A 576,716-nucleotide genomic window follows, 5' to 3' on the forward strand; every position below is an offset into this window, starting at 1 on the left:
AGTGTGGGTCTTAACATGTACATCAAGCGTGGCCACACAGACAGAAGCAGCAGCAGCAGCAGGGAACTGGAATAAAAGAAACAAAACACATACATTCAGTCTGCCTCCACAGATCATGAATCTGCAGGGGAGGCAGACCACCGCCATAAAAAGTAAATCAAACACTATATTTTAAGCACAGCATAGCCACGGGAACAGAGAATATAATCTAATATATGCAAATGCAAAGGCAAACCACTAGAATCCCAATTTTACCTGCTCTGTTTTTTAAATTTGTCAGAGCAACTGGCACACAATCTGTCTCCCAATGCCAGGATCATACACTGGACTCAAAGCTAAAAAATATATATATGTATTTAAAATAGAAAAAAAAAACATTTAAAAAAAACGATATGTGGCATACAGTGGTGTGAGAAAGTGTTTGCCCCCTTCCCGATGTCCTAGTTTTTTGCATGTTTATTGCACGTAGATGTTTCAGATCATCAAAAACATTTTAAGGCTGTGCCACGGCATCTTAATCGGATTCAGGTCAGGACTTTGACTAGACCAATCCAAAGTCTTCATTTTGTTTTTCTTAACCCATTCAGAGGTGGACTTGGTGATGTGTTTTGGATCATTGCCCTGCTTCAAAACCCAAATGCGCTTCTGCTTAAGGTCAGAAACAGATGGCTGAACATTCTCCTTCAGGTTGTTTTGGTAGAAAGCAGAAATCATGGTTCCATTTACTACAGCAAGTCTTCCAGGTCCTGAGGTAGCAAAACAGCCCCAGATCATCACACTTTTTTGGAAAATGTGAGACAAGCCTTTGTCTTTTTTTGGTCACCAGTGGTTTTCTCCTTGAACTCTCCTATAGATGTCATTTTTGCCCAGTCTCTTTCTTGTTGTTGTTGAATCATGAACTCTGACCTTAACTGAGACGTGAACCCTGCCGTTCTTTAATGCTGTTCTGGGTTCTTTTCCAACCTCCTGGATGAGTCATCCATGCACTCTTGGAGTAATTTGGTAGGCTGGTCACTCCTAGGTCTAGTTTTACCCCCGTTCCAAATTTTCTCCATTTGTGTATAATGGTTCTCACTGTGGTTCACTGCAGCCCCAAAATCTTAAGAATGGTGGTGCATGATTTCTTGATTCAGCATATCTGCCAATAATCAGGCCTGAGTGTGTTTAGTGACACTAAACACTAAAATCATCAATTAAATCACATTTAATTCACAATTTAACTATACATGTAATTACTTTTTCACACAGGACCAAGTAGGTTTGGATAACCTTTCTCCCCTAATCAATAAAATCATTTTAAAGCTACATTTTGCATTTCCTCAGGTTATCTTTATCTAATATTAAAATTTGTTTGATGATGTGAAACATGTAAGTGTGACAAATATCCAAAAAAAAATAGAAAATCAAGAAGAGGTCAAACATTTTTTCACACCACTGTATGTAGGAAATCATTTCCTTTGCAGGAATTAATAATAACTCTTTTTTACTTAGTTAAAACTGTGTGTACATATATCAGAGACTGACTGAAGTTGACAGTGTAATTGTAGCTCTCAGGAACTCTCCAAATGCATTTCGACTTGGACTTCATAGAATTGTAAATCACTATTCTAGATTTTGATAGAAAATGGAGCTCTGATCTTAATGAGTTCAGGCCATAATTGCCGGGTTCATTTATATTACAAAAAAGCATTAAAAATAAAGGTGACAACTTAAAATGAAATGTGAAACTTTATGAAGAAAGAAAAGGAATAACTCCCATGGATCAGACTTCCTCACTGTGCATGTCTCTGATTTTGCATACTGATCATCTACTTAATTAAAGACTCTTCATAAACCATTAAGCACCATTAATTAATACTTAGGCCACTATTACCGCATATCAGCTGTTCTCCCAAGAGATGGGCAGTGCTTTACTTCAAATAAATGAAGACAAAGACAAGATGCCTTTAAGCACCATTTATCACAAGATTGCCTCAAGAAGTGATTGAGTTGGCGTCTGTATTCACGTTTCTGGTTTTGCAACTTGTTTTTTTTTTTTAAGGATTAGTCAAGAACTATCATTGCTATGCATTATTAACACTTCACACTTTTCAAAATATAAAAATACTGAAATCTTTACTATAGTGCGTATCAGACACCTCAGCCGTGGCTCTGCTCAGCTTGAGCCATGCACTTTGTGCTTTAACTTTACAGAGAGATTTGCTGGGATGAGCAGATCCCTCCTAACATTAATATCAGCAAATCACACAGACATAACAACCCCATTCACATTAACTGACAAAAGGCACAAAGACAATAAAGAGTCACAGATGATGCAATAAAATATATTTGAGTTTGTGTGCATCTGTCTGCTTTGATGCTTGTCCAGTTCAGAACATGCACATATGAATGCGCACATGCAGGTGTTCGCACTTACTCGGAACAAATCAGTAAAAGCTCCATCTGTCCCAGTAAAAATGTCAGTGCAGTATAGAGCTTCCTTCAATGAATGGTTAATTAAAGAGGAGACAGTGGTGTTTAGTGGTAATAGGGGGTGGTGGTAACATCCCTCCGCTCTCACAGAGCTTTGAGAGGAAAGCACACAAATATGCAAAAGGAATAATTCTGCTGTTTACAAAGGCGTAAGACGACAAAGCAGCAATTACAATAGTCTGGCAGAGGAGAGTTTGCAAAACAGAAGATTTTACCAAGAACTGATAACAATGAGGAAACCTAATTAATGTGGAAGCATTACATATGCTTAGGCACCCATGATTAAATTCTGTGTTACTGTGAAGAGCAAACCAAGGAAAGGAAGTCCAAAAGGTATAAAAGTATAAAGGATAAAAAAATGTAAATAATTGATTCATTTAAGCAAGATAAACATGTTTTATTCCCATCTTTGTAGTTTTAAAATCCAGAGGTCAAAAAGCTTGGTATCATATGTGGTCAATATCCTCTTTGACAACTTGCAAATGCTTCATGGAGCCAAGCAAAGAGTTCCAAGAGTTAAAGTCTTGGTTAGAGTGGATTTCGAGGTGTGTTTAGGATCATTATCCTGTTGCTGAATAAATCCTCTTCTTTGCAGCTTCAGCTTTGTTTTTTTTTTCCTTAACAGACACTATGCTAGAATTTGCTGCTAATTAACAGAATCCACTCTGGTGACACTGGCTCCAGCCCACAAAGCAGTGATGTGTTCAATCCTGCACAGCTCTCATAGAAAGTTTTGTCTTTTACATCTCAGCTTGCCTTCATTATTTCTGTTAATTGCCATTTCTTGACATTACAGTTTTAAAAACAACAACAACAACAAAAAGCAAACAGGTATTTTTGCATCTTCCCTTCTTCAGCATTTTAGGTGTGTTTAAAAGAGCTAGTGGGACTAAGAGGAAGATTGAGGAGTGTTTTGGAAACTGCACCACCTTCTTTCCAATGCATGTGAACAACATCTTGTCTGACAGTTCAATCCTTTTGGGTGGAATAAAATTTTTGTGTTGCCCAACTCTCCTTTTTTCTATAATTGTGTAAACCAATACCACAATATCTTCATCTTAGCAGACACAGGCTTTTGTGATTAGTTCATCCTTCACTCACTTTAATAATTTATATTTATAGAAACCTTAAACAGGGGTTCCCACATTTATGCATATTTATGCTATTTTCATACATCTTTCACCCAAAACTACTTATGTAGTTAACTAAAAAGAAACCAACATATGCTTGAAAATAAAATACAAAGAAACCCAATTTAGAATTCAGAAAATTCCAGTGTGCTTCCGACCAGTCATTTGTATTTCTCTGTAACACAGCTGTGCCTCGGAAAGGCATAAAAAAAAACAACATATCTTTTAATTGTGTTTTCCTTTTAACGCAAATGATCGGTTAGTGAGTTTAGAATATGGACAGAATTAGCTCCCTCTAAAAGGCATTTTAATGCATACATTCAAAGCAAAATCACATCCACTCACAAACCCACAAACATATATATTTGATATAATGTGAAGTTGATTACAGTACCAGTGAGTCATTTTATAGTCATCAAGCTCGCTGCTAAATAAAACCCCTGTGGAGTTTTAGCTGTAAAACAATACACTTCCTATTGGGGACGTTGTCTGTTGTATATATATATTTAGGATTTGGGGAACATTCCTATACATGTTTACAGCATATACTTACCGACTTATACAATACCAACCATACATTGACACCATAATGACAAACAGGCATTCATGCTGTTATGGAAAAAACATTTTCTTGCTACTCAAACTTTCACCCCATAACTGCATTTGAAAGTTTTCTTCTTCTATTTAAATTCATTATTGATCATTGGCCTAAACTTCTTAATGCAGGTTTTCAGGTTATTTGGTACAATTAAAACAACTCATATGTACTTTATTGACAACTTTCAGGATGTAGGATGTTTTGATATGTCCTGTTAGAGAAGCACGAGTTTCAAGTACAGGGAAACCTTTCAAGTAGCTGCTTATATATGAATATGACTATATGGTGGGCATGTCATTTTCTTATTTTAATAAATACTGAGAGCTTACACTACAGAGACAGCTGCAGCAACCTTTATACACTAGTGACTCAAAAGTGGATAACCTCTACCCATGAGTCTGTACCTCACTGATTATTTACAACTAAAGAGCACCACCTTGTGGCAGGAAAAAAATAAAAATAAATACATAAAAGCATTGCAGAGGTTCAGGCAGAAGCACTTAAATTGTGATGATTAATAGAATAATAATCATTAGAAAGCATGCTCACAATTGTGTCTGTATGCTCAGTGACTCAAGTTTGGCCTTTTCAAAAAAAAGGAAAAAAAAGAAAAAAGAGCCAACTTTAGAGTGCAGCTTGATGTCTTTTAATTACATTGAGTTGCATAGCTTCACAGTAGCACCAGATTCACCAGTTTACATGGTCACATTATAGTTAAATTGTAACAGCAGTGAAAAGTGAGTTTCACTCATGGAGTAAGGCAACAAAGTGGGGTTAAAAGTGGTTGTAGCCAAAACTCTCCCAGAAAAACACCTGGATTACCAGTTACAGCAGAAGGCAAGTAAACGATCCATCTTCATCTGCATTCAACCACTCAAACTAAAACTGAATAACGATAAATATAATATGAACAATAAAAACTAATTTTAAAAAAAATATCTTGCAGTATCGTCAAAGGTAAAAAACAAACAAAAAAATTATATAAAGCTATAAAACCAGATACAGTGCTGCATAAGAATTCAAACCGGATGTAAGATCTAAGACCGACCACAGAAAACCAAGGTACAGTTTAAAGAAGCAGTAGCTTAAGGGATCATAGTGTCAAGAAAGGATTTGTGCTAAAGTGAAACAAACAAATATTGACATAAAGTACACAAGCTCCATTGACCTTTCACTAAGCATCCTTCTTATTTTATCGACACACAAAATAAGCTACTGGGGAAGGATAATCTTCGCAAAACTTTCAGATATGTTCATTTTAAGGCACACTTTGGATTTAAATAACTTTGGTTTTCAGTGACAAAATCTAACTAATTATCCTACAACTTACAAGCAATTTTAACATTTAAATAGAAACTCTGTATATCACATTTTCCATCCAATGCCCTATACTAATGAGATCCTGATGGAAATCATCCAGAAGTCCAGTGAAAAATAAATACATTAATGCTTTTCAAATTAAAATCAGACAGGTTTCACTCAATCACAAAGCTAAGAATGCAAATTTCACCAGTGCAATTACACTGCATAATAAGGAGCATCATCACTGAACAAGAAAGTAAGACGAAACTCTTGAAGAGGTGAAGTGAGAAAAAAAAGAAGAACATATCAGCGCTCTCACTCCAATTATTTCTGCTGAACTGAGAAAAAAAGAGAGAGCTCGATAAAAAAAGGTCGAGATTCTTTAAATCAAAGTCTAAAACTTTGTGACAAAAAATGGAGACAAAAAAAGATGATCTAAACATGGTATGTAAAGAAAACCTTATAATACACCTTCTGTTTACAGAGAACTCGAGATGATCATTTAATTACTTTTACATAAAATTCAGAATGATGGTTCCCAAGTTGAGAGGCGCACATCCTTTCACACACGATTAATCCTGGTGGAGGAAAGAGGAAAAAAGAGAGAAAGAGAGAGACGATTAGGTAATGTTCAGTCCTTTCAGCTGAGCACAGGCATCATTAACAATCTAAGCACCGCCTGTGGTGAACCGCAGACTGATGGCTGAAATGCCAGAAAAGTTCAACACAGTAATGAGGAAAACTGCTCTCTAGCTGTAGCCGATGACAGTTTTAAAAGCAAACTGTGCACAATAATTTCAGTGTGACATTTTAGTTGGTCATGGTTAAAATAAAAGAATTACTTCTTAAGTGTTTCCCTCTACATTGTAATCACTACTATGAGGGGTTTATTAGGGGCAGTTTTTTAAAGATTATCACCTGCACCAAGTTTATTTCCTGTCTGATCACTAGTATCCAAAGCAGCAGTCACTCAGTTGGAGGCAGAAGAAAAAAAGTGCTAAAGACTTTTTTCACTCTGCAGGACCAGTTAGCTAATATTTTACAGCAGCAAAACTTATGTTAAATAAGGTGCAGGTTCTCCTTCTCAGACTTATTTTAAAATATACTTGTGTTTGTGCACAGCTGGTTCCTTCTTTTACCTGTCCATCAGCAGAGCAGCTGGGTAGTTGAGTCTGTGGTCTGCCATTTTCTTTCTCAGCTAACATTTGGCTTCCAAACACTTTCTTCTGTTAGAAAAATGAAAAATAAGAAAAAACTATTACACAACATCAACAGATTTTTGTTTTTGTTCAATTTGTGTTGGAATAATCAAAACACTGATTAATAGGATCACAGGCAAATGTATATGAAAAGCTTTGTGTCTATAAGAGGTTGGCAAGAAATCACGTGACGGGTAATGCAGACACACAAATACTGTCAACAAACCTTTATTATTCCACCCCAAGAGCGTGAACGCCAGTGCCTCCTGCTGAATGGTGCCCGAGACTCTGCTGAGGGTGTCTGTTTCTCGATCTACACAGAAAAATACACCACCTTACGTGTTGGTTCTCCAAGCACCTTGTATGCATGTCTTTCTTATCACAGCAGCATTACATTGAGTACCTGTCTGATGAGTTTTTTCTTTTTGGCAGACTCTGGCATGCTGCTGACTTGCTGGTAAAGCTCTCTGAGGGCTGATTCAGTGTAACTCTGAGTATCAGATGTGACTGTTGTTATGGAGGGAGAAGGGGAGGCCACTGTCACTGCAGTCATAGGGTCCTCTTTGGCCCCAGAACAGAGAGTCAAGTCATCCTAAAAATGTCAAAACAAACCAAATAACATTCAAAATTCTGTTTTCATAGAACAGAATGAAAACAGAACCAATCAAACAGTTTTTGAGAGGTAACTGCAAAGATTGTTGCTCTAAGTGAGAGTTTACAAACAGTTTACAAACAAAGTTTAAAGTTTACAAACAGCTTTAAAATCTGACTACCAAACCAGTATTTCAAAGTTTTATTTCAGACTCATTTGAAAATTATTCTATTAAACGCCTTGAAGACACCAGCCTTTGGAGTTAGACATCCAAGTGTCTAAAATGAACCAAACACTGAAGTGACTGGATTTGGTAATTTGCTAAATGCAATGCAGTACTAACGCTCCCTTTTTTCCCTACTAAGACAAACTCTGTTAGAAATAGAAAACAAAAATACTTACATTTGACTGAAGGGCTTTTGATCCTGTGAAGTACAAGCGGGCATATTCTTTGATATACGCAGGCGCCTTCAATGAAAACAGACGAACATTAAAGTCTCTGGAAACAACTAAATATACTAATGTGGAAGCTATTCAGACATAAAGCACAGTGCGTTAAGGCTAACTATGTTCTACTTTGAAACTGAAATAAATAATTCATACTACATAAAGGGGTCTGATTAAAGTGGCCTGTGGTTTCATTTCAGTAGATGTAAAGTAATTAACAGCATAAAAAATCAAAACTTGGGCAAATCCAAAGGGGAAATAAATCTGCACACAAAACTAGAAAGCAACAAATGCATCAGTAACATGGAAAAACCCAGGAAAACCATTTGTTTGATGGGGAAAAAAACTTAATGTTAGTCAAGTATGTAGGATATAGGTGACCATATTAGTTAAAGACCAAAAAAGTCCCAGCTGTAATAAAAAATACCCATAAATGAAATATTCTCAATAGACTAATTAAAAAACCTGATCTTAATTCCAATCTGAGACACATCGCAGCAGGTGAGATTTAAGATGGCCTGGAAATTTCAGAAATATTAAGTTTGATGATGATTCTCTGTCCAAATACCTTTAAAATCCTACACTTCAGACACAGAGTTAAAAGGGCGCCATCAGCCGCCTACTTCTTTCTTCCTCTAAACCTGCTTGAACTCAAAACTTTATATTGACAGGAATTTGTCAAATACAATGTGTGCAGGTAAAGAGCCTGATGGCAGCTGATTGCAGGACATTTAAATGATTGTAATTTTCCTTTTATATATATATAATTTCTGTGTTCTTGCTCTCTATAACGTTTGTTTGTACTTGTAACCCTGGTGACAATGACCCTTATTATGAAACTTTCATTAAGTAAAGAGAAGACATATTGTTATAATACATGGCATATAGTTGTGAGATACCGTCTAGGTGCCTGTTTATATGACACCTAATAACCTTTAATTGATAAGACCTGCCTCGGTTTTGTTTTAAAAGGAAATAATGTTACATTTTGATTTTTCTATTGGCAAAAAAAAAAAAAAAAGCATTTTGTTTATTTTTTCATAAGTTAAGCAACACTGATGCAATAAGTGATCAATGCCTGGGGAGCTTACCTTGAACAGTTTTTGTGAGTGTCTAATAAGGAATGCTATGCCATTATTGAGTTTTTCTATGTCTCCCTGAAGATCACTTGCCATTACCTGCAAAATTAAAAGAAGAAGAACACAAAGAAACACAAAAAGATAATAATAATAATAATAATAATAATAATAATAATAATAATAATACTATTATTTATCATGGTTCATTTGACTGCAAACAGTGTTTCGGAAGGCAGAACAAAATGAACCTAAGGTCCTTACATTTTTGGGCCAGATGATGTGTGGAGCAAACATCTTAGCTAAATTGATGGCAGACATCTTGTTGGAGTGCTGATTGCGAGCTGTGCTGTGCAGTAAATCCAACAGCAGCTTCAACAAGCTCCGGTTGGCAGATGGGAGAAGCATAAACAGGAGCTGAAACGCCTCGATCTGGCGTTCCTTATCTGGCACGTTTGTCTTATCCCCTTTATCATCAAAGCGAGTCAACTCTAAAAACAAGTGACAAAAAATATTACAAAGCACAGGTAAGCAATATTTTTCCTGACCATGCATTAATCTGAATGACAAAGATATGTGCATGAGCCAACCAGCACCTCCAATCTTCAGATGAGCATGATAGTGTCTGTGTGTCAACAGAGGCTCTGGAAGCTCTCCCAAGTAGGCTTTGAGCAATGTTGCGGCATCATTGGGGTGGAAATCGCCTGTCTCTAGATCTATCTCTGCCCCAGTGTTCAGCATCTCCCTCAGGGCTGCCTGCCTTAAGCTGTGGCCTGGCACACGAAACAGCCCCTCCACATGAAGGTCTGAGGGGTGGGAGAGAAAGATGGAGCGAGACAGCCAGAAAGGGGGAGGGTGGAGGGTGTTTAGGTAGGCAGACACAGAGTGAAGGAGACACAGAGAGCCAAAGACACAGCAGTAAGGTGAGTGATGGAGAGAAGTAAATGGAAGGAGGGAGTCAGCAAGAGCAAAGTGCTTTCAGATAAATTATTGACTCAAACATTTTCATCCAGTGTCCACTTTCAGTGAATGACATCATTGCTTTCTAGAAATAAACCATGACCTCATGGCAATTCAATGCTTAAACTAAGTTACAGAGCAAGTAAAAAGTGTGATGCTTGACATATACGATTTAGTATAATCCAGTTATTTTAATCGTGTTTCAAAAAATAATATTGTTAAGAATTTCTTTGCCTCTGGAGGTGACACATGCAAAGGCGCAATATCACAAAACACTCTGGATGATACGGTTCATTTAATGTCACATTATATGAGCATGTGAATCAATACTCACTTTTATTCAGGTACTCGATGAGCTGATAGATCTGTGCGATTCCTTCTTCAGTTAATGGTGCACCAAAAACGACTCCTTTGTCTGCAAAAAATCAAATGACACATCAAGGCTGATTGTAGGCTTTTTGTGTACAAATGGACCTATTCTAGTCAAAATAGAAAGATGTGAGAGGCAAATTATAACTACAAGATCACTTGATGAAAATCAAAAGCGCTTTAGTCTTCAGTCTTTATTGTTCATCACCTGATGAATAATTAGAGGAGAGATGATTTGCTTAACCAAAATAAACACTGGATTGTTCTTGCTTGTCATTTGTGAGGGTTAGATGTTGCCTTCTTTTTCATGCCCCCCTAAACTCCCCATAAGCAGGAACAAGCAATCTTATCATATTTTCTTATGGTAAATTATGTACTGATTGCTTAACTACTTAATTATTTCAGCCTTAGAAATAAAATTACATGACTGAGAAACTCCACACAACTCTGCTTTCTCCCTCAGGAAATCTATAACAAAAGAATATAAGCATTACATAAATCATATTTATTCAAAATACCGTTTCAAAGGCGGTTAACATGTGTGCATAACGAGGACTCTTATGGCCTAACCTTTCCGTTTCAGGAAGTTAAAGGAGCGTAGAAAGCCGCTGGATGAGGGGACTCTAGGCTCCGAGTCTCCAGTAAGCTGGGCAAACTCGTCCCCTGGCAGATCTATCATTCGAGTGATGTTGCTAAGTACCAGCTCCGTGAAAGCCTGCGGATGTTCATGTCTCAGCCGCTCCACGAAGAAGTCCGGGTTAAAGATGACAGGCTGGTTCGGCTTTTCCTGACTGATAAACACATTGCATTTTGTCTCCCTGTTAAAGGAAACACATACGCCATAGATTAATGCCCATCTTGAAATCATGAAACTTCGAGCTGGCCCGAGAATAAAGCCTTAAAAGTAAGACTGCGTGAATTATCGAATTAACGTTAGCTTATGTTAGTATAAACTGTTGCTAGGTTAACTTAGCTCCACTGGCTATTGCTAACAGGGAAAAAACACAAGTCCCAATGCAAAGTAGTGAAAACAGAGTTTTGTTTTGTTTTATTAGTACTAATCCTCTGATAGACGCATAGCTTACTCAGCAGCACTGTAACTTGTTCATCTTTGACAAATTAATCAAAAAGTCCTTACTTTCTTTCGAGTTTGTGATTGTTTGGGGAAACATTTTCAGCCGCCATCTTCATTTTGAATCCTCCGCTGGTTCATATTTAGTCCCGCCCATTGACTTGTGATTGGCCGAGATATACACACGTCACGTCGGTTGCGTGTAGTTTTTTTTTCTCCAAAAAAAAACAAAACAGCAAGCTATGACACAATAGACTGCAACATCATGATTAGGAAACAGTTATCATTTGCTGTTCCTGAAAATATACATTTTTGAACTGTTGGCTAATAAATCCAGAACCTGTTTGCACCTAGTGTTGAGAGTTTTTGCACTGCAGTCTGTAGGTTGTGTCAAAGGCAGTGAAATCCAGTAAAAGCACATATAAATAAAACTCCTTATTTTCCAGGTGTTTCAGGGCTGTATGAACCACTGATGAGATGGCATCATACTGGTACAGGTCCACAGTGACATCAGTGGAGTTCTTTACGTGGGACATAACTATTTTTTCAAGACACTTCATGACAGTCAGTGCGAGGTCAGTAGTTAATCAGGGCTGTCACTGTGGACTTTTTGAATAATAGTGGCAGTCTTAAGACAGGTCTGTACTGTTGCCTGTGAGAGAGAGAAGTGTTCAGGATGTCAGTCAACACCTCTGACAGTTTATGTTCACAATCTGTCAGTGCCTATCCAGGATTATTGTCAGGGCCTGCAGTGTTATAGAGTGCTATGGAATCAAGATCCTCAGACAGAGATGGGTTGCTGGGGAATTGTTCACATTTAGTGTGTTAGTCTATGATGCACCTAATACCTTTTGCAAGTGTGCCTTGAGCTGTAAATAAGTGACCCATAATCATCTGGGTATATGTGGCTTTCCCCCTTCTGATGTTCATTTGGTAAATGGTAAATGGCCTGTATTTGTATAGCACTTTTTTACTAGTCCTTAAGGACCCCAAAGCGCTTTGCACATCCAGTCATCCACCCATTCACACACACATTCACACACTGGTGATGGCAAGCTACACTGTAGCCCCAGCCACCCTGGGGCGCACTGACAGAGGCGATTTGATGTTATGTTTCTGTGCATCTGTTGTTAGAGTTACCAGATGTTTGTAAGGTTAACGTGGATCAAAGACTATACAGTTACTAAATCTGAAAAATAGTATAAGATTTTGATACATCTAAAATACATACACCAACTCAAAGTATGTAGGTTACAGGTTTGGCATTGAAGGACAAGTACACTGTATTTATTTGGACACCGTTTTGTAAAAGCATAAATAGAAACTTTAAAAAAAAATCCTATTAGAGCATAGTTTTGGACACTTCTTAACTATTTGATCAGTAAATTTATTATTATTGAAACCCTTAGGTGTACAGGCTCCTGCGTATATAGTAGAGCCAATGAGACCTTATAACTTCAGCCGGTCTCTCCAATCATCTGATCAGGGTATCCAGTTATTTTAACACCAGACGTTGAGGTTTTGGCACCTAAACTCTTGAACAGCCTCCTTCATCCTATTAAATTAGCTTAATTAAAAAGACTACTGAAAACTAATTTCTATAGCTTACCCTTTCTCTGATTTTTTGCCCATTATCTGTGGCATTTTGTTCTTCTAATACATGTGTATAGGAGTGTGTATGCAAAAATGAATAAAAGACTGAAAAGTAATTGTGTGTTTTTATGCTAAGTGGTTTAACAAACAAAAAAAACATTTCTCTAAAAATGGTCAGGTATAAGGGCTAAACTGAAAAAGAGTGAAAAAGCAGCCAATTTCCAATGAAAAAGTGTATCATGACTAAACGGAAACTTTGTGCTCTAAAATGTCATATAAATCAACATCATGCTGTGTCCAGGAACACAATACATCCACAGGTTATACTTCAGTGAGTCTACATTTATAGAATGCTGATCGGTGAGGTTTCAGTCAAGTCAGGTCTCCTGGTGTTTGGTTGTCTTGGCAACACAAACTTGACTCGTGTGCTCCAAAGAATAAAACATAAACATATTTGACAAAAACATATATTTATAAAGCATTAAACATACAACAAGGGTCTCAAAGGTCTGAAATATAGTTTGAAAATATCCTGTGTGTTGTGAAATTTACAGACAAATTGACTTATTTAAAAAATGTAGGAATAGTCAAGCCAGTTTTAAACAGTTTTCTGAGAAGAAAACACATAATCATGTGTAATCAGCGCTGCCAGAAAGCAACACATGTATGACTCATTTAGGGAGTTACCTTTTCTTAAAAATAAAAACAAAAAAACAGTTAAAGTCAAGTGCAGCATCAGCTATGCATACAAGCGCATAAATCTTCTCTATGTTGAAAAATGAATATGTCACACGTGTAACAAACTTCAATATTAATCTTATTCAACATATATTTGAAACTTCTTTATAACAGCAAACTCATAAATATCTTTTTTGGTAATCATTTGCAAATGCTGTGTTCTAAATTTATATACAAATGTAAGACTGCACACCACAACGTGAGCTTTACACCAGTTGCTGTAAAATCATTTTCTCCTGTAGCTACACAAAAAAGGACTCTGAAAATGTGAATTCCACATGTACTGTAGGAAGAGTCAATCATTTTACCATATTTACAAAAAGACTCAGAAAACATTGAACAAGAGAAAGAAATGAAAGGAAGCAGTGATACAATAGCATGAAAGAGTATAGCACAGAATTCAGAGCGCTAATCAGTGCAGCTCATACTGAAAAGAGGCTTTCATGTTTATCCCCATCACATCCACTCCTCTTATCTGATTTTTAGCCACTATATTGAAATTTCTTTTCACATTTGTCATGGTCCCCGCACCTCGCCAGCTGACAGCAGTCAGGCGCTATGTTTTGTGTTCTTTATTCTCCTCTCTTGCCTCTGCTCTCTTTCTCTCTCGTCCTCTCCCTCTCTCTTTCTCCTGCCGGGGCGTAGCTCGGTATGGGCTCCCGCCCCTGGCCCACGCACCTGGGGATGATCAGCACACCTGCCGCTGATTACAAATTAGAGTACTACTTAAGATGGCGAGTCTGCTCTACTCGTCGCTGGATCGTTGAGCCATCAGCGTCAGTCACCCTGCAAACCTGTTATTTGAACTTGTGAGTACTTGTGAACCTGGAAGCTGACTGTCTCTCTATATGTGTGTAGATCTCCCCTGGACCCTGAGCAACTGTGACTGAGCGTGTGCAAGACGAGTGGTGGTGAAGAGAGGAGCTGTTGTCTGTGTATGGAAAGCCCCCACCCTGGACTCCTTCCCCTGTCACTCCTGGACCCCGAACCCCGACCCTTTTCCCGAACACCTTTGTATATATATATTGCACCTGTGGGAATCACTGTAAATAAATCCACTTTTGTTTGAAGGAACTAGTGGTCTGCGCCTGAGTCCGCTTCACTAGCCTTGACAACATTTTTCTTCACAGAATTTACCATCAATCCTCTCTCTGGCTGTCATGTTTGATTCTTCTGTAGACCTCTGTCTCAACTGAGACATGAGCCCATAGGTCCAGTAGCAGTGAGGTCTGAGCTTACCCAGGGTTCACCAGCACGCCCTGCGAAATGTGTGAGAGGAAATACAGAACAACAGGGGGTCCAAAGCACCGTTGATATACCACAGTGGGAGGGACAAATACGATTTTAAGATTGTTTAAATGGAAAGGACCGTATCGGACCACACAACCACGTAAACCTGCATAAGTGATGAGGCAATATCAGGAAAGTTGCAAACAAAAAAGCCACCACAGCTGCACCTGAAAAGCAGAACAGAGAGTGTTGATAATTCAACATTCTGAAATGATTTTTAATAGTACACTAATGTAATTCATTTGCATATAAACTGGAGTAAATGCAGGACAGCAAGGCTGTTTATGATTGTCTCATTGATTAGTTAAAGAAGAGCAGTGTCCTGTACTCTTCTGCCATTATTGAAGCCACTGCTTTATAGATTGACCTGGTATGTGTCCTTCAAAGCAGTAATAGGATTTTAAACTTCTTCCTTTTTTTTTTTATCGCTCATCCATTAGTTTTAGAGCTCTCTTTTCATTTACAAGCAGTTTCCCATTCTGGTGACACTTGATTGTTCGCCTTCCTTCTGGATCCTGTGGCAGAAGACCCATGTTTGTCCTTTGATGGCTATTCTTCCTCAGGTAGTGCAGGATAAGCATATAAAGAGTAAAGATGGACACTAGTGGGACCTGTTGTTGGAGAGGCCTGTTAGGTCCCTTTGTTTTACGCTGACACAAAAAAATAACCTGTTAAATGGTACTCGTCTCACCAGAAAGAAGAACCCGGCTCTCAGAAGTAAGGCGCCTTTGTAGATATGCGCAGGATCTGGCTCTGTCATCTCACACATGGTAGAAACTTGGAAGGCATCTTCTTGAGTGGTAGCTGTGTAGTCCAGGATGCAAGCGCGTGCCTGGTCATAGACCAGTGCAAAGGGGACAGCAGAGACCAGAGAAATCATCCATACTGACACAAGGCACGGCACTCGAGACTTCTTTTAAAAAGACAAGAAAAGGGAAGGAAAATTAGTTTATTAACTCTTCCTTACATGATACAAAAATAGAGATGGCAACAGTAAATGTATATGTAAAACGTATGTTTTACATATTATGTAATTATTACATTATAACAAAAAACTTTTCACGTTCTTACAATATAAATATTGTACGAATGTGATAATTATGTATATTGTAATAATGTGATATTATTGTACAAACATGAAAAGTATATTGTTAGAACAATAAACTTTTCACGTTATAACGTGATATAGCTCTATTTTTCTTTTGCCTGGGTGGCAGCTCTACACTTCCGCTGGCACTGATTGTTTGTTTCTAGTGAATTTTTTTTTATTAACTTTGAATTTGGACAGGAAATGCAGATACATAGGAAAAAAAATAATTTCCCTTAATGATTTTAGTTTAATGCTGTCAACAGAGTTTCTTAAGAGTGTTAACAGTGCCTACCTGATATAACGAGGCTGAGAAGGTAGGAACAAATGGCACTGACTCTCATCTGGGCATCCATGAGAAGGGTCAGCATGCTTACACCGTTAAATAAGACCTGCAGAGCATTTGGGGAGAACATTATGTGCTGTACAGTGTGAAACACTGCATAATATTTGCTCTTCATGACTAGTATAGTGGGTTAGTGATGCTGCTTTAGTTTTATTATAATTATCCCATTCAACATTGTGCATTGCAATTTAATAGCCTTGGGCTGCATGATGATGTATCCAGTAAATGTAACACTCATACTCCAAACAAGAAGATGACGCTGTAGAAGATGGTCATGGGGACAGCAATTCTCAGCGGCTCACTTTTGGTGACATTAATGTTGAGTTGTGGTGTCGCACTTGGGCTGACGTTACAGCTGAAGAGAAATGAAATCTCCCCTGAGAAGTTCATAGTGAAGCAGCAGGAACGTACTAGAGAGATTTTATAGAGAAATGATTCATAAATTCCACGACCAAGCTGGGGTAAGTGTACCAAAAAGAAAATGTCTTTCCATAATGTCTGATTTTTTCATTTTTATTTTTTTATTGCCAGAAATTTAAATAAATAAAGATGCATGCATACATAAATGCGCAATCATTCAATCATTTGAACAGTCATTAGAAAGGGTTATTTGTATTCAGGTTATGTCATTTTTTCAATAAGCCTTTTTTTTTAAATTCAAATCCTGGAATATTTATTATTTCCATAATGTCAAATAAACAAATAAAAAGCATTTTTGTACTTGTCTTTCTAAACATGTCCTTACCAATTTTGCTTAAAGAAAGGAAGGAATAAATCTGCAGCTGGGACACACAATTTTTTACATTTAATTATGTTTTAGAATTATTTTCAGTCAAATTGCTGATGATTGAGTTATTGCAGCAAACCATGTAATTATAGTTTTGTATAGTTTCTCCCTCATCACTCCCTGCAAAATGTTAGACATAAAATTGGGAAGTGATGCAAAAATAAATCCCCTGAAGCCACAGATAGATGATGGGGGTGGTGGAGTGGCTAAAACAGCAGGAGAAATCAGATTTTTCTTTTTTCTTCAGCTTAAATAACCAATTTGTGTGTTTGCTAAATAATAAGAAGAGAGGGAGAGATTGTGTGGATATAATTGGAGAAGCCAGCTTAATAGCTTCCTTTCAATTGTAAAATAATATTTTTTCCTTTTAAAAAATTCATATTGAAATCTACTGTCACCTACAAAATCTTTGTAAAACACACTGGAGATAAAAAAAAAAAGAAGCTTAACATTAGGAGATTGTAAGGCATTCAGAAATGGATAAATTGAATCAGTAATGCTGATAAAACACTTTAACTAAGTACTTGCAGAGAAAATATGCTGTAAAGGTCAATATTCTAAAAATATACCAATTAGAAAGATTTAAAGTATACTGTAATTATGTCAAACAAGCTGACATACATGCTCTTTACAACCCATAATATGACCAGTAAGCTAATATATAATTTAAAACCAAACTAATGACTATTTTAGGGCTATAATATGCAACTGAAAGTCTCTATTTAAAGGTAAAGGCTATTTGATGAGTAGTATATAGACTCACCTGCTAAGGAAAAGATGCAGGATGAAGACTGGCAGCAGGCTTCACTGGCAAAAAAAACAAGTCTTTGGTATTCCTTCCCTCAGTGAGTCTTATTCTTTCTCTCTGCCTCTTGCTCACTTACCCTCTTTCTCGCTTCCTTCATCTCCCTCTCTTATGACACACACACACACACACCCAAACTCCCAGATGGTCACAAGACTGACTAGTAGAAATTTAGCAGTGGCTAAAAACAGCTGCTTCATGTAAAAATAGTGTGTGTAGAATATAGCCACAAAACAATCAGTGTACAAAAAGTATGTTTTTAATTCAATATGGAAAATGGTGCTCCAGTGGCGCAATCGGTTAGCGTGTGGTACTTATATGACAGTACATTGTAGAGCAATGCCGAGGTTGTGAGTTCAAGCCTCACCTTGAGCAGTCTTTCCACAATTTTTTCAAGTGCTATCCTATTCTACATGCTGAAAAAAACCCATTAATTAGAATAAAGTGCAACAAAACAAAAAAATAACTAAAGGCAGATAAATGGATCAATAAATATACATCAAGAATAGTTCTTCATACTTTAGAGACACATGTATTCCAATTCCCCTGCTTTGTTGTCTCTTTTCATTCTCTTTGCTCTTCTCCTCAATATATTGTCTCATATCACTTAATTACAACAGTAGGTAATATCTGCTTTTGGATGCAATCTTACACTGTAATAAAAAAAATGGAAAATATTATCTGGTTGTCACCAACATCACTCTTCATGCACTCAGCATGTGGAAATAGCACTATTATTATGTTAATAAGCAAAACATAACGGAATGACAGCTGATGTTAGCATGAAATTAAAGGAATTTCAAAGTAAAAATCTAAAAAATTGTAGAAGGGAGTTTGCAACCAACACAGGATAGAGCAATGGTGGCCAATTAATTCCCCAAGCGGGCATATGAGAAACTGGGTCTGCCTCCTTTCACAACAGCCCTCCTCATCAGAGCCTGTTTCTTATTTGGTCCCTTGGGAAAATCAGTTTCCCACCCCTGTATAGAGAGTTACCCAACATATGCTACAACAACTGCAAAAGAAGCCCAGACGAGTTTTTATATGACCCTCAACCTCCTGTAATCACACCTTACACTAGACATTACACTTTTGTGTTGTATCTTTCATTTTTTGTGTGTGTTTTTTTCCCAACAGCTATCCTAATTTAAAAAAAAAAAAACAATCTCACAACACAATTAGTACATTTTATGGAACCTGAAACCTGAAATTGTTGCAGCTAAATCATATATAAAACAAGTGCAAAGTTATAAATGCACGCTGCTTTCTAGTGTTATCCCAGCATCATGGCGTAGAAATGACCTTCTTTTTCAAGCATGTTGTTTGGCGAATCAAATTCCACTATTTTTCCAGCATCAAGCACCATTACCCTGTTGGGAAAAAGCATAGACTTTAATAGTAATCCAATGAGCAATGTCCATACTGTCTAGCATGAGAGAATGCTTTGGTGTTCCCCAGCCACCTCCTCCAACTTATCTGGGGAACACCAAAGCATGCCCAGGCCAGCTGAGAGACATGATCTCTCCAGCATGTGCTGGATCTACTTTGGGGCCTCTTTCACATTCACACACTGGTGGAGGTAAGCTGCAGTTGTAGCCACAGCTGCCCTGGGGCAGACTGTAGGGTAGGTTAAAGTGTCTTGCCCAAGGACACAACGACCAGGACAGAGAGAGAGCAGGAGGATCGAACTGGCAACCTTCCGGTTACAGGTGAGCTTCCCAATCCCTTGAGCCACGATCGTCCCCCAGTACCCTGGCATAGACCTTCCTGGTGAGGCTGAGGACTGTGACCTTCCTTTAGCTGGAGTACACATACTGGTCACCCTTCCTAAAGTTGGGAAACACCACCCGATTCTCCCAGTCTAGAGGCACTGCCCCAGAGCTCCACATAACCTTGGAGAGGTGTGTAAACCAAGTCAGCGCTACAACATCTGGGGCCTTAAAGAACTCATTCCGTCTATCGATCCTGCCACCAAGGAATTGTTTAACTACCTCAGTGACCTCATCCCTAGTGATGAACAAGTCATCCCCCTCATCTTCAGACTGAATGTAAGGGGGATTACAGAGGTTGACAAAGTATTCTTTCTACTATCCGAATTTATCCTCAGTTGAAGTCAGCAGCATCACACTCACACTATACACCGTATGAGTAGGGCATTACCCTCCTGAATTCTCTGAGGGTTTTTGAATTTTTGCTTCAGCTAGCTATGTTTCGCTTGACCTGCCAGCATCTATCAGTTAGCTCAGAAGTCCCACAAGCTAACCAGGCCCAATAGGATTCCTTCTTAAGCTTGACAACTCCCTTCACCTCTGGTCTCTACCATCTGCTTTGGAGATTACCACCACAACATGCACCAACCCCCCTGAAACCACAGCTCCATGCAAGAGCCTCAAAAATGCAGGTGCAGAACATGGTTCATTCAGGCTCATTGTCTTCAGCCTCCCTCGCAGTGCTGTCAAAGCTCTGCCAGGAGTAGAAAGCTTGCAGACCGGGGCCTCCAACGTCAGGATTGTCCAGCATCATGCTCCTTTACTTGATCCAGGTAGTGATAAGCTGACAGCTCAGCTCTTCTCTTCACCCAGGTGTTCAGAATATAGCTGCAGATCTGATGATATGCTTAAGAAATTGATCACCAACTTGGGACCTAGGGTTTCCTGGTTCCATGTGCACTTATGGACATACTTTGTTCAAATCTGGTGTTCGTTATGGACAACGTGTGATTTGCACAGAAGTCTAATAACAGAACATCACTTGGCGCCCGATCAGCCTACATGAGCATTAAAGCGTCTTAGTAGCATGATGTAGTGACCAGATGGGAAAGGTGCTGGGTACTCTGAACTATCATTTGTTGCACAAGCACAAACAACAGCCAGAACGTTTCCTGTTAGCTCTCATAGAGGATCTCTGAATCACTCTTCATCTGGCCCCTCTTAGGCAAAATATACAAGTTCTGGGTAAGGTAATGTCCAAGTCAAGAAAAAGGAGTCAGTGAACCTTAAGTTTAGATTATTTTGTCAAATACCACTCTGGCATATTATGTATGTTTGATCAGATCATTTATACAGTCATTGGTACTACATAACGGGTTTATTTAGTGCACAATATTTCTCATTTTCTGTTGATGGAAATAGATTCAGTCAAAGGAATTACAATGTGTAAAAAGCCAAATTACTTGTGGTTGATTCCTTGTCATGCACATAAATTATGTGCACGAGAAGGAAGGGTTGGAAAAGAAAGAAATTTGACCCTGACAGAGATAAAATAAGGTAGGGCACATCATCCAAAAATGTTAAGGGAAAAGGTATAACTCACCTAGAGCTGTCCATGATACTCTGCAGGCGGTGGGCGATGGTAAGGACTGTGCAGTCTGAGAACTCTTTGCGGATGGTGTTCTGAATCAGGTTGTCTGTCTCCAGGTCAACAGCTGCTGTGGCTTCATCCAGAATTAGGATACGTGACTTTCTCAGGAGAGCTCGAGCCAGACACAGCAGCTGCCTCTGCCCAACACTGTATTGTATTAAAGAATTGATATCTTAAGAGGTTTTTTTGCAAAAGAAAAAAGTAAAGCACAAATGACACTCATGTGTTCAAATAAAATTAGGGTTTATGTAAGTTTTGCAGAACATTACATAAGGTTTAGAATAACAAACTGTACAAAACTTATACTTATATATAACTTATACCCAGAGGCCGTATTGTTAATTTTATTACCCACCTGAGGTTTTCTCCTCCCTCTGCCACTTCATGCTGTAACCCTTCCTGCAGCCCTGATACATAGCTCTTTAGATGAGAGAGCTCCAGCACTCTCCAAATCTCCTCATCACTGAACTTGTCAAATGGATCCAGATTCATCCTCAGTGACCCCGAGAACAAAACGGGATCCTGTGCACATGGGATTACAAATATCAGTGTACTTTTATAAATATCAAATTCTTTGACAAGATTATTGTTTATATTTATGTTTATACCTGTGGTATAATTGTGAGTCTGTTTCTCAGGTCATGCAGGCCTATTGTAGCGATATCTACATCATCAATGAGGATGCGACCTTCAGCAGCTTCAATAATTCTAAACAGGCAGTTGGTAAGACTTGATTTCCCAGCTCCTGTGCGACCGACAATACCAATCTGAATGCAGTGAGAGAAAACACATAAGATCAAAATAACAGCTGGTGCATATTTGAAAAAAAACAAACAATCTACACATTTTTCTTTCTGGATATAAATTGTATTTAACAGTATAGCAATAAATAATGCAATAATAAGCAAATATACTCAGTCTGTACTTAGTTTGTAAAAGATCTTAGACATTTCAGTAATGTTATGTGTTACAGAAAGAAGCAACATTTTTCAGAGGCAGCAGATATTTTATACGGGCCATTCAATCCTTATACAACCGTTGCAAGAGTTTGGTCCACATAGCCGGCAATTTCAGGCTCGTTCTTGTTTGGTGATGGGCTCTGCCAGGGCTGCTCTTCTGTTCATAATTTTTATGGATAGAATTTCTAGGCGAATCCAAGTCACGGAAGGCTTTCACTTAGGTGGTCGCAGAATCTCATCTCTGCTTTTTGCAGATGATGCAGTTCTGTTGGCTTCATTGGGTAATGGCCTACAGCTCGCACTGGAACGGTTTGCAGCCGAGTGTGAAGCGGTGGGAATGAAAATCAGCACCTCCAAAAATCAGCACCTCCAAATCTGAGGCCATGGTCCTCAGCAGGAAAGCAAAGACCCAGGAAACCATGGAGGTGCTATATCTCTTGGCTGGCCTGGAAACGCCTTGGTGTTCCCCTGGATAAGCTAGAGGAGGTGACTAGGTAGAGGGAGGTCTGGGCTTCTCTGCTTAGGCTGCTGCCCCCGCGAATCGGTCCTGGATAAGCGCAAGAAGATGGATGGATGGATGTATTGATAGCAATGCTGAATATTCCGGCCTAGACAAAAAAGAGTTTGGGAACAACTGCCCATAGACTAGTTACATGTTTACATATCACAGCTGATTATAATATACAGTAATACACATAATGTATAAATTAAAAGAAAAACTGATAGTTCACATAATTTTTTACAATTTAATTATATGTAATTACTGTCAACACAGATTGATCTGTGGCATCTTTCTTAAGTAACTGATTAATAGATTTGTCTATAAGACATTAAAAAAAACCCCAAACAATAGAATGTCAATGTCTTACAGCACAAAGTCCAAATTACAAATTTCAACATAAATAGCTTTTCTAAACTCAAATACAAAATAATGTGCAGGTCTGTATCTGGAAGCTACATTTTAGATACAGTTGGCCAATCTCCGCCAGCAGAAAGCTTGCACACGTTGTTAATAGTTAACCTTTTAAAAAAATTAGTGGTACAATTTTATATATTATGGATTTTTCAGTGAGGGAGAAAAAACTTCCCAATGATTTAATGTCCATCCACAAGCAACATCATTTTTTTCTTTTTCTTTTTTAGCAGTACATGCTTTTGTATCATTGGTGAACATGATATCAGATACAGTAAAACCTATAACTTTTACAGGAACTTTATACATATATGGAGACTCTCCCTCTCACGCTCACACACACAAACATGTACCTTCTCAGTGCTGTCGATGTCACAAGTGATTCCATGCAGCACTAAATCCAATTCAGGTCTGTAACGGACTTTGTAGTTCTCAAATTGCACTCTTCCTGCCTCTGGCCACATCTGTGGAGGTCGAGTGTCAGTTACCCAATCACCCTGTACCAACAGAAAAAGAAGCAGAACGCATGTGTAATATAATACAAAAGCTATCAAATTGAGCAAAGATAGCTCTTTTATATGTTGTGCATTAATATTCAAACCAAGATAAATAAGAAACAAAATTATACAGACACCATACATACAGACATACATGCATACACCACTAAAATAAAGAAGAAAAAAAAACTTTAAAAAGACCTCACACTTGGTAAAAAATGAAATAGCTCAAATGAAATTATGCAACCAAGATTAACAATCAAGGCCAAGTGTACATGTGCAATGTTATATTCTAACTCAGATTAAATTCAGTATGAACAGCTCATGATGGGACGTGCTAATCAGTGCAGCTCTGGTGCCATTATGAATAAACAACCCAACTCAAATATAACAGATGGAGTTCAAACATGTGAACTCAAATATTAGTGAAACATAAAATTAAACTGTTGCATCAAAATCTCGTTTGTTTAACAATTATCTAAATCGTTATCAGTAATATGTTAAGAAACAGTGGAGAAACAGCAGCTGGGAATAAAAGTATTATCACTGTACAGTGAGCAAATATTGCAGTTGATGTCGCACCCAAGCTTATTAGATTCCTGTTGAACTGTCAGAGTTACTGTCATGGTCCCCGCACCTCGCCAGCTGACAGCAGTCAGGCGCTATGTTTTGTTTATTCTCCTCTCTTGCCTCTGCTCTCTTTCTCTCTCGTCCTCTCCCTCTCTCTTTCTCCTGCCGGGGCGGAGCTCAGTATGGGCTCCCGCCCCTGGCCCACGCACCTGGGGATGATCAGCACACCTGCAGCTGATTACGAGAATTAGTCCTACTTAAGATGGAGAGTCTGCTCTACTCATCGTTGGATCGTTGAGCCATCAGCGTCAGTCGTCCTGCACTCTGCAAAGTTTTGTTTGTGAGTATGTCTGAACCTGGAGACTAACTGTTTCTCTGTCTGTGTATAGATTCCCCCCGGACCCGTTTCCCTGTGCACTGTGACTGAGCGTGAGCAAGAGTGGTAGAGGAAAGAAGAGGAGCTGTGTGTGTTTGCGAGAGCTGTATGGGAATCTCCCCTCCCTGGACTCCTGCCCCTTTCACTCCCGGACCCTGGAACCCCGGCCCCTTTTCCCCAGACACCGTTGTGTGTGTGTATATATATTTCACTGTGGAGAACACTGTAAATAAATTCACTTTTGATTTGAAGGAACTTGTGGTCTGCGCCTGAGTCCGCTCCGCTAACCGCGACAGTTACAATAAACTCACAGCCTGTAGAAATCCTAAAATTCATGTCCTATTTAAGAAAACAGTAGATTTTAATTTAACCAAAGTATAAATAATGTCGTATGGCAGCATGGTAGTTAACACTGTTGCCTCACTGCAAGAAAGTCCTGAGTAAGACTCAAGCATCTGGCTGGGACCTTTCTTTGTGGAGTTTGCATGCTCTCCCCATATCTGTGTGGGTTCTCTCGAGGTACTCTAGCTTTCTCCTACAATCCAAAGATATGCAGTTAGTGGGGTATGGTCAATTGGAGATTCTAAATTTCCCACAGGTATGAATATCAGTATGAATGGATGTCTGTCTTTTGTGTTATCCCTGTTTCAGATTGGCGACACATCCAGGGTGTATCACCCTCACGCTAGGGTAGCTGGGATAGGCTCCAGCATCCCCGTGACCCAGATAAGGATAGACTGAAGAGAATGGATGGATGGATAAATGTTTTGCTCACAAAGTATTTCTACATGCCTCGTTCTTAAGCTGAGTGTATTCGTTCACTCTCTCCACAGCTACAATATTGGTCTCCAGCGCTGAGGTCGTCATCACCAGCCAGTTGAGGGTCTGGGTTACCTGCAGAACCCCAACAGGAGAACCCCAACTGTGTTTACATTATTTCTGCATTTTAGTAATATCACACATATAAACACTGATGAAATAAGGATAAATTCTGAGTGTTTTTGTGACATACATTAAGGGCATATGATACAGATAGGCCAACCACATTACTGTCAATAGAATCTCTGGAAATGACAGCAAACAGAGCAGCAAAAAACACCACCAGGTTTCCAACAAACTCCAGACGTATGGCCAGCCATCTGTCAAGAAAACAAACCCCACAAAAATGCACACAGACAAATTTTAGGGTCAATTAGCATCACATGCTTATCTGTGTTTGGTACACTGTTCAATGTCTGACCTGTTAGACACGATCCGCAGGTAGATACTTTTGAGGTTCTCATCTATAGTTACTTCATTGTGTTTAAGAAACCTTTCTTGATGCTTGTAGGCTCTTATCACTGACAGGCCAGACACCGTCTCACCAAAGTGAGAGTATATCGGTGAGCGAGACACCGAGTCCAGCCGGCGCAGCTGTCTTGAAGTGGCAATATAAAAGCGCTGGGTGTAGAGAGAAAGACAAAACAAAATCAGTTTGCATTTCATACTATAGGAAAGTTAGGGTAGCTTTTTTACATATCTTCTTTACCTTGTTTAGCTTACCTGTACAAAGAAATAGATTAGAGCCAGAGGAATGATAACTATGGCAAAGAAAGGAGTTGCCATGCAGATGACAAATATTGTCCCCAGTACAGACATCAGACACAGAAGGCAGGAGCGCAATTTATTAGGAATGGTCTCATCTATGGTAAAAATGTCCTTTAGGATAATATTTGGAGAGTTAGTACTTAAGTAAAACGTCAATTTTATTTATAGTGCACATGTAAAAACAGAAAAAGTACATAATTAGCAAAATTATAAGTGTAAATAATACTAGAAGAATGAAGTCAATTATTATAAAAGCTAAAGTCAAGATATTGGAGAAAATGTCAATGATAAGTCATGGATGTTTATCAGTGACTAAACACTTTTAAAGTTTTGAGTTGTTCCTGAGATTAGAGCTGTTCCAAAGAATACAGTCTTACTGCCATGGTCCTGGGTCATGTGACCCAGCGTTTTGTGTTTATTATTATGATTATTATTATTATCATTATTATGTATTCTGCTTGTGGTTCTGTTTGTGGTTTCGGGTTCTGTTCTTCCTCTGTTTAGTGTTTAGTCATCCCTGCCCGAGTGTTCCCTCTGTTCCTCGTCTGTACCTTGTCTCTGAGACCAGTCTGTGTATTTCCTGTTTTACTTTGAAATGCCGTGTCTGATGTCAGTGTGTTCAGTTTTGCACCCTCCCTGTTTTTTCATGTTAACAAGGTTCAGTTGTGTCTCCCTCCTGTGTAGTTTCTCTGTTTCTCTCTGTGTATTTATAGTGTGTGTCCTCTCGTGCTCGCCGCTGGTCTGTCTGTGTTGTCTCCCTGAGTCACTCTGTGTTACTTCCGTGCGTTTCCCCCTGCATGTCCTTCTGTGGATTAAGGTTTCAGGTTGGTTTTACTACCTTCCCCAGTTTAGGTTTCCTTTAGGTTCTGCACATCTCTGTGTAAAAGCTCGAAGAGTTGAGCGCGCACGGGCAGAAATGTTGAGAGCGCAAGCAACGCATTGCGAGCGAGCGCAAATGCAAAAACTGAGCGAGAGGGGCTGCTATTGCGTGTGTGTGTGTGTGTACGGATAATACTGAAATACATTTTTTTTGTGCGCAGCAATGAATTTTGTTCACTCAAATTTAGCTTTTCTTCGCTCAAAATAAATTTCTCCTCAAAATGCAACACTTGCACCTGCATTTATTTATTTTTTTACGTGCGCTCAGAAAAGTGGCACAAAATAACGCCATACCGCTAGCTGTGACACTTACAGCCATTCTAACGACTTAATAATTTAATGATTAATTATTTGTCCATTAAGACCCTTTTGTTGGTTGAGAAATTAGCTCCTTCTTCCCTTTTTCAACAAGTGGCTGAATTTAGTAGCCGCAGCTAACAGAGACAAGAGATCTACACACATATTACAACATTAACGCAAATAGGTTGATTTGGGACTGTGCAAATAAAACTGAAATGAACTGAACAGCATATTGATTTATTGAATATATTCATATTAAATTCATATTGACTCATAGGGAGTCATCTAATTGTTTGAGGGATTTTTCTTGATTGTTGTAAGAGCTTTACCTTCACAATACAATGTACCTTAAGGAGAGAACAATTTTAAGAATATTTAGGATTGTATTAAAAATGTGAGATAAAGTGGGAAAAATTAAATAATACAAGTGGATATACAACTTGCAGCAAACACAAATGAAGCCTTTTTAAAAAATTAAATGTTTACTTTTTTCAATTTTTAGCACCGTTATTTTAGAAATGACATTAAAAACTAGTTCTAGTTTGTATTTAAACATACAAGCCACAAGAAGGTAACATAAATATTGAAAACTATGAAAAGAATCCTTAAAAAGTGAACCACAAGATCCTACTTTTGCAAAGCGGTTGATCACTCTTCCAATAGGTGAAGTGTCAAAGAAAACCATAGGAACTCGCAGGATGTTGTTAAGAAGTCGTGAATGCAGGATACGAGATGCATCAATGGAAGCATTGGCTAGGAGCAGTGTGCCAAGGAACACAAAGAGACCTGCAATAAAAACAAGAAAGTTTTTAAATAATAGAACTACATTTTTAACAAAGTCAAATCCACTTTGGACAGAACCTTGAACTTACAGTAACACTCAGGTGTGCTTCTTCCTGCCTACTGATATAAAATGGCTGTTATTATTACAAAATATTTATTTTCGAAAATGCTAATTGTCATTAGGAATCTTGTTAATTGGAGACCAGACCAGGTTTGGATGTTCAGAAATTCTTAATGACAAAGTTTAGCTTGCATGAAATTCAGGGTTGCTATCTCTGCTGCCACAGGGCAAGAGGGAAGGCACAAGCTGGACAAATCGACAGTCTGTTGCAGGGCTATAATGACAACACAAATAGTATTTCACTTTTATCAAATTCAATTCTTATAAAAAAAAATAGTTCAATCAGTAATATATATACTGCATGTAAAGCTGAGCTCAAGATGAACCAAGGTCCAAATTGCCAGTCTTTTTACAATATAAAGCAGCTGGAATAAAACATATCACTTTGACAATGTAATTGGTCACCCATTCACAATATGAAAGAGCAACCAGCACTATTTCATTGTTATCTGTACCAGCATTGGCAATTCAATAATCATTTCAATAATTTCCTGGTGTATGTTGATATCAACTATTCTTCCATTAGATTTTTATTTATATTAAAATAAAATGTGCTGCATGTCAAACTTTTGGTGATTTTAATATCATATGAAAAGAAAAAACATACTTGAAAGGTGCAAATAAAATACTGTTAAAGAACTAATAAATAACAAATGTCTTCCCTCCCTTTGTACTCCTCTCTACTTTTATACTCATCTCCCTCTATATCAGCCCCATCATTCCCCCAGACCGAACAGCTCTGAAGCATCCACCTTATTTTTTGTTTTGTTTTGTTTTTCATTGATTTGTTTAGTTTTATTACACTTTTTTTTATTACACTGAGCAGTTTAGCTTGAGAAGATTCAGTTCAGCTTAACAGAATTCTGTATATAAATAAATTCCTCATTATTGACATAAGTGCATAGGCACCTATAATTTCTTTGCAGCATGGGTCCCTGTGACAAAGGACCTAATGCACACAGTGCACAAGTCCTCTAGTACAATAAAAAGACTGGATGTTTAGGTTGTCTGAATAGCGCTCTAAAAATGAGTGGATCCTAAATAACAGAGTAGGGAATTTTCCTGTCTGTAAGACATAAAGTTCCTTGATGTTAATTTGCACAAACCTGAAAATATTTGCAAATACAAAAGGAATGACTGTTCAATTACCCTGAGCCACTCCAAGAGCTCCAAACACTCCCACCCTTGTGTCCCTCTTCCAGGAAGGGTATGTCATGTTGTAGTACTCCACAGAATCACTGGTCCAGTCACTCAACCACAGATTTTGACCAATCAAAGTAGCGTTCTGGATGAAGTAAATCAGGAAAACCATGGCAGAATATCCCCAGCCCATGGCTCGCAGGTACTGCAAGAACACTGCAAACTTCACCTGGAAATCAGCGCGAGACGGCACTCAGGAAACAGGCTATCATTTGTTGTAATCTTGCGCTAGTTATACAAAAACATTTTGTTACCTGTCCTGTTTCCATAGTTTCCGTCTCTATAAGCTTCTGGCCTTTCTTTGGTTCATCAGCAGATTTTTTTATGGAACTATTTCTTCTTAATCTGACACAAAAAAAAAATAGAGAAAAAAAATGAAATGGACATTCTGCTAAAGATGGTGTTTGAGACAAGCTGTTTCCCTGGTTTCATCTGCAACTTTAACAAGCTCGAACCTGCCATTGCGCTGACTGCGGCGGATGCTGTTTTCTTGCTCCAGTGTAAGAGAAACAGTGTCCTCCAAAGCACCGTCAGGTTGGGCATAGTCTCCATCTGGGATGAGCTCAAAGTCTTCTGCGTCCTGGCCCTCACCTAAAATAACAATATACATGGTGTTTTACATATGTGGCAGTAATTTATGGTATTTGGGTCAATATGTGAACAACATCAACACAAAGTATTCATAAAAGATGACAAAAAGAAATTTAATTCATTCATATTTGTGATGTATAATTTTAGCATAGGTTTTGGTTTTACAGCTAACAAAAACATATGATGTGTGCAGATTATATTTCTAATATACTAAGAAAAGGTTGTAATCACCTGTTTCTGAATTTCTCTGATTGTTCTGCTCAGTGGCATATGTGTCAAGAAACTTAGAAAAAGTTCCTCCACTGGCACGAAGGTTTTCATAGGATCCAACTTCAGAAATGACTCCATTCTCCAAAACCACTATTTCATCCACGTATGGCAGGAAGCTTATGCCATGAGTCACCAGGATACGAGTCTGTATGGTCAGAGATATACGAGACTGAAGTTTGAATTCACCAATCAAATAGGGTTAGATAGGATTTAGAAAAACATTGTTAAGTATTAAAGGAAAAGAAAGGAAAAAAACAAATTATGTTTAAATATGTTTATAAATTGTATTTATCAAAAAGAGAATATGTTTCCGTTCACAGACTGAATTAACAATAATTGGTTTAATCATTTAAAAATCAGTTATAAAGCCAAACCTTTTCTAACTTGTAATTCCATTTCCGAGTGGCTTTTATTCCTAACCTTTCATAATTAGCTATTCCGTTATCTTGGTCATTTAGTGTGATATTTAGCCTATTGTAACCTCTACGTAATGCTCGGGTCCTGGGTAAAATGAGGTAAAATACAATAAATTAGACACCATGTTTTCCAAGCAAGTAACAGCTGGACTATCCTGTGCAGAAAGTATTTGTCAAGATTCATCAGAAGAAATTAAATGGGAAATAGTCGAGTTTTTTTTCACTTTAAAGACTGATTTCTATTTAAAAAATTAATTTTAAAGTAAAATGTTTAGCATATGTTTTTAAGCACAAACCTTGTCTTTAAGTATTCCATTGGGTCCAATTACATTTTCAAATAGATGCTTTCCTACATGGGAGTCCACAGCAGACAAAGGGTCATCTAATAGATAAATATCAGCCTGACTGTAGACTGCTCTGGCTAAGCTCACACGCTGCTTTTGACCCCCTGAGAGATTGCTGCCCTGAAAAGAGAAGAAAGGAGGGGAAAAGAGACACACTCTTTTAGCCTTTCCTTTATAATCAGAAGAGCTCTTCTGTTTTGTTACTTTTTTTATGTATTTAAGAAACAAATATTTTACATGTGTTTACAATAAACGCCATACACTGCATTTGCATACAGGAAAAATACTTGTGTAACCAAAAACCTGAACCGTTCAAAGTGTAACTCACTTTCTCTCCAATCTCAGTGAGGTCTCCTCCAGGCAGCAGCTCAAGGTCAAGGGCAAGAGCACAGGCCTGTATGACTTTTTTGAAGATCTCTTCCTCATGTGGAGATCCAAACAAGATATTATCCTTCAAAGTAGCATTTTGGATCCAGGCTTGCTGCGGTACAAAAGCAAGAGAGCCCTGGAAAGAAACAAATTATGACTCAATTACAGATGTCTCACTACATCTATCTTATCATAAAAAAATGGCATCCACACGTTTTTATCCAGACCAAACACTACAGTTGCCAGGTGAAAAACAAATAATTTTACTGGAAATCTAAGAGAACAGTTTATTCTGTGGGTAAAATGGTTTGAGTTATAAGCAAATCATCTGCCTCCATTTCACAAAATTTGTGCAGAAATATACTTCTTTATTCAGCTGTTTTCTCCTTCAATACTGATGAGTTTAGACCAGATTATCAAAACTGGCTTGAATGAATTAGGCTGGTGATGTTTTTTTTAAATTTCTGCATCTTTACTTTGTTTCTTAAAGTCTTTAATGTTTAATTGGTGAATTATTTAAAAAAAAAAAATTAAAATATTGTATTGTGATTGTTAAATTCTACGCTTTTTGTCCTCCTTGAATGTAACTACTACTATGTAGATCACAAAACGTTTATGCTTTTCATGTAGACATATTGTTTTCAGTGGGACACTATGAGTCTGAATACACTATGAACTTTTTGGGATTTCCTTATCTGGATGATTGAGAATGCATAAAGGTACTGCTATATAGAGGAATTTTATACTTTTAGTCATTAAAGAAACTGAGTAAATGATTCAATCAACATTGAATTTCTCTGTATTTAAAAACCAAAAAAATAAGGAACATAATTTCCTCATGGAATAATAAAGTATTCTGATTCTGATAATCTCCTGAAAAAGTCTGCCTTCGTGAGAGATGAGCGAAGGCGCTGAAGTAAAAACTGAAGCAAACTTAATTTGATTATGCCACAGTCATGCTACATGTTGAGTTAAAAAAACAAAAAAACATTTGTGTGAACATTTATGTTATTTTAGTTAAGACGTAGTTCGATGTTATGGATTTTCCATGTTTTTTTTTAATGCACACTGATAAATACAAAGGGGAAAAAAGTCATTACCATAATGTTGATAAAACCTTTGGTACTGTGCATCTCTCCAAGGAGGGCTGACATAAGAGACGACTTTCCTGACCCAACAGCTCCCACTACAGCAACCAACCGACCAGGCTCAATGTCCAAATTCACACTGGACACACATAATAACTATACTCAATGCTGTGAACACATCAGGGGCAAATAAACAGACTCGAAAAACTGAAGCAATGCTAAAAAATCCCGGTGAACATCTCACAGTTAATTAAGTTAACTAGTAACTTTTTGATGACCAACACAGACATACTCTTTCAGCAGAGGCTTTGCATCTTTTTCCCAAGCAAAGGAACCATCACATATGCTCACAGCAGTATCTAAAAAATGAACACAGACCAAGACAGAGCTTAACAGATGAACCGCACACATAAAAACTGTGACTAAGCTTCAATCTTCAGCTGTAGAAAAGTGCAAATTCTAATGGTGAACATACTGAAACTGGGGTCTTGGCGCACAATGTCACTGTCGATGTCTTCCCCTGCCAGAAACTTCTCCAGGCGCTTCTTAGACACTGCTGTCTGAAAATTCAAAGAACAGGTTAAGTTTGATTTCATCACAGGCTTGATACATGTGCGTGATGTAGCTCTGTTCACTTACTTGTACAATGGAAGCAATGAGCGTGGGCAGCATGGTAAGAGGAGCTCGGAGGATGTTGAAGAGAGAGATGGAAGTAAAAGCTTTCTCAGCAGTTAACACATTATCATTGCTCACACTAACAAATACTGCAAACGTGGCCAGAGAAACCTGCAAGTACAGACAGTTTAAGAAAAAAGTTTGTTTACCATTTGATTCTAATCTCTGCGAAGCTCTCTGACAGAACTCACCAGAGCTGGACTGCAGCATGAGGTAAGAATGGAGAAGGAGTGTAGGTAGGCAAACTTCTTCATGACTTTTAGTTCTTCCCCTCTAATGTCTTCCACCTGCTTCTGGAAGGATGGCTCCCAAGCATACAGCTTCAGAATCTGGTGGGAGACAAAAGAAAAAGACAGGGAGGAGGCAGTGAGGCAGAAGGAAGCACTTATGGTCAAAGTTACTGCAGTTTCTTGAAGCATCAATGTCTTACATCTAAGGAAGGCATCTACATACACCATGAATACACTGAATAAGGGAGCTCACCTTTATCCCATTTAGAATTTCATTCATGATTTTCATTCTCTTATCTTTAAAGTTCATGTTCTCTATCTGAAAAGAGACACAATGTAGCTCATGTTAAACAGGCAATAAGACAATACTTAAATAAAGTGTTTTGAACAGCAATTTATTCTGTGTAATTCATTTGAAAAAACAAACAAACAACTTTTTCACCAGCAAGAATCGCATGTTGAAAGTTACAGTTAGATCACTTTCTTCACATTAATGTTAATATTAATTAAACTCCAAAGAAATGTTTGGTCTGTTTATAGAAGGGAGACTGGTCTATGAGAGCAAATCTGTATGTTGACTGTGAGACACGTAGCTGAGCCTGCATGCTATGTCACTCAGTTGTCCAACTACTTTTGAGGGGGACTGTATCAAAATCTATTAGACAGTCAATGCAATACTAAACATCTTGAATAAAACTTTAAAATTTGCAGTTTAATCTCATCTTGAATTATCTTGATTTAGAATCTCGCACAGAGGTTTACAGAAGCAAAGAAGATTTGGCAAGTATTTCCCCTGACCTGTAGTTTTCTGGCCTTGGTTGCTAGCAGTGCATTGGTTGGAATTATTAACACCATGACTCCCAGTCCTGCCAACACAGAAGGTCCTAACTCCAGCCACAGGAAAACAATGGATATGATGATCTGCAGAGGGCAGGACCACAGCAGGTGGATAAAGTTGGTCACATCATTGAAGCGCTGGGCATCTGCTGACATCAGGTTCACCATTTCCCCTACTGTAGACTCCTTACGAGTGTCATTGGACACCACTAATGCCTTAGAAAAGGGATAAAAAGGGCAAATTAATTAGAAAGTGGGGTGAAAATTAAGTAAGAGAAGCATATAAGTGATATTTTTTCTTACTCTGTATGTTTTAGTACATCAACAAAGCAGGAGATGGGTCTTTGTGTCACTTTTCTTTTAAACCATAACCATACTCTAACCCTATATATTGAAAAAAGCAAAGCTGACCCTCTTTAAGAAATAATGTAAATAGTTTTTCTGTGACAAGTATGTGCTGATAAAAGTTATTTAAAACTGAAACATCTGATAACTTGTCATGGTCCTGGGTCGGTGACCCAGTGTTTTTGGTTATGTACTTTTATTTTTGATAGTTTTGTATTTTCTAGGGTTTAGTGGTGTTCCTCTGTTTGGTGTCATCCCTGCTTGTGCATTCCCTTAGTGTAGTAGGTCTCTGTGTTTTGTCCGCGTCTCTGAGTCTGTGTCATTATGTGTATGTGTTTCCTGTTTTACTTTGAAGGGCTCTGTCAGTGTGTTCTGTTTACATTTCCCCTGCCTCGTCAGTTGTCATGTCTTCCAGGTGTGTTCCCCTCCTGTTTCCCATCCCCTGATTCCTGGCGTGTGTATTTATATGCTGTGTCCCAATTCGGGGTATGCACGCTTGAAGTACGCATTTTAAGTGCGGTTACGTCACCGCCACGCGACGACGGCTGTCCCAATTCGAAGTGTACTTCAAATGCATACTCCAAATGCGCCGTCGATTTCCCCAAATATCAAGCGTGGTCCGGTGCACGCTTCGTGGTCCCATATATCCCACAATTCATAGCGCGTCGGTGGGTGTGGATAATTTTGCCGCAAAATATGGCAGAAGGGAGCGGCCGAAAACGAAAGAACATTAAAACATTGCTGTTGGCCACATGTCGGCAAAGTTATGTGACACTAGTGATGTTTGTACTTTCAGCATTAACTTGGTTTTAAAGCCTCTACTTCTAAATATACATATAGTCGACCTTAATCTTACAGAGAATCTGATGATTTTATGGATAATTAAAGTCAGTCATATATCCACAAACACAACAAGCTGACAGTCAGTGATATAGATTATATATATATATATATATATATATATATATATATATATATATATATATATATATATATATCATAATAATCTGACAATACTATAATATTGGCCATATTATATTTACATTACCATAGTGAGATGACTTTAGTCTCATGAACAACATTAACTAATTATTATTTACTAGCTAATCTTAAATGACTGTTCAGTACAGAAATGAAGCCCTTGAATCATGTTTTACAGTCCTGTGGTTTCAGCCTCAGATACTCAACTAATCACAGTGATGTCATGACAAAAATGATTGACCAACAAAACAATTTTCTCCTTCATTTCTGTCAAGCAAAGCTGTATGTAGCGTGTCTCGCGGTTAGTATCATGGTTGCTAGGCAACCTGAACAGCGCGACGAAGCATATACCGTCCCATTTCACAAGCCTCTCACTTCCGCACTTCTCGTACTTATAGTACGCACCGTACGTAGTACGCGTAGTGTGCGTACTTCAAGCGTGCATACCCCGAATTGGGACACAGCAACAGTGTGTGTTACCTCGTCCTCATTGCTGGTTCGTCTGTGTTGTTTCCCTTCGGTCTCCCTGCGTCTCTCCGTATGTATTTCCCCGGACCTCCCTGCATCTTCGTTTCTGGTTTGTTTTGTTAGTTTTACCCAGTTTAGGTTCTAATTTTATGTTCCCAGTGCCATTGTTGTTTGTATTTCCTTTTGGTTTAATAAATACTCACCTGCACCTGAGCTGCCGCATTTTGGGTCCTAATATATTCCACACGTCTGCCACACCGGACGTGACACAACTGACTTAAGCAGAAAATTATGACTAGTAATTTTTTTCTTCTAATGTGTAACAGTAATTTATATTATACAGCATTTGATTTTTTTTTCACACCAATGTCAATAAATGGTGTTCTGTCACGCCTGTTTTTACCTTTTTATACACAGCAGCCATAAGTGCAGTGCGAACCTTCATCCCCAGCACATTGCAGCGCTGGATATACTGCTGTAGGGTCAGAGACTGTAGCAGAGCCACCACCATCAGCAACACTGCATACAAATAGCCCTCCCAGGCATATCTGGATTTGTCCTGAGTGAACGAGATCATCAATCTAGGAAAAACAGAAAAAAGAAGAAGAAAACATGCTAATCTCCTGCTTCATCTTTAGCACTTATCTAACAATGTCCTCATTTCATCCTGCCACTCCTGTTATCGGTTATGAATGACCCCCTGCCTTCTTCTCATCACATCAGAGAGAGGGTGAAAAGGCTTAACATCCCTTTTTTTTTAAGTGATTTATAGTTTTAATCTTTATTTTTAGCCTCATTTTTTTTTTATTGTTTTTTTTAATTTTTGTTTAAAGATAAATCAAAATATAAGCTTGATCAATATGTTAAATGAGAAATGTAGTTTGAGTAGTGAAACAGTCTAGATTTTGTGTCTGTAGACATGATCCAACTTAGTTCTTTACCTATTGGTGTCAGCAATGTGAAGGATGTCTCTTAAATGTTCAAATGTCATGAGATCTTATAAGTTAAGAATTACGAAGAAAATGTAAAGAAGTGGTGTTGAAGTAAACTTTGATAAATCGGATAGATAGTGTGTGGTTGGACATCAGATGATCTTAGGTCAGCAATGTGTTTGAATGACTAGATAGGAGGAGAGAGAAGGGGGGGGGGGGGCAAACAGGCACTTGGCTGAGGATAAAAGAGAGCGCCCAGATGCATTCTTTGCTCTTCCCTTCATCTGCTGTGAGATGAACAGTTCAGAAGATTGGATCTCAAAGTGAACTTTGTGTCTGACGGAGGATAGGACTACAGAACACTGAGATAAGCACATCTTCAGACCTGGGCGTGCCTGTGTCCTCTCCAATGTTAAGAACAAACTCAGCATTAAATTCACCTTTTAACCCATTGTGAAACAGTACAGGTAAAAATCTGAGTATTGACCCATTTTAATGTAAATAGCTCTTACGGGTTACTTCAGCCCTTTACGCATAACATACCCTTGAGGCCTACTGTCAAGCCCTCTAAAGCTAACCCACTTAAATACCAAGCACACCAATAAAGAGGGGAGCCGCTGTAACTATGTGCCTGACAGAGGCCAGGACTGCAAGGCTACTCGGGTCCCTGGATTTTATCAGATAAGCAGGGAAGACATACGGATGATTTTGAGACCATTAAAGCTGGGCGAGCTCCCTGAGCCACATCAGCCCCATCTGAACTCTGCATTACCTGCTGGGTAATACTCATATAGCGATTAGAACTTCTTAAACAGAGAGCTGACCCAGACTTCCTGTATTGGGGTGCTGGTCCCGCAGACTGACAATAGGGAATAGTTAACCCAAAGGATTATACAAGGTAACTGCAAGTGAATAAAAAAAACCAAACATCTGTGACAGATAATTGTATAAATTCCTTTCCTTTTGTTAAGGAATATATATATTTTTTAGTACTTATTTTCTGATTATTTTTGTCTTATGCAGGCCAGAATATTAAGAGGCCACTTTTCACTCATTAAGTGTTTTAAAGGTCATAAATTGCTAAGCAAGACTGGAACACTGTGCAGAACAGAGAGTCTTGCGCAGAGCTGCAGAGTGTAGGCAGAAGTTGTTTTGATCAAAGCTGTGTGTGACGTGTAAGTACCAAAATAACAGGAGGAGGGAACTGACTATAATCAGTGTTGGGAAGGTTACTTTTAAAATGTATTCCATTACAGGTTACAGAATACATGGCCCAAAATGTATTCTGTAACGTATTCCGTTACGTTACTCAATGAGAGTAACGTATTCTGAATACTTTGGATTACTTAATATACAGTGTTGGGGAGTAACGGAATACATGTACCGCTGTTACGTATTTAAAATACAAAATATGAGTAACTGTATTCCGTTACAGTTACCATTTAAAAAGGTGGTATTTAGAATACAGTTACTTTGTTGAAATAAATGGATTACACGGCGGTACTTCCCTGTTTCATATTGTCGCGGGTCAGGACTGTTTGGGTTTTGTTTGACAGCTACGTTCTGTTGTTCCAGGCGGCAGCGTTACGGTTGCCATGGTTACAGGGTGACGCTCTCTCTCTCTGTGTTTCCTGGGTGAGAGAGGCCTTTTTGTTGTTGTTGTGCTAAGCTAATAGGCAGAATGCTACAGGTATAGCTCTAAAGAATGTAGCATCATAGGCAGTGTAGTCCGTGCTGCAGGGAGAATGGACTGCCATACACGTTATGTGTCTGTGAGCGAGGGAGGGAGAAAAAGGAAAAGTAGGAGCTGTCATCCAGCAAAAACAGGAGCTGGAAGCATGTAAATATAATAATAACCACTGCAGCCAAGAAGAGTGCCTGACGAGCCCAGTTGTAAGTAAGCTATTAAGACTCGGCTGTACACCGTGTTCGTGTTTTCCTCCAAAAACAATAAGTTCCGTTGGAGCAGCCGTTCAACGCCTCTCTCTGTCTCTCGCAAGCAAAGTTGACCCAGACAACAAAGTAAAGCTAGTTTTCGGCTACGAGCCCGACACGGAACCCACCGTATTAGCCAGAGGTCCCTTTACTACGGTTCGGAGCCGCGGACCTTCAGTAACAGTAATAAATCACAGCAATAGTACATTCACGTAGTTGTAAACAGCATGATAATATATTAAGTAATCCAAAGTATTCAGAATACGTTACTCTCATTGAGTAACGTAACGGAATACGTTACAGAATACATTTTGGGGCATGTATTCTGTATTCTGTAATGGAATACATTTTAAAAGAAACCTTCCCAACACTGTTAATATATTATCATGCTGTTTACAACTACGTGAATGTACTATTGCTGTGATTTATTACTGTTACTGAAGGTCCGTAGTAAAGGGACCTCTGGCTAATATGGTGGGTTCTGTGTCTGGCTCAAAGCCGAAAAATAGCTTTACTTTGTTGTCTGGGTCAACTTTGCTTGCCTGAGACAGAGAGAGGCGTTGAAAAGCTGTTCCAACGGAACTTATTGTTTTTGGAGGAAAACACGAACACGGTGTACTGTCGAGTCTTAATAGCTTACTTACAACTGGGCTCGTCAGGCACTCTTCTTGGCTGCAGTGGTTATTATTATATTTACATGCTTCCAGCTCCCGTTTTTGCTGGATGACAGCTCCTACTTTTCCTTTTTCTCCCTCCCTCGCTCACAGACACATAACGGGTATGGCAGTCCATTCTCACTGCAGCACCCGACTACACTGCCTATGATGCTACATTCTTTAGAGCTATACCTGTAGCATTCTGCCTATTAGCTTAGCACAACAACAACAAAAAGGCGCTCTCTCACCCAGGAAACACTCAGAGAGAGAGCGTCACCCTGTAACCATGGCAACCGTAACGCTACCACCTGGAACAACACAACATAGCTGTCAAACAAAACCCAAACAGTCCTGACCCGCCACAATATGAAACAGGAAAGTACCGCTGTGTAATCCATTTATTTCAACAAAGTAACTGTATTCTAAATACCACCTTTTTAAACGGTAACTGTAACGGAATACAGTTACTCATATTTTGTATTTTAAATACGTAACGGCAGTACATGTAATCCGTTACTCCCCAACACTGACAATAATATAGGCTATATAGGCTTCTAATGCTTCAGATCTGCAGATGCTTACCATCGTGCGAATCGCTCTTCCGGAAAATAATATATTGAATAAAATGATTATAAATACTTTGACCACTCTGAGTCTGCATCTTCTCTGTCCAGTAGAAGAATAAAAAGAACTGGGTTCAATACTTTCCTTTTCTTTTTGAAAAGTATGCATCAGAAAGTCAGAACAGTGAACTATTAAGAGACCACTGTAGTCCACTATAGGGTACAACACAGCTGAGTTGCTGGTTTAAGTCCAGCGACATTGTACAAGCACAACATTGTTCTTCTCTTAAATCTGTTGTTTTATTTCTGTAACGTTCTGTAATATCTTACTCACTTAAGGAGCTGAGGACTGACAAAGGCTAACACATCCTGCAGAAGTTTGAAGCAGAAAGATTCAATCAGAATCCTTTTAAAGGTCTTGTAAATGGTGGTAATCAGCCATGAATTGGGATAGTTCTCTTCCTCCTTATTGTCCTTTTTCTTCTTTTCATCTTCTTTCTTCCCCCTTTCCTCCTAAAGGAACAGATCGTTTAAACACAGTTGATGAGATTTATTCAGAAAAAAACATAGTGATGTTGATTAGTGGTGTTATTAAAATCCGTTTAGACTGTAGCTCAATATAGTGTACATGTGTGTGGAAGTGTTTGAATGCTCTCACCATCGTTAGTACATCCTGACTGACTCCTTTCCCCAGACCACTGGAAAGCCCATTTTGCTGTGGGTCTTCCTGGGCACTGTCTCTGGTTTTAGCTGATTTCTTTTTCATCTTGTTCTGGAAGCGGACCCTAGCTGCATCCAACTCAGGCTTCATGAAATGCTGGAAATGCTCATTGATGAAAGCAGTGCTATCACTCTCATTCAGATCCCACATGTCCTCCTGAACCAGAGGTTGTTTGTAGCCTTTTAAGACCATACTGTATAAACAATGAGAACTTTGAAGACATGGAGCACATATGTAGGTGCTTGTTAAGATTCCTACTATACTGACTTTAATGTTACCTGTTTAACCAGTTTAAAGTAATTCTGCTCAAAAATGCTGCACCTGCTTCAGGATTCTGTGGATAAAAACAAGATTAACGTCCGACTCCTTATGAACTTTGCCCTCTGAAAACAAACAAGCAAAATCAATAACAAATAAAGGGTACCTTTTTTATAAAGTCTTTAGCTTCTGGGGGGATATCAGCCATAATAGAAAGAACTAGTGCAATCAGTTCAAGCCCAAAAGAAATGTAGAAAAGGCTGAAACGTGGGACATCACGGACCTCGCCCTAATTGCCAAAAATGAGAGAAAGAAATACTTTAAAGGGTCCCGAAGAAAAATGAAAATGGTGTGTTACTCAAGATATGGAGAGCTAAAAGACAATCATATCAAGTTATTGCACCATGTCTGAGTAAATCTACTATTTGTCTTCTACTTTAAATCCAATTTGATCACATGTCTTCACTCATACCAGTCTGAGAGCCTCTCGTAGGAGGGTCTGGAAAGGAAAGATGTCACACACTACAAGGAGCAACCAGAAGAGGAAAATAGAGGCAGAGTCTATTGCTCCTTCCCGTCTTAATCCTTCATGGCAAAGCAGGACAAGGATCTAACAAAGAAGACACATCAGAACATAAAAAACAAATCCTTTCAAATTTAAATAAATAAATATAAAGGTTGCTCTATTTACCCATGTGACTGCAAACAAAACTGGATTTGTGTAGTTTACACCAGCATTTTTTGAAGATTGGTCACTGTTTGGACCAAAATCTTCTCCTAGTGTGACTCCCAGGTGTGCTATGGCCATCAGAAACAACAGGGACGCCACAAGCTGAAGGAAGAAAACACAGAAGAGACAGGAGAATAAATCATGTTATTTTATGCAAAAAAAATTTTTTAATAATCTTTTGCATAAACTTTTAACCAATACTATGTTTTTGTTTTTTCATGAGATAACAAATACTTAAAACTAAGTTCTTTCCCTTCATTCCTTCAAGGTTTTAGAGAAGTGATAACAGATGCTTAAAATACGCAGCGCTGGAATGAGACATCCCTTTGCCCTTTTGCTGTAAATGACTTGTCCTTTCCATGTTAGAACATTTCATACACAGTATATGCATTTATAATAATATATAAACTCACAGAGAATGGCCTCTTGGTGTTTTTGACCTTAACAGAGAATTTACACTACATGTGTTTTAGCTTCAATGTTTACACTCTTTTTTTACACTGACCTTTGGAAAAACATTGTTCTTTTTATATTACCCCAGTCCTCGAGGGCCAGTGTTCCCAAATTTTTCCATGTGTCCCTGCTGCAACACATCTGAATAAAATTCAGTAGGTCATAGGTTCTCAAACTGTGGTACGCGTACCACTGGTGGTACATGGGCTCCCTCTAGTGGTGCGCAGGAAGTCTCTAAAATTTATTGAAGACTGAATAATATACCATGTTCTGATTCAGGGATTTCTGAAAAATTAAAACGTAAAGCTCTGCTATCACTTTCGACATAAATGATGACAGGAAACTAAACAGCAGTGACATTTATATGGTTACTGTAGTTGGACTAGCTGGTATATAATGATGTGCTACGTGGTGGCTAGCTACACAGCTATAGTTAGCATAATATAAACACAGTGAAGCTGGAGGATGAACGCTAACTTTTTTCAACTCGACAAAAGTTAACGTGAGGTTTCCCAATGTTTAGGGACAAATGCAATCACATGTCGGGATGATGTAAATGACCAAAAGTCAGTCAGGGGAACTACTGAGATAATCCATTCACAGTACGAGGTTGGTCATTAATATACTGCTGCATGGGCTGGGCTGTTGTTACATTGTAAGGTTTTAAAAACTGAGTTTTAAAATGAATAGTGGTAATAAAAACAAAAGAGCCATTTTTTAGGGGCTTGTTCAGATTAAGTAGGACAAGATACAAAGCATTAAATATGTTAAAAACACAACAGCCCTAATAAATGCAGAGTAGTTTTGACCCGAAGGCAGGGTTCATCACTTAAAGACTGGATATGCCACCTGCTGTGAATGTTTTATTGCAGTACAGTTGTTATTATTATCACTTGTCACATCCTGTTTATGACAGTTAAAATAAATAACATTCACATAAGAAATAAAATTGTCTCGTGTAAACTGTATATGGTGTTAAATAGACCTATACTACTGTACTTTAAAGTCGGTCATAATGGTGGTACTTTAAAGGCCATATATTTTATAAGGTGGTACTCACTGTGAAAAAGTTTGAGAACCCATGTAGTAGGTCATTAGCGAGACTCTATAGTTTTTTTAAAACGTACATTTTTATTTAAATTTACTCGAGTAGGGTTTGGGGTTGCCACCTCAGCATGCAGTCAAGGCATCAGAATAATATACGAAAATAATGAAAAAGCCTAACAATAGGTGCAGTTGTAAAGAGGATGGCACAGTCTGTAAAATGAGTAATATATGTATTGATTGTGTTTTTCATTGTGTAGCTAATTTTCTGCATTTGAAAATGCATTTGTGAACTAGCATGAAGTGTGGAAAGAGGGGAATGTTAATGCAATACTGAGAAACCCTCAGATTAAAGTGAAAACTAATCTTTATTTAGGATGATTACAGTCCATAGGGGGAAATGAACAGCAAAAATCAAGCTTTTTCAGAAAACTTGGAGCACTTGAAGGCAGGTTAACAAATGACCTGACAAAGAACAGAGGAAATAGGTTATAAAATCCACACATAAGAATTAAGGGAAATGGACATAGCTGGGGAACAAAGCACAACTTAAAAAGAAAGCAAAACTAAATGCAAGAGACAGGAGAAAAATGACTAGCAAAATCAAAACAAAACAAAACAGGGAATGAGAAACAATAGTTTGAAAGAGGGAGACAAGAACTTTACAGAATGAAGAACACTGAATGAGCACATTGAGCAAACACTGAGAGAAAATCTTCAAAGTTCTACAATCAGGACTATGCTAACTTTGTACTTCTACGTAGTTCTACAAAGGTCCCTGCAAAGTCACAGAAAATGTTAGTGGTAACGGTAAACAAAACCTTTAAAGCACTGTAATTCTTCATACTTGCAAACTGCTACACAGCATACAGATTGGCAATGTGCCTCATTTTTGTGTAAGTCCTGATGGTGTCTGTGAAGGTTCTCAGTCATCCAGGTCATCGTAGTCTAAGGAGCTTGGAAAGAAAAGCGTCTGAACTTCTGTAAGTTGCTTGGAGAGGTTTCACCTCTCTTCTCTTCCAAAAGGTAAAAATTCCAAACTGTCAGTTTGTAAGCATCCCATAATCCACAGTGACCTCTCCATATAAAGTCTATTTCCTTTCTGTATCGTTGCTGACTTGAAAGTGAACTGCTATTAAGCTTGGATGGAAAGTGCCCGTCCTTCACGCCTAGTTTCTTTTTAAAACTAAAATGTGAAATCTTCTGGAGTTAAACCCTTCACTTCTTAGTGACATTTTTGTATTAAAAAAACTAACAAAATTTATTTAATGCTATTAAATCATATAGTATTTTTAATTATACAATCCCGTGATTTCATAGGCATTTAACATGTATTGTCCAAACTCATTAATATATCTTGAGAATAATATAAAATATGTATTTCTGTTTTTATAGGTTTATGGTATATTTACCAGTTTTGGTCAATAATTCTAAAAAAGTACATAACCAATAAAAAATGCACCATTTTTTAAATTATACCCTGTGTGGGTTTACAAATACTAAATGGAAGTTATTTACTCATAAAAGGAACATTTATAGATGTTGTCACCATTTTCTTGGGATGAATGTGTGAGGTCAAATATTTCATGAATCATACTTTATATGCATTTTTATGATTTTGGCTGCAGTATAGTGAGCAATACCAAAGCCTGGAATAAGTATGCATTTCACATACCACCGTGACCACTGTCACATGAAACCAGGCTGTTATACAGAAATAGGAGAGGCAGGTTACCACCCCAGATGTGTCCTCGCCTGACCGGAGGAAAGTGTAGTGCCAGAAGGCTGCGACCAGCCTTTGGGCCAACGAGGGAAAGCCAAGTCTAAACCACGGCGTCTTCCCAACAGTTTTGACCAATTAAAAGCATCATACATAATTCTCTGTAATGTTAAGTAAAGGTCGCTCTCTTTCAGGACGTTGGTTAGAGCTAACTGCTTGCAGACTGTGGTTTTCTGAATCAAAGAGATCCATGTACATGCTTATGGGTTGAACTGCTTGAGGCAATAAATGATTAGAAACTTGGGTTCAGACTACATCCTTCTTTTACCCAAGATAAAAAGAATGCGCAACAAATGCTTCCATCAAAACACAACATATGTGTTAATTGTCAACAAATCCAAGTAAAGGTACATAAACTACTTTTTAATGTCATTTTTTCATCTTTTACTGTCATTTTACTGTAATTTGATTCATATTTTATGTATTAAAAAAACAAATTCAGTTTTTCCTCTAAATCCTCCAAAACTTTACAGTAAAAAATATTTCTTTAATGGATTGGATTTATATAGCGCTTTTCAAGGCACCCAAAGCGCTTTACAATGCCACTATTCATTCACTCTCGCATTCACACACCGTGGAGGCAAGCTACGGTTGTAGCCACAGCTGCCCTGGAAGCGAGGCTGCCATATCGCGCCATCAGCCCCTCTGGCCATCACCAGTAGGGTAAAGTGTCTTGCCCAAGGACATAATGACCAGGACAGAGAGCCCGGGGAACGAACCGGCGACCTTCCGGTTACAGATACGCTTCCCAATCCCCTGAGCCACGGTCGCCCGTGTATACAGTTAAACGTTTGAAATTAGAACACAGCTACCTAAGCTATAAACTGAAACAACAATTTTTTTTATAAAGATGCCTTAATTAGATGGTATTTCTTACCTGTTTGCAGATGTAGAGCTTGGACAGCTGTTTTGTGTTTACATTTGCACTCTGACAGAGAGCCAGCAGGTGCCATGGGGCACAGAGCCACAGGAAACAAAGGGGGATCCATACAAGAACTGTCTGTTCCACACATAGTGGAAGGTCTGGGTCTGGTCGCTTCAGATATGTAGCATTCTGAAGGATACAAACAAAGATGCATAACAAAGTCCTGCTGCCCTTCTAAGACAACCAGAAAGTTGTTTTAAAAATGCAACTGATTAACTTTCTGAACCCAGAAACTGTCTGAAACCAGAAAGTTAATTATTTTCTTTTCTGCCTTTTTGGAAGATGTCTTTCATAGTTGCTGTGACAAATACAAACCATGACCTTCCTGTTTGTCCAATCTGTGTTGAACAGACTGACACAATAACATGAACAGCTTTTTACACGTGCATCTTTCATTTTTACTGCCTTTTAATCAGCTTCACTTTTCTTACAGCTTTAATTTCTCCAAAGCATAAAAAAGTAAAAAAAAAAAAAAAAAAGATCTTTAAAAAAAAAAAATAAATAAACGCCCAAAACTATGACATCAACATGTCCCTGACATGGTATTATAAGGTGTTATATGTCTGTTTGCTGTCATTCTCATCTTACATTCCAGACAAATTACTTTGTATGTTACTAGTCTGATATGTTTGTTTGAATTAATTCTTCAGTCTTTCTGCTTGTTTAACTCACCCAAAAAATGGACCCACAGTACTCCTCCAGAGCTGCAGCACACATGCTTTACAGTGATAGCTTCAGTCAACCTCAGCTGATCAGACAAGCCGACGCCTCTTACCGTCTGCCCCACTACTGCCGTGTTTTACTCAAATACTGCTGCTTTCTCCTCTGTCCACCCACAGTTCACTGACAATTGTAGGATGTGGCTGTAAGGGACTTTGATCCGTGAGGTTTTTTAAGCAGAAAAAAAAAGTTACTTATTCACTCTACAGAGAAACAACATTAATTCAACAGAGAGGTGCTGGATTAGTGAAGAGAATATAAGATTTGAATCTGTGCCTGGTTTCTACAAAAAGTACACTACAGGCTACAGTGGGGTCATTAGATCCCTTTTGCTGTTATTTTCTACATAAATATTTAAAACCAGTAAGGTTTTGATAAATGACTGTTGTCTTACTTTAAAATAAGAAAAGTACTCTAGTTCCACTTTGTCATAAATACACATACAGTTGTGGTCAAACATTTACATAAACTCATCATTGATATGAATGTCATTCTGTTTTTTGGCTTTTAATGATTTCTTTGACGTCATCGTTTTCCAGGATGAAATGATTGTACAGCATACATCCCGAGTCACTTTAAAAAACAAGAATTGGGTGCACAAGATGAATTTATTTTGGATTTTCTCTAATCAAAACAGGGTCAAACATATAAATACGTGTCCACTAATATTTGGTCAAACGTCCCTTTGTAAGTTACACCTCAGGGTGACATTTTTGGTTGCTGTCAACAAGATTCTGGAGTAATTATGGCTGGATATTTGACCAATCTTCTGGACAGAATTGGTAGAGTTTAAATTAGTGAGTTTTCTAGCATAGAACCGGTTTTTAAGTGTAATCCACAAATTTTCAGTAAGGTTGAGGTTAGGGTTGGGAAGACCATTCCCGAAGCCTAATATTAGCCTGTTTTATCCATTCCAAAGCCAATTTTAATAGATGGATGTAAATGGATGCAGAGGCCTGATGAACAGACTGATAACATTGTATCAAAAAAGAGTTTTTTGAAATTAAAACCAGTTAAGCATGATTTCAGAAAGAAATTTTATTTTTCACACATAAAATGTGTTACATATACAATATGTTTTCCCTATGTTGTTCCCTATAGATACGACACATATGTCAGTGTTTCATTACATAAAAGTAAAATCAGGTCTTCACAATGAAACCTACAAATAAAACACATACACAAAAAATTGTGCCCTAAATCTTCCCTAAAAGAACAGTAGAAGTATAGATTATAAATGTGTGTTGCTTTCTAGTGTTATCCCAGCATCCTTTGCCATGGCGTATAAATGACCTTCATTTTCAAGCAGGTTGCTCAGCGAATCAAATTCCACTATTTTTCCAGCATCAAGCACCATCACCCTGTTGGAAAGACACACAGGATTTAATAGTAGCCCACTGAGAAATGTCCATACTGTGTGGCTTTGGCAGGCCCAGCTCAAAAGTGAAAACTGATGTGTAAATATTTGTGCTGTCTCTGTGAACAGTTAACTCAGGGGAGATACAAACAGACACTGGAGGGAAAGGGTACGCTCATTATTCTAAGGAATCAAAGTTTAAAGGGTTACACAAATAGTGCTGCCTTTTATTACAAGGTTGAGGTCAGGACCAATCTGTTGTACTGCTAGTTGTTCACTTTTGTAATGTCCTGCTAAACTAGCAGAACTATCTAGCAGATACCCATTTAAAGATTCATTGAATCCAAGTGAAGTTACTAGTGATGTAACTTCTTGACAAATTTGAGGCTAACTTTGACCTCACACATGTGGAACTTTTGTTACGTTAACTGCTGAAACACCAAAGTATAAACCAAAACAGAACAGAAATGGAAAGCAAAATAATCTAAGTAATGAAAAGAACACACAGAAGACCTACAAATGCACAGTATCAGATAGTCGGCTCAACATTTTAGCCAAAATAAAGTAACTTACAGTAAAGTAAGTTTAGGTTAAGGTAAAGTCCAAATGTTAAAACTACTAATGGAAAACAGAGAGTCAGTACCCCTTGGTCTAGATCATTTGGTCAAATATTACTCTCATGTATGATTAGGAGTGGGTTTAAAAAAATCAATTTACTGATTCAAATCGATTTTATTTTGAATAATGCAATATCGATTCAGTAAATCCTGAAATCCTTTTTTTAATATAAATGTATTTTCCAGAAACACCAGCTTAAAGCTTACAAAACTATTTCAGCAATCGCCTTACAGCTAAACTAAGGTAAATGGATTCCACGAAAAAGATGTAAACACAAAGCAAGATCCGACGGCACGTACATGTACATGCTGTTGGGTGCTGAAAGCTGATATCTCATAGATTCTCAAATTACATGTTTTGTCAATCTCCGACCAAAATTCACTGAACCAGCAGCAAAACAAGACCAAATTTAAGCTTCATGTCAGAAAAACATTGTCATGAATTCCAAAAATTTCATCCAAAAATGTTAAGGGAAAAGGTATAACTCACCTAGAGCTGTCCATGATACTGTGCAGGCGGTGGGCGATGGTAAGGACTGTGCAGTCTGAGAACTCTTTGCGGATGGTGTTCTGAATCAGGTTGTCTGTCTCCAGGTCAACAGCTGCCGTGGCTTCATCCAGAATTAGGATACGTGACTTTCTCAGGAGAGCTCGAGCCAGACACAGCAGCTGCCTCTGCCCAACACTGGAAAGATTGTATTACAGCATTGATATCTTAAGAGGGTTTATGCACAAAGCACACAAGGAACTCATGTGTATATGAAAGTTTATGCATGCATGGTTTTTGAAAATTGCATTAGGTTTAGACTAATGAAGTGTGGAAAAGATATACATCTAAAGAAGTTTGCAGCTTATGTGCCAACATTCCCTAGGTTTGAGTTTGAAGTCATCATTTTCAAATGACCACAGAGGCCGTATTGTTAATTTTATTACCCACCTGAGGTTTTCTCCCCCCTCTGCCACTTCATGCTGTAACCCTTCCTGCAGCCCTGATACATAGCTCTTTAGATGAGAGAGCTCCAGCGCTCTCCAAATCTCCTCATCGCTGAACTTGTCAAATGGATCCAGATTCATCCTCAGTGACCCCGAGAACAAAACGGGATCCTGTGCACATGGGATTAAAAATGTCAGTGTATTTTTTTCATAATATGCTTAATTCTTTGACAAGGTTATTGTCTATATTGATGTGTATACCTGTGGTATAATCGTGAGTCTGTTTCTCAGGTCATGCAGGCCTATTGTAGCGATATCTACATCATCAATGCGGATGCAACCTTCAGCAGCTTCAATAATTCTAAACAGGCAGTTGGTAAGACTTGATTTCCCAGCTCCTGTGCGACCGACAATACCAATCTGAATGCAGCGAGGGAAAACACATAAGATCAAAATAACAGCTGGCACATATTTGAAAAAAGTTTTCATAAACTGTTGTCACAACAGGTAAAGAAAAGGCATTAAACAATGCAGTCACAAACATTTATACTCAGTCTGTACTCAGTGTGTAAAAGATTTGTTTTTAGCAATTTAAGTAATGTAATGTGAAAACAGAAAAAAAGGCAGCTGGTATTTTATGGATTGTATAATCAATTCTTCTGACTGTAGATAATTCCACAACATAAGAAGCTATATCTAGTTCTTTTATATGTTGTTGCAATACAGACTGTCTTTTCTAATGTGTACTTTGGCTTCACTGTATTCAGGGTGTTCACATTGTGTTCACTTCACATTATCAGTATGTCATTTGACATTTTATCCTAAAGATAGGCTAGTTACTTATTTGGACATCACAGTTGTTTATAGTATAGAGTGATGTACAACTAAAGACACAAGCTGACAGTTTACATTATTTTTTACTGTTTGTTTAAAATCAATTATTGTCATTACTATTTGTTCTGTGGCTTTTTTTTTTGAGTAAATAATTAATAGACTGGACTGTAAAACATAAAAAAAAACTAAAGTACAGAATGTCAGTGCTTTATAGGACAAAGTTACATCAAAATACAAATTATTTTTTTCTAAACTCAACTAAAAATAAACTTAAAGTCTACCATCTGTAAGCTACACTTGAGAAACCGCTATTATTTTAGAAGCTAGTGATAGAGAAAAAAAAACAAAGCTATAATTTAAGCAACCTCCATCCAAAAAACAAATTTTTTTTTTATAGTATTTGAATCTGTATCTCGTGTGAAAAACATATTAGATATTGTTTTCTATATCTTGATCTATTTGATCTACAAGGGTACTCTGTAAATCATTAACATATTAATAAATCCTGCATGAACTTTATACATGCATGCTCTCTCTCTTTCACTTTGTCTCTCTTTCAGATACACACACACAAACACACACACACACACACACACACACACACAAACATGTACCTTCTCAGTGCTGTCGATGTCACAAGTGATTCCATGCAGCACTAAATCCAATTCGGGTCTGTAACGCACTTTGTAGTTCTCAAATTTCACTCTTCCTGCCTCTGGCCACTGCTGTGGGGGCCGAGTGTCAGTTACCCAGTCAGCCTGTAACAACAAACACAAACAGAATAAATAAGTAATAACGCAGACGTTATCAAGAGTAGCTAAGATAACCACTAGAATATATCTTTTCTTAAATTGAAGCACTCACATATACATACAAAGATATTATAGTAATATCAAAACCTACATAAACATGCATTAAGCAACAAAATTTCAACATTATAGTTGTATTTGAATTGCTACGTATTTAAACACTTATAACCTGTTATTGTAATGTACATAACAATGTCATAATAAAACAAATGTTGCCAATACAAACAAAGTCAAATTTCTAACATAGTTTATTTAAATATATTTGGCATGTTATACAAGTCTGACCTATTAAAAGATTGTCATTATTTGACCTTGAAGAAGAGATCCAGAGTAACTTGATATTTAGTTTGTCAGTACAATCAATGGCAGTAGCAGTGGTGTTTATATGGTAGTATTATATGTTGACCATATACACCAAAGATTCTAAGGCTTTTTGTCCATTTTCAACCAATAAATCATTAAGTTGTCCTTGAAGACCCTGGTGGCCGTAAGCCATATTTGAGTGGATTGTTAACATGATCCCACTGTAAACTCAAACAACAAAGTTTAATCAAAATTCAGTCAAAACTTTCCAGCTGTCATGTTTACAGACAGAATGGCAAGCATGTAAATGCTACAAAAACACATAATCTCTTTGGCGGAGGTAACAATGTGTCACTACTCAAGATCAGCAGCTAAAACCCAGTGTACGTGTACGATATTGTACTAAATTGTATTATTATTATTATTATTATTATTATTATTACTATTATTATGTTTTTATCCCAGTTGCATTTGTGGTGCTTACAATCAACTAACAGCCTGATAAGATAACAGTAGAGTTTCATCTAATAAAGAGAATTGTCATTAAAAATCTTCTACATACCTCATTCTCAAGCTCAGTATATTCACTCACTCTCTCCACAGCTACAATATTGGTCTCCAGCTCTGAGGTCATCCTAACCAACCAGTTGAGGGTCTGGGTTACCTGCAGAACAGTGTAGAATAGACGTCAGTGTTTACATTATTGCTGGATTTTAGTATTAGCAAATACATAAACAGTGATGAAATAATGATAAAGGTATGAGTGTTTTAATGGCTCACATTAAGGGCATATGATATAGACAAGCCAACCAGGCCACTGCCAATAGAATCTCTGGAAATGACAGCAAACAGAGCAGCAAAAAACACCACCAGGTTTCCGACAAATTCCAGACGTATGGCCAGCCATCTGTTGAGTAAACAAGTGAGTGAAATGTCTAACAGTGAAATGTTAGGGTCAGTTTTATGAGCAATTTACATCACATGCTTCTCTGTGTTTGCAGGTACACCGTTGAATATCTGACCTGTTAGACACAATCCACGGGTAGACGCTTTTGAGGTTTTCATCTATAGTTACTTCATTGTGTTTAAGAAACCTTTCTTGATGCCTGTAGGCTCTTATCACTGACAGGCCGGACACCGTCTCACCAAAGTGAGAGTATATCGGTGAGCGAGACACAGAGTCCAGTCGCCGCAGCTGTCTTGAAGTGGCGACATAAATGCGCTGGGTGTAGAGAGAAAGACAAAACAACATTAGTTTCCTATTTTTAGTTAGTTAGGCAAATCCTCTTCTTCTTTCGGCTTACCTGTACAAAGAAGTAGATCACTGCCAAAGGAATGATGACTATGGCAAAGAAAGGGGTTGCCAGGCAGATGACAAATAGCGTCCCCAGTACACCCAGAAAACAGTGGAGCCAGGAGCGGAAGGAATTAGGAATGGCCTCATCTATAGAAAAAATGTCCTTTAGGATAATAGTTGGAAAGTTAGAATTTATTAAAACACAAGACAAGTACATTTTTTATCAATAAAGTGCATGTAAAAAGATCAAAAGTAATATTAAAAATGGTGAAATTATAAGTGTAAATAAAAGCAATGGTTTATCCACCAACTTTTTTGTGTACTTTGAAATTTGAGGCAAAGTTGGTATATAAATATATATCAAAAGCTAATTCATTTTTTTGTGAATTTAGCTCTTAGTATGCAGTGGGTGAGCTACCTCTGTTGATAAATAGAATATAGTAAGATCAAACTGGTCAAAGACTACTCAGCACACTGGAAGAGAGAAGGTTCTAGAGCTAGATGAGAGGATGACATCCTAAAAGTAAAGGTTTTGTAAAAGAGTTTAAAATAAGTTTTCACAGCATGAAAGTGTTTTTACAACTGGAGCTGCATCATGGCGATCATAGCGGGTGGGTAAAACAAGATAAGAATACAAGACCTTTGGTTTTTGTTAGACGGGTTAGATATAAACCCTGTTATATAAACTGAACTATGACTTATGACACTGCTTTCAAGCTACTCAGAATACATTAAATTAATCTAATCCTGATTTTTTTTTTACTCTAGTTTCTACTAACACCTGTACCAATTCCAGACAGACCAGGGTACATTTGTGTATACTTGAGGAGGCATTTGGGAAGGACTGTATGCAAAGGTTTAAGCAGAACTGGGGAACATTCCACTTCCACTATTAATTTTGAAAAATGAAATTAAAAGGCTACCTTTGCAAAGCGGTTGACCACTCTTCCAATAGGTGTGGTGTCAAAGAAAACCATGGGAACTCGCAGGATGTTGTTAAGCAGTTTTGAATGCAGGATACGAGATGCACTGACAGAAGCATTTGCTAGGAGCAGTGTGCCGAGGAACACAAAGAGACCTGCAGTAAAGGTGGGAGGGTTTCTAAATTATTCTATACTCTTCACAAAGAAAAATCCACTTTGAATGGAACATTAAACATAAGACTCAAGTGTGCTTTTTATGCCTTTTGCAACAATTACTTGTTAACTGGATTGGACCAAGTTTGAAAAATCAGATATTCCTAATGACAAAGTTTAGCTTGGAAAAAAAGGGACAAATAAAAAATCACAAAATTTCAATGTACACCTGAGTCTGTCTGTCTTATGCAGAGACAGTTACCTTTGTACATCTTAAAACTATTAACACGATCCACTAATTACTGCTGAGGAAAGTGCTGAAAATATACCCCTGCCTTTAATATTTCAGGGAATAATTACTGTAGTTGTGTTCTCTTTTATTCTGAAGAAAAAAAACACACACTCACAGACACCCACTCTAAACCCTCTTTACACTAATTACTTGTTAGCTAAATACTTAAAGTTTCTAAAATTAGGCACCATGTTAGCACAAGCATTATTCTGAAATGTTGAATAGGGCTACATCAATTTAGCTTTTTCTTTTATGGTTTTAACATCACTGAATTCGAAATGAGATATTTTATGATTTAAGTACTTGAAGAACTGCAAGCCTTCAAGTTCTACCACAATTTGCAATTTGCAAATTTTATACAGATCATTGAATAATATTTTAAGTCCAGAATATCCCAATAACTGTCTACTGGAAAAACCCAAGTATATCTACAAGCACAAGGTAAGCATAAGATTGTACAAGATAAGCATAAGCATAAGATGTTATTGAGAAACAGATTAACTATTTAAATGGTTATAAAATGAGTTGCATATCGACTGGACACGATGTTTCTATATTATTTTAATATCCAGTCAAACAGAAAGAAAATCTTTAAGCAGTATAAAAAATACTGTTAAAGGACAAATAAAGAAAGAACAAGAACATGCTATAGAAATTATGTGTTACGTGCTGCCCCCTTGTGTTTGCTTCCTCTTTCTTCTCTCTCTCTGTGCTCTTCTCTCACCTTTTTCACTTATGTACTTACTCCTACTTTCTCAGATGCGTCCGCCCCTGAGCTTCTATTTAGAGGAAAAGGCTCTTGCTATCCTTTGCCCAGCCCAAGCAGCTTTTTAGCATCTTTCCTATTTTCCTCTAGTTTCTTATACTATGAGTAGTTTAGAGACGGAAATTCCAGGTCTCTCGCCCCATTGTGTTGCTTCCACATCTTTGTTTCTTTTGGCCAGGCCTCCAGACATTTAGTTTATTTTATTTTCTGTTCAAATAACACAGCTGTTCGTGAGAAACTGAATCTCAGGTGTGGTATTCTCTTTGTGTATCGCAGTTACTGAGATAAGTTGAAGCCTTTATATGAGTTAGATTATTAAATGAGAAAATGAACAGACATACGGTCTGTATAGCCCACTTAATAACATATCATATATCTTGAGAAGAAGCCATTGGAGATCAAGAAATGAAGCTGGGGACAGTTGTCATGGCAACTTGATCTGATCATAGCATGGCTGTAGAAAGAAAATGGTCTTTGATAGGGGCAACAAGACCACAGGATTTAAAATTGAATACCCAAATGGCTCACAGCTTTAATTCTCTGACTATGATTTGATTGCCTTATTACTTACATTACTGAAAGCTTTGCATTGTCCATAGACTGATGATAAGCTAACTGACATGGGTTTTTAAGAATTAAGAATCAGTATGTGGGAAAATCAAATATAACAAAATTTGAGTGGTTGAGCTTCATTCATCTCAGGGGACTTCTTCCTGTGAGAAGTCACATGTTATATGTTTGATTGATGGGAAGACCTACGTGCAAGAAAGAAAGAGTAGTAATTAATATGGCTGTCTACGAATGTGTTAGGATCCTAGATTTTTGGGCCATGTGCTTTAAGTTTGATGGTTTTGGCTTTGATTTGTATTTCTGTTTTGTGAAATTTTTATGTTCTTGTCCTATGGTATTCTCTCTTTTGAGTTTAATCTTATTTCCCTTGAGCTCCCAAGTTTTGTTATTTATATTCTAAGTCCTTAGTTCTGTAACTATCTCAATCTCATCTTCTGTCCTTGTCTTGTCTTGTGTTTTGGTTTGGTCTGTGTATAGTTCACAGGTTTTTGTCAAGGTCATAGTGTATACCCGTTTATGTTCTTAGTTTATAATATTTCGCTGTCAGGCAATATTTCCTGTCTTATTTTAATGGTCCCTTGTCTCTTTTGCGCTATGTTAAGTTTTGCTTACCGTCTTTGGTCACTTAGATTCCTCTCAGCCTTGATTCCCTGCTGTGTACTTATTGCTTGAGTCTCCCTCTGGTCTTTGTCACATCAACTAGCTTTTCCTATGTGCATGCTCTGGTTGTTTGTAACCAGTAAGTGTCTGATTCACATTTAGCTTGTGCTTTGGTAGTTTTGTGTTTTGCTCCCTGAGTTCCCGGTAATAAAACTGTTCAGAGATTAGTCCTGTCTCTGTATCTGCAATTCGGGTCCGCTCTCTGCCAGCCACACACTGACACATGACAGCATGGGCCCCAAAAACTCAGAGCTTTGCAGACTTACAAGAGTAAGTCTGCAAAGCTCTGCTATATCTAAATGACAAAATTGCATCAGGAAAAACATTATGTCAATGCAATCCAAGTCTTTTTATCATTTTACCTCTAAAATGTATGTCTTGAGTTGTCTGTTAAAGAAATCTCTCAAAACATTTACTCAAATTTACTCATTTATACCCATCTAGTTCTTAAACATGACCTCCTGATAAAAACTATAGCACATATAAAAATATACAAAACTGGATGTTTAGGTTGTATCTAAACCATGATAATAATGATTTAATAATGATCCCAAATTTTACGGTGGGGAATTTTTCTTTCTCCAAGACATACAGTTCCTTGAGCTTAATTTACATGAAAATATTTGCAAATAGAAAAGGATTCAGTGTTCAGTTACCCTGAGCCACTCCAAGAGCTCCGAACACTCCCACCCTTGTGTCCCTCTTCCAGGAAGGGTATGTCATGTTGTAGTACTCCACAGAATCACCGGTCCAGTCACTCAGCCACAAATTCTGACCAATGGAAGCAGCGTTCTGGAGGAAGTAAATCACGAAAACTATGGCAGAATATCCCCAGCCCATGGCTCGCAGGTACTGCAGGAACACTGCAAGCTTCACCTGGAAATCAGCGTGAGACGGCACTCAGGAAACAGGCTATCGTTGTAATCTTTGTTGTAATCTTGCGCTATTTGTAGAAAAACATTGTGTTACCTGTCCTGTTTCCATAGTTTCCTTCTCTATAAGCTTCTGGCCTTTCTTTGGTTCATCAGAATTTTCAGATTTCTTTACGGAAGTATTTCTTCTTAATCTGACACTAAAAAAGGTGAGAAAAATGATCTGGTAAAACATGATTAAATTATTATATATTGTCCATATGTGTTGCACATTCTGCTAAAGATGCTATTTGAGACAAGCTGTTTCCCTGGTTTCATCTGCAACTTTAACAAGCTCGAACCTGCCATTGCGCTGGCTGCGGCGGATGCTGTTTTCTCGCCTCAGTGTAAGAGAAACAGTGTCCTCCAAAGCACCGTCAGGTTGGGCATCGTCTCCACCTGGGATTAGCTCAAAGTCTTCTGCATCCTGGCCCTCACCTAAATTAACAATATACATGGTGTTTTACATATGTGGCAGTAATTTATGGTATTTGGGTCAATATGTGAACAACATCAACACAAAGTATCCTTAAAAGATGAGAAAAGAAATGTAATTAATTAATTCATATTTGTGATGTATAATTTTAGCATAGATTTTGGTTGTAAAACTAACAAAACAAGCAATGTGTGCAGATTATATTCCTAATATACTAAGAAAAGGTTGTAATCACCTGTTTCTGAATTTCTCTGATTGTTCTGCTCAGTGGCATATGTGTCGAGAAACTTAGAAAAAGCTCCTCCACTGGCATAAAGATTTTCATAGGATCCAACTTCAGAAATGACTCCATCCTCCAAAACCACAATTTCATCCACGTAAGGCAGGAAGCTTATGCCATGAGTCACCAGGATACGAGTCTGTATGGTCAGAGATATATGAGACTGAAGTTTGAAACCGCAAATTATTTAAGCCAAATAAATAAAAATATTCATATGTACTGTATCGTATCGGCTATCAGATAAAGAAGGTGTCACAGAAGTAGTAATAATGTTAGGAGTTGGTGGGGTTTCTCTGGTGTGGTGTCACAGAAGCTGTGTCCCAATTCAGGGTCTGCACGCTTGAAGTACGCATTTTAAGTGTGATTACGTCACAGCCACGCGACGACTGCTGTCCCAATTCGAAGTGTACTTCAAATGCATACTCCAAATGCGCCGTCGATTTCCCCAAATATCAAGCGTGGTCCGGTGCACGCTTCGTGGTCCCATATATCCCACAATTCATAGCGCGGCAGTGGGTGTGGATAATTTTGCCGCAAAATACGGCAGAAGGGAGCGGCGGAAGAGTGAACTGTCAAAAGTAAGTACTGAATATGACGTCACTTATTTATGTGCGAATGTTTAATAACAAAGAACATTAAAACATTGTCGGCAAAGTTGTGTGACATTAGTGATGTTTGTACTTTCAGCGTTAACTTAGTTGTAAAGCCTTTATATATATATATATATATATATATATATATATATATATATATATATATATATATATATATATATATATATATATATATATATGTCAGATTATTATGATATATATATCATAATAATCTGACAATAACTATAATATTGGCCATATTATAATTACATTACCACAGTGAGATGATTTTAGTCTCATGAACAACATTAGCTAATTGTTATTTACTAACTACTCTTGAAATGACTGTTCAGTACAGAAATGAAGCCCAACAATCATGTTTTACAGTCCCGTGGTTTCAGCCTCAGATACTCAACTAATCAAAGTGATGTCATGACAAAAATGAATGACCAACAAAACATTTTTTCTCCTTCATTTCTGTCAAACAAAGCTGTATGTAACGTTTCTCGCGGTTCGTATCGTGGTTGCTGGGCAACCTGAACAGCGCGACGCAGGCTAGACCGTCGCATTTCACAAGCCTCTCACTTCCGCACTTCTCGTATTTATAGTACGCACAGTACGTAGTACGCGTAGTGCGCGTACTTCAAGCGTGCAGACCCTGAATTGGGACACAGCTAGGGTCTGCTTCTGTTTTCAGCTCAGGTAGGCGGGGTGGTGTGTCACGGGATGCTGACACACCGGCGGTGCATCAGACGTCATTTGATGGAGCGTTACTTAGGAGCAGCGCGACTAACGTCTGGTGTCGGAGTATTGCCACCTCCTCGAGTGGTAACGTGTTTAATTCTCCGTGGTGTGCATTACGGCCAACCTATGTCTTGGATTTTGTTTGCTTACCTGTTGTCCTGTATCCTCAGCCGGATCCATCACCCGCTTACCTGTCAGCTGTTTGTGAAGCCGCATTTCCGGGATCACTACGGAGATCAATTACAGCGTTTCTCCCACATCCCGAGAATCCTCGCCCGAGCCCGTACAGCCACTGTGACAAGTGAGCTCTCCAACTCTCCCCATGTTTATTGCTGTTTCTTACCGGTGGTTTGGCATCTCCCCCTAAAGTTTCGTTTTTCTTTTTCTTATAGATCCACCCTGCGTGCGCGGGTAACCCCTTTTCCTCCGAATGCGTGTCAGCCTCCTCCCCTGGTTTCCCTCTGTTTATTCCTCAGTATAATCTCATCCCGTGTAAATACCTTTGATACAGCAAATAAAGAGCACTCCCTGCATTTTCTGCGCTTCTGTGTATTCTGCCATAGAGTCCGTTCACTCAGCATAACAAATAAAGCACATTAATTAAATTTAAAGTAGGCATTAATGAATATGTTGAATAAGAGTTATTAATATACGAATAAATATACCTAAATTCAGTTGAATCAGTTTAAGTTTAGTTTCACTCGACAATTAGAAGAATTAAATATACACCCAACAATATTTAAAAAAAAATGTAACAAAACATGCAAACTTTATCAAATGGTATTTTAGAAAAAATATAAAATAGTGCATGTGTAAAAAAAAAATATTCACAAATACACTATTTTAAACTGAAAGAAAACAAATTGCAGTTCATAGATTGAATTCACAACAGTTGGTTTAAAAGTTATCAAACTTTTGTGATATTTTCTATCATAGTCTAAGGAGCTTGGAAAGAAAAATGTCTGGACTTCTTTAAGTTGCTTGAAGACGTTTCACCTCTCATCCGAGAAGCTTCTTCAGTTCTAGGGTCAAATGGTGGAGAGTCCCAGATTTAAGCCCTGTGGGAGTTTCCCTCCAAAGAGGGACAAAGGACTCCCTGGTGATCCTCTGCCTAAACACATGAAAAACGGGTTTAGGTCACAATCAGCCAAGGTTTCGGATAAACAGGCTGTAAAACCTCGCCTCCTTTATGAAGTGGCTGTTTGGTTTCTCCAATGTAGAGGTCTGGGCACTCCTTGCTACACTGTACAGCATGTACTACATTGTTAAGTTTGTGTTTTGGAGTTTTGTCTTTGGGATGAACCTGAAGAAGCTTCTTGGATGAGAGGCGAAACGCCTTCAAGCAACTTAAAGAACTCCAGACGCTTTTCTTTCAAAGCTCCTTAGACTGCGATGACCTGGTTGACTGAGAACCTTCACAGACAGAGTTGACTGATGAGCCTACAAAACAAAATTTTATATAGGAACAAACCAAAGGAACGAACACAGCAACTTTTGGTTAAAATGTTTTTTCCATTACAAATGACATGCCCGGTTTCCAAATAATAGCTATTTTAAAGTGAAATATTGAATGTTGATCAGAATACAAGCAGTCAAGCACAAACCTTGTTTTTAAGTATTCCATTGGGTCCAATAACCTTTTCAAAGAGATGCTTTCCTACATGAGAGTCCACGGCAGACAAAGGGTCATCTAATAGATAGATATCAGCCTGACTGTAGGTCGCTCTGGCTAAGCTCACACGTTGCTTCTGACCACCTGAGAGGTTGATACCCTGAGAAGAGAAAAAAGGAGGGGAAAAGAAAAGAAAAGCAGAGATTAAAAAAAAAAACACACATGGCTTCTTTTTAATGCAAAGAAGCTTTTCCTTCAGCACAAGAACAACATTTCAATATTGCATTAACACTGTAATGCCAAGTGTATCATATTTGATACATGAGTTTTTCAGACAGCTACATTGTAAATGTGGTTTTTTTTATTTCTGAAAATATCACCAATAAATATTTTACAAACAATAAAAACCATATACATAATCTTTATAAAGATAAAAATATTTGTGTAACCTAAAACTTGAATAATTCAAAGTGCAACTCACCTTCTCTCCAATCTCAGTGAGGTCTCCTCCAGGCAGCAGCTCAAGGTCTGGGGCAAGAGCACAGGCCTGTATGACTTTTTTGAACCTCTCTTCCTCATGAGGAGATCCAAACAAGATATTATCCTTCAAAGTGGCATTTTGAATCCAGGCTTGCTGTGGCACAAAAGCAAGAGAACCCTGGAAAGAAATACAGTGAAACTCAATTGCTGATGTCTAACCAACCTTTTATTTTGCCATAGAAATGTTGGCATTCGTACAGTTTTTCATCCAGAACAAATGTTACACTGGCTAGGAGGAAAAAATATCTGAACTAAAGATACTTGTGTAAGAAGGAGACATGCAAGGAACTGGGATTATATTTCTCAACCTTTTAAAGATTTAAAAACATCCTAAGAACTGATGGTTTAGAACACATTTTCTAAATTTCCTTAAAATCTTAGGGTCTGTACATTTTAATAATGTATGTTTTGCCTTTTTTTAAAAAAAATATCTTTGCTCTCTTCAATAAAGTCTTTTGCTCTTTATTGTATTCTGTTTCCAGTTGACTTTACTGACTTCTGTTTATGGCAATTCCATACTTTTACTCATCAAATAAACCCAGAAAATCATTGAATCAAGAATAATGTTCTTTACATTTAAAAAACAAATAAAAACTTTAAATAAACAATAATAATCTCCCGATGAAATCAGTTTTGATGAGAAATAAGAAAAGGCTCTTCATTTGATACACTAAAGAAAATAATTGAAGTAAAAGATTTTTTTTTGAACGCACACTGTCAGATACAAATGGAAAAAAAGCCATTACCCTAATGTTGATAAAACCTTTGCTACTGTGCATCTCTCCAAGGAGGGCTGACATAAGAGACGACTTTCCTGACCCAACAGCTCCCACTACGGCAACCAACCGACCAGGCTCAATGTCCAAATTCACACTGGACACACATAATAAATATGGTCATTACTGTAAAAACAGTAGGAAAAATAAAACTCTGTTTCATAAATGTGTGGAACACAGTGTACCATTTGGATTTTAAAAAAAAGCATGCGGTGATTTGCAAATCATTTAAACCCTACATTTAATTTAAACTAGGACACAGATGATGTTTCATATGTTGAAAACGAAAATTTGTGTGAACTTTTAAACAGATCCTGAGTTTGAATTTAGCCAGACGGGAAAAACTTCTAAAAAGTGCCTGAAGCAACATCTCACAGTTAATTAAGTTAACTAGTAACTTTTTGATGACCAACACAGGCATACTCTTTCAGCAGAGGCTTTGTATCTTTTTCCCAAGCAAAGGAACCATCACATACGCTCACAGCAGTATCTAAAAAAATGAAAGCAGACCAAGACAGAGGTTAACAGATGATCCGCACATGTAAGAAACTGTGACTAAGCTTCAATCTTCAGCTGTAGAAAAGTGCAAATTCTAATGGTGAACATACTGAAACTGGGGTCTTGGCGCACAATGTCACTGTCGATGTCTTCCCCTGCCAGAAACTTCTCCAGGCGATTCTTAGACACTGCTGTCTGAAAATTCAAAGAACAGGTTAAATTTGATTTTATCACAGGCTTGATACATGTGCATGATGTAGCTCTGTTCACTTACTTGTACAATGGAAGCAATGAGCATGGGCAGCATGGCAAGAGGAAATCGGAGGATGTTGAAGAGAGAGATGGAAGTAAAAGCTTTCTCAGCAGTTAACACATTATCATTGCTCACACTAACAAATACTGCAAATGTGGCCAGAGAAACCTGCAAGTACAGACAGTTTAAAAAAAAAGGTTGTTTACCATTGGAATCTAGTCTCTACAATGACATCCCTTCACAGAACTCACCAGAGCTGGAGCAGAGCTGAAGATAAAGGTAGACACGGATGTCAGGTAGGCAAACTTCTTCATGACTTTTAGTTCTTCCCCTCTAATGTCTTCCACCTGCTTCTGGAAGGATGGCTCCCAAGCATACAGCTTCAGAATCTGGTGGGAGACAAAAGAAAAAGACAGGGAGGAGGCAGTGAGGCAGAAGGAAGCACTTATGGTCAAAGTTACTGAATGCAGTTTCATGAAGCATCAAAGCCTTACATGTAAGGAAGGCATCTACATACACCATAGATACACTGAATAAGGGAGCTCACCTTGACCCCATTTAGAAGTTCATTCATGATTTTCATTCTCTTATCTTTAAACTTCATGTTCTCTATCTGAAAAGAGACACAGTGTAGCTCTTTAAACAGGCAATACAGAAAATTAATAATGCAGACTTTCAACCTTAATTAAAACATTAAACAAATTAATCATTAAGTGTTTGGAAATTAAAGCCATTGATATTTATTGTAACTCAAAGTAAACACAATTTCAAATATAAGGACTGTTTTAAATAAATGGACAATCATTTCTTTAGTCCACGGACGCTAAAGTCTATAACCCATGGACATCACCAAATGCTTTATTTCCTCCCTTGAGATTGTCTGCCACGCCTGAGCCATCTTCAGTTTCTCACTGTTTGTGAGTCTTTCTGCCTTCAGCTTTGTCTTCAGTAGGTGAATAACATGTTCTATAGGGCTGACAGCAGTTGACTAACTCAGCCATTGAAGAATATCCCATTACTTTGTCTTTAGAAATTCTTGATATGCTTTGGATCATTACCCATTTGAACTGAACCAGTGTCAGTCATTCGGTTTCTGAGCATTTAGCACTTAGAATAGCCCTGTGTACCTAACAGTTCATCATGCTACTTTCATGACCAGTCACATCATCAATAAGCAGTAGCAATCTAGTCCCACTGGCAGCTATGCATGCCTATGCCATTGTCTCCATCATGTTGGTTGATTTCTGTTTCTCTACTTCTTCATTTGATTTGCCGTTTTTTGGAAACCCTCTTAACGGTAGACTCTAGGTGATGTTTTTTTTCCTACCCAAGGAAAAACAAATGAAGCTTATAGGGAAGTTTATTAAGAACATTTTTAGTCACACGTCTATCTGCTTCCCAGGTGTTTGGTGGCTAATTAAAGCTTTACATCATTTCTACTTTCTCACACTGTCCAGCTCATTGCTGACATCACTGGTCTAGTCCAATCATCTTTCAACACCTCTATTACTTGGGTTGCATCCAAGCCTCCATCTTCATCTCTACCAACAGCTTCTAGACCCCGGTGGGTCCGGCCCTAATTCCTATTACCACTGGGTTTCCGTTCTTCTGTGATGGACTCTCAGATTCAATTCAATTCAATTTTATTTATATAGCGCCAAATCACAACAAAAGTCGCCTCAAGGCGCTTCATAGATACAGAGAAAAACCCAACAATCATATGTTTGATTCTAATTGCTGAATAGCTTAATGAAATCCTATATATCAATGAATCATGTTGAGTTCCTTCCAATGAGTTCTGCTTATTGAAGTATAGGTTTGATACTACTATACTTACTTTGGGCCTCTAAAAAAATGGGGACTGAAAAAGGATTCTTGTAATGCATGCAATAATTTTGTTAAGCCTCTTGACTTAAACCTGAAAGTCAAACCTACGAAAAGGTGTGTCATTGTTCACAACAAACCTATTGATTGTACACAGAAATGATTTGGCAGCTCTGCTAACCTGGAGTTTTCTGGCCTTGGTTGCCAGAAATCCATTGATTGGAACCATTAACACCATGACTCCCAGTCCTGCCAACACAGAAGGCCCTAACTCCAGCCACAGGAAAACAATGGATATGACGATCTGCAGAGGGCAGGACCACAGCAGGTGGATAAAGTTGGTCACATCATTGAAGCGCTGGGCATCTGCTGACATCAAGTTCACCTTTTCCCCTACTGTTGACTCCTTACGAGCGTCATTGGACACCGCTAATGCCTTAGAAAAAGGATAAAAAAAAGCATAACAGCGAAAAAGTGGCAGGTACATGAAGTTTTTGGCAATGTTAGAATGAGTATTTTCTTCATTTCCTGGTATATAAGAATTGCAAGAAAAATGTAATAAAATATAAATATATAAATTAAATATATATTCTAATTGCGTCATAATTCGTCACAATTAAGGTGAGGGTTGTTGCCAAAAATGATTTTTGAACTCGTAGAGTTAATCAATCAGATCATTAGTGAAAGTATTACTGGCAGAGCAGACAGATTTATCCTGTAAGTGATACGTATGTACTCATGTGCTGATATAAGCGATTTTTAACTAAAGCATCTGACAGTTAACTTAAGCAGAAAGCAATGACTGGTAATTTATGAGTTCTGATATGTTAAAGTAATTTATATTACGTAGTCTTTGATTTTTTTTACACCAAAGTCAAACAAAAGTCATTCTATCAATCCCGTTTGTTTTACCTTTTTGTACACAGCAGCCATAAGTGCAGTGCGAACCCTCATGCCCAACACAAGGCAGCGCTGGAAATACTGTTGCAGGGTCAGAGACCGCAGCAGAGCCACCACCATCAGCAACACTGCATACAAATAGCCCTCCCAGGCATATCTGGATTTGTCCTGAGTGAAGGAGACCATCAATCTAGGGAAAAAAATGAAAACGTATGGATATAGCATCTCAACACGTTCTACTATTTGTCCTTCACTTTTTTCCTGCTTCCTTTTTAACACTTATTTAGCAATTTTCTCTTTCCATTCAGGCACTCCTGTTATCAGTTGTTTAAACTGATCAATAAATAGTGAATAGTTAACCCAAAGGCTTTGACAATGTTGATTTTAAAAACCTTCAAGGACAGCTAAATGGATTTTTAAAAATGTTTACATGGGCAACAGAAGCAACACTGTTCTTATGTGTTTCTGTACTTTTGATTCTTTAATATTTTGCAATACTTTACTCACTTAAGGAGCTGAGGACTGACAAAGGTTAACACATCTTGCACAAGTTTGAAGAAGGCAGATTCAATCAGAATCCATTTAAAGGTCTTGTAAAGGGTGGGAATGAGCCATGAATTGGGATAGTTCTCTTCCTCCTTCTTTTTGTCCTTTTTCTTTTTCGTCTTTTCATCTTCCTTCTTCCCCCTTTCCTCCTAAAGGAACAGATTGTTTAAGCACAGTTGATGAGATTTATTCAGAAAAAAACATAGTGATGTTTATTAGTGGTTAGGGATGCACCGATACGATACTGGTATCGGTTATCGGGGCCGATACTGTAAAATGTGTGTGTACTCATACTCGTAAAAGTTAACTGATACCATGAACCGATACCAACTTATTTCATTAATCAGAGGGTGGCTTGTCATTTCTGTTGTAGTTTTTTAGATTGGCCACTAGGGGGACATCCCGCACTAAACAGGCACAGGGTTAGACGAGTGAGACTGGCAGCTCCAGATAAAAAAGAGAAACTGGAGGCTGCTGTAGCTAGGCTAAACAAAATGTCAGCAGTGTGGAACAGCCAACTTTAACTCAGGTTTTGGAAAAGCGATGAAAAATGTCAAGAGAAAATCCACGGGCAGTTAAAATAACAGAGGCTCTGACTCATTTTATCGCTCTGGATGACCAGCCAATGCCAGTCGTGGAAAACATAGGATTGCACCGTCTTCTCAGCATACTCGAGCTGCGATATAAAATATAATAAATAAACAGAAGTGTTTATTTATTATTCTGAAAGCTCGAGACAGTGCCAATAGTTCAGTGATATTTTGTTAAATTACAATGTGGAGACTCCGCAATAATTTAACAGAAGTGCTTATTTTTCACTTGAAATTTTTTTGTGGTCATTTTTATTAAGATTTTATTTTTTATCGGCAGAGAATAAAATAAAACCTGTCTTCCAATTCATTGCATTTGTGTGTGTGTGTGTGTGTGGTAGAAGTATCGGTTTTTGTACTCTGTATCGGCAAGTACTCAGATCCAAGTATCAATATCGTATCGGTTTGAAAAAATTGGTATCGTTGCATCCCTATTAGTGGTGTTAATGAAATGTGTTTGGACTGTAGCTCAATATAGTGTGCATGTGTGTGGAAGTGTTTTTGTTTGCTCTCACCATCATTAATACATCCTGACTGACTCCTTTCCCCAGACCACTGGAAAGCCCATTTTGCTGTGGGTCTTCCTGGGCACTGGTTTTAGCTAATTTCTTTTTCATCTTGTTCTGGAAGCGGACCCTAGCTGCATCCAACTCAGGCTTCATGAAATGCTGGAAACGCTCATTGATGAAAGCAGTGCTATCACTCTCATTCAGATCCCACATGTCCTCCTGAACCAGAGGTTGTTTGTAGCCTTTTAAAACCATACTGTGAAAACAATGAGAACTTTGAAGACATGGAGCACATATGTAGGTGCTTGTTAAGATTCCTACTATACTGACTTAAATGTTACCTGTTTAACCAGTTGAATGTTATTCTACTCAAAAATGGTGCACCTGCTTCAGGATTCTGTGGATAAAAAAAAGTGCAATATCATATCATATCATATTTAACCTCCCAGGACCTGGCTTCCACATATGTGGACATCACATTTAGCCCAAAATACAAAATTTTGCTCTCAGAAACAAAAATCAAGTAAAAAAAATCTGGTAATTTTTTTTTACATTCATCAGGTCCCAATCAGCCCAAATAGCAAAGAACAACTGATGTATGCCATGAAAGAGTTCGGGTCTTAGGACGTTAATATATGCTTATGAACTTAATCCTCTTAAAACAAACAAATAAAAATGAACAACAACTAAAGGGTACCTCTTTTATAAAGTCTTTAGCTTCTGGGGGGATATCAGCCACAGTAGAAAGAACTAATGAAATCAGTTCAAGCCCAAAAGAAATGTAGAAAAGGCTGAAACGTGGGACATCACGGACCTCGCCCTAATTGCCAAAAATGAGAGAAAGAAAAACTTTAAAGGGTCCTGAAGAAAAATGAAAATGGTGTTACTCAAGATATGGAGAGCTAAAAGTCAATCATATCAAGTTATTGCATCATGTCTGAGTAAATCGACTATTTTTCTTCTACTTTAATCCAACTTGATCAAATGTCTTCACTCATACCAGTCTGAGAGCCTCTCGTAGGAGGGTCTGGAAAGGAAAGATGTCACACACTACAAGGAGCAACCAGAAGAGGAAAATAGAGGCAGAGTCTATTGCTCCTTCCTGTCTTAATCCTTCATGGCAAAGCAGGACAAGGATCTAACAAAGAAGACGCACCAGAACATAAAAAAACGAATCCTTTCAAATTTAAATAAATAAATATAAATGTTGCTCAATTTACCCATGTGACTGCAAATAAAACAGGATTTGCATAGTATACGCCAGCATTTTTTGAAGATTGGTCACTGTTTGGACCAAAATCTTCTCCTAGTGTGACTCCCAGGTGTGCTATGGCCGTCAAGAACAACAGGGACGCCACAAGCTGAAGGAAGAAAACACAGAAGAGACAGGAGAATAAATCATGTTATTTTATGCAAAAAAAATTTTTAATAATCTTTTGCATAAACTTTTAACCAATACTATGTTTTTGTTTTTTTCATGAGATAACAAATACTTAAAACTAAGTTCTTTCCCTTCATTCCTTCAAGGTTTTAGAGAAGTGATAACAGATGCTTAAAATACGCAGCGCTGGAATGAGACATCCCTTTGCCCTTTTGCTGTAAATGACTTGTCCTTTCCATGTTAGAACATTTCATACACAGTATATGCATTTATAATAATATATAAACTCACAGAGAATGGCCTCTTGGTGTTTTTGACCTTAACAGAGAATTTACACTACATGTGTTTTAGCTTCAATGTTTACACTCTTTTTTTACACTGACCTTTGGAAAAACATTGTTCTTTTTATATTACTCCAGTCCTCGAGGGCCAGTGTTCCCAAATTTTTCCATGTGTCCCTGCTGCAACACATCTGAATAAAATTCAGTAGGTCATAGGTTCTCAAACTGTGGTACGCGTACCACTGGTGGTACATGGGCTCCCTCTAGTGGTGCGCAGGAAGTCTCTAAAATTTATTGAAGACTGAATAATATACCATGTTCTGATTCAGTATTTCTGAAAAATTAAAACGTAAAGCTCTGCTATCACTTTTGACATAAATGACGACAGGAAACTAAACAGCAGTGACATTTATATGGTTGCTATAGTTGGACTAGCTGGCATATAATGATGTGCTACGTGGTGGCTAGCTACACAGCTATGGTTAGCATAATATAAACACAGTGAAGCTGGAGGATGAACGCTAACTTTTTTCAACTCGACAAAAGTTAACGTGAGGTTTCCCAATGTTTAGGGACAAATGCAATCACATGTCGGGATGATGTAAATGACCAAAAGTCAGTCAGGGGAACTACTGAGATAATCCATTCACAGTACGAGGTTGGTCATTAATATACTGCTGCATGGGCTGGGCTGTTGTTACATTGTAAGGTTTTAAAAACGGAGTTTTAAAATGAATAGTGGTAATAAAAACAAAAGAGAGCAGGTCGACAGTGATCGCAGCAATTTTTTAGGGGCTTGTTCAGATTAAGTAGGACAAGATACAAAGCATTAAACATGTTAAAAACACAACAGCCCTAATAAATGTAGAGTAGTTTTGACCTGAAGGCAGGGTTCATCACTTAAAGACTGGATATGCCACCTGCTGTGAATGTTTAATGCAGTACAGTTGTTATTATTATCACTTGTCACATCCTTTTTATGGCAATTAAAATAAATAACATTCACATAAGAAATAAAATTGTCTTGTGTAAACTGTATATGGTGTTAAATAGACCTATACTACTGTACTTTAAAGTCGGTCATAATGGTGGTGCTTTAAGGGCCATATATTTTATAAGGTGGTACTCACTGTGAAAAGTTTGAGAACCCATGTAGTAGGTCATTAGCGAGACTCTATATTTTTTTTTAAAACATACATTTTTATTTAAATTTACTTGAGTAGGGTTTGGGGTTGCCACCTCAGCATGCAGTCAAGGCATCAGAATAATATAGGAAAATAATAAAAAAGCCTAACAATAGGTTCAGTTGTAAAGAGGTTTGCACAGTCTGTAAAATGAGTAATATATGTATTGATTGTGTCTTTCATTGGTTGCTTGAAGAGGTTTCACCTCTCATCCGAGAAGCTTCTTCAGTTCTAAGGTCAAATGGTGGAGAATCCCAGATTTAAACCCAGTGGGAGTTACCCCCCAAAGAGGGACAAAGGACCCCCTGATGATCCTCTACCTAATCACATGAGCCAAGGTGTGAAAATGAGAGTGGGTCACAATCAGCCAAGGTTTCCCTAGCTGGTGTTAGGAAGGATAAGAAAGACAGACAGCGAGGAATGCCCAGACCTCTACATTGGAGAGACCAAACAGCCACTGTTAGATTTGTATTGTTTATTGTCATTTATGCTTAGAAATATTTAACCATATATGCTTAGAGGTGTATAGTTGATTGTGTAGTGATAGGATGTGTGATCCTTAATAGTCTGCAAAGGCTTTGTGTGGATTCCAGAGTGTTCTGGCATTCACACCCACATTCTGGGAGCATGGGAGAGGGCATACCTTCTCTTATTGTTATATGGTAGGATAAACGTAGCTATATCTGTTTTAGTCTAAGTGCCTTTTGTTTAGATGAACTGCTGGACTTCCAGACCAGCAGGTTTAGGGAAGTCACAGACACACATACACACACACACACACACAGGCAAGGTACTTTTTGTTTGTATGTAGACGTCATATGTTAATGAACCTATGTATATTCATGTAACCTCAATAAAAGAGCAGTGTTATGGGGGAGCGGACGAGAGTCTGACGGAGGCCAAGTGGGTGGAACGACACTTGGCTCCAGGCAGGTCTCCCTCATGCATGAGTAACATGAAGAACTTTGCCTACTTGGTGTTCAATGCTTTTGCTGTGTAGTTAAATTGTCTCGTTCCAGCGGTGGGCCTGTGCTAGACAGACCCAACATTAATTGGTCCTTCGATGCCGGAGCCCTAGAATTGACATTCACCAAGGGGAAAAAGAGACACGCCGAAAGACGTCAGCCAGGACGTATAGAAGTTCCTGTAGTAAAGTCCCGAGACGTGAGAATTCGTCATCGGGCCGGTGGATTAGCTGTCTGTTTTTTCTCCTCGCTGGATGGTGATTGACGGGATTCGAGATTAATGCAAGAGCAACACTAAGTAAGTACTGTACAAAGAAGAGCGCTGTAGCTGCGTGGGTTCACGCCAGCACGGTCACGCGGGTTTCACGCGGACCTGAGCCGTGCGGTTAATCTCAGGCTTATAAAGGAAAGAGAGCAACGGCTCCTTAGCTGCGCGGGTACACGCGAGCACGGTCGAGCGGGTTTCACGCGGACCTCAGCCGTGCTGTTAATTGCAGGCTTATAAACAAAAGAGAGCAACGCCTATGCCGTGTGGTTTCACGCAGGCAGGTGCAGCTCAGTGACTGCGCGGGTACACGCGAGTCCAGGAGCTCAACGGCCGTGCGGGTTCACGCAGGCTGGGGAAAGTTATAGGCCTATTTTGTGTTGTTTGTGTACGTCTGTGTCAATTGTTAAAAGCAATCTGCATTAAGCTTAGGGTTGCTCAAATTCAGTACAATGACATATGAGATGAAGTAAAATAGGCAAATATTTAAACTAATGATGTGCATAGAGGCATTTGACCTGTTTGAAAGACTGTCGTCTTATTATGAGCCATTGTTGAGATATAGAGCACACCTATGAAAACAACTAATATGCTGAACCCTGTATGAAGCGGCTGAAAATTACATGATGGAGAAGCTGAATTGAATATGAAAGTGCAAGTCTTTGCCACTGTGTGGGGCAAAGCACGCAACCACTGTGTGAGGTTGCGTTGTGGTCTCTTCTGAGCTGATGAGCAAGCTACACATTATCAGATCGAGAGCTGGCTGAGAACTCATCAAAGAGAGGGAAACAGAACTATGATAACTGTGATAACTGGAGTGTGCAGTGTTTCCGTGAGTTCAGCTTCTTCTTTCAGATGCGCAGCGGTTTTTCTGCATCTTGACTCATGTGTGTAGAGTGTTCATAGCATCAGCATCATGTTTTTGTTTATTTGTTTTGTTGGGTTGAAAAATTATTAAATAAACTTGTGGTCATACTTATGGATCACCATGGCACGTGCCATTGGCCATATGATTTATTTACGCAGATGAAAAAAATGTGAATGTGTCTGATGTCACAGTGTTTTTGTGCGCTGTGTAAAAGTAATTGCCTCAGATTGTGAGAGCGGTGATTCTGCGGGTCACCAGCTATTGTAAAGGGAAAAAAAGGAGTAAAAAAGAGACCAAATTTACATTGTAGATGAAAAATAATCATAGGAAAAAGGTTTTGTGTTTATCAGCCAAGAACAACTACAATCTCATTTTCTGCTTTTAAGAAAGGAGAGTTCAAAAAACAGAGAGAGATGTGTGTTGGTTAAGCAGTGATAATAATAATGAAAATGTCTTAGTTTGTCACTTTCAGGGGAAAAGCAGACCTGAATCAATTTTCCACATGCAGCGGTCGGAAGAAAGTTATAGTTTAACATCATTGGAAACGTTCAGGCCAAGTTTCTGGCTAACTTATTTACAGCACCATGTGTCCCTCAACCTCACAAGCGAGCTCTCACTCCTCCCTGAAGACAAGGAATGCAGTTCCAAAGAGCAATAACATGGCAGATAAAGAGACAGCAGCAAAGTCCTGAGCAAAGAGTCCCAGCAAGCAGCAGCAGTGTGGACAAACAGCATCGGAGAAGAAGAGCAAACCCATCATACTGACTGATTGGATGAATGGCACTGTGTTTCCAACAAGCTGCAACTTCACTGTGCATGTGACAAAAATATTTGAGGAGAACTGAGGAGACTGTTGGAGTTTGACATTTGCTACCTTTGGAGTAAAATGGCAAGAAGAGACAGTGAAACACAGGACAAAGCTGAAAGAGAACTGCCTGCTATTGGACTGTTGAAGTGGGAGAGGACAACAGAGTGAGACTAGGTAGAACACAGAGGAATGCTGGTGTTTAATGTGGGAAATCAAAATTTGGGTTAGCAAACCTGGGAAAAAGAAAATTGACTGCTTAAGTTGGAAAATTGTGAAGGAGTCTGAAACACTGCAAAAAGAAACATATACAAAAGCACACACACAAGCAGAACATGCATTAACCCTACTAACCCTTCCAAACACAAGAGAGCTCATGAAGATTAGACAACATCTTGAGCATGTGAGTCTGTTTATCATCTTGTCCAAGTCACTTAGTGTGATGTAAAGACCAGTGGACTCATAGCACATTAGTTAAGAAATGATCAAATAATAGCAGAGAAGTGTGTAGAAAAGGCAGCTTTAAGAACATGCCCTGCTGGAGATGCAGCTCCACAGACATGCATTAAACCTGCCTAATAACACAAACACACATGCAATGAAGATCAGCTTGTTATCTCTCATCAGTGTTAAAATAGTGTAAATTTAACAGACACTTGTTATCAAATGCTGAATTTATCTAATGCTGACAATTAACTCCCTAGGTTGCAGGACAACAGTTTAACTTTTGTGGGAAAAAAGATTCTGGTTTGACCAAGCAGTGATCAGACAAGAAATTTAGTTGTTAATATAGTTAATTGGGAGATGCTTCCTGCTTGATTGATGCAGCACAAGTTATTTACTGTATAAAGGAAATTGTCCTTTGTGATACTATTTTGAACATGCATTTCTGTTGTCCTGTCAACTTAGTGGGTTAATAGCTGATATGCAAATTGGTTGATCATTCTTAGATTAATGAAAGGTGATTGAATTCTAGCACAAGTGAATGGGATGTGTTGGAGTTTGTTGGAGTGGAGACTCTAAAACACTGAGTTTCCTGTTTTGATGTGCGAGTGAATCCTCCACCCAGATACACAACTCTGAATACATAAGAACAAACTTCTTTTGTGAAGTACATGACAACATGTCACATGTTTTGTGATGACGGGGAAAAGGAAAACTGAATAAAATCTGTGGCCTAAATGAGTGAAAAGTATAGACCTGGGGATTAAACTCATATCTAATAAGATATTAGGCTTATGTTGTGTGTTGTGTGGCTGATGGTTGGTTTGGAGTTAATCTAGCTGATGATTTTTCTTTTGTTGTGAAGTTGAGCCTGCCACTTAGTATGATGGTATGATTTACCCTCCTAAGAGGAGGAGCATGTGTCATGACTTAACAAGGCCTTTTTATTTTGATACTTTCACAGTGCACTGAAAGTTTTGTTTGATGATCTCTGTTGAGCAGATCTGCACGATTAGAACAGAAGCACTATACGACATGTCATTGAGAATATTGTTGCAAGTGAGCTTCTCCACATTAAAATGGGCTCGGGAGAAAGTCACTTATCTGGGACAATTAGAGAGTAAGTTCCTGCCTAAAAAGGATTCAGCGAGGTAATCTGATCTAAACTTCTTCATTTTCTTTTGAAATGGCGTCATTTTGCTGAGGGTGGAAACTAAATGCGACGATAGGTTCCACTATCAGCAAAGAAGGAATGTATGAATGAATGAGTGAAAGAGAAAAAAGAAACTGACTGGTAAAAGCTGACAAAAGCTGACAAGACTTGACCACTACTCAAGGTTAACCTCCACCTAGACAGGACGAAAGGATGGATGAATTTATGTGTGTTTCTTTTTACAGGAGCAGAAAGATGTCAGCAACATTCGAGGTTGTGTGAACTTTGGCCATGCTGATTTAGCTTTTAAATGCCACTTTCTGTGTCTGTGCATCTACCAGGGGTGTTATTTATAGGCTTGTGTTGCTCATAGAGGAAACTGTGACAAAGTGTGTATACATCTGCGCAGCGCTAACATTTGCATTTTCTTCTCTACAGCATTATAGTTCTTCATGTGATTTGATCATGTGATTTATAACAGGGCAATTGGTTAATGTTTTTCTGCCACAGGATTTCTGGGCTTATGTGTGAAGAAACTGTGTTTATAGGTTATGAGTTGGTGATGCTGTTACACTGTGTTTTTGGGAAAATGTGAAGGTTACTTTGACAATGTGAATAACATGTGAGAAATTTCCTGTGTTTAAACTAGTGTCACTTCTTTTCACAGCTATGGATGGTTAACTTTATGGTCTTTTTATAGCACCTCTGGAACCTGTTGACCTGCGCCTGGTCACCAGGATGATCTATGTGTGTTGCTAATGTTTGTTGCATGTAGAGGATTCAGCAGAGACGGACAAGTAACATGAGAAAGCAAATAAGAGATGCAGTGTTTGTGGAATAGTTTAATATGGGGCTCATTAGCTGGCCACTATTGAGCTCCTAGTAATATATGAGTGGAGTGACTTTGCTTAAGGGAAGTCACCGTTTACCTTAATGTTAACTGAGTACATGGGATGATCCATGTCTGAGGCAAATTATGGTAATAATTGTAGTTTACTGATTTGAGAAAGCCTGCACATGATACTTGTCTTGCTGGTGCTGAATACTTTATTACTCTTATGATACAATGGTTTATAAGTATGAAGTTTGATTTCACTTCCAAATCTTGTTTTCCAGGCCATGATGGTGTGTATGCAGGCTCCTGGTGGAGCCAGTTTTTAAGCAAACTTAATATGCAAAACCCACTGACATCTTTTATTGCAGGATTGTAGGTCCGGGGTGGTGCTGCTCCAGAGGTGGAGACGCCCTGATGTTGCTGAGACGTGATCTAGCTAACCTTTTTCTTTCAGACAGGAATCTGGTTTTGATGAGTTGACTTATGGGAGTGTCCATGCGTCAAGAGGAGGGGTCCAGAATTACATGAATTACATGAAACTATGTTTTCTATGTTTTCTAAACTATGTTTTCATGATTGTTGCAGTGATTTGTGGGATTAACATTAACATTTACGGGTATTAAACCTATGCAAATGTTGCATCCAGGTTCAGATGAGGCTTTGATGGCCTATAAGTGAAGTTCACTGAACTAAAGAATGTGGTCAAAGGTCGAGCTGGTTGGGGCCCGTCATGAGATAAGATTTCGGAGCCACAGCAAGGATCAAGAAGCTGCGTTGGAATGAGAGCTGTGCCAGGGGGCTTTCCAGAGGCCAACAGAGGAAATTGTGGACGATAGACGGGCACCTGAAGGATGAGGTGAGCATGCCACGCTCCATCGACAGCGCAGAGGGAGTCCAAGGATGACATCATGATTCTGTGAAAAGCACAGGAACCAGAAGCTATGGTGGTGATGACAGCAGTTTCCTATGAACATCACCTAATGCTGTGTCACTGTACTGTGCATACGATGACACACTGAAGACTGCTGGGATCATAACAGCAGTAAGATAACTGGACCCAGCACCCTTTCCACAGAGGGGTTTTTCTGCAGAGGATGGACAGTAGAAGAGTCATAAGTATCCCCCTCGCAGGACGAAGGCCTGAAGTGAGGTGATGGGGGTTGGTAGAGGCCATAAAACTAGAGTGCTGAAGAGGTCTGCAGCTTTCACGATAGCTGAGACCCATGTTGACAAACAACAAACCCAACTGGTATGTTTGAATGTCTATTCTGCATACATTTGGACTCTGATCCTATGGACAGTGATGGAAACAACTGGAAGATACATTTATGACGTCCCGCAGACCTTAAACCACTCTGCAGAGAGACGTGTGATTTACATGTCTTGCGGAGGAAGCACCACCAAGCTGGGATGTTTTTGAAAATGTTACTTTCTTATTTTAACTATTAAATTAACAATTCATTTGTTTGCTCGTAGGATGCAGTTTGCCATTGGATGAGATCAATGAGGAATGGGATAACTGCTAATACATTTGTTAAACTGTGTACTTTTACAGTAATTTAGGGTGATTGACATATGCTGTGTATAAAAATGTTTGCATTTACACTGTCAGACATAACTGTGATCATAACTGGGGACTTTTCTAGCATAAAGGTCAAAAAGGGGGAAATGTTAGATTTGTATTGTTTATTGTCATTTATGCTTAGAAATATTTAACCATATATGCTTAGAGGTGTATAATTGATTGTGTAGTGATAGGATGTGTGATCCTTAATAGTCTGCAAAGGCTTTGTGTGGATTCCAGAGTGTTCTGGCATTCACGCCCACATTCTGGGAGCATGGGAGAGGGCATACCTTCTCTTATTGTTATATGGTAGGATAAACGTAGCTATATCTGTTTTAGTCTAAGTGCCTTTTGTTTAGATGAACTGCTGGACTTCCAGACCAGCAGGTTTAGGGAAGTCATTTATGGGGTCACACTCTGACCCCCCCCCCCCCCCTTCCCCCCACATACACACACACACACACACACACACACACACACACACACACACACACACACACACACAGGCAAGGTACTTTTTGTTTGTATGTAGACGTCAAATGTTAATGAGCCTATGTATATTCATGTATATTCATGTAACCTCAATGCTATTAAAATGCTGTTAAATCATATAGTATTTTTAATTATACAATCCTGTGATTTCATAGGTATTTAACATGTATTGTCCAAACTCATTAATATATCTTGAGAATAATATAAAATATGTATTTCTGTTTTTATAGGTTTATGGTATATTTACCAGTTTTGGTCAATAATTCTAAAAAAGTACATAACCAACAAAAAATGCACCATTTTTTTTTTATTATACCCTGTGAGGGTTTACAAATACTAAATGGAAATTATTTACTCATAAAAGGAACATTTATAGATGTTGTCACCATTTTCTTGGGATGAATGTGTGAGGTCAAATATTTCATGAATCATACTTTATATGCATTTTTTACGATTTTGGCTGCAGTATGGTGAACAATACCAAAGCCTGGAATAAGTATGCATTTCACATACCACCGTGACCACTGTCACATGAAACCAGGCTGTTATACAGAAATAGGAGAGGCAGGTTACCACCCCAGATGTGTCCTCGTCTGACCGGAGGAAAGCGGAGTGCCAGAAGGCTGCGACCAGCCTTTGGGCCGACGAGGGAAAGCCAAGTCTAAACCACGGCATCTCCCCAACAGTTTTGACCAATTAAAAGCATCATACATAATTCTCTGTAATGTTAAGTAAAGGTCGCTCTCTTTCAGGACATTGGTTAGAGCTAACTGCTTGCAGACTGTGTTTTTCTGAATCAAAGAGATCCATGTACATGCTTATGGGTTGAACTGCTTGAGGCAATAAATGATTAGAAACTTGGATTCAGACTACATCCTTCTTTTACCCAAGATAAAAAGAATGCGCAACAAATGCTTCCATCAAAACACAACATATGTGTTAATTGTCAACAAATCCAAGTAAAGGTACATAAACTACTTTTAATGTCATTTTGTCATCTTTTACTGTCATTTTACTGTAATTTGATTCATATTTTATGTATTAAAAAACAAATTCAGTTTTTCCTCTAAATCCTCCAAAACTTTACAGTAAAAAAATTTCTTTACAGTATAATAATAATGGATTGGATTTATATAGCACCTTTCAAGGCACCCAAAGCACTTTACAATGCCACTATTCATTCACTCTCGCATTCACACACACACCGGTGGAGGCAAGCTACGGTTGTAGCCACAGCTGCCCTGGGTCAGACTGACAGAAGCGAGGCTGCCATATCGCGCCATCAGCCCCTCTGGCCATCACCAGTAGCGTAAAGTGTCTTGCCCAAGGACACAATGACCAGGACAGAGAGCGCGGGGAACGAACAGGCGACCTTCCGGTTACAGATACGCTTCCCAATCCCCTGAGCCACGGTCGCCCGTGTATACAGTTAAACATTTGAAACTAGAACACAGCTACCTAAGCTATGAACTGAAACAACAATTTTTTTTTATGAAGATGCCTTAATTAGATGGTATTTCTTACCTGTTTGCAGATGTAGAGCTTGGACAGCTGTTTTGTGTTTACATTTGCACTCTGACAGAGAGCCAGCAGGTGCCATGGGGCACAGAGCCACAGGAAACAAAGGGGGATCCAGACAAGAACTGTCTGCTCCACACATAGTGGAAGGTCTGGGTCTGGTCGCTTCAGATATGAAGCATTCTGAAGGACACAAACACACATGCATAACAAAGTCCTGCTGCCCTTCTAAGGCAACCAGAAAGAAAAAAATGCAACTGATTAACTTTCTGAAACCAGAAACTGTCTGAAACCAGAAAGTTAATTATTTTCTTTTCTGCCTTTTTGGAAGATGTCTTTCATAGTTGCTGTGACAAATACAAACCATGACCTTCCTGTTTGTCCAATCTGTGTTGAACAGACTGACACAATAACATGAACAGCTTTTTACACGTGCATCTTTCATTTTTACTGCCTTTTAATCAGCATCACTTTTCTTACAGCTTTTATTTCTCCAAAGCATAAAAAAGTTTAAAAAAAAAAAAAATCTTTAAAATAAATAAATAAATAAACGCCAAAAACTATGACATCAACATGTCCCTGACATGGTATTATAAGGTGTTATATGTCTGTTTGCTGTCATTCTCATCTTACATTCCAGACAATTTACTTTGTATGTTACTAGTCTTATATGTTTGTTTGAATTAATTCTTCAGTCTTTCTGCTTGTTTAACTCACCCAAAAAATGGACCCACAGTACTCCTCCAGAGCTGCCGCACACATGCTTTACAGTGATAGCTTCAGTCAACCTCAGCTGACCAGACAAGCCGACGCCTCTCACCCTCTGCCCCACTACTGCCGTGTTTTACACAAATACTGCTGCTTTCTCCTCTGTCCACCCACAGTTCACTGACAATTGTAGGATGTGGCTGTAAGGGACTTTGATCCGTGAAGTTTTTTAAGCAGACAAAAAAAGTTACTTATTGCCTCTACACAGAAACAACATTAATTCAACAGAGAGGTGCTGGATTAGCGTAGAGAATACAAGAATCGAATCTGTGCCTGGTTTCTACAAAAAGTACACTACTGGCTTTCTAGTGAGTCAATCAGAAAATTGAAACGATATAGCAAAATCATTTATAGAATCAAGGTTTGTAATTTGCGCAAATAAGCTCCTGAGAGAGGGAAAAAAGGTGAAGGACTTGCATAAGTCTTACCATGCTCTTTTAACCTACTGAAAAGGGGGAGGGGATTTAGGGATTTGGAGGGAGTGGGGTCATTAGATCCCTTTTGCTGTTATTTTCTACATAAATATTTAAAACCAGTAAGGTTTTGATAAATGACTGTTGTCTGACTTTAAAATAAGAAAAGTACTCTAGTTCCACTTTGTCATAAGTACACATACAGTTGTGGTCAAACATTTACATAAACTCATCATTGATATGAATGTCAGTCTATTTTTTGGCTTTTAATGATTTTTAGTTTTCCAGGATGAAATGATTGTACAGCATACATCCTGAGTCACTTTAAAAAACAAGAATTGGGTGCACAGGATGAATTTATTTTGGATTTTCTCTAATCAAAACAGGGTCAAACATATAAATACGTGTCCACTAATATTTGGTCAAACGTCCCTTTGTAAGTTACACCTCAGGGTGACATTTTTGGTTGCTGTCAACAAGATTCTGGAGTAATTATGGCTGGATATTTGACCAATCTTCTGGACAGAATTGGTAGAGTTTAAATGGGTGCGTTTTCTAGCATAGAACCGGTTTTTAAGTGTAATCCACAAATTTTCAGTAAGGTTGAGGTTAGGGTTAGGAAGACCATTCCCGAAGCCTAATATTAGCCTGTTTTATCCATTCCAAAGCCAGTTTTAATAGATGGATGTAAATGGATGCAGAGACCTGATGAACAGACTGATAACATTGTATCAAAAAATAGTTTTTTGAAATTAAAACCATTTAAGCATGATTTCAGAAAGAAATTTTATTTTTCACACATAAAATGTGTTACATATACAATATGTTTTCCCTATGTTGTTCCCTATAGATACGACACATATGTCAGTGTTTCTTTACATAAAAGTAAAATCAGGTCTTCACAATGAAACCTACAAATAAAACACATACACAAAAAATTGTGCCTTAAATCTTCCCTAAAAGAACAGTAGAAGTATAGATTATAAATGTGTGTTGCTTTCTAGTGTTATCCCAGCATCCTTTGCCATGGCGTAGAAATGACCTTCCTTTTCAAGCAGGTTGCTCGGCGAATCAAATTCCACTATTTTTCCAGCATCAAGCACCATTACCCTGTTGGAAAGACACACAGGATTTAATAGTAGCCCACTGAGAAATGTCCATACTGTGTGGCTTTGGCAGGCCCAGCTCAAAAGTGAAAACTGATGTGTAAATATTTGTGCTGTCTCTGTGAACAGTTAACTCAGGGGAGATACAAACAGACACTGGAGGGAAAGGGTACGCTCATTATTCTAAGGAATCAAAGTTTAAAGGGTTACACAAATAGTGCTGCCTTTTATTACAAGGTTGAGGTCAGGACCAATCTGTTGTACTGCTAGTTGTTCACTTTTATAATGTCCTGCTAAACTAGCAGAACTATCTAGCAGATACCCATTTAAAGATTCATTGAATCCAAGTGAAGTTACTAGTGATGTAACTTCTTGACAAATTTGAGGCTAACTTTGACCTCACACATGTGGAACTTTTGTTACGTTAACTGCTGAAACACCAAAGTATAAACCAAAACAGAACAGAAATGGAAAGCAAAATAATCTAAGTAATGAAAAGAACACACAGAAGACCTACAAATGCACAGTATCAGATAGTCGGCTCAACATCTTAGCCAAAATAAAGTAACTTACAGTAAAGTAAGTTTAGGTTAAGGTAAAGTCCAAATGTTAAAACTACTAATGGAAAACAGAGAGTCAGTACCCCTTGGTCTAGATCATTTGGTGAAATATTACTCTCATGTATTAGATTAGGAGTGGGTTTAAAAAAATCAATTTACTGATTCAAATCATTTTTATTTTGAATAATGCAATATCGATTCAGTAAATCCTGAAATCCTTTTTTAATATAAATGTATTTTCCAGAAACACCAGCTTAAAGCTTACCAAACTATTTCAGCAATCACCATATAGCTAAACTAAGGTAAATGGATTCCACGAAAAAGATGTAAACACAAAGCAAGATCCGACGGCACGTACATGTACATGCTGTTGGGTGCTGAAAGCTGATATCTCATAGATTCTCAAACTACATGTTTTGTCAACCTCAGATTACAGAGGTAATCAGGTAAAATTACAGATTTTGTCACTTTCTGACCAAAATTCACTAAACCAGAAGTAAAAGAAGACCAAACTTATGCTTCATGTCAGAAAAACATTGTCATGAATTCCAAAAATTTCATCCAAAAATGTTAAGGGAAAAGGTATAACTCACCTAGAGCTGTCCATGATACTCTGCAGGCGGTGGGCGATGGTAAGGACTGTGCAGTCTGAGAACTCTTTGCGGATGGTGTTCTGAATCAGGTTGTCTGTCTCCAGGTCAACAGCTGCCGTGGCTTCATCCAGAATTAGGATACGTGACTTTCTCAGGAGAGCTCGAGCCAGACACAGCAGTTGCCTCTGCCCAACACTGTATTGTATTAAAGAATTGATATCTTAAGAGGTTTTTTTGCAAAAGAAAAAAGTAAAGCACAAATGACACTCATGTGTTCAAATAAAATTAAAGTTTATGTATGTTTTGCAGAACATTACATAAGGTTTAGAATAACGAACTGTACAAAACGTATACTTATATATAACTTATACCCAGAGGCCGTATTGTTAATTTTATTACCCACCTGAGGTTTTCTCCTCCCTCTGCCACTTTGTGCTGTAACCCTTCCTGCAACCCTGATACATAGCTCTTTAGATGAGAGAGCTCCAGCACTCTCCAAATCTCCTCATCACCGAACTTGTCAAATGGATCCAGATTCATCCTCAATGACCCCGAGAACAAAACGGGATCCTGTGCACACGGGATTACAAATATCAGTGTAATTTTATAAATATCAAATTCTTTGACAAGGTTATTGTTCATATTGATGTGTATACCTGTGGTATAATTGTGAGTCTGTGTCTCAGGTCATGCAGGCCTATTGTAGCGATATCTACATCATCAATGAGGATGCAACCTTCAGCAGCTTCAATAATTCTAAACAGGCAGTTGGTAAGACTTGATTTCCCAGCTCCTGTGCGACCGACAATACCAATCTGAATGCAGTGAGAGAAAACACATAAGATCAAAATAACAGCTGGCGCATATTTGAAAAAAAAAGTCTACTAATTTTTCTTTCTGGATATAAATTGTATTTAACAGTATAGCAATAAATAATGCAATAATAAGCAAATATACTCAGTCTTTACTTAGTTTGTAAAGGATCTTAGACATTTCAGTAATGTTATGTGTTACAGAAAGAAGCAACATTTTTCAGAGGTAGCAGATATTTTATAGTGCTTATAGTCATCACTGCTATTTGTAGTAATTCCGTGATATATGTTGTTGCAATGCAGACAGTCTTTACTCAGTTTTACTTTGACACCAATATTTCAAAGTTGTCAGTGTTTGATCTTACCCTAATCCATTGGGGACTCTGTTGTCCTATTGGGAGACTTCAGTGCATACATGGGGAACAACAGGGAGACCTGGAGGGGCATGACTGGGAGGAACGGCCTCCCGGATCTGAACCCGAGCGGTGTTTTGTTGTTGGACTTCTGTGCAAACCACAGTTTGGACATAACAAACACTATGTTCTAACATAAGAGTGTCCATAAGTGCATGTAGCACCAGGATGCTCTAGGCCACAGGTTGATGATGGATTTTGTAATTGTATCACCAGACCTGTGGCCATATGCTCTGGACACTCAGATAAAGAAAGGGGCTGAGCTGTCAGCTGATCACCACCTGATGGTGAGTTGGATCAGGTGGCGGAAGAGGACGCTGGACAGACGCTGGTGCACCTAAATGTATAGTGAGGGTGTGCTGGGAATTGCTTAGCAGAGGCCCCAGTCTGCGAGATCTTCAACGCACACCAAAAAACTTCTTGGTGGCAGAGCCCCTGGGGTGGATGAGGTATGCCCTGAGTTCCTGAAGGCTCTAGATATTGTAGGGCTGTACTGGTTGACACACCTCTACAATGTTGCGTGGACATCAGGGGCGGTACCTATTGATTGATAGATGGTTCCCATTTTTAAGAAGGTGGACCGGAGGGTGTGTTTCTACTATGGGGGATCACACTCCTCAGCCTCCCCGGGAAAGTCTATGCCAGGGTGCTGGAAAGAAGGGTCTGTCCGTTAGTCGAATCTCAGATACAGGAGGAACCATGCGGTTTTTGTCCTGGTTGTCGAACACTGGACCAGCTCTTTATCCTCTCAAGGATACTTGAGTGTGCATGGGAGTTTGCCCAACCAGTCTACATGTGTTTTGTGGACATGGAGAAGGCATTCGACCATGTCCCTTGGAGTGTCCAGTGCTCCAGGAGTATGAGATCCTTGGCCCATTGCTACGGGCCATTCAATCCTTATACAACCGTTGCAAGAGCTTGGTCCGCATAGCTGGCAATGTCAGGCTTGTTCTTGTCTGGTGATGGGCTCTGCCAGGGCTGCTCTTCTGTTCATAATTTTTATGGATAGAATTTTTAGGCGTAGCCAAGTGACGGAAGGCTTTCACTTGGGTGGTCTCAGAATCTCATCTCTGCTTTTTGCAGATGATGTGGTTCTGTTGGCTTCATCGGGTAATGGCCTCCAGCTCGCACTGGAACGGTTTGCAGCCGAGTGTGAAGCGGTGGGAATGAAAATCAGCACCTCCAAATCTGAGGCCATGGTCCTCAGCAGGAAAGCAAAGACCCAGGAAACCATGGAGAGATTATATCTCTTGGCTGGCCTGGAAACGCATGGTGTTCCCCTGGATAAGCTACCTAGTCAGAGGAGGTGACTAGGTAGAGGGAGGTCTGGGCTTCTCTGCTTAGGCTGCTGGCCCCGCGAATCGGTCCTGGATAAGCGCAAGAAGATGGATGGATGGATGTATTGATAGCAATGTTGAATATTCCAGCCTAGCAAAAAAAAGTTTGGGAACAACTGCCCATAGACTAGTTACATGTTTACATATCACAGCTGATTATAATTTAAAGTAATACACATAATGTATGAATTAAAAAAAAAACTGATAGTTCACATTATTTTTACAGTTTAATTATATGTAATTACTGTCAACACAGATTTATCTGTGGCATCTTTCTTGAGTAACTGATTAATAGATTTGTCTATAAGACATTAAAAAACCCCAAACAATAGAATGTCAATGTCTTACAGCACAAAGTCCAAATTATAAATTTCAACGTAAATAGCTTTTCTAAACTCAAATACAAAATAATGTGCAGGTCTGTATCTGGAAGCTACATTTTAGATACAGTTGGCCAATCTCAGCCAGCAGAAAGCTTGCACACGTTGTTAATAGTTAACCTTTTAAATTAAAAAAAATAGTGGGACAATTTTATATATTATGGATTTTTCAATGAGAGAGAAAAAACTTCCCAATGATTTAATGTCCATCCAATTTTTTTCTTTTTCTTTTTTAGCAGTACATGCTTTTGTATCTTTGGTTAACATATCAGATACAGTAAAACCTATAACTTTTACAGGAACTTTATACATATATGGAGACTCTCCCTCTCACGCTCACACACACACCTTCTCAGTGCTGTTGATGTCACAAGTGATTCCATGCAGCACTAAATCCAATTCAGGTCTGTAACGGACTTTGTAGTTCTCAAATTGCACTCTTCCTGCCTCTGGCCATGTCTGTGGAGGTCGAGTGTCAGTTACCCAATCAGCCTGTACCAACAGAAAAAGAAGCAGAACGCATGTGTAATATAATACAAAAGCTATCAAATTGAGCTAAGGTAGCTCTTTTATATGTTGTGCATTAATATTAAAAACCAAGATAGATAGGAAATAAAATTATACAGACGCCATACATACAGACATGCACGCATACACCACTAAAACAAAGGAAAAAAAGAAAACTTAAAAAGATGTCACGCTTGGTAAAAAATTAAATAGCTCAAATGAAATTATGCAACCAAGATTAACAATCAAGGCCAAGTGTACATGTGCAATGTTATATTCTAACTCAGATTAAATTCAGTATGAACAGCTCATGATGGGACGTGCTAATCAGTGCAGCTCTGGTGCCATTATGAATAAACAACCCAACTCAAATATAACAGATGGAGTTCAAACATGTGAAATCAAAAGTCAGTGAAACATAAAATGAAATTGTTGCATCAAAATCTTGTTTGTTTGACAGTTATCTGAACTATTATCGGTAGTATGTTAAGAAACAGTGGAGAAACAGCAGCTGGGAATAAAAGTATTATCACTGTACAGAGAGCAAACATTGCAGTTGATGTCGCACCCAAGCTTATTAGATTCCTGTTGAACTGTCAGAGTTACAATAAACTCACAGCCTGCGGAAATCTTAAAATTCATGTCCTGTTTAAGAAAAGATTAGATTTTAATTTAACCAAAGTATAAATAATGTCGTATGGCAGCATGGTAGTTAGCACCCACACACCCTATGGTAGCCGGGATAGGCTCCAGCATCCCCGTGACCCAGACAAGGATAGACATAAAGAGAATGGATGGATGGATAAATGTCTTGCTCACAAAGTATTTCTACATGCCTCGCTCTTAAGCTGAGTGTATTCGTTCACTCTCTCCACAGCTATAATATTGGTCTCCAGCGCTGAGGTCGTCATCACCAGCCAGTTGAGGGTCTGGGTTACCTGCAGAACCCCAACAGGAGAGAGGTCTGTGTTTACATCATTTCTGCATTTTAGTAATATCACACATATAAACACTGATGAAATAAGGATAAATTCTGAGTGTTTTTGTGACATACATTTAGGGCATATGATACAGATAGGCCAACCACATTACTGTCAATAGAATCTCTGGAAATGACAGCAAACAGAGCAGCAAAAAACACCACCAGGTTTCCAACAAACTCCAGACGTATGGCCAGCCATCTGTCAAGAAAACAAATCCCACAAATATGCACACAAACAAATTTTAGGGTCTCATCAATTAGCATCACATGCTTATCTGTGTTTGCAGCTACACTGTTCAATGTCTGACCTTTCAGACACGATCCGCAGGTAGATACTTTTGAGGTTCTCATCTATAGTTACTTCATTGTGTTTAAGAAACCTTTCTTGATGCTTGTAGGCTCTTATCACTGACAGGCCAGACACCGTCTCAGCAAAGTGAGAGTATATCGGTGAGCGAGACACCGAGTCCAGCCGGCGCAGCTGTCTTGAAGCGGCAATATAAAAGCGCTGGGTGTAGAGAGAAAGACAAAACAAAATCAGTTTGCATTTCATACTATAGGAAAGTTAGGGTAGCTTTTTTACCTTGTTTAGCTTACCTGTACAAAGAAGTAGATCAGGGCCAGAGGAATGATAACTATGGCAAAGAACGGAGTTGCCAGGCAGATGACAAATACTGTCCCCAGTACAGACATCAGACACAGAAGGCAGGAGCGCAAGGAAGCAGGAATGGCCTCATCTATGGTAAAAATGTCCTTTGGGATAATATTCCAAGAGTTAGTATTTATTAAAGTCACAGGTCAATTTGAATTATAATGCACATTTAAAGACATAATAAGTCCATATCTAGCAAAATTATAAGTGTAAATAATACTAGAAGAATGAATTCAAGTATTATAAAAGCTAAAGTCAGGATATTGGAGAAAATGTCAATGATAAGTCATGGATGTTCATCAGTGACTAAACACTTTTAAAGTTTTGAGTTATTCCAAAGATTATAGCTGAGTCAAAGAATATAGTCTTACAGCCACTCTAAAGACTTAATAATTTAATAATTAATTATTAGTCCATTAAGACCCTTTGGCTGTTATAAGTAGGATTTGAGGATACAAGAGAAATTAGCTCCTTCTTCCCTTTTTCTACAAGTGGCTGAATTTAGTAGCAGCAGCTAACAGAGACAACAGCACTACAACCATATTACTGGATTACAGCAAATTGTTTTGATTTGGTACTGTGTAAATAAAATAAAATAAAATAGATCAGTATATTGATTTATTTCATATGTTGTGTTTATACACCACTCTGCATTTAATTATTAATTATTATTAATCTCTGGCTCTCTTCCACGGCATGTCTTTGACTCGTCTCCCTTCTTTCACCCTCAAACAGACGGCGTCTCTAAGTCTAGTTTTGCCAGAAGTTTCTTCCTGTTAAAAGGACGTTTTTCATTCCAACTGTCACCAAGTACTGACTCATAGGGAGTCATCTGATTGTTTGAGGGTTTTTTCTCGATTGTTGTAAGATACCATTACAATATAATGTACCTTCAGTGACTGTTACTGTGCGTCAGCACTAGATAAATAAAATTTAACTGAACTATATACTTGAGGAGGCAATTGGGAAGAAAGCCTCTTTAAAGAAAGACTTAAAGAACGAACAGTTTCTTTACATTTCCAAGCTACAGATTTTGCATAGGTGCATGGACTCAATTAGAGGTTGGATGGCTGATAACTTTCTTCAACTTAATGAGGTGAAAACTGAAGTCCTTGGTTGTGCTCCTAAAACAATTGTACCTATGGTTATGGAAATCTCAGGGTCATGTTCTATATTTGCCAAACCTTCTATCAGGAACCTTGGTGTAACTTTTGACTCAGCTCTGACTTTGGACATTCATGCTAAATCTCTGGTCCACTCCTGATTTTATCACTTGAGAAATATTGCTAAGCTGAGTTCCATTGTATCACACTCAGAACTGGAAATTGTCATACATGCATTTGTTTCATCTTGTTTGGAGTATTGTAATTCTTTGTTCACTTGTCTATGGAAAGCCTCTTTGGAGCATCTGTAAGTTGTTCAGAACACAGCTGCAAAGCTTCTGACCAAGACTTCTAAGTACTCCCGTGCCACATGCCTGCTGATCCAGCTGCACTGGCTCACTATTAAATTCACTTTAAGATTAAGATTATGACTCTGACGTTCAGGGCCCTGCATGGAAAGCACCAACATATATCAGTGATCTTTTACATCTATACATGCTCAGCAGGTCCCTGAGGTCATGTGATCAGGGCTTGCTGGTTGTCCATTATATGAGGCTGAAAACAAAGAGCGACAGAGCTTTAGTAACTGTGGCCCCCAGACTGTGGAACTCTCTTCCTTTGAACTTGAGATCTGTGGACTCAGTGGTCTCTTTAAAAAAAACAGCTAAAAACTCATCTTTTTAAACTTGCTTGATTTTTGTTTATATGTTTTAACTTCTCTGTGAAGCACTTCGTGATATTTATCTTGAAAGGTGCTATACAAATAAAATTATACTTACTTTTACTTTAACAATTTTAAGAATATTTAGGGTTGTATTCAAACATTTAAGCTAAAGTGGGAAAAATTAAATAATACAAGTAGATATACAACTTGCAGCAAACACAAAAAGCTTTTTTAATGTTAAATTTAATGTTTAGTTTTTTAATTTTTAGCACTGTTATTTTAGAAATGACATTAAAAACTAGTTATACTTTGTATTTGTAATCATACAAGCCACAAGTTTTTAATTTTTTTAATTAACAAATTTATGAAAAGAATCCTTAAAAAGTGAACTACAAGACCCTACTTTGGCAAAGCGGTTGATCACTCTTCCAATAGGTGAAGTGTCAAAGAAAACCATAGGAACTCGCAGGATGTTGTTAAGAAGTCGTGAATGCAGGATACGAGATGCATCAATGGAAGCATTGGCTAGGAGCAGTGTGCCAAGGAACACAAAGAGACCTGCAATAAAAACAAGAAAGTTTCTAAATAATAGAACTACATAACAAAGGCAAATCCACCGTGAACATAACATTGAACTTACAGTAACACTCAGGTGTGCTTTTTCCTGCCTACTGATATAGAATGGTTGTTATTATTATTAGAAAATAATAATAGGGCAATAACGACAGAAGAAATTGTGTTTAACTTTTTTCATATTCAATTCTTATTTTTATGGGAAAAAAATAGTTCAATCAGCAATATATGCTCTGCATGTAGTTCAAGCTGAACCAAGGTCCAAATTGACAGTCTTGATCATTTGTCCTTAATTTACAATATAAAACATCTGGAATAAAACATATAACTCTGACATATAATTTGTCCCCAGTTTACATGATAGAATAACCGGCACTATTTCCTTGTTATCCATGGCAGCATTGACAATTCAATGATAATTTCAATAATTTCCTGGGGTATATTGATATCAACTATTCTTCCATTAGATTTCAATTTATATTAAAATAATGGAAAAAATTTTTTTTTGAAAGGTGTAAATAAAATACTGTTAAAGGACAAATAAATAACATGTCATGGTCCTGAGTCTGAGGACTCGGTGTTTTGTTTCTTTCTATTATTCTTTGTTCTCGGTTATTCTGTTTTGTCTTTTGTTTAGGGTTGCTATGTGTTAGTGTTTTTGTTTCATGCCTGCCTGTGTTCTCTCTGTCTGTCCATGGTATTATTGTGTCTGCTCATGAGTCTGCCTGTCAAGTTCGGTGTCCGGTCTGGTTCTCTGTGTCTGTTGGTTTCCTGTTTTATTTTGAAAGTTCATGTCTCATGTCAGTGTGTTCAGTTTTACCTCTCCCCTGTCTCGTTAGCCTAATTGCTCCCAGCTGTGTCTCCCTCCTGTGGCCCATTCCCTGATTACTCCCCATGTATTTAAGCCCTGTGTTTTCCTGTGCTCTCTGTCGCGTCGTCTGATTGGTTCCATGTCTGTCTGCATTATTCTATGTTACCCAGTACTCATTCTGCGTCTCTCTGCCATCTCCCTTTGTGCATTTTGTTCCTCCTCCCGTGAGTGTCTGGTTTAAGTTTTGTTTGTTAGTTTTCCCAGTTTAGGTTTGTTTACTCCCTGCTCTGCTCTTCTTGTTTTGTCACCTTCTCACCGCTGTAAATAAACACTCACTCGCACCCCAGCCACTGTCTGCTTTTGGATCCTCCTTCCTCACCTCCACACGACTGCCGCCCCAGCCGTGACATAACAAATGTTTTCCCTCCCTTTGTACTCCTCTGTATTTTTTCACTCATCTCGTCCTTCTCCCTTTATTTATTTTCCATTTAAATAAAAATAACTGTTGGTGATAAACTCAGTCTCAGGCTGCTCTTAATGTTGCAGTGAGTAAGATAACTTGAGCCTTTATATTTAGTAATAGTGAGTTTAAAAATTACTGTAATTAACCATCTCTTTACTTCCTGGATGTTTGGCTCCTTGTTGTACAACACTTCCACTTTCCACATGACATCATCATCATACTGATTGCATTGCTCTAGTTTAATTATCTTTCTACCCACCTTCTTCAAGCATATCTTTCTACTATCTCCCCTAAGTATCCACAAGTATCACATGTGGAGTTCCCCAAGGTTCCATCTTGGGACCCCTTCTGTTTAACATTTACATGCTCCCACTGGCACAGATGATAAAGAACAACAAAATAAATTATCATAGCTATGCAGAAGACACACAAATATATATCACAATGTCAAAACTGAAGTAATAGTCTTTGGAGGCAAAGAAAAACGATTACAGGTCACCAGAGAACTTTAATCTATACACCTAAAAACCACAAACCAGGTGAGAAATTTGGGTGTAGTGATGGATGCAGACCTAAACTTAGAAAAACACATTAAGACAATAACAAAATCAGCTTACTATCACCTCAAGAATATATCAAGGATAAAAGATCTGATGTCTCAACAGGACCTGGAAAAACTAGTCTATGCATTCATCTTTAGCAGGCTTGATTACTGTAACAGCATCTTTACAGGTCTACCTAAAAAATCAGTCAGACATCTACAGCTCATTCAGAACTCTGCTGCTCGAGTCCTCACTAAGACCAAAAAAGTGGACCACATCAGTCCAGCTCTGAGGTCTTTACACTGGCTGCCTGTCCGTCAGAGGATAGACTTTAAAGTTCTGATGCTGGTCTATAAAGCTCTGAATGGTTTAGGACCAAAATACATCAGTGACCTCCTGACCCAGTATGAACCTTCCAGATCCCTCAGGTCATCTGGATCCGGTCTTTTATCAGTTCCCAGAGTCAGAACCAGACACGGAGAAGCTGCCTTCAGCTTTTATGCTCCATATATCTGGAACAAACTCCCAGAAAGCCTCAGATCAGCTGAAACACTCAGTTTATTTAAATCCAGGTTGAAGGTCGTATTCTCAGCTGCATTTGAATAAAACACTAAATCCACACTTTTAAGCTTAAATTTCAAAACTTATATTTTAACTACTGATTTTATCTACTGTTCTGATTTTATCTACTGTTTTTTTTTAATAAATTTTAAATCATGCTTTTTTTTCTTTCTTTTTTATTTATTACCTTGTTGTTGAATTGTGCTATATAAATAAACCTGCCTTGCCTTGCCTAATTCCTATTATTGCTGGAAATCCATTTTGCTAAGATGGGCCATCAGAGTTTAATCATTAAATAGCTTAACTGAATTCTGTATATCAATACATTCCTCATAATTGTCTCTACTTATTAACCTAAAAAGTTATAGGTGCCTATGCACTTTGCAGCATGGGTCCCTGTGACAAAGGACCGAACGCACACAGTGCACAAGTCCTCTAGTACAATAAAAAAACTGGATGTTTAGGTTGTCTATATAGCGCTCTAAAAACGAGTGTATCCTAAATAGCAGGGTATGGAATTTTCCTTACTTTAAGACATAAAGTTGCTTAATGTTAACTTACATGAACCTGAAAATATTTGCAAATACAAAAGGAACGACGAACGACTGTTCAGTTACCCTGAGCCACTCCAAGAGCTCCGAACACTCCCACCCTTGTGTCCCTCTTCCAGGAAGGGTATGTCATGTTGTAGTACTCCACAGAATCACCGGTCCAGTCACTCAGCCACAGATTCTGACCGGTGAAAGCAGCGGTCTGGATGAAGTAAATCAGGAAAACCATGGCAGAATATCCCCAGCCCATGGCTCGTTGGTACTGCAGGAACACTGCAAGCTTCACCTGGAAATCAGCGCGAGACGGCACTCAGGAAACAGGCTATCATTTGTTGTAATCTTGCGCTAGTTGTACAAAAACATTTTGTTACCTGTCCTGTTTCCATAGTTTCCTTCTCTATAAGCTTCTGGCCTTTCTGTGGTTCATCAACATTTGCAGATTTTGTAAGGGAATTATTTCTTCTTAATCTGACACTAAAAATGAAAAAAAAAATGAAATGAACATTCTGCTAAAGATGCTATTTGAAACAAGCTGTTTCCCTGGTTTCATCTATAACTGGCCTGCCATTGCGCTGGCTGCGGGAGATGCTGTTTTCTTGCTCCAGTGTAAGAGAAACAGTGTCCTCCGAAGCACCGTCAGGTTGGGCATTGTCTCCGCCTGGGAAGAGCTCAATGTCTTCTGCATCCTGGCCCTCACCTAAATTAACAATATACATGGTGTTTTACATATATGGCAGTAATTTATGGTACTTGGGTCAATATGTGAACAACATCAACACAAAGTTTTTATAAAAGATGACAAAAATAAATTTAATCCATTCATATTAGTGGTATCCTGAGACTATTACCAATGTTATTCTGTTCCCTTTCAGACCGTGCAATATTACCCAACAGTACCTTATTGAATATTTGTTTCATCCCCCCCATCATACGCTGCTACTCCCTTTATTCTATTGCACAATACTATGTCACTTTCTAGAATCGCCTGCACTGATAGTTAAGTTATTTATTCTCCATGATATAGTTATATATATTACTTCGTTAGAGTTATTTGATACTATGCCTTTCACTATCCTACTGTATATTACTGTATACTGCTATTCTTATTGTATATATTGTATATATTATTCATCTGTTCCTCTGTCTCTCCTGCTGCTTTGAGCATGTACATGACAAAAGAATTTCCCTCGGGATAAATACAGTTATTCTTATTCTTATATAATTTTAGCATAGGTTTTGGTTTCACAACTAACAGAACATGTAATGTGTGCAGATTATGTTGCTAATATACTAAGAAAAGGTTGTAATCACCTGTTTCTGAATTTCTCTGCTCTTTGGCATATGTGTCGAGAAACTTAGAAAAAGTTCCTCCACTGGCACGAAGGTTTTCATAGGATCCAACTTCAGAAATGACTCCATTCTCCAAAACCACTATTTCATCCACGTATGGCAGGAAGCTTATGCCATGAGTCACCAGGATACGAGTCTGTATGGTCAGCGATATATGAGACTCAAGTGCATTCACCAATCAAATAAATGAAAATATTAATATTTATAAAGCATATAAACACATCTACTGTATATCTCTCAGCCTGACTTTAAAACCAGTATAAATTCACTATCAGATGAGAAGTGTTGCAAAAGCAGTAATAAAGCATATTAATTGAATTTAAAGCAGGCGCTAATAAAGTTCAAATGAGATAGTAATTAATAATAGAGTAAAGATATCCAAAGTTTAATGATTTTTAATAGACAATTATTAGAAGAATTAAATATAAATTCAACAATAACAAAAATACTGAACTGACAGGATTTACAAAAACATTGTAATTATTAAAGACAAAGAAAGAAAAATGAAAATTTATTAAATTGTATTTATCAAAAAGAGAATATAATTCAGTTCACAGACTGACTTGACAATAATTGGTTTAATCATTTAAAAATCATTTATAAAGCCATGTTTCCCAGTGTTTTGGGTTTAATTTCTATTTCCAGTTTATTAGTTATTCGTGGTTTTGTTCTCTTGATGTTATTTGTTATTCTGGTTTCTAGTTTAAGTCACTGTCTTCCTTGTGTTAAATGTGCCATGTTCCTTCAGTCTGTCTCTCCATGTCAAGTCCGCATCTTTGTGAATTGTCTCTTAGTTCTTGTTTTATTTTGATAGTCCCAGTCCTATGTGTCTAGTTTTGCTTCTCCTTGTCTCGTTATGTATAATGAACCCAGCTGTGTCTCCCTCCTGTTTCTCATTCCCTGACTGCTCCTGTGTGTATACAAGCCCTGAGTTTTCTCCTTCTTTTTATTGGTCCGTCTGTGTTCCTCCGTGCTGTTCTCTCTGCTTGTTGGTCTTTGTGTTACCTCCCAAAGGTTTCCCTTTAGGTTCTGCACATGCCATCACCACTTCTGTTTGTATTGTCATTGTGTAAATAAAGCTCACTCTCATTTAAGTCAGTGCCTGCATTTTGGGTCCTATCTCACCTCCACATGGCTTGCCTTGCTAGCCGTGACATTTTCTAACTTGTAATTCTATTTCCAAGTGGCTTTCATTCCTAACCTTTCATTATTAGCTATTCCGTTATCTTGGTCATTTAGTGTGATATTTAGCCTATTGTAACCTCTACATAATGCTCGGGTCCTGGGTAAAATGAGGTAAAATACTACAAATTAGACACCATGTTTTCTATGCAAGTAACAGCTGGAATATCCTGTGCAGATAGTATTTCATGTCAAGATTCATCAGAAGAAATTAAATGGGAAATGGGCAAGTTTTTTTTTCCTTTTTCCTCCCTTTTTTCCTGTAAAATAATTATCAAATGTTTAGCATATGTTTTTAAGCACAAACCTTGTTTTTAAGTATTCCATTGGGTCCAATTACATTTTCAAAAAGATGCTTTCCTACATGGGAGTCCACAGCAGACAAAGGGTCATCTAATAGATAAATATCAGCCTGACTGTAGACTGCTCTGGCTAAGCTCACACGCTGCTTTTGACCCCCTGAGAGATTGATACCCTGAAAAGAGAAGAAAGGAGGGGAAAAGAGACACACTCTTTTAGCCTTTCCTTTATAATCAGAAGAGCTCTTCTGTTTTGTTACTTTATGTATTTAAGAAACAAATATTTTACATGTGTTTAAAATAAACGCCATACACCGCATTTGCATACAGAAAAAATATTTGTGTAACCAAAAACCTGAACCGTTCAAAGTGTAACTCACTTTCTCTCCAATCTCAGTGAGGTCTCCTCCAGGCAGCAGCTCAAGGTCAGGGGCAAGAGCACAGGCCTGTATGACTTTTTTGAAGTTTTCTTCCTCATGTGGAGATCCAAACAAGATATTATCCTTCAAAGTAGCATTTTGGATCCAGGCTTGCTGTGGTACAAAAGCAAGAGAACCCTGGAAAGAAATAGACTATTACTCAAGACAGATCTGTCTTATCATAAAAAACTGGCATTCACAAAATTTCATCCAGACCAAACACTACCATGGCTAGACGGGAAAAAACCCAATTCTTTTACTAGAAATGTTAGAAAACTCCACTGAACTTAGTTTATTCTGTGAGTAAAATGATTTGAGTTATTCCCTTTTCAATATGGATAAAACTGGTCTTTGAACAGGTGGCTTGCCCAGTGGATTTAGCATTGTTTTACATTGTCTTTCTAAAAAAATGATCACACCAAGCTGGAGTAAAGACACTTATGTAATAAAAAGACAAAAAAAGAAACTGGAATTTAATTTTATAAACTAGAAAACTTGCTGAGCAAAAATTCTTATTCTTCTTTTGGCTAATTTCTTTAGGGGTTTAGGGGTAGTCTCAATTTCACAAAAACTGTGCTAAAATGCCTCAATTTGTAGAAAAATATACTTCTTTATTCTGCTGTGGCTGAATTAATCTCCACCAATACTGATGAGTTTAGACCAGATTATGAAAACTGCCTTGAACGAATTAGGCTTTTGCTGTTCTTTGCTTCTATATCTTTGCTTTGTTAGCTAAAGCCTTTAATGTTTAATTATTGCTTATCTTAAAAAAAATAAAAAAAAATTGTAATGTCATTGTTAAAGTCTTTTATGCTTTATTGTTTATTTTATGTGTTTGTTTTTGTTTTATTTTGCATGTTTTTTTGTTTTTTTAACACACACTGATAAATACAAACGGGAAAAAAGCCATTACCCCAATGTTGATAAAACCTTTGGTACTGTGCATCTCTCCAAGGAGGGCTGACATAAGAGACGACTTTCCTGACCCAACAGCTCCCACTACAGCAACCAACCGACCAGGCTCAATGTCCAAATTCACACTGGACACACATAATAACTATACTCAATGCTGTGAACACATCAGGGGCAAATAAACAGACTTGAAAAACTGAAGCAATGCTAAAAAATCCCGGTGAACATCTCACAGTTAATTAAGTTAACTAGTAACTTTTTGATGACCAACACAGACATACTCTTTCAGCAGAGGCTTTGTATCTTTTTCCCAAGCAAAGGAACCATCACATACACTCACAGCAGTATCTAAAAAATGAAAGCAGACCAAGACAGAGCTTAACAGATGATCCGCACATGTAAGAAACTGTGACTAAGCTTCAATCTTCAGCTGTAGAAAAGTGCAAATTCTAATGGTGAACATACTGAAACTGGGGTCTTGGCGCACAATGTCACTGTCGATGTCTTCCCCTGCCAGAAACTTCTCCAGGCGCGTCTTAGACACTGCCGTCTGAAAATTCAAAGAACAGGTTAAGTTTGATTTCATCACAGGCTTGATACATGTGTGTGATGTAGCTCTGTTCACTTACTTGTACAATGGAAGCAATGAGCGTGGGCAGCATGGCAAGAGGAGCTCGGAGGATGTTGAAGAGAGAGATGGAAGTAAAAGCTTTCTCAGCGGTTAACACATTATCATTGCTCACACTAACAAATACTGCAAATGTGGCCAGAGAAACCTGCAAGTACAGACAGTTTAAGAAAAAAGGTTGTTTACCATTTGATTCTAATCTCTGCGAAGCTCTCTGACAGAACTCACCAGAGCTGGACTGCAGCATGAGGTAAGAATGGAGAAGGAGTGTAGGTAGGCAGACTTCTTCATGACTTTTAGTTCTTCCCCTCTAATGTCTTCCACCTGCTTCTGGAAGGATGGCTCCCAAGCATACAGCTTCAGAATCTGGTGGGAGACAAAAGAAAAAGACAGGGAGGAGGCAGTGAGGCAGAAGGAAGGGTGCCGCAGCAGAGCACTTATTGTTCATGACGTCGCTGCAGTTTCACGAAGCATCAAAGCTTTAGATGTAAGGAAGGCATCTACATACACCATGAATACACTGAATAAGGGAGCTCACCTTGATCCCATTTAGAATTTCATTCATGATTTTCATTCTCTTATCTTTAAAGTTCATGTTCTCTATCTGAAAAGAGACACAATGTAGCTCATGTTAAACAGGCAATAAATAAAGTGTTTTGAACAGCAATTTATTCTGTGTAATTCATTTGAAAAAAACCCAAAAAACAACTTTTTCACCAGCAAGAATCGCATGTTGAAAGTTACAGAGATCACTTTCTTCACATTAATGTTAATATTAATTAAACTCCAAAGAAACTTTTGGTCTTTTTATAGAAGGGAGACTGGTCTATGAGAGCAAATCTGTATGTTGACTGTGAGACACGTAGCTGAGCCTGCATGCTATGTCACTCAATTGTCCAACTACTTTTGAGCCTCTGAAAGAGGGGGACTGTATCAAAATCTATTAAACAGTCAATGCAATACTTTAGTTAAACATCTTGAATAAAACTTATTAAATTTATTGTGTGAACTATTTACAGCACTGTAAATAAATGCACTGTTCATCATAAAGAGTCCAGCGTTTGGGTCCTCATTCCTCACATCCTGACGGCCTGCCACTCAGGCCATGACATAAATAATCAATCCAATACTGTAGTTAAACATTTCGAATAAAAAATTACAATTTGCAGTTTAATCTCATTTTGATTATTTGATTTAGAATCTCGCACAGAGGTTTACAGAAGCAAAGAAGATTTGGCAAGTATTTCCCCTGACCTGGAGTTTTCTGGCCTTGGTTGCTAGCACTGCATTGGTTGGAATTATTAACACCATGACTCCCAGTCCTGTCAACACAGAAGGTCCTAACTCCAGCCACAGGAAAACAATGGATATGATGATCTGCAGAGGGCAGGACCACAGCAGGTGGATAAAGTTGGTCACATCATTGAAGCGCTGGGCATCTGCTGACATCAGGTTCACCATTTCCCCTACTGTAGACTCCTTACGAGTGTCATTGGACACCACTAATGCCTTAGAAAAGGGATAAAAAGGGCAAATTAATTAGAATGTGGGGTGAAAATTAAGTAAGAGAAGCATATAAGTGATATTTTTTCTTACTCTGTATGTCACTTAAAAAAAAACCTCCATAACCCTATATATTGAAGAAAAAAAAGCAAAGCTGACTTTCTTTTAGAAATAATGTAAATAGTTTTTGATGTCTAAGGAGTATTTTCTTCATTTCCTCATTTCCAAGATTTGGTAAAACTTCATAAAACAAAAATTATGTATCCTGATTGGCTATACAATCAGGGTCTTCACCAGTAGTGACTGAGAACTCACAAAATGAATCATTAAGATCAATAGTAAAAGTATTGATGGAAACTAGAGCTACAGACTAACACAGGTTTTTTCTGTGACAAGTATGTGCTGATAAAAGTTCGTTAAAACTGAAACATCTGACAACTGACTTAAGCAGAAAATTATGACTAGTAATTTTTTTCTTCTAATGTGTAACAGTGATTTATATTATACAGCATTTGATTATTTTTTTTTCACACCAATGTCAATAAATGGTGTTCTGTCAATCCTGTTTTTACCTTTTTATACACAGCAGCCATAAGTGCAGTGCGAACCTTCATCCCCAGCACATGGCAGCGCTGGAAATACTGCTGTAGGGTCAGAGACTGTAGCAGAGCCACCACCATCAGTAACACTGCATACAAATAGCCCTCCCAGGCATATCTGGATTTGTCCTGAGTGAACGAGATCATCAATCTAGGAAAAACAGAAAAAAAGAAGAAAACAATTTCCTGCTTCATCTTTAGCACTTATCTAACAATGTCCTCATTTCATCCTGCCACTCCTGTTATTGGTTATGAATCACCAGTGTCGAGACATGAGGGACAGAGAAAATTTTAATACCCCCTGCCTTTCTTCTCAACATATCTGAGAGAGGGTGAAAAGGTTTAACATCCAATTTTTGTAATGGGATATATAGTTTTAATCTTTATTTTTATCTTTCTTTATTTTTGATAAAAGATAAATCAAAATATAAGTTTGATCAATATGTTAAATGAGAAATGTAGTTTGAGTAGTGTAAGAGTCTAGATTTTGTGTGTGTAGACATGATCTGGCTTGGATCTTGTAGCAATATAACAGTTAAACCCAGAATCAGAATCAAAAAATCTGAGTATTAACCCATTTTAATGTAAATAGCTCCTACAGGTTACTTCAGCCATTTACGCATAACATACCCTTGAGGCCTACTGTCAAACCCCCTAAAGCTAATCCACTTAAATACCTGCAAGGCTACTCAGGTCCCTGGATTTTATCAGATAAGCAGGAAAAACACACAGACGATTTTGAGACCATTAAAGCTGGGCGAGCCCCCTGAGCCACATCAGCCCCATCTGAACTTTGCATTGCCTGCTGGGTAATACTCATCCAGCGATTAGAACTTCTTAAACAGAGAGCTGACCCAGACTTCCTGTATTGGGGTGCTGGTCCCGAAGATTGGCAATAGTAAATAGTTAACACAAAGGATTTTAAACGGTAATAGCAAGTAAAAAACAAAACATAAAACTTAAGAGAGAACAAAATGGGTTTTTTTTTTTATGTTTACCTAAATATGGTAGAACTGTTACATCTGTAACAGATAATTGCATAAATTCCTTTAACTCTCTGGGTTTGTTCAAAATCACTACCCTTTCAGCTTGTTCGTGGCCATAAGTGGCCACCAGCAGATTAGGTCTGTAATTTTTATTTTTTTTTGTTTTTTTGCCACTTTTTCTGCATAAAGCTTTTAAATAACTTCAGTTCTTTTCATAAATATAAAATAGTTATTACTTTTTAAATTTTTAAGCCTTTAAACACCAGTTTGTTTTTCCACTGCACTAGCTGGAAGTCAACCTCAAATCTCACAATTTTATATAATTGCAGTGCTACTGGAATTTCTTGTATTATTAATAGTGGAGTCTGGGACATGTAATTGTTATTTTTGCGCAGGGAGAGCAAAAACATAAAAACTCCCTCTCAGCTTGTTCGTGGCCAAAAATGGCCACCCCTTGTTTATGTTTACAAAATGCTATAAAATTAATATATATTGACAAAAAAAATTCACTTTCATTGACTTAATTTTTTAAATTGGCATCAGTGATGTTCTAGAAAATCTAAATTTCATTCAAATTCAGAATTTTAACCCTTTAAATACCAGTTAAATCACATACTTTTAATGATTTACATAAGGATAAAAGAATAAAATCCCCATTTTCTTCCTAAATAATACATGCAAACTGATTTATTTCCTAACCATGATTGAGGTTCGATGCATAGCAATAATTAAAAATATCAATGATTATATATGCATCATTATTTTTTGTGCAGGGACAGAAAAATAAAAGAACTCCCTCTCAGCTTGTTCGTGGCCAAAAATGGCCACCCCCTGTTTACGTTTACAAAATGCTATAAAAGTCATATATATTAAAACATTTTTCTTCTTTCATTGACTTGATTTTCTAAATTAGCATCAGTGCTGTTCATCAAGACCAAAATCTCATTCAAATTCAGAATTTTAACCCTTTAAATACCAGTTAAATCACATAATTTCGATGATTTACATAGGGACAAAAGCATCAAGTCCCTATTTTTTTCTAAATAATACATGCAAATTGATTTATTTTCTAGCCATGATGGAGGTTAGATGCATAGCAATAACTAAAAGTACCAATGAGTTTTATGGACCTTTATTTTTTTGTGCAGTGACAGAAAAACCAAAAAACTCCCTCTAAGCTTGTTTGTGGCCAAAAATGGCCACCCCCTGTTTATGTTTACAAAATGCTATAAAATTAATATATATTAAAACATTTTCTACTTTCATTGACTTCATTTTTTTAATTAGCACTGGTCCTAGTCATGAAAACCAAAATATAATTAAAATTCAGAAATTATACCCTTTGAATACCAGTTAGATTATGTATTATTACTACGCTTTTGGGAAAATAGCAATAAAGTTCACATTTTTTAGCATATGAATGATGAAACCTAATATTTTTTAATCATTGTTGGAGGTCAGTACGAGTAACAGTAACAATGATTTATTTTTACTTTATTTTATTTATTTATTTTCTTGGGGGGGGGGGGTGAATGGCCAAAAAGAAAATCGCACATGGTGTGTTAGTGGCCAGAAAGGCCATTTAATGACCAAATAACCAGTGAAATGACCACTAAAATGATCAAAATGTATATTCCAGTGTGTGCTTCTGTGAGCATCCTCATTAGCAGCAAGATGTACTAACCACAGTAGAGTGGTTTTTGTAAGCACACTTTCTACACTTGGTGCAAGGGGCTGCTGTTCCAATCCTAGAGGTGCACCTTTTGCACCTTCTTCTCATTTTGTTGGTGAGGTGTGGGTCACACTCTGGTTCAGACTACTGTATCTTGAGATCAATGGCAGAAGTGGCTGAGAAACAGGGACAAGCATTTGTTGAGGTCACCAGCATGTACCCCAGCTCTTCCATTTGTACGTTGTAGAGGACTCCCCCACTTCAGTGAAGTTGTTTCCGGCGGGACAAAGACATTGTATCCCAAGACATCCAGGAGATTGGAGATCAGCCATTAGTTAGCAGGGCGCGCAAAATTTCAAAATCCCTGGTAGCCCTTCGGGCTGGGACTCTTCAGTTTTTGGTAGCCCAAAATAAATTTAAGTAGCCCAAATAAAAAAGAGAGCAATTTTTTGATTGATGTTTTGTTTCCTGTTTTGTTTCCTTTACAATATTATACATTAAAGTATAATATTGTAACGGAAACAAAACATTAATCAAAAAATTGTTGAAACACAAATTACATTGGAGAAAAGAGCCATCAGCCATCAGTTAGTTTTTCTTCTACAACTCGAGTTGCCAACATCGTCTCTAAGTTATCCAAGTTGTATTTGTGCCTATTGTAGAGCAGAATTGCTTCTTGCTTCCAGGCGTCCTCTATTTCCCATCACTGACTGCTGGTTCCTTGTGTGTTGCTGTCAAAAGAAGCACATTCCTCCATTGCTTTGGGATGTGGGATATCGCCGTGGTAGTTTTGGTGAAGCCAAAGACAGACAACAAAATCTTCCTCTGTTGCAACCAGAGGAGCTGGGGAGGAAGCTCTGGGTTGTTTCCCCTGTGCCAGTTTTCATCTGATGAGTTCCCCTGCCAAGGTGACCAAAGTTAAGACGTTGTCCTCGGAGCTCCTCTGTCAGTTGGAGTCTGAACCCCATGCCTTTTTTAACTTCCTGAGAACTTCCAGTGTTGTCATCCAACATAATTTTGTATTGCTTTATCCTGGTGTAGGCTCACATCTCCACTTCATCTATAATCCTCCAATCCTCACACCTTCGCCTCCCATGCAGGTTTGTAAGGGTGCACAGCAGCTAAAAGATCTCCTTTGTTATAAAAATGTCAAAAGTAGATCTCAGGCTGCTAATGCAGGGAACTGCATACAGGGTGAGCCCTAGTTTGATACCAGTGGGAACTGGAATGTAGAGCAGTCTCTCTTCAGTAGTGGGACCCAAATGGTTTTCCTTTCACGAGGGATCCACTCAGTCACCAGCTCCTCGGTATCAGAAAATGCTCCTATGTTCTTTTCCATCAGTTGCTTGGCCTCCACCTCCATGCCCCCCAACCCCAATCCTCCCCCAAAGAAGAGGATTCAGGCACTGGCTAGTACTCTTCATCAGTGGTGATGCAGTCAGCTTCTTTGGAGATTGTCCCTTCATCTTCTGGAGAGGAAGTTTCTTCATCTTGGGCAGATGTCTTTGCTTCAAGAGCAGATGACTGCATGCTGTCCTTGCTCTCTGACCAGATCATATAGACAGTGCTTGAAGCAGTGATGACTTTATTGCCATATTGCCTATGATCTGGAAGCTGTTAGGCTTATTTACAGCAGCAGCACTGTCTGCACCTGCATAAATCGAGGACACGTTTATAAACAGTGTTGTTGCAGTTTGAGCTGCAGCTGCAGGTTTGAACTCTGCAAAATGGCTTGTGATTGTTTTTTTGGGGTTTTTTTTAGAGTTAATATTTTGGGTATGGTCTCTTTTTATGAAAAATACAAGAGTAAAAGTGCTTTTAACATGTGCTTCAAAGCTAAGTTCGACTGGGAACCTCGAAGCTCAATAGCCTGCATTGACAGAAATTCACTGCAGCCTATGTAATATTTGATGCGTCATTATTTATACCAGTCTATCTTGCAAATACATGTTTGTGCTGCAATATCATGCACAAACAAAAACTATTAGATCCTTAAGATCAAACCTATGTCCAAATTGTTTCATTATTTTGGTCCATTGGAGTGTGGTAAGCCATCAAAGGCCGCTACTAGAAACTAGGAATATTACATGAAATTGCTTGTTTGGCCAAAAATGGGTCAATGATGTAATTTGGTAATAAACATGAAAAACTACAATTTTCATGTGTTGAATTTAGAATTAAAGCAATTTTACCTAAATTGCATGATACAGTACTGTCAATAACAAGGAGTCAAAAAAGGTGGTTATAATGGGTTTCAATTGGCCAAAAATGGCCACGATAGAGCCAAGAGGAACAATTTGGTGTATAGTGTACACAGTGACTTGCAAAAGTATTCGCCCCCCCTTGAACTTTCCCACAAACATGAATAAATTTTAGGTATTAATTTAGGTATTACTTTTCAGGTATTTATTTGTAAGAAATGTTTGGAATGTATGATTTTCGTTCCACTTCTCACGTGTACACCACTTTGTATTGGTCTTTCACGCGGAATTCCAATAAAATTGATTCATGTTTGTGGCTGTAATGTGACAAAATGTGGAAAAGTTCAAGGGGGCCGAATACTTTTGCAAGCCACTGTATTATTGACATTATTAAGGAGCTGATGTTGAAAATTAAAAAATCTGAAAAGAATACACACTTTTGGGAAGTTTCATTCCATTTGCATTAACAGAACAAAAAAAGAAAAGTGAAGTGGCCAGGATAGAGCCCAAAGAGTTAAGTAATATAATTGTCTTATTGAAAAATATGCATCAGAAGGTCAGAAAAGTGAACTATTAAGAGACCATTGTAGTCCACTGCAGATTACAACACAGCTAAGTTCCTAGTTTAAGTCCAGCGACATTGTACAAGCACAACATTGTTCTTCTCTTAAATCTGTTGTTTTATTTCTGTAACGTTCTGTAATATCTTACTCACTTAAGAAGCTGAGGACTGACAAAGGTTAACACATCCTGCAGAAGTTTGAAGCAGAAAGATTCAATCAGAATCCTTTTAAAGGTCTTGTAAATGGTGGTAATCAGCCATGAATTGGGATAGTTCTCTTCCTCATTGTCATTTTTCTTCTTTTCATCTTCTGTCTCCCCCCTTTCCTCCTAAAAGAACAGATCGTTCAAGCACAGTTGATGAGATTTATTCAGAAAAAAACATAGTGATGTTGATTAGTGGTGTTGGTAAAATCCGTTTGGACTGTAGCTCAAGATTGTGTACATGTGAGTGGAAGTGATTTTGATTAAATGCTCTCACCATCATTAGTACATCCTAACTCACCCCTTTCTCCAGACCACTGGAAAGACCATTTTGCTGTGGGTCTTCCTGGGCACTGTCTATGTTCTGAAACAGTTTCTTTTTCATCTTGTTCTGGAAGCGGACCCTAGCTGCATCCAACTCAGGCTTCATGAAATGCTGGAAACGCTCATTGATGAAAACAGTGCTATCACTCTCATTCAGATCCCACATGTCCTCCTGAACCAGAGGTTGTTTGTAGCCTTTTAAAACCATACTGTAAAAACAATGAGAACTTTGAAGACATGGAGCACATATGTAGGTGCTTGTTAAGATTCCGACTATAGCGACCTTAATGTTACCTGTTTAACCAGTTGAATGTTATTCTGCTCAAAAATGCTGCACCTGCTTCAGGATTCTGTGGATAAAAACAAGGTTCAATCTATCTTATTTAATCTATGCTTATAAAACTTCACCCTCTGAAAACAAACAAACAAAACCAATAACAAATAAAGGGTACCTTTTTTATAAGGTCTTTGGCTTCTGGGGGGATATCAGCCACAGTAGAAAGAACTAATGAAATCAGTTCAAGCCCAAAAGAAATGTAGAAAAGGCTGAAACGTGGGACATCATGGACCTCGCCCTAAATACCAAAAATGAGAGAAAGAAATACTTTAAAGGGTCCCGAAGACACAAAAAACGGCACGTTATGGAAAAAATGGAGTCAATCATATCAAGTAATTGCACCATGTCTGAGTAAATCTACTATTTTTCTTCTACTTTAATCCAACTTGATCGAATGTCTTCACTCATACCAGTCTGAGAGCCTCTCGTAGGAGGGTCTGGAAAGGAAAGATGTCACACACTACAAGGAGCAACCAGAAGAGGAAAATAGAGGCAGAGTCTATTGCTCCTTCCCGTCTTAATCCTTCATGGCAAAGCAGGACAAGGATCTAACAAAGAAGACACATCAGAACATAAAAACAAATCCTTTCAAATTTAAATAAATAAATATAAACGTTGCTCAATTTACCCATGTGACTGCAAATAAAACTGGATTTGCGTAGTATACACCAGCATTTTTTGAAGATTGGTCACTGTTTGGACCAAAATCTTCTCCTAGTGTGACTCCCAGGTGTGCTATGGCCGTCAGGAACAACAGAGACACCACAAGCTGAGGAAAGAAAACACAGACCAGACATGAGAATAAATCATGTTATTCTATTAAAAAATTGCATTAACCTCCTAGGACCCGGTGTCCACATATGTGGACATCACATTTTGTTTTGTCTAGACCAAAATACTAAATTTTGCTCTGCAAGGGCCTGATATCCACCTACGAGGACATTATACTGCCACTGTTCTATCGAAATTTAAAACAAACATCCTCATATGTGGATCTCGTTTATCTTAGAAACAAAAATCAGGTAAAAAAATAAATAAATAAACAAAAATCTGGTAATTCTTTGTGTTTACATTCATCAGGTCCCAATCAGCCCAAATAGCAAAGAGAAATTAAAAATGCATGACATGAAAGAGTTCGGGTCTTAGGAAGTTCATGTACTGTTATTCCATATTTAATGCAAAAGATTCTATAATACCCTTAAAAACATACTTAAACTAGTTGAACTAAGTAAAACAGTGATTGAAATTCTCATTAGATTATTGACAATTTACTGTTTATTTTTGATTATATCAACTGTAAAATGGATTTTTATATGTATCTGAATATAAAGTTAATTGATTCACCTTTTTGTTGTATTGTAATTGCAATACTCTCAATCACAGTATAACAAGCTGCAACTGCACTATGTGAATGTACCTTGGGAAGACTGTCCGAATTTGACATTTGCCACATTTGTAGTAAAATGCCAATGGAAGAGACACTGGCAATAAACAGGACAAAGCTGAAGAGAACTGAGTGTCACTGGACTGCTGCAAGGTTGGGGAGAGGAGACCACAGGAGGGGGAGGACATATGGAGGAACACTGTTGTTTTAGTGTGGGAAATGAAATTGGGTTAAGGAGCCTGGAGAGAAAAACCAACTGCCTTGGAGTGTAGAATTGAGAAAGTGTCTGGAGCGCCGCAAAGAGGAGAGGTACACAAAAATGACAAAAATAAGTATAACTGCATTAATCCTACTAACACAGACACACATGCAATAAAGCTCATGAAGATCAGATAGTATTTTAAGCATGCCTTTCTGTTATTATCATCTTGTTTCCTGGGTGAGAGAGGCCTTTTTGTTGTGCTAAGCTAATAGGCAGAATGCTACCGGTATAGAGATTGAAAATGTGACGTCATTCAAGGGTAAAACCGCAAAGAATTCTGGGAACTCGTGGCAAGAGGTACTAGCGCACGCAGGCTTTCAATTGAAATCAGTTACACAGCGATAAAAAGAAACACAAAAAACTGTCAAGAAGCTGTTGTATTATTAACTGCAATAGCCGGACGCATGACAGCCACGGGAAGCTGACGGGTAAAGAGATCGTTTTTTTTATTGGATTACATCGTTGAAGAGAAATTATTCGAGCCATGTTTCTGAAGTAAAAAGAGGCGACAGATGGCCTGGATTGCAGCCATTCAAAGACCAAATATAACGTCCCAGAACACTCCAGCTCACAGGTTAGTCTGCTCCAAGCATTTCCACAAAGGTCAGTGTTTTGTAGTAGTTAATACATCATTTTTCATAACATAATTGGTGATATAGGTTACAAGCAAGTCTGGCGCTGAACAGAAATTGTGGCGCTATGCTATCACTAATTGCCCAGTACGATTACAGCATACAATATTATTGTCACTGCTACATTTCTGTAATGCGAACCAGAAATTATTTCCACTACTAATTAATTACCATTGAACTCAAAGGTCCTATTAATAAACGGTTAACGAATGTGTATTTATCAAGACGATTTGTGAGACTGATAAACTTATGATATGTACGATGGTCTTTCGTTCTACACGGTGCATTTCATGGTCCTGTACCCATCCGTCAAACTGTTTCTGGGCTTGTTGCAGTGACCTGAAGTTACTAAACTTCATGAGTGTATGCACTCACTCCAATAACCGTATAATTATAAATATGAGCGTGGTGAAAGTTGGGCAGCACGCTAACGTATTTTGTCCACTCTGTGTGCTCATAAGGGTATAACCCTTTCACTCCTTTGATTTTTTCCTCGTATCTTTTCTTTGCCTTTTCATCAAGTCTGTCTTTGTACGGACCGGCATTGTTCTCCTTCGTTTTGTACATAACTTTTTTGGAGGGCAAAGAAAAAGCAAGAAGGTATTGGAACCGGAGAATGAACGTTTTGCGGTGCTGCAAATGCTTGCATTTGATGCGGTACTTGGATTGTTTTGCCACGAGTTACCGGCATGCAATGCGCGAAAGTCACGTGGTCTGTCAATCTCTATAGCTCTAAAGAATGTAGCATCATAGGCAGTGTAGTCCGTGCCGCTCACAGACACACGTTATGTGTCTGTGAGCGAGGGAGGGAGAAAAAGGAAAAGTACGAGCTGTCATCGAGCAAAAACGGGAGCTGGAAGCATGTAAATATAATAATAACCACTGCAGCCAAGAAGAGTGCCTGACGAGCCCAGTTGTAAGTAAGCTATTAAGACTCGACTGTACACCGTGTTCGTGTTTTCCTCCAAAAACAATAAGTTCAGTTGGAGCAGCCTTTCAACGCCTCCCTCTGTCTCTCGCTAGCAAAGTTGACCCAGACAAAAAAGTAAAACTAGTTTTTGGCTATACGAGCCCGACACAGAACCCACCATATTAGCCAGAGGTCCCTTTACTACGGTTTGGAGCCACAGACCTTCAGTAACAGTAATAAATCATAGCAATAGTACATTCACGTAGTTGTAAACAGCATGATACTATATTAAGTAATCCAAAGTATTCAGAATACGTTACTCTCATTGAGTAACGTAACGGAATATGTTACAGAATACATTTTGGGACATGTATTCTGTAATCTGTAATGGAATACCTTTTAAAAGTAACCTTCCCAACACTGTATATAAACTAGCAGACTATTATTATATTGGGGAAAGATGATTGAACTGAGTTGAACAGAATGCTGTAGAGAGCTTAAATAAGTAAGTGCCGACCCTAATAGATTATTGAGTTTCTTGTTCCTGATGTGTGGGGGATGTTTTACCATGGCACACACCTGGTTACATGGGAAGAGACTCACTATCTAATAGACAATTAATGTTGTGTGAAGTGTGTGGCTGGTGGATGAAAGTGTTTTGAAATTCTAAATTTAGAATTCTACATTCTAAATTCTTATTTTTCCTTTTGAAATGATGTCATATTGCTGAAACTTAAGTATGCGGCACAAGAAGTTCTGCTATCAGCAATAAACATGAGGGGATTGACTGGACTGACAGTGGGGACAAATGTCCTCAAGATTGCACTTACTCCACCCAGACAGTGGGGAAAAGGGTGGATGTATGTATGTATGTTTTTTTTTACAGGAGCAGGAAGATGACAGCGCCATACTAGGGTCGCATGAGCTTGTGGGCCATGCGGACTTAACTTTTCAGTTGCCAAATTCTGTGTGTACTTACCAGCAGTGTGTTATTCATGACATCATATTTACAATGCAAAGGTCACTGTGAGAAAGTGTGCAAACAGATGATGAAATGCACTGTGCTGACATCCATGTCACTTTTTCCACAGCAGTCGGTTAATCATATGATTTAATCACATGATTTACAGCAGGCCACACCACTGGATAATGTTTTTTTTTAACATAGGGATACAGGCATGGAGCAGATCTATTCCAGGGGAGAAGCCCTGGAATTTTTTTAAGAGATAATGCACATATCTTCTTGTGCTTCTCTAATTGTGTTAAATTGACACATGGCAAGGAACATATGGCAAAAGAAGGTTTCTGGGGTAGTTTTCATTTTAAAATTACAGGTGCAGTGTTACGGAAGGAAATCATCCAAAAGGTGCATCCAAAGGCTTCAAGAGGACCAGTGAGAAGTAGGGACCATTTCCAACACAGATGACAACAAGAGTATTTAAACTAGTGGTGTGTGATAGTGCATATTTTGGTATTGATCCAATACCAAGTAAATAGGGGCCAATATCGCCAATACCGATATGGATACCGATACTGATATCGGTACTTTTAAATAAAGAAGGTCGATGCACCATTGAATTGCTAAATCTCAATTAATTTTCATGACCTTAAGTGTTCCCAGGACATAATTAGGACAAATTTTATAATTAAATAGAAAATGCTTATAGAAAATGAATATGATAATTTTTTTTCTAGAAAAATCTTAAGTAAAAAGTGCAAACCAGTAAACAAATTAAAACAAACAAGTGCTGTTGAGAAACTATACAACAAAAATTACAATTAAAATTCTCAACAACAACAACAAGAACTGGTAAAAATATAAATGATATGTAAACAACTTAACAAGACCCAATGCCTCTAAGTCACGTCATGTGACGGCGCAACATTTAAACACAAGAGGGGGAGCAATGTGTGTCTGCTCTGCGCTGATACAGGTGTGGCGAGTCTGGTGACCTGGCTGTTTCGTCTTTGCCGAAACCACAGCATTGCAAACGAGAGTGGAACGTAAAGTAAAGAATCAATCTCACCACGCTAGTAACGATCCGATACTGATGCCGAATTGATTTCGATGCTTGGATCGATCCGCCCACCACTCAGGGCTGTGCTGGGTTCGGGAGAGGCTCTGTCGGTCGTTTGCCCTGCGATGACTGCTCTCATCAACCTTGGTTTTGTTGGTTTTTATTGAAGAATATTAGCTACTGCTCACCGTTTGTCTGCAGGTTTTATTATAAATTTTGGTAGAGTCCCTTTCAAAACTGGTATCACTGGATGGTACAGCCATTCCATTCAGGTTGGATAGATAGTCCAGCGCAAAGGCGCAGTCTGTAAAATGAGTCATATATGTACTGATTGTGTATTTCATTGTGTAGCTGTTTTTCTGCATTTGTGCATTTGTGAACTAGCATGAAGTGTGGAAAGAGGGGAATGTTAATGCAATACTGAGAAACCTTTAGTGAAAACTAATCTTCAGTTAGGATGATTACAGTCCTTAGGGGAAAAATGAACAGCAAAAAGCTTTTTCAGAGAACTTGGAGCTCATGAAAGCAGGTTAACAAATGACCTGACAAAGAACAAAGGAATTAGGTTATAAAATTGAGGCACATTGAGGAAACACTGAAGGAAAATGTAAAAGTTCTACAATCAGGACTATGCTAACTTTGTACTTTCCATATAGTTCGATGACTTTTTAGGATTTTCACAGAATTTCCTTAAAAAGCTCAGAAAGCTTATTCAAACTCACATTTTTACAATACCCTTTGACACCAACAAGTCTGTGACAGGAGAGCGATGGAACCGCCCACATATTAATGCTTTTAAACACACGCTTGGTTGCTGTACACATCTACACACACCAACAACAATATCCTTCAGGACCTTGTTCGCCCTTATAGGCAGGGGAGGCGTGACAAGCTAATGCAGCTCAGGTGTGTCAGCCTCCTCACAGCCATGCAACGAACCACGCCGGCTGCTTGTCCAGTGGCAACACTGAAGCTGGTCTTCTCGACCGCATGGCAAGCGATGGTGGCGCACCACAGGCTTGGTCATGAGCCTGGGCTCACAGGCAGCTGGGCAGGCAGCTGACGCGCACAGGACCACATCAGGAGAGCAGGAACACTGCCCCTGCCAGGTAACAGCCGCTCTCACCCGAGGAGTGGGGCCAGATCCCAACAGTTTTGACCAATTGAAAGCACAAATTGATATATCATTCTCTGTAATGTTAAGGGAAGGTCAGTCTCTTTCAGGAAGTTGGTTACAGCTAACTGCTTGCAGACAGTGTTTTTCTGAATGAAAGAGATCCATGTACATGCTTATGGTTTGAACTGCTTGAGGCAATAAATGATTAGAAACTCAGACTACATCCTTCTTTTACTCAAGTTAAAAAGAATGCACAACAAATGCTTCCATTAAAACACAACAAATGTGTTAACTGACAACAAATCCATGTGAAAGTACAGAAACTAGTTTTAATGTCATTTTGTCATCTTATACTGTGATTTTATTGTAATTTGATTCATATTTTATGTATTTAAAAATAACAGAAATTCTGTTTTTCCTGTAAATTCTGTAAAACTTTACAGTCAACCATATTTTTTTTACAGTAGACGGTTAAACTTTTGAAACTAGAAGACAGCTACCTAAGCTACGAACTGAAACAACAATTTTTTATGAAGATAAGAAAGATTAGACAGTATTTCTTACCTGTTTGCAGATGTAGAGCTTGGACAATTGTTTTGTGTTTACATTTGCACTCTGACAGAGAGCCAGCAGGTGCCATGGGGCACAGAGCCACAGGAAACAAAGGGGGATCCAGACAAGAACTGTCTGCTCCACACATAGTGGAAGGTCTGGGTCTGGTCGCTTCAGATATGAAGCATTCTGAAGGACACAAACACACATGCATAACAAAGTCCTGCTGCCCTTCTAAGGCAACCAGAAAGTGCAACTGATTAACTCTCTGAAACCAGAAACTCTGAAACCAGAACATTAATCATCTCCTTTTCTGCATATTTGGAAGATGTCTTTCATAGTTGCTGTGACAAATAGAAATCATTACCTTCTTGTTTGTCTAATCTGTGTTGAACGGGCTGACACAATAACATGAACAGCTTTTTACCCTTAAACTCACTTACACTTGCCTTAAAGCTTTTATGTCTCCAAAGTATAGAAAAAAAGATCTTCAAAAAAAACCACCACAAACTTCAATACCAACTTCAACATCAACATGTCCCTGACATGGTATTATGAGGTGCTATTATGTCTGTTTGCTGTCATTCTCAACATACCTTCCAGACAAATTACTTTGTATGTTACTAGTCTGATATGTTTGTTTGAATTAATTCTTCAGTCTTTCTGCTTGTTTAACTCACCCAAAAAATGGACCCACAGTACTCCTCCAGAGCTGCCGCACACATGCTTTACAGTGATAGCTTCAGTCAACCTCAGCTGACCAGACAAGCCGACGCCTCTCACCCTCTGCCCCACTACTGCCGTGTTTTACTCAAATACTGCTGCTTTCTCCTCTGTCCACCCACAGTTCACTGACAATTGTAGGATGTGGCTGTAAGGGACTTTGATCCGTGAGTTTTTTTTAAGCAGAAAAAAAAGTTGCTTATTCCCTCTACAAAGAAACAACATTAATTCAACAGAGAGGTGCTGGATTAGTGAAGAGAATATAAGATTTGAATCTGTGCCTGGTTTCTACAAAAAGTACACTACAGGCTATAGTGGGGTCATTAGATCCCTTTTCCTGTTATTTTCTACATAAATATTTTAAAACAGTAAGGTTTTGAAAAGAACTCTAGTTCCACTTTGTCATAAGTACACATACAGTTGTGGTGAAAAACATACATAAACTCATCATTGATATGAATGTCATTGTAATTTTTCAAAAAAAAAAAACCACCACAAACTTCAATACCAACTTCAACATCAACATGTCCCTGACATGGTATTATGAGGTGCTATTATGTCTGTTTGCTGTCATTCTCAACATACCTTCCAGACAAATTACTTTGTATGTTACTAGTCTGATATGTTTGTTTGAATTTTTCTTAATTCTTCAGTCTCAGTTATGTAAGACTTTTCCCCTAACACACTTTTTACTTTTTGGCTTTTAATGATTTCTTTGAAGTCATCGTTTTCCAGGATGGAATGATTGTACAGCACACATACTGAGTACATGTCTACTAATATTTGGTCAAACGTCCCTTTGTAAGTTACACCTCAGGGTGACATTTTTGGTTGCTGTCAACAAGATTCTGGAGTAATTATGGCTGGATATTTGACCAATCTTCTGGACAGAATTGGTAGAGTTCAAATTGGTGAGTTTCCTAGCATAGACCCAGTTTTTAAGTGTAATCCACAAATTTTCAGTAAGGTTGAGGTTAGGGTTGGGAAGACCATTCCCGAATTTTAATAGATGGATGTAAATGGATGCAGAGGCCTAATCAGTATTAATTGATTTCATTATTTGATTTTTTAGTTCCTGGATATTTCATACAGATGTTTGTGGGAACCTGATCTTACACAGGCAAGATGTTTGCATGTTGCTGTCATATAAAAATACAAATAAGTGCACAATCATAAACTGATAACATTGTGTAAAAAAAAAAAGAGTGTTTTTTATTTAAAACCAGTTAAGCATGATTTCAGAAATTTTATTTTTCACACATAAAATGTGTTACATATACAATATGTTTTCCCTATGTTGTTCCCTATAAATACAATACATATGTCAGTGTTTCTTTACATAAAAGAAAAATCCAGTCGTCACAATGTAACCTACAAATAAAACACATACATAAAAAATTGTGGCCGTAAATCTTCCCTAAAAAAAACAGTAGAAGTACATATTATAAATGTGTGTTGCTTTCTAGTGTTATCCCAGCATCCTTTGCCATGGCGTAGAAATGACCTTCCTTTTCAAGCAGGTTGCTCGGTGAATCAAATTCCACTATTTTTCCAGCATCAAGCACCATTACCCTGTTGGAAAGAAGCACAGGATTTAATAGTAGCCAACTGAGAAAAAAAATAGATCGATTTCCCGATTCAAATCTATTTTAACTTGAATAATGCAAAATTAATTTATTATATCCTGAAATCTGTTTTTTTAATATAAATGTATTTTCCAGAAACTCCAGCTTAAAGCTCACCAAACTATTTCAACAATTGCCATACAACTAAACAGCAAACAATTAAAGAGCAAAGGGTAAACTGATTCCACAAAAAGGTGTACATGTTGTCGGGTGCTGAAAGACGATATTTTATAGATTTTATAGAAATTACAGATTTTGTCACTTTCTGACCAAAGTTCACTGAACCAGCAGTAAAAGAAGACCAAACTTATGCTTCATGTTAGAAAAACATTGTCATGAATTCCAAAAATTTCATCCAAAAATGTTAAGGGAAAAGGTATAACTCACCTAGAGCTGTCCATGATACTGTGCAGGCGGTGGGCGATGGTAAGGACTGTGCAGTCTGAGAACTCTTTGCGGATGGTGTTCTGAATCAGGTTGTCTGTCTCCAGGTCAACAGCTGCTGTGGCTTCATCCAGAATTAGGATACGTGACTTTCTCAGGAGAGCTCGAGCCAGACACAGCAGCTGCCTCTGTCCAACACTGGAAAGATTGTATTACAGCATTGATATCTTAAGAGGGTTTATGCACAAAGCACACAAGGAACTCATGTGTATATGAAAGTTTATGCATGTGTGGCACCCTGAGTATTTTGAGCATTAAGAACAAGTCTCAGATGTGTTCCTTATGTGTGCGTGCCCACCCCCCCATCATCTTTTTTTGCTATTTGTTGTGACAATAGTTTGCATCATAACACAGAGCAAAAAGCTCATTTGCTCCCACCTGATGTGATGTTAGGGCGATATTTAGTTTCGCCAGTAGGTGGCAGTGGCGGCTCAGCCAAACGGGTAACTGGCAAAATAATCCTTCACAAAAGTAACGCAGGCCAGTTATTACAATGGAAGCCGCCAGTAACACTGAATTGTTTTGCTGTGTTTCAGGTGAGAGCAATATACGAGGACTACATACATTTATGTAAAGTTGATGCTTATTTAACATGTTTGGAGTGTAATTCTTGTTTATATGGTGTTTAATGTGAGCGAATAAGGGAGTTGTTTCACGTTATTTGTGGGTAATGCTAGTAACGTTTGTGCGCTAGCTAAGTCATGTTAGCCCCCTGCATTAATCTCTGTAACAGTGTTGTTCCATCAGTAATGTGAAAGGAAATGTTAGCTGGTTTCAGTTAAAGTTATAGGAGATAGATCAGCCAGTACATGTTATGTTGTCTATTGTTTACTGGTCATTTTCTCTGTGTGTTAAGGGCTTATTAATACAGGGCCATTACACGTAATGCTACAAAAGTAACGCAGGCCAGTTATTACAATGGAAGCTGCCAGTAACACTGAATTGTTTTGCTGTGTTTCAGCGCAATAAATCTTCATGTGCACCTGAATGAACCCTGTCGTCCTTCAGTGTGTAACATAATTTGGCGAGCCAGCCAGGAGCATATTTCCTGCTCCAGACAAGAACCTAGAACACATTAAATCAACACCTGGTAAAGATGGAACAACTACAGGATGAGATCAGCACAGCATTGTGGACACTTGGGAAACCTGAACTCACCAAGGTGTGCCAGCATCTTAAGTGCAGCGAACCAGCAGGGGTGGGTTTTAAAGGACAGTCCCGACGTGCTCTGATTCGGCTGGCAGAAAGTACTCTGGACGAGATTGAAAAAACAGAGGAATCTGAAGTGTTTCAGCAATTCATCCGTGATCTCCAGTCATTCATACAGTCATTACAAGGACATCCTGTGACTGAAGTGGAGATACAACGAGCAGAGCTCAGTGAGATAGAAAGACTGAAACAAGAGTACAGTCAGCTCCAACAAGCTCAAGCAGAAGCACGACGTGTTCTGGAAGAAAAAATTGAAGCGTTGGGGACCGAGTTTAGAGGTGCAGCTGGGATAAGTGAAAAACAAGTAAGTCAGCCTGCACCCTTTACTACACCAGAAGTGACTCTGAGAAAAGACTTTCGGATCTGGGGTCAGATCGGGGAAGCAGGACAAAAAGACAAGTTATCTTTCACTAGCTTGACCAACCAAATTGATTCCGGGCTTAAGAAAGGCTACTCAGAGACTGAAATCATTGAAGCTGTGATTAAGGCAGTAAGCCCTGGCCTTCACCTTCGAGACTTGCTGGAAGTGAAACGTGACCTCACACTTCCCACACTAAGAACTATATTACGGGGACAAAGTAGACTCGTCAGCTGACCTGCTTCATCAACTCATGAGCATATCCCAAGACCCCAAAGAATCTGCTCAGTGCTTTCTGTTCAGGGCAATAGAACTCAGAGAGAAATTGCTCTGGAAGTCTGGTGATGACGAGGAAGGGGAGCAGTTCAGCCCAGACTTAATTCAGCGCAAGTTCCTGCGCTCATTAGAGACTGGCCTCCTCAGTGAAGCCGTGAAGTTTCAGTTAAAGCCTTATCTTAGCAACTACCAAGTAACAGATGAGGTTCTGATTGAGAAGATAAATGAAGCAGCCAGCCTTGAATTAGAGCGACAAAATAAACTGAGGAGAAATACTACAGTAAAAACACCAAGGATAAATGAGGTACACACAGAGTCACAGCACAACCACACTCAGCCACCTTTGAACAGTGAACCAGACAGAAAGGATGAAACTCAGACAAAGGGGGGTGAAGGAGGTGCCACAAAGAAAAAGCAAGGACAGAATAAGGGCCTGGATTCAGAGACAGCTAAGCTGATTGAAGGCCTGAAAGCCGATGTGCTTGAAGTAAAGAAAATGTTTAATGAGACTTTAGAAGCAACAAAAGTAAGGTCAAGTATGGACAGTCGGTTCTTTCCTACAACAAGACGTGCTAGAGGTTGCCAAATGTGCAGAGAGGCTCAGGTTGGTGACCTGTGTAGACACTGCTACCGCTGTGGTCAGGAGGGTCACCTTTCCCGAGGGTGCAGGCAGGCTAGGATCACCCAGGGAAACGGGAGGGGGCTACTGAGCCGGGACCCACAGTAGCCCACTCATCACCTAGGTCCCAGGTAAATCCTGTCTATGTGCAAAACACCTCGCATCAACAAGCACCACAAAATGACTCCACACGCACTGAAACTGGCCCCAAAGAGCCAAACAGCAACAAATTGACAAGTGACACATCTAATGGCTATATACCCTCACAACGGCAAACCAAGCTCATCAGTCTCATTGGGAAAAGATGCACAGTTCAGTGCCACCTAGATAAGGTACCAGTAGAGGCCACACCGGAGCTCAGGCAAGTCTGATTAACAATGAATGGCGAGAACAACACCTACCACACAGCACTGTCAGGCCACTTGCGGAGCTGTTGGAAACAGAACCTCTAGTAGCTTTAGCAGCTAATGGTAGTGAAATCCCATATGATGGGTGGGTAGAGACAGAATTCTATTTGGACTGTAACCCTGAAAATTGTCTTCTAGTCCCAATGCTTGTATCCAGTGACCCCAATGTTGCACAACAGCCCATTATTGGATTTAATGTAATAGAGGAAGTTGTGAGTATATGGGGCAAGCGACAACCAAGATCACGCAACGTTCGAAAAATCAGCCAAATCCTCTCAGTATCAGTACACACTGCTAAATCAGTGCTAAAACTATTGCAGTCACCAGACCAAAACCAAAGTGTGGGCACAGTATTGGCAGGAAAGAGGGGACTATGTCTGGCTGCTGAACAGATTACCACCACATATGTCCGTGCACACATTGGAGCCCAGTTTTCAGGACAGAGTCTGTTATTTGTCCCGAATGAACCATCACAGTTGCCTGAGGGTCTTGTCATTCAAGAGGGACTGGTCACAATAATGGAGGGCAGGTCAGTCTACATCCCAGTCGCGATAGCTAATACCAACAAGCGGGATGTCAACTTAATTCCTCACACTGTTCTGGGACATCTGGAAGAAATAAAAGCAGTGTACCCCATCACCCCTGAAAAGACACAAGACTCAGTGGAGCAGATTTCGTCACAACCTCCTATACAGGTGAATGAGGTTATGAACACACCCTCCTCCAACCATAAGCCACCTCAGTGGGACCCTCCAGTTAAGTTGGACCATCTCAGTGAAAATGAACAACAAACGGTGAGACAGCTGTTAAGAGAGGAATGTCATGCTTTTGCTTATGATGATAAAGATGTTGGGTGCATCCCCAGTTTAAACATGCACATCACATTGCATGACACAACACCTGTTCGAAAGACCTACATATCTGTGCCAAGGGGACTGCGGGATGTAATCTGTCAGCCATATTTGGACGACAACCTAGTCCACTCTACTTCATTTGATACTCATCTGGAACACATCAGAGCAGTCCTTCAGAGATACCAAAAACATGGTGTCAAACTCAGCCCACAGAAATGTGACATCTTCAAGAGAAAGGTACGTTTCCTTGGTCGGATGGTGTCCGAAGAGGGATATACTATGGACCCAGCGGAAATAGTCCCTGTACAAGCTCTCAGAGACAAACCACCATCCACAGTGGGGGAACTGAGCCGGATCCTAGGATTCCTGTCCTACTATAGATCCTATATCCCAAACTTTTCAAAAGTGGCAAAACCCCTTTACCAGTTGCTGACACTCCCTCCAGATAAAGCACCGCCACCAGTGCCCAGGACAAAGGGGAAAGTGGTTAAGACAAAACCGAAAGGTCGACCACCGCCTAACACACCCATTAAATGGACTGAGAGCCATCAAAATGCCCTAAATGAGTTGACTGATTGTCTAACACAGCCACCTATTTTGGGTTACCCTGATTTCTCAGAGCCCTTTGTACTCCATTGTGATGCCTCACAACAGGGCCTGGGAGCTGTGTTATATCAAAAGCAAGCAGGCAAGATGAAGGTCATTGCATATGGCTCAAGGACATTAACACCCCCTGAGAAAAACTATCATATGCATTCGGGAAAGCTGGAATTCTTGGCTTTAAAATGGGCAGTCTGTGAACGCTTTTGGGACTACCTATATTACGCCCCACATTTTGTTGTCTACACAGACAATAACCGGGTAACTGGCAAAATAATCCTTCACAAAAGTAGCAGTACCAGTTATTACAATGGAAGCCGCCAGTAACACTAAATTGTTTTGCTGTGTTTCAGCGCAATAAATCTTCATGTGCACCTGAATGAACCCTGTCGTCCTTCAGTGTGTAACACATGCATGGTTTTTGAAAATTGCATTAGGTTTAGACTAATGAAGTGTGGAAAAGGTATACATCTAAAGAAGTTTGCAGCTTATGTGCCAAAATTCCCGTATTGTTAATTTTATTACCCACCTGAGGTTTTCTCCCCCCTCTGCCACTTCATGCTGTAACCCTTCCTGCAGCCCTGATACATAGCTCTTTAGATGAGAGAGCTCCAGCGCTCTCCAAATCTCCTCATCGCTGAACTTGTCAAATGGATCCAGATTCATCCTCAGTGACCCCGAGAACAAAACGGGATCCTGTGCACATGGGATTAAAAATGTCAGTGTATTTTTTTAATAATATACTTAATTCTTTGACAAGGTTATTGTCTATATTGATGTGTATACCTGTGGTATAATCGTGAGTCTGTTTCTCAGGTCATGCAGGCCTATTTTAGAGATATCTACATCATCAATGCGGATGCAACCTTCAGCAGCTTCAATAATTCTAAATAGGCAGTTGGTAAGACTTGATTTCCCAGCTCCTGTGCGACCGACAATACCAATCTGAATGCAGTGAGAGAAAACACATAAGATCAAAATAACAGCTGGCACATATTTGAAAAAAGTTTTCATAAACTGTTGTCACAACAGGTAAAGAAAAGGCATTAAACAATGCAGTCACAAACATTTATACTCAGTCTGTACTCAGTGTGTAAAAGATTTGTTTTTAGCAATTTAAGTAATGTAATGTGAAAACAGAAAAAAAGGCAGCTGGTATTTTATGGATGGTATAATCAATTCTGCTCATAATTCCACAACATAAGAAGCTATATCTAGTTCTTTTATATGTTGTTGCAATACAGACTGTCTTTTCTAATGTGTACTTTGACTTCACTGTATTCAGGGTGTTCACATTGTGTTCACTTCACATTATCAGTATGTCATTTGACATTTTATCCTAAAGATAGGCTAGTTACATATTTGGATATCACAGTTGTTTATAGTATAGAGTGATGTACAACTAAAGACACAAGCTGACAGTTTACATTATTTTTTACTGTTTGTTTAAAATCAATTATTGTCATTACTATTTGTTCTGTGACTTTTTTTTGAGTAAATAATTAATAGACTGGACTGTAAAACATCAAAAAAAAAACTAAAGTACAGAATGTCAGTGCTTTATAGGACAAAGTTACATCAAAATACAAATTATTTTTGTTCTAAACTCAACTAAAAATAAACTTAAAGTCTACCATCTGTAAGCTACACTTGAGAAACCGCTATTATTTTAGAAGCTAGTGATAGAGAAAAAAAAAACAAAGCTATAATTTAAGCAACCTTCATCCAAAAAACAAAAATTTCTATAGTATTTGAATCTGTATCTCGTGTGAAAAACATATTAGATATTGTTTTCTATATCTTGATCTATTTGATCTACGAGGTTACTCTGTAAATCATTAACATATTAATAAATCCTGCATGAACTTTATGCATGCATGCTCTCTCTCTTTCACTTTGTCTCTCTTTTAGATACACACACACAAACACACACACACCTTCTCAGTGCTGTCGATGTCACAAGTGATTCCATGCAGCACTAAATCCAATTCGGGTCTGTAACGCACTTTGTAGTTCTCAAATTTCACTCTTCCTGCCTCTGGCCACTGCTGTGGGGGCCGAGTGTCAGTTACCCAGTCAGCCTGTAACAACAAACACAAACAGAATAAATAAGTAATAACGCAGACGTTATCAAGACTAGCTAAGATAACCACTAGAATATATCTTTTCTTAAATTGAAGCACTCACATATACATACAAAGATATTATAGTAATATCAAAACCTACATAAACATGCATTAAGCAACAAAATTTCAACATTATAGTTGTATTTGAATTGCTACGTATTTAAACACTTATAACCTGTTATTGTAATGTACATAACAATGTCATAATAAAACAAATGTTGCCAATACAAACAAAGTCAAATTTCTAACATAGTTTATTTAAATATATTTGGCATGTTATATAAGTCTGACCTATTAAAAGATTGTCATTATTTGACCTTGAAGAAGAGATCCAGAGTAACTTGATATTTAGTTTGTCAGTACAATCAATGGCAGTAGCAGTGGTGTTTATATGGTAGTATTATATGTTGACCATATACACCAAAGATTCTAAGGTTTTTTGTCCATTTTCAACCAATAAATCATTAAGTTGTCCTTGAAGACCCTGGTGGCCGTAAGCCATATTTGAGTGGATTGTTAACATGATCCCACTGTAAACTCAAACAACAAAGTTTAATCAAAATTCAGTCAAAACTTCCCAGCTGTCATGTTTACAGACAGAACGGCAAGCATGTAAATGCTACAAAAACACATAACCTCTTTGGCGGAGGTAACAATGTGTCACTACTCAAGATCAGCAGCTAAAACCCAGTGTACGTGTACGATATTGTACTAAATTGTATTACTATTATTATTATTATTATTATTATGTTTTTATCCCAGTTGCATTGTGGTGCTTACAATCAACTAACAGCCTGAAGGAATCTTGAAATTCATGCCTTATTAAGATAACAGTAGAGTTTCATCTAATAAAGAGAATTGTCATTAAAAATCTTCTACATACCTCATTCTCAAGCTCAGTATATTCACTCACTCTCTCCACAGCTACAATATTGGTCTCCAGCTCTGAGGTCATCCTAACCAACCAGTTGAGGGTCTGGGTTACCTGCAGAACAGTGTAGAATAGACGTCAGTGTTTACATTATTGCTGGATTTTAGTATTAGCAAATACATAAACAGTGATGAAATAATGATAAAGGTATGAGTGTTTTAATGGCTCACATTAAGGGCATATGATATAGACAAGCCAACCAGGCCACTGTCAATAGAATCTCTGGAAATGACAGCAAACAGAGCAGCAAAAAACACCACCAGGTTTCCGACAAATTCCAGACGTATGGCCAGCCATCTGTTGAGTAAACAAGTGAGTGAAATGTCTAACAGTGAAATGTTAGGGTCAGTTTTATGAGCAATTTACATCACATGCTTCTCTGTGTTTGCAGGTACACCGTTGAATATCTGACCTGTTAGACACAATCCACGGGTAGACGCTTTTGAGGTTTTCATCTATAGTTACTTCATTGTGTTTAAGAAACCTTTCTTGATGCCTGTAGGCTCTTATCACTGACAGGCCGGACACCGTCTCACCAAAGTGAGAGTATATCGGTGAGCGAGACACAGAGTCCAGTCGCCGCAGCTGTCTTGAAGTGGCAACATAAATGCGCTGGGTGTAGAGAGAAAGACAAAACATTAGTTTCCTATTCTTAGTTAGTTAGGCAAATCCTCTTCTTCTTTCAGCTTACCTGTACAAAGAAGTAGATCACTGCCAAAGGAATGATGACTATGGCAAAGAAAGGGGTTGCCAGGCAGATGACAAATAGCGTCCCCAGTACACCCAAAAAACAGAGGAGCCAGGAGCGGAAGGAATTAGGAATGGCCTCATCTATAGTAAAAATGTCCTTTAGGATAATAGTTGGAAAGTTAGTATTTATTAAAACACAAGTCAAGTACATTTTTATCAATAAAGTGTAAAAAGATCAAAAGTAATATTAAAAATGGTGAAAAGTGTAAATAAAAGAAAAAAAGTGTTAAATAACACAACAAAACACAATACCTGCTAAAATGAGGAACTTGGTGCAAATGTCAATAAAAGGAGGTGTTTTTTGTGGGGGGGTTTTAATCCACCAACTTTTTTGTGTACTTTGAAATTTGAGGCAAAGTTGGTATATAAATATATATCAAAAGCTAATTAAGTTTTTTGTGAATTTAGCTCTTAGTATGCAGTGGGTGAGCTACCTCTGTTGATAAATAGAATATAGTAAGATCAAACTGGTCAAAGACTACTCAGCACACTGGAAGAGAGAAGGTTCTAGAGCTAGATGAGAGGATGACATCCTAAAAGCAAAAGTTTTGTAAAAGAGTTTAAAATAAGTTTTCACAGCATGAAAGTGTTTTTACAACTGGAGCTGCATCATGGCGAAGATAAGAACACAAGACCTTTGGTTTTTGTTAGACGGGTTAGATATAAACCCTGTTATATAAACTGAACTATGACTTATGACACTGCTTTCAAGCTACTAGGAATACATTAAAATAATCTAATCCTGATTTTTTTTTACTCTAGTTTCTACTAACACCTGTACCAATTCCAGACAGACCAGGGTACATTTGTGTATACTTGAGGAGGCATTTGGGAAGGACTGTATGCAAAGGTTTAAGCAGAACTGGGGAACATTCCACTTCCACTATTAATTTTGAAAAATGAAATTAAAAAATAATTGCATCTTGTACTTGTAAACATAAAAGCCATAGGATAAGAAAATAATGAAATCTAGAAAAGGAATGATTAAAAAGTGAAAAAAGTGAAATACAAATGCTACCTTTGCAAAGCGGTTGACCACTCTTCCAATAGGTGTGGTGTCAAAGAAAACCATGGGAACTCGCAGGATGTTGTTAAGCAGCTTTGAATGCAGGATACGAGATGCATCGACAGAAGCATTTGCTAGGAGCAGTGTGCCGAGGAACACAAAGAGACCTGCAGTAAAGGTGGGAGGGTTTCTAAATTATTCTATACTCTTCACAAAGAAAAATCCACTTTGAATGGAACAGTAAACATAAGACTCAAGTGTGCTTTTTATGCCATTTGCAACAATTACTTGTTAACTGGATTGGACCAAGTTTGAAAAATCAGATATTCCTAATGACAAAGTTTAGCTTGGAAAAAAAGGGACAAATAAAAAGGTACAAAATTTCAATGTACACCTGAGTCTGTCTGTCTTATGCAGAGACAGTTACCTTTGTACATCTTAAAACTATTAACACGATCCACTAATTACTGCTGAGGAAAGTGCTGAAAATATACCCCTGCCTTTAATATTTCAGGGAATAATTACTGTAGTTGTGTTCTCTTTTATTCTGAAGAAAAAAAACACACACTCACAGACACCCACTCTAAACCCTCTTTACACTAATTACTTGTTAGCTAAATACTTAAAGTTCCTAAAATTAGGCACCATGTTAGCACAAGCATTATTCTGAAATGTTGAATAGGGCTACATCAATTTAGCTTTTTCTTTTATGGTTTTAACATCACTGAATTCGAAATGAGATATTTTATGATTTAAGTACTTGAAGAACTGCAAGCCTTTAAGTTCTACCACAATTTGCAATTTGCAAATTTTATACAGATCATTGAATAATATTTTAAGTCCAGAATATCCCAATAACTGTTTACTGGAAAAACCCAAGTATATCTACAAGCACAAGGTAAGCATAAGATTGTACAAGATAAGCATAAGCATAAGATGTTATTGAGAAACAGATTAACTATTTAAATGGTTATAAAATGAGTTGCATATCGACTGGACACGATGTTTCTATATTATTTTAATATCCAGTCAAACAGAAAGAAAATCTTTAAGCAGTATAAAAAATACTGTTAAAGGACAAATAAAGAAAGAACAAGAACATGCTATAGAAATTATGTGTTACGTGCTGTCCCCTTGCGTTTGCTTCCTCTTTCTTCTCTCTCTCTGTGCTCTTCTCTCACCTTTTTCACTTATGTACTTACTCCTACTTTCTCAGATGCGTCCGCCCCTGAGCTTCTATTTAGAGGAAAAGGCTCTTGCTATCCTTCGCCCAGCCCAAGCAGCTTTTTAGCATCTTTCCTATTTTCCTCTAGTTTCTTATACTATGAGTAGTTTGGAGACGGAAATTCCAGGTCTCTCGCCCCATTGTGTTGCTTCCACATCTTTGTTTCTTTCGGCCAGGCCTCCAGACATTTAGTTTATTTTATTTTCTGTTCAAATAACACAGCTGTTCGTGAGAAACTGAATCTTAGGTGTGGTATTCTCTTTGTGTATCGCAGTTACTGAGATAAGTTGAAGCCTTTATATGAGTTAGATTATTAAATGAGAAAATGAACAGACATACGGTCTGTATAGCCCACTTAATAACATATCATATATCTTGAGAAGAAGCCATTGGAGATCAAGAAATGAAGCTAGGGACAGTTGTCATGGCAACTTGATCTGATCATAGCATGGCTGTAGGAAGAAAACGGTCTTTGATAGGGGCAACAAGACCACAGGATTTAAAATTGAATACCCAAATGACTCACAGCTTTAATACTCTGACTATGATTTGATTACCTTATTACTTACATTACTCAAAGCTTTGCATTGTCCATAGACTGATAATAAGCTAACTGACATGGGTTTTTAAGAATCAAGAATCAGTATGTGGGAAAATCAAATATAACAAAATTTGAGTGGTTGAGCTTCATTCATCTCAGGGGACTTCTTCCTGTGAGAAGTCACATGTTATATGTTTGATTGATGAGAAGACCTACGTGCAAGAAAGAAAGAGTAGTAATTAATATGGCTGTCTACGAATGTGTTAGGATCCTAGATTTTTGGGCCATGTGCTTTAAGTTTGATGGTTTTGGCTTTGATTTGTATTTCTGTTTTGTGAAATTTTTATGTTCTTGTCCTATGGTATTCTCTCTTTTGAGTTTAATCTTATTTCCCTTGAGCTTCCAAGTTTTGTTATTTATATTCTTAGTCCTTAGTTCTGTAACTATCTCAATCTCATCTTCTGTCCTTGTCTTGTCTCTGTGTTTTGATTTGGTCTGTGTATAGTTCACAGGTTTTTGTCAAGGTCATAGTGTATACCTGTTTATGTTCTTCTTTTATAATATTTCGCTGTCAGGCAATATTTCCTGTCTTATTTTAATGGTCCCTTGTCTCTTTTGCGTTATGTTAAGTTTTGCTTACTGTCTTTGGTCACTTAGATTCTTCTCAGCCTTGATTCCCTGCTGTGTACTTATTGTCTGAGTCTCCCTCTGGTCTTTGTCACATCAACTAGCTTTTCCTATGTGCATGCTCTGGTTGTTTGTAACCAGTAAGTGTCTGATTCACATTTAGCTTGTGCTTTGGTAGCTTTGTATTTTGCTCCCTGAGTTCCCGGTAATAAAACTGTTCAGAGATTAGTCCTGTCTCTGTATCTGCAATTCGGGTCCGCTCTCTGCCAGCCACACACTGACACATGACAGCATAGGCCCCAAAAACTCTTGATTACTGTAAGTCTGCAAAGCTCTGCTATATCTAAATGACAAAATTGCATCAGGACAAACATTATGTCAATGCAATCCAAGTCTTTTTATCATTTTACCTCTAAAATGTATGTCTTGAGTTGTCTGTTAAAGAAATCTCTCAAAACATTTACTCAAATTTACTCATTTATACCGATCTAGTTCTTAAACATGACCTCCTGATAAAAACTATAGCACATATAAAAATATACAAAACTGGATGTTTACGTTGTATCTAAACCATGATAATAATGATTTAATAACGATCCCAAATTTTACGGTGGGAAATTTTTCTTTCTCCAAGACATACAGTTCCTTGAGCTTAATTTACATGAAAATATTTGCAAATAGAAAAGGATTCAGTGTTCAGTTACCCTGAGCCACTCCAAGAGCTCCGAACACTCCCACCCTTGTGTCCCTCTTCCAGGAAGGGTATGTCATGTTGTAGTACTCCACAGAATCACCGGTCCAGTCACTCAGCCACAAATTCTGACCAATGAAAGCAGCGTTCTGGATGAAGTAAATCATGAAAACTATGGCAGAATATCCCCAGCCCATGGCTCGCAGGTACTGCAGGAACACTGCAAGCTTCACCTGGAAATCAGCGGGAGATGGCACTCAGGAAACAGGCTATCATTTGTTGTAATCTTGCACTATTTGTAGAAAAACATTGTGTTACCTGTCCTGTTTCCATAGTTTCCTTCTCTATAAGCTTCTGGCCTTTCTTTGGTTCATCAGCATTTTCAGATTTTTTTATGGAAGTATTTCTTCTTAATCTGACACTAAAAAAGGTGAGAAAAATGATCTGGTAAAACATGATTAAATTATTATATATTGTCCATATGTGTTGCACATTCTGCTAAAGATGCTATTTGAGACAAGCTGTTTCCCTGGTTTCATCTGCAACTTTAACAAGCTCGAACCTGCCATTGCGCTGACTGCGGCGGATGCTGTTTTCTCGCTTAAGTGTAAGTGATACAGTGTCCTCCAAAGCACCATCAGGTTGGGCATCATCTCCACCTGGGATGAGCTCAAAGTCTTCTGCGTCCTGGCCCTCACCTAAATTAACAATATACATGGTGTTTTACATATGTGGCAGTAATTTATGGTATTTGGGTCAATATGTGAACAAAATCAACACAAAGTATCCTTAAAAGATGAGAAAAGAAATGTAATTAATTAATTCATATTTGTGATGTATAATTTTAGCATAGATTTTGGTTGTAAAACTAACAAAACAAGCAATGTGTGCAGATTATGTTGCTAATATACTAAGAAAAGGTTGTAATCACCTGTTTCTGAATTTCTGTGATTGTTCTGCTCAGTGGCATATGTGTCGAGAAACTTAGAAAAAGCTCCTCCACTGGCACGAAGGTTTTCATAGGATCCAACTTCAGAAATGACTCCATTCTCCAAAACCACAATTTCATCCACGTAAGGCAGGAAGCTTATGCCATGAGTCACCAGGATACGAGTCTGTATGGTCAGAGATATATGAGACTGAAGTTTGAAATCGCAAATTACTTAAGCCAAATAAATAAAAATATTCATATGTACTGTATTGTATCGGCTATCAGATAAAGAAGGTGTCACAGAAGTAGTAATAAAGCATATTAATTAAATTTAAAGTAGGCATTAATTAATATGTTGAATGAGATAGTTATTAATATAAGAATAAATATACCTAAATTCAGTTAAATCAGTTTAAGTTTAGTTTCACTCGACAATTATTAGAATTAAATATAATAAATAATTAAACACCCAACAATATTTAAAAAAAATGTAACAAAACATCCAAACTTTTTTATCAAATGGTATTTTAGAAAAATTATAAAATAGTGCATATGTAAAAAAAAAATCACAAATACACTATTTTAAACTGAATGAAAACAAATTGCAGTTCATAGATTGAATTCACAACAGTTGGTTTAATCATTTAAAATCATTTAAAAAGTTATCAAACTTTTGTGATATTTTCTATCATAGTCTAAGGAGCTTGGAAAGAAAAATGTCTGGACTTCTTTAAGTTGCTTGAAGACATTTCACCTCTCATCCGAGAAGCTTCATCAGTTCTAGGGTCAAATGGTGGAGAGTCCCAGATTTAAGCCCTGTGGGAGTTTCCCTCCAAAGAGGGACAAAGGACCCCCTGGTGATCCTCTGCCTAAACACATAAGCCAAGGCATAAAAACGGGTTTAGGTCACAATCAGCCAAGGTTTCGGATAAACAGGCTGTAAAACCTCACCCCACTCTATCATGTGATTTCCCGAGTTCAAATGGCCCAGGATATGAGTGGGCATTAAGGCATCTGGGAAGGGTCTCAGAGCTGGATTATAGAAGGTAGACAGTTGGTGTCGTAAGCCACCGCCTTGGTTCAAAGATGGCCGTTCACAGTGGACATAGATGGCTTCTTTCACTCCTCTTTCAAACCATCTGTCCTCTCTGTCCAAAATGTGAACATTGGCATCCTAAAAAGAGTGACCTTTGTCCTTTAGATGCAGATGGACAGCCGAGTCTTGTCCCGTGGAGGTGGCTCTTCTATGCTGTGCCATGCATTTATAAAGTGGCTGTTTGGTTTCTCCAATGTAGAGGTCTGGGCACTCCTTGCTACACTGTACAGCATGTACTACATTGTTAAGTGTGTGTTTTGGAGTTTTGTCTTTGGGATGAACCTGAAGAAGCTTCTTGGATGAGAGGTGAAATGCCTTCAAGCAACTTAAAGAAGTCCAGACGCTTTTCTTTCAAAGCTCATTAGACTGCGATGACCTGGTTGACTGAGAACCTTCAAAATTGGTGAGCCTACAAAACTAAATTTTATACAGGAACAAACCAAAGGAACGAACACAGCAACTTTTGGTTAAAAAGTTTTTTCCATTACAAATGACATGCCCAGTTTCCAAATAATAGCTATTTTAAAGTGAAATATTTAATGTTGATCAGAATACAAGCAGTCAAGCACAAACCTTGTTTTTAAGTATTCCATTGGGTCCAATAACCTTTTCAAAGAGATGCTTTCCTACATGAGAGTCCACGGCAGACAAAGGGTCATCTAATAGATAGATATCAGCCTGACTGTAGGTCGCTCTGGCTAAGCTCACACGTTGCTTCTGACCACCTGAGAGGTTGATACCCTGAGAAGAGAAAAAAGGAGGAGAAAAGAAAAGCAGAGGCAAAAATAGGTTAAAAAAACCCACACAGAGCTTCTTTTTAATGCAAAGAAGCTTTTCCTTCAGCACAAGAACAACATTTCAATATAGCATTAACACTGTAATGCCAAGTGTATCATATTTGATACATGAGTTTTTCAGACATCTACATTGTAAATGTGATTTTTTTTATTTCTGAAAATATCACCAATAAATATTTTACAAACAATAAAAACCATATACATAATCTTTATAAAGATAAAAATATTTGGTGTAACCTAAAACTTGAATAATTCAAAGTGCAACTCACCTTCTCTCCAATCTCAGTGAGGTCTCCTCCAGGCAGCAGCTCAAGGTCTGGGGCAAGAGCACAGGCCTGTATGACTTTTTTGAACCTCTCTTCCTCATGAGGAGATCCAAACAAGATATTATCCTTCAAAGTGGCATTTTGAATCCAGGCTTGCTGTGGCACAAAAGCAAGAGAACCCTGGAAAGAAATACAGTGAAACTCAATTGCTGATGTCTAACCAACCTTTTATTTTGCCATAGAAATGTTGGCATTCGTACAGTTTTTCATCCAGAACAAATGTTACACTGGTTAGGAGGAAAACATATCTGAACTAAAGATACTTGTGTAAGAAGGAGACATACAAGGAACTGGGATTACATTTCTCAACCTTTTAAAGATTTAAAAACATCCTAAGAACTGATGGTTTAGAACACATTTTCTAAGTTTCCTTGAAATCTTAGGGTCTGTACATTTTAATAATGTATGTTTTGCCTTTTTTTTTAAATATCTTTGCTCTCTTCAATAAAGTCTTTTTCTCTTTATTGTATTCTGTTTCCAGTTGACTTTACTGACTTCTGTTTATGGCAATTTCATACTTTTACTCATCAAATAAACCCAGAAAATCATTGAATCAAGAATAATGTTCTTTACATTTAAAAAACAAATAAAAACTTTAAATAAACAATAATAATCTCCCGATGAAATCAGTTTTGATGAGAAATAAGAAAAGGCTCTTCATTTGATACACTAAAGAAATTAATTGAAATAAATTTTTTTTTTTGAATGCACACTGTCAGATACAAATGGAAAAAAAGCCATTACCCTAATGTTGATAAAACCTTTGGTACTGTGCATCTCTCCAAGGAGGGCTGACATAAGAGACGACTTTCCTGACCCAACAGCTCCCACTACGGCAACCAACCGACCAGGCTTAATGTCCAAATTCACACTGGACACACACAATAAATATGGTCATTACTGTAAAAACAGTAGGAAAAATACAACTCTGTTTCATAAATGTGTGGAACACAGTGTACCATTTGGATAAAAAAAGCACGCGGTGATTTGCAAATCATTTAAACCCTACATTTAATTTAAACTAGGACACAGATGATGTTTCATATGTTGAAAATGAAAATTTGTGTGAACTTTTAAACATATCCTTAGTTTGAATTTAGCCAGACGGGAAAAACTTCTAAAAAGTGCCTGAAGCAACATCTCACAGTTAATTAAGTTAACTAGTAACTTTTTGATGACCAACACAGACATACTCTTTCAGCAGAGGCTTTGTATCTTTTTCCCAAGCAAAGGAACCATCACATACGCTCACAGCAGTATCTAAAAAATGAAAGCAGACCAAGACAGAGCTTAACAGATGATCCGCACATGTAAGAAACTGTGACTAAGCTTCAATCTTCAGCTGTAGAAAAGTGCAAATTCTAATGGTGAACATACTGAAACTGGGGTCTTGGCGCACAATGTCACTGTCGATGTCTTCCCCTGCCAGAAACTTCTCCAGGCGCTTCTTAGACACTGCTGTCTGAAAATTCAAAGAACAGGTTAAGTTTGATTTTATCACAGGCTTGATACATGTGCGTGATGTAGCTCTGTTCACTTACTTGTACAATGGAAGCAATGAGCATGGGCAGCATGGCAAGAGGAAATCGGAGGATGTTGAAGAGAGAGATGGAAGTAAAAGCTCTCTCAGCAGTTAACACATTATCCTTGCTCACACTAACAAATACTGCAAACGTGGCCAGAGAAACCTGCAAGTACAGACAGTTTAAGAAAAAAGGTTGTTTACCATTGGAATCTAGTCTCTACAATGACATCTCTTCACAGAACTCACCAGAGCTGGAGCAGAGCTGAAGATAAAGGTAGACACGGATGTCAGGTAGGCAAACTTCTTCATGACTTTTAGTTCTTCCCCTCTAATGTCTTCCACCTGCTTCTGGAAGGATGGCTCCCAAGCATACAGCTTCAGAATCTGGTGGGAGACAAAAGAGAAGACAGGGAGGAGGCAGTGAGGCAGAAGGAAGCACTTATGGTCAAAGTTACTGAATGCAGTTTCATGAAGCATCAAAGCCTTACATGTAAGGAAGGCATCTACATACACCATAGATACACTGAATAAGGGAGCTCACCTTGACCCCATTTAGAAGTTCATTCATGATTTTCATTCTCTTATCTTTAAACTTCATGTTCTCTATCTGAAAAGAGACACAATGTAGCGCTTTAAACGGGCAATACAGAAAATTAACATTAATAATGCAGACTTTCAACCTTAATTAAAACATTAAACAAATTAATCATTAAGTGTTTGGAAATTAAAGCCATTGATATTTATTGTAACTCAAAGTAAACACATTTTCAAATATAAGGACTGTTTTAAATAAATGGACAATCATTTCTTTAGTCCACGGACGCTAAAGTCTATAACCCATGGACATCACCAAATGCTTTATTTCCTCCCTTGAGATTGTCTGCCACGCCTGAGCCATGTTCAGTTTCTCACTGTTTGTGAGTCTTTCTGCCTTCAGCTTTGTCTTCAGTAGGTGAATAACATGTTCTATAGGGCTGACAGCAGTTGACTAACTCAGCCATTGAAGAATATCCCATTACTTTGTCTTTAGAAATTCTTGATATGCTTTGGATCATTACCCATTTGAACTGAACCAGTGTCAGTCATTCGGTTTCTGAGCATTTAGCACTTAGAATAGCCCTGTGTACCTAACAGTTCATCATGCTACTTTCATGACCAGTCACATCATCAATAAGCAGTAGCAATCTAGTCCCACTGGCAGCTATGCATGCCTATGCCATTGTCTCCATCATGTTGGTTGATTTCTGTTTCTCTACTTCTTCATTTGATTTGCCGTTTTTTGGAAACCCTCTTAACGTCACTTAGACTCTAAGTGATGTTTTTTTTCCTACCCAAGGAAAAACAAATGAAGCTTATAGGGAAGTTTATTAAGAACATTTTTAGTCACACGTCTGTCTGCTTCCCAGGTGTTTGGTAGCTAATCAAAGCTTTACATCACTTCTACTTTCTCACACTGTCCAGCTCATTGCTGACATCACTGGTCTAGTCCAATCATCTTTCAACACCTCTATTACTTGGGTTGCATCCAAGCCTCCATCTTCATCTCTACCAACAGCTTCTAGACCCCGGTGGGTCCGGCCCTAATTCTTATTACCACTGGGTTTCCGTTCTTCTGTGATGGACTCTCAGATTCAATTCAATTCAATTCAATTCAATTTTATTTATATAGCGCCAAATCACAACAAAAGTCGCCTCAAGGCGCTTCATAGATACAGAGAAAAACCCAACAATCATATGTTTGATTCTAATTGCTGAATAGCTTAATGAAATCCTAAATATCACTGAATCATGTTGAGTTCCTTCCAATGAGTTCTGCTTATTGAAGTATAGGTTTGATACTACTATACTTACTTTGGGCCTCTAAAAAAATGGGGACTGAAAAAAGATTCTTGTAATGCATGCAATAATTTTGTTAAGCCTCTTGACTTAAACCTGAAAGTCAAACCTACGAAAAGGTGTGTCATTGTTCACAACAAACCTATTGATTGTACACAGAAATGATTTGGCAGCTCTGCTAACCTGGAGTTTTCTGGCCTTGGTTGCCAGAAATCCATTGATTGGAACCATTAACACCATGACTCCCAGTCCTGCCAACACAGAAGGCCCTAACTCCAGCCACAGGAAAACAATGGATATGACGATCTGCAGAGGGCAGGACCACAGCAGGTGGATAAAGTTGGTCACATCATTGAAGCGCTGGGCATCTGCTGACATCAGGTTCACCGTTTCCCCTACTGTTGACTCCTTACGAGCGTCATTGGACACCGCTAATGCCTTAGAAAAAGGATAAAAAAAAGCATAACAGCGAAAAAGTGGCAGGTACATGAAGTTTGAATGTTAGAATGAGTATTTTCTTCATTTCCTGGTATATAAGAATTGCAAGAAAAATGTAATAAAATATAAATATATATATTAAATATATATTCTAATTGCATCATAATTTGTCACAATTAAGGTGAGGGTTGTTGCCAAAAATGATTTTTGAACTCGTAGAGTTAATCAATCAGATCATTAGTGAAAGTATTACTGGCAGAGCAGACAGATTTACCCTGTAAGTGATACGTATGTACTCATGTGCTGATATAAGCGATTTTTAACTAAAGCATCTGACAGTTAACTTAAGCAGAAAGCAATGACTGGTAATTTATGAGTTCTGATATGTTAAAGTAATTTATATTACGTAGTCTTTGATTTTTTTTACACCAAAGTCAAACAAAAGTCATTCTATCAATCCCGTTTGTTTTACCTTTTTGTACACAGCAGCCATAAGTGCAGTGCGAACCCTCATGCCCAACACAAAGCAGCGCTGGAAATACTGTTGCAGGGTCAGAGACTGCAGCAGAGCCACCACCATCAGCAACACTGCATACAAATAGCCCTCCCAGGCATATCTGGATTTGTCCTGAGTGAAGGAGACCATCAATCTAGGGAAAAAAATGAAAATGTATGGATATAGCATGTCAACACTTTCTACTATGTGTCCTTCACTTTTTTCCTGCTTCCTTTTTAACACTTATTTAGCAATTTTCTCTTTCCATTCAGGCACTCCTGTTATCAGTTGTTTAAACTGATCAATAAATAGTGAATAGTTAACCCAAAGGCTTTGACAATGTTGATTTTAAAAACCTTCAAGGATGGCTAAATGGATTTTTAAAAATGTTTACATGGGCAACAGAAGCAACACTGTTCTTATGTGTTTCTGTACTTTTGATTCTGTAATATTTTGCAATACTTTACTCACTTAAGGAGCTGAGGACTGACAAAGGTTAACACATCTTGCACAAGTTTGAAGAAGGCAGATTCAATCAGAATCCATTTAAAGGTCTTGTAAAGGGTGGGAATGAGCCATGAATTGGGATAGTTCTCTTCCTCCTTCTTTTTGTCCTTTTTCTTTTTCGTCTTTTCATCTTCCTTCTTCCCCCTTTCCTCCTAAAGGAACAGATTGTTTAAGCACAGTTGATGAGATTTATTCAGAAAAAAACATAGTGATGTTTATTAGTGGTTAGGGATGCACCGATACGATACTGGTATCGGTTATCGGGGCCGATACTGTAAAATGTGTGTGTACTCATACTCGTAAAAGTTAACTGATACCATGAACCGATACCAACTTATTTCATTAATCAGAGGGTGGCTTGTCATTTCTGTTGTAGTTTTTTAGATTGGCCACTAGGGGGACATCCCGCACTAAACAGGCACAGGGTTAGACGAGTGAGACTGGCAGCTCCAGATAAAAAAGAGAAACTGGAGGCTGCTGTAGCTAGGCTAAACAAAATGTCAGCAGTGTGGAACAGCCAACTTTAACTCAGGTTTTGGAAAAGCGATGAAAAATGTCAAGAGAAAATCCACGGGCAGTTAAAATAACAGAGGCTCTGACTCATTTTATCGCTCTGGATGACCAGCCAATGCCAGTCGTGGAAAACATAGGATTGCACCGTCTTCTCAGCATACTCGAGCTGCGATATAAAATATAATAAATAAACAGAAGTGTTTATTTATTATTCTGAAAGCTCGAGACAGTGCCAATAGTTCAGTGATATTTTGTTAAATTACAATGTGGAGACTCCGCAATAATTTAACAGAAGTGCTTATTTTTCACTTGAAATTTTTTTGTGGTCATTTTTATTAAGATTTTATTTTTTATCGGCAGAGAATAAAATAAAACCTGTCTTCCAATTCATTGCATTTGTGTGTGTGTGGTAGAAGTATCGGTTTTTGTACTCTGTATCGGCAAGTACTCAGATCCAAGTATCGGTATCGTATCGGTTTGAAAAAATTGGTATCGTTGCATCCCTATTAGTGGTGTTAATGAAATGTGTTTGGACTGTAGCTCAATATAGTGTGCATGTGTGTGGAAGTGTTTTTGTTTGCTCTCACCATCATTAATACATCCTGACTGACTCCTTTCCCCAGACCACTGGAAAGCCCATTTTGCTGTGGGTCTTCCTGGGCACTGGTTTTAGCTAATTTCTTTTTCATCTTGTTCTGGAAGCGGACCCTAGCTGCATCCAACTCAGGCTTCATGAAATGCTGGAAACGCTCATTGATGAAAGCAGTGCTATCACTCTCATTCAGATCCCACATGTCCTCCTGAACCAGAGGTTGTTTGTAGCCTTTTAAAACCATACTGTAAAAACAATGAGAACTTTGAAGACATGGAGCACATATGTAGGTGCTTGTTAAGATTCCGACTATAGCGACCTTAATGTTACCTGTTTAACCAGTTGAATGTTATTCTACTCAAAAATGCTGCACCTGCTTCAGGATTCTGTGGATAAAAAAAAAGTGCAATATCATATCATATCATATTTAACCTCCCAGGACCTGGCTTCCACATATGTGGACATCACATTTAGACCAAAATACAAAATTTTGCTCTCAGAAACAAAAATCAAGTAAAAAAAATCTGGTAACTTTTTTTTTACATTCATCAGGTCCCAATCAGCCCAAATAGCAAAGAACAACTGAAAATGTATGCCATGAAAGAGTTCGGGTCTTAGGACGTTAATATATGCTTATGAACTTAATCCTCTGAAAACAAACAAATAAAAATGAACAACAACTAAAGGGTACCTTTTTTATAAAGTCTTTAGCTTCTGGGGGGATATCAGCCACAGTAGAAAGAACTAATGAAATCAGTTCAAGCCCAAAAGAAATGTAGAAAAGGCTGAAACGTGGGACATCACGGACCTCGCCCTAATTGCCAAAAATGAGAGAAAGAAATACTTTAAAGGGTCCCAAAGAAAAATGAAAATGGTGTGTTACTCAAGATATGGAGAGCTAAAAGACAATCATATCAAGTTATTGCACCATGTCTGAGTAAATCGATTATTTTTCTTCTACTTTAAACCAACTTGATCAAATGTCTTCACTCTTACCAGTCTGAGAGCCTCTCGTAGGAGGGTCTGAAAAGGAAAGATGTCACACACTACAAGGAGCAACCAGAAGAGGGAAATAGAGGCAGAGTCTATTGCTCCTTCCCGTCTTAATCCTTCATGGCAAAGCAGGACAAGGATCTAACAAAGAAGACACATCAGAACATAAAAAACAAATCCTTTCAAATTCAAATAAATAAATAAATATAAACGTTGCTCAATTTACCCATGTGACTGCAAATAAAACTGGATTTGCGTAGTTTACACCAGCATTTTTTGAAGATTGGTCACTGTTTGGACCAAAATCTTCTCCTAGTGTGACTCCCAGGTGTGCTATGGCCGTCAGGAACAACAGAGACACCACAAGCTGAGGAAAGAAAACACAGACCAGACATGAGAATAAATCATGTTATTCTATTAATAAATGTCTTTTCATAGATTTTAACCAGTACTGTGTTTTTATGTTTTCACGGGAAAACAAACTGAGTTATTCCCTTCAAAGTTTTGGAGAACTGATAACAGATGCCTGCCTTTCTGCTGAAATTACAGAGTGCAGGAATGACACATCTCTTTGTTCTTCTTAATAAACTCACAAACCTTATAGGAGAATTTTCCTTGCATGTGTTTGTACAAAATGATGTACAAACTTTAACTGCTGAACCTTATCTTACTTTCACATTCTGAAATGTCGACAGAAAGGACAATTTTTCCATGTTAAGGTCCAGATTGCAGATGCGTGGTGTAAACATTTGAAACCAAAAAACAGGCAGCTGAGTTATAAAATTAAGCATTTGTGTTTTTGATGGGATGTCTTAATCAGAGAGTATTTCTTACCTGTTTGCAGATGTAAAGCTTGGACAGGTGCTTTGTGTTTACTTTTGGCCTTCTAAAGAGAGCCACCAGGTGCCACGGGCCAAAGAGCCACAGGAAGCCCAGAGGTATCCAGACAAGAACTGTCTGTTCCACACATACTGGGAGGTCTGGGTCTGGTCGCTCCAGATATGAAGTATTCTGAAGGGCACATACAAACTGTGATGACATGCCACACATGGTAAGCTCCACACCTCACCACCAGTTGATTCACCTTAGTTTAATTTACAGTCACTACTTTAAAATATTCTACTTATTGTTCAATATTGTTTCTTTATTAAATGTGTTTATTTTTCCTTCCTACCTTCCAATGTTTATATGGTGTGCACACATATTAACCTTGCAAGGTCAAAGTTCTGTTTTATGTTATATTAATACATCTTTCTTTGTTTGAGTTACCTGGGGTTTGGCTTCTCCTCCTGTCTGGCAAAAGGTGTGGTAAAGGCCTGGGAGACCTGAAGTACCACTGACAGCCTAATTGGATAGCACCACATGCTTCATTGGCTGGGGGGTGTTTCATGTTTGTTTAATTGTTTTGCATTAGTTGGTTATATGGCAGCCATCTTGTTTTCCCCCGTGTGTGTCATTTGGTTTAGCTAAACCAGTATTTAAGTTCCCTTGTGTCATTTCAGCAGGTCAGTTTATCTTATATTTGTTTGAGGTTTTGTTAATTATTAACTTGAGTTTGAGTTGACCTCTTTTATTGGTCTGCCTGTTTAAGTTTTGGCTTTGTTAAATATATTTTCATATTTTTGGGTCAATAAAACCCCTTTTTTGAATTAAAACCACCTGTGTCCTTTATGCTTTACTGCTTGGTCCCTGACACAAACAAACACACATGCATAACAAAATCTTGCTGCCCTTCTAAGGCAAATCTCATCAATCTCCCACCGATATTATACCACAGGGACAGACTCAGAAATGTAATCAACAGCGATTAAATCCTAAGTCCCTGCTAACTGCTTGGTGTAGATGTGTAATGTGCACTTCTGGACTAGAGAGTGATGGAGGGAGCTGAATAATGAGGACTGTAATGTGTCATGAGAACAAAAGACTCTGCGGCTGTAGGCGTTTCAAAGTTTTCTAAAAGCATGACTTAGCTTTTCAAGTCGTCCTCCATCAACCAGTTATTAGGAGAAGCCAAGTTCCCTTTCACAGTCTTAATACCAGCTAAAAGATGAAATATGGGGGGTCTAGTGGCTGTGTGTGTTTTTATTTTCTGGACTAAATGGTTTGATATTTATTAGTGTGAAGGCCTTTTAATGTGTGCAATCTTGTGTATTTTTTATAAGCAACATGGATTCTTTAATAAAATTCACTCTGAGGAAAATAAAATGTACACTGCGGCAGTAAAAGTTTTGTTTTAAATATAGCCTGCCTTTCCGTTTATCACAGATTAAAAAGTTTAATGTGTAAAATTATTTTTGAAAAAGGCTAGAAATGGTTAGAGGTTTAACTATCGTCAGACCAAACAGTTCAAACTAGAAGTAGTAACATTGGAGCTTATGTGAAAAAAGCAGCAATCCTTACCATCTGAGAAGCTCGGACAAGAAAAAATGGAACATTTTGTGTTTTCTTTTTGAAGGTGGCTAATAGCGATACATAATAACTCTTTTAATGGCTAATGTACTGTATTAACTAACTTGTCTTTTGAAGCAAACATCATGTGACTGAAGCGACACATATCTGAATGTACTTTAACAAGTGTTTTTATTTAAAAATCTATAATAACACAGAATTAAAGCTGTGGCCGAGTCACAGGTTACGTCATGTCCTAGTGATTACTGGCCTGTCACATATTTACTATGTGTAAAGGGGAGGAAATGCTGATGCTGCTTATGATAAAATTCTGTATAAAACTTAATCATCTATTTTTCTGTATTCTTGGAAAATCCACTTCATGCTTCCTATGAAAAATAGGAAGCATGACCTTCTATAATGATAACAATGGACAGCTGTTCATTATTGTGTAATCTTTCTGACAAAGTCTTCAATGTATGCTGCCTTTTAATCTGTCTCAAATAGGTTAGATTTTCTCTCTTGTCATACAGTAGCATAGAAAGAAGCACAGAAAGGACTTCAAACATCTGGCTACACTATGACATCAGCAGGTTTAAGATATTATTGTGTCTATCTTTTGCAATTCTCAACTTATTTTCCAGACAATTTACTTTGTAGGTTACTAAACATATGTGTTTGCATCAGCTTATTGAGTGTTTTTTAATCTCAAGAGGCTAAAAACACTGGAGGCCACAGTGAATCAATTTACCTAAATTCTTCAAGTTTTCCTCAATTCTTCAAAGTTACTTTTTTACTTCTTAGTTATTTCTGTTTGTTAAACTCACCCAAAAAATGGACCCACAGTACTCCTCCAGAGCTGCCGCACACATGCTTTACAGTGATGGCTTCAGTCGACCTCAGCTGACCAGACAACCTGACTCCTCTCACCCTCTGCTCCGCTACTGCTGCGTTTGACTCAAATACTGCTGCTTTCTCCTCTGTCCGCCCACACTTCACTGACAATTACAGGATGTGGCTGTGAAGGACTTTGATCCATGAGGCTTTTAAGCTGAAAGAAAAAGTTGCTTATTCCCTCTGCAGAGAAAAGACACTTGGTGTAAAGAATAGAAGAACTGATGCTGATTTCTTTCTTTTTCAGCAGACGTTCTTTAGTTGGATAACAGTGTCTTCAAAAAGTCTACTACAGCTCTCCTAATGAGCCACTGAGAACATCCAACAGATTTAGCAAAGTCATTGAGCATCGAGCTTTGCACCAGCACAAAGACACTCCTCCACATTCACGTGTCTGAAGTTCAACATGTCGTGCAGATGGGTTTCTCACAAAAGAGAAGGTCTTGCATAAGTCTTACCATGCAGTTTTTGCAGTGTTGGGGGACAGCCCACCAAAGGGCATGTGTTTCAGGAAAGGGAGGGAGTGGTCTTATTAGACCCCTTTTCCTGTTATGTTTCCACTTCTCCTCAGCACGTCTTCACTGTCTTCTGAACCGAGGCTCATTTGTGGAACAAAAGTCAGATTCAATCGGATCAAAAGCAATTTGATTAGATTTGGGTAGTCATGCATTTGAATGAGGCTGCTGAAGGTTGAAGCTGCTGAACTGTAAACAAGCTGCAGGCTGTCAAACTGCTAACTAGTGAAGCTGTTTCTTTCTCATTTGCTGTTTTTTGTGTCCCATTCTGATCAGGGTGCATGCTCCAAAAACCAAAGAGCAACGTAAGATTGAGTATAGATCAACTTTCATTGTCTGCGCTCTGCAGAAATTTAACTAAAGGTTGAGAGCATCTCTGGAGGAGCAATCAAGCTTTTACAGCTTAACAAAAAAAGATTTTGTGTTGCTGTCAGTTGTGTTGATGGACTATTTTGTCCAAGAATTTCTTCTAGGCACGAGAGACTCAATCACCCATAAAATGAAAAAATCATCGCTGCTAATAAGAGTGAGTCTGTCTACACAGGAGGACAAAAATGCAACTACTTAAGATTAAGAAGAATCAATAGGTTTTGACAAATCAATAGAAGTTATGTGTTATGCAAACCTCAGACACTTCCCAAGAAAGCAAGAGAAAACACAAAATCACCTTTGAACTTCACCTCTGTACATACTCCTAACCATGCTCGCAACTAATGGCAGACCAATAAACAACTTGGTAAACAAGATTATCAGTGAATTTTTCAATAGAGACTTCTTAAATTGCAGTTGCAGTTAAATGAAGAATCAGAATGACACAGGGAAAGCACGTTAAGCAGGGAGGTTATTAAAGCGCGTGACAACACACAAGTGTGTGTGAGTCTTTTACTGATTGCCATGGTCCTAAAACTGGTTAATTATTAAAATGTCTGGTAACATCACATGACTCATTGGGTGTAAAGCATCAAGGACAGCTATGTTACACGTGAAAACAACTCATGTACGTTGTTATCCAATTACATTGACAAGGACTTGATAATAAGATATCTGTACAAAGGGTAGGGCAGTCACAGCATGAAAAAAAGATGCAGCTTTTTCAGAGAAATGGTAAAGCTGACTGTAGCAGACTTTTATGATAAAAGTAAAACCCAGACATGTAGATGAATATTTGAATAAAATATTGAATAAAAAAAACCTCTTCTCTGACTTTAAAAACTTTTCTGGTTCTAATTATATATGTACATATATACACACATATAATTGTTTTATCTGTCATCAAAACTCAGAATAGCTTTCCTTTATACTGACACTGAGCATTTTGTTCACTTGTAAAAAACTTTATCTTCTTATTTTTTGTATCTGACCAGACGCCACCAGCTGATAAGCAAAGATAAGCCAAACAAAAACTGAAATGTCTGTGCAGTGTCTCAAAAGTCAAATAAAAACAATTAGAGAAACTAGCTTTTAATATTTCAATCAAGTCAAATTATTTTAGGGAAAGCTTATTGTTTTGTGCATAATGCATAATATTTTTTTAAAAGACAGAAGATGTAATTTAATATGAAAACTGTTTTTATTGAAAAAAGAAGAAGAAAATGAAAATGAACAGAGAAAAAACAAAAACAGGAAGTCACAACTGTGCATTATGTATCACTTTAAATAGGGAGTTATGTAAAATTTATATTTTGTTTTGCCATTTTAAAAAGCAGTTATCTTTCATTAGGAAAAAAATACATATTTTCAGTGTAGAAATCAACTGTAGTTGAACATACATGGGGGGCATTACTGTAGCAATGTCATTTGTTAGTGTGCAGAGAGTTGTGAATCTGTTTGACCTGGATTAGTCTGTTTTATGAATGCCTATAAAAAAATAAAATTTAAAAAAATCTATTAAGATGTGAGACCAGAGGTTCATGACTGTGTAAAATAACAGTTTGTGCATACATCAAAACAAATTAAAACTACAATGAAAAGTTTTTACCTGTGTAAAAGACTCACTATGTGAATTATACACTAATAATAAAAAAGAAGAGTACAAATGGCCTTATTATTTTTTTTTTTTTTTACTTTACAAACTACACATTTTTTCAGCTTTTTACCGCTTCTTATACTCCTCACAGCTGAGTGGCTTTTTAAACATCTCATATTTACAGAATCTTTACACATACACCCAAAAAGTGAACTTCTACAGATTTGTGTACACATCTCCTGTATGTTTAAATTATTAACATATTTTAGCAAACCTGTTTTCCAAATCCTATAAATCAGACTGCACATCCAGACACACGAGTAGCTCTCTATGCACATTATTGGATGATATCACTAGAGAAGTGCTCCCATATATAGACATTCGCTTTACATCATATTATTCACAGATACTCTGTGAGATGCACTAATGTCTTTGCTCTTTAACTGATTCATTGGTGATTTTATATCTTAAAAGAAAAAAAAAACAAAAAGCAGAGCTTTCTGGCGATTATGACATTTATTTATGGAATTTAATCAGTACACATCAGTATTATTACTCATGATTACTTTTGAGGTAATTTTTTTTTCCCAGTCTATCATGACTGTTATACAGTCACAAGGTATTTTTGGCTATTGCGTTTAGAGTTCGGACTTTGCTCACATCTGCCACCTTCAGGCCGTACTCAGGTGCTGAGAAAGAAGCTCCCATTGAGACGCAGGTGTTCCTGCACAACGTCAAGAGAAGAGAAGAAGAAGAGAATTATATAGAAAAAATAATAATTAGATCGACATGAAGTGGCAAGAAGTCTCCTAATGCATGCAACCAAGGGGACAAATCCCACCTCTCGCCTGAGACTGGAAAATAAACACACCTGAACTTCATTGCAGATTCCCGGCTTGAGCGGGCTGAGCAGTGAAACTCTTGAGCCCCTGACCCCTCTAATATTCTCTGTAGGTTCCTTTCTGTGATACCTCCTCCTGTTATCAAACCAAAAACAGTGACAGTGAATAAATAAATAAGGTTGTAAAAATACACACATAAATAATAACAAAGGAGCAATGGCGGAGGCACTAACCTGGCATTATGATAATTCTGCCCTTTGCCTGTTGAGTAGAAATGATGTGAAAATTAAAGGTTTTATGAAAGATCAAGAACAATAACCTAACAGCTATTAGAGTTTCATATGTCTGGATGTATAGAAAGACATTCATATGGGTACACATACTTGATCAACAAGCCGTTTAATGAGAGGCAGTCCCTCCAAAGCGGAGCTGTCACAGCCACTAGTCAACACACGCTCGAACCCTAACGATATCAGCGCCTCCAGAGCTACTGCTGGGTCATGAACCATGTCAAAAGCTGCAGTAGGATCATGATTAGTTTCATAATAAAAGCCCAGGCTTAATAATATATCATTAAGACGTTCTATAGCTTTTCGGAGCTATACCTGATAATAGCATTATGCAAGGCTTTTATTCCATTAAGAATTTGTGATGCTTTTTAAGTGTAACTGTAGCTGAAAAGAATTTTAAAAGCTTAAAGCTGAAAAGCACTTTGAAGAAGAAACTTTTACCTCGGTGGAAGGTGACAGGCAAGGGACGGGCAGCAGCTAGTGTGCAAAAAAGTAAGAAAACAAAAGAAAGAAATGGAAAAGTACAAAATGTCAAACAAAAGTGCAAAACTGAGAAATACGACTTGTATAATATAAGCAATATAAGCATTTTTTTTCCTACCTTTATGAAAGCCATCACTCATAGCCAGCTGTACTGCTATACTCTATATCAAAGATTGTTGGCTTCACTTTTTTATACTGCATATTGCAAGTAACAATGCAAGGATAGTGACAAAAACTTGAGAGAATATATAGTGTCTGATTTTTGGAGGTTGGCCCTACCATGTTCTGAGGTCTCAGTAGGACCTTTGGAAATATGATGACCTCATGGTGCTGGTTGATTTCGCTTAACATGGGTCACAACTATCTTGTGGAGATGTAGTGCATTTCCTTCTCTGGACAGCTGACATATGACGGGCTACATGAAACCTTGTGTGAGATTAAAACTGGATTACCAAGCCTGCTGTAACACGTCTTTACCTGTGCATCTTCATATGCTATATTTGCATAGTAAAAATACAAATATTGGATACTCAAGCCTACTAGTTCAAACTCTCTGCACTCCTGACAACCTGTAAAAAATTCCTCTTTCACAAAAACACAATTACTGAAACAAACTGGTGTCTGTTTCAATGTTATCCCTTAACTAACGGCAAAAATACAGAGCAAAGTGTCCATCAGCTGATTGGATGATTTGAACTTTTCTGGTATGCTTTTACATACATGTGAATGGGTTATTCAGACCAAAACAATGTAATTTAATAAATGTTTTGGAGGTAAGCGAAACAGTGTGCAGGAGTTACATTCAATTGTTTTGCACACTATCATGTCTGCACCTCCTAATACAGTTTCGGGAAGATCTTTTGTTGATCCCTTAATAAATAATTAACTCAAGTTAAGGTCAAACGCTCATGTTTAGACTGCAAGTGCTTTAGGCCTTGTAAAATTATTGGTTTTCTTTTTAAGTGAAAACATGTGAAGAATGAAGGGTACAGAAATATTGGCTCTTGTGTGTTTTGCCAGCTTTTTCAGAACTTTACAATTTACAGCAAGTTCATGTTTATTTTTATTTTTCGTGGCTAAATAAAAAGGTGCCACACTGAAGGAAATGGAAGGAAATCTGATGTGACATGATTAATATAGAAATACAGTCCCAATCGAAAGTTTAAGACCACTTGAAAAATGGCAACAATGGCCTGTTTCAGTTTAACCGCTGTTTTCAATAAATTGCATTCTCAAATAAATGTTTTGTCTCACACCCATTTCTTCTTGTTGCATGTTGAAGCTCTACTTGGAAGCTTGTTAAGACCCAACCATGCAAAATTACTTTTTGCCATTTTTTAGCATTTGATTGGGACTGTATTATGGATCTGTCTTATCATTGAAAAGTGACTAAAAATCTTGGACATAGCAATGAAATTTCTGTGGCTTGTACACTACTGTGATAATATTTTGCCTTCCTGACTTGCATTTCATTTTTTAGGAAAGTATATTTACAATATTGCAGTATTAGAAACAATCTGGGGATACTATTTAGAATAAATCACAAGTCTCTACAATATAAACCAGAAATATTTAATTTTAAAAGAAGGCATGTTTTTGTGTACTTTTTCTAAAGGTTGATGGTGTTTCCTCAATCTATCGAACTCATAGATATAATTCTCATAACTACTGGTTTATTTTTAGTGTTATTGTATATATTCTGTCTGGCCTTTTCATTGTTATTTAGAGTGATGTAACAAATCTGGTCAAATATATAAAGAGACCATACCCAATAACTCCATGCAGAGCTCTGCATCCACCCGTCCATCTTCTGTCAAGGCACCCAGAACAAGTCCATCGGCTCCTTGGATCTTCATAAGCTCTATGTCCTTTCTCATCACGTCCACTTCAAGGTCGGAGTACAGGAAGTCGCCCCCACGAGGGCGTATCATTACATAGATGGGAATTTTGACATACTGCTTCACTACATGTAGCACACCTGGAGTAAAGTACAGGTGGAATTATGTGTCATGCAACAAATGCCCAGGCTTCCTATATAAAATAGGATAAACAGACTATGGACTACTGAAGACATAGTTAATTAGGTTCAAGTTATAAAGTACATTATATGTATTTATATGAAACTCTGCGAATCCGAGGGTGGAATAAACTTGTTCAACAGTGGTTGCAGTATTGGACTAAACACAGAGAGTAGGTATGTATATTACACAGTCATAATAAACTGGTATGGCATAATGTAGGGGAAGCAGTGGAAAAGAGAACATCAAAAGTAATAAAAACCAATAATAGACATGAATAGACATAACATATGACCTTCAGAGACATGATGACAGCAAACCTGCAGAGAGGGCGGTAAGAACGACAAGGATCTACACGCTTTAATGCTTTTCTTTCATGAACTGGGCTGCAGTCACATAGAAAGAAATTGCTTAGGAAGGTTTCTAACTGACTGAAGTGTGTCTAGGTGGCATAACAAGAGCCAATCGAGTTGTCTAAATACTAAGAAAAGGTTTTTATTCTTTTATTTTACCTCTCTTAGCAGAGGCTGCATCGGAGCATGCTTTAGGAAAGAAAAGGACATAATGACATCCCAAAATTCAAAGAGATACACTACCTGACTATTATTAAAAACAAACATAGCCATAATTGACAGCTAACACATTAACTGTGTTTTTTTTATTCTATTTTATGTCATAGTCTGCTGATGTTTAGATTTGTTAAAGGGTATATAAACCCACAGGTGACCTCTAAACATCATACTCCTACTTTTGAAGTAGAGCTGTGTGTAAGAACAGTCAAATTCTATGTGCATCCTGTTTTTTTTTTCCTTAGTCCTTATTAAATCTCTTTTTCCATGGAGGTCATAGTAATGTGATTGGGAAAGGGTAGAAAGTCTTTTTGACCCAAGCCTTGTCTGTTAAATAGTATTTAAGGATTTTCCAGAAGATGGCAGTAATGCAACTTGGCAGGTTCCAGTTGACTAAAACCTGAAAGATCTGCTGGTGCCTGATGCGACAGCTTTTTTTTGTTGTTGTTGCTAGGGGTATCTGCAGATGCTAGAAGAAATCCTGCTCACCTAGACTCGGAGTGAGTCCACCCTCCAGAAGACTAGAGCACAGCTCAAGTCGACCCGCACCTGCCAGGACAGACAAGTTCTGATTACACCTATATAGACTTTTACAGCCTGTAATCTTTGAGGAATTAAATAACAGCATGCCAATTTAATACTCATGGTATTGATATGTCTGAGCTAACACCTCAATATTATGCAACCTTTAACTCTGTTTTTAAGTAGAACTGCCTGTGCATGACCAATTTAGCAAGCACGCCACAGTGAGTTTAATAATAGTACGGCATGACAGTGTTCACTACTGTTCACTTTACTGACCTCCTCGTTCAGCATTGACAGCAGACTCCACTGAGTCCACGCACAACTCCATTAAAAAGCACTCTGCCATACTGACAGTCTAATAAGAGACAGGAATACAGTTAGTGAGCAAACAAGATTACGTGAAAACTCCTCAGTTAACACGTTCATTCATCTTTAGGTTTTAACTACTACTACAGCTACCTGTTAAATCCACGTCTTATCGACTCATGGAACCGTATCAGTCGTTTAAAAAACGATATGAAGTCAGGTCATGTTTTGTGAGACTTACTTCAGCTCATACAGCTAGTCCGTAGATCACCGTTTTCCGGGTCGTTGAATTCAAAACACGCGATTAGACGGGTGAGAATATATAAACGTTTTATGATGCATTACTGGGCGAAATGAGACTTATGCCCGCCCATGCAGGGTACGCCTGAAGCCAAAACAAGCCCCCCTCCCCCCAAACGTTCTAGTCTGTGTAATATAATTTCGAAAGCCTGGTATATTATTTATATGTATATATATTTTGTTGTATATATATTTTTATTTATGTTGAGTATGTTTCGTTCCTGACAAAGAAAAAAACATAGATTTTATTTAGTGAGTAAATTTCTTATGACGTCAGAAGGTCAAAGTTGAAGCTGCACGTTAGGAAACCAGCCGGGTGACAGCACAGTAACAAACGTGCTGAAGCTTTTGCAGCACTGTTGGATAACTTCAGCACTAGCGACAAGTCTTAGAGCACAGAGATGTTAATTTCGTCGTTGCGGACAACGATTTTTTGCGGGTGCAGAAGTGCTGGAAAGGGCTTTCAGTACAGCACCGTGAGTATGACTTGTGTTAGCCGCTAATTTTAGCCAATAGCTTAAGTAAGCATCATTGGGAAGGTCACACGCTGCCAGTAATATACACAATATGTCACATTACACATCTGTCAGCTGCTCTTTTTTCAGCTTTGTTTTTAATATGTGTTTGAATTAGTTAGGACAGGTAACATTAGCTGTCTAGGTGTACTCAAGAGTAGTCACGTCCACCAGCTAACTTACATCACCCATGTCTAGGCAATGCAAACTCTTAGATTAGCATTTGAGCTGAAAAAATGACTTCAGAATGGAAGAACTAATATCATAGACCCTTTAAGAATGTTTTTGATTTATCAGTAACTAAATTTCCAGAAAACATAGTGATATCAAATTCAGCAATACCGACTTACTGCCTTTTTTTAAAAGCTTGAAGTACAGTAGGTTAATTAGGTCTTACATGTCTAAAACTATAGAATCACCTTACATGTGTTGTGCTTTCGTAATTTGTTAACATGCTGCTTATATGTGAGTATATGTTTTTGGTGCACTATATAGGAGGACAGCTAGACACTGGTGAGGTGTGGGGTAGCAGTGACCGATGGGTTCAAGGTGAGGGTGTCACTGCATCCAAAGCCACAGTGAAGAAGAAAGTGCAGGCAGCCGTGGGTGTGGGTGGAGACCAATGCCAGGGGTGATTTGTGACAGATAAGATAAACCTTTATTAGTCCCACATGTGGGAAATTTGTTGGGTCATGGCAGAAAGTGGACAGTGCAAAGTTACAAGCAGCAAAAATTAAGAAAATCAGTGGAATAGGATAAAAGGAATAACATGCAATATAAAATAGAATAAAATACTCTGTTTCGTCAGATAAATTACACTTAGTGGTACTGCACGTGTGTGTGTCTGTCTGCATATGTGTGGTCATCCACAGAGTCTTTGTTGTGGAGTCTGACAGCAGATAAGAGGAACAGCTCAGGTTGAGCGGACAAAATTAAAGAAGAAAGGTTGCGATGGGTTGGACATGTGCAGAGAAGGGATAGTCGATGTACTGGATGAAGGATGCTGAGTGTAAATGACATTTAAAATGACATATTTTTTTTTAATAATAAGGTAAAGTTGACGCTTTAATGCTTGCGTTGTCCATCATCATTTCAAGCCACTTCTCCCTTTTATTTACATTAGCGTTCACCGCTTCGAAAATGGCTCTTGAAGAGAGGTCACAGCACCGTCACAGTGGAGGGAGGAGCGTCCACTTCAGCAGCAGCAGCTTCTGTCCCCAATGCAGCCTCAAATCGCATAGTGGGTCGATGGTTACTTGGCTGCAGTGGACTGGTGGTTGGGGCTATTGTCTTGGGTGGTGTCACAAGGTACGCATGTTTTAAAATTAGTATGTCTGTATGTACTACTTACTCACTTAAGTACTGTTAACAGGCATTTACTACATTGCTGTATTTTTATGTATTTATTTTTTTATTAGACTGACAGAATCTGGGCTTTCCATGGTTGATTGGCATCTGGTGAGAGAGATGAAACCACCACAGTCAGAAGCAGAGTGGGAAGCTGAGTTTTCAAAGTACCAGCAGTTTCCAGAATTCAAAATGTAAGGTCCCATTTTTCAGAATCACAGTACATAAAGGCCTGATAAATTTAATTAAATGTGTCTCTGTGTTATGTGTTGGTCTGGTCTCTAATGCGGCAATTAGTTAATTTGGTATTATTATGTGTTTTGTTTGTTTAGATTGAACCATAACATGACTTTGCCAGAGTTTAAGTTTATCTTCTACATGGAGTGGGGACATCGTATGTGGGGCAGGCTGGTTGGCTTGGCATACATCCTCCCCACTATTTACTTCTGGAAAAAAGGATACTTCACTCGCTCCATGAAGGGAAAAGTGCTGGGTCTTTGTGGATTTGTCTTCTTCCAGGTAAGACACAGCTGTGGAAATGAGAAGATCACTGGAAATAATCATTACCTCCTGCCTGATTTAGACTTCTGCAGTGAATCTTTGTAGAGTCTACATCATAACCTGCAGAAGTAGCCATTAGTAAACTTATTTGTCCCTCAGTGCTTTCTACCTCTTTGTGCATTCTCTCATTTATATTCTGGTAGTTGCAGCTTCTTTTCACACTGACATTGCTGACATTTCTGAGTCCTTATATGTTATGCTATAATTATCATTCTGTATATTGAGACGTTAATCTGTCACTGACAAGTTTAAAAACTCTGGCGTAAAAGTAGCCAGAATTGTACAGAAGGAATCAGCTGTACTGAACAGGCTGCGTTGTTAGTTTCAGATGTGTTTTGGATTTACGTCATAGCTAATTCTCAGTCACTTGTAGCATTGTTTTTTTTCTTTTTTCTTTAAATAGGTTGATTGTACTAATATTTAATTATTGTCACCATCGGGTTTATTATAAATGTAAAGTAAGGAATGTGTATACATGTGTTTGTTTTGTCAGGGCCTTCTGGGGTGGTACATGGTGAAAAGCGGGTTGGAGGAGAAGCCCGAGTCTCATGACATTCCTCGTGTCAGCCAGTATCGTCTGAGCGCCCATCTTGGTTCTGCCTTATTGCTCTACTGTGCCAGTATGTGGACAGGGCTTACTCTGCTGCTGCCAGCTCACAGGGTACAGAGGGACTCTTGCCTACAGAAAAAACATGATGATAAATTTTGGAGAAATGTAAAGTGAAACAGTCTTTTTTTTTTTTTCTTTTCTTTTTTTTTTAACTTGAATAATGGCACCTTTTTCACAGATAGCAGAAACCAAAAAACTCATGCAGCTCAGGAGGTTTGCCAAGGGTACTGGTGGACTCGTCTTCCTCACTGCTCTTTCAGGTACTGCTGGATCTTAAGTGAATTCAGTGTCACAAATGGGGTCGCAGAATCTGTCTACCGAAGTGCTGCTTTCAGTCTCGAGCCACTTTGGGGAAACAAAGTGAACTACCTGTAACTACAGCAAAATTGCACAGAAATTTCCTCAAAAAGCAGGATGTTAATAGTAAAGACGACCATTATAGAAGCATAGGTGTTCTTTAAAGTGGCACTTGTTCTGACAGAACATAGGAAGCTCTTGGTAAATGGCAATGATGCTAGAGGAGCAGTTAGAATTTGACATGTGCAAATGGTTTTCAGTCCCGGAAGAGTAGGAGTCCACAATACATCTTCAAAGTGTTCTGCTTATTTGCGTCTGCACAAAGCACAATGTGTTACATAAAATTCTTCAACTGTAAATTCACAACAAGACTGACTAATGAATACTGGAGTGACAGTCACTCAGAGTCATTCATGGCAACTCACAGCTGACTCCATTAGAGTAACCATAAGTGTACATAGTGTCACATTTCCTCTCTTAACAGGCGCATACTACGCCAGTCACCTCACAGTCTGTACGAAGCTTCACACTTTGACTCTGAAACTTATGGTTAGAGGAAAGACATTTGGGCTGCTACCCCATGTAATGTTTTTGGGATAAAATTTGAGTACTCTATCTTGTCTTTTGGTAAATGTTGAAACAAAAAGCTTATTCATCTGATTTGATTTTAATCGAAAGGTCTTTTGTAAAGTTGGCTCTTAGATGGGTTGAGTGGTTGTGTAGAAAAGTAAAGTTAATGTAATTAAAGGCAATACAAATGTGGTTTAATCTCTATTCATGGAGATGTATTTGAATCATTTATGCATGTACCTTTACACAGGTGCCTTTGTCGCTGGTTTGGATGCTGGGCTTGTTTATAACTCCTTCCCTAAGATGGCAGATAGATGGATTCCTGATGATCTGCTGGCCTTCTCTCCGACCCTCAAGAATTTCTTCGAAAATCCCACCACTGTGCAATTTGATCATAGAATTTTGGTATGCTATTATAGCTAAAAAATGTTGGCATTTCATTGTTTTTATTCTAATTAAACATAATATTTCCACGTTTTATAACTTTTTTAGATTGATGTGTAATGAAATGTTAATATGTACCCCTCAAGATGTCTTTTTCTTTTTCCAGGGGATTACTTCTCTGACTGCAATTACAGGCTTGTATCTGTTCTCAAGGAGAATGATGCTTCCCAAGAGGGCTAAGATTGCCATCAGCCTCCTGGCAGCAATGGCCTATACACAGGTAGGCTAGAAGACACTGTAATTGCTATACAAATAGGTCCATTACCCTTCAGTATAAACAAATTGTGCTTTTGTGCTTTTCAGGTTGCACTGGGTATCGCCACGCTGTTACTTTATGTCCCCACTCCGCTGGCTGCAACTCACCAGTCTGGCTCAGTGGCTCTTCTCTCGCTGGCTATTTGGGTTCTGGCAGAGCTTCGCAGAATGCCCAAATAAATTTCTGCTGTTTTACAGAGAAAACCTATCCCTGGTTACTGCAGGTCAAAGTTTTAAGAGGCAGTAGTGAACTCGAAAAACATAAAAATGTGTTCCTTATTTAATGATGGACTTTTCTGTATATGCTGAAGTATCTGTTCAGTGGGGTATGTCAGCCCCCACTTAAAAAGCTCAAACAATTTCACCCCTGCACATTGCAATCTTTTTTTTTTTCCCCAGTCATGAGTAATAGAAATCACAATACAAGTTAAACTTTATTTAAATAAAGATAATATTCCTAAAGAGGGAAAAAAAGAAATCACATTCATTAAATTCAGTTTTACTTGAGATTTTTTCCACCGGTCATCCATGTCCCACTTGCTGTGCTCATGATACATTACACAGGAGAGGCCTTAAAAAAAATATGCATCAAGGCCGTCATCAGGAATACACTCAAATGATTGCAAAAGCTTTTGCTGTCAGAGAAACCCAACTTGTGAAGTGTTTTGCTGTGCCAGGAATTTCACTAGAACATACAAAACAAAACAAAATTTTCAGCTTTAATAACCTGGCAGTTGAAGGCTGTGTACATGGTTTGGAGTCAGCTGGTTCTTCAGAAATGTAGACTGAATTACTGTATTTGTTGATGTTCACACTTTTAAAAAGATGTGCTGGATGACATTTTGAAATTGTCACATGGTCGGGTGAATCTGCATAGATACTACTGCCTGTTAGTGGAAGGAGACCTGGCTCCTGGGATGGTTTATGTAATTATGTATATTTAAGCTGTAAATGTTTCCTGTTGACATTATGATGAATGAATCATAATTTGAATATTATTATGGACATTGCCTATTTCCCTTTTTTTGGACTTACAGATGTGTAAAAAGGGGGAATTTATGATGACTCTCCCAAAGCACTGAAAGTGTACCAGAATGAATAAAAGCAGGTCCTCACTTAAGCTGATATACACTATTTTTTTCCTGCTGTGACAGGTCAAAATGTCAAATGTTATTGCTACAGGTACTTTGTACTTTATCTCACTGAAAGGACTTATTTTAATAAATACAATTTATGTATAGTCTGATAAATTCACACGCCAGTCCATTTTGCATAGTAACTGTGTTTTTTGTTTTTTTTATTATCTCTGTACAAAATATACACATTTTGAATATGTTATGCAACCAGTTTAGGCTAGCTAGACAGTCAGTACCACGGGTTAGTAGGTTTTCATTGTTCTAGACACAGTACATGCGGGTATAGACAGGTTTTCCTTGTGTTTGGGGAAAAGAACATAACTGTGGGCAGGAACAATCAGAGCCAAACCATTCTTCCAGAATGTATAAATGTAAAAACCGCAGAACATAAAAAAATAAGAAATTGCAGGGCTGGAAGTGCATATTTTTACCAGGGCCGTTAGTGCACCCTTATAGTGTGCTCTGAGAAGAAGGAGATGTTGGGTGAGTGGAGAACATTATTGCTATTTCATGTTTGTTTCAGCTTTTAAGACACTTGGCCGATTTAATTACGGCCCGGGTGCCTTACATCATCTCACATTTGTGTTGCTTAGTTCTAGTGTGAAAAGAAGCAAATAAGTGGTTGCAAATTGCTCTAAAATAATTAATCTGAGCCTAATGGATGGGTTCACAACCTAAAATTGCACTTAACAGCGTGCAGGTAAACTACATGTAGTCTACCTCTTATCTCTGATTGCCCCTTGTCCAGCTTGATACCAGGTAACTCCCTCTGTCTTCACCCACAGGTGAGCTAAATGTCTTACCTTAAGTGGCTTTATGTACCTTTTTAATTGATATCTTTTCTTTGGTGTTACAGAGAGAGGGCGAATAAGAAATGGAGTGAACAACGGAGGCACAGAAAAAAGAAAACTGCTATCAAACTTTGTCTTGCACTTGCTACACACAATCACTTTATGCCTCCTTGAAATGGAAATAGTCAGATTTAATGCAAAAAGGGTGTGGAGACTTTTGTGTTTTTTCAAGTGGTAGAACCTGTGACAACCACATGACATTTCAGATTACAAGAAGTTCACAAATACAATCTGCAATCTAATAAACTTCTCTTTGAATGTATATTCATAGACTAGTACGATTGTGGTATGTCATTCCCATGTCGAGAGAAGCTGCTAGAGTCAAAACGGCTCATTAAATTATAGTGCAATCCCCACATTGTACAGCCTAATATCACACCACTGGGAATGCTAGAAAATGTACAACAGTCAATAGACAACTACTGTTAGGATTGTAATAGTTTGGAAGGCCGGGAATTACTCTACCAAAATCCTGTGAATGAAGGTGGGTGTTGTGTCACAAGAGTCTTACATTTGTAAGACAGATGACATCTCCTTCTGTTACACATGCACGCACACATACACAAAGGGTGAGGCACCTGTGAATGACTAGGACAGCAGACAGACGAGCAGACTTTGGAGTATCTCTGTAAATACATAAGTAGATATTAGTGACATCATCATGCGATATTGAAATCAGTCCCTTGTGGAAAAGAACGAGTTTGAAGCTCCCTCCGTAAGACGGAATCGCTCGGATCACCAGTTTGTTGGTTGCTCCCTCAGGAAGTGTCTTTTTCTCTCTTGTCCACCAGGTGGCTGTAGATTCATTTCTATTTGTATGGCCAGCAGATGAGCCATGAGTCTTACGGCTCCAGGAAGGTGTTACCCACATGCACAGAGGCAAGATCAGGTTCACAATGCCATCTCTCAGCCATTACGGAGGAAAGGGGAAAAGTGATCTGAGATCAGGGTTTAAGGAGAGCATCCTTCTTCTGAGTTCAACCATTAAAAGGCTGTGATAGTCCCTCCGTCAGCAAGAGCAATAAAAGTTCAAATAAAACAGGCAGGGGCTGGTTGGGTGTTAGATGTGCAGGTGGCTGTGAGCCCACTGCTTGCTTGCTTTCTCTGTGTCTCTGGGATAAAACATAAGGTTCTGCATGATGAGGATGGGCGCTGGGGACTCTCCTTTGTTGCTTGGAGGAAGCCACTGAGGGGTCCAGTTAGAGGGAGGGGGCCCTCTCTGTGTCCTCAGGACTCAGCTCTCAACAGAGACACGAGCACAAGCTTGCAAGTCGGGAGACAGCCACACACACGCAACACACATGCAATCAGACTATTTCTCTCTCTCTCTTCAATCCCGTATTCCTCTTACACACCCACACACACGTACCCCTCTCTGGTGCCAGTGTCCTCACTGGTCCAGATGTTTAGATGACATTGTCAAACAGCTGCATGGACTGCATGATGTTCTCATCCTACAAAAAGGCAAGAAATGTGCATGAGTTTATATGCAATTTGTGGTTTTATGGAGAGTTATGTGCAGAAAATAGTTCTTGGTCAGGTACAGTGATTTCCTAGAAAGAGCAAGACTAGATGTCTCCCCTGACTTTCTTTATGCTACAATTAGCTCACTCTCCAGTTGTAGTTACATGATTAGCGTGGTGGGATTCTAAAAAAGTGCATTTCTAAAAATGTTTTCAATACTTCTTCAGGAGTTGGAATGCTCTACCTTTTTGCAAGACTCAATGAATTCATCTATGGTGACCACCCCATCTTTATTCCGGTCCATTTTCTGAAATGAAAATACAACAACCAGACATTTATTTGGCTAACAGCATCATTGTTTTCCCCAAAACAATATTGCTGCCATCAATATTTTTCTGCTTTTAAACAATCATTAAACGAGGGGGAAAGAAAACATTGTTTTGTTTGACCTGGAAGAAGCTCTCCACATGTTCTCTTGGGGCATCGTCCTGCATGGTGGGGTATGTGTATTTCCCCATCATGTCATAGATGGACTTCATGATGTCCAGCATCTCCTGTAAAGTGTATCGAGAAACAGAGAAAACAGTATTGAGAATTCCCAATAAAATGTTTTTTTTTATTGTGTGATGGAAAATGTCATTGATAAATATTCTGCCAGAAATCTCCACATACTTGCAAAATATTGTTAATGAGTAATCATCAGCAAGTAATTCAAAGGGACCAAGAAATCAACAAATCCAACACAATCACATGTGTGTTACCTCTTTGGTGATGCAGCCATCCTTGTTCAAGTCATAGAGGTTGAATGCCCAGTTTAACCGGTCATTAATGGTCCCTCTCAGGATGATAGACAGGCCAAATACAAAGTCCTGCGACAAAAGCGGGAACGATTTCCTGCATTGTGTTATCTTTACTTGATTGATTGATTGGTAATTTATTTCAACATGTGAACAATATACAAGTACATTTAGAAAAGAAAATAAGAAAGAAAAAAATACTGTACAAATTACATACAAAAAAAATTATTAATTTACATGTTGAAAGGGAGTGGGAAGAAGTAAACACTTATTTAATCCCACCCCTTTGCCATAAATTATCAGTTAATATTTAGTCAGCTTCCTTACTGATATAATTTGTAATAAAAACAGCGAACAGATTTCTGATATACTATATACTATAATATCACATCATGAGTTGTTTTGTTGTTTTTTTTTTTGTTTTTTTAAATAGAAACATTCACTTAATTTCAATATTTTCCTTTTCTTTATAGTTCGAGAAGAGCATATTTTTATAACTCTTTTTGAACAGTTTTATGTTTGGACATTGCTTTAATTCCATATTCAGACTGTTCCATAGTTTCACTCCATGAACAGAAACACAAAAGCCTTTTCTTGTGGTACGTACCTTCATTGTTTTGAAGTTACAAAAACCCCTTAAATTATAACTTCCTTCTTTCAAAAAAAACATACTCTGAATATTACGTGGCAGTTCTTTATTTTTTGCTTTGAATAGAATTTGTGCTGTTTGGAATTTCACTAGATCATCAATTTTCAATATTTCAGACTGCAAAAATAGTGAGTTTGTATGTTCCCTATAACCTGCATTGTGGATGATTCGAATTGCTTTTTTTTGAAGAGTAAAAAGTGAATGTAATGTGGTTTTATAGTTATTGCCCCAGACTTCTGCACAATAGCTTAAGTATGGTGAAACCACTGAACAGTATAGAATATGAAGTGATGTTCTGTCGAATACCTGTTTTGCCTTGTTTAGTATTGCAATGCTACGTGATACTTTGGAATGAATATATCTTAAGTGAGCTCTCCAGTTAAGTTTTTCATCTATTATTACCCCCAGAAATTTATTTTCACTGACTCTTTCAATATCAACACCATTTATTTGAATCTTTGCATTTGTATTTAAACTACTATTTCCAAATAACATAAGTTTAGATTTATTCAAATTTAATGATAATTTATTTTTATCAAGCCAGAACTTCACTTTACTTATTTCATTAGTCATATCCTCCAATAAATTCTGCAGATCATCACCAGAGCAAAAAATGTTTGTATCGTCAGCAAAGAGAACCATTTTTAATACTTTGGACACTTTACAGATGTCGTTAATGTACAAGTTGAAGAATTTTGGACCCAAAACTGACCCTTGGGGTACACCACAAGCAATGTCCATACATAAGGAACAACCACCATTTATTTTCACAAACTGCTTTCTGTCACTTAAATAACTCCGGACCCAATCTAAAACTACCCCTCTGACACCATAACGTTCCAGTTTTATTATTAATATATCATGATCTATAGTGTCAAATGCCTTTGTCAAGTCTATGAATAACCCAGCCACATATTGCTTTTTGTCTATGGAATTTGTGATGTATTCTATTGAATCTAATAGTGCCAATGATGTTGATCTGCTTGATCTGAATCTGTACTGACTCTCAGTGAGTAGTTTATGTTTATCTGTAAATTTTTCCAGTCGGTTTTTAAACAGTTTTTCACGAACTTTTGAGAATTGAGGTAGTAAAGAGACGGGCCTGTAGTTTGTGAAATGGTGTTTGTTTCCAGATTTGTATAGAGGTATAACTTTTGCTATTTTCATTCTGTCTGGAAATCGACCAGTTTGAAATGATAAATTACAGATGTATGTAAATGGTTTTATAATAGCCTCAATGACTCTTTTAACCACTATCATATCAATATCATTACAATCCAAAGATTTCTGATTTTTACATTTTTTGACAATTTCAAAAACTTCACTTTCATCAACGGCTGTGAGAAACATAGAATATGGATTTCTGTCTATCAGTGTATCCGGTTTTTCCTGTGCTTTCCCAGGATGAGTGATTGTTCTTGCTAAATTTGGTCCAGTAGTTACAAAGAATTCATTGAGACTATTTGCCACAACATCCATATTGTATTCTTTATGGTCATTACAAATGAAATACTTGGGATAGTTCTTTTGTCCAGCCCCACGTTTTATAACACTGTTCAGGATTTCCCATAATCTTTTATTATTATTTCTATTTATATCTAATTGCTTCATATAGTATTCCTTTTTACTAAATCTAAGTATATTAGTTAACCTATTTTTATATCTTTTGTATCTGATTTCAGCATCTTTAGTTCTCATTCTTAAGAACTCTCTATATAGAGCATTTTTCTTTATACATGCATTTTGCAGACCTTTTGTTATCCATGGACAGTCCATATATTTATTTTTCCTACTATATTGCTTTATTGGACAGTTGGTATTGTACAGTAATGTAAATATTCTAAGGAATTCATTATAAGCACTATTAACGTCCTGTTCCTGATATACTTCACCCCAGTTCTCTTTAAATAAATCTTTTTTAAATGCATTCATTCTTTCTTCTGTTCTTACTCGTCTGTACTCTTTTTTACTGTCCATTTTATTGATCTTGTAATTCCTATCATAGATTGTAAAAATTGGAAGATGGTCACTTATATCGTTAATCAGGAGTCCACTTACAGTCTTATTTTCAATGTCATTTGTAAAAATGTTGTCTATGAGAGTTGCACAATGTGACACTTAAATACTTAAATGTTGACACAGTAAATAAAGCCAAACCTTTATCACAGCCTAATCTGGGTGTACAAATTCATATTTGTGTGCAAACACGAGTGATGACAAATTTCAGAAAAGCACACATTTTCCATTATTCCTCAAAAGAAGCTGATATGTAAGAATAGAATAGAGCTTACCTCGAAACTAACCGAGCCGTTTTTGTTCGTGTCGAAGGCTTCAAACAGGAAATGTGCATACATACTTGAATCTGCAAAGGTAGAGGCTTACTGTAACCCACGTGCCCTCAAAACATGTCTTTGAACAGCTGCGATTAGCAGCAGTCTAAATATAGAGTAGATATAAAAATAATTTCAAATACAACTGGAGGCGAGTGGTTAACATTTCATCAACCTAAATATTGTGAAATGAAAAATCACTTTGCCTCTCTGCAGTGCACACACCTCAGTCAAGCCGAGTAGACTTAGAGTAAGATAATTATATTCGCTTCACTGTCATGACAAAAAGCTAAATTAACATTAACAACTGTTGTTTGAACTTTTAGTTTTCATTTAATTTAGAAATAAATGAAATTACTGGTACTGTTGGACCTCTTCGTGCTTATTGCTGGGAGAACTCACCTCCCTGAGGGAAGAACTGGGAGTAAATGTTCTTAAAGTTCTCCTCATTTACCACACCACTTGGGCACTCCTGGGAAAAAAAAATAAAGAAAACACATTTTAAAAAATGTAAACTCATTAATTCCCATCTTGCACAGGATATGCACACATTCAGCTAGAACCCCTGTTTTCTCACTGTCTTCTGTAACCAGACCTACATTTTTGAAGCCCCTGTAGAGGACTTGGAGCTCCTTTTTGGTAAACTTAGTTTGCTCCTGCAGCTTGTCCATGCTTTCAGGGCGATGGCACACAGTGGATAACTCAAAGTCATCTTCCACGCTGTCTGTGAGGGACAGATAAGTTTTAGTTAGCATCTACACCACATTAACCCCCAGTGTAGCCATGACCTGGCCAAGATATCTAGCTGAAGTTATCAAACAGATCTTGAGCTTATCATAAAGTTTAAATCTTATACAGCAGACATGAAGAACATTACTAATTATTGTGATATTTTAATAAATACAAACACTATTTTCCATACATAGCTGTGAGATTACTAGCGCTAGAAATGTCCACACATCTTTGTAACATCTTAAGTATCATTTGAAAAGCTGAAGCACACTACAGACAACGAGTGGCCTGTGAGGAAGTGGAAGAAGAGGTTTATCACTCATAAAAATGGAAGAGACATTTAAAAAGTTCAAGGTAAAGACACTGCCAGATATTTCTTATTTCATTTGCATTCTAGCTGGAACCTATTAGCTTTCACCTGACTTTGACCTCTGCACTGTAAACATGGTATTTTTGGTATATAAAAATACCAACACACACACATTCCAGTACCCAAATATATGGCACACGCCTCAAATCACAAAAAGAAAAACAGCTCTGACCCACAATCCACAACACCAGATAGTTGTAGAGTTTTTGGAGTCTGTAAGGGTATATGTAGATTTATGAGTAGCCTGAATGTTTTGATGTGACTTTATCCACACAAGCATCTGCGCCAGTCTTCTCAACTGACTAAAGAGGCAAGTAGGAGAAAGCAGAGATGTATAGAGTGAAAGAGCACTTGCTTTGACTGATTGAGGGGGTAGTCGAAGGCTTGCAGCACGGCAGCAGTTTGAGGAATCGCTGCTTTATGGTTTTTTTGCTTTGGCTGGTGGAAGGGTTACCTGAAATCACCAACCATAGCACAAGAGTTAGATACACATACACGCAGTCTGTGATATACACACACACACATGCCTATAAAGTCATGCAACGGACAGATTCAACAACAGACGGATTCATGCTGCTGACTTGGCTTAGCAAAGGGAGACCACCAACTTCAAGCTGTAGATAGTACCACCTGCTCTCAGCTCACCCCAATAAACACACAGTTTACCTCATAAGACTGACTTGTATCACGATGCCATATCCAGTACACTGACTTTAGAAATATTAGTGCCGAGTATACCAATTCAAAACATAAACCAGCATTGTACTCACATTCAGGTTAAACAACCACTTAATGGTAAATGGCCTGTATTTGTATAGCGCTTTACTTGGTCCTAAGGACCCCAAAGCGCTTTACACTATACACAGTCATCCACCCATTCACACACACATTCACACACTGGTGGTAATGGAAAGCAATTTGCAAGAAGGGTGTACAGAAAAACAACCCCAGCCAGAGCCCATAACATCTACCAGAGATTGTTTTGTGTGTCACAAAATGGATATTAGTAGACGTAAAACACATTGGCACAGATAAACCTGGGTACTTACTGCAAAGAAGTCCACATATCCCTTTAAGGAGGACCCCAGCAGTCTGAGGGATGAAGTAGGACATGATGGACTGAAAACCAACACAACCACAGCACCCCCACTGATTTATCTCGCCTTTGTTATGTCTCACCCTGTTATCTCTCTGCTCTGTGGAGCGTCAGGGGCTCTGGCCCTCCTGACAACATGTGGCTCTGGCATCATTTGCAACCAGAACAGGCAGAGCACACTCTCCAAGCATACCAGATTCTTCTATCGAGCAGTCTCACAGAGGCTCAGCCATAGGCACAAGGGTCTGCTTGTGGGCAAGTGTGTTTTTTTTTTTTGCAAACAGGTTCATCAGCTGACAACAATGCAGACATAACTATCAAATCCTTAACAACCAGTGAAATGTGCAAAAATAAGTCAGAAAATGTCCAGTGTAACCCACAAAAGATTAATCGTGGAGTAAGTGGAGCCATAAAATGAATGAATAAATTAATGACCTTTATGATATTTTAATATCTTAACTTCCAGAAACCTTCAGAACAGCTATTAAATGGACCTTGAGATGAGTGTTTCATTACCTACTTGTAATTTCTTCATAGAGTATTGTTAGTCTAATTAACAGCGTGTATCGCTCAGTATAGTTCATCATATTCAACATAAATAGCAACTATAGGTGTCAAAGAAGTGACAACAGTGTGCAATACATCAATTTGAAAGAGAGTAAAGAAGCATACCAACAATGTATGAACACTAGTTACACCTAAATTGTTTGTAGTGCTCCAAAACCAGACATTTTTTGTAGTTATAACATTGCAATCAACATATTAGTACAGCAAAATGCTAAATCATAACATTTCTATGATTGGAAACTCTCTTGGGTAGCATTACAGATTACAGTTTGAACTTATCAGCATGTGTTATACTGATATGAAGGCCAAAACAGAGACACAAACAAACGGAAATGAACAAAAAAAAAATGCTGTGATATCTACTGCCTGTGCTCCACATGGAACACTGAGTTTTAAATACTTGTGAGACCCATAAAAAGCCAAATCTGCTGGAGACTGTCAGTGATTAGATGTGCTTGTTTAGAGACACATTTTTCTGGCTCCCTTTTAAAGCCCTCTCTCCATCTTTGTTATTTTGTCTGTATTTTTGTCCTTTTCTGGCGTTAACATTTCTTGTTCTGATGTCTCAGTAAATGTGCTTTAGATGTCATGGATACGATTCTCCTGAAATAGAGATATTTGATCTCAGACCCTTAATATGCACACCTATCTATCTATCTATCTATCTATCTATCTATCTATCTATCTATCTATCTATCTATCTATCTATCTATCTATCTATCTATCTATCTATCTATCTATCTATCTATCTATCTATCTATCTATCTATCTATCTATCTATCTATCTATCTATCTATCTATCTATCTATCTATCTATCTATCTATCTATCTATCTATCTATCTATCTATCTATCTATTTAATATCCTCCATACTAACAGAGTCCTATGTCAAAAACAAGTAGGTTACTTTACTCCTTGAGCTACTGAAGTGACATGTGATATTTGTTCTCTAGCCTTTGAAGTTAAAATTGTTTTTTGAGTGGCACTGACAATGAGACCAGAACTTATTTCATTCTGGCCTGAGTAAGCAGAAAAGTAAAAAAAAAAACACTGTTCATTATTGAGCAGCATCACAATGCTCTTACCCAGCATGCCCTGTAGTGATTGTGCAATTAGAGTGCGATAGTTTCCCTCGGGGCACGCTGACAGACCATCACAACACTTCAGGAAATAAGAGAACAGCTCTATTTTTAGTAAAATGGTGGCAGCACATTTTTGGCAATATTTAGTAACTTTTAAAAGAACTTCATAAACTTGAGAAATCTGAGGATTTTCTCAAGGAATGCAGAAAATCACATGTAAGCCCTGAACCACAGGGAAGACAGCAAACATTACGGAAACACTGTACTGCTTAGTGTATCTGCAAGTCCAACACTGGGACTTTTAGTTATGATCTCTAGGAGTGAAGCAGTGCAGAGCTACATTTTAAAAGTGGTTCGGTTAGTTCCCCAAGCACCTTTAGTTTCAAATGAGTCCGGGGACCTTTACCTTTACTTTCCACTTCTCCTTCCTCTTTTTCTTCTAAACTGCAATCAAGCTGGTTAGTAAGGTTGGAGGCAAAAAAACCCCCCCAAAAACAAAAGAGGGAGAGAGAAGGATGCTCAAAATCAGTGCAGCAGAGGAATTTCCCAAAATGCCTCCACTGTTACAGCCTTGCTGTCTGGTAAAAGCTTGACTGTTCCAAACAGCACGGTCCCAGTCTGCCATGCAGCCTTAAAAATGTGTGGCCTCAGGGTGCGCTGGTGGCACTGTGGTTAAGACACATTTCACATAGCTGCAACCTGCTGGTTTAATTCCTTTATTGCATATAATACCCCTCTGTCTCCCTCCCCATTCTGTATCTGCTTTACTACTGTACACCATCTAAAAATGTTAAAATGCCCTAACCTGCTCGCCCACAAGAGAAAAAAAGAAGGAAAAGGAAATTAGCACTCTTTAAGCCGAGGCGTAGACAAGCCTGAAGACACCACAACGGTGGCTTTTCTCAGACTTCCTAAAACTCTCCCAGGAGCTTTGTAGTGTACTCTCCAGAGAACACTGTAAAGCTCTTCATGACGAACAAACTGAGTTTTGCTTTAAATCAAAACAATGAGAATATTTTAAAATGCAGGTCCTCATCGCATTAATAAATGTCACGTACAGCCTGTGGCTGATTATAATGAACGAGGTACTGAATGGGCTGCAGTTTTAATACTTTGAACTTATGTGTGAGATAGAGAGACACAGATACACCAAGCATACACCAAGCCTCATAACAAAGATCTCTCTCACTCACACACACAGACACACACACACTACACAGGACTATAAATGGGTGTGACAGACTGAACAGCTAGGCAGTGAAAGAATTAGGCTAAAACTACTTCATGTTAACCTCAAACACAGAAACCCACCATGAATACATATGCAGACGCCTGCCTCTCCAGGTAAGTGTTCTCTTCCAGCTGTCCCCTGACTATATTTATCAATTTAACCCTTTCCGTGCCTCTTTTTTTCTTTTGAATAATTTCTCTTACCTGTCATAGAAATGTCGATGAGCCCCAGAAAGTGCATCAGTTTGAGGGAACTGCAGACCACCAGGAGGATACCCACAGTCTGCAGCCCCTCCACCTCCCACTTGTCTTGGAAGAACAGATGCATCCTTCCCCCTTCCTCTCCCTCTTTTCCTATCACCAAAAATCTTTCTCTTGCCTAGGGGCAACTGTGCCCCCCTCCCTCAGTTTCCAGCCCAGAATGCAATGTCTTTGTCTTCAGTCCCTCCTCTCAGTCTCCAGCTATATCCCGGCGTTCGGCCATCCTAACTCCGCACAGCTCCCCACCCGCTGTCTTCACTGAAGGTAGATTGTTATTCTCCTCGTTTCTTCTTCGAGAGTGGTAAGTGCGTGGCAGCAGGAATTTCGACTTGCTACTCCACCCCCGCCTCCTCTGAGGCTGTCAAAGGTGGTTTAAGTTCCAGGTGAACTTCGGACAATGCACTGTGTATGTCCTGGCAGGTTGGTGGCAATTGTTTTCTGACTCTCTCTGGTTTTCTTGCTGCTGACTCAAACTCTCTGTTCTTTCTGCCTATCCTCCCTCTCTTTCTTGCCTTACCTCCGTCACTCTCCTACTGCTGTGTCCCTCCCCATGCTTAATTGGGTCAGTGATGGAAGTGAAGGGAGGAAAGAGGGGGATGAGAAATTGAGGCGGGGGAAGGATAGAGTAGTACTACTTGTAGGTAAAGAGGGGAAACAGAGAGGGGGAGACATGCAAGAGGCAGATGAGAAGAATGAATGGAGAGATGAGAGGGGAAGAGAAGAAGGGAAAGGAGGGGCGAGAAGGAATGGTCAAAGACAAATAACGATAAGAATAGCAAATGCAAAAAAAAAAAACCTAAAACAAATAATCACTCCAAAAGAGGCAGCTATGGGAGATGGAAGGATAAATTTAGGCGGAGAAGAAGCAGGAAAAGACTTAACATAAGGGAGGGGAAAAACTGTGATGACAGAGTGGCAAAGCATCTGACCCAGCAACGACTGTGGACAAACTCACAGATGTGACAATCTCCCCTGAGTATAAAGTCAACACACAAACACACACCCTGGAGGTGAAATCTGGCTATCAAATATTGCATTTGAACTCCAGCGCAGCGTGGAACATTTCAGCTGGGATGAGATCTATTGCTGTCACATCTGGCACACTGACATCCAAGCACAGACAGACACACTGAACGGGAACTAGAAAAAAACAAAAAAACAACACCCTCCCCCTAGAAAATAATGGATTTAATGTACCAGAGTGGATAGGAAACTGATTTAGACACTTAACCTTTCAACAAGGTGCACAAGGCATGAGTGAGTACAACAGGTAATAATGTTATGAGCCTTCTAAAGCACAGTGTATAATGGATACATGATCAAGGAAATTATATTTCTAAGTGGAATTGAGATATCCCAGCTGAACCGATATTGGATCCAGTCATGACCTTATTACTATAAGTGGATCTGTTATTGGCAAGATGCGGCCAATCCACACTAAAGTCATTTTCTTCGTTTGTCAGTGCAAAAATTGACTGTCTGTAGTGCTAAACCTGAAATTAAGTAACACCTACAACTGATTACTGTGAGTGGTGGTAACAAGAACGACTGAGGCATAAGAATTGCAAAAAGTCCTCCAAATGAAATGACAAAATGTGTAATTCATAATCTTGTTCCACAACAATGCATTTCTACATTTTCTAATAAACAGCTCCTGTCAGCAGGGCAACATTATTATTTGTTTTCTTATTTCAGTAACAAATAACTGCCGCAAAAAAAAAAAAGTTTTCTAAACTGCTACATGGTTCAGATGTTAAGAGGAAAAGTGCAATATATATTTAAATACAATAACTACTTACAGCTATAGAAGTCATGGTCATGGCTAGGAAGGAAGCAATATTACGTTTTTATAGGAAACGGGATGAGAACAATGGTCTTGTGATACCATGAACCCAATCTCAATGTCCACACTCAAAGACTTGCAGACTTTGAAGTTTGTTACAGCTAAATCTGTGAGGCCTTAGGGCTATCCCACTCCCACTGTCAAACAGTCAGGTGCACAAGGGCTCTTTGGCAAACATTTTGAGTCCTGTTTGCATACTGCATTTGTGCAGACTGTGCCTTTGCCAAGTTCATTGTGATTTCGCTTTAAACACACTGTTGCGGAAAGAAAGAAGAAAAGCAACGTTTATGCATAAATCCTTTTTTTATTTTTCTTCTTTTTTTTTTACATTTTTGTTTGATGATGAAGTTTGAAAAAACTGATAAATTATTTAAAATAACTTCTTCTTTCCACTCTGCAGGGTAGGAGACAGGAAAATTTCAAATGACAGTTAAAGTACAGAGTTGGTAACTTGCGTTTCTTTGCCAAGGCAGGCAAGTGATTTGGGAAAGTAATGTCGTCTACTCACTAATCCATTCAGTAGTGCTATACGAAAAGGCAACCGAGTTCATGTTCAGTGTCACAAACTGGGCAATCACTGTCAACTAATGTTTCCATTATTCTAAAGCAGACATTTAATTTGTGATGTCAAGCAAGGAACAAGTGTTCATTAAAATAAATGTCTTCACAGGTGCTGTTCTATAAATAATCTATATAATGCATTGTACGCTCACTAGATACGTCATTAGGTGCATCTGTTCAACTACTTTAAAATGGAAATATCTGATCAGCCAGTGACATGATAGCAATTCAGCGCATTTAGGCACATAGATATGGTCAAGACGACCTGCTGAAGTTCAAACTGGCCATCGGAGTGAGGAAGATTTAACTGACTTTGAACGTGGCATTGTTATTTGTTCCAGATGGGCTGATCTGAGCTGTGTACTGGGATTTTACCAAACAAACACCTCTAGGGTTTACAGCAGGGATATCAAACTCATTTTACAGTGAAGGGCACATATAGCCCACTTTGATCTTAAGTGGGGTGGTGATGAGAGAAACTCACCTTTCAGTCTTCACCTACACATTTAATCCCTGAGATATCTTAATATAAGATAAAGAAGGGTAATCTTGACACCACATCTCAGTTTTTCTACATCATAAATGTGTAAATTGAGAGAAAATCAGCAGGAAAAGCTGCAAAACTTCTAAAAAAATAAAGTTTAAAAAAATGTATGCCCGCTTTCATATTTTCCAAAGCCGTCCAGTGGGAGTCGTTGCCAGGCCAATTCTTGACCACAGGCCTTATGTTTGAAACGCTGGTTTAGACAGAATTGTCTAAAAAAAGAGTAGATATCTACAAAGCTGATAGGAAGGTAAAGTAACTCAAATAACCATTTGTTACAACCAAGGAGAGCAGAAGAGTGAGAGAGAATGCAGAAGAGCATCTCTGAAGACTTAACACACTGAACCTTGAAGTAGATGGGCTACAGCAGCAGAAGACTACACCACGTCCTACTATTGTTAGCTAAGAACAAAAAACTCATCAAAATTGGACAACAGATGGCTGGAAAAACATCGTCATGTGGTGACTCTTGGTTTCTGCTGTAACATTCAGATGGTTGGATCAAAACCTGCCTTGAATTAATGGTACAGGTTGCTGCTGCTGGTGTAATGATGTGAGGGATATCTTCTTGCCACACTTTGGATGCCTTAGTTGCAACATAATTCCCTACCTGAGTGTTGTCGCCACAGTGTAACCATCTCCTAATACAGTGGTTCCCAAACTTTTTTTGCTGGGCCCCCCTTGTTTTACAAGAAAAATGTTTGCTTAAACAATTAAGCAAATAAAGTAATCTGCAATAAATTACAGGTAGTAAGAAAATAAACTACTAACTCTTTTACGCTATGTCTGCACCTACACGGGTATTTTTGAAAACGCAGCTGTTTCGTCCACAACGGCGTTTCGAATCACCGAGAACGGAGATTTTTTAAAACTCCTTTTTTGCGTTTATGTGTGGACAAGGAATATAGAGTTCATCACTCAACGTCAAAGTTATGTGCCTTTTTCACGTCACGCTGTGCGCCACGTTATTGTTTACATGAGATGAATTGCAGAATGGCAGATAGAGACGAAATACTGTTAATCTGACTATCTGCAGGTTTTACACGCTTACATATACACGCAGTTACTGTCGCTCCATTTAGAAAGGCAGAGGCGTCACGGTGTAATTATTTTACATGTAGTTGTTTTTTTTCCTGTGTAATAATATTCAACATTGCTATCAATGAATAGGCATGATTGGAAAAGTGAAACCAAAGGGAAGATATGCTTCACCATATTTTCTAGTCTTTGGCTTAGAATGAAGTTGGTTTGGAAACATATTCAGCGATGCTTCATCTCCTGCTTTGCGTTTCTGTGGGCGCCCCGTGCTAGCAGTGTCCAAGCTTTGTTTTTGTTTTGTTTTTTCACTTTTCATGCCGCGCCCCCCCTGCAATGGCTCTGCGCCCCCTGCAGGGGGCGGGCCACACACTTTGGGAACGTCTGTCCTAATAGGTGCTGCAGCAGTCAGGAAGTTCAAATCATCTCAAACTGGTTTCTTGAACGACAGTGAGTTCACTGGACTCACATGACCTCCACAGTCACCAGATCTCCATCCAACAGATCATCTTTGAGATGTGATGAATGGGAGATTCACAACGTGGACGTGCAGTTGATAAATCTGCAGCAACTGTGTGATGCTGTCATGTCAATAAGGAACAGAATCTCTGAGGCATGTTTCCAGCACCTTACTGAATCTATGCCATGAAGAATTAGAGCAGTTATGATGACAAATGGGGATCCAGCTCAGTGCTAGTAATGTTTAGCTAATGAAGGGGCTAGTGAGTGTATTAACTTAAATAGAATACGTAACATAACTTTCTAAATACTGATATATTCAGGCCAAACTCTCAAATACAGTCAGAGTCAAATCAAGGATAAAAGTGCTACAGATCAAGGCTGGTCATACCTATCTGTCATTATCTCTTACCTAAAGCATTATTATCCCTGTCATATACCAAGACGTTGCTTCTCTCCTCAATATTTGTTCAAACATGACGGCTCTGTGAGTCCAGGAATATTCTAAGGCACTGACTTTTGATCTTACTGTTGCAGTTGCTTCTAATAATGGTAACAACATTTAGCTTGCTTCACTGTTGCACTGTTTGTATCCCCGTACGCACTGATTTGGTGACTTGCCAAAATATGTCTAGACATCCAGGTAACTGTAAAATCAGAGTGGGCTAAATTTGGTTGAGAAGTGAGGTTTTTTGTAGACATCTGAAATGAATGCAGCACATCCTTTGTTTCAACAGCTTTTCACATTATATGTTTTCATGTAGTGCAGAAAAAAAATGATTATGCTTTTATAATAAAAGTTATGCAGAACTCAAACAGGAGTTTGCATTTACTAAGCCAGGCAAAAGATAGAGGGCTCAAATGCAGGAAACCAGCAGATAATTTTAAAACTGAGAGCTTTTGATATGAAGAAATGCTGATTTGATTATTGCTGCTGAAAAACTGGGAAAAAAATCTAATTAAAGAGCAGAAGTAAAACCAACTGGGTTAAGTGATTGATGCGTGATTTCAAAAGAAAATAAAACATAAGCAAACAGAACCAACTAACAGCAACGGCAACAAACAAATAAGACTTCTCTGTGAATCATTTTTAGTTTTAAACTTTTAAAGTTCATTTAAATGACAAATTCACACTTTACATGACAATGCCAGGAGACACTGCAATTGTTTCTTGTCAATGACGGCCCTTAGCGACCAATTACCAACTGACGCTGCCATCTCTTGAGCCAGGCCATTACTGCGACTTAAAACAGAATGGCTTTCACAACTTAACTAACAAGCTGCAACTACAATGGCTGGAAATGAAGCAAACTGTTAATTTTAATGAATTTTCACTTTCAGTTTGACACTGCCTCCACTCTAGCTGTAAATTTGGGAAGAGATTTCATCTTCCAAAACCATTTTCTTGGGTCCAACATAGACACCTGAATCACAGCTCCTCTGTAATTATAAAAATCGGGTTTTAAGAAAGGCTCAGAGCAAGAAAAAAAATTAAAAATTAGACTACTTCTTCCATCTTCTTCGTATTACTCCTCCTTGGGTCCTTGTATTGCCTATTCATTAATCCTCCCACAACACTCGGTGGCTCGATCATTTTTCAACTGAGAAGCTGTTTCATGTCACCGTAGAAGATAAATCAGTTACTTTGGGGGTTAAATGGGCTGAACCCGGGGAAATGCTTGTACTGATTTTGAAAATCATTTTGCTAAGCTTTCAGGAGGCTTTAAGGTTTGAATGTGTCTCAGATGGCCAATGACTGAAAGCAATGATTGACAGTTCACTTGCCTGTTGCTATTCCCTGGCCCCTAAACGCATCATGTCAGTGATACTCCCACCACCACCGCCAATACTCATGTATCGATGCTCCAGGAGTTATACTTTGAGAACGTCTGGATGCAAATTTGACTAGAATTTGATACCTGTCCATGTAACTGAGTAGCTAGAGGAGCCAAAATTATCTTTGATGGGGTTATTTTATTTATATTAAATATATTCAGGATGAGGTGGAAAGTTGGATTTATATGTACTTACAACAAACAAATCTCCAAATCAGTCACACTGTGAAGCTTCTCTGTATTTAAAAGTTTGGTAAACAACAAAATCCTGATTAAACTCCTCATACAATAATTGTCACTTCATTTTTAATCAGCTGAGGTCTTTGCAGTGGGTGTCCAACAGAGTGTTTCTGTTTGCTTGGAATCTGACAGTCTGTGTGATATAATTAGCAGGGTAGTGGTTATCTGAGATACTGCTCCTTTTTTTTATCCCCATCTTAACCATCCATCACGTCTGAAGGTGTTTAAAGGGCAGTTTGACAAATCACAGATGAAAGGGTTTTGGGGTTTGTTTTTTTTGCCTAAATCGTTTATGTGTCATACAAATGAGAAGGTGGCAGCTCTAATGTATCCCGACGGATATAATGACAAACATTTACTTGGGAGAATTGTAATCCACAATAAATGGTGACACCCTCACACATGCGTGCACACGTAGACTATAATAAAATGTTGGGTTAATCAGTCTTACTTGATTAGCCTCTGTGAGGCATAGTTTGCCCGAGGCCAGACACACCAAGTAATTGAAATACCTCCATATTTAGACGTCTACCTGGGCAATTATTCCTCTCAAAACTGATTAAAATGTCTAAGAGAGTGCGGGGGGGGGGAAGAGAGAGGGTGTGTGTAATATGTGTGTGCGAAAGCGTGCAGCGAAGGAGACACAGAGGAGGTCATTGACAAATGGTGCTCAAAATTGGCTAGTGTGTTTCCAATTAGATAAGTGAAATAAGAGATCCATTTGCATAGATCATTAGCTTTTGAGGATATTTTTAATACGGCGATGGGGGACAAAAACAGATTCTACTGAAGCCGAGTCCTTTCAGTATAAACTACAGAGACCAGCTAAAGAACAGTTTTCTTTAAAAAGTGCACACAACCCGGTGACACAGACGGATCAAAAATGTTGTCTGTTTGGAGGAAATGAGACATACTAATTTATGTTTTTGGGAGACATCAGCAGCATCCGAATGCTACGTTTAGGAGTCTCTCTCTTTTACTCGTGTGACATTTAATGATCGGGACTAGTTAAGTAAGGATCAACCAGATAAGCTAGATCTGTTACAGTTTATATTTAACAAATACATGATGAAAGTGCCAAAAACTACTGGAAGGATATCATTAATCTTAGTTGTTAAATTATCGTGTGTAGGTTAAAAAATGTAGCTGATCTGTTTACAGCTCATTAAATCAAATGTGTTTAAGGCACAAAATTGACCATTTTAAATTTTGACAAACAAGCGATTAAGCAGCACACCTGTAGAGGGCAGTGCAAGGTAAGACATGCAACTAGCAAAACAGCAGTCAACAATGCTGTTCAACTCTTGGTATGCTCTTTCCTTGTTACTGTCCTTGATTTAATCCAGCTGCAGGGAGCAGTTTGAAAGAAATGAAAGATCACAAGCTATTAATGATTTCCAATGCCATCTCTCTCTCTCACAAGCACGCATTCCCTGCAAGATCCGCGGTTGATATTATGGCATTGTCTAAGATCAAAGCAGCAGCAGACCAAACAGCATATAAGTTGTACTTTGAACCTTCTGACACTCAGCTTTCATGCCTTTTTCTAATGCATCCTGTGTTTGTGAGTGGTGTAAAGCAGTCAATCTAAATTGGGTTTGCATCGCCGACAACAATCCTCTAAACCTATTTCTATCAAGACATAAAACCTCTGCTCTGCCTTTTCCTGCCAGGAGCCAAATCAGGAAAACATCCTGTGGGTCGATACAACAGAAAAAAAGGGGAAAAAAACTTTATCAGCTAAGAGGGTTGGAATCTCAGCACTCCGAAGGTTTGGTTTCAGCTGTGGAAAGATTTGTTTCTAAAACGACCACTAAAACAACTCTTAAGTTTAAATTAGTGCCACAGCAACTATATTACGGAGCAAACCAACTACTTTCTCAGCCGAACAACACATTACTATGCTGGAACACAAGACAGTGAAACATGTACTTTGAGGACAGCTCAGCCAGCGTGCAGCAACTTACAGGAAAGTTATCCCAAATTCTTACTGGTATCCTGCCATGAATAAAGATCAAATTGGCAGTTAAATCAATGGCAGAACGACAGCAGCCTGTAGCCTTATTCTGTTGTTGTACGACAGGGTAAACAATAGTCACTGTCTGTCCAACACAAATGTTTTATACTCGTGAATCCTGCTGCCAGGTTTCTGTGGCCTTGTTAATACTGTAATGTAAGAATCATGGTCAGAGAAATTTTTAAAAAGAGAAGAATAAATAGAGAGCTGCACCATCAGGCAGCGCTTTCAGTCTTTACTCCAATTTACATTCAGCCCATTGGGGTCAAAACCAAGCAAGACACAGTAATAAAACTTTACAGATGTGTGGCTAAGACCTGAATTATTCACGACCATTTGCCTTGATGGTTCTCTCTTATATTCTAATACATGAAAGGAAAGTGCAGCTTTACCACAAGTAATGTCTGCAGCCTAATTAAGTAGTTTTAGGAGTAATTGTTCTTACCATAACCACAGCTTACTGTCTTCTATCCCAGCATAACCATTGCCATCTCAGAAACCTATGTCTTATATTTTAACAGCGCCTGTGTTCACCTGCTATATGGGTTCTTATACCAAAGAGCAGGGATGTCAAATTCCTTTTAAGGTGGGCCACATACAGCCTATCTTGATCTTGAGTGGGCCAGACTGTAGAAAATTCCATTTCCCATTCAGTTCCAGGTGCATTTGCAGTTTTTGTGAGTTCTTATTTTATTGATTTATTTTAGTGTGGACACATTGGAAAGAAAACTGAAATTTCTAGAGTAAATGGTTAAAAAAGGGAACTTTTCTATAATTTAATTGTTTAGCTCTCACTTCATTAGTTTGGTGTAGTATGAATGGCCATGGGGGAGGTCTTTATAGTGCAAGATTTAAAATGTATGAAAATACAGTTAAAAGTAAAAATTTTATAGCCACCATAAGATTTTTCAAAGATGTCCACTGGGCTGGATTGGAGTCTTTGCTGGGCCATTTCTGCCCCCCAGGCCTTATGTTTGACATCCTTGCCATAAAGCAAGATACAGTCTATTCAGCTGCTGCTTATCAGCTGGCTCAAGCTACTTCAACAGAGGATCATCATTTTGTACTTTGATTCAAAACAATACTACCAGCTTTAGTCTGTCTGACAGATCTGCTACAGCTGGGTGGGTGAATATTTCATCAAATATTGCTGGTTTCTTTTGTGCCTAATAAACTGCTGAAGCAACTCAGAAAAATCAAATTCATCTTGAAAACAGCACAACCGAACATTAACGGGTTAAGCTGCTTAGCGGAAAATGGTCTTCAGATATGAAGCTAAGCCGCGCTAATGCAAATCTTTCAAATTACAGAAAAATTTTTTTTCAAGGTTAGGTTTGTGTGTGTGTGTGTATGCATTAGTTTGTTCTCAATGTTATCATCTTTCTCCAGACGAGTGTCAGAGGAAGAGCAACGGAACGTCTACAACTTCTGTTCTTTTATTCACAGAGCACCTGCCATACAAATACAGTCTCTCATTTACACACACACACACACACACACACACACACACACACACACACACACACCTGCCATAATGAAATCAGGGGATGGGGAGCCAGAGAACGAAGACAGACAGTGACAAAAGCAGAGAGGAGGAAGAAAAAATGAAGAAAAAAAGAGAGATGGAGTGAGGGAAGGATGCAGAGGAACAGAGAGAGTTGCGTATTAAATATCCCCTGTCTGATCCTCCCGTGTCCCAGGCTCTCATCGTCTTCCTGGCTAGCCATCAGAGGGGCAGAGACAGAAAGAGGCTCAGACAAGGTCAACAAGGACAGTCTCCTTGATCCTCATTGCACTTTTATTGCAGTTTATAAAGTTTGCCACAATCGGAATGATCCTTGTCCAAACCATTGATAAATTGTCTTAACTGCTATCGTTTTAAATTTCTCCAAAAGAGCCCAATGAAAAGTCTTTCAACAATTCGCTGCTGCAAAATGTATGACTTTCGGATAACATTTTTAAATGTGCTTTTGTTCTGATATAATATAGGGATGGTTTTAGCGTCCACAGACCCTTATACTGGGTGTGAAGCAACACAACTTACTCTTAATGGACTGAATGGACTGCAAACACACACACAAACACACACACCCATCTGCCCTCATTGTAATTGCCCTTGTGTTGATAGGTAAGCTCAAAACAATGCGCCTGTGTGTGTGTGTGAGTGAGTGTGTGTGTGCGCGTGTGCATGCATACGTGCTTGTGCTTAGACACAAATAGGTCTTCTGCTGACCGCTAAGCTTTTTACCTGCTCTTATCCATCTCCTTCATGTTGTCATCATACTTCCTTTCTATCAAATAGACACACACCAACCAAGGATCCTAGCCAAATGGCCAAATATCCTCTTAAGCATGAAAAAAAAAATGATTTGCTGAGCCTCACTGTAGACAGGAAGAGGATATTGTTCTATAATGGACCTAAGATATAGTGTTTACCAGAGAAAAATATGCACATACAAATATCTGGCCATTCAGAGTTAGAAACCTATAGATTGTTATATAGATTATCCATTATTATATATTTTATAATTATACATTTAGTGAATGGATATGTTTTATTGTTGTCACATCCATCTTCTTTTGAGAAAAGTGTACAAGAAAATACAGTATTTACACAATTTTTTAAAAATCTTTTATGTCTTATTTATATGATTAGACCTGTTAGTGATGGTAATATTGCACTGAAATGTATGTAATTGAGCAATAAGAAGCAGGAAACTGGGTGACATAATGTGGAAATCAATGCCTATTAAACAAAACCAATTAGTAAGTGCATAGTAACATACTGGTAACAATATAATATCCTGCTTAAAGATTTTTTATTAGTACATTAGTACAAAGGCATATAAACTTTCATATGGTCAGGATATTGAAGTATAAAATTCCAGTTGTAGGTCTTATGATGAGAGCAGAGCAGTTTACTCTTCTATCTATCTGGTAGTGACAGTGAAGTACCATTCACATTTAACAAATACAGATATGTTTGTCTGGTCCGAGGTTTTCAGCTGTAGAAATATTACTATAAAATTTGGGAAGAACGTATAGTTTTGCATTTTGCAGCCCTGGTTGCTTGTTATTACAAATACATTATCACGTATTTCTATATAACTATAACATTACTCAAAGTTTGCTTTATTATATTATTACATGGAATTTACATGGTATTTCTTATAAACTACCAAACATATTTTCAGGTAATAAGCCACTGTATTTACATGGTTAAATAAATAAAAGTGCAACCATACTGCTACCACTATTACTTCTATTACTATTACTGCTATCACTAAAGATACTTTATTATTCTTATTCTTATTAATAATAATAATAATATGTCTACAATCCTGAATAGAAGAAGAAGAAGAAGAAGAAGAAGAAGAAGAAGAAGAAGAAGAAGAAGAAGAAGAAGAAGAAGAAGAAGAAGAAGAAGAAGAAGAAGAAGAAGAAGAAGAATATAAGCTGTTGGATACTGCCCTCTATAAAGATGCAGCCATGGTTGTGAGGAAATTAATATTCCCTTACAAATTATTTCTTTACATGTAAAACACTGATTTTTTTTATTCAGGCTATGCTTTGTAACAGTTATGGTCAGTTGCACAGAGCAGGTGAATGCCTGGATGATGACGAGTTTTAAAAGATTTTAAGCGATGCAGCTAACAGAGCAACTGCAAAAAAAGTTTATTCTAAGTCTTCTGTCCAAATTAAAGCTCTGCTGTGATATTTCCCCTTGGATCGACCACAGGACTCTGAACAAAGCAGTCCTCATATTCTTACTCAATTGTGTGCCCCTCACCTCAAAAATCATCACATATTCACTGAACCATAGCGAAACTAAAAAGTAGAAATGACAATCTCCAGGTTGGTTTGACATATGGTTCACATCCTAATGTTAAATCTGGTATAAATTGATATGAGATATTAAAGTATCAAAGACCTTGCAGAAGTGATGAAGCAGCACTTCAATATGTCCCTGACACAAGCTAACTCATCCAACCTGGTGCCAAGCAAATTTATTTGAAAATCAAAGGCTAAACGAGGCTGTGGAGCATATGGCAAGATGCCACACTTTTCATTCATGAAGTGAGTGAATACATTACAGCACAAACAGTAGGCCTTAGCTTGATTGTAGGATATTAGTCACTGATATTCTCAGAGAAGTAAATCAGCAAAAGAAATAAGCACACGTATGTTTATCACAGGTATATACTTACACAGAGATTTCTTTTGTTTCTTGAATAAGTTAAAGTCAACACATTCTACTCAAAGAAAAAGGTGAAGATGGAGGAAAGTGCAGTGTTGATAAAAACTCTTCTCAGGCACAGACCAGCACATCCCTTCTATTTCCACCTCATAAACTTCCAAAGAACACACTCCAGCCATTAGCCATTAGCTTTAAATCTATCAGAACCTTGTAAACTTCCCGACCAGAGTGCACTTCAGGCATGCTGCATGCATCCTCGATAACAAAAGAGTTTCCTCTTCTTTTCTCCACAAAAGTATGTGCATTTAGTTTGTATATATGCGTTTAATCACCAATGGGTCAGTAGCACAGCTCATTAAAGTAATGAGAGTCACACAGTCTCCTTATTTTACTGGTCTCGCTCTGTCTCACCAGAAGATGACTCAGTATGGGTACAGCAAAATGAGTCTGGCAAGAGGGAGCAGAGAATGAATTTCAACCACAATGAATATTTTATTTCTTTTCTTCTTTCTTATAAAATATCAGTTTTGGAAAATGGAGAAATAAATTTTACCTATCATTTCATAATCTCGTTTTTCTCAATCCCCACTGGTAGCTTAGTAAGGGGGTAATCCTAAGGGAGACAGGTACTAATGAGTTTAAAAGGAATGGATACTTGATCAGTGGACACAGTGCATGCTGTGTAATGTAACTGTACTGGAAGTTACATTTGGCATGAACATACATAGCACGCATACTCTGGTATATTACACGCTCATATATGGTTTGGACCCAAACTCTTCAGTGATTCTGCAGATAGTCTGAGTGATGCATTCATTCTGCCATCTGGACTAAGTTCCTCCATTAAAAAAATTCATTAGCTAAAGTACTCTCAAGGGAGTTGGCACACACGCACACACATATTTATTAAGGCGGCTACTTTCCATAAACCATGGTCAAAATATGCAGAAGACTGATGTCCTAAGTATAATGGAAGAATAAATGGGATCTCCACTGTGTCTGTCTGTGTGTGTCTGCCTGTGTGCATGCTTGGTATGTAGAGTGCTGTGTGTAGATGAGAGGTTTCCAAGAGGAACTTTATTGAGATGACAGAGCTGCTGGCACACCTTGACTACTGGGTGCAGTCCAGCTGGTGCATCAGGGATGAAGAGTGTCTCCTCCAGTGTAGCATCCAGAATAATACACCAGAACTTTTAATCTGTGAAGGTTTTAATATTTAAAGCACTCAAAAGTGGAGTAGAGGTTCTTTGGTACTAATGCTGAGAAGAAAATCTTGCTAGAGTGCAAAAGTTACTTGAACTGAACAAAGCACTGTGGGCAATGTGCAAAGAAAAAAACAAGCAAGCAAACAAGTAAACAAAACAGATAATAGGGATATGAATCCCATCTGTCCTCTTGTCATCAACAGATGAAAGATAAGGAAGCGTGAACAACGTAAAGTAGGAACTGGAAGGGGGGGGGGGGAGACAAAACACAGGTCACCCTGATAAGACAGGCCAAACAGGGCCTTGGTGTGTGGTGACAGATCCTGGAGGTGAGCCAGAGCAGAAATGGACCTTTTTTTCTTCACTAATAGGCAGGTGCTTTTGTATTTTGTGTTGTAAATGTATCTTTCAGTAAATATTACATTTAGTTAAACTGTTAAACACCTTTAGTACAGCTTTGGTACAAATGATTCAGCAATCAGAAAAGCACCAAAATTTGTTTACTAAAAGACGGATCTGATTCAGGTTTGTCTTTCTCAAATAAACCCAACAAGAAAGCGCACTGACTTGAAAATGTTCAAAGAAAATGTTCCATATCTCCCTTCTTTACCCAACTATACATTTAGGTTTCAAGCTAATGAGAGTACAAACAGTACGGCTGACATTCCCTCAGTGAGACAAGTGCCTCTACACTGCACTCAGACCCACTCTTTCCATAGTGATATCGATTAAAAGGTAAAAGCACACACCCCTGGGGCAGAGAGAGGCCACACACACACGCAGCTAAAGTTACTCTGTATGTGTGTGTGTGTTTGGGAAATGAGAGAGTGTGTTGCATGGCCCACTGTTGCACTGGTAACCCAAACCCTTGCAAAGGATTGCAGCTCATTCAGAACCAGAAGGAATGCGTGGTGCAGATAAAACTGTTCATGCGCTCACTTGTACAAACAAGTATCATTTAATATCAGAGAACTCAATTTGTTTATGTTTATATAATTATTTTTAATAGACAAAACTCTTAAAGAAACAAACAAGCTTTACCTTCCCCACCGACAGGTTCGAACATCCCAAACTGCTCTAAGACTTTGATGAAGAGACCCATGACCAGCAGCACCGCAATCACCTCTAACCCGTCCAGATTCAACATCGTGAGAGGCCGCCCATATGTCCAAGTCAGGACATGTAAACCTGTCCAGCTGTCCTCAGCCTGAGCACTTCTGTCACTGTCACACTGTCTTCCTCACTTTTAGTCACTTTGATGAAGTCCAAAGTGTTCTAACTTCAGAGGGATTTTACAAAGTGAGGTAAACTATAACGATAAGCGGCTGATAGCTTGGCTTGATGGGCGTTTCTCTTCTCTCCCCAGAATCTTTCTTCAGTCAACCCCTCTTATTCCCCAGTGAAGGCCATAACCACTTAAGCTACAGGCTGTCACACAGAGGTCCAGAGCGTCCCAACTGTTGAACTTTTTTAGGGGGCATTTCCCCCTCCCTTCTCCTCTTATTCTTCCAGGCCCCCCTGGCTGCCGAGTGATGGAATCTAGGGATGCGCTGCGCCTGCTAGTCCTTTGGCAGTGGTTGTCAGGAAGCAAGTGTTGTGAGGGGGAAAGAGGGAGTGAGTGAGAGAGAGGCGGCAGATAAAGAGAGGGGAGAGGATGAGAGGGAGATGGCATAGAAAATGAGAGGGAGAGAGACAAACAGAGACAGATACACACACACACACACACACACACACAGCGAGGCAAATTGTTTGGGGGAGATGAGAGAGTTGAGGTATACCCTCCCTCTCCAGCGACATTACCTTCATTGATTTGCCTAATGTGGTTTCCTTGGTAACTGGGAGAGAGTGTTTAAAAGCAGATTTAAGTAATGGAAAAAAACATATTTATGTTCACCTTAATTCATCTCAAATGTGTGTTTTCACTGTAGAGATTGCAGCATCTGTTCTGCAGACGTTGTTCCTGTCGGTCGATAGAATGTCTCATTAACTTTTTTAATGTGTAGCTACAAGGGCTCAGATTTCTGGCTCTGGTATAGAAATGCTTAATGCTTCTATGAGAAGAATGTCAATGTAATAATTCAAGGTACATGCTGAGGGGCATGTTATGTACTTTACAAAAATGTTACGTGTGGCACAAAATTCGCCTACATGGCAGAAGAGGTTGAGAAAGTTCTACAAGAACGTCCCATTAGATTACTGCTATTTCTCTGACTTTAACTGTACTCAGGTAAATAGTAGACATGCTATAAATACGCTAGCTATTGCTATTGTTGAAAGAAAACCTTTGGGCTTTCTCTACATTTTTTTTTATTGGTTATCATGTTAGCTTCTTTGCAACCTGGGACCTCTTTTGGTAGTTTGCCAATTTTGATTTCTAGGCTTTGACATCCTGTTCTATCCACGGCTCAGTGTTTGCAAATTGCAGACAAGTTTAAAAAAAGATAATAAAAAGTCAAATCATGCTGCAGTTTCCCCACTTTTGGCTAATTCTACCCTGCCTTTAATCTCCACACAGGGTCCCTGTTCGAACATGACTTTTCAGTAGAACTTAGATGACAAGTGGTTTAGAAATTAAAATCAGAACAGTTGACATAGTTGCTCATCCAGCTCTCAACCCCCCACACTTCAGAGTTTATTGTAAAGTCCAGAAAGAGATAAGGTTGGCTTTATTTGACAAACTAATGAGGATTAAAATCAATTGAAAATGACAAATGTGAGCTTTTCCTTGAGCACATTTTGGGTGAAGACCCACTCGGTTACCATTGCATGTAAATGTGTTTAAATTATGGCCAACACTGTAGCAGGAATAGTGATTCTTGTAAATTGTGGATGGACAACAGATGAATCAGCATGGCATGAACTCATTGGTCCTTTGGCCAGATGAGCTAACCACAAAGCTTCCAGTAATGAAAATCTTGTCCTTTGTTTCAAAATATCCATATTGACATATCTGTTGATAGAGATAAGTATTTCTATAGAATTGTTTTGACTTGTGGTCACCAACCATGAGTTGTCCATAAGTTAATCTTATATTACTGATGGCGTAGTTCAAATGCTTCACACACAGTGGAGGATTTATGACAGAAAAATGTGTAAAGTGAATGAAAAACAAACATCATAAATATGAGGTAATAAAGGAAAATTGGTAAACTAATTAACTCTTACTGCCAAATATTTGAGATCAGTTCTTGATCTTTTTTTTTTTTTAAGAAAGAAAAACATATCCTCTTTCATAAGGACTCGTGCTGTGATTTGGTAATTGCATCACCCCTAAATATTCATAATGTTTGTCAGTCATCAGCTCAGGTTTGGATACCTAAAGAATCAACTTGAATCTGTGCAGGCTGTTACTGTTACCCACTATCTAAGTAAATTCGGCCCCACCCTGAATAACTCCCAGGGAGGGTATCGCTTCACATTATGCTGCAAAAATAACAGAGCTGGGGGGAAATGGTATGTTGCCTCTCTGTCTTATTGTCCCGCTGTTTTTCCGATTGTCTCTTTCTTTGGAAAGTGGAAGGGTTGAGAGAGGAAAGACAGCAGCAGCTTGATAAATGTGCAGTGTCTGTTTTTACTTCTGCTCTTGTTTCTCTTTCTTGACATTCCTGTTGCTACATTTTCAACTGGGCAGTGCAGTGGCATACCTCATTACTGTCACATAAACAGCACCATCATGGACATGGTGGGTCACACAAGCATGCACATTTCAGACAAGGTCACAGGAAACCTATTCTTGGCTGACGTCGCTTTTACATAAACAGTGTCAAAGCCGAGAGACGCTTTACCACCATAGCTGTTTTTTCCCCTTAATTCTACAGCAGCAGTGTCTACAATTTGTATTGAAGCAGAGCTCTAATTGCAGACATGGTAAATGTAAACAGAGAAATATTAAACCAGTCACTGACAACAGAGACAGAGAGAGGGAGATAAAGAAACCTGAGCCCGACTTGTTGGTTAAAAATGATTTCTCTACCCACTTTTATGTTGAAGAGTTGCCATTCAAGGGGATAGATGGGAAGAAATGAGGCAGGCTGCTGCAAGGCACGTGGCGGCAGGAAGAAGTAATGAGAAGTAAGAAAAGACAGAAACAGAACAAGAGGGTACAAGGGAAGGACAAACTGAGGAGCAGGAGTGACTGAGGTCAGATTCCTCTGTGTAGCGAAGTGCAGAGGGAAGAGGTATCTATTCTTTATTACCCTCCAGCATCTCTCGCCTCCTGGAGGATTTTTCACCTCATTCAGGCTGTCACCATAGAAAATTGGACCCGCAGATGTGTCCTCTACTCCACCGCTATCCTCTTACCCTACTTTCTCTGCTATTTCTCATCAAATCTACAACTCCGAAGGCTTTTAATTTCAAAAGAAAGGACGATTCTCTCAATCAAAAAGCTCATTAAGTTCAAAAACTCGGTGCAACAGGTCTCCGAGCTCCAAAATTAGACACAGACTTAGAGCTCCATCACACTACAGTGCCATCGACAGCTTACAAATACAGCATATACAAATAGTGTATACTGCATAAACTGTTTTGCCACTATTTTATGAATGGTCATTAGAATAGAAAATACCCTTGAATGTGTCTGAATTATAAATTATAAATAGCTGTTTTTATGTTTTTCATGTAATGTGTGACTTCTTTCTTTATGTTACAGTATGTGAATTGCATTTATTGAGACCATTTTGCATTTAAACCTCTGTATTAAACCAAAAAGTATCTAGATATGTTCACGCTTCAGTTTAAGAGCTGTCCAAATGTTGTGCATGGTGTTCACAGCCCAGTAAAACCATGAAATAAAGAACGGATCCATGCAGAAGTAAAATAGTCTTCTTCTCTCTCTGCAGAGTTGAAAGGCTAGTATTAAGACAATGTAGATACATTTTCAACTTTCAATTTATGAACTAAATAAACGTCACATTAAAATTTCAAGAAAGTCTTTGAGAACTTTTATGTATGTACACATATGGCCCATTAACTTAAAATGGGTAAGAAAATGAGAGATCCCACAAATATTCTGTCACGTTGTAGTTTACATATGTTTATGCATCTTCAAATTATAATAAAAGTGGACTAAACTGGTTTGATATGAACAAGAATAAACTCCATGCACGACTCACTAATCCATATAGTTAAAAAAAAATCTCTATCAATAACTGTTTTTTCACTAACCCTTTGAAAGGCAATTAGTTCAATCTGCAACAATGTTAGAGAGATTCATCTATAAGATGATACAGGTTCTAGTTCGCTACTATAGATATGTATCTGGTATGATTTCATAAATGAATATCATTTATGAAATAGTAGAAACTACAAATAGTAAGGAGGGAGTTATGTGGAGGACTTTGCTAGAAGAAAGACTAATTTCCATACAGTCTGGTAAGTATATGGTGCCTGAGGTTACTTTGTGTGTTCCTTGCTGAGACATCGCAGACTAATGAGACCTTAAAAGCCAAACCTTATTTGCTCTCTTTTCTAGTATGAACCATATTATGAGAAGACTGGAATCACTTGGGTTTAAAAATAAATCACAAACTTCCCAGCCTACTATTGATTTTTCCAAATTTCTTCTGCTGCTAAATATACCGTGAGAGATGCTGTGAGACATAAGCACTGAGGGGAAGCTAGACAACTGATAGGCGCTAAACTGTGGAGAGTGTTGTTCTCATTTGTACTGATAGGTTTATGGCTTTTCTAATAGACTCGAGTGAATTTACTGACATGTGTCATCGGTATTTATGGAGTGCGGTCGTGGCTCAAGAGTTGGGAGTTCGCCTTGTAATTGGAAGGTTGCCGGTTCGAGCCTCGGCTTGGACAGTCTCGGTTGTTGTGTCCTTGGGTAGGACACTTCACCCGTTGCCTACTGGTGGTGGTCAGAGGGCCCGGTGGCGCCAGTGTCCGGCGCACTGCCAGTGTCTGGCGCACTGCCAGTGTCTGTCAGTGCGCCCCAGGCTGTGGCTACAATGTAGCTTGCCATCACCAGTGTGTGAATGGGTGGATGACTGGATATGTAAAGCGCTTTGGGGTCCTTAGGGACTAGTAAAGCGCTATATAAATACAGGCCATTAACCATTTACCATTCTTTCTATATGTCAAACTTAAGACTCAGGGGAGTGTTATGGATGCGACAGCTGACATTTGAGATCAGATCACCTCGGGGTACATTGATTGAAGGAATGAAGATTTATGACAGGCTACATGCTTATATTGCTCTTAAGGGCTCTATGGAGGTGTTTTGCTGTACTGACCCTGTCATGTATACATTACTATTGATCCCTGCATTAATAATGCTAATGCCTAAGAAAAAATACACACACAAACCTTTTTTGTTTCCACTTTTTTAACATATAAATACAAGGATAAACATAAAGTATGGTCATTTAATCGCTAAATGTGCCTGTATGGCCAAACATGTCATCTTTTGTGTAACTGCCTTATTATGTGACAGTATAATCAGTAAAAATACTACACAACCTCATCGAACAGGTCTGACTTGGGGGTTGGGGGGAAGAATATGGATGTTCTTAAATTCCACATCAGCTAGACTGGGACATCTAGTGGGCACAAAGGGCAAAGATCAGGTATTTTAATGCTAAACCAGACACTCATGCGGACTTGTAGGCATCAAGGGAAGAAGCATCACATTCCGTTCGTTTTCCATTCAGTTACATTATCTTACTGTATAACATCCATGTACCTAAATAATCGCAGCTTCTCTTCTTTTTCATCCATTGCAATAAATATCCCAACTGACACGCCCTTCACTCCCCTAATAGTGTTAATATGTTATGCAAGTTAGTAAAATTATAATACATCAACAATAAATTACCTACAAATAGTACTATTCTCCAGTGCAACAATACCTCGCTGATTTCCTAAATCTCATTTTTGTTTTGTTTCATCTGTAACATTTTGCTTCTCATTAGCATGGAGACTAAATATGAAGTGAAATATCCATTCACTTGCCATTCCTACTAAATCTGCCATGTTAAAAGGGAATTCCAGTGAGCCAGAAATGCAGTTCCATAAGTAGCAGAGTTGTAAATGGCCTGCATTTATATAGCACCTTATAACGGCAGCTATGATCTTCAAAGCACTTTAAAGTGTTTTTCATGTAACAGATCCTGGATCTTGGTGGATCCTTTGAGTCTTTCAATAACCCTTCAATAAGTTTATGATACAGATTTCCACTTAAAATAGCACCTTCAACAAACCTTAAACAAATTCAGAGAATGGGATCTACAGATATCTTTAAATCTTTCTAAGAGTGACACTCACCTTTCTTCATGAACAGCCAGTAAGACAGAGGGAATATGGAAATGAGGATGAATGCATAAAAACCTCCAATGCTCTCCTTGGAGTTGCTCATTATGACCAGTGACTGCAGAGCCCACATAAACAACACAGGTGGGCAATGTTTGGCTTGTATTATGAAACAGCTGTATTTTGTGGTAGCACAATCGTGTATCTCTTTCTTTCCTGTGGGCGTGACATAATGTTTTTTCCCATGTACTGTGTGCACCTATACATGAACAAACATGCACCACCTGTTTTGATAAGGCATGTTTTTTTTTCACCCTCAGGTTTCATATACTAATGAAAAAGGTTAAAAAAACCCCACCTACTCTCAATTACCTATTCAGCAAGACTGAATGAGTCTCTCTATGTCTTTCATTTATGTCTAATCTGTGCACTGACAGTGTGTTTTGTAAATTACCGCTGATGTATTATTCTCGTTATGCCCCGTGGCAGCGCACAATGCATGTGGAACGGTGACAAAAGTCTGCAAGCACAGTGCACAGGCAACAAGTGCAGCAACAGAAAATGGCAACACAGCTGATTGAAAACACAGAGATAAGAATGTAGGAAATTTCCAATTTTCAACTCTCCATGCAAAAACAAAAGTACAAAACCAGTCTGGTGCGTGCTGGTTAGAAATAAACAATGTATTATTTATACCATATCGTATTGAATGCAGAATGAGTGAATTTTCAATTTCATAGTGCCAGCGAGCAGGTGCTGGATGGTGAGAAAACCTACTGGGAGAGAAGAAAGAGAATGGGAAAGAAGGTTGTGGGGGGAAGAAAGGTAGACTGTGAGAGAGGAAAGAGAATTACAAAATATTGCAAAAGTGTGCCTTACTACTGGAAAGTGTGGGTGTATTGTGAGCTCATGGGCTGCAAGAGGGAATCACAGCACAGAAACGTAAAAATAATCAGCCACATACCTCCTCACTGGACGTTTTCAACAAAACAAGCGCAACTTCAAACATCGTCCACTAGAGGTCAGTGCAGATTAAAGTATTTATAGATATTTCAAAGCAAAGAATGCACACATGCCCTCTTGCACATAAAATAAAACCTACAACACACTTGAATGTGTAACGAATGTTCTGGTAAGTGGATTTTATGTGCCCTTCAAATGTCATTTACACACCCACTAACCAGATAAAAGCATGAACAAGTTTTGAGTTGCTGCCAAATCATTAACATCGCCTCATTAGCTTAACCTTAAAGTCAGCCATGTGTACCACATTACAAATAGGAAGACCAACTGTTTTTCCTGTAAATAACTTAGACTCACAGTTTTAATCTACCATTTTAAACATAAAAGCCCTGACCAGCAACAAAACGCAAAATAAATTCCTAATTACAGCAGGTTTACTACCTTCTCTGATATCTTCCCTGTTAAAAAGGTCGACTGCCAGTTGAATTCCTTGTTCATTACTTTGACCGACTCATACAGCCTAGGCAAGGACAAATATAATATAACCCATCTGGTGATATCTAAATGAATGTCTCATGGACAACAGGACAATAGGACAATGACAGCAAGCACGTGGAGCTGATGCCACGCTGAATCAGCAGCTAATCAAAAGGCACAAAACGATCCAACCTGTACCAAAGGACAAACCTGCCTGTACTGCACACGCAAAGCCCTGCAAAGTCACAGAGGGGGGATAGCGCACTATTGATAACCACGGATAAAAATGCATTAAGCACAATCACATGCAAACACGGTGGATATTGAGAATCTTTACGCGCACATAGAGCATCTTTGTCTACAAGTCAATATGTGCAACCGGTTGTTTACAACGGGAAATCACATATAATGTAGATAACAGAGGAGAAGGGACGAAAGGGAAGCAGAGGAAGCCATGATTGTCTCAGACAGCCAGGCCCAGTCAAATGCTCTATTGTGTTAAATCTGTCAACTGTCACCGAAGAGAACAAGCAAGAGAGAAATGGACTGACAGAGGGTGAGAGACACAGAGAGGGACAGAGAAAGAAGCTGTCGTCATGGACACAACGCACAGCATCAATTCCCCAGGTCTGGGTTGAACATAAAGCCACACACAAACCGGCATACACACACGTACAACCATCTATTTTCACCCTGCCCCACGTATCCCTTAAAAAGGACACAGACAGGCGTTCCAATTTTATCTCTTACATTGTGCCAGTGAATATAACACATATGGTAACACAATCAGAAACATGTACACAATACTGCTTGTGGTTCATCACACACAGCTTAGTTTGTGAACCGCTGTCTCTCTGATATTACATTGTGGACCTGACAAACCATATTAACATGGCTGGGAAAGCTATGACAAGCCATTAGCATTCTGCAGAGAAAACACACATACAAACTCACGCATGCAGACTGAGTGGTTATTTCAGAAAAGAGTTGAGCATGCCTTCCAGAGAGTAATTATTTCTAATCCTTTTTCCTGTTACTCTCCCATCCTTTGAGTAAATATACTTTACTACAGTTGTCTGGAGAGATGTCCAAATCCAGGCTAAATAAAACCTTGCAGTGTGATTGGTTATACTCCTAATCAGCCATTGTTTTCTAGATTTCTATGTTAATCTCAATCTCATTTATTTTCATGTGACCCGCTGTCTTCATAGTTAATTTGATGACAGTGCCCTGAAGTTTAAAAAGGCAGCTAAATTACCCCGATTTTCAATATGTAGACATGCAGTTGTCATTTGTTCCACTACTGTATCTCCTTCAATCACTGTGAAAGTCAGCTGATCATGGACTGTTGTGTAAACTAACAAGTACACAATGTAAGGCTGTTGAACTTGTGAGCTCAACCAGTGCAATTACATTTAAAATCATTTTCAAGTAACGGGATTTTTGTCAGTAACAGATTGTCCCAACCATTGGGCAAGTAAAAGAAATTCGATTTTTTTATGAGAAGGAAAAATCTGAATTCTTGAGACCCGCCACACATTATTGGAGTGAAAAGTAAAGTGCCTTAAAGTGCTTACTCCAAAAAAAACTTGTGTTTCCTATTAAGCGTCTGGTCATTGTGATATGATCATTTATACTCACATCTTCTGATCACTTTGCTAATGCTGGGGTTTAAAAATAGTCGTGTCATTAGAACAGAATAGAATAGAATGCCATTTATTGTCACTATACACATGTACAATGGGATACAGAGCATCTCCTACTCAGTGCAGACATGAGGGAAAGAAAGGAGGGGGTGAGGTGCATCGTTCTGTGGCACTATATACATATGAACGGTATTCAAAAATATCAAATGTACAAATAGGAAGAAAATAGTGTTATATATTTACAGTGTGGATTTCAGTAGACATCCAAAGACAGCACTGTCTCTCTAATCAGGCTTTAAGTGCAGAGGCACGTGTCAGAGTAAAATATGAGAGCTGATATTTGAAATGATAGAAGAAAGTAAGAAATGTGACATGGGCACAACAGTTAGCTGAACAGTCAGTCATTTTGTAAGTTTATTTAATAGAAAAAAATAATATTGTACTTATAAATATGCATAGATTAGTATGTAATTACATCTTCCAATAAATATATGCATTCTCATAAACATTTGTTTATGAGGGCACCAGTGTGTGAAAGCCACCTTGTTGCCACACAAGCTTGAACACAGCATTTTATATATGTGGTTAGAAACCCGCCACACGTGTCTCATGCCAATAGATAGGAGGCGAGAACATTAGTAGGTGTTCTAGTGTCATGGAGAAAAATTTTAATTCATGTCTGCATCTTCTGTTTATGTTTTTTAAATAACCTTTTTTTTTTCTACAGCTACTTTCATTAAAAACTTACTGGGAGGCCATTATCTGTCTTCAACCTTTAGTGGAAAATATATTCAACTCATTGGACTGCTGTAATGCTGCACTTAAAGTAAGAACAAACTTGCATGTAGGTGGAAAAAAATTGTAGAAAATGTAGTCTTTTTGGCTATCACATTAATCAGTTAAGCATTTTAGAAATGCACACCTGGAAATTCTTCCGTGTACCACACAGCATAAAATGCAGCACTTCAGATGACTTGTGCTGGCACTGAATGAGACAAATGAAATAACTCCAACTGAAAACCTTGAAATACACAGTGAGTAATCAAGTATTTCTCTTGACTACAGAGAGGACACAGACACAGTCACCTGATAAAGCCATGCTGCCCCAGGTAGGAGCACAGGTCATGATGCGATGCACACGGTGGAGTGGGCCGCAACAGCTATAAATAACTCCGAGAAGAATCAGATTTGAAGAACCGGAGGTGGGAACTGATGAGATCACACATACCCATATGTGTCGGTGAGTGTGTGCGCGTGTAAACATGCAGCCGCACAAAAGGCCTGGATCAGAGGAAATGGAGATGGAGTCAGACTGACATCATGCAGACTCGCAGACAGATGAGCAGACAAAACAACGGAAAAGCAGCAGAACACAGATCAGGATCAGACTGAAAGCATCACTGTGACTGAGAGCAGGGAAGTGACACTGAGGTTACTACAGCTAATAAAAAACTGTAAAGGAGCTTACTGTAGTAATAAAACAAAGTATTACATGCATAAATTAAATCAGTGTTTATTGAACAATAATGTCCCTGTATTAACTGCAAATCAAAGTGAAATTGTACAAAGACAAGCTTACAGTTTTTTAAAAGTATACACTTTTTCAAAAAGTTTGGACAGGGACATGTTTGCTACTGCATTGCATCACTTCTTTTATCGATGTCTGGAAACTGAGGAAACCGAGTGCTGTAGTCTTCAAAGTGAGACATCTTCCCATTTTTGTTGATACAGGATTTCATCCGCTGAACAGTTCTCCTTTGCCATATTTTTCATTATATAATTCTCCGCGTGTGACAGGTCTGACCTGAACTTAAGTTAAGCTGGTGCAGCTGGTGCAGATTGTGCTTTCGCTGTGTCTTGCTAAAAATCAGAAAGGAATTCCTGAATAAGACATCACCTCAAAGACAGCATATCACTCCAAACTCTTTATATATTGTTCCACATTAATGGTAGAATTTCAATTTTTGATCATACTAAACACAACGCAGTTTTGCAGGCTGGACACAGATGAGCGGTGGCTGTTTTAGATCTTGTCTTCATTTTTTTTCTCTGCACTGCAGTTTTAACCCGTGTTGAACATATATATTTTATATAACTTTTTCCTTTCGCTACCTTTGCAGCATGTTTGCTTGTTCAACAACATTTTTTTTTTATTTTTGCCTCTGTCCAAACTTTTTGAAATGTGCAGGCACCAAAATGTTATTATTTCAAATGGAGCTTCTAATATCACCATAACTTATTTATTCACTAACCCTTTAAGGACATTGTGTGTTTACAGAGTAGTTTCCACAGTGACTAAACAAGTAAAAGGTATGTGGTTTGATCCTGGGAAGAGACACAAATATCTTTTGGGTTGTTCACTCAGAAAAGGAGTAGAGGAAGTGTTGCTAAGACATCCAACAGGTGCCCATCAGGCTCACTATGAAAGAGGCCTCAGAGGCCGAGGCGCTCTGTTTAGGATAAAATCGTGTAACAAGTTTATTGTTGGACCATTTCAGCAAACAAAACAGGCCAACACGCATCAACCTCTTTGGGGTTGTGTCAGAAAGGGGATCCACCATATAAAAAGTCTTAAGACCCTTTAAGAATAAGCATTCGGAAGTGTCTTCTTTATATGTCTCTATATAATAACACATGATGGGTTTTGTCTGCTTCCATATAACAATTATTTGAAGGAGTTTGGTTTTCACAGTGCTACTAAGCCTTAACAATGGAAGACAATCAAAGCCCAAGAATACATTTAGGAGGGAGAACTCGCAGTATTTTGTTTTATGATGAGATTAAAAAAAATGTGTAGTTTATGGTACTGCCGACCACTAAGGGTGTAAGAGTCCCAGACATGATTGGACTTAATAAATGAACCACTTTTCACTGTCTTCCTTTATTTATACTGACAGAGCAAATACTGAATGTTGATTCACTGCAGTGAGATGCTAAAAATTACGCTGGCGATTATTTCCAGGAGGAAAGTAAAAATAACTTAAAAAAAGAACTTTCTGCAGTTTTTTTCCTTCATTCTTGAGCATCTGCGAGTGCAGCATGTGATCAGACAAAAGTTATGCAAAGTTGTATCGGAGTATGTCCATGCCGAACCATGAAAATATCCAGCTATAAGACGACCACCTAGAAAGATGCAAATGCACAACGACGCACCCATGCAGGGACACGCCTACACACACAGGCTCAAGCACACAGACACGCACACACAGAGAACTGACTGACAGACATCAAACTGATGCAGAGCTAAAAGATGACAGACAAGTGCCACTTGAGAAAATGACAGGCAAGTGAGACATTTACACTGATAGAGAGAAGAAGAGGGACACTGAGCACTGTCAGTCAAGAAGACTGGTGAGGAAGTCTCTTAGTGGGGTGTGATATATTTATTTGTCTGTTAGTTATTTATAAAATGCTTTTTTAGTTTTACTTTCTACCTTTATTTGTCTAAAAGAGTCACAAATGCTTAAGGCTTTTTAAATTAACAAAAAAGTAACTCTTTAATCAAGGTGGAAATCAAGACAGTGATATAACTCAATAAATCAACCATCAGTTTGTGATTGTTTTACACTAGTCAGACGAGGCTGGGGAGTAAACATGCATTACACTAAATGTTAATGTGCTCTGACATGCTGTGAAATTGATTATTATGGGCTGATGCTAGAACAAATTAATTTAAAAAGTCTAAGCGCAGAGACGGAGAGAGCGAGAGAAACATGATGTTTGAAAGATTTGTGCACAAAAATATTTATAACTTTTAAGCTTGCGTATCACTTCACTCAAACACACTCTTATTGTCAAAATGAATCCTTTCCTATCTGCCCCATTTCAGTCAACCTCCAGTTCTTTCTTCCCATCCATCCGCTCTCTCCTTCTCGGCCTCTTGCTCGCTCTCTCCCTGTCATATCGACTGGAGGTCAGCAGCACACTCTCTCAAGGTCGTATCTGTCTGAGACCGACCCTCCTCATGCCCGGATGGCTGAGTGGAAGCGACAGCTCTGTCCCAGCTGGGGTCCATCAGACTTTTAGTCCCTCTGACCACCAGTCTCCCTGGTGGATAGCCCTGAAGTGCACCCTTTGTCCTCAGCGGCTGCTGTCTATTACAGAAAGTGTCACACAGAGACAAAGGAGGGAAATAGAAGGTTGGCTACAGGAGGGATAGAAGAAATCCAACTAAATATTCCTTTAAATGACTCAAAAACAAAATTTAACATAACATGAAAGAAAGATGCATTTCAACTTTGAAATTCATCCTTACAGACTGAGCACCACTGAATACTTATTATCAGAGATGGACAGTAACGCGTTACTTGTAATCCGATTACTTTTTTCAAGTAACGAGTAAAGTAAGGATTACTATTGCAAAAATAGTAATTAGATTACCGTTACTTTCCCGTAGGAACGCTGCGTTACTGCGTTACTAAAACCGTGATTTTTTTGCGAGAATGTCTCATGACAATGACGTAAGCGAGTGTGACGTTCGTGACAACAGCTGTGTGCAGATCAACAATGGATAATATATCGAGTGTGGGAGAGAGTATGAGCATGCAGCGTTTAAAGCTTGGAAGTACTGACCTTACTTTGAGTTTGATTCCATACAAAGTGACAAAAACATTAGTGCCCGTTGTGCGTGGGAAGAAAACTTCTTTTTACAGTGAAAAAAAAAACCCTAAACTTCCAAGCAAGCACCGGGAGTGCGCTACGACGTAATGGGAACTTCACAGAGAAACTCGCGGATTCTTCAACTGACCGCTGCGGCACACCTGTGTGAACCTTAAGGTGTGAAACAGCTGTGTACTGCCTTTTGTTCCCGAAGAAGGTATTTAACTGAGAGCCATGTTAGACTTAGGGAGACTCTGCTGACCGTCTGCCCCGCGGTCATGTAGGCTCCCCACAAGCTTGGTTGTCTGTTCTTTGTGTTTGGATTAAAGAATGTTAGCTACCGCTCACCGCTCGTCTGCGCGCTTTATTTAAATAAACATCCACAACATGGATTATGCAGAAAAAGTAGAATTGGGCTGAAAGATCTATCGCTTTATCACCTATTCAGGTTGTAAATCGTGTTTTATAAAAGTAACTAAGTAACTAAGTAATTAATTACTTTTGAAAAGAAGTAATCGGTAAAGTAATGGGATTACTTTTTGGGTGAAGTAATCAGTAATTAGTTACTGATTACTTTTTTCTAGTAACTTGACCAACACTGCTTATTATTACTGGCATCACTTTCCAAGCTCACTGATGTGTGCACAAAGCTGTTATGGTGCCACCTCTTTGGTGGATGAGGTAAAGTTGTCATGTTTACTTATCTTTAAATTACGTGTTTGGAGAGAATTTACATGATTTACAAAATCCAACTGATAATTAAAAAAAAAAAGAAAAGCAAAAAGGCCAATTAATGTACCTGTGCTCAGATTCCCTTTGATTTATCTTGCTATATGTTACAATGAACATATTTTTGGGTTGCTTCAAGGTGAATATTGGTTCTCTTAGATTTTGTATCACAACAGTTTTGTGATATGTATTCATACTTTTTTTCCAGGCATTTTATAATATTATTACTATTCAACAGGTTAATAGCAAACTTAAAAAACGTTCCTGGTTTTACTTAAATTTTACTTCAACAACAGGTTTCGCTTTTAATAAAAATAACACAAAATTCTGCCCTTATTGATACTTTAATTATACTTTGCTCATGTGCATATTGAAGAAAGAATAACACAAATGTTCAGGTGGATACTTCTGTACATACTACTATAATAATCTATTGGTTACTTGAGGTGCTCTTCTTTGTATGTTTAGCAAGCCTGCAGTGAAAGCATTCAATTTAACCTCAAGAAATAACGCTGTCCTAAAGGTAAAGAATCCAGCGTACATGTGCATGCAGCAGTGGGAGTGAAGCTGAGAGATCCCCGAGGCATTTAATAGCTATAGTTAGCTTAGATTTATCCACTGCTCTGATAGCTATAGTTAGCAGTAAATTTATCCACCTGCCAAGGGAAGTTGTCAACGAGGGGTGGGAAATACACTTTCATTGAGTTAGTTAGCCTTTAATGACTGAGGGACTGGCTGCAAAGAGCTGATTAGAAAATTAATTATTTATCAAAATACTCCTAAAAATTTCTCCTGAAAACTGAAAAAGTGAGAACAAGTCATTAAGGTGTAAATTAAATGATCTGAATTCCAAATCAGGCCTTCATGTATCAAGTCGTTATGTGTGAAGCCACGTCTGTAGCTTTTTGCTTCATTTATTTACACTGTGTCTATTCATCAATCCCATGGGAGGAAGCAGAGTAACATGAAAAGTGTCCCTGCTTAATATTGGAACAGATAACTACTACTAAGCATCATTTAGACTTCATTCTTTTCTTTTTTCCTTGGAGAATAACGAACATTACTAAATAATGTAATGAATTATTAATTTCCAATGTGAATATTTCCATTCACTTTAACACTGCGAGTTTTGAACTACTCCACCCTCTGCTGACCTCCCTTCTGTCCTGGCCAGCATGGCTGTTGACAAAAACAGCTGTTTTCTATTAAAAATAGGACAAATGGCCATACTGTGACCATACGTTCAGTCTAATTCTCTGTTACCTGCTGAAACCTTTGTTACACTAAGCTCTGTGTGCATTTCAGTGTATCATAGTGTCACAGTTAAATTTAAGCGCTTTTTTTTAAAAATTATTAATGTTCTCCTAAAGATGGTATTTTCTGTTATTGCTGAGATTTAAGTGCAGTAAAGGGTGTCATGGGATTTCCCTGGGGGGTTACACTGAGGCTCAACAACACAATCTGTCACTCTATCACAAATACAAGCCAGTGTACCTTTAAATGCTCATAAATCCAACGATCTAATCTCGATAAACAGCACTGACTTTCTATATGAGTGTCAAAATCATTTGACATCATGAGTTTCACTAAACTTCCAAAATGCTCATAGTTTTTTGGTATAGATGTAAAACAACGCTCCTCATATTAATGTCTGAAAATAAGACACAACTTCCCAGAAACTACTCTGCTCTGCATTAAAGTTCACTACAAACTACACAGTCATGTATAATTGTTGTCATCATTGGACAGCCTACACCACGGGAAGACAGAAACCAGAGGAAACACAAGAGTTAGAGATAAGGGACACACTGAAGGACAAAAACACAATTTATACAAGATGTTTGGGTTGCCCAGAGATAATACAGACACAATTTTGTGCTGAGCAGGATTGAAAAAATACATTGAGGGAAGTAAATAAATACAAATGATTGATTCCTGTTTTACCTTGATTATAAGAGAGCATCTCTCCGTCCCATCCAAATATGCCATATGTGACAAAATGTACTTTTGGTTCACAGAAGCATCTTAGCCATATTTGTGTAATGCAGAAACACATTTTGTTATGCATCACTGAGCACAGTAGGGCCCCTGTGAGCTTGATATACATTCATAATGGATAATTTATTACAGTAATGTATGCCTCAGCCTATTAGCAACAAAATCTGTACATTCAAGTATCAAATACCACAGAACATAACTAAATGCAGCAACAATGTAAGTGTTTATTACATTAAATAGCCATTAACGAGCCTAAAATAGCCTCAATGTCCATTAGCCATAAAGGCAAAAACTACTTTCTAATCTTGCTGCTCATACATGCCACCTCTGCCTCTCTCCACAGGAACTGGAACTGCTGCTGACTCCCACTTATCACTGGCTGTCTCTTTCTTTAACTACTTCTGCCAGTTTTTGAGCACTTTGTCATGTCACCACCTGAAGTGATTAGTTGCAGGCCTACATCCAGGCTGTGATAGAAATTGGCACTGGTGATCTGGACTGTTCGCAGACTTGCCATACTACCATCCTGTGCCATACTACTGATGAAGGTTTGGGGGTCATGGGCAGTGTATCAAAGGCTGCCCTGCTAGGAAAGCTGATCAATGCGTTGCTCGACACATAACTCCCTCCTTTGATGTCCACTGACCTCCTAAGCCATCTATTTCCTTCTTGCAGCCACATACATCCATCTTTTGTTGTTCTTTTTCTTTAACAAGCAGTGCAAAACCGAACGCATAAACTCTAGATGAAGAATGAATTGTGAACATCTGAGAAGATGATTTAAAATACATTGTTGGTTCTGTTATTAAATAAACTCTAGTCCAAGTTTTTTTTTATAAAAGAGGATTAAAAATAAAAAAGCCTTTTCCTACAGTTCCTCCTCTTTTTGCCTCCACACTGTATTGAATTTTCCTTTTCTCCTTTCTCCAACAGTTACTTCTAGTTAACCCCCCCCCTCACTCTCATCACCCCTCACTCAGACTGCTACTAATAGCGGTTTATTTTTAGCACATGTGAGGTGTGTGTGTGTGTATACACATGATGGATGAAGGTGATGTTTCACACCTTCCTCATGAGGGGGAAAAAGTGGTGGATGGGATAAGTGGAGGAGAGGTTGAGGGCGAGGCAAAAAGCGAGCTCGTGAGAGGACACATGCAGAGACAGCTCTTACTACACAAAAAGTGAAGGATTGAGAGAGACACGGCTAACACCTAAAATCCCCACTGGTGCGGCACACTGATCTACAAGAAGCTGAAGATCAACAGGCCACGCTGCACCAGATAATAGTCTTCCTCACAGAGATGAGGGATGACAGGGGCAGCCTTATAGACCGTACCGTCCAATTAAGAAACAGTGCATTAGCTTAGGGCAAAAACTGAAATTTAATCACATGTCAGTTCCTGCTTCTCGTCTTTACAGTCAAATCACAAGAGAAAGTTGGAGAGCTGATCAGAGGTGAGAAAACTCATAACCTACTCTGAATTATGCTGGGAGTGGATATCGAGGAGAGAAATGCAGATGGTACATCACCTGACAGGCAGAGCAAGTGAGAGCACTGACTTAATCAACGTTTGACGGAGCGAAATGTGAACAGCATGGAGCAGATTAGGGCTAAAACAGAGGGACGGGTGCCAGTAAAAACAAAGGATAAGGAAGCAAGCAACAGATACACAGAGGGATTATTCGGCATGCACAGAGAGCACAAATAACTACAAACCAACTGTCGCTTTTCCTTTAATAACTTGATCTGGAATGCCACTGCATGTGCATATAATTGGCAGCACGTGTAAAACAGAAATGTAATTTTTAAATATAGCTACTCAAAAGGGAACTTTTTTTTCTGCACATGTTTTGACCTTGAACTTCCACAAGGAGTTTATTTTTAGGCCACCGTTTAATCTCCTTCCTGAATCTGCAAGTCAGGAGGTGTCAACAGCAGACAGAAACAGAAGCGAATAATCAGCACAAGCAAGTGAGAATTTTCACGTCTGGCGACAAAACGAGCCTGATCTTAAAACGGGTGCGATTGCTGAGATGTGATAGAATATGTTCTTTCTTTTTTTTAAATTTTCTATTTACCCCTTATGATTTTTGTCACTGTCTATCTTTTTTTCATCTCACTTTCTTACAAACCTTTTTTTTCCAGTCAAATGACAAAAACACTTCTCACACCATGCACAGCAGTGAGTAAAATAGTAATACCCTAAATGAAGTGGGACAAAATCTTGTCAGGGTCTGGATACATCTCTTTGTTTCTGCCCCACAAGTTATGTCTTCTGAGATCTGATGCTTAAGCACTACTTCCTGCCGCGTTTTCGTATTTCCTATTATATGAGGCACGACCATGCTCTGCCTGGCAGAGGGTCTTCTTCACCCCACAGTTAAGCACACAAACAGGGGACTTTAGCTTGGAGTAAGATATACTTGTAGTAATGAGCAATTCCCTTCCCACTGTGAGTGCCATTACCACACACTGTAATATGACTTAATGCTCTACATACACATAAATATAGCAACGCTAAACTCCCTATAAGCACGTGTCATAATTTGCCATCATAGGGACCCCATGGTGTTATTTATTATGTCTAAAAGTGACACACTGTGTCAATTTTTTATCAAAAGTTGGGGAAAGTGATGGACACGAGTGTAGCGACATTTTTCAAAGACAAGAGGGATGGTGTTAAACGTATAAGGTACAAATTCAAACCAAAAACTCACATACTTCTCATCTAATCAACATGCTGAGCAGTTATGACTCTTAAGCATTTAAGTGTTGACTACTGGCTATAGTGGCTGCAAACAAGTCAGCCCGTGCAACTGCAAGCACATGGCCTGCTACCAGAATAACAGTATTAAAGTTTTTATAATAAAATAAAGAGTGCATTGAAATTCAGCACCATTGCATGCACACAAATACACATGAAGCAATGCCAAAGCTCACACCGAGCATATTTTATTCATAAGTGAAAGGTTGATAACAAAATCTCTTTGGTCATGGCCACAAGTGGGTTGCAAAGAGAATCAGCTTCAAGGTATGAGAGCTGAAAAACAGAGTGTAAAGAAACGTGTGTGTGTGTGTTTCTCTAGGCATGCATATTTATGCACGTTCTCTTGGCGTAGAACTATGCATGCCCCTGCAAGACAAAAAAGGCGGAAGTGGCACGTAGAGGAAGAAAATCAGACGTTATTAATTAGACAGTACAAAGTTGTAATGGCTTTTCAAGGAAGATTAACACCAAGTTTCATTTGGAAAAATGTCAGAGCCCCTAACAAATGACTCATACTCTGGAAAAGGAAATGAATGTGACTAGTTCTTGGTCACATTCATTGCACAGGATGCACAGGAAGTCCTTGTGAAAGTCTCCTGTAGTAAGAAAGGTGCAGTGGTGGAGAATGCAGTGTATGACATTAATAAGTTACAGGAAACTGGTGTTTGCACGCGTATGATCTTGATCACCTTAAGAGAATTAATTTGCAGCAAGGTGAGGTATGTGTTGCTCCTCAGCGCACCAAACACATTAATCTTCAGACATGAAATATTGATTTAAGGCTGTTTATTACAACCTCAGGCAATTTACAAGTCAAAACATTGTGTTTGTGTACAGTTACTGTGGAGTAAAGCTGTTAGTGGGCAAGAAGTCATTTTTTAATTTGATGGGAACAAATTTGTTGTTTAGCTGAAACAGAAAAACAATGCCTTCAGCTACAATTGAATGTATTCCTGTAAACAAGCTGAAAATACACTGATAACTAAGACAAAGTAGGTTGTTTAACAGTGTGATCAGTGAGCTATTGATCAGGCAATAGATCTGGACACAAGGCAATAGATCTAAAGAGTTTTTTTCTTATTTTAGAGAGCAGACAGCTATTGGTACAAATGACAAAATAATTGAAGGCTTAAGGATTTTCTTCTTCACTCTAAATGGCCATCACACAGGGATTCTGTCACACAGTACACCACTGTACACAGTATTTTCTTGTCATCTCTAGCTACTCACTACTTCTTCACAAACCAACACATTTGCCTTATCTTTGTATTCTACATCGTATATTAATTTTACTAAACTGTACACCAAGCTGTAGTGAATGCAGCTCTCTAGTCTTTGCAGGTATTATGTGAAACAGTTGCACAGATCTAGAGAGTATTCGGTGGCCTGCTGGTAACCTCTGCACCCAAGCCTCCTTGTGATTGTTTTAGTTGTAAGCAGATTGCCGTGATCTCCTATAGGTTGCATGGAAGACACGGACTTATCTGGAAACACTAGCGATTTCCTCTTCAAGTTGTAGTGAAACATAAAAAAGTGTAATGCCAAACTTTTGTAGGCCAATGGTCTCCCTTTCTGAGTTGCATCATACCATCCAGAGAGTAAATTTAATTAAATGATCTTACATAAAAGTTAGATTTGCAGACAAGTCTTCCATGTAAATTAATGACAACTGCAGCAACCTGCTAATGACCAAATCAATTTGCCTGTAGGTGTTTTGGTACCTACATGCATACCTCAACTTCTTGCTAGCAACTGCCAAAAATCTCCAGCAACCTGCCAGCTGGTTGCAGAATATGCAATTTTCCCTAGCAACTGGTGGTTAAGAGGGGGTTAGTGACTGGTCTCTAATCTTGAGCGAACTGCCAGGAACCTCCAGAACTGTGCATTCCTGTCATGTAATAAACACAATGACATTGTGTGGGTACTCCTTAACTTGAGACCTCCGGGGCTATCCTATGGGACAATAAAAGGTTGGAAAGCTGTACTTTGGATAATGTGGGTTGTATGGTGACACCTCTGTGGATTTGGCTTGTTGGAAAACATAATGTAAAATCTCAGTCACATAGTGATCCAGTTGAATTTGAAGGCCATCTCAGGCCATCTTCTTGTCTATAAGAATCTTTAGGTTGATGATAAACAGGATTCTGATTCCATGATCGATGTCACTTATTGATTTGTTTCCTTTTTGACTCTCTTATGAATTCTCATTGGGTTCTCATTGGCTCTGCTTTTGGAGTCACCCCCATGTCTAAGCAGCATATCAAAGACATTACAATTATGCAAATTAACTGCATGCTGTGCGGTCAAATGTTTGTGCATGTTGGAGGTATTTCCCCACTTTACAAGAAAAAAATCATGTGAATGGGATTCCTTAATGTATGCATTTTTATTAGGTGGTGCAAACAGGTTGGATAGTATTTAAAACATGTTAATTGCACTAAACAGACCTTGTCCCACTATTAGATAAAGGAACACAAACAAAGCTCTAGGGAAGAAGAGGAGAAAAGGACACACAGAAACACACGGACGCATACACACACACTAGAATGGCCTTGTTTACCTTGGAGAAGCTAATGAAACAAGATAATTAGTGGGCAACGTGGACTTAAAATGGAGGGTGATTAAAAATGACTGTCATCACTAATGCATACACCAGCAAGGGCTAACAACACACAATCAGCATCCTGACCCTTGTGTAGGCCTGTGGTTGAAGAGGCGCAGGACTGTGATTAATTGACAGAACTAATTATAGACACATGAGTCTTTTCAGAAACATGCTGTGTGCTGCCAGTGAGGGTATGAGCACATAAAAAAATTAGAGTTTTTCCAAACATGGTCCAGCAAACTTATTCACTGAGGTGGAATAAAAACACCTATTAACCAGTGTCTTTCTTAATGTCATCAGTCCTTTTCTGCATAAGTTAAATCGCTGCTAGGTTCATACACAGTTTGATGGCAGTGCAAAATCTGTCTCTCCATGCCTGACTTAAATGGCGTGTCCCTCAGCACCTTGGCACAGCCAAAAATGCTACAATGCCCAAATACCAAACTATGAATGGCCTTGATGAAATCCCAATGTAGCACAGCCATTATACAGTTCAGCCCTTTCTGGCTCCCACTGCAATGAAGCAGACATCTCTCTTTTTCTCTCTCTCTCTCTCCCATTGGAACAGACACGCAGGAGCCGGTAGTCATGGTAACTCCATTCTGAGTAAACTTAAGGATGTGTATGCACACACACGCACACACACACACACACACACACACACACACACACACACCGATTTTAATAAATACTTCATAGATGGGAGCGAATGTGCTTTGACACTGCAGTAGCTAGTTAGCTGGTTAAATAGTTAGTAGCTTCTTTTGCCAGCAGACTGTCAAACTGCATCATTTCCTAAAGTTGCTCTGTTTCTGCTTGTGCCTGTTTCGGGGTGCATGCACCAAACACATGTCTATGTCCGGACAAGGTATGAATATCAATGAGTACAATTATTCCAACCTTTTCATAACAAGGATGTATATGGAAAAAGGTAAGCACTTAAACGAGATTTGTTTCATTCCTTCAAACATTGTCACACCACTCTGCAAAGCCCTAGTGTGTCTATGAGGGTAGTGTATGAGCCTAATTATCTTTTTACACATGGGAAGGGAATGTGGGTATGGGCTTGGAATGGTTACCACTTTTGCTGCTTGAGCCCATGATGGCTTTGTTTTTCTGACCATTGCCCCTAAATTGTATTTTGGTCCATGTAGTAATTTCCTTTTTTATAAACTCTGGTGGTAGTCTCCTTTAACGTTGTGTCTTATGAGTTTAATTTTAGCAACAAAAAGTGAATGTTTGTGCATGACTGCTGGAACAATACAAAGTTTTATGTAGTGCCTGTGCTGTAGTGCTTTGTTGCTAATTACTTTAATTACTTTAGCAGTGACTTTTTTTTTCTTGTCGTCAACACATCCCAAGAAAACATCAAAATCACCAGCGTGTTAGTCCATCTGTCAATGCTTTTCTATTTCCCAGCAATATCTGTGCCATTCATCCCCAAGCTTGTTTGTGCAAACTCAAAGGCGCAAACAGTATAATTAATGGCCACTACAGAAACTTTTACTATAATATTTCAGCCTCCATCAGAGGACGTCAAGCAGACAACCATTTAACAACCAGGTAACATTGCAGATACTGGCACAAGCTTTATTTTCAAGCTTTTTTTTTCTGATGATGTAATCTTTTGCATAGACATTTATACAGCAATTATTAAACCTCAGAGTGTTTATTGGGAAGCATCCCTCAAAATCTTTATCAGCACAAATATTTGGTATAGTGTCATTTCCAGCAGAGTGTTTTTGTTGTGATGAACACACACTCACACATGGGTTACAACATGTGCATTTATATGTCTGCGCTTTCTCCACGCATGATAAGCGGCTGCATTCAGATCACGAACATGAAGCTCTGCAGTTGTCAAAGTCTGAAGAGATAACGAGGAGAAAAACCAGAGGTGGAGATGAGCAACCCTGATGTCAAATTAGCATTCACACACTGCTCTATTGACAAGGTCATCTAAACACAGCTTTACCTCCACCTTCAGGATCATCTGCTGGGATTCAATAGAACCACCCTACTCTGTTGTGTTTTCCCCAAGGCAATGTGAGCTGCTGCTCAATATCACTCGCGAGAAAAAAAGGAAAATGTGTGTAAAGCTTAGCGGCAGGCTGTCAATAGGCAACATTATAAAGGATGATTTCTGGAAAGGACACTCTTTAGCCAGCACTAAGCCCAGGAGGACAAAGAGTATGTGGATGCTAAAGAAATAGGACCTTCTCAGTATGACGAAAAGAACTTGACTGCGCTTACATAATTTTATTCTAATCTCGCTCCTCAAATTAGCATTGTAAAGTTCTGTGTAACTGTGCAGAGGAAGCTAGAGAGGGAAGGAGGATGGGGATGGCTTAGCTCAGAGGTGGATGAAGGGCTGGGTAAAAGGCAGTGTGTGTCTTTCTTCCACTGAGAGTTTCTCAATAGAGGTGGAATGCCACATGCTTCCAGAGAGCAATCTGTTTGACTGCTAGAGAGTGAACAGGAGGAGACAGAAGGACAGAACTGTGAAGGCAGGACGGAGGGAAGCAGGGATTGAAAAAGCAGATCGAAAGAAGGGAAGAGTGAGTTCATTCAAAGCCAGCAGCTTTCTAATTCTCGCTGTGAATTCATTATTGATTCTATTATTATGTGTTTGAATTGAACAAGCTTAAACAATGTATGCTCACAGGACCATATATACAGTACACATCATTGCAGAGGAACCATCGTAAGGGTCTAAGCTCTGCATGATCTTGCTGTCTAGAGAGGAAAAAAACACTTAGATGTATTATATACACATTCAAACCCTGCAGGTTCACTGACATGCTTTTAAATAGTCATGTTTAGGATTTATGCCACTGAGGAGTGCATTTACTCTTTTGTAAAAAAAAAAGATCTGAGCCACACACAGAGACTAGTGACCTATTTGCAAAGATCTCAAAACACACATCAGCACCTCTGCTATAAACACAGCAAACTTTAACTTTAGACCATCTCCACCTGGCTGCTGCGCTCAGCAGACCCAGCAGCAAACCTCCGGGTGTGGAAGTGGAAGTTTTTGGATGCCTACCTTGGGTGAGCGTTCCCATGAGGAAGCGATAGAAATAGCGAGCCACCTTGGTGAGCTGCCTCTTGCACCTTTTCCTGCACTGGCTCATCTTGGTGCAGCTGAGGAGGTGGAGGTGATGATAGTGATGGTAGTATTAGTCGACTTGTCTGCCAGGGGAAACGAGCTCTCAAGGTAGGACGGGAGGCACAGAGCACTGTGAGTGAGTGTGTGTTTAGGTGTGTGTGTTCGTGGAAGTCTGACTGCCGCTGCTTCTCTTCTCCTCCTCCTCCTAACTCACCGCTTCTCTTTCCTCTCTCTATGTTGTCTTCTCCCCTTTCTCTTCCTCTCCGTTCTTCTCTCCACCTGTAGGGCGCTGTCAATCAGCCGGCAGCACTCTGTCTCCTCCCCCTCACGTTCTGAGAAGCCCTTTTCTGGCCTCTCATTGGTTGGGAACAGAGTGTGGCGGAAAATTACGGACCAGCGCACATGTGAGAGTGTGTGTGTGTTTTTCTCTGTGTGTGTGAGAGAGGAGTATACTATAAGGAGGCCGGCTTGATTGGAAGGTGGTGGTGCTTTTTTTCTAGCTGCTTTCGCCACACATCTTATTGATGCTATTTATTCCCATGCATCTCCAGTCATGAAACGTGAGAAGACAGCCTGGGAGAGCGTGTGTACATCTGTGTATGTTTGAGCCGCTATGAGGTTGAGTAAAGCGACACAGAAAACTAAGCAAACTCATTAATTAGCATCGCACGTCACACTCCCCTATCTGCTTGCCTGCTCATTAATGATATTCGTAACAGTGAGAGGTAAGTGAAGAGGGTAGGAGCAAAAGGGAAAAAGTGAAGTTACATGAAGATACAGGTAGGGAGGTGGAGAGGGGGCAAATAGGGGAATGCATTAATAATATCTTCACTCCCTTCTCAGCATGGTGCAATTTTTAAAAGAGTGGAAAAGCTTGACGAAGTAGAAAGAGGCTTTTTGGGCAAACACCAGCCCTCACCAACAGTCGATGAAAGGATTATTATCTGCCGGCAGAGAAGGAGGAGAAGTGGGGAAGAGAGAGGAGGAGCTTTTAAATCCTGCGGGATTGAGAAAAGAAATGTATTTATGTAAAGCCTTTCTGTCTTCATCCTTATCATTCTGGCTTCCCTCTTGCAGAGTCGCTCAACAGGGAAACACACTCAACTCGTTTTCCCCGGTGTCACATATTTATTGTTTTGCCCTCTACAACTCCCACATTAGCCTGCTAAACTGCTGCCAATCCACCTTTATCCCCTCATTTTCCCTGATGCTGAATTAAGAGTGATTACAGTTACCTCAGCAACCCCAGACTCCTTGGATGTCTGTCTGTTCTTCAGGTCAGAAGAAGAAAAATAGAGAAGAAAATCAATCAAATGTCAGGCAGATGCTTCCTCTAAATGCCTGTGTCTTTTTCTGTCGGCTCTGTGATCTTGTCCTCATTTAAAAGTCAACGAGAGAGGTCAAAGTATAGAGTACAGGTGAGCATTTGACAGTGAGAGTCTAGAGCAGCTCTGGCAAATAGTGACATAACCACGTAGCGCAGAAGGACCTGTTTCCCAGATTCTGAGCAAATGGATTTAAAAACATGTGGGAGAGCAGATGGAAAAGACTTTAAAAAGGTTTTTTGGACTCAGTATTAAATGGTCATATAAGGATTCTTACTACTTATTGGTTTTGACTCCTGGCTTCTCAGTTCAGTGATCTCTAATGGTTCAAGTAAGGATTATCTCTCCTATTTCTGAGTGTGTGCGAGCCTTCATAAATAACTGCAGACAGTGTGTGCCGACTGAGATACACCATAAGAAGTTTGTGTGTGTCCTTAAACTTTCCAGTCTTGGTTCAACAGTGCTGTTTTCAGTCACAGGTGGCACAAACAGCTACTGAAAAATTTAATAATCTCCAAGCTCTGGATTAAGTCTCAGTAACTGCCACCTCAGGTTTGCTTGCACTGACTGTTTATTTTGGTTTCTTTCTAAAAAAAAAGAAAAGAAGTTTGAATAAATCCCTCATCACCAGAGCAAAACGGTCCACAATGAAAACTAACAACAATCGAGAAACTACAAGTAATTCTGTGTTGTATGAACAGTGCTGGGTATAACATGTGCTGAAGTAACACATTACTATGCACAATTCAATCAGTTTGCAGTTATAGTTATGTTTTTACTTGAAACTTCTAAGTTTCTTCAGTTATCTGCATGATGAGCAGGCTGAAAGAAAAAAAAAGTGCATTGCTTCCTTCACACTTATATTACAATCAGCAATAAGTTTCAATGCAGGGAGGAGAAAAATAGAGCAGTCTGTAGTAGGGATGAGTTCCGGTGCCATTCTGACATAAACGGTAGTAACCAGACCAAAACGTAGCGCATATTTCGGTGCTTTATTTCGGTGCTTTCTTTTTTTTCTTGAGATGTCATACACTTTGGCCAATCATTTTACCTTTCCAAGGATAGTAGGCGGGCCCAGGTACGTACGTTCTTTTAGAGCAGAGCTACAGATTAAAAACGCCCAAGGCGAAGCGGTCAAAAGTCTGGCTGTACTTCACAGCAAAAGATGCAAACTCAGCAGCCTGCAACAAGTGCTTTAAGGTGATAATGTGCAAAGCAGGTAACACCTCGAATCTGATGAAACACCTGGCGACGCATAGCATTTTTTTAAAAGCCAAGAAATGCACCGTATTTGATAGCTTGCTGCAAGACCGAGCACATCTACTGCGGGTGTGGTGCCTGTTATCGGATCCCAAGAACCCAAAGAGTAGAGTCCTGGCCCCTAGCCCTGCCAGTGTAGCAGAAATGATGATGGATGATGGCAGCAGCAGCCGTTCTTCTCTGGGTGAGTGGCTTAATGTTGTTTGTGTGTAATTTACGTTGAGTAGGCTAACCACGTTATGACATTAATGCATGTAAAGTGAACTAGCAAACACCGTTGTAGTTACATGCGGCTGTCTTGTTGTTTGATAGAGGGATACCATATATGCCCTATAGCTGCAGAAAAGGCTAACATTGTTATCTTTTTACAAAAAAAAAAAACAGCTAAACATGAGAGGTTTTAGGACAAAGTTTGTGTTTTCCATTGTTTAAGCACCTTTTCCAACCAAAGGAGGAATGTTGTATCAACAGAAAAGGCTAACTTGGTTATCATTTTGCAGACAAAAGAGACTGCTAAAAATAAAAACATAAGAGCTTTTTGGACAAAGTTTGTGTTCTCCATTCTTTAAGCACTGGTTCAAGCACCGTTTAAGCACCGGCACCGTTTCAAAAGTACCGGTTGGGCACCGTTATCAGATAAAACCTAAACGATACCCATCCCTAGTCTGTAGTGTTTGAGGAGTGTAGATGTGGACATTACTTTCATTTTTGTTATTAGAAAGAACAAGCAGTGCGATGGTAAAGTGCAAACTGTGTCCAAGAAAAAAACAACTAAATTAAGGTCTTTACTCATAAACACGTAAAATCCATCCATGTAAATATTTCATCTGTTAAAAACATTTTTCAGACTCGTAATGCAGCCATTCACAGTAACCATGTAATTTTGCAGGGCAAATTTGCAGCTTTTTTATTTTTCGAACCAAGCTCGCTTTTTTTCCCTTTAGACTTTTTCAGATCTGAAAAAACAGATCTGACCGATTAGGTAACAAGTGTGCTGTAACTCAAAATGTGTGCTGAATATAGTAAAATACTACAGTTTTACCTCAAACACACAGCTAGGTCAACTGGCTTCCTCTAAAATTGTTTTTCTGCCTCCTCAGATTTGGTCCCAACTTTACCAAAAACAGCTAAAACTGCCCAACTGACATCCTAAAATATACCCCTGGATCAAACAATGAAGTTCTCCCAGCTGCTTCTTTATGTAAAGATTGGATGAACTCAAAATATCAGTTAATTCATTTTCTTGTTTAGAAACATTAGGACCAGCTCATCATTGCTTGATATCGACTTCATTTTTTCCATAATTTTAAAGACAGATTTTCTGTGAAAAGGCAATGCATTCTGTGAGTATATAGATTTACACAAGTTTGGATCTAAACAAATTCAGAATTTCACATGTTTTCTTAAAACATCTTCAGTTTGTAATGACCTTACAAACTGAAGATAGGTTGGATAGGTTTTCATGTGTGTACTGAAATACTCAAAAGGAAGATCGCATTTGTGCCCTTCACTAGCAAATTCACTAATGTGGATTTGTCTTGCCATGTTGGACTGTAGCTTCAGGTTTATATTGTTAACTGGTAATTATGTGACAATGCACTTCAGCTCATGTACGGAGTAATGCAAAAGCAATGCAGCAAGTAATGTTACCTTCACTGGAGCATAATTAAGTAATGGCACTTACTGTGTTACTCTTAACCCTTTAAGACCTACCATAGAACCAAGTCCGCCAGAGCTTATATTATATTTTTACATGCTGTAGAGCTATTTTTGGGAGCATTTCAAGTTGCTATACATCAATACAACCATTACAGCCTAGATTTTAATAATATGTATGAATTAAGTGCACAGTGATTACATAAATTGCAAAAAAGTGCAATAAACTACAAAAAAATTGAAAATCGTTTTTGTTTTTTTAACATATATTTCTAGTTAGAGAAATTTAAGAGGCTTATCCCTCAAAACTGTAAATACAAAAAAGTTGCACAAAATAGTTTCCCACCACAGGAAATTTATTTTGAGTGCCTTCATAGTTTTATTTTTGAAATACACCAATTTTTATACACTTCAGGAAAAACGAAAATAAATATTATAATGCAAATTTGCAAAAAAGCAGCATATGCATCAAAATAAACTATTTCCAGCAGTGCAATATGAGTCCTCAGCATCCCAGAAACGACACAGAAAGTCATAAAGTCAAACATAACTTTTAAAAACACCAGTATAAGCTCATTGAGGCCCGGACGGTAAAAAACTACATTTCCGCGAAAATGACGTCACTTCCGGTTTCAGGCAGGTCATGGCGGACATGCGATAGTTCGCGCTGATGTCTATTCCAACGTAGGAAGTGTTACGAACAGCTGATCGGATCGGCAAAGCGTGTTTCTGGAATATTATGTTTTTGTTGCTGCAAGTGCTTTTTATGCAGTTTTTGCAAAGCTATATGTGGAAGGAAACTGTGACCGAGGACAAGGTGATGGCATAAGATGTAAGTACAACTCCTCAGGTTTCATATGCAAAAAAAATTATTGCGCTAGCTCACGTGGTTGCAGAGCTACCAGGACTTAAAAATAGTTACGCAAAACAGAGCGTGCCCGCTCCGACCGGTTTTAAAGGGTTAATAAAAGTAACAAATAATGTGTAAAACATTACTTTTTGAATATCAAACCCATCACTGGATATGAAACATTAAGACTGTGTGACGTTATGAGTGATTTTGACTATGAGCAAAATTTTGTTTTGTTATGTATGTTGAAGCCCTGGAACTCAGGCAGTTTTCATTATATGAAGGTCAAATTTTGCATAGCTTCACTGAATAGGCTAAAGTTGTTGTCTGAGTAGATCAGCTGATTCTGAGGGGGTCAGGTGAGCAACACTCACTGATTTCCCATGAAATAAGATAATTTTCAGATAGTTATTGTATCTGAGCTAAATGATGGTCAGCAGGATTATACCCAATAAGATGATGATGATCCTTTTTTGGCTTTAATAGAAACAGGCAGGCATGTGATGATCAAGAATCACAATGTGAACAAAAACCCGGGCTTTCACGCACACTGCTCCTCTCTCTAATCCTATAAATAATAGAGCCGGCTAGATTCTAGGAAGAGAGAAAGCAGCCTCTCATACACGTAGTTTAGCCTAAAAGTTAAAGAAGAACTGAAGCGACAGATTGAGTGATCAGTGTAGCATGAAGAATTAAACATTAATTGCTCGATGTAACACACCATCTCCTGCCGCACATACACATACATAGACACATACACATTCAGGGTTGCATGATCTGATAATGACAGGTTAAAGTTTAATAAAGCCAGCTTTTCTGTCAATGGGATGAAGAAAGGAAGAAAAAGAGACTAATTATGATTTATATGTCTGGAATTTTAAAGTAAGGCAAAGAGTACAATAACTTCAGGCAGTTCTAAAGAAGAGCATAAATAATGTGAAAGATACTAAAAGTAAAAGAAAACTAATTAAAAATGTAAAAGGGCTCTAAAAGCAGAATAAAACATGCGTGCCTTAAAGTACCCTGTGTATTTTCTTGTAAACAAACACACAAAAATAAATGTACTTCATTCACTGTTAGTTTCTGCAATAGATAATGCATATCCTTATAATCCTGTAGGTTAACATTCATGTTTACTTGTAAGCAGTGTTGGGAAGGTTACTTTTAAAATGTATTCCATTACAGATTACAGAATACATGCCCTAAATGTATTCTGTAACGTATTCCGTTACGTTACTCAATGAGAGTAACGTATTCTGAATACTTTGGATTACTTAATATATTATCATGCTGTTTACAACTACATGAATGTACTATTGCTGTGATTTATTACTGTTACTGAAGGTCCGCGGCTCTGAACCGTAGTAAAGGACCTCTGGCTAATATGTCGGGTTCGTGTCGGGCTCGTAGCTGAAAACTAGCTTTACTTTGTTGTCTGGGTCAACTTTGCTAGCAAGAGACAGAGAGAGGCGTTGAAAGGCTGCTCCAAAGGAACTTATTGTTTTCGGAGGAAAACACGAACACGGTGTACAGTCGAGTCTTAATAGCTTACTTACAACTGGGCTCGTCAGGCACTCTTCTTGGCTGCAGTGGTTATTATTATATTTACATGCTTCCAGCTCCCGTTTTTGCTCGATGACAGCTCATACTTTTCGACTCTCCTTTTTCTCCCATCTCACGCTCACAGACACATAACGAGTATGGCAGTCCATTCTCCCTGCAGCACGGACTACACTGCCTATGATGCTACATTCTTTAGAGCTGTAGCATTCTGCCTATTAAGTTAGCACAACAACAACAACATCAAAAAGGCCTCTCTTACCCAGGAAACACGCAGAGCGAGAGCGTCACCCTGTAACCATGGCAACCGCAACGCTGCCGCCTGGAACAACAGAACAGCTGTCAAACAAAACCCAAACAGTCCTGACCCGCCACAATATGAAACAGGAAAGTACCGCCGTGTAATCCATTTATTTCAAAGTAACTGTATTCTAAATACCACCTTTTTAAATGGTAACTGTAACGGAATACAGTTACTCATATTTTGTATTTTAAATAGGTAACGGCGGTACATGTAATCCGTTACTCCCCAACACTGCTTGTAAGCAAGCAAGCCTTTTTTCTGCCTCTGCTGAGTTTCTTGGCTTGTTATCACCACCTGTTGACACTGGGCAGGCAATCATAGAAAAACTTCTCCATCACTGTAGTAGAGGTCAAATACTCCAGATGGTTACCTTTTATAGGTACCATCAGTCAGACACAAGGACAGCATTTATGTTTGTAATCTGATTTAATCGCTGACCCAGTCAAAGTGAGAATTTGTCAACCTTCCGAGCCTTATGTCCTTCATTTTGCTGCAAAAAGTCTTAAATGCTTTTAAATTGTGTTGTGCTGCAAAATAAACCTATTGTCCTTATATGAGGACATACTTTTACAAGGAAAAATAGCTTTGTTTTCCAAGGTGATTACATCCAACTAATCTCAAGTACGCATCCAAATCAAGAGCTCAGGTCTCAGGCGGATAATGAATTGATCTTTTGTTGAGTCAGTCACAAATCCTATTTCCTTTTCCTAGTCTTTTAGTTACTGGAATGTAGAAAATTGTGGTTACCATTCACACTCAATCCCGAACATGAATTTGTCTGAAATTGTGAAGCAGAGCTGCATGACAAATCAGGAGTTGATAGCAGCAGTGACATTTTGGAGAGCATTAATGGGCTGTTTACCAATATACAGGAGTCATCGATATTGTTGCCTTTAAATCAATCAAACAAAGTTTACCATAGAAAGTTTTGTACTTATTAGTTTCACTGTGGAGGAGAAGTAACATGTTAGATTTCTTTTTTTTTTACACTAAATTTACAGCTCAACTTCTGAAAACATTGTGTGAAAGGATCGTGTACATTATCTAACTTTGTCTCAGATTTTCACCTTGGGTGTGACAAAAGCTTCACTTGGTCCTACACCAAAAGCTTTTATCTCCAGCATTGACAGCAGGGGTGAGGTACAGCCCGTCAGACTCTCTGCTTGCACCTGACAGCTTTATTGAAAATGTATAGAGGCTTCTCTGCAACACTGAGGCCCAATCAGCTGAGCAGCAGTAAAATTTCACAATATCTACTGTATATAAGCCTGTTATCCAACAAGAAGATAAAAAAAATTCTATTGGGGATATGAAGAAGGCGATAAAAAGAAGTAGGAGGAAGGGTGAGGCTGCCTAAGTATAAGAGTTCTACATCCATTGTTCATTCAAATCCCGTGACATGTGTCCAGCGTTTGTGCCAAGACTCAGCCGCCTGTTCTCAGCGCATGTACATGTGCCTTTTTGCATCTATTTTTTTTCAAGTGTTTACTTCCAGGACTCTGACTCACCACCAGCACCAAGATGTCCAGGGTGTGAAAGCAGTACAGCCAAACACCGGCAACAGTCCATTAGCAACTATTACCATAGAAAATCAACACAAACAAAGAACAACACTTCACACTGCTGGCCCAATTATCAGCTTCAGACAAATTCCAGTAACTCTTAATTATATTCTTGCAAGGACAAAAAAGCAGTTACTGTCTCAACGTTTACGTCAGTAAAATAACCATAAAATATAAAAATCGGCGAAAGAACATTGTGGCAGACAGATAGAGGGGTCAGAGGCATAAGAAGAAAGATGAGTTCAGAAGCATGCAGAGTTACTGCACTTAACCTATTGATGGAGCTACAGATCTAGGCTAGATGTTCATTTGAATGAACTGTCAGTAGGAGAATTAACATAGCTGTGTAACTGATCTCATCCTTTCTGTTTATACACTCAAAACTTAAAAACTATTGTATTTAGCTTCATAGTGAATAATATAAAAAACACTAAGAAAAATACTATGCAGACTTTATGTGTGTGTGTGTATGTATCACAAGTGACAACATAATGATTTTCCACAGATTTGGAATTGGTGCCGCAGTCTGTGCAGGCTTCCACATGAGCGCAAAGGCACACAGGAATGTTGGAGGGCAGATGTGACACTGACACTCAAGTATCTGGCAAAGACACACACACGCACGCACGTACACATTCTCACATGCATTTGTTTTTAACACTATTTATGTGGCAGGCAAAGGCACCAGCTGGTGAAATCCACTCAACACTCTATTCACTGAGGACATGTGACGGTGAAGGGAAGGAGAGGAGAAAGAGAGAGGGAGTGGGAAGAGAGGGAGAAGTAAGAAAGAGGCACAGGTGGAAACACTTATCTTCAGGGGTGTGTGGTTAAGGCTTAAATACAAACAAAAAAGCAGGGAAGTTTTCACACACACACACACACACACACACACACACACACACACCCAGTCCTTCAGGTTTGTAGAACCCCATCTTCCCAGAATCCTGTGTGTCCAGCCTCCAGGCTCGAGTCTTACACTGTATTAAAGATGTAAATGGATTTATTAACAAGCATATCAAAATGCATCCTTCATATCAAATCCTCCTCAGATTACTGAATACACAGCAGCTTATTCTGCTTGGTAATCAAAGCAGATTATGATGGATACTGTTGCATGCAAATAGCTAGAAACTAATATTAAGGTTAAACAGTACATAATGCAGAATAACAGAACAGTTAAAGTGAGCTACAAAATCATCATCCATGGAGATGAATGTTATTTCCTTATAGAGTAGTGACTGCATCCTACAGCCTGTTTATTTATACCCTCCCCTTTAATATGCTGTGAGGACTCTCAAGGGTTGCAAGGATGACTTAATGCAGAATGACAATCCGCAGTGAAGTAAAAGTTGGTGAGAGTCATTTGGGAAAGGGTCAATATGCACACATATAGAAGCTTTAATCTATAATTGAAAGTTTACCTCAGATAAGCCAAAGCAAAGGAAAGCAGGAACCATAGCAACTCGAGCAAACCTTCAAATATCACACACTCTTGATTTAAGTAGGACTAGCCTGCAAATATTTTTATATGGTTTTATTATTATCCCTCTGTGGCATGAATTTTAGTGTAAAAAATATTTCACCCTATTTTTTGAGAGCTTGTGTGTCCCTGTTGATGTAACAGTCAACAAATTTGTACCCCTCACCTCTCCTTACCAGAAACTGGTTTATTGCCTCAGGGCAACAATGCACCAAAGGGTACCAAAATCTCACAGTTTTCCATATAATCTCATTTAACAAACATGTAATTTTATATTTTAATATACTTGTGTTTCTTTGCCCTTCATAAAGTCCTCACCCAACTCCAGATGAACTGTGCACACATCATCATGTACATACACACATTATTGCTCACGTATGTCTGACCCTCGACTGATCCCTGATCTCCTAACTGTTCTTCAAAGCTGATTCTGGGGTCTGCTCTTACTCACTGTCACTCTCATCACCTTCACTGTCCTCACCCTAACTGTCCAATTACATCGTTTTCTCAAAGCATGATTTGAGTACTTACATATCAAACTACTACATCCTCTACTGCTTTGAGTGTTCTCAAAACATTAACACAGATGTTCTCCTGAGGACCCCAATCCAAGCTCAACTCACCTTATTCAAATGATCTCCTGGGTATTAAATGATGCAACTGCCTAATTACACGATGGTCATTTGGAATAAGTGTGTTGTAGCAGGGGAACACCTAAAACCTAACACGAGTGGTCCCAAGGACCAAAGTTTAGAAGCCCTCCTTCAGCATTATTATCTGAAGAAAACTGGTCTAACTGCATGATGTTGCCCTGAGGAAACAAAAAAATTGTTGTATTAGTAATAAATGAAATCAAAATCTGAGTTTAATCAACCAAATGTGTTCCTTCATATATTCATGAACATATTTTTATATATTTATTTTAAGTTATTTCAATTTAAACATATATTAAAATGATGTTAGTCTAAGCAATAACTGGTACTGGGTCCCATGTGGATTTGGTTCCTGAAAGGATTGCTTCACTCACAGGTCAAAGGTCAAGTGTTCTTCTACTACTCATTTTACTGAACAGTGATGCGTCTTGCATCATTAAATAATAAATAATACTATCCCGTATATGATTTTAGATTTTAGTGCGCACACTGTGTTATTCACACAATCATAATCAACAGATTTGCTTTGTTCTTGCTAGTAAGATGTACTAACTTACATACTAACAGCTGTTCTCAGTGATGCTGGCATATAAGTACAGTTCCTACATACATGAAACTCACTGATCTATGATTATAAGAAGCTATCATCCAAAAATATTTACTAAAATAGAGCCCATCTGGAGATGGGAACACACCAGATTGTTGTTTCAGGCCAATGATTACTGAGTACTTATTACTACTTTATACAATATTTTGTCCTCTCAAGTCAGCATGTGTCCATCTTTAAACTCAACTTGTGATTTTGTCTTGAACAGCTGTTATACTGTCATGCTGACAAAACCTGCCAAAGAACAACTGACATACACTCACAGGGTAAAAACAATTTGTTTCCCTGTGTCAGCTGGTTACTATCATACGATCATACAGCGGGTGAAGATGGATAAAAATCGGTCAAGTGCCAAAAATGTATGGGTGTTGGGTGCTGCACATATACACAAACATGCTTACAAGCTTTAAATATGTCACAAATAAATTAAACAAATAAATGAGACAAAAAAAATTTATGTGTCTGTCATGTTTGCAGCAACACAATGCTGCAAACATCTCTTGCGCTAGTGCTGAGGTTTCTTTAACAAATGCTTCAATAGTGCAGAATTTGGCTGTCCTGTTACAGAGCAAACACCAGAACATAATCATTGTGGTGTTGCTGACATCTGCAGGCAGAAAACTGCACAGCAACAGCACAGAGCACCCATCAGCCCTCAGGGCAAACAGATGGACTGAGAAGGCAGGCACATGGGAGAAGAAACTTAAAAACTTCACAAACCCAATACACACACAACTAAGTTTAATGAAGACCAGAGAGGAAGAGAGGCTATTATTGAAAGGGAAACACTTTAAGTAACTAATGATGCATGGCTCTTCCAGCTGGAAGAGAAATACCACGGTAGAGCACTTTAATTTGATCACTAATGAATATTCATTAAAAGCTGTTTTAAAGATAAGAAATATCGATAGTGAAATAATTATTCCTGTGCGCATGAGCAAATATTTGCTCGTGTGTCTGTAGGCATGTCAAGGCTAAGTTGCCCCGACATAATTTAAATTGCTTCGATATCCCAGATCTGAGCCCCTTTTTTTAATTATGTGAGAGGCACTTTCATTGAATTAAACCACATAAGGAAAGGCACTACATCAGCTTTGGAGCAAAAACTGTCATAAAGATAACAACAAAACAAAATAAAAACTATTAAAGTATACTGAAATAATATTCTGATCGATGTACCACTGCACAAACATTTTTTTAGCTATGATATTTTGACAATTATATATACACAATCATTAAAAAATTAAATTTAGCACTAGACTAAACACATTATTTCATTAAGATGCTTGTACTTAACAGTGTTGACCAGTAGAGGGCAGACAGAGCTCAGTAAACTCACAGACATGGACGAGCATATCAAAGCTACTGCATGTCAAACACATTATATCATATATAATTATATCAAATAAAAATAATCATTACATTCCTTCTGTATTTCAGTTTTGGGGATGATAACAGACAAAAATGCAAACATTCAACGCTTCTCTTATCTAATCTCCACAAATGTGCACATATAACTAAAGACATCTTATAGCTTAGTCAGTTAATCATCTCGCCTTGTGAAAATACAGAAGCGGTTTAACTGAACCAAAGTCAGAGGTTAACTGCAGCTGAGATGTTTATCTACATCAACCTACAGCAGAGCACCAGATTCTGATTTAGGAATTAGACTTGCTATGCTCCCTGCTCTGGACATCAGCTTAATCTGTAAATCTGCACAAGTTCAGTGATGGTAAAAGAGGTTGAAAGGTCATGAGAGGACATGCTGATGTGTCATATGAAAAAGAATAACATCATACGGGAATCAAAACACCGCTACATTTGTCAAAAGCTAATCTTGGTTTTCGCTGTGGTTCAGATGAAACAGAAACAAAACAATAAATAATAGATAGAAGACACAACTCCCTTCCACTCTACCCTTCTCTATGATTACATAAACATACTCTCTTCCACTGGTCCAAGTGTTTATACCCTTTGGGAGCTCACATATTCCCTTAGATAAAGTCAGGAATGATGCTACTACTATAAGATGGAGAGGGTACTGACCCATGGGAGACAAGAGTGACAAATAAAGCAATGTAATAAAGCAAAAAATGGATTGCTGGGCCACAAAGGCCATAAATAAACCTAAGAGAAGATCCTGTACCGTTTGCATTTGTTTTATTGCAAGACACCAACCAGTCAGTCATCAGTCAGTCAAGCCTAACATTGCAAGAGGGGAGCCACATGCTGCTACCTGCACCTGCGTGAAGGTATTAAACATCACTGAGTGACAAAAGGTCTCTGATAAACTCTTGCGATTACTCCACCTTTGCCACATCTTGCTTCCCTCTTATTTTACATGTTACACCGTGTATTTCTTCTGAAGCCGACTCTATCTTGCTCTCTCTGTCACACCCAGCCTGTTGGCTGCTTCACTGCTGTTCTTCCCCCCTGTCTCTCCATGCCTGTGTGAAGGCAGGCAGCAGGTGTTTTGTGACTCGAAGATCAGAGAGCCTCAGAGAGATGGAGCCCCTGTGAGCCAGGCTGTGTAGGAGGAGGAGAGAAAGTCTACACTTTCATTTTCAGTCTGCCTTCTCACTGCTACAGGAGAGAGCTCTTATCCCTCCCCCAGACCAACATCACCGCCAGTACAATACAACTGTATGTGTCTTATCGATATTATGTGCTCCTAAAGGATGAGTGAAAAGCCTTTTTTAGAGAGCTACTTACTGCTAACATAGCAAATGAGGGGGAGAAGGGAGAGGGAGGGTTGGACGCAGGTAGAGCCTGTGAAAAAATTTGTAGTCACACTAAAATACAGGATGACTTTGATCTCATTAAATTTATCACTTTTGAGGTCACCCAATTTCACAGCACCCCACTCTCTGACCTAAAACTAGTTTCAGGGATGCTGACTCAGGACACTGCTTTACTGCTTTACTCACTCATTTTTTTGTTTCTTTTTTTCCTCCTTTTTTAACTATAGGTTTTTGAATTATAATAGATTAGTATCCATGTAGTCGCAGTAACGATTCCAGAGTTAATGGCAGGAAGCACATCGTTTGTAAAAACCTGCTTCTTTTTTACTTTGCCTCTTTCTCCCTCATCTGCTCACTTTTTCCCAAAGCAGCAGCCAGAAGTGCTCAACTGTGCCTTTCTTGTTCATGTATTCTACATTTTAAAGCCAGGTGGGAGGCTTCCAGGTTATGAGTAAATAACAGAACCATAACATATACTTTGGCATAGAAGTATCTGACTGTTCTACTTTAAATACAGTTAAATCCAGAAGTTCTTTGACTCTGTGACATTTTTTTTTGTCACACACTTTCACCTTTGATCGATTTTGCAAAAATAATGCTGTTTATGAAGTACAACAGTTTTGGAGTTGATTCAAAGTAAAACACTTGCAACTGGTAGCTGTTCAGTGGAACTCAAACTTAATATGGGGCTCAAAGAGATGTTGATGCAAGTGTAGGAGCCAATCATTGGTTGAAAAAAAGTAAAGTTCAGAGAGAGAAAAGATTAGATTTCAAGATTAGGCTTAAAACTTTCCTCTTTGGTAAAGCATGTAGTTAGGGCTGGACCAGGTGACCCTGAATCCTCCCTTAGTTATGCTGCAATAGACGTAGGCTGCTGGGGATTCCCATGATGCATTGAGTTTTTCTAAATAAAACAAAACATTTTTTGCGGTCCGGAGCTGTAGGAGAAACACAAGTTAACTCAGAGACACAGACCGATGCGACAAAACCAGTAAGTAGGTGTACAGCGTACACTGTAGTGTATAGCACACAGGAGTATTAGCTTTTTATGTACACGTTGGTAAGCTATCTTGTTGCAACTGACGAACTGAAACAAACGAGCGTGCTGTGTGTGCAACAGCGTGACAAACATTACCTGTCCTTTTATTAACTGCACAAGTAGTGCTGGTCATAGCTGCTGGCTACCTGTGTAAGGCTGTCTGTAGCTCTGTCCACCGTTTTAGGGAACATATTTAGTTTTAAAGTATTTAGAACATATTTAGTTTTAAAATAAGTTTCCGGGCTTTTCCTGCCTTTCTGGAGGGATTATATTTCACTAAAAAACGATCTAATATGCATGTCCACATAATTATGCATTATTATAATTATAATATATTAAAAAACACACGCTGTGTTTTAAAGAACATACATTAAGAAGCAGATTATATTAGATTTATATTTTAAATAAGACAAAATTTTGTTTTTACAGCAGTAAAATTATTGTATCTCTACAGTTTAAAAATGTAATAAGCTTTGCCCCTGCACAGAGTGGATAGTGAAACAAATGAAATCATCATAATGACATTATTTCATATTTATTACTTCCCCCTCCTCATTGCTTTATTATTGTAGCTCTAGTAATAAATAATAATGTAAGGATTCTGGATCAGCACCATGATGCCCATAGTATATACAGTATTCTGAAGAAGGTCTAAAATGTCACTGTGTGTGCATGCATGTGTGTGTTTTATTTAGATGGATTTTTAAAAAAAATATTACTCATGATATAACATTGTCCAGACATGCCTGGTAAGGACATGAGGAGGAAAAAGTAGGAGCTGTGTGAGGCTACTAAAGGCAGTGCTATAACATTTTTCTGTCATTATTTTATTATAGATTAAGTGCAAGAGTTGTTAGGTGTGGATAATTAAATTATAGTTTATTGCAATAGCAAGTTGTGCCTTGTTCTCACATAGACAGCAAGTGTAGAGTGATATATGAAATGATGGGATGGAAGGAAGAAGAGAAGCAAAGAGTGATTCACAGGCAGATCTCATGACACTTGTTTAATCAGCTACCATCTCTCCTATGGACTTTTTAATGTCTACAGTTTCAAATCAACACAGCCCTGCCCTCCAGCACTATCCACAGCAACCCCTCAACAGCAACATTGTACCCATCAGGTAAAACATCGGCTACGTTTGCTTTGCCTTGTTGCCCATATTAGATTCTTGATGAATGTGTGTTGTTGTTATTCAGCCTGGTTCAATGTGCCCCTTTTTAACTTTGAGCACCCGCCCCTTTAAACCTCTATGCACGGCCTTGGATCTGACAGCTGATAGAAGTAGTAGAATAAATTGTGAAATGTACAGAGCCATACTCTGTTCAGATTCAGCCAAATGCTGCAAAACCGATGGATGGTGTTACACAGAGGGAATGGAAAATGACCCAAAGCATACTGAAAAACCAACCCCAGAGTTTCTGACAACCAAGAAATGGGAAATTCTTCAATGGACAAGACTGCCAGCTGATCTCCCCCCAACAGAGCATGCTGTTCAGATATTAAATATAAAACTTACGTTTAAAAAACCTTATATTAAAGATTATGTTAATTTGCCCAGTTACTTTTGAGTCTGTGACCTAGCTGTACTTTTATGTTTGCTGTATGTTTTTAGGAAATCCCTTTACTCATACAAATATTTAAAAAGGAATGTACGTCTGGAAATTGCTTCATATATCTATCCTAAACCCTATCTAAACTTTTCTATCCCACAAGCTGTGTTAATGACTGATCTGAGTTTTTAAACCATAACCAGTTTTGAAATATGGCTGCATTATGTACATATAGAGAAACTTAACAGATTTTCCTCTCTCAAACCTCCAATAGGATTATCACACCAGAGGGGACATCGCATGGAGGGGGGGGGGGGGGGAATGTAAACAAAGAGACTCTGGTGCAACGATTTATTGTAACATTAGCATTACAGCACAAAAGCAGAAGGCCTAAATGAGTCTGTATTTGATGCAGTGAGCACAGGTTGTCTCTGCTTCCATGAGAGCTGGAATGAGATTGTAAAAATTGTTTTTATTGTAATACATACTGTATACTGGTTTGCAAAACTAAGAATCGTTATCTTTTTTTAAAACCAAACTTTATTACACACAAAGTGAGTTGCAAAAACTCAACACAAAATTTTACATTTTTCACATCCAACTTGTCATTTAACCCTTTAAGACCTAGCATAGAACCAAGTCCGCCAGAGCTTAGTTTATATTTTTACATGCTGTAGTGCCATTTTTGGGAGCATTTCAAGTTGCTATACATCAATACAACTGTTATAGCCCAAATTTTAATAATATGTATTAAGTGCATAGTACTTACATAAATTGCAAAAAATGCAATAAACTACAAAAAAATTGAAAATCGTTTTTGTTTTTTTAAACATATATTTCTAGTTAGAGAAATTTAAGAGGCTTATCCCTCAAAACTGTAAATACAAAAAAGTTGCACAAAATAGTTTCCCACCACAGGAAATTTATTTTAAGTGTCTTCATAGTTTTATTTTTGAAATACACCAATTTTTATACACTGCAGGAAAAACGAAAATAAATATTATGATGCAAATTTGCAAAAAAACAGCATATGCATCAAAATAAACTTTTTCCAGCAGTGCAATATGAGTCCTAAGCATCCCAGAAATGACACAGAAAGTCATAAAGTCAAACATAACTTTTAAAAACACCAGTATAAGCTCATAAGGCCCTGATGGTAAAAAACTACATTTCCGCAAAATGACGTCACTTCCGGTTTCGGGCAGGTCATGGCGGACATCTGATAGTTTGCGCTGATGGACTAGGAAGTGTTACAAACAGCTGATCCGATTGGCAAAGCGTGTTCCTGGAATATTGTGTTTTTGTTGCTGCAAGTGCTTTTTATGCAGTTTTCGCAAAGCTATATGTGGAAGGAAACTGTGACAAGCTGATGGCATAAGATGTAAGTACAACTCCTCCGGTTTTATATGCAAAAAAATTATTGCGCTAGCTTACGTGGTTGCAGTGCTACCGGGATTTAAAAATAGTTATGCAAAATGGAGCATGCCCGCTCCGACCGGCTTTAAAGGTAATGTGTGTGTATATATATATATATATATATATATTAGGGGTGCAACGATACTCGATATTGAACTGTTCGATACAGTGCTTTCGGTTCGGTATGCATATGTATCGAACAATACAGCATTTTTAATTTATTTTATCAACTTTCCTTCTGACGGTGCTGTCTGTGTTGAGCGCTCGGTGGATCTGCGCTCGACAGTGCAGCCTAGGCGGAGTAGTCGAACACAGATTCACTGAGCGCAGGGCAAGCTAGCAAGACAGAAGCTAAGCTTGTTGCAACATGGCAAATTGAACCTCCCCCACCCTCATTCAGATCTGGCGTTTGGAACTATTTTGGTTTTCATGTGACGTATGACCCTGAAGGTAAGCGAGTCATGGACAAAAGTAAAACAGTATGTTGGATGTGCCACGCAATTCTCAATTACATTGGTGGGAACTAGTGCATTAGCGCAGTTAGCTCGTTAACATGTTGGCCGTCCAGCCCCAAGCACGGGGCGATCCCCGGTAGCTCCGTAACGGAGATTTGCCGTGTTGTGGCGTTAACCTCATTTCAGATTAACGCTGACAGCACTAGTGGGAACACAAGGAATATGACTGCACATTTACTCCGACATCATCCTAGTGCAAAGACAAGTGGAAGCAGACAAAAACAACAAGCACTCATGCTACAAACTTTAGCCGAGTCATTTAGACAGCCGTTAGCACATGATTCTCCTTATGGGGACCTGATATGTTTAACATGCTGCTGAGAATATAGCCCAGAAGAAGCATATAGTATAGCTTTTATTTTGGAAAGAGCCATTTCTCTGTAATAAACTCTCTTTTCCAAAGATGAGTGATTCCTCAATCAGATACAGGGCTCGCAAAATCGCTAGCCCGACGTCCCGGGGCTAGCGATTTTTCCAGTCAGGCTGCCCTGCCCGTCGGCCCATCGTAGGAAGGAAAAATATATGTCAATGCTTTTGCATTCTTTCGGAAATGTAGCTGGGTAATTATGTCATTGGCATCGGTGAGCCACTGTCAATATGTGACATATTGAAATCGCGTTTGAATTTGCGTTTGTTTTTTGCTTTCACTTTGCAATCGCGCGAACTGTGTATAGAGAGCAACAGCACTGATTGGTGAGTGATGATAATTTGTGCACCAATTCCTCTGACATCATCTTATCAATCGTTAGCTTACTATGCAAACATGACAAGTGAAATCTCCCGCAGCGTAAACATGTGAGAGGTTGATCGCGCAGAGAATCGCTGAGCGTTATGTGAGTGTGTGTGTAAAAGCAGCAGGATATATATTTTAGTTCTGCTGAGCCAAATAAGACAGGTCAGGGTGAAGAAGTGACAGCCAAAGAAAAGCTTACCACAAAACAGAAAAGTTATGACAAATCAGACTATAAGGCAAAAACAAAGTGCAGCTTTATGGTTTCATGGACAAAAGAATTTCTGTGGCTTCAATATGACGAGCTAAATAACCAGGGCTGCACATAAGTGGTCCGCAGGTGCGCATTCGCTGTCAAAATAAAAAACGCGCATAAGATAAGAAGTTGCAACGTGCGTTTGCGTACATAAGATTTTCTGGAGGAGGACAGACATTTGTTTAGAACTCTTAAAGATGTCGAAGAAGCAAGCTCCTTTAAGCAATTACTGTGATGTTCCTCCACCTCCAAAGAAATGTCAGAAGGAGTCCGAACCACAAAAGAAGCGTGTATTGTCGGAAAAGTGGTTGCAGGAGGTGAGCTGGCTTCAAACAAATGATGAACGCACAGAGATGTGGTGCAGAATGTGCCGTGAAATTTTAATAAATGACAAATTAATAAAAAGGCATGAACATTTTTTTGTATCGAAAAAATATTGAACCATGACACCAAAGTATCGAACCGAACCGAACCATGAATTTTGTGTATTGTTGCACCCCTAATATATATATATATATATATATATATATATATATATATATATATATATATATATATATATATCGCATGTAGCATGATTTTTTTTTTTTGGGGGGGGGGGGGGGGGGAGGAAGGAATTCCTCCACAAATAATTGAAAAATGATGTCAACATAAAGCAATGATGAGCTGGTCCTGATGTTTTAAGAAATTCTGGGTTCATCCTAATTTTCATGAGGAGACAGCAGGAGGACAAATTTCATGGTTAGATCCAGGAGCTGAAGCTGTATCACGGATGCTTTCGTAGATATTTCAGGATGTCAGTGGGGTATTTTGAGCTGCTGTTGGCAGATTTGGGACCACATATGAGGAGGCAGAGATATTATTTCAGAGAACTGATTGACTCTAGCTGGGTGTCAGAGATAAAACAGTATTATTTTACTTTTTGTATATTGAGTACTGACGTGCATTTTGAGTTCTGAGTCACTTGTTGCCAACTGCAGCAGTCTGATTGGTCAGATCATGTTGTTTGGATTTTAAAAAAATGGAAAAATTGTGCTTGGTCTATAAAATAAATGTTGCAAATTTGTCCAGCAAAATTACAAAACCCACACTGAAAACTAACTGAAACTAAACTTAGTTAAAACCATAGGCAGGATAAAGACATAGTGACTGTGATGTCACAGTTTTAGGCTCCATAATTTTAAAATCTCCAGCATCAGCATGGATGACGTGAATGAGTTACAAAACAAATTCACCCCACTCAAAGCTGTTATGATGGAAGGAACCTATCCATAAAGGCCTAAAAAAAGATTTGTCATGCTGTTAATTTGGGCATTTTAACACTGGAGCCTATCAGGACTGATTCTCTTTTGGAGCCAGCATCAAGTGGAACCTAGAAGAATTGTAGTTTTTTCCACTCCAGTGTTGGCTTCATTTTTCACCTACAACCCTTTGGTTGTGACCCTCAGTTGAATGTATCTAAAATTAGCTGGAGATTACTAATTCAGGTACAAAATAAGAACTGCTACGCCCAATGTGCCGGTGGAGTAAAAACCTTTAAACTTGTAAGTGACCGCAGTGAAATCAAAATAGCTCCCTGTGTGGATGTGGACACACACATCTGTAGTTTTCTGGTATAAGCCTGAGCACCTGTTTGCCACAGACCTACTCTATCCACTCTGCCATTCTGGTGCCTAGGTTTCTCATTTGTGAGTTTCCTCTTCATTGCCTGCCTCTGTTCCCCTCATGGCTTCTCGAGAGCCATTAACCAAGAGGCTCAGTCTGGTGTGTCTGATGAGGACAGCTGCTGGGTTAAACAACCCATCTGTATCTAAATGATATAATCAGTTCTAATAGAACAGGGACAGATCAGTCCCATAGCTGTCAGCCAACAGGAGGACAAGAGGTCACCTTCAGCACAATTTAGGCACAGTCCACCTGATTGGGAATCCACAAAGAGACGTTGCCTGAAGCTGGGAAACTGTCTATTTGTGCAAGTACTGCGTGTGTTTGTCTCAACGTGTGTGTGCTCGTATGAGCTATGCATAAAGTGGGTAGAGTGTCATTTGTCTTTCAACAAGCTTACAGAAACTTTTTACCCATGTTCGGTGCAGCAGGGCAGCCACAAATTCTGCTCAGAAAATGAAGAGCTGGATGTGGGTTATTGATGAGAAAGTATTTGTGCCCTGCACCTCAAGGGGATTATTCATCAAAAAGTGTCAGTCGAAAGGTTATACAGGCATAAGAGCATGGTAAAGCCGCATCTAAGCAGGGTTGTTAGAGTGACTGCCCCGAGACAGACAGAGAATACATTAATCCCAAAACAGCCATATATCCTGGCAGAGTCTCCTTAAGCAAGGCCCAAACCTACACCTTCCCACTCACTGACAAAAAACAGCACCTAAAAAAAAAATGAGCAGAAAATGTCAAATACCTCCCACTCTGTAATTTCTTACCCTTTTTTTTCTCTCCAACTTGACAGTTCTTCCATTTGCGCTCATGTTACATGTTTCATGAGCCTGATTTGATCCTCACTGAGAGCACTAATAGCAGCTTTGATCATGACAAGTGCAGCACTTATGCTACACTACTATAATCACTAACTCTCCCTAATGTAATCCCTCACTTCTCTTGACACCATCTACACTTTCTTAAGGAGGCTCTCTCAGTCTGCCTATCCAGCAGGGCTGCTGCTGAACTATCCACCCCCCCTCTCAACTCAATTTTCAGAGCTTGCTCTCACGTTCTTGCTGGGCTACTTGAGTGCTTCCACTCTGCTATTTCTGCTGAATGAGTGTGAGTGCAGAAGATCCCACTATATAATGGTGTGGTGGATCACAGCATCTAAAACAGAAAAGAATGAGGTTATGGAAAATGTTTTTTTCCTCTGCTTATCCATCTCTTTCTGTGTCTCTAGTTCTCTGCCATGTGAGCACAGATCTAGAGGTGAATCAGGGTGAACTGCATCCCACTTACAACAACACAGTGATGAAAGACTAGACACTCAGCAGACTCTGGAGCATTTAGACAAAGCTGACAATGTAAACACAAATGCGCACTACACAAACATCTTTCAGGCAAAAAAGAAAAAAATATGTTAGAGTTGGATTGATTCCTGGAGGGCGCTGAACGTGTCGCCTGAAAGTCTTCCCCTACCAAGCAGCTCATCTATCCTCCATCGCTGTAAACACAACTGTTATGTAAGACACAGAGGACAGCGAGTTGTGCGCGTGTGGAGGAGTGTATGCTAATGTTAGTACTCGCGTACAGTATGTGTGCTCATACGACTTGCTTGTTTATGTAATGAATGGTAACTCCAAAGAAAGGAGCCCAAACTGGTTGAATTCACACCATCAACCGACAGCTCCTGGGAAATCAGTGGGTGGATGGGTTTGGATCTGTGACAGTAGGCAAAGGAGGGCAGACAGATTGGATTGGGTTCACTCGCGATTACACTTTAATACTCTTATTCTCTCTGTGTCTCTCTGAGGAATTATTTTTCTTCATGTCTTCAAAGAAACTGCACCTGGTCTGAGTGGTTAACTTTTTTTTGCCAACAGTTACCATCTCTTTGGACCTGAGCTTAAAAAAATCATTATCAGTACGTACTGGGGAAGTTGGGATAGACTTCAGATACTTTCAGTGTGCTTTTGCAACAGGTTTAGCAATGAAAAATGACACGATCAAATATTTTAATAATCACAGTGCCGCTCGCTTATAAGAAGGGAAGAAGGCACTTTCAGAATAGATGGTGGTGCACCTGGAAATGTGGGCAAAAACTGATAATAGCCATTATTAGCAAGTAATTGTAAATTTACAGTTAATTAAACTTCATGAAAGTGTTATTTGATTGTTAGTGATAATTAAAAATGTAATAATAATGTGACGTATCACAGCTGATAAGGGGGATAACAAACTGGCTTACATAACATTTTACTACATTGTATTTGTTCATGTCTAACAGATGTTACTGGTGTTTGGTACTAAAGGCTTCACTAGTGATCAGTTAAACTTTTTATCCAGTGTCCTGCATTTGAGACCTTTCCAATTCCTGACAGACTGATCTGGAAAGCCAATGTACTCAGTGGACTCCCGTTCAGCGTGCTTTTACCAGACAAAGAGCCTTACTCGGAAAACAAAATCAGGTGTGACACCAGCTCTCCAGTTAAAAGGGTGTATTACTTCAGCAAATGGTGGTGAAGGATATTTTTACATCCTGTGTGTTCACCATTAAAATCAGCTGCAAAATCTCCATCGTCTTCCCTTCCTTCTGTCGTAGCACAACCAGGGCTCAAAATCAGCCTGCGGCCCCTCCACTGGCACTGCTGAGCCTCCAGATCCAGTTCCATAACTGCTTATTTATTTATTGTGGGGCACAGCATTAAGGTGGGCTCATGTAAAAGCAAATGGAAAACTTTCTTATGCTAATTTTGTTAAGTTTAAGGTGTGTTTGACAAGTCTTGATGCATGCTTAATCATCTAGGTAAGGAATCCCACAAGGTTGATTCTGTTCATCTGGACTCAGCATTTTCAGTCCGAGAAACGTTTTAAACTAGCACCATAGGCCAATGGCCACTCTTTCAATGATGGGGATGGACACATCCTGGGTAGGGAGCAAAGCTGGTTTGAGTGGGGAATCAAGGAGGCCATTTATGTGAAAAGGGAAAGACCATCATTGAATCAAGGAGAGAGACTAAGAGTACATCTTTTACCATTTTACAATGTTGTCATTGCAGCCATTCCCCAGCTCTCTGTGAATGGTCATGACCATTGATCATTAGTATTTGATCAGTGGTTGTTGATCAATGGTCATGGCAATTTGCATATCAATGATGAAGAAACTGACATCACAGCCCATTGTTCACCAGTGGTGCTGGTTTTAGTCATTATGCAAATATACTCTATATAAGGGTGAGAAAACCTGCAGTCAGCTGAGGCTGAAGGAGTCACTTGGATGAGTGATGAAATGTTTCTCCCACTGAAAACGCTACGTCCAGATGAACAGAATCAACTTTTTGGGATGTGTTTGACAAGGGAACAAAGATTGTTTTGGTGGCCATCATTAGTTAAAAGGCTTTCGCACAGTACAGAATGCACAAGGTGTCCTTCGGCATCAGTAACAAGGGACTCTGAGTCATAACAATAATGAGGCTGGTCTCACTCCCAGCCTTTCGGTTATGGCATGTTTCAACACACAGGGTCACGGCAATGGGCAAGGATTTATTAACACAGACCAGGACACTGTCTTAAACCTTTCCAAGTAGTGCTGAGGCTTAAACATCGAACACCAAACACTGAGGGAAAGGGCAAGTAAACACAGACTGAAGAAGAACATGAACAGTGGTTTCCAGGTTCACAGTGTTGCGATCTACACCATCACACTTATCAAGCAAGTGTCATTAAATAGCAGTTTCGACTTTTTAATAGCCGTCCAATTTATGTTGATGCAATAAATGCACACCATAGTTATTAACCATACAATGTTTTATAAACATCAGCTGCAACATTACATACCATACAGATACAATTTATGGATGGTATATTAAACAATAAGGAAACATGAATCATTATTCATATTGTATCGTCACGCAGTGTCACCTTACAGAGAAAAAGTTTGGGGGGATTTCTTTGTGTTTGAAAGATATGAAAGTTATATTAACGGGTAATGTGAATTGATGAGTGTGTGGCTGCCTGTCATTCTGTCAGCCCTGTGTATCCATTATCCATCATGTACCCTCGCACTCACCTCACGACAAGCAGGGATAGGCTCCAGAGAATGAGATTAATGTTTGTTAACAGTAAACAAACTATCAAAATTACCATTAATTATTGCTGGTTATTAGTACATTTAACCATAAATTTAATGATTAGATCAAATTTAGAAGAAATGTTTGATTACTCCTTTTATGTCCTGCTTTGGGATTTAAGTTTTAGACACTTGACCAGCACATCCTATAAATGATACTTTTTTATATATTGACACTTTCAGTGTCAATATATAAAAAAGTAAATGGTAAATGGCCTGTATTTGTATAGCACTTTACTAGTCCCTAAGGACCCCAAAGCGCTTTACACATCCAGTCATCCACCCATTCACACACTGGTGATGGCAAGCTACATTGTAGCCACAGCCATCCTGGGGCGCACTGACAGAGGTGAGGCTGCCGGACACTAGCGCCACCGGGCCCTCTGACCACCACCAGTAGGCAACGGGTGAAGTGTCTTGCCCAAGGACACAACGACCGAGACTGTCCAAGCCGGGGCTCGAACCGGCAACCTTCCGATTACAAGGCGAACTCCCAGCTCTTGAGCCACGATCGCCCCGCATAACTAAAGTTATAGTGTTACATAGAAAAGCATTTTAATAGCACAACCGGGCCTCAACATAAACACTAAAGGCTTTTCACTAAGCTTGTTTTCAGCAAGCAAAATGAAAACTAGACTACGTTAGGTTAGAATAAAGATCCAATTTATGTGTTTCTTACACTTTACTTGCCAGGCTAACAATAAATTTAACCAGAGTTTATTTCCTCAATGATTTCAGTGACCAGCAGTCCACCTGTCAAGCAATACTTTTCGTCGCTCCCCAGTGGTATCCTGATCTCTACAAAACCATAAACACAGCAGCTCAATTCCAAAACTACAAAGAAAAGAACAGCCCTTTGTCTTTTCATTAGTCTCTGTGACAGATGTGTATTTGATGTCTTACAACTCTGTAAAGGTCTCGTCAAAGCAAGAGGTAATGAAAAACATCTAACTCTGTATGTTCACGAGTGTCTACGTGTTTTACTGGAACTCATGCTTGTTGTTACAGCTTCTTTCCATATGCCCTCTATGCTGTAACAATAATGCCTTCATTATAATGGATTCCTCTGATTTATTATTGTCTTCCCACCAACTGTCTTCTAACTACAGCTCCCTACTCTCGCCCCACTACCAGTGTAATTTTCTGCTCCTTCCGGCCTTGTTCTGGGTTGTTTTCTTATAATACCTTGCCAATTATTCAAAGGCAGGACATATGTTAGTGCAACTTAATATTGCACATGAATAAATAATGAAGCGAAGAAAGTCAAACTTGCACCATCACAGACTTAAACAACATTATTCTGATTTATTCATTTACTTATGGGATATTGCTCCAGGTCAGTTAATTGCTTTCCCTGCTGATGGTTTTTCTATTACATTGTCAATCTTCAATATTCTTTCTTTGTCAGCACTGCCATATAACACCTTTCTGCACTATTCCTTTATTGTTTTCTTCTTAAATATAAATCCTGTTTTTCTTTCTCCTGCTGTTCACTTTCTTCTTTTGTTCTGGATGAGTGATAGAAGGCAGTGCTTCACAGGATGAAACATGGAGGGCAGCAGTTGAGAAAAGAAAACTCTCAGTGCTTCAGACGTTTTCTTTATCCATAATATATAGTGTATCTGATATTAAATGCAGCTGTGATGGCCTTTATTCTTGATTCTCTGAATCTGCTGGTTTCAGTGTGAACTCCTCTGCTGAAAAACCTCACCCAAAGTACTCTATAATGTGAAAAGGCTGCAGCTCCTAAAGTATGCTTTGGGATTTTTTCCTGTCTTATGTTCATTTATCCATTCCCCCTCTTATCGACCCATCTCTGCCAGCCATTTTTCCCTTTTACACCCACAATCTCTGACTCAATCTTTTCTCTCCCACCCTTTTCTTTCTGCTTTTTAATTGTTGACACACACTTTGGAAGGATGGACAAGGACGAGGGAAGAGAGAGATGAAAATGCAATGGAGGAAATGCAAAAGCAATTAGAGACAGAAAGACACGGGCGGGCATTCACACAGTGCTCCAAAAAGTAAACCATGAATGATGCACTAAATTACACATGCAGTTTGAGCAGTCTGTTGCTCTTATGCTTTATCTCATTCCCCTCTTTTGTTCTTAAATTCTTCAGCACATATAAATGATCTCTGCCTGCTTCTCTCTGCAGAAAAGGTATACTAAATGACACACACTCATGCTCAACCAGATCAAGAGAAATGATCCTTCTGATTCCTGCACAAAGAGGGCCAGGAGGTGGTGAGGAAAAGGCTCACCCACTCATGCAGACACACACAAAACATCCTAAGAGGATGTCAGAGAGTTTTACATCATGGTTGATTTAACCAACCTAGAAATTAGCATACACAAGAATGTGAGTTTTTCTTTTTCTTTTCCATTGGCAGATTGCCTGGGGAGAAACAAAATACTCTGACAGCCTGACAAACAAGAATGGATATGGTGAGCTATCACCACAGAAGCAACTTCTATTTTTGTAGTGCTGAGGCGACATGTTTACTTTGATAGATGGCCAAGGACAGATGACTACAGCACTTTATGATAGTACACCTACAGCACAGAAAAGCAACATATTTCGTTATTCAGAATGAAAACAGTGGAGCTCAGAATGACAACAACTGTCACTGCATGTGATCGATGCTATAAAGACTGCAAGCTTAAGCTTTACACAGCCACTACCCAACAGGTATATGATGATAACAAAATATTCTGTTAGAATATGATCTCTCTTTTTTTTTTTATCATTGTCCAATGCGTAGATATTACACTATTTGTCATTCACAACATTTATTCCCCCCAGCCTCACTTGTGTTCTATGATAGTTTTAAAATGCACAGTAACAGTAAACTAAATTTTTTTTTTTTACCTATTTAGCTCAAGCATCTTCTAATTTTAAACATGTAAACAGTGTAGTAACAGCATAGAGTAATCTTGTTTTCTTTATCATTAACTTTCTAATTATTATTTAAGAATTTATCCATCCATTTTCTTCTGCTTATCCAGTTTAGGGGACTGGAGCTAATCCCAGCTGCCATAAGGTGAGAAGTGGGCTACACCCTGGACAGGCTGCCAGTATGTTTGCAGGGCTAACACAGAGACAGACAACCACATTCCCACGTTTGGGCATTTTCCTAACCCCACTATCTGCATGTCTGTGGGAGAAGTCGTAGTACCCACAGAATACCCACTAAATATTGGATGGCAGAGACGCGCAGTTTTGGACATCTATACGATGTCCAAACTAGGTCCACAATTTGGACGCCCATCCATGATCCAACTTGGATGTCCATGTGATGTTTATCATTTGAACTTGGACTTTGGATTTGAATTTTTTGTGTGTGATGTGGATGTCTATGACAGGTGCAAGAAATGTACATGATTAATAAATGTAATAATTTTTTCATTTACAAATATCAAAATTGTTGTTATCAACATGATACATATGAATACGGATTGAACACATTATTATTATTATGTGTTAGCTTATTGATTTATTCAGTACATGTGGGTTTTTTTTTGTTATTTTACATTTTCCTGTTTTTCTATAACTGGTTTATTTATTTCAGTTAATCACCTTATTTTATTGTAACCAGGTTAAATTTGCCATTTATTAAAATGTGCTGAAATATTAAAAACACGTAAAGAAATGTAAAATAATAATGGTTAAGTATTTAAAAAGTATTTGTTATTTTGAAATTTCTTTCAAAAGGAGTACAATGTGTTTAATGTGTTTAAAAGAGCATTTCCATTATATATCCATTTTTACAAGTATTTTCTTTTATTGTGAAGAGCTTTGTAAGAGGAAGTACATGTAGTTGTGATCACTACCAGGACTGAAGTTGTGACGAGAAGTTTGTGCCAGTGTGTATGTACGAACTGGACAATCTGCTCGACAGTCTTTGTCGATGTGCAGATTTTTCAAATTGCTTGTGAGAAGCTGGAGACATTTCTCACTTTTGTTTTAGCGTGAAGCGCCCTTGCCACTCTGCATCATTCCCACAGAACTTTTTCTTCACAGAAAACAAGTCCTCCACCCTCTGGAAACATGAGACTACATGACCTGTAAAAGCAGTATAAAAACGACGTCTACCATGAGTTGAAGTTTAACATTGAAAAGATGTTCACAACAACACATTTTAGCCCGTACGGAGGTCGTATGAGAGACATCACTGCAATATCACTTTGCGCAGTGGGGAAGAAGCCATGCAGATGTAGGGAGAACATGCAAACTCCACATAGAAAGGGTTTGAACCCATGATCTTCTTGCTGTTGCAAAGGTGCTAATTCATTGTTTTAAAAAATATATTTTGCATCTTTAGTTATAAAAAGAATTTTTAAAAAATCTATCAACAAGCAAAAAAAGTTGATAGAGTATATTGATTGAGATTAACTGACCACTTGTAGGTACAATTGGCAGAAAAGCCACTGAACCATAAGGAGGAGAATGGCCAGACTACTGCAAGCTGTTATGAAGACAAGTAAAATAAGCACTTGTTACAATTAAGCTGAGCAGAAGAGCATCTCTGAATGTATGATACGTCAACCTTGGACGCAGATAGGCTTCAGAAGCAGAAGATCAGACTAGATCTCACTCCTTACACCTAAGAATGGGAAACTGAGGATATATAATTCACACAAACTCACCAAAACTGAACAACAGAAGATTAAAATAAAAAAAACCAATGCCACACATACACACACACACACACACACGTGTGTGTCTGTTTGAACATAAATCACGCTCATAAATCCTGAATGAAGTTTCTATTTCCTCCTATATCTCTCAGGAGACAAAAGCCAAACACACTTCTACCCAGTTGGCAGTTCACTCGAATCGCAAACACACACACACACACACACACACACACAGTCTGCAAATACACAAACTAGTAATAAAAAGAGTGGACTATCAAGGAGAAAAGACAGCAGGGAGCAAGGAGAGGATCCAGTACAGAGGGGCTGACAAAACGTCTTCCTGGCCATAAAAAAATAATGTCTACTTTTAAGGAAAACCTCTTCATTATGAAATACAACCAGCCTGTGAGTATGTGGAGCTTTGTCTGTGATATTCATATGTTCAGTCCCTTAAGCTATGAAGTAATAATAAAATAATAAGTTCACAGATGTTGTAAGGACAAGTTCTAGTTTTAATGACAATGTGAAAGATCATGTCGTGTCAGTCGCACTATAGTGAAAGAAACACTGTGATACTTGACAAGTAGGGAGCACCTCCATACAAAGAGCCTACAAAGGCTCTTTGTATGGAGCATGTAGGTGTGCAGTTTTGTATCTGGGTGTCACAAAGATTATAATTTAAGAGGCAGGAAGTAAAGAGCACAAGTGTGACATTTGAGCACAAAGGCCATTCTGCCACCTACTGTTTCTGTGTGTGGGACAGATTTTCTCAAACGTTGCCGACTTGTTTCTTTGGAAATCAACTCCCTGTAGATCAGCTTCCAGCACACTGACTGTAGAGCACAGCTTACTGTACTATAGAGTAGGAGGTAAGAGAAGAAAAGAGAACAGAGCTGCTATACGTGACAAAACTTACTGGATTCTCAAAGCTAATTACATTTTAAATGTGATCTGAGGTTGCCTGGCTCAGTGAGTTTGATCATTAATACTACTACTAAATACTCATAATACTCACAAAAACAGCATGCACATCAAAGTAGCTCTTCTAAAACTATTCATATGACTAAAATTCTTAAAGTCTTTATAACCAACAAGAATGAAAAAAAAAAATAAAAGTAATGAAAATACCAATTCTTTCTTTTGATAAAAATCACCCTTTTTGACACCATCCAAGTAGGAGTGAAGGAGTCCAAGGAGGATCTTTGTTGTACATTCTGCTACACATATAAACTGATACACATAATTCAGTCAACACTTACACCAAGGAGCTAACCATTTATACCACATCTGAGCATTGCAGGGCCCCCGGGCCACATCTAGCCATTTCACTGTGCCTGACTGGCCCATAAGAAGTCAATGGGAAATTAGGTTTCAAGCATCAATAAGTATAAATCATGCAGTGTGTCCCATTTCAGACTCCACTTACTATCTGATAGACTCTTTATCAGAGAATGGTTTACTGTTTTATTTATTTATTTATTTAGCATTGCACTGTGATTGGTGCTTTTATTTTGAAGGTAACTGCAGGGATTTGTACTTACCTACATGTGTACAAGTGAATGCAGTCAAGTTGTTGTAACAGACATTTGGGAGCGATGTGAGTTTGCTAGCCCTGACAATATGACTGATGCAGAATGTAGAGTTTTTAAGCAAGAAAAGGACTTCAAATTATATATTTGCTAAAGTCAGACGTAAAGCTGTGTGTTTACTTGTAGCGAGCACATCAATGTGTTTAGGGTTACACTGTGTAAAATTCTGTGGAATTTCTGTGGAATCTGTGGAAGGCTGTCAGTCCACTCAGCTGTCAAAGCGTCCACCTTTATTTACTCAGGAAGAGGCTATAAAACTTGTGTGTCCATCCTCGTGTGAAAGGAGTACAATACGGGTCAGTGAGTCAGAGAAGCTCCAACTTTGTTGGACTTTGACGATTACGGAGCAACTTCTCATACCATGTGAGAATGTAATCAAACTGTTTATTACAGGGTAAGTGTGATTTTGAGGACACTCTAACATTTTCTGGCATATTGTTAGCTCTTGTTCTTGTTTAACCTGCTTGTTGTCCAGGGGTGAGAGGGTCTCCTGAGAATAAGTAATTGTGACTACATCAGGAAGAAATAGAAATGTTTAGGTACATTTTCATGCGTTAGAGCCCTGACTTCAATTCAGGAGATGAGGCTTGAAATGAGGAGGAAGTGAGGATGATGTTTTATCCAGATGACAGTCACTTTGTCTCGTTCCTTCATGTTTTTGCTTCATATCTTGAGTCTGAAGGTGCAAACATGAGTTATAATTTGCCTGTGAGTTCTCTTCTCCTCTGCCTTGGTGTACTAAACATGTGGCCGGTCTCTAGCCACATATGTAAAAGCAATTAGTTGGAAGGGGATGGCCTTCCAAGCCACTATATTAATATTTGGCAAGGGTGCATGGTGGGGTATTACTTTATGACCATCAATCTATGTATATTTATGGGTAAAATGTTATATTACATAACCTAAAATAATCACTATATAATGCTAAAATAACCCAAAAGTGATAAACACCTGTCCGCTGACCTTCACATTTCTACTTCAGACACTGAGCCTAAATTGAATGCACATTTTCAAACCCAAAAGAGACAAGATTTCTCTCACTGAACAAGAAAAAAAAAACTGAAAAACTGTCTATTTAATAATAAAAGTACAATCAAAATACCAACAGCACTTTTTGTAAAGCTGAAAGCCTTTGAAATGTTTGTAAAACCATGCATGCTTTGTTCACAGTTTTAGGGGTGGTGGGGGGATGTTAATGAATTAGTAATAAAATGCTGGGATTTTTACTATGCCTAATTTAAATTATAATTTAAATTTTCAACATATAATCTTACCTCTACCAGTTTTATAAAGAGATTTACTGATACTGTTTGGTTTCTGTGTCATGTTTGCCTTGCTTAGAGTTATTGCTTTGATTTAGTTCTTTGCATTATGAATTTAGCTATTTTATGTTTTATAGAGAGTTTTTTTTTTTGGCTTGCTGCAAGAGTCTTCTGTTCTTGCGTACTATCTGGTTTCTGTTTATGGTTATTCATATTTCAATTCAGCTTGTTCTTGCCTCCCCTCTTGTCATGTTGATGTTCTCGCTGTGTTATTGTCAGGGTTCCTGGGTCGTTGACCCAGTGCTTTCAGTTTTGTTCATGTTCAGTTTATTTTGCCACTTCCATGTTCTCACTTCCTGCTTTTCCTGTGTCAGCTCGTCTCGTGTCATTAGCCAGATTATGTTCAGCTGTGTACTCACCGGTCTCTCATTATCTTCCTCATCAGTCTGTGTATTTAAGTCTTCGGTTTCTACTCGTTCACTGTCGTGTCATTAATGTTGATGTTGTGTACGCTGTCCGTGTTTCCTATCCAGCCAGCCAGCTCAGTCATTTCAGTTTAGCCAGCTATCTCAGTTCAGTCAGCCCTCCATTTCATGTTCTGTTTTCATCCATTCATCATAATAAATCACCAGGCTTCACCTACCTGCGAGTCCCGCGTTTGGGTTCCTTCTTCCTCGCCTCCACACAAATCCTGACAGTTATAGTTACTTTCAGTATTATTTTTGTAAGTTTCTTGTATTTAGTTTTGCTTCCCCCATTTTGTTTTCTCCAGTTAGTTCCAGTTATGTTCCCTGGTGTTTACTATCACTCAGATTAGCTTGTGTGTGTTTTTATAGCCTTTGTATTCCCTCATTTTTTTGCCATCATGTTTGCTCCAAGTGGTCTTCCCTTGTGTGTCTCTATTCTGGTTTCTGGACTTTACTGCCTACTGGATTTTTGCTTGCTGAAATAAAGGTTTGTTTGGTTTGTATAAATTCTGTGTTTGAGTCTTATGTTATTTATACAGGAAGATTTGTAAGCTCTTAAATCGGAGCAACAATGAAATTACGCTGAGACAGCACATTCAGAAATCTACAATATATTGTGTTGTCAAACAAAATAAAATTAAATAATAGGGCAAGATAAATAATATGATGCTAATATGAGTTATACATGATGCTAGTGAACAGTAAGTCACAACACTGATGTGACCTACAAATACTAAAACTTCTTCAACTACACTTTTTTTAAATAACCATTCAAGTTCAATCAAATATTTATTTCCACTGGATCATTCTCCAGTTTCACATAAATATTGTACAAGAGACAATAGAAAAGAAAATGAAAGTTTTTATATAACCAGTGTTAGGAGTGTTGCAAAAAAGGGAATGTATTACATATGACTCATCACTTTTCTTAAAAGTACATTACTAAATTACTCCCCAGAGAGAGTAATTTGCTACACTACTCATTAATTTACTTTTGGGTTATTCACAACATGGCCTGAAAGACACTGTCACATAATTACCACTTAATATAAACTACAGGCTACAGTCCAACATGCTGACACATACCTATCCTAATAAACACACACATACAATCTTGCTTTTACAGTTTAATTATGAGCACAAAGCCAGCAACACAAAGCAATGATGAAAACCTGCCCAAAGAGATTTCTAAGAGATCACCAAATTGAGTCTACGAAAAATATGTACAGATAGAAATGGAAGCAACTGCTCATCACTGCTTTTGCTGCGCATTGAAGATCAGACTCTAGCTGCTTGGCTGGGGTTGGCAGACACTCAGCTTTAACAACACCCTGGATTCTTTGCTAGCTTTGCGTTAGCATGTTGTCTGTGCAGATGCTTGCAAAGAGCTGATGTGTCAACTAACAAAGTTGCTTCTGTTGACCTTTCATGCAATAAAAATTAAGGTTACTCCATATCTCCTCCCTTTAAAAGTTACAGACCCCTCACCTACTGCCATCCTCTATGCACATGGACCACAGGTAGCTAATTGTAGTGCAAGTGCATTGTGGCCTGTGTGTTTGCGGTGTGGACCCAAATGCAGACACGGGAGAGAAGAACTGAAGTTAAACAAAAGGCAAGCCATTTATTTGAGGCTGATGTCCAAAAACATTCAAACAAGACCACAGGGGAAGCAAAATTAAACACACAAAGGATGGATATACAAGACTTTCAAAATAAAACAGGAAACACACTGGAACGTAGACATAACAACACAAGCTTGACAACAGAACATAGAAACACGCACACGTAACAGACTGTGGAAAGACAGAACGCAAGGAGAGACACATGGGAACAGATAATGGAGACGAAAGCACGGGCATAGCTAAACGTTAAATGTAGAGGGCAAGAGACTTACACAGAAAACAGGAAAAGACTCATAAATACGAAGACATGGATGAAACAAACTAGAATAAATCACCCAACTAAACCCTAAATAACACAAGAACTTAAAATTAATCCAATCCTACATAAGAAAAAATAAAATACAAAATAAACTCAAACATGGAGCCTACAGATAGCTAAGAAACAACTAAGAAACAACATAGTTGTAACTGTAATGTGATTTATGAATTTAGTAAGTAATTATTGTGTTACTGAAAAATAATGTGATTAAAATGTGTGCTATTTTGTTACTTTGTATTTTGTTTCAATCTCTTCAATGTTAAAATGTCCAACTTAACACCAATAAAAAGTCTATTTATAGCCTGGTAGACAAATGGCTTTGTCTCTGTGGGATATTTCCCCATTTATAACAGCTATACAGGGTTGATTTAATCAACCCCATATCGCCAGATTTTGCTAAGGCTTAAGTTAGTGGTTTGGCTGCTTTGTTTGATAGTTGTGCTGAGAGGCAGCTGTAAACAGCTGGTGTCTGCTTGGTTCCACCTCTTCTAATTAAGTCATTGAACTGGACCTTTACACTGTGCCTGTGCTATTGAGGCTCTTAAATGAAATTATCTGACAAATAGTCATAATAATAATATGGCCTGCTTTGTAATACAGCCCACTAAAGACGTCCATCCATCCATCTATCCATCTATCCATCCAGCATTAATTAACAGATAAGTGAGACTGAGTAATGCACCCAGACAGTGCAGTTGCTAACCAAAGTTGGTAGTATTTCCTGATAACTAAGCACTTCACCTTCTCATCCAAATATGGTCGCTTTTATTGTTGTGCCAAAAAAAGAAAGAAACAGCTAAATCTATAGGTAGATTTTCTTCTTTTTTTAGTTTCAGTTGAATTTCCTCCAAGTGTCTTCATTTTCACATCAGATTTTCTCCTTAAATAACCCCTGACAGATTTCAGCTCCTACATACCCCAGAGAACTGCATGCCAGATCGCTGTAACAGCCCAGCAGGTGTTCAATAACAAAGTGAACTGCTGTGGCTGTGACTGCACTGTCCTTTAGAGAGCTTGAAGGAGGCACATCTGTTCCGTTCTGCTGGCTTTCGCATGGATTGAATCAGCTATTCGGATGCATGTTAAGAATATGATCATCTAGCTACTGACTCTACAACCTATTGGACAGCTAAAATTCAAGCCAATGATACTAGCAAAAGAATCCAATCTAAAACCAACAGCCTGATATTGTGTCGTTCCTTCACGTGCCATAAAAACAGCTCTATTGGAGCATGGTTATTGGAGGTGTCCTGTGTTGACCAGCAACTCATGTGTTGCAAAGTAGAGATATGGGTTGTTCAGATGCATCTGATTGGACTGGGGTCTGGCTGCAGGTTTACAGCCCATCATTCTCCATTGCGAAATGATGGATGGCTCCTTTTGGGTTGAGGGAGACTTACTGGTGCTTCCACTGCAGTAATGTGGGCATTATGCTGCACTGTTGGGTTGAATGGTGTGCTGAGGCATAACAAAGGTTTGTATTTAGTATATCAACTGATCCATAATTCAACCATCATCTCTCGGCCCGTGACAGTTGAGGCTTGATTTATGGCTTTCAGGGTTTTTAGCAGTTTTTATCTTAATTTTTTAAATCATTTTTATCGTTAACTTGGTTTCCCTGGGTCTTTCCCCATGTGTTATAAATAAAGTTTCTTTTTTTGGTAGCGGTACTGGTTTTATTTTTTTGTATTTATTTGCGACACCTTAAAGGTCGGTGAAAATATTGTCGGACATAAACCGCGGTGCATAAAAGGTTGGGGACCACTGCTCTATAGGATGGCGGTGCTCAGCTTTAGAGATAGGGTGAGGACCTCAGATATCTGAAGGGATCTCTGAGTAGAGTTCCTGCTCTTTCACAGCCTCCTGGATGCCTCCCTTTGCAGTTTTTCCACACACATCTAACTGGGATGAGATCCCCGCTGTAGGACCAGAATAGGCCAATGAACACGTAGAGAAAACCCAAAACCAACTGCTAGAAATGAAGTGTCATTCTGGGGGAGGAGGGGGGGGGGGCACTCTTGATTGGATGTGATCCTCTGTTTGCTGAGCAACTCTAGGTGTACCTGTTTCTGAGGGACTGCATTGCTGTTGTTTGCATTGCTCCCTCACTCATCACACAAGGTTAATTGTTGGAATGACCTTTATCTTAGAAAGACCTCAGAGACATTAAAATCCTGGCAATACCGTCAGCATGGAGAGACCACAAATACACACAGTATGTCTGATAGCATCCTAATACTAATATTTGTTGTGGAGCAATGAAAAAGTACAAGAGATGGAATTAGATGATGTGTGACGTGTCAGCAAGTCAAAGTATTAAATATTGCTGGATTTTGGCCAGCTATTGGACTATGTGTGGATGAAATGTCTCTCTGAATACAAAAAGCAATTACTGAGAAAAGTATTCATGTCAAATAAAAATTCCAGTAAAACAAAAGACAGGTACTTGATGTCCAAGAATACAACGAAAAAATAAATACTAATACACATCCCAGTAGGTTTTAAAATGACAACAACAAGCTGGGCCACAGTTTGAATAAAACAGTGCAAACACAGTGGCCACATGTAGTAGTAGAAAGAAACAAAGGGAATGAATTATGTTTATTAAACACAGACTCCTGTGGATAGGAACCGCTGCCCCTGGTATTCAGATAATTAGAAAGCGACATGAAGAGCAACATAAATAAAGGCATTTTTGTCCCCTACACTGCCACCACTACCTGTTAAGACTTCAGTTTTATTAGAAAAGGCCAGAGTCCAGCGGAAGTGATAAGAAACTGTCAGAGGATTGTGTGGGTTTAATTAGGGAGGGCTGGGGAAGCGTGTCTGAGGAAAATCTTGAAAGACAGTCCAATTACTAACCTGCGTTGGTGAAAAGTTGCTTTTTCTAATCAATGTGTTACATCCTACTGAACACAATCCAGCAGAGTGGTAAAGTTGCTTTAGGCAATATCTGGTCACTCGGGGGCAGCATGGCTCAAATGGTGCAGCAGGTTACCCACTAATCGTAGGGCTGGAACTCCAGTCGTCCATGAGCCAAAGGCTATTTGGACAAGATACTTTTAGAAAAGAATTTAAAGCGAAAGAAAATTAAAATAAAACTAAAAGAGTGACATTTACCATTTCATCTTATTTAAGAGTTTCATGGGCTGCCCCCTAGTGGCAAAAAATAAGCCTAAAATATCTCAGTTTGTAGATTGCTAGATGCTTATCTTTTTTCCTTTCCTTTTTTTTTCCTTTTTTCTTTTATCTTTGTTCTCTGCTTACTCTAAAAACAGACAATAGCAACATGTACAGTGTGTTTACATGTGCACTGGTACAATGGTGCAGAGTGCAAAACTGTTGGAGTAAATTATGGAATTAATAAGTGATGGACAATTGATTATATACTGTTTATATATGGGGACAGGGATTACATACAGAGCATACGGGTATGTACAACTAACGTAGCATATGCAGAACGCTTTGGTTCACTACCAGGTATGTTGGATGTTTTAGTAGAGACAATATGTGAGTGATCTAAGTGTTTATCAGAGTGATGGTCTGTGGAAAGACACTGTACAGATGTCAGTTTTTTGTTGGTGTTCAGAGCTCTGTAGTGCCTACCAGACGGGAGGAGCTGGAACAGGTTGTGTCCAGGGCGTGACGGCTGAAGTCCTGAATGGAGGGCAAGTTGGCACAATGATTTTTTTCTTCTTTGCCAAAATCATCTCAGTGATTGGCTCGAGCTTCTGACCTCTTGCACAAACACTCTGGCATATGTGCTACTGGTTGCTGCCAGAGTTATCTCTGTTCCACCTCTTCTGTGTTGATTTCAAAGTAGTTGTTAGGAAAGAAGTAAGTAAAGATAATTGGCTCATACAGGGCAACCCTCCAGCAGCTATGGTACCTCACACACACACACACACACAGTACAGGTGGTTCATTAAGATGTTTAAGTGAGTGAGGAGAATGGGGGAATAGAGGCTGGCTGTAATCATTAACAGCCACAGGCAGGTGGCATTGCGAAGTATAGGAAAGAGAGCATCTAATGACAATTTAACGGGGAAAGACCAGCTGAAATCAGGTGGACAATATTTCCTCATTAGTATTTTTTCCCCATAATGTCCACACAACTTGTAGCCATGAAATCTGGATGAGCTCCATGGATGTGTGTGTGTTTGCTTACTATCTGACAGTTTTTGTGTGTCATTGTGCGCCTGAAAGCGTGGTTTAATTGTTTATGAGGGTATGTGAAGCATGCCAAATCACTGTCCCCCTGTCTTTTAGTGCTGGGAAAGCTAGAGGGAAGAAGAGACCCCTAGATCCCCAATCCAAACCACAGCTGGCAAAGGGCGATAAGACAAACAGGCTGCCCCATCAGGACACAGCTGAATAGGAACAGAGGAGAAGAAGATGAGCGAAGAGAAGAGGAGAGGAGAGGAGAGGAGAGGAGGAGAGAGCGAGGTGTACAGCAGAGAAATGTCACAGTTTTGTAAGATCTACACAGGGATGTCTACATGTCTGTGTGTATGTGTTCATGTGGGCGGGTGTTTGAAATCGTTCTTTCATATTGGGCCATTAGCCAGTGCCATTACACAGTTGTATTTCCCATCTGTCTATAACTTTTTCAAAGAGCGACACTCAAAAGGCCGAACTTCAACAAGGTCAGAAAGACACAGGAAAAACGACAGAAAACAAAATCTGGCAAGAAAAATCCCCCCATTTGTCGAACAATTCAAGTATGACTCACACATAAAAGAAGTCGATAACAAGAAGTGGCTCGATTGCGTATAACGAACGACGTGTCCTGGATAAAAGAAAAAAGAAAGAAAGAAAAACAGGTATGGAGGGAGATGGAGAAAGCGCAATGCACAAAGTTCATCTGAAGTTCAGTTTGGCAGTCTGATAGAAATTTTCACCCATGTTAAGGCTTCATTCATCTCACACAATTTGCACGTCAGTCTATGACGAATGTGCATGCATTCTAAATCAAATGGCTTCAGTGATGTCTGTGTGTGTTTTCAGGATGTTGCAGGTAAACACATAGTTAGCAAAGTCAACAAAAGAAGATGATGTTGAAACAGAGGCTGGAAACATAACCTGCAAAAATGTGGTTATGTCTTTATGCATTTATGTGAACACAAAATCTCTGTCTGCACCAGAGCATATCTCTAACATCTATAATACAATGGGAAAAGCGCTCCCACTTGAGCGAGTTGAGTGGAAACCTATACTTTGACACTCCGACACAGCAGCTGTCTCCTTGTGACAGAAAACATTCTTAGTCGTGCAGGCTGGAGGGCGAGGAGGATGATAGAGGAGGTGAGGATGAGAGCAGAGGCGAGGGGATTATTGTCATAGCTTCCTTATCATTCCTGCCACAATGCAGGTTGCAAATTCAGCAGAGGGGAGAGGGATGTTGAAGGAGATGGGAAGCAGAGGGGAGGAGGATTTCCTTCTGCACTTTGACTAACAAATGCGAGATAACTGTTGTTATCTGCATTTCAGAGGCTTATCAAATTCTTAAAGATGCATCATTTTATTTTGGAACTACAAGAGAACAATGACCATTACAGTATTTATCGAGTCCTCTCACTGTCTTTCTCTCCTAAACGTCATACTTTCTCCTTATCGCACGCACCATCAGGGTAGTAAGAGCAGCTGCCGAAGCCTTTCATCACTTTCCTCCTCTCTGCACACACCCACACATTAAAAATGCCACGAGATACTGCTTTTCATTACAAAGGTGTTTTTCGAATTTCCAGTTATAGCTTTGAAATTATGCCCAATCATGTCTTGTCAGGCATGGCGATTTTTGGCTGATCATACTGGCTGCCCAAAGGTACCAGATTCTATAGTCTACACAAGACATTAAAAGAAAACATTTTTAATTGCATGAAAATGTCACAAATTATTGTGGTAAATTAGCTATGAACTAAGGTGTAATAAATACAGGATGACTAATGGTAAGCAATTCTCTTCATTATGGAAAGAAAATGGCATCGTGCATAATCAGTAATGAGCAGTAAGAGCAAAACGTATAAACTCGTCATTTTAAAGTTTGAGCCATTAAAAAGGCAACGAAGTACCAATCATTGCTTATTAGAGCAGAGCGGTAGTGCAGTACTCATTGTTCCATTCTATCTTTAGTCTGCCTATCAAACTCAAAGCTAAGTGAATGGGGGAGCAGAAGCTTGTTTAAGAAGCTACTGAACATAGTGGGACAAATTCATCTCTGCTGCTGTAGCGTGACGCAGGAGAAACAGACTCGGGAAAGTGGAACACACACCTGTCTGTTTTTTTGTTTCCTCTCTGTCTCTGCTGAAGGCATACCACACATACTGTACTCAAAATCTGTCACAAGATCTGCTGTGTGTTTGTCTCTGTCACTGTCTCACTTAAAACACGAAAGATGGAGAACTGAATAAGAGGAAGACGCATAGTTTCCCCTCGCAGGTGGAACAGAGTGTCTGTCACTGACTCAAATGCACAAATATACAAAACAACCCAAATGTACAATGCATGCAGTCGGCAATGAGGCTTATAGTGGCTGCACACGTCAGCGTGATTCATCCTTAATGTAAAGTTCACATAGAGATTTCATAGAAAACATTCCTTCAATAAGAGAGCAGCAGGACTAGTAGCAGTACTAAGGTTGGAAGCATTTTGACAGCTCCCCATATTTTCCCCAAAACACACTCCCCCTAAAACCCAGAGACCTCCATTTACTTCTCTACCTCCCACACATGGCCTATATTTGGGTAACAAAGCTAGTATTTTAGCAGCTGCCCAAATACATTTTGACCCACTTTACCAACAGTGGTGGTTCATCAAGATATAATCAGTTGTCTCCAAATCCCCAAACTGAAGCAAAAACAATTGGTGTACAGTGCACCTCATTATCCATTGTCAAGCAGCATGATGCAAAATAAGCAGAACTTAGCTCAAATGAGAGTTTGACAGTAATTTTTTAAGGAGCTGCTGGATGTGTTGGAAAGTTAGAAACAAATGCATTATAAAACCTAACAAATCATTTCTATTTTTAGGTTGTTAACTCCAACATTGACTCTTTTCTAAGGCTTCTGCAATGGAACTGAGTTAGCTTTGGAGCAGTTAAGAGAAAATAACTGACATTGTTACCAATATAATTTAGACTAGTACCGGGGCTGGGACTGGTATATTAAAATATTTGAACAGGGTGATATAATCTGTCACATACTGGATTTAAATCCTCCTTCGCTGTATCATTAAGCTTCAAGAAAAAAAAGACAAACACAAAACAGTTCATTAGGAATGTCAACAACCAGGCCCAACTCATTATTTGAGATTTGGCACTTCATTCAAGGACAAAAGGTGAGGGAAGCTAAAAATATTTCCCATAAGTGTTATACTCATACAAAGCCAGACTAAGAGGTAGGAGAACAGTGATAGAGCATCTTTCCAGCTGCTTGGAGGTGATGACAGAGAGCAGCTGTGGCATTATAGTTCTGAATCAACAGATCAGCAGGCATCAGTCTCACCTCCGATGTGGGTCTGTGTTTCTGTGTGCATGTTGTGTCTGCTGCACCTCAATTGACTGACAGCTGGAACCTCATTCTACTCCTTAAATGGATGCCGCATTAATCTATAAAACTTTTATTTGATTTTCTGGCTATTGAAGCAGATACAGTACAAGACCAGATGATGCGAGTGCCTTCCAGGTTTGAAGTTATTTCATTTTCCTCAGAGAATTGACCTACAGGGTCGTTTCTGAGATTATTAAATTGCTTCTGCCCATGAGTGTAGTGATGTGTGTTTGCCCTGATCAAATCTGATTACACCTAAGCCTTTTTTTTCTAGGATCCTTGATAGAAATGAGTGTGCATCAGATACAAAATGATCTGAGGCCGGGCAACTTGTTCCCGTTTTGAGATTTTATACGACGATCACAAGATCAGTGTCTCTCGAGTGCGCGTGTGGGCACTTTCTCTCACTTGTAGGAGACCGGGAATCTTTGATCTCCTTTACTCAGAGCTCTGACATTTTTAGTATAATAAGCCCACAAAGTACAAATTAACAACCACTGAGACGAAAACTGAATAAGCTGTTTTTAAAAGACCACATCAATTTATTTACACAGTTTAGTGTATCATTATCATATGATAATCATTATAATGATGAAAATGGCTCATAATTTTATCTACTTACTCATTTTTCAAGCTAGTGCAATAATTGATACTAACATCTGATCATAAAATATTTTTTTACATAAATAAAATGCATACATTTTAAGATCCTATCATTTTTCTTTAAATGAATTGTGAGAAATGACAGTTGCACAAGGAAAAACACCAGTTGGAGACCAAAGTTACTGCAACTGCGTGCAATAAACTGGCAATCTTGTTGCCTTTAGATGGTTGTTTCTCAGATGGGGACCAGGTTTGCAACCACTCACAGTCAGTTGTTGTCCAAAAGCAGCTTTGGTCTGTCAAGAGACAATAAAATAGGACTGAAGGAGTCTGCTATCCATTTGTGATTGAATGTGGTCAAGTTGGCAGTTACAGGCAGTTTTTTTGTAATAAAATGGTGACGGAACTGTAATAAAGCAGCCAAAATGGCAAATCTGTTGCTGTCTGCATACACAGAAATGTATATTAACATACTTACATTCAGAGTCAAGCCAGAACCTCTTAGATGTGTAACTCATCAAATACAGAAATTCCTCCACAAATAGTAACATAGTTTTTGCAGGACCATGATATAACTGCTATAACCGCTATTGCAAAGACACACATATCAGATGTGTTCACTGCAACAGGCTGACTCAATTTGCCATGTTGGTAATCGCAGCATTTGCTAATCGCTCTGACTGCAGTGAGTCTGAGTCGGACTGCAATTGTCTGGAGACAGCTTGCACCCCAAGTTGCAATTTAAAGGGATCAACCAAGATGTTGATGGGGTTGTACGCCCAACCTCTGGGCAACCAGTTGGTTGCTCCAATTACATCCAGTTGGTATCCAACAGCAAAAATAAATAAATAAATAAATCACTAGGCAACCACTCATTTATCATAGTTACTAAGTGGTTGCTGTCCTATTTTTTTTTTACCTTTGTGTGACTGAACCATAAGTGAATTACAAGTCTGGCAGATGAATCAATCTCCTGATTATTTTCTGTTTTAAAATGAACATGTTTTGTGATGTTGTCTTAAATACTAAAATAAAAGCTAACCAACAAACAAGAGCAATTTGCATAATAAAAATCATGCCGTTTTGTGGATATACAACACATTGTGCGCACTGTGTGGATGTATGCGTGGTTGAGCCCATAAAAATCAGCACACTTAAAAGTGTGATAGTGACGCAGTTTCCACGGCTGCTGGTCATTGTAAGCTTAATTTTTCAGGCCTAAGAATACCTGCTGTTTCCTTGTCAACTGAAATTTAGCACAATTTTAAAAAGCTGAAAGCAATGAGGGCAAATTATGATCTGTAACTTTTTTTCTTTCAAATGGAAAACCTAACACAAACAGCAGCCCGGTAATTACTGGTGTCTGGTCTTGCAAAACAATTCTAAAAGCACGTTAGGATTCGCAAACAATTTGATGAGGAAAATTGCAACAATTTCCAAAGTGTAGACAAGTAAGAGAGGCAGGGCAAGAGATAAACAATTAAAGAGAAATAACAAATAACTAAAAACTGATTAGAAGTGTGAAATGCTTGTATGTAACATCATATGAACATATAATCATACCAACATTATTGTGTGATCATTTTTCACATATTCTTCACATTGGCGCCGCCCACTCTTAACAGATTGTTATGTAAAAAATTCAAAACTTAGCATTAATAATAAAAGGAAGCTTGTCACATTAGAATTGGTTCATCCTGGAAGTATCCCAGATGGCCCGTTGATATTGTGCTGCATATGTCACTTCTTAGCACAATACATACAGAATTTTCTTCCATTATTCATCTGGAGTGATTTCCTCCCATGTACTTTAAGACTGACTCATTTCTCACAAATATTGTCTGACAGGCAGAAAGATGTCTGTGTTTCACTTCTTTAACTATTTGACCTTAAACAGAATTCACTGCACTGCCCTTACTCAACTAAAGGACTAACATGAATAAATATCCCTTAGTGACAAACAACCCTTGCGCGCGCACACACACACACACACACACACACACACACAGGAATTTCCAGTAATATGCCCAGTACACCCACAACTTGTGCTCACCCAAGCACAGGGACTGGAGATGAAACCATTAACTTTATATCCACTTTAATCACTTTTCCCACCTCTGAGAATGGGAGGAGAGGAGAAAGGAGGAGGATGGAGAGGAGGAGTGAAGAACAGAAGAGAGCAAAGTGAGTGGAAAAACCTCATTACTGGTATGTGTCTCATTCATAAAAGTAGAGGGGGAGAAAAATAAAAAAGGGGAGGTGGAAAGTGAAGACATGAGGAAAAAAAACCTCATTTGTCTCATGTGCAGTAGATGCATCTTGAAAAGGAGGTCTGGCAACATTTCTGCTTTAATTTCTATGTAAACATCATCTCTAAAATGTGGATTTACAGTTGTTTTTAAACATGCAGATATAGGGAACAACTCAGAAAGAAGCAGAAAGATGCCTGTCTGTCACTCATTTAACTATATGACCTTAAGCCAAATCAGTAGTGTTAGGCTTCCACCAAGGAGGACACTAGAAACGAAAGCCATAATCATGTCTTCAAAAATAATAAATAACACCATGCACACACATGTCCAAGTATTTGAGTAACAACTGAGTCACATTAAATATGCTCAGAGTAATGCTTATTAGACCTCTGTAACACACTCTCACATTCTGAAACAGCTGGTGTGCACCTCCCTCGTGAGTTTTTCTACTGAAAATTGAATTGCAAATTGTCCACTGGTTGATTAAAGGGGAAGGCAAAGTTTCTCCACAATGGCCTAGAGGCCCAAGGAGTTGCCAGACCTGCCAGTTCATAAGCTGCTGGTGCAACTGAATTCTGAAAATAATTTCCAGTATCCACCCTTGATCTGTCCGAACCAGAAATGAGCAACTTCTTCCTTGACCCATGCTCCACCTTTTCAACACTTTTAATTAAAAAAAAAAGATCCAAGTTGTATGTCTGTCTGCTAACAGACTGACAGACAGTCGATTGAAACATGACACACTTAACTCCACTAACTGGATTTGAATTTTGGTAATGTATTATTATTACTGACTAGATTTCATGGGATATATTGAAATAAGTCATTGTTGTACAGCTCATTTATTTTTTAGACATAAGGTTATTCAAGTAGCCAAGTAGTGGCTACAATTCAGTGCTTTCTTCCTCATATCCTCTAAGTCAGCAGCTTCAGGTTGCAAGGAATTAATTAAAATGGGAAGATCCAAGAATGATTGGAAAAAGTATTGCCCATATGCATATGTATTTTCTTTTATAAGTTACAGGCAGTGAACTTATTTTACAGACTTAGAGTGAACACACTACAGTAAACAGGATGATTGGCACATTAAAGGCTTGTAAGAACTATCCACTGAATATAAAGTTAGAGCTTTAATCACCCCAAACTGTGCTTATCCTCCTAAGTGCGAGTCAGGACAGCCCCACCATCAGTAATGTCTCCTTTGATGCCAAAATCCAGCAGAGCGTCTTTTTGCCGTCAAAATCAGGCCCATATTTTAGCGCATGAATTTATTTGGGCCTCATTAATAATGGTTAGCCTTCTTAATGACTTTTTGAGTTTGCAGCAAGTGTGTGCTCTACTTCTCCTTCAGTCACCCCGTTTTGGAAGCGTCTTTTGGCTTGAAACAAAAAATTAAATAAAAAAGAAAAAGCGAGCAAATAAAGCCTCCTTCAGAAAGGCACTTCTCTACAACTCTCTACAAATATGATTTTTATTATGGCTTTTATTTAAACATGCAATATTAGATGCAAATGAGTGTTATCATTAAGCAGTTCATTTCCTGCATTCAAGAGTTTTTGGGTTTTTAAATGCAGTAGTTTGCGCCTTTCCCCTCCATTAGTTTAAGGTGGAAATGTTTCATATCAGAGGAAAAACAAGAAAAAGAAAACATCATGCAACACCTGACAGTTTTAAAATATATTTGAGTATCACTCTAAACAATTAAATAATCATACTACTATTAAACCCCTGCTTAGCCAGATCAGATATGTACATTTTCTTTTCCTTTTTCACTTTTGTCCAGACTGGAAATAATTAAAATAATTTTACTCGACAGAACCTGATAAATCAGTTCATTCGGTACATCAAATACTGAGCAAGCATTTTCAGCCAGCTCTTATATTCTCCACTTTATTTCAAGTCTTACATTCACTGAAATTATCCTTTTATGCATTTTCTTCTCAGAGTGAACCTTAAGCTTTTTCAAATTGTCTAAAATTCATTAGTTAATTGAAAGGTCAGTAAATGAACATTAATAATATTAATATGAACATTAATATAGCTTGTGGGGATAGGTTAATTGGAAAATCCAAATTGCCACTAGGTGTGAATGTGCGAGTGAATGTGTGAGTGCGAATGGTTGTCTGTCCCTGTGTGTTGGCCCTGTGACAGACTGGCGACCTGTCCAGGGTGTACCCTGCCTCTCGCCCTATGACAGCTGGGATAGGCTCCAGCGCCCCCCGCGACCCTGAAAAGGATAAGCGGAAGCGAATGGATGGATGGACATTAATATAGGTATTTAGACACTTTACTGTAACTTTTAGCAAGCTGACTATAGAGATCATGGCAGATGAATGTTTATAACTACTGAAAAATAATAAAGCTGCTTTCTAGGTGTTATACCGTATACAGCAGAATTCTTCTGGCAGGCTGTCAGAAGTGTGAACGCTAGTGTGACATCCGAATGTCAACTTAATAAGTTAAAACTTTTGATCATCATATCACAGCAAAAAGATGCCACTGTGGGGGATGGAGGGGCATGACTTTGACATCATAATATCTGCTTGTTCCAGCCATGTAGCTTCATCTTCTGCACTGCAATGTTCACTGCACAAAGAAAAGGGCTCAACAGGAGTTCAGAATCAGAATGAGAGAAACTTTATTAATCCCACAGGGAAATTGTGCATGGAAGAATCAAGAGGAGCCAACTGATCGATGCTGAGGTATTTTTTGTATAAATAGTTCCTGTTGGTGACAACAAAGGTTTTACTCAAAGAAAGAAGAAATGCTTTGTAACATGTTTACCATTTCAACCTGCAGGCTTTTACAGATATCACACTGTTTTGGTCGGCACTTGCTAATGGACTGCTTGGGATGCTTGAACTAAGCTGGTGATAAGGACATTAACAAAGTATCTATTAGAGTGATCTGAAAGAGCTTTGGATGGAGCTGAAAGGCAGAAGGATGCTTGATGTTTATTTCCCCCGATTTTGCAGGATGAAGGCTCCTGGGACACAGAGTGTGGGTGGCTGTCTGAACACCAACACACAAGAATATATTTACAATTAGGAAATGTACAAACATTCTCATTTGAATTACTGCAGACAGGAGACTGGAGCCTTAAAGGTATCTGCTGCTTTGCAGGATAGTTTTTAGAATGGAACACTGATCATTTTTAGCTGGTGTGAGAGTTTGGGAATGGCACTTCTTGTGCAGGGGGAGACTGTGTGGGAGAAAGAACTGCAGATGGAGCAGGCTAGAGTTTTATGATGAGCCAAACTTCTGCTAATTAGGGACAGGTCAGTCTCTGATTGGATTTTTCTATACATGACACAGAAGGATTTATGGGATTCATAAGTCAGAGAGTGGAGCCAAATAGGTGTAAGCTCATCTCTGCATTCCAGATAAACTTCACATAAGGTGTCTCTAAAGGCACCAAAGGTAACACTGAATTCTGCCAGAAGGTTGTTTTTAATTTTTGGGGCTCTGTCTTTTATAACTTTCAAAAAATTTCTACAGCCCATAAATCTTTTGATACCAGCTTTAAAATTGCATAGCCGTATCTTCACCAGATTGAAAAAGGCACACAAAAAATTGGGGATAAGTATTAGTGTAATTATTATAATTGTTGAAAGAGAAAGTCAGGCGTGGCATAGAAGTATTTGACGGTTGTGGACGACATGTATGAGGATAATGAGACAGTGGTGAGGAATGCGGTAAGAGTGACAGATTGGTTCAACGTGAGCATAGTATTACATCAGGGATCGGCTCTGAGATCCTTCTTGTTGGCAATGGTGATGGACTGATTAACAGATGAGGCCGGGCAGGATTCTCCGTGGACTATGACGTTCACAGACGACATTGTGATCGGTAGAGAGAGTAGGGTGGAGGTGGAAGAGAGGCGCGAAGTGGAGATATGCTGTGGATATAAGAGGAATGAAAGCGAGACAGAATGCATGTGTGTGAAGGAGAGGAAGACAGGTCTAACAGTGAAGATGCAAAGTGTGGATGTAGTGAAGGTAGATGATTGAGAGGTGAGCAGTGAAGGAGAGAGCCCAGGCAGGTTGAAGTGGGTGGAGACAAGTGTCAAGGGTGATTTGCGACAGAAGGATAGCAGCAAGAGTGAAAGGGAAGCTTTACAAGATGGTATGAGACCTGCTATGATGCATGTCTGCACTGAAAAAAAGACAGAAGGCAGAGCTGGAGATGCTAATATTTCTGTTGCGAGTGACAAGGACGGGCAGAATTAGAAATGAGTACATCAGAGGCACAACTCAGGTTGAGCAGTTTGGAGACAAATTTAGAGAGGCGAGGCAGAGATGGTTTAATGGTTTGTTGGTAGATGTGCAGAGGAGGTACTGTATGTTGGACAAAGAAGATAGAGGGTTGAGGTTCTGATTTCCTCTGTCTTCATGAGATAATGTTGCTTGTTTTTGTTGTACCTCTTTCTTGCAGCTTTTGGGTAGGATGCTATCTGAATCACCAAGGTTCTGCTTAAACTCGTTGATGGCAGCTTTGGTGTATTGCTCTTCCAAAAAGCTTATCTTATAATATGTGGGAGCTGGAGGTTTGCCTATCTGCTTAATTCTTAGAGCAACCCTTGGGGGACTGAGGCTCAGTTTCAGGAGTGATGGCAAGTTCTTCCCTGAAAATTGAAACTTTTTCACCCAAACACTAACCCGAAATAGAAAAATGAAAGTTATAGAAATCAACAAAGGAAGATGGTAATGTCACACTAACCAAAAAGCCAAAAAAGATCTGAAGAACCAGAAAACTAAATCAAGAAATGACCTGAGAAACCAAGAAAGCTGAAAAGGACGGGAATGCACGCCAATAACAACGCTGATATGTCAAGAGATGAGTGATGGGAAATTTACAGTTCTTACAGATTGCCGTATTTGGAAGGCGTTTAGCTTAACTATTTGGCTCGCAGGCAATTTTTCTTATATTGTAAAAAGGTAGAATTTGATAAAAGTCAGGAAGCTTTTCAGGAAAGAAACTTTTCTCACCTGTTTCTCTGCCTTTCTTTAATATTTGAAATCATCATCATTCTTTGTCCTCTTGGTCCTTTCTCCTGTTTACAGCATGAGGTTCAGGTCCAGCTTTTCTAATGTCAGGGACTGTTGCCCTGCTCCAGTCGGTAATGATCCCGTTGCTGTCACAACTGTCACTCCAGCAATCAATCAAACCTGCCTGTGTGTGAGTTTGTGTGCCTCTGTCTATGTGTGTGTTGATTAGTATACTCCATTAACTCTTATGAAATTCTGGCACCAGGCCACGGCGCCTGGGGAAAAGTACTTATGGAACGTCAGGTTGCTATGTGAGTAATCGGTTTACCAGTGCCAGAGGGAGATAGCAAGGGGAAAATAGGATTTTCAAGCCCCACAGCCAACAAGCAAAAACCCGGAGCAAACAGTGTGCAATGGAGATGATTAAAACAAATGGATTTTCAAGTATACAAATATGTTGTTAGTCCGCTTAAGTCTCCACCTTTGCAGGTTACATGTGCGTAGCTTTGTGTGTCTACCTGATAGTATAGGCCAGTTCTGGGAACATGAACATGAAAATCTCAGCTCAGCATTTCGCCCTTTCCTAACAACCTCCTCTCACACATGGCATACTTCCTGGAATGCTTTAGATTTTGTTTCCTCGCACATGTCACAGTATGCATATTTAACTCACTGAGATTTTTGGCTGACTTCAGCATCTCTCCTGGGATGAGATAAAGACCAAGCTGTCAAATAGTGTCCCCTCTGACAACCTGGCCCCAGGCTGACAGAGAAGATATGATGAAGGTGGCCATTTTGGGGCCAGAGCAAGGGCAGCTTAGGTCTAGCAGGGAGCTAATGATGCTAGTTTAATGATTTCTGCTGTCAGATGACAACACCTTGCGATGTAACAAGCAGATACAAATTGGATTCTCGTCTCCTATAGTATTTCATCCACCTGCATCATTTATTTTTAATTTGTTTGTCCTGCCAGCACAGAATGTAAATTTCTGTTTTGATACAAGAATGAGTCATTTTCTTCTGGGATTTCAGGGATCGGATCATTGAGTGTGTTTTCATTTGGTTTTTAATCCACCACGTGTAGTGTGTTGACTGAAAAGATTTTGCTGGTTTACAGTCTTTTTGTAGTTTATAACTTTACCATTAAATCTCAGAGATTGAATTAAAACTCCAAAAGAAAAAAAAAACAATATATTTTTATTTAGAGTTTTCAGTAAATCTGTAAGACTTTTATTCAATATCTCAAGTCCACGAGTAACTCTCCTTCTGGTTTAGAACAGCAAAGCATGGAGCTTCTCATTGCTACCGAGCAAAGCAGCAGACAAGATGCTCCATTAAACTTGGCTTGATTGGGCTATCAGTTAGAGACTGTGTGCACCGAGAGACATTGAGTTTATTCTGACTGCTAGGCTAACTGACAGATATTGACCAGCTGTGGTTTCCCACTGTGGTTCCTTCGTTTCCCACTATGTGTTGCTCTGCTTGAATGTGTGTGTGTGTGCGTGTGTGCGTGCGTGTGTGTGTGTGTGTGTCTGTGTGTCTGTGCTTGTTATTGACTACAGCCAGCCAAAGTTCTGTCAAAACTAACTGATTGATTGTAAGACCAGCAGAATTATTCTCCCACACTACTATCCCTCAGGCCAAATTAGTGTGTGTGTGTGTGTGTGTGTGTGTGTGTGTGTGTGTGTGTGTGTGTGTGTGTGTTTCATCTTTATGTGTGGTGTGTGAGCATTTGATTTGACAAGCTTGCCCTAATCACCTCCACTGCTCTTCTTATCGCTCTGATTGTGCTGTCAATCACACCAACATTGTTTCTCAAAACCTTCAGTAGGATATTTATCAGTAAAAGCTAAATTAGTTTTTCTTAATTTTTCCTTGTTTGAGCCATCTCTGCTTTTCACTGACTGAAAACACACGCGCACCAGATCGGCAGATAATAATACGCATTATCTTCTTTAAAATTCAATTTTGCACACATGCACCGTTTGAATTAGCCACCGGATTACTCTGAAGTTAAAAAAGGACATGGGGGAAGGCAGTGGCACGCACCCACTCACTTCTCCAGACATCCTTTCCCCTGAAAGACTCGGTCACGGTTACCCTTCAGACATCCTCTACACAAATGTCTACAGCCTCACACACGCACAATATTCTCCTATCTTCCATCTGAGATGCGCAGGATGCTAACTCCTAACATATACAATAGAGACCAAGGGCATAAGTCAAAGGTAGCAGTTCTAATCTAGATTATAATATACAGAATTGCATTGTTTGCTTATTCTGTACCTATACCGATGAGTAAGTTCCTGTCTAATAGAGAATGGCTGAGCTAACGGACAGAAAATAATTTTAATGCAGATCAGATGTCATGAGTGACACGACAGTGAGGCATGAGGGCGACACAGTGAGTGACACAGGGTTCTGTCACACTCAGAGACACTTTCTGTCAGTCAATCTCTCCCTTGTTGATAAATATCCCTGACAAGCATTGGACTGATTTGAAGGGGGGAAAAACCCTCTGACTTCATACGCTGGATTAAATGTCTCTTTTCATGTTTTTTCCTCATTGTCCGTTAATTCCTTCATCCTTAGCCTGAGACGCGCATTGACCATTCCCATGCAAACGCTGCTCCTTCATTCAACCTTCCCATCTCCTGTTGCTTTGTTCTCCATCCTCTGAAGTCTTTTCCTCTCCTTTTCCCCCTGTAGGTATTTATAAATGAATGTGTTTACAGAGCAGAGGAGAAGGGGTTGGGGCGTGGAGGGGGAGGTGAACAGGGCTTATTTTAATTAACAATCGCCTGGCCCTCTGTAGATTTGGTCAAAGATTAAAACTCGTTAGGATTGATTCTTGCCTCCAGCCTTATTAAGCTATGGCCCCGCTGTGGCTTGACATAGTTGAAGAGGAGGGAAAGCGGGATCAGGGCGAGTGAAGGAGTTTGGTTTGACGATGGATAGTTGTAAAGCTGACAGACACGGGACAAGCGAGGAACAGAAACTAAAAGATTATTTTGGAACAGATTATTTAGAAATAAAAATCATAAATTAGGATGATGACATTTCCATTGCAATACTCAAACGTCTAATTTACTTTTCATTAAAAAGCACAAATTTGAATGTCAAAAAGAACTCGTGTCTCAGGTGGGCATTTTTCATATTACTAGACAAAACCGATTGTTAGGAAATGTGCATTAGCAGGATTTGATTGGCAGAATAAGCTTTTATAATAGGGCATCCAACGCCTACAGAGTGCCGAAGAGCACTGCTTGAATTTGCCTGGCAAATGCATTACTGTCTGAAAACTAATTCATCATCTTGCACTTTGCTTCTGTCCTTCCCTTGCCACTTTCCTTCCTTCCCAGCTTTCATTATCACATCCTTCTTTCCTTCCCTCGGCAATGTAACCAGTGTGACAGATAAGCCCTAAGTGAACCACTCTGAGCATTTCTTTATGTAAGCATACGGTCAACTCACGTCGGCAATTCTGGCAATTCCACGAGGAACCTGGGCTGAGGAACCAGGGTGAGATCCCAAAAAAAGACAACTAGTGTCACACATTTCCTGGCACATCAGATGACACATTAAATCAAGGCTTTTAATTAGTGCCACTGGCCATTACAGTTCTAGCTGCAGCAAAAGCTGCCATGCCTAGAAGGTGACTCTAGGCTAAACTCGCTTTGACAAGCTCAATTATGAAGGCATTCTTTCCCCTGAAATCAGTTTGGTCTGACAGTTGTAAATTATGATTTTCACCATGGGGAATTTGGCTCCGTCAGGACTCTGAGTTATGTGTCATGAGGCTTCCAAACCATCTAATAACTTTGATGTCGAAACCTCTACCCTCTCTCACGGCTATCTTTCTTGATCCGAACAAAGTCCATCGTGACTTTAAGCCTGGCACGGCTCTCAGTGCTAGTGCTTTTAACATGACTTATTACGAACAGTGTGTGTGTGTGTGTGTGTGTGTGTGTGTGTGTGTGTGTGTTTGTAATAAATAATCTGTCCAAATTAAGTGTGCAATTTGTAAGACTGTGACTTTAAAAGGTTAAAGAGTTAAACACTTTGAAATTGAACTATTATCAACAGAATATAAGCAGATAATTTATGTAAAAACAAGATACACTAATCATGCGAAACATTATGATCCCCTGACTAATATTGTGTCGGCCCAAAAGAACAAACAACTGCGATGCACTGTATATTCCAATACCTTTCATTCAGAACCAGCATCAACCTTTTTCAGCAATTTAATGTACGTCTACATCTGTTGGATCAGACAACATGGGCCAGCCTTCGCCACCCACGCTGTCGCCCCATGACCCTGTTGCACTTCACTGTTCCATCCTTGGACTACTCTGTTACATTTTGACCACTGTAAATGTTCATTTGCTCTCTAATATATCCCACCCACCAACAGGTGCCATGACGAAGAGGTAATTAGTGTTTATCTCTTCACCTGTCAGTGTTCATAATGTTACAGTATGACTGATTGGTGTATATGTGTACTCTGCTGCTCAGAAATCTACTGAAGAGAGTCAGTGTAGCGTCAAGTTAATCCCAGTCATAAATGAGACTAAGAAGAAGCAGCGCAGCCTGCTTTGAGATCTTTTCTACAGTCTGTTATTCTGACCACTTGTCAGTCACGGTGAAAGACAGGCAGTATATGAATGGAAGGTAACAGTAAAGGCAGGCAACAAACACTGGGCAGCAAGCTGAGTGAGACAGAAGATCAGTTTGCTGCAATTACTGTACGTTTTCTTTTAAACTCCAAGGGAGTGACCCCTTTCCTGGTAGCTCCCTGCAACCACCTGAGACTGTGCCAGTTGTTTTGACGTCCATAAGCTATAAATTAATTAAAGAAAAAAGGATCCTAACCCTGCTGTCTGCTATTGACCTGTTCTACAGTAATATATTCTACATATTGCACCTTCAGTAAAAGGCTACAAATTGCTCCTTGTGGCAAGCTAAGCTGGTGTATTTAAAATGAATAGTTCCCTTTTTGTCCCTTTTGTAGGTGTGTGTATGTGTACATTTTCCTTTATACGCGTGTGTCAGTAAACCTTCCATTTTGTGCTGACTGTTGAAAGGTGGGCTATCGGCTCAGATACCTAAAAATGGAAGATGATGTTTTTCTGACATGTCTATCACGTGTTTTACATCCTCTGAGCACAAACACATGCATATGTTTGCACACAATATTTTCTATCTGTAGCTGTCATTCAGGAAAAACAAATTGAATCACTTCTTGAGCCCTTCATAAAGATTTTTAGACCTCCACATGCAATATTTGATCCCTAAAAAGTGTGAGTGGCGGGTTGGATGTGGCAGATGATCCGAGCATGAAGACAGAAGGCATGAAAGAGGATGAAGGAGGAGCAAAAACTAAACATTTTGCTGAAATTTTTAATACATGACATTTACCAACCTTGTCTTCCACTTCAGCGCAATGACTCGCACACACTTACTCTATCATATCACTAGCTTTTTGATAGTATTCTGGATTTGGGAGAGAGCCAAGGGAAGCTTTACTAAGTTGAGATAATAGCAATGTGCATATGCGAAGACATTGTATGTCTGTGTGTGTCTGTAGTTGATATGATTCCTCTTGAGTGTGGATTGTGAGGTGGAAGAGGAGATTACTGCACCACGCTTCTATAATTACCTCTCATCTCTCAGCCAGTGCTCTTACACACAACGGGGAACGCCAGGCTACCGCACACTCCAACACATGCACACACGCAGTGGGGTGCACTTCTGTACAATGTTGCAGGCTGAGAGGGAGTTATTTCTAGAGGGCTACATTTCACTCAAATTGTGATTGGAGACCGCCCACACTGCCTTTAAGCAACACAGGTCAGCCTCGCTCCGAGCATGCAAACACACACAGAGACGCACACACTCATCCCGCTGAATCCCGTTCACCAGCTACTGGTAAGTAAGAAGAATGACTCACCTGTAACCGTCCTTCCCACACACACACACACAAAACACCTAAGAACCCATTTTCACAAGTCATGCACACACATCGCACTGTAGACTTTTTCTGCTTGGTCCCAATAATGAAGAAAAGTCTCCTATCATCTGTTCTGTCTCTGCTGCACACACTCATGTGCACTTTGGGCCACTTTGTGGTCATCTGCTTCAATAATATAGAGAAAAAAAATGCCACAAACTAAAGATGCAATAAATACAGCATACAAGTTGCTTCACATTTTCTTGGCAGGAGCCTGCCTTAATCACCATGCAAACTATCAGGACTAAGTATGACTTAAAGTTGACAGCGACTTGCAAAGATGAATTAACCATGCTATTCACAGCTTTGAAAAAGTCGTTAATAACTATGCCAGAAGTAAATTGCTCCAGCACAGTGAATGACTTAGTACCGCTCTCTCGCCGCCTTTGCTCAACTGTTAAAATAGCAATATGACTTCTTGTGGACAGTCAGACACAGGGGGGCAGTCCAGCAAGCTGAAGTGAAAAGAGAGAAGGGGATAAATGATGTTTCTGATAGCTTAGATTAACATTACAGAGAGTTTCGTGTCCTGCACTGTTACATTTCTAATCTAATCCTTATCTACATCAAACTCAAATATGAAAATTCAAGGCAAAACAAGAAGAAGAAAGAAATGCTCAAAGAGGAGAAAAACAAGAAAGCTTATGGGTGTTTTAAAATTCAGCAGGAAAAAAATAGTTGCTTTGAACTTTCAACAATGGGCAATAGAAAAAGTGTAGCTGCTGCTTCTTAGATCGCCCACGCATACTGTACATACCTGCACACAAAATATTCACAGCACGCACACTGTTGCAGACACTAACATCAGGGCCGCAGCAATCTTTTCCTAATTTAGGATGCATTAAAAATGTGACAAAGCATTGCTTAGCTGCTAATGCGTGGAAGAGTGCAAACGAGATTAAAGTGTCGCCTTCGAGCCTGAAGCATACAGCTGTCTGGACAGGGACAACTTCCCTTCGCAGGCCTGAGATGTGTTCAGGCATGAATGCGAGCAATTTATTTAGGCAGCTGGCACTTAATAAGCAAAACGGTGCACACATAAGCAGGGGAATGCTGTGAACACGCTGACTATAATGTGACAACTGACGGCAACAGAACATCTCGAGGGAGTGTTTAGCTCTCAATGGGCACACACACACAAAGCATAGGTATGAGCAGGGATGCTCGCTTGACACTCGATAAATTGGTTCATTATATCGCTGTAACACTAATGTGTGCCAAGTCTCATCTGTGCTGACAAAGTGCTACTAAAGGTGCTGTCTGTAGCTCACACGCATACATGCACACACAACAGTTTCGTTTCCATGTAGCTGGCACTATTGGACCAAGTTGATATTGATATTAGCCGCACTTGATAAAATATCACTCTCCTATTTTATTTAATTTTTTCAAAACTTGAACACAATAAGAGCCCTGAGACATGACAGGTTCCCATCTAAAGTGATAAAACGTCAAAAAGAGAGAAATGTGTTGGAACTTCATAATCTGGCAACTGGCTCCGGTCAGCCAAGTGTTATATACCCGCAGCGCTTTTAGCACCAGTGGACACAGTTAGAGTAAGGTGGTCCCCCCATCGCTGAGCCAAGCCAGCAAAATCACACAGTTGATCACACTTAACATTCTTGCAGAAACAGCCCATCATTCGCCTACAATACGCACCACATTACGCAACTGCAGCAACATGCAACATTGATACATTTAATGCTTTTTTGTCTTTTCAATGCACTGTTTCAACTTGTCCATCCTCTCACTCTTTTAGCTGAAAAGCAAAAAACAATAAAACTATTTTAAAGTACTGATAAAAACAGTGAAGCTCGTTGTCAAAGTATGAAAAATGTGATTTATACACAGGGATGCCCTCCAATAAAACGTTTCATTTTTTTCCCCCAAAAGGCAAAAGACAAAAATTTATTTTTTGAAGCTTTTTTTTTTTTTTTTGAACAGTCGGGTGAACGGCGGACAGGTTGTAACATTTCAAAAGCACCTGAAGTTCGTGTTTTTTCCACAAAATATTGACCTGAAGCAAATCATTCAGCAACCACCGGTGTTACAGAAGCTCACTCACCCGTTAGCTGGTCATAGGATCCGTCCAGTTCTCTGGAGTCCGACAAGCTTTGGTCACGGTTTTTCGCCTTCATATTCCCTGTGTGCGCCGGAATGTGGAACTGTGGGAAACAGCTGATAATATGTTGGCGATTCTTGCGAAAATAATTGTGGTTTGTTTTTCGCCTTCACTGAGGATGGCTACAAGTATAATGACATTAACAAGTCATATTTGCTTCGTCATGAAGGAAAAGGGAGAGCCACGCGTGTGCCGTTATTTCGCGTGTCTGTTTCTGTGTGCGCTCTCGGCATCCAGAAGCTGAGTGAACCAAGAGCGCTCCTGGTCGCTACTTTCGCTTGGGCTGGCACGCGCGCGCACACACTTGACTGTGAACATGCGCACACGCAAACAGAAAGAGAAAAGAAAATTCAGAAAGATACGATTTGACTGGAGGTCTTAAAACATGTAAAAGGTGAATAAAGTGTTAATATGAAAATACGGTAAATCCAGTTTCCCACTTCTCCCAGCATTAGAGCCTTTTTGGCTTCATTCATGCAGCATGTCAGTGAGTTGGTCCTCTGCCTGAGTCTTTACCATTAATATCACCATCACATCCTCTTCAAATGTTCTCCAGAGCCAGAGCCAGCTCGGATGTGTACAGAGACATAAGCAGGAGCAACAAGGAGTTCAGTGCTGCTGCCAGGCAGAGGTTCTGACTATATCTGATCTATAAATACTCACTGGCACTGGGAAGTTTTGTGTCTATGCTTTTTCTTCCTCACTTCTCTCCTTTTCAGTGTCTTTGCCTCATTTGCCTCACTCCTGCTCACTTACCACAGTATGACATTTGGTCACAATCTGTCAAGCAATCTGTCTTTGATGCCACAGTTTTCTACATTATATCAGGGGTTGCATCAATGATGATCTGTATCCTTCTAACCATGCGTGCATTAATTGGCTCCATGCATGAACAGTTGCAGCGTCATCCTGTGTCACCTACTCTGCGTTTGAGGCGATTTAGATGTTTCTGCCACTTGCACAAAAGAGCGCTGTTAACTGTAGTGACCTAGGTGCTACAGATCCCATTCACTATTATGTTTGTTCATCCAGCCTGCTCTCAGGGGAAATCCTTTGACATGTCAATTAGAAAAGTGTCACTGAAAGGTTGTTTGCATGACTTCAGCTTCATTTGGGCTGTCTTAAGTGTTCTGTCTGCAACTGAATATACACATTATGTGTGCATTTATCCCACGCAGTGTGCACATTGTGTCTGCAAGCAAATTGTTAGGGCATGTACCTCTGCACCTCTCATATGTAGTGTAATGTGACGGTTATGTAGAGGAGTGCTGCTGATGACAGCTTGCTTCTGTAAGAGATGATTTGGTTCCACATTAATTTTGAGTTAAGTAAAGTCTTTGCTATAATTTATTCTTGTTGGACTGCTCTTAAAAGTTAGTGATTTTGTTCAGCCCTTCACGTCAGAAAGCGAATTTAAGAAAGTGTTACTGTCTTATTATGGAATTATTAAGTCGTTTTTCTAATCAAAATAAAGTATTTTTAGTACAAAAAAGGACTGAATTATTAGTTTTGTTTCCCATTAAGGCGTTCAATCTATTTTTCAGCTAGAACTGCTGGCTGACTGGCGCACTGAAGTGAAAGTTTTTATCATCTCCAGCTCAAATTTGAATAGGAATGGAGCCAACCCCACCTCTGCCTGCAGATTTAATAACTTCTATATAAACTTTGTGATCACTTCTAATCACATTGACACAGTTTTGTGCAAAGTTGTGGAGAAAAAAAAAAAACAAAGTGAAAAAACTGGAGTATCTTATCTCTTATTGAGCTCCTCGCTGTGGTTTTATAAGACATGTCAATTTCGTGTTCTTGTGTGTTTACAGACCAAAAGACACATGGGGTGACAGTTGCTACCTTAATAAGCACTGGAAAAATAAACATGTCTTTGGCCCTGGTATATTGAGGCAGCTTGTCTGGGCATGTCTTTATTTTGTTCCTCTACTCTTATTGCCACTTGTTATTTTTTTAATACATCTCCAACAACAGAAAGAGACCTTATCACTGCTTCTTTTACCTTTGCTCATTTGGTCAAACTTGGGAGCAGCAGGTGCGTGAAAACATCCTCATATGTGGCGCTCTGGCTATTCATTACCTTGCAGATGCCTTCATGGCTGTTTTATCTGTTGGCATTTATAATTTCATTGTGAAGTACACCTGAAGGGCACCAAAACACCTTGGAAAAGAGGTTAGATGAGGTCATGAGGAGTTGGATGTTCCCCCCGTTAAGCTTCATTTGAAACCTGCATGCTGCCAATAAACTGGGGGAGCCCGGCAATAACCGCAAGGCCTGCTTTTTCTGTCATCTAACACCAACAAAATATTTCACAGATACGGACAATTGGATAGTGATTGGATTTCTGTGTGTGGTAAATGAAATGAGACAAGGAGAGGTGGATTCTAAATGAAGCCGAGGAGGGGTGTGCGAGAATGAAGGATAGGGGAAGTGGGGAGATCGATTCATGGCCAGTTAGAGGGGATTTCAGTGATTCAAAGTTATAATAAAGAAAATGGGCAAGTCGCTGATGAGAAGGCTGCCTGTGGCTGCAAAGCTAGCCATGTAGACAGACCTAGATGTGAATGTGTGCACGTCATAACTGTGCAGTGACCCAGAGACAACCTTGTTGTATCCCAGAACAGAATAGTAGGAACCAGGCACGATGCCAGCTGGATAGTGAGGTCTGCTGCTGTTTTGTTAGCAAGTTGTTGTTTGCATCTATAATTTTAACACCAGAGACCATCAGGGACAAACAAGGGTTTATTCATGCTTCTAATTCAAGATTATTTCCTGCACTTCAACTATAAGGAGACAGGGTTTTTAATTTGCCATTTTTGTGAAAGGCTATTGAACTTCCCTGACACAACTCTCGGGAATATATCTACATATGCTAAAATGTACAATAATCTCCTCTTATGTCACAGCCCAATGTCAGTGTGCATGTGAAAGGAGCTGCACATTGCAAGATAGAAAATTCAAATCCAGCCCGAATTAGCTGCTTAATCCGAGCCAACCCATAAACCCCCAGCACCTTGTAACCAGATTTTTCACACCTCAAAGGCTCAAACAGGTTACGGACTGTGCTTGGTGTCTGCATGTAATTGATAAAAACTCAGAAGTAGGGAAGCAAAAGAGGAGAAGAAAGAAAAGGCTGTTAAGATGCACCCTATGGCTCCCCCTGCAACCCCAAGGTCAGTCCCCTGTCCTTGGTAACTCTTTCATGAGCCAAACTGCACTGTGAATATTAATAGCAAAAAACTCTGGGAACCCCAAACAAAGATTCATGCATGTTACTCAAGAAGAAAAGAATTTAAAAAAACAAATAAGAATATAACAAAAAGCACTGTCACAAATACTATTGGTGTTTTTTTCTCTCAAAAACAATATTAGATATTTGGAAATGTTTTTTGCAGTTTCAGTAATGGGAGAAAAAGGGTAATGATTCTTTGCCTGAACACTTCTGCAATTCAGCACAAAAAGATGGAATAAGAAGGATTAGCTTAGAAATAGCTGTCGCTGAGTATATTTCAAAGCCTGTAGCTTCTCACAGTAGAAAGAAAACCCTCCTTGTAAAGCAGCGTTATATAGAACTTCAAAGATCTAAATGACACTTCCCTTCATTATTCACTGCAGCCAGCAACCTCCAGCACAGAGCTGACAGTTTGCCCTCAGTCATGCAGCCAATACTGAGCGAGTGATTGATGACGTCCAGTGAGACACACAGACACACTCATGCATGCATGCACGCACACCCTCCAAGTACAAACTGAAGCACACTTATATTTATAGCAATATACACTTTCACATTAAATCACAAATCGGAAGAAAATATTCAAGCTGAATATCTTTATTGATATAGACTGTATGATTTGTGGAGAAGATAATGACGCAACAATGGTCAGTAAAAAACAAAATCATCAACTTTTTGAATGATTTGAAATCATCAGTAAAGTGTATGACCTCTAAGTGCCTGAATGGACTCGCAAAAACTGGGCACGGTCTTGACAGGATGGCAGATGGTATCCTGGGGGATCTTCTCCCAGATCTGGATCAGGTCATCAGCGAGCTACTGTATAGTCTCTACTTTGGGCTGATTAATAATGCTATAGAGGTTCTCACTTGGATTCAGGTCTGGGGAACATAGTATCAATGTCTTCTAAAGCCCCGTGATTAGGGATGGGTATTGATAAGATTTTCACGATTCCGATTCCAGTTTCGATTCTGTTTAACGATTCGATTCTTTATCGATTCTCTTATCAATTCTTTTTAAAAAAGGAGAACACTAAGGTCGATTAGCTTAGAAATTTGTTTTATATCTTCTCTTTGAACAAGATAGAAATTTAGGAGTAACATGGCCTTACAAACCCAACAGTGAGATTTTAAGAGATCCACAGCCTACGGCTCTTCAATGGAGTGTCACAGGGTCCCCAGGAAAAAAAAATTGTAAATGTAAAATAATAAAATAAATATTCTTCTGTAGCAATAACAAAGTATAACACAAATTATTCTGTAGCAATTACACAAGAATATCCAGTAATGTCCCTGCCTACAATTAAACACATTCACTTACCGAAAATCGGGGGCATCTGCTGTGGCAAATGGGTGCAAGCCTTTTACCACAAACTTAGTCACTGCTCGGTGACATTCGTCTATCCTGGCCTGAAAGGGGACGCTACCGGTAGACTGCAGCGAGAACTTCCAGCATCTGAGCCAGACTCTGTCCGTCTCTCTCATCATGGTCACCTAAATGCACAGTAATAGCAGGTTTTGTAATAAGGCAGATCGCGCTAACATAATATGCACTGTTAGTTGATTATTTACCTGCCGCATTAACGGGAGAGGACGTGCAAACGTTACCGCTGCTGCTGGGTTGAGATTCACGAGTCCGGAGTGGAATTAAAAACACAACATTCATTTAAGGTCATCGCGTGTTTTGTGAGCAAATGCTTTTGCATACTCGTAGTGTTTCCTCCCTTAAATGAAATATCTACTTTTCAAGTATTGCAAGTTGCCCTGTTGTCATCCGTTCTCGTAAAGTATAACCAAACTTTTGAGCGTTTGAGCCGCTTAGGCGCCGTGTTTCCTGCCAGGTAAATGACGGAAATCAGACCGGCCATATTTATGACCAACGTTCTCTTCGTCAGAGTATCTGCTAACTTAGTCGGATCACGGGAAATACCTACCAAACCTTGCCATAACCTCTCACTCCTGGACGCTGGTCTCCTCTGCTCACTCACAGCTGGTATCGTTGCTTTGCATGCTCTTTAGCTTCACCTGCCTTCCTCCCTGCACCTCTGCCTTGGATTCCTTGGAACAATTCTCCACTGACCCACTCACCCAGGCCACTACCTCATGGCCACCCCCCTCTGGCATTACTTCGCCAGCTGACAAATGCCCTAGACCACCAGCTCTCCAATCACAGTTTGCCTGTCAGTCCTGTGCGCCTGTATCCAGTCGCTCCAGCCCGGAGCCCACTGTTCATATATATTGCATTTAATTATTCCCAGTCTAGAATCTCATAGCTCATGTTAACTATTCATAGGTTTGTTCACAGTTCAGCTCATGCTAATCACTCAGTCTTGTTCAGAGCTTTAGTTCTTTATTTCCAAGTTACCTTTCATATGTAAGACAACTTGGAACTTGTTTCTCATACACACATATATATCTATATCTGTATATATCTATATCTAGATAGATAGATAGAAGATCTCTATAGATCTATAAATATATAGATATATTTAAATAAGATCCACAACTTCTTCTGAAGGCCTTTGAGAGGTCATTAGACGTATGTGATAACAGCAAAGCGAGCACCTAATCAGGAACCCCTAATTCCAATTTCATGGATTTTAAGGTGTGATAAATGTAGGGGTGTACTCGGTTTTCCATGTGATTGTTTGGTAATGTATTTAAATTATGACATTCAGTAGAAATATCACATCATTTGTCTGAGCAAGTCACTTTTATTTATAAGAAATGTTTGTCCAGATATATCAAATAAGTTAATTATTGCCATGAAATGTATTTATTTTTATATACGAAACCTAAATACAAAAGCTGCAAACTCCAAAGCAACAGTTGCTTCATACATTGTGCTTTTCAGACCCATACAATTATTATTTTTTTATAGAGTTTTAATAACCAGGGCAGTAGTCCCCAAACCATATACTGTCATCTAAACTTGAAAAGAGTTGCAGATTCTCTTCCTAGCTCATCCCCAGTCCTTTAGTGGTTTATTTTCATCTTAACCTTGTACTAATAGTTCATTCTGTTTTCATCAAACTTGCTCTGGGCCTAATCCAAAGTGACTGTGTGCTCTCCCTCACTGCATGTCCCCACCGTGCTCATTTCCTTCTCTCTCTGCATCTTCATCCAACCTCTCCTCTAAGCCGCTGATATGCAATTATGCAATTCAGAAAAAGGACAAGTGTGTGACCTTCAGAAAACATGAACTGATTCCCTCTCCATGTGTAATCACACTTGACTGAAATCATTTTCATTCTGTACTATGATGTCGTCCCAGTAAAAGAAGGAGAGTGTAACCCATGACCCACAGGTTAGTGTAGTCTTTCAAGGAAGGATTCAAATCCTGATCGTTTTTGACAGATGTCAGCTGGGCTGCAGCTACCGACGTCACCTTTTGCCTGAGGGATGACGTCCCCTGAGACAGAGTGGCACACACATGCAGTCGTGCCATAACTTGTCTGTCATCTCAGTGCCACAGTGTGGGTGTCTGGGAATTTATAAGCAATCTCTTTACTTGCTGTCTTGCTATAATGTAACCCTGCTTTTGCTTTAGGTCTAGAGCACCACAGAGACCAGCTGAATAATGTTGCATATCTTTATGTTTAGTGGCCCCCAGGCAGGAAAACCAGGCAGAATAGAGGCTTGTATGAATTACTCATGAGTGTAAAAGTGTAAAGTGCATGCTTTCGTTCTTTTTCTTGCTCTTTTTTTCTAACTCGCTGTCTTCATTCATTTTTTTTCCTTACAAATGTTTTCTGCCTTTTTGCAGTCTTCTCCAGTCCTGCCATGTGTCTTTGTGAAGTCTGTCCCAGACACGTCCTCTCTGACCAGACAGTGGAGTAATTTCTGTGAAAAAGGTAGGCAAACAGACTCACACAGCCACACACATTAAGGCTGGAGCATATTATTCAGAGGTGCCCTCTGTGATTGGTTAATCAGCAGACAGTTGGTGTTTGCCCAAATCGTTCATCTTTTATGTGCTGCGTTCCTTTTTCAAAGTCATTCGAGTTATTTTTAGAAGGAGCTAAGTTCATAGAAAAAAATAATTGTGGTTTTTATTTTATGATGTAACCCTAACTTAAAAACAAAATTTTGGTGCTAAGTTGTAAAAACAAAATTGCTAAATACATAAAATTTTGGAGGATACAGAGGAGAGGTAGAGGATATATTTGGCAATGGATGCTATGGAGCTGAAAGGTAGGACTTTAAAAGGGAGGCTACAGAGAAGGTTCATGGATGGAGTAACAGAGGACATGCGGAGCTTTAGTGTGACAGAAGAGGGTTTAAGAGATGGGGTGAGATTGAGGCAAATGATCCAGGAGCAGCTGAAGAAGATGAAGAGGACATTATATTTTGGAGGATGTTGATAAATAGCATAATTACAGATGCATTAGGTTTTCTTAATAAGAAAAATGTTCTGACTGAATGCCTACTCCTCTATTTCACCATGAAATGCAATGGTCCTCAGTCACAAAAGGTTAGCAGCCTTGGTTGAACATTGAGCATCATCATTTTTTTCCTCTGTTACTGTCATCCCTCTCTGTGCTTTAAAAAAAAGATAATAATAATAATAATAGCAAAATATGCCCTAAATGTATTCAAGAGGCACGCTGTCTGAAAAGATGTGCATGCATAGGAGCATTCACTCAGGTGCACATGTAGTTCTGGTGCTACCCAGGCTAAAAACAAATGGTATTAAGTGGACCAAGAGGCTGTTGTTTACACCAGAAACCTCAAATTGATTTGCTTATTGGATACCTGATTGCATTGCTCTCAATTTAACCATCCAAGATGAAACACCGCTGAAATTCAAAGTTAATAGGCATGATTGGATGCACACAATAATCACTTTATAATCACCTGTGTTTTCTATTCGGGTGTAACAGTCAATGTTCAAAGTGATTCTACATTGATTTTTTTTTTTTTTTTTAAGAGCACTGGCTGGTTTCATGTTCACCTCACAGCGCTGATGCGATACATGTCCTTCCATCAGAGAAATGTAACCCCAGCTCATGTACTCAAGCAATAGCAGCAACCAAATACACTGGATCCACATGTCTGTATGGATGTAGTCAAACAAATTGAGAAAGAGAAAGAGGTGGGTTTAATGTCAAGATATTGATTAGAAAGTGAATCCACAAACATCTGTTACCTATTCAACATTTTTCCACAGCAATCTTATTATCACTTCCCATTTCCCTGATGTGTCATTGATCTGTTGCCTCAAATGAATTGTCTTAACGTTATAAAACCCATTCATATTTCTCATCAGTGTGCCATAAGTGCAAATGGTTTTAATGTGTTGGACAAACACTCAGAATAACAAATCGCCCTGGCTTCGGTGAGGATGGCTAAATAGCCATTAGTAGGGGAGAAAAGCCCATAAAATCATCCTCTGATAGATGTCTTGGGTGTGCTTGGCTGAAGCAGGCGCATGGGTTTTATAGGCACGAGCAGGGGAGGGGGAAAAAAAGCCACTAAGGGAGATGAATGGAGAGCAAAGACCGGTGAGTAGATGCAGGATATGATGGAGAGAGCAAACAGGAAAAATGTCAATATGCCGAGCAGACAAAAGGATGGAGTCTGGCGGGCCGGAAACTCTCTACCCCAGCCTCTACCCTGAAAAGTGTTGTCCCATTAATGTCGCCCAAGGGCTGTTTTCATGCTGCAGCCAAAGTTGTTGATAGTGTGGTGGAGGGGGAGCGGGTTTGCATTCCTGCTGTTATAGCTCAGTCTCTCTCCACTTGTCTCCGCAGTGAGAGACAGGAGCAGCAGGCATCTGAATTACCACTACATGGTGAGATGATTTCCTCTCTCGTGATGCTCTTAAGAGCCCCCCCCCCCCCCCCCCCCCCTTTTTTTATCAGGATGCTCTTTGCAACATTGCCGGCTCTCTTACTCATTGTCAATCTAATTACTCTGACCATCTGTAAAGTGGGTGCGTGATCAGTCTGCTATGATACCAGCGCAGAATGAAAAAGATGAATGGGAACTATAGAAATTCGATTTCACTTTATAATATATTAGATAATTCTAACTTCAGCATGAAGACTTAATGGTCAGAACAGCCTTCTGAGTCAAACCCAGCGACACAGATAATGCTCGAGTTAAGTGATTCAAATGCATCGTGTCAAATCAGCCATTGTTTAGTGTGTGTTCCTGTGTGTGTGAAGTGTGTTATCTGCAGAGATGGGCAGTAACGCGTTACTTGTAACGCGTTACTGTAATCTGATTACTTTTTTCAAGTAACGAGTAAAGTAAGGGATTACTATTGCAAAAACGGTAATTAGATTACCGTTACTTTCCCGTAGGAACGCTGCGTTACTGCGTTACTAAAACCGTGATTTTCTTGCGAGAATGTCTCATGACAGTGACGTAAGCGAGTGCGACGTGTGACAACAGCTGTGTGCAGATCAACAATGGATCATATATCGAGTGCAGAGAGAGTATGAGCGTGCAGCGTTTAAAGCGTGGAAGTACTGACCTTATTTTGAGTTTGATTCCGTAAAAAGTGACAAAAACATTAGTGTCCGTTGTGCGTGGGAAGAAAACTTCTTTTTACAGCGAAAAAACCCCTAAACTTCCAAGCAAGCACCGAGTAGCTACGACGTAATGGGAAACTCACAGAGAAACTGCCGTATCCTTCCACTGACCGCTGCGGCACACCTGCACCAGGATAACCCTCCGCCTACCCTACTCCTGCTTTACAGGTGAAAATAGAGCAAAAGGACCGCTAGTCTTTGACTTTATTTATTTTCTGCTGTGTTTTACTTGCATCTGAAAGAGTGAGTGTAAACACATATTTTATATATATATATATATATATATATATATATATATATATATATATATATATGATGTGCTGGAATGTGCAGAAAATAGGTTTAAATGTTAAACTAATTTCTTCCAGTCAGAGAATGGTGCATATAATTAAAATTTTGCTTCATGCATAAAGTTAAAAGATTAAAACTAACAAAACAAGTTTTAAAAAGAGACTTTTCCATTCGATTACATTTTGTATGATGGATTATGTAGAAAAAGTAGAATTGGGCTGAAAGATCTATCACTTTATCGCCTATTCAGGTTGTAAATCATGTTTTTAAAAAGTAACTAAGTAACTAAGTAACTAAGTAATTAATTACTTTTGAAAATAAGTAATCAGTAAAGTAACGGGATTACTTTTTTGGGGAAGTAATCAGTAATTAATTACTGATTACTTTTTTCAAGTAACTTGACCAACACTGGTTATCTGTTTGTATGCACCAATTGAGAATGTGCATGTGTGTCCTAGGGGTGTTGAATAAGTAATGCAGAGGCGCCTAATGAAAGATAATGTCTAGTTAATGATCTGTCAAAATGAAGTGTTTGGTTATTGAAGAAGGGATCATCTCAGGCTTTAATTTCCACCCTGTGACTCACATTGGAGGATATTACTTCTATGTACACACATATTCACACATACATATAGTACACACAAACAAAAGGGAAAAGAATACAAATACATTTCAATGCAGAGTGCATAATGCTCAGGCTTTGCCAGCGAATGCTTGTTTGTGCCTATACGAGAAGTGCCGAAGCATCTCATCAACCACTTCAGCTGCCTGCGGATTAACAGAGGAGATGGAAAGAGAGCACAACAGCCAAACCACCCATAAATGGCCATCTAGCCAACAGCTATGGAGGAAGGATTAGCCTCTGCTTTATTCACCACACATAGCTGTCAGGAAGAGCCCTTACTGCTAATCTTGGCAACAGCTCTCCTTCTCAGTGGGGCCAAGCAGCTACAGAATAATTCTGATTACTTGAAGTAATGAGTGTTGCTGTGATTTACTATAAAGAGACTGAACCGAAACAATGCACAGTCAGGCAGGCCACGAGTGAATGGACTCTTGAATGAAAGACGAGCTAAGCGACAGCACACGTTAAAGTGGATAAACACTGATAAGGTGATGAGTGAAAACATGCACGTGGCTTTAAGCAGGGAAAAGAATTGTCAATGAAGAAGTCGCACACAGGTCAGAAGGGCTATTTAATTCTGAAAAAGAGCAGATAGCGGAGGAAAGACAGATGGGAATGCAACATTGACTGAGCTTCTCTTTGTGTGGCTGGTTAAATTTACAATTAACTAATTCATCAAAATTTTAATCTCTACTTATATCAATATGTAATTTCAGCTGTTAAGTTAGGCAAAAATACAAATCATGTATTCCTTAGAGAATATGAAATTTTGCTGCTTCTTTTTGTAAACTAAAATGTCATTAATAATAAATCACTTTGAATCTGTACTGTATTTCATTTCCTTTATGGGGGACACTTCCAGAAATAAGATCCTAATGGGACGCAGGCTTCCCAGTTTAAAGAATGATGACAGGCGACCCACAGAGGTAATGTCTGACACGAGCACAAACAGAGCCAATAAACAACATTATGAAACTAACCCGTAGTAGATGGATTAAATTGGAGGGAAACACAGAGGGAATTGGTGGGTTGCCTCAGTTGAAACATGCTTTTTCAGGGAAAGCAAACAGGATGTTGCTGGACAGAAAAGACAACAACCCACAGAGTGGGGAAAATGATGGAAACCAACGCAGGCACATTACAGAGCAAGATACAGTATATTCCTTTGATTTGCTGATCAAGATAAAAGTCATGCATCTTCTAAGACTAACAGAGAAAAGGAAGTGGTGACTATATTAGGAAATGGCAGTTTATGTATTACAGCTGGGTACATCAGCTTGCAATAGCAGATGTCCACATGTAATAAGTAACAGACTAATAAAGTACGAAACACAGACAAGCTATATCATGTACTGTATCAGATAACCACATGAAATATTCTCCACAAGGCACCAATCGCACAAAAAGGGTTTAGAACGTGCAGAGATGAGAAACCAATGAGCTATGGCCACCAGTGTTGGTGTCCACTAATACTAATCGTAGAAATCTTAAGCTGTGAAGCAGTTTATATCAGAGAGTTATAACATTCAACATCACCAATCTGAAGCAAAGGAAAGAATTTGCTAATCCACCAAGAAAGAAAGCAAGAAAGCTGCATGAAAATGAAACACTGCTCCTTAAACACAGCTGCATAACCAGATTTGGATGAACCGATTTTCCCAGCCTTGTCCAACATCTAGTTATTGCCTACCATGTGACTCCTGAATCCAACTCCTGGGGTCTGGTTTAACCACAAATCAGTCCGTCTTCTCCACAGAGATTAGCGGTATTGCATCCTGTGCTATTGCTGCTGCATAACTTATTTGGCTGTCTTTTTAAACTCACTAGCTTTGAGCTAACAAATGTATGTAGATTCAGTTCATTTTACTCAATATTATGCCCGTTTCCCAAAATACTGCACGTGAATTTTTCATTTCATTTGTTTTCATATCTCAACACATACTTATAAAATTTGGTGAAGATATTTGGGGTGGCTGTGGCTCAGGTGGTAGAGCAGATCAGCTACTGACTGGAAGGTTGGTGGTTTAATCATTGGCTTCCCCAGTCTGCATACCAAGTATCCTTGGGCAAGATACTAACCCCAAGTTGCTCTCTGATGCGTCCATCGGAGTGTGAATGCTTAGATTGCACTATAGAAGGAAGTGCTTGTATGAGTGGGTGCGAATGGGTGAATGAGGCATGTTGTATACAGCGCTTTGAGTACTCCGGGAGAGTAGAAAAGCACTATATAAGAATCAGTTCATTACCATATTTATCCGGTTCAGTTGCCACACTATTAATCCTAATGACTTTTGAGACTTTTCCTTTGGGAGATTCACATTCATGCTTCTGAGAAAAAATATTCAAACAAACTGCCATAAAATGTGGTTCAGACATTCATTCCCTCTTTAGATGAACTATAGTAACTCTGGTCATCTTTTTCTGTAGCAGTTCTTCGGTGGATGACCAAAAGCCTTGTGAAGCAACAGCATTCATTCAAGCTATGCTTCACACAATGTACTATTATTATTATTATTATTATTATTATTATGAATGGAAAATAAATGCAGTGAATATATCAGTATTGTTACATTTCCTACTTCTTAATTATTTAACAAGCTGAGATTTTTATGCTTTTTGTAACTGATAATATGCTTTTTTTTTTGTCCATTTAAAAGGAAAATTGGAGCAACATCTCTAAAAGCTCGTTTAGTGCTATGCAAAAATGTATGAATTTTTCACAACCTAATGTATGCCAGCTGTCTAAGCTTCGCTTCCTCTTGTGGTGCCTGAGACACAAACTCCAAACCATAGCTGTTCTTTACTGATTGGTTCATTCACACTGACCACTGGCCTCCTAATCAAGTGATAACCTTCTGGATTCTGTACATACATAAAGACTTATACTGACAGACAGGATATTAAATCAGGGCTGGCAGAGCACCTGTTTGTAGTATACTTACTGTGATGGATAAGACACACGGTGCAAGTCTGAGGGAAGCTGTCTGATCATTTTAGAGTAAAAGACATGAATTTTGTTTTCCCCTCTGGTTATTTTTCCCTGAGGCTCGACCACAAACTTGGGTTTAATAAAGATAGGGAGCCACGAGTCACGGTCCTTCAGTGCCCCTGTGCTGGCTAGCTCATTTCTATGTTTTCTCTTCTCTTTATTGCTTGCTCTCTCTCTCTCTCTCTTACTATTTGTCACCAAAAACCTGTCTCAGTGCTGGTGACTGTGCATGTTTGTGTGTTAATCACACCTGTGTTTTCAGGGGCAGGTCCTCCTCTGGTGTCCCAGCCTTGCATTCTGCACACCTGGAAGTAATGAGCTCACCTGTTAGCAATTATCCGAGTCCCATTCTCCTAATTAAGAGGAGGGAAGACCCTCAGTTGAAACCTGTTTGTTGTTTTTGCCCTGCAACTTTATCTTAGCTTCTGTTCTCCTCTTTGCAGAAACCTGGAAGTGGGAAACAGTGAGTTGCTGAGAGAGAGATATTTCTGTGGATGTGTCTGTGGGAGCCCTGGCCCTCGCTAACTGAAACTTCTTTGTCTTGCACGTTTAACTATTGTAAATAAATATTTTGAACAATTGTCCCAATTCTGCACATTGAGTCCAGTCTGGACCACTATGACAACATGTTGCTTTCTGCTCACTATTTTATCAATAAAACAGTGTCAAATGTTTGTGTTGAACCTTTCTTGTCTCATGAATGCAGCTTTTCCTTTTTTCTCTTGGAGATTTATTTATGTAGATGTTTTCTGATTTCAGCCTGCTTCACATTTAATCATTATTCTTTCAATGACACAGCTCGAAACTTTGCCGTGGTCTATTGATTCACAGGCGAGTATGCACTCTAATCAGTGTGCTTTGCTATCCATAAAGGCTCCATCTCTGGGTGTTGTCCTACTTAAGATTGGCATTTTACTTTGTGTAGTCAATAATATTATAAACTAGTGGCGTGTCATCACTTTAATTTATGGAGACAGTGTCCCTCAATGACACCAGGGAATTTGAATGGATTCCCTATCTCCTGCAGTGCAACCCAACGTCTGCCCCAAGGCTTCCATCTGTCCTTAAATGCCACCACACTGTGTGTGCGGGCTTATAATGACCTAGCAGTAAAGAATGCACATGGGATATTTGTGACACCACTGGCCAAGCAGAGGAGCCATTTCATTGCATCTCACTGACTCTCACAAATCATTTGCAGGCTGAGGAGGTCTGCTGCATCCTGAAGAGCTGCTATCAAAAGATTTCTTAAAACAAATATCATGTAAGTTGAGATCAGTTAATCTAACCTTTCTTAGAATAAACTAAACCTACAAGGATTCCACTTATCTCCGCTATTTTCTTTTATTTCTAGTCTTAAACAAAATCCAGTCAGATGCTCAGATGATCAGCATTCAGTTCAGCACCCTCCTGTACCTGTTGTGAGGGGAGCGGTGCAAGAGCCAAGCTGGCTCAGGCTTCCTGCTGTTTCCTCCCACAGGGCAGAGTTATCATCAAACAGGGATGCTTCACTGGAGTTCACCCGATCTCTGTCACCTAACCACTAGCTTAGCGCCACATGGCCACACGAAGATTAGGAGACAGATCTATATGGAAGTAGTAGATGTAGTGTTAATCAGAAAACAAGAAAAGCTAGCCCCAAATATACCCTCTATAATCATGCTGTTGCAGATTTCTTTGTTGTAAACACACACAACTCGGTTAACATGATTTTGGACACAATTTTTGTTATTTCAGTTGGTTATTTGATGAATGTTGCCTTAAAATGTTGACTTTCAGCTTCATTTGAGGGACTGGATTAAAAAAAATCGAATTTATTCTCTAATATTGAACAATTCTCTATTTTTAAGGGTTCAAAGATAATTAAATGATAATTTTTCATTCTTTTTCTAAGAATTAGTTGGACACAATGTGTTTGTTCATGAGTCTCTCTACCTTTAGTTTTGCCTACAGCGAGTTAATTAGGTTGAAAACAGGTGAATGGCTCACTCCTCTTCTTTATCTCCAAAAACTTTGAGGACTCTTTTATGGTGTGCTTTGCGCCATTGTCCATCTAAACTTTTTTGGTGTTTGATGAATATGAGCACAAAGTTCAGGTGTGTAAACTTCATCATTTGTCTGCCAATTAACACCATTTATCCAGGCAATGGATGATCACCTCATCACACTGAATCCAGAGTATCTTATAGATGATTTTGCACATTTTGCATTTCAAACTTCATCTTCATTTTTTTCTTTCCCATTCATTTAGTACAGCCTAATCATAGCATCATGTGTCCAGACAGGAACTGTGATCTGCTCTGAGCCCCTTCTTGTTTGTGGTGGTGATGGACGAGTTCGCAGATGAAGTGGGGCAGGATTGTCCATGGACTATGATGCTCGCAGATCAAACAGTGACATATAGTGAGACCAGGGTGCAGGAGTAAGAGAGCCTGGAGAGGTGAGGGTATGCTTTTCAGAAAAAAAGGGAAAGAAAGTCAGGAGAAGCAAAACAGAACACGTGCGTGAATGACAGGTGTAAAAGTGAAGCTACAAGAAGATAAAGAAGGTAAAGAGGTAAAGTTAAAGGTAGATGAATTTAAATACCTGGAGCCAAATATCCAAAGCTTCTGGAACAAATGGTAAATGTTCCAAGTGGGTTTTGTTTTTATGTTTAGGTTAGGGTTACTGTAAGCTATATTTAGGTTACTCATGTCAGTTTGCTTATGATAGTTTTTAATAGCATTAGCTAACTTCTTGGCTAATACTTCCTGAATTGCACAGGCAACTGGATTGGTCAGTTGCAATGCTCATCCTGGACCATGGAAAGGATCCTACGATCATTAAACACTGCTGTCTTCTGTGTATGTCTAGGCCGTTTATGTTGCCAAACATTTTTCTCGGAATCTACCAAACTATTGATTTTGGACACTTCTGCCACTCTTGCTGCTCTCTTTGATGGATTTTTTGGGGGTATGCTTTTTCCAGCTTCTCTCGCTTGCATTGAGGATACCTTTGACCAGGTGTTGTGGTTTCACAGCTACATCTTCCCAATGCAAATGCCACCTTTGGAATAATTTCCAAATCTTCTACCTGCTTTAACATCAGCAGTCTACACTGGTTTTACCAGCATAGCTCTGCATGTTAAGTTTAAGATAGTAGAGGAAAAAAAATAGAAAGTTAAAGCTTCTGCAAATGTAACTTAACTTTTAGACCGTCATTACTTTCAATAGATGTTTTATTCCATAGGAGAATTTCTTATTTAGCACTTAACAATGACTTTTCTCTAGTTCAAGTTTCCCTGTAAGCCATGACGTTCATTAGCATCCTTTAAGTCTGGTGTCATTAGTTGCATGGAATTAGCCATAGCTGGTCCTTTAATGAAGCGCCAGTGTGGCTCTAAACCCTGTATTCTTTACTATCTCTGTATTCTTTAGTCTTTCTAACACAGATTGTGACACTTTTTACCCAGCAGACAATAAGAAGATGTCACACAGTTTCAGAGGTGGTGTCTGTCCCACAATCAGACACACACTGTCAGTTGTTAAAAGCTGCTCTGGTTGATGTAGCACACAGCCTCACACAGAGATGGCAAAATCAATCATGAAAATCTCTAGAAACACACACACAAACACACACACACACACGTATATGTATATGTATATAAGCACATTATTCATGTGCACATATATATTTTTGCTCTTAGCATAAACAAACATTATTTTGACTAACGTCAGACTAATGATGCAGTACTTTAGACAGTACATGCAAACATAAACATTCTAAAATAAACAATAATGAGAGTCAGATGTATTATTACCCAGGGCAGCCATTAGGCAGAGATTTGTGGGAACACTGTTGTGACGAGGGGCAGTCATCACAATCAATACACCAATTCCACCATACTCCCTCCCATTAACTCCAGATATTTATGTCTGATTTGAGGAGCTGTGGCCGTTTGTTCTCATAATGTAGATGCAAAACAAATAAAACCCCCGCACAACAATGTCCAAGCCAAAGCTATAGCCAAAGAGACCAATTAAATATCCATGTTTATTTTATCTTTTTTTAAAAGTATTTTTTAAGTATAGAAATGTAATTCAAATTCAGTGCACATTAGTGCTATATACATCTACTACATCATAACCCTGTGAGCAGACTTAAAGAAAACTGGGACACTTAATAAATCCAAAGGAATTAAATATATTGAAAATAAATTAAACAATTCCAAAAGCAATGAGGCAAAATTGTGCACAGCACCAGGCACATTTTCCAGTGGAAGCATTTCATGAAGACATTTTTTTCTCCTCTCCTCTACTCTCTTCTTTTCTTTAGTTTTTTGTTTTTGGTGGTTGGATGTATATATATATAAAGGGAAATTTTAAAAAAAAATAAAATAAAATAAGAAAGATCTAAGAATCCACCAACTTCATGACCCTGATTTCACATGTCTTGAAGGATGCATAGGCTCAGTGAGGAGAAGAAGAAAACAAACAGGAAGAAAAACGAAAGGAGAAGGATGGCTGCCAGGGGTGAGGAAGAAAGACAAAGTGAGAGAGCCTGCAAAAGCAACAGTAGTGGTGTGATAAGGGAGTAAGCAGAGCTCAAGGCTTGAGATGACAGGTAATCACTCACACACAATATGTTCTGACAGCACAAGAAACAAGTCAGAAAGGAACCCCACGCAAACAAGCAGTACCACTCAAAGTGACACATGCATGCAGGCATTCCCACACAGAATCACGCAAGACAGTCCTCATCGATTGTAAATCAGAGACTGACAATATCAGAGAAAAAGAAACACCAATTTTCTCCTTACAAGTTGATTGTTGAAACTCAGAGGATCCCAAGTATTTAAAGTGTCTGTTAATGACTATTAATGTACAGTATTTAATGGTTTGCAGGTTCTTTTTTAAGTAGATACTGATGCATCAGCTTCACGACAAAAGATTCTAAACAAGCCAGGCAGAGTATCAGGATACACATAATTACAGTTAGGCAGGGCTTTCACTTGGTACAAATCGGCAGCGAGTGTGTCTACTTATTGTCTTTGCATAGCACAGAGCCAACAAATCCAGAGTGTGCTCAGTGCCCTAGGCAGAGAAGCAGATGTGCCATCCGCAAGATGAATCTATTCCACAAATAAATCAGACCTTCATCGAGTTTTCTCTGGAGGATTAGATTTGCTAGGGCACACCTGCGTACTTACACATAAAGACATACAGTAGCTACAGTACAGTATTTAACTAAAAAAAACACTCATTTAGTGGCCAAAAACAGACATACAGACATGCAATCAAACGCTCAAGTACATGCACACACACACAAACACTCACACACACACACACAGGGACACAAAGGTGCAGACATTACATAACACAGACTCCCCTTCTAATCCCAGGGTGGCTGGAGTTCCTCATTCTCCACCTGAGCAGAGGAAAGTGATAAGGGAAAGAAAGGCTTCAGTGGATGAAATTCTCTTATCTAGTGTGAAATCTCTCAGAAAAGTGTGTAGATTAGTCACCCTCTGCGCCCATGAGCAATGCACTGCTACATCCGCGCTTGAAGTGATGCTGAAGGTCAAACTTTAACAATGTGAAGCACAGGTCCAGCTAGAACTAATAGATATGCATCTGTAACGGAGGGAAGGTGATGTTTTTTCCAGTGTTCGTTTAAAGGAGGGGAAACCTTCCTCCGAAACGGATAGAGCAGTGGAGCCGCCAAGGGAAAGCACAACTTTAAAACTGTATAATTAAAATATAATTTATTATATTTAAATAATTAAAAGTGTAAAATGAATTAAAACAACCCTGGCCAGGGAACAACACAATAAAACACAACATTAAAATCCGGTGGCGTCCGCCACGTTATAAAAGTCACTAGAAAGTTAAACAATCCAGCGGAGCGGTGCAGGAGGGGAACCCGGCGGCGTCCTCGCCTTCCTTCCCACGTTCTGCGCCCCGGTGCGCTAAAGGAGGGAGGCAGCGGCAGTTACTATTCTTCCGGACAGCTTTCAATTGTTAACAGGGGAAAGTCCAGAGACTTACCCCGGGTGGGCAGAGCTCTCAACTCCGCCCGCCGCTTCTTTATAGCTGTCACTCGGCACCGGCCCGTCTCGTCGCCTCCAATTCTCCACAGCCGCATACTCCGGTCTCGCGTTGCTGTAGCAATCGGGCGCTCGCTCTGCGTCTCTCGATTGCCGGCGCTGTATCCTCCTCTGTCTCTGACCCCAAGCTCCACCAGCCCTCCGGCTTGCAGGCGCCGCCGACTGACACCACCTGCTTGCCGTCTCTCAAGCCTTTTTCCCATCAGTGTTCCTCAAGCCTTCCTTCTGTGTGGTCTTCCAGGCCCTCTTATTGGCCTCCGGGACCTCCCAGGTGTGCTCAGGTTGGTAATTAGGTAGGGGCGGAGTCTTTCCAGGACAAGTCATCCAATAATACCGAAAAAAAACATGCAATAAAACTCATAAAATATAAACCAATGTACAATATTAAAATATTAAAAACGATAAAACACAGCAAAACATGCATAGTAAAAAAACCTAAAAACTTGTCCCTTTCCACCCCGTGACATCCCCCCACACTGAAAGATTAGCAGTCCCTGCTAAGGCCCAGCTTCCAGTCATGTGGTCTTCTTGGAGTTCGGTTCCTTTTTCTACCCCCAAGCAAAAATATAACACAGTGCGCCATACAGTCCGTTGCCACAACGAGCACTCTCTCCCACGTCCCCATAGCATAACTACCCGGAAGCCATAAGGTCCTAAGCTGCACCCGGCTGCTACCGTGGGGATACTTCCAGGCCTAACCTGGCTTTGTGCTTAGTCCCAAGCACTGCTGCCTAGCAGCAAATCACTCCACATCCCGCAATCCTGCAGCTGACCTCCCATGACGACCTAGGTTGGACGTTCCTCATTCACTCTTGGCCAACACTCATACCTGTGCACACTGTCCGTACCCATTTGCTCAGGGGGCCCTTGGCTAAAACTCCAAATCCTCCATCTTCTTATTCCAACCATGGCAATACTGGGGCACCAAAATACACATACATCATCATCTTTGCTATTCCCCTGACTAACCCAACTGCTCTTGACTCCGTATCCTGTCGACAACGCCAATTATGTAACGGAGGGAAGGTGATGTTTTTTCCAGTGTTCGTTTAAAGGAGGGGAAACCTTCCTCCGAAACGGATAGAGCAGTGGAGCCGCCAAGGGAAAGCACACAACTTTAAAACTGTATAATTAAAATATAATTTATTATATTTAAATAATTAAAAGTGTAAAATGAATTAAAACAACCCTGGCCAGGGAACAACACAATAAAACACAACATTAAAATCCGGTGGCGTCCGCCACGTTATAAAAGTCACTAGAAAGTTAAACAATCCAGCGGAGCGGTGCAGGAGGGGAACCCGGCGGCGTCCTCGCCTTCCTTCCCACGTTCTGCGCCCCGGTGCGCTAAAGGAGGGAGGCAGCGGCAGTTACTATTCTTCCGGACAGCTTTCAATTGTTAACAGGGGAAAGTCCAGAGACTTACCCCGGGTGGGCAGAGCTCTCAACTCCGCCCGCCGCTTCTTTATAGCTGTCACTCGGCACCGGCCCGTCTCGTCGCCTCCAATTCTCCACAGCCGCATACTCCGGTCTCGCGTTGCTGTAGCAATCGGGCGCTCGCTCTGCGTCTCTCGATTGCCGGCGCTGTATCCTCCTCTGTCTCTGACCCCAAGCTCCACCAGCCCTCCGGCTTGCAGGCGCCGCCGACTGACACCACCTGCTTGCCGTCTCTCAAGCCTTTTTCCCATCAGTGTTCCTCAAGCCTTCCTTCTGTGTGGTCTTCCAGGCCCTCTTATTGGCCTCCGGGACCTCCCAGGTGTGCTCAGGTTGGTAATTAGGTAGGGGCGGAGTCTTTCCAGGACAAGTCATCCAATAATACCGAAAAAAAACATGCAATAAAACTCATAAAATATAAACCAATGTACAATATTAAAATATTAAAAACGATAAAACACAGCAAAACATGCATAGTAAAAAAACCTAAAAACTTGTCCCTTTCCACCCCGTGACATCGTATGAGCTGGTGGCATAGATGGAAGATTAAGTGATTAAGTTGGGGACAGAGCTTAACCTGGAAAAGATTAGGAACTCCAGAATACATCCTTAATTTACTTTTGTTTGAGTACAATTCCCCTGGAAGATAGCATTTAGGAGATTACATTTCAAAATGAAGATTTAATAGGGATTAATTCCTTCAAACCTAAAAATAGGTTGTTTGAAAGCAGACTGGACTACAGTACATGCATACAGTATGTGTTTTTGATTGAGTTGTTATTCACTTTCAGCAATATGAAATATATTGAATAACGTAAAAAAAAAAACAGACGAACTGACAAAAGGCTGCTGAGAGAAACTTGCTGACTAACAGAGCACAGCTGAAACTAATCAGGACCAGGAAACACAGCCGTAAAGGCGACAATTAAAACAACGAAAGGTGTACAAGTGAAAAAATAATCACAACACACAACTGCTGAGGGAACAGAAGAAGAAAAACAAAACAAAACAATACCCTATAAACATAATACTTCCTAACCACAGAATATTATTCTTCGGTTCAGAGTGGAAAAGGATAAACCTCTTTCCACCTATAGTACTGTGCACAAGTGTGTAGCCACACAGTTCTTTATATTTTTCATCCAATGAGCTAGACTTTGCTGAGGGGTTTAGTTTAGTCATTTTTTCCCCTTTATTCAACAGTGGAGCGGTGAAGGTAGACAGAAAAGTGGGCAGAGAGAGAAAGTGAAGACACAAGGCAAAGGGTCAGACACAAGCACGGGCCGCTGCACTTCTGCCATTTGTTATGAGGTCACCTTCTCTCCTACTGAGCTAAACTGGCACCTTTTTTACAACTTTCGATCTTGAGTAGTAGTTCTCTTGGCCTCCTGAAGGTCCTCCAAAGTTTTTCTTGGGACACTGGCGCCTTTTGCACTCATTTTCAGTTCAGTCCTTGCACCTGATCATTTTCAAAGAAATTTTCTTTTTGAACCATGAATTATTCAAGCATGAAAAAGGCCCCTAACTCAAGGGATGAACCAATGTTGTGTCTGCACGTAACAGACAAATTACCAAAAAAACAATTTTAAATTGAAAACATTTAAACATTTTTAAGCACATTGTTGGCAAAGTTGCAAAAAGATACAAATTGTTACTATTTATTTATTTGATTTCAATTCACAGTTTGACAGGCATCAAATAGGATTTTTGATCCAACAAGTTGATTTCCAAAAAAACAAAAACTTGCATTGCACAAATGGAGGGCAAAAGAAGAAGTTATAGAGCTAAAAGCTGTCTACAACAGATGAATAGTATCTGAAAGTGTTGTTCCTAAGAAATTGGAAAAAGACCTGACACAGGACATGAGAGATGTATCTGGCTCTTCAGTTGATCCATCCCATGTTCACCACAGCATCATCAGATATGGTTTCTGGGGAAGGGTGGCTGTCAAGAAGCCCAGTATAGCACTTCAATATTATTGAAGAAATGTAGGATCATCTTGACAGAGAGCAGAACAAAAGGCAGTCACGAAGCAAAAGAAGAGATTTGAATGTCCTTCAAGAGGCCTGGAAAACTATTCCTGAAGACTACAGACATTACAAGAATGCTTGTCTAAGACAGTTCAGCCTGTGTTGAAGGATAAAGGTAAACATATAAAATATTGCCTTTCAAGATCATTAGAACTGTACAATCTCTGTTTTTGCTTTTTATACTTTCCATTTGTGTTTTGCACGTCTTTCAACAGCTTGTTGCACTTCTTTACCTGTGGTAGGGTTGTGGTTTTTGGCTTCGCTGCAGGAGAGGGGTGGTGCAGCAAGCTTGAGGGGCAGCACTAGAGAGGCTGATGGGGCAGCTGCACCTCATCATGTAATCACGGCTTTCCTTTTTTCCAGTGATGCCGGGACCTGTGGAGGTGTGTGTGGTGTTGGCTGGGGAGCTGTCCTGTGAGCCACTGCAGAAATGGTGTTCATTACTAATAAAGATTGTTGCAAACCACGTCAGTGTGTCACGTTTCATGACTGGGGTTACATTCCCATTTTCCTAACAAAATTTAAAGAAATGTGGAGTGGCTCGAGACTTTTGCACAGTGCTGTATGAATTGAATTTTTGTTTTTAAGTTTTTCCACACATCTACAGCTTCCCCACTGACTGGAGTATCAACAGTAAACTGTGTATTTATATAAAAATGTTCTAAATGTTGATAAGTTCTGTCCACTGTCTCATCCCTGTGCATGTCTTATTATCTCCATCCCTTTATCTCCTGCTAGACACAGTAACCCTTGCCCACTTAAACTCTTACCTAGCCATCAGTAATACTATTACTAATCTGGGAAAATGAAGATGTGTTCAAATATCTGTTATCATCGATCAAACTAAAGTGTCACACAAAAAGGCACAGGAATCTATTGTTAGATTGTAAACAATGAGTTGTAGGAGTAGTGTTTAATCATAGCTGAGCTAACAATGCAGCAATGGTGCTTTTCATGCAGTTTATATTTAGTTCATGAGCTACAATGAATCAGCCACCTTATAAGTATTCTGGCTGCTGCATTCAGTCAATGATGAGGAACTCATGGAGAAAAAAGAATTGCTTTATTTGGGAGTCTTTGATGTATGCAGCCAGATCAGAGAATAAGGTGTAGTTTCAAAATAAACCTAATGACTGCTAACAACATCCGTCATTTCTTCTAGATTCCTAAAGGCACAAGTTTTAAATGAAATGTCCAAGTTTAGCTTTATTCTTTGTCATGGAAACTCTCCAAAGTTCTCCTGGGCTGCAATTTAATTTCCACAACAAAATGCATTAAGAGTGAAACTAAACTAATTAAAGTCAGAAAGACACAAAGCAAGAGTGTATTAGAGCATGATACAAATGGTGCACAGCTGCAAAAATAGAAAAGTAAAGCAAGTCCTTGAGATTGAGTTAGTTTCATCAAAAGCTGGACAGCATTCCCTTTGGCGGTGACCCTGGGTCTGCTGTTGATAGACAAGGGAGAAGAAAAGAATAGGTCTGAGCAAATGAAAAAGAATGGGGATACAATACATGGAGCAGGAGGGTAAAGAGAGAGAATGGAAAGCAGGGGTTTAAGAGAAGTGTGTCAGGAGGCATGAGCAGGTGGACGTTGAGGTTAAAAATGAATGGCACACAAAAGAAAAGGAGAAGATTAGAAAGAGGCAGCAGAGCCTTCCTGATATATTTCCAAGAGGAAGTAAGTGGAGCGAGATTAAATATTTTTCTTGAGTCTATTTTACAAGTTTGGTATCAATTTGCAGTCAACATCATTCTTTATGCGCTCGAGTTGATCTTCAATATTTTTAAGAAAAAAATCCCCTCAAGCAAAAAAAGCTGAAAATTTCATATTTCAATCCATAAAGGAAAGTTGAGTAGGCACCATATATTGCTATATTTATTTTCTGTGACTTCCACTGTGATTTTCTTAGACGCGTATACAAAACTAGATTAATTATGTTGCAGCGTAACACCTTGCACACCTACCCTGCAATAAACAGCAGACTTCTTCATAAAGAAATACAACAGATTTTTTTTACTAATGATATCAAGAAATCTGGGTTTTCTTTAGTTACCAATGCACAACCAAAAACTAACAAGCAATTAACACACTAATACAAACAAACCAAAATTTAAGACCAACACAAAGTCATCACAAGTGTTCAGTCCTGCAAGCCTTACCTCAGAGTTCCTATACTTTTGGTAGGTACTACACCCCAAGTGGTGATTATTAAAGGGATTAAATTATTTCCCACAAAATGTAATTTAGACCCTGCTGTAGTTAAAATGCACTTCCCACAACCGCTCCCATACTCTCTGGGGAAATTTCCTCTAGTGGGAACATGGTTTAAGCTACACAAAGACCTTATCAGTCTCCAAAAACCAAAGCCACCCGAAAGTGGAAGTCCACTATCCTTTTGGCATCAACAGTTCTCGTCTCACTCCCTCTTATCCCTTGTTCCTGTCCTCCCCCTCTGGGAAGCCCATCGAGTTGAGGCATTACAACCCCCCACCTTGATAAACGAGCTGTGGGAGGGGGAATCTACAGTTGTGCGGAGCAGAGCAAAGTATTATACATGGAGAGAATGGGGTTATGGATAAGGAAGAGTGGAATGAGAGGAACAGAGAAGAGATAGCTGCTGCCTTCAAAGATTAAAGTGGTGGCTGGTCACTGGCCTGTGAAATACAGCCAGTGGGTTTTTTTTGAAGCAGCAGCTCCGCTAGCCAAGATCTCCCCGGGTCTAGAGAATCCTCTTGTCTGCTACTGGCTATAGTTTCCAAGGACGTGTGTCCCTCCTAATTCCATTGTAAATCTGAGAATTGTGAGCAAAAAAGAGGTTTTGAGGGTAGTTTCCTAACAAGGGAAATCTCAGGGGCGTCTTCCATCTGTTCTGCTGACTATTTGTTATATGTCTCAATATTGCCATTACTTTTTTGTGACATAACAGTGGAACAGTACTGCAATGCTGTCACGTTTAATGTCAATGCTGAAGGGGTAGAAGAGCTGTCTCTTGACTAAAGTCTTTCTTGCCACTTACAAGAAAGCACTGCATTTCAAAAGACACTACTGGACTAGTCGGTGAGGATGTTATTGTTCTTTCATTTCAGTCAGTTTTCTTTCTTGCTAACTAAAGTAGAACTAAAGCAGCTGCTTAATTAGTTCAGCGACGTCTTGATCGGGTTAAAAAATATCTGACAGCATTCTTATGAGCTACAAGAGACTTTAGTAAAACTGTAGCTAAAATGCTTTTGCATGTAGCAGCAGAATCAGTGAAACTGGATTTTCAGGCTAATTCTAAATTCAAGGACAATAAAAAACAATCTGTTCTAGTTTTTACTAAACAGCAATATCACAGACATCTTTAAAGGACTAGATAAAATCTAAATTGTTTTTGGCACTGTTTGCATCAGCATCCTATTAAAAGTTTATTTGGTCTTTAACTAGTACATTGATTTGCATTATGAGGACCAATAACGCATCGCTCTTCCTCCTCTTGGTGGCAATCTACAATGCAAAGTTATCAGTCATGCTCAACCGTACTCTGCCATCTCGCCGTTGCCCAAAGGGAAAACAGGGCTCTCCCCCAAATCACATCTCTACACCCCCTTGAGAGTTAAAATGGCATGTGGTAAATGTGCAGGGGCATGTGGTAGAGTCATTTACACATGGCATTTACTCAAAAAATGTGCTCACTGGCCTTTGGATAATGCACACTCACTGATTTTGGCCCTTTTTTCTGGCAAAAAGGAACTAATTTATCAGAATTCTTTGGAGCACAATGGCAGAATATTTTGCTGTTTATCTGGATACAGTCATTGTATGGGAAGTCAGACTGGTCCGAATGGTGGACGACTGCTTTTTGAGATGAGAACAGGAAGCACATTTTTGCTAGCTCTGTTGGGAAACTTTCTCTGTGGATCCACACAGAATGGCGTCTTTGTCATGGAAGCTTTTCTCTTATATAAGAGAAACATGGAATACAATAGCTGTAACCCAATTTCTCTGACAGCACTTTTCACACATCCTTTTTTGAGGTCATCGTCCATGACAGCTTGAGTCTTGGCTGTTTCCCAATAGTTTATTTCTGCAGTAAAGATGCTGGGAAAAGCCACAAAGATGTCTCCAGTCATCCTGAGTTTATGTCCTCTGTGGCAGCAAAGCACAGAAAAGGAGCTTCTTGGCAACCAAAACAGTTTTAGTGCCAGCGAATTCACAGTATAAACACACTATAAATGGACCTGAGGATCACCAACAGTACAATGTAACCATCCTGCTTGGTGCTAGAATTAAAACAAGTTGTGGGTCTAGAGTCTGAATACAGGTGTGAATACAACCCCAGTTGCAAAAAAGCTGGGACACTGTGTGATAAAAACAGAATTTGAGGATTTACAATCCCCATAAACCCTTATTTTAGTTACAATAGAAGATAGAGAGCATATCAAATGTTTAAACTCAGAGATTTTACTATTTCATTAGCTCATTTTGCAAATCATTGCATTTTGTTTTTATTTACATTTAAATACACAGCATCCTAACTTTTTTGTGAATTGGAGTTGTACACAAATTAACCAGTGACAGTCTTTTAAAAAATCAAAGTGTTATATGTAGGCTGTTAGAGTACTTCATTTTAACTCTGATTTAAATGCTTTAGTTGAGTGCTTTCATTCTGCCCTCTCCTGCCCGAAGCAAGTGCGAATAGGTTACAATATGAGCTGGTATTGATTGCTCCCAAAAAACAAGAAAAGGGAGGATTTTAAGAGTTTTTCCTCTACCAGATTGTCCATTGGCAAGTACTGTATTTGCCTCACTGCGTTGGGCTGGCATGATTGTGTGTCAGCAGAGTAAGAAATAAAAATTTGATATGCCCAAGAAGAAAATCTTGAATGGGAGATTTATTTATTTTGCTGAGGGATTGCACTGTTCACCCTGCAATGTCACAATAGACCTAAAACTTATTAAGTAAGCAAACATCAACCGCTGTTTTAAAGTGACACAAATTTTCCATTGAGGAACTTTGGAAAATAATGAGCAAAAGCCTCCATCTATGACTGAGCAGTTTTCAATTGGAAAATCCAGTTTCTTAACCCAGAGGCAGCATGTCTGGTGAGGAGTAAGACCAGGTGCATGCTTGTCATTTCTTTTTCAACACTTTTGAGAATGAAGTGGTTCCCCAGACCTGTTATTGCAGTCTGCTTGTTCTGAGATGTCTTAGGTAAAAAAAAAAAAAAAACTGTGGTGGATACCAGCATAAGCCAACACAGAACGCAGCTGCTGGGATACGCCAACACAATCTTCACTAATCATCTGGATCACTCACCAAATTTGCCTCCCTGTAACTTCATCCACTTCACAAAAATGAAAATGAAGTTGAAGAGTCAGCTACGCGAAATCCAGCTTGCATGGCAAGTGAGCGAGCACCTCTCAGGCACACATACGGAGATTTATCAACAACAACTACCATGCAAAAGAATGAAATCCTCAATTATTAATACTCAATGTGAATCTTCACTCTACATCCATTGTCCAGTTCATAATACTTCTGTTACAGACACGTGATCCTTTGCTTTGTTTGCTTTCTGTTCCAAGTAATTTCCTTTAAAATTTGATGTGTGAAAAAAAAGAAAAGAAAGGCAAGAAAGCTTCATTGATTTCCTTTACCTTCATCTGCACACTAAAGGAAATGAACTAAAAGAAAAAGAAAGAGAGTTCTGACGGAATAAGAGAGTGTGTTTGAAGAGGACGTGAGTGGGAATAAGACAGAAAAACAAAAGTTGTATAAAGAAGAAAAAACGGGACACGAAGTGAATCTGACAAAAGCTCGTTCTTCCCGTCACATCTCAGTGCAAATACAGCACAAAAACAAAGAGAGCAGCAACAAACCTTTTTTAGTCTGTTATCGCAGGGGAAGAAAATTGGACACAAAGTAATCTCAGTGAACCTTTATCTTACTTTGTTACGGAGAGGAGTCTCCAAAAAGGAAGTAAGCCTCAGCTTCCTGACTCAATGTAAAGGATGAGAGAATGTCATCTGTGTGACGCAGTAATCATCTCTAATTACTGCTGCCAAAGCTCAAATCCCTGCTATCACAGTGAGGCTTAGCTATACTTATCACATTCTCTACTAATTGGATCAGTTTGATTGAAAGCGAAGGGTTATCATTTGAATTTATCATTTGACATTGAACATGCAAAGCCTACAAAAACATGCAGCAGAGTTTGGAAACTTTTATATGCATTTAAAGCCACAATATATATATGAGGAAAACTAATAAGGAAATGAATACAGCATTACTGGATAGTGAAGAAAGGTGCACCCTCCATCATTTTTAAAGACTTTGCTTAACAGGACATAATAAAAATGATCTGATCCTTAGCTGGTAAAGTCCATTGAACATAATCCAACTGCTAACACAATGCAAAGACATCAGCACTGATCCCATCAATCTGGGAAGGGCAATAAGGCCATTTCCAAATTAACTGGAGTCTGTCGTTCTGCAGTGAGAAACATAATTCACAAGTGGAAAACACTGAAGATGGTTGCCTCCCTCCCATGAGTGGATATCCCAAAAAACACACCCCAAGGCAGACCGTGAAATTGCCAAAATTTCAAGAGTTACATTTCCGATTCTGCAGGCCTCAGCTGGTATGTTAATTATTCATTTACAGCACAATTTAGAAATAGACTGAATCAGAATGGCTTGTTTCTCTGCACAGTGGCATGTTTAGAAAAAAAATCCAACTGTCAAGCAGTTGGAGGAGGGGTGATGATTTGGGCTTTGTTTACAGGATGTGGTCACCTTGTAGTTATTCAGTTGACCATAAAATCCTCTTTATTATTCTAGAGTCAAATATACGGTCATCTAAAGCTTGGCTGAATCTGTGTCATACAGACAACAATTCAAAATACATCCGCAGATTTATAACAGAATGGCTGAAAAAGAAAATAATCAAGCTGCTGCAATGGTCCAAAGTCCAAATGAAATGCTGTGGTCTGCATCTTTGTACATAAGAGTGGGACACAATTCCTCCAAAATAATGTGAGAGGCTGATAAAGCCTTTCAAGTACTTCAAGTTATGGTTACTAAAGGTGGCTCTACAAATAACTGAATCATAGAGACTTATAGATTAACAACAACATCTAGTTTTAGATGCAGGCTTAAATGCCTTAGGGGTGAGAATAAAAAGCTGTACAAATTCTCCTAAAACGTCAAAACAAATATGTACACAGTTTTACTTGCAACCTGAATTTTTAAATAACTAATCAGAGCTGGTGTTATAGATTAAGTTATCATTAAGGATCTAAAGATCCATGGCCTTATGTATGCAATACTGCAGTTTTCATACTGTGAAGAAGGTTGCAAAACATTTTAAAAAATGTAAAAACAGAAAACAGAAGTGAAAAGACTCCAATATTTGGTGGTTTGTCCTCAGAATCAGTAACAGATAAGACTGACAGGCAGTCAGTGCAGTCAGCTCAGAGGCCCGTGCACTGGCCCAAATGAAAAGGTGTGAAATCAAAGTGGATGTGAAAAAGCGAGTTACTGCTGCTATGGGTGGGAGCAGAAGAAAAACTGGAGCTGAAGCAATATAGTGAAATGGGGCTGCAGTTGTAGTAGAAACTCTTCTATCTAGTATCCTCCCAACATGAGAGGGTAACTCAAACAATTGATGCATATTAACTAAAATGCTGCAGCTGACAACAGTTACACCATGTTAAGAACAGATTTATGGACGATGACCAGGCTGGATGCACTGAGTTACACAATATATTGCCAATTTATGCCACAGATTATAGTCTAGAAACTGGGGTTCATGTGCCAGAGATGCAACCTAACTACACTACAGCTTAACCAGAGTCAGTTTTAGTCAGCTTTATTGATTAGAGGCAGCAACTAAGACAGAATCACAAGGTAATGGTGAATACTGTGAAGGCTATCTATAGAGTATAAGGGAAAATGAAGGGTACTTTTGATGACATAAGCAACCTATTAAAAGGACTGGTTAAAAATACATGCTAAGTCTGAGCTTTGTGCACCGCATGCAGATGGTACTGTATAGTTGCTGCTTGGCTAAATATAAGGCTTATGCACTGCTCTGCTCCTTTTAGTCATGGATGTCTGCGCGCCTCAGCAACTCTACGGTCTGACATGCGTTAACATTTGCGTGTCACATACAAAGAGAAACTGCCCACTTTCTTGGTTTGGCACGGTGAGTAAGGCATGTAATTTGTAAGAAATTAGTTTCACTCGGTTTTCATTGCGCTCAGTAATCCAAGCGATGGAAGATGGAGAAAAATAATTTTCCTCCAGCGTTCCAAGAGCTATCAACTGAAAATAATGATGCCAGCGGGGTTTTGGCCTTCCTGATATTAGTCATTATCCACATAAACCCCATGTTTGCAACAGTTTTGTCACATTAAAAGGATACCTAGAAGGTGAAACACTATAAAACTGTGTTCTCTAGAGTTCAGTGACTGGAATGGCATGCATTGAAATTATCAAATGTTTTGACTTCCTGACAGCTGTCCTTCAGAACATCCTACAACATATTCCTCAATTTCTTAATAAGTGTGTTCTCTGTAAATAAATCAAAGAAGGCCTTTTTAATAATCTATACGTTCTACATCACATGAGAGCTTGCCTGGAAATGTGTTGAACCTAAAGATTCTGAATGAAAATAGAAACCTAGTAGCTACAGTCACTGTAGAAGCATCAATATTTCAACTTTTTGCATGCACTTCATGCAAAATGAACGACTTAGAAGCTTTGAAAAACACATAAGCACGTAATGGGGTTTTTTCCCATACAGCTATTTTTTTCCGTTCATTTTACTCATTGAAGGAGGACGAGGAGGCAAGTTTATGTATTTTTAACTGTACAACAAACTCTTCTGCAACCTTTTCTCTTCATTCACTCCCTCTTTCTTCTTACAGGATCTAATTTGGGGTTGTGAGTAAATATCGAAATTTGTGCAGAATTCAAGTGGTTATCCTGTAAGCCTGAAACACATTCTATAAACATCTACAGGAGCTGTTAACAAAATATAGTGTAAAATACACACACACAAAAGAAAATCAACTGAACTGATGGTGGGTCCCTTACTTTTCTCTTACCACAGTTTTTATTTAACTAAGCCTGACAAGACCTCCTCCCACAGCATTTACTCAGCTTTGGACTCACTCTGGAAGGACATGAAAGTTTAAAATAGAGTGCTGTTACTTATAGGGAGAGAGAGAAACCAGGGAGCTTCTGCAGCTTCATTTCTCCAAGAGAACAAAATTATGAATAGCTGTATTTTTTGGTGATTTATGTGCTTTCATCCTAAGGGTCTGACATCTCTCTTCCATTTATGGTAAAACGGGGGGACAATACACATCGTTTTTAAGGTCTTTGCTTTAGCTTTGTTCGTGTGGCACCAATCTGAGCTCAAAGATATATTTTTTTAATGTGTCAAACAACACGGCAATTCCTGCTTAATCCTTCTTGCACTTGTCCTCCAGCAGAGATTGATCCTTTTATCAACAAAGGCTTAAGCTTTTGTCTCCGGTGACCTACCTGCTTTACATCCTTTGTACATACAGCATGTACAGCTTGCAGGTAGGTTCTTGGTTTGAATACCAATAACTGTTCAATAACACAGCCTGCCTTCAGTGCGTCAAGTAGACACCTATCACATTTAGTTTTCGATCTAAATGCAAAGACAGAACCAATCTGATTTATTCCAGAGTGTGAAACTAGTCTGTCGTCATTGCTGCAGTTTCTCGTGAGAATACCAAATGGAGCAATGAGTGTGAGAGTGGAAGGACAAAAATGAGACAAAGTACAAAATAGACAAGAAGAAATTAAAATACTGTGTGTGTGTGTTTGCATGTGTGTGTTTGCATGTGTGTGTGTGTGTGTGTGTGTGTGTGTGTGTGTGTGTGTGTGTGTGTGTGTGTGTAAGAGAGAGAGAGGGTGATGAGAAGAAAAACTGAAGAATGGCATGATGCACCCACACCAATCTCAGAGGTAGATGGCTAATTAATCTCTCAGCGGGAGTGAAATGCCAAATTCTGAACCTCAGACCCAAAACAACATTGGGAAGCAAGAGGAGGGGGTTGACAAAATATCAACTGGAGGATGGGAACTGCAGAATATAATAAGGAATTATAAACCTGGAGAAATAATAAGCACTTGAGAAAAAAAAACTGACAGCTCTTTGATTTTTCAGTTGCTTGTGACTTGTCAAGGCAGCAGATTGATCATGATGCTGGGAAGGAACAGTGGATATCCGGATAATTAGGAAGGATGGAATGATATGTACCTGAGAGAGTCCTCAAGTTGAGCTATAAGTATCACTCAGCCATGAACTGTACTCAAATCTAGCAGCTTATCAAAGTCAGTGGTCAATAGAGTCTCACTGACTTTGATAAGAATAATCGACTTTACTGAATGACATTACAACAAATTTCCAAATTCAGTTAAAAATTGTTGTGATATTTATGCTGCAATAATAATATTCTAATAATGGTACAGAAAACACTGAAACACTATGAAAAGATTGGTCACCTAAGAAGGTAGTGACATTTTTACCATCAGACTACTCTCAACAACTCATAATGACAAGAGGTAATAAATACTACTTTTAGATTTTTTTTCCAATTTAATAAAAATCAGAAACTTAAGCCTCTTATTTAGATAAAGATGTTGAGGTTCAGTATGTTAGTTATACTATGTTGATTTTATTGTTTTGTTTCTTTTTGTTCTATCTCTCTCCCCTGATGCCAACCTGTGACGGCTGCCGATCCCTGAGCCTAGTTCTGCCAGAGGATTCTTCCTGTTAAAAAGGAGTTTTTCCTTCCCACTCCCACCAAGTGCTCGCTCAAAGCGGGTCGTCTAACTGTTGAGATTTGCTCTGCATTAGTGTAGGCCCATTATATTACAATTAAATGTGCTTTGAGGCGGCTGCTGTTGTGATTTGGTGTTATATAAAGTAAATTCAACTGAATTGAAAGAAATAAATTAAATTCTTATAGTCTTGTTATCTTCTCAGTGAAGGGCAGCCAATCTGATCTGATCTGATAATATACTTCTTAAATATATAAGAATGTGTATGAATGAAAGAAATTCATCCCCGGGTCGGGGATGAGGTCCTGCCCCAAGTGGAGGAGTTCAAGTATCTCGGGGTCTTGTTCGCGAGTGATGGGAGAAGGGAGCCGGAGATCGACAGACGGATTGGGGCTGCAGCTGCAGTAATGCAGACGCTGCACCGGTCCGTCGTGGTGAAGAGGGAGCTGAGTGTAAAAGCGAAGCTCTCAATTTACCGGTCGATCTACGTCCCTACCCTCACCTATGGCCACGAGCTGTGGGTAGTGACCGAAAGGACGAGATCGCGGATACAAGCGGCGGAAATGAGCTTCCTCCGAAGGGTGGCTGGCATCTCCCTTAGAGATAGGGTGAGAAGTTCGGCCATCCGGGAGGGGCTCAGAGTAGAGCCGCTGCTGCTCCACATCGAAAGGAGCCAGCTGAGGTGGTTTGGGCATCTGGTAAGGATGCCCCCTGGGCGCCTCCTGGGTGAGGTGTTCCAGGCATGTCCCACCGGGAGGAGGCCCCGGGGCAGACCCAGGACACGCTGGAGAGATTATATCTCTCGGCTGGCCTGGGAACGCCTTGGTGTTCCCCCGGATGAGCTGGAGGAGGTGGCTGGGGAGAGGGAGGTCTGGGCCTCTTTGCTTAGGCTGCTGCCCCCGCGACCCGGCCCCGGATAAAGCGGATGAAGATGGATGGATGGATGGATGGATGTGTATGAATGAAAGAAATTATATACGTGGTACACAACACAAAAAAACCTGATTGCTGGAGAGATCATTCATAATTGTGTAGAGAATATCTCAGATTTGGCACTACCAGAACCATGTTTCACTCTTTGTTTGATTTGTTTCCAACATGATCTCTTTATGTTTGATTGCATTTATTGTTATGTCAGTTATGACTGACCCCCTTTCTTCCTATACTCTAGAGAAACACCTCGAAACACCATGAACTTGTCACCATCATGTTTTACAGTAATAATGATATTTGACAAGTGGTGAGCAGTGCTTGGGGTGCTATGTAGCCCTCCCTCTCAGCCGAGTATTTTCTTAATCTCTGTAATAGTGATTGTTAATTCCTTCATGCTTAAATACTTTTATTATGTAAATGTGAAACAAAGCAAAGTTTCCTAGTGTTTCTTCCACATCTTCTCAGTGTACCCAGGAGCACAGTCAGAGCTTTAAGAATATATGAATAAAATGATCTTTGCGTCACCATAGCTACCATGAAGGTCAAACATTAAATCTGAATACTCTTTGAAGCTACTATATCTAACATAATGAAAACCAAATGTAAACTACTCATTTTGAATATTGTTTTCCTGAGGTGTCTTCTCCAAGTAAGTTGAGAAGTTTGAAATATGAATATATTATTAATGAATGTGTGACTAAATCAGACCACTCTCCTGTAGCCCCACCAGTCGCAGCAGGAGCTGTAGAGGTTTATACTTGTATGCCTTCGGTTTGGTGCCTGTAGGTTGGGGTTTTCACAGGTGACAGGTACGGTTGCTTCCCTATGTTTGCTTCCCTATGTCCCTATGTCTTCGGGTCCTGACTGCTGTTTTTACTGGATGGGGTGCTTGGAGCTTCCCCTACTTGGGAATCCAAAGCCCTTCTGAAAGGGAGAAAATGGGAGAAATGGCCTGTCAAATCAGTCATTGCAGTTAATCCATAAGAAGCACTATATCTGAACATAAGGGCGTTCATAATTATACTTGGCAACAGGATGCTTTAGGTCACAGGTAAATGACCAATTTTGTGATCATATCATCAGACTTCATGCCATATGTCAGGTGTAGCACTTTCACCTGATTACCACCTGGTGGTAAGCTACATCAGGTGGCGCGGAGGATGCTGGATAGGTCTTTTATATGCAAACACCTAGTGAGGGTGTCCTGGGAGCACCTGGCAGAGGTCTTGGATTCCCAGGTTTGACAGCATTCTGCCGACGCTGTACCGTCCTGTTGTGGTCCTGATTGTGAGAGAAATGCTGTGCATTTATTAGTCAATCTACAGTCCTACCCTCAGCTATGGCCACAAACTCTGGGTAGTGACCAAATGAATGAGAGCTTCTTCTAAAGGGTGGCTGGGTTTGCCCTTAAAGATAAGGTGAGGAGCTCAGAGGACAGCCACTAGTTCTCCACATTGAAACAAATCACTTGAGGTGTTTGGGCATCCAACCAGGATTTCTCCTTGACACCTCCGAAAACATCTTCTAGGCATGTCCTACTGGTCCTACTGGCCAGATGAGCTTGAAGAGGTGGCCAGGGGAAAGGAAGGACTGGGTAACTCACCTTAACCTACTGTATCCACGATTCAGGCCTGAATCATAGGCAGGAAATGGATGGATGGTTATCCTGTAGTTTAAAGAGAAATTCTGTAACACTTCTGTAGTATGTCTTAATGCATGCTCAATCATCCAGGTAAAGTAGTGCTGGTTTCAGTCTTTATGCAAATGAACTGTTTATAAGATTGGGGAAACCTGCAGTCAGCTGAGACTGAAGAAGTCACTTGGATGAGTGACAAAATGTTTCTCCCACTGAAAACGCTACGTCCAGATGAACAGACTCAACCTTTGGAGACTTCTATAATAATTATCTTTATGGCTGGAGTACTTCTGGCTACAGCTGCGAGTAACAACTGTAATTTCTGCTGATGAAATAGTTGATCAATGCTGGCTTGAACTGCATAGCCAGCTGTCCATTTTTTCCCTTTTTTAATCATTTCTCTTTAATAATAAAATAAGCATAAAGAAATTAAAGAATCCCTTTTATTAGCATGAGAGCATCACCAATCCTGAACTGAATCCAAAATGGAGTAAGCTTTTAAAACATAGTCTGAATTGAAAAGGTAGATTCTTCTTTCATTTCTCTTTTTTTTTTTTTTTTTTGCTGTGCCGCTGTATTAAAAGGCTTTAAATTTTATTCATGTTGTTGCTCTGAACTTTTATAATAACCTGAAATATAGAGCGGGAACCTAAAAATAGAACCGAGCTGAGACAGGAAGGAGAAACGTAAAAGTCGTATGAAGTATGTTAATGCTCTCAGCTGCTTTTCCACACTGTCTTGCTCTTTGGTTTTCATGCACACATGGGTGTATACAGAGACATGTGAGAACTCACACAGGATGATGGGAGCTTGACGCTTCCTCCATCTCTAGGAAGTCTCTGTACAAGCACAAAAGCAACAGAGAACACACACATACACAATGACATGCACATAGTGTCAAATACAAGTCAGATACATCAAACTTTCCTACTGTGACTGGAAAAACACACCAAGGGCATTTTTCACTGGGTTGCTGACTACTCCTCAGATAGTCACTGTACTCTGAGGAAACTGTTGCTACACTTAATGAATATCATCCACTCAAACATGCATGCAGACATGTCTGCACAAATGAACACAGATGAGCCTCGCTGAAGTTGAGATTGTAAAATCAGACCTTAAAGAGGTGGCCCATGGTAGCACATATACTGGAGCACACAAACAAATATACAAAAACGTGTAGAGAACAAGACAGAAAACATTTAGGCCCATTAATGTTAATGCTGTGTATTTATATGCAAAGCAATCTGCACTTTGATCACAGGAGAAACATTGACAAATTGCATCTTGTAGGCCAATAGTGTGATAGCATTTTTCTAATTACCTGAGGCTATCACTGTAGATCGTGATCCATGCATAATGCACACACTCAAACACACGCACACTCATCAGCCACTAGAGCTGTGTGCAGGCTATCGCTCTACCCCATCAGCTGTAATAGGCTTTCACAAACGGCATCACCAGCCAAGCGCGCGCACACACACACACACACGTACACGAAAGACCAGTCACACCTGAGGGGATTCATTCTGCTGTTGCTATTTTTGGCTGTGAATGAATCGTATCTCTCATAACTTGCATTATTCAAAAGAAATCCAAAATTCTTCTGATTGAGAGAGAGCGTAGAAAAATGCCAATGGGTTCTGGGATATGCAAATGATGTCTCTTCAGAGTAGTGCTTACACACACACTGGCACACACACATAAAGCAGTAGAGCCATGGGCTTAGCTGTCCCTATGACAAACGAGGCTCTGAGCCCACAGCTATTCAAGAAAGGTCTGTAGCCAGACTACAGAGAGGGAAACCCCACCACTCCCCTTCCCAGTCCCTTCTCCACACACACACACTTTTGCTGACTACATTAATTTCTTTCCTTTCTGAAAGTGTGCTGTACTGATGTGACAGATCAAAATCATCAGGATAAATGAACCTGATATTATATTACCTGGATCCATCATATATACACCCATTTATCATTGTAACTGTGTAAATGTGCTACAAGTTAGGGTTTGAGTTCGGAAAGTTCATCAGGCTTGCTAAAGTCTGCACAGGCTTAAACTATTAAAGGCCAACAAGCACATTAGATGTCTGCACACACTTTGAGATCTTCTCTTTTGAGATCTCAGCAGACAGATAATTTATGTTGTGCTGACTGAGCAAAACTATAGTTTGCCGTTTCCTTCTGCCTTACATATTGATTATGTAAAACATTATGTAATTACATTGATTATCTCTTTGACTCTCTCTCGCTCTCTCTTTCTCAAGTCCAGGGCTGGGCAATTAATTTCCCCAAGTGGCCACATGAGGAGCTGGAAATGCTGTGGAGGGGCCACACCAATAAGCTAAACTGAATTCTGGCTGATATTAATTTATTTAAAACTGCTCTTATGCTACAATATATGCATGAAAAAGTAAAATAGTCATAATAAAAAATGGCAACATTTTATCACTATTTAATCAGCGTTCATATTTTGTCCCATTTCAGCTTCAGCCTATAAAGATACGTCCATGAACAAATCACTCCCTATCATAGTCCCATCACTGAGCACATTGCTGCCAGCTCCTCTATGACCTCAAACTCCAGAACCACAGAGAAAAGCACAAAATTGACCACTTGGTTTTTCACATCGAAAGAGCATCGGCAGAACATTCTCAAATGCTTATTTTTTTCTCAGTCTTTTCCCATCTTCGGTCCTTCTTTGCCGCTTCTGCAGGACGTAAAGTTTCTGTCTCATGCTTTTCTTAGATTACTTGTATGCCTCTCGGTAGCAAAAACAAAAACTACAAAACAAATCTCTCCGTTTGGAGCTCCGTTTACATTTCTGTGATATTATATCTAAAACAATTATAAACAGCGACGGTCAGAAAACTGTTGCTCCACGTCCTGCTTACTTGCCTAACCTTTCATCACCACACGGTGGCCCAATACACACCCGCTTTACAACACCTACCAACACTTTACAACAACACAGTAGAACAGGACGAATTTGTGGAGCATAATAATTTACGCTGCAACATAAAATAATCAAGATTATAACTAGAAACACAAATTAAAGATCATAACAAAATACTTAAATATGGCCCGATGCATTTGAGTAAAATATTGATATTTAATATTACTGTTTTGTTTTGGGGGATTTTCAGGGAAATCATAAAGCTGGTCTTAACTGCTCCATCCCTGAATGTGTGAAGTTTGTGGAGAGCACAACGTCTGATTTCAGAAATACTTAGAAGCAGGCACGTGCAGAGGGGGGGGGGGGGCTAGAGGGGCTTGAGCACCCGCCCTATTCCTGATGGGTGCCCAAAGTGCCCTTTTGTTGAGGCAACTTTTTAAAAAAAATTTTTTTATTTTTTTTCATGTGTGTGTGCGTGCGGAGTCCTGTCGGTGCCCCTCAACAATAATATTAAACTATTAATCACAGTTTTGCTAAATAAAAGGATCTGGCTTGCATCAGTCACATGATCACCATTAACCAATGATCGCCCTTGACGGCAGAACGCGCTGGTTACGAGCCGGGAACGAGCTCACAAAGAGCACGCACATTTTTTGCAGTCCGGAGCTGTAGGAGAAACACAAATTAACTCAGAGACACAGACTGATGCGACAAAACCAGTAAGTAGGTGTACAGCGTACACTGTAGTCTATAGCAGTATTAGCTTATTACGTACACGTTGGTAAGCTGTCTTGTTGCAACTGATGAACTGAAACAAATGAGCGTGCTGTGTGTGCAACAGCGTGACAAACATTACCTGTCCTTTTATTAACTGCACATGTAGTGCTGGTCATAGCTGCTGGCTACCTGTGTAAGGCTGTCATGGGTCTGCAGCTCTGTCACCGTTTTAGGGAACATATTTAGTTTTAAAATAAGTTTCCGGGTTTTTCCTGCTTTTCTGGGGGGGATTATATTTCACTAAAAAACGATCTAATGTGCATGTCCACATAATTATGCATTATTATAATCATAATATTTTAAAAAACACACGCTGTGTTTTAAAGAACATACATTAAGAAGCAGATTATATTAGATTTATATTTTAAATAAGACAAAATTTGGATTTTACAGCAGTAAAATTATTGTATCTCTACAGTTTAAAAATGTAATAAGCTTTGCCCCTGCACAGAGTGGATAGTGAAACAAATGGAATCATCATAATGACATTATTTCATATTTATTACTTCCCCCTCCTCATTGCTTTATTATTGTAGCTCTAGTAATAAATAATAATGTAAGGATTCTGGATCAGCACCATGATGCCCATAGTATATACAGTATTCTGAAGAAGGTCTAAAATGTCACTGTGTGTGCATGCATGTGTGTGTTTTATTTAGATGGATTTTTTTAAAATAATTATTACTCATGATATAACATTGTCCAGACATGCCTGGTAAGGACATGAGGAGGAAACAGTAGGAGCTGTATGAGGCTACTAAAGGCAGTGCTATAACATTTTTCTGTCATCATTTTATTATAGATTAAGTGCAAGAGTTGTTAGGTGTGGATAATTAGATTATAGTTTATTGCAATAGCAAGTTGTGCCTTGTTCTCACATAGACAGCAAGTGTAGAGTGATATATGAAATGATGGGATGGAAGGAAGAAGAGAAGCAAAGAGTGATTCACAGGCAGAGCCTAAATTATTTCTCACAGTTTTTTGTTGCCTTATGGTTCCAAGCGCTGTCACCAATCTTTGCATTTTGTTATTATCTCATGATACTTGTTTAATCAGCTACCATCTCTCCAATGGACTTTTTAATGTCTACAGTCTCAGACCAGCACAGCCCTGCCCTCCAGCACTATCAGCAGCAGGAGCAGCAGCAACCCCTCAACAGCAACATTGTACCCATCAGGTAAAACATCGGCTACGTTTACTTTGCCTTGTTGCCCATATTAGATTCTTGATGAATGTGTGTTGTTGTTATTCAGCCTGGTTCAATGTGCCCCTTTTTAACTTTGAGCACCCGCCCCTTTAAACCTCTCTGCACGGCCCTGCTTAGAAGTCCATATTTTGTTAAAAGTTCTACATTCTGGATCGATTTTTCTTTTTTTAGTGTCTGTTGGGGCTAGTAAAATCAAGTCTAACAAGAACGTCTGTTCCAACACATATACTTGGAAACATGTTAAAGAACTTAGAAACAAAGTTGCTACAGAGCCAAGAATCAATAGACCTGACAAGACTTGGAGCAATTTTCTAACTCCACTACCTTAGAAAAAAAAATCTGACTGTTTCTCACACAGTCTGTTTCTGGATTAAATGGAAGACTTAAATGTCACGTTACTGGAGTGACTTCTATAAAATTCATCACTGGGTGCTAAGGGCTTAGAAATGTCACTCGTGCACACTGCTTTCCAGAGGACCAACGAAATATGTCTGAGAAGAAATGGGCACTGGCACTTTGAATGGAACCCATAAACACAAAGATCACATCTCAGCTGCCGGTGTGCTTATCTGCCTGAAGTGTCTCAGGGGGGTAAGGAATGGAGAAATGCCTACTTTATATTTATATGGCGACAGCCTGTTTTTTTGCATTTGTGTGTGGTGGCTCCGTCAGGCTAACCCGATTGTGTTCAGTTGTCACTGCACTTTTTTGGCTCTTAGTGAGCTCTCTATCATTTATAAGGGTTAAATTAAATTTAGGTCTGCTTTACTTCTGCTTCTAGGACTATAGAGCTATTGATTTTATTCAGTATTTAGTAATCTGCAAATTATACTGTGCATCATATTTCCCCAGAGCAAAAGGTGACATTACATCCCAGCAGCCAAAGATCCACCAAATACATAAAAAAACCCCAAAAACAAAATCTGAAGTTTTTTCTATATTTTGTCGATCGGCTAGTCAGTTAATCAACTAGTTTAATTATTTCAACTCTATTAATAATATCTGTCAGATGCAGAACTAATAAATTGGTGTGTTTTGTGTGTAAAAATGCCTCTTACCTCTTACTTGTCTTATTCTGTAGTGTGTCTCACTGTTGAAAATAAAACTGTACATGCACAAAAAAACAATCAATATTGATTCTTTTCATGGAGCTCACACTATTACAGAGCATTGTTTGTCAGCTAGTTTTTACAGAGACACATGTAAACTAAAATAGATGTACCATATTGAACCACGTGGCTGGTGGGTTTGAGAGAATAGGTTATGATGTTATTTGCAGCTTATGTTACACATTTGTACCTAAACACATAGCAACAAATGTGAGTTATGCACCATTGTTATTGTATTTATTGTTCCTTTTATTTCCAATGTGTGAATTAATTGTAAAATATAACTTTAAACATTTTAGTCATCCATATGTGTATTTTTTTCAAGCAAATTAATATTAATATTGTATGATTTTTACCTTTTCCTGGTTGTAGTTAAACTGAAATGAATAAATAATGAAACAATATTCACATCACATTTCAATACTCGTGTTTTTGAGCATTTATACAATTCAACTTCCAAGATTTTTTTTTTCTTGTTGAACAAAAGTGGCCATCTATTTTGGTAACCGCTGAACTGGTGTATAATTCATGCACACTCTGATCTCTATTTTTCCTGCACACAGACCACACCTTTTCCTCTACCTTATGAAATATCCATAAAGGTTTAAAAAAAATGTTGAAGTTGAGACTTAGAAATAGGTCATGTTCTGATTCTTCTTTGTTTATTGGTTATGCATTTTCCTAAACAAGAAAATGTTTATGTTTTGTTTCCATTAAAGGACGAGGAAGGAAACAAAGAAAACGCTGCATTAGCGCTGACTAAAGCAGATTTTGGCAAACCATAACTGTTATTTTGTCAGTGTCATGATATTAAAAAATATTTTTTTAATATCAAATGAAATCAATGATCCAGGAAATAAAAAAGAAAGATAGAAAACTCAGAAAATAACACCTTCTGTCTTTTCTTTGGTGAAAAGGGGAAAAAAGGTTAAAACAAGACAAAAAACAGGACGTGTCACAAAAGCACCGGTGACATTTTCTGAAGACAAATCATCCCACTTTTCAAACCAGCGTTTTATATTACTGTCCAGCTTTCAGCATGAAGTGAGTAGAGCCCGAGTGAAAAGGTGAAATACACTGATGTGATGCAGCATCAATAAACAAGTCTGTGTCACGGCTGGGCAGCAGTCGTGTGGTGGAATGAAAGAGGACCCAAGATGCAGATGGCAGTGGAGATGCAGGTGGAGATTTATACATAACCCTACAACGTAAAACAGGAAACTACAACGTAAAACAGGAAACTCACAGACTGTTTCACAGTACCAACTCGGGGACACGAACAGAACACAGAGGAAGGACACAGGTAGGGATGATAGAAACACTAAACACACAACTCAAACCGTAAGAACAAATACAAAACAGCAGAAACTGGAAAATAATAACAATAAACTCAAAACACTGGGTCAACGACCCAGGACCATGACAGTCTGTCCTTTAGAGTCAAAGCAAAACAATCATCCTGGAGCATTAAATGACAGAGTTTTGGAAGTTGTCACCTGTGTGTTTATGTACAGGGTATCATTGGGCAGGGGGGGCAATAATAGTGTCAGCCGAGAGCCAGTGGTCCCTCTGTGTTTGGAGTTTGGAAAGTAGCAGTGGAGAGACTCGTAAATTTATCAGCCCAGAGGCCATGAGCTTACGTTCCATTTTGATCAGTCAGTTTAGTGAATTTTTTCCACAGGCTTTTTGCTTTTACTTTCACTCACTGACTAAGTGTAGGTACAAAATATTACTCTGGTGCGGTTTAGGTGCTAAAATATGCATGATTTGGTTTTAAAAGCACTTAAAATACTTGATTGCGGATTTGAAAAAACAGTGGTTTGGACTAAAATAAACCCCTTTGTAATGCTTGGCTTTGAAAAAACTGCATTTAAGTGAAAGCAGGCTTTGAGGATGTACGGGGGTTTTGTCTGTACCACATTATAGTCATCTGTATAATATGTAAAATTTCCATATTAATAAATCACAAAAATAGCCAGTGTTATAAATCCTTGTCACTTGTATCAAACATTTCCCAGTAATATTCAAACACAGAGAAAAGTATGATGGTATTCAGTATCCAGATAGTGCATGAAATAACACTATAACGTTATCATGAATATTATCGAATGCAGCTGTGGTTTATTTCTCAAATGAATTCATCCCATTACATTAGCAACAGTTGCTGGATGAGTCATCCGCTTTTCACTTGGTAAGTTAGGAATTAATATTATGTTTAAAAGCAATAACATGCTTTATTTCTACTGTAGCATTCTACACCACAGGTCAAGGAAGCATTTACAGCCATTTTATTAAAAATAAAATAAGAAAAGGTCACATAAATCACTAAATTTCCTTAACTCGCTGCTCACTTTAGCTATCATCTACCTTAATCTCAGCCTATTCCCAGCTTCCTCTTCTTCTCTGTGGTTTCCCTTTCTCCTCCTGCCTCCATCTTCATTATCCTTTGTCCAGTATGTTCACTATCCCTCCTCTGCACATGTCCAAAATAGCTCAGCATTGCCTCCAAACTTTGTCTCCAAACCTCTTAACCTGAGCTTTCCTTCTGATGTACTTATTTCTAATCCTCTCCATGCTGGCCAATCCCAGTGAAAATCTTTCCATCTTCCACTTGGCTTATCATCTTTTTGTGCCACTGCTTCCAAAACATAAATCCTAATAGGGCGTCACTATCATCTTCAGTCTTGCTGCTGTCCTTCTCATATAGTAAACCGAGTAAACTAGTAGCACCACTATGTGTGAAAGACGTTTTAACTAGCAGCTTTTTGTCATCTGTCTCTTAAACTATTCATGTTTCTGATATGATTCTAATTTCAGTTTCATGCCCCCCATAACTATTCTGTTATTGTCCCATGTGTTATCCTCAAAACACCAGAATGAAATGCAGCTCCAGTCAATTCCTTCAACCCATCAGATAATTCCAAAACAATCAAAAAGCAATTTTTCATCACCAACATTTTTAAAAAGTGCTTTCAAAGGGCACTATTCAAATCTTTGAATACTCACATTTGTTTTGGTTTTTTTCTAAAACAAAACAACCAGTCACAGTAAGCAGGCATTAATGTTCTCATAATTATTATTATTTTTTAATTAGTTTATCTGTAATCACTGAAATTCACTGAAGTCTTCATCCACATTATGATTCAGGAGTAAACTCTGAACAAATGTCGAATCAGCATGATGGATTATATCTGAACAGCAATGTGATCTCTCTGTCTCTCTCTCATGCACACACACAGTCTAGACTTACATGTTGATGTTATATGCTTATAACTGTGTGAGATCAAAGTGGGATCAGTAGGAGCGCTGTAGTTGATAAAATATGGTTTATTGTGAGGGCTTTGTACATATTCTTCCCGTGTCTGTGTGGGTTTCCTTTTGATGCTCTGGTTTCCTGTCACCGTCCATAAACATACATGTTAGGTTACATGCTGATTCTCATTTGACCCATGATTTGAATGTGCATTATCATGGTTGTCAGTGTCTTTCTTTAACCTGCATTTTGCCCTGTGTTAGCTTTGATGGGGTCCAGCCCCTCCAACAGCTCTCCTCCTTCTATCAAACTGGAAAAGCAATTAAGAAAATTGATGGATGGATGTGTTTTATGGGATGGCAGATTAATAAGACCTAATGGAGAACATGTGATTGAAGATAACTGGTTGGTTTGTTACTGAAAATGAATGGTGAAATGAATGGTACAGTTTTTTTTTTTATTTTGCTACCAGTGGTTGTACCTTTAGTACATTTCCTTTTCTTACCTCTGTATTTATGTGAAGAGAAAAAAAATAATATTTCTGCTAATTGTATTTTTAATATTTGGGTGTTTTAGGTTTTTTTGTTATCTGGCCTTGTGCTTTTTTCTCTGTGTTTAAAACTGTGTTTACTTGGTGGGTTAGTCAAGAAGCTAAAATAGAGTTGATAGGAAGGTAATAGTTACTCAAATAAGCTAAACTACTGTTTGTTAATACCCAGAAACAAACTCTGCTTGCTGCGGCGTAAACATGGAATATACATTTAATAAATAACACAAATAAATGGTTTTCACACGAAGTGCATTGGAATGCAGATTATATCAATCCACCCTAACCGAGCGCCTAATTAACATTTGGTAGAAGAGTGGTTTTATAGACCTACAGTAACCTTTCCTACAGTATTTGTTGTATTTTACTGATGCTGCTGTTCGCAGATCATTTGACAACCCCTGTGAATGAAACCTAAGCATTCACTTACATACTGTTAGGCTCAGTTCTACAGGAAGGAAAGGTGGATTTGTTTCACAAAGGTACTGTCTTCAATCGGATTAGATTTGACCGCGTCATAGTGTCATAGTCTTCAACTATAAGCTAAACAGCTTGAAATTATATGAGGCTTTTGAATTTTAGCTTTAAGAGACTCCCATCTCTTTGCTGGAGATGGGAGTCTCCGATGACATGTCAGCTAATCAGACTCATTTCAGTTATGGGAGTTAACTTGGATATTATAAGACAGCTTCTGCTTTGATGTAGAAATCAGTAATAAACTAATTTGTGACCACTCATTCAAGATTCTGGCTGGACAGAAAAGGCTGTCAGAATTCAGCTCTGGTATTTTATTATTTCCCCATCTATGAACCTTTTTGAAAAAAATTAATCTTTCTGATCCAAGATCCAATCTGGTTAAATGTTTCCTCCTTGACAGACTGAAGGAGAAACTGAGAGAACAACTGTCTCCCCTTATCGCTTGGTGTCTTTGAAGGAGCAGACGCTCCTGAAGACTCAGCCTCAGATATTATGAAGACAGCTCCTGTGATATGATGAGGGGTGACATTTAGGAGTTAATGTCTTTTCTCATCAGCTGTTTCTTCACCCGGATTTGATGGATGTGCCAAATCTCTTCATGAGCTGTTTTCCATATTTTACAGAAGAAGATGGGAAGAGGAAGTTTGAGTCCACAGAGATATCTGAGACCTTCTTTGAAGTCTTCAGAGTTACTACAAAAATGTGCAAGAAAAGTAGAAGTTGCTGCTGGTCCAGCTGTTGTCCAAAGATCCAGGTCAACATCAGCTGGATAAGCAGGTGAGCACTGCTGACAGTGACCAAAGAAAAAATAAGGTGGTTGGGAAATGATAGAGCTTGGTTCTGCTGGAGGTTTCTTTCTGTTAAAAGGGAGTTTTTCCTTCTCACTGTCGCCAAAGTGCATAGTCATATGATTGTTGGGTTTTTCTTTGTATGTATTAGTGTAGGGTCTACCTTACAATATAAAGCGCCTTAAGGCGACTGATGATGTGATTTGGTGCTGTATAAAAAAATTACAATTGAATTGAACTGAAATTGAAAAAGTAAACAAACTTTTGTTTTTTTACATCCTTTGATGACTGAAATTATCATTCTGGTCAGAGCTCAAAGAGTGTGAAAGTAATGAAAAACAAAAATAATTTCCTCTAAGCGATTAATCCCCAGCCCGTAACCAACAGCACTGTCTTTCACCAATGATTAACTGAGAATGATACAAATGTTGATATTAACTAGTAGTATATTACATATGGTTACAAAAACTGCAAACTGGGGCCGATTATGTATTGCCTCTTAAAAAAAACCCAGTTTAATGTTAAAAGCGAGTTAAAATAGTAGTCTGTGAACACTGACTTTAAAATCATTAAAGAAGCCTCAAAGCAAATGAACTTTTTTGTCTCTTTTATCGATCTTGTCTACGCATCTTGTGCAGTTTAAGTAGTAATTAAGTGATTTTACAAGCAATCAGCTAACAGGGTCTGTGTACAGTATTAAGAAAAACAACCAGGATGATCAAAGAGCTGCCAGGAAGAAGACATTATTACAGAAATTGAAGCAAGATTTTTAAAGGGGAAGAGAGAGGCAGGCTGGCGTGAAAGTGAATATGGAGAAGGCAGTAATTACATAACTATGTTTGAAATGGGGAATTGAAACTCAGATTTTCCACTGAGTCTTTTTATTCATTTCACTTTTTCATTGTATTCTGACCATCAAGGGCTTTTTTTCTGCCCATTAAATCCAATTAACACCTCCTTCACCTGTCTCCCTGCAGGGAGACAGATGAAGGAGGTTCTCTCTCATCTCATCCATGCAGATCTTTATGCTTTGCTCCTCTCATCTGTCCGACTAATCTGTCCTCTCATTCATTCATCTATTCTTTTTTTCAAAGCTGGGTTAGGGAAAGGAGTGGTAAACTAATACTTAAAAAATATTCAGAGTGCAGAAAAGAAAAAAAGCCAGAAAAAAAACTAGCCCACACTATAACCTTTGTCCAAGTGGCGTCATGCTGAATCAAGTATGCTAATGGTCTGCATGCTGATTTTTTGGCAGTCCTAAGCACCTTTCTCCTTCAGTTTTATTCCCGTCTCTTTCAGTGTCACTCTCATACTGAGTCTCCATGCATTACACAAAATTTAACCTCCACCTACAGACATCAATCTCTTTCTCTACCTGACAAGCTCTCACCCACATGCAGGCCCACCCATACACTCTCTGACATGATTCCAGCTACAACAAGCACTTGAAAGAGTCCACGAGATAGAAGAGGGAGAGCTTTTTTTTTTTTTTTTTTTTACTTTAAAAATATACACAGAATACACCACAGGCACAGGAGAAGCTGTTGTCTACCCTCTTAAGATTAGCTCCGGTGGTGTTGGTTTCATTTGCAAATGAAATTACTTTTATAAATAAGAACTGTAGGTGTGTAGTCATAGCAACCTAACACTTTGCTGAGAGAGGATACTTTTTGTTTATCTGGCACCAACATTTCTCCCTCTATTTTGTTCTGAAAGTGTTATTGCATATGACTCATTTTATTATTATTATTATTGATAGCCTATATTTAGATTCAATCTGTCTCTTTTGTTTTGGATATTAGCTGTTACTCAGCATGTTCTGCACTTACTGAATGTATCAAGAAATACTGAACAACCTTAATCGATCTAAGCTAAATGATGCCTCAAAATTACTGCTGTGGTTAGTGCGTCTGATTAGTGTACCTTGTTGTTCTTTAGCCGCAAACTCCAATAAGAACATCTTTAAATGCAACAGCTTGCCTGAGGGTGTAGGTGTGTGTAGGTGTGTTCCTTATTAAGTGCCACATCCAGAGCAATAAAAAGAGTGGCTGCAGCTGATAGCCGATTTAATACCACCTGGAATGGGTAGCTTGTTGACACAGAAATTTATGAACGTTTTAATTGAACCCAATTCTCCATCTGCCTGCAATGCTGCAGACGAAATTTTACCTTTAATTGCAATGGATAAAGCATCATAAAAGCTAATGTAAGTGTCCATGATCATTCTGCAACTTACAAAAGCCACAAGTACAAAGGAATGTAGTCAAAAAGTCAACATAAAAGATTTATATTCACTGAACTTTTTATAGAGCCGTGTTTGTATTCTTTACTATGTGCATAAAAGTAGCGGGAGCGAGGCTGTTTAACTCACAGCATTTTGTGCATTTATAATTCATGCACAATATATTTAGAGTTGTTGTTTAAAGGGAGGAGAAGGATGTCACACAAGAAGTCTATGGTCTCTAACTCTAAAATCTTTCCTTGTTCGCCACAGCAGAAAATTTTTTTTACATAGCACTGACATTACCTTATAAAGTAGATATAACACTAGGATTTTTTTATTTTTTATTTTAATACTGTTTGGGCTCCGTCAGTTTGTGGGGAAATACAGAATACTTACCAGAAGTTTATGAGATACAACTTGATAGTACCGGGTTTGACCCACTTTTGCCTTTGGAACTGCCTTCTTTCTGGGGCAATCGGGGCTTGGGAGTTGGGAGTTCGCCTTGTAATCGGAAGGTTGCCGTTTCGAGCCCTGGCTCGGACAGTCTCGGTCGTTGTGTCCTTGGGAAAGACACTTCACCCGTTGCCTACTGGTGGCGGTCAGAGGGCCCGGTGGCGCCAGTGTCCGGCAGCCTCGCCTCTGTCAGTGCGCCCCAGGGCGGCTGTGGCTACACTGTAGCTTGCCATCACCAGTGTGTGAATGGGTGGATGACTGGATGTGTAAAGCCTTAGGGACTAGTAAAGCGCTATACAAATACAGGCCATTTACCATTCATGGCAGAGATTTACAATATGCTGGAAACATTCCTCAGATATTGTGGTCCATAATGGTATGATGCAGATTTGTCAACTGCATATCCATGATGTGTGAAGGTCAGGTGCCTGTTAAGGCATATTTAAGTACAGTAAACTCACTGTCATGTTCAAGAAACTGGTTTGACATGATCTGCATAGCTTGCTTGCAATAAACGGTTATTTGAGTAACTATTACCTTCTTATCAGCTCAAAGCAGTCTAGGCATTCTCTGGTAACAGCAAAGCATTTTCACCTAGAGAACTGGCACTCACTAAACATTTTTTCTAAACCCTAGAGATAGTTGTGCGGGAAAATCCTAGTAGATTTACTGTTTCTGAAATACTCAGGCCAGCTTTTCTGACACCAACAACCAAAATCACTTAAAGCACCTTTCTTACCCATTCTGATGCTCAGTTTGAACTTCAACAGGTCATCACGACCACATCTACATACCTAAATGCATTAAGTTGCTGCCATGTGCCTGATTAGGTGTTAGAGTAAACAAGGAGTTGAACAGATGTACATTATGAAGTGACCAGTAAATGTATACTTGAGTAGCAAATATGCATTTTTGGTGTTTCCTTTTTGTTGTTTGCTAGCTACAGACTGAATCAAAAGAGTAATGCTGAAGCAGTACAAACAATGACCTTAATGATGCTAAAGTATCCTGCAGAGCTGAGATCACATGCAGAGCTGGGAGATCATTCTCAGTGGGTGTTATGACTATAAGAAACATCTGTCACATTACATTAACTCACACACAGATCTACTGTGGAAAAAACATATTAATTAAGACAGCTTTATTGATTAGGATATACCTATATATTTCACAGTGGAGATAATAAGCTGTCTTCAGAATCCCATAGTTCTAGAAAAGAAGGCATAATCAAAGTCAGATTTTCCTTTCTAATATTTTTTCCCTAATTGAGTCAGATAAAATGCTGACTCAAAGGCTACTCACAGGTTATACGGGAGGATGCAAAATGTTTGTTATTCAAAAAGGGACACCACCAGGACTTCAGCTGTCAGACATTGAGACTGACAGATGCTGTATCTCTTTATTTTCCTCTTCTAGATGCTTTCTTTGGCACCGAAGAAGTCAGTAAGTCATTTGTGAATCATATTGTGTGAGTCAGTGATTTTGCAAACAGAAGCGCACGAGGCACTTGTTCTGAAGGCCATCTGCACCTCCATCAAGCTTGATAAGCCCCCACTGATACCCTTTGGCAGACAGGACATAGGCAGCAGGTGCAGCTTGACATCCAGCTCTGGTAATCACTCCATGAAGGCTGGCAGGGTGGCCTATAGGGAGACACCCAGGATCAAGCCCCATGTCAGGACACTTTCACCTCTGGCAAGACGCTGAATCCCTACCAGCTCCACAGATGCAAAAAATAAAATAAAAAAATGCTTAAAAAAGAGAAAGAAAGAAAGAAAACAACGTATCCTACAGATAAAGAAGCACGACATAATTAGCTGGTTGCTGGGTTTCATAATTTGCAAATATCAGTATGTCTTCAGGGGTATTATTTTTGTAAATCATGATTATATTACAAAATGCTATTCAGTTCTTTTTTTGCATGGGTTGTGCTAACTGGATTGTGAACTTAAAGTATAGTTGTTTTGAACAGGTAGAGGGGTGCTGATGAGGGGGTTGTGTGGATTTGAAAGGCGGCACATTGCTTCTCTGTGGGTAAGCAAGCACAGAACTGAATGGTGGCTTAGACAGCACAAAGGCGAGCTTCACAGCGGGCGTAAAGGTGCAGGTGGAAGAAGTAGACACTCTGGCAGCCAGTATACCTTTCATCTTTTTCTTTTCACTTGGTAACCAAAGAAAAGTTGAGCAGAACCCAGGTGGCGCAGGTACTACATACTGTACAGGTGGACACGTGGGTGCAAAGGAAAGTCATCAGGACTGCATGAAGGGATAATTCACTGGAGACGGCTCTTAGGTGTAGCTGTTACAAAATAAAACAGTAAAATAAAGTAAAATGGCAAAAGATTTTGCAGATGGTGTGAAAATAATAAGCCTGATATGTTATGCAATTTGAAATTGGGCGAGGGGGGGCAATAAAGGTGGACACATATGCTCCACTGGAGTTGGAGCTCACTGTGCCTGGCAACCATATGGGACAGATGCCACTGTACATCACATGTTCAGATCAAAGAGAGACACTGTGTGTGTGTGTGTGTGTGTGTGTGTGTGTGTGTGTGTGTGTGTGTAGGTGTGTGTGTGTGTAGGTGTGCGCATGGGAAGAGTCCAAAAGCAAAAGACAGAAAGTAAAGTAAACTAATTTGTTCTTTATTGAAAGGTGCATCCCAAGAACACCTATGTAGGCTAGTAATTAGCCACGTCACCTGCAAAGATTGACATAGCATTAGCAACTAAAGATTATTTTGGTAATCAACTAATCAACCCATTTTTTATTTGATTAGTCAATTAGTCAACGATTATTTGAATAACTCTTATCTTCCCCTCCTGTGGGCAAACCTCTTGATCTGGGTTCCAGTGTCTCACCTGGCCAAGTCTGCCCACCTGTGAATATCACACTGTTGTCTTGTCCCACAGCAAATTAAAATAATTACTCAGGAAACATATGAATTTGAAAATAATCAAATGGATTTTTTACATTACTCAATAGAGCCATAAGAAAAAAAATGAAATAAATCAAAAATATTAGGTAATACAAATTAAAGTTCTAGTAGCATATAAACAAAAAAAATTATGTGCAAATAGGAAACTAAAATAAAACATAACAAGTTTATAACAGGTTTCAGTCCAAAATAACAAGTTTCCAAAGTTTACAGATGATTCAGTTCTTAAATTCATGATTGCAGTGGACATGCTCTGGAGTCAGCCTTGCTAATATCTTTGAGATGATGTTCCTATAGCTGCTGACAACCAAGCATCATTGATATGGCTGACGCTACTTTCTTCTTTGTTATTATTGAGTGCAGTCTTGGCAGACGATATAGGCGATTCTGCCCCCGTAGGTTCCTGTAGCATATTGCAGTTACAAAAACACATTTACATTTCATAGTATATGTTTCAAGAACAATAAAACTCCGCATATACAAAAATTTTATAGTCGATGTAATCAATTATGTCAACGAATCATTGCAGCCCTACCCAAAGGACAGTTTGGCAATTAGTTTCAAATCAGTAACGTCCACATATAAGCTTTTATTACATCCATGAGAGACAAGCGGCAAATGGATTAATACCTCCATGAAGAAAAATATTATTTGCCAGCCTAACTGAATAAAAAACAAGGCAGAGGGAAAAGTGACTCCCATGAAAAACAAATGCATGTTCTGGATTCTGCCTGATGTTCCTCTGACAACATCTGGCAGTTTTTTATAGAGGTCAGCGAGGAAATCAAATAAGGTAGTCACTGTTCTACAGTCAATTTGAAATACTTTTTTTTTAATCTTTTCCTTTTTGAATTTGTTTTCATAGTAACAAACAAACAGTAGTATAATTTAAATTAATTTTGTATGATGTGCTCAATGCACCGTACAAAATAACCAGAGACGACTGTTTTCTCAATCTATTCAAACCCCACAGGCACTAACATGGCTTGTACTTTAATGTCTTTCTATATTACAGTATATTGTTTGTCTGTATTGTTTTTTCAATGTATTGTGTGTTTGGAGTTGTCTAGCTGAGATGAATTTGGTCATTATCACTCTATTCTTACCATCATCTAACACATAAACTGTTTTCTGCCCTGCTTTACTTTGCTGCCAGAGAGATAGAGAAGTTAGTCTAGACTACAAGCTCTTTGGCTAAATTTAGAAATATTAGTGGCTCTGACGTCAGTGGATCACTTATAAATCTTGCATGGACGGGATGAAAAATATACAATACTGTGCAAAAGTCTTGACCACTCCTTATTTCTTTTTCAATTTGTTTTTTAAGTGTTCTTGAGCAGCTGTTCTCCAGGCTTTCTGGAGTTTTTTTTTTGGCTGCTTTTCCACTAATTTCCACTCCAGTTGTTGCACCTGATCATTTTGAGGAATGTTTTGTTGTTGTTGTTTGTTTGTTAAGCGAACTAGTATTGACTCGTGAATCTTTCAAGCACAAAAAGGGCACCTAACACAAGAGATGAGCCAGTGTTGTTGTCAACACATAACAGGCAAGTTGGAAAAGAACCAATTTTAAACTGTAGCTTTAGGCCCTTTGCTACTAGGAGCCTGTTGCAAAAACACATCATTTGAATCTACAAAAAACGCCAAAGATCACAGTTTGACAGGCATAAAATAGCACCAACAAGGTGATTCCCAAAGATCTATTACCTAAAAACTTTGAGCAAATTGAACAAGTGGAGGACAAAGGAAGTGGCAGGTCTAGAACCTATCTATAGCAAATGAACAGTATCTGAAAGTCATGTCCTTAAGAAATAGCAAAAGACCTGACAGAGGACCTGAAAGGTGCATATTATCCATCTACTGTTCGCCAAACCTTCATCAGAAGTGGAAGAGCGGCTGTCAAGAAGCCATGCTTAAGGAAGGAAACGGGAGAGAGGGCTAAGGTGTGCAGCTCAGGTTTTATTGTGCAAGTCTTAGTTTGATCTTGCCAAAATTGATTGAATTATGAGCGCAGAAAAGTACTATCAAATTTTAATCACCATGCAATACCTTCTGCAAATTATGTGAAACAGCTTCATTTTTTAGCATGACAACAATCTCAAACACATTGCTAATACATTAAAAGCATATAAAAAATACAATGAAGCATGGATTTTGTTGTCCACTGTTTTGACAGCAAACGGAACAAAAGACAGCCAACAACTAAATACCGGTATTAGGTTTTTGAATGTCCTTTAACAAGCCTGGAGAAACATTCCTAAAGACTTAAAGAAATTAAAGAAAAGCTTTCCCAAGAGAGTTACGGCTGTGGAGAATGGTCATAATAAATATTGTTATGCTAAAGCTTGTTAAGTTTCAAACTCTGTTTTTGCCTTAATGCTGCATTTCCATGGATGTTTCAATAAATCACCTAGTTCCTCATTTATCCAACAAAATATACAGAAATGATGTGTGACTCAAGATTTTTGCACAGTAATGTAGCTTTAAGTATAGCTTTGATGAACATCAGACTGAATCTAGTCATGAACATGAACACGCTCTGCATGTAGCCGGTACTTCCCACAATACTAAAACTGAAGAAGGAAGGAATTGTGGTATATGTCTTCTTCCCTCCCTGTATTTTTACCTACTTGTCTTTCCGCCAGCACCAGTGAATACAGAAAGCCAAATTCTGCAATTAGAAGCAAAACACCCTACTTCATTCACATGAAGGCATTAACTTGTCTCCCAAAAGGCCAGGGACATTTAAACTAAGCGATTAACTATTAACTGAGTGTTAACTGTAAAAATCAGAATCATTCCCAAAATAAAATGCATTGACTGATGGGCCATGACTACAGCTCAATATAAATTTCTCAGCATCATTCCACAGTGTTTAATAAATCCACACAATAATCACCAAATTTCATGGAATTGTACCTTCTTTTTTCCAGAAAATTATTTTTGTAAAAGTAATGCCTCGGTGATAACAGGGGCACATAGGTGGAAGCCTGTCAGCAGCACACTCCCACCAGGATCTCAGTGGTCATTTGTGGGAGATTTGTGATTTCTCCACCTGGCCAAGAAACCCCACACACCCTTTGCCACCCTTCTTTCACCTTCTGCAAGAAGTGAAGGAGATTAAGTGTCTCTGTGGAACGCCGTGCCAAATTAAACATCTTCTCTCTATCTGTGTCACTTTCCTCTGCCTTTCTCTCCTTGAGCCCCCCACCCCACCCACACCCCACCAGAGACACACTCTCTCTCTCACACACACACACAAAGCGCCCACCACCCACACTTGTCTGCTGACCACTGATTGCTTTTTCTCTCCTCCACAAATCTCCTCCTTCAGTACAAAACTGCTTGTTTTGGTAGGTGCTAATGCTTGCCCTCAACAGCCTGGGCTTAATAGCCAAAGACAAAGCTGGAGGATTTAGCCTGTGATATAAAACTTAACACTGAATGCACAGAAAGTCGTATTTATAAAAGTGCACTTTTATTTCGATTTTTTTCTTTCTTTTTCAACATAGAACGAAACAGAATAGAAAGGGGTCAACTACAAGAGAAAAACGTAAAAAGACTGGGGTGAGAAAAAAAAAACAACTCCCTCGGCTCTCTCTGAATGTCACCTTGCGCACAGTTTAACAAATACAATAACAAAACATTTCTGAGAGAAAATAATCACTGCTTTGAATGATGAAGCGACTGGCATGTGTCATTTCTCCACAGACAAATCAAATCAAACTCATTCATCAAACTGAATATGTATGTGCACGCATGCTGAGTGCATGAGAGCATTTAACTGTGAAAGTATCCAATATTATAAACTCTAAATCGCCCATCTGTCCACCCCCAGCAGTCCTGTGCGCTTGTGTAAAATGATCAATCACTAGAGTTCCTGGTGGGAATCTAATTTCAAGGGAGATCCGAGCGATCAATAAGCGTCCGAGTGAAGAGAGACAAAAAAGATGAAGATAATTTTTTTACAAAGTGCCATAAAACCATCACTGGCTTCCGTGGATAATCAACTGCACTCAAAGTGTGCTTTTTCAGTGACAGCACAAAAAGTGGTTTAAAGGTTTTTACAAACACACACACACTCACGCACTATCACACCAATCTCATGCAAGGGATCAAACTGGGGTTCAGGTATAGGATGCTTCATAACATGAACAAAAGGATTGAAACTGTTGGCAAGCAGGAGTTGCCTACTGGAGATTCAAACCCTAGACTTTATATTTCAGAAGGAGAGACTGCAGTCAACAAAATCAAATATTTGGGGTGTTTTTTTGGCTACCTAGATTTAAAAAGTGGGCAGACAGTGGTGAAGTAGTTAGCTTTGTGGAATCTAAAGAGTCAAGGATGGGGGCTTTCTGATTGGAGTTTGGATGTTCTCCTGTCACTGCGTGGGTCCTCTACGGGTACTGCAGCTTCTTCCCACAGTCCAACAGCATGCTTGTTAGGTTGATTGGTGATTCTAAATTGGATGTAGGTGTGAATGCATGTCATGCACTAGCCTTCGGATAGACCAGCAGCCTATCTAGGTTGTACTCAGCCATCTTGCCCTTGACAGTCTGAATCGATTTTCGAGATATATGGTTTTGAGATATATCAAGCGTTGAACCAACACTTGATATGAAGCATAATACTGTGGATACAGTTGCATAGATAACCCTTGTATATTTTCTGCAATGTCGTATATCACCTAACTGGTTCAATCACTCTTTTTGAAAGTTCAGAGTAGTTTAAATCTCAGCCAATGGTTATCTCATCGCTGTATATTGTTGAATTTCACTGGCATTCCAGTGTCTCCAGTTGTCAAATTGGCTGCAGCTCTCGAGGAACTAATTGGAAGGTTGGTGATACGATCCCCATCTCCCTCAATCCACAATTAGATGTATTCCGATCCAAAATATTGGAATAGTTAAAGAGCACGTAAGGGTGTGGAATGAAAAGCTGTGTGAATACAACTTGTAGTGCAAAAGCATTTTGAGTACTCGGTAAGAGACTCTGTAAGAGTCAACAATTACTAGTCCATTTTCATTTATGTGCAAACCTTAAGGGCTCAGTGACACCTATGGATGCACGACCTATTGCAATATAATTTCCACAGATTTGTGCTTGGGTCTCTGTTATCATGAAAAAAATATATACACTAGCTACTGGAGCCATGATGATTAGGTTTAACAGTGATGGAGGTTTGGAGATTTGGGCTTGTTTGGATCTGGGCACCTCGTAGTCACCGAATCAACCATGAAAATCAAATGTAAGGCCATTGGTCAGAAAGCTATAGCTTGGCCAAAATTGGGTTACACCACAGGACAATGATCCCAAACACACCAGCAAATCTACAACAGAATGCCTGAGAAATAAAAAGAAATCACGGTGTCACTGTGACCGACTCCAAGTCCAGACCTCAGCCAAATGAAATTCTGTAGATAGCAAAAGATGATCACCCACACACACCTTGAGGTGACCGTTGTTGTGATTTGGCAATAAAATAATAAAACTGAATTGAGTTGAGCAAACTTCAATGGACTGAAGCAAGTTTTTAAAGAACAGTTGACCCGCATTTCTCAATAATGATGTCAGAAAAAATAAAGTTATTAAGAGAAAGATTACTCCAAGTTACTGTTGCTAAAGTTTGTTCAATAAACTAGTAAATGATGGGATCTACTTCATTTTTCACAAGATTCTGTGCAGTCATACGATTTAATCACTGCAGCAACTTTTGGAGATTTAGTTGTCTATTTTAGGTAATGTGGGCATTCGGCAGATACATTTTCCAACAGCACCAAAACATCTGCAACTCCTTTCTCTGGTTGAGCTTCTTCACCTCATGTCTTGATATTTATATTTGTCTCATAACATTAGCCACATATTAAAAAGGAAACAAAAAGAGAAAAAAGGAAGATAGACAGGAGCAAAATCTAGCAAATATCAACTTAATTTAGGTGAGAGAGATTAGAGTATGATCATCTTTTGCCCCTGAAGGAGAGAAATAATCAAAAAAGCGATGTTTCTTCATTAATAACTTTAACTTGAATGAAGATAATACTTTGATTCTCCCAAGCTAAGCTGGTGGAGATACAAGCAGTCGATCTCAGATGACCCGATTTAGACCATTTCATAGATCAATGAAGTGAACATCTTTCAACTGAGTACTTAACACTAAAGAATGAAATAAACAAATCAGTTCTAGCTTTTCTTTTAACGCGATGGAGTTTTACTATTTTTAAACAATTCTAAAACACATCTTATAGATTATGTCTCATACCTTCGTGATCTCTCTAAGTAAATCACAGAATCCAGATATTACAAACCAACTCGTCAAAATCACATCTTTAATATGACATTTTTGACAAAAAAAACGTTCCATTATCACCACTCAACAATAACTTTTTTTAACAACATAAGATCTAAGACCACGTTCACATCTTTATAAGAGAATAATAAAATATCGAGATTGTTTTAAATTAAATTGGTATTTGTAAATGGGATGTAAAAGGTTTTAGGACTCTATGAAAGTTTCTGACCACAAGAAAGCACTTAAACCCTTAAATGCTAAATAACACCTGCTCTGATTGCTCCTGTTGTTCTGTGTCTTAATAATCTGAACTGTGCCTGAACAAATAACACAAATAAATTAATACAGCCAGTCAGACTGTAGCCTTGGGTCTGGCAAGAAGACAGAATGCAGCACATTACAAGCAAACAAACTGCTTTGGCAGGGCTCCTAATGTATGAGAGTGCCATGATGTGCTTTGGTGCCCTCAGGATACGTAAGTAATTCACACAGATGTCACGTAGGACTCATTCCTGCCTCTCTAACTTGTGCTCAGACACTCAAGAATATGTAGATACTTCCTGGAGAGTCAGCCTAAAGACTTTCTTTACACAAAGCACACATTTTGACTCACAACATAATTATTACGTACAGGAGTGACAGAGAGTCATGACAGTCATGCAGCGAAATGAATGAAGAGGACAGTTTTATCTTCGTCTAGGTCAGTGTGAGTGCCAGGATGCTGCAAAATCTGTATAGGGTAGTAGTGCTGATCATATCATTACAACAGCTTCTAAGTAACGTGCACTGTGTGATACAAAATAAAAGTGAAAATTTTCAAAATGACAAAAACGTCTACTTTTCTCCTTTGCTCAGCAACATGTTGTGTGAGAGCTTAACATGTAATTTTTACAGCTTTTAATTAACATAATTTCCAAGTAGGCATTCGTGTTCAGAAATGGCTGCACCAACACAAACAGCATCCTCTCATTTTATTAAAGGGATACATATTCAGGGAAGTACAGTAATTTACAGTAAATTCCCCAAATCTGTGTTTCACTGTGAGACTGGCAGGCAATCAGTTTAAAACTCAAGGAGGTCAGTGCATCCAACCAAGAATTATTTTCAGTGAAACATCAAAGATGTGTTTCCAAAATGTCAAATTATTCCTAAGAGACATATCAAAACTCCCAAGAAAAAAGACACAAGTTAGAATGTGTTAGCCCTGTGGCAGATTACTCCTCTCTCACTGCAACACTGAGTTGGACAAGTAAAAGAAAATAGATGGATGTTTGCTTATTTTACAGCAATGTGAAAGGAACATTCTCACCGGACCCTGTGCAGTCCTGTGAAACACTAAGTATCCCATTATTGAATTGATGGGATTTAAGAGGATAAGTAGAAGCCAGGTGCTGCAATTTAAATGCATTTGATTAATTGATCATTAGCAAGTGTGAACACCATTATAAAAGCAGATGTTTTGTCAGTTTGTTGGTCTCGTGCATTCAGGTGTGTGTTAACACAATACCACAATCTCCTCAGCAAATTCACCCAAAGGTCGGACCAAGCAATGCTCAGGGAAATTGCAAAAAACCCAAGAGCTCAATCTCCGATTCTACAGGCCTCAGTTAGTGTGTTAAATGTTAAAGTTCATGACAGTAGAATTAGAAAAAGACTGAACAAGTATGGCTTGTTTGGAAGGATTTTCAGCAGAAATTGTTTCCTCTCTAAAATAGAAGATGGCAGCACAATTTAGGTTTTCTAAGTTGCATCAGAAGAAACTACAAGACTTCTGGAAAGAGGGTGTGTGGACAGAACAAAGCAGAGATTTTTGGCTAAATTGCACAGTGCTATATTTGGCACAGAAAAATAAAGAAAACACCTCATACAAACTGGCCAACACAGTGATGGAGGTTTGGAGATTTGGGCTTGTTTGGCAGAAACAGGACCTGGGCACCTCGTAGTCACCGAATCAACCATGAAAATCAAATGTGAGGCCACTGGTCAGAAAGCTATAGCTTGGCCAAAATTGGGTTACACCACAGGACAATGATCCCAAGCACACCAGCAAATCTACAACAGAATGCCGGAGAAATAAAAGGAAATCACGGTGTCACTGTGACCCACTCCAAGTCCAGACCTCAGCCAAATGAAATTCTGTAGACAGCAAAAGATGATCACCCACACACACCTTGAGGTGATCGTTGTTGTGATTTGGCAATATATAAATAAAACAAATTGACTTGAACAAACTTCAAAAAACTGAAGCACGCATTCCTCAACAATGATGTCAGAAACTATAGAGTTATCAAGAGAAAGATTACTCCAAGTTACTGCTGCTAAAGTTTGTTCAACAAACTAGTAAATGATGGGATCTACTTCATTTTTCACAGGATTCTGTGCAGTCCTGTAAAAACTCTCTTTTTCATATGACTGCATTTTTGTTTTCATAAAGAAAAAAGACTCATGGATTGTTTTGAGTTATGGAGGCATGTAAACCTGTCTAGATCAAAAGGGATGACTTTGCTTCAACACTCTGTTACAGCAACATTTCCACAGCGGCTTATTGAAAGCTCTGTATATCATAGTTACTGATCATGGTGGCAAAAACAAAAAGTAATATACAAATCAGTGACTGGGGAAATGGCATTGTTTGATGAGACTTATTATATGCCTTTAAAAGAAACAGGAGTAGGAGCAAAATAATAATTACAGACAATTAAAAGCACTGCATGCCACCAGTACAATTGGAGAGATTAAGAATGTGTTTTTAAAGTAAGGTAGGTGTGCATTGTGTGTCTTCCTTCATGCATACCACAGACCGTGTTCGTGACTGTGCTCTTTAGATGTGTGCCTAATCGCTCAAACACAAGAGGAAAAGAGGGAGCTGTTGCATTATTAAAGACACATGCGTCTATTGCCTCTGCTGACACGTGCATAGGCCTTTGTGCACTTGTTTGTATTTGCAACTTAGAAATTTACCCATGAGACTTAGAGAATTATATTTCTAAAAATGGCTTCCCTTACTCCTACCGGCTTCAGTTCAGACCTCTTTAAATCTGTCCCCCTCACTTATCTCTCCCACTCATCTCAGCAGGCTAGGACATGCGGTATGAACCCACACACCCTCTTACCCACACACAAAGGTCACCACAGCACCAAACTCTCAGACTTATGACTTCTCCTGTATAATTCATGGGTCCAAATAAGAGCACATGAAAAAATCATGAACGGGGGCCGTATTCACAAAGTCATCTGAAACTAAAAGGTGGCCCTAATTGGCCAATTTAGGAACAAATTCTAAAAGTAATGTGCTTTTCAGTCATGATTTTAAAAGCCTCTCTAAAAGTAATTCTTCAAGCACTGAAGCAAAAAAAAAGATGTCCCAGAAGAGGTGGAGCGCTGGTTAGGAGAGGATAAAATCATTCTTTACTACAACATAAAAAATGTTGCCAGCACTTGCTGAGCAATAAATGTCTTAATCCATCAGAGTAACTCTTCAGCAGCTACGGCATCACGTATAAATTATTACATCAATCCAGCAAATGTTGATCTTAAAATGATTTTTGTTCCCTGGTATTATTTGTCTGTGTATTTTATCTCATTTAAAGATTAACTGTGAGGAGAGATTAAAGCTATTATACTGATAGACCTTTTCTGCAAAGGTACCTCTGCCATCCCTAAAAATATTTCACTGTAACAGCCATGTTTTTAAAGGGGAGGGGGTATTTTTAGTATTACGTATTTTAAGGGGTAAGATAAAACACTGTGTGAGTAGGGACTTGTAAGCTCATTACAAGGTTGTTGTTTAGCTGTGGATCCTGCAAACAAGCTTAATATCACGGGGAGGTGTTTAACTAGCTGGGATTGGGAATATTTCCCATGTTAAATGAACACTAAGGCTGTAGTGAAGTCACTGGAAAATCCCATATGTGATGCTTTGGGGGTGGACGAGTGAAAAAAGAAGAAAAAAATGGAAAATATCCCCCATAAATGAGAGAATATATACAATGTATATATTATGTAAGCATTCATGTAGTATTAACTTTATTAACTTAATTCAAGATGATAAAAGGTCTCGCATGATGTCCCATGATGCATGTACTTATATGAATGGTTTACCATGATGTAATGCATACACAATATATATGTATGTTATATGTCTACATATAATACATATAATGCTGTTCAAAAGTCTTGATCAACCTGTCATTTCTTTATATTGGGCTAGGGAAATGGGGAACTGTGACTTATTGAAACATTAGCAGACATGCATGGAAATATAGCATTTGTGCTGAAGGTTAAGATTTATTAAGAAGCCACTACCAATCAGATGCTTTCCAGGTGTTATGCATGAATGATCAAACTCTCTCAATACTTTATTACATTCATGATTTCAAAAATTTTGACAAGATTCCCCACACCACTCGCTGAAACACAGCCCTGAAACCACGACAGGCCTTCACTGTGTTTTACAGATGACTGCAGACCCTCACTGTCGTACTCATGCTCCCGATCTCATCTGTACACATTGACAACAATTTGAAGCAATAATTTCAGATTTATGTTCACTATTTAAGGCCTTGGCCACTCTGTCCACTCACTTCTGTCCAATTTTTGTGTAATTTGGCAAACCTCAGTCTTTTCTTCCTGTTTCTCTTCCTTAAGAATGGTTTCCTGACAGCAACCCTTCCACTGAGACCATTTCCTTTTTCTTAAGGACATGACTTTCAGATACTGCTTATTAGCAACACTGGTTCGTTCTTTGAGTTAAGTGCCTTTTTTATCCTTGAATGATTCTTAGGTTAGTATTAAGTGGCTTAACTAACTAACAAATATTCCTTTAAAAATGGTCAGGTACAAGGACTGGGGGAAAAAATGAAAAAAGAAAATCTTTGAAAGACCTTCAGAAAGTCTGGAGAGCTACTCCTCAAGACCACTTGAGCACATTACAAAAAAAAATCTGACTCCTTGAACACAAATAAGCATATAAAGAAATGAGGAGTGACCTCAGACTTTTGCTCAGTACTATAAAGGCTTTTTATATTTGACTTTCTTGTTTTTATTTATTGCAAAATTGGAACACTAAAACCAGATTTAGAAAGCATCATGAATTTCAAATACATTTAAAAACTTAATTAAAGTCTAAAGAATGCAAACAATTACTTTCTCTTTGAAAATGGCGAGCTTAGGTTGAGCACATACGAAGAAACACTGTCACTCGTGAGCCGAATTCAAAATCTTTTAATTTGCCTCCCATTTCCTGGTAATTGATTTTCATTGCTTCATCAAACTCATCAACAGTGCCACATGCTGCCTCTCTGTTTCCCAGCTGTTCTCCTATTGTTCTTTGTACACAATATTTGACTCCGTCTTCTTGTTAATTCTGCATGTGCATTCTTCCAATCAAATTGATGAATATTTATTCATGCAGCTTTTCTTTCAATATTGTTCATCTTGGAACATGAAACATCCATAGAGATTTGATTAGAGCAAATCCAGATTTTTAATTATCCCAAACATGTCGATAATGAAGCTGATTCACTCATATTAGTGAGTGTTGGAGAATATGGCTTCTCACAAATAAGAAGAGGACAATATTAACCAAAATGCAAACAAAGGGTAAAACGCCAGCTATGCAGATGTCTTCTAATATAGTCTTCAAAGGATGGAGCATCTATTGATGTATAACTTTTGGAGGGATTTTTTTGCTTCCCCTACTTGCTTATAAAAAAAATCCCAAGACAAGAAAATTCCTCACAATAAAGTAAAATATGGATGAAACACAACTTCAATCATATGGTAAGTTCAAATACCCGCATAGTCAGAAACTGTCGAATTTTTTCTCAATGTGACTTCTAATTTTGTATTCTTTCTAACATGTGAGCAGTCCTATGAGGTGTCCTTAACATATAAAAAAGAAAAAGAAACCTTTAAGCCTTGGCCATTTTAAAGCTTATCTGTGTGCATTTATTATACCCACCCAAACCTATGCGCTCTGACTCTGTGACATTCTGCAGCACTTCCACCTGCAGCTCAGAAGGTTTTCATACATTATTCTGTGTTCGTCTCCACGCCTGCTCGCTGGAACACTGAACTCTAAAAGCAGCAAGGAGCTTTTCATGGTGGCAGTTTCACCCCATCCAGTCCCAGCCGCACAGTGAGACACAAACACAACACAGTTTTTAGATCAGTAAGCAAGGTTAGGACAGCATGCTAAACAACCTGCAGGACTTGCTTGAATCCAAGTGAATCACCGTTTTGATTTTGTCACCTCACTGAAGCTGAAAGCATTACTATATCTGAAAATGATTCTCTATTATGAAGATATAAATTATTTTTAGTCCTTGGGGTAGTTTTTGAAAGCCCATTATTTTTCATTTTTCTTTTTCTACTAAAATATATTGTCTTTTCCCCCCCTGTGTACTTGTGTGTGTGTGTGTGTGTGTGTGTGTGTGTGTGTGTGTGTGTGTGTGTGTGTGTGTGTACATGAGTGAGTATAATCCATGAAGTGAGTGAAAATAATTGAGAGGAATTGTGAACTGAGGCAGATTATTACAATTCACTTTCTTAGGCACACTGAAAAATAACCCAATTATTTTCCGAGGTTACTACTGGTGTTCCTTCTCTTTTTAATCACAACCTAAGCGTGAAGACAGCCCAGCTCCAAAGTAGCACAAAGATAAAGTATCATAAAGAGAGAGGCAGAAGTTGAGTAATTCAGTCCTCTAATGAAAGGTAAATTTTGATTTACTGGTATTGTCAAGAATATTCCCAAAACTCCCTTAAAATGTGCTTGTATTTAATATGTGAGATTTGTTTGCTCTTTTAATAGCCTCCTATATAATCATAAAGATGTGTTTTCATCCACTCAGATAGATAGATACAAAAATGTTGTAGGCAAAATGGTATTTTTGCACCAATAAGGTGAATTTGGAGAACTGGAGGCCAAAATTTAGAACAGCAAGCCTAAAAAAATATATACAGTTTCGGAAAGGCATGTCCTTAATTAATACAAAAAAAAAAACAATCAAACAAAGATCAGACATAAGACCTGGGGTTTCTGGCCATTCATCTGAGACATACATTGTTTACTGAAGCCTCATCAGAAATTATCTCGTGGCCCATTTCAGCTAAATGATAGCGCTAAATCGGCCTCCATGGTTAGTATTTCCTTGCGTAATCTTGTGCTCTTGTTTCTCCGTTTGCCTGTGCCTCCGGTCCATTTTCCATTTTCCTCTGTTCTTACCTGGATTTCCTCTAACACTGGTTCTTCCCCTGCCTGCCTTTCTGCTCCCCGCTGCCATCCAACACTTCAGAAAATAGTGTCTGGACGATCTCGTTTCTACGGAGTACCTCTGATGACATTATCAAAAAAAATAAATAAATTGTGGCCACAAAATACTACTTTGTGGACACGAAATGGGTATAATGTGCCCACAAAATACTTATTTGTGCCCACAAAATACTATTTCGAGGGCACGAAATGCGTATAACATGCGCACGAAATGCTAATTTGTGGGCACGAAACACTTGACATATAACGGTGATCCTTCCCAGGCTCTTGCAGTTGGTTGACAATAAATCTGTCCCGGTGTCCAGGTCATACTTACGTCTGTAAAGCAACTGGGCTCTCAATATCCTGTTTAAACATCTCTCCGTAATAATGGTTCCCTGCATTGCAGGCTTTTCATTTGTAGCTCATTCCAAGCCTAAAATAAAACTCAATCAGACTGTCTCTGTCCATGTCCTACTCTTATGCTTATGTCTCTACGCAGCTGTCCAGGAATTGTATCAATATGATGTGCGCACATTATCTATTTCTTTACCACAAATTAGCATTTTGTGGGCACGTTATACTATTTCGAGGGCACAAAGTAGTATTTTGTGGCCACAATTTATTTATTTTTTGGACCATGTCATCAGAGGGGCTCCGTACGTTTCACTTGCTGCTCACCATCACCCCCAGAGAACCACCCCTCCCACGATAGCCTCTTTAACCTGCCTGCCATTTAAGCAATATTCTTTATTCACCTTGTCATAAAACTCACCCGTAGTCACTTCCAGCCCTGTGAAGCTTCCTCCAAGTCACTCTGCCATTGATAATTCCTGTGTGAAATAAAATCAGTTAAAGCTTGAATCAGTCGTGTATTGAGTCTGCTTTTGGGTCCACCTTCGCGCCTCGCTTTCTGCCTTTTTGGCAGTTTTGTATCATATGTCTCACTCTGTTTTGTCTTTGTGTGTGCTTTCTGACTCTGATATTCACTTTATTTGCATTTTTGCATCCCTGGCTACGATTGTGTTCACCCTCATTAGTTTCCCCTCTGTCGGCTATTTTCAGCTACGCCTAAGTCATCCTACATGTATGTCTCGTCTCTCCCGCTTTCAGTGGTAAGTTTGTCTTTGCGTCGCCCCTTCTGCACTTTGTGATTTTCCTGATAGCTGTAGTCATTAAAGCTTGTGTTTTGTTTGTTAAACTTGTTTCCTCATTTGGGTTCTTCTCATTTTGAAAAAACATCATGATCATTTGAAGTGAGTGAAATGGGGTTTTCTTCCAAATAAATCTAAATGCAGTGCAGTGTTGAGGTCACCACTGAAGAAAAGTAATGCAGTATGTTAATTACTTTCTGGAGAAAGTAATTTGTTACACTAGCCATTACATTATTTTCTCATAAAATGTCCTGAAAGGCATTGTCTCATTAACCATATGAACCTATAGGCTACAGTCCCACACACCAATACAAATCCTTCTCCTCTTGAGGGCACACAGGCTCTCTCTTTTAGTATTAAAGTATGAACACAATACCAACAACACAAAGCAAAGATAAAAGCCACCACAAAGAGACTTCAAAGCAATGCTGTCCATGTTAGAAACTGCAAGCCTGACTGCTCAAGTGTTTGTTACGCATGTTCAGGGTCTGGCTGCTGGGCTGTGATTGGCATACTGTTAGATTTATCATCACTCTGGGTTGTTGGCTAGCTTTGCATTAGCATGTTGTCTGTGCAGATGCTTGTAAAGAGCCAAAGTTGTGTTAGCATTATAATGGATCACCAATCTTTCTATTACAAAAAAGGGCCATAAGGATAATCCATAAAACTGGTTACAGATATCATACAAATCCACTATTCTTAAAATCAAAAATTCTAAAATTCACAGATCTGGTTCATTTTCTCACTGCACAAATTATGTATAAAGCAATAAATAACCTGCTTCCTGACAATATTCTAAAAATATTTTCTAAAAGGGAACGGGGATACAATTTGAGGGGGAATTAAATTTAAAACATCCTCGTATCCGTACAACATTAAAAAGTTTTTGCATCTCTGTGTGTGGAGTGAAGCTGTGGAACAGACTAAGTAAAGATATGAAGCAATGTCCGAGCATGGCACAGTTTAAAAAGCGGTTTAAGGATATGGTTTTTACAGGGTACAGGGAAGAGATAGAGATTTGATAGGGTGTTCTTGTCCAATATTTTCATGTGTGTGCGGGTGCACGGGTATGTTGGTATGGGTATATATATATCTGTAGGTTGTGTATCCTTTGAGGTGTTACTGGGGTTATTGAAAATGTGTATATGTGCGTATGTGTATATACGTATGTATGGATAGATAGAAACCAATGTTCCCTCTAATTTTTCATGTGTCTGAGCAAACACACAAACTCCCTGAGCGATCCCGTGGACTACTGTGAGTGACATTAGACGTGTGCACGGTGGTCACGCCAGCGTCAAATCCATCCAAGTTACATGGTTTATTAAAATAATAAAATTACAGCATTTACATTTATGTTAGACTACTTTTAATTAATTGCTTTAGCCCACTTACAATGAAAATTAAAAAAATCTTGTTCATGACCTGTGTAGTATGTTAACACTATTCGAAGTAAAAATAACTTGAACTCCAATTTTGAAAACACAACTTTCTTTTTTTTTTTTTTTAAATAAAACTCTGTCTGTGAGAGAGTCCTTTAACTCTCTGTCTGCAAAATACAGTAGGGGAGACCGGGGATAGTTGTAACATTTTTCACATTTCTGTCTGTAAATTGGAGCTCTTTTAAGGTAGTGGATTCAAAATGTAATGCAAAGTATTTACATGTCTCGGCTATTAAATAGTGCAGCTATTTTCTCTGCAGCACAATTACCCATTGCATGGCATGGTCTCAAACACAAAGAGTGAAATGTTACAATTAACCCCATAGTCTGGGTTAGTTGTAACATATCCTGGGGTGAAATGTAACACAATGAAATAAGGGTACTGACAAAACATTAACATGTAATCTTTGTTTATTCAACACATGAATGCATTTAGAGCCATTTATGTAGCTGTGTGTGTGTGTGTGTGTGTGTGTGTGTGTGTGTGTGTGTGTGTGTGTGTGTGTGTGTGTGTGTGTGTGTGTGTGTGTGTGTGTGACAGAATGCAGAAATCTAGCTTTTGAACATATTCCAACCCCCCAAAAAAGACAAATTATGGAATTTTCTGCAACTGAATATTTCATTCATTTTGGTTGGTCTTCCTTGAGTTTGGCCTCATTGGCTCGGTGGGCATTATAACCTACAACTCTTGCACCAACTTTGAACATAACAATGAAGCTGAAAAAATGTAGTTGTTCACCAGCATCGCAATTCCATTACTTTTTCTCATGGCTTACCTTGGTGTGGTTTGCAAAGTGCTTCAGAAAGATGAGGAAATCTGTTTCTTGCACCCATCCTGATTTATTTCCATTACCAATACTTCCTACTGGTCCATCTCTGACACAGTGGTCTGCATAATGTATGTGTGGGAACACAAACAGTGGAGGAATTGTGTTGCCAATGTCATTAACCGCATATACAAAAGCGACCAGTGAACCTCTCTCTGCTGATGTCTTTGCCCCAACTTGTTTAATATAAGTTAAAGTAATAGTGTGGTAAGTTGTAACATCTGCATTATTGTTACAACTAACCCAGACTGTTGCTGTTACAACTGACCCAGACTCCTATAGCCATGAACTAGCTAACATTACAGCCAACGGCTAAAACATTAGCACTAAAGACCTACACAGAATATATCCCCATACACATACAAATAACACAATTTAAGTTTGATGAGTTTAACTGCAAAGCAGATAATGCTATTAGAAATTGAAATAAAGTAGAAAAACTTACTTTTTGGCATACAAATTACTTTTTTTTGTGTTAAATTGTCTGTGTTTGACAAAATGTGCTGATTTTTCACATGTGATAGCAGAACTGAATTGGGCATGTGTAACAGAGTTAGAAAATAGCTTAATGAATTTCCTCAAAATTATTGTGCTTTGTGAATAGTTGGAGCCACCTGGTGGACAAATACCGCAACTGCAACTGTTAAAGTCCAAATTGCTGCACAGCGCATGCCTCAGCAAAGGAAAAAAAAACTCCCAAGCTGGTGGTAGGTGCTTGTGAGCGATACTGATGTCAATTTTGTATGTGTATTAATGAAAACATTCTTGTAGTGGTAATTGTCAACATGTATTTTGATTGTAAGCAGTACTAGCATGTATCCTGAAAGTTACAGGCATTTTGATGCATGGGTAGTAACTTTATTCACGAGTAGCATTTTTGGTTAGCATGCTAAGCTAATACTCGTTAGCTAGTCGGGTGCTTTTTGACTTGCACTCAGCTCTAATGTTTCTATAATTGTTCTAATTCTTTTATCAGAACTGAAGGTTGCAGTTGCGTTACACACTGTTAATGAAGACTGTGTGCTGTTTTCTTTGTACCAGGTAGGCGCTGTTAAGTATAAGTTTTAATTGATGCTGTTGTATAGGAAAAAAAAAAAAGATGAACAATGATGATTGTTTTATAATAGAAAAGCTGTTTTTATATGTTATTGTTGTTGTTGTTTAGGGAAAAGGAGAAAAATAAATAAATAATACTGCTACTATACGATCACAGGTTTGGTTTCAGCTAGAACTTTTAAAAGAAAGACTTTGTTGATGTTGTGTTGTATAAATATATCTTATTCATTTGTTAAGTGTGATGTTTGAAAAGAAAAGAAAAAAAGGAAAAAAAACTCCCAAGCTGGTGAACTGAAGGTTGCAGTTGCGTTACACACTGTTAATGAAGACTGTGTGCTGTTTTCTTTGTACCAGTTGCCAGAATAAAGAGGGAGCCCAGAGTAAGGGCAAGTCCAGCGTTGCAGTGCCGTCCTTTCTACATGGGCATATCACACCACTTGCACAATAGAATCACAGAACAACAACAGCTACACATGCACAGAATGAGTCACATCATTTGAAACTTAGCCCTGATTGGAGAAATTGGAAGTGTTACAACTGACCCACGTTACAACTATCCCCGGTCTCCCCTATATAATGACCAATGTTGGGCAATTAATTATATAGTTACTTCTTCAAAAAAGTTACTGAGTTTTGCAAACAACAAAGTTTTTTGCAGATGTTTACCTAAAAATGCAGCCAAGGTGTTTTTTTCAAACAAACATTTCAAACCATTTACAGAACAATCAGCTGTTCTGCATCAAATTTGATGCCACTCCAAAAAATAATTTCTGTCCACTATGTGATAAAGGAGAACAACAGCCTGATACCTGCAGTTGTGACAACAGGAGATGTATCACTCCTGTAACACCTGTAACATTCAGCAGTCGCCTCATTGTTCTCACACACACTAACTACACAAGATTTGCGCTAAACGTTGCAAATCTCTCACATCTCCAAAGACCGCCGTCACTCCTAAAACTTCCTCCCGTTTCTTAACAACTAAATGCCATGTTTTGATTGGTCGACATGGTACATTTTTCGACCAATGGGAAAGGGTGGGGTGTTTTGGTTTCGTCTTTGCTCACAGGCGGAGAGTGTACGGAAGCGTAGAGCTGCCACCCAGGCAAAAGAAAAATACAAGTGTATCACGTTATAACGTGAAAAGTTTATTGTTCTAACAAGATACTTTTCCTGTTTGTACAATATACTATCATGTTTGTACAATATACTTTTCACGTTTGAACAACATAATATCACGTTATTACAATATACATAATTATCACGTTCGTACAATATATTTATATTGTACGAACGTGATAATTATATTGTACGAACGTGATAATTATGTATATTGTACGAACGTGATATTATGTTGTTCAAACATGAAAGGTATATTGTACAAACATGATAGTATATTGTACAAACAGGAAAAGTATCTTGTTAGAACAATAAACTTTTCACGTTATAACGTGATACACTTGTATTTTTCTTTTGCCTGGGTGGCAGCTCTACGCTTCTGTAGTGAGTGCTTTTGAGCGTCTTCCTTATAAAACGCCGTTTTTACCGTTTCTTCCCGCAGTAAATATAAACAACAACAGTATTGAAGAAGAAAACCAAACATTGCATTTTTTTTAATCAAAACTCTGGTTTTACGTGGCCTATCAACACAATTTAGAAACTGGTATAAAGTCCACACTGTTTCCGTTAATTGTTCCGTCTGTCCTGCTCACATCTCCAATGGTTGTACACGTTGTCATTAACGTGGCTTCACTCCACATCAGCCACGCCGCTGTGCTAGCTAAAACACCGGTGTCAGCACATATTTACTTTAATTTCAATTCAGGTTAGAATTTTTTGTGTGTGCGCAACGCAGATTTTTTTTGCGCAGAGACCGTGCCAACAGTGCGCAATTGCGCACGTGCGCAGCTTAGAGGGAACATTGATAGAAACATATATGTATATATATTTTTTAAAAAAAGAATAATAATAAAAAATACACATGACATATGATGTAATTGCAAGGAGGTATTTCTGTAGTCTGTTGATTACTAGATAGTGGAAAAGGGGTGGGATTAAATAAGCTTATGCTTCTTCCTGCTCCTTTTTGAACATGAAAGTTATTTGTAGTTGTGGTTGCTCGTTTTCCTTTTGTTTTGTTTTGTTCATTTGTCTCTTTTAATTCTATGTTGTTGTACTTTTTCAACATGTTCAAAATAAAGATTCAATCAATCAATCAATCAAACTGTTTCCGTCCTGCACTTTACCATCGTGCTTTTGCCCTTTTTTGGCTCCTGAAAAGCTGTAAACCGCTCTTCTTCCTGCACACGAACTGAAATCTACAAAGGAGTATTTGGGCCTCATTAAGAAAAAAATATATCATTGTTTATCTTGATAATAAAGTCCGTATTTGGAGATTAAAATTGTTTCAAGACAAACTTCCACAGCTGCTATACCTCCTGCAAAATGCATTGTATCGATGAGTTAGTAAAATCATACTTTAGTTACAGTGCAATTATTTTTAGCATATAAACACAGTGTGTAGATAAGCATGAGGGCGTTGAAAAGACTGTACGGATATCTGCGTGTGGTCAGAAGGAAAAGCCACAAAACCTTGGAAGAGTTGACCGGATTTGTACAAAACAAAATAACTAGCTATGGACAGATGCAATGGTTACACTTTCATGTAATATAGAGGATGATTATTACACAAGACACAATAAAACATGTGGTTTGGAGGGTTTTTTGTTTCACTAACTTATCTGAACAATCCATTTTGTAGAGGGTAAGGGAGCCGTGGCAGTTGTTTGGCTTGAAAAAAATATCCATTTGTAATATCCATTTTGACTTTTTCTCTCAAAATAATAGTAGTGGTAGTTTTTTGTTGTTGTTTTTTCTTTCCATTGGGTATCCACATAATTTAACCCTTTAAGACCTACCATAGAACCAAGTCCGCCAGAGCTTATATTATATTTCTACATGCTGTAGTGCCATTTTTGGGAGCATTTCAAGTTGCTATACATCAATACAACCATTACAGCCTAAATTTTAATAATATGCATACATTAAGTGCATAGTAATTACATAAATTGCAAAAAAGTGCAATAAACTACAAAAAAAATGAAAATCGTTTTTGTTTTTTTAACATATATTTCTAGTTAGAGAAATTTAAGAGGCTTATCCCTCAAAACTGTAAATACAAAAAAGTCGCACAAAATAGTTTCCCACCACAGGAAATTTATTTTGAGTGTCTTCATAGTTTTATATTTGAAATACACCAATTTTTATATACTGCAGGAAAAACGAAAATAAATATTATAGTGCAAATTTGCAAAAAAGCAGCATATGCATCAAAATAAACTATTTCCAGCAGTGCAATATGAGTCCTAAGCATCCCAGAAACGACACAGAAAGTCATAAAGTCAAACATAACTTTTAAAAACACCAGTATAGGCTCATAAGGCCCTAAAAAAAAACTACATTTTCGCGAAAATGATGTCACTTCCGGTTTCGGGGAGGTCATGGCGGACATGTGATAGTTCACGCTGATGGAGTAGGAAGTGTTATGAACAGCTGATCGGGTCGGCAAAGCGTGTTTCTGGAATATTATGTTTTTGTTGCTGCAAGGGGTTTTTATACAGTTTTTGCAAAGATTTATGTGGAAGGAAACTGTGACCTAGGACAAGCTGATGGCATAAGATGTAAGTACAACTCTTCCGGTTTCATATGCAAAAAAAAATTATTGCGCTAGCTTACGTGGTTGCAGAGCTACCGGGATTTAAAAATAGTTACACAAAACAGAGTGTGCCCGCTCTGACCGGTTTTAAAGGGTTAAGAACCTCTGTAATGCAAGTAACTCCATAATTGTAACATTCTTGCAAATACCAAATTTAGTACAGTAACTCATTGCATTACTGCTTTAATGAAAAATGTAACGTGATTACAGTAAGGTGTAACTGTCAAATGATGAGGAAGATTTTTAACAAATGTTATGTTAGGTCTGGAAGTAAAAGAAGACATCCAAAAGATGGAAATGTATGAGATGAATGTACAAAAACAAAAGACTGGATTGTAAGTAGATATTCAAATTTGCTATTTCATTAAGCATGCCAGCAACAAGCCACATAAACACTATTAAGCTTGTACTGTCCTACGCAACAATTTTAGTGTCCGTGCTCTTGTTTTGGGAAAAAGCCAAGCACAGCCTGAGAACCTCCTACGTTAACTCGGAGTGACACTAATTAATGGCTGCTCTAATAGCTCCTGCAAAATCACTTGGACAGTAAACAAGCTTTCAAGGTGAAACAATGACACTAATGTAATTTTTAGCAAGCGGGGGGGAAAGAAGGCAGCCCCATGATGTCTGAACATTAAGAAACACTGTACCTGTCATTTCAAATGCAGTCCCCATCTGCTTAAGTATGTTCTCTATTTGCATCAAGGACCCTTTGCCCTTATGAGCATAATAAAAGGAGCATGAACCACAGTGCAGTTAATGTGGTGTAGGAATAGATGTGCCAATAAGGGAGGCCCTGGTTCCTCATTAAACTAAAACAGACTCCCTGCTGTATTGGGTCTGACCCAAGTCACTGGTGTCAACAGAAGAAGAAATATAAACTTTAATAAGTCCTAACAGAACCTTGGAGAATATTGTTATCCATATGTGAGGGAATACAAGACAATAAGAAAAAAGAAGGTGTTCATGATTGTGTATTATCCTGTGCATGTTTACTCCTGTGCATTTTTGCAGAGTGGGATGGATGGGGACATTATCTGTGTTCAGCAGTACAGAATGGCTGTACTATCACTGGAAAAGCAATGATTATTATTTTATCTCCCACAATGTGCCTCAAATTGCTCCTTTGATGCCACTGAGAATACACCACAAACAAAGCTTCATGTAAACAGAGAGATGTGCAGAAGATGAGTACCTATAGGACAATAAAACCCATCAGTCCACTTATTTTCAGATTTCACAGAGTATTAAAGAATGTAATCCATGTTATACATGAGTCTATATTGAACCACTAGACAAAAGCCTTCATGCACACTTACCTTTAAGGGCACACAAGTATATACACATTCAGCTGACGCTCACCAAAAGCAATTACCAAAAATAGCTCTGGGTCATGACCGAAAGAATTACATTGGAGAAACAAGTGGCGGAAATGAGATTCCTCTGAAGGGTGTCTGGGCTCTTCTTTAGCAATAGGGTGAGGAGTTTGCTCATTCAAGAAGGAAGAGTTGTTACCACATCAAAAGGAGCCAGTTGGAGTGGTTTGGGCGTCTGACTAGGATGCCTTCTACACATTGAATGCTTTGGTGTCCTCCTCGAGATAATCTGGAGGAGGTGGCTTGGGACTTGTATGTTTTACCTACAGCACTATGCCAGTCTTCAGTCACACCTCATTTCTTCATATTCATTTTCAGTCATCATCATTTTCAGAGGAATGTTTTTCTCCTTGTTTGTTTGATAAGCAACAAAATACAGGTTTACCTCACGGGCTGAACCAGTGTTCTGTCTGTTCATAAGAGACAGCAAAGAATCCACTTTAAATTAGTCTGGAATAAATAAATGAGACCAAGGATTCAGCGATTTTTGGGTGTTTGAGGTTATGTTTTAGAATTATCTCTGATTGAGTATTGGTCCACCTTTTCCAAAATAGCCACTTTGATTTGTCTAACTAGAAATGAGTCATCCATAATGTTATTGGGCAAAATAGTAGCAACAGTAATGAGAGAAAAACAGAATACAATAGCCACTTGTAAAGTTTCCATATAAATTCGGGGCAAACACTGAACAAATGTCAAGAAATGGGCAAAAACATTCCCACTGCTGTTATGTGAACATTAGAAATGAGGTGCATTGACATTAATGTCCCTAAATCTATGTTTTTTCTAGTCTAATTTGTTGATTGTTATCCTCTTGGAGATTGCCTTGGAGCAATTTTGATGTAAAACTTTCATTTAAACCACATTACAGCTATTTATTTGTTATTCACGGCACATCACATTTCTGTTTCTATACCAACTTTTACACATCAGCCACACTTAATGTCTTTTTGTTTAATTTTCAGCATTTCTGCTCCGGCTCTTTGATGTGCAAATTGAATATCTGCATAAAAACAGGTGCATGGAAACAGACTTTATGGGTGAGTAAGCGGGAATTTGCAGTCACTTCCTGTATCAGCGCATTGTTAATACCACACCTCTGTTGTTCCGCCTTAAATCTGCTGTGCTGTACTGAATGAGGCACCATGTAACAATTTTTTCAATTTGTCTCCTTTTTGTGTGAATTTTATGTTTGTCCATGAAGATATGGTGTCCCTTATGACAACAGCTCAGTTATACATAGTTTTTTTTTATGTGTACACAATGCTGTTGTTGACAGCGTTTGTGTGTCTGCTTATGACACTATAGAGCTAATCAGAGAAGATACACAATGTTGCATTTCCCAGGCTTTTGCTAGTATCAGTCTCTTATCACAGCACAGCCACAGGTACACATGTTGTATGGGAGATGTTGCAGATTAATAGATACTAAAGAATACCAGATTTTTTAAATAAAGCAGGACAAACTGTCTATCCAGTCATAGCTATGTCTGCTCTGACGATAGCTACCACTAATATCGGGAACAGAAAACAAATTGCCACGTAAACAAGCCTCAAATCTTGAGCCAACACTGTCTCCCAATAAGTCCAACTAAGTCAGACAAAACTGTTTTCATTTTTTAGAGAAGAAAGGCTCATTCCCTCTTTCACCTCTTGCTTCCCTCTGCCGCTCTCCACAGGATCTGTTGCAGTTCAGTGCTTCTCTAATGATCACCAGGCAGAACAGAAAGTCATCCATAAGCATGCACACGGCCATAGTCACACACTCTCTCACACATACAGACACACATACATATCTTGGTATCCTCAGGGATAATTGGAGAGAGTTCTCTTAGCTCACTGAATCCCAGCATCCTGCGTCTGTGTCTGTGCAGCTACATTTAGTGAACTGGTGTGCTCTCTCTATTGCTGCCTCTACCTATGTGTGTGAGAGCGAGGTGGGGTGGCAGTGAGTTGGGATAGACTTGACGGGTGTTTTTAAGGATGAAGTGCATCAGACAGCTTGTCAGTTGGATGAGAAGTCAGTATTCTGTGTATGCATGGATCCTTGTGTGTGTGCATGCGTGCGTGTGTGTGTGTGTCTCGGTGGGTGGATGGGTGTGACATGTAAAGTGAAGCGTTAATGCTTGGTTGAGCATGTCGAGGGCCTCTACATGAAACTGCTCACAGCCCAGAAAGAGAAAGACAGAAAGACAGAGCAGTGGGAGGGAGAAGCCCAAGGTCCATTATAATCCAGTAAAATAACTGTTAATCACTTTAAAGCTAAAGTAAAGTAAAAAAACTATATAAAATGTTGCCTAATTCTCCCTTGGCTAACACTTTCAGTCTTTAAATATAATATTGGTGTTAAAACTATAAGAGTCCAAATCCAATTCACAGTGATGTGAGCTGTACTGTATAAAATGGCCACTGACCGCAGCTCACAAATAAGGAGGAAATTCTGTATAGTTAGTCCATATGTGTATTACCCCAGTGGTTTTAACCGAATCACTGAAATATATAAAATCATTAGGTTACTTGCTTTAATCATTGTGGCTCATTAGCCACTAAACTGACCTCTGAGGCAGTTCTCGTTCTCCTTTATATACTCACAGCTTTGTTGATTAAAGCATGTTTTATCTGGCCATTATAACTTGGTCCTCTGCCTCCGCATCACTGAAATTATACTCATTTTGCATTACAATAAAACATAAGTCCATTACATCAAATCACACTTATTCTTGAGCTTTTAGCAAAATATTTACATTCTCTAATATGTATATATACTATAGCAGTTTTTATAATACATTCAGACTGCTTACCCATCCACAAAATAGTCACAGGAGAGCATGCACATGCTGCACATGAAGCTGTTTCATATGTGCATTTTACATGACATGAAAGATAATGTTTGATCGTGATCAAACATTATAAACCAAAGCATTTCCCTTTGGTGAACTTCTCTCATACTGTCTTTCAAGAACACAAGACTTTGTGCCCATCAGTACAAGAAAATGTTGGTGAAACTCTTTTTTTCTTTTTCTTCTGGCACTTAAAAAAGAGCAAGAGTCAGGATCAGACTCCAGTTGAGATCTAGCCTCAAAACCCAGATGCTACCCTGAGGCATGTAAGCCTTACATACTGTGTATATACACTAATACTGATTCTATCCTCTTAATCTAACACTTTCTGTTAAGTTGATAGCACGTTGTAATTAAAAGAGAATCAATATCGCTTATTTTCCTGTCTTTTTTTAATTTTATGCTATTTTAAAACATCCTGACACACAGCAACTTATCATACTGATGTCCCACCAGATTATTTTTGTATTAAGCTTTCAGACAGTTAGATGTCTGATTAAGATACTGACTAAATCCTCCAATAAGCCTACAAAAAACTTTGCTCTGTCACACATGTTTTGATGTTTGCATTTGATGTGTGGTGCATTATACTGAAGACAATAAGCAGCTGTTATCAGTGTCATGTCTGAGTGTTTACATCAAGGGATTAATAATAAGATTCGACTAATCGTAAAACAATTTAAAGGCATACACGGGTGTTTTATTACCTCAAAGGACAGAGATCAATAAATGGATTCAAGTGCTGTTTTTATACGCACATCTTCCAAAACAGTAAATGGCAAATTCCAACAAAAACTGACGTTTTCTCTGCATTTTACGCTGAAGGAATAATATTCAGTTGGCTGGTGATGACAGGGAACCGAACATGCACTGAGTAAGCTTTGGAAAACCCCTCTCATATTAGTCACACAGCATTTGAAATCAATCTGGCCCATAACTTGTCATCTCCCCAGATATTAGCCTAGTGAGCAATCAAATCCTTCAGTCCCAGTTTCAGCAGCTAATGCCATGGTATTAGATTGCAGCCCACGTTTACCCCGCTCTGCCGATGGCGTCACTGCCAACTCATTGTCAGACACTTTTCCAGCACAGAGAGCAGTGAAATCCCTGCCACAGAATCAAGGGAAACAACACCTACTTATGGAAAGTCCCTCAAAGCCACCACATTATCTTCACAGCAAACATTAGATTTTATTTGAATACATTTTTGAATCATTGAAAATGACAGGAAGGTCACCACAATAGATGGCATCAGTACACAACACTGTTATACCAACTACACATTGCACCAAGGAGTGTCAGTTACTGTGATACCGCTTGCCTTGATCAGCCCAAGCATTTGAGTATGTAGTCAGTGTGCATGTCCAGCTTATATGTAGTACATTGCCTATATAATTATATTATCAGCAGTAAAGTGATTTAGTGGAGGATTTTGTTTGTATGTTTTAACAATTTAGCAAATGAAAAGTAAGTTTTACTATAAAAATCATATGCTCTGAACAGGCTGTTGTATAATGGCAAGTATTTACAGAAGTGAGAAGCACAGAGTAAATCGAATGTATTGCAATGTGGTACAAAAAAAGAGTTTTTGTGGCCACTTTGACTTGCAGGCAAATTCCAGTATCTCTAAAGCATATTTATGTTTTTGTTGTTGTCTTAGGTAGCATTTTTAATACAATTATTAAAGATTAGAAATACTAGAGTTTAGTACTAGAGTTTAGTATTTGTGAGCCATTATGATATAGCTTGTGTTAGTTTATAAGTCTGCACCTCATCCTCCCATCCAAATATGGTTACATTTGGCTCTAAAAAACAAGATGGCAACAGCTAAAATTATATTCGGAGCTTCAAAGCCCCCAAAACTAACATGTGGCATCACTATGTCCATCTTTTGATTACAGTCTTATTTATATAATTTAATATACTAAGCATTACTAGAGCTCTCATCAAATAGTTAAGAGCAGTTTATATATTAATGTGTCTGTCGTATACTTGGAAAAATCGGAATAATATCATAAGCATCACAAGCATGCCTCTGTTCACTGTCTGTGTCTGTGTGTGTCACAATTTGAGCTTAATCACAGCATCTGTTGCTGTCATTGCTCTTGGATATAAACATCATCAATCACCAACCATAGTGACATTATATATTTGGGCTCCGATTTGTCAGATTATTGAAAAAATGTTATCGCATACACCCAGCATGCCATGAAATGTGGTTTTCTGGTCCTATTACAAAAATGATAATTCAGGTAATATCAGTTATATCTTTTATCAAGATAATGAATGTGTCTGTTAGATTGGAGGTTGAGATTATATGTAACAATGTGGCAGTTTATATCAGCCGTGCATTGCTGCTTTTGTCTTTTCCGTTACCTAAGATACTGCCTGAGTCACTGTTGCAGCTCGATGGAGATTTAGAAAGTGATGGCTATCAAGTGAAGAGGAGGTAAAAACAGCTCTCAAATGTGTCCGACATCCACTCTCACCTACTCCTCTTACTAGAACTCTATCCTTTATCTTTGCACTTCAGAGGAAAAAGAGAACAATGTGGTCTAAACCTTTGAGTGTTACACAGTGTTGTTCTAATTCTTTTATTCCCCACATGATTTCAGTAATCGATCCTGGAGCAGGAGCCTGTCCTAGCTACCATAGGGTGAGAGGCAGGGTACACCCCGTGACAGACAGCATGTCTTTGGACTGTGGGAGGAAGCCGGAGTACCCGGAGAGAACCCACACAAACGCAAACTCTCCGTACAAATGTGACAACAAGACGACTGAAAGAATAAGACAATTTCACCATATTAGAGAAATATTTAAAACCCACTGAAGCTGTTGTGACGTCAACCTTAGCTAGATTTCACATTTTAGCAAGCTGAGGATTGGAGTTTGGCTAAATTTCATGCAATCAGATGATACAGTCCAAAATTATAATGTTACTTTGTAACATATCTCTCCAATAACCAAAATGTCTACAATTAAACAACAGGTTTTTTTTCCTAAACAGTTGTACTTGTGCTGATTTTGGTTTAGATGAGCATCTTGGCTGACTTCCTTTGCCAACAGATTTTAGTAAGAAGGTGAAATATTGTACAACTCTGATTCCAAACAACTAGGATGCTGTGTAAAATGTAAACAAAAAAAAGAAAGTAAATCTCATAAACCCATATTTTGTTCACTATACAGCATAGAAACATAGCAAACATTCAAACTGAGAAAGAAAGAAAATATGAGCTCATTTTGAATTTGATGGGAACAATAAAATATGGCCATATCCCAAAAAGGTTGGGATATAGCCATATTTACCACTGTGTAGCATCCCCTCTTCTTTTAACAACAGTCCATAAACATGTGACAACTGGTGAGACCAGCTGATGAACATTTGAGAGATGAATGCTGTCCCATTCCTGTCTGCTATTAGATTCTGTAGGTGAAGAGGTCTGGACTGCAGGCAGGCCAGTTCAGGACCTGGACTCTACTGCTACAAAGCAACAGTGTTGGAATAGACGCAGTGTGTCATCTGGATGTCTTTTTAAATTAGCTTTGTCCCAGAGAAGAGGGACGTGTTTCTAAATCATGTTAGTGTATGGATTTGTCTTTACATGTTAGAACTTGTAAAGAAGAAGCCACACAGTGCTCCTGGATAATGATTTCACAAAGTGTTCCTGAACCCATGCACTAATTTCCACAATGGAATCGTGCATATTTTTAATGCAGTGCTCCTTAAAATCCAACAATCATCGTAATCTAATACTGATTTTCAGCCATTTACTGTACTGTAAAGGATGAGATATTCAAAGTCTTCATAATTTTACACTGAGGAAGATTATTCTGAAATTGTTCTACATTTTGTAGATGCATGTTTTTGCTGATTGCTGAACCTCTGCCCACCTTTACTTCTGATAAACTCTGCCTCTTTAAGTTGCTCTTTTTACGCCCAATCATGCTGCTGATCTGCAGCCATCTGATGCACCATGAGAAAACCAGCCAAAGCAACAGACCGAGTCAAACAATAATGAAATTAAAAAAAAACTACGCTTTCCAATATTTATAGTATTTGTTATCTTTAATCTATAATTTCCTTCGGGATTAACAAAGTATTCTGATTCTGATTCTGATCTTAACTTTCTGCAAATATCTCCTTAAATAACTTTTATTGAAAAATTTCTGATTATTAAACACAAATAGAACTGCACATTATTTTGCCTCAGTATCTCATCCAGTAAGAAAGAAAAGGGGGAAATCCCTACTCAGTCAGCAGCACATGCCTAGGGGTGTGACCTGGCCGGTCAGCCAGCGAAATGTTCCTCTTTAGTGATCCTGGAGACTTTATCGTCTTTAGCCTCAGGCGTTAGCGCTGTGGGGATTACAATTTCTTGTAAATGTAATGGAGTGTTAAGCAGATTAATTAACAATAATCATTTAGCAACATGCTGCAAGTAGGTTTTTATCTATTCAGTATTAGTATTACTATCTATCCATTACTGCATCACAGTAATTCAAAGAACGGGCGAAGCATGGCATATTCAAGGAAAAAAGTAATAGAAAATCTAAACAGACGAATGAAATATGTCTCTTGAATGTCAATCTACAATTTTAGGAAACATAAAGTAAAAACAGAATGTAGTTCTGGACTTGAGTTTTGCATTTTGTGTCATGGATATTAAAGAGAGTTGTTTAACATGAGCACTAACAAAGGTGTTCTGTTAAATGTTCACATGTTTTAGAGAAAATTGGTTATGGTTGTAACGATTAGTCTCATGAGTGAAACATAATTTTTCCTCTGCAATGTCATCCTTTACAAAATGTATAGGAGAAACAGTATTTTCCGGTGACCAAGCAAAAGCTCTTCATCTCAAGCTTATGCTTTGTATTCACTTTAAGTTGCTGCTGTCTACAGCTTCTTGGCGCAGAACAGAAATAGTGTGCGTGTTTTGTATGTGTGCCCACTTGTCTGTCTGCTGGCCCTCCACGTGTGCATGCTGGTTTATTTGCCATATGCCAAGGGCTCTTTGGAACAGAGGCACCATTATCCATTCATCAGGCCTGCAGCATGAGTGTCAGCCACTTTCCCTGATCTACAGTCTAATTTACACCTCAGACACCGGCTCTCCTCCCTCTCGAAGCCCTTGTTGACCCAAAACAGGATTCACAACTATAAATCTACGAGTGCTGCACCACTCCTAAATCCTGCTGGTCAGTATGAGCCTCATTTGAAGGGTAGATGTTTTGAACCTATGCACTAACCTAATAAAGTAGATCAGTGAAACCAGAGGTGACAATTTAAAAGTTAGTATTTAGTGCAAATTTCTATTTTTAAGTTTAAATCAATAACCAGTGGGTTGTTCAGAGAAAAGTGGGCTCTCAGAAACAGCAGCTACAGTAAGAGACAAGTCTCACACTTTCTTTTATCCCTTACTTATTTCTTTCAGCACTTGTGTTGTAGCTGTAAGACCAGATATTGATTGTATCCTAAGGACTAATGGGTATGACAAAAGCAATATGAAAAGGCTTGGAAGAGAATGACAAAATATTAAGAAGCAAAGTGGATAAAGAAGGAACAAATAAGAAAATCGGGCATACTGACAACAATAGTTTCAAAGAACAGAAGAAGAAGTCGCAAAAGAGGAGGAATTAGGGACAAAGTGATGACAGATCAAAACCAAAGCAATGACAGAATCACTGCTTGGTTTCAGTGTCTTACTTTGAGGAACATACATCGACTACAACTATAGTGAATTCAAATACAAGAGACAGTAAGCTAGGATATGTCCTATTAGTATAGTGATTTGTTGTTTAATTTATTTGGTTAACATCAATATTATTGGCTGTTAGGTTGAAACTGTTAAATGTTGTCATTGTTTTACTTAAATTTCTAAACCTTAGTTCATCCTCTATCCTCCTCCCCGGCCTAAATCTATGTGGGGGAGGTAATTGGTAATTTAACTGTAGGGACTTCCTATGTGAAGATTCTCTGTCCTTATTTAGTGAGGATGTTTTACTTCCTGCCATTTATGTCCTCACCTGTGTTTGTATATGGTAAACCGTTAGAGGAAGCTAAGCACTATACAGGGTGAGGGGAGATAACCCTCTGTCAGCAGGAAGTCACACAGAGAGACACTCACTCACGTGCATATACACACACACACACACACGCTCATACATGCATACACACGCACACTCAGTGCCTTAGTTTTATGGTGCACCACAGGGGAGGTTTACAGTGGGTGTTTGTGAAACTGTGTGTCACAGAATAAAAGGCTGCAGGGGGGTGCTGGTTCTTTGGAGTGGTCTGAGACCGAGGGCAGAGGGGCTGCTCTGAGTTCCTCCCCTTGCTAGCAAGTAAAACCGGTTAAACTGTTCGTCTTGCTTTCTTCATGGGTGATAAGTCTCTGAACTAGCTGGCCTGCTGAAGCACAGACCCAACATTGGCCGACAGGTGCTATTTGCTCATTTATCAGTATTTGCATGTATTATAGCTGATACATGAAAAGTTAAAAAATAAAGACGAGATGGAAGAAACACCCTTCAACTCTATCATAAATGTTGACATTGCATATTCTGTCCACCAGAGGGCACTCTGCACTCCCCTGTTGCTAACACATTTGGAATGCCATGAAGAAAACAACCAGCTGATCTGAGAAGAGGTTGGCAAAGTGCACAAAAGTCAATAAATAACTACAGATAACAAATGTTAGGGAAATCAGTTTATATTTTGTGTGTCTAAAAGAAAAATGTCAGATAATGCATCCAATTTTTAAAAGGCTAAATATCAGTACCAGCTGTAAAAGTCCTGTATCAGTCCTATATCTGTTATATCTTTCTGCTCACTGTTCATAAACTTAACCCATCACATTAAATAAAATGGTTACCCAGTGGATTCTAATATGGCACTAACAAGTCCAGTCCAACCATCTGTATATGAGGTCAGACTTGAACAACAGGATGCTGAAACTAGCCTAATGAATTGGAGGTCACTTTGAAAGTTACATGAGCACTTTTTCCATGATTAAGTTAAATGTAAAAAAAAAAAAGGGGGGGGGGGGGGGGTCTCAGTTAGTACAAAGTACAAACACAGAGTTTAGGTTTGTTACCCAGCCCTGGCAGAGAGATTGGGTTGAATTACAGGCTTTAGAAACGTTAAAGAATAAAAATCAGGACAGAGGTTGAGATAGTTTCTTCTCACCTGAAGCTCCGCAGGCTAAAAAGTTCAGAGGCAAAACTAAAGAGGCAACACGCTGACACAGAGAGAGGCAGGAGAGAGAAGGAGATGGACATCGATTGAGGTCCAAGAGCGTTCAGCATCCCTTTCTCTCCACAAATGAGTCTCAAGGTATCTGCCTTCTTCATCCCCTGATGCCTCCCTCCTCTCTCTCTCTCCGCCTTTAACCCCTGCATGATCAGGTCTGCTCCCAGCTTCTCTGCTGCCCACAGGAAATAATTATATCCATAGTGAAACTCTCCACCTATCTCTTCTGTCCCCTGAGAAGCACGTTCTTCCAATTAAGAGGTGTGCTGCATCTCTGAACTCATTCCTCTTTACTCCCATGGTGTCTAGATTTTGCAGTGTCTACTGATGGAAGCCAATTAAGAGGAAACCTATGCACAGGTAACGTATAGGTGTGGACTGAATTTGAATATTGTTACTGCTAAGTGTTGTTAACCGGTCTACAGCTTTTCTCAAACACTCTAAGGAATCTTTGTGGTTTATAATGTTTCTGACAATGCCCACCTAATGTGTGGTCATATAGCACTTTTTTCTATATGGCCTGTGGTTAAGTCATAATGAATGTGCAGTGTAATGTTGAATGTCTTCCCAGGGACCTAATTTATCAAGCAAAGGCCAACAGTGTCAAAGCCATTTCCTCATGAGATGCAGCCAAACAGCAAATAACTAAAAGAGTCTTTAATGTACACTGTGTGTACCTGAATTCCTTCAACCAAGATAATGCAAAGTGTCAGGTCTACTATCACTGCAAAATACTGATTTATCTGTATTTATGGGGTGCATACTTAATGGTTTTATACGGGAGCAATTTCAACACTGATGTGTCCAAATGACCCTTGAATGTGCTTTTATCTGGAGCTCCAGTGTAACTGCAATTTCCATTTTCACTTCTATTTTTAAGAAAGAAAAAAAGGGCTTTTTTGTAAGAAATGGTGATCATAATGTGAATTCCCCGCAGTGGTGCTTTTAGCTTTACTTTAAAATCCACAGACTTTAAATGGCAGCACACAGCAGCTATATTAAAACATATCATGAATGATAGATTAAAGAGCATTTGTAGAATGTGCAGACTGGTAGCATACATGTATCCCCTGTGCAACGTCACAACCAGCAAATGTGCTGTAGTCCAGTCTTGTTATTTTTGATCTTTCCCTGTACTAAGTGCAATGCTGTAAGCTTGCTGACACCTCACATACAGTACAAACAAACCCACAGACTATTTTTTATGATATATATGTCTCTGGTATTTGTCCTGCTGATGTTTATGGTGTGATTACACAGCACCACTTCTTCTGCAGCAATAGTTAGCTTGACAACTATCTGGACACTGACAATTTCTTGTAATTTTGCATCTGTACAGCACCACAATGGATTTAAAATCAAAGAATGTATGACTTTCATCTTTAAGGTGTTTAACAAAAGTATTGCACTATCAGTTTATAAATTACAGCTGGGTTTTGGGGTTTGCTTGAGGGTTTCAAAATTAATTGGACAATTAACTGACAAGCAGTTTCTTGGCTAGTTGAGACCTATTCCCTTGTTACTCCATGAGAAATTAAGCAGATAAAAGATTGAATTGAGTTGATTCCAAATGTTAAACTTTTCTTTGGCAGCTGTTTGCTGGAACTCTTAAAAGGCAGTTCAAACAGTTGTTAATGCAGCTGAAGGAGACGATCATTAGGCTGTAAACCTAAAAAAAAAAAAAAAAAAAAAGATAAAATTAAGAAAAGAAAACCTTTACGAGTGGCCAAATGAACAATCCCGTACCCATTTTTAAAAAACATTAATGCACTGGCCAGCAACTACAAAAGACAACTGAAGTGAATGATCACAGAATTATTTCATTTAAAAAAGATTACAATACCTATAACCAAGTTGAGAATACTCTCAATGAGGCATACAAACCATTATCAAAATCAAAAATCAAGAGGCACCTTCATGGATGTAAACACAAAGGGTTTACAATGAGGTGAAAACCACTGGTTACAATTTTTGAATGTAACCAGTAGTTTTTGAATTGGGTCATCAGTGTTTACTGATGATGTGACTGCTGATAGAATTCTGAAGTGTACAGGACTATAAACTCTGCTCAGAGCAACCCAAATGCTGCAAAAATGATTGGATGCCACTTCACAGTGAAAATGGATAATGTCCTAAAGCATACTGAAAAAGTAACCCATGAGATTCTCAAAGCAAAGAATGTCAATGCCCAAGTCAGTCACCTGATCTCAGACCAATAGAGCTTGCTTTTCTGTTATTAAGTACTAAATTCAGCGAAGAAAGACCCACAAACAAGCAGCTGTGTTTCCACCTTCAGAGGAAACACAGCATTCAGTGATGTCCAAAGAATATCAAGAAATGCTGTGATCAGTCACCCAAGTATTAAGAATACTCCTTCATTTGTGCTTTTAATTTTGAGCATCTGAAAATGTGAGACGATGTACAAAAATGTCTGTAATTTTGTTTAAGAAAAGCTGAAACTCTGAAGGTTAACCACATCCAGATTTAAAATCCACCGTGGAGGTGTACAGAGACAAAATTGCAAATATTAAAGGTCATTGTTCAAAACTATGTTGGCCGCACTCTTTGTGCCAAATTCTCAGGGTAAGCAGACACCAGATGTTGCAGTAGTTTGATGAAGTGGCTAGAATAGCCATAATAGCACCAATCCATCTAGCAAGATTTAAACAACTGGACCGGAAGCACCTCCTGCCTCTCCGGTTTGAATGAAGTATGGTTATCTTTTTAGGAGGAATACATGCATATTCAGAGGAGTGAGGGAGGAATGATGTGATATCACACAAAGGAGAAATCAGACTTCCTATCCTCCCCGAGAAGCCACAGTACAGCATGCCTAAGCTGGTAATGCTCAATACCACGCTTGATTAAGGCCAGCGCATAATGCTGTCGGGAGTTTTAACCCTGCACCCAGTGAGACAGTTATGATGTAAACATGCCGACCATTTAGGCACATTAAACTTAACTGTTTCAGTTGTGGGTAAAAGTGAAAGTGGGAAAGGCCAACATGTTGGTAGAAATTTAAGTGCAATGGAGACTGTAACAGTATTGAAGTGTGTTTCAACATGGATCTATTTTTTGTTCTTTGTCCCAATAATATTTGGTTTTTTTCAACAACATCACTGCAATTACTAAAAAAAAGAAAAATGTAACGCTAACTTGGTCATTAAAATGTTCCTAATAGAGACTAAAATAGATAGGGGGAAACTATTAAAGTAAAAAAACAACTGTATGACACAGATTAGAAATTAATTAAAGTGATTCTAAATGTAATTAGCAAGGGAAAAGTCAGCAGGTTTACCAGGAAAATCGAGGTTTTTTTAGTTGCAGGCTGACTATGATCTGATGGCAGCTGTCTGGCAGCTTGCTGGATGAGGAAGAAAAGTGCATTATGCAGACATCTAAGAGCAGATCGTACAGTTCAATTAAGAAGTGCAGCCAAAAGAGATGGGAGGGAAAGAGAAGGGAGACAGTGCATGTAAACAGATGTTGCTGGTACCGCTTCTCTGTCTGGGCCATTATTACCACCTATAAAAGATTACAGGCATATAAAGGAAATTGTTGAAAGCACACACAAACAGTTTAAAATGTCACCGGGTTCTAATGATGAGGCACGGCATAATAATTTCACAGCTCATCGCCTGACCCTCGTCACATACGGGTTCATCACAGGTTTTGCTTTTCTCTCCCTGCAAGATTGCCACGCTTAAGAGAAAACATGCTCAACACACGTTTCGCACACAAAGAAAGTCAGACTCGGCTCATGCTGACACGCTGTCAAATTCACCTCAGACTGTAGCAAAGGTGAAGGTCTTTTAAGTTACAGCATCAAGGTTTTGTGGATACAGGTGTAGTTAAATTAGGCCAACAACGGGGAGAAGACACTCTGTGTGATCAAAGGCTAGACTGATACCCGTTTGAGTGCTCGACGTTGAGGGGACGATGGTTTTGAGAGACAAAAAGAAGAAATTTCATCTGAGAGTTTATCTCAACAGCAATTATGTCTGTGGCTCAGACAGAGATGGAAGCAGAGGGAAAGACAGGCAAAACTAAAGTTGTAGAGGAAAGAGAGAGCCAAGAGCATAAATACCAGAGGTTGAGTGAGACCTTGGTATAATTTGAGTTTGATTAATGAAGAGGCAGTGAGGTGAAATGAACAGGAAATCAAGGAGGACAAAGCCGAATCCTGTTCTTTGATCTTCTAGTCTCTTCCAGTGAGAATTTGTGCAGTCAAAGCAGCAGCCAGCGCAGTGACTCACACCTGTTTCTATAGCTATAAAACACAAAGGAAATGGAGTTAGGTTACTGGCTTGTCACAATCACCGACTGAAGGAGGATCTGATGGTGAAGTATATATACTCTGGCCCCTTAGATACACGTTACAGATACAGTTCAGTCAGTGTTCTGTAAACTGTGATGGCGTGACCTTCTTTTATCCTCTCATGACCAGTTTGAGCTGCTGCACCATCAATGCACATACTGCCAATCCATGGTCACAGACAGTATTGCAGCTGCAATGACAAGGGTCATTTTGTGCACTTTTTTATGAAGACTAGATGCAGAGATAAGAAACAAACAGGAGAGGAAAATAGCTCCCAAAAAAGGAGCACAGCCCGCAATGAGCCAAGGGCCATGAATCCGATTAATAGTGTGATGTGGGAGCTAAAGCTAGTGGTGTTCAGAGCCGGGGTATGGATCATTGAGATAAGAGCCGCAGCTAAATGCGGAGGGACAGCCAATTGTAAATGGTCTGTTATCTAATCAGCCAATGAGGCGGAGTGTCTTTTATGAGCGACGGTGCTAGAGATCTGTCTGCACCGCCACAACCTCTCCGTGGAGTTTGTTTTAGGAACGTCAGAAGTTTCAATTCAAGGATTTTGCTAAGATCAGTTTTCTCCATTCGGCCATAATCAGGGCCAATAAACATTAAATAATACAATATTTAATATTATATTATATTATATATTTTACAATACAATAAACAAAAAACACATTTTGGCACTAACAAAAAGACAAGAGGCCAAACTAAGGGTTACAGAAGAAAAGATTTCCACTTGGACGTGTGCAGAGGAGGGATAGTGGATAATGTTGAAGATGGAGCAGCCAAGCAGGCAGAAAAGAGGAGGACTATGGAGACGATTCATGGAAGTAGTAAAAAAGGAAATGCAGAGGGTTGGTGTGAAAGAAGAGGATGTAAGGGTTAGGGTGAGACGGAGGCAGATGGTCAGCTGTGGTGCAGGGTGTAGCCGAAAGAAGAAGACGAAGAAGAAGACACAGTCCCTAATATAGATGCTGCTGGGAAGTGCTCTGATGTTTGAATGTAATCCTGCTGAAAACTGAGAGAAGAATAAGCTGTAGATAGAAAAAGATTTGCCTTTCAAGGCAAAGAATTACTCTCAACTATTTAAAAAAATCCATATGAGGAACATTTTTCTTACAGATTTATAGCGGTTATTTAATTTTCTAGTTCTCCAAATGCATTAAAACTTTAAATATTTTAGTAATGCTACCAAAAATCCTTACATTTCAGCTTCTTGTTTAATATTCCGCACAATCCTATGTGACAAGCAGCATTTAGATCCCTTTATTCTTGATTATCATTTGTACGCGTTTTATTTTTTTTAAAAAATGATGGACGACTTCCTCTCCCACAGCAGGGCTGCATGTCAGCGCAGAGGAGAATCAGTGAGAGACCCCTGAAGCTCGAGACAACATTCCCCAGTGAAGCTAACTAAAGAGAGGCAGAGAGGCAGCGGACATGACAGCTTTTCAACAGCCAGAGCAAACTGACAGTAATATCCACGTGTTCTCACAGCAGACAGGAGACTGACAGCTGCAACTTTCATTTGAAACACATGCACGGAAGTAGCATCTCACTCAAAGCCCAAGCAGGGCGACAAATATCTCTCCTGCACAGGCAATTTTTACCCCTAAATTGAAATTCAAATGAAACCAAATCTATACTGAAGTGAAGCTGACAGGCATCTTCTGTACCCTGAGCACCGAACATTTGTAGCCACTGGTTTTCTTTTCTGCGCCTTATAACTCAAAAAGGAAATCTCCTCTGCATCCAGCCCTCTTTGCGGCTCCAGACAAGCACTTTATCTTCCTGTCTACAGCACAGCAGACTAAACACACTCTCTAATAGAAGGCGTTTTTTTTTCTCTTTTGGTCCAAAGCAAGCCTGTCTGTAGGCGACTAGGCTTAAATATACTGTTCCAATAACATACTGCATCCATATACTTTATCAGCAATGACACGGAGACATAATAGGACATAAATACACAGGCACACAGACTACTATGAATGGGTAGCCTGTCTCCTTTAAAGTGGTTTCTGGCACAGCGGAGGCAGCCTATAGGAGCTTAAAGCTTTGAAAAGGCGACCCTGAGTTACTGTTCAGCTAGGTCAAGGAGTAGGTTTTAGAGGTAAAAGCCAAATATCACACTTTTCCTCAAACTTTGTCACCTTGTAATTTCAGACACTAAAAGAAGAATATGCGAATTTGAGTATGGTGTAAAGATGCAGCTTTTGTGACTAACACATCGTTGTTTTGGATCACCTGGTTGGTCAAACGTAGGTGGAAAATTAATAAAAAAATGTCTCTCATCCAGCCATATCAGGATTACCGCAGGTTTTACTGGAAAGCTCGAACTGCTTGGATGCAGTGACGTAAAATAGAAACAATAAAAGTCATGAGATTTAAGGGACCGGTTGAGCTAACTGCGGTCGAGAGAAGACATCAGCCTTGTGATGCTGGCTCTGTGCAGACATGTGATAATAATTGAAAGACACAGCGAGTGCTGTCTGGCATGCTTTAGAGTAAGATTCGGTGCATTTGTGCACTCGGGGTAAGAGTGAGAATAAGAAAAACATCATCCATATACCTCAGTGGGCACTTTTCACAGATATTCTTTTCATTATTTTGTACTCTGAGCTTTAAAGTCACCCAAGTGCAGCGATTGAAGATCAATACTGCCTCCTCCTGGATATCAGGTGAACTACTGCACATGTCAGAGCAAAAACTTTTATCTAGTGGTTTAAAATTTAGCAAAGACTGACTTGGAGTAAAATCTCATAAATATGATTATGCAACAGATAGCTCGATTTAGGGGCAGGCAGTGGAAGTTTCAGCATGATTTAATTATGCTATTGGTATCACAAGGTTTCCTGTTGATTTGGTTAATATTATCAAACACAGACAAGCTCAACAGGCCTTCATTTTATCATAGAAGACCACATTTTATCACAATAGTGAGACTTTACTCAAGACCATGTGTATGTTTTGTCTCTGTGGACAACTTGACTAATTTATAAAAATAAAAGCAGCAAAATTTAGAGCTGCTTGAACACTCAAGGAAATTATTGTAATCAGCACCTTCTTAGATTTGTTTTTCTCACTAAAATGCTTCTAAGATAAGCTTCAGCAAAGCTTGAGAGCGGGCTAACTTGATAGCTCCTGAAATTTGCTAAGGCAGTAAACATGGCCTCAATAACTTGCAGACATTCACTTCCACTGAGTCACTGCTGAGCCTTTCACTCCCAGTGTAATAAACTGTATTTTCTATCCAAGGCAAAAAAAAAAAATTTTCTACCTGTGTGTGCTATGTTAGCTGTTTTTGAAATACCTACCAGGCTGTTTGTTTACAGACACTAAGCCTGACCAACATCACCTTTCAAATCCTCCTGCAACCACACATGTGGTATTCGAGCTGGCTCGGCCTTTGGATGCTGATTTAAGTGAGTCACTTTCTCAGGTTTGTATGAACTCTGGTGAGACTGTTTATTGGCCGGCGGTCGCTTTTCGCACCCTTTTGCCAAAATGAACACCGATGTGCTAGAGCAGTTTCTCGCTTTGTGCCAGTAAAGATGGACTCTTGTCACCAGATCCATGGAAGTACATTGGTTTCCATAGTTACATCGGACTGGTTTAAAAACAACCTTTTTAGAAAGCCGTCCGAGCAGAAAAGCATTAGTTCTTCATGTGTGTTTAAGCTATTTCCAGCACCAGCGTAGCTGAGCAAATTCCCTGCCCTTGTTTTTCTTAATGCACTGCAACAACATGTGGAACCACAGTCCTCCTATAGGAGCAAGCTGTACCACCTGACAGCCACCTTGAAATGCCCCCACACACATATGTGGATAGTGATTTTGATGCATTGTTTAGATAAACTTCAGCATAAACTGGGGCATAATAATTGCATGTAAACAAGCACCAGTCAAATCTGCAATAAAAAATGCTTAAAAGGTCTGCACCTTAATTCAAAAATGAAAGTTTTTAAAAACATCTACCACCAAGTTTCTACTTGTGTGTCTCTCATAATGTTTCTTGTGGAAGGACTGATTTCCAAAGGGCCATGTACTTTTGATTTGCTTGACCTTTCAAAGGTAGAGGGTAAAGTCTGCTATCAAGCTGGAACAGAAAGCAATTCAATCTCTTGCTCAAGGTGACACTTCAGGTCAAACTGAACATTGTCTGAATGTTATTCAGACAATATCGAACTGTTATTGAAGCTCCAAAGTTACTCCATTGTTTCTCTATTGGGGGGAAATGGATGTACCTGCAAATCATGTATACAAACAACAAAGTAAGAAAATGATTCACTAAGACTAAGACTGCAGAATGAACTGAGTGAGTGCAGGGTTTGTACTAGTGCACAAGCCCTGCTCAATTTAGTTGCCAGCTATGTTTCCAGTGCTGTAGTTAGTGAGAAAAACGTACTGTCCAATCACTACAACAGACAGACAGACAGACAGACAGATAGATAGATAGATAGATAGATAGATAGATAGATAGATAGATAGATAGAAACATACTTGGGGAAATTAATTGCCCACCCCTGTTTTATAAAAATATTGAAGTGATTAATTGAAGTAATTAATAATACAATAAATTCAGAGTAAAGTCATATTATAAGACTGCACAGGCTACTAGGTGATATCAATACGTATAACAACATAACGTAACAAAATAAGACGAAACAAGTACAATAACTAAAGTTACACTTCTTATTCCATAGACATAAGCAGTACGTATCACAGTTTTGTGTTTGTGTGTTCCAGCTTTCACATTTAACACATTCTAATAAGTTTAATTAAGTGCTGTCAGTAATATTAAAGAAGAGTTTCCAAACGTATGTACCGGATCTCGTCACCATTTCTTGTACTTTATGTATCGCTTTTGCTCTGCTGTTGCTCTTCTTCCTGCTCGCTCACGATCTTTGCAGCCGTGGCTCCTCCTCTTATGCAAAACAGCCCGAGTATCCGGAAATTAACAATCCCGTGATGTCAGGGGAGCGCTAGCATAGCAGTGGAATGAGTAGAGCGCCTTTCTCGATTAAAACTTACCCAGAGGTCAGTTTTAGCGAACTGTTTGCCTTCACTGTCGTCGACAGACATGGCGTTACCGGGGGCGACGGCTGTCGAAGGACGTCTGTCCACGCACCGACCTTGAGGATGAAGATTAACGGGATGCCATTCAGTTAGCTACTCTGGACCCCGATTATGTGCCACAGAAGCTAGTAGGCTAGTTAATACGCTGTGGCAAAGTATTTACGGGCTGCTGCTCGGTGTGGAAACGGAGAAATATGGCGGGGTTGGTGTTGAAGCAGCTGTCAGATTTCGGGGACTTTTCTCACGGTAAAGAGCTGACAGAGATACTCAGTCTGAATAACAACGAGCAGATAAACAGTGTTCGCATGAGCCCAGATGGACGTCACATCCACGTCGTCCTCCGCAAGCCTAAGGTCAGTCTTGTGACTTTTGACAAGTATGAAAGACCCCAGCTGGCTCCTAACCAGAAGAAACTGGATTTGTGCGTAAACGTGCCCATCGTGGATATTTTCTATCTGGAGCATCACGGCGGCAGCAGCAGCGGTGCAGCAGTCGTGGCAGTGGTTTATGAAAGTGGGAAAGTTGAGTTTTGGAAGTTCCAGGAGTGCAAGTCTGGCTGGCATCTCCTGCAGACATCACAGTTGTGCAACAGTCCCCGGGCTAAAGTGGTATCTGTCTGTGCTTGCTCTAATCTTATCATCTGGTGCGAGGAGCGGCCGCCGTCAGAAAGCTCCCCTGTCCTCAGCGCCACAAGGAATAAGTTGAGATACTGTGTTTGCAGACGTGACTTTGAGGTGAACGAGACGGCTGTCAGCTTGGGAGGGGTGAAAATCGCCCTCCACAATAATCCTGACTTTACTGTGGTCAGCTCAGGGGAATATGTGCACCTTCTTCCTGACTTGAAGTCGAAGCCGCTGTTGAACATCTCCAAATTCTTCCTGTCCTGGTCCCCTCGCTATGACTCCTTTACAGTCAGCACCACATGTAAAAACACCCCCCTTAAAAAGCTTTCAGCTAAAGAGTCTGACTTTATGAAGCTGGTAATCGATTGCTTAGGATATTTGTCTCCTCTTGAACCACCTGAGATCTGCAGCTTCTCACCCACAGCCTGTGGAGGACTCCTCCTGCTGCTCAGCACAGGCTGGCTCTGTCTCCTGCAGAAAGACGGGGTCCTGCGGCAAGTATACAAACTAGAAGACAACTGTTTGGTAAATTACAGCACTCACACTAGCCTTGGTATGTATGAGGACACCCTGGTACTAATTATGGGGCAAAACCTGCATCTGATAGACTTGAACTGTGGCAGAGGGCTTGAAAAGATTGTGCTGATGAGTGAAGCATTATTATATACAAACAGGGCAGATATGTGTACACCTCACCTACTCTCAGAAACTGGACTTTTTGTAGTGGTGAGTAGGGGGGCGGACTCCAGAGACTGCAGCTTCAGAATAAAGTCTCCTGGTCTCAGTACAGTGGAGAGTATTCATCCTGGAGCCCTCCTGGTAGAAGCTGTCTTTGAAGAGGCCTGTAAATACTACCAGCAGAGGAGCCTGAGCAGCACCCCGCTCACCGTGGACTCGCTGAAGAAAGGGGGGAGATTCCAGGCTCCCATCTCTTTAGCCTCCATCCTCTTCAGCTACCTCAGCGCAGGCTTCAAGCAAAAGGGAGCACAGCTGTCCCAGAATGGAGGAGGTGGATGTATCACAGGGCAAGACAAGCTAATGGGTTCTCTTGAGGCCGAGCTCAAGGCTCTGGTTTCGCTGGAGGAAGTGAAGGGGACTTTAGTGAGGGGTAGTGTTAAAGAGGTGGAGGCAGTGTGTGAGAGTCTAGTTGAGAAAGAAGTATTGAGGCTTCTGTCGTCTCCTGAGCTGGATAAAGAGGCTCTGCTGTACCTCAACTCCATCTTCAGCATCTTTCCCTCCGAGGGTTGGAAGGCGGCGCAGTCTGCTCTGCAGCTACACTACAACGGTGAAGGATTTCTGTCCAGCAGAGCTCCCCCTGATGTGTGGAAAACTGTTCTCAGTGCTGGTCTGTCATCCAGCCCTGTAGCCTCCCTGTCATTAACCAATGGGGGACCAAAACACAATCACAGCCTTAAGGTTGATTACTTTACAAACTGTAAAGGAAAATCTACAACCTCCACTTCCTCAGCTGCCTTGCCTGTGTTTGAGCTCCTCTGCAGGTCAGTTTTTCATTTCCAGCCCAGCTGGCTGCCCACATTCCTCGAGCTCGCCCAGAAGGAGCAGGGCTCGACAGGGTTGGGTCTGGGCCTGGCGGCTTCCTCTTGGAGTTTTTCCAGTGGGAGAGGAGGGGACTGCAATGAAAGGAACGTGCCACTATATAAACGAGCACTGTGCCTTCTGTCCAGCTTAAACCCAGACAGAGACCAGCAGCAGGACCTAGAGGTGGAGCTGCTGCTGGTGAGTGGGAGACCCAACGCAATCCTACAGGCTCTGCGGATCCTCATGAGCAAGAAGCAGTGGTATCGGGTCACCCAGGTGGCCCAGAAGTGCTGTAAACAGAGTCCACTGCTCAACAAGGAGATTTTCACTATTTTGTTGTGCGAGGTGGCCCATCACAGAGACCTGGATCCCTACCTGGACTTGCTGTGGACACTTTGCCCTGAGGATTTCACCGTCACCACCATCCTGAACTTGGTCCTGAAAAACCTCCCCTCTCCCAACACTCCCTCCCACTCCTCTTCTTTCCTGGCATCCAGTTCAACCTCTTCTACTCCTCCTTTCACAGACCCCCACAGTACTCAGGTGACTGTTGGGCTATTGAAACCACTGCTGAGAAAAGTGTTGCAGAGGGAGACCAAGCCTAGCCAGCGCTACGTGGACATCCTCCAGTCACCGTCATTCCCCCCTCCTGCACTGCCTCGCCAGCCCACTGAGCAGAGCGGCAGTGTCACAGACCCCAGTGCAGACTCTGATCTGTGCAACAACATCACCCCAGCTCTTCTTGCAGAAACCCCTGAACAGCAGACCTGCACACAAACAGTTATTCAAAGGCAGAGGGTGGCTCTACCTGCTAACACAGTTTGAAGAAGAATGAATGAAGAACAAAAACTGCCTTTATACTCCTTCAACACATAATCAGACCAAAGTGTAAATCAGTGTGTGATGACAATCATATTATAAAACAGAATAATATCAGAATGTTACAGGTACTATCACTGTAATGCAGGTAGTATCGTATTTGATTGTATTTCTTGTTTTGTTTTTAAACTGTTGAAATGTGACTACTAGAAAATATTAAATGACTACTGAAGATCCTACCAGTGTAATAACTGCAGGTAAATTTAAGTGTTTAAATGGGGATGCACAGATCCGATACACCAGACCATTAACTGACACAGAAGGCTGGATCGGGCATCTGTGGCAAAGATTTCAGATCAGTGTATATCTCAGTTTATTTCTCTGCGCATGAACATTTTGCTCTAGGAGCTTATTGCGGTCAATGCGGTTGACGTCGTCTTCACTTGGCCTGTCTGTCTCCTTCGCCACACAAGAGCAGAGGAGAGAAAATGCAGTGAAGACTTTGACGTGAAGCTGAAATGAAACAACTGCATATAAATTAGTTGTATACAATATTAAAATACTTCTTTCTTTTTTTTAAGATATTTATGTTTATTCAGCTTAGTTTCCTGGATAGGAGGAGTCCCTGTTTTTATGTCTCATTTCAGTAACTGAGGTGTTTATTTGCTTCATGTTGCTTTATCTGCAGATATCTCAAAGAAAAGTCGGATCGGTGCATCCCTACTCTTTATGTGTATAAACTGTATCTACAGTGTTATTTATCTTTTCAGCCTTAACTGCACGTCGATGAGAATGTTCTTGCATTGCGTAACTTTAACCTGTATAGGAATCCTGTCAAAAAGTAGCGGTATTAACACAATATAGTATGTAAGTGCTCAGTGAAACAGCTGGTTATTCCTGAGCCAAAATGGCATCTGCTTCTGCCTTTATGCTCCACCCTGCTCTCAGCTTCGCACTGATTAAGTCCTGAATGCGGATGTTCTTGTATTATATCAGAACAGCAAAAACAAAAGCCACTAACTCCTGTTGCTGGGTTTTATACAAAGGTGTGCTCCCTTTTTTAAAAATAGATGTTGGCTAATTATAGCCGAGTATAGCTTCCTTTTACTTAAGTGCGTTTATGCAGTCGGTAATCTAATAGTCTGAATTCAGACAAGCTGACCTTTGTGGGTTGTTTTAAACTAGGTATGGTTTGGCAAAGCAGGGAAGAAGGAGATTAGGGTTTCTTTTACTGGCTTTTGGTTTCACATTTATGCTGATGGCTTCTGTTTGGTTTTAAGTGACTGAAATAGTGTAATATCTGTAAACCAAAACAATCTACGTGACTTTCTTTTGCTTCTATTTTTCCATTCCTGTCATCTTTTGGGGGGGGGGGTCACTCTAGGCTCCATCTTGTCTCCTCTGCTCCCTCTCAGCCGACTCCTTGGACATACCAAACAGAGTACCCAGTAAAAGCGACTCACAGTTCAACTTTAAATTCAATTTTAGCAGTAATTCTGTTAAAATTCAAGTGCTTGTGGGACAGATTGTGACTCACACAGGCACCCTGCTGCTTGCATAAGGTCATGCATGTCCTCCTTTATGAACCCGGTGAGGGTAATGTTATTAGAGATGATAGCCCCTCGGTCTTATCGCCACTGCTGGTTATGCTCTGTCACCAGCTGCACTTTTATATGACAACAGTCAGTATTGGTTGTGCCTCTGCTTTGGGTTTTTTCTGATTAAGTGCCATAAACAAGTGTGTATTTGTGTTCCTGTTGTGCTCAGTGCCTTCTGTTGGAGCAGCCTGTTAAGCTTGTTATAGTCAAAGTTAAGTCTCTGTCCATAATATTTCACTCTTCTGCCTATTTATTATGTACCAATCTTTGGAAGACTACTAAAATGATAAACCAAGGTCCTGTTTGGGCGAGGTTTTGAGAAAGTCAGACATGTCGTAGGTATTCAGTGACAATCAGACTCTAAAATGCTGCAGAAAAACCTGCGTGCCTTTTACGGTGTTTCTTCAAATTTACAGGGTAGTGTCATAGCTCAGCTGTCTTTTCACTCTTAGTCATATTTTGAAGACGTACGCATTTCTAAACTTTAATCAGCTCTTGGTGTGAAAGGGCTACTGCCCCTAACGGCTTCCTGATATCTTTCTCAAGTCCATTTAATCAAGCTGCAGTCATTCCAGGCTCTGCACACCTAACAGACGTGTTAAAGCGTGCACAGCTCATCTAACAGATATGTTTCGACTCGTCTCAGATTCACTGGGAACTCCCTGACTTCCCCACAGAGGCCACTGAGCCTAACGTCACGACTGTTTCTGATGTTAATATTCACTCGCCTTAACCTTTGCTTCACGTTGCTGTTGGCTCCTCCTGCACTGGCCTAACAAAATTTCACATCCACGTGACAACTTTGTACTTTCAGTGATGCTAATTTTTAGGCAGTATTTGTTAAAGAACGCGTAAGTATTTATGAAAAGATGCTGTATGCTATTAAACTGAAGATAAAACATGAATTTGCCGTCCAGAGTTTTATGTGTAATTTCCTGCTCATTTGCATTTTAATAATACGGTTTCTTTTAACAGCTTCGCGAGACGTGCTGCTTGTAACATGCAGTGTTGTTGACGTTGGAGTTTTGGTTGCACTTTGGTATCTTGTAAAAGTTTTGATTTGTTGTTTTGTTTTAGATTAAGCCATACTGCTACAGAGCTCCGTGATGAATAGGGAAGTGATAGACAGCAGGCGGTTAACAATTTGTGTGTCTGTCAGGTCATTTTAATGCACTTTCCAAAACATGTCATTGGTATCTGCCTGCCAAGTCCTCCTTCCCACAAATTAATGTAGTTCTGGTTTGTCTAGATCTGTTGGCATATTCCTTTTACCCTTGTGCAGAGTGAACTCAACATGCCAGATGGTCTTGTGATCTTGTGAGACGCTGCTTTGCAAGTTAGCTACACAACAGACAATTGAAATGTCAAGACCAGTATGTCCTTACATGTTTTTACCTGTATTTACAGTTTAACCCAGCCTGAAAAACAGACGCTGTACACGCAGTTATTTGATTCATTTGATCCACTGCCCCATTACAGAGTTTCACTGTATCCCTTTTCGTCCATGGCAAATCCACTTACAGCTGCACTTGTGTATGTGTGTGTGTGGTACAGAGGAAGTATTTAGGTGTGTAAATATGCTGAAATATTTCCACATTCAAGGCCTGCACGAGGAATGTTTGTTCCGTTTAAGCATTCTGAATAGAGACAAACCATTTACAGTGCTTGCAAAAAGCAAAGGGAGGACGCAGAGTGCGTCACACACAGCAAAGTTTCCGCATGAGGATGTGAAGGTAAAAACAAAAAAAAGAGTCAAAACAGTGGAGAGGGAGGTGCAGGAGCCTGCATAACATGATACCTACCGTCCCTCGGCCTATTATTTCCTTCCTCCCATCTTTCTCCTTCACTTTATGTCACTTTTTTTCATCTAATTGATTTTTGCTGACTCCACCGTCTCTTATTACAAGGTGCCAGTGCTGTAATGCCATCGATTCACTTGTTCTAATTATAGATGGCATCCTGTAAACTGTAATTCGTCTAAACAGATGCTGGCAGGCTCTCCCTGCTGTTCTGTCCTTTGCTTGCCTTTGAGCAGCTGACTGCATCCTGCAGAGCAACTAAAGTGAATGCATCAGTAGAGGGATGGCCACATTAGAGCACTTTTTAAAAACATGTCACGATCAGAAGTATGCAGGGAGTAAAATGTTTTTGATCATTTTCAAACCTTTTAGCAGGTGATAAAGGTCGCTATCCGCTTTGACATAACGCAGAAACCTAGAAACTGGAGTGAGTGTAAATGCTGAGCTCTTAGTTTTTAATTATAAGCTGTACACTGATCTCATTATTTGAAAGTTTGAGCAGTGAAAAAAATATTCATATTTATCATCCTTATCTCTGAAACACAGTGAGCAGGTCAGGAACCTTAGCGTCCATCATTCTGGACAGTGATGCCACTTTTCATAAACCAATTCAGAGATATTGGTCCATTTGTTCATATCAAGTAGGTGAAATTATAGCAACGCTCTATTTGCAGGACTCAAATCATCAGTAGGACGTCTTCAGCTTATTCAAAATGCAGCAGCCAGAATCTTTACAGGTACATGGAAACCTGACCACATTACCTCAGTATTGAAGGCATTTCAGTGGCTCTCAGTGCAATATAGAATCACCTTTAAGACCTATCAGGTCGTCAGGTTCAGATCTTGTAACTGTTCTCGCCTCGCATCTCTGTCTGCTGAGCCTGCTTTCAGTTACTGTGGAGCTGTCTGTCTGCTGATCTGAGATCAATTACATCTGTGCATACGTTCAAAACCAGACTTAAAACCTTTTAGTTCTCACAGGCCTACAGGTCATGGGTGTTGTTTTGTTTTCACTGCCTTTAGGTATTGTAAACCTACATTTTTTTTATGTCCTAAGTTTTCATGTAATGAAATGTCTGTTAGCCCTTTGAGAGACTGCTGACCTGTCTAGGGTGTGGTAGCTGGGATACCACACCACCTGCGACCATGAATTTGATAAGCAGAAGAGGATGGAGGGTTTTGAGTATAAGGCTTGCAAATTCAAAACCCATCCCTTTACCATTTAAAATTAGGCTTCCGTGTAAGGACTCAACAGCACCTGCAAGCTAACAAGTTTGTGGATGAAACACTGGGTAGAAGGAGGCAAAGGTCTGTGCATCTGCCATTAACCAATTCCTGTTTCTCAGAGAACATGATTTGCATCATCATTTTCATATTTGAATTCACGTATAGCAGACATAAGGCGCTAACGACGGGAATGCGTCAGAAAATATCTATACAAAAAGAGGTATGCAGCTGCACAAGCGTTTGTTTCTTTTAATTCAAGCTTAAAAGTTTGAAATTGATTTACCAGTGCTGTGAAAAAAGTATTTTCCCTTTTTGCTTTTTTGGGAGGGGGGGGGGCATAATCATGAATTTTTAGCATTAAACATTTTACATAATTAAGGGAAATGGTTATCCTAACTCTCCCTGTGTGAAAAAGTCATTGCCCCCTAAACGTAACATCTGGGCACGAATAACTACAATCGAGCATTTGCAGTATCTGCAGATGAGTCCTTACTTCTCATGGGACAGAACTGAATCCTTCCAAAATTCACCTTTTCTCATCAGTCCACAGGATATTTTGTTACAAACGTCTTGAGGATAATCAGGATTTTTTTCTGCAAATGTGAGATGTACCTTCATGTTAAACTGAGGCCTGCAGTTGTTTAGATGCTGCTCTGAGTTATTTTGTGACCTCCTGGATGATTTGCTGATAAGCTTTTGAAGTCATTTTGGTAAGCTGGACACTCCTGGCAAGGTTCACCACTATTCCAAGTTTTCTCCATTTGGGGACACACTGCGATTTCCTGGATTCCCAAAGTATCAGAAACAGGTTTGTAATTCTTTCAAGATCGATACATGTCAATGACTTTGTTTCTCAACTGTTTTTTTCTCAGCATGATGTGTTACATTTTTGTTGATCGTTTAGCCTTTTTACTTTGTGATTATAGTTAGTGACATTGCACTTAGCTTCCAAAAAAATGTGGTTAATCACAGTTAATCTGTGATTTCACGTGAGAGGCATTTAATTTTTTACACAACACCAGGTAGGTTTGAATAATTTCTTTCCCCTAATGAATGAAATCCTCATTTATAACTGCATTTTCTCTTTACTCCAGTTATTTTTGGTTAATATTAGATTTTGTTTGATCTGAAACATACAAGTGTGGCAAATATGCAAAGAAAAAAGAAGAAAGAAAACAGGAAGTGGCCAATATTCTCATTTTCCACATGGCCTTTAGATGAACTAAGTTTGACACCCATACAGTGTTGCTGTAATATTTCCTGTTGCTTGGTGTTACTTAATTGCAGTCACACTGTTTCACTCCCCTAAACCTCAGTCCAGGTGCCAAAAAAACTTCCTGTTCTTAAAAAAAGCCTCAATCAAGCAGTTTCTAAAATCTTCAAATGAAAGTTAAACCATAGCATTTTAGTTTTCAGCCAATTAAAAACCAGTTTCATTGATGGTAATCCATCCTGTGTCACACGAGTGAGTAGATGTCTGCGAATGGTCACAAGACACACCAGTCATCAACCTAAACAATCCACAATGCTATATAATCAGTGGGTCTGTGTAAATATGATCAGATCATATCATCTGTTGTTTTGTTTTTTAATTGTTTGTGAAGAGAGTCAAATAAGTCAGCATAAACATAAAGACCAGTAAAAAAAGAAAAGAAAAGAACACTTGTTAAACTAGCAGTTTATAGAAATATTAGCTGTGGTTGAATCATGTTCGAGCAGAACAGATGATATAAAGTGCTGTGTAGCAACAGTATCGATTACAAATCCATAAATCTACATCTATCTATAAATCAGCATCAATTCAAAACATCTCTCAAAATCAGTTTACAGCAACATAATGTTAACAAAACAAAAAATGTAGTGGTTTTGTGTAGTTAGCAAAAACATAAGTGTTGTGGTTTTAATATTCAGCATTAGTTCCGTTACAATTAATAACTGAGTTAGAAATGATTAGGCACACGTTAGAGTCACATTCATGGAGCAAACTGCACACCAGCATTCATGCAAATGTATAAAGCAGCTCTGTTCACATATGAAATGCATATGAAACTTGTATAAAAACTTGAAAAAGCTATAAAAACTCTAATTGTAATACAGGACTTTAAATTTGCTATGATAAAAACAATCCCTGCAGTTTCCCTTATGCCCTGTGTACCCCTGAGTTATTTTAAAGATGCCATGTGAAACATTATTGTATATGCAGTAGTGTGTGACATTTCATAAGTTGCTTTTGAGTTTCCACCTTGTGGTGAAAACTGGATTTTTCAGACTTTTCATCAGAGTGACAATATGCCACATCTGTGCCTAAGTGCACCATATGTTTTTAATTTGTAAAGCAAAGCAACATTTGCGCCTGCAGTCTTTTAAAGCAGCTCTGCGAGAATGCCATCTTTCTCATTGTTTCATCTGCGCCCGCGGGATGTGGTTCACGGTAATGTGGTTTCTGAAAAGACACATGAAGAGTCAAAGTCAGACGCATACAACCGCCGTGAAATTAATCTGTCACGTCATTTTGACCGGTGCATTTTCTTAGCTTTTTTTTCTCTTACTCAAAGAAATCCGATTCCTTCATTCTCCTGTAGTACTTGGCCAGCTTGATAGAAAAGATGATGCCGGGGATGAAGAACATTATGCACCATCCCAAACTGAACCAGAAGGCATTCTGAAGAGAGAACAGACAGCTTAAGACCATGCAGGCTTCATACAAATATAAACAAAAACAGCAAATGAAAGTTTAGCTATGTTAAATTCCTCTTCAGCGTGTATTTTGCTAGGTGGAAGATGTGATCCTCACCAGAGATTCCACCATGTATGTACAGACAATGACATCAACAGAGTCTAAAGCTCCTGCCACCGGCCCACAGCGGCCCACCTGCTGCGTGATCTGAGGAAAGATTGCATACAGATTACTAACACCAGAAAAGGTAAGCTCTGGCACCTGTACAAGCACAGGGCATTTATTTCAACAAGTACAGGCAAAGATTGGGTTAGACTTTACCATGAGTTTGGCCCAGTCAGTGTAAGCAATGAAGTAACGCAGCTGACAGTCCAGAAATGTTTTGCTTTCCTAGGTGGGCACAAAAAAAATGGGGTCAATTCCTCGTGTTTTCTCCCTTCTTTACACTGACAGGTTATGAGGGATCAGTGGGTCCATCATACTGTGATGGAAATAGCCCTGAACGGGTTTTTTTCTTCAGAATTTGTCCTCAGTGGAGAAGGGCAGACTTTAAACTGACAGCGACAGGTAGTTTAGGGAAGTCAGCTGATATTTACAGATAATAGATAATAATTATAACAGTGTCAGCCTTATCTCTTAAACTGAAGGCCAGTGTCGCTTAATACTCAGGTAGGAAGCAAATGTGGTTTCTGCAGGTTTAGTTTGGGCTATTTTTTTAAACCTTCTATGACACAGTGAAAGCAACCGTTTTTGTTTTTAAGGCTCCTAAGACAACTTTCACATGACAAAAGACGGCGCTTAGAAATAATCTTCAAGGCAACGAGTTGCTATGTCCACCCTAACCCATGTGGTTGTGGAACTAGTAAGCACATTGCTTCCACTACAAGCAGCACATCAATACTCACTGCACCTCCTCCCCCCTGTTGCCAGTGGCTAAATAACTGACAGACCACATGGAGCACTTTTCTTCCAGCTCATGTGACTCGTGCCTCTACTCACATTCTTTACAATCCGAGTTGCATTTGTTTTGAGAAAGTCTTGTGCTGCTTGCACATTGCTCAGCACCTCCTCCACCGTTCCCTGAAAGAGCCAAAAAGGCAAGCGTGAGAAAAAATAAATACATGAAAAATAAATTTAAAACAAATAAGAGGATGAGAATGAAAAAATAGAGAGAATGAGTTCTGCGTTTGACTGCTCAGGGCATACTCACATTGACTTTGTCTGTAGTGGTTTGAAGGCCCTTGAGGCTTGAATTCACATTTGTCTATGGGCAAAAGCAGTCGATTTCTCTTTTTAAATTCCGATAACCAACAAAAGAATAAAACAACTCCCAGAATAAGGAGATAAGGAGAGAAAGAAAGGAAGGACAGAACTTACCAGCTGTGGCTTGATATTTGTGTCTATGTCAGCCTGGATCATCCTGACAATATTAGCCTCATTTTTGAATCGTTGTTTAATATAAGTATCAGGCTACAAACAGGCCAGAGGTTGGTTTGGTTAGGACATAAATCAAAGTCACATTAGTTTGTAGTAAAGTGTAAAAGATTCCACTCACTTGAGCATCAGCTAAACTATTGAGGCTATTTGCTGTTGTATTCAGATTGATGCTGGAAATGGCGTTCATCTGAGGGAGATAAGTAATAAGATTACTTTAACATGTACACACACAATCATCTTATGACAGTTAATGATCCACACAACAAAAGGCATACCTGCTGCATGATAGCAGTGAAATCAAAATTTTTAGCTTCAGTGGAGATATCTTGTAATTGGTTTTTAATGTCATCACTCAGAAAAGCGACCGAGGGCAGAGAGATATTTGTGTTCTCAAAGTGCTGTTGGACACTTCCTGTGTACTGCGGGTGACCAGGGAGAGAGAGAAAAAAATGTATTTCATCATTTTGATCCAGTCAGCATAAGAAAACAATCTGGTATGCTTAATTCACATAGGGTTGTCTTCATTTGTTTGAAAGGGTGGCAAGGAAGCTCACTTTTGACACATTTAGCAGGTTGCCAAGGTCTATGATTTGGGACAAATTGAGTGCTGTCCACAGAGCCTGGTTTTCCTCACAGTTTCTGAACAAAAAAAATCAAATGCATCAAGTGTAACTTTTTCATACAGTTGCTAATCAGAATGAAAGTTTTAAAGAAGCACATTTGAATTCATTTTCCTAAACAGATAGATATGTTTGGGGGACCGGGCTAAATGTGTAGTACTGCCAACGACACATTATTTTGACTCTGTACACAACTACTGTGTTTAAATAAAACAGTCAATATGTGATTGAAGCGCCACGGGGTTTTCAAAACGATTGTGCGTTAAGTTTTCATGAATTACGCCCATTTAAACACACAGTTTCCCATTTTGAGTCACTGTGCTATTACGACTGGTAATACCTCAGATTTTCTGGAGTAGGAGCTGAGTATTTTTAGAACAGCATCAATAATATTAGTGTCACTGACTCATTGTTTTAAGTGCACAGACTCTAACTCTGATATTATGACATTAGAAGAAAATTTACTGTATTTCAAAATTTTGCTTATTGTGCATTATTCATACATCCCAAAGTTTTTCTCAAGATCCACAGTTTGCAGTTTTTACTGACTCCAATCATTTCATAATGTTTTAGCTCTATTGCGTAAGCATTTTTTAAAAAACTACATGGAACATGTATATCTGGCATTACATACCTGTAGATATCAGAGATACTGATGTTCATTTTCATTCCTGAAGACAAAGTTATTTGCGGCAATGGAATCAAGCCAGAACTATCAACTAACTGTGAACAGAAGAGAAGAGCATACATATATATACATACACTGTACATGTATCTGCAGGTACATGTGTGAGTGTATATCGCTACCTTTAGCAGTTGTCCATTGTTCCAGGGTCGGCAGACCAGTGTGTAAACATTTTCACCCACCAAGAAAAGTATTATCACTACAATCATGAACAGCCAGGAGAAGAGGAAGCTGAAACCTGCACTCCTGCAAATACATCCAGGTCAGAGGTCAGAGAAGAACCAGGCCCCTGGGCATGAAACCAACATTCAAAGCCAGTACTCACATCATGAGGAAGATGCCTCCACAGTTCGCTGTGCAGGAGCGCTTCATAGGGTCTTCTTTTGGTTTCAGACCCAGAGGGCCCAGGACCAAACCCAGGACGTTGCACACGACAACCAGGAGGACCACACAGCATAGGGTCACACACACGCTCCATCTGAAGAAGTATGCACACATGATGACTGAGTTGTGGGTATTTCTGCCACTGATTACACAGCAAGTTTGCACTTCAGGGGTTCTAACCTGATAAACTCGGCGTTGTTGATTTGTGGCAAGATCTTCTTGATTTCAGTTTGTGTCGTGTTCAGTGTCCTAGACACATCCGTCAGCACAGATACAGGGAAGTCATTTTTAAACTGACTGATTTGTGCTTTTATGCTGTCCAGCTGTTTGGTGCTGCCTAATAAAACACACAAGCTCAGTAATGCACACAAACACATGCAGTACACATATTTAGAAAATGAAGTTAGTTCAGAAAGTTTGTTACGACAGCTGCAGCATTTACTCACTTTGAACTATATTGTTGGTTTCATTGGTCACCGTCTGGGGGATGTTTTTGAAATACTCCTCCACCTGAGTTATCATGTAAATAGTTTAAATATATTGTTAACATGCCTCCATTAAAAATAATATGAATATTGAATTTGCCTTTCTTTCAGTGAAAAAGTCAATCTTCAAAATCCTCAAAACTACAGTCTTTGCATGTGCTTGCATGTGAAGATCTAGTGTCTGTATAGTGTCTGTAAGGCACCCTCTGGCTTCTTTTCCTTTTGTGCGCAATATATGAAACACTCAGCTGAGCAAATGCCCCAAATTCTTGTTTCTATTGGTCACGCAAATGTACATCACAGCACCCCAGCACTGCCCTTTGCTCAATGCAACAGCAAGTCTTTCATCGCATGGCGCAAACCATAGGAAATAATAGGCATAACAATGTATCTGAAGGCCCCTTTATCCTATTTCACTGTTTCAAGACTCCCTTGTGAGCCTTCAAAGACCAGACAATACCAGTGTGCCTGTGTGCTGGGAACACTGACATTTCTCATGAGAAAAACTGATGTGTTCTCTGAGGCTGTTCTGTCTGCAGATGTCACTCACCTTGTTGATTTGGGATGTGAGATTAGCTTGGTTGGCTTTATCCACTGCGGACTGAAACTTGCTCAAGCCGCGAGTCTAGAGAGAACAATGACAGACACAAACAACAAACCTTTTTGTTTTATCAGCGACAACATGTCAGACCTCAAACTAACACAAGGTGGCAGCAAACTGCAGCAAAACCAACATTTGTGTCATGGAGCAGATGGACAGAGGACAGATCAGCTGTTCAGACAAAGTCATAAATGATCATGTGCCACATTGTCTCGGCTGACATCAGACAGTGTTTGATTGCATAAAATGATTCTTCCTGGTTCTTCGTGATAATATATTATAAAACCCACTAAGAGGGCTGATTCTTTGTCTGTAAATCAGTCGAACCTGATTCATGTTTTCCTTGAATGACATTCAGAAGCTGTTTCTTTTTTTGCCTTTGTCAATCAGAACCAATTCATCCATTCAGAAAGAAACAACAAAGCAGGAATGAGTCATCTTGTTAACACAAACTCTGTACTTACATCAATGGTGGTATCCACTGTTAGTGACTGTAGTACTTGGCTTAGTGTGGTACAGTTCTGGCATCTTGAATCGGATAAAGTCTGATTGATGCTGTTTTTCACAGCAGTGATATTGGCCTGGACGCGGTCTGCGCTGGACTGCAGCTGGACCAAAGACGAGTTCAACGTCTTCAGTTGACGGCTGGTGTTTTGAATCTCTGCTCGTATGAATCAAATACACAAATATTAGTCTCTCTGTGTGTGTTTATACACTACATAAATATTCATCTAAGGCTGTTTTTATATGGGGGGTGGGGGGTGTCCCTGCTACCTTCCTTTGAATTTAAAAGCTATATAAGAAGCTAAAATTCATGGAAAATTCTCACATAAGCCAAGTCAATGAACAACAGGAACATTTGTTTACCCACCCTCTTTTTACAATCCTGCACTACGCCTGCTCTCTGTTACTTTAAGAGTGGATGTGCTCTGTAAAGAAGTGTGTCAACAAATGATTCAGCTGCCTTTGCTAAAAAGAAATGCTGAAATTCCCATAGTGAAAAGGTGAATCTCTAAAAGAGAATATTCCTGTCTAGAGTAATATACTAAAATTAAACGATTATATATTAATAAACAAACATATGTAGGTTCCTTATACTATTCAGAGCCTCCGTGTCTCTGAGCTGACATCCTGGAAATGTTTTTGATACAAAGAGTCTGATCAAATGAGCTGCTGAGAACCGGAATGTCCACAGCTTAGGTTTCAGCTTTATAGGATAGCCCTTCACCACTGCTGCTTGTTGAAAGCCACAAGAGATTTTTATGTAGATGCTTTAGATAAACTATAAAGGTTTCTAACAAAGAATGAGCTGACTGAGGAACACTCCAGACACTAGTGTCCCAAATATGATTATTTACTAGTTTTGATGTTTTTTTAACCTAAACTGTCAGCAGACGCACATCATTAGAGTTCATATGAGGGTTAGAAAGCAGTATGATTGGGAAATTCACAGCTTTTAACCTATAATCTCTGAGTCTAAAAAGGGTAGTAAGGAAGTGCCTTGAGCCAGAATTCTAATGACCAGCAGGGGGCGATGTTTCTCGTTTCAAAAAGAAGTGAGATTGTGTGAAATCCTATGAGAAAACCTTCCAGTTTCCCAATTCCTAGTAAAAATGTGAGAAGTCTCACATAATATTTGCTATTTATTTGTTCAACCGATTTAGAGTTAATAGGACAGTTTTTTTTTTTTTTAATTGTATCCAGGGTATGCTTTTGGGTGTTCAAGTTTCAAAATGTCAGCCTGTAAATCAGTATGTAACCAGAATTATTATACTTTTGTGTTTTCTAATTAGTTTTTATTTTGATTTCCTTTTGAATTTTTGTTTTTCACTTTCTTTGGTGTCAGTTAGTTTCCAGAGCATCTTTCTCCATTTTTATTAGTTTCGGTGTTAGCTTTAATCTTTTGAATTATTTCTCTATGAGGGGCATGTGTCAGGGTTAAGCTTTAGGAAAATCAGTACAAGTATTACAATAAAAACCTTTTAAAAGCTAGTTTCACAGCTAGTTTTAGTTTTTAGTTTAGTTTTGGTTTACTATAACAACCTTATATGTAACATAATTCTTTTAGCTAGTCAAAGCATTGCACTTGCACTGTTATTTCTGTACTTCTGTGTCTGTTTCTTAGCTTTAAAAAAAAAAAACTAAAAAAGCTAACTAAGTAAATAAAGCAAATGCAAAGGTTTAAGGGAAAACTAGATAAAAGGGATGTCAAGGTGAAAAGCATTTACAGTAAACTGTACACTGTGTTTTTTGGTGGGGGTGGTTTTGTTATTGCCAATCTCATGACAGGTATCTACATTTGAACTTTCATTATCACGCTGATGCAGGACTCAGCATGCAGATATGGCTCATACCTTGATCCAGAAGTTTAACGGAGCGCAACGCTCTGTGCAGGGTACCGTTGAATTTACTCTGGATCGCTGATCCCAACTGGATTCCGATGTCTAAGACAGAAAAACGTGTTTTGAAATGGTTAAACATGTGACAAGGGTGAGAAATGTATTGCAGCAGTTTGGTTGTACAATAGTTGTTCCTCTGCTCTTTCATTGTTAGTTCCTTTTTCTTACCGTTCAGGTTTTTTTTAACCTCATCCACAGTCTTGTTGCTCTCGTCCACAACACTGTTAATTTGCTGGAAATGGAGTAAAAAACGAACTATTTCAAACAGTGTACTTAAGATATGGTTCACAACACAACAAACAGAGATGACTGATTACATTGGCTGATCATACATAGCAGCTTTTGCAAGTGACGAACAACAAACAGCCCCATTTTCCATCCAAACTTTTCCCAGTCTCTTGTAACTTCAGATAAGTATATTGACAATGTGGAAAACGGAGCCGGTATTTAATCAGTGGTCTGACTTCAAAACTGAGGTCTGTTTGCATCTCACACAAAAGCTGCAGACGGATTGCAGGAGAGCAGCACTTACTGTGAATAATCCGTAACAGGAACTAACAAAACAGTTTACGGTTAAGAATAAAGTTCAAGAGCAGTTAGTCAGCCGGTACCAATAAATGCATTTCCACATTTCAGAAATGTTCTCTTGCCTGAGGCACATTGGTGAGGAAGGTGTTAATATTTTCAATAGTGTTTATCAGCTCCACTGGACCCTTGTCCACGCTCACTTTGAAGGCTTCGTTACTTTTGAACATGCAGACATTCCCAGCTCTGCAAAACACATACAGACACAAACACAATTAAATTTAAGTCACCAACGTATTGTTGATCTGAGCGATGCAGTGAGCCGTGTGCGTTCAAGCTGTCTTCACTGCTGATTTCAGATAACACATCATCATTACGTTGGTCAAAAACTCCCAAGAGCAGCCTACACACACTCACAAGATAATGATGGTGGTGGCGAATGCACACCAGTAGAGCGTTTTCCTGCAGCAGTGAATGGAGGATGACTGCTCCTGGTACATCTTCCCACCGCAGTTGCCACAGCAGCGGCAGCAGGCCAGGAAGAATCCAACTATGGGCATGAGGATGATGTACAGGATCCCGATGGCAATACACACCAAGAAACCCACTTTATGCACCAGGATCTGAACACGTAACATGCCCACACACATACAAACGATATGCATTAGCGTTAAGGTGTCACAAATATCAGTTTCAAAGCCAAGACGGCAGAACTGCAGCTGTTCTTTGTGGCCAGCTGTGACGTCAAATACCTGTGAGACATCAGTACACTGTGGATTTACTTTACTGTGGTGACAGTCCACAATCAAGTCGATCAAAGAGTACATTTAATGGACTGGAACAAAACACAAAGGGATTTTTTTGAGACAGTCTCATATAACAGCCGTCAGAGCTCTAATGACGGTGTGGCTTTTTCTATTATTATTAGCACAAAGTTCCTGTTTACAGTAAAATATGTGGAAATCATGTACACTGACTTACTTCTTTGATGATTGCTTGATCTGGCTGCCGACGTTGAAACTCTTTGACTACCGTGACCACCAAATCTGGAAAGAAATTAAAGAGAAACAATTTTTTTTTAGTACATGAGTGGCCGATACAAATCTATGCTGCTGGTTTCTGTCCTAGTCATCCACACAATTTGTACAAAGGCTAGAAGGACAATATGTCTTTCGCTCTGCACAAGCGTTTATTCTTTTTCATTGTAAAAGTGGAAACCTGACACCTTGCATCTTGCCGTGACCAGGAAACCAGTCTAGCTTTCAGGAAACACTAGATACCAAAAACAACAATACAAAACCTATCATTTAATGTCTGACAGGGACAACAGCAGGCACAGGTGACTGAGAAGACATGTCGATCAGGAGACCAGATAAATGTTAAATGTCCTTTTGTGTGTTGAAATGAATTTGCTTTTCTTTTTTATAAAACATTTGCCAATTGATAACCACTGGCTTAATCGCTTTTTCCTAAGTAAGAACCCCGTTCAGCATTTTATCCTTATCGTAACATTATATTATTTTTTTTTTTATGACACGCTGTTTGTTTAAGCCCTGGTGACCTCATGAGGATGGAAAAATCAGCGGACTCTTTATAAATGATTAAAGTAGTCATTGTGCGAATATCTAATACTAATACTGACAATCGTCGCTTTTAAATTCAGTCTGAACTGGTGGAAGGCAGGCTTTCGTGTAAACGTGCCTTCTTTTCATAAATCAATACTACATAGAAACTATTACACAGGTTTATGGAGCAATTGGACAGACAATAGATGTGACACACACACGTCTGAGCCAGGATACGGGACCTTACAAACAACAGAGCACCTAAAGGTTAAATATTCACTCTGCAAAATGCAAGAATGCCCATTAACTTCTTACTGATTAACCAATTACATCGTGTTTTTGTCTAGTTTATTCGTAGCACAGAGCAGGAGTGCAGGGTAATAGTGTCTCACCTTTAACCAAATAGGGAAATTTTGCGACATGCAGAACATGAAAGCCAAAGGATTTTATTGTGATTTGAATATTTCCTATCTGCTCTGTGCGTGTGTAGCTCGACCTGTTGCTATATGAAGAAGTAAGGCAGTAAGGGTCGGTGGTGATACTGACCTGAAGAAAAGGCGTTTGGCTCAACTGTGTGGAGAAAGGATTGGACTATGGCTGACATAAAGCCTGTTTTTGAATTATTTTTGGCTGTATTGTGGTAGTGAGGCTGGGTAAAATTCTGTGGGGCCACATCTGCTTTACAGCTAGTTTGAGAAAGGACAGGCTGGGTCAGGCTGAGCCCAAGCAGCACCACTCCTACTACTCCGCACAAGTTCCTCATGTTCCCGTATAACCCCATGTTTGCAGGTGAAAGCAGTCGGAGAAGGCAGGTCCACAGAGAGCTCAACTCATGGCGCAAGCTCTTCCTTGAAGCATCTGAAAACAACACAATGAAACTGATAAAACCATGCTGCATCCGCACAAGGCAGAAAAATTAGAGACTGAAGAAGAGACGCATAAAGCCACAGACTGAGTCACACAGACAAAGAGACAACAGAACAGTTTGTTACAGCCAGGAAATGGGAAAGCAAAAAACACTGCTGGCATTTTGTAAAATGGGAAATCTGAATACAGCGCATGTAGGTCTCTGATAAGAACAGTGCCCTTTAGGATTCTGTGTTATTCTATACTTATCGAGAGACCCTCAATTGTGACCCAAAGGAGTGACCTTCATAATCACAGGAAAAGTTGGTAAAAATTAGATGAAGCCTGAATACTTTCATGGAATCGGTCCCTGCTATGTTTATAGTGTAAACACACAAATAGGTATGTGACTCACGTACCTGTATCCTTGCTGTTTAACCCTAAACCATGTTTGTCATTCATAGCAGGAGACAATTTTCAATGCATGAAACTCACATGCAACACTTGAATATGACTGTAATGTTTGTGAAGGTGGAGCTCTTTTAAGCAAATTATATTATCGTGATAATACAAAGTTCTCTTTTCCCCTTCTAAAATGCGTCACTTTTATCAGTCTGCTGATATTTGCCTTACATACTGACACTCAACTGGGAAAAGTTTGAGCATGTCCTCCACGTCTAAACAGCAGCTGAGGTAAGAATGTGGTCAAAGTGAAGAGAGTAAAAATCATGAAGTAACAGAAGCATAAAGTGAAGCCAAGCGTGGAAGCAGAAGACAAAGAGAGATCATTTGGATCTTGTCATTTGGAAAACATACCTTTCTTGGCTTGAGCGTTGAAGGACCGAGGAGCTGCTCTAGTCTCTGGTGAATTAGTAGGAGACTCTCCAATCCCACAAAAGAAATGTGATATGCTCAGTCTTGTTATCAAGTGGACTGTGTGCTGACTTGCAGAGAACTGGCACTGAGAAGAGAGGGAGGTAAAATTATAGACTGAAGGAGGGATAAAGGGAGGGTCGACGCATGGTGTGTCAGGGGGAAGGAGGAGTCCTAAAAGGGGTAAACAAAATAGATTTTACTAATTTTGTTTCCTGTATTCTCAAATGCATGTAAGGGATGTCAGACTTGTTTGTTTTGGAAATGTTTTCTTAACATGTATAGTTGTAGTTAAATTTGTGGCGCCTAGAGAGGCGAAAAACTAAAGAAACCAACAAAACAAAATCGTTTTCAAGAAAATGTGTTAAAATTAGGAAATTATTTATTGCAGAAAGTCATCGTCGACCACGCAGTTCACTCCCAAGTGAATCAGTTCACATCTGCAATATGAACCGCAAGGTGTGGCTTTAATGGAAGCAAGGGCAAAGCCCAAACATGTAGGGGAAGATGGAAAGGACACGCTTGAGATAAGAAAGAAAAATGACTAAAGCCTGCCAAAAAATTCTCCAAAATATTTCAACATTGAGCATATTTCTGGCAGCAGCTGAAAAATTACTTTCACTTTGGTCAAAAGATACTGTCTTCAGTTGGCGACAAGTCAAGACAGGACCATTTTTACACAGACCGAGCAACACTTGACAACAAACTATTTACAGTTGCACAAGAAGGAAGTTCCACTACACACCTGCATGGGTAGAATTCCCCACTGTGATCTTACTGTTAATATTTTTGCATGGAAAGAATCAACAGCGTTTTATAAAACATTTTGCAGGAAAAACATTTCCCTCTCTGTGTAACAAAGCGTAACCTTTCTGAGGTGGGTATTTCTTGTTTAGAAGGAGCATTCATGGAACGAAGAAAGGATTGTAAAATAGGAATGCATTTAATTTCCATAATGCAAACAGAATTCAAAGAGTTTTTGTCAAACGTCAACAATCATTTGCTGATTGCTTGTAGGTGTTGTACTATAACCTAAAATTTTAGGTTTTCCGGTTTATAACCCTGTCAGGTAGCTTCTATACAAGAATGACATCAAGACCTTGCAGTGCTTTGACTTGCAAATTGTCCTTAATAATTGTGTGCTCTTGAAATAACATCACAGGTCATGTAATTCTCGGTTAAACAAGAACTGAGAGGGCAGATTAACAACATGACAGTACTTTTCATCAATAAGGGCAGCATGTTCCATTTACCAACAAGAAGTCAGTGAATGATAAAATCCTTAAGGCAACACCAGTGACTCATCCTGTTTATTATGTCAGTACGGTGGCCCTGAGAGGCCAAACGGACTGCAACTTCAGAAAACACTTGCAAAAAGAAAAATGCTGCAAAAAGAAAAATGCTGCAAAAAGAAAAACACTTGCAAAAAGAGAAATGCTGCAAAAAGAAAATGCTGCAAAAAGAAAAACACTTGCAAAAAGACAAATGCTGCAAAAAGAAACACACTTGCAAAAAGAAAAACACTTGCAAAAAGAAAAAACACTTGCAAAAAGAAAAATGCTGCAAAAAGAAAAACACTTGCAAAAAGAAAAATGCTGCAAAAAGAAAAACACTTGCAAAAAGAAAAATGCTGCAAAAAGAAAAATGCTGCAAAAAGAAAAACACTTGCAAAAAGAAAAATGCTGCAAAAAGAAAAACGCTCCAAAAAGAAAAACGCTGCAAAAAGAAAAATGCTGCAAAAAGAAAAACGCAGCAAAAGCACACACAACACAACGGAAATAGGAAAAAAGACAACGGAAATGTTTCTGGGGAGACAATAACCGGACGGACCAGTTGCACGAACCAAAACATGCTAACAAGTGCACTGGGACTGGGAGACACTTCAACGAAGTGGAAGCGGAGCGGCCAAAGAGTAAACTTTCAAAAGTGAGTTCTGAATATTATGTCACTTATTTATGTGCAAATGTTTAATAATGAGGAACATTAAAACATTACTGTTGGCCACATGCCGGCAAAGTTATGTGACATTAGCGATGTTTGTACTTTCAGCGTTTACTTTGTTTTAAACGCCTTTACTTTATACTCCGTTCGATAGTCGACCTTAATCTTACAGAGAATGTGATGCTTTTGTGGATAATTAAAGTCAGTCATATATCCACAAACACAACAGGCTGAAAGTCAGTGTTGCTGCTCGGTTTGCAGTCCTGAATATCACGGTACAAGCAGGATTCACTGCACTGTTAATGTTAGCTAAGTTATATTGCTGCCTCTGTTCGGTGGTGTCGAGCCAAACGGACTTTAACGTGTGTTTGAACGAGCTGACGGTTCACTCATTGTAGCGACTTCCACAGTCGCTAGAGGCCGGGGATGGAGCCCACCTATTTGCCTGACGCGCTGTCAACTTTACGCAATAATGCGAGAGGTGGAATTGTTTGCTTGTTTATTAAAGTGTTTACAGAGTAATGTCATCTCGAGATTTGGATTCTTACAACGTCACAGGCTCTAATGTAACAAGACGAAACATGTTGTGCAGCGGTCAACAAAAACTACGGCTACCCAGCCCTCCTCTCTGTCAAAATCAAAACCAGTGAATGACAGACTGACAACGCCCTCTTAATGTCACCGCTAGCACCCACGTGACTCCCATTACACATCACCATAGCAACCAAACAAATGAAAACCCAGTGATCATCAAAAAATTCAATACATTTAATTATGGCTCCTACACTCATTAAGCTGAAAGAAAGATGCTTTAATCACAGCAGTCACACATGTGTCCACTGTACCAGCTGGGAACTCTTCTTGTTTAGCACTCGTAATAACACTAAATCCTTCTGTTTGTAGCAGTGTATACACCTGAGACTGTCACCTGTGTGTCTGTCCTGCTCTCTCTCTCTCTGTTTCTTTCTCTCTGATTTTGGAATGAAAGTATGAACATGTATTTATAAGTTACACTTGTGTTTGAATCCTGCAGCTTATCACACATTTGATTTCCATGTGTGACGACTGCAAGTGTCCAGAGTGAGGACAGACTGAGGGACCCACTGCTGCACATCATCTGTGAGGCTTTGCACCCCCGATGATCCACGAGGACAAACTCAGCAGTGTGTGAGGAAGAGGAGGAGGAAGAGCCAGCAGCAGCTGACAGATGGAGAGAATAGACAGACTGTTCCCTGTTTGTGAAGGACTGCTAGGAAAGTTTAACATAACTAATTGTCTGTCCTGAATCAGTCTTATTAGGTAATGTTCAAATAATTTGATCATCCCAGTGTTTTCAGTGTGGGAGAAAGTACTCAGGGCCTTCAGGTTACACACTATGAAAGGCAGCAACAAGTTTAATGTTCAGAAACCTAAAGTATGTATCAGCAGCAGAATGGAGCTAAAAATAAATGTTTGTTTCAGTTCTATGAAGCTTTGAGTATTTTGGATTAGTAGTACTGCTGTGTTTGTTGCATCATATCGCTGTAATTGTTTATATGCTTTATATATTCTGAGGTAAGTTGATCTATAGTGTTACATCATATTCTATAAGGATGTTATGTGTTTGTATACTTTCTGCCCAGTTTGACCCATTTAACAGAAGTCAGCCTGTTTAAGGCTCTGATATCTATTCTGTATGACTTAAAGCAGTTATGACATGGTCTGATTTTCTCACCCAATAAAGGAATATTTAATATATCAGTCTACTCTTCATTCTATCAGAAACAGTTATCACAGCTCGTACATTTGCTTCTTCCACACATATATGTAAGCATTGAGCCAAATTTAGTAATGCCAACATATTAAAAGAACAATATTTGTCTCTTATATACAGTGGGGCAAAAAAGTATTTAGTCAGCCACCGATTGTGCAAGTTCCCCCACTTAAAATGATGACAGAGGTCAGTAATTTGCACCAGAGGTACACTTCAACTGTGAGAGACAGAATGTGAAAAAAAAATCCATGAATTCACATGGTAGGATTTGTAAAGAATTTATTCGTAAATCAGGGTGGAAAATAAGTATTTGGTCACCACAAACAAGGAAAATCCCTGGCTCTCACAGACCTGTAACGTCTTCTGTAAGAAGCTTTTCTGTCCCCCACTCGTTACCTGTATGAATGGCACCTGTTTGACCTCATCATCTGTATAAAAGACACCTGTCCACAGCCTCAACCAGTCAGACTCCAAACTCCGCCATGGCCAAGACCAAAGAGCTTTCGAAGGACACCAGGAAAAGAATTGTAGACCTGCACCAGACTGGGAAGAGTGAATCTACAATAGGCAAGCAGCTTGGTGTGAAAAAATCAACTGTGGGAGCAATCATCAGAAAATGGAAGACATACAAGACCACTGATAATCTCCCTCGATCTGGGGCTCCACGCAAGATCTCATCCCGTGGGGTCAAAATGATCATGAGAACGGTGAGCAAAGATCCCAGAACCACACGGGGGGACCTGGTGAATGACCTGCAGAGAGCTGGGACCAAAGTAACAAAGGTCACCATCAGTAACACACTACAACGGCAGGGAATCAAATCCCGCAGTGCCAGACGTGTTCCGCTGCTGAAGCCAGTGCATGTCCAGGCCCGTCTGAAGTTTGCCAGAGAGCACATGGATGATACAGCAGAGGATTGGGAGAATGTCATGTGGTCAGATGAAACCAAAGTAGAACTTTTTGGTATAAACTCAACTCGTCGTGTTTGGAGGAAGAAGAATACTGAGTTGCATCCCAAGAACACCATACCTACTGTGAAGCATGGGGGTGGAAACATCATGCTATGGGGCTGTTTTTCTGCCAAGGGGACAGGACGACTGATCCGTGTTAAGGACAGAATGAATGGGGCCAAGTATCGTGAGATTTTGAGCCAAAACCTCCTTCCATCAGTGAGAACTTTGAAGATGAAACGAGGCTGGGTCTTCCAACATGACAATGATCCAAAACACACTGCCCGGGCAACAAAGGAGTGGCTCCATAAGAAGCATTTGAAAGTCCTGGAGTGGCCTAGCCAGTCTCCAGACCTCAACCCCATAGAAAATCTGTGGCGGGAGTTGAAAGTCCGTGTTGCTCGGCGACAGCCCCAAAACATCACTGCTCTTGAGAAGATCTGCATGGAGGAATGGGCCAACATACCAGCTACTGTGTGTGCAAACCTGGTAAAGACCTATAGTAAACGTTTGACCTCTGTTATTGCCAACAAAGGTTATGTTACAAAGTATTGAGTTGTATTTTTGTTATTGACCAAATACTTATTTTCCACCCTGATTTACGAATAAATTCTTTACAAATCCTACCATGTGAATTCATGGATTTTTTTTTTCACATTCTGTCTCTCACAGTTGAAGTGTACCTCTGGTGCAAATTACTGACCTCTGTCATCATTTTAAGTGGGGGAACTTGCACAATCGGTGGCTGACTAAATACTTTTTTGCCCCACTGTATAGTCGGGCTCACCTCTACGCACGGCTTGGGCTCTGGAACCAGTCTCCTGGAGAGGGGCTGGACTCTGTCTCAGTCTGGAGTTGCCCCTGGTGAGAGGCGGCGGGCTGGGGTGGGTATTCTAATATCCCCTCGGCTTGCTGCCGGTACGTTGGGGTTTTTCCCTGTGGACGAGAGGGTTTGTTCCCTGCGCCTTAGGGTCGGGGAACGGGTCCTGACTGTCATCTGCGCTTATGCGCCGAGTGGCAGTTCGGAGTACCCAGCCTTCTTAGAGTCCCTGGGGGGGGTGCTGGAAGGTGCTCCACCTGGAGACTCTGTTGTCCTGCTGGGAGACTTCAATGCTCACGTGGGTAACGACAGCGAGACCTGGAGGGGCGTGATTGGGAGGAACGGCCTCCCTGATCTGAACCCGAGCGGTGCTTTGTTATTGGACTTCTGTGCTGATCACAGTTTGGCCATAACGAACACCTTGTTCGAACATAAGAGTGTCCATAAGTGCACGTGGCACCAGGACGCTCTAGGCCGTAGGTCGATGATCGATTTTGTAATCGTATCACCAGACCTGCGACCATATGTTCTGGACACTCGGGTAAAGAGAGGGGCTGAGCTGTCAACTGATCACCACCTGGTGGTGAGTTGGATCAGGTGGCGGGGGAGGACGCTGGACAGACCTGGTGCACCTAAACGCGTAGTGAGGGTGTGCTGGGAACGACTAGCAGAGGCCCCAGTCCGCGAGATCTTCAACGCACACCTCCGGCAGAGCTTCAACAGCATTCCGAGGGAGGCGGGGGACATCGAGTCCGAATGGACCATGTTCAGCGCCTCCATTGCCGAAGCTGCTGCATTGAGCTGCGGCCGCAAGGTGGTTGGTGCCTGCCGTGGTGGTAATCCCCGAACCAAATGGTGGACACCAGAGGTGAAGGGAGCCACCAGGCTGAAGAAGGAGTCCTATCGGGCTTGGTTAGCCTGTGGGACTCCGGAGGCAGCCGACAGGTATCGACAGGCCAAGCGGAATGCGGCTCGGGCAGTGGCTGAAGCAAAAACTCGGGTGTGGGAGGAGTTCGGAGAGGCCATGGAAAAAGACTTTCGGACTGCCTCGAAGAGGTTCTGGCAAACCGTCAGGCGTCTCAGGAGGGGAAAGCGGTGCTCTACCTGCACTGTGTATAGTGCTGGCGGAGCGCTGCTGACGTCGACTGAGAAAATTGTCAGGCGGTGGAAGGAATACTTCGAGGACCTCCTCAATCCCACTGACGCGTCTTCCAAGGAGGAAGCAGAGTCTGGGGATGAGGGGAATGACCCGCCAATTTCTGGGGGCGAGGTCACTGAGGCAGTTAAACAACTCCTTGGTGGCAGAGCCCCTGGTGTTGATGAGGTCCGCCCCGAGTTCCTGAAGGCTCTGGACGTTGTAGGGCTGTCCTGGCTGACACGCCTCTGCAATGTTGCGTGGAGATCAGGGGCAGTACCCGTGGATTGGCAGACCGGGGTGGTGGTCCCCATCTTTAAGAAGGGGGACCGGAGGGTGTGTTCCAACTACAGGGGGATCACACTCCTCAGCCTCCCCGGGAAAGTCTATGCCAGGGTGCTGGAAAGGAGAGTTCGTCCGCTAGTCGAACCTCTGATGCAGGAGGAACAATGCGGTTTTCGTCCTGGTCGCGGAACACTGGACCAGCTCTTCATCCTCTCGAGGATACTTGAGGGTGCATGGGAGTTTGCCCAACCAGTCTACATGTGTTTTGTGGACTTGGAGAAGGCATTCGACCGTGTCCCTCGGGGTGTCCTGTGGGAGGTGTTGCGGGAGTATGGGGTGTCTGGCCCATTGCTACGGGCCATTCGATCCCTATACAACTGTTGCAAGAGCTTGGTTCGCATTGCCGGCAATAAGTCGGACTCGTTCCCGGTGGGTGATGGGCTCCGCCAGGGCTGCCCTTTGTCACCGGTTCTGTTCATAATTTTTATGGACAGGATTTCTAGGCGCAGCCAAGTGGCGGAGGGCTTTCGCTTTGGTGGCCTCAGGATCTCATCTCTGATCTTTGCGGATGATGTGGTTCTGTTGGCTTCATCGGGTGAGGGCCTCCAGCTCGCACTGGAGCGGTTCGCAGCCGAGTGTGAAGCAGCGGGAATGAGGATCAGCACCTCCAAATCTGAGGCCATGGTTCTCAGCCGGAAAAGGGTGGAGTGCCCACTCTGGGTCGGGGATGAGGTCCTGCCCCAAGTGGAGGAGTTCAAGTATCTCGGGGTCTTGTTCGCGAGTGATGGGAGAAGGGAGCCGGAGATCGACAGACGGATTGGGGCTGCAGCTGCAGTAATGCAGACGCTGCACCGGTCCGTCGTGGTGAAGAGGGAGCTGAGTGTAAAAGCGAAGCTCTCAATTTACCGGTCGATCTACGTCCCTACCCTCACCTATGGCCACGAGCTGTGGGTAGTGACCGAAAGGACGAGATCGCGGATACAAGCGGCGGAAATGAGCTTCCTCCGAAGGGTGGCTGGCATCTCCCTTAGAGATAGGGTGAGAAGTTCGGCCATCCGGGAGGGGCTCAGAGTAGAGCCGCTGCTGCTCCACATCGAAAGGAGCCAGCTGAGGTGGTTTGGGCATCTGACAAGGATGCCCCCTGGGCGCCTCCTGGGTGAGGTGTTCCAGGCATGTCCCACCGGGAGGAGGCCCCGGGGCAGACCCAGGACACGCTGGAGAGATTATATCTCTCGGCTGGCCTGGGAACGCCTTGGTGTTCCCCCGGATGAGCTGGAGGAGGTGGCTGGGGAGAGGGAGGTCTGGGCCTCTTTGCTTAGGCTGCTGCCCCTGCGACCCGGCCCCGGATAAAGCGGATGAAGATGGATGGATGGATGGATATATAAGAGACAAATATTGTTCTTTTAATATGTTGGCATTACTAAATTTGGCTCAATGCTTACATATATGTGTGGAAGAAGCAAATGTACGAGCTGTGATAACTGTTTCTGATAGAATGAAGAGTAGACTGATATATTAAATATTCCTTTATTGGGTGAGAAAATCAGACCATGTCATAACTGCTTTAAGTCATACAGAATAGATATCAGAGCCTTAAACAGGCTGACTTCTGTTAAATGGGTCAAACTGGGCAGAAAGTATACAAACACATAACATCCTTAAAGAATATGATGTAACACTATAGATCAACTTACCTCAGAATATATAAAGCATATAAACAATTACAGCGATATGATGCAACAAACACAGCAGTACTACTAATCCAAAATACTCAAAGCTTCATAGAACTGAAACAAACATTTATTTTTAGCTCCATTCTGCTGCTGATACATACTTTAGGTTTCTGAACATTAAACTTGTTGCTGCCTTTCATAGTGTGTAACCTGAAGGCCCTGAGTACTTTCTCCCACACTGAAAACACTGGGATGATCAAATTATTTGAACATTACCTAATAAGACTGATTCAGGACAGACAATTAGTTATGTTAAACTTTCCTAGCAGTCCTTCACAAACAGGGAACAGTCTGTCTATTCTCTCCATCTGTCAGCTGCTGCTGGCTCTTCCTCCTCCTCTTCCTCACACACTGCTGAGTTTGTCCTCGTGGATCATCGGGGGTGCAAAGCCTCACAGATGATGTGCAGCAGTGGGTCCCTCAGTCTGTCCTCACTCTGGACACTTGCAGTCGTCACACATGGAAATCAAATGTGTGATAAGCTGCAGGATTCAAACACAAGTGTAACTTATAAATACATGTTCATACTTTTATTCCAAAATTAGAGAGAAAGAAACAGAGAGAGAGAGTGCAGGACAGACACACAGGTGACAGTCTCAGGTGTATACACTGCTACAAACAGAAGGATTTAGTGTTATTACGAGTGCTAAACAAGAAGAGTTCCCAGCTGGTACAGTGGACACATGTGTGACTGCTGTGATTAAAGCATCTTTCTTTCAGCTTAATGAGTGTAGGAGCCATAATTAAATGTATTGAATTTTTTGATGATCACTGGGTTTTCATTTGTTTGGTTGCTATGGTGATGTGTAATGGGAGTCACGTGGGTGCTAGCGGTGACATTAAGAGGGCATTGTCAGTCTGTCATTCACTGGTTTTGATTTTGACAGAGAGGAGGGCTGGGTAGCCGTAGTTTTTGTTGACCGCTGCACAACATGTTTCGTCTTGTTACATTAGAGCCTGTGACGTTGTAAGAATCCAAATCTCGAGATGACATTACTCTGTAAACACTTTAATAAACAAGCAAACAATTCCACCTCTCGCATTATTGCGTAAAGTTGACAGCGCGTCAGGCAAATAGGTGGGCTCCATCCCCGGCCTCTAGCGACTGTGGAAGTCGCTACAATGAGTGAACCGTCAGCTCGTTCAAACACACGTTAAAGTCCGTTTGGCTCGACACCACCGAACAGAGGCAGCAATATAACTTAGCTAACATTAACAGTGCAGTGAATCCTGCTTGTGCCGTGATATTCAGGACTGCAAACCGAGCAGCAACACTGACTTTCAGCCTGTTGTGTTTGTGGATATATGACTGACTTTAATTATCCACAAAAGCATCACATTCTCTGTAAGATTAAGGTCGACTATCGAACGGCGTATAAAGTAAAGGCGTTTAAAGGGGCGATCGTGGCTCAAGAGTTGGGAGTTCGCCTTGTAATCGGAAGGTTGCCGGTTCGAGCCCCGGCTCGGACAGTCTCGGTCGTTGTGTCCTTGGGCAAGACACTTCACCTACCGCCTACTGGTGTTGGCCAGAAGGGCCGATGGCGCGATATGGCAGCCTCGCTTCTGTCAGTCTGCCCCAGGGCAGCTGTGGCTACAACTGTAGCTTGCCTCCACCAGTGTGTGAATGTGAGAGTGAATGGGTGGATGACTGGACGTGTAAAAGCGCTTTGGGGTCCCTAGGCGGGACTAGTAAAAAGCGCTATACAAATACAGGCCATTTACCATTTAAAACAAAGTAAACGCTGAAAGTACAAACATCGCTAATGTCACATAACTTTGCCGGCATGTGGCCAACAGTAATGTTTTAATGTTCCTCATTATTAAACATTTGCACATAAATAAGTGACATAATATTCAGAACTCACTTTTGAAAGTTTACTCTTTGGCCGCTCCGCTTCCACTTCGTTGAAGTGTCTCCCAGTCCCAGTGCACTTGTTAGCATGTTTTGGTTCGAGCAACTGGTCCGTCCGGTTATTGTCTCCCCAGAAACATTTCCGTTGTGTTGTGTGTGCTTTTGCTGCGTTTTTCTTTTTGCAGCATTTTTCTTTTTGCAGCGTTTTTCTTTTTGCAGCATTTTTCTTTTTGCAAGTGTTTTTCTTTTGCAAGTGTTTTTCTTTTTGCAGCATTTTTCTTTTTGCAAGTGTTTTTCTTTTGCAGCGTTTTTCTTTTTGCAGCATTTTTCTTTTTGCAGCATTTTTCTTTTTGCAGCGTTTTTCTTTTTGCAGCATTTTTCTTTTTGCAAGTGTTTTTCTTTTGCAAGTGTTTTTCTTTTGCAAGTGTTTTTCTTTTTGCAGCATTTTTCTTTTTGCAAGTGCTTTTTTGCAAGTGTTTTTCTTTTTGCAGCATTTCTCTTTTTGCAAGTGTTTTTCCTTTTGCAGCATTTTTCTTTTTGCAAGTTTTTTTTTTTTTTTTGCAGCATTTTTCTTTTTGCAAGTGTTTTTCTTTTTGCAGCATTTGTCTTTTTGCAAGTGTTTTTCTTTTTGCAGCATTTTTCTTTTTGCAAGTGTTTTCTGAAGTTGCAGTCCGTTTGGCCTCTCAGGGCCACCATATGTCAGTGCTCATGATCCTTCTCCTTTCAGCTTGTGAACATAGGGGTTATTTGGTGACTAAAGAAGTTTTTGTTAGTTCAGGATAAATTGTGACAAAACTGAATGTACTTTAAAAAATTAAATATGTAATCAACACTCTCCGTTTAACCTGTTTTACAGTATCTTAAGTTTATTTTCTGCCAGTTATCAATAACAAAGACATGCGCCGATCTTTACTTAATTGGTAACCTATGGGTAACTATAGCTACATAATAGCCACACAGACATTGACAATTTCTGCCATGAGACAGCATTCATTGTTTTTATCCCCCTTTTTTTTTTGCCAAGAAATAGTGAAGAAGTTCTTTTAAAATGGGAAAAAAAGAGATGACTCACCTCAGGAAATGCAGCTTGGATAAGCTGGCATTTATAAACTCAAAACAAGTGCTGCTGTGTCTTGTTCATATTAGTCTTCACTGTCTCAGCAAGAAAATGCACCCATTTTGCTTGTCTGTATGTTAATTTTCTTTCCAGAGGCTAGTGATTTTAAAGAGTATCTATTACCACAGAGAGATTTTACATATCTATAACCTGTGATTAACAATAGTGGACCACACCCACCTGCTGTTCAAATCTCATGTTTACCAAGGGCAGACAGTCAGGAGAAAGTAGGTTTGAAGGAAACAAACATTTTGATTCTTTTTTTATTTTAATTTCAGACAGTGGAATAACTAAAGGGCAGCTATGTAAGATGAATAAGGATTATATTGAACTGTACATCATGCAAAGGAACTCTTCCAAAGCACAACAACAAAAACTGTAAATGAGGAAAATAAATCCTCCTTTGAGGAAGTTATTATTTGTTGTGGGTTATTCTCCGACATGCAATGCAGCAGGTATACAGCCAATAAAAAAAAAACACAAAACAAAACAGGAAGTTGTGAGAAAAAGTTGTTGAAGGTAAGTTATGAAGAGAGGTGATGATCAGTGAGCAGCAGTATGGCTTTATGCCAAGAAACAGCTCTACAGACGTGATGTTTGCTTGAAAAATCTTTAATGGGTAAGTATAGAGAAACGTCAGAGGGAGTATTAGTGCATTAGTGGATGTAGAGAAAGAGCATGTAAAAGGCTGCCAAGACAGGAACTGTGGTAGTGCATGAGGAAGTCAAGAGTGGCAGAGAAGTATGTGGTGCACGACATGTACGAGGGCAGGGAGTTAGTGGTGAGGTGTATGGTAGGAGTGACAGACGGGCTCGAGGTGGGGCAAGGATTACATCTGGAATCAGCTCTGAGCCCCTTCTTGTTTGCGATGGTGATGGACAGGCTGACAGATGAGGTCAGGCAGGAGTCTCCAGAGGGAGAGTAGTAGTTCCTGAGAGAAGAGGAATGACTAAGAAGAAGCAAGATTGAACACATGGGTGTGAATTAGAAGGAGAAAGGTGTAACGACGAAGAAATGAGCACAGGTAGTGAAAGCAGATGAGTTTAAATACCTGGGGTCACCCATCCAAAGCCATGGAGGGTTTGTGTTGATTTGTGAAAGGAGGATAGCAGCAAAAGTGACACTAACAAGACAGGAGGATGAGCTGGAGATGGCAAAGTTGAAGAAAGCAAGATCAGGTCAAGTGGTTTGGAGACAAACAGAGAGGCAAGGCTGAGACAGAGGGATGGTGGATATTGGAAAAAAGTATGTTGACACTAGAACTGCAACTGAGGGGAAAAAAGGGGAAGACCACAGAGAATATTTATGGCAGATGCAGAGCTGGTGTGACAGACGGGGAGCATGTAAGGGACACGGTGAGATGAGATGGCTGCAGATAATTTGCTGTGGGTGTGGTCACCTATGTGTGACAAAACGCCAAAGAGCTTCCTCTATCGCCAGCAATAAAGACAACCACATTTTTCCGTGAAAATTCATCTTTATTGATACCATACATGAATTATCAATGACAGAAACCTGGCAAAAAAATATAGATATAAAACCACCCCCATGATGAGGTGCTACAGGAGCCAGCTATGGGTGCATTGCCATTTCATCTCTGTCTCATACACCCTTATATTTCCCAAACAGAAAACACAGGGTGTTGATAAGTTGCTCCTAGATTCAATTCTGTGTCTGCCTGCTGAACTGAAACACCACAAATGTAGACTAGGGGTGCTGGAGACAATGAATAAGGATTTCAACACAATAGCCTGCAGCCTAGTGTAGATTTACAGATGGCTTTTCAGCCAAAAACGATGGAGGAATTTCTGGCAGGCTGCGCACTCATGTGCTCTGTGAGACCCCTGCTGGACAGTCTACAAATTACCATGCAACAGCTGTTAGCTGGTGATGCTGTCAGGCAACTGTTTCCCTATTTCTCTGCAAACCCTGACACCACAGCTTTAAGACCGACTTCCCCAAGGGTAAGATCCAATGTCAGTGGTCAACCTTCCTTTTATGTTAAACTCATCTCTCAGATATTAACATTTATCTGAAAAACAGACATCAAATAGCCTAAAAACAAGACCATAAGTATTATAATTAAAAGGTTTTGGTCAATCCTATTAAATTTCAATAAAGGTCGCACCATTGTGGCACATTTCCAGCATCTAAGGAACTTGAGGCTTACAACTGGATGACTTGGAGGTCAACACTTTCTGTCACCGTTGCCATTTACTGGTTTTCAAATACACCTGACGCTTCCACACCCTCGATGGCATTTAAATTCCTCCTCGATAATACTGAGCCAACAGAACGATGTGCAAACTGCATCTCCGTAAGAAACACAACAGAATGACTTTCCGTTGGCATTAACTGACTCAGCAGCCCCACAAATTCCTCCATATATCATCATGAATATTGTACAGGTGGGTTCAACCTAAACAGAACATCAGTACATAGAAAAATAAATACAGTTTCCTAAAATGCGGGCAAAAATCGTTTTTTAAGTCAGTGATTGTACCATTAAAAATCACGTTTAAAAAAAAAAAAAAACTTAAGAGGTTTTTCATCTCTTTACATTAGATTGAGTATCTCATAGTTCTAGGGAGGAATACATAGAATAACTTTTACAGAAATTACTACCTAAAAATATACAAGCACAGACACAAACATGAGGAGTAAAGCCAACAAATGATTCATTATATAACATAAAACAGCGCCGTTTAAACAGTATAAGAATCTTTACATGTAGCTCCTTGGTCTGCAGCTTTCTTAATTGTACTTAAAAACATTTCTGGGAAGCTTAAGTTAATACAAAAGTCTTATTTTTTATTTTACAACCCCATCAAAAGTTGTTTTTAAAATATTTGAGTAGCAAATTTGATTTCTATCATTATATTCTTTGAATAGAGGACCCTCACCCCAATATAGAGATCTGAAGACAAAGCAAACAGTTCTGCGATGATAAGACAATAGATGTGAACCAGGTGCTCGATGGAAATTTACCTGGGGAAACTGGTTTCCAGTGTGCTACTCTGAACTCGCATCAGATAGTTAAGCACTGGCCCTGTTGTCCCCGGCCTGTTTAGCACTGAAGCCAATGGGCCAGATGACAGCTGGATGTCTGAGACACATGGATGACATATCAAGGATAGACTTACATGAAAGTTATTTACCATCACAATAAGAATGATCTAACAGCAATATTTCTACATTAATATACTGCAGGTTTCAGATGTTTACAGTTCTTACATTAGCAATAATAGAAAAGGAAAAAAAATACACCGTCAATTCATAAGAAAAATAGATTGCCGTTAATAGTGGAAAACAGTGCAAAGAATATTCTGGGGTGTTTTTTGTTGGCTTGCTTGTCTGTTTATTTTTAGAAATTGTTTACAAAAAAATTGAAAAACAAAACAAACTCAAAACAAGTCTAAAACATAGAAAATAAAAACACACTTCTGTTAGCGCCTGGTGCTCTGGTCCAGACACGCTGCATACCACCTTTCTCCAGTACCTCAACGTTTTATGCTGAAGGTGTAAGGTGACTGTGTTAGTGTGTGCACACTGGTGTGAGTGTGTGCGTGTTTGCATGTGTGTGTATGTGTATGGGTGTGTGTCTGTCAGTGTTTGTGTGTGTTTAAGATTTAGCGTAGTGGTTCTCAACTCCGGTCCTCAAGCTCCGGCACTGTACAGGTTTTTGTTCCAACCAGGTCCTACAAAAACAAATAATTGAGTTTTTAAAAACCGAACGTTGAATTTTGATACTAAGAGTGCACACAGTTTTCTGCAGCCTGCAAAAACATGTCAAATAAAAGCTAAGCATTCCTTCCCTGTGACATGAGCACAACAGAAACAGCGACGTGCGAGGCTGACGGGAACGCACGCCTGAGAGACCCGAGGTTGGAACAAGAACCCGCTGACATTGGCGCCGCTGCGAGCACTCGGACAACCGGACACGCCAACTCTGGCTCAAACATTGTGGTGAGCGATGATTGCGGGACGAGGGAGGTGGGGGGGGTAAACACACATGCACGCACACTGCCAGCCCGCCAGACTCACCACACCACTAAGAGGACTGGTTGTAGCCGGGCAGACTAGGGCCAAGGCTGAGCACCAATGATCATGTGAGGGAGGTAGAGTGGCTGAACTGGCCTTTGTGTGACGGCAATAAGCTCGACTGGTCCATCTATTTCACCACCCACTCTCCTTTTATCATGAAAGAACACAACAAATAAAAATTAACTCAACATAAGTGCTCGAAGCCGCCCTCCCTGACCCCTCTTGCTAGCATGTTGGCTCAGGTGGACCCCAGTAAGTTTTTTTTTTGGGGGAGGGGGAGAAAAAAAAAATACAAAAACAAAACGAGTTGGGACCCCCTTCGTCTACTGGGACGACTGGGAGTTGTCATTCTTGCTCTCCTGACTGGAGGGTGCCTTGTTGTTCCAGGGCGAGTGTGCCCCCAGTGCAGGTGAGCTGTTGAAACTGTCCTCATCCTCCAGGCCATTCGCCCCATCGTACTGCGTGTTCTCCAGCCGCGTGATCAGACGCTCGTCCTCGTCACCAAACTCCCCTCCCATCAGAGTGGGCTCGCCCACCATCATCACATCCTAAAGGGGACAGCAAGGGCCGGTACAAATTATCCCCATAATACAGGGGGGTGCGCGGAATGACTGCACGCATGGGTCACTAACCCTGAACTCAACTCTGTAGTTGTTCATTTCGTTTTGGTTTTTGCTTTAGGTGCAATCTGACTGGGCTCAGTTCCAGCATTACATTTATTTGTTTTATGAACGTTATTATACTGGAAATCAAGGGAACCCAAGTATTAAAAGCTTTCCATTTTAGTGTCCTCTTATTCTGAACCAAATCACAACTGGACAATGTGTGTTCGATCATCTACTCAGACATTTAAGTAGTCCATGTGGCCCTGACTCCCTGTCCCGAGAACCAGGGTCGAGAAGCCTTTCCTACTGGCCAGAAGTGGGCATCCCTGATCCTTGAGTGCTGCATCACGGGGGGTTTCATTCCACCTCGGGTCTCGTTCGCTCAGTCAAACAAGCAGTGCTGTGTGAAATCACGTGCTCTGATAGACTCAGTGGTAACTCTAAGACCGGAATAACACGGCAGATTTAGAGTGAAAGCCTAACTATCCCACTGGAAATCAGAGCAAGGTTAACCCTACCCCACAGACCCAAAATATATTAAGCAGAGACGGAGGTCAGTTGTACCTCCTCTATATGATAAACCATTTAACCTGTGGCCCTAGAGGACCAGGGACTGCCCATCACTGGATCACATGAGGGGGTCTAAAACCTAAATCTATTCATCCTCTGTAGAATTACAAAAAACAAAACCACACACACACACACACACACAAAAAGCTAATCCCACCAAACTGAGTCCAAATGCCTCCCTGACCTACCTCCACCCAAACCTGGTACTACAACTAAACATGCTAGCAACCCCAGCTCCCACCCAATAAACGCATACAAAGAATTTTCTGACCCCTCTGCCCTTCTTTCCAACCCTTCCACCCTTTTTTCCCCAGGCCTTGCTCAGCTGAAATTTGGAGGTGCAGACAGAAGTCAAGTAGATGTAATGCTTACAGGTACCTGGCTGGAGAGTGAAAAGCTGTTGGCTGGACTCTTCTTTTTACTGTTGCTGTTGTTATTGCTGCCTCCGCCAGAGCTCACGGTGCTCCCGCCGGACACCTTCCTTTTCCGCCGCTTGTTTGGAGCTTGTCTGGCAGGCTCAGCTACAAGCACAGAAAGACATGTTTCACATAAATCTCCATAAATCACTAGTTTCTAGGTCATTTACAGATAAGAAACTATCACGCAGCAGCTGCTGGATTTTATTATGGGTGCTTCAAAGCTTAAATTTAAAAGGCAACTATCATAAATGCCACTGGCTATTTCAAACATGTTACCTGGAGGCGCTACCATTCTTTGCCACTTTTGGAAGAGGCAGGTCTTCAGGCAGTCTCTGGGGCTCAAACTATAGGTTTTATGCCTAGACATCAATTCTTGCATGGGTTCCAATATCACACATAGCTTAAGGGAAGACGAGAGAGGCCAAAGTTGAATGATAGATGTTAGATTGTTCCAAACACAGATAATTCACCAATATGTTACCAAAAAAGAAAAAGAAAAAAAAGAACAAGATCAAGAAGGAAATTTGCTTACACGGAGGTAGTTGAGCGTGGAGTTGGACAGCCCACATCTGGTGATATTTTTAGCCAGCTGATCAAGCATCTGGGGATCCTGGAGGATAGGGTGGGAGGGTGGGGGGGGAACAAGTAATGACTAATTGCACGCACTGTACGTGAATCGGAGTATTAAAGAGGGGCTTGTTTACATGGCAACTCACATGCATAGCCAAAATGCTCCTCGGTAGGACCTCTCTGTGTTGTCTGATGCTGAAGTGCCACGTCTTGATCCTCATCATGTCGTCAAACATAAACTCTAGGTACAGGCGGCCCTCAACACAAATCTAAATCAAACAGCAGAGATCATGGGTTACCATCTCAACAAAAGGTTCAAAGATAATTGTGCGTCTATTATCCACACTGGCATTACCTGTGTAAACATAGGTTTGCCGTTCTGAGTCACCATGGTGCACTGGTCACAATCGAGAGACACAAAGTTACTATGGAACGACTCCTTTGGATGCTTCAAAACATAGAAGAGCTCAGTGGCGCCCCCCTCAAAGATACTTCTGAAGTACCGGGGAATCAACGTTCTGCCGATGGCTGCAGACAAAATGTGCCAAAGTTAAAAGCTTAAAGCTGACAGGACATTAAAAAAAAAAAAGCCGTCATCTGATTTAAAAAACCTTATAATACGGTACAACCCCAACAGACCACTCTTCTCTTAGACAGCAGGACATTTAAAAGTAGCATGGGAGACATAGCCTTCAGCTTTTAGGCCCCTCTCCTGTGGAACCAGCTCCCAGTTTGGATTCAGGAGACACCCTCTACTTTTAAGATTAGGCTTAAAATCTTACTTTTTGATAAAGCTTATATTTGGGGCTGGATCAGGTGATCCTCAATCCTATTTAGTTATGCTGCAATAGCTCTGGACTGCTGGGGCCTTGCCATAATGCAGCAAGTGTTTCCTCTTCACTCACTTCTTTTCACTCTGTTTATAAACCACTCTGCATTTAATCATTAGTTATTATTAATCTCTGGTTCTTTTCCACAGTGTGTCTTTTGTCCTGTCTCTCATTCCCACTGTTGCTAAGTGCTTGCTCATAAGCAGGTCATCTGATTGTTTGGGTTTTCTCTTTATTATTGTAGGGTGTTAAAATAAAACATATTCAATGACAAGCAGCTGTCATTTCTTTGAAAACATATTTCTTACTGTATCGTTTTGGACCATCTTCCAGACAGAAAGTGATTGTGAGCATAGCATCATCTTCAAAAAACTCTGTGGTGAAGGCATCCCACCAGAGATTGTCACAGTCCTAAGAGCAGAAGAAGAAACATTTTTCAGTTTTTGATTCCTCAAAATGTGCAGTGAGTTATGTTAAAATATGTCATGTTCAAAAGGAAGAACAGATGCCATTTGCAAAAAACAAGAACTGGAAATTCATATACCCGCACCTCTCCTATAACCTTTCTACTCCTGAGGACAACAGAATGAAACGCATGCAATAAGCCCTGCGATTGGCGACCTGTCCATGGTGTCCCTGAATCTCACCCTGTAACACCTCAGATGATAGTCATTCAGCAGCTTTAAGCATTTTCTTAGAGATAAATGGATAAGCAACCAAACCCAACAATTCACTTTCCTGAAAGTAAAACTCAATTCCAGCAGTTCTTCCAGCTGTAGATTAGCATGCAAGCATTTCCTGTAGTGTGCAAACAGCCTCACAACGTAACAACACTTAATGGCTACTCTTTTGCCCGTTTAGGCATAGAAACAGTTGGCACTCCAATTATGTTTTAGCCAGGTTTATCAGATAATCCTATTAGAGTCTGGATGTAACTCAAGTCTGAGTTCTGACTTAATTTTCTCGCATAATCCCCAACATGGTTACCTACACATCAACAGCTGTTGGGAGGGAAATCTAAAAATAGGGCAACAGTAAGTAGTTTACAGGATCTACAAAATGTAGTTCTACGAGGACTTTATTACATTTCCTGCTTGGAAATAAAAGACAGGCTCTGTGTTTTTGTGAAACAGTTGGTGTTGGGTTGCTACTACACTGTGTGAAATACAAAACGATTCTCACCTCTGTCCAGTTCTGTAATCTTTTGTTCAGCTCATATATCCGGTAGTCTGTCTGGTTCCCATACGGTGTGGGTCTCCTGAAACAGAAAATGGGGATATTCAACACCCTGCAGTCGGGGCTGCTTCAGTGCACTTACACCCGTAGTGCAAACAAAAGCAATAATCCAAGAGCAGCTTCAAACTAAATGCAGCATAAATTTTTGAACAGTATATGCTATATAAAGGACTTCTGACCTAAAACAGGATCAAATGACGTTAATTATTTAAGCATCAATGTGCTCACCCCATTCCAGGCTCCATGTATGAGGGGGGGTACATGGGTGTAGGCCTAGGACAAAAAAAAGATATTGATAATCTCCACCAAGCACGTATGCCTTTAATAACATTCTGCAAACAGATTGCATTTCATAACCTCTCCATACCATTAAAATTAAATAAATAAATCTAAAAACAGATTTCTTATATTCTTAAGTAAACATCAAGAAAACTGATTTTATAATAAAAACAAGAAGCCTGCAAGAAGTCAAAAGATAAGACATCAAGAGGGTAACAAATGGCATAATTTACTGGCTGAATGAATTCACAAATTTCCCTTGAGAGCTCAGCTCAGACCTACCCCACATCTCTGTCCAGCATAGCGCCTGGGTGGAAGGGGGGAAAGCTGCCGCCGTTGGGGGGCTCCTTAGGAGAGTACAGCTTGAATGACTTTGACGAACAGCCTGCACACAACCCCGGAGCAGAGGGGGGGGGGGGGGGGGGGGGGCAGAGAATTAAAGGAGATTTAGATTACTTTGGATTTAGCTCATTCAAATCGCAGCAACATCTCAGTAATCTAATGTTGGATGATTTTGTTCAGACTTGTTCAAATAAAAGCCCACTGCCACAACAATTTCCTGCTGCTCTCATCATCTAATGCACCTTCAATCTGCTAAATGGACAAGAAAACAAATGATTGTTTTGGGGAGGGGGGTATATTTATTAACCTGGAGACATCTGAAAACACAATCTGCAAAATGAGTGGAAACCAGATCCACTGGCATATTTTTTGTATTTTTGTGGCACCTGTACCATTACTGGCGACCCTCCTCTCAACATACAGCCCTATGTGAACCTAAAACCATGCCTCTCTACACTGTGTGCTGGTCTCCCCCTCTTGCTGCCTCTTCTATACCCATCCCCATCCCCCCCCCCCACACCCCACACTGGCTGTTGTTAACCCCTGTCTGCCCAGATAACACAGTCATGCTCAAACAATCTGGCAATGCTGAGAAAACATCTACTCAAGAAGGCTCCACACAAACAGCTGCTTCAAGTTTTAGGGTCTCAAAAGATATTTTATACCCAGGTTGTAGGAAAACAACCCCTAGAAATCTGAGTCAGACTGGCCAGTCACAGCAACCCTCCAGTTCCCCTACCCTTTGAAGCAGACACAGAAGTGGGGCACCAACATGAGGAATTTAAAGTATGTTTTGATAGGCAGGTATTAGCAACATTTAAATAACAGCAAAACCCATTTGTATCCAGTTGTTTAACAATGCCTGCACTGCCTGTAAATGTGGTATTCCCAACAGGCACCTGCATAATGTTAATTTGACCTACAATTTATGCACAACGGTTGGTCACTGTCTGCTTGGCATAGGAAAGAGGGGGCTGTACTTAATTAAAACCAGCAGGGGGAGAGACGTCGACTCCCAGCGCCATGCATGCTAATGCAAACCAAAACCATAGAGGGGTGTAAATGTAAGATATTTGCCACTTTCTATGAACTGATCGAGTTATCTACATGTGCACCAATTCTCAAATGGTGATTGTTAGGTTCAAATAGAGAGAGAAAAGCATTAATTGTCCTCCTTCACCACACACTACTACAACTCCTCCTCCATTTACTTTCACCCTTTTCTTCCTTCTTTCTGTATACCCTCAAGAGTCATGGTAGGTCATCTTCTCCTCCCTATTAGTATGAGGCTGATCTTGCTCAAGGCCACCCAACAATGGTTCCCTACACATTACCTCTGACCTATACACCCACCCCCAGCAAGTCTAGCCATTAGTCCCAGACTGCATTCAGGCCCATATGATAAGCCTTTGTTCATTTTGATGCTGATCCCACAGCTTTGTGCAAAACATAATGTCCAGTGTAACAAATCACATCTCTATTGTGAAAACAAAAACAACCTTTCTTCAATCACAACCCTTAATGTGAAAACAGAAACAGCTACAATGAAGCTACAATCAAATTATGCAAAGATATTTTAAAACAAAGGCCCTGAAAAAAAAGGGTTGACACATGGAGGATTCTCACCTCTAACATAAATACACACACAAATATGAGGTTCAGTCAGCAGTACTAAACCCATCTACAAAACCCTGCAGATCACTAGATCCTTATGCATGTAAACAACTACTAACACGAAAAGACAGGCTCAGAGGCACCTGAGGTTAAAGGATGTCACGTACTGACAAATGACTAGTCCTTAAGCATCCTTGAACAGAGTAAACTTTAACAAGGTGAGAGATCACGATGCATATTTCACTACGCTAACAAAAGGTTAACTTAACTGGACTTTGATGCAGTTCAGTCCGCCCAAACTGCTTAATGCAAACAATAGAGCTGCATCCAGAGGATGGCCATCAGCCAATAAAACATCCAAAGCTATGTGCAAGACTCCTAACGTATTTGCACAGCTCTCTGGTTTCACCTCATTGCTCCGTGTATTTACATGCATGAGCAGTATACAGTATACAGTATAAAATGCGCGAGCATCCACTTTAACAGCACGGGCCAGGCGTAAACTGAACCACAGGGCCGCGTTCATTAACATTAACCGTTTGCAGAAAACGGATGCCATTGCTAAGCTATTAACCCACTTGCTAAATATCACCGCTCTCCGCTCCCTATCCCTCCGTGTCTGTTTACGATCAATTTCAGCGGATATTGTGAACCTGTGATGCTGCTAACCTGGTATAGCAGTTTGACTGAGTTACCTGCAGAGAAACGTCCACCTAAACGCGGTGCTGCTCAACACCTCGGGTCGGTGTTTCTAGCCAGCTAGCCTTGCTGCTAGCCGGAGCGGCTGGATGGTGAATTCTCCGCCGCTGATAATGTACTCCTGTGGTCCTAAACCAAACAGCAGACGACGGAAACTGAAACACTCCCGCTACTTCCCCGCTTCTGGTAAATTTGCAATTCCTGCTTATATGTTTTAAATGTCATTTGTCTGGAGGACTGTGTTCTACTACTACCGGACCCTTTGTTCCTGCCAGCCGAGACACGAACAAACAAAGGCCCCGCCTTCCTCCAGGCTCCTCCGCCCATCCCTACACACAGACCGGGACAAAAATCTCAGGCCCCAGTCAAGACAAATTGGGGCCCCCAATTTGTCCTGACTGGGACCCATCAGTAGACCATTGGCCCCCAGTGTAGTACAAGGTGGGTCCCCATTGCGAGGAACAACCGTCTCACTTAATCTTATTCCACAGTCTGACAGCATTGTGGGCCATGCCGTTTCTGTGCCAGCCCTGCGCTGAAGTATAGTGGGTATGAATAATATTTGGGTCAGCAGAGTTTAGGAGGGTAAGGTAGCTCTTTTTTTCTTCTTTCATTGATGCAATCAAATATCCATCTGCACTTTGCCTACTGTATTTATTACAAGTCATAAAGTGTCATAGTCTATAATAGCATTGTAATAAGATGCCACACAAGTGAAATACACTGAAACATGTAGCTCACTTGCAAGTCTATCTTTTTGTCCAAGTATTACATGTGACATATCTCAGATATTTAACTATCTTGCACTTCACTTTGTTAAAATTGTGTGCGAACAGGCTGATTTTTAAAACACACCACATTGCTCCCTAACTGCAGTGCTAGATAATTAAATATCTTAATACTTGACCAAGTAACCACGTGTTGCAAAAAGAAAAAAAATGCATCATTATGTCTGCACTTTTTTTTTTTTACCTCATTCAAGCATTTTTAATCTAAAAAGTTACATAGACTTCATTACTGCTCAGTAAAAGCTGAATCTCAGATTTCATGATCAGATATGGCTGCAATAAAATATGTCTTTTTCCTACTTTAACTGTGGATCAAAGTGACAGGATTATGTCCTGTGAAACTGCAGTGTCTGAGATGATTTCTTCTCAACCTCCCACACAGAGTGTCCGTCCATTTATGAAAGCTCTGTGTGAGGGCACTGAAACAGTCAATCAGTCATGATGATCACTCATGAAGAATGAGTAGTCCTTTTAGAGTATTCTGTAAAAGTAACACTGTGTTAGCAGTGCTGGAACCATTTAAACTAGTGGTCATCCAAGTCCTGCACAATCTTAAAACCCCTTAACCTTTATTCTTTTCATGGAGTGTGAATCAAACATCCTATTTATACCATTAAATCAGTTATGACTAGCTACCAACATAGCGCTTTTAATTGTAGCTTTGTAAAGGCCTATTAAAAGTGATTGACGCGGCTGATGACTCAAATCTTTTCAACCACAGCTCTGTGCCCGTCATAGCCTCAGTTCGCATAGGCTAATCTGCAGCCTCACTTTTAATCAATAACCACTCTAATGTTTACAAGCAATATATTTGAGGCCTAGAGAACCATTTGTGGTCTCAAAGTGCATTTTAAGCTCATTTGTTGAGGCTTTCACTTGAGCTGCCAGTCAGTTAGAATTTCCACAAGCCGGGAGTGCAGCCTAGGGAAGTGAAGCTATGCTTTTTGAGATGTACAGTAAACACATCTGACCCACACCAGCGTCTCAGCGCACAAACCCTATGTTAGATATAGAGCAGAGATATGTAAAACTGTATGCAAAAAAAAACAAACAAAGCAGGCACTGCTGTACGCAGTTTTCAGAGAAGGATGCACCACCTGTGGTCTAAACTGTTAGTTATAACACAAGCCCAACTTTAAGATCGCTTGTTGAACAGAACCATAGCTTGCTGGTATATCAACTCCTTGTGCAAGTCAGTTTTGATGGACTTGCACAGAGGTGTGAAAGGACAGCATCTCCCTCTGCTGGCAGATGCTGATAAAAGAAAAAAAATGTATCTCATGCTTCAAAGTAGAATGAATTTACTGTCCTGGAGTTTACAGTAATATTTGATTTTGGCCTTAACAACAAATTTGTACATGCTCAGCTGTAGTTGTATATTAAATTCTATTATCAACAATATACATATGCACAAAATCCATTAGTGTGGATTTCATAGCAATATGCATTACCGCAGGCATTACTCTGAACTGAATCCTCTTTAATCTGTATTCGGTAAGAGTCACATTTAGCACATAGAGTCACCTGGCAGGCAGTGATAACATTAAAGGCACCATAGCGCAGGAACTAAGTCCTATTTTGGTCTCAGAAAAGGAGGTTTTGAACTGCACAGGTATTCGTGTACAAACACCGATATATCGTCTTTTATTTATATATATATATATATATATACAGAGTTGGGCTGTCTTGCATTCAGACTGCTTTGTCTTGCTCGACTTCTGTGCTTTGTTTTATTGTTGTAAAAAAAGGTTTTTCCATTTTTATTTATTCATTGGTTATTTAAACTCTGGCTTGCTTAGGCAAATAATATACTAGGAAAAACAGATATTGATCAACAAAGTAGGTCATCACACACTAGCCACGTGTAATTATGCCTCGAAAACATTTCCCAGGCCCTTCAAATGCATTACGACTTTGACCAAGCGTGTGACAAAAGAGCTTTTAGCAGCACTGAGGAAATCTGAAGAAAGCTGGTGAAGAAGAGGATGTTCCAATTCCTGTTGCTGCTTTTTTAGACACCGCAGTGGAAGTATAAGCCTGTCTGGGAAACTGTTGTGACACCTGACTGGTAGTGATAGCAACAAGGCAGGAGACTGTCCTAACACAGGCGTCACCTAGAGGATGCTGCTGTGGTTTACCGAGAGGAAGTTAACAGTGTGTGTTCAAGATATGGCAAAGGATAACGACAGAGAGAAATACCTGAAGATCGGTGTGGTGAACACTTGCAACAACACAGATCTCGGACCTGCATCCAGATTGAATTAACAAATTCCTTGGAAAGAGTTATAATTTTAGGTTTTAAAATGAATTTCACAGTCTCCCTGAGAATGAAATGAAATTCGTGGAGGTGGTAAGTTCTCCAAATAAAATTTTAGCTGTTTAAAACTTAAGAACTAAGACAGACTGCGATATTATTTAGAGACTAAGCATGGAAATCCCAAAAGGGTATAAAGACACAGCATTTAATTGTAATGAAATATCTAAACTTAAAGCAATGCACAACATCACTTACTTTCTTACCCAAAATTAGAAGCAGAAGAAACAACTTACAGCAAAAATCCATTCAATAATGTCAGTGTTTCAATATTAGTCTTGATTTGCATAAAACTGATCAAATATAAGGCTTTCCATTCAGCACTCTAACCCATCTTGACACCAACTGTACTTTGCACAGGTTGAATAATTCATGATACATTTAATAAAAAAGGGGGAGAAAAAACAAATCTGGTTGGATTAATAAACCATTCCTGGTGTTGAGTCCACATAGGCGGCACAAAGATACAGTTTTCAGCTCTCCTTATACTTTTTTTTTTTACAGCAGTCTGCTGTCATCTTCACTAGCTTGTACATGTTTTACAATTACAGGTGTGCTTCAATAGAAAAATAATTTCCTCCCCATTTTGATGTCTCCCTATCCTCCCTGTTTTCAGCTGGGTGGCACATGCCAGCTTTCTCTTGCCATCCTGTCAGCCTGCAGCAGATGTGACATCACTACAGCTCATCTCCACTCTGCCCCCCCCCCCCCCAACAAAAAAAAAAAAATTCTCCGACTCCCCCAGCATCTCTGTCTGTCTCCCACGCATTCCTTCTTTCTCTCTGCCTCTGCACACACAGCCATTTTGATCTAGCAAACAAGATCTGAGAGCCTCAGTAGAATAGAGAGAGGCGGGGAAAGGAGAAGAAGCAAAAGAATTGAGGAGAAAAAGAAAGCGAGGCAGGCTTTTCAGTGCAGTGAGATACAGCTGAAGGAGTCACGTTGTTGTGTAACAGTAATCAAAAAAAAAAAACCCTAGCTGTTTGGCTGCCATCTTGGCTCTGCTTTAAGTGACTTTTCTTCAATCAGGAACCACGTGACTTTCTGCATGAGGTAACGCCACTTTTACTGCAAAAGGCAGTAGGCGAGGGATGAAGGAGTGACTGAAAGGGAGAGGAAGAGAGGGTGAAAGAGGGAAAGGAAGAGGGGCGAGAGAGTGAGATGAGGAAGGCAGAAATGGGAGGGAGGGGTTAGAGTGGGATGGGTGAGAGACGGAGAGAGTGGTGAGCAAAGGGGAGCGCATGCTTGAGTGGGTGCATGCGAGAATGGGGGGGGGGGGGGGGGTATCTTCAGCTCACAGGCAATCTATTTTTACCATTTAGCCTGAACAAAGGATGTGATTGGCTCCACTGTGTTAGGACGAATCTCCTTCACGCAAGGAACAAAGCCTTAAAAAGGTTAATTCACAGCAAAGTCACAACAACAGCAGGATGTCACAGGGTTGTCACCGAGCTAGACAGCCATGAGAATGCCGTTCTTTATTCTGGCTTATAAACAGCAAGTATGCCTAGTGAAAAAACAAAACACATCTGTGCAATTCTGACCAAATAAATGTGAAAATGATGTTAGAACTATAGACAACTTGTTTTTACAATGTAGATTCATGCAGGAATGATGGGGAGGATCTCCCATTCAGGAACATACAAGAATGTAAACAAACCAGCCTTCAAATATAATGATTTACAGCATGCAGACACAGGGAGGGAGAGAGAGAGAGAGAGAGAGAGAGAGAGAGAGAGAGAGAGAGAGAGAGAGAGAGAAAGAGAAACAGCAAACCAGCTTGGATCAACATGACTCTGGTTATTTGTGAGATCTACCAGCCTAAACTTGTCCTAGCAGGCTCCTCGTGATGGTGCACAAATGAGCGAGTGTACTTGCATCCTGCACTGCAAATTTTTCCAAGCACGCATGTGTAAGCCTATGTAAGTCTGTGACTGTTTAAGCGGTGGTACACAGCATGCACATGGCAGATCACTCTGGTGGACCGTGTTCTCCGTACATCCTTCAAAAACATGTGGATGTCATTAAAAGTTTCTGCTCCACAGTACGGTCTGTTAAAAGGGGGAACGAAGGAGGCAGAGTCACTGAAATGCTACAGGAGGGAGAGAAGAAGCTAGATAGTACAGAAACAAAAACATCTAAGAGAAGGACATCAAGCAGAGGCCCTAATATTACTCCATTTGATAGCTGATTGCCCATGAATCAGAGCAGCCCCATTAAAATGATACTGACACCCTAATTCAATCTGCCCTCTCCAAAATCCCCCGAGCAGATGCTACGATTCAATTTCTATCTGATATCTTTTCCAATGTGATGCACAGAGCCCGTCCCCTGGCACAGTGAGGCTTTTCACTGTGTGCAAGGCAACCATCTCTGTAGCCTGCCTGCTCTCAGTGGGATACTTTTAAAGAGAAATTGCTCCAAAGTCAAAAAAAAAGGGGATCAAACACACCATGAAGAGAACAGATTAGAAGATGTACTTGATAAAAACTGCCAAAACATTTTGCTTGCCAGAGACTGACATGTGCAGACAGACTCAGACTGTACTAGATGCTCTTCCTCTTGCTCTGATAGAGTAGCACAAGAGCCAACTGTAGATCCTGAATATCAATAACACTCAATTCTGTGGTTATAATCCATACTTTAGGTAACCTTTAAAGCTCAAGAGTGCAAGTCTTATTTTCTGAAAGACATGCAGGAATGCAAAATGCAAAGTCACAATGACAAAGAGCTGTGCAATAGCCCAAATGTAGCTTAACTCTAGGCAAGTTGGTTAAGTCTTAAGTACCCTCATTAATAGTTTAAATCCATCAAGGGAGCTTTAAACCATTTTGAAGCAAGTAAATTAAAGTACTTTTGCCTCATTCAGTTCTGACCCCCGGGACAAATCTAAAATGTATGTGACACTAAGCAGTGAGTTCCAACAACTCTTCTAGATGTACAAGAACCCTAATATCCGTTAAGCAGAACTGCAGTGGTCAGATGAAGCTGAGAAAAGGAGTACTTATTGATATCTCAGTGTCTGTATGTGGTAAAACTCAAAGAGCCATTGATCAACCGCACAGCAGGCTAGCGTGACTGAGAGGCTCTGCTGAACAACTCAATCCTAAAGTGTGGTAGCCTCAGTCTATAACCTTGTTTTAGGACATGTGCTGCGAGTGAAGCATGGATTCACCGCCACACTGCATGCCCACACAAACTCACACTCACATAGCTTGACGTTGGCCCTAGGGGGGTTTGCAGCACTTTTACATAAGTCATCTTTTTGACAGCACCACTGAGCACAGAGACGGAGGAGGAAAGAGGGAGATCAGAGACAGGAAGAGATAAAGAAGAGAGAGTAGGCACTCACCGGGACATGCACAACCTCCAACAGACATCTTCTCACATGTTGGGTTCTTCTCTAAACGAAACAGCTGCACTCAGTCCACACGCTGCTCGCATGGGCCAACTCTGAGGAAAACAACACAGACAGAGGGGTGGAGAGATAAGAGGGAGTGGTACAAAGCAGGGCATGTACACCACAACTACACTCCTCTCTCTCTCTCTCTCCGTCAGAGGCAGGAAGTTGGCACTGGTGCTCTAGCTGCATCATTAATAGGCATATTGCAACACAAGTGGGAGGGAAAATAGAGAAAGGAGTGAAATAGGAAGAAAAGAGTGTGTGAGACTGGAGTAAGTAATATGGACTGGAGCAAGGGAGCGTGTGTGAAATGGAGAATGCAGGAGGGAGGCAATTAGAGCAAAGGAGAGGAAAAAGAGAAACTGCACAAGGTGTGTGTGTGTGCGCGTGTCAGTGATGCATCGTCTATTTTTGCCCGGTGCTGCTGTGGGAGATAAACATACTCAGTAGGAGCCCAGAGGCAGAGGGTCATTACCGCCAAACAAACACGCATGCACAAACACACTCTCACACACACGCCGTGCCTCATGTATGACAGATTTTCATCTCTCTTTCTGTCTCCCTCTCCTTCCTTTTGTTTTTCTGCTGCAGAGAAAACGCGGGTGTTAATCACTACAGACAGTATCGATTAAAAATGCAAAGCCCACCTGGAGCGCAGGGACACCGGAGACCCATGGGAGGCAGGAGGCGCGTGCGTGCGCAAATGCGCACAAGCCCACAACCAAGAGCCGAGTGTAAACAGTCTGACTCCATTGCAAACGTCTGTTCAGCAAACCCTACTTCTTTTTCTTTCTTTTTTTTTTGCTTTTTAATCTTACTGAACTGTCAGTTTAATCTCCTCACTCTGTTGATATTACTTTGACCTTTCTGCAGCTTGATGTGATTGTGATTCATTTCCTCTCCCTCCTCCATTTCACTGGTTTCCTTTTCCTTTCATCCCACAACTTCTCTTGGCCCAAGCTTGCCTGCTCTCTGAGCCAATAATCTCATAATCTCACACATCACTACACAAACACACAAGCACATAACCGACTCTCATAATTTAGATGTCTTTGTTGCTCATCTACTTCATCCTGTCAAATGGGTGAAAGTCTATGTGGTGAATTATCATCAAATTATTGAGACTAAACAGGAAACGGTGAAAAGGTTTAAAGATGATAGGAAATGAGCCTGGGTCATAACTGCGTCAGTAAATATCGGGCAGAATACTTTTTTTAAACAAAGATGCATGTGTCCCAGAGGCCATTTCTGCATTACCAGTCAGAATTTGGAAAACCATGGAAAAAGTTTGCACTGTTTTTTTTTTTTTAAATGCAGCATAATGAGTTAGGGTGCACACAAAGTAGCGCAGAAGAGTCAAAAAATAGATAGCAGTTAGCTCAAAAGTAATGGATCAGTGGTTGATCGCTACAAAAGGCACAAGTAAAAAGTTTAGTAAACAGCTAAAGTAGTAGATAAATGGCTAAAATAGAAGCCAGTAGAATAGTGTATGTCATGCAGTCCAGGTTACAGGTTAGGTTGGCAATTTTACAGCATTTTTTTTTTAAACAGTGCTGCCTAGTTTGGGTTGAAATTTAGTTAAAAATATGACATATGTGTGGACTATGTGAAGAACTGGGGGGGTTTTGTTGATAGTGGGCTACATAACCACTGGTCTATGATATCCGTGTTGTCCCTGCATTAACAAAGGACTCCCAAGTGAGTTGAAGCCTCGTTTAACAAACCTCTGTTTTCCATTTTCTGTCACTCACAACCAATATGCCAACACAAGACAAACAACTGTCTCCACAGAAATGAAAGCTGACGGGCACATTCCCAACACAGCAGCTCACTGGCAGAGGCATCACAGTTAAATGTCATACACGGTGTCAGACACTGCTCTTAGGACCAAGACACAATGAACAACCCTGCGGGCGTCCTCGTTTCCCTTTACTTGTCTTCTCCCCTCCTCTTTTCATTTGCCCTTCTCACACACAGACTTTTTTTGGCGTCTTTTGTTTCAACGGTGTTTGTCTTTCGGAGTCATTTCATCTCAATCTGCCGTTTCGTCACAGTTCAGTGTTTTTGTGCACCTCGATGGTCGCGATCGGTGGGTTTGACATCAAGACAACATCCTGCTACTTGTGAACTCTGAGCAACACAAGATATGAGAGAACAACAGAGACATCCCCAACAATGCAAGAAAAACAAACAGAAATAAAGAGCGTGAGGGAAGAAAGAGCAGGGAGGGTGTGCGAATGGGATTTTTGGAAATGGCTCCTGTTTCCAGGAGTGATAATGCTTTGAAGCCGAGCGCTTCAGCACTAACTGCACTGTTGTTCATCCTCTTTCTCACTCTCCTCTCTGCCTCTCACTCTCCCTGCTTGTGCAGATGCAGAGATTCCCGCTCTGTCAACACATTGCACAAAAAAGCTCTCTGAGAATAATGAAGTTCCCCCCTCTGTTCGCCTCCTTCTCTCCACTGTGGGAGCACGCAGCAGCAGCAGTTCCATAACACTATGTGACAGACAGCAAAGTGCCTGCACACAGACATGCTGCCAGCTTGGCTTACTGAGGCATGCGTCTCATCCTAGTGTGTTGTCTTTACACAGTGTAAAAACACTCCACCGAGCACCTTGATTCTTCATAAATATCTATTAAAATGTTTGAAGGGCTCTTGGTGCCACCATCGCCTTCCTCTCACTCTTTTGTCTTCCAGGTGTTCTATCCCCCTGCTTTTCTTTTCTCCACTGTCTCTCTCTCTCTCTCTTTCTTACAGACAAACACTCTTAAATGTCCTCCATATCGGTGCTTACCTTTGTCTTCCTCTTTCTCCTCTTACCACACTCGCGCGAAAAAGTCCGCTCAGGCCAGCCACGCAGAGGAAACCAAGCTGGGCCAGCAGAGAGAGAGTGAGGGAGGAAGAATGTGATGAGCAGATGCAGATAGGAGACACAAATGGGTTGGGGGGGGGGAGGGGGGGGGGGGTCTAGTAGTGTGCAAATTGGATGATGAGAAGGAAGGAAGGAGGGAGGGAGGGAAGGAAGGAAGGAAGGAGGCGGGAGGCGGTGGAAGAGGGGAAATGAGAGGAGGGAGGGGGTGATGGTGGTGGTGGTGGTGGTGGTGGTGGGGGGCTCTCAGCTGCACTGGTATGAATATGACGCAGAGGCAGCAGCCAGAGCCACTTCTCTCCTCTCCTTTCGAGCCCCATCCCTCCATACCCACCGACAGACAGGAGAGAGGGGAGAGAGAGGGCACTGTATCCATGGCAACGGCAGAGCAGCGGTAGGTAGCAGTTAGGGAGTGTGCTGGGGCACAGTGGTGTTCCTTTCTTTCCCTGTCTCTCCAACACACAGACAAGCTCATAAGTCCTACAGCTCCCACAGATGTACAGTATACAGCCGCTGACACGCTGAAGGAAAACACAGAGGAAACGTGGGCAGCACTGACTCATTTGGACATGACAGATAATGAGAAGCAGACTGTTTGGGTCTGTTGTGTCTCAGGAAACTTGGAAAACTGGGGCCAGAGAAGGTTTATTATACTCTAAATGCAGGGGGGGGGAGAGACAACTGTCAGCATCAAGTAATGAAATTGTTGTCTTTTGTGTCAAGACATGGATAATATGAAACACTGCAAGTGCAATAAGGCCAGAGCTTTGCAGTGATGCCAACAAGTGAAGCTGATGACAATCAGAAAAATAAACAGATTCCCTGGCGTTCAAGTTGAAAGACAAACATGTGGCAAGCAGAGACATTACTGTAGGAACAAATATGCAACCCTCCTTTCCAGACATTGTTTTTTCTGTCTATACCTACATCTATTTAGCATATAATTTTATGTAGAAAAAAACAGTCTAAACTTTAATATCCATCTCACCCAGAGATATGTTGACAAAAAAAGCAAGGAGATGAACTGCAAGCTTTTCAAACACTAAAAAAAAAAAGCAGTAGGCCTACTTCAAACTACTACTACTACTAGAACTGTCAGAGACTGCATACCTTAACCAAGGCTGAAAATTCCCTCCACATCATGCACAAACATATTTGTTCGGTGTGTTTTCTCAGGAACATCAAAACCCAATTTCAAATTGATATCCATGTTTTCCCCTCAGCTGTAAAAGGCTGATGGAGTATCGTCGTCACCCTGCCGGGCAGGCCAGCAGACAACGTTGACACATATGTTTGTGGATGCGAGACTCAAAAAAGGAGACGGTGTAGGAGTTTCAAACTGATACCTGGTCAGGGTAAGAGGTCAAGTTTTCTGAAAATCTTGTGAATGTAGCAAAGACAGAGGGGGAGCACTGGTGGTTGTCAGCATTTTTTTTTGTTTTAGAGGGATCAGTGTTTCATTAACATGCCATCTGAAACACAAATGAAATACAACTTTAGTAATATTTGTCCAATCTTTACACTTGCATGACATCAGACATACAGGTTTAAGGTTTCACACTCCAGCATCATTCATATATTGAGTTCATTTGCAGCCACTGCCATTACAGAGCAAACAATTAGTTTGGTTAAGTTAATTAGGGTAACTGGTTTTATTACAATTTAACACACTACAAGGTATTCTAACTGATGTGCGCACACATTTGATTTATAGAAGGCACTTTTTTTTAATTACCTGTGTGAGTGTCCAGCCTCCTGCTCCAGTCCCTCCTAGTTTTAGCAGAACAAGATTGAGGGTGGAGCTAGTTGTAATGTAGAGGAAAATCATTATGGACTGAACCATCTGCTGTCACAGTCTGGGGCTGACAGGATTTATTTTAATTCCTTTTAGTCATTTGGTCTGTATTTTCCCCCTTTGCATTTAAAATGGTTTAATCTGCTAGTATGTAGGTTGAGTTTGTTAGCAAGGGTAAAACAGTTTTTCTTGTTTTGGGTTTTTGAGGTTGTAGCTCTGTCTGTATGTCCTTTAGCTGAGTGGTTTCTTACAAGGGGAAACAAATCATGATTCAGTATATGTGAATTGAAGTTTGGTTTAACACTGAAAAACAGAACCCATGGCATGAAGTCAACACGGTAACCTAAATGACTCTCAAACATTTCTAAAACGAACATTGTTTCCAGTTGAGTTTCCAAGCAAATATAAAAAGATCTGAATATATATGGGTTTTTTCAAACAGTTCAGTTGGCAGTGGCTAAAATGCAGTTTCTTGCTTCTTTCCCATCTGGCTCCCACAGTTTTAGCCTATAATTACTTTCAGTGACCGTGGAAACAAGGAAGTAGGGAGAGCTTTCCAGGACTTGAGGGCACTTGTGTAGCTGTTTTAATGTGAACATTTTTTTACATGGACACAAATATCAAATATGCTAACCACAGCCACTGCAAAAGAACAACAATCTTTCCCTAAATAGACTCATCTACCACTTTGTTAGGTACATCTTGCCAGGTTGGATCACCTTTACTCATTTTTCACAGCATAGATTTACAAGGTGCTGCTGATAGCATCACACAGTTGGATGTTAAAGAAAGTAATTTGAGCTTTAATTTGGCACATTATCCTCCTGGGGGTAGCCATAAGATAATTGGGTACATATAAACAGTTGAACATGGTCAGCATCAATGCTAAGGTACTCCGCAGCTTTTTAAGGATGGTCAAGTGGTAGTAAGGTGACCAGGATGGATCCATGCTTTCATGCTGTTTATGCCAAATTCTGACCCTACCATCCAAATGCTGCAGTAGAAACTGAGACTCATCAGACCAGACAACATTTTTCCAGTCTTCTATTGTCCAGCTTTGGTAAGCTCCTGAAAACTCTTGCCTCAGTCTCCTGATCTTTAAGCAGCACCTGGTGTGCTGCTTAAATCACCTTCCTTCCCATTCTGATGCTCGATTTGAACTTCAGCAGGTCATCTTAGTCATGTCTACGTGGCTAAATGCATTGCACTGCTGACACATCATTGACTAAATAACCTAATAAAGCGGCCGGTAATTTACATCTATGTTTTATCGACATAGCACGTAACATATTGGGTCAAGTGATGGGGACAATCACTCAAATCGCATAACTGATGAAGATTTTGCAGTAAAGTCACGGGCTCTTGTCAGACTCTATTTTCGGATTTTAAGTTATGGTTTTTGTAACACACTCTTTAGAATAATCCACGTACACAATCAAGTTTTCACAAAAGATTACCACTACGACAACCTCGCTCAGACTAACCAAACACCACACTGCAGAGACGTAGTGCTTCCCCTCAGAGCTTTGGTGACGTGAGTAAAAGACGATGGTGGAAATCTTTTGTCATGCGAAGTAATAAATGAAAGGCACAAGAAGATAGGCAAAACAGACGGAGCGATTAAACTGGGTCAAATACAAAAGTGGGGGTGATGTGTTTCTCATTAGGATTCCTATTGCATTGGCAAGGAAAAGCCATAGGCAATTCCCTGTGTCTCAAAGGTAGAAATGGATTAAAGGTGAGCCCAACCACAAGCACACATGTGCACATTCTGTGGTCTTCCATTGTGGTTTGCTTCTCTGTTTGTCTGTATTTCAGATGCATTCTCTTCTGTGATAAATAAAACCGCTACATCTTCACAATCTCATTGGTAAAATGTTTAAGTCTTCCTTTTTGAGAGGCGTCCTTATTGTGGCTGACCTGTTCAGTCCAAAACTAATGTGGTTACTTTGAGAAAACATTCTTACCAACAGCACGCTAAAAGACATCACACAAATAGTTTGGGACATGTGGGGTGAAGGATGGGGCCTCACTTAATCAAGCTTGTCCTGGTGCATCCCGTCGTTGCTCAGTTGAATCGAGATCTTAGGAGTTTGCAGGTTAGGACAATGCCTCTGTCTTCCTCCACAGGTCATTTCTCAGTCAGGTGTTTCTCATATTTCTAATGCTCCATACTGTGTAAACACAACAGACAAGCAAAGTCAAAACTAGGAATAGTCACAATAAAATAAAATAGAATATGAAAACATGGTTAATAGCAATATAAACCATGTTAAAAACCAGATTTAAAAAAAAAACAACATAGCAAAACAGATAATTAAAAACGGGTAATGAAAGAATAATAAGATATTATTTCAACAAAAGGCCAGGTTGAACTGAAATGTTTTCCACTACTCTACTCAATATGACCAACCCAGATTGGGTTAGTCATTTTGGGCAGTTATTTTGAAGGATAATCTGTATTAACTTCATTCTTATGGCCATTGAAACATAAATTCTAGAGCACAACTGATATATTGGCCAATAATAGTTTTCTGCCGATATACCACCATCTTTGGCCTATAAATCAAAATTTTAAAAGTAAAGGAGAGACTTCAACTATATTATCGATGTTGTTTCATATTGTGTCCACCAGAGGGCACAAACAACAACCAGGTCATCCAAAGTAATTCACAAATACATTACCACCACATCTTAGTACAGGCTTTTAAATAACCATACATAACAAATGTTTAGGGAAGTCTGTTTATGTTTCTTCTGTCAGAAAGAAAAAAAAATATAGGCCAATATATGATATTTAAATTATACTAGATATTGGCATTGGTATCGGTCTCATAACTCATATTGTTTAGGCTGTAATTAAAAACTGCACATAGTGAATCAACAGTGCATCAGTAAGTCCGCATTTTAGGTTAGTATCTCAAAATTTCAATGTAATATTTCAAAAAATGTAAAGATACACAGTAAGTAAGCTGAAATTTTGAGATAATAACCTGATATTCTTCACTGGCAAAAACAAGCTCCCCCCCCCCCCCAAAAAAAAAAAAAAAAAAAAATACAGTTTGGCATTGTTATTTCTATCGTCATCTTTGACGCATAAGTACCAAACCTCTCTTGTAGCAAAGAGAGACATTGTAGCACTTTGGACTACACCTGTTATCTGTTGCAACTGACTATTCATTTATGAGGCTGAAAACGTGGGTAGCGAGCTAGTTTGGAACTACAGGAACTACAAAGAAACGTGTCCGCCCAACCCCTGACCCCCTCTGCGTCATTTTGCCGGGAATGCTGCACCACGTGTCTCCAGCCGGTCTGCGTGCAACTCTGATTCATTACTTTTCATTCTGAAACGAGTCTGGGCAGGGAGTAGACCTCCAAGATGGCGGCGCGGTGGGGAACAGGCGAGGAGACTTTAACAGCGTGCAATATGGACTTTTTCCCTTTGGATACACTAGACGAGGTAACGAAAATGTTTTATTCTTTATTTCCTAGCATCTGGGTCCACTGTTAGTAGTGTTTGGGTGACTTTTGGGCGGCAGAGTGCTCATCTGTACGGGATGTACTGTGCACGAGAAAGTGACACGTGGATGCAACTGTAGCATAACAACTATAACTCACTGAAAAGGCGCGTCTTATTTAGTGATTGTTGCAGCTTTATGACTCCGTGGTCTCATGTTTTGATAAATAATGCTCGTTGGTTAAATTTGCTTGCATTCATGGACGTTTGGTAATGCTAGCTGGTGAGTCAGTGTAGCTTGGCTGGCCGGCTGGCTAAGTGAATGAGGGAGGTTTTCTCTGACATAAAGCCAACAAGCGGTTAAATATCATCGTGACAGTTGTGCAGTGTTATCAGTAGTTGGCCTGATATTGCCTCCAGTTGTGTAGATGATATCAATATTACGCTTTTAGTCTCATTTGCTGCACTTTTTACCCAATAGTCTTGCTCTTCATCCACAGATACACACGTGGCAATAAAAATCGCATTAACCCTGCCCGATTATTTTACAGTCCTTCAACTTAATACAATATAGTATATATAATAACCACTGAAATACGTGTTTTGTAAACAGAGTTATTTGCTCGACAGTTGATCTGATGCTTTATTAATTTAGCTGTGTAGTTTACATGCTTTGCGCTATCATTGTGCAGTAAAGTGTCAACACTCAGGGATGATGATGATGCTGTTTTATATTTAATATTGTACGTACTCATACTCACACTGGCACTGCTGTTATATGCAAGTTTTCATTCAAACTTAACTCTGTGTACACATGTGGTTTAGTGGGGGATCACATGTTGGATTCCTCCACACATGCGCACGAGAGACCGTCGAATTAAAGCTCACAAGCCGTTCCCTCGGAGTCCGCGAACTGTGGTTTTGTTAACACGTTGACGTGTTAATTTGTGCATTAAAGTGAAGATTTTTGCTTTTTAGTCGCATGAATTTAAGCCAGCAGTGGAAGAAGAGCTAAAGGCCCTGCTTCTGGTTTGTTGTAGTGCAACACGTGGGTTTGGGTGGCCTGTCGTTGGACGGGGTGAGGCGAGGATCAAACATGTCTGCACGCTTTGTGCATGTGTAGATAGAAACACGTGGGGCTCTGTTAGACCACTGCATGGCGACATTAAGTTAATTTTGTCGGTTATGTTTCCAGTGACAGGAGGGCCCGTTTGTAGAAGTTATTGCCATGTTTATGGTTCTGGAAGATTACCCGAAGATTAGTTTTACACCAAGTCAGCCAACATCATATCAAAGCACATGCTAATACATGTTACACTGGTCAAACTTGTCTTGGTATTCACAGAACATGCTACTAGTATGTGCATAATTTAAGTAATGATTCAGGGTTTTTTTCTTTTGTTTTTTTAATTCATACATTTATATTAATTGTAAAGCAGATCCAGTTGTGTTTATGTACAGAATAGCCTCTGCTATTTTGTTTTTCCTCCTCCCGCAAGTTGGAATTAAAAACGTGTGCCCTCCTTTGCCCGCTGAGGTTTCCTTTTCAGGCTCTTGTTTATAAATGCCTCACTTGAGCCATGGCCATGAAAATGAATGGAGGAGATTTGTTGACCTGTTTCTCTGTTTACCTTTTGTGCACACTGTTCTTTATGTGGTTTTTTTGAAATGACACAAAAGTCCACTCGTGATGGTGAGGCAGCCCAGTGGTCCATTAGTGACACTGCAATGGCGCCTCGCCTTGAAAGGTTTGGAGGAATGTGGAAGTTTTGGTTTTTTTTACTTGTGCATATATGGGTTTGTTTGTTTGTTTGTTTGTTTCTTTTTAAAGCAACAGTTGGTTATTGATTTGACTGCTTATTTCAGATGTGACATTTGTTTGCTCTCCCCCTCTTTAGACTGATGAGCTGAGCTCCGGAGAAACTCTGGAGGCCCTTCAAAGCTGCTTAGATCTGTCCTTCTTTGAGGACACACCAACAATAGAGGCAAGACTAACTTCACATTGTGTAGCATTACGTTTTTATCAACTTCAAGGAGTTATACAGTATTGTAAGCTCTGTATATTACACTATCTAATGTCCCAGACTCTGACCTAATTGTTTGTTTTGATCCTTTATATAGTCTAAAGTCCTAGATGATGACAATGAAGCCACGCTGCTAACAGCCTTGACAGAGATTCTTGACAATGTAGAAGATGAGAACCTGTCTCCGTTTGACATACTGCCTGACTCAGACCTGCTGTCAGGTCAAAGGGGCAGGGAACAGTCTCCGGTTAGTGCCCAGCTGTTGTACATGTGTCTGGAATTATCTCTGCTCTCAACATTCCCCAATCTGATCTTTGAACACAGGACAGAGAGTGGAACGCTCTGCTAACCTCTGAACATACCTCTTAGCTAGTTAACATCAGTATTTTTTTCTTGTTCACTCTCTAGCTCAGGAAATTACTGGGTTTATCACGTTCCCCTACAGAGAAAGACGCACCATCTAGGCCTTTATCAACTGGAAAGGTAGCGTCTTCCTATTTATAGTAATGTAAATAATCTTGTACTGTAGGCAGATTTTAACCGGATAGTTATGTTCCCATTTATACTCAGAGCCTCCCTAGGATACAGAAAAACTCTATGCAGAGGAGTGATGGGGAGGAAGAGGAAGACGGCTCCCTCACGCTGAGCCCAGTTGGGCCTGACTCATGTCCTGACGCTGACCTGCTAGACTGGGAGAGTCTGTCCCTCCTACATCCTCTTACCTTGGAGCAGACAAATGAAGACGGTGTCTCGATTAGCCTGGGCGACCTGGTCAGACATATCCAACCCTACTGCTTGTCGGTATGTGTGGAGAATGAGGCAGGGGAACAGATTATGCCCGAAGGAGGCATAGTGCTTGAGGTTGTGGACCGGGGGGAAAATGGAGAACCCATCCTGGCCATCCCAGACATGAATCTATCTGTTAAAGAGCAGCTTTCAGAAAAAGAGCAGAAAGTTTCAGATGAAGCAGAAGACAGTTCGGAGCATATAGTTGTTGATGATGAAGACGATGTAACGGTCAACGAGGCACCCATGAAAATCACATCCCCACAAATAACAGGAGTGTGTTTAGATGTAAAAGATGAGAAGACCATTAAGAGCCAAATGGAAAAAATTAAAGAGAAAAGTCCATCCAGGAGGAAAAAGAAAAAGAAATGCAAGCAACAGTCTGATCCTTATCCTGTGGAAGGAAGAGTCCTTCGGAGTGGCACCGCAAGAAATGCAGCACAGGAACTGCCCAAAGAGCCCAAAAGAAAATCTGTCAAAGAAGAAAAGAAACAAAAACTCCCAAAAGTTCCTCCTGCCTCAACCCAAGTTCCATCGCTGGTAAAACCTAAAGAAAAAGAGCTATGCCAAACTGAAACTCAACCTCAGACCTCCACTACAGCAGTAATCAGTGAAGTGACTGTGCAACAAACTAAAGTTAAATCTCTGTCCTCTAGACAGGACACAGTGCCGTTAAGTGCTAAACCTGGGAAGAGTGAAGACAGTTATTCACCCACAACAATGAGTTCTCAGGATCCCAGTGAAGCTTCACAACAGCCAGTCCAAGCCCCCACTGAGCTCGGGAATGTATTAGCAGCTCCCCCTGTTTCCCTCTCTCCGGTGTCTTCAGAGATCCAGACAGCTGCTCCCATCTCTGTGACTCCCGAGGTGATGCCGAGTGCTAGTGAGGCCGTCCCTCCCGTGGCTCCGACAGTCCCAGAGCCCAAACCCAAAGCACTTAGTTTACAGGAGTATAGACGGCTTAGACAACAGAAAAGGCCTGCTCCAGTGGAAAAGCAACACAATAATAGCACCAAGTGGCCTAGCCTCCCAGAGCTTCCCAAAGAGCTTCCCCCTATTCCCTGCCTGCCTAACCCAAGCCCCAAGGATCCTCGACGTCCCATCACCCAGCCGGCAAAAAAGGAGGTGGAGGAGGTCAAACCTGCATGGCAACCAAGAGGACCATGTGCACCACCGACCCCCGAGGCACTGCTGGCTCCACCTGCCTACATGGTTGCCCCTTCCAGCAAGGTTTCAGCTGCTACTTCAGTTCCTAAACCCCAACAAACACCTGAAACGCCCAGTCTGCCTCAGAAAAATCCTGTTCTGGTTCCTAATGTAGTTAAAGATTCAGCCATGCCCCAAAACATCACTACTCAGCCTGCAGAACCTAATGTGCCTAAAAACTTTGGGGCTCCTAACACTCAGCTCGCATCTTCAGTAGATGGGAAATGTTCTCCTGCTCTTTCAGGAGGGATGGATGGAGTAGATGGAGTCCCCATCTCTCAGCCTGTATCTCCTAAGTGTGAAGAGCGCACCAAGACCACTCTTAAAACCACTACAGATGAAATAAAACCCACTGCTGCTACCGGATCTCTTCCCAGTGTCCCCCAGAAGACCACTGTGGTTTCCCAGAAAGTGCCTGAGGTCACTGCTCTCACTTCCTTAATTAACACCATTGCATCTGATAGCAAGTCCTCCAAATCCACAGCTGACGGTACCCAGCTGTGTTCCACTCCAGCTGCTAGTCTCTCGGACTCCCAGAGTCTAAAAACAAAACCAGTTGTTGCTGAAACTAAAGAAACACCCACAACACCAGTGGAAGCCCAAAGAGCAAAGAGCTCCACACAGGAGCTGATTGAAGCATTCACAAGTGAAATAGGTGAGCTTAAAGTTAAACTTGTGTTTTAAAAGCTTTAGTTTGTTTTTAGGAATAGAAACATTCTCATACCTTCTTTCCTTTTTTGTTTTTAAGTATTGTCTTTCTTTGACAAGAGTAATTCACTGATATGCTATAAACTGTTGTCAGTGTCACAACTTTGCTGACTTGAACTCACTGTGCTTAATCTGCTCCAGTGGCAGGCTGATGTGCAGGAATCCAATATTAGGGATTATAAATTGTCTACTGTTAGAAAGCAGGAAAATGCACAGTGTCACTTTAAAAATCGTACCAGATGTGCTCTTCAGGACTGTTACGTACAATAATCTGTTTCCTGGCTGTCGCGTTTTCAGCTGAGCCTTTGTCCTCTGTGTCCAGTCTATTCTCTGTACCGCTGTAGTTCTGCTCAGTTTGAGTGTTACTGTGAAAGGAGCTTTTGTGTACTGCATTATAGTACATGTAATAGTTTAAGGGGGGCTTTTTTTGCCCACTTAAAGTGCCATGTTTTTGGCCTCTGCTTAACTACAGTTCTAAATAATACTTAAAGTAGGCTTCAGTTCAATCTTTCACACTCTGATTTTTAAAATGAGCAGTTTTAACTCCTGAATCGTCAAGGTCACTCTCCCTTTAAGCCAGCTTTCTTCTGATTGGCTGCTGCTTGTAAACAACAGCTTTGAACAGCAGGTGGGTGGAGCTTCTGTGCTCACACCCCAGGTGGAGATGGCCATATTAATGATGTCCATTATCAGTGAATTCATTCAGAGCCACGAGTAGAACTAAGTGTCTGAAGCCTGATCATTTGGGTTTACGTACACATGCTGACATTATTTAAACTTTGGCCATGTTTGAGCATCCACTATTGCTGGCAGTATATCTATGAGAGAAAATAAAGAAAAGCTCAGCAGTTTGCCTAGCATCATTCTGTTATAATCACATAATGACCTTTATTTACAGGTATTGAAGCTGCTGATCTGACCAGTTTACTGGAGCAGTTTGAGGAAACCCAAGGTAATTAATAATGCTTCAGCTTTCTCTGTACCCACTCCATCTCAGAGGTTTCGTTTGAACGTTTTGCACACTCGGTTTTATTTTACTTCCTTGAATTATAATTAGATGGGTGTTTAGGCCAGTAGCTCAGTGTGTCACATAGTGAAGTACCAAGCTAAATGTGGTCAGAGGATCAGTTTTCCTGGTTTTGTAACAGTGCAATGTAGTATGCAAGCTTGCAGCCCCATCTTTGGTTAGCAGTAGTGGATTAGTGGGTAGGAGTTGTGATTGACTTCGGGAGATAGGCAGACTTTCAACATCTCCTGAAGCTGTGTGCTAAACAGGGGTTCATGCATGAACTTTCCTTTTGTTTGCAAATCACATACAAGAACCGCCTTGTAGTTGGTCTGTTACTATGGTAAATGGATGAATTCCAAGCTTGTGTGTTTCTAATCAAGCCTTTTGTTTAAATCAAAGATAGTGGGGCATCTCTGTTTTTAACTGTAACATTCCCCTTTAAGAGAGATGGATGCTGCAGAGGCCAGAGAAGCTGCTCTGCACTTGTCTGCTCAGCTACTGGAATTCTGCCCCGTCTGCAAATCCATTTAACTCGAGCCCTTCTGTCTTTGTTTGAGCGGATGTACAAGGCCTGACTTATGTCAAGTGTTTGGGTTTTTTTTTTTATGCGCTTTATGTAGCTGCTGACTATTTCCAGTCCTATGGAAAATAAGCCCTGTACTAAAAACATTTCCACTGAGAGTTTTTAACCTCACTTTGTGCACTGATGCACTAACTTTTCTATTCCTTCCCCCTTCAGCCAAAGAGGAGCAATGTGTGTCGGAGGTCTCTGGTAGAGCAGCAGCTGTAGGAAACTCGAGGTGAGTTACCCTACAGCCCTGACGCTGCTCTGTGTGAGTGAGTAACTGTCTGTGAGAGTGAAAACCGTTTGATTTGTGTGACAGATTGTGTATGTGAGGAGGTGGTCCAAGTCCACCTCATGCCAAGACCTACCGCAAATCCTGCCAGTGCCTGGCAGCACTAAGGGCCATCTCGGGCTGGGCTGAAGACCACCGAGGTTTGACCTACGCTGTTTACCGCTGATATACTAACATACGCCTGTGCTTGCTCGGCAGTGTCGAACTGGTTCCAGAGAAGTCTGTTGTGGAACGTGTAAAAGCTAGTGACATCTCAAGCACTACAGGTAAATGAGCATTTTGACCTGAACTAAAACATGAGTTCATGAAGTTGCATAATTAAATACTATAAAGAAAAGTGACTGATGTTTACCTCTTTGAAGGTTTAATTTAGAGATGTTTTGTCTTCTCAAATGCTTCGTTTATGTCAGTGTATACAGAAGTCTGAAGTACTCATGATATTTCCCTCTGCTTCAGCTCTGACACCTCCAGCCACTCCTCCTCATCAAATGTGGAAACCCCTGGCAGCTGTGGCCCTGCTTGGGAAGAGCAAAGCCTCCGAAGCCTCCAAGTCGAGCCCCTCCAAAGTTATCCAGATAGAAGCTCGGCCTCTGCCCTCAGTCATGCCACGTAGCAAACCCACGCTCGCTGCTGCCACTGTAGCCCCCGATTTGGCGTGCATGGATCATGACTATTGCCTTCCCAACAAAGGCACTCCCACTGCAGAGCCAGGCAAGCGTTGGAATATTAAACAGCAGTCTTTTATCACCATTAAACCCATCAGGCAACATACTCCAACCACTACACAAACAACCCCAGCTGCCCTGGCATCATCTCTCCAATCTACCATGAATCAGGCGGTTTTAACCAAAACACAAGTTTGTCCAGTAAAGCCCCTGGAGCCCAAGGCAAATAGGTTGGACGAAAGCTCTGTTATGGAGACTCCAGATGCTTCTCCTACTCGGCCGGAGACTGAATTGAAGGAAAGGAGCCCGAGGAGAGGTCCGTTGGGAAGGTCGTACCGTCGCCATGCTGCTTCTCGCACACCCAGCCCCAGATGTAGTCCTGAAGAGAGGACCAGAGGCCGGTCTAGAAAAAGATCACATCATTCTCCCAGTCCAATGTCCAGCTGTTCAGAGTCAGACTCCGATTCTTCTAGATCTCGGTCTAGATCACACTCTCCAACAAAGAAAAGGTTTGTCCCTTTGCAAAAAGTGTTTGATTCAGATGCATTAAACCTCTTCACTGATGGGTAATGATTTCTCTTTTCCTTCTTTTTGATTTTTAGGTATCGTCACCAGAGCAGTTCCAGCTCCTCATCCCATTCCTCCTATCGGCCTTCTGTGTCCCGCTCTCCTCCCAGAAGGAGAAGGTATTCCTATTCATCTTCTCGTTCTGGCTCTTGGAGTCGCTCCAGATCACGATCTCGGTCCCCTCAAAGACGGGATCAGTGGAGTAAAGGCAGACGTTTGTACAGGTACAGTACTGTGACTTCTCTTGGTAGCTGTTTCATTTGTGCCCTACATATACTTTGAGAAACCTTGAAATGACGAGTAAAGGCTTCAACTTTTCTTCTTCAGTCCCTCATATCGGCCCAGCTATGGTCATGCTCCAAAGCCAAATGCGGAAGAGGTGAAGAGACGCAAGGAGAAAGCCATTGTAAGTTAATTATTCTAGGTATAATTAAGTGAAATGATTCCAGTAGTTATGATGTAAAACTGATGGACTCTCTTCCAGGAGGAGCGCCGCGTTGTTTACGTTGGTAAAATCCGGGGAACGATGACCCAAAAAGAACTAAAAGAGCGCTTCTCCTATTTTGGCGAGATTGAAGAATGTACCCTGCACTTTAGAGACCATGGGTAAGTAAGCTCCTCGTATTATACATGCAAACATCTTACGTCACCACTTTTTCTTAGCATAGAGCTTTTGGGAAGGTTTTATAAATGAGAAAGCTGCACTGTCTTTGAACCTTCTTGGTCTTGTCTATGACCTCTTAGGCCAAGCTACAGTGCTAAAGCAAATTCAGGCTTGTTCATAACTGGAGCTTCCTGGCATCACCACCAGGTGGCTCTTTTAAAAGCAAGTTACATCTTGAAGCTATGTGCGAGTCCTGTTGCTGCCCTCTCTGCTCAAACTAAAAATGAGGAGGAGTTAAACTTTTGGTCATCTGCCACAGGGACAACTACGGCTTTGTGACTTATTACAACACCAGGGATGCTTTCACAGCGATTGAGAATGGAAGTAAACTGCGCAAGCCTGACGAGTTGCCGTTTGATCTCTGTTTCGGTGGAAGGAGACAGTTCTGCCAGAGCAACTATGCCGACTTAGGTATGCTTTTAAATTTCCAGATGCAAAAAAAGTTTCTGCGTAACTCTTTGATTTTTTTCCTCTTCTTATTTTTAATGCAATTCCGTCTCTATAATCATTTCAGATTCGAGTCGAGAGTACGAGCCAACGCCTGCAAAAGGCAAGTATCATGCACTAGACTTCGACACTTTACTGAGGCAGGCCCAGCAGAATCAGAAGAGGTAACAGGAGGCCTGCAGCAGGACGCAGCAGATATTTACCTCAGAGCTGACGATGGCTCCTCACCTGCAACACTGTTTACAGTTTAGCTGTTGCATTAGGGATTTGTTTTTTGTTCTTTTTGTAATGTTGTTTCTGCAAGCTAACACCTTCTATTGAAGTGAAGATTTATAATGAAAAAAGCAAAAGGAGGCAAAAAAATTGAATAAATACAACAATAATTTTTTAAAAAGTTTATTTAAATGTACAATTGAACTTGAATTTTATGGAGAGGGAATTGTTTTTAAAAGGGTGGAATAAGTAGAATGGCGCTCCCTAATTATTGGGAGGAAGATGTATTACATTGTAATGTATTACAGACCTCAATAAAAGAAAAATAAAATAAAAATAAAAACAGTTTTCTTCCTTTTTTTTTTCTCACTGTTTTTAATTTAATTTTAATTTATAATTTGTCTGTGATGTAATTGTTAATTTCATGGAATATGTGATGGTTCAGACTTGGTGCTTTGGTTTCAGGGTCCGAGTGAATTCATTACTTCAAGGTTTGTAATTCTGAAGAAGAAAAGAGTTGAGTACTATAGCAGTGGCTCATTTCTGCTAAGCGTCCCAGTGGGCTGGTATACTAAATGAAAGAACCCCAGAACTGTTCAGCTAAATGTGCTTATTAATGTCATTGGTTAAACTTGAGATTTAACCAGCATTTCCTGCTGTGGTAATCATTGTGTTTTGTAAAAAGGTGAAATTCTCTCCCTGTCATAGCTTTCTGCACAACCCCAATGAAAAAGAGCCATGTTTAATATTAGGTGTCACACTGCCACAAGCCTGTTGCATGGATTTTGTCATATTTTTAATGTGTGTGTTGCAAAGTTTTCCATTCAGTTACATTTTTAGGTCACTTTATACCATAAGTTAAAGATCTTACTGTATTGGGGAGAGAACCCAAACAATTTAATGAGTCTGCACTGTCACGAAGTGCTGTGACAGTGCATCACAGCAAGGGCTACAGCATACTAAGCCTATGGCACCCTAACCTGATCCAGCCCAAACTATAAGCTTTATCAAAAACAAAGGTTTTAAGCCACATTTAAAGGATACAGAGGGTGTCTGCCTCCTAAATCTGAACTGGGAGCTGATTCCACTGGAGCGGGGCATGATAGCTAAATATGAAAACTTGTTTCCACCACTGAAACAAAACGTAATACTTTGAACCCGATCCATAATTCCAAATTTCAACTAACTTACTTCAAATATCAAGTTATTTTCACAGAGAACGGAGTAAGTCAAACTAATGCGATAACCTGAAATCTTGACTACGGATGGAAATTTTTCTTCAGTGGTGGAAATGAGCTTCCATAGCTGAACGCTGTGCCTCCTGTTCTACTTTTAGAAACTCCAGGAACCACATGTAGGCCTGCAGCCTGAGAGCAAAGTGCTTTATTAGGATAATATCGCACTAAGGTCTTCAAAATATGCATTTAACTACTGCAGAGACTCCACCCATCCTACATCCACCTGTTTGACCACTGCCCTCAGGGAGATGCTACAGGTCCAGCCAAACCAGGACTAACACACTCTGGAACAGTTTTTTTCCACAAGCCATCAGCTGTACTGAACACACACATCAGCACCTCTCACACATAAACACCACCACCACACAAGACAAGTGCAATACCTCAAAGCAACCTTGCACATCTGTATAAAGCGTTAATATGTGTATAGTTGGCATTTTTAGATTTGTTTATTGTTAGCTACTTATTTGTTTTATTGCTATTTATTATAAATGCTGATAGGAGAGTGTTGCTTCTAATTTAACATAGGGATCTTGATTTGACAGCTATCCACTATTTTAATCATTTGTTATATTCCTTTTGATACTCTTTTTCTATTCTTTATGCAATTCTTTCATTAACTTTTCTTGGCTAGCATCAAAGACTGTGTAAAAAAAAACCTGTACAAATCTATTCAGGGCCATTGAATTTATTTTTTGTCCTGACTAGTTGACCTAATCTTTGGACTCACCCCCTGAATATTGTAAAAACTCGCAACCCTGTTTTGTAGTCATTGTAGTAAAGCACGCTGTGTACTGTGCAAAAGTATAACTGGATTATCTTGACGATTTGGAACAAAGCATGTGCATTTTGCTGACACAGATCATAAACAGATGAGCAGCACCTCCCCTCTGTTTGAAAGTGGTGTTGGAGCTTAGCTGCATTCCTAATATGGGCTGGAATTTCAAGATATTACACAGCCGGCGAGATGTTCAACGCAGCCGACCAACAGAGCGAATAATTGCCACCCTCTTGTGTATTTGATAAATACGTGCACACTTTGTATCCCCGCTCATTGATAAATGAGAGAGATTGATGATGTTGTGGGTAATCACGCATAAATCATTATCATTATCATTATCATATTTACCATCATTATTGCTACATATCTGACTACTATTAAGTTTATTGCGTAAAAAACGGATGTCGTTATAATTTTGATGTACATTTTGCCCACAACTGGTGTGTACAAATGTACAAAGGAGGCTTATTCAATCATGCCGTGAGCTGAGGTGTAGGCTATCTCTTTAACTGTGTAAAATCTTTGCGGTGTTTTGTCACGTACATCTAGTTGTGACTGGTTTGAACTGGTCTCGTGAGCATGCGCACTTGGTGTAAACAGGAAGAAACGACGTAAAGTAGGTTAAATCCACCCATAAAGAAGAGAAAATGCACGGACAGCCACGAGCGAGTGTTTGGTTTTTGTTTACATATTAGCCAAACTAAATGATGATTTGTACCACCTGATAGTAATTTATATCACAGCTTGTAAAACCGGTCGGGGTTTTTGTTTCGAAAAACTTGATAGATTCCTTGCGTTAGCTAACATTGGGCTCAGAGTGACGCGGTTTATTTCCACCAGGTTTGCCTGGCAGCATTCGCCTGCTGACCTACATTTGAAAATATTCCCTGGGTTCTTCGCAAAATTTCGTGACTTTTGTATCGAGCGAAACCTCGAAAAATGGTTCAAAAAGAAAATACGTTAGAGACTCCTCAAGTGGATGGTGAGCCGAGCCCCAGCCCAGTCTCCGGAGAGTCTTGTGCAGAGGCCCCTGGCCCGGTGGAAGAGACTGTGATCGGAGTCGAAACGACGGGCCTCAGAAAATTTATAAGCGGAGTCGTGGAAGGTAATGTTGGAGAAAGATTATGTATGTAGTTTGGTATCGTCACATATATAAATAAATGATAAATTTGTATCTTAAAATGCAAATATGCTGCTTAATAAAAAAAAATTACCCTTTTAAAATTTCATAGGCTTACGTATATATACAACACGATCTAGTTAATCGCATCAGAAGCTAGGCGTCGAAATGCTGCAGTAATTCCGCTGTCTGACTGTACATAATGAACACAGTGCTACACTTCATGAATTTAAAAGGGACGTCTTTATTTGGGCACATTCCTGAGTAATTCAGAAGATCAGTATTAAGCACATTCAAGCACGTCTGCACCAAGGGGCAAATTGTCGAAGCGGCTAAGCAGCTCGCTGTGCATGCAGGAAACGCACATCAGGACTGCAGGGTGCGTGGAAACTGAATGTCATGTTTTCTAACGCAGGCTTTTATGGGCGGCCATGGACAATGGAACAGAGGAAAGAGCTGTTCAGGAGGTACTGTAGCTCATTTAAGACTGCATGTTGACAGCATTATATAGCAGGGTAACTCGGATTGTTTTAATGAGTCTGAAAAAATGATTTTCACAGGCAGCAGAAATGGGGACTGAATACATACCTTTATGCACCCAAAGATGACTGCAAACACAGAATGTTCTGGAGGGAGCTGTATTCAGTGGAGGAAGCAGGTGATTACCAAGAATGTCTTTGGGGAGAAGGGGAATGATTGTATGATACTTTTAAAGTGAGCCAATTGCATATTAATTATAAATGCACAATAATTTACACTTTTGTTTTTCTCCTAGAGCAACTCATGACGTTAATTGGTGCTGCTAATGAGCATGGGATAGAGTTCATCTATGCCATTTCCCCTGGATTAGATATTACCTTCTCCAACCAGAAAGAGGTTTCTGCACTCAAGAGGAAACTTGATCAGGTATTGCAGCATTTTTATGAAGAACGCATTAAAATCCTTCTTGATGGATATCTACAGCAGTTTTCTGTATTTTACTATGTCATTTCTTCCCTTTCAGGTTTCACACTTTGGCTGCAAGTCCTTTGCCTTACTTTTTGATGATATTGACCACAACATGTGCCCTGCTGATAAAGAAGTGTTCAGTTCTTTTGCACACGCTCAGGTTTCTATCACCAATGAAATCTACCAATATCTTGGGGAGCCTGAAACCTTTCTCTTCTGTCCCACAGGTAACTTGTTTTCCTTGTTTTTGTACCTGCCTTATTTGCTCATTTTGTGTGTGTTTGCTCTACTTGCTCACTTATTTTTCTCACCGTCAAATTCAGAGTACTGTGGAACATTTTGCTACCCAAGTGTTCCTCAGTCCCCCTACCTCCACACAGTAGGAGAGAAGCTTCTGCCTGGCATTGATGTGCTATGGACAGGCAAGTCTAATAGCTTCCCTTGAAATTGCAAACCTATTCATACATGTCTATGTTGAAGACTTAAAAAGAATAATTATTTGGATATGTTGACTTTTCTGTAGGCCCCAAAGTGGTTTCCAAAGACATCACAGTGGAGTCTATTGAAGAGGTGTCAAAAATCCTGAGAAGAGCCCCAGTAATCTGGGACAATATTCATGCCAATGATTATGACCAGAAGAGACTTTTCTTGGGTCCCTACAAGGGCCGCTCCACAGAGCTCATCCCCAGACTGAAGGGAGTCCTCACCAATCCAAACTGCGAGTTTGAATCCAACTTTGTAGCAATCCACACTTTGGCTACCTGGTACAAGTCTAATATGAACGGTGTGCGCAAGGATGTGGTCATGAGTAAGCAACAGAGACTTATTTCTTTTGTTTGTTTGTTTAGTTATTCTGCAAATTTCAAAGCATACCACAGACAGAAAAGATCCAGCTTGAAATGAGTGGGTAAAATGCCTAATAACAGATACCACAAGACTCACCCTAGATGTGCTAGAGAGAATAAAATGTACTTCGTTAAGCAATAAGGAAGGAGGGGAAAAATGAAGATCAGTATCAAATAATTTTATCAAAACCCTTTATGCCTTTTGAGGCAAAGGGGTAATTTAACAAAAATAAAACACATAGGGTTTTGAAAATTTGGGTGGGGGTGTACTTATAGTTAGCTGGGGAAATGTAACACCTGATGTAAGGTTTATCAAAACTAGGAAAACATTTCTGAAGTCTGGTTTTAATATACTGTACATCTATTTAAGCTAAGTAATGCTTATACAAGCACACATGGAGTGAAAAGAATCCTGAGCATTGGATTTCTTAAACGCCTTTCATTAAGTTTAGGCCTCAGCTCCTCATATCAAAGTCTGAAGTCATGGGTTGGTACACAATCTTTAGTTACAAGGATTTTAAAGTTTCCAAAAGTGTCATTATCAGTGTAATACTTATTTTATGTTGATGCAGTATAATCTCTCATTATGAAGTTACTGTCATCTTGCACTGAAATCCAGATTATTAATGGATGTACTTCTCTGCTTTTTTTCTCCCCACCTTGCCCCTTTACCAGCTGATGGTGAGGACAGCACCGTTTCTATCCAGATTAAGTTGGAGAATGAAGGCAGTGATGAAGAACTTGAGACAGACATGCTCTATAGCCCACAACTTGCTCTAAAACTGGCTCTCACAGAATGGCTTGGGGAGTTTGGTGTGCCTCACCAATACAACAGTAAGTTTAATCTTCCTTTTTTTTTTTTTGTTAATAGAGTTTTTAGCAGCATCACCTGAAATGCCTAAAAACCATGCCGTATGCACTGACACTCTGTTCTCACAGGCCGGCAGGTGCCTCAGAGTGGTGCCAAAGGCACGGGCATAGATGTGTCATCCATGACCGCTCCCTCTCTTTGCTCCTCAACAACGGTCACAACTGTGTTCCAGCAGCCCATCATGTCTCCAGCAATGCCTCCTCTGTGCCTGGATCCAATCTCACTTCCTTTGGCAAAAAGACCTCAGGAGGAAGAGGAGGTGGAGTTTGCATTATGACACAGTTGTAGCACTTGTGTGACCTTAACGAGTACTTTTAGCAATCGAGTTTTCTGTTCATCCAGCTCATCACCCAATAAAAGAACCATTGGGTCATTGATTAAAGTATTTGTCCTCTCTTTATAGTCTCGTACAATCCAGACAGAGGATTATACCAGACTATCTACAGGTACTTTAACTTTTTACTGGGCATGTGCAGGTGGAGGTGGAAAAGAAGGATTCAGATGAGGAGCCCATGGAGATGGTGGTTGAGAAGCAAGATGAGGCAGAGCCAGAAGCCGAAGTCGACCCAGAAGAGAAGCATGCAGGTCCTATTTTAGCTGACAAGATGGCCGAGGACCTCAAACCTATGGATACAGACAAAGAGAGTCTGGCAGAGTCCAAATCCCCTGAGGAGTCAATTCAAGAGGACTCTGGTAGTGATATCGCCCCTATGCAGACAGATGATCAGCTCAAACAGGTGCTGCAAACATTAGTGAGTCATTTCTCCTTTATATCTGCATTTGAAGGCAAAAACCAAATTAAAATGCTTGCAAAGTCTCATTGCTGATTTGGGTCCACAGGAAGTGTTTGTACCAGGGCCCAACGAAAAGGCGCTGTTCACAGCAGAGCCTCTTACCCTGGAGGACCTGTGCTTGCTGGCAGAGCTCTTTTATCTGCCTTATGAACATGGACCCAAGGCCATGCAAATGTTAAAGGAGTTCAACTGGCTAAGAGCCAACAGCAGTGTCGTTAGTGTCAACTGCAAGAGGAGAGAATCTGAAAAGGTGGGTGATTTTACTGAAACTTGCACATGGCGTGTGTTCAGAGAAGGAGGTCCATTAGATGGCTAGTCTGTTATCAACTAACCACGCTGTTCATGGTGCAGAAAACAAAATGGTGGCTGTGTAGTACCCATAGTGCCCATTGGGTGGTGTGGTTATGACAGCAAATGGTGTGCTTGCACTACAGTTTAGTGCTGTGCTTTTTGTGTAAACTATGGCTTCCCTTTCTATGCAGCTTGTTTTGCTTTTAGTTACATGTCACAGTGGAAAAGTACAGTTGTAAATAATTTCAACACTCATGGCCTATTGGGACACTTGTATATGATATGATGTCATAAGTGACGAGTGCTTTTTTTATTTTATTTTTTTCTTGTCTTCCTGCTACCACAACTCTGAAGTGGTTTGATGCTTGCCTTTTCCACCAGTATTTATCTTTTTCAAACACTGTGTTGAACACAGGTGACCGAATGGCAGTCACGGGCAGAAAAGTTTGAGGAGATGTGCTGCTCAGTCATCCAGATGTTCACACGGCTATCTAATACAGCTAACCGCACCATCCTGTATGACCTCTACCCTTACCTCTGGGACATCAAGAGCATCATTTCTATGGTCAAGTCTTTTGTCCAGTGGCTCGGTATGTATAAGGGGAACCACGGGGTCCTTATTGTTAGAGAGCAGTAGTTTAGCGTAGAGTCCATTCAAGTGTTGTAATCCTTTACCATTCTCAGGAACACAGTTGCATACAAATTACTAAAGCACATCATTTAAAAAAAAAAATTATAATAATGAAAGAACAAACGGTGTAATGATGGATCATTTAGCTGCATGGTTTCCATTCTAGACCTGGACTATGTTATTTTAAGAATGATATGAGACAACAATTTGAATAACAGTAATATTTATAATCTTCTGCATCAGTTAATGTAGGGTTAGTTTCTGGCAAATATCCCCAGCTGAAATTGGTAGCAGGTTATTTGATTAGTTTAGAAATGGGTTAGGTCAAATGCATCACATTTAAATGGATATAAATCTATTAATTGCTCTTTAATTTGTTGATTTTTTTTTTTCTTCTTTTTTCTAATCTGACTGAATGCTGCTTGCACTGCTGCTGTGCTCCCTTTTATTCCACAACAATTTGCTCCATGTTTGTCTAAACTGAGTATCTGTGGAGAAAATGTCCCAGCAGGGTTACTGCTGCTTGCTGTGTATCCAGTAACATCACTGCTGCGTTCCCACACAGACACTTGCTTCCATTTCTCCGTCTGTGGGGATGGGCACAGGGGAAATCCCAACCCCCCTCCCTTCCTCCATGCCCTAGCGCGCACGCGAGCTTGGAGAGCAAGTTGACTGACTCACTGTGGAAGGCCATTCTGGTGCATAAACAAGGAATCAGAAATATCTAAATTGTCCTTAATATGAATCACATGCATATATTACAAGAAGTCTTACACTTTTGCCTCACTGAGTAATCTCTACTATGAGGTTGTTGGATTTTTAAGCTACTGAATCATGTGCTCACTCTGTATCAGAGGAGAATGCATCACATTGTAAAAGAGGATATTCTTTCTTTCCCTCCCACTTTCATCTCTCTCTATCTTAAATTACTCTTTCAGGTGATGTCCTGTGATACAGCATGAGTGACATGGAGTCTTCTCATGACATCTCCATCTTTTCATGGAGTGTTTGTTTGTTAGTCTGAAGCACCAGCATGGCCTGTAGGTTACTCCCTGTAACCCAGTTTCATTCACAGGTTTCTGTCCTGTCCGGCTATATGGTAAAGCTGAGGTCTCTGGCCCACAGTACACAGCAGGCAGCATACCCACACTGGCAAATCCACATTAAAAGTCCACACTGCTGGCTTGATGCTTCAGTAAATGGTCTTAAACGCTCAAGCCTCACCAAAGAAGTTAAAGCCCCATAAATATAGTTACCTGCACGAAGTTCCCAAATATTGACTTCTGCTTTTGCTATTAGTATTCATTTCATCAGTCCCCATATTTTCCCCCCCAAGTGGAAGCTGTGCAGCCGGCACTTAGTCACAACCTCCCTGGTTATTGCACTGAGAACACTTACTAATAACTATTTTCTACTGTTTTCTCCCTTCACTATGTACAGATGGAAGAATCCACAGTACAAGTTTCTACTGCTATTGGATCGACAGTGGCCGATGTATGCACATGCAGGCGTTGTCTCTTATGTTCATGTATTAAATTGATCTTTGTAGTTTTATTTTAAAGCTAAAAATTTAAAAGTAAAGGAATGATTTGGAGGAAAGCAAGCTGCCCTCTGGATGAAGTCACATTTTGCGCAGCGATTTTAAAGTCTGAATACTAAGTGTTAACTCCCAAATTTCTCTTTGGCAGCATCTCTCTAACTTGTTTTTTTTGTTTCTGTCAGTAGGCCTGTAGAATTGGCTCAGACCAGCCAGATGCACTCACTCAAGGGACCTTACACTTGGTTTTATTTATATTTAATATGTAATATTTCTGAGTGGACTCACCCTAAAAAAGGGGGGCAGAAAGACAAAAGAACAAATGTTCCATGTTATTCTGCATAAATGTCACAGTGCTGGATCGGTGCAGTTGCACTACATAATCGGCTAGTCTTTTGCGGTACCCTTTGTGGTTTTTAATCTGGATATCCAGGTTCCCAGTTCCTTCCTGTGGCTGCATCTGTATGCTGTGTTGTCAGTTCATCAAAGGAAATGTTTTAGGTATCAGGGAGAGATTCACATGTAAAGCACTGTTAGGTGTCCTGCACGCGCGCTGCATTTGTCTGGTCACATGACAGGGCTTCTTGTCAACCAGGGATTGGTTTTTATTAGTGACTTGAATCAGAAGCTTGCTCATTTGTCTTTATATTGATTGGGTTTTAATAATAAGCTGAGAGGTCCTTTAAGTCTGGAAATGCTGGTCATGCTGCCTCTCGTCTTCCTGGTTTTTAATGACTTGTGCTACCCCATCATGTGACAAGGCAGATAAAATGAGAATGTGACTTCACACAAGGTGCTAATATCAGTGGGGTGACGGCAGCTAAAGCTTACTTTGGTAGCCCATAGACAGATTTTATGTTTTTTACACCCCCCCCCTCTCTCTGTATTGGTCATGAAGTCTGTCAGCTTCTCAAATGAGAATTACCCTCCTGAAACACTGAAAATGAAAGACCTGCATCAAATAACTTGCCACGTGGACACCATGTCACATGGAGCTTTTGGGTAACGTTTTGCATTTACAAAGGTGCAGAGCAGTTTTTTGTAAAAGTAATGTGCATCTTGCACCAGATTCCTTCTACCATATATAAGCTTTAGATGCTTGAGCCCCATTTGATTGTAAAATATATTCTCTACATATAATTCCAAATTGGGTCCTTTTTTTATGTTTTAATGATTTAAAAAAAATAAAAATAAATAAAAATTCATCAATATTTTGCTATTAGATACATATGACCCCCTTCATTCTCATCTCCCCACTCCCTTCATCTGTATCAGAGAGCCCCATCCTGTGGTAACAATGTCCGCTTGGCTCTGCTCCTAACAGGGTGTCGTAGTCAGTCCTCAGCACAGTTCCTTAGAGGAGACCAAGAGCCATGGGCCTTTAGGGGAGGTCTAGCAGGAGAGTTCCAGGTATCTAATGCACCGAATTTACAGCAATCAAATGGAAAAAAAGAGAAAAAAAGAGTGCTGTGAGCAAAGACGACGATGGTATTATGTGCGTAGGTATGAAGGGGTTTGGTCTGTCAAAGGTGAGCTGATTGCAGTGAGTTATGCTCACGACATCCAGGCTCCATCCCCTCCACTTGATCTCCAAATATGTTTGTGCCCTGGCATTACTTTGGGATATTGGCAGTATGTGTGAGGGGAGTGGGTGACCTGAATTCCATCCTGGGAGGGGAAAAAGGCAAACAAACTGAAAGCCAGTGTTTGGCGTGGCATCTTCTGATTGTGTTGCTGCTTCTGATCAATTTTGGTTTCTTTCAGCAACTGCCGAAGGAGATGCTGCTTTTCCCTGGCGCATGCAGCGCAAGCGAGTATGGTTAGGTTTTATTTTCATGACATATCATTTCTTTGCAGGAAAGCACAGCGCTCAAAGCCAGCCCTTTGCAAGCGCACGCGCAAGCATCGCAGCGCCAGCGAGAACGCAAGCACGTACGCGATGAGAGAACTCCATGATTAAACACATCAGTCCAGTCTAAAGTGGTGTTTCCAGCCCAGACTCCCAATGGCAACCAAAATGCTGTTGAGTGACTCAGTTGGCAATCATTTAATTCCCCGTTTTGGGTTTTTTGTTGCTTGGAGTTCTCTCTGTCTCTCTGCGCTAGCATCATTATTTTTCTCAACAGGAGGGTCCTGCGCAGCGAAGTATTGCGATGCCTTACAAAAGGGAAAGGAGCATCTCCTTCAGCCAGTAAAACCTTAGTCAGACCAAAACGCGAGCCTTTTTTTTTCTTTTTGTTATGTTTGCAAATGTCTGTTTGTAGTTGGTGCTGTGTTTCTTTAGCGAAAATGAGAAAGATGTGAGGTTTGCTCTTGTTGTCCACTGTCAGGTCAACAAGGAACAACACTTTATATACTTAAGTTGTCTTCAGACTCCAAAGCACTTTTCTGTCTTTAGTTCCTTTTGGGTTGATAGTGGTTCAACTTGGCAAACACACAGTGAGGCAGTCAGCCAGACTAGCACAACACCTTTTCCCTGTGAAACTGACCCTCCTTATTTTGATATCCACAGCGATTGTTGCCAATAGATGGGGCAAACGATCTTTTCTACCAACCTCCACCTTCATTGCCAACCTCAAAAATCTATACCATAAGGCCGTACTTTCCCAAAGATGAGGTGAGATACTTGTTGTTTTTGTTTGTTTGTTTTTTAGTTAAGCCACACTCCTGTAGTCCTTTTTATAACAGTTGTCAAGCACGGCAAAATTGTCTTAGTGTTACCATAAAAAGCTGGAATGTCTTGAAGGAATTTCTTTAGGTTTGGCACGTTTACTTGTTAATTGACTAGGTTTGCTTGATAAATGTCACAAAACAGTTTGTCACCAGACCTCAGATATTCGTATAAGTATCCTGTCATCTTCCCCTCATTTCTCATAAGTGTGATGTGACAAAATAATGAAGTTGCAACATGTCTGTCTTGGGCATCCACATGTTTTGTATGAAATTGATTTACTTCTGGAAAATCCCTTCTAACAAATATGTGACCATATTTTGTATTTCGTCACTTACTTAGTTCCTGAGTCTTTATTACATTATCTAGCAAACAAACCCCACCCTATAAGCAGTTTTTGCCAGGCCTTCAGCACTTTTTTTTTCAAATTTTGATGACCATGAAGCTGCGTATGGCCGACATGCGTTGAACACATTAAAACAAATGAAACAAAAAATGAGACGTAACATTGCATTCACAGGGGATGTTTAAATTTAATTTAAAAATGTGGGATTTATTATAAATATTGGATTTTTGTCTTTATATTGATTGTAGTGAAACGCTACAAAAGTCTGGACCAATATTAATGTAAACAGCAAGCTGAGTAATTCGCAGAATCCATATAACTTGTGAGCCACTTATTCAAGTAGAGTTAAAGTTGCTAAACTTGGTGTCAAGGCAACTGTTTCATTAACAGCTGTTATCGGTCTCATTATACAGACTGCAGTCTATAAAATATGTAAAGAGATGTACTGTGAAGGCACGGAGGATGTACCATTCTCTGATGACGATTCTGACCTCATAGGAGACAGGTAAGAAAAGGCACATGCATTTGTTTGCAGTCAACACATTTCCCCCTTCAGTGACTTATTAAGGCTTTAATCTGTGTTCGCAGGTTAGTAGGAGGTCTCCTGACACTAAGTTCAGACTATGGGTTTGTGTTGGAGGATGATGAAGGGATCTGTGGTTATGCTCTCGGCACCGTAGATGTTAAACCCTTTATCAAGAAATGCAAGTTGAGCTGGATTCCCTTCATGCAAGAGAAATACCACAAACCTGACTGTGATAAGGACCTCACAGAGGCTGAGGTATGCTTATAATCCATTTCTTTCTATCATAATATTGAGCGTCATGATTGTGCGTCCTTTTTATTAAGATTACTAAAGCACTCTTTCATTATTGTAGAAGATGATACTGAGTTTCCATGAAGAGGAGGAGGGTCTGCCGGACTCTTTCCTCTCCAACTTTCCCTCTCTCATCAAGGTTGACATTCACGCCAAAGTCACTGACCCCAGTGTGGCCAAAAGCATGATGGGCTGTCTGTTATCTTCTCTTAAGGCCAACGGTAGGTAGCAGCCAACCGTGTCTTTAGCCTCCTGCCTCATAACCACTCCATAGAAGTATTGATTCATTAAGTTTATTTTTCAAGTTTTAGTAAAGTGGAAAACAAAGGTTCACTTATCTACATGTAATGTGTGCATGAGGCCAAAGTCCAAAACGACAAGATTAGAAGCCTAGATGACTGTTTTTTATCATAAAGGCTTCTTTACCCCTTTTAGATTTAATGTAAATAAACCAAGGGTAGTGAAGTTTGGTTCTCTTTTCTGTGTCCTTTCTCTCTCAGGATCCCACGGCGCGTTCTGTAAGGTTCGACAGACTGATAAGCGAATGTTGGACTTCTATAGTAAGCTGGGATGCTTTGAAGTGGCCAAAATGGAGGGCTTTCCTAAAGACGTCATTATTATGGGCCGTAGCCTTTGAAGAAACATCCTGCAACAATAACGGACAGAGCGAGTTGACATAGTTTAAACGTGTTTGCTACCTTCATGAGAAAACTTTCATGGTGATTTTTATACCACGTTACCAATCTGGGCTCTTCTTAGGATTTGTGTGGAAGCACAGTGGATGCCTGTGCCCCCCCCTTAGATGTTTTGGCTCTACTGGATTCAGCACGTCAAAGGCCAAGGAGTGATCTGTAATCTCTTTCACTCAGTAACACACAAGTGGAACCCCTTCTCTGATCCCACTATTCCTTCCTAGGAGGAAGGAAGGAAAGAGGAAGGAAGAGATGACTCCTTGAGACCTTCTTAACCCACCTCCCTTTTTTTTTTTTTTTTTTTTTTTTTTTTTTTTTTTTTTTTTAAAAATCCAGTGGCCATTACATGAATTTTACCCGCATGCCTGAAATCAGCGTCTGTATCTGAAGGTGAAGGCTGAGCTGTGAAATGAGGGTAGCCTGCATCTAGTGTCGTAACTACCGCTACATCCTGCTTTCCCAGATGTGACATGGAGAAATGGTCGTTGGCTTAGGTGGAACATCTTTATGCAGGATGTGAAATGCTGTTTGAGAGTTTGCCTTTCGTTTTCACATCATGGTATTTTCGGTCGCTCCACCACATACTTGGAGATGGATGCCTTTTAGGTAGTGTTTCTGACAAAATTGATCTGAAGCACTGTGTGTGTACACATGAAGGGTGAACAGTTGTAGCTTTTTAAGGTTTTGCCAAGCCCTGAATTAAATTGTTGCCACAGGCCAACAAAGCAAACGTCAAAGAGGAGGTCCTTTTGAATTTCTGTTCTAGTAGTAGACATTTGGAAAGCAATAAAAGCTTTCATGTGTTCATTAACATGTTTTTCAGCCATTGCCTTTTTGTTCCTTGCCTTATCATTTTAGCTTATAATTTCAAACACGGCTAGAGATGGCACGTTGGCCTCGTTGTTTTTCAAATTCCAGAGATGTAGCCTCACACTCACAGTAACGCATCTTGGTTTTTGCTCTACCAGATCCATAATGCAAGCACAGAAACCCTTCAGTAAACTAAGCTGACTAAAAACTGATATTGTACCATTTTTAGTTAAGTTAAATTCTACATTTATCTAATATTGTTGAAATGTTTGTCTTTCTAACTTTGCGTAGTTAAAATGTCAAATTTATCACAGTTTGTTTCGTTCCTGTTTGAAAGCACGAATGTTTAAATCAACACTTCCTGAGAGTAGTACACCACGGGACCAAAATGTGTTAGGCTTTTTGCGTTGCTTTGTTTTTTTTCTTTTGGTTGAAATGATGAAGAATCTGAAATCTTCTGTTCCTCCACTAATATGAAACTACTCATTTCACCAGACCTGATGGGCAAATTCACTCATGTCATCCCTTAATGCTTTGTTTCAGCATTGCATACCAGTTAATGTATTTTCAGCTGCGCTTCAGCAAGGCGCTCTTGGGATCACTGAGGTTGTTGAATTCTGTCACCAAATGTGAAAATGGCAATGGTTTCAACACTGTTTAGTTCAGTTGATGTGGTTTGGAGCAGAAATTCATACCCTTCCTCCCTCACAAGCTCTTCATTGAATGTGTTTTTAAGTCAAAGCTCTAATTTGCTTTTATGAATCTTTTTTTTTTTTTGTTGTTGTTTTTTCTTTTAAAAAGCACTTTCACTCATAGGAGTGTTTAACCAGTTAACTGAGGATCTGTGGTTGTTACTCAGTAGCTGCCTGCCAATGTGATGTTTTGAAACTGTGCATTCATAATGTGCATGAGTTGTAATGGATTTGTTGTGGCAGATGCTAGGAAAAAAATAACCTCATCTTCATGCTACATAGAGGAAGAAGCATGCCACTCAGCCCTATGAGTATAATACTGTTGTTCTCGGACAGTCTGTAAACTGTCGATCATAAAGTGTTATTTTGTTTTCTATATTGAAACTGATGCTGGTTTAGTTAATCCCTTGTCCTGTACAGCCGTTTTACCTGTTAGCCAGGTGTGAAACTCGCCCACGGGATCTGCTATCTGTCTGCTGAAACAGCAGTATAATTTTCACACTTGTCTTAAATTGGTTCATTTTGCAGTTTGCTGATGCTTGAGCTTTCTCCTCTGCCAACTAGATTTGATTAATACTTGGCTGTGAAAGAGAAAGGGCTCCAGTGGTAGATTTTCAGTTAAGGGGTGGGGGGGATCATTAAAGTGAGTTTTCCATTGTAAAGTTTGTATGTAAAGTATATAAAATGGAAAAACTAATAAACGATAAGTGACTGTTGCTTTGTGTCCTGTGCACTACTATTTATTATATATATATATATATATATATATATATATATATATATATATATATATATATATATATATATATATATATATATATATATATATATATATATATATATATATATATATATATATATATATATATATATATATATATATATATATTGAGAAGTTACCTTTGGTTTAATATCCTTGTTAAAAGAATCTTTATTACATAATTGTTTGCAATAATCAACAGCCAGTGGTTAGGTACACATGTTCAACTAGTCATTAAGGCAAATATCTAATCGGCCAATCACATGGCAGCAACTCAGTGCCTTTGGGCATGTAGACATGGTCAGGATACCTGCTCAAAATCAAACCAAGTATCAGAATGGAGCTAAAAGGTGATTTATTTATTTTTTCTTATTTTATTTTTTTTAAGTGACTTGAAATGTGCAATCTGTGATGCCAGACAGGCTGGACTGAGTATTCAGAAGCTGGTCATCTACTGCGATTTATCCCAAAGTAATTTCTAGGGTTTATAGAAAGTGGTTTTAAAAATAAAAATCAGTGAGTAGCAGTTTTTTTGTTTTTGTTTTTTTTACATAGAAATGACTTGTTAAGGTCAGAGGAGAATAGCCAGACTGCTTTTGAGCTGATATGAAAACAACCATAACCACTGATTTACATCCAGTGTGTGCACAAGAGCATCTCTGAACACTGAAGCAGATGGCTTACAGCAGCAGAAGACCATGCTGGGGTGCCACTCATGCCACATAAGGACAGGAACTCAAGGCTGCAAGTTACATGGGATTGCCAGAACTGGAAAAAACGTTCTGGATTTCTGCTGCAACATTTGTAATGGTATGATCAGAATTTGGCATTAAAAAGCTGAAAGCACGAGCTCATTCCTGCCTTGTATCAAAGATTCAGGCTCCTTGTGATGTAATGGTGTGACGGATGTTTTCTCTGCGCACTTTGGGCCCCTTAGTACCAACTGAGCATAATTTAAACACCAGTCTGAGTATTGTTGCTGACGATGTCCATCCTTTTATGACCACAGTGTGTCCATTTTTGATGTCTGCTTCCAACAGGATAACACTGGATGTCACAAAGCTCAAATCATCTCAAACTGGTATCCTGAACATGACACTGAGTTCACTGCACTTAAATGGCCTCCACAGTCACCAGATTTCAACAACAAAGCACCTCTGGGATGTGACGGAACATGATATTCCCATCATGGATGTGCACCAACTGTGTGGTGATGTCATGTCAAATGGATCAAAATCTCTGAGGAAGGTTTCCCCCTGGGTAAATCTATGTCACGAAGACAGCTCTGAAGGGACTAAGTTTAAGCAAATATTATTAGCATTAGCAGATGGTATTGTTTACCTTATTATAATATTCTATATTTCACTGTATTTTACATTAAGTTCAATAGTTTTTAGGTTTATTAGCCACCGCTGTCAGCTCAGGTAAATGAGAAGTTCATCGCGTGTTTTACTCAGTCAGCGCCTGATTTCTGTAAAGGAGGCACAGGCGCGCACTGATGACGTTTCAGGCACGCGTGTAGGCTGCGACGTGCTTGTTATTTATCGTGGAGAGCTCATTAGACAGAAAAGCGCCAGCAGAATACTTAACTTTTACCGCTTCTGCAAAATGTCTTTCCACGACGATGAATCCTCGGACGTCGGACCGAGCGGTCAATCCAGGCTGGAGAGCTTCCTGTTCAGTAAGGGCCTGTTAAACAGTCTGTCAGAGATGCTCTGTAGGCGCACACGTGGGTTTCTGCTGTGATGTTCCTACAGAAATTTCTCTCTCCTTGTTTTACTGGGGATTTTGTTTTGGGTTGTTTTGTTTTGGGGGGTTAATAAAAACCGCTCTCATTTACTTTCCGGTCTTACTGTTATTCCAGGTTGCGAGCTGTCCTCCAAACTACCTTTCTACACTTTCCAAGGAGATGAGGAGGAGGACCTGGAGCACTTCCTTGAACTCAGAACAGTATGTACAGTTTTGTTACCATCATTGAGATTTACCAGCGGCACGAACACACCAGTCAGTCACACTTTAGTCTGTCCGCAACAGTGATGTTCGGTGTTGTGATTGCTGCAGGTTTGCTTGGGTAACGGTGCCAAGGAGGAGAGCAATGTGGTGGAGGTGACAGCCATGAACCACCAAGGAAAGACGATCTCGGTGCCCATTGCCAACCTTCACATCAAGTGTCTCCCCATGGTGTGTAAACTGAGGCCGATGTGCCACACAGCTGAAGTTGGATCTGTCTTAACTTTGATGCTTTCTGTCGTCAGGTGAGTCTGGGAGAGTTTGAGCTGAAAGCCCCAGTCACCATCCGACTCAAGGCCGGCACAGGGCCAGTTTCTGTCAGTGGGCTACACCTTATTGGTAATACTCTACTTTCTATGTGCACTTTAACACTGCCAGTACTGATATTCTAAGAAGCTCACTGACAATATCTCATCAGTTTTCAGCCCCTTCATTGTATTTATATCAAAATGATAGTAATCGGTGAATAATAGGAACTGATCCAATTTATGAAACGTTAATGCAGGTACTCTTTTCAAACGGAGTTGGCTGACCCAAATAAACATACAGCAGGAATTTTGTATTTTTATTTGTTGCTGATTATAAAAAATTGAATTCCTCTGCTTGACATTTAAGGAAGTTAATTAGAGTAATGCTTGGCTGCAGTTGATTGGTTGACCTATTGGTCTATATTAGGGATGGGCAACAGTTTTTCGCAGTGTGACGTGATTAAGATAAAGATGATGAAGATAATGTTTAACCAACTCCTCCGTAACTTTAACAAAGCGTTTTGACCTCTCAGCATGTATCGCTATCGTCATTTGAACACTGTAACAGTAGTTTCCTCTTCTTTCTTTTTTTTTCTTTTTTTTTAGTGTAGCTGCATAATCAGAGATGACCCTCACTAACTTCTGATGCAAACTCGTTCATTTTGTTTTATAACCAGCTTATTCATCGTACTTTTAAAAGAACGTTTACTCAAATTAAGTCCCCCTACCCCCGAGACGTTCCCCCTCTCATACAAGAGCCTCCTTCAGTTCTACGAGCTGATTGGGGAATCCCAGGTATTTAACCTCCACTGGGGTTATCACCTTGGAGGCGGTCCTGACACTTCTACGTGAACCTGAAAATCAAGCTCAGTTGCCTTCGGCTTAAGTGCTTAACACCTATGATATTTTGAAAAAGATCTTTTGTACCTCACAGCTTTTGAAAAACGACAGTCTAAAGTGGCGGCTTCGGGATCCAAACGCATTTAATTTTCAATACAGATGAATGCTATGAACGTCCTGTATAGTGAAACACCTGGAGTAACCTTGGTGCTCCCTCACCCTGCTAGACAAAAGGTTAAATGTGTCTCTGGGCAATAAAACTTTGTAAAAGAAATCTGCAACTTACATCTTACAACTTTATTTCTTCTGCTGTTTCAAGTTAGTGTGTGCGTGAGGGTCAACTGTGAGGGCACATTCAGTAAAGCGACCTTTCTGGCCCTTAAAGAGTTCACAATTTTCTTTTTTTTTTTTTTATCTTTTGTTCTTTCAATATGAAACAAAATAACAGAACATTTAAGGGCCGAGTCTCGCACACGCAGTCGAGATGGTGGTACCGGGATTCGGTGTAACACGGTGAGCTGACATTTTCTCCTGATCTTCTCAGCCACACAGGTCGAAGACTCCGATTTGTCTGAGGAAGAAGATGGGGAGGAGGAAGAAGAAGAGGAAGAGCTGCCTGCTATCAAACCAGCAAAGAAGAAGCAGAAGCAATAGGCGGAGGGTTCACCGATGGATTTGTTTTGTTTTGTTTTTCCGAAATGGCTCACTCTCTGATGCATTCTAAGAAATAACACTTTTTTTGTACCAGACGGACACATTTTACAAAGTTCCCACTTCTTCCACACCAGCTGCGTGAACGCTGTGTGTGGTGGCAGCTAATGGTGCAGTCGGAGGAATCACGACTGGCTCTGATGTTCTCGCCTCTCCTCAGTTTCTCACTGCGAGCGTTGCAGCAGTGTAACTCACTTGTAGAAGAACTTTTTTTTTTTTTTGCTACCCACAGTTTTATACTGTATATAATTCAGTCACCACTGAAGGTAGTGGAAGAGGTGTCTTTTTACCACCAGCGGATCCCGGTATTGTTTAAAAGGCCAATCTGGTAAAAAATAAATAAATAAAAACGTTGTCGTCCACTTGTCAGACGGAAAAGAAAATGCGTTCCAGCTCAAACTGAGTGGTGCAGACGGATGATGATGCGCGTACGTCTTGATTCGTAGGAGTGTCACCCAATTCCTGCCAGTTGTAATATCGGAATACTGTTTTTCTACGTGATGTTTCAATCCTAAATGTGAAGATTTGTACTTACAGTCAGAACAAGAAAGTAATTTTGTCCAAATAAATGAGAAATCCCAGCACAATAAATAAAATCCACAGTTTGTCTGTTTGTGGTTTGCTTTCTGTTAGCTCAGAAACTTTGTACAATTTAAGCCAGCACTGCTTTTTTTTGTTGTTGTTGTTGTTCTCGTTCTCCAAAAGTTGATTCTGGTTATCTGGTCGTAGCGTTTTCAGCGGGAGAAACGTTTCGTCACTGATCCAAGTGGCTTTTTCAGTCTCAGCTGACTGCAGGTTTCATGTTGAATTTATGTAATTATGATGAAGGAACTGACCTCCCAGCCCATTGCTCCTTCAGTGGTGCTGGTTTCAGTCATTATGCAAATGAACTGTTTATAAGATTGGGGAAACCTGCAGTCAGCGGAGACTGAAGAAGTCACTTGGATGAGTGACGAAACGTTTCTCCCGCTGAAAACGCTGCGTCCAGATGAACAGAATCAACTTTTGGAGCTTTACTTACCTGGATGATTGAGCATGCATCAAGATGTTTGTTTGTTATGTTGTTGTTGTTGTTGTTGTTGTTTTATTTCTCAAATGTCTTTGTTAAAGCTCCTGAAACTACAGCCATCTGAAATATTCTTATTTAGCTCAGAGCTGAACCTCTGCTCAAAGTCTAGTCTAGCACATCCTAAAGATTCTCAGTGTGGTCGTCATCTGTGGTCCAGTCTGTGTCTCATGGTTACTGATCCTACTACTACTACTGCCTGTCACCGCTCCCAGGTTATGGGCTGCCAAAGGTAGGTCTTCAGAGATTTCTGTCCTGGGCCATTCTTTCCAGCTGTAGCTGTTTTGCTGGCCCTCGAGGCCTGGAGTTTAACACCTGGGGCGTAAAGCATACCCTACCCAGCACCATCTTCTCTTCCTGATTTCCTCCTCTACTGAGAGTTGACAGGTTCCTTTCCATAGTTTGATGTTACGGATTGGGTCTGGCCAGCGGATGTGGAGAAACCTGAGACAGCTGTTGAGGAATGTCTGGATTTCTCTTTTTGAGGTTTTATTTGTCTTCCAGGTTTCAGCCCCGTAGAGCAGTACTGACTTTACATTGGAGTTGAACAGTTGGATCTTGGTAGTCAGGGTCAGCTCTCTCCAGGGGACTTCCACTAAGGATGATTGTGATGTATTATTTAAGCCTGATAAATCTCAACATTGTCATCTTGGAATATGCCCAATGCTGTCAGGAAAGAAAGAAAAAAGGTCAATCCCAAATATTCAGGCAGCTGAAGCTAGACCTCTAGTCTAATGGGAGGCTCTTATCTGCACTCTCCAGTAAAAAGAAACATGTTGGCATTTATTTTGCCAGACAGTGCATATTCAGTTCCAAAGTATATCTCTTTAACTGTAATAAAAGGTTTCCAAAATGATCATATCCAAAACTCAATTTGGCAGAAAGGAAGTAAAAGCAACAAACAAGCAACAGAGAAATACAAAATAGAACCACAAGCAAAAAGACGGGTCCATAAAAATTCGTCCAACTGCAGTTAACTAGCCTGCGCAACAGTACTCGCCAGGTTGTCCATAAACTGCCAACAATAGAGAGATCGGGGTGTTTGAAGGGTGAGAATGAAAACAGTGAGGACAGTAAAAGTTTTATGAAGGCAGTCAGCTTGCATCCTGAATTAGCTTCATATTATCTGCAAGTGTACTTTTGTGTAAAGGCACGATCTTTGCAGGGTAGCTGGAGCGAACTGTTGAACCTGCAGGTCAGAGCCACCTCACTCAACCTCACTGATGTCCATTGTGCTTAGAATATATCTGAATATACAGCCTTTGAGAGCTTCCTCATCACACATAATGCACTTTTGAAGGTGTTTCTTAAAATGCTTCACTGTATAAGAGTTTATCTGAATGATAATGGTTGTTTGCCAGTAAACCATTCAAAGTCCATTCAAAAGTTGTCAGTCAGCGAGCATAAAGATAAGACAAGAGGAAAAGGACATCATTGGTGAACCTGACTCAACTGTCAGCTGGACGTGCTTTGTTCCCTTTATCAAGCCGAGCAGCACCTCTGAGGATGAAACATGAGGACAATGTGAAAGTGCAAAAACCTGCAGTCCCAATTTGGCTACTTGTATGTCTGTTTTTTTTTTTAATGTATTCAATACTCACAGACTTACTGGTTAAAATATCCAAATGAAACCACTTACAGCCCGGTATTTGCCACTGGATGTTTCTTCGTTCCTATGATTTGTAATACCATGTGCCACATCATCAACACACCCATCTAGTTTTTCTAATTAGATGGGTGTGGTTCTTAAGAGCTTTAAACAGAAAAGGTACCTGGACTTAAGTACGTGAAGACGTTTCACCTCTCATAAAAGAGGCGTCTTCAGTTCTAAAAACAAAAGATGGAGAGTCCCAGGTAGCAGGTTTAACAGTGAAGCTCATAAGAATTTTCTCCAAGAATGACCCACCAGTGCCCTTCAAATCCAGCCATATCTTTAGAAATAAACACTATATCCCGAGAAACAAAACTCCCAAATACAAGCTAAATAAGACAGTGTATGCTGTGCTGTGCAGTGAGGAGTGCTTGGATTGCTACACAGGAGAGACCAGACAGCCACTCCACAAACACATGGCTCAACATAGAAGAGCCGCCTCAGCTGTATACCTGCACTTAAAGTATAAAGGTCATCTATGTCCTCCTTCACTGTGAACGACCATCACTGAACAGAGGTGGTGTTTCAAGACACCAACTGTAAGCCGCCTACAATGCAGTCTTTGAGAACCCTTCCCACCCACTTCAAACCCGATTCAGACTTAGCCTCAGGTGACCTCAAAGGTCACATTATATAGTAGGGCAAATTTCACAATGGTTTCACACTTAACCCCCAGTGATGGTAATCACCAAAGCCTTTTTCCACACCTTGATTCATGTGATGACACACATGATCAACAGCAGGTCAACAACCACCTCCAAAGGGGAAAACCCCCACTAAGGGTTAAATACCTGAGACTCTCCACCTTTTGTTTTTAGAATTGAAGAAGCCTCTTGGATGAGAGGTGAAATGTCTTCACACACTTAAAGAAGTCAATTTGCCTTCTTTTTTCAAGCCTTTAAGACTACCATGAACTGGAGAACCTACACAGCCATGCATACCCAGTGGTTACTTGCAAAATACATAAACTGCTGTCGAAAGTTTTGCCAACTTATTTTTTTTATAGTGAGTTGGAAATTGTAAAATCCTTTTAAACACAGACATCTATACTGATCATCTCTGCACAGTGATGAGCAGCAGTCCCACATAAGAAAAGCTGAGGGAGCGATTGCTTACAAGCAGCACTGCCAGATGTCCGAAAAAGGCTAACGCCACCACAAGCTATGCTGCCACTATGGTGACTTGAGAAATGGGCACCTGTGCAGCTCCCTTAATGGCAGCTTTCTGCTACCTGCAGACCAGTAAAGCCATCTTTTTCTCTAGTCTGTGAGGGGAAAAAACAACACATGCACTAACCCCACATGATGTTACATTACCTGCTCTGGATATTGGATGAGTGTATGTGTCACACCTTTTGGGAAGATTCACCAGATTCCACACCACTACAGTTTAAAAACTTCAGTGATGCGTCACACAGCAAATCAGCGTGTAACAGTCTTCCAACTAGTTAATGTCACCTTCACTCGGAGCAGGTGGTGCTGCTCCTTATTTTCTGACTCATAAACCACATCCAACTGGTCGGTGCTGAGTGGGAGTTTTGTGAACCTTTGCAGCACTTTTATTGCTTATCAGGGTTTTATGGTCCAGCATCTGCGTGGTGCATTAAACGCTCACTTTCAAGTAGAGGTTACAGCTGTGTCCAGAGCAGCGCTCGGGTCTGTAAGAATATACCAACTAACACAGGGAGGCCAAATCTACTGCTGAAACCCTCCTTACCGTCACAGACATTTGAGGGACAGCGGAAGTATATCATCATTTTTTTTCACTGAAACACTTTCACAAGGGATCACCACACCCATGTTGCCACACCAAGTAGCTCTGCATGTTTAGTTTAACAGATTTCTTTTTTATGCCAGATGCCTGATGTAAATCCAGAGGATTTTCTGTCTCCTCCCAGGTAAATGTGTAAACCACATGGTTGATTTGTGATTTTATTCATTGTTAGTCACCAGTGAGTGGAAAGTACCATGAAGTGCAATGGAGAAAGCATCCAGCTTGATCTTTGCCTAAGCTTAGCTCACCATAGAAATGGCTGATACTGAGTCACTAATTTCTTTCATTAGCTCATTGAAAGCTAACGAAACAGAAAGCTGCTGGTGGATGATGCTGGGCCTCACGGGTGGGGAAAAGAGGCACTGATACGTGTTGGGACTGAGCAGGTTAAATATGTCATTTGACTAAGTTTAATGAACATGATTTTTATAGGGCAAATTTTAAAAAAAGGAAAAAAATGTTATTGTAATGACATTTACTTCGCTAAAATTTAACATGAATTCTTTTGGCATTATGAGCTTTTTTCTGCATATGAAGATGGGCGTGCAAAACGCATCTGAGAACCACTGGCATATGAAGAGATCACACAACATAGCATCAGTCTTCACTGCCGGAACAGGACTCTTTAAAATATGACTATATCCTGCAAACGTGGAGTTTGAATCGTAGCTCAAACCATGTCTGACATGCATCGACCGGAGAGGTCATAGTTCAGCTGTGCTGGTAATGAAGGAAGTGTCATTTGTCAGCCCACAGCTGTTCACCATTTCTCTGACCCGATCCTGCATGAACTGGACGATTATTAACCCTACGAAGGCTCATTCATCTATGATGATAACCCAGGCCTAATCTGAACCATATGCTATCAGAAAATGTTAATTATTTTTTTTGGGTTGTGAATCAGGACACAAAGCGACAGGCCTCGGAGGGCTAAACAGTTTGGCTTGTTTTCCAAAACCACTGTAGTGAGAACTATGTAAAAATGGCATTAATGACTAACATCTGTAGCCTATTCCTATCTAAAATATATTGTCCTGTAAAACAAACACTAATAATGAATAAATATTTAAATCAGAAACTGTATCAAGTTCCTTATATTTATGACTTTTTCTGTTTTTTATGTATTATATATAATATGTTGTGTTATATGTGCATAGATCATAGATAAAACATAGCTAAAGTATATTTCGCTGTGAAATAAAAATGGATATATAGTAAGATAAACTAGCCCTTTATTGTCATTGCACATAAATATTTGTTTTCAAATACTGAAGATACACAACAGAAATAAAAAAGGGAAGACATGATTGAAAACAAAAGTGATAAGAAATATCCAATTTAATACATGCTTACTTGAAAAATAAAACATGTGTTCTGTTCATTTAGCTAATTAATTAAAAGTGCATGAATGTTTCCTGTTCACATTTTTCTAATGATGAACACAAAACATTTTGAACGTGATGATGAAATGGAAGGAAAAAAACATCACATTGAGCAGAAGTAAGTTATCTTGATGTCAGAGTTCAGAGGAGAATGGCCAGACTGGTTTGAGTTGATAGGAAGGCAACTGTAACTCAAATAACCACTTGTTACAATCACGCTGTGCAGATGAACATCAGTGAACGCACAATGCCTTGAAGCAAATGGGCTACAGCAGCAGAAGACCACACTGGGTGCTACTCCTGTTAGCCAGGAACAAGATTCAAGGTTTCAGCTGCAATATTCACAGGATAGGTTCAGAATCTGGTATAAACAACATGAAAGCACAGATCCATCCTGCCTTCAGTGGTTAAGGTTAAGGTGTAATGGTGTGATGGATGTCTTCTGGGCACACAACTGAGCTTAATTTAAACACCACAGCCTACCTGAGCATTACTGCTGCCAGTGCATCCACCCTTTTATGACCACACTGTATCGATCTTCTGATGGCTGCTTCCAGTTAGGTAATACACCATGTCACAAAGCTTAAATCATCTCAAGCAGCTTCTTGAACATGACAGTGAGTTCACTAAAATTGCCTCCACTGTAACCCGATCTCCATCCAATAAGCACATTTCATATGTGTTGTCTATTAAAAGGGGAGCAAGACGTCACTAGCGAGATATAGCTAATGAAGTAGTAGGTAACTGCATGTCTTCCTGAGAAACCAGCATGTACGGTAAAGTGAAACTGATGCTTGTTTGGTAAATACTTGGCTGAAACTCAAATTGAAAGCGAAATCCACAAAGCTCACATTTAATGCCGCCATTTGCAACAATGATGTTCAAGTTTGACTTTAAAAAAAGTTTTCATTCAAGTAAAATTTCAGTACAGTACTTATTTTGATCATTTCCAAACCAACCTTTAACCCCCACTCCCCCACCCCACAATGGTTCACTCCAAGAGTACAAGAGTAAAGACACTTCAATAGTTTGCACCTCTGACACTTGAGTGTGTCACTAGTGTAGCACAAAGTTCCTATGGCAACGACTGACATCACTTTGTACTGTCTCTAATTAATCCAGCTTGTCTCCGTGAAAGATCTCTGACACGATCAAAAGCACTGATCTAACATGTCTTCATATATACACAGCCAAAAACACAAATATACACACATACACATCCACTGATTCTGCTTACCTGCATTTATACATCCTCCTTTGCTTATTTTCACTGTTTCACTCTAACATGCATTGCATGAATGTTGCCTGTTTCCCTTCAGGTCAAATTTGACAGAGGGCTGGTTTATGTTAGAATGATTTCCCCGAGCAAAAATAGACCTGCAGATCAATAAACATTGGCTACAGATTTTTGTCTTTGATGTTTGTGCACTTGTGTGTGTGTGTGTGTGTGTGTGTGTATGCACTGCTATCCTGGATTAGAGTTTTGGCACAGATTTCAAAGGTCTTATCAGATGAAGGTTAGAATTCTGCTTGGTTGATGAATGGCCGCTCCGTATGCATTCAGCTGGGCATGTTCATATTCCTGTCAGTGTTAATGGAAGGACTGTTAAAGCTTTGTGTGACAAATGCATTTCTGCCATACTGTAAGTTAGTACATAATGGATCCATGTCAGCCACCTCTAATATCCACCGCTGAACTGGAACAGGCAGGGCGGTTACACAAGCTGGAAGCTGTGCAAATGCATCTCTGACTATGTCAATAATACTAATCAAAGGTCTGAGTAACAGAGGAAGTCAAACCGTACCCAGCTGAAAAATTTCACTAGATCTGTTCAGCTGTTGCACACTCCATTGTGTTCACTGTGAACATAACGTAAAATCATTTTAGAACATTTTCTCCTGTACGAACGTCACTGCACCCTTTGTGTGGGAATCCAAATTGTGGTCAGGTGCATCCTGTTTACTTTAACTGTCCTTGAGCTCTGCTGGAGTCCACCTGTGGCAAACTGGCAAACTGATTAGCCATAGTTTAGAAAGGCACACACCTGTGTATATAAAGCTTCCACAATTCACACTGCACAGCAAGACAATAGCAGCCATTATGACTGGAAACTGCATTGAGGTGCTGGTTCTAAATCCATTTATAAAGGTTTGAGTGGTTATTAGGAGAAACACCCAAGTAACGGAATGACCAGGGCTCTTCTTAGAGTCCGCCAGACTAAGTAGGGTGTCTGAGTAAATATTTAATTGGTCTGGTATGTGACCAAGAATTCAGCACTTATTGCAAGAAGACTTCAGATGTTTTCTGTAATCGGAGAACCTGCAGGAAGTTTGACCGCCACCAGACGCAAGCAGTTCTGAGTAAAAGACACATAACAGTCTGCTTCATGTGTCTCAAATCACATGTAAAGGATGTCTGAAAATAAAAACTCAGCAAACATGTAGACACATCGTGTTTGTGGGACACAGGCACTGCTGTTGGATGGTCTTCTTTGCAGCTGGGGTCAGAAAGCCCGACAGGAAGGATGAGGAAAAGGATTCTGGCTAAATGCATGGAGGTCTTGCAAGATACCATCGCCAGAGTGCATCGGCTTTGGGAGAGTGGGAGTCGCCTTTCATGACAACAGTCACCCAGTGTTCAAAAGGTCATCCATCCCCCCATCTATTCTCTGTACTGCTCCCAATCGATGATGAGGAATAGTCCCAAACATATAATAAAATGCTGGGAATACAAGGAAGTCTTAAGCCAAGGGGAGGAATGTCAGCCATTCTGGGGATGACTGAACTGCTGTGTTATTTCCTTTTCTCGGGACAGTTTCTGGATTACAGTGGGAGTATCTGTGAAGCTCAGCAAAGACTCTCTCTGGTCCTGGGTGGGTCAGAAACCACACACACACACACACACACACACACACACACACACACACACACACAAACACTAAGTTATGTATGCACATTCATGGAAGAGTACCACCTTCTAATAAATGAATGATCAACAGATATATGTTTACTGACATGGATTTATTGTCATCACAATCCTCTTGCTCTTACCAGACAAACTGGGGAGGTTGTAGATTTCTTTGACTCGTCATCACAGAGGTCACTTCGGCATCCCTTAAGCTGACATCTCTATTACACCCAAAAGAAAAGTGGTTTCAAAACACGTCTCAGACTGTAACTAGTGGAGCAGAATTAAACCGTTTAAAACATCTTTGGCAAGATCTGAACTTGTACACATTTGTTATCCACTTTGACAGAGCTGTCACAGAGAATAAAATAAACTTAAAATCTTAAGCCAGGTGTGCAAAGAGAAAGCTCCAATTATTGCCAAAGGACAAGTAAAAAGTATAAAGAACTGAACACTACTTATATGAATGATTTTTAGTCAGTAATACATTCACTAACCACTCTGAAACGTGTGGTTTAGTGTCATACGTAAACAGATCCTGAGGATCTCAGAATTAGTAATAAATGTCGGGGGAGAAAAGGAGAGAAAGAGTTCCTACCTTGACTCCAATATCTCTAGTCACTGGCAAAAGCATACAAACAACAGCTGCACAGTTTCCTGCACACTGAGCACACGTACTGCAGGCTCATGTCCTGCTACAGGCAGGGGCGTGTTGTTCTCATACATATACAGCCCCGACACACCTGCCACAACAGAGCACAGCTGTCAGCGCATCAGCCTTTACCCTATACGTGACCTCGCGGAGCTCACACACAAGCCTAATTATGCACATATACGATGCAACGCACTAACCGCCTGATTGTGTGGCGACACCTGAGCACACATTCACTTATAAAACAGGATTCAACTCGCCTGCACAGAGCCCGCACACAAGGCAACGCAAACCAAGAACAAGCATACCATAGAGGCTTTTCGTTCAGCCCCGTGTTTGTGCCTGTAGTTAGGAAAGGGCAACACATTGCACGAGAGAACGATTCAACAAAATTTCCAATTCTTTTATGAGACCTAACAAAAAAAAGAAAAACAGCACATGCAAACCCCGCTCTATAGAATGGATCGTTGATTTAATAGGGCTCTATAAATAAAAATGATCATATGGATAAAATGCTCCTTTGGAACATCTGCTGTATGTTTTATTAATAACACACACACAGAGCGAGAAGGGACAGTGAACAAGGGGAATGCTAATTGGCTTACACACAAACACACACACACATACGCACATTGTCAGATTGCCACACTGTAACTAAACCTCAGCTCCTCTCACTCCTCTCCCTCGTGCATTTGCTGTTAAAGGGAGGCCGAGTTATCATGGAAGTGAAGCAGATTTCCAAGAAGATAAAAAAAACAACAACTAAAAAAACTAAAAGCAGACTGGACCATATAGGAGGGAGCAAGGTTTTATAACCTATAAATAAGTGATGTGCCTTACCAATGCTACTCCCCCCTCGACCCTGACTTTGCTGCCCCCACCACCCCAAGCTTGCTCCTGCTATCTCGCTAAATGGGGGAGGGGAACAATGAAAGGGGTATGAGTGACAGATAAGTAGATCCTCATTAAAACTCTGCGCTTATATCATCCTCCGCTCTAACCCTCCTCTCCTCCTCTGCATCGAGCTCTGGAAAATGATAGAGGAAGGGAGAGAGGAGAGGGAAGGTGCTGCTCATTGGTTATTCCTGTTCTCTGACCTAACTTGACAACCAGCTCCAATAACAAGACAAAGAGGGATGACACAGAGATTTTTGCCAGAGACCAGGATGCTGACAAGGAAGTGAACTGTCCTAAATTGGCAGATAATGGGCCTGCTGTGGGCCGCTCTGTAACCTCCTCCGCTGTGCTCTGCTCTGAATACAGTAGATCTCAAACATACGGCCTTTCAGTTTTGTTTTTTTTCCCTCTCTCTGTTTTACAAGCTTTGCTGGTCAGCAGCAGGGTCGGATGTACCACTGTAACAGCTTCTCTTTATTTTCTGTTTTCATGTGTAACTCAGTGAGTCACCCTGGAAAAGCTCTTTACCCAAACAAATCGCACAATTTGCTTCTTAGGACAAATAGACCTCAAACTATAATCAGACACGACGTTTAAAATAACCAGCGCGTCACCTGGTTTAAAGTACACACTAGCATACCCAGCGGATTACTTTTGAAAACAAGTGCTCAAAATACAATGAAAGGTCATGTAATACGCTTTTTTATTTATTCAAAAGATTTTGGTTTATTCATAATCTTCTATAAAAAAAAACTAATGAAAAACCTGAATCTGGAAAAAAACAAAACATTTGCAGTCCAGTGTTTTTTTTTGTTTTTTTTTCTAAAGCCACATGGACTTTGGAGTGCATGGAGAGGCTCCCTGCATGCTTTCAGCTGCAAACAGGAATTAATCAAGAGTTAGGAAATTGCAAGTACAATACAAGTTTGTTAACAGTCTCTTTAGGCACTGGAGTCTCTGGAGTCCCATGCCAGGACCCCTGAAGAATATGTCATTTCTTAAGTTTGAATGGATTTAAGACTACATTATTCACATTAGCACTTCCAGTCGAACTGAAACAGACAATAAATAATGCTTTCAAATTAGATCATTAGTACTGTCACTGTGATTCGGGGAGTAAACAGAGCTACACAAGTTAACAGGGCACGTTCTCCCCAAATGGTTTCAAATAGATGTCAAGAGTGATTGTCATGAAGGTGTGTGGAGATATAATCTGGGGTCGCGTCGCTGAATCAAAATGGAAAGGAGAAAAAAAAAGCAAACATGGAACTTCTTGATGCCAAACGTGATCTAATAAAACAGAACGGATGCTGATTCGGGTTTATTATTTGGTCCCATAATGCTTGGTTGAAGACTGGCCGTACAGCCCATAGAATTCGGCATGTCTGGCTGTCTGCGATGTTTCCATCAGTCCCCTCATGGGAAAATGCTGCAGTGGCTGACTTGAGGGTAGAGGGGCATGTGGGGCAAACTCCTGAGAGGTCACAGAGGGGAAGGTGTCCGATGCTGGGTACGGAGGCCGGGCGCAAGCAGCGGGGGCCCTGGAGCAGCAAGTACACATCAGTACTTTCCTCCCTTCGTACACGGCTTGTTGTGAGGCACCAACACTTGAGAAGTGGGAGGATGGGAATATGGTTCCTGAGTGGTGGCTAGAGCTGGACCCTAGACCCACCATGTGATGGGCTGAAGTATCTAGGAGCCGACTATGACCAGGGCCAGTGTGAGGATTCTGTGAGAGGACTTCAGAGGCATATACAGATGATGCCCGGTGACCTTGGTTGGCCAGGAAGGGTTTTTTGCTGCTGTAGAGCAAAGGTGGAGGATTCTGGGAGTTTTCTGGGTTAGCCTCCAGGAACGCCATGCTGTATTTCCTCTTCTGTATTCCTGAACTAGTCCCCAACTGGGAGCTAGCAGAGCTGCTGTGAGACTGCACAATCTCCAGAAGAGGCGACTCATTGAACGGTTCTGAGAATGACAAGTAGAGGTAGGACAGAGAGATGAGTGCTAATTCTAATGATAATACATCTCTGAAAAACTCATCTATAGTTATTTTTCTGTAATTTAATCCTACCCTCCAGCATTTTTCGCAAGTTCTTCTCTTTTGTTGACAGGTCGGACAGCAAATGATGAGAGTTGAGCTGGCCCACTCTGACTGAAGGGATAATGCTATTCAGATGTGAGTTTGACCTGTAAAAAGAAACACGACAGTAAAATCATTAGTATTGAATTGTTAGAGACACTCTGCACCTTGAGATTCAAAAAATATAAATATTCTTTTTTAAAGTTGGCTGTGATTACATTTGGACAAGATGACAGTGCTGCAAAGTTATCAACACTACCTTAGCTAGCTTGGTTATTTCCATTGGTTGTTCACTGCATGATTAAATAAGATGCAAAGTTTGACTGTAATCATTGCACCAGTTTAATCATTATTAAAACTGATACAGCTACAAAATTGGCTAAACAGACAAACCTGTTTTTACAACAGACTGTAAAAGTTCTGGTGCCAAAGGTTGGGCATTTTAAAACCCAGTTTGAAGTGGCCATTGTAAGAACTTTTTGGAAATATCCCCTTGTTGAGTCTGAAAACCAGTGACTTTCAAGTCTAAATGCTCCATCAGTTCCCAAAAACAAACAAGCACTAACTCACCCCTAACGATAACATGTTGAAATGCTTAAGTTAAAAATAGTCCAACTTCTTTCAACAATAAAATGACTAGTGTGACTTTTCTCCCAGTAATAAGGTCTAGCGGAGTTAGAAGCTAATCTGCCTCAACACAAGATTTGCGAATTGACGTGTTGAGCACAGACCTTAGAAAGTTCGTCAACTTCAACTGACTAACCACTGGTGATGTAAAGTCAAGATAAAACAATTTTCTACTTTGAGGGGAGGTCACTACAATTACTGCACAGAATGGTGGTTATTGACATGTGAGAGCTCAGTAAACACATCGGCCGGTTAGCTATGCAGCCGGAATCTGGCATGTCTGCTAGCAATCAACCATCAGCTTTAAGTGTTAATCACTTCCTGTGTAGATGCAGCTTTAGATGTGAACTAGCTGACACCTACAAATGAGATAATATGTTTTTACTGAAGTACGAAAAAAAAAAGTACAGCCATGCTATACCTCTTGACATAATACAAACCGCAAACTTAATAACGGATGTTTGAATGTTTAGTCGTAACCACTTGTAGCAGATGGCTGCCCCTCCCTTAGCCTGCTTCTGCCTAAAGTTTCTTCCTGTTAAAAGGAAGTTTTTCCTTCTTACTGTTGCAAAGTGCTTGCTAATAGGGGGTTCCTTCATTGTTGAATACTTTCTTGAGACAACTGTTGTTGTGATTTACATAAATAAACCTATACATGAATAAACCATCAATTGACCTGCTACCTGTAGCCAGTGTTGCCAACTCCTCAGTAAGGAAAATCGCTATTGGTTGTCCTAAAAGTCGCTAGAAGTCGCTAAATGACGTCATCACCTAATTTGCATAATTGGTCATGCTAATGTAATTGTAACCTATGTTGTTGGAGAGAGAAATAACATCGTGGACGAGACATAAAGTGAGCAAAAAACATCCTAAATGCATTTAGAATTTATTTAGAACTACAAATTAAATTTCTTTTAGCAATTATTGTTTTTTGTAATGTCACAATTCCAACCCTGCTCCTTTACCCGGGCTTGGACCGGTGTTGTGCCAAAAAGTGATTGTCTGCCAAAAACTGATTTCCGGTATTTGCCAAAAACTGATTGCTCGTATTTAAACTGCTATAAGTAACTTGTTGGCCTATAATATGTGAAACATATGTCAAATGCATCCCTCATGGATGACACAAAGTCATATTGAGCCACAAACAACATTCGTGTAACAAGGTAGAAGCCGCAATCAGTTTTTGGCAGCGACTTTTATAGAACCTTTATTTATGCAGTTAAAAAAATCTCATTAACATTAAAAATGTCTTTTGTAAGAGTTAGTTGGCCAGGAGGACAGCAGAAATGGCAGCAAATATTACAATAGTTCTGTAAAAATATTTTAAGTGGGGATAAAGGACCGGATTGGTTATAATGTGAGTACAATAACACAGAGTTATAAAGATACTTGAAAAAACAGATAATCTTTTAATTCTATATATAACCCCTTTGTAAACGGTGTTCACCGAAGTCTATTTACCAACATACGTAAAGGTATTACACATAAAAAATACACGGAAACATTGGAAATCAGTTTTTGGCAGGCAATCACTTTTTGGCACAACACCGGCAAAAGTGACCCGAAATAGGCACTCTGGTGGAGTTACTGTGTGTGTGTGTGTTTATAAGTAGTTTTAAACCTGATCCACAAAACAGCATAAGAGTAAGAGAAGAACTGACTGCGTTACAGCACCCGCTGCTTGTTGAGAGTAAAAGCGATATGCGCTTTCACGTCTTTTTTAGCGACTTTTTTTTTGAAAAAAGGTCGCTAGGGGGTTTGAAAACTCGCTAAATATAGCGACAAAGTCGCTAAGTTGGCAACACTGCCTGTAGCTAGCCATGAGGTAGCTAGCTACAGCGCTATGGTTAGGCTAATGTTGTGAATAAGAGTATATGCTGAAATTCCCCGACTGCCAAAGATAAATGTCACCATATTGCAGAAAGAAGACTATCGGGAAAAACTTTACAGCCAAGTGAACGTCTGAGATGAACCCATCCACTGACTGAACATCCACACCAAAATCATGCTGTCCAGGGGACTGTAGATCCATTGGCTGTAGTGTGCAGGGTCAAAGTTTAACTTGCTAAAAACACTATGCATAGGGCTAAAAAAAAAAGTTGTTGAGGCCAGGAGTGAAAAATGAATAGTTAAAATCACTGCAGCATGTTAAAAAACTGTGAGGCTCACCCAGTCCCACCATTAAACAAGCAAATAACATGTGGCAAGGAGATAAGCCCTCCTGCTTGTGATCAGGTTTTTGAAGTAATTAATCACAGAGTATTTTCCATTTATACATCATAGGGGAAACACATGGGTTTATCTGTTCTACTGCTGTTTTCTCTGACCTTTGCTTATATTTCGCTTGCTTGACCTCTGTTGGAGTTTTTTTTTTTTTTGCCTGCTTTTATTACCAGTACACCCGCTAAAGCTACATTTAGCTAATTCCACTGAAAACAACGCAACAGTTGAATGTTGTACAAGGACATATTTGATAGTTTGGCTGCTTTTCTCACAATGAATAAAGATGATGATCAGTGCACTAAAAAGCTTGCATGAAAACATCACTGGGTTAGTCCAAAGAAATGAATATCTTAGAATAACTTCTTACCTGTCCATGAGGAGCTGATAAGGTTTTGTATTCTGAAATGAAAAAACAAAAGTTTCACAGGTCATTCCCACACACCATCTGACTTCAAATGTCTCACTAACAGTTATTATAAGATGCATCAGTGTTTACTGCGCATGCTTTCATATCACAACATCATATTATGTCCCTCAAAAGTATCACTGCCTGATGCAGATGCAAGAACTGTGAAAAGCGGTCATAGAGATAAAGGTTCATGTTCGATAAATAGAAATTTTTTTTTGCAGATTTGTTGTACCTTCATGAAATTCAAACTGCCCGCCTTTTGGAAGAATGTTTGCACTGAGCTCAGGAGTTTTTCTGCTTCGTGGCGCCTCTCGTTGAGCTGCAGCACCTGCTGGGAGTTCTTCCTCACGTACGAGTTGTAGGTGCTCTCCAGCATCTGCATGGTTTCAGCCTGGTTTGCTTCTAGCAGCGCATGCATCCGCTGATACTGGGCTCTTGCACGCTCCTTCAGTTCAGACACTGCATCCTGTGGTCACAGGATACACAAGTATGCACATTTACACGCAGAAATGCATTTTTAAATGACTAAAAGTACTGATGTTAACAAACAGATACTACAATTTTTATTAACAGACACACAATTTTATGGAATTTGTGCTTTTCTTGTTCAATATAAAAGTGGGAAAGTCATTTGTTAAATCCATTTTCACTTTGCTGCACCTGCCAGTCATAGTTAAAGTTACATTTACCTTTGATTTCCCAAGAGTGAGAAACGGTAGAGTAATTTCATTACAGCAGACAAAATTATAGCACAAACCCCCATGCTGATAACATTCACATAACATTCGGAATTGAAAATGCACCTTCATCAGTGTCTTGTCTGACTCCAGCTTGTTGAGGTGCTCATCGATGTTCTGAACACGACCTTCCAGTCTGTCTTGCTGCCTCATTAGCATGGCCTGTGGAGGAATGACAGATAGGATGGATTAGATAGGCGAACCACAACAAGATGCCCTGAAAATTAAAAACAAATATACCCACACATTTACAAACTCTGAAAAACTTGGGCCTCTGCTGTGACCTCAGCATACCTAGCTGCTTTTCACGAGGCATCGAGACAACTTTCTCCACAGTCAGCTTCCAGCGACATGAACATGCATTTAGGCATTCGGAGAGCAAAGGCACACATGGCTGCACAAATCATTCTCTGACTGCTCCAAAGTTTGACGCTGACCCTGCTGTGTCAAATGAGCTCCATTGTTGGGACAAGCTTACTTCCTCTGTGGGTACACAAGAGCCAAGAGCCAGTTAAAAAAAAAATCCACTGAACATAATCCTTCCCCATTTACTGCAGAGGCTGGGAATCAATCTGCTGTCACAGACTGACAACTAACTAGAAACAGGGGAGGGCAGGTAGACTTTTTAATGAACTGTTTCTGCATTGGAAAGGCAGCGTGCCCAAATAAGAGAAAACCTGCTGTCATGGCAACAAAGTCTTGTGTATGTAGTCATATGTGAAATCTCATGTGTATGTAGGGAGCGGGGGTGCCTCACTACCCCCCCCCCCCCCCCCCCCCCGCACTTTCTCATTTTGCCACATGCATTGCTCCCATTGTTTGCATTGGCCTGTGTGTCAGTGACAGATTGTCATGTCTGTGTGCACAGCGCCGAGGTCTCCTCCCTCCCTCCCAATGAGCATGCACCCGAGAAAGGGAACGAGGGAAAGGCGATGCTTGCACATGCCAAGAACGGATAGAAAGAGAGTGAGAAAGACATACAAAAAGAGAGCGAAACCAAAAGAAAGAGGAGAAAAAAGTTTCACCCAAAAGAGAGAGAGATAGGGAGAATGAGGACATTCCTGTGGTCTCGAGTGAGTGAGTCTCAGGGTAGTCACATTGTGGTATCACAGCAACAGGCCTCTTCAGCTGCTTGCAACACTCATGTTGTGCTGTCTAATGGACATCCACAGGCTGGCCACTATAGTTTACCACAGTGAACACTTTCAACAGTGTATATAGTTTCAACAAAATAACAAAGAAAGACTCTAAATGGCATAAATAGTAGCCAAATGTACCATAATAACGCACTCATGCTTGTTATCAGAACAGTTCTTTTGAGTGAAGAAGACTACTGATTTGTCCACCTAGGAAACAGCAGGAATATGTTTATCTCCCCTAACTCTCAAAGGAAGCAGAGTGGATTATAGGGCATGTATTTTGGGCAGCTGGGAGTAAATGCGCTGACATGGGAAAGACCCAAAAGTGGTATTTCTACTGCTTCAGCATATTTTAAGGCTGGCCACAAAAACTGACAAAATTTCTATCCAGACACTCATTTTGGGACAGCGTAGTAGTCTGGTGGTTAGCACTATTGCCTCAAACCAAGAGGGTCCTGGAACCTGGGGCAGGGCCCTTGTGTGTGGAGTTTACATGCTCTTCCTGCGCTTGTGCAGCTTTTCTCTGGGAGCTTTAGCTCTGCACCCGAAGTTAATGCCGCCTATACTGGCCCAGGACACTCTTCCAAAGCTAACTCTCAAGACTTCATTCTTGGTTAAATAAAGGTTTAAAAATATTACTAGCCACCAATTTTGCTCTGTTTTTAGTGTACTCCAACCCCTATTTGTCTTCTAACTGCTCGTTACTGTTAGCTAGTCTCTACATTTGTAAACTTTAATGTGACTGAGATACTCTGCTATTTGATGCTGAGCAGGCAGTGGACAGCTGGTTTCTCAAAGCTGTCTACAGTTGTCTCCTACAGCTGGAAAAGTAGTGGATGGGAGTGACCCAAATAAGTAAAACCGCATCAATTAACTGAAAGATGCTCAAAAGCTCAGCTGAACTGAGGGAACTGCCATTGACACTTGAGCTTCGGAGTCATTTCTATCTGCGACATCTCTAACATTACACAGTTTCTGATCCACGGTAGCTATAAAACTATTGATGAGGGAAGCTTTAAGTGCTGAGAAGGAAAAACACTGCATTTCGTTCGTGAATTAACTGCTGCATCACCCTGCAGTGCTGACTATGTTTTTAAAAAATTGGTCCCACAAGTGAAATCAAGAATACATCTTTATGAGTACAGCTTAATGGGCTGTTATACTGACACCTATAGAGTGTGTATGCATGTGTATGTGGAGAAATAAAGTGAACTGTTGAAGTAAGCCCTATATCATACAGCCATGCGGGTGAATGTAATTAACAGCTGCACTTGCAGAGGTTTTCATATCATTCATGGAAAGAAGAACAATAAGCTCAGCAAGGGCTGCAGCAAGCCCCGTACCACACACCTCGAAGACTATTCTTCTTAATTCTCCCAATTAAAGTTGAGGCACATTTCTATTAAGGACTTTACAGTTTAAGCATTATTAATGCCTCGTGTTGGTTCATGTTCCAAATGACTTGTCAGAGTCGTTATCTAAAGCTTTTGGTGGTTTCACCATAACATATCAAGTTCTGCTTTGTGCACCAACAATGAGATCACATATAGAAACCACGAGCACACTGTGATGTGTTCAGTTAGCGGATTTTACATGTTCACTAATGAAATGTTGTTTTGAGAGTTTTTCTCAGATGCAGCTAGCACTGAGCGCTAACACTTCTCGTGTAATTGGCAGCGCTTTACGTTGAAAATCAGCAGCGTAGTCTTTAATCCTGTTTCGCACAGTTGTAACACATCCTACACCTGTACTCCATCTCAACACCACATCTTGCTTACACAAGAGGCAGTTTAGCTAAACACTCCTCTTCAAACAACCTGATAGTAACCGTAACAGCTGACACTACCCTGCAAACTGGTGGACTTCTGTCAGTTGGCTGCCTGTGTTTCTTCTTTCCTTCACTTTTTCATGTCCTGCCTCCTCAGTGCCTTTGAACTTAAGATGGTGCACTGGTATTATTCATCACTTTGGTAACACGGCGCACACGAGCTCAGTGTGAATGCTGCATTGACAAAACAGGAAAGAGCACTTTGTTGGGTTATTAGTATCGTAAATGGTGCGTGAGTTGCTTTATGTGAGCTGGCTTCACATTATAGCAGCAGCTTTTCTGTGTCTTGATGCTTCTGCTCAGCAACTCTGTCTTCCTCTTTTTGTCGTGTTTCCTCCAATTCCTTTTTTCTTGTCTTGTGTGTTTGAAATAGCACAGAGGGGCTGGGGCAGCGTAGCAGCATGAAAGCCTACCTTTATCAAGCTTAAGCCCGCCAATGATCACTTTCCCCACTGTCCTATTTAGGCATCCAGACACCCACAGGTTGCCAGGAAGCTCATGTTTAAATGAGGAGCCTCAGGCTCAATGAACAGAGAGCCTCTTTCACAATCAACTGACAACTATTCCCTACTTCTGATGTCAGCGGCCTGCCCTCAGCATTCTGGGTATCTGACTCACTCCAGCCCAGATACACGAAGCTTCAAACAGCAGAGCTTCCATGAGCGACGGTTTCCTGCTGAGGTGCCTGAGAAAGCCAAGGTGAGGTTGTGTGGGAGGGCTCCTCCTCCACTTGTCCCAGGGAGAACATTACTATTATATTACGCTTCTTTTCTCATCTCGAAATTACCAGCATGTCTGCAAAAGGTTAATGTAAAAGTCTCCTTTGAGAGCCAAAGATAACTAAAAGATACAAACATTGCTACGTCGGTTTTGTGTCTTTGTTTATCCCAAAAGCAACAAGAGTGCTGCCCGGGGAATTTAAGACCAAAATAGACCACAGCTCTGCGAAGGAGAACGACCTCTCAGCAAATAATGACGAGAAGACACTGTGGTCTCGTATTACTTTAACAAATGACCCAGCACACAAGAAGCCCAACATTTTTTGCTATTAACACTTTTTTTTTCTCAATAAATCACTGTGTATTATATGCCTGAAGGTCCAGGGATTGACAGTGTGACTCCACAGTGCAATTTGCCCTGTGAAAATACAGTTGTGAAAGAACAGAAAGATGGCTGGGTGTGTGCATATGAGTGTGTAGAGAGAGCAGCTGTGGAAAGGGCTGAACAGACATCTTTTGTCCCAATAATAGCTCTGAACCAGGGTCAACTGATTTAGAACTTACCCTGGAAAGAAATATGTGTAACTTTCCCCAAGTGGAATAATGCCTTCACTAAAAAGTATCAAAAAGACGACGAGAGGGCAAACTGTAAAACAAATCTGCTTCTCATTGCTTCCATAGATAGGGTGGAGAAGAGAAGGAATGTGTATAAGGTGTGGGTGGCTGTTTTTACACCTTGCTACTTGCGTTAGTCTTGAGAAAAGCAAAGAAACAGAAATAAAGTGAAGAAAAACACACAAGCGGTAGCAGCCATGGCATGCTGGCCCTCGTTTCTTTACGCATCCTGAGGTCAAGGCTGCCAAGACACGCTCATTATTTAATTGTTGCCAATTCGTAGCCAGATTAGGATCTATTTTGCTCTTACTCTCAACTCATTTCCACCTCTTCCTCCCTGCTAAATGTCCCTAAAATAGCATTCCAACCCTGGAACCCTGAAACTGATCAGCTAACATAAACAAACTACACGCGTTTCCGCCCCTCACCGCACATAGGTCATCGTTTCCGGTGGATGCAGATTGCATCACAGCACTTATCCGAAGGGCACAGCGCTGCTAATGGGAAGGCGTGGCGGTAAGGAGTGGGTGGTATGATCAAGGTTAAAAGCAGCATGTGTGTGTGTGAAGTATGCCTATATATGTGTGTTTGTGTGCTATCCATGTACCCAGAGGGGTGGCTTTCACCTGTCCAGTCCTTTTACATCAGATTAAAGAGGAGGGAAAGAGAGAAGGCCTTTATAGACTAGCGAACTGAAAGAATTACCCATGGATTGTGTGCACCAAATGAAATCTTTTCATTGCCCTGTAGGAGTGTGTGTGTGTATGTGTGTGTGCGCATTTGTACCTGCATTTGTATGCGTTGCGTATCAACATCGCAGACTGTGTGTCTTTGGTTAGTGCAGTGAGAGATGCAGCAGAACGGACACAGAGCCACCTGCTCTTCCTCACAGTGGAGCAGCCTGTACTCCTCGTGACTGGGACAGGTCCAAGCGCTCAGCTCCTCAGCATCGACTAACAGGTGTCCCGGCGCCGCACACGGCTGCTGTAGGTGCGTCTGGATATGAGTTTGGCAGCAGGGCTCCTTACAACGCAGACAGACTTTCCGCACGGGCAGCGGGGGGCCTCGTCTGCAGAGGACACAGTGCAGCACAGGGGGGGCTTTCTCAGTGTTCAAAGCATTGAAGCGCTTCACTATGTTGGCGAGCTTGAAGTTCTTCTCCAGTGTGGGCTTCTGGTCGTAGTCATGGTTGCACTCTGGACAGCGGACAGCGGCGGTGTCTTTGGCCCAAGCCTCAGAGATGCAACCCTTGCAGAAGTTGTGCTTGCACGGCAGCTGGATGGGCTCGTCGAAAACATTCAGACAAATGGGACACAGAAGTTCCTCTTCGAAGCAGTTTTTCCAGCTTGCATCCATGACCTCGGCTGAATCCAAACTGATGAAAAAAAACAAAACAAAGGAAAGGCTTAAAAACTGGTTTAAATGAACCACTGCTTTTAAAAAATGAGCCTATTACAGTTTAATTTTTACTGCACTTATATTCAACTAAAATGGCACAGATTGGAAACAGGCCAAACCAACACACAGGGCACTGAGTTACAGGCTTATTAGGAGTGCATTACAGTGGCACAGCAATTAACAAATGAAGCTTAAAGTAAGTAGTAGCAACCTGCTCTTCAGAGCAAAAGAGTGCCATTACACTGAAACCCAACACCAAATATATATAAATATATATATGAATTACATTTCTTCATATTTCAGTGTAATGTTTGGCTTCGCTGGGGAACAGGACGACACAAGCTGTGGCGTTTTGAGAGCGAGTGGGAACTTGACACTGAACAACAAATGTGACTCTTGTCAAATAAACTGTTACACTGACATTTTATTACGCGAAGGCACTCCTCGGCTTTTCTTACAGCAACCCACAGAAACATAACAGATGTATTCTTAAAAGAAAAAGCGTAACGTTACCAACTATTTCTCTTCCATGTCGTCGGCAGACTCCGGTGCACCTATAATACCGTGGAGCTTGTCATCCAGTCCGCGGTGAGATCCTCGCTCCTCTTGCTTCAGATTACAGCCTTCTGTCGGTCGCAGCGCTCAAAGCCGGGATTTTATAAGAGTCCCCCGCTGGTTTTCTCGTCTGGTTTCGCTTTCCCGTCAACTCTTCTGAGTAATATATTATGGTAAGTACAGGCAGGATAGTCACTCGTCGGAAGAGAGTGCAGTGCTTCCACACCGACCGACTGCCGACCTCCAATAACGTGACCCGTCACGGAGTTGATACACAGGCGGGGAGGAGCCGGTAGGAGGAAGGCGAATGAACGGCCACAGCAAACTCTACCGGACAGACTGTAAAAGACCAGGAGGCGTTTGTGTGGCTCTTCATGCTTTGAAGCAGAAGAGTCCATGGCTGGGACAAAGCAGAGCCCGACACCCCCACCCCCAGGGGCCCGTGACAGGGTTGGTGCATGTGGGGAGGAAAAGAGTGGAAAATATGGGAAGGTAATGTGGAGTAGATTTCAAATTAGTCACTCTTTTTAGGTAAAAAAAATAAATAAATAAATTTTAGTCTTTTTTTCTGACATAGTGTTGTGAAATGTACAGTGATGAGTGTTAAAACTATGCAGTGACGCAGACATCCTGTAAAAGTGTAATATGAAGTGAGCGTGGGGGCCAGAGGCAGCCCTAGGTTGACTAATAAGATTAGACTTCTTAAGATGAGTTTGCACAAATATTAACAATCTATTTAAAAGTATATTTTAATAACAGCAGACTGTAAAGCTTATTTGGAAGTAAGAATCCCATCCCGACTACTTGTGATATAATCAGCTGAGCTCCCGGGCCTCATGTTGCCTAATGAGAAAAAACAAGACTTTATAAGCATTAAGATTTTAATACTTTCTATGCATTTTAATGCGGGCACTTCCAAACCAGGAATGAGATTTTAATGACAAATTGAAGATATCAGTTTCAAACCCACCTAATTGGACAGACTGGACTCTTTGGAGTTCTGATTCTGGCCCACAATCCACGTTTGACACACCTGAAGTAGACCACCAGAGCTTTTTACTCTTCTGGGAGTCTGAAAGTTTGAAAATCGAAACCTAGACATAGCCACAAATAATACATTTTAATACATTTACTTAATACCTTTCAGAAAAAGTGTAATACTGTTGTTTTGCACATTACAGGAAATCACAATAAAATAGAAAAAAATAAAATAAAAAAATTCAAAAATAATGTTCCACAGTACTTCTGAATTAGTGTTCCAGCTTTATTTGTGTAAATACATACATACATACACACTTTAATGCACTTGGGATTACAATCAGCCAGTTCAGTCAATAAGATAGTGCTTAAAAAATTCAGTACAAAAAAAATCTAAATTTTATTTGCCATTCTGAATAAAAAAAGAAAACAAAAACGGTAACATCACGTTTTATGGAGTACATTTCTGTAGGAAAATGCTGTAGTAAAAGTAGTCTTCTTTTTTGGCATAAATATGGAGTGAAGTAACAGTATCAGAAAAAGGGAGTGAATGCAGCGGCCTCGATTCAAAATGATGTGTCCAAACAATCCAGGAGCTTCAGGCTGCATTGACAATCAACGGAAAATATGTTGGGATTTTTTTCCCCCTTCGGCTGGAGGGAAAGGCACTGTGGAGGTTTACTCATTTTTAAACAGGTCCACTGATCCAAATCATATGTTACATATATGTAGGCACTGGAAACTGCACTTGAGGAGGCCATGATCACAGATTACAGTCTATTAACATCTACAACAGTGACACTACACATGGGTGTTGTGTGAGAAAACGGGGGGAGGAGGCACATTCAACAAACCTAACCCATTACTGGAGTTATAATCTTGGCACAGAGGAGTGATCGAGGTGGTTATACCTGCAGCATTTGCCAGGTACTTAAAAAGAGACAGTTAATAACAGGCTATGAGATAATGATTAACCGTCAGACTAGTGTTCCCGAAACATGAAACATTTGAGACAGAAATGGTTAAAACTTTGGCGTGACCACAAACATATCAGAGAAAAATGTCCAGCATTTGTAAATACTATACATATCAGCTCAGTTTAAAAACAACACTGATAAAAAATGTTTAAACTGGTTATTCTTCTTCTCTTTCGAAGGCCACCGGAATAAATAGAAGTGTTTTTGAGAACTGCTGCTCAGTTATTGCTTTAGACAGCATGTCAGGAGATCACAGGATGTATGCTCAACTACATTAGTGATGTATATTTTGAACTACCTGGAGCACTGACAGCATCCAGTTTGCCCAACAGGATTGTTCTAACAGGTCAACCATCTGGACTGGCTGGTTTGATAGTCTCAAAAGCCTCATACAGATATTGTAAACAATGGTGCTAGTCTGAGAATGCGGTAACAGTCAGAAATGTTTAGTTCATCCCTCAGATTATCTTTTGGAGTGAAACAGTTGAGGCCAGCCACAGTGGGAACAACGTATCTATAAGCTCTGACAGCCTCTCAGAGTCCAGGGAGGTCTGCTGTTTCTGATCCACTCTGGAAATGTTTACACGTCTTTTTCTTGGCATTTTCAAAAGAGCAAGTGTCTCTGTGTCAGTCTCACTGGAGTGGATTATCAAACACAGAGTCTGGTAGAACAGAGATTTTTAGCTTCTTTTCTGGCCAGCTGTACTCCTTTGGCAACTTTGTCTGCAGAAAGAGAAAACACATGCAAGGTATACCAGGCATGTAGTCACAGTGCCTAAAACTGAAAGTAAAAGGTAACCTGCAAGGGGTTTTTGCTTGCCTCATCACGAGTGTTGAGTTCCTGTAAATCCCCGAGCATCTGCTCCACAAACTCTTCAGTCAACAAAATCTATGAAAGGAGAAGAGAATTTAGAAAATGAACTCATTAAACAGGAACGCAACAGCCAGAGGTCAGAGTTTCCGTGTGGGTACCTGAAGCCAGGGGCCATGGGCTGCATAGGGATGCTCTTCAGTAGCAAAAGCACCTTCAACTCCTGTAGACACAAAAGTGATGGCCGTGTCTCCGTTGATACTTTTATATGTGAAGTGTCTCCCGTGGAGCAACCGCCCCCTGTAAAAGATCAAACACAACCCATTATGAACTAACCACATGATTACACTCATAAGTTGTGTTTGTTTTCATTTATGTTTGCCATAAAACAAGATTTCTGATGTCATAAAAAAATTGCTAGTAAGCGTTTAAAATTTATAAGCTTTAACCTTTTATCTTCTGAACAATTTTTTTGTGATGACTGAGGAAAGGCAGTTTGCCATTTTGCATCAGAGGAAGCCTTAAAGAACTGACCTGTTGAAGATAATAAATCAAGGTCAAAACGCTTGAAATAACCACGAGAATTAAACTAAATCTGTTAGTCGATGCTGAGGAGCTGAGCGCTTTCTAATTCAGAGAAATAACCGTAAACATTTAAAGTCAGTTAATTATTTAAATGAATTTAAATTAAGAGAAACACTATGTTCTGCAGTCTTCAATGGGAGGAATAGAAAAAAGATCCAAAAGATTTGTTTCATTAATATCAGAGAGGACAGTTTGTAGGAAATATGACATAATCGCCCTTCATTGCGGTATCACATAACTGGGACATAACACTGTGTTCTCAACACATTTCTCCTCCTTTTACACAGAGCTCTCTCTGTACAGTAACTCTAAGCTTGTTCTCTCCTAAAAATTAGTTTAAAAATAAAGCAAGTTGAAACTGGTGGGAAAGAGACTTCCTATTGGATAGTCCGCTCAGTTGGCATTTTGTTTGGTTACACACATTCCTATAAATGTCACCTATGCCCCCCATCCCCAAAAACAAAAATCCAGACGGATTGTAAATTCCACAAGTTACAGAGTATATCAGAGATCTTATTGTTTGCTATTGCAAGTTTGCCATTTGTCACTTCAGCATTAGAGGGAAATGGTACAAAGCAGACTTTCAACTGGATAGTCCGCTTAAATGGCATTTTCTTTGGTTATACAAATTCCTATAAATGTCACGTATACCCCCAGTAAAAAGTAAACCAAATCCAGATATTACTGGACTGTGAATTCCAAAACTCACGTTAGAGGCAATAGCTGCATTCTTTTTGTCAATAACGGACTCCTTTCACCAAGTGCAGGCTCTCTTCTCTTTCTCATTTTAAGATTAACATTTTTTTTCTCTTCAATGTAAGATGGCTGAAATGGTTATTTGATTTATAGACCATGTGACTGTCATGAACATATGGAGGTAACTTTAACATCGAATTTATATCTGCCAATCCGTATTAATGTACTATCTTTGTCCTAAATCCTCTTCCTGCTGTTTGATACACTTCTCGCTGTGTAGGCGAGCAGGAAGGAAAACCAGACATGCTCCACATGCTGTGTTGACAGCACTGATTCAGTTGCTCTGTCAATGTACACTAATAACCTTCGTTGACTTCTCTGTTTAAGAAAAGCTAGAAAATAGATGTAAAAACACCAAAACATGTTAGACAAATCTAGAGGATCAGAGTCTACGTCCAACAGTCCACTGTTAACAAATACTAAATTCCTGAATGTCACTTCTTTGATGTTACAGGTAACATTAATATCGACTTTAAGCCGTTTCACATTCTGCTCACTTATGATAACAATAGGCCCACTAAAAAGCAGCTAACTTGTTATTTTCTTCAGACTTTGAAGTGATATCAAAGTACATGTGGGAGGAAGTTCAACTGATATTTTAGGGTGTCTTTCAGAAAACCTCCTCATTCACCCCTGAGGAACTAGTGGTCCTACATGCCATTATATTCGGCCACACCTGTTCAAAATAAATATCTGGGGTATCCTTTCGGTCTCACATACATTCAGAAAGGGTTCATTTGCCCAGCGGTTGTAGGAGAAGAAGAATGGTGCTTTACCGCAAGCAGAGGGGCAACAGTGTGCCTGACTCTTGGTTGAATTTCAAATGGACACTCTCCAACTGCCGTGTTCGGACCAACTCATGAGGAACAATAGCTGCTGAGCTCTCACTCTCCAAACTGTCCTTTCGACTCCTGATAAACACAGAAAGAAGAAGAAAATAATCTTAGTGAGGAAGTAGAAAATGGTATGTTCACTGATGAGTCTGTTAGAAAACAACTAAGAAGGAAAAGGCAGCTTTTTGGCTCACGCGCACACACACGCGCGTGCGCATACACGCACAGAAACAGATTTCGCAACTCCTTTCATGAAGCAGTTACCTGATACAGCAGAAGACCCAAACTTCCACAGAAAAGCAGCAACAGAATAGCAACACAGCAACATAATATGCTGGTAGCTAAGAAAGAACGATGATGATAGTTCAGATGTCACTGGGGATTTGAGTCACAGCACAAGAGGGAGGGAGTTATCCTGGTGCAACCCTTGTGCTGAGCTGAACCCATGTTAAGATTGTGAGTGCTGGAGTGTAGGAGGAACACTCACTGCGGTCTCTCGTGGCTCTGTTTCTGGCTGTTGATAGGTGGTAGGGCTGCTTTGCTGTTAAACTCCAGTCCTTTTCTCAGAGTCTCCCTGATCTGCTCTGTGTCTGTCAGCCCACAAACAAAGACAGAAACAAGTATTATTTCATTAGGTTAGGCATTTCTGCTCAGCTTGAGTATCTATCATATGTGCTTCTTTGGAAGCTGGCATACCTTTGTCTGAGAGCCTGCGTGGCTGTGATCCAATGCAGATTGATCGGCTGTCCTCCTCATCCTCTGGCGGCCGACTCAGATCGTCCCACACACACTTGGCGCTGACCCCACTCAGGTTCGAGCCTTCTGTCTCGATACCCTGGTCCACTCTCTCCTGCTTAGATAGGCAAGAAATATACACAAATTGTCAACACAAGCTCACGTAAAACACAACGTCAACTTCTTCAGAAATGAAAACGATGCATAAATATCTACAGGCAAAAAAGAGGTGATAAAACTTGTGACAGCAAAACAAACCAAAAACAATAATATTAATGAAGAAAAGGTTCCCTTTAAAGTGCTTTGTAGAAGATTTTGCTTCCAATATCAACAAATCATTGACCAGGACCAATTAGCTCTTCAAATGGTTTCTTTTCAACCACTACTACTTATTTTGGCTGCTCCCTTTAGGGGCCGCCACAACGACCATCTACCAACATCTCACCCTATCACTAGCATCTTCCTTTGTCACACCAACCCTCTGCATGTCCTCCTTCACTACATCCATTAACCTTCTCTGTGGTCTTCCCATTTTCCTACTGCCTGCCAGCTCTATATTTAAAATCCTTTGTTCAATACATCCACTATCCCTCCTCTGCACATGTCCAAACCATCTCGTTGCCTCACGAACTTTGTCTTGAAGCTGCTCTGATATGCTCATTTCTAATCCAATGCTCATAGGATATGCTCATTTCTGATAACGCTCAAAGAAAATCTTTGCATCTTCAGGTCTCCTACCTGCAGCTCAGCCTCTTGTCTTTTTGTTAGGGCCACTACCTCTCCACCAACAGAGTGGGTCTCTTGAACCCATCTATCACTCCTACTGCACACCGCACACCTCACTCCTGTCTCATTGTCTTCATAAATGTCCTGCACTACCCTCAAATACTTCTTCTCCTCTGCTGACGACCTGACACAGTACCACAGTTTCTCCGCTGACACCCTATTGTATGCTTTCTGTAGATAAGGCGTGTCAAACATAAGGCCTGGGGGGCCAGAGTCTACCCAACAATGAGTTTGACATCCCTGCTCTAGAGCCACAGGACACAAGACAGTGCTACTTGTTCTAATCTTCTATATAGTGGCAACAGGTTTCGTTTGAGGCACACTAAGCTTAACTCTTTATAGAAGAGTTAAAAAAAATATAAAACAGTAGATTTTGATCATGCTTAAGTTTCGATGACAAATGTTTCCAAAAACAGAACACAAAATAAATAAATCATTAAAGACCATAAAACTGCCTCTTTATGTCATACTGTATAAAAGCAACATGGTGCAGAATTGAGTAAAACTTACTTGTAGCTGTGGATCAATTTCAAAAATGGTCTCTCCTCTCCTCATGTCAGTGATTAGCCAGGGGCCACCGGCTCTGTGCACAGGAAAAGCATCACCATTAGTTCAGGTCAGCATTAACTTCAAGTTAAACACACCAAGTTAATAAATTAACTAGTAACTATGCTCCTCACTTGCTGCTCACAATGTACTCAAACTGAACAGCATTCACATAATGGTGTGTCTATTCAACTCAGTTCCTACAAGTTCAATGATTGACCATTTACAGGTAACTGTAAAAAAAAAAGGAAAGACAGAAAAACAAGAGGAAAAATACTGTGACTGAGCAGGTAAATCATTTAGATTTTATCTGCCAGATATGGAGTGCACTAAAAAGGGAAAAAATATGTGTGTAATGCTTAAGTCAAGTTATGCTTTCCACTTCAAATGATGACTTTCATAAGAGTTCTACACAAAAATGACACGCAGGTTTGACTAATCAACACCTACGTGTAAATCCAAGCTAAGCAACAGAATAAAAAGTAAAACTAGTTTTGACCAGATCACCTGCTACACAGTTCTACTCACACTCTGACTCCACGCATCAGCTCCAGGATACCCTGTCCATTCCACTGTTGGGCCGCCTGCAGCTCCTCTGTACATACTCCCACAATCTACGAGACACAAATTTTATGGTTTTTACACCAACTGTTGTAAAACACCCCATACCTATTTTATTAATATTGGGTAACATTACATAATATTGAATAAATGCCTAAATAATATCTGACATCTCAAGATGGATTTTTGATATTGTGTTCCTCTCCTCATTTGCCTACAGTCAACTGTTGCAGCCGTTTACCATCACAAGGGGGCAGTGTCGCAAACAACAGGTACTACAGGTACAAGCTACTCTTCGTTGTTGGTCCTTCAGCCATAAAACCCAGTTATATCAGCTAAAAAAACAAAAGAATAAAAAGCATCCATTGTAGACACCTGTCTGTGGCTTTTCTTTTTTTAAATTGTTGATTTCTGCGCTTCTCCTGTTCACACTGAACTCTGCTGCCACTTTTAAGCCAACAACTATGTGAGCCATGAACAGCATCATCGACATTAAGCTATGTAAAATGTAAATGGACTGGTTCTTATATAGCCCATTTCTACTCTGCCTGAGCACTCAAAGCCCTTTATACAACTTTCCTCATTCACCCATTCACACAAGCACATGAAAGTGCTTTCTAGCTAACATTCACAGACATTCATTTTCCATCCGATGCATCTGAGAGCAACTTGAGGTTAGTATCTTGCCCAAGGGTATTTGGCATGCAGACTGGAATAGTCAGTCGAACCACCAACCTTCCGATTAGTAAATGACCTGCTCTACCCCCTGAGCTACAGCCACCACTATCCTCTGCTGTTGGACTTTTGAAGGACTTCACAACACAATTTTTACATAGGTTGCATAACCCAGCATAGGCAAAAACCTACTCAAAGAGACACAAACGCAATACCGCAAATCTTACATTAATTAGCTCAACACAGAATCGTTTTGAGCCTACTGTCAAGTGGATTACACTAGTGACAAGTGACATTAAAAACTCACCTGGAGAAAACTCACTGTGCCAAATGGCGTCTGAACCGGTTGCATCTGTGGGTCTTCTGTAAGCAACATATGCTGGATACGAGATTCACTGTTGTCTAGTGGACTGTGCCACGATACATGGTCACCACTACAAAATGTGTTTTCTGCATGAGTGGAGAGAAAAAAAATACATTATTTTTTTAAAATAATAACAAATCATGGGATTATAATTTGTCTAGCAGACACCCTGTCATGGCTGCTCAAACAATCTTACTTTCCTACATTTCATCATCTGACTGTACATAAACGTTGACGGAATGGTCCAGCAACATGAGAAGAGGGGAGGCAGATCAGAAAAAGAGGTAGCGTGAGTAAGAGGAAAAACAGTCAAAATGAGACCCAAATATGGAAAGAAAACCATAAAAACTACTTTTCCGTCGAAGCTAATCTGACTGTTTGCGAGGTAACACGCGCCCACGCCAGACTTGCTTCAGGAGAAACGAGAGGGGGGTAGATGGCCAGGAATCAGCATTCGTTTAGCTTAGGGGCCTAGCCCACCCACACACAAATTGACCCCAGCTGGAAAGCAGAGAAGGACTGAGTAGAGGTGAGTCTGGAGTAAAAAGTCTTCTCTTTCTGCATGCTCCCTTCTTGTCTATCGAATTACATTATTTACACAAGTTTTGGATTCAAAGGAGCTTAGCAACAGTGTATACACCCATGCAGAGTACATATATTCACACTACCACAACTGTCTTGTTTGTAACTTGTGAAAACAATCCTACTAAAAACAGCAAAAGATAACAAAAGGGAAATTAGATGTCCTTTCAATACCCAGAGCTACAACACACATAAATGATGCCCAGAGCAGACTCCTCTAGTTAAGCTTGTTTACATGCATCACTGGGATTTCAAGCTACCTTTACAAAGAACACATTCTTTGGCACACCACCATGTTTTTGCTTGGCCAATAGAGAGTTATCACATTAAAATTTTGCAGTTAAATCATTTGCTAGACCGCAAACAAACCGTGACAAATAAGTACACTGTGTTACAATTTTTTAAGTGAATGACCAAGAATTTACAGATGGCTGCAAAATGGAAAAAAACAAAACAAAAACAAAACAAAACAGCAAAGTGTCTTGGTCAGATTTTAGGCCACCATGTGCCACCGACCAGTATCAGTGCACCATTGCGTAGATTCTTCAAATCTCTGGAACACTGCTAGAGGCATGATATGCATTTCTTTTAACAAGCTATCCCCTCTTTCGGGAATAACTTTACCTTTCTGTTTCAGTGGCTGTCTTGACACTGTTTATTCAGATCAGTAATAAGAGAACCATGATATCAGCCCCACAGTGCAGTGGCAAGTGAAAGGTTGGTGTTTCAGTTCCAGCCATCTTTGCTCTTTGTCCACTGTACAAGGCTATAGCGGCTATTTCAAACTCTTGCACATTGATCTGACCAGAAATGTATCATCTAGATAGGATGTAGCAAAAATGCAACAAAAATTTATGTTTTGATCTTTGCTGAAAGTTCTAAAAGGTATTAACTGCAGCGACATGCACAGTCATAACCTTGTGCGTGTTAATGCACCTCACAATTTAGACTGTGTCATGTTTACAATACATAAACTTAACTTGATCTGCAGTAAGCCTGCAGTTTCAATCTTCATGGCGAACTGACCAGGGTGCACATTCATATATGAAGCCAACATGACGCTATCAGATTAACGGAAGGGTATGCATGTCTGAAAGAGGCGAAACACATCAGTCTAAAAATCTCCCACAGACGCTACACTGGTTTGAGATATGGTAATAGTGAAAGGAATAGTATAACAGTAACGTTATTCCCATTCTCTTTGAGTGACACCTGGTGCTCTATGAATGGAGAAGACATCCCAAAAGACAGCACCCACGTCAACATAAAATTATGACATCACAGTACAACAATCTATTTATTTTTTTTAACCACTTAACCAGTCTTTTGCTGAGTATTGAGTTATTTTCCATACAATGTTTAAATCAACAAAAATAAAACAAAATTTATTTATGAAAATAAATTTCTTTTTAGTCTGAAAGGCATTCAATTTGATGAATTATCACAACGTAATACAGTTTGTTTCTGTTGTTTAAGATGGCAGCATGGTGGTGCCCTAAGCATGAATGTTAGCATGAAATGAATGGTTGTCTCTTGTATCAGCCCTGTACTACTGCACTACTACAAATATTTTTGCTGCAAAACTACCCACAATAAAGTTTTTGACCTCTTCCAATTCTTTTGTTTGATTGTCTTTCAATATGACCTTTATCCATGCAAACATTTTTATAAATTGCAAAACTGCTTTGTGCCCTTACCTGACTGGAAGACATAGCGAGCCAAACCTTGCATTAGCTCAGCTGGCCATGTTGGAGGTGCAGTCTCCCCCACCTCTCTTTTGAGTCTAAAAGTGAGCTCAAAGCCAAACCCACTTGGTCCATCTGGCCCTGTAAATCTGACAAACAAACTTTATGAGAAAATGGACTGACAAAATGTCAGCACTTATACTTTTGTGTTATTTGTATATACATGAGGGCTGTGAAAAGCCAAATACTTATTGAGATGAACGAAATATTCAGAGTTCACAGTTGGTCAGGAGGGGACATTTAGTAAAGGGCTGATAACTAAAATATTGTATGGGTCAAAATGACTTCCCACATTCAACAAACGGTCACACAGAGGGGCGTTTAAAAACCAAGATTTGTGTTACTGACACAGTACTTACTCATGAACACGGTTATCCCCATACAGGTCACTGAGTCCAAAGCTCACATAGTGCCAATGCTCCTGGACGTCCTGAGCTGGACAGCCTACATTTCTATACATACTGATGTAGTCTAACGGATCTGGTCCACCGAGCCTATGAGAAGCAAAGAATGAGAACCATGTACAGTTTTGTTATTGTTGTGAGTAGACACCCCAATGTAAAGACATCTGGGTTACAATGGAAGTCGTTTATACGTATAAACGTAGTGAGAGACATTTCAAAAGCTGGATTTAAGCCAGTATGGCTTAGAAGAGACATTCTCAAACTTTCCGAATAACAGTAACTACAGTATGGCTTCTGGATGTTGGGTTAGCTACAATGTTAGCTTGGAAGCTAAGCTAGTTCTAGGCTAATATTTAGCCATTATTATATTAAATATATTGTACAAATATAATGCCCGCACGCATGTCAGACAAGCAACAGCAACATGGGTTACTTACCAATATTTTACAATAGCTGTTACTTGAAGCGGGTTTGCCTGCTCGGGATAAAGTCGCCGACATTCCCCATAGATAGCCTGCAGCCCAGGAGGAAACAGCGGCACCAGCCCGTGGGCTTGTGCACCACTGGTAGGCCGTACCTCATCCATGCCACGACCTCGAATAAACCGGGTTACTCTATAGAAACAACGTATATACCGTTACCGTTGGCAACTACCGCTTGTTCAGAATTAGGCTAAACTAAACCATAAAAGCTTCAGACAAGTACTGCTGTGTAATAACAAACGATAAACTCTTTTCTGTTGCCCCACTCGGTAGTCGCCTGTTGCTCATCCTTTACAAAGAAACTACCTTACCATTGGTTGGCGAAAGGCCATTGCGTCAGTGACTGGCAGCAAATTGTAGCCAATGAAAATAAAGATAACGGTTGTGTGAAATTGTGGATAAATGTAATTGGCTGAAATGATGCTTATCAAATAGTTAAGGGGACATGCACTTTCAGGGTTGGGGTATTAACGTTTTTAAGTAGGCAAATTATGGCTAGGATGTTAAAAAGACAAAAAAACAAAAAACAGCCAACAAAAAAGTAGAAACTCTTTCAAAAACATTGCTGAGAAAAAAATCTTTTAACTCCCGTGTGACGTGTATGTACAGAATATAACCAGCAAAAAAAAATCTTTCAAATAGAGTATGTACTGTCTGTTACTTGTTAAATTATTTCCTTGTAAAAAGTCTTGCATTAAATTTTTGATTTTTTTTTTCACTTGCAGTTAAATGTGTTAAATGGAAATGGAAATTTTTCTTTTTTGTTTTTTTACAGTTTAATCTGTATGTCCTTTAAAATGATAGCCTCCAAAAGTAATTAGCTTTGTGTAAGGTAAAACATATCATATAATAGAAATACTGACATGCCTTTAAAATCAACTTACTTGTTTAAAGTACTTACTCGCTTTACTCCCATGCAATAACCATCCACCCACTGTTTAGACAAAGTATTTACTTTATCAGTTAGAGTCAGAGAATTCAATCAAAACCAGCCTGAAACGTTATTCCTTTGAAAAGGTCAACAAGTCAAGATGTGACCATGACTGAGCAGTCACTAAGACACTACACTGTGTGTTCCATGTTTTGAATAAAAATGCAAACAGTGAATAGTAATCAAAGATTATTCAAGATTTTTCTCATTGCAGAAGCTTTCCTGGATTCTAAATGAATGATAACAAGAAGGAAGGGAAGTATTATTTGTTTTAGAAAAAAGTATGAATCCAAAGAGCTATTACGTTTCTTAAGAGACCCTAAGTTTACTACACAAGCATTTCTTTCAATAGAGTGAATGCATGAATAGCAATAGCAAAACACAGTGTTACAGCATAGTAATGCTGTATATAAGATTCCTCATCACTAAGAGGTGGCAACCTTGTTTTGCACATATGTTCTTTGTGCCTTATTACACACTTTAGTCTACACATGCAGTGGCACACTTGTAACTACTGCTATATATTATATAACAACCTAAAGAACTGTATCCTGTGATGCTGTTTATCCAAGTGAAATTTGTAACCATTGTGGCACAAGTCCCAGAAAAGAGTATAGCCTGAAGGACAACTACCCCACCCCCCCCCCACCCCCACCCCCCCACACACACACACCAAAATGGGAGATTTCTTAGGTGAGGTTGGAAATGATGTATTGTCCTGTCGTGACGCTTCCAGACATTATCAAAAGACTTTGTGTACAGTGTATGGCTTTTTCCAGACTGACTTTCAGAGACACATCTGGGAGCTGTTTTGAGAGAACGCCTCCACTGCAAATGGCACAAATTAAAACTAAAAAGGACGGTGCATTAACAAAAGGGGGCATGGTTTATGTGGGGCGTAGATAAGAAGAGGAAAAGATAGCTAATACACTTTCATTTTGAATGTAGCTTAGATGTAATGATGTGGCAGCCCTGTGAGCATGATGATTCACTTGATATTTACTGTTTCAGTGCTGGTTACAAAGACCCACATCATAATGCCATTTAGTGATAACAGTATTATAGAAATTGCATACGTCTTTCATTCCCACCAAGTGTAACACTACACTGCTTAATTTAACTTGAGTTGCCAACGCTGATACAAGAAATGAGTTGCTTTAAACCTGTTCTGGTTTATAATACTCAACTACAATATATGTAGGTGAGTATTCCCGTCCTGAATGACTATACAAAAACGTGGTGTTTTGTAAGTTATACGTCAGATTTTTGCACTGAAGGCAAAACTTACATTACCGATTAATTAAGTCAAAAAGAAAGCACATATTTAATACTGACATACTTTTACCAGCTCTTGCAGCACACACACATATATATACACACATATATATGTGTGTGTGTGTGTGTGTTTAACATTTTTAACTTTAACATGGCTATAGCTTAATAATGCCGAAATGCTGCAAGAGCTGGTAAAATTATGTCAGCATTAAATACATGGCAGAGCAGCTCTTGAACTTTCTGATGTACTTTTTACCATAATATTTCCTTTTTAAAAAATTGCTAATAATTAATAAAATCCCCACAAATATGGTTGCCTTTTGATTGGGTTTATTAACAATACATAATGACACTTTATAATAATACTGAGAAACACATTAGTCATTTAAAAATTTATGCTTTATTCACAACAATAATATGTGCAATTAAAAATTAACTCCTCATTCACAGAAATCTCCATACAAACTTAACACCAAGCATTATTTTATTGATTTCACACAGTGGTAACTTCGGCATTCTGGTGCTGCGCAGTACGGCTGACAAACTAGTACCATGCCAGAAGAACTGAGCCCATAGATGACACCTGAAGATGTCACCATCTATGGAATTCAGTTCTCATAGTAGAGCACACATTAAAATCTGTTCTTCGGGCACTTCTGGATCCTTTAATGGCTTTATTGATTTACACAGCTCATACTTCAATACTAACTCTTTTCACATTTCATTAAATCTCCCATTAAATAATGAAAAAAAAAAGCCAACTATAAGAATAATAAAATTAGTAAACTCTAAAAACTTCACAATAAATGTGGGCTGCAGTTAAGTGACACATGTTGAGAAGCATGTTGGGGTTAGGTTACCGATCCCAATTTCTGAAGAAAGGCTGGGTAATGATGAAATGATAACGTCAGCTGTACTTCTTTCAGAGTAAGATTGAGCAATAGGTCATTACTGTGGCAACTGAAGGGATTAGTCACATTTAACATTTGCTTAACAAAGTGGTGTATGAAGTCGTTGAAAAAAAAAATGCTGTTAATTTGCAGTGGTTAAGAGGTGTTGAAAATGAAAGTAAAGTGGGAAACAAGTTCCAAAGAACAGAAACGATTCTGTGATTAGAGAACATATGGAGAGTTTCAGGATCATTTGAGCAATCCAACTGGTTTCTTTTTTTCATCTGTGTTCCTGGAAATGCTTCAAAACTACTGAAATGCAAGTCAGTCCACTGGAAGCACTGAATCAGATGGTGGTGATAGTGCTCTGGTCAAGGCATGAAATGACTCATCAGTTACAGCAGTACACTCCCAGTAAACGCGCTTTAGGACTGTGTGATTAGTGACATAAAGTTAGTCGACGTATCTTTGAACCCTGCAAAGTAAGTATGATATTAACTGACTGTGATAGATTCGCCTCTTTTATTTAACAAGAGAAAAAGAAAGAAACCCCCCACCACCACTACCCCACACCTCATTCAAGGCCTGGAGTCAATGTTGACAGTGAAGATACAGTGAAGATAATTTGTCTGTGTTATCTCAATCACTGCAGTTTATCCATTATGATGGCGCATTCTTTTAAGGTACAGTACAGCACGATGAACTTTCGAAGGAAGGCCACACCTGAGTATGTTCAGGAAACTCATATCTTTCCGGCAGTTGGACTGGGAAACAACCGGTTCTACGGCCTATCACTAGACAAGGCCAATCCCCTATGAGATCATTAACTGTTTCTTCAAAGTCTACATCAAAAAATTTTCACAGTATGGCAGGTTTAAAAGCCTTCATTTGCTTTTTGCTCAAAGAATGAAGAAGTTAGTATTTCTTTGACCTAGTTAAAAAATGTTCAACCCCCCCACACACCCAAAAAACATGTCATTTTGTATAAGCTTTTTGAAAACCACACACTCGATTTGACCATACTGAGAGTTTTCTTTTAATATACTTACCTTGGTTTCATTGATTTCCTTTCCTGATCCTGGTTATGTCATAAACAAACCTCCTCATAAAAGCCTCCCAGGATTATTTCATAGTCAAGCTTTAAAAACAACACACTTTCGCAGTCCCATCTCACCAGAAAGAAAGCAGCAGGCTTCTTCAAACTCGGCAAATATACATTCCTCCTCAAATCACCTGCACATTCTGCTCGCTCCCCAATGTCCTCCAGGTCCCAGGGATGGATGCAGCACACTGTCTGACATTCACAGAAAGAAGCACTTAAATATCTTGCCACCTTTCACATCACCCATCAGCCTCCCTCCTCTCTGTTTTTCATACACTCCCTCTGTACGGTAAGCCCGACAGTCACTTCCCAGTAAGAAGGAAGCAGTGGGAGTGTAAAACACGCCCCCTCACAGTGAATCAACACATAATAGTTTCTGAGGAAAACCATCTGACTTGCCCTGCCCCCTTGTTCCCATAAAGTAAGCAGGGGAAAGGCTGTGTCTACTGGAGGGGCCAGGAATTCCCCCACAGGCCCTGAACAGCTGTCAAGATGAGAGACGATGACGAAGCGGACACAGTGGAAGTTTGCTGGCCAGGCATATGCAAACAGAAACCATGTTTGGTGTATTTTATGTTTCTCTGAGTGAAATAGGGTTTAACACTACAGTATATTTACATAATAAGCTGCTGGAAATTCTGTCCACACACTGTGGGCGTTGAAATGCACAGTCATGTTAGAGCTGGTGACATTATGTTTCCTAAAAGTTTTTTCTTAATCTTTGCTAAATATTATTTTATCAGCGGGTCTCTTCAGTGCTGACGTCACGGGTATGTTTAGGATGAGATAGATTCTTGAGAATGTTTGTGTAGCTGGAGTCATTTATTCAGGTGGGGTCTGATAGGGCTGTATTGTAAAAGAACCTTTGTTTGTTTTCCGATCATAGTCAAACACGGCACACGTACAGGTTGTATTTAGTCACACGGTTGAGACCGGGTCGGCAGGCTAAAACGACAATTTCAGAACAACACATCAGGCAGTGTTATTCAGTTTCATTGCCGAGTGACCCTGTGAAAACCCTCTGACTTCCTCATCCTCTTATGTAGTCACCTCAAATGCGAGAAACTGGTCTGGACTTGAGGCATACTTCCCCAGAAAAAAAGCCCTATTCGAAAAAAGTAGACGGATTTCCTTGAGCTGGACAAAAAGGGGATTCCACACGGAGATGGAAAAATTACAGCAAAATTCCCTTTCTTGATTTTGGATGGATATTTGCCCATACTTCCTGCATAGGCATATGTGTAGACATTTTCAAAAATGTTTTTTTTTTTTAAATTTTGCACTGTTGCCAGATTATGTAGTGAACTTCACTGAAAGGAAACCAGTAGAATAAGAGCTACAGAGACCCCATAGAGTCCCACCATTGATGTTCAGTGACTCCAGAATCCACTTTCAAACTACATCCTTGGGCTGGTGGGATAAGTTGCAATTGACATTTTGTGCTGGACTTCAGAAACAAGCCTGGCTTTCATGCTGGTGTTTGAACACTGGGGAAATCACTCGCAAAGGTCACTGAGCCCATTTCCTTTCTTTCCTCTCCATGCATCTAAAGACCTGTAACAGCCCCTTTCAACTGCACTTCAGTTACTGGCAGACATATTCAAATTTCGATATAGGAAGTGAAAGAAGGTGTAGGTAACAAAAGAGCAAATATGAGCCAAGAGTGTGTTTTTATTGCAGCTTTTCCTTGTTTAACCACGGCAGTTTTAACATACCAAAATAAAGACAGGAGTCATAACGACACAGCTGGCTGATTCAGGACTGCACACAATAATCAAGCAATACCCTTGCTCTATTTTTTATTTTCATTCAGTTTTTCATCAATAAATCAATTACAGATAAAAACCAATGAGTTCCTGACATTCCTTACTCAAGCGTCCTTTGACTTTTTAAAACGCAGTACTACTACATGTCTCTGAAGTCCTTCTTCTCCATCCCACAGACGATCCACAGAGAAAACATTCCTCTGCTCCACAAATGTTTCAAAGAGATGTAGTCCACCACCTACACCAAAGTAGTGGGATTTGGTGGCAAGGTAGACCAGACCATCTGGTGCCAGCAGTTTGTGCAGGGTCTCGTGTAGAGCAGGGTAGTACGCAGTGTTGTAGATAGTCTCTGATGTGAATATAAGATCATATTTGGGTGGTGGATCTGCCTTTAGAACCAAAGCGAGAAATGTGCTCCAGTCACCAGAGTAAAAATGACACCTGGTTAGTAATGGTTGCTGGGCTAAGTCTATGGCTTGTTTTTTAGGAGGTGGGCTGTTTTCTGTGATCTCCTTCTGCCCTTTCGCCTTCTTTTTAGAACCATCTTTCTCCTTCATTTTTTCCTTTCCACTCCCTTCTTTGTCATCTTCACTGTCTACTTCATCATCCTCTTGGCAGTTTAGCATTACATTTGGCACTGTGAGCTGTTCAATGACTGTACTGTTATAATCTTGGAAGTGGACCTGACTGGCTCCCCTCTTCAGAGCCAGTATTCCCAGCAGCCCTGCGCCACAGCCCAAATCCAAAACCGCCTTCCCCCCAAAGGTCTCTCCATCTTTCTCAATCAACTCCAGAAGGTCATACGTGCACTCCCACACCTTCAGCCCTCCCTCGTACACACCAGAGATGAGGTCAGACTTCTGCTCCGCTGTGCGTGAAAGAATTTTTTCTCTGTCCTCTCTCTCTGAGGCAGTCTTCTCAAAAATGGTCTCATTGAGGAAGTGCAGAGGAGGAAGAGTTCCAACTGTAACCGTTTCAAAGACGCCATCCATAAGGAGGAACTGTGGATCGGATGGCAGAAAGTGCTCGCTGGCCTCTTTTACTGGTTGTGCTGGTTTGGGGCCGTCCTCTACCTGCAAACAGAAAGCAGTATGCACAGTTGATAATAAAACCACTCGCCTCAGCAATGTATGTGGGTGATGGTCACATGTTGTGACATAAGCAAGAGTTTTCCGTTATCCTTTCACAAAAACACAGCTTTATTTATTAAAGTTAGTGTTAATGAGTAACAAATATTTTGGTATGTAGTGTTCTAACGTTTTTCGTTTTCTGAAGTGGAGCACAGGCGGCACAGTGGTGTGGTGGTTAACTGTCTTCCTGTTGTCTCACAGCAAGAAAGTCCTGGGTTTGAAACTCCACACACATGGCTTTGTGTGGACTTTTATGTTAGGTTAATAGGCGATTATAAATTTTGCTGTAGGTGTAAAAACAAGCACGCGTGTTTTTTTTTCTTTCTATGTTAGTCTTGTAAGAGAATGGTAGCCTCTCCACAACGCACCCTTCCTCCTGCCCTGGTGAAGCTGGGATAGGCTCCAGCTGCTCCACAACCCTGCTTCAAGCAAAATATGGATGGATGAAGTGGGGAATGCAGGAAAAAAGATGGAAATATGTCATAACTAGTGGTGATGTTAAAACCGCTTTGATAGTTACACTGAAAATGGGGGATGGCTTGATGTTACTGTAAGAATGGCTAACATCTGCACATAAATGTTGCGAAATCTTCTTTGGGACCTATAAAACGCAACAATGTCAGTTATTAAAACATAAAAGCCTGTTGTTTGGTTTAAAGTTAATTAGTCTATTCAAATGTTGTAACAAAGATTTACTCAATTCTGCGTGTACATACCAGGTATAGTATGCTTTTACCACTGTGATTTGTTTTCTTGTAATAATGATGTAAAAGGTCAGTTGACTGATAAATCACTCAAACATGAGAATGTTATGCATCAGCCATGTGAGTCACCGTGACTGAAATGACGTTTGCTTCTCTGGACTGGTAGGTGTAAATGCTCATGTAGTCAAACTCAGTAGAGCCGAACAGTTTAGATTTAAATGCCAGTAAAGTTTGTTGCATACCTCAGAAGTTTGGTGTCATACATAACAATAACAAAGCACACAGTACTTTAACAGTTTGGATTGTTTCTGCTTTAACATACCTTATCCTGTAATGTTAACAAGCAGATGTTAACAGCCTACGCTCTCTAGTGGATGCACACAAAATTAAATTTTTATTGCTTTTTTGAAGCTCATACGGTCAGAATTTACAGCATCATTTAATTGAACAGCATGTGCTTTAGTGAGGATGGATTTTTACCTTTGTCCCCTTTAACATAAGACAGGTTTATCTTTACAAATTAAAGCTAACTTTGGCTGCTCCCTCGTCACAAGGGGTCGCCGCAGAGTTTAGGGCTGCATGTTTGATTTGGCTTCTTTTTCTGTGGGATGTTTTTACTTGTAACCCCAAAGAGGATTTGTGCATTTCACTGGAATCAAACCACCAACCTTTGGTTTGTTAAGGGAATGCGCTAACCATTACACTGAAGCCCCTCTATACGTTTATCTTCACAATTGTTTTTGGACTAATCTACACTTTGATTTAATGTTAAGTCTTATCTAAATATAATTTTGACAGAGCTGGCGAAAAAAAAAGCTTCTATTTGCTTGTTTGTTTGTTTTTTTTAAAATCTAAATTATTTAGTCTACATTACATAAATGTTGCACAAAACACTTCTCATTTTTCTACTTAAAGACTTTAGGAATTATTTATCCTTTTTAGCAGTAAACTTGATGTATTTTTAATCAATATTTTTTCATATCAGCTTTTAAATATTTATTCACGTGTTTAGATGTAATCCATTCTAATGTACAGATCACAGAATATACTGAAATGTAGGCAAACCTAGGCAGATTTTGTCTGCTGTACTTGTAGTCAATTGCTTTATTACAGATGATTTTCCACAGTCAAAAAATAAACTATAATGTTCAAGAACCTTATTATTTTTGCTCTTTCGATGTTGCCCCGGGCTTATTTGTGATCCTTTGATATTTTTATCAAAGGATCACAAATAATGGGAAAGAATAGGAAACGAATAGGAAAGCAGTGCTGTTGTTACTACTTACATAAAGGCATTTATGACAGACAGATACATTTCTGAGGCTTTGTAAATTTTCTGCCTGCAGCCATAAATGTTATTCCCACACTCTCGCAGAGGGTCCAAGTCTAAACTTGCTTTACAGCACCGCAATTGCGAGCTTGAACGTCACTTCTGCTATTACTAGTTACGCGGCGGTACTTAGAGTACTCTGAGTAACTTAAGCTATGACACATCATAGGTAAGCTAATGTTACTCACAGATACGACAGCATGATCTTTATTTCCGTGCTGCAATTCATTTCCACCCACGTCTCCGGGGTCTGTTGTTTGTGCTGGAAGGTCGAAGTTAAAACAAAACGACATGCTGACTGACACCACTGTTCACTAAGTTTGAGGATAGAAGATTTGTATCACAGTTTCACACAGGTTCTACCGAAGGCTGGCTCAACATGGCATGCGTAGCTAGCAAGGCTGCTATAGATAAAAAAAACTACATGTCCCAAAAGTCTGAGACCCCCCCCCCCCCCCCCCCCACCACCAGTTATGCTATATGTTATATTTCAGTTATGCATGTAGCCGAATCGTTATGCATATGTGTACGTGTTATAACATAAAATACAGAAAATTCAGAAACATAAATGTCAAGTCCTGAAGAAAAATAACTGTTGAAATCACTTCCTGACTCAGACTACCACGATGCCGTTCGGTGGTGTTCCAGCGCATGCGCATTAATTGGAGGATTCCGCGCTTAACTGTCACAGGTCCGTGATCCTGCTCCTCCTCGCTAATATGTGGCTATAATCCCGTTTTTTGTCTTCCTTTTGAAAATGTTGACGGGAGGGGTGGTCTCGGTGGGGGTCTCGTCTTCATAAAACAGTGAGTAAAAAAGAAATGTTGTAAAATATCAGTAAAATGTGATGCACGGCGCGAGACGAATATTTGAAAAAGAGAGCAGTATGTGACATCCAAAAATAAGGGATTTGGGAGCGCTATGACTCACGGAGAGTATTCACAGCAACATGTCTTATGGACACATTGAGTGTTACTTTATTCAGGGAGGTGACAGCTATGGCTGATCGCCATGCAGTGGTTTTTGGCTTGCTTGTCATTAACTGCAGGTGACCAGCCTACTCCACAACAAAAATCATTGTCCCCCTCTCACCTTATCTAGCTGCCAAAAGCCTCCACCCAGACTCCACCCTGTCTGGAATGCAGCACAGCAAGACTGGTACATGTTGGAAACACATGTTCTTCTGGTTACCTGTGCATTTCTGTCGTATGTACCTGCAAATGCTCTGGCTCTTTCACTCACGCCTTTAGTCGTACCTAATGAAGTAGTTTAGGTGTCAGCTCTCTGAAACTGATATGACTAGCGGTCAAAACAAATTAACTGGGAAAAAGAAGTCCAAGTTGACTTGCTCTGAAATTCACCTATTGGTAAGTTAGACATTGCTCAACCGAGCTGATTAGGGCAGACGTGTTCTCTCTTTTTCAGCTGCTGTTAACTATGTATTTATTTTTCTTATGGGTAAGACTAAATGGAGTATCCTTGGGGCTTGGGTTGTTTGTTATCAACAAACTTATCATTTTCCTTTTGTGTTTCCAAATTGTGTTGAATTCCTTTTTTTATTATTCCTGTTGTACAAATTTGTGTTAGACATAGCAGCATACACATTCCTCACATTTTTTTAAGTCTTGCACATCAGGTTGGCAGAGGTTGGGAAGTGAGAGTTTACGATTGACTTTCATTAATCCTAATGTTTTCTTTCTTCTTGCAGGTGCTTGCATTTTACAAATGCAAAATGCGGTGGTGTTCAAGCTCTGCGTTTCACCTGCTGCGCTGTGTGCGGCTGCGGTTGTGTAGCAGGCGGGGACAGAACAGGCTTCCTTTGTGGATTAGGGAAATATGGGCTTATATGAGACTGCTGGCAAAATCACTCTACTTTAACTCGCTCACAGACTCAGATGTGGTGTTTGACTCAGTCTTTGAACCAGTTTTCCTGACTGTGGATTACGTCACCCGGTGGTTTGGTCTGGTGAGTGTGCTTTTAAATGGTTACGAGAAAGTTGTTGTTGTTGTTGTTGTTGTTTGTTTGTTTGTTTGTTTGTTTGTTTTTTCTGGAGACCACTGCAGTGATGGAAAATAAGGACAATAACCTTTTCGGAAAAATATGATCTTTCACACACAGGTCACAGTTGTTGTTTGTGGGATAATAACAACAAACAATGACATTTTTTTTGTGAACGTCTGATTTTGTTAACTACCGAAGCTCCTATGATCACAGTCCCCCTAACTTCAGATAATCATTATTGGTAGTGTCATATCAAGTCTGCACAATGAACATTACGCGGGGGCAATTCTCTTTCTTATTGGATAACAACAGATCCTCATTCATTAAAATGTTTCAGATCTGGGGTGTAGACACTCCTGACCTAAATACAAGAGGGTGTAGGCACATATAATCTCTTTGATAGTAGCCTGCACCAAGGGTTTTGACAGTAATGAAAAAAAAATGTGTGTTCTTGGATGTAGCTTTAAATGTAGATCTAATGTGATTTCCTGCATAACTGCTCACATTGTCTGATCATTCTTTTTTCTTTAAGGTGTTTGTTTACCTGGTGGTGATACTGACCAGCTCCATCGTGGGGATAGCCTATGTGGTCTTGCTGCCTCTGATCCTTAACACTTACTCTCCTCCGTGGATCGCTTGGCATGTTTGTTATGGACATTGGAACCTCATCATGATTGCTTTCCATTACTACAAAGCCGCTAACACCTCTCCTGGGTATCCCCCTACAGTAAGATATCAGCTACAGTTTTTTTGTACTTTAAACTGGAAATTTTGTATTAAAAAAAATAAATAAAACAAAACAAACTTTTATTTTGTCATAGGAAAAACATGATGGTCCAGTTGTATCAGTCTGCAAAAAGTGCATTATTCCTAAACCAGCAAGAACACACCACTGTGGGATCTGTAACAGGTGAGTTTTTATCTGTTTTATTATATGTTTATAAGTATCAGGTGTTTGAATGTCAAAGCTAAAGTATGTTGGTGGATACAAGACCTTATTTTGTGGCTACATCAAATCGCAACATTCAAAATTAAGATGTTTTCATTGACAGTTGACTTCTTGTATCTCTAGGTTAGTTTTTCTAGTATTGCTATCTTCATTCCATAAAATCTTATCATGCTTTAAGTCTTCCCAGACTATTATTTTGCAGTTTGAGATATGATTAGAATACATTCCCTTAAAAAAAATCACACAACTAAAATACCAATTATCAAACTAATGTTTTTCTCTTGCTTTTGCAGATGCATTTTGAAAATGGACCATCATTGTCGTATCCTTTGTGCTGAATTTATTCCAGCTGATTATTTCAGAAGGACGTCAGAAAATGTATATGTTTATAGAGAGAGATGGACATAATTTTCCTTAATGTCAGCACCTCAGCCTGGTTAAATAACTGTGTGGGCCATTTTAATCACCGTTACTTCTTCTCCTTCTGTCTCTTCATGACCTTGGGCTGTGTATACTGTAGCATCAGTGGGAGAAACCTGTTCCTAGATGCATACAATGCACTCGAGGTGAGATAGTCGGGCTGTTGCTGCCTGTAGGTCTGCTGGTGTTTTGTTGTAGTTAGATTTGTTTTAAAGCCTCCATGTCTGGTGTCTTTCTCTTTGGGGCCTTCGCATTTCTTTATTGACTCTGCTTTTTTCTGTCTTTAATGCTTGGGTTTGTGGGCTGTTCCATTAGCACTTCAAACATTTGGAATTGGAAAAGCCTGGAATACCGGTAACAGGGATGGGACTGCTTATAGGGCTTCTTCCTTCTGGCCAGGTAGCGCTTCAAAAGCCAACACACAGCATTATTAAGTTTATTTATTTATTTATTTATTTTCAGTTACTTATCTTTTTTTGTTTGTTTTTTGTTTTGGAAAGACCCACTATCAGACCCCTGCTCCTCCATACACATTTAAGGATAAGATGATCCATAAGAGCATCATCTACATGTGGGTCCTCACCAGGTAAAAAGTGCATTTTATGTTGCTTTTTCACACATACATGTAAGAAAAACTTTAATAACTGACTTACAAGGATTTCTGATTTCTCCAATCACCTGCAAAATTCGCTAAATTGCAATGCACATGGATGTTCCACAACACGTCTAAGACACCGATCTGTGTTTTATGGGTTGACAAAAAAGCACTAAGCATGGTGGAGTTAGCATCATGGTTTGGAGCTGCTTTGTTAGGACCCAGACTGAGAATCCAAAACTGTGGCAAGAAACCTTTTCTGGAGAATGTCAGGACAGAAGCCTGATGCTTAGGAGAGGTTGGATAGTGACAACAAGCAAATAAAAAATAAACAACAGAACAGTTGAGGAAAAAAAAACCCCTGAGTGACAGTTAAAGACCTTAACCAGTTGGGATGGTGGCCTGGCTGTCCAGTTAAGACATGCAGAAATATTTACTGGTCAAAAGTTGTTGTCAGTTTTTGCTAAAGTCTGATTGAAGTGCTAACTTAAAAGGGTTATCCAGCCTGGACTATGGCTTCTTCCTCAACAAAGGCATTAAAATGAGAGTTTTTCAGTCAAGTAATAGATTATATTTGTAATTGTGACATATTTGAATACATAATTTTAATAATCCATTCAGAAATCCTGGTAATTTCAAGGGGGTCACAAACTCTTCCTTTTGAGCATTGAGCTAATGGATATTATTTAAAGATAAATAGAAAGAAATATAAAAAAAAAAATCTAACCATTGCTTTAGGAAGATAGCAGGAGAGAAAAAAAGAAAGTATTATCGGTCGAAGGATTCTGGGTATGTAATCTCACACTCGTTTTACTTCTTACTTCTTGTTCAAAGCAGTAGGGTATAAAGGTAGAGTTGAATCAAAACAGGATTGTTGTCTTTGTCATCCATGCAGAAGATAAAGTGAATTGTGCTTTGTTGTAACAGCACAGTGGGAGTGGCACTGGGAGCTTTGACCTTCTGGCATGCAGTTCTCATCTCCAGAGGAGAGACGAGTATTGAAAGACATATCAACAGCAAAGAAACAAAGCGGATGGCCAAATGGGGAAAGGTAGCCATGAACCTAAATAAAATGTGAAGGTTATGTTGTGATAAGACATAGGAGACTTCAAATCCTCAAAATATATATTTTTTCCTTTGGTTAAAGTGACGTTGGTCATTTGTAACATGTTCCTGTTCTTTTGTTTTTCCGTCAGGTTTACAGAAACCCCTTTAACTACAGCAGGTTGAATAACTGGAAAATCTTCTTAGGTGTGGAGAAGAGAAGGTTTGTCTCTCTCCCTCTCAGATTTCTGTTTTCTAAGAAACAGAAATCTGTTTTGTTTTCTGCACCTTATGTGACTAATGTTACCTTGTGCTTCTTGTAATTTCTGCTTTTGTTTTTGTCTTTTGGTTTTAGTCACTGGGTGACGCGTGTTCTCCTTCCCTCTGCTCACCCCCCACATGGTGATGGCTTGACGTGGGCTGTCTTCCCAGTTAAAAAGGATTTGATACCTGTATGACAGACTCTGCTAAGGCATACCTACTTGTCTAATTTACCAGTCTTTTCTCTGTCAACCTACTTGATGGGGTTTGCTTAAAGGATTCCTGCTTGGTGGCTACACCTAAGTGAAAGGATTTACGTCAATCTCCAATACCTCAAAAAACTTGCTGTTGCATTGCTCTTGCTTCTGCAGTCTATATTGCTCAACAAGGCAATGTGTCACAGTTTGTTCTGTACTGGTTTTACTTGACTCTGAGCATGAGTTTGATAGTTTTATAAGCCAAATATACTGACTGAACTGTTAAATGATTTTTTTTTAAGCAAACCATCTCAGCTTTGACCTGAGCTGTTTTTTATTTAAAGAAAAAAAAAAGAAGTAGCAGAAGAAAAATACTAAGGTCACGGACACATCGGGTTTATCTCGGCACCTCCGCCTGTCTTGTTTGCACACCCTAGTCTGATATTATCATTTGATTTGAACGCTCACGGGGAATTTCAGTACCATTATGATGTTATTTATCTGAATTTTGTACGTATTAAGTTAATCTTTACAACATTAAATAAATTCTACATTGTTAATATTGTGTTTTTAAGGGGTACAGTCACTGTTTTATAACATTATACAGTAAATACTTAGCTGTGGATATATATCAACATACATGTCAGCAATATATTGAGAGTTTTTTTTTTTTTTTTTTTGCCTTTTGTATATTTTGCTTTAGGGTCACTTCCTAACTGCAGCTCTGGGGTTATGTCACAGTGTTACGCAGAGGGATGCAGCGTGAAGGGGTGGATTGTTTGGAAATGCTGGCCAGATTTGAGCTGCAGATTCATATGAAACCTATTACATCACAAATAAGCACACACTGCAGTTGAGATCCGTCAAGATTTGAGCAAATAAACAAGTCTAAATAAACAAGATAGTGATAATGAAACAGTCTGTTTATGGAAAACATTATAGTTAGAAATAAGTAAATATTAAACATTTTGTGATTCATGCATTTGCTTGGTAAAATGAAAACAGTGCTGGTGTCGTCAGTTATGGGGCGGGGGGTGTAAAACAAAGGCTGGCAGATAAAGAGAGCAGAGATTAAGCAGATTTCATCCTGATTGTAACCCGCGTTCACCCTGCTACTGCAAATCGCACCCGCCCACTCACTGAAACACACACAAACACACCTGTCAATACACAGTCTCCCAGCAGATGTCAGCGTTTAACACGTGAAATATGGGCTTTGGACTATTCATTGTTTAAAAGATCTGAATAATTGATAGTAAAGAGAAAGAAAAATCATTTTTTTTAAATTATTATTTATTTATTTCTGTAACAAGTGATAATGTGAACTGCTGAGAGAAATTACTGAGCTAGATTTATGATGGCTGTGGGCCGAGCTTAGCATTGCATGTATGGTACAAATTAGTTGTGGGCAGTTTTGACAGCTGCATATGCGACCAAATGTGTTTTTGTGAAGGTCAAAACAAGGTGAGGGAGATCGTGAGATGAGCGACTTACATAATCTTTTAGCCCTCAGAGAACTGGATGCTCAGTTCTATGTACTCAGTATTCAGGAATTGTATGTCATGCCACTGTGGGAGACTGAACCTTGTCCAAAACAAAACACTGATGCATCTCACCTCATCAGACACGTCAGGTTATTTATATTAGGTGTTTTACACTTTCTTGTGTACACTCTAAATAAACTAACGGATAAGCTGTGCTTTTTGTGCCAGGACTAAATTTGGCATGGATTACCATGTGCCTAGACAAGGACTTTTTGGGCATAGGAACACTAGACAGCCACCTATGGTGTCACCAGCTGGTGAGGTGCAAAAATGGAGTAAAAGCTATTTTTTCATTGCTTCTGATTAACTTTTAAAAGCTATAGCTTGTTAACACTGCTCACCATGAAATAAACCACTGATACTATAGGAAACTCTGGAGCAGGCTGACATTTTTAAAGCTTTTGTGACCCCTGTGATTCACTTGGGCGCACTGCTAAGAAAAACAGGTTGGGGATGTTGTCTGCAAATGTTAGCTCACATCACAACTTGTAACAGAGATGCCTTTATATTTGTGCAGGTGTGTCGTACAGGTGTGGGTTGATGGGAGTCGGTTGGTTGTAGAATGATGTTCACGCCCTGAAACTGTCACTGATGTCCTCGTATAGCAAATTTAGATATTTCAATGTGGACAGTCTGTGTGCTGTCACCTAAATATAGGCAAAAAAATTAAGATGCGAGAGGTCTACACACAACTGTCTGTGAGTGGTTCATTTTAAAATTCAATTCAATTTTATTTACACAGCGCCAAATCACAACAACAGTCCCCAATTGTAAAGGTTAGAAAACGCAAGAATGTTACACACATTTACACATTTTATGCATTCATCCATAGTTATTCATAACTACTAATTACTCAACACAAATACAGGATTAGTCAGGACTTATTCCCAGTTTGTGGACACCTTAGTCAGATGAGCTGTCCCACACTGATTTAGTGTTTCACACTTTGTTAGGCAACATGTTACTCAGATTCAGTGTTGTGGAGGGGAGCACCCACACACCAAAATAGACTGAACAGGCTGTAAATTTCAGAAGCTTGATTAGTTTTACTTCTGAAAATTTTGTTGAAATAGCATATTTGTATGTGACACATTGTGCACTTTCATGTAGCTGAAACTGTAGATAGATGAGTAACAGTTGTGCCAGTGGTGTTTTTCTTAAATTAACTAAAACTGCAGTTGTTTGTAGTAGAAATGTCACGTTTTATGGAGACCACAGTATAGCATCAATTAACCTAAGAATCATAAATAAAACTTCCGCCATTCATTTCAGAATAAAACCCCAGTTGAAAAATGTAACAATATATTGTGCAATAACCCAATAAATTCATTTTAAAGGTTTTGTCTTTGACAGGACTTATTTTAGAGACATTTTTCTGTCGTTTCAAACTCTAAATGGTGGTTAAAAGACGGCTAAATTACGTTTCAGCCACGCTATTATCCCGAAGGAGCGGTTTAGCAGTTTCCTGTCTTGTTCTGACGCGACCGCTGTAAGTTACGCATGCGTACAGACTGCAAGGCTTTAATTCTGGATCAGTGTGGACGGATTGTGTTGGTAGGCTGTGTACATTATGATTTGGAGGAAATGTGGATACTGATCTCATATTTTTGGAGAAGCGGCTGAGATTTACTAAAGGCTCTGCAGAGACCACCTGGACACATCGCCTGTCTGTGACACACTGGGTCTGTGCCTGTCCTCCTACTTGTCTGATCACCTCTTCTGCTGATCGTCGCGTGAGGCTCTAACTTCACCTGAAGTTCGGATGTGGCAGGCAAACTGCAGACGAATGCATAATCTAGCAGACTGGATTTCCGGTATGTAAAATAAATATATGCATTGATTTGGATTCATTAAAAAAAATGTAAGAGTGCAAAAACACAACTCTGGACGCGTGCGTGGGAAATAATCAGCTGGCATTAGCTTCAGGCGCGTGTCCCCGTCAGCTGGCGGTACACGTGACGTAAACACATCAGCTCGTCTGACCTCATAAGAACAAGGCGTGCTGAGCTGTCATTCCCTGATGGTGTTTTTCATATAAGGCACTTAATTTCACATCATTACCAACAGTTTATTTATGTGACATTATTGCACGTTCATTTCAAAGCGTTTATATTCGAAAATATGTAAAATATGACAGATTTCTCCTTGATCTGAAATGTAGGGACAGTGATGGGAGGCTGTGTGGGGAGGAGTAGGATGGATGGACAAGGGAGTGCCCGAAACTCGACAAGGAGCAAAAAACGCGGAGGTAAGAAGCTGGACATTGGCTTCGCAGATGTTGAAATAAGTGCAGCTTCATACTTAGGACATCATGTCCGCAAAGCACAAACCAGTAATGGCTTTCTCTACATCTTTGCTGACTTGCAGTTTGTGGTGATGTAACTCTTGAGCTTGAGAGACCCTTCTAATATTCCTCCTTGACCAGCACTTTTGTATTAAATTATTATTTTCCAATATTACCATCGCGGTAGGGAGATTACTGTATAGTGATGTATTTAAGCACATCAGTTAAACACTACATAATAATGGGACTTACTGTCATTGAATTCAACCAATACAACGAGACACTTTCTGCATTTTTATTTACACTTGCATATACATTCATGTAGCACCTGCCAGGTGTTGCATCCTAGCTACGCCTTTGTTATTCTGAATACTTATAGTTTCAGGTGTTAAATGTGTTGTGGCTTAGTCATGTGTCTAATCTGGGTTTAAGGACCTGGCCTGATAGGACAGATTATATAAACACTGTTCAATCCATTCACAGAGCCTGTGTGCTGCGCTAGACTGCCATTCATTATGCATTGAGCAGCAGCAGGAGCCTCCACAGAGAGTTTTTCAATCAGAGATTGACCTACTTGGTACATGATGTGCTTTATGTGCAAAACACATTCATATGCAGAAGGAAATACATTACCTGCAAGACAGGCATGACCTCTTAGACATTTAGATCACCATCATAAGCTCAGACCTCACAGTTTGGTGAAATTCAATGAACTGCCTCATTGTCGGTTGTGAGAAAGTAGCATCGTATTTCTATAATTATCACAGCCTTAGTAAAGAAAAAGAATCGCCTGTTCAGGACATTTCCTCGAAGTAGACATTGGCTTTCCTTTGAATCAGACTGTAATTGTCTGACAACGGTTTATTGTGTGCTAATAGGTTTAGCACTTTGCCTCTGAGTATTTTTATCCCAGCTCTAAATAGAGCTGATAGGATTAGGGCTCTTGTGTAAAGACGCCACCTTCTGCCAAGGACACTCAACATGCTCTCCTCCTATATTCTACCTGTTTCCATGAATTGATTCAAAGTTATTTTGGGGTTGTGATGTGTTTGTTAGTAGAAGGGGATAAAAGTGGTAGGGGAGCAGTCATTTTTCAGCAACTGGGGAAATGTAACAATGATTAGCAGAGCTGTGAATCTTAGTCTGCGCAGCTTGGTGAACTAGATCAGGCATTTGTTTCTTCAAGCTGGTCCGACCGAGCGGAGACTGTCCTCTTCCTCGGGATCGTTCACTGTAGCTCATCGTTAAGGACTTTTGATGTACAGTAGTTTGGCGTATATCAAACCTCAGAGACAGAAGAGCAATGGGAGTACCAAACTCAAGGGAATACAATTACTATCAGGTTCCAAATTCCCCTTTGAAGATTTTGCTTAAAAGTAAGTATAGATTTTTGTCAGGGGTGGAAAAAGTTACTCTGGGTGCAATAAAATGCCCCAGAGGGGTATGTGTTGTAGTCTTTACTAATGTTTTTGCTGTTATAATGCCATTATGTAGTGGTAATTGGTGAATAAGCATTTGAAGCGCAGGTGAAAAACTGATTTACAATAACAAATGAAAATCAGATTGTATCTTCAGTGCTGCCTTTGACTTTAATACTTTCATGATGATCCATTAAAGCCTGCTTTAATGGATCATCATTTTATTAGTTAAAACATTTAAGGTGTAAAAGCTGCAAAGCTTTTGCACCTTAAGTGTATCTTAAATGTATGAAGACTTTGTTGATAATTTTTTTACTTGCGCAGATGTTGACATATCTGACTTTGTGTATTTTTCTATTATCTATTATACAGTTATTATGAACTTACTAATACATGCACATTTTACAGTAGGTAGATACAACACTGCTCACAGATTCTGCTTATAGTGGTTGTTTAAAATGGTATATAAAATCATACTGCATAATCAGCAGGTCTACATTAGACCTTTTAATCTCATTCCTGTTATTGCAGAGATTTACTTGTACTATATATATATATTTTTTACTTCCACCTGCACATTTTTAGCTCAGGAAAGTCAAACTTGCTCACTCGCTTCAGTTTAAAGTGCTAATCTTTCCAGGGAGCTAGTCTTACAGCTAAAGGACATGCTGTCAAATCTGATCTCCCTCTACGCAAACACTAACACTGACAAACTGAGTGCAGCAGCGAGGTGGATGAAACATTTTTATATTTTGTAGGTCGTCATCACTAAGCACTGATTGCATCTGCTTCAATCTAGTAAACACAACCAAAGCAAAAATGCTTGTACATACTGTTATGTAACAAAATGTACAACCAGGAAATAAAATCTGGCATGTTTTGTTCTGCACTCTCATTCTGAAAGTCTTAGACTTGCACAATCCCAAAACTGTCACTGTGTATTTTCCCATGTCTGCTGGCAGGGTCACTTGTTAGGATTCCAGACAAACAATCTAATTTGCATTTGTTTGGCCGGCATGTTAATTTAGTTTTGCATGTGTGTCTGGCTGCATAATCAACATTACACGGGCTAAAAATAAATGTTTTTGTAAGAGAAGTAAAAGCAAAGAATATTATTATTATAATAAAGCTGCAAACACTGGAACAGGGTGGCATAGTTTTATATAGCCGTCTCTAGATTTTAGGGGTATTCTGCTCATGGGTTTAGAAGTGTGGGACAGTTCCAGTTTGCACATAATTTTTAATGCATAAAGTGTAAATTATAAATAATATAAATGTCATACTTCTGCGTGAAAGCTCAGCCTGAAAGTTTTATATAAATGAACTTGCAAAGCTTTAACATTCAGCAGATGTGCTCAGGCTGGACATGTCTGTTTAATTCAATCCAAAGTGTAATGTGTGAGGAATATAAATCACATGAGACAGAATGAAGTAAGCAACTTAAATGTAAACATTTTTAATGAGTAAAAAACAGTAATAAATGGCAGAATAACTTAATGAGCAGTTCAAAAGAATACATTTAATATAACCATATGTGCTCATTTTGTTATCTGTCTTTAGGATTAAGGTGTCTATGTACAAATTTAATTCAACCAGACAAATTTTGGGGGAATTCACCAACTGAAATGAGCAAATTTTTCATATAACTCAAAAGCATAATTTTACATTGGAATTTAGTAACAATGTTTTGAGGCCTTTTGTACTGTGTTGTCAGTGTTATAATATTTCAGCTGGTTTGTAGATCAGTGCCACAGAAGATGTCTTTAATATCTATGTCTATAGGGATGTGTATCATTGCTAAATGTTATTCAAGATTTAATAAAGGCATCCTTTGATCTTGTTGGAAAATCAGATTTGAAAGAGACAAAACCACGCTTTGCAGCAGTTTGTAAACACTCCGTAATTCGATAAAGTGACAGTGTAATTGAGTTGTAGTGGCTTTGTGTTTGTATTTATGCGTGCGTGCAGTGGCAGATCTGTGTCTGTTGGCTGCCTTTCATTGGCTAAAGGGTTGTCATCGTCCTATCCAATGCCTTAAGGGATAGGCACAGATAAATCCTGTTATGTGGGACCTGCTTACTGCCTATAATCCACTGGTGTTTGCTTGTGAGTGAGCGCCTGTCCGTGCGCATGTGTGTATTACTGGCCACTGCAGTAATCCACAGCACTATAAATAATCACTTTGATTTTCCTCTCTCTGTGAAGCAAATTGACTTTTTGGTACACCAGTACAGCAGCTATACCCCAATAGCTAGCAAAGAAACACCTGCAGTAGGTGTACAAAATACTGCTGCTGGAGCTCTGATTTAAAGAAAACAAAAGTAAAAGACAAAAAAAGCGCATTTTGGTTACTGGCTATAGTCAGCCTATGCAGAAACTGCTAAATATCACAGATAGTGATTGTGTGTGTGTGTACAAGGTATTAAGATGAGCTTTTTGTCCCTTTTTGTGTTTACATGACTCAAACCAAGAACATTTAATGCATTCAGTGCATTTATACCCAAATTCTTTTAAGGACACTTCACATCAGAGTAAAACAAAAATATTTCCTGACCTTGGCTGCCTGATGTAATAGTACAGAGCTCAGGTGTTTTTTTTGGAGCAGTGATGACCTTATCCACTTTAGTAGACATCTACGTAATAAGTAGTTTACTACCAGATACCTGGATTCGCACCATGTAATCTCTTTATTATGTAATTAGAATAAATTAGCAACAAAGTTTTTTTTGTTGTTTGTTTTTTTGCTTTTTATAAACTAGAAGTTGTTTTCAAAAGCGTAGCCCGGATTATTTCTGGGTCACAGTCTCTTGGTCATTTCTTAGAGCAGTCTGTAAAATTAGATTAAACACCTCTTTTTTTTTTTACCCCTCCCTCTCTTTTTGTTAAGGACGCAATGAGCCTCTAAAGAAAGAGCGTCCAAAATGGAAGAGTGAGTACCCGATGACTGAGGGCCAGCTCAGGAGCAAGAGGGATGAATTTTGGGATACAGCTCCGGCCTTTGATGGACGCAAGGAAATCTGGGATGCACTCAGAGCAGCAGCCCTGGCTGCAGAGTGCAATGACCTGGAGCTAGCGCAGGCTATCGTGGATGGTGCCTGCATTACATTACCACATGGTATGCAAACACACATACACAAAATCCCCTTTGAGATATGAAAGCATAATTTGGCTATAAATTATACGCTGTAAGTGGACTGGACCTCCCAGTGTAAATGCAGAGCTCACTGTAATCATTTTTAAAAGTCAAAGTCAAAGAACAGTTTGCTGAATCCCATCAACTGTGCAGAGATTACTGTTGTAGTAGTTACATAATAGTCGCAGTACTGCATGACCGCTGTGAGTGGTCTGATGCACTGAAAGCCCTGATGGCGTTAGCTGGAAAAAAAAAAAGCAGTCCTCACATAGTCTTCTCACATGCTCATCTGCTTTTAACTGCTACTATTGGAAGAAAACTGATGCTCAGACAGGATTTCTTAACAGTTGAAATGAAGGACATGTGTAGCTCAAGGTTAAAGTTGTGTATATTGTGGAGAGGGATAAGGGTTTTTTTTAACTGGTTGTTTATCTGGGTTATTTCTCTTCTGCAGGCTCTCTCACAGAGTGTTACGATGAGCTGGGCAACCGCTATCAGCTCCCAGCGTACACATTAGCCCCGCCTGTCAACCTCATCACTGAAACATCCAGCGACAGCAAGGTTTCCGAATCGACGCAAAAACAATCTCAGCCCTCTCCGAGCAGAGAAGAGTTCCAGCTGCGGGTGCGATTATCAACTGGTAAGACTTGGAATTATGCATCTGTATATCTCTAAAAGTCACGTTATGCATGGATTGTTGGAAATGAGATTTTTTTTACCTGGATAAAAAGATCTGTGTCAACTCTACTTCTCCCTTAGGAAAGGATGTGCGTCTCACAGCCAGCATGGCAGACACCATCGCTGAGCTAAAGAAGTTACTAGAAGAACAGGAAGAAATTGATGTGTCCCGCCAGAGGTGGTTCTTTTCCGGGAAGCTTCTGACCGACAAGACTCGCCTGCAAGATACTAAAATCCAAAAGGAATTTGTTGTCCAAGTGATTGTCAATATAAATCCCTCAGTCATAACTAACTGAGGCAAATGAAGCAAGGTGAAGAAAAGATCATGAATGTGCCAGAGGTGGGCTGCTGGAACTGGAGTTGGTGACATTACTGTCCAGTTAATTCTGCGGTGGAATTTTGTGTACATTTTTATATAAAAATATATTGCTTTTTGTATTGCTCCTTTTTCTATTTTTCCTTTTTCCAAATGGGGAAAAAAAGCACTGAAACACTTTAGGTGAAAAGTAGAGCCCTAAGATGCACATCCCAGTGTCCGTCTATTTGTGAAGCCATGAACTCACAGCTTTGTTGTTTACATGGGTTTCCCTTCTTGTCATGTTTGTTTGTTCTGGTGCTTATGAATAAATTAAATATGGTTCACCTCAGAATCTAGACAAAAATCTTTCTTTCTAACTCTCTTTTACTATCATGTGTTTAGGTAGTAGAAACGTTCACTGTATGTTGTTTGCTCATGTGCACACTGTTTTCATTTCACTACTGTACATTCATGGTAAAGACAGGGAATGTAATGAAGGCACCTTTTTTTAAAAGGGAATAAGTGATGACCAGACTTGCTTTTTTAATTTTATCACTATGAACAAGAAGGTGTAGTTTGATGTACAAATATGATGCTCACTGTACTTGAATAACTTAATAAATATTATAAATTTAAAGGTGTTCTTTTCATTTATTTATTGGCACCAAGATCTGCAATTGGAACTGGATGTTCCCAATAAGGGTTGGACCTCCTTTTGCTGATGAAAATCTCTGTTAACTCGCTGTCACTGTGGTCATAATATGGTTAACAACAATACTGAGGTAGGCGCTGACATTTAAATGATGCTCAGTTGGTACTAAGGGGCCCAAAGTGTGCCAAGAAAATATCCCCCACATCATTACACGACCAGCAGCAGCCTGAATCATTGATACAAGGCAGGGTGGATCCATGCTTTTGTGTTGTTTACGCTAAATTCTGGCCCTACCACTTGAATAACACAGTAGCAACCGAGACTCATCAAGCCATGCAGCATTTCTATAATCTTTGATCGTGCACATTTGGTAAGCCCCTGTGACTGTTCTTACATCGCAGGATTGTCACAAGCTGGTCTTCTGCTGTTGTAGCCAATCTCTATGTTGTACCTTCAGAGATGCTCTTCTGCATACATTATCTGAGTTATGTTACCTTCATGTCCTCCATTCTCCCCTGATCTCTGGCATCAACAAGACATTTTTTCTCACTAGATTTTCTTTTTCTCAGGCCATCATCTGTAAGACAGATGTTTGTGTGAGGAAAATCCCAGCAGATCAGCAGTTTCTGAAATACTCATTCCAGCCTATCTGACACCAAGAACCATGCCACCTTCAAAGTCACTTAAATCTCCTTTCATCCCCTTTCTGATGCTTGGTTTAAACTTCAGCAGGTCATCATGACCATGTCTACATGCCTAAATACACTGAGTTGCTGCCATGTGATTGGCTGATAAGATGTTTGTGATAAAGCAGTTGAAAATGTGTACCTAAAATGGCAGATGGGTGTAATGACTGGTTGTATCATCGTTCTCTTTATATGGTTTTATATGCCACACCTGACAAAGCTATACTTAAATTAAGGTCACGGGTTTCCTTTATCTGCAGAAGAGGTCATATCTCTCTTTAGACGATGGCAGTCAGGGTAGTTGCAGTCATGGACCGTATGCTCATGTTATTCACGCTGTCTGTGGTGGACAGCGCCATCTTCAGGAAACATAACTTGTGACACGTGAGCAAAGCTGTGACGTAGTTTGGTAGGCGACAGAATCGGGCACAGTTGGTGGTGTAACGTGATTATTTTCAGTCCCGAAAATGGTGAAATCGGGGAAACTTCGCTCTGGGACGGCGTCGAAGCTCAAACGGTGGAAAAAAGGACACAGCAGCGACTCTAACCCGCAGACGAGTCGCTTTCGTCAGGCTGCTAAAAGCCGCTTCTTCAGCCGACCCACCGGTAAGCGTTCCCTCTACACGTGGGTCTCCGGCTAGCGTTAGCCATTTAATCTTTCTAGGTTTTGATACAATCAGCAGCCACATTCAAGCTGCTGGCAGAAACTTTAACGTCATATCGCCACATCTATGTTTTTTTTGTCAGGTTAAATAACTTGTATGTCAGTTTAGTTTTAGAGCAACAGCTACTTGTGTGTTTGGAGCTCAAAGTCCAAGCTATCATCTTTAGTTGTGTAAAAGTACCTGCCCTGCAACTATTAAGCCTAGAAAAGATGTGCTTTACAATAAATGTGCAAAGTTTGTCAGTAAACGCAAAGGTGGTTGTTTTGGCTCTGTAGTCAGCTGATTGTATGAGCAACAGCATGTTTAGGTTTGAACATCCAGCTGTGATTTGAGAGTATTTACATCAGCACACTGGGTGAAGCGTGCACAAGTGACTCCCCTTTACTTATCTGGTCTGCTTAATTATGAGAGTCCAAAGTAAGTAAAGAATAGTGTAGCAAAAGTTAGGATGGTTATCGGTAAGATATTGTTGTCATCAGTGGTGATCTAAGCTAAGACTGTCAATTCACTTTATTGATTCCTGCTCAGTTTTTTTCCTAAGACTAAAAGGTTGGCCTGTACATATTTTCAGCATCAGCTGTTTTATTATTGAGTCTGAACATATTGTAGAAACAAAATAGGAAAACTGGTTGCATCGGACTAAGGTGTGCAAAGGCTCCAATGTTTTGGGAGTGTCTTTACTGTTTTGAAAATGTCTGAAAAAGCATGCATGCATGGAAAATTAGATGATAGGTTTGGTGGCATGCAACTATGGTTGATTTGGTAGTGGTTCACAGTTAGCATGCCTAAATAAAAAGCAGCTTGGGAAGGTTAATTGTTTTTTTTGTTTTTTTTCCAAGTCAACCACATGCTTGTGCAGATGAGGTTAGGTAGTTCATCATTCAAAGGGAAAAACTAAAGGTCGCGCTTTCTTGCACATCTGTCTCCATGTCTAATTTGGGGTCAGAATTTGGTGTAATAAGGTTTTAGAATTCAGTTTTTGTTTTTCGTTTTAACCCCACAGGAAAGAGTGATCTCACAATCGATGCTCTCAAGCTTCACAATGAGCTGCAGGCCGGTCCGCTGGAGATCGGCACTCGTAAAGATGCCGCCATGGAAGAAGAGCAAGAAGAGGCTGTATCACAAAGAAGTTCGGGTACCTTCCTCAGTGGCCTGTCGGACTGCTCCAACCTTACCTTTAGAAAGGTGCAGCGCTTCTGGGAGTCTAATTCAGCTGCACACAAAGAGGTGGGCATCACTTTTATGATGGACCATTTATTGATAACATTTTAGTTTGTGTGCTGTTTATATTGTGAGCAAAGCTGGACAGTGAGCTTCCCTGCAGCTCTAACTTTGTCTTCTACAGATCTGTGCAGTGTTGGCAGCCGTTACTGAAGTGATCCGCAGTCAAGGTGGGAAGGAGACTGAAACAGAGTACTTTGCTGCTTTGGTGAGTGCTTTTTTTAAAATATTCTTTTAGATTTTATGGTGTGGTTTGATCAGAAGGCAATGTAAATCTAGGTTTTGTTTCTCAAAATCCACTAAATCTTATTTTCCTCTAAGATGACCACGCTGGAGGTTGTGGATACAGCAGAATCCCAGGCTGCAGTGGCATACCTCCTCAACCTTGTCATGAAACGGTAGGACCTAAATACTCAAATATTACTCCACTAAGCAGCACTGTTTCCTCACAATAAGAAGTTTCCTGGTTTGAACCCTGGCTTGGGACTTTTTTTCTCTCTCTGAGTTTGCACGGTCTCTCAACCGTGGGTTTACTCAGGCTTCTTCTCACAGTTCAGACACATGCGTGTTAGGTTAACTGATGATATTCTCCACCCGCCATCGACAGAAAGTAGAGAAAGTCCTTAAAGTGTTAAGATATATAAGCGTGGCTTATAATGTCCACAATAAATTCAACTGGTGTGTTGCATTTTTCCATCTGCTTGACGTGTTGCATTCCTTAGGGTTCCTGCTCCGGTCCTCAAGTCGAAGTTTTCCGACACCACCAAGGCTCTGATGGATGTCATGTCCAAACAGGCCACATGTGACACTACCTCGGCACTCAGATGGGTAAGTGGGCTTGTTTCTGTGTCTGTTTGGCTCTTCTTTTGACAACTGCAGCAATACTTAGCTTTGTTATTTTTCTCCTCTGCAGATACTGTCATGTCTGGCCACTCTGTTGAGGAAGCAGGACGCATCTGTGTGGACTTACCCATCTACTCTCCAGGCTTACCATGGCCTTCTCAGCTTCACAGTGCACAACAAGCCTAAGGCGAGTCCCACCAGCCTGCTCGTAACTGCTCAGCCACACTAAACAGATGCTTTCAGTCTGTCTTGGATTTACTGCTCATCAGCTGTATTAAACATTCAGTGAAATACTAAAAGTGAGGACATTTGTGCCATTGAATTTTTTTCCTTTCAGGTCCGTAAAGCAGCACAGCAAGGTGTTTGCTCCATTCTTAGAGGCAGTGACTTCCTGTTTACAGAAAATGCTCCAGCCCATCATCCTGCTGCAGTTACCACAGCCAAATTCTGCATAAAAGAAATGGAGCAAGCAGGAGGTGAGACAACAGGTTTATTAGGACCACAGGTTGTTCTCTATATGATGAAGGTTTGTGCGACTCTATGGCTGTCCAGCAGGTTGTGGGTAATGTCTGTGTTTTTCCCCATAGGCAGTAAAGAGGACACAACCACACTCCATGTGCTTGGCCTTTTGAAGGAGCTGATGGGGACGTTTCCTCTGGGAGCTGTCAAGTCCTGTTGTGAGACTCTGCTGCGAGTGATGACACTCAGTCATGTGGTGAGAACACAAAAATATTCATAGGTGCTGCCAGATCCCCCTTGTTCATCATCGTGGATACTCAGATATAGTTGTCGATGTCTCTGACTGTAGTTGGTGACCGCTAGTGCCATGCAGGCCTTTCATCAGCTGTTCAGTGGGAAGCCCAATGCTTCGACGCTCTCACCAGAACTCAACGCACAGATCATCACTGTGAGTGAACATAAACCAAACAAGATTTTTAAAGTTAGATTTTTAGTTATGATGCAAAGCTTGGTGTGAAAACTCAATTGTCATCTCTTATCTCCAGGCTCTGTACGATTACCTGCCCAGTGAGAATGATTTACAGCCTCTGCTCGCTTGGCTTGCTGTCATGGAGAAAGCGCACATTCACCTGGCGAGGTAATAAATGAAAACAGTACAACAGATTCCCATAACTGTGCATTTTCCAGTCCGACTGTTGGTCCACAACGTCCTTGTCGTCTAGTTTGCAGAGTTCTCTGAGTTTGGGTCACCTCCCTCGCCTCTTTTCTGCTGCGATGTCCTGCTTGTTGTCACCTCACACTCAGGTGGTTTCTGCAGCCACCAACACATTAAAGGTAAGGGACAATGACGATTGGTATCTTAAACAGACGATGATGTAAATGCTTGTGTGCACGCTCCCAGATGAAGATTTATTCCTGGTTATCTCTTCCAGACGTTGTTGACTGAATGTGTTGCCTCTCCTATGGAGGAAATGGGCACCGTCACTGGCACAGCATCTTCAGGGAACCCCTCCTATGTCTGCAAAATGTTTCGGTATGTTTCCTAAGTGTTAAGCATGCTAGTCTGTCTTTTTTCCTTTTTGTTCTTAGGAACTTTGTATAAATGTTCATCATTACGATTGTGGCTGTGCATGTGTGTTTCAGTATTGTAGAAGAAGGATTGTCCTATCGCTTCCATGCCTCTTGGCCATTTGTGCTGCAGATTCTGGGTTGCTTCTATCGAGTTGCAGGGAAACAAGCTAATCCCATCATGACTAAGGTATTGCCACAAAATTTTGCTGATCACTAGGCTGTCAAAGTAAGATAAGTTTGCTTAACTCCATGTTTTGTGTCCTGGACAGTCTCTGCAATCTCTGGCAGACCTGCGCTCCACCCCTCATTTTGCCTTCAGTGGAGAGTTGGACCTGGCTGTAGGAGGAGCTGTGGAGAGCATGGGGCCCGAAGTGGTGCTAGGTGCCGTGCCTCTCAACATCACTGGCTATGAGTAAGGACACAAACATAGTAGTATTCTTGATGTTTTTATTGCTTAACAAATTAACAAACTTTTTTCTTTGTCTTCAGCGATGACTTGGAGTTCCCACGCAGCTGGCTGGTCCCAGTCGTAAGAGATCATGTGAAGAACACTCATCTTAGTTTCTTCACTTCCTATTTCCTCCCTTTGGCTTCTACACTTAAACAGAGAGGTAAACAAAAAGGGGTATGGTCCTTTGGAGGGTTAGGTAGAACAAAGGTGCATTTTCTGGCTTGTGTGTACTGATAGATCGCTCTGTGTTTGTGTTGTAGCTGTAGAGTTGGAGCAAACAGGGCAAAAACTGGAGGCCAAAGTCTATGACACCTTACAGCTTCAGGTACTTTTACAAACTTCATGTAAATAAGTAAACAGAACCACTTAATGAATTATTACGATTTTTTTAGCGTGTGTTGTTTTCTTCTTTTTCTTTCTTTAGATTTGGACCATGCTTCCTGGCTTCTGTACGTGCCCTGTGGACGTGGTGACAGCTTTTAAAGGCATTGCCCGCACTCTTGGTATGGTTATTAATGAACGGCCAGACCTGAGGCTCACAGTATGCCAGGCCCTACGCACCATTATCAACAAGAGCTGCTCAACAGGTAGGAAAACACATGGTCGCACAGTAAGAGAACAGTATAATCCTATGTCTACTCAATTATGGAAACATTCATAACCCTCAGTATTTTGGTCAATATTAACATCGTGTTTATCCAACATGATTATTCATTAACTTTAGAAACAACATCCACTTATTGAACTTAAACTTAAATGTCTCAACAGTGGACCACCTTAAACTTTGAATATAAGTCAATAAGTCAGTTACAACAAAAATGAAATTGAAGTGAGATGCAGAGTCATAGAGGTAAGATTCAGAAAAAGACCATGAAGCCTGTCACAAAGAGCACATTTGGAGGCTAGTGCAAAGCGCTGGTGGTCAGAGCTTTCAAAATGGGAGGCCTGGAGGTTCACATGAAAAGAAAAGACAGAAGTTGATTTGTATAATTGGAAGAGAAACAGTCCCTTAATACAAGATCATCATTTCTTTATGCCCTTTATTTTGTTGTAATAATTGAAAGATAAAAAGGTATCTGGGGGTTAAATCAAGTCGGCCAACACTTGAATCTTCTAAATTTGTTCATTTACAGTGTTTCGTGTCTTTTTTTTCTTTCCACTGCAGAAGAAGAAAAGGTAGAAGTGGGCCGCTTCTCTAAGAATTTCCTGCCCATCCTTTTCAATGTGTACAGCCAGCAGCCTGCTAGTGGAGAGTCTGGAACCTACAGGATGGCTGTGCTGGACACCATCAAAGTGTATTTGGGTATCACTGAAATGCCGGTTAGTACGGTTTATTTTTCTTGCATTCTTTCACACTAAATTTCAAGCAGTTACTGCTATATTGAACACTTTGAAGTGCTCCAGCCATTGAGAGCTGATCATGCACTATATGGTCAGAAGTACTGGGCCACCTACACTTTACACCATGCCATGAAGCTCCTGGCACACCGTTTTTGTGCTGATGTTAATGCCAGAGGTGGTTTGGATTCTTTTACAGACTATGAGCCTCAGCACTCAGTGTGCCTGCTCTGTAACCTAAATGTTTCCATTTCCAACAATGCCACTTGTAGGCATGTAATAACTTGACTTGTTGCAATGAGCTCTTTAATATGATGTGTGGCCCAGTACTTTTCATACGACATATTTCAGCGTATCTAATCTGAATTTGTACAGAAATTAATATATTTATAGGCAATCAAGGCCATCATAGGCCATATTTCTTATGCTGGTTTATCACTAATGGTAATAATAAAAAAAAATATCAACCCTCAGATGATCTGCACATTCCTGCAAAAAGCCACAGAGAGGTTGACCAGCGCAGAATCAAATGAGTTCATACGGTAAGTCATAAATGAGAATCTCTCGCTATAAACTTCTCTCCTTCTGAATCAGTGATTTATATACACTGAGCTTCATGAGCCACAGCATTAAGAAGTGAGTGACATTGGTCATCTTTTTAAAATGTAATAGTCTGCTCAAGGAACCTTGGGTCTTGTCATTCATTTGGATATTATGCAATATCCACTTAGGTATGGGTGGAAAAACCCCCCAGTGTACCTCTGATTTCACTCTCTGATGCCAGCAGTCTCCCTCAGCAGAAAATTACACAAAATCAGGAACAGCTTGAGGAACGAAGCCTCTAAACATCCCCCATTGTCTAATTGATTCTTTTTGTTTTGGCTTTATTTGCATTTTAGGCTGTCAGTGATGGATCTTGTCGTTGCTATGGCTCCCTGTGTTGATGAAGTCACCATGACTAAAACCTTTGAACTGATAAGGCCATATTTGGAGGTAAGAGCATTTGTAGTTTCTAATTTAAACCCATCAAACTTGAGTAGTATTCTTGTTAACTGTGTCTCTGTTGGTGCATTTTTTTAAAAATTGATTTATTTCTTTTTCAGACAAAAGAGTCAAGCATGCAGAAGAAGGCGTACCGTGTGCTAGAGGAGATGTGTGGAGGAGAGAGAGATGCATGTAGATCGTTTGTCATGTCCAATCTGGAAACACTCAAAGTCGTGCTGCTTGAGACTCTGAAAAACGCCTCTTCACCTGCAAAAAGGGTGAGTGTGCTGTTTTAAAGAGAAGTAAAATAAACGAGACACCCAAAGGGACTTTATATTTTGGTTTATACTGCTGTCTGATTTTTATCTTTCTGTTTGTATTGCTTTTCCACAGCCGAGACTTAAGTGTCTGAGCCACATCGTAAGAAGGTTAAATGAAGATCACAAAGACTTTATCACCACGCTGCTGCCAGAGGTATTGTCACAAACAAGTGCTGGCAAACACAGAGAGATGGACTACTGGTTTTTATCAGTTTTTATAAGGATGTTGTGTCTTTCAGGTGATCATATGTACGAAGGAGGTGTCTGTTGGTGCTCGTAAGAGTGCCTATAATCTGCTGGTGGAAATAGGAAATGCTTTTGTCCGCTTCTGTGGAAATACTAAAGGTAACATACATATATATTGTTTCTGCTAAATTTGCATGGACCCAAATCTTTCCACAAAAAAAACTTGATTGTAAAGGTTTGTAATTAGTTGCGCTTCCATCTCTGATCCAGATGCCATGGAGCAGTATTTAGTGATGGTGTATGCAGGACTCACGGGCTCCGTCACCATGATCACTTGCACAGTGTTGGCTCTCACACGCCTCGTGTTTGAGTACAAAGGTAGGCCTGTTGACTTTTAGCAATTCAGTGGTGTTGATTTCAGGGTTTAGAGTCTCGGACTGGATTCAGTGTGCTTCCTTTTCTTTCCCAGACTCTATAGAGCTGACCACCATGGAGCAGCTGCTGCAAAACATTTGTCTGCTGCTGTCGTCTCATACCAGAGAGGTAGTGAAGGCTGCCTTAGGCTTCATCAAGGTCATCCTCTTCATCATGGACCCCAAGACCCTGTCCTCGCATGTCACTGTCATGGTATGAACTGTACATTGTAGTTAATGGAGTTGCATTATTTTATTTTATTGAATATTTTGTTGTTTTTGTTCAGATGGAAGGCATTGGAAACATTAGGGATGATATGAGAAGGCACTTCAGAACAAAGCTGAAGAACATCTTCACTAAATTCATCAGAAAATTTGGGTAAAGGCACCACATTCTTATAGATGCCATCAGGGCTCTGTCAGCTAGCTCGTGGCTCTAATTGTGTGTTTTGTTTTTGTTTTTTTCCTTGCCGTGTGCTCAGTTTTGAGCTGGTGAAGAGTATGCTCCCTGCAGAGCACCACAAGGTGCTAGCAAACATCCGCAAGGCTGAGGCTCGGAACAAGAGGCGGAAACAGGCCACAGAGGAGCAGGACGACTCCGAAAGTGAGCAGGAAGCACCTAAAGCAAAGGGTGAAAGGTAGGCCGCTGTTCCCAACATAAAACCCTGCCTTTCATCATGCATTTTCCCATCTCCTTTAAAAAAACAAAAACCTTCTGCCCTTTAAGTATCGAGGAGATTCTCGCTGAGTCGGACAGTGATTTGTCAGAGGATGAAGGAAAGCCTCGCGGTGCTCAGAAGAAAGCAGGCAAACAGCAGAAAGGACGGGCTTGGCTCAAAGAGGGAGAGGAAGATGACCCACTTAACTTCCTTGATCCTAAGGTTTCGCAGAGAGTGTTAGGTAAGACCATCTGTTTTGTTTTTAATGGGTGCTTTTTGCCTGCAGTTTAATTTCTGAACAAAAGTATACTCAGTTTGTTGTCGTTTCATAGCCACAAACCCGGAGCTGAAGAAGAGTGCCAAGGCTGACCACGGCTTCAAAGTGACCTCAGATGGACGGTTGATCATTAAAGAAGATGAAGATGAGGATGTAAAGGACAAAGGTAAGTGAGATCCAGTGCTGATCCGTACATTGCTTAATGTGTGATCAGACAGTGATAACAATTTAAAAAAACCTCACAGATGGAGGCGAGATGGAGGACATCCTGGAAGAGGCTGGAGTCAAAAGTGTGAGTATTTAACCTTCAACCTACAGAGTTTGTCTTCTTTGGGACATTTCAGCACAATTTTATTTACTCTTTCCTTTCAAAACGCTCTCAGAAAAAGTCACAGAAGAGGAAGTTTAATGATGACAACTTTGATGATGAAATGGACATCGAACCCCAGTTGAAATATAAAGGTAACTTAAATTGAATTAACTTTTTTAGCAACTTAAACAAGTTGCTAAAAAAAGTTTAAGCAATTTAAAACACGTCATACTGATTATACGTCTTCTTTTTTATGCAGCTGGAGGTTCAGGTATCCACAGACCCCTCGGACATGGCCAGGAATTTGGAGCCGATTACAAATCAAAGGTGAGTCTGAGAGCAGTAACTGGATGTGGTCCTAGTTGTGAGCTGTAGTTCGGAATGGTTATTCTTTGGTCTTGCATTCCTCAGAAAGGAAAAGGAGATGTAAAGAAAAAAGGGAAGCTTGATCCTTACGCGTACATCCCTCTGAAGAAGGCCCAGCTCAATCGCAGGTATGAGCAGCTGCTGTTACTGTGTAGATCTGTAAAACTCTGAAAGCTCTGGAGTTTAAAAATTTGGTTGGTAACATATTTTTATTTATTCTCTCAAAGGAAACGTGCCAAACTGCAGGGCCAGTTCAAGGGCATGGTGAGAGGAGCCCAGAAGGGGGCGCTGTCTGGAAAGAAAATGCAGAAGAAAAAGAGGAAAGCCTGAAAACAAAAACCAGAGTATTTTCCTCACTGGACTCTAAATGCACTGTGTGCAATGGCATGTTCATGTATATGCCAAAAGTTTGATTTACACCTAGGATTTGTGTGTGTGTGTGTGTGTGTGTGTGTGTGTGTGTGTGTGTGTGTGTGTGTGTGTGTGTGTGTGTGTGTGTGTGTGTGTGTGTGTTGAGTTGTTTTGTGTGATGAGTGTCTACAAAGGTGAAAGCAGTGTGTTATTAGACTTTGACATCTTTAAATGGTCCCTGACAGCTTTCACAGCAGCAGATGTGTTACAGGCTTCCCCTGCCTTAATGGTTTTTGTTATCCTTTGGCTGTACATCAGAGAAATGTTTCTGCTATGATGAACACGAGTATATTTATGTGCTGAAATATACAAACAATATTGTAAGTGTGATGCGTGTCCTGTTATGTGTTCTTTGGTCCCTTGAGGGTGCTGTAGGCTTCTGAATAGTCGAAAAGCTGCATTCACGGAGCTTTTACAGCTCAATCTAAATGCACCATTAACTTTGTGGAATATTTGAACCTGTTAGTGTTACTTGAAGACACTGAATCAAACAATGTAGGTTGCTTGTGTTATGGGGGTTAACATAAATTACTGTTATGTGATTCATTTTCCTTGGGTTGCTGTGAAATAAGTCGTGTCAGCTACTTAAGACACTTAAGAAATTTATGCCAATTAATTGTATTTTAACTTTTTCTTTTACAATAACCCCTAATTCCCAGTGAAACATGGTTTTACATGTTTTCTAGCAGCATTTATGTGTAAATATAAGACAAATGTATCACCTATTTTCAGAAATGTGAATTTGAATAGCATGTAAAGCAGTTAAAAATGTCAGAATTTAGGAGGTATTTTGCAGATAGCTACACCTGATCAAATATGCCAATTGTATGGCAGTAAATCAGTACGCTTAGTTATGTAGACTTAGTCAAGATGACCTGCTGAAGTTCAAACCAAACATCAGGATGAGGAAGAAAATGGTTTTAAGTGACTCAGACTGTGTTGTGGTTGGTGGTGCCAGATGGGCTGGTCTGAGTATTTCAGAAACTGCTGATCAGCTGGGATTTTCCAGCACAACCTTCTGTAAGTGAAAATACTTTCAGAGCTGTTATCTGCTTCAAGCTCATAGGTAGGGAACAGTAACTCAAATAGCCACTTGTTACAGTCGAAGTTGCATCATGTTGCCTTGAAGCAGATGGGTAATAACAGCAGAAGACCAAAACAGGTGCCACTTATTTCAGCTAAGAATACAATTTGCACAGGCACACCAAAATTGAAAAATGATGAGTTTTGATTTCTGCAGTAATATTTGAATGGTAGGGTGAGAATATGGTTTAACTAACATGAAAGCATGGATCCCATTCTGCCTCTTTCAAATTCAGGCTGGTGGCGCAATGGTGTTTTTTCTTAGTACACTTTAGGCCCCTCAGTACCAACAGAGCATGGTTTAGTGTCACTGTGTACCTGAGTATGGTTGACCACACTGCTTTCAGTAGCATAAACAATGATCTCAAACTGGTTTATTAAGCATGACGGTGAGTTCACTGTACCTGAATGGCCTCCACAGTCACCAGATCTAAATCTAATTGATCACCTTTGGGATGTGGTGGATCAGGTATGCAGCTGACAAATCAAATCTGCAGCTTCTGTGTGATGTCATCGTGTCAATATGTGTCAAAATCTCAGGATTGTTTCCAGCACCTTGTTGAATAAATGTCAAGAAGAATTAAGGCAGTTCTGAAGGCAAAATGGGATCCAAACCAGTACTAGTAAAGCATATCTAAAAAAAAAAAAAAAAAAAAAGAGGCCAGTGGGTGTATGTCACAGACAGCTTATTAATGTCTGGAGAGCAGCACAAGTGCAATTAGTTTAAGAGCTGCTTAAAGAGAAATGCATTACATCACCAAATGTTGCACGGGGCAATAGCCAATTAACTAATAAGTGTGTCTTAAGGTCCGTGTTGCACTGATCCCAGCAAGGCTGAAAGCTGATTTACAATACGAGTGCGGAAACATTCTTCAAATATAACATACTTTTAATTACTATGAAAGAATTATCTGGCAGGAAGGAGATTTAGAAAAAACATTTTTATTAAAGACAGACATTCAAAGTTGTTAATAATGAAATAATGCAAATGATATACAAGAGAACCCTGAAGATACAATTGTTCAGTGGTGTTGATAAGAAGACAAATACATCAGATGCCATGCCACAGTACTTCCCAAAAGCCACCCAGATGCCCCTTGCCCTTTAAAGAAAAAACCCAGGAAAGTATCTGATACTAAAGAGAGAGCATATGCAGACAGGGCCTGTATTCTAATAAATAAAATGCGGTGTAACTGCCCTGCAGTTTCAATAGGATCACTGAACTTTTAAACTTTAAGAAAGAGCTTTTGTTTGAAAAGTTAAACAATGAATCGGGGTGATTTTTGTAGACACCCAGAAAATAAAAAATGCTAGATTTCAGACCACTCCCTCGCTCAGCATTCTTTCCCTTTGTATTTACCAGCACAAACTGTCATGAGCCAACTTTCAGCCACACACAAGAAACCCCCTTTTTTTACTTACTCTAAACCATTTAGTTCACCATTGCATCTAAGACTGGACATACAGACTTAATCTTTAACTACATGCTTGTTTTGTTTTTTGTTTTTTTTTTCTAAAATGTTTATCCCCTTTTTTGTATAAAAAAAAAAGAAACTTGAAAGTCAGTAGCTGATTTTAAAATCAGATAAATACATTTTGCTGTCCAGCAACAAAGCACAGAGCTTCAAGTTTGAGCTCCTGGCTTGTAAGATTTGAAGCCTTTCTGCTGCCAGAGTGAAGAGAGGACATGTTTTTGTTTTTTTTAATGGAATCGGCTGACCTATCAGCTCTTTATCGTGGGCTCTCTATTCATCATTAGAGCCTGGGTGGGGGTCGAGAAGGCGGGGGTCCTGGTGGACCCGGGGGTGTGCGAGTTGGGGGTGGACACGGAGGTGGTCGTACCATGGATGGGGGTGCCCTTGCAGGTGGTGTGGTGGATGAGGGTGGTGTGGTACGGGGCCCCCTTGACGGAGGCTTCGTGCGGGGAACGGAGTAAGACACCAGAGGTTGCTGTTCAAAAACCGGAGGAGCGGGCGGAGCCGAGGGAGAGCAATGTGCACGAGGAGGGGCCCGGTTGTTTGGGGTGGACTCTCCATCTTTGACGCGCTGAAAGCGAATACAGCGGCCCTGCATGACAAACGGAGAGAGATGGTGGTTTAAAAAAAAGAACAACAACTGCTACACATTATCATTTAAAAGCAGAACGCAGATTAAAATACAGTGCATCTCTGTGCACTGGCACTAAGTTTTTAAGAGCCACCAGCCAAGATGGGTTGCGTGAGACTTCTCCCAGCTTTACTAACACAAGGATGTGTGTTTTAGGGCCTGGAGGGCACACAGAGCTGCTTCTGTCTGCTGTCCACACCTGCACTACAATAGCTGTGATTTTAGCAAAGACGCCGAGTTATCACACAGGCAAGTACACACATACATACACAGAGGGCAGCTTTTTCTGTTTCCCCTCCTCTTCTCTTGCAACCTCAGCAGTGACTAGTCCTTTCTTGGCGTAGAACAGAAAGTGGTTTATGTCTCTTATGTGCTTGACTTGAAGGAATGTAAAGGAGGGATTTCAATATCACCACAATAGTTAACAGAAGCCATTTAGCATTTTAACATAATTTACAAGTCAGGGAGAATGGAACGCTTCTCTTATTGTCCTCTCTGTTCCCCTGCATAGCATCCCTCTGCAGACACACACATGCATGCTCACTTGTCCTGCTCAGTCAGTGTGTGAAGGATGGAGAGTAGGTCTCTGTGTCACAGACCCTTGGTGGTCTGATTATAACACCTTATTAAACAGAGAGGCCCTAAAGTCACACAGGGGCCATTAAGAGGCCCTCAGCAGCAGTAGCTTTGTAACTGCAGGGTCATTGTGTTGTATGTGTGTGTGTATGAAGGGTGTGTAATTGATTGGGGGCAGGCCGGGCGGGAGGGGGTGCTGACTGCTTTGGTGTTGTTGCCGGGCTGCTGTGAAAAGGCCAGTTTGTGAGCAGCAGAGCAGCAGCAAAACACCAGAGAGAGCATATGGACACAATGAGAGCACAAGCTCATGAATATGAGTATGTTTATGTGTGTGTCTGTGTGCGAGAGAGAGAGAGAGACTGTAAACATGCATCCACCAGAACATATGGCCTCAAATGAAACCTCTGGCTCATGAATAACAGAAAGAGAGGTGGAGAAACCTTCATTAAGGTGATATGGACATATAAGAGCTATGTGAGAGGTCAAGAATGAGTCACTTGTGATGGTCACTCTCCCCATTTGCCCCTGTGACTGTGTAATATCTGTCCCTACTTTATCATCCCTCTTGGCATTTGTTTACTTCTGAGCCTCAACTCCTTTTCAGGAGAAAAACAAAGCCCTGAAACACCTCCAGCATCCCTGCTTGCACCACTCTTCTGACAGACACACACACACAAAGCAGATTGTTTTGTACGCTCAAGGGGAACTCTCTTTCTCTCACACACGCACGCCCGCACGCACGCACACACACACACACACACACACACACACACACACACACACACACACACACACACACACACCGCCATTATAGTAAAGCAAACAGGAAAAAGAAGAGCGGAGGCACATCTGACCTGACAGCTCTGCCTGTCACCTCGCATGACATTACAGCAATTCACTCACATAAGGAAAATGCTCTGTGCGAACTCATGAGAGTTAACACACTTCATTGGCAGTTTAGGGTCGATACAGCGCAGATCTGATCCCTCCCCCACATAAATGAACATAAAAGGGCGATAAGCAGTGCATTTAAATGATACCTACCAAACATTTTTGGTTACTGTGGATCAGTGTTTCCCGACAGACTTATCATTTTATCTCAACTACCCTTCCCAGAAACAACTTAAACTGGGACTAAGAAGTAGTTCCCATGAAAACAGCTGACAACCTTTCCTGTTGATTATTCATAATACCACTGAAACAGATGCTGCTGATAAAAACTGTTTATTTGCATTTAAACTTCCAGTGAGCAAATGAACTCTGTGATCCTGAAACACTGTTGTGGTGGAAGAAACATACACAGATGTGTGAGAAATTATTGAAGAACTCCAAACCCTAGAATTGACACTGAGGAGTTCGAGGGGCCCTATTATGATTTGAGAAGGATTTTTGCTGAGATTGCTTCTGTGCACTTTCCCTTTAGAGGAAATAGTGACTGTAAAGTGTATCCTGAGTGGGAATGATCTCCTACTGGATTGTTTGATTTGGATGAAAATGATGTGGCCCATGCATCAGCCTAGTAGAATGACTGTGGGAGATTTGCTGTGATGTGAAGAGACTTTATATTGATTTTTCATGTAACATTTATAAATTTGTGTAAACTAATACTTTCTATAAAGTGGTGGGAAGAGAAAAAGAAAGGGGGGGGGGGGGGGGGGTTAGAAGAGGAAGTGCTCATTTGTGCAGTCTGTTCATGAGAACAGAGAGTTGGTGACCGCCCTCTGGTCTGGCCTGTACTGTGTGACAAGAGCCATCAGCGCCATCAGCTCCGGGGACAAAAGAAGGGAATCTCGTCTGTCACAATATGGCTCGTGGCCTTTCAACTGCCCATCTGTTTGCGTGATGCTTGCTTAGGAGAAGTGACATGCACGTTACAGTAGCGCGCACACACACACACACACAAATACACGGAAATGCACGCACACATGGCAGAAAAAGAGATAAAATGCAAACTTGGAGCGTGGCAGAAACTGGCAGGCCGCTGATGGCTGTTTGCAGAGGCAGTGAAGTAGGAGTAATGCGGGGAGAAAGCAGGACAAGCACCTCCTGAGCTGCTGGTTAACAAGCTGGACTGGGAGGTGTGATAGTTAATGCTATCTACTGCTGTACTTTTTGCCACCACACTGGGGCTTCTTAATAACCAGCTGTGCTGAGGTTTCTGGGTTTTGAAGAGATGTTTGTTGTTTTTACTGTGTGGAAGATCCAAGCCTGGCTTTATCAGCGATGAGCAATCACTGTCGTCTTTCATGTCTGATATGGCTATCAGCACCTATTCTAAACATTCTCTCCTCCTCTGCAGCAAAAGTGAATCCCCTCGTTTTTTTCCATGTGAGAAGTAGCATTTTTTATTTTTCTCAGTTAATGGCGCGTGAAAGGAGGTGGGTGGGGGTTATTGTTGGAGTGTCTGTGAACCGCAGCCCCACAGAAAGTGTCTGACAAAGACTCGAGAAACTTCTGCCATGACAGAGATGAACTGTTCTGCGCAGTGAAAAAAAAAAGATGTGTAGGATGGAAAGAAAAGATAAAACCAGCGGTGGCAACCACTTTTACAGACGCGAGCAGACACACACTCGCATTGTTGCACAGTAAAGATGAATCATGTCATTGAAGAGCACAAATCGATAAATTTTACAGTGATGAGACCACAGCTATGAGAAGCGACAATGACACCATTTACAACGGAGCAGATGTTTCGCCATGACAACCAGTGTGATGATGAAAACATGTCTTTGGGTTACGAGATGCCAGACGCGGGGGTCAAGGTTAGATAAGAGGGACCGCTCTGCTCTCCGTCTCGATCTGTCACACTCAGTTGCAGGAAACGTAGTGATGTCATGATTCAGGACTTTTCAGCAGTGGCAGTAATGTCCAGTAATAGCACATTCAATAGTTTTTTTTTGGTTTTTCTCATAAAACATAGCACTTAAAAGAAAGAATGACACAATTTGTATATATTTGTTTACTATAATCATGACTTAACAGTAAACTGTGATGGTGAAACATGCTATTTGAAACCTCAACAGAAACCATGTCATTTTCTGGGAGTCAGTACATAACAGCACAGTACGCCTTGTGTGTGAACAATTGCAGCTTTGACAAAGAGAGTCCTGTCTGTACCTCACTATTTCCCCTGTGAATGTTTTTCCACATGTGTTTGTGTGGGTGTGCGTGCTGAGAACTGGGGTGCTGTGTTAAAGATTTTCCTATGTCTTTATGGTGTCATTATGCAACGTGGCAGACAAAAGAAGGATGCAGATGCTCTACGGAAAGACAGAAAACCCGCTGTTTAAAAGGCAAGCCCCCTAAATTACTCGTAATCAGCAAATTATAGTTTGTGTCAGCCATTGTGCATCTTTGTGGTTTCTTAAATTGCAGAAACGGATGAAAATGTAACTTGACTCTAGGTAGAAGCAGGCTCACCTCATCTCCAGGCTGCGGTCTCATCAGAGATACCTGGTCATAGCCTCTTCTGAACAGAGCCCAGATAGCGTCTAGTTTCCCCTGGGGAGTCAGGAAAGTGAATTAAAAATGGAGGATTTATAATGAAACAAATGTCATATATACATGAGAGTGACTTAAAACAAAAAAGTTAATCTAAATAAATTATTTTTAGTGTGTTCTGCCAATGTCCACAGACAGAGAATGAGACTGATTATAATGCCAAATAATATATGAGTTTTTGAAAAGGACCTTAATACCTTAATGTCTCGTGTGCCATATTTAATACATGAGTTTTTGTGAGTTTTTGAGAACATCATCAGTGTGACTTTTTTTTCCTCCTGAAAACTTACATAAATTGCAATAAATTGCAAAAGAAATAGATGATGTAGCAAATGTGATAAATAAATTAAAACTGCAAATTAATATTTAATTAAGCTTTAAAATGTGTCAGATGGTTCAATAAATACTCTATTTAAAAAAACTATTTTAATTTTCTGGCAATGATTTGCTTGTCCAGCTCTTAACCCTGGAGAACCCATGGGGTCGGCTCTGACCCCATGGGTTCTCCAGGGTTAAAAGGGTTAATGTACCTGTTTATCTGTATATCATTTGCTTTACTAGATCCTGAAATATATGATTAATTATCCATATGTTTTGATTGTTTGTCATATGATTTTTATTTAGGTTAGGGGCTGTAAATTTTGTAGCGTTATATAAAGATAAATATAGTTGACTTCCTCTCCTGCGGTTGGATAAAGTACGCTACAAACATAAGAGCGTTCCTATGATAAACTTACCTGAATGGGGGTGTACCACCTCCTCTGTTGTGGGGGTCGACGGGGAGGCTTTCGGGGCTTGGGCTCATAGGGTTCAAATTCCTGCTCCGGCATCTTCACAACAGCATTTTTAGGTTTGTCCAGCTTCGCACCTTCCTCTGTGGATCCTTTCTCCCCCCATCGCACCTTAAGTAAGAAATTTTTTTTTTTTTGTCCGTTTGCCTTTTGCAAATTCTGAAAGTTGAGAGTGAGTGTACCTCCATGCGCTTGATGCCACCTACTCCTCTTCCTCCATAATATGAAGCATCCACTGTGGGCCACTTTTTCTTGGGCAAACCATCATCATCATCTGACTCCTGTTAGCGAGGCCTCAATGAGGATACAGCTCATATGCTTAAATACTGTTATTACTATTACTTTACTATATTAACTGCAAAAATAAGAAATATTGCACTAGTCCTGAATTCTTATGCAAATCTTTGAATAGAATGAAAGAAAGGGAAAAAATTGCGACAGGTTCATGTGACAGGAGACTTACAGGCTCTGGAGGAGGAGGTGGTGGAGGCTCTTTAATCACCTGAAGAAGAGAAAAATAAATTAATAATATAGTGTAAACAAAAAAACAGTGTAGTTGTTTTCCTGAAAAAAGAGGTCATTTGGTCTGTCAAACTTACCACAGTGCAGCAGAGAGGCCAGAACCACCACATCAGCAGCAGAGCCAACAGCAGGAATACCACGAGCAAGGATATCAACACGATGGTGCCGTCAAACTGCGCAAATGCAGATGGACGGGATAACGGTTAAACAGGAATAAAACACAAGTGAAGTGAAAACAAAGGGAAAGTGAAAAGCAAAAGTACTCACAGCCTCCTCTGATGACAGACACAACAGAGGAGAATTCAGAGGGAAAGGAGAGATGAAGATAAAAGAGCCAAAAGAGAAATAAGACAGCTGAAAGAAAGTTTTTTTCAAAAGAAAAAAAGGCAGCATGCCAGAGAGAAATATTACCATCTAATGTTGTGAAGCTGTAGTGTAAGCTACACTGGATCTACTTACACATTCAGTAGTAGTGATGTGAACAGAGCTGGTGATATAGGAGAGGCCTTCGTTCATGCTCACCTGCAGGTAGATCACCCTAAAGAAATACAAAAAACAACACAAGCCGGCTGCTGGTCATCTAACACAGAAGTGCTGACATATCACATCTGCTTGTATAAACACATTCACAGCGTAGCTTCAAGCTACTGTAAAAGTTTAACCAGGTGCCAAATACTTTCTTGCTTTGTCCATACTTGCTCCATTATAAGCACATGAAAATATGCTGACAAAAACACAGAGCTAAAAGCGTTCGAAGAGGTCAGCGAGGTCTCCACCCATGGGAGGAATCTCTTCTGCTTGGACTGGACGCAGACCTCTGATGTGGAAACCACAGACAGCTAAAATGACTTCTAATTGTACAGCATTCAGCACCGATATGTGTAGCTGTAACTACTCAAGTACAGGAAGGGCGGACACAAGGGTGGGAAAAAGCAAATCATTTTAGATGGGAAGATAACAGGATAGAAATGCTGATGGAAATGAAACTGTAAATAAAATAAAACAAAGGCCAAGACATTTGAGCCACATACGCTGGCAGGGGGTTAAAGAGCAGACTGCTGGAGTGTAGAAGAAGAATGGAGAAAGACTTCTTGTGCTTGTTCTAATGGTTTAGGGCGACACAGACAAGGGGGGTATTGAGCTTTGGGTTAAGTTTGAGGAGGGGGCGGGAAGGCGGAGGTCATTGCAGGGTGGTGGGATGGCTGGGAAGACGAAACAGAGGCGGGGGATGGGAGAAGAAGCCTTTCCTCATCCACATCCCCTCAGCGCTCCACGCCACTGTAGCTCGTCTCATAACTCATGCTGACACTGACTTGGGAATAGAAAATTGGCGGTGCAGGTGCCACTAATCTTTTCTTCTGCGTCTTCCCTCCTTTTTCTGTCTCTCCTTCCCCATCCTGTGGTCAGCCCTCCTTTCAGGCAAGGGACAGGGTGCTATCAGCTCCACGCTGACAGAGAGATCTCAGCCCCTATCAATCATCAATCTGCCCACTATATATGTCTTTGCCCCACATATGTGTGTGTCTTTGTGTGTGTGCTCAGGAGGGGGAGCTGCATCCGGAAGGTTCCCAGTCAACACAGATTTGTGTGACAGGACCGCCAGTGCCTTCATTCTAACCGACAGTGCGACTTGGGTGAGACAGGAGGAGAGTGAGGGGCTTTTGGTGGAGACCCTCACTGATGCTGGAAGCCGGAGTCCCTAAGATCTCAAGTAAAGCTGAAGACCTAAAAATTCCTCAACAGGAAGCAGTTCACATATCTAAAGTGTAATAACTTTAGATATGTGAACGAAAAATTTATTTCATCACTGGTTTATAAAATTGCATAAAATGTTTTTTTATAGTTTTAGTATAATCCATTAAAATGAAAAATTATGCACCAATTAACCTTTTTTAAGCTTGTTGTGTGTTATTATTTGATAATAACATGCATATAACATAATAATCACATATATCTACTGATGTTTAAGAAGCTGATTTTTTTTTCCTTAATAAGTGATTTAAAAAAAAATCAATCTATTCCCTTCCATTTATCCTGATCAGGATTGTGGGATAGCCTGGATGGTAGCCTATCCATAGGGCAAGAGGCAGGGTACACACTGGACAGGTTGCCAATCTGACACAGGGCTAACACAGAGAGACAGACAGCCAGTCACACTCATTCACACCTATGGGCCATTTAGAATCACCCATTAACCTAACGTAACCTTTGGACGGTGGGAGGAAGCTGGAGTACCCGGAGAGAACTTGGGGAGAACATGCAAACTCCTCACAGAAAGGCCCCGCCCAGGACTCTCAACTCAGGACCTTCTTGCTGAGGCAAAAGTGCTAACAGTGCATCACCATGCTGCCCGATTTCAGTTCAATGTTTTTTTCCCTTTTATTTTTTTTTAAATGAGATGTTTGAAAAAATGTTCTGTGAAGCTGAAAACCTTTGTGATGAGCATTATGATCATGCTAAGAATGCTAAAACAGTCCAATGGGAGAGAAGAAAAAAGTATATAAAAGTGTGTAACACCTGTCCAACCTGAACAGTGTCACGCTCGCCTCACTCTACATTTCCACTTCTGTTGCAATGAACTCATCAGCCAGCTGTTGGCCTTCTCTCTGGACCCTTCAGCCACCACAGCTGACTTGCTCTTTAGTAGCACTCAGGGTTTTAGGCAGTATCGACTCTTCTCTCCTCTGTTACATGGAAGGATGCCTCCTTCAGGCATCACTGCAGAGTGTAATGATGCTGCCTGTTTCGATCTGCTCACAGGAGGAGCAGCTCCACCTGCTACAACAGCACACCAGCAACAAAGATCAGACAATAAAGCAGAGACACGTACAAGGTGTTTGCTGGACTTTACAGTTTGCTCCATATGTCTTTTACATTCTGTCATTATGTCAAACCTAAACAGTTATATGCCAGTGATATACTACTTTTAATGTTCAGTGTAAAAAATTGTTTGGTCTGTCAGTTTCGTGAGTTCTTTGGAGAAAAAATATTTCCTCCTTATCTCTGAGCATCAAAGCAGTACTTTTCACTGGCGGATAAGAAAAGCTCAAATCATGCTAAAAATCTGAGTGACAGAAACAAGACAGATGATGACTGGGAGGTGTCTGAGGCCACAGGCCTGAGTGTATAATTATGCACAAGACTGCAGGCAGAGGGGATGGAAGGGCTGCTGGGCCTTTATCCTCTCCAAACTCAACCCACAGCATCTCTCTGTCTGCCCCGCAAGGAAATTGTGCTCTGAATTACCAAGGGCAAAGCTGGAATCCCTCAGAGGAAACTTTACACTGCCCCGCTGACTCCACTCACACTTTGTCTCTGCCAAAGTGCCAGACAGAGATTAGGAGCATCACACACAAACACACCGGAGTTGTGAGGTTCTCTCGAGCAGGCTCTCATTAAGTCATGTTCCTGGGCTCTACTCCTGTTGTCCCCTTGTGATTGGTGTCTGGCTTCGTTAGCTGTGACAAACATTGATTGATCACAGACACACAATGACTTTGGCCCTAATTTGTTCAAGGACAGCAGTCTTCTGTGTCCACAACAAACTTGAGAGCAGCTGGCAAATGTCCGCATTACAGCTGTACGGGGATAGTTCAGAGACTGGAGCCACAGCTGAGAAACAATCTGAGGTAAATAAGGGTGGAAAAACAAGATCTGAGATGTGCTACTTACTTCCCCACTTCCTTTACCACAGGAGCAGGGCACAGCAGAAAGGTGTCCTCTATTCCAGCTGGTCTCTCATCTACATGGGGAAAAGCAAAAATCACACTTCTTAAACAACTTTTTTTTTTTCAATCATGCCAAAATCATGCCCAATACTTGGCATTTAAGCATGTTTTGCCCCATCCTTAAAATAGAACCACAAGAATGTTATAAAATGGCAATTTCAGAGCTCACTGGATGGATTACAGCTGAAACTATTAGGGTGGAAAATTAGTTCTCAGTTGAACTTGATTTTTATCTTAGAAAATGAAAAGCATCTGGCAATAATCCTCAGAGAGGATTCTGGGTGGAACCATTATATTATGGATGGGTTCATCCTACTGCAGGGGTTCGTGCCCTTTGTGTTTGGTTTGAGATAAAGTCCTCTTAAAGGGTTTCTGGTTATCAGATAATTATCTGCCATGGAAAAATTTAAATAAATAAGTAAATAAACCCCACCATATTTACAATAAATCAAATTTTTTTTCTTGCTTCAGTGTTGTTTCCTTGTGTAATTGTTGAGTGTTTCTAGTGAAATTGCTATTAGTTTTAATCTTTTAACTTTATGCATCAAGCAAAAGTTAAATTATATGCAACATTCTCTGACTTGTTTAACATTTAAACCTATTTTCTGCACATTCCAGCACATAAAATAAAATATTTTTTTTAATGTTTACACTCGCTCTTTCAAATAGATGCAAGTGAAACACAGCAGAAAATAAATAAAATCAAAGACTCAGCAGTCCTGTTGCTCTATTTTCACCTGTAAAGCAGGAGTGGGGTAGGCGGAGGTTTGCCCTGGTGCAGGTGTGCCGCAGCGGTCAGTTGAAGAATCCGCGAGTTTCTCTGTGAATTTCACATTACGTCGTAGCGCACTCGGTGCTTGCTTGGAAGTTTAGGGTTTTTTTTCGCTGTAAAAATAAGTTTTCTTCCCACGCACAACGGACGCTAATGTTTTTGTCACTTTTTATGGAATCAAACTCAAAGTAAGGTCAGTACTTCCGCGCTTTAAACGCTGCACACTCATACTCTCTCCCGCACTCGATATATTATCCATTGTTGATCTGCACACAGCATTTGTCACGAATGCCGCACTTGCTTACGTCATTGTCATGAGACATTCTCGCAAGAAAATCACGGTTTTAGTAACGCAGCGTGCTTACGGGAAAGTAACAGTAATCTAATTACCGTTTTTGCAATAGTAATCCCTTACTTTGCTCGTTACTCGAAAAAAGTAATCGGATTACAGTAACTGCCCATCTCTGGTTATGACCCTCATTTTCAGTGGAAAAAGCCCAAATGGGGCGCACCAGGTTAGTGTACAGGATCATGGAACATCTATAGGGTTTTGAATTTAACCCCACAGAGTCCAACTTTCTGTTACAATGTCCTGAGGACTCTAAGGGAGGACATTCAGTGGAAACAAACCTGACCTGCCATTGTGTGGCAGTGTGTGACAAACGGAAAATGCAGGAATTTTTTGACAAGTGCAACCTTGAAATGCAAAATACCTACCCTTCTTTCCAGATATGTCTTCTTATGACTTTTCCCCAGAAATAAAATTATGAAGAAATAACCATTGTGCAAGCATCACCAGTGCACAAGTGCAAGAGGTGTAAATAGGGCTTTTTAGTGATAAAAAATAGCAACAGCCTGGGAGCAGCTCAGAATGATCCAAGAAGGAAGACAGAAGATGGGAGATCTGCCACATCTGAACTATTCTAATAAAAGATTCAATCTGGGAACAGGGTCCTGTGTAATGGCAAGCAGGAGAAAAGGATGCATACTATTTATTATAGTGTTCTTCTGTACATCTGCAGAACTTACCCACAGTATGTGTATCATTTAATTTGAAGCTGCAGAGGACCTGGTTGATGTTTCTTGCATGGAGAAAGCCATTACCTCTCACAACCACCTGGAAACTCTCTGAGAAAAAAAATGGGTCCAGACATCAGGAATGGTTAGTTATACAACCACTTATGAGAAACAATGGGAATGCATATATTTTTTAGCTGCACAAGATTCACAAAAGATCAAATTATTGTTGATGGACTGCAGAAAAAGTATGCAGTCATTGTGGGCCAGACAGCCAGTCCCTTGCTCTGTCGGGCTCAACTTGAGCAGTGAGAACTTGTGCATGCCTCATTACTGCTTGTTTATATCTGTGTGCTTGTGCGTGTATGTGTGGAAAGGCCATAATATGCTCCAGTGGTGCTAATGCTAAAAGTGTTGTTATTCAGAAATATCTCAGACTGTGCAATAGCCAGGAGGTGTGTGCGAATGTGTGTGTGTGTTTTGACCTTTAATTTCCCCTAGGCACTGTTAAAGTGCACTGACAGAGGCTTGCCAGCATATGCTGGAGTGTCTATGTGGCTGCTTCCCAGCATATGTTAAAGACCGGGAAAAAAAACACTTGCTTAAAAACATGCCTGCTGGGCTGACAACAGCACAGTACTGTCAAAGTAGGTCTGACCTTACCTATGGCACTACCACATGGCGTTAGCTCTTGTGTGTGCCTGTGTGCAGATCTGTGCGTGTGCTGTAATTCTGCTTCTCCGTGGAATGTGCAGGCATTTGCATGTGTTCAGTGTATGCATGAATGAAAGTGTGCACACAAGTGAACTGAGGTTTCCCCTAGCAGTATCCTGGCTAATCGAAGGGAACATTTGCCAGCCACATCTTTAGCATTTAAAGCACCAGCGTGAAGATCACTGGATAAAAACATCACAGGTTGCGGGGTGTATATGTGACAGTATTTCTTTAAAGGTCAGACAAGCTGCCATGAAATCCATGAATACAGATACAAAGAAAGAGAAAGATCTGAGAAGACAATTGAAAAGCAAAGAAACACCAGATGTTTATGTGTTTACAGATGCTGCAAAAATGCTGAGTGCAGATTGAAGTCTGCAGACAATCCACGATTTACATCAACAATGGAAATTAGAATTATACTCGCACAAGCATATTATAATGCATTTGTTTAAAGACACTACAAAAACTGCACCAAACTCCTTACTGTTCATTTTCATTCAGATAAAACTTTCAATGATGATTTCTGCCAGTTTTACAAACAGCTGACCTCGTACAGCTGTGTATGTGCTTATTGACAGATTCAGTTTATCTTCACTTTGGTTTTATTTAAGAAACTTTATACAGTAAATCAAAGACCCTGTGACATTACAGTAGGCACAACCCAGTTCACTGACCAAAACCTGACCCAATCAGGGTCAACCCTAAGAAAGTAGTGGTGACACAATATAATATAATATAATATAATATAATATAATATAATATAATATAATATAATATAATATAATATAATATAATATAATATAATATAATATAATATAATATAATATAATATAATATAATATAATATAATATAAGTGGTGGTCTATGTGGTTTGCAGTCAGACCAAGCAAGCTACACCATGGCATAGCTCACACACAAAAACCCACAATCTGATGCTAAATATACTCCAATGAAAGGGATAGATTTTGCTTTGTTCTTGGGCATGTAGAAGTATAGAAAAGTAAAGAAAACCCCCTCAAAACAACATAGGAACAAATCAGGACCTCATTTATCCAAAAAAGTAAATGTGAGAAGTCTATAATATTTCCTAACCTTATTTAAAAATAGATATTTTCAAATGTCATTGTCTGAATGATCGAAAACAGCAGTGTTTTCTTAGCTAGAAATGTCTCAGTAACAAAGTCTATTATACACACACACCAGGCTTGATGTGTTAAAAGGTCACTCCTGTCAGACACATGGTGGATGAGGACTGGTGGTGCCCCACCATCATGTCCGACACATATGCTGCTGCCCTCTCCTGCAGCTCTCTCTCCCTCTCCCTCTCCTGCTCTCCTGTAATGTGTCCATTTACATCCACACCTGAATGGCTGACAGGGATTTTGTTTTGTACGAATATGTGATTATACATACGAATACGCGTGGGCACTGGGTGTGCGGAGAAAAGGGGGTACAGCTTGTCCCAACAGTGGCTCTTCAATCACGTTAGTGCAAAAGGACAGTGAAGGACAGGGAGGGGCAAAGGAGGAAGGGACGGTGGGTAGAAAAGGGTCAGACGTTAATGAAAGCAGCTATCTCTCCTGTCATGTTAGATCGAAGGCCGTACTCTCACTGTCCTCAACGTGTGCTTGTGTGTGCGCGCTGGGAATCAGTGCTGTCATGTCTTATAGTGTGGCCCAACGTTCACTGTCTAGTCTGATGGCCTGTTTGCAGGCAGCTCGATCTGGTCACTTCACATCAATGTGAGGGACGTGTCTACACGCGTGCCGGGAGATGCGTGTGCGCTAGCAGACTAAAGACCATTTAAATGTGTGTGTTGGGGTAAAGCGTGTACGATATGCTATGTGACTACACGTGGGCCAAGAAAAATAACAGTGAAAGAGACTGTCACAATATAAATGTGGGGTGTCAGTATGTATTCACGCTTCAATGCATGGCCTTGCTGTTCAAATTAAATCACATAGCTAAATGATAAAAACTGCTATACTTTATAAGAGTTTGGGGCAGGAGGGCTGGTAATTTCTCCACAATCTAAAGCCTTTTCTGGTATAATGTGAAAGCACCGGATGTCTGATTTCCATTGTATATGTGCACAAATCACAACAAAGGCAGACAAAGTGCACTATAACCATTTGAGCATATTACAACTTAATTAATTAGGCCAGAGTAAGGCCTTGGTTAAAGCGGGTCCCTGCTTTCTTAGTTCACTGACCATTAGGCTGCTCATCAATCGAATAATAAATGAGGCTGCTGAAGGATATTTGGGCACACGTCGAGTGACACTAAGTCTCTTGCGCACTAACAGAAACTGTAATTATCATGTGAGAACAGCTTCTCCTTTTGTCCTTTTACGGCAACATTATGAATCTTCTCTCATCTCCTCTCTCCACATCCTCTCCCGTCCTTCATATCTCATAATGGATGTTAATCTCCATTGGTTGTCCTGGTAGCTGGGCTGCAAATGCACTCCCTTAAGTGAGTCCTAATAAGGTCATGTCAAAGCTCATCCATCCTGCTGGCTACCCATAAAGGCTCTCTCTTAATGCTTCATCTCTTGCCTCCTACTTCCTTAAACTGCTGTCTAGGAGCAGAAGTGCTGGGCAGAGGAAGTGAGGGAGAGGACAGGGTTTAAACCAACCCAAATGGCTATTTAGCATATACGATGTGGCAAACTAGGCCAGAGATGCAGCCATGCTTGAAGATTCATGGCTAATTCCTCTGACCAACACCCGCAGACCCCTCCTCCTCCTCTTTTTTTTTTTTTGCACCCATGCTGTGCTGAAGCGGCCATGCTAATTTCCCCCGGCCGTGAATGACAATACGCTCTCTGTCACTCTGCGGTCATAAGCATCCATGCGATTACTCAACCTCATGTTTCACTCCAGAGGCTTTGGATGACTGTCATCTGAAACAATCGCACATCGTGACTGCCCACTCTGTGAACTAGAAAGGGAAAACCCCGGCTCCTCACACCTCTTACCTCCTGCACACACGCTGGACGGCTCTGCCGCCAGAATCTCAATGCAGGACTTCTTAATGATCTGAGAGAGAGGGGATGGAAACAAAAAAAAAATAGTTATGTGATACCTCAGTAATTTAATATGATGTAACATGATTTTTATGGCTCTCTTTTGTATGTGTGTGAGTGTTTATATGGTATACATGTGGTATGTGTGTGCCATACTGAGTCAATGATTCCCCTGAGGGCTTGGAAGCCTCCCCATACAGGAAACACATGTTCCACTGTGTCTGCAATAGTTGCAAGCTAGAAAAGCATACAGACACAGACAAAATAAGATATTTGCATTTTTATGTATTTGGAATATTTCTGATATCTGTCAGCAGATCGTACCTGGGTCTGGTTGAATTCTTTGACTCCTACACAATAAACAATAGCTCCCATAGATCTGGCCCTCTGTGCCTGCAAACAAAAAGAAAGAACAATTGCAAAGAGATTCTTGTGGTCTCGTGGAGCCACTAAAATCTCCCCAAAACCACCATTTTCTCAGTTCACACAGCAAAAATGAAAAAACTGGTGTTGCACAACATGATGCATTCTCCAAAAAAGGGGCATTAACTTTTACGCATCCTGATTATTAATCATTTCTAAATAACTTTAGCAGTATTTATCATCTGTATTTGTAATAAAAGTAACAATGACCACGGCGCAGCCAAGAGGGCAGGTCTTTTGCATCCAAATGGCAGATGCACCAATCAAAGCTGGCAAAATATTAAAGTGGTTTAAAATATGAAAACCATAATAAGGGCCACCAAAGAAGAACAGCACTAATAACGTAAAGTTAACAAACAGCTAACAGGCACGTAGCCAACAGTAACGGTCCTCAGCCCGGCCACAATATTTTCTCGACTGGCTCCAAAACGTTTCTACTTTACAGCACGTCTCACCTCTCTCTGTGCTGTGTCAAACTGCCACTCATTCAGCTCTCCGTCAGTTAAGGCGATGATGACGCTGGCGGTCCCTGCAGAACGCACAACTTTCACGTTCTCTGAAACTTTGCACTGCAATGTATGAAGCTTTTGGGTTGAAGCTTACCTTGTTTCTCTTTATAGATCTGTGCATTAGCCTACATTTAAAAAGAAAGGAATTCGACAGTAAGTTCAACAACAACCGAAACTCTCAGTTACAGATCATAGAAGAGTTACAGCAGGTGATCATACAGTCTAACACCTTGATACTGAGGTAGAGTCAAGCCACAGATCGCACTTTGCACACTGTGCTCTGGCAAAGATGGGTGAATGTCTTTAAACGTTTTGCTTAAAAAACCCAAATTAGTGTTTTAATAAAAGCAACAAATTTTTTTATAAAAGAGTAATTTCTTTAAGAATGCCTCTCTTAAATACTTAGCTCGGCACTTTCAGGAAGGAGCAAGTAATTCATGGTTTGAGACACACCTCATACTTATCTAATTGCTCTTGGTTCCAGCTGCCAGGCACAATTAATGCTCAGTGGGTATTTTCTGGAAGGTTTATGAAGACTCAGATAGTGTGATTTAAACCCAGCCTTACCATCTCCAGGCCTAAGTTCATATACGTGTCTCCACCAGGGATAACCTTCCTCAGAGCCATTAAGCCTCCAGTGATGTCCTCCCTGAAGAATAAACAAAACAGCCTTATAAAACATCCTGAAAGGAAGTCGCTTTTAAGAAAAGACATGGAGTAAACGGAATAGGAAAGATTCAACTGAGTTGGAAAGTAACATTTTAAGTTACGTTAGTTAAGTTAGTAAGTTTTAACCAAAGATAGTCTTACTTTTTGTATTCGTAAGGTTGCATGAAGCTGCATAAAATCTGTTAGCAATTATACAATATCTGTTCTGATGATCTTGAAGGGTTACAAAACCAGTTTAACAGACAAAGATGAGTAAAGATAGCATTTTTGTACAGTACTTGCACGCAGATATAGACATAACATAGGGGATTAGTCAGTTACTGATGTGTAGAGTTTACCTGTTCTCGGTCAGTTTCATGATGATTTTTCCTTGTGTTGAGAAGACTATGAAGGACATTCTCAACATAGGGCTGGGAACACAAAGTGCTTTTGCGTTAACATGGACGAAAGGAGAAAACAAAATACTAAAAACACATCAGTGACTAAATCCTGCTGGTACCTAATAAACTTTTCTGCCAGCTGCTCCACAAAGGAGTAGATCTCTATCCAATGATGCTTCACGCTCCCAGACCTGAAAAATACCACAAACACAGACTTTTGTGATGTGATGCTGTAGCAGATTATTCCACCTAGATCAAAAAGAAGGAAAAGAGAAAAGCTGAATTTGAGGTTAATAAACTGAGGTTTATTTTCATGCAGTGATTTAGAGGTAGTGTGCCTACAAATACTCAGGGTTTAATGATTTTTTAAGGAACAGCAGTTTATCTCTTACACAGAGAAGACCGTCTTCTGGTCACTTAATCACATTCCCTTGCTTTGGACTGTAACCTGTCGGCTGTGTGCTGCTGATTAGCCTGCTACATGCTGCTGCGTACATGACAGTGTCCTTAATGAAATCGAGTCCCATGGGGCTGCTAATGGGGGCTAATTGCTGCTGGGCCAGAGGGTTGAGGTTAGACAGGGACAGATGTAGCAGTCTGCCTCTAGCAGGGACCACGAAGCAGGCAGCTGGCCTGTGTGTGTATAGTGGACATGCATGTGTATGTGGAAGAGAGCAAGTGTGTGTGTTTGACTGTGAGGGGGAACAGATGGTCCCACTGAGTGCAGCCAGCCAAACAACAGGTTGGGGATGCACGGAGTAAAAAGGCTGCGACATGAACAACAGAGGGACCCAGAAGTGACACTCAGCAGGGGGTAAAAGTGTGAGTGTGTGTGTGTGAAGGATGCAACATCAAACAGCTTGTAAACCAAAACTCTGCAAAGGTCAGGCATCCGAGTGTACACATAACAGGGTCATGAACAAAGTGAAAGTCTGAGCTGGTCAAATTTACGACAGCTCTTTTGAATCTTTTATTTTACACAGAACTGCCTCCTCCACTTTTCCCTTTCCCAAGAAGTAAAGGCATGAAAAAAGTCCCTGATAAAAAAGTTTACTAGTAAAAAAAACCCCCATCTTAATCCTTTCTTGGTGCAGAGCTCCTATTTGGGAGCTGTCTGGGTTTACTTGACCTTACCTGATTAAGTATGAAACCTAAACTTAATCTTTGAACAGGAAGTCATTATTTCATTATATTAAGAAAAAGTGTGTCTTCATATGGGGCCAGTGGGTTTACTTTACAGGCTAAAGATATGAAGATATGCTTCATGAGGAAGCAGGGTGCTCTTTGTTACAAATACACAAAAGAGGTTTTAGTCCAGTGCGCAGGATAGGAGGTTATGTAACACACTGCCAAAAGTAAAAACTGTGTTTCATGAGTACTGCTCATTAAACTGCTCATTAAACTGAGACTAAATCAAAGGGGTCTCTTGTTAGGTAACATTAACATTGCAAACTACAACCAATGAGAGGATGATTGGGCCTCATTTTTGTTACCAGTCCTTTTCCATATACAGAACTTCTGGATTGTCAGTTGTCATTTTTTCTTAGTGATAATGAAAATATCTGCCAGGTTTCCCCAAATCCTTTTAGGACATTTAAATATAGTAGATTTTTAAAAAAGCAGTTTCTGACATTTTATTTGAAAACATATTGTTGATCCAACAATGTCTTTCTAAACACGACAATTCCCCATCCACAGAAAAAGCACAACGCATTCAAAGTCGTCTCCTCTGCTGAAAATTAAAGCAATCTTTCTACAATTTTAGCAATTACCCTTGAGTCTTCTACCTGCATTCCTAAACTGTGAGATGCACAGTCCCCTTTTCCAAAACCAATCCAAAGCACTCGGATCGGTCAGCACAAAACTCTGTTCAGAGCCCAGCCTTAAAACACAACACCTATTATTCCATTTGTGGGCAACCAGATAGTCCGAAAAAAATGCAGCCTGGTATTCGGTGCGGCTCAGACACGGAGAGCAGGAATGTAGGAAGCTGATGGTCGTTTTTCTAATGTTTATTCTGTGTATACTGAGAGGCTACAGTGGAGCGTGCACACAGTCTCCCCTTAGCATGTCTCATAACCTACTGGAGAGTGTAGCAAAAGCAAAACCTGCAAACATGATGAGTATTGATAAGGTGAAGTCCAATTTAGAGATGATTTTGCCCTATTCTTTCTTAAATATTAGTCATTGTGTCGCATTTGATATCAGCCAAGAAATCAGTGCTATCTTAGGAGAAAGATCAACAGCTTCCTGAAGGCCTGCTGGAGCTTGCTAGACAGTCAAAAAAAGAAAAGGGGCGTATCAGAGGTTTGGCCATGCGTGACATGCCGTGCACCCCAGGCTCCTCCTAAACTTTTTGAAGCAAAGGGTAAAGAGAGAAGAGAGGGGCTGACAGATGTTGCCGTGAACATTAAAAAGATCATCAAATATGTCGAGACCAAAGTAAAATGTCACTCAGCTCGTCCACCTCGCAGCTCATAGTGGTGCACACGGGTCAGCCGAGGACATACAGAAATTTTTTTTTAACCATTACCTCAGCATATTTTCAAATGTTATATACCACATTGTTTAGCTGCTTCACTGCAAAATCACATCACTCCATCTGTCGAGAACATAATTATTCCACTGAAATTATAACCTGCTGTTCTTTTACACAGGGAGGTCACAAATCCAACCATACCTTATGGCTTTGTTGTCATTCTCTCTCCTTGTATCCGTCTACGTTGCATGTTTAGACTTGCTTGTCTGTGACCATGTGCATAAATCTCACCTTGCCGCTCATGCCAAAATAACTGAAACATGCCAATTACAATGTCTGAAACGACATGAGCTGGAGCGCAGGGTAAAATCATCAGGCTTACACATGCCAGAACAGTGGCAGACGCATCCACAGTGACCATGTGGCCTGAAAAAATGCTTTGAGTCACTAAGAGTCTGTAGAATTTCATAATGATAAAGATATTTAAAGAGTGTCCTGGTGTTATTCTAACAGTACTGATGTCAGTAATAGGGTAATGGATTAAATTCAGACTAGGGACCTTTGTTTGACATTCCCACTGTCTCAAACTTCATTTCCTGTCCACCCACCAGACAACTATGAGTTGAAAAAAGAAGGAGGAGGAAGTACTTGGAAAGAGAAACAGGGACATTTTAGGATTTCTCTAAGACCTCTCTAAAGATGCAGGAGTACCACTTTACTTTAAACAGCACAGTTTTTGCAGCAAACTTTCAAAGTGGAATTCTAACAAAACAGAGAAAAAATGACTGAATTATCATCCTGGTGGATGATAAGAGCCAGGCAATGACAAAGAAGATCAGCTGGAGGATGCGTCTTATGCAAGATGTTTCATAACTTACACCAAAGCTGTGCATTTAACTAAAATGCATTAAGAAATCGTTTATCAAGCAGTAATATAACGATCAGCTGAGCCAACATCTAGTGTAAAAGGTGTATTAGAAACAATGTTTTTGTTGTGTTTGTTTTCAGTGCAAAACCCCACTCTTAGTCGTGACAGGAAGCCATTAGTTGATGCTTCTTCTCTTTATTTTGATGGAGCCAATGCTCTAAGTGATAACCGGCCCATATAGCACCGCTATGGGGCAGCTGCAGCAGCTGTGTCCGCAGGCGTCATCAGCCTGAAACTCTATCCATCCTGCTCGCCCTGCCCACATCCCCTCGGTAAAGCTTGGTCTTTTTGTCTCACCACTTTAAACCGAACTAAAAAGAAAAGCATGCCCCGATGTCAAGAATATACTTCCAACTTAAATTTCAATCTGATTACTTGCATGTCCCGAAGACACAAAACAGCAAGTTAAAATGATTTTAGGTATGTTTCTTTAAGTGAGGTCATTGCGTTGCACAGATTTAAGATTCAATCTTTTGATTTGGTGCAAAAGCCGGTTTGATTAAAATGAAGACTCTAGGTATTTTTTCGACTTTACACGCTCACTCGCTTTTCTCAGACTCCGTTACATCAGGACGTCCGACTGACGCGCTCCGCGTTTCCAAACAACTACACGGTTGCATGGCAATGCGCAGCGACCAGAAATTAACAAAGCAATAAATAATATCCGAGACTCACTTGTCCAGAACAAAATAGAGGTCGAAGGCGCCCTGACAGGACCTCTCCTCCTCCTCCTGTTGCTCTCCCTGCAGCTCTCCTCTGACCGAGACATCGAGACAGAAAATTCCAACTACAGCCAAAACGAGGAACATGCGAGCCCGTGTCCTCGCCATCTTTCCCGGTTACTGTTGACTACTCCGGCACTGCAACAACTAAAGAGCTTCACATCTCCCTATCATCCGTTTCCAGATGGACTCTGTGCACACACACAGCCCCGTTTCCTGGTTACGTTTTCTTTCACGTTATTTTGAGTGCATTCAGTCTGGAAGAATCTTGTTAAGACCGAGCCGGCCTCTCCAAGTCTTCTCCTTCGATTGAGAGAGGAAGGGGAAAAAAGAGAAGCACTAAAGCTGGGCAGGATGAAGGAGAGGAGCGACACCCGAGGAGACACACAAAACTCCACTTTATTTTCCTCAAAAACTGTTACGGGGGGAGAGTGGCTGTGTACATCCTCGTTTTGGGGATTTTCTCTTTGGCCTTATCAGTTTGTCAAAAATAAAGTTTCTGAGATGGGGAAAAAGTGTCATGTCCTACTAGTGTGGTTTGATTTTTTGTTTTTCATAGTTGGAAACATCAGACGACCACAAATCAGATGTATTATACATAAATAATTAAATTTATGTCCATGTCTTTTCTAATATACCAGTTACCAAAGGCCTAAAATCGAATATGGTCTCCTATTTATCAGCGCAGTCAGTGAATTGTATGATGTTAATCAAAGAGTTCATAGATTGTTTTAATTTAAAGAAAACGAATCCAAAGAGCTGCTCAATACCGTCATATCCACAGGACATGGTGCTGCTGAAAGGATGTCCAAGTGTTCCTGTGATTGTGATACGTTGCCACAAACGGAAGAAAATGAATTCTAATCCAAAGTAAAACACTATTTTTAGTCTATAGTGTAAAAGTACTTTAACCAGACAGTTGGAGCGCGACCAAAGAGTCCCCCCTCCGAGGCTTCTGCGTCCCCACTTTCTCGTTACACAAAGTTGGCTCACGAACTACCAGGACATTTACTCAAAAACCAAAGCTTTGATGCAGAATAATCATTAAATGCTCATTAGACAGAAACATTTAGTTTATGAATAATGCATTTGCCTGGTGGCAAACCCAGACCACCCTGCATCATGTCATGTAACAGCGGCCAATTTTACAATTTCCCACTGCCCACATTAGACATTTTCCACCAGTTTCTCGTAGCTAGACACAATGTCTCCAGAAACGTGACCAAGACCTCTCCGCTCAATCCCACATAGCGTGCATGTGCTGAAGTGCAGTCTCGAAGTATTACTCGCGCCTTTCGTTTAAAACCATGACACGACAGATTACCACAATGCACACATTATGATTTATATATGATTAATTGCATGCTGGCAAAAGAGCGGGCTGTTCCAGCGTGCTGCTTTGCCCAGTTTGTGGTTTTATTTGTTTTTTTATTTTTATTTATTTTATTTGTTAACACTATAAAATTAACAAATAATCTGTTGAGACCTGATATGAAACATAAGAAAATATGACTTTTGTCCATCAGCGGTGTTCAGGTCAGCTGTACAAGAAGGCATAAATGTGCGTTATTAACCAGCAATCACTGTTCTGTCCAAACAAGCACCCACGTCTTCCCTTTTTCCACGGAAGGGAACTGTAAACCAGACAAAGGAAAATTTACTAATAAAAGACTAATTTGAAGGCGCGTGAGTGAGCGCGTGAGCGAGCGCGCACGCGTTTGCATCAATGCGCCACGCTTCAGTGCGCTCTCTGAAGAGGATAAGTGGGAATGAGAGAGGGGAGAGACGACAGTGCGGAGGAAGATTCAGCCGGATAAGTAACTCGTCAGCAAGAAACGGGAAGGCTTCGTCACCGAGGTCCGCTGCACCTGCTGCAACTTCCTTGGCTCCCAAACGGCTTAAACATCCTCTTCCATGTCCGGCGGGTGAGTTCGCATGCCAACACAGGCATGTGCGTTTTTACTCTTAAATGTCAACATTAAAGAAGAAGAAGAAGAAGAAAAAAACAAAAACCAAATCGGTGATTTTTAGATCGGTACCACATTCTGTCATGATGCTGTGCGGTTCAGCTGTCAATATTTTAAACCATAGCCTACAAACCTAAAAGATTGCGTACTTTTAATTGATTGGAGAGAGGGAAAACAATAGGCACGCAATCTAAGAGCGTTTATGCTGTTTATACATTATGGAAAACATACTGAACTTATCCTGCGCGTTGAGCAGGCAGCTGGACTCCACGGCAGATGTGGAGACAAAAGGACTAACCGAGGGAAAACTGAGACAAAGGACGTTGGTAATCATTTTGCCTCGACACCGGCTGCTCTCACTACGCAGTGGTACCCTCGGTTTTACTAGCAAATGAAAAATAAAATACACTTGGGCTAATTTATTTTCATTACGATTTTGGAATTCTGTGTGTGCTTGGATCAGATCCAAACCGGCTAACTGCACATCGCACAAATCCAACCTTTTTTGTGTTTCATATAAAACACTTTTTTGAGACAAGATATAAATTATAATTACTATTCCAGGCTGATTTTAACAGGAAATATAATGAGATTGCTCTACTCCCCAGGTTATCTTGCCATTCTGTTAAACAACATGAATTTAAACTATTTAGGAGTAATTCTTCACCTTTACTAACAATAACTATTCCATTACAGTTTAACGATGGATCATACTTTCCTGCCTCGGTCCATCTGGACCGGCGACAGTAAATTCCTCCAGCATTCTTCAGATCTCTACACCAGTGTGGTAGTTGCGCGCAGCATCCCTGCAGGCACGTGCTTCGGTCCGTGCGTGCTCCAGAACACTTTCTACGACTCTATCGCTTTCATAGCGCAGAAATCCTGTGACAAGAGAGCGAAATCCTGTGTGTTCAGGGTGCGTATGACAAATTTGTGATAAACTGTCTTGCAGCTATACTTTGTAGCATCTTTACTGAGTTACTATATAACTCAACGGTGACATGATTCCAAAAGTAAAGGGTTTTTCAGATGTATATAGTTTTAATTGTCATACGTTACATCCAAGTTTTTGTGTTATTATGGGATTGTTTTGACCAGCTGTATTTTGAGTGTTATTGTACTGACCAGTAAAAGAAAAAAATGTGTATAAAATCACCTCAGCATTAAAAGATGCAATCTGCCATCAATTAACTATTTAAATAATTTACAAGAAGGCTCTTAGAAAGACAGAATAAAAATCCTCTAAGTCGGGACACTGAGTAAAACATCAGGGGTTGCTATCAACAGGTCGATCCTGAGGCCATGCGTAATTCTGCCCTGATGCTGTCTTGGTTGCGGCTCGTGCAAGCTGCGCGCAACGGCGAGGAGCAGAACACAGAGGCCTTTTTGAAAGGGGGTCAGCTGTACGTGCGGACTACCCGGGACATCCGGCAGGAAGAAGAGCTGCTGATCTGGTACGACCACGAGCTGTCTCATCTGCTGGGCTTCACCGAAATACCAAAAGAGTCAAAAGAAGGTGAGACTGACCTTTAATGCATGTGCACGATTAAATCAAATATTATGTCACTCCAAAATCATGGAAATTATTAAAAACAGTCACATCATATTGTCTTTCGTTTTTCTTTCAGAATTAAAATGTGGGCGATGTAACCAGGTCTTCAAAAACGAGCATCCCTTCCTGGCTCACTGCCGATTCTTTTGTGCTCACGTAAAGACTGACACCTGGAGCCGCGAGCTTTATGAGCACAAGCACGTGGAAATTAAGAGGCAACGCCGAGTGACAGATTTCCACAACATTGCCAGAGATTTGGAACACAAAAGAACTGGAAACAACGACGACGCGGAGACTTCCCCAAAGAAGAGAAAGTATGAGGAAACTCTTTATCCAAAATGGAGAAAAACTGTTCTGTTAGAGAAGACTAATATTTCAAATGATGATAATATTACACCACCGACTAAGAGTTACGACCAGCCAGCAGGAGACAGCCCTTCAGCTGAGGGGAAACGGAAAGCTGACACGTTGAAACTGGATCTTTTGGAACGTAAAAGTGAGGAGCTTGTTCAAGGTGATGAATCCAAGGGGACTTTTACGCACGACAGAGAGCTGGACGCGCGGATGGAGACAGGAGGGGAGGGCTCTAGCATGCATTTAAGCAGCAACAGTGCATTTTCTCTGGTGATATCGAACAGCCAAGGCGAACAGAAAAGCGCATTTTGTAAACCGAGTAAAAGAAGTTCTCCTGTTGACCCCCAGGTTCACCCCAGCAGAGGTTCAACAGCCCCCTCTAGCCGCCTGGAGGAGATGACGAACGCATTTACTTCTAGGACGTCTGTGGGATACAATAATCTGATACCCTCCAACATCCTGAGCAGTGACTTACAGACTGTACCCTCACAGGTAGCATTAAACACTGCTTTCCATTACGCGCCGGAGCACTGGTCTAGAAACATAGGCGCTCAGCTGCAAACCACATCGTCCCTCACGATCCTTCCTCCGACTTTTACCACATTCGGTGTCTCGGTGCAGAACTGGTGCGCCAAGTGCAACCTGTCCTTCCGCATGACCTCTGACCTCGTTTTTCACATGCGCTCTCACCACAAAAAGGAGTTCGCCGCAGAGTCTCAGGTGAGGAGAAGAAGGGAGGAGAAACTTACCTGTCCAATCTGCCACGAATACTTCCGAGAGCGGCACCACCTGTCAAGACACATGACATCCCATAACTGAGACAAGAGAGGGGAAAGAAACTCTTTATTTATTACCTAAATGCTTCTCATATTTAACAAGCTTCGACTCCAACCCAAGGCAAGACTTTAGTGTATATCTTTGAATGTAGGTAGCTGTATAATAACAAAACGGATACACATGCCCATCACAGCTTGTCCACTAGATGACGATAGAGGTGCGTGTAAACTGATCTCAGTGCAGTTTGTCCACTAGTTCAGTATGTTAAGTTATTTTGTGCCTTATGAAACTCAGGAGGGACAGAGAGGTTTCAAGGACAGCTCATGATTGTCACAAATATCTCAAAGCAATCCTCTTATTTAGACCATTTACTTTTTCCTCGATCGAAATTATACAGGAGGTATGGGTTGAGTGTGTATGCACATTCGTTTTAAAATCTAAAATTATATAAAGTGGAAATAAAAGCTTGTGGTGTATTTTGTTCCATCATCATATTGGTTAAAATCAGAGGGTCAGTTTTTCCAGTTCCAACAGGAGGCGACTGAGACCACCATTTGCCCTGTATTGATCTTTCAGTGTGTTTAAATATATATTAGACACGTTTGTTGTTTAGTGTATGCAGCCGTATAACATTCCTGTGGCATTTGAGATCTGTATCCAGCATTTTAGTCTGCTATTTGAACAAATGAGCTGAAAAATACCATATTAAGCAGCTCATTTAAATAGGATGCCCGCTCAAAAAAAAAAAAAAAACAAATAAAAAAAATCAATTATTAGTTTTATAAACTTCTGAGTTATCATTCATCTGCAGACTTGGATGTAATCCAGGTAGACTGCACCACTTTGAACTTGTGATTTTATGTTTATCCACCAATCCTGTGCCGCTTACTTTCCACTAGGGACAGGCTGTGGACAGATGGACATAAATAGTTCTCTGTTGCAGGTAAATGAGCCGAGAAGAAGGCATGAAGTTCATGGAAAAGTCAAGTGTAGACCTTGTCCTGTCAGTCTATAACAAAAGCAGGGATGTAGTTCCCCATACATTGTTTTCTACCTTATTTGATTAAGTCAGTTTAACTTCCCGGGAAAAAGATTTCCTTCTTTTTTTTTTTTACAATCAGAAGAACATCATCCACCTTTTATAACAGGAACTTAAACATGTAGATGACACGAAAACTGCTCAATATCCTCTGACAATTTTATTCCTTTGAATATGTATTGAGTTTTAAACCAGCACTTACATTTAAGGAGCCCAAATACTTGTTTCCCTACTAAAATAATCCTTGATAAAAGGTCCCAAAATGTATTTCAATCTGGTAAAAAATGGAGGTTTTAGAGTTTCTAAAGGAAAATAATATTTCACAATAAAAAGAAACCTAGTCTATATGATTAAATGGGCAATTAAGAGACACAGTATCACTCTATTGAAGCCATGTTCTAATAAACAGCACTATTGCTTCTCTGAACTCAGTAACCACGTGAGGAAAGAGCTATTTCAGCCCAAACACAGAAAATCCTCTGTTGTCTAATAATGGCTGTATTGGTCTCCTTTAATTGAACAGTCATCATATGGAAAAACAAATATTGTTCTTGGTCCCCTGCTCGCCTCGTTTCATTTAGGCTTTTAGGCATTTTGCGCTCTGAATGTGAGCCTAGACTACTGTGGTTTTCTTGGTTGGAATTGACCATTGTAAGTACTCTCCTGTGACCATGATTGCGGTTGACATGGGGTTCACTTTCTAATAGCAGACTGTAGGTCCAGACCGTAAATGGGATCAGTTAAGAAATTTGGTGGGGAGGAACAAAAAAAATAAAAAATTGAATTTGTTCATTACATTAAAGCCAGCCTACTTTAAAGCTTCTATTAATGTAAACATGATTTATATAAGCCCTAATTACAGTCATCATCCTAATTTAAAAGGTGGTTAGGCGCTGTAAATCGTAACATGGTTTTGCAGTTACTGAACATTTCCACTTGTGTGGAGAAAACTGAATCACGCTTTTGTACGTCAGGCATCTCTCCCTCCCCTCCTGTGTCACACGCCGCCGTCTTCAAACGTGGATTTAAAGATCATCTTTTTGTGTTTCTTGTCATCTCGTTTTTTCAAATTTCAGTAAAACAGAGCTACACTTTGTATATTCAAGTTTCATCGTACCACTGACCTCCACCTTTTTTATTGGCTAAAAGGAAATGTTCAGCTGCTTCTACAGGGTGCTCTAAAAAGAGCAGACGCAAACATAAAATGCATGTGAGTAAAAATATTCACAATCTTTTATAAAAGACGCATCGCTGTCTATTGTATCTGTTGGTACAGATTTTAATGAGTCTGTCATATTTGGGAATATCTTGTTTTAGTTTAACATTAAAGGATCTTCTCCTGCTGATCATTGTAAAAAAAAAAAGCCACATGAACTTGTTCTGATTCATTGCTTTAAGACAATAAAACCTTCCCAAAATGGGTGAATACTCTTGGATGGAAAAGGGAAAAGCTTACAATGGAAAAAGCCATGCTGGAAGGAGGGATGGCACACTTATTATAGCTCCAGTTACATGCAGCACAAGGGTTTGGACTCGCGTCCTCTTTCCCCAAAATTTCTCTGCCTCTGAGACAAAATTGCTGTCCAGTCGCAGAAAACTTCAAAGCCACTTGTGGTTGAGAGCAGATGTGGAAGCTGCCAACTTTTGAGACTCAAGGCAATGTAGCCACAGAGTAATGAGTTAATAATTAAATGGTTCCCTCTGTCATTTCAGTGTCAGTTTGACACACTGTTTTGGCACCACATGGGTCAGCTTCCTCCTCCGGCGAATAAAAGCGACAAGCAGTTGAACTGAAGTGGTTGAGATCATCTATCTGTGGCCATCTGTTTAAAAAGAACAAAAATAAATCTGAAGAAAAGAAAACCATTTACTTGGAAGCACTCTGCTTCTGAACATGGAAAGAAGAGAGGAAGTGCAGCGGGTTTTGAATTTCAAGTGTCTGACGTCCTAATATGCGCTCGCCTGCTTCCTCCATCAACCATTAACCCGCGGCGGCCGCATCAGTCACATTATTTGAAGAACAACAGACGCATGAGCCTTTGGTGAGGTGTAATAATGGGTTCAAGGGGGCTCTCGGGGAATGTTGGCTATCTTTGAGTGGAACCTTCCTGCTTTTGTGCTCGGCTATTTTGAAACAGCGGTGCCCTTTTAGGATTGTTTTGACAGAAAAGTTCACCCTGACAAATCAAGCATTACGCACGATAATGTCCAACAATAACAAACTGTGTGAAACAATAATGTTCCAGCAAGAGCATTTGGATTAAATTATGTCTTTATTCTAACTTATAGAATGCTACCTTTTCATAATTTAAACAATACACATGTACAATCTCATCTAATCATACATATAATCTAACCATGAGAAATTATCTTTTTTTTTTTAACCAAGTTTCACATTTAAAATAGAAAAATATTTCTGGTTTCATTATAACATTCTTGAAGTGTTATGAGGGGGCGGGTGGGTGTAAATGAATTCCAGATGATCTCCACAGTTCATTGGATACTTCCTTTTTAAGATATAAACAGCAATAAAGTACAATATCTTGCAACGTTGCATATATGTACAATGTGGCGTGATTAGTTGTAAAGTAGGAACAGCTATACAGAGTATGTAAAAATGCATACATTTTTCATCATCTCCACTGTTTGTATGTTTTCGCATAAGCTGCCTGATGACACAGTAACAGTCTCTTACTTAAAGTCTTTGCATCCAAAGAAAACGTGAACACAAACTCACTGTGAGCTGTTTGAAAAATAAGTACATTCTGCCATTAAAAACAACAAAAAAAAATCCCTTAAATATTTCTGTCCATGAAACATCAATATTATTTCAAACAGAATGAAAACTACTGGGCTTTTTATGTATTTCTTTTCTGTTACACACGTGGAGCATCGACTTTACATGTGTGACTCTGTTCCTCTTGCGAGCGCAGATGCCAGACAATGTGTCTCTTCAACTCTGCTGCCCCGGGACGAGAGATGGAAGTAATTTCACTATAGCCTATGTTCCTCGAGGAATAATGACAGCCAAAGTGACTCGGTTTTTCAATATCAGGAAACCGCTTAACAGAGGTATGGTTGTGTCCATGTTAGTCCAGTTTTTCTGTTTCTCTTCAATCTGTTTCCAGCTCTTTTTTATCTGCAGGAGCAGGACTGGACAGTCATGTTAGGATAAACCTTGAGCACTGGGTTCCTGGATTCATCCTGGTAGAGCACAGCCAGGGGACTCATATTTTCTGGTACGCAGCAGGGCTCAGGAATCCCAGGGATAATTCCAACAGCCCGGACTATGCTCTGAATGGTGGCATGGTTAGTTGGCTTCACCACCTGGAAAAGTTTGAGTGAAGGGGAAACATGAAAATGAGAAAATAAATATGAGAGATTAGAAAGTGCACATTAAGGTTATCAGTGTAGCTCACGTGAACTAAAAGAACCTACATAACACGGCTTGGATGATTATGCTCCTACCTTGGGCATGGGAAAGCCACATGTGCCAGCACAATAGTAAGCATCAAAGGCTTTGGGTGCTATGACCCACTCATTCCAGCCAATATCTGTGAAATCCACTCTGAGGTTCCTCCTCGAACAGCCTTTGTGCTGGGTGTTACTCCACTGCCGCCTCCTGGCTTTGCGCATTGTTTGTTCATCAAACCTCAGAACAGGTGACTGTGTATTTGTGCTTCCCTTGTGCTTCTTTCCATCTTTTCCCTCATTTCTCCTCTCATGCATTTGCCCATCACTGACAGTCAGTTTGTGGCTATCTTTGAGATTTTCCACAGTTGAATCATTGGTTTTGATGCCCTGTGATGTTCTTTCTCCATCTTTCAAAACCTGAGATTCATGCGCTTTTCTAACTTGCTCCACATCTTTTTCCTCCTCGCTCTTCCTCTTCTTTTCCTTCCTTCCTGGTTTAGTCTTGTGTTTGAGTGTCAGGTACCATGTGCTTTTCCAAAGGTCATCTTTCCTGTATGAATCAGGTCTGTAGTCAACCTCGGGCAGCTCATTGTTCTGGATGGGGTCAGAGAGCAAATTTGCTTCCCTTCTCACGCGTCCTTTCACCTCTGGTGAGGAGTTAGGTCTGTGCAGGAGCTGAGAGGAATATGAGGGCTCTCCTCCCTCGTTAAACGGGTCATATCTCTGTAGGCTTGCAGCCACACTATTGGGCTCGTCTAAGGCTTGGTCATTTGCATACAGTAACAGGTAGGGCATACTGCCAGCAGAGAGGATCTCCTCTGGTTTCGTCCTGAACTGTTGCCTTAACTCCAGTTCAATTGACACCAACAGATGACCCCTGTCCCGCGCCTCCTTAATGACCTGGGTCACATCTTTCATCTGCCACACCCCTCTCCTGTGGGGGTGGAAGGTCACATTGCCTAGAAATGACCCCATTGACCCAGATCTGACCTCTGACCCAGAGGAGAAGGAATAAAGGAGCAAGCTGATAGACAGAGAAGGGTGCACGGCTGAGGAGCGGCAGGTTGGGCTCTTGAAGCGTTTACAGAACCAGGGATTTTGATGCGAGTGTCTGTTCAGCAGGAAGTGGAATGTGGCAGAGAGGATGACCTCTGAGTCCTGGAGGGTTGTAAGGTTTAGTCGGTACATCATCCTGTGGTCAGCAGAACCTGCAAAAATAATCAATCAGCCAGTCAGTGTGAGGCAGGCAGGTGAAAAGCACTCTGCAAACTTTTGTTTTATTCCATTTCACTGTCTTAAAATCCAGAAATGCTTTTTGCAGATTTACTCAGAAACAGTTTTGCAGTTTTATTTTTTTTAATCACTCTTAAGCTTTTGAGTGCTGTTTTTTGGAGTGGATAATTTAGCCTAAATTAGTCTGACTTTCTGGATGTTTGACTTTTGGGACGATACATATACTGTGATTAGAAAATAGAAACATCTGCCAGCACAGGCAATGGCAACAGGATCTGAACCTTATTTGAACTCAGGCATTTGAGCTTTAAGTGATATTCTAGATAAAGTTTGATTGACTCAGATGGAAACAAACATTAATGAATTCCCACATGAAAAGGAAAGGCATTTGGAAAATGGTTAACATATTACAGCGAAAGCACGTATCTGTGGTAAAATCTAAAAGAAATGTGGGACAATTAAACACCTCTCTTTAAACTGTTGTGTTACATGACTGAGCTCAGTGTCTGGTGCACAACTTCATTGCTTGGTAGGATTTCAGAAGGTGCCCTTAAGAGGAACCAGACTCCGCGGATCTGGCTGGCAGAGGTGGAGGGGTGGAGGGGGCGGCGGCGAACAGAGAGCTACATATTCATGATGAACATTTACTTCAACAGCAGAGTTATTGTTCATTGTGTAAGAGTTCAGCGGAAGTATAGACTGACTCAAAAGATATACATTACCCTGGAATCGCCTGCATATGGAAATGCTTACCTCAGTTTCTCTTAAAGCTTCCCCTTAAGCTTAATACAGCCTGCAGTGTCTACCCAGACACCAAGACATAATCAACTGTTTTAACAGATATTACACTGTTGCAAAAAACCCCCCAAAAAACTCCTACATCTCTGCTTGGGTTACACCAAGCTTTTGCAGTAAAAATACACTGGTGTTATGATATGTTATCTGAGAACTATGTAGGATGTACGTGCCTGTGAATTGTGTTTATAAAAACAGCAGACAGAGAGGGACGACTGTGCTTTAATTCTCTCGACTCCAGGACGTTACTCTTGTCCTGTATTAACCGCAGAGGCCGACTGTCCCTTAGGTTTCACTGTGATATATTTTACCGGACACTGCTCGCAGGGAATCACGTGCATTCTTGCGCGTCTGTCTGGGGTAATTGATCAGACTGTGCGCACAAGGGGCACAGCTGCTACCACAAACACAGCGTGCCCGCAGTGTCCCAAAATCATTTAAATGCATTCTCAGACTGTTCCAAAACAATCGCACCTATTTAAAGCATCTGGACGAGACACGCAACCCCAGAGTGTTTGCACTTCTAATGGTGAGGATCAGACACTTCTCCCAACACATTTGTATGTTTGCATTGGATTAAAGTTCCAAGAATAACCCACACCTTTATTTTATTTTATTTTTAAATTTTTGATTCCGTTATTAAATACAAATTAAAGCTTTTGGAGCTCTTCTGATTAAGGCTATAGATTGAACGCTGTTATTTTTACACACCTTGGCTAGCTCTGAAACTCCTAACGGTGTTTCCCTCTTTCAGGCGGTTTTCCTTGTTGTATTTCTCGTACAACCTGTACATGTGCTGAGAGACCACTTCCTCCCCCAGGTCATCCGAGAACTGATTCGACGAGGGCTGGAGGAAATTGCCATCTGTCCTAAACGATGCTGCGCCCAGGAAACAGTTAAACATCACCAGGAACAGGTGCGAGGAACTCGTGCCGAGAGTTGCCATTTCAGTGTTGAAATGAAGACAAAATAATAATAAAAAAAAAGTCCAAGAGGCAAACTGCGCAGTCCAAAACTATCCAAAGTCGCGCCAAAGCTATCCAGACTAGAAAAGCAGTGCGCAAATGCTGCACCTCTCCTCTCACTTTCACCAGCGCGTCTCTTCTCTGTCAGCTGTGCAGGACCTGGATGCTGAATGTTTTAGTCCGTGGCAACAGTTAGAGCTGCTACTTTTACACTTGAGTCTCTGTGAGCGCCAGAGGCTTGAGGGGGTTATACCGGAGCGGTGAGAGGCGCTGACGTATACTCATGTGAGCCAACGAGTACTCGGCAGAGCGCGGAGCCAGAAGTGGAGGTCATGATGTTCACCCCCCCCCCCCCTCCCCCACGCGCGCGCAGGCACGCACACACACACACACTCTCTCAGAGGCTGATGGTGTTGTTGTTGATGGTGTTGTTCCACTAATGCTCTTTTGCATTAGTGGAACACAAACACAGATCAAGTTTCAGGACAAAACTTGAACTCAGTTGTTTAGCAAACTCAACAAACTGTGTTTTTTCTATTTGTGGGCAAAGTAATTCCACCTCACAATTTCCAGCTCACCACATTATTTCCAGTAACTGCTTTTGACACGCTCTCAGTCACACATAATTAGCATAGAAATACCTACAATAATAGTCTGACCAACCACCCAAGGGCTATTGTTAGGACAGTGATCCACATTTTATGCTGTGTGCTGTTTTTCTCCGTGTGCGAGAGAGAGAGTTGGTAGTGAAAGGCTGTGAGATGAGACTCTTTTGAAGGACTTACTGTGATTTTATTCATGGCAAACAGAACATGGCCTCTGCTGGGGTTGGTGGATCTAAACTCAGCAAAGTCCTCTCTCTGCTGTGTATGTATTTTTTTTTATTTTGTGTGTGTGCATGTGTGCATACAAGCTATTTCCAGTGTGTGTCTCCACTGTCTGGAGTTCTGTACCAACAATGCTTGTTTTGTGGAAGTGGTGGTCTCCAGCAGAGAGGCTGTAACTAGCTGGGCCTCTCGGGTTATTCTCCACACACACAAAAACACACACACGCACACAAGCGTGCACAATAACACGTAGAGAGAGCTACTTAGTACCTTTCTGGCCCCCAAGGGCCCCACAGGATACTCTTTTTCAATATGTTACACCGAAGCAATAGGTCCTAAAGTTGGACCCTTCTCATGATTTTCTTAAAGTGTGTGTGTGTGTGTGTGTTCATACATATTAGTGTGATAGCAGAGCAGCATTCTGTTGGATGTGGCGTGCTTTAGACTTTTGTCATAGCACGCAGATACATGCTCTTCATACCACGTTGAGTTAAAAAACAAAACATGATAAATGGCTGTGGTCATTTATCTGATTGCAAGCAAACTCATTTTAAAGTGTCATCTTTAAAAAAAAAAAAAAAAAAAAAAAAAAGAACTGTGAGAAATCCAGTGAGGATTTAAAAGAGACGTTTTATGAATGACCACTCTATAAATCAAAACTCATGGCTACGCAAACAAACTGAACAATATGCTATTGCTTCTTTGGAAGTTATATCATTAGAAAAAACTTGCCTAACTGCAAACTGTCTTTCCCTGTTATTAACAAGCCATTAAACACTTCTTTCATTATGACAAAATGGGAGTGTCTTGTTGCTATAATTTAAACCACCACATGGTTATAAACAAAGAGATCTTTTGCATTTAAGACAAAATGAGTGGCTTGAGACAAAATACAGTTATTCCTACTGAAACACCTTAACATCTTGAAAATAACAGAGAGAGAGACGGAAAGTGACATGTGGAAAAAGGGCGTTAGGTTCAAAATAAATGATCCTATGGAGAAAAAAAACAGCCCAATCCAAGTTTAAGTGTGAGGAAGACAACATGAAATGGCTGTGAACTCTAACGCTGAATATGTAGGGCAGTGTGAGATTAATGTTGGGCATTACATTAATGCTGCTCTCTCCATCATGACTATGAGGACAACAGCTTCGCTATGTGAGAAAACCCCCACAGAGAAACCACCATAATTCAAAACTAACTGTTCAACCCCACATATGCGAGTAGTCAGACTCACACTGAGATCAGAATTCACACATTCACACATTTTGATTTTAATAAATATAACCAGCTTACATGCATAACAGCCTTTATCAGGATAAGTGTGCTGCAGTGATATGCAGTGAAGTGACCTTAAAACCAGAAGTAGCGTTAAAAACACAAGTAAAACTGCAGAAACCATGACACACAGCATGCATCACTGCACTGCCATGGCAGAGTGAAGACATCCCTGCATCTCCTATTATTGATCATTTAATTGTATTTTATCAGAGGGATTCCAAACTCCAAGACATGCAAACATTATTAGAAATTGCCAAATACTTTATGTATAATCTGGATTTTTGTAAAAACGTTTGTAAAAAAAATCGTAGATGCACTGATTCAAAGCTACTAGACTAGACTAGTTTTATAAGCCAGGTCTGGAGCGAAAGTTGTTACTGTCTACTGATCTCTGCAGCAGCACTGAACTGTGAAGCCCCGCTCAGGCTGTGTTACAGGGCCACGGTGTGTTATAGTTTGTTCAACATGGAGGTCCACTCGTAGGGCCGTCCAAACCAAACAGAACTTGTGCTCTACTCTCTGTGGGGGAATGGAAGAGTGTGAGGAATTAACATGCTTGTGTGTGTCTGAGTCTGTGTGTGGTGCAAGGACTGATGGTGTATCTGGAAGTGCTCCTAGTTTAGCACCTTTGCATGTTGGGTGAGAGTTTCTGGTTCCAGAGAATAACACTGGGGGTCTAATGGATGTTTGTGCATCAGCATGGGGAATTTGTTAGGGATCAACTATATGCTAGTCATCCTCTAGTACTGATGTTTTGGTTTCTCAAAAACCCACAAAGTGATGTTTATATATTTTCGATGGGCGGGTTAAATGTCATGTCTTACACTAAAATTAATAAAGAATGGTTTGTTTATGGCTAATATTTGTGTGTTGCATGTTTTTAGGCTTGACATGGTATTGATATCCCCCATCCGAATGTTTTAAAGAAAACATTTCAGAAATATATTCAACAATTTTGTTTAAACCATTCAGTATCTCAGTTTTTTTTCTTTTAAATTTCATGCCTGTGTTATTATATTTTCAGGTTGTATGTTAGTCCATATCTCCTATTCTAATGAACACAACATCCCATGAACCTCTGGTGAATTTCTTCACACTTGGACCAAATGTTCTCTTTGACTTGAGGATGAACTGATCATAATTCATTCTTTTGTTATATCTTGACATTAATTCATTAATGATTCAGTCTAAAGGGATGAAATGACAAGTTACTACAGCCACAAACTTCAATAAAGGAAACAAACTAGTCTTATTTTTTTTTTCTTTAATTCAATCTGTTTTGACAATATAGTGTATGTCCTTCACTGACATTCTCAGTCACCTGAGGAGTTGCTCTGCTGTTGTGCCTTATACATTGCACTACTACAGAAGCCATTGACATTAAATCATCAAATGTGAAATGTCCACCATGCTAACTTTGTTATCCATCCATCCATCTGTGACCAAAAAAGACCCATTGGAGCACAAAGTGATCACAACTCACTTACTGCCATGGACTGCCACCAAAACACACTAAACTGTAACAAAACTGTAAACTGTAACAAATAACAGCAAAGCAAAATAACAAAGTGCTTCGATGGAAGGGCAGCACAACAACCCAGCTAAAACGCACTAAGGAGAGTTTGCTCAGTCACAGTGAATACCTTGACAAAAAAACAAAAGAAGAAAAACCAAAAAAGAACCAAAAAAAAAAATCCTCTGATGTTTAGGCTTGATAAAAGAGTCCAAAATATCCTGGACGAGCCCCCATTTATGTTTCAAGCCAGCTCAAAAGCCACAATGTAAAGTGGAGACAAACACCAGACTTTGTAAAAACATTGGTTCTATTTTAAGTTACTTAATGATCTCATCTAAAAATGACAGCCAAGAGAGCGTGGCAAGATCTGGCGAGAAGAGGCGCCTCCCCTCCAAGCTGATCTTTGGCCTTTATCCACCTCTCATCAGGTGTAGACAATCAGCAATTAAGCCCAAACTCTCAAACTGCCCCTGCGAGGAATGTCATCTACTTTGCTTAGTACATGTAAATGAGAGTGAGAGTCAGCATGAGTGTGTAATGTATGTGTGTGACTATGGAGACTGTAGTTATGCTACAGGGTATACCTCTGTGACCCATTCACATGGTTAATAAAACATTCATAGAAGCAGAGGAATGTTATGGTTTGTGCATGTGTGTCTGTGTGTGTCTGTGTGAATGTATGTGTAGGCAATCGTTTGTATGTCCTTGTGTCTGTGATGTTGGGCCTCCTGCAGTGACCCCACGGAGTGCACCATTCTGTCCACAAACAAAGAGCCGGCTGTTTCCCCCCGACTTCAACTGCGGACTGCCCCAGCACTGCTGACCGTTTACCGCCGAGCTAACCAAATATTTCCCTTTCTGCTCTGAATTTGTCTCAATAAATAGATTTGCGCTTTGGGGTTTTCTTTCTCCTCTGGCTCTTTGCTTTTGATACAAGACTCTTGAACTCACAGGTGGCCACATACATACAGAGACCAAAGTGGGACATCTTGTTTAAAAAGTGGAGGACAGGACTTCACTTCTCATAATTTCACCTCTTTTGAGATATTGACAGTGTGTGGGGAAAAGGAACCTAAAGTACACCAGACCTCTGTGGGAATATTGCTTCATGTTTAATTGACATGTTTCAGATTCACTTAGGTTCACTTCTGTCTTCACAGCCTGTGGCTTAGAAAGACGTATTGTGCTTAAGATCTCACTGACTGACTATTTTCTCAGAACCTGACTCTGACCACTTGACAGGAGGGCTGATCGGTGATTAAGGAAAATAAATGGAAATGTGTGTGGTGTGTTTTAAACACTTGCAGGATTAATGTTCTTTCCCAGGTCTGACATGCAGCCGTTGTTCTGTCTTTTTCCACCTCTGAATGGCCACATTATTCACTGTTAGAAACATCTATGCCTACAGTGTATCTCAACTAATATCTAATAGCTTAGACATAATAATGATAATAATGTTGTTAGTGTGTGTTTGTATGCAAATATCAATTACCCAGTCACCAGTAATTGTCTCCATTCTTCTTTTTCTCCGAGGCTGTCATTGTGTATTCATTCACACAGTCTAAACTCCAGTTATTTTCCACATAGTGCAAAGCAAACAGCTCTGCATTCAGACACCAAGAGTGCAAAATATTCTAGAAAGAGTGTGATTTAAGCTGCGACTGGTGGTGTTGTGTTTACTCTGACGCCCATGATATTCATTACAGGCTGCGCTGTGTGCTGCTACTTCCTGAACACGTCCCATAGGTCCATGACCTTGACCTATACAGGCTGCCTTGAAACCCCATTGGGCTGTAGCCAGGATGGAGGAAATTGCACTGTGAGATTGATTAGCTAAATCCTTTAACTATTCGGATTTCACAATGGGGCCTGAGTGACTGCACCTTTGGTAGGTGACTGCATCAAACAAAGAAGGGAATGTCCGGCAGACCCCACTGTGTTTTTGTTGCTTTATTCCAAAGTTCAAGTGATATTTAGGGTTAATTCAGTGTGTGTAAGTTGTAGCATACTTCTTAATGTTACAGCGATCTTAAACTTATGTGTAAAGCAAATCAAAAAGCACTTAGTTTTTTATGTAGTTCTTAGATTGTATTTTAAGTTCCTTCAGTCATGATCTATAAGTGTAAAAAAGAAAAAGTTAAGTACCTCTGGTTTATCCTGATTTTTATCAAGATAAAAAAAGGACCTTCCATCATAAAGACTGTTCAAATGTTTAGTGTTGATCTGAATCCAATGTAAGTCAGTAGAAGCAAGACAGAACACGTCTGTGTAAAGGACAAGGAGGCAGGTGGTGATAAAGGTGAAGGGGCAAGGAGTAGGTGTAGTGAAGGTGGATAAATTTAAATATTTGGGGTCAACAGGGTAGAGGGTGGGCAGCAGCAAGAAGGTTTACAAGAGAATATTGAGACCTGCTATTATGTATGATTTGGAGACAGTGGCACTAACAGGAAGACAGGAGGCCAAGCTGGAGGTGGAAGCTCATGGAAGTGACCTGGTAGGACAGGAATTGAAATGAGCTTATCTGTCTTAATTGCCCCTTGGGGATAAATAACGTTTTTTTGACTTTTGACTTTGACTTTGATCAGAGGGACACCTCAGGGTGAGATGGTTCGGACATACAGAGCAGAGAGATAATGAACAAGGGATGCTGAAGCTGCCAGGCAGGAAGAAAAGAGGAAGACCACTGAGTATTATGGAGGTAGTGAAGGAGGACATGCAGAGGGATAGTGTGACAGAAGAGGATGCAAAAGACAGGATGACATGGAGGCACCATTGTGGTGAGCCCTGTCGTAAGGATCCTGTGGCTCTTTCATGCTTTGATGGTCTCCAACTGAGCAGTTATGAGAAAGTTTGGATCATTTCTGTCAAAACACTAAATGAAGGAATATCTCTTGGGAGAGTCTTCCATCTCCCCACAGACTTCAACAATCAATCTCAAGTTGCATGGATGCTATTCTGGTAGCACATAGTGGTCAAAAACCCCACTAAGACACTTTATTTTGGAAAGTACATTTAATTTTTCTCCAATATACAATATATATGCTTTCCTTAACCTCTGATACAAGAAGAACGTATTTCTTCAGTACGATGAGATGGAGCTGTACATGGAATGTGATATTTCTTGTAAATCTCAGCAGGACATTATAATGAATGCATGTATCGTTTTTGTACAATTGCTCTTGGGATGCCTTCTGCACGGAGTTCCTAAAAAGCATGTTTTCCTAAAGCTCCATCCCACTAAAGGAAGCAGATACACAATATATGCTGGAAATACGATGGCATGGCCTTTCTGTAGCTTGATGGATCTGTCAGATTGATCCATGCTCTAATTTGCTTCTGTCTCCATCATTTAGCTAGACAACGTGTGACACGTTCCAATAAAATTCTTGTCGAGCAATTACTGCGGTATCTATTTTCCATTAGAGGGGTTTAGGCCTCCTGTTGTGCTTCAGACTCTTACTGCACATGACCGTTGCTCTGGTGATGTCAGGTCGGTGGGTTTAAAAAGTGAAAAAGCTCCTAGTGGCAAGTGACTGACTGGAGAAAGCGAATAGAGTTGAGATTTTAAAGAAATATGTTTTTCTATTTCTAAGTCATGTTGAATCAGTTTGAGATTTCATGATTCTGGCATTCGCTGACATGAGACCAAACATTTCATCCACTGGGATCTTTTGTCTCCAGTGGTGCTACAGGTTGAGAGGCCAACAGACTAAACATACGGTGTGAGAGAGCAAGTCTCATGCACGCTGACACTCTCTGAAAGCCTGCTGTAAAGTCAAGGCCAGATCAGTGGTGGCCAGTCTCAAAGAAGAGAGAAGGCCTTTTGTTGTACTTTGAGATTTTAAACAACCTTCAAGTTTCACCACATTATTGCTTACATTCAAGCATCAGATTACAGGGAAACATTTTAATTGAAACATATACCAGCACAGTGTGTAAGATGTTTTAGGAAGAGTGCTGCACAGATGCTGTTAAATAAACCAAATATCCCTTTTGCAAAGCGCTGTGTGACATGACGCTTTTACTGTCCTGTTTAAAGCCTAAAAGTCACTTTCCTGATTCCTTTCTTCAGAATATTATTATTGTGAAATCCTCCAGCATGAGTTATTCAAACATCATATCATAAAATCATCCAAAGGAAACAGGATATCTATGTATTATTCAGCTATTAGCAAATTATTAATAATACTTCCCTTTCACTTCTTTTCCTTCCATACTCTCTGTATATTTGTATTTTATGTTTTTTTTGCTCCAATTTTCTGTGTTTTTCTCTGTTTATACACAGCTTTTTAAAGAAAAAAAAATATTACATCCCACTTACAAAAACGAACCCCATAGTAATTGCCCCCATTTAGACTTTACTGTGTGTCTCTGTGTGAGTTTTGTTTTGATGTGTGTGTGTGTGTTCATATACAACATAAATCTTAGTGATAGATTGTTTCTGGATGAAGCTCAAATGTGGCTTCTGAACAGGAAATGCTAAAACGGTGGTGGTAACTGATATGTCTGCTACTTATGTGATTGCTTCTGAGCGGTAGAGAGCCAAAGATGAAATGCTTCACGTTGTTTTGAATGAAACACTGGCAGCTTCAGTTCCAGATGTTTAAAAACTGCATGATTAAAATTTGACATTTCATGTCACCTCACTTTTATGGTTTGGTGCAGCCTACATCTCTTCATGATTGATGGTACACATCCATCTTATCTTAGACTTAAATATTATTATATAAATATTATTTATGAATGGCTTCGGATGTGGTGGACATAAGCTGTTAACAGCGAGTCTGCCTGTAAACTGAAACCTCAGTCTTGGTTCAGTCTTTCTGATTCACACGGCATTTTTCTGAAATGAATAGACTTCCCCTACTGACACGGTGGGAGCAGCAGGGAAGCGGTGTCAGATGTTACACTGCATGTGTGTATTCTGATTGTGTGTGTGTACTCGTGTGTGTGTGTGTGTGTTTATGTGTATTTATATTGCACTCGTTACTGCTTTCAATCCCTTGGCAATAGACCATGAGGTCTTCACATTATGTCTCTTGTTTAACCTCTCATTTCATCACAGACTGGCTCCACAACCCCGCCATTCAGACTGAAAGGATCCAAACCATGGGATTTTAAAGGAAAAGCTCCCATCAGGCCTCACGAGCCTCAGACTCTATTATGAAGCCTTAATAAAACTCATATACAGTCATGTGAAAAATAAAGATTTCACAGGACTCTCTGAAGTCATGGGGAAAAAACTAAGTGCACCCTTCCTGCTTCCATAGGAATAAGGAGGGTAGGTAGCATCCAAGTGCTGATAATAATATGAATTTGCAGACGTTTTTGTCAGTTTGTTGATCTGAAGCATTCAGGTGTGTGTTAACACAATGTCAAGGTAGTCAGACACCAGCAAATATCTCAAAGAAGCAGTTGTTGCTGCCCATCAGTCTCAGACTGATTATAAGGTTGCACTTATATCATATAAACAATATGATATAAGTGCAGCATTTCACACTGAGAAAGATTATTCACAAGCAGAAAACATTCACAGCAGTTGCCATTGTGTCCTGGAAAATTCACCCCAAGACCATCAGCCTGTGCAATGATCAGAGAAACTGCAGAAAACGAAGAGCTACATCTCAGACAGGTCTCGGATGGCATGCTAAATATTAATATTCATGACAGCACAATTAGAAAAGACTGAATATGTGTGGCTTATTTGGAAGGGTTGCTAGGTGGATGCTTCTTCTCTATATAAAAAAAATTATACATTTGCAAAATTGCACCTGAAAAAAACGACAAGACTTCTGGAACAATGTCGTTTGAAGACAACATGTCTGGCCATAATGCACATGACCATGTGCACATGGCCATGTGCATTATCAGCAAAAACACCCCATACCAACCATCAGCATAGGGGTACAGCAGTGATGGGCTTTTTTTCCAGCCACAGGACCATTAATTTGACCATGAACTCCTCAGTATGTCAAAGTATTCTAGATTTATTTGTGAGGCCACTTGTCCCACAGCTAAAGCTCGCTCTAAACTAGGCCATGCGACAGGACAATGATCTCAAGCACAGCAGCAAATCTGCAACAGAATGACTAAAAAGAGTAAAGTTTGCCCCAATCAAAACCCAGACCTTACTCTGATTGAAATGCTGGGGTGGGCTCTTAATGCAACACTTAATTTACATAGTGTTGCATAGAGCTTTCCTTTGTTAACACGACTGTAGATGCCCACTCCTCCTCCTATACTCCCCTCTACCTTCTTGTACCTCAGACATGAGGCAAAGACAGATGAGAGATTTTAACCGGAGATGTCTGATGTCATGGTTGGCAGCAAATAAACTTCAAGCAGGAACAACATTCTGTCAGTACAGTGATCCTAATGGAATGGGAAATAAGCTAATTTTTCTGGAAGTGGAAACACTGTGGATCTGTATGTTTTACCTTCTGAATGCATTGCGTATAAATGCATGGCCTCACTATTCGCAAGAGTTTTGTCCTGGAAAACTCATAAAATATCAATTAAATCATAGTTAAGTGGCCATGTGTAAGTGTCAGCAGTAGCTATGATCTCACCAGCACATCGATTTTACAAGCATAATAGAGGTATGGGGCCAGATTTGGGAGATAAAGCTGTAAGTAGAGTGCAGATTGGTTCATGACAGTGTCAGCGGTGAGACATGTGGCACACACCAGAGTACGTCTCCTAACACCCAGACGTCTGCTGTACCACATAGAGCCGATTGTTCTCCAGCCATGGGCTCTTCCATTCAGCGCTTCTCCAGTCCATCCCAGGCCCAGAGAGGACTCCCCTATCCTGGGGTGACTAATGCTGAATGACAGGCAGACAGTGATCAAAGCTGCTCCTGGAAGCCCTCCTGTCACAGTTCAGAGGGGGCAGAGAGGAGACGATAAGTGAAGAGACAGGAGCAGTATGCCCGATCTGGAGATGGGCCAAGAATCAAGGATCAGACAGCATGGTTGGACTTTATTAGCTTCATCAGAGACAATACACTCTCCACAGTGGACCTCCACCATGGCCAGATTATCTCATCTCTTTTTATAGCTCAGTGGCTTGGAGCCACACCACACTGGAGTCCTGTAGCCATGAGGTGAAGAGATGCATAGCTAATAGATGTAGAGTCTGGTCTTTGCACTTTTGTCTGCTATCATCTTCTTACATTGTTAGTAATACAGAAAATCACACCAGGGGGAGAGTCAAAATAAGATTTCAGTTTCATTCATTGTTCTTTATACATTGTAAAGTGTATAAAACAGCAAGGTCTTCAGGGGAGAAGCAAATAACTATGTACTCCTGCATTTGTGCCAATATATGTCTATGCACTGCAGTCCCCAAAACACCCCACTGCATGTATTTTAATGTTAAAATGAACCCCTGAGCAATGGATGAAGTAGACTCTGTCTTCCATCTCCCTTAAAAATGTTTATATTTTTATTATAAAGTACATGTCATGGTATATCCTGGGTCCTTTCATCCATGGTACCCGTTCTGACTGGAGCCAACAAAAACACTTTGCTTGGCTCTGACCTGCTCTGTACTGTTTCCCTGTTAGTACACTTGGTGAAAAGCTGGGGTATAAAGTCTTGTTTTCCAGACAGGAAGCACAATGCCAGCCTTTAGTTAATCTGTTTTGCAAAATGTTTGCTCAAAAACCTTTGTGTGTATGTCTGCTTAAAAGTATAAAGAAGAGATTTGTCAAAAACCCAGAACATTCCTTTTGGGTGAACTTCTTCCCACCTCTGCTGACGACAATAGAAATGTCTCTGTTGTATGAAGGAAATTAAAGCTATTGTGCAATCATGGCCTGAAAGATATATCCCATCAGGAGAAAACTGCTCAAGGAGTTTCTCAAGTTTCATATTGCTTTGACACCACCTGATGGCTGTTGTTTCCACTACAAGGGTATGGTTAAGATTTAGGAAGTGCTTCATGACCTCTATGGTCTGTGCCTTAAGGCAGCTTTTACACTGAGCAGCACCCAGTGCTATAGCTCAGTGGCATTAATTGCTTGTAGGAGCTCTGCGTTCAGAAAGCCCTTGATGTGATGGATGAATGAAGGGAGCAGAGAAGCACTCTGGGGCCGATTGTGTTTCTCTTCAGTCACCACATTGCCAATACAAACCTGGACAAGCAAAGACAAACAGGAGAAAAGCCAATAACACTCTCCAACTGTCAAAAGAAGAAACTGTGGGTACTAGAAATTGCATGTAGCTTGTAAGACCATGGAGGGAGACAAATTACACTCAATAAACTACTAATAAAATTATTTAAAATTGTCACTGGCCAAGCAAATCCACTTGGGGCACCCTTTGTGTGCATGTGTGAAGTTGTGATTGACATTCTTGCTTGCCGCTTCGTGCGCCCAAGGTAAAAGAATATCATTCTGCTTTGCGTCTCTCATCATATCTCAGTATGTCATTAGGATTGTTTATGTTTATGTAATTATTTCCTTTTTGTGGAGCCAGAGGGATAGTTCAGTGTTTTAATATTGCATTTGATCTGGGGATCTTCAAACATGTTCCCATAAATCCTGAAATGCAAATCATAGACCCGGAGGATTGCTGTGGTGCCTTGAGGTCTGAGTGCAGTTTTGATGGGGTGAAATTCAAAAGAATAATCATGGTTTTGGGGAATGAAAACTGAAACTGTAGCCAAGCAGGATCCTCTCTGAAGTGCTTCCGTATGCCTCCTGAGTCAAAAGGCCTATTTCATTGTTGAGCCAGTTCTGAGTTCATATCATTCCTATTATTATCCATCCAAATCCACCTCATTAACTCAGCCTCTCCTTGTTTCGCTGAAATTGTTTCAGTGAAGCTCAAAAGTGGCTTGTTTAATTTAAAACTCCATCCACAACAATAAAACATTGTTGCTGTGGCCTCCAGGGCTGCTTCTAAAATAGTACTCTAAGTGTCTGCTTTAATAGCAGAGATCAGCGGAAGAGTCTTTGAAAATAGATCTAGCTCGGCTGTTTGGCCGACCACAACAACCAGCTTGAACAGAATGTGGTGGCTGATCCAAATGGAACCAAAATGTGTTTTAGAGCATTTACCCTGCGTATGCCTGGTTATGGTGTACAAAGATAGGGGACATTATCTCTGTTTTTGCTCATTTTCTTCCAATTTTTGATAATTTGGCCACCTAAATCACAATACAGAAGAAAACACACAAAGTCTCCACTTAATCTGTTTGTAATCTAGGTGTGCTAATAGTTTGCCCATTTTTTAAAAAAAGATCTGTTCTTTGAATTGTCCGGAGTAAGGAACTGGTTCTCGTGGATTTTATACCCTTAAATCTAATTTCTTTATTGCCTTGTGCACTGCAAATCAGCTTAAATTTACCTCCAACATACTTGTTATGAAAGTGGCCACAAACTACAGACTTTGCAAAACCCCAAAAATCTGTTTGGAAAATGTGGTTAGACTCTTTATTTAGTCAAAACAATGAAGAAGCAATATTATCCTCACCCAAGAATGGTGATGATATATTTCTGTGGCTCTTACTTCCCAGAATGACAAAAAAAAAAAGAAAAAGATAATTTAAACTCGCCCAATGTCACCCTTGAGATCACCTTTCTGTGCCCCCCTGAACATTGATATTTTTACAGTGTTAATTAAATGACCTGTTTTGACTACTTGTATTGCATGTCTATTTTATCCCAGGATCCAAAACTGATGGGAAGAGAATTCAGCACCTTCTGTGTTTCACTTTCTTGCTGATGAGTCTCTCACTACTATCTAAAGACCAAAACAGCCATTTTTCAGTGGAATATCCCAAAGTGTCCAAGCCTGAAGGCAATAAATCTCACGAGGAGCATGACCAGGACTAATATCCAAATCTGAAGGAAAACATTCAACACAAACCACCCAAATTGTGCCAGCGTATAGTGCATATAAAGTAGAGCAGTGAGTCTGTGGCCACACCAACACAATTTTAGCTTATCACCTTGCTTTCTTATCAGATATGGCTCTGTGTGACTCCACCAAACTTATTGTTGAAGGGTGGCTGTTTTGACACAGTGGCTCAAGTCGAATACAAATGGTCAAAAGTGGACTTTCATGTAAAAATGACAGCTGGAAGCAAAGACAGGAAAACAACTTTAAATGGTAGTTATGACCCATTTAAACTGTATATTGTGTAATCAGTGGCATGTGGGTGGTTTTCTGACTCCACACAGATTATCAGAGGAGTTTTAAAGGTGTGTGGTGAGATGCCAGTTTTGTCATGCAGGAAGTTTGCAGCTTGGTTAAGGAATATTGGTCCTAAAGAACAACACACGAGTCTAGGATAAATAAAAGACCAGACTCTTGGAATATACAATCTTAAATTAGTTGTAAAATGGTTTCATGGAATTTCTGAAATCTGTGGATGACACCATCTATGTCCATTTTTATACTGTCTATTGTCATTGTTTGGTCAGCTTTACCTTAAGCAAGCAAAGACATAGAAATGAACGAAAACAGCTTTTTATATTTTAGACTTCTAAAAATAAAAAGCAGTTCGATTCTTCTGAGAGACTGCAAAAGCTGTAGTTTAGTAGTGCTGATCAGTAGTGTGTGCAGTCATTATGGTTAATGCAATATGTGGAGAAGCAGGAATAACATGTGTAACATGTGTACCTTATATACTGTAGGGTTTGATTGTTGGATGGCCATTGGGTATGCGTGTAGAGACAACTGGAAGGCCAAGGCCATACTTGCAATAAACACGAGGAACAAAGGACCTTTCTATGACAGAGTGGTGTACCAAATGGCACTAAAGGATCAAGTTATGTAGCAATACTCTTATCTGACTAGCAACAGGGTATAACACTAGTTTCAGGGTATTATTTGTGCAAACTTGATAAAAACAAAATAAATATTTGACAGAAAGCAAAGTATTTTGACACCAGGCAGCTATTAGTGTAGGCTGTTTAGCAGCAGAGTTGGTGAAAGGTCAGAGGACTTTATAAACTCGTATGGCACATGACCAGTGGTTTTTGACAGCTGTAACAAGAGTCAGTTGATTGTTTTTTGGACACTGTCGCTTCAAAATATTTGTCTCTTGCTGTCACTCTGGCCAAAGCCACATCTCAAGCAGCTCTCAGCAGCATTGCAGTACTATTATAAATAATCAGAGGGGTGTATGATGAGCACCAAAATGTCTGTCTTCTAAAACCTGGCTGCTGCACGATGCCTGGGAGGAAGGAAGTAGAGGGAGATGACAGCTGACAGATGCATCGCTCTTGGTGGCCACTAGTGCTTTTTGGGGACTTGGATTGGATCAGTGGTTGATACTGAGCAACCACTTGTCAATGTCTCCTTCACAAAATACAGCTGAACAAGGTCCAGAGGGTGTGTAGTGCCCAGCCATGTGGCCTGAAGAAGATGAGAAACTTCGTTTTCAAACTCCCACGTCTTTTATCTTAATTCTGCTCTTCTGCTTGAGAACTTGCAACTTTCTGTAAAGGCTTTCACGGTGGGTGGGTCATCGGGACCATATGAGTTCCCATGAGAATGGTTGATCTGCCCACTGCTCCAGAAAGGTGATGTAGTTCAGCCGTTTTGTTTTCTTGCTTTACTGCAGCAAGCCTCTCACATGACATGACCCACAGTTAATTTGGATTCCTGAAACCCCGAAGCCAGCACTTTATTCTTTCTTTGTGTTTTATGTCCTTTTTTTCTTCTGTGAAGCTGCTTCGGATTGGAGGAGCTTTATCAGCCTTACTTGCCTGCTGGGATGATAAAACCCCGTGGTGCCGAGTCTAATGAGTCCAGCTTGTTGATTTATTCCTGCATTTAGACCTGCATGTCTCTCTCCAAATCAGTGTTTTCATTCTTTTCCTCTTTGGTTAGGTCAGCGACACAGGGAGGAGTGGATAAAGTTGTTTTTCTTTTACAGACATTCTGTGTTTCACTCAAAACACTCATACAACCTTAGTTTGCCCACTCTCACCAGCTGGCAGCCTCAGACTGTGGAAGAAGAGGGCTTTGTGATTGAGGGCGGCCTGCTGAGCATGCTCTAAACACACCCACGGTGCTTCAGGGGAGAGGAGCTGGGAAAGGAGAGGCCTAAGAGAACACAGAGGCCTCAAAGCAGCAACTAGTGACCCGGCCTGCTGCTAACACTTTACATTACTGGCCCAATACCATTACAACAAACAAGTAGAAACTACTGTAAAAAAAAAAAAAAAGAGTTATAAGTGCTAAAGTATTTGGTGAACTGGCTGCCTCCAAGTCAGGTGAAGAAGCAGAGACAGAAAGAAAGCAGAAGTTTGAGGCTCAGCAGACTTCTATAATGTGCAGGGCACCTCGGCGTTTAAAAGCATAGCCAAATAAACTGAGTGCCAGAGCCAAACGTATAACTGGACCTCAAAAAGTCTGCATGCATAACTCAAAGATAAAACATGTGAGAGGAGAAAGAATAATAAACTCCTGGCAGGAGGAGGCCCAAGCTGAGCTGAGAAAGGCCTGTCAATCGCTTTGTGTATGTGTTGGTGTGCGTATTTGTTCAGAGACAGAATAAGATTGATGAGGCTGTCGTCTTTGGTGGTATCATGGCATCATGGTAGCATTGTAACACTGTAATAGCGTAATGGGGTGGAGATTTGAACTGGGCCGTAATGGCTCTCAGATGTGTGTGTGTGTGTGTGTGGCAGCACTCAACAGGTGTGCCCTGGCTTGTCATCACATCATAGTCTTTCTTTTCACATTCATTAGTGCTCTATTTAAAACTATTAGAACCCATATTGACCATGTAATGTGGGAACTGAGAAATTGATTCTGATTTGAAACCCAGAATTCTGTCTGCAAGCGAACATTATTAGATTTCTGTGAAACGTTGTGAAACATCTCATCAGCTGACAGGGAGCCGGGGTTTTGTGTTTTTCCACGTTTTCGTTTCATGGCCAGGCAATATAGTGAGATTTTCATACCCAGAAAACATCTGCCATTTACACCTGGAATCGAGTTTAATGACAGCAGTGAAAGTGAGCAAAAACAATGAAGAAACAATGAGAAAGAAAGATGCAAAAATATAAAACTGAAGGGAGCTCCATTTGAGTTTGGTGGTGGCCTCGTTCTAAAAGTCATCCAATACAAAGGTGATAAAAATCTTGCCTTTTAACCATGACATCAGCTGCCAAATGATCCGTGATATTCCATGACACAGTTCATTCTGCCAGTCTGCTTTCTGCATGTGTGACAGTATGGAAAGAATTAGTGTTGAGATGTTCGGCTTCAGCTTTAATATATTCCAGTCCAAAACTTTGTCCTTCATGAGCAGCTAGTGCCATTTTTTGTTTATCTAAAATCCAATGCTAGGAGTCACCAAATCAATGAAAATGTCATCCTTTTTCATTTGTCACCCTCCCACAACCTCACCAGTGCTAGTATATCTATTAGTTTCCATTCAGCTGTATTTCTGCCTTGATATGTATTCACACTAAAATGGTCCCTCTTCCCCACTTCTCTTGTTAAATGTTATGTTTCCAGCCTGTGTTCTCTCTGCAGGCTTTACCTGGTAAACAGCAGAAACACCTAAAATCGTTGGAAAATGTGCGTCATGGAGTTGGGGAGCACCCCTTCCCTTTACCCAGCATTCTGCTAAAGTATAAAACACTACAGCCAGATGGAAACCATAAATCAAATAAAACAATTCAAATAAAATCAAATAAAGTAAAAATATGGATCTAATGAGAAGCAAGAAGGCATATTAATAGTACGAACTTTTCATCACACCCTGGGCTGTCAACATAGGTCTAAAAACCGTAGGAGGTCCTCAAATACACTTCTGGGATTGTTTGTGTCTGTTTTTGTTTATTGTAAATTATTGTATTTTAAAATTGAATGAATAAATTCAAAGGTAAGGAGGAAATGGATTTACTTTTTTTGCTTCCACCCTGACATATCTGGCTAATAAGTGGACTGAGCATTGTCATGTGGTTTGTAGTGACCAGTTGTGGTCCAATGAGAGTTTTCTCTGTGCAAATAAAAACCAAACCACAGGAAAAAGCTACAAATTTACTCATCACCTGATTCAGACCAGAGTAAAGAAACTATGGGTGTGAAACAGCCCCTGAGCTCTTTGAGTGGTTGGGAAAACGAGCACTTGACTTAGAGACTTGAGAAGGATCAAAAGTATTATGGAGTTTATATTACCTCTACTGTAATCAGTAAGTTACTAATTCTGTGTACTTACAAGCCCAATACAAAATACTTATTAATGATACTCATAAATGAGGTATATTCAGAGATGGTACTATCGGCCACCCCATGTGTTATTTTAGCCTCAGTTTAATATGCAAATAAGGACCCAGATTTACGAGTATTTAACATGCTTGCAATGCACTCTGAAAAGCTGTAGGTGTCTGGTACTGCAATCACTTGAGGTTCTCAGACAATAAAGAAGAATGAATTAGAGTTGCATTGAAGTTCAGTGCTGCTGCACTTCTATGCTCCAGCTATTTGATGTCTTAATAGCATCAGCGAATGCAAACAACCTGCCGACTTCCTGCACGGTTTTATCTTTGTCCAAGAGAAGCAGAAATTAGCATACCTCACTCTCTCTGCATGTATGCATGTCACTGTCTATTAGTGCCTATGAGTGTTGGTGACTGCACGGGTGGAGGAAAAAGCTGTCGGGGAAAGCCCTGGTGAGGTGTCCCCCTCTAACTGTGGCAAGCTAGTTAGAATTTCCAGGCACTTATAAGAAACACTGTTATTTTAACACGCACATGCACACACGCACATACACGTGACCTTTTTTGTTGAAAACAAGGCATCAATGTTCTCAATTTTGTCTTGGCCTGTCATAGGTCTGTGACTCAATATACATCACAAGACTGTCTACGTAGACGAGAGGGTCGAATAGGGTTTTTTTTCTCTAAAGTAGTGCGATAGGTGATTCCCGAGAAACTGAAAGAAGTGAATAAAAGCCTCTTTATGTGTTTTACGGCCCCTGTTATAAGGTCACAGGCTCAGAGTAGTCACAGCTCAGTAACGGTTTGACACGGTTGATTTCAGGGATCTGATTGATGCTCTGCAGTAATGATCCCTATATCCCACACTGTGAGGTGTGAGCTTCACTAATTATTAAACAGAATGAAATATGGGTTTGTACTTTAGCAGTAGCATTAGAGGCTTTTGACCTGGGCCCACATGTTTGTTGTTTTAATTAATTTTCTGCTTTTGCAGAGGCTCTGCCTCATTGCATAAAGCTGTAAAAATTGGATTTATATTGGTGTTACTCCGTTCTCACATAAAAATGTATTTCACAAATATAGGAAGCATTTTTATTAGGGGATGCTCCCATTACTGACTCGTGAGCAAACATAATGCTTTGCCTTAACTGGGTGTAGAAGAAATTTGATTGATCGTGTGTGTGGGTGGAAAGAGGAAGATAATGAATTCATCAAAGCATTTTTGGCTGTCAGCTCCAAACTTCCTTGACATGTGTGAGAAAATGTCATAAAGTCTGGGTAAGGTCACATACACGCTCACTCACACACAGAACACACTTACGAATAAAATAACATAAAATACACACTTTTGTATAAATGTTTTTTACTTAAGCTACATGATTGATGACCGTTCATGCATTGTTTTCTTAATTGTGACGAATGCTTCTTTAAATGGGAATTAATGAGCTCTGCCTTTCTTGCATACATGCACCTAAATGGCAATTTGCACCCATAATGCCTCGTTTGAAAATGAAGATATTTAATGGCAGCTGTCAAAAAATCCCAGAAGAACCATGTGTCTGCCCTTGCTTGTGGTTTCCCTTTGCAGCATTAGAAATAAACAGTAAAATGCAATGTTTTTATAATTCTGTGGATTAGCATCACTGTTCCATTTTCATTGTTAATTTACATTTACACGAAAGAAAAATATTAGATGCAAGGAAAGTCCATATGAAACACACCCAGCAGATACAGATATACACATCTCTATCTTCTCCTGTCTCTGGCATGGTCGTGCTGCCTTTGCTTTGTGCTCTAAACATCTTCCCATCCTCAAAGAAAGCCTCTGATGGGCCTCTTTGACATGCATTGTTTGTGCAAGAAAATTTAGACCCCTAGCTCCTGGCCTTGGCCCTCATCTGCAATCCAGTCATAGGCGGGGCCGCCACTGTGACTAATGCCTAATAGATCAGCCTCTTTGAGTGTGTGCGTGCATACATGTTTGTGTGTGTGCCCGAGAAAGAGAGAAAGTGTGACTAATGTCTACAGAATGGTATTTATACATTAGGGGGCCATTAGTGGCTTAGACTCCTGGGTGGAACAGCAAGGGGTGAGACAGGCATTGTCGCGGCCCCCGTCACCCCTATCACACCCACTGCTATCCTTGCGGCACCCACAGCCATTTTTAGGATGTTGGAGAAACAAACAACAGCTGCCTAAGCACTGGCACATACTAAATGAACATCCAGATAAGCACTTAGATGTTTAATCCGATTTTAGTTCAATCTTCAACTGAAGAGTCTTTTACATGGATTACATGTTCCAGTACTACGCTTACGTCACAATTTTATTCATGTCAAGCTCTTCTTTTTCTCAGAAACATCCATAGAAGATGAAAACTTCATTCATTCATTGCAAAGAGTTTTCTTTCCCTCCAATTCTGGGGAAAGAATTACACTATCAGAAAGACCAAAATAGAAATATTACTAAAACACAAAGCACAAGCTAAACAAAGATTTTAAATCTTGTCAAGCAAGCAACATAACATTTTAAATGTGAGCAAGCAAACCTGTGTTTTCAGGTCTTTTTGAGGCTACAAAACCAACCCCATGATATAGCGTGAGTAACACCACAGAAAGTAATGTAGCTAAAGTTAGCTAGATAGCTAGGGCTAGCAAGCTGACCCTGCTGCTGTAAAACTAACATGCAGAGACGAGAAGATTAGTTTGTGCACTTAAATAACTTTTTTCTATGACTAAAGTAAACACCCTTCTTTTATGATGTTAATTTTATAAAGTATAGTCCTCATTAAGCCCAAAAAGGAGGACAACGCAGGGTATGCTTTATAGGCCAACCCTGGGCTTGTGACGTCTAATTCGAAAATGTCAAGATGGCAAAAAGGACAATGCTCAGCTTGATGCTTCAAGGTTCTGCAGCAGGCACACAGTATACTGCCTTAGTTTTTTATGTATATTTTGTGCCTTCATTTAATGCTTTTGGACACAATTACAAAGTTACTGATGGCTGCTCCCTTTCCACAAGAGGTCACCGGACTGGGTAGCTCTGCGTGTTTTTGATTTGACAGTTTTACACTGGATGTCCTTCCTGACACAAACCTAATGGGGATTTGTATCTCCAGCTAGAATCAAACCAGCGACCTTTCGCTTGCAAAGCAAAGGTCTTACACACATTTACGCAATTGGAAACATGTTACAGAGAGCTATTTTTTTTTTAACTTCCTGTAAAAGAGAGTAAATTGCAATAACTAAGACTGTCTAGTTTTCAGCAACACACAAAGCTGCATGCTAATATAAAAGTGCTCCAAGTTACACGTCTTTACAAGTCCTCTATATAACATTCATGCATTAAAAAAGATCTTAGTTTCTTACTGTATTACCTGAGAAGAAATGTTTTATGTATTGTTGTCTCTTTTCATCGTGTTTTTGCAGTCCATACTAGTTGTCACAAAAAAATATTATCATTCAGGGGAAAGAAAGGCCAGCAGTTCAAAATACTCCAATAGGTGCATCCAGATAAGGAGTTTGTGTAACACACAGGAAGTCAGTAATTCCCCAGTGAAGCTTGGTTATGGTGGTGAAAAGCTGTGTACACTGATAACAGAAAAGAACAGATAAATGTAGAATAATAGTATAAATGAAAAAACGCAAGGAGGCAAAAGAACACAATATAAAAAAATAAATTTGTGCATAAAATGAACATGGCTTCCTGTTTTAATTCTAAAATAAATAAGGCAATAGTTGCTGGCCTGACTCACAATAGACATCAGTTTGATCAGTTAACAGAACTCAGAACTCAGCACATCTGTGTTATTTCTAAGGTTGTTGCACAAAAAGTTAATGTATTACTGATTACATGGTATTTTTTTTGCACTGCATTGCATTACTTAATTATGCCCCAGAGAAGGTAATTTATTACTTTACTTTTGTGTTACTCTGTAACATGTCCTAAAATACACTGTCACATAGTTTCAGTTAACAAGCCTTGGGATTCAAACACATTGACATAAACCTCTGTCCTGAAGTGGATATACATACAATCCTTAATGTTTAAGTTTAAATGCAAAAATTAAACAACAAATCGAACTTTAGAAGCCGCTAAAAGAGGCCTCAAAGTGATTCTATTGTAGAAATATATACAGGTATGGATGGAAGCTAAAATGAATGCTCAAAACTGCCTTTATTACCTGCTGACTGTTGGAGCCAGCTTTGTGGCAGCATCTTGTCTGGGCAGATGTTTCCAAAAGAGCGAACATCTGCACAGACAGCATGATATGTTGATGTTGTGCTAACATTATAAAGCAGTTGCTTCTGTTCTGAATGTTAGTAAATTTCATATCGCTGGTCCTCTGAAGTTATAACCTCTCCACCATGTTCCTTCCCCCTGCATAGAAACTGAAACCAGCCGATTGTAGTCCAAGTATGCGAAAAGAAAAATCAGTTTGATGTTTTTTTTCATTCTATCTACTCACCATGCAGCTTATTGAAGAACTTTTGTAGCTCAAATAAATACATAATTATAACTGTAACATTATTGCCTCACCGAATCATGTGATTACTATGAGCCACTTTGTAGCATTATGCCTGGTAATGATGGTGAAATTTGCTCTTTTTCATGGTGCCTTTCATCCAAGGGAGGGTCTGGACTGAATTGAGTGAGTGTGGCTTGTCCTTATCCTATCAGGATTAATGGCAGAGTTTACACATATACACTGGATGAGTTGAATTTAAAGTTGTCCATCCAAATGTAGAGTAGACTCATAAGATTTCTAAAGTAGGACTTTTGTTTACCTTAAAAAGCTTGCTGTGGTGCTGGGCCCTGTCACTTGTCTTTATGTTTGATTGCAAAGACATGAGAGGATGTCTTAGAGTGGTATTATGCATTATGCACAGTGAGTTGAACTGGGTGGGCAGTGTTGGAAAACCCAAGTGTGTGTGTAAGAGTGAGGCAGTAATGAAAGGTGTAAAAATACCGTGCCACTCCAAGATAAACCCTCTCTCCCACGGTCTGACATTTACAGAGCTCAGGATGGAGCGTGGGAGTACGTGAGGGGTTTGCCCTATGAGGGTGTGCCTGTGCTTGCTGTGCGTATACTTGTGTGTATGAGGTTTCCCTCCATCAGAGAGAAAAGGTCCATTGATGTAAGATGGTGCTGCTGATCCTGTGTCAAGTGCAGCTCAAGGTCAGATGGAAACTCTGGAATTTTCCACCGGTATATAGCTGTTTGTGTTTGCGTGTTTTCAGTGTTTGCATAGAAATGTATGACGTTTTAGAGTGTTTTTCATTCATAACTGAGAAGGGAAATCTGTTTTCATACTGCAGAGTTTTAGA

At 39.8% G+C, this 576,716-nt stretch overlaps 23 protein-coding genes, 1 long non-coding RNA gene, 2 other non-coding genes and 1 pseudogene across 46 annotated transcripts; 12 read left to right on the plus strand and 15 right to left on the minus strand.

The window, feature by feature from the left end:
• Positions 1-4,830: 4,830 nt before the first annotated feature.
• On the minus strand, positions 4,831-11,371 carry LOC102799309 (rho GTPase-activating protein 19-like). Its single transcript, XM_006810163.2, has 11 exons — positions 11,284-11,371; positions 10,716-10,963; positions 10,111-10,191; positions 9,413-9,622; positions 9,081-9,307; positions 8,832-8,918; positions 7,696-7,761; positions 7,105-7,293; positions 6,928-7,014; positions 6,642-6,728; positions 4,831-6,080 (listed from the first exon to the last, which is right to left on the minus strand). The coding sequence occupies exons 1-11, from the start codon at positions 11,334-11,336 to the stop codon at positions 6,075-6,077; spliced, it is 1,341 nt and encodes a 446-aa protein (XP_006810226.2). The 5' UTR covers positions 11,337-11,371; the 3' UTR covers positions 4,831-6,074.
• A 2,989-nt stretch (positions 11,372-14,360) lies between these two features.
• Positions 14,361-17,991, minus strand: LOC148099918 (uncharacterized; annotated as a pseudogene). The gene is made up of 7 exons (XR_015719948.1): positions 17,822-17,991; positions 16,512-16,681; positions 16,221-16,317; positions 16,045-16,088; positions 15,530-15,751; positions 15,272-15,449; positions 14,361-15,006 (listed from the first exon to the last, which is right to left on the minus strand). The product of XR_015719948.1 is annotated as an uncharacterized LOC148099918 (transcript).
• Positions 17,992-18,124: 133 nt separating this feature from the next.
• LOC102787717 (ATP binding cassette subfamily C member 2) lies at positions 18,125-46,826 on the minus strand. Its single transcript, XM_087850236.1, is given in 33 exon segments — positions 18,125-19,151; positions 19,154-19,233; positions 21,176-21,370; positions 21,579-21,745; positions 21,832-21,990; positions 23,449-23,592; positions 25,331-25,432; positions 25,551-25,677; positions 25,779-25,978; positions 26,081-26,236; positions 27,936-28,090; positions 29,358-29,577; positions 29,663-29,753; positions 29,864-29,999; positions 30,231-30,414; positions 30,982-31,149; positions 31,358-31,534; positions 32,499-32,625; positions 32,779-32,845; positions 32,962-33,046; positions 33,126-33,272; positions 33,353-33,490; positions 33,645-33,710; positions 34,190-34,444; positions 36,426-36,603; positions 40,443-40,621; positions 40,767-41,022; positions 41,108-41,163; positions 41,254-41,376; positions 41,560-41,697; positions 41,779-41,919; positions 45,972-46,148; positions 46,692-46,826. Coding segments are annotated over 33 exon segments (4,680 nt in total). The 5' UTR covers positions 46,737-46,826; the 3' UTR covers positions 18,125-19,110.
• Positions 18,145-18,238, plus strand: trnai-uau (transfer RNA isoleucine (anticodon UAU)). The gene is made up of 2 exons: positions 18,145-18,182; positions 18,203-18,238. It is a non-coding gene; the product is annotated as a tRNA-Ile (tRNA).
• A 977-nt stretch (positions 46,827-47,803) lies between the features above and the next one.
• LOC148099919 (ATP-binding cassette sub-family C member 2-like) lies at positions 47,804-80,160 on the minus strand. Its single transcript, XM_087850237.1, has 32 exons — positions 79,738-80,160; positions 79,027-79,203; positions 68,486-68,626; positions 68,266-68,403; positions 67,963-68,085; positions 67,607-67,662; positions 67,272-67,521; positions 66,128-66,315; positions 65,633-65,810; positions 64,902-65,156; positions 63,444-63,509; positions 63,148-63,285; positions 62,918-63,064; positions 62,754-62,838; positions 62,569-62,635; positions 62,116-62,242; positions 61,311-61,487; positions 60,822-60,989; positions 57,836-58,019; positions 57,467-57,602; positions 57,223-57,325; positions 56,910-57,129; positions 53,813-53,967; positions 52,897-53,052; positions 52,615-52,814; positions 52,373-52,499; positions 52,155-52,256; positions 51,095-51,238; positions 49,908-50,066; positions 49,651-49,817; positions 49,204-49,398; positions 47,804-48,100 (listed from the first exon to the last, which is right to left on the minus strand). Exons 1-32 carry the CDS (start codon positions 79,780-79,782, stop codon positions 47,971-47,973), a joined length of 4,704 nt encoding a protein of 1,567 aa, XP_087706363.1. The 5' UTR covers positions 79,783-80,160; the 3' UTR covers positions 47,804-47,970.
• Positions 58,981-59,771, plus strand: LOC148099920 (uncharacterized). Its single transcript, XR_015719915.1, has 3 exons — positions 58,981-59,301; positions 59,388-59,518; positions 59,610-59,771. It is a non-coding gene; the product is annotated as an uncharacterized LOC148099920 (long non-coding RNA).
• An 838-nt stretch (positions 80,161-80,998) lies between the features above and the next one.
• On the minus strand, positions 80,999-113,699 carry LOC148099921 (ATP-binding cassette sub-family C member 2-like). Of its 2 annotated transcripts, XM_087850239.1 has the most exons (32): positions 113,544-113,699; positions 112,876-113,052; positions 106,617-106,757; positions 106,399-106,536; positions 106,104-106,226; positions 105,946-106,001; positions 105,629-105,860; positions 105,278-105,453; positions 99,677-99,854; positions 98,856-99,110; positions 98,140-98,205; positions 97,830-97,967; positions 97,603-97,749; positions 97,439-97,523; positions 97,255-97,321; positions 96,975-97,101; positions 96,023-96,199; positions 95,651-95,818; positions 94,123-94,297; positions 93,373-93,508; positions 93,183-93,285; positions 92,878-93,097; positions 89,714-89,868; positions 87,489-87,644; positions 87,200-87,399; positions 86,964-87,090; positions 86,746-86,847; positions 85,751-85,894; positions 83,117-83,275; positions 82,864-83,030; positions 82,461-82,655; positions 80,999-81,311 (listed from the first exon to the last, which is right to left on the minus strand). In XM_087850239.1, the coding sequence occupies exons 1-32, from the start codon at positions 113,586-113,588 to the stop codon at positions 81,182-81,184; spliced, it is 4,665 nt and encodes a 1,554-aa protein (XP_087706365.1). In that variant the 5' UTR covers positions 113,589-113,699; the 3' UTR covers positions 80,999-81,181. The 2 variants fall into 2 exon arrangements, with proteins under 2 accessions (XP_087706365.1, XP_087706366.1); XM_087850240.1 differs by lacking the exons at positions 80,999-81,311; positions 82,461-82,655; positions 82,864-83,030 and having other exon boundaries at positions 83,210-85,052.
• Positions 113,700-114,817: 1,118 nt separating this feature from the next.
• Positions 114,818-141,560, minus strand: LOC102798699 (ATP-binding cassette sub-family C member 2-like). Of its 2 annotated transcripts, XR_015719916.1 has the most exons (33): positions 141,141-141,560; positions 138,760-138,936; positions 138,152-138,292; positions 137,929-138,066; positions 137,624-137,746; positions 137,263-137,318; positions 136,928-137,177; positions 135,792-135,979; positions 135,297-135,474; positions 134,570-134,824; positions 133,092-133,157; positions 132,797-132,934; positions 132,567-132,713; positions 132,403-132,487; positions 132,219-132,285; positions 131,770-131,896; positions 130,969-131,145; positions 130,476-130,643; positions 128,807-128,990; positions 128,438-128,573; positions 128,194-128,296; positions 127,889-128,108; positions 124,804-124,958; positions 123,727-123,882; positions 123,448-123,647; positions 123,206-123,332; positions 122,988-123,089; positions 121,916-122,059; positions 120,765-120,923; positions 120,508-120,674; positions 116,814-116,907; positions 115,599-115,793; positions 115,021-115,158 (listed from the first exon to the last, which is right to left on the minus strand). XR_015719916.1 is itself a non-coding variant. In XM_087850238.1 (32 exons), the coding sequence occupies exons 1-32, from the start codon at positions 141,183-141,185 to the stop codon at positions 115,029-115,031; spliced, it is 4,704 nt and encodes a 1,567-aa protein (XP_087706364.1). In that variant the 5' UTR covers positions 141,186-141,557; the 3' UTR covers positions 114,818-115,028. The 2 variants fall into 2 exon arrangements, 1 of the variants encoding a protein (XP_087706364.1); XM_087850238.1 differs by lacking the exon at positions 116,814-116,907 and having other exon boundaries at positions 114,818-115,158; positions 141,141-141,557.
• Positions 141,561-143,273: 1,713 nt separating this feature from the next.
• Positions 143,274-149,102, minus strand: cutc (cutC copper transporter homolog (E. coli)). 2 transcript variants are annotated; one of them, XM_006807951.3, is made up of 9 exons: positions 148,963-149,102; positions 148,692-148,770; positions 148,380-148,439; positions 147,072-147,281; positions 145,262-145,297; positions 144,914-145,047; positions 144,764-144,791; positions 144,560-144,665; positions 143,274-144,412 (listed from the first exon to the last, which is right to left on the minus strand). In XM_006807951.3, the coding sequence occupies exons 2-9, from the start codon at positions 148,759-148,761 to the stop codon at positions 144,301-144,303; spliced, it is 756 nt and encodes a 251-aa protein (XP_006808014.1). In that variant the 5' UTR covers positions 148,762-148,770; positions 148,963-149,102; the 3' UTR covers positions 143,274-144,300. The 2 variants fall into 2 exon arrangements, with proteins under 2 accessions (XP_006808014.1, XP_006808013.1); XM_006807950.3 differs by having other exon boundaries at positions 148,875-149,014.
• Positions 149,103-149,315: 213 nt separating this feature from the next.
• On the plus strand, positions 149,316-154,899 carry cox15 (cytochrome c oxidase assembly factor COX15). Its single transcript, XM_006807956.3, has 9 exons — positions 149,316-149,497; positions 150,660-150,844; positions 150,955-151,077; positions 151,216-151,402; positions 151,938-152,105; positions 152,233-152,314; positions 153,172-153,326; positions 153,472-153,585; positions 153,669-154,899. Exons 1-9 carry the CDS (start codon positions 149,423-149,425, stop codon positions 153,798-153,800), a joined length of 1,221 nt encoding a protein of 406 aa, XP_006808019.1. The 5' UTR covers positions 149,316-149,422; the 3' UTR covers positions 153,801-154,899.
• Positions 154,293-265,231, minus strand: LOC102785370 (A-type potassium channel modulatory protein KCNIP2). 4 transcript variants are annotated; one of them, XM_006807952.3, is made up of 9 exons: positions 264,941-265,231; positions 162,305-162,403; positions 161,447-161,571; positions 161,250-161,319; positions 160,809-160,879; positions 157,833-157,940; positions 157,521-157,625; positions 157,316-157,378; positions 154,296-157,061 (listed from the first exon to the last, which is right to left on the minus strand). In XM_006807952.3, the coding sequence occupies exons 1-9, from the start codon at positions 265,011-265,013 to the stop codon at positions 157,014-157,016; spliced, it is 762 nt and encodes a 253-aa protein (XP_006808015.1). In that variant the 5' UTR covers positions 265,014-265,231; the 3' UTR covers positions 154,296-157,013. The 4 variants fall into 4 exon arrangements, with proteins under 4 accessions (XP_087706367.1, XP_035771317.2, XP_006808016.1 ...); XM_087850241.1 differs by lacking the exons at positions 162,305-162,403; positions 264,941-265,231 and adding an exon at positions 166,129-166,252 and having other exon boundaries at positions 154,293-157,061; XM_035915424.2 differs by lacking the exons at positions 162,305-162,403; positions 264,941-265,231 and adding an exon at positions 181,164-181,260 and having other exon boundaries at positions 154,294-157,061.
• Positions 265,232-360,756: 95,525 nt separating this feature from the next.
• On the plus strand, positions 360,757-366,340 carry hps6 (HPS6 biogenesis of lysosomal organelles complex 2 subunit 3). Its single transcript, XM_006807958.3, has one exon. It carries the CDS (start codon positions 361,057-361,059, stop codon positions 363,847-363,849), a length of 2,793 nt encoding a protein of 930 aa, XP_006808021.2. The 5' UTR covers positions 360,757-361,056; the 3' UTR covers positions 363,850-366,340.
• Positions 366,341-370,039: 3,699 nt separating this feature from the next.
• Positions 370,040-381,636, minus strand: prom2 (prominin 2). Its single transcript, XM_006807959.3, has 24 exons — positions 381,508-381,636; positions 380,392-380,703; positions 379,262-379,326; positions 378,698-378,903; positions 378,406-378,526; positions 377,924-377,987; positions 377,711-377,800; positions 375,821-376,017; positions 375,306-375,380; positions 374,717-374,780; positions 374,451-374,607; positions 374,212-374,364; positions 374,009-374,132; positions 373,836-373,924; positions 373,136-373,220; positions 372,857-373,000; positions 372,700-372,768; positions 372,522-372,614; positions 372,355-372,408; positions 372,144-372,224; positions 371,466-371,534; positions 371,262-371,351; positions 371,017-371,129; positions 370,040-370,910 (listed from the first exon to the last, which is right to left on the minus strand). Exons 2-24 carry the CDS (start codon positions 380,624-380,626, stop codon positions 370,862-370,864), a joined length of 2,487 nt encoding a protein of 828 aa, XP_006808022.2. The 5' UTR covers positions 380,627-380,703; positions 381,508-381,636; the 3' UTR covers positions 370,040-370,861.
• Positions 381,637-394,615: 12,979 nt separating this feature from the next.
• ldb1a (LIM domain binding 1a) lies at positions 394,616-413,768 on the minus strand. Of its 5 annotated transcripts, none has more exons than XM_006807963.3 (12): positions 413,659-413,768; positions 410,813-410,913; positions 401,986-402,088; positions 401,653-401,697; positions 401,371-401,446; positions 400,497-400,599; positions 399,714-399,886; positions 399,505-399,627; positions 399,321-399,398; positions 399,065-399,188; positions 398,742-398,890; positions 394,616-396,848 (listed from the first exon to the last, which is right to left on the minus strand). In XM_006807963.3, exons 2-12 carry the CDS (start codon positions 410,838-410,840, stop codon positions 396,795-396,797), a joined length of 1,056 nt encoding a protein of 351 aa, XP_006808026.1. In that variant the 5' UTR covers positions 410,841-410,913; positions 413,659-413,768; the 3' UTR covers positions 394,616-396,794. The 5 variants fall into 5 exon arrangements, with proteins under 5 accessions (XP_006808026.1, XP_006808027.1, XP_006808024.1 ...); XM_006807964.3 differs by having other exon boundaries at positions 398,748-398,890; positions 413,659-413,767; XM_006807961.3 differs by lacking the exon at positions 394,616-396,848 and adding an exon at positions 396,857-397,742 and having other exon boundaries at positions 398,748-398,890.
• Positions 413,769-418,878: 5,110 nt separating this feature from the next.
• Positions 418,879-428,456, plus strand: pprc1 (PPARG related coactivator 1). The gene is made up of 14 exons (XM_006807966.3): positions 418,879-418,988; positions 420,884-420,970; positions 421,107-421,256; positions 421,418-421,492; positions 421,580-423,656; positions 424,608-424,661; positions 425,458-425,518; positions 425,774-425,841; positions 426,032-426,749; positions 426,843-427,031; positions 427,135-427,213; positions 427,292-427,413; positions 427,731-427,882; positions 427,986-428,456. Exons 1-14 carry the CDS (start codon positions 418,908-418,910, stop codon positions 428,084-428,086), a joined length of 4,014 nt encoding a protein of 1,337 aa, XP_006808029.2. The 5' UTR covers positions 418,879-418,907; the 3' UTR covers positions 428,087-428,456.
• LOC118455717 (small nucleolar RNA SNORA50) lies at positions 427,507-427,646 on the plus strand. The gene has a single exon (XR_004844245.1). It is a non-coding gene; the product is annotated as a small nucleolar RNA SNORA50 (small nucleolar RNA).
• A 2,281-nt stretch (positions 428,457-430,737) lies between the features above and the next one.
• Positions 430,738-442,012, plus strand: oga (O-GlcNAcase). 4 transcript variants are annotated; one of them, XM_035915421.2, is made up of 19 exons: positions 430,738-431,255; positions 431,686-431,737; positions 431,831-431,928; positions 432,046-432,176; positions 432,274-432,445; positions 432,542-432,640; positions 432,742-433,026; positions 433,739-433,897; positions 434,003-434,193; positions 434,411-434,686; positions 434,775-434,978; positions 435,435-435,609; positions 437,091-437,144; positions 438,512-438,597; positions 439,700-439,804; positions 440,618-440,709; positions 440,793-440,985; positions 441,083-441,242; positions 441,522-442,012. In XM_035915421.2, exons 1-19 carry the CDS (start codon positions 431,090-431,092, stop codon positions 441,656-441,658), a joined length of 2,835 nt encoding a protein of 944 aa, XP_035771314.2. In that variant the 5' UTR covers positions 430,738-431,089; the 3' UTR covers positions 441,659-442,012. The 4 variants fall into 4 exon arrangements, with proteins under 4 accessions (XP_035771314.2, XP_035771315.2, XP_006808030.2 ...); XM_035915422.2 differs by having other exon boundaries at positions 434,411-434,671; XM_006807967.3 differs by lacking the exon at positions 437,091-437,144.
• Positions 442,013-445,484: 3,472 nt separating this feature from the next.
• npm3 (nucleophosmin/nucleoplasmin, 3) lies at positions 445,485-448,380 on the plus strand. Its single transcript, XM_087849710.1, has 5 exons — positions 445,485-445,656; positions 445,840-445,925; positions 446,037-446,156; positions 446,231-446,324; positions 447,618-448,380. Exons 1-5 carry the CDS (start codon positions 445,584-445,586, stop codon positions 447,725-447,727), a joined length of 483 nt encoding a protein of 160 aa, XP_087705836.1. The 5' UTR covers positions 445,485-445,583; the 3' UTR covers positions 447,728-448,380.
• Positions 448,381-457,806: 9,426 nt separating this feature from the next.
• On the minus strand, positions 457,807-470,676 carry LOC102789563 (E3 ubiquitin-protein ligase TRIM8-like). The gene is made up of 7 exons (XM_006807970.3): positions 470,402-470,676; positions 469,277-469,865; positions 464,256-464,351; positions 463,685-463,918; positions 463,411-463,442; positions 460,185-460,300; positions 457,807-460,078 (listed from the first exon to the last, which is right to left on the minus strand). Exons 2-7 carry the CDS (start codon positions 469,844-469,846, stop codon positions 459,438-459,440), a joined length of 1,689 nt encoding a protein of 562 aa, XP_006808033.2. The 5' UTR covers positions 469,847-469,865; positions 470,402-470,676; the 3' UTR covers positions 457,807-459,437.
• A 1,010-nt stretch (positions 470,677-471,686) lies between these two features.
• On the minus strand, positions 471,687-483,189 carry sufu (suppressor of fused homolog (Drosophila)). 3 transcript variants are annotated; one of them, XM_087850242.1, is made up of 13 exons: positions 483,165-483,189; positions 482,219-482,395; positions 481,737-481,871; positions 481,330-481,466; positions 478,994-479,136; positions 477,979-478,064; positions 477,415-477,487; positions 476,080-476,236; positions 475,871-475,973; positions 475,327-475,461; positions 473,371-473,509; positions 473,219-473,287; positions 471,687-473,121 (listed from the first exon to the last, which is right to left on the minus strand). In XM_087850242.1, the coding sequence occupies exons 2-13, from the start codon at positions 482,365-482,367 to the stop codon at positions 473,032-473,034; spliced, it is 1,416 nt and encodes a 471-aa protein (XP_087706368.1). In that variant the 5' UTR covers positions 482,368-482,395; positions 483,165-483,189; the 3' UTR covers positions 471,687-473,031. The 3 variants fall into 3 exon arrangements, with proteins under 3 accessions (XP_087706368.1, XP_006808037.1, XP_006808034.1); XM_006807974.3 differs by lacking the exon at positions 483,165-483,189 and having other exon boundaries at positions 476,080-476,233; positions 482,219-482,573; XM_006807971.3 differs by lacking the exon at positions 483,165-483,189 and having other exon boundaries at positions 482,219-482,573.
• A 4,929-nt stretch (positions 483,190-488,118) lies between these two features.
• On the minus strand, positions 488,119-491,778 carry mettl18 (methyltransferase 18, RPL3 N3-histidine). Its single transcript, XM_006807975.3, has 2 exons — positions 491,580-491,778; positions 488,119-489,300 (listed from the first exon to the last, which is right to left on the minus strand). The coding sequence occupies exons 1-2, from the start codon at positions 491,682-491,684 to the stop codon at positions 488,332-488,334; spliced, it is 1,074 nt and encodes a 357-aa protein (XP_006808038.2). The 5' UTR covers positions 491,685-491,778; the 3' UTR covers positions 488,119-488,331.
• A 283-nt stretch (positions 491,779-492,061) lies between these two features.
• zdhhc16a (zDHHC palmitoyltransferase 16a) lies at positions 492,062-497,420 on the plus strand. 3 transcript variants are annotated; one of them, XM_006807976.3, is made up of 11 exons: positions 492,062-492,197; positions 493,100-493,357; positions 493,926-494,120; positions 494,215-494,303; positions 494,636-494,664; positions 494,775-494,908; positions 495,078-495,161; positions 495,263-495,348; positions 496,285-496,408; positions 496,554-496,624; positions 496,757-497,420. In XM_006807976.3, the coding sequence occupies exons 2-11, from the start codon at positions 493,124-493,126 to the stop codon at positions 496,857-496,859; spliced, it is 1,149 nt and encodes a 382-aa protein (XP_006808039.1). In that variant the 5' UTR covers positions 492,062-492,197; positions 493,100-493,123; the 3' UTR covers positions 496,860-497,420. The 3 variants fall into 3 exon arrangements, with proteins under 3 accessions (XP_006808039.1, XP_006808040.3, XP_035771318.2); XM_006807977.3 differs by lacking the exon at positions 492,062-492,197 and adding an exon at positions 492,653-492,758; XM_035915425.2 differs by lacking the exons at positions 492,062-492,197; positions 495,078-495,161 and adding an exon at positions 492,653-492,758.
• A 2,508-nt stretch (positions 497,421-499,928) lies between these two features.
• Positions 499,929-506,851, plus strand: ubtd1a (ubiquitin domain containing 1a). Of its 2 annotated transcripts, XM_006807978.3 has the most exons (5): positions 499,929-500,217; positions 500,565-500,651; positions 504,993-505,220; positions 505,693-505,878; positions 505,998-506,851. In XM_006807978.3, exons 1-5 carry the CDS (start codon positions 500,166-500,168, stop codon positions 506,210-506,212), a joined length of 768 nt encoding a protein of 255 aa, XP_006808041.1. In that variant the 5' UTR covers positions 499,929-500,165; the 3' UTR covers positions 506,213-506,851. The 2 variants fall into 2 exon arrangements, with proteins under 2 accessions (XP_006808041.1, XP_006808042.1); XM_006807979.2 differs by lacking the exons at positions 499,929-500,217; positions 500,565-500,651 and adding an exon at positions 501,701-502,063.
• Positions 506,852-507,952: 1,101 nt separating this feature from the next.
• rrp12 (ribosomal RNA processing 12 homolog) lies at positions 507,953-517,850 on the plus strand. Its single transcript, XM_006807980.3, has 34 exons — positions 507,953-508,158; positions 509,221-509,444; positions 509,563-509,646; positions 509,760-509,836; positions 510,161-510,266; positions 510,352-510,468; positions 510,619-510,757; positions 510,869-510,996; positions 511,090-511,188; positions 511,286-511,377; positions 511,463-511,574; positions 511,673-511,773; positions 511,884-511,998; positions 512,081-512,223; positions 512,301-512,422; positions 512,523-512,587; positions 512,687-512,849; positions 513,428-513,582; positions 514,075-514,142; positions 514,500-514,593; positions 514,704-514,862; positions 514,978-515,058; positions 515,144-515,249; positions 515,361-515,468; positions 515,560-515,717; positions 515,791-515,882; positions 515,986-516,141; positions 516,231-516,403; positions 516,495-516,605; positions 516,685-516,731; positions 516,823-516,901; positions 517,009-517,076; positions 517,161-517,243; positions 517,343-517,850. The coding sequence occupies exons 1-34, from the start codon at positions 508,020-508,022 to the stop codon at positions 517,443-517,445; spliced, it is 3,867 nt and encodes a 1,288-aa protein (XP_006808043.2). The 5' UTR covers positions 507,953-508,019; the 3' UTR covers positions 517,446-517,850.
• Positions 517,851-519,541: 1,691 nt separating this feature from the next.
• antxr1d (ANTXR cell adhesion molecule 1d) lies at positions 519,542-541,790 on the minus strand. Of its 2 annotated transcripts, XM_087850243.1 has the most exons (19): positions 541,431-541,790; positions 537,468-537,539; positions 537,307-537,378; positions 536,867-536,948; positions 536,394-536,424; positions 536,246-536,319; positions 535,692-535,760; positions 535,524-535,604; positions 535,320-535,380; positions 531,635-531,733; positions 529,778-529,847; positions 526,565-526,643; positions 526,373-526,459; positions 526,183-526,278; positions 526,047-526,085; positions 525,766-525,864; positions 525,530-525,694; positions 524,712-524,792; positions 519,542-520,676 (listed from the first exon to the last, which is right to left on the minus strand). In XM_087850243.1, the coding sequence occupies exons 1-19, from the start codon at positions 541,583-541,585 to the stop codon at positions 520,365-520,367; spliced, it is 1,824 nt and encodes a 607-aa protein (XP_087706369.1). In that variant the 5' UTR covers positions 541,586-541,790; the 3' UTR covers positions 519,542-520,364. The 2 variants fall into 2 exon arrangements, with proteins under 2 accessions (XP_087706369.1, XP_006808044.1); XM_006807981.3 differs by lacking the exon at positions 526,373-526,459.
• A 1,485-nt stretch (positions 541,791-543,275) lies between these two features.
• Positions 543,276-546,934, plus strand: znf488 (zinc finger protein 488). The gene is made up of 4 exons (XM_006808007.3): positions 543,276-543,402; positions 544,141-544,360; positions 544,732-544,960; positions 545,073-546,934. Exons 1-4 carry the CDS (start codon positions 543,392-543,394, stop codon positions 546,167-546,169), a joined length of 1,557 nt encoding a protein of 518 aa, XP_006808070.2. The 5' UTR covers positions 543,276-543,391; the 3' UTR covers positions 546,170-546,934.
• A 2,500-nt stretch (positions 546,935-549,434) lies between these two features.
• On the minus strand, positions 549,435-553,853 carry gdf10a (growth differentiation factor 10a). The gene is made up of 3 exons (XM_006807982.3): positions 553,320-553,853; positions 550,635-551,788; positions 549,435-550,493 (listed from the first exon to the last, which is right to left on the minus strand). Exons 1-3 carry the CDS (start codon positions 553,552-553,554, stop codon positions 550,302-550,304), a joined length of 1,581 nt encoding a protein of 526 aa, XP_006808045.2. The 5' UTR covers positions 553,555-553,853; the 3' UTR covers positions 549,435-550,301.
• Between the last annotated feature and the right edge of the window lie 22,863 nt (positions 553,854-576,716).

Source organism: Neolamprologus brichardi, chromosome 13, assembly GCF_056152115.1.
Source record: "Neolamprologus brichardi isolate AB-2024 chromosome 13, ASM5615211v1, whole genome shotgun sequence".
Classification (NCBI taxonomy): Eukaryota; Metazoa; Chordata; class Actinopteri; order Cichliformes; family Cichlidae; genus Neolamprologus; species Neolamprologus brichardi.

What these genes read in the sequence shown, in the direction of transcription:
- cox15 (XM_006807956.3), top strand. Translation starts at nt 149,423, where the DNA reads ATGTTAATTTCGTCGTTGCGGACAACGATTTTTTGCGGGTGCAGAAGT. An exon ending in AGGGCTTTCAGTACAGCACC is followed by an intron (nt 149,498 to 150,659) that starts GTGAGTATGACT and finishes TATTTACATTAG; the next exon opens with CGTTCACCGCTTCGAAAATG. An exon ending in CAGCAATGGCCTATACACAG is followed by an intron (nt 153,586 to 153,668) that starts GTAGGCTAGAAG and finishes TGTGCTTTTCAG; the next exon opens with GTTGCACTGGGTATCGCCAC.
- cutc (XM_006807951.3), bottom strand. Translation starts at nt 148,761, where the DNA reads ATGGCAGAGTGCTTTTTAATGGAGTTGTGCGTGGACTCAGTGGAGTCT. An exon ending in TGTCAATGCTGAACGAGGAG is followed by an intron (nt 148,440 to 148,691) that starts GTCAGTAAAGTG and finishes CTGTCCTGGCAG; the next exon opens with GTGCGGGTCGACTTGAGCTG. An exon ending in GCCTGTCACCTTCCACCGAG is followed by an intron (nt 145,048 to 145,261) that starts GTAAAAGTTTCT and finishes ATCCTACTGCAG; the next exon opens with CTTTTGACATGGTTCATGAC.
- npm3 (XM_087849710.1), top strand. Translation starts at nt 445,584, where the DNA reads ATGTCTTTCCACGACGATGAATCCTCGGACGTCGGACCGAGCGGTCAA. An exon ending in GCTGGAGAGCTTCCTGTTCA is followed by an intron (nt 445,657 to 445,839) that starts GTAAGGGCCTGT and finishes CTGTTATTCCAG; the next exon opens with GTTGCGAGCTGTCCTCCAAA. An exon ending in ACATCAAGTGTCTCCCCATG is followed by an intron (nt 446,157 to 446,230) that starts GTGTGTAAACTG and finishes TTCTGTCGTCAG; the next exon opens with GTGAGTCTGGGAGAGTTTGA.
- antxr1d (XM_087850243.1), bottom strand. Translation starts at nt 541,585, where the DNA reads ATGGCGAGGACACGGGCTCGCATGTTCCTCGTTTTGGCTGTAGTTGGA. An exon ending in GGCCTCTCTGCTGCACTGTG is followed by an intron (nt 526,086 to 526,182) that starts GTAAGTTTGACA and finishes TCTCTTCTTCAG; the next exon opens with GTGATTAAAGAGCCTCCACC. An exon ending in GTGGCATCAAGCGCATGGAG is followed by an intron (nt 525,695 to 525,765) that starts GTACACTCACTC and finishes TTCTTACTTAAG; the next exon opens with GTGCGATGGGGGGAGAAAGG.
- gdf10a (XM_006807982.3), bottom strand. Translation starts at nt 553,554, where the DNA reads ATGGCAACTCTCGGCACGAGTTCCTCGCACCTGTTCCTGGTGATGTTT. An exon ending in GAGTTTCAGAGCTAGCCAAG is followed by an intron (nt 551,789 to 553,319) that starts GTGTGTAAAAAT and finishes TTATTTTTGCAG; the next exon opens with GTTCTGCTGACCACAGGATG. An exon ending in GTGGCTTTCCCATGCCCAAG is followed by an intron (nt 550,494 to 550,634) that starts GTAGGAGCATAA and finishes AAACTTTTCCAG; the next exon opens with GTGGTGAAGCCAACTAACCA.
- oga (XM_035915421.2), top strand. Translation starts at nt 431,090, where the DNA reads ATGGTTCAAAAAGAAAATACGTTAGAGACTCCTCAAGTGGATGGTGAG. An exon ending in CTTTCTCTTCTGTCCCACAG is followed by an intron (nt 432,446 to 432,541) that starts GTAACTTGTTTT and finishes CGTCAAATTCAG; the next exon opens with AGTACTGTGGAACATTTTGC. An exon ending in TTGGATCGACAGTGGCCGAT is followed by an intron (nt 437,145 to 438,511) that starts GTATGCACATGC and finishes TGCTCCTAACAG; the next exon opens with GGTGTCGTAGTCAGTCCTCA.
- LOC148099919 (XM_087850237.1), bottom strand. Translation starts at nt 79,782, where the DNA reads ATGTGTGCGGCAGCTCTGGAGGAGTACTGTGGGTCCATTTTTTGG. An exon ending in ACATTCAACTGGTTAAACAG is followed by an intron (nt 67,522 to 67,606) that starts GTAACATTTAAG and finishes TTGTTTTCACAG; the next exon opens with TATGGTTTTAAAAGGCTACA. An exon ending in ATGGAATACTTAAAAACAAG is followed by an intron (nt 58,020 to 60,821) that starts GTTTGTGCTTGA and finishes CTGACCATACAG; the next exon opens with ACTCGTATCCTGGTGACTCA.
- LOC102799309 (XM_006810163.2), bottom strand. Translation starts at nt 11,336, where the DNA reads ATGAAGATGGCGGCTGAAAATGTTTCCCCAAACAATCACAAACTCGAA. An exon ending in CAAAAGCCCTTCAGTCAAAT is followed by an intron (nt 7,294 to 7,695) that starts GTAAGTATTTTT and finishes TGACATTTTTAG; the next exon opens with GATGACTTGACTCTCTGTTC. An exon ending in AGAAAAAACTCATCAGACAG is followed by an intron (nt 7,015 to 7,104) that starts GTACTCAATGTA and finishes TTTTCTGTGTAG; the next exon opens with ATCGAGAAACAGACACCCTC.
- LOC102789563 (XM_006807970.3), bottom strand. Translation starts at nt 469,846, where the DNA reads ATGGATGCAAGCTGGAAAAACTGCTTCGAAGAGGAACTTCTGTGTCCC. An exon ending in CGCAACGCATACAAATGCAG is followed by an intron (nt 464,352 to 469,276) that starts GTACAAATGCGC and finishes ATTCCTCCACAG; the next exon opens with GCCATGCTAATGAGGCAGCA. An exon ending in TATCAGCTCCTCATGGACAG is followed by an intron (nt 460,301 to 463,410) that starts GTAAGAAGTTAT and finishes TTCTTTTTACAG; the next exon opens with GTCAAACTCACATCTGAATA.
- ubtd1a (XM_006807978.3), top strand. Translation starts at nt 500,166, where the DNA reads ATGTGGCAGGCAAACTGCAGACGAATGCATAATCTAGCAGACTGGATT. An exon ending in TCTAGCAGACTGGATTTCCG is followed by an intron (nt 500,218 to 500,564) that starts GTATGTAAAATA and finishes TCTGAAATGTAG; the next exon opens with GGACAGTGATGGGAGGCTGT. An exon ending in CTGCATTACATTACCACATG is followed by an intron (nt 505,221 to 505,692) that starts GTATGCAAACAC and finishes TCTCTTCTGCAG; the next exon opens with GCTCTCTCACAGAGTGTTAC.
- ldb1a (XM_006807960.3), bottom strand. Translation starts at nt 410,840, where the DNA reads ATGTCTGTTGGAGGTTGTGCATGTCCCG. An exon ending in AGATGGTCCAAAACGATACA is followed by an intron (nt 399,887 to 400,496) that starts GTAAGAAATATG and finishes TTTTGTCTGCAG; the next exon opens with CCATCGGCAGAACGTTGATT. An exon ending in AAGAATGGTAGCGCCTCCAG is followed by an intron (nt 398,891 to 399,064) that starts GTAACATGTTTG and finishes CTGTGCTTGTAG; the next exon opens with CTGAGCCTGCCAGACAAGCT.
- LOC148099921 (XM_087850239.1), bottom strand. Translation starts at nt 113,588, where the DNA reads ATGTGTGCGGCAGCTCTGGAGGAGTACTGTGGGTCCATTTTTTGG. An exon ending in CATGCTGCAGTCCAGCTCTG is followed by an intron (nt 97,750 to 97,829) that starts GTGAGTTCTGTC and finishes CTGTACTTGCAG; the next exon opens with GTTTCTCTGGCCACATTTGC. An exon ending in CGCAGCCAGCGCAATGGCAG is followed by an intron (nt 93,286 to 93,372) that starts GCCAGTTATAGA and finishes TTTCATTTTTAG; the next exon opens with TGTCAGATTAAGAAGAAATA.
- LOC102798699 (XM_087850238.1), bottom strand. Translation starts at nt 141,185, where the DNA reads ATGTGTGCGGCAGCTCTGGAGGAGTACTGTGGGTCCATTTTTTGG. An exon ending in AAACTATGGAAACAGGACAG is followed by an intron (nt 128,109 to 128,193) that starts GTAACACAATGT and finishes GCTGATTTCCAG; the next exon opens with GTGAAGCTTGCAGTGTTCCT. An exon ending in TGATCTACTTCTTTGTACAG is followed by an intron (nt 123,648 to 123,726) that starts GTAAGCTGAAAG and finishes CTCTACACCCAG; the next exon opens with CGCATTTATGTTGCCACTTC.
- sufu (XM_087850242.1), bottom strand. Translation starts at nt 482,367, where the DNA reads ATGGATGAGGTACGGCCTACCAGTGGTGCACAAGCCCACGGGCTGGTG. An exon ending in GGGGATAACCGTGTTCATGA is followed by an intron (nt 481,467 to 481,736) that starts GTAAGTACTGTG and finishes TTTGTTTGTCAG; the next exon opens with ATTTACAGGGCCAGATGGAC. An exon ending in AAATTGATCCACAGCTACAA is followed by an intron (nt 476,237 to 477,414) that starts GTAAGTTTTACT and finishes TGCCTATCTAAG; the next exon opens with CAGGAGAGAGTGGACCAGGG.
- hps6 (XM_006807958.3), top strand. Translation starts at nt 361,057, where the DNA reads ATGGCGGGGTTGGTGTTGAAGCAGCTGTCAGATTTCGGGGACTTTTCT.
- mettl18 (XM_006807975.3), bottom strand. Translation starts at nt 491,684, where the DNA reads ATGTCGTTTTGTTTTAACTTCGACCTTCCAGCACAAACAACAGACCCC. An exon ending in AAGATCATGCTGTCGTATCT is followed by an intron (nt 489,301 to 491,579) that starts GTGAGTAACATT and finishes TTCTGTTTGCAG; the next exon opens with GTAGAGGACGGCCCCAAACC.
- prom2 (XM_006807959.3), bottom strand. Translation starts at nt 380,626, where the DNA reads ATGGGGTTATACGGGAACATGAGGAACTTGTGCGGAGTAGTAGGAGTG. An exon ending in CGTTAAACTTCTGGATCAAG is followed by an intron (nt 376,018 to 377,710) that starts GTATGAGCCATA and finishes TCATACGAGCAG; the next exon opens with AGATTCAAAACACCAGCCGT. An exon ending in ACAATGGACAACTGCTAAAG is followed by an intron (nt 373,925 to 374,008) that starts GTAGCGATATAC and finishes TTCTGTTCACAG; the next exon opens with TTAGTTGATAGTTCTGGCTT.
- rrp12 (XM_006807980.3), top strand. Translation starts at nt 508,020, where the DNA reads ATGGTGAAATCGGGGAAACTTCGCTCTGGGACGGCGTCGAAGCTCAAA. An exon ending in CAGTGCACAACAAGCCTAAG is followed by an intron (nt 510,469 to 510,618) that starts GCGAGTCCCACC and finishes TTTTCCTTTCAG; the next exon opens with GTCCGTAAAGCAGCACAGCA. An exon ending in AAATTCATCAGAAAATTTGG is followed by an intron (nt 515,883 to 515,985) that starts GTAAAGGCACCA and finishes CCGTGTGCTCAG; the next exon opens with TTTTGAGCTGGTGAAGAGTA.
- pprc1 (XM_006807966.3), top strand. Translation starts at nt 418,908, where the DNA reads ATGGCGGCGCGGTGGGGAACAGGCGAGGAGACTTTAACAGCGTGCAAT. An exon ending in CTGCACTTTAGAGACCATGG is followed by an intron (nt 427,414 to 427,730) that starts GTAAGTAAGCTC and finishes CATCTGCCACAG; the next exon opens with GGACAACTACGGCTTTGTGA. An exon ending in GAGCAACTATGCCGACTTAG is followed by an intron (nt 427,883 to 427,985) that starts GTATGCTTTTAA and finishes TAATCATTTCAG; the next exon opens with ATTCGAGTCGAGAGTACGAG.
- znf488 (XM_006808007.3), top strand. An exon ending in CGAAATCCTGTGTGTTCAGG is followed by an intron (nt 544,361 to 544,731) that starts GTGCGTATGACA and finishes TGCTATCAACAG; the next exon opens with GTCGATCCTGAGGCCATGCG. An exon ending in ACCAAAAGAGTCAAAAGAAG is followed by an intron (nt 544,961 to 545,072) that starts GTGAGACTGACC and finishes TTTTTCTTTCAG; the next exon opens with AATTAAAATGTGGGCGATGT.
- LOC102785370 (XM_006807952.3), bottom strand. Translation starts at nt 265,013, where the DNA reads ATGAAGGCGAAAAACCGTGACCAAAGCTTGTCGGACTCCAGAGAACTG. An exon ending in ATCCTATGACCAGCTAACGG is followed by an intron (nt 162,404 to 264,940) that starts GTGAGTGAGCTT and finishes TGGTGATTTCAG; the next exon opens with GTAACCCTTCCACCAGCCAA. An exon ending in TACCCCCTCAATCAGTCAAA is followed by an intron (nt 161,572 to 162,304) that starts GCAAGTGCTCTT and finishes TGTCCCTCACAG; the next exon opens with ACAGCGTGGAAGATGACTTT.
- zdhhc16a (XM_006807977.3), top strand. Translation starts at nt 492,687, where the DNA reads ATGACTAGCGGTCAAAACAAATTAACTGGGAAAAAGAAGTCCAAGTTG. An exon ending in GCTCTGAAATTCACCTATTG is followed by an intron (nt 492,759 to 493,099) that starts GTAAGTTAGACA and finishes TTCTTCTTGCAG; the next exon opens with GTGCTTGCATTTTACAAATG. An exon ending in CTCCTGGGTATCCCCCTACA is followed by an intron (nt 494,121 to 494,214) that starts GTAAGATATCAG and finishes ATTTTGTCATAG; the next exon opens with GAAAAACATGATGGTCCAGT.